Below are 576716 nucleotides of genomic sequence, written 5' to 3'. Positions count from 1 at the left end.
CTAGGAATAACTGTTCTTAAAAACAACTCACATGGGCATAGCATCTTACAGCTTGCAAAATGTCTATACTTCCTTTCAACCACCCTGTCTGGTAGACGGTGAATGTGCTATTCGGCCCACCATAGCTTGAGAAAATAGATGCTACAGTAGTAAAGGAATTGTCCAAGGCCATATAATAGACAGGGAAAGATAAAGAACTTTAATTTGGGTCCCTTGACGTCTAGTCCAGTAGTTGTTGTTCTCCACCACATGGTACTCTTTCTTGCAGCACACCCACTACACCCCCAGTCTGAAAAAGACACTTGCAAGAAATTGCCAGTTACCAGACAAATTGGAAACCCACAGTGTAAATTCTAAAGGAAGAAGAAAAGATATACTTTTTTATTTTTGTGGTTCATCAGGGAACATGATGGAAACTTATGGAGGTAAATGTGTTGATGGTGTTGATGGTTTTATTCTTCTTATAATAACATTTTTATCTGTTTCTAACTAAAAAACTCATGTTCATTATAGAAAGATTGAAAAATAAAAGCCTGTAATGAAGAAAATTAAAAATCACTAATTATATTCTGCCCTTTACTGTGATTTTCTTTGAAAGACCAGCCGAAGTCTTGGCATTTTTATCAAACTCATCCAAAGCCACATTAAATAAATAAACCATATCACCCTCATTGGGCTCTGAAATTGTCTCACTCAACTTAGAACCAGGGTATCTTGAGAATTGTACATGTTATCAAATCAACTTCCAATGAACTCAGTTAATTGCCAGGTATATCAGCAGAGCTCATCTCAAATAATTGTTCTTGGACAGTATTTCTCCTTTACCTGGGACACAAATACTAGCTTCCTAAGTGGTTTCTACACAGCTCTTTGAGAAGCAAGTAGATCATACATCCATTTCTAAGATTGGCATCAGTGGTCAAAGAGGCATGGTATCAGAAAAAGCAAAGAAGGAACGTGCTAGACCTAAAGGGGTGGGATAGGGAGGTTGGGAGGGAGGCTCAAGAGGGAGGGGATATGGGGATATATGTAGACATGTGGCTGATTCACTTTGTTGTACAGCAGAAACTGACACAATACTGTAACGCAATTATACTCCAGTAAAGATTTTTTAAAAAGTGCTAGTCGTTAATCTGTAGAGGAGGCGGTATGCATTTATAGAGCTAAGAGTTGGTCTTGCCTATGTCTCCAACTTCGTGAACTGATACCAGCCTCACACATCCTCCCTTCCTTACTTGACCCTCTTTCCCTATCCTAATCCTCTTTTAATATAAGGTGCTTTGCTAGCCCTGCCTTACAGGTGAGGAAAAGAATTTAGGAGAGTAGTCCAATGGTGTTTCCTCTCTACAAATCACATCTCTCTTCCTAATGATATACACTTCCAGATATGGAGAGCGAGAGGTAGGAAACCTGCAGAACGTACTATTTGCCTTTGTTGGTGGTAGTTCTACCTACGTTCTTGAATTCCCTGCCCTTATTTTAACATCTGGTAAATTCCAAACAAATCTTCAGGCATTTTTTTCCCCTACAAATCCTTCCCAGCCTTCCGGCTCCCAATCCTCTCCTCCTCAGGAAAGTGAACACTTCTTCGATTATGAACCATCACCCACACATCGCACTGTTTTATAATGACGTATCTATGCGTGTTTCCTCTCGCTGGATGGTGACCCCATTCAGAGCAGGGACCATGCCTTACTCATTTTTGTATCCCAGCATAAACACTCTACACATTGAATAATTTGCAAGGATTAAATGATTGTGTAACAAAAGAATCAAAAAAAGGAGGGAAGAAAGTAGGAAAAATAAAGGAGAGAAGGAAGGGAAAAGAAAAGGAAGGAGGAATTTTCCCTTAATAATTCAAAGTCCTTCTAGAGTAAGAGTTCCAATCTTCCAGAACAAGTCATCCTAGATTCGAGCACTGAGGTAGCCTAATACCCACAAACTTAAAGCACATTGTTTCCCGTCACCACTTGTACAACTGAAGAAGAATATAAGAGAATTTGAAACCTGGCACCCTCGTATTTCTTCACTGCTTTCTGTCTTTTACAGACACGCATGGTTTAGTAGAACAAACCTGGGCTGAGAGTGATAATACAAGGATTTTATCCCTGCTCTGTCAAAACACGACCTCGAGTAGATCAGTTGGCCTCCCTTGTCACAGGTTGCCCAGATCAAAAATGAGACACTTGAACACCATGCGTCTAACTCAAGCAAACTAATGTTCTGGGAATAATGATCAGTTATTCAGTTACCAGATTGGACAGGAATTAGGAAGTCTATTTTAGGGTGACTAAAATAAAAATAATGCAGCCATTTAAGAGAGAGTCTTTGGTACTGTTTTAGGACACTAGTGTTGGAATGTGAGTTTTATCATCTACTCAGTGTAAAGAGTGAGGTGCAAGGAGGGTCCCCTGACATGCACTGCAGGGCAAGGAGCAGGAGCTGGACCAGTCTTCTTCACAGCTGTCCTCCCCAGTGCCCAGCTCAGTGCCAGATAAATGGTAGGGGCTCTGAAAAAAGTGTTAAAGAGGTAGATTCTTTGAGCTTTCCAAATATTAGCCCTCAGACCCTTTTAATTAGCAGATAATGTAAGGAATTGAGGTATCTGAATTGCAATCATTACAGAATCTTATTTTCAAATAATCTTCAATATTTACTCATATGGAGACACTACATTTCTCTCTGCCTAATTCATGGCAGACCTAGAGTTTCTAGTTCAGCGTTCTACCACACTTCCCTTCTCAAAGAAGTTCATCACATAATGTGATAATTAGGCCACAACAAGAAATCAATTCAAATTGTTTGCCTTATTCATTTATATGTGCCTGGCTTACGGGAGGGGTTTAATAGAGATTTGAACAGATTTGATTCGAATGAGTAAGAACAGCTGTGATATTGAAATTTTTAAAATTTCAAAGTTTCTTGTAGATTCATTTCTTTTGTTTTGTTGATTGTTTTTTGGTTTTTGTTTTTTTTTTTTTTTCCTTTGCATTGTCTCAGCATCCTGCTGGGTTTTGAAATAATTCTCTGGAGCTCAAACCCTCTGTTGGTGAAAATAAAGTTCAGAAAATAAACTAATATATCATTTCTTGTGCCTGGGGTTAGAGACTGAAACAATAACTAAGAAAAATATGAACTCTCCTTCACTCATCTGATTGTTACCTCCCGAAGCACCGAAACACATCAACAAGAGAAACAAGGGACTGCATTTATCCCTTTGCAGCCACCCTATAAAGAACAAACACCAGGGAGAAAAACATCATCATGGTATAGATTAGGATATTTTGGGGTATGTGTAATAAAAACTAATTCGGGGTAATTTTTAAGACTATGTTTTTTAGAGCCGTTTAGGGTCCACAACAAAATTGAAAGGAAGCGATTCCCCATACATCCCGACCCTACACCTTCACAGCTTCCTCCGTTATTAACAACACTCACAGGAATGGTTACATTTGTTACCAAGGATGGACCTGCATCCACACATCATAATCACACAAAGTCCATTGTTTATTTTAGGGTTCACTCCTGCTGTTATACATTGTATGGGTTTGGTCAAATGTATAATAACAAGTCCATCATTGTAATATCGTATGGGTATTTTACTGCCCTAAAAACTCTCCGTCCTCTGCCTATGAATCCACACCCCACCCTCAGCTCTGGCCACAGCTGATTGTTTTACTGTTTCCATAGTTTTTCCTTTTTCAAAAGGTCATATAGTTCAAGTCATACAACATACAGCTTTCTCAGCTGGTTTCCTTCACTTAGGAATCTGCTTTTAAGTTTCCTCCATGTCTTTTCACGGCTTGACAGATCATTTAGCATTGAATGATATTCCATTGCCTGGATGTTTATTTATCCATTCACCTACTGGAGAACATCTTTGTTGCTTCCAAGTTTTGGCAGTCAGGAATAAGGCATCTGTGTGCAGATTTTTGTGTGGACATCACTATTTAACTCCTCTGGGTAAATACAAAGAAACACAATTGCTGGATGGTCTGATAAGAGTACATTTACTTTTGTCTTCCAAAGTGACTGCATAATGGTAATTTTGTATTCTCACTACAGTGAATGAGCATTCTTATTGTTCCACCAGCATTTGGTGTTGTCAGTCCTCCAAATTTTGGCCATAATAATAAATGTAGTGATATCTCATTGCCATATTAATTTGCATTTCCCTGGGGACACATAATGTGAGCATTTTTTCATCTGCTTTTTTGCCCTCTGTATATCTTCTTTGATGAAGTGTCTATTAAGGTCTTAGGCTCATTGGTAATCAGGTTGTTTATTTATTGTTGAGCTTCAATGATATTTTTGTATATTTAGATAACAGTCCTTTTACAGATGTATCTTCTGCAATTTTTTCTCCCAGTCTGTGTCTTGTCTTCTAATTCTTCTGACATTGTCTTTTGCAGAAGTCTTTAATTTTAATGAAGTCCAGCTTATCAAATATTTCTTGTATGGATCATGTCTTTTGTGTTGTATCTAAAAAGACGCCATTTTACCCAAGGTCATCTAGGTTTTCGCCTATGTTTTTCTGGGAATTTTACCCTTTTGTGTTTCACGTTTGGGACAATGACCCATTTTGATTAGTTTTTATGAGAGTTTAAGGTCTGTCTCTAGACTTTTTTTTTTTTTTTTTTGCATCCCTATGTCCAGTTTCTACACTACCATTTGTTAAAGTGACTTTGTTCCATTGTATGACCTTTGCTCCTTGTCAAAGATCAGTTTATGTGGGCCTATTTTGGGGCTCATTATTCTGTTCCATTGGTCTATCTGTCTGTTCTTTCACCAATACAGCACTGTTTTGATTACTGTAGCTCCACACTAAGCCTTGAGGTAGGGTAATATCAGTCTTCCAACTTTGTTCTTTTCCTTCCTGTTGGCTATTCTGGGTCCTTTGCCTTAGAGTCAGCTTGTCAATATTCATAAAATAACTTTGCTGGGACTTTGATTGAGATTGCATTCAATCTATAGATCAAGTTGGAAAGAACTGACATCTTGACAATATTGAATTTTCCTATCCATGAACAAGAAATGTCTCTCCATTTGTTTAGTCATTCTTTGATTTTATTCATCAGTTTTAGATTTTTCCTCATTTAGAACTTGTACATATTTTGATAGATTTGTACCTAGATATTTCATTTTGGGGGTGCCAATGTAAATGATATCATGTTTTTAATTTCAATTTTTACTTTTTCATCATTGGTATGTAGAAAAGCAACTGACTTTCGCATATTAACCTTGCATCCTGCAACCTTGGAGCTCATTGTTTATTAGTTTCAGGAATTTTTTGGTTGATTCTTTTGGTTTTTGTACATAGATGATCATGTCACCTGAGAACAAAGCTAGTCTTATGCCTTCCTTCCTGATCTGTGTTTCCTTCTCTTGCCTATTGAACAATTTCTTACCCTTATGGCAGAATTCAAAGTATCTTACATTAAAATTTTAAAAGCTTCATTGGCTCACATAACTGGGATAGAGGAATAAACATGGCATCAGGCACAGCTGGGTCAGGGCTCCAATAGTATCATTAGGATTCGGTCTCTTTTCTGCTCTCTCTGTCCGTCCTGATGGATCCAGCAGGGAAGGATCTGGCTTTAGTCACATGACATACCTGAACTGATCACTGTGACCTGGGGGATGGAGACTTGTTCTTAGACAAGCTTGCAGCAATGAGCTGGCCCCGTGGCCAAGGAAACTGGTGGGTCCTGAGAGCACCACCAGGACCATGTGAAATGGGGGATTGAGCAAGGAAGAGAGTAGAGTAAAACAGAGCCCCAGGAAGCCAAAGTCAGGGTGACTCATGCTGTCACTTTCAGAATCACTGTGTCATCCTCATTTCAGACGTTGATCCCTGAATTTAAAATCATCTTGATTCACTGGCCTGCAAGCAACCTTCATGAAGCTGTCCTAACAGGCACCCACCTGAGCTTCAGTGTTTTTTAACTCTTTAAATGCACTTATTTTCTTTTCCATTCCACTGTTCACTTTGATGGGCATACCTTGAATCTTGTCTTTACCTGACAATGTGCAGCTCCTCAAATCTGAAATTAGCTTCCCCTTTTGACCACGACGTCCCATCTGTTCAATTGTCTTGGGTCCTATCTCCTCCTACATCCTGCTCTCTGACTTCACAGACCAGAGCCTTGTTACCACCAGCCCTGCCTTAGTCTCTCCAGTTTCACATTCCTCTGGACTTGTATAGCTTGGATCACTCCACAGGCCTACTGCCCTACTCTTGTTCTATGATCATACTTGTATCAACTTCCTAGGGCTGCTGTAACGAAATACCACAAAACGGGTGGCTTAAAACAACAGACATTTTTTTCTCTCACCGTCTGAAGGCAACAGTTTGAAATCAGTAATACTGAGCCAAAATCTCTCTCCAGAGGCTCTAGGAGAAAATAAAGTGCTTGCTTCTGCCAGTTTCTGGTGGGTGCCAGCATTCCTTGGCTTGTGACTGCATCACTCAATTTTTGAGACCAGCATCTTCAAAGCTCTCTCTGCTTCATCTTCACATCGCCTCCTCCTCTATCTGTGCATCGAATTTCTCTGCCTCTCTTTTAGAGGACACTGGTAATGGCATTTAGGCCCACATGGCTAGTCCAGGATAAATCTCTCTATCTCAACATCCTTAAATTAACCACATCTGCAAAATATAAGGTAGTATTCACAATCTCCAGGGATTAGGGTGTGGATATCTTTGGGGGGAGCATTCTTTTCACCTGTCAAAATGCCCATGTGGCAAAAACCCAACTCAGCCAATAATCTTCTCTCTTCATTCCGCTGCTACTCGCCTCATCGTGACTACTTATTTACAACTTTCACACACAAGTTGACAGTCTCATTACTTTTCCATAATCAAATATCTCTTCCTCTCCCCTTAACTTCAGTTAGATACCTTTACATCCTGCAGAGCTCTCCTGATTCCATTAATAAATGCATCTACAGAAACATCTTTTCTCCCACAGAGAGTTATGAACAGAGGGATTTTGTCTGTCTTCATCCATCACCACCACATCCTCAATTCCTAGATCAAGGTCTAGAGCATAGTTGGCACTTGATTCAGATTTATTTACTGATTTATTCTTTCCAGTATAAAAGAAAAGGATGTTCCATTTCCCCTGTGTTCTTAATCCCACTCCCTCTGACATCTTACTCCCTCTTTACCTATATCTGTAATTTCTCCCCATCCTCTCTCTCCTAGCTTCTTCCCTATATCCTCTAAACCTATTCAAAAGATTTCTGGAATATTTTCAGAAGATTGTATAGGGACCAAACCACTCGAGACTCTTCATCTCCGAACAAAAATAACACAAACAGAGAAAACATGAGGCGAAGCTACCGTAATTAAATCCAGACATTAATCTCTTTCTGGGAAGCACTAAGGTTAACAGCTGATGAACAAGAAAATGAAAATATCTGTGAAATACTGATGAAAACATGCATTGTTTTTCCTTCAGTATGTGGCAGGAACATAAAGCCTGTAGCTTTATGCCTCACTAGAGAGAGTAAAAATTATCACAAACTTATATAACATGAATTTTGAAGAGGATCTCTTGCTGATTGGAATAATGCCTTCACCATCTTTGTAAATAAATGTCTTGAATATCTATGAGCTCTAAAAATGAAAAAATGCAGATATAAATGAAGAGTAAAAGTAGTAGAGTTTAGTGATTTGATGTTTCTTTTCTATGCCTGGAATATTGTTGAGAAGTCAAGATTTTTATGTTAAATAAATAAATATATATGCACTATTTAATAGATTAAAACAGGTAAGCAGAGAAGAATAAGAGTTAGACTGCTTCGGTTTAGGGTAAACGTATCCACAGAGGCATTAACTACGTCTAATAGCTTGTCAGTCTTCCAGCCCTCCAGAAGGATGACAGTGTCTTAAATAACATCATGGAGGCCTCGGGCTTCCCTGGTGGCGCAGTGGTTAAGAATCCACCTGCCAATGCAGGGGACACGGGTTCAAGTCCTGGTCCAGGAAGATTCCACATGCCTCAGAACAACTAAGCCCATGCGCCACAACTACTGAAGCCTGTGCACCTAGAGCCTGTGCTCCACAACAAGAGAAGCCCCCACAATGAGATGCCTGCACACCACAACGAAGAGCCGCCCCCCCTCACTGCAACTAGAGAAAGCCCACGCACAGCAGTGAAGACCCAACGTAGCCAATAAATATTTTAAAATATATATATATACACACACATATATATATATATGTCACGGTGGCCTTATCAGCCCTTTCAATAGTACAGCGATCCAGCGTAGCCAGCTGCGCCAGGCACAAACACGCACTGTAGAAGCTATCATCATCGTTACTGCTCACCACCTGCTAAAGCAAAGAAAGATGCAGATGCAACACCTACGTACACATGATAACCCCGAGCCCCGTGTACACTGCAGTCCACAGCAATGTGAATTCACTCTCTGTGTCTGATTTTTTTTCCATATCGGGAGATGGGAGAAAGAGAGTTCCTGTCTCGGCTAGGCTGAAACTCTTGTTCAGCTGAAATAAATTCACAGGACGTGAAGCATATAACAACTGGTCAGTGGTGAGACTGATCAAGGCAAGGGCAAGGCCACGTCTCTTTCTCCCCTTCTGTTTATTCAGCTCGCAGCAGAGAGCCCGGAACAGGGTAAATGCTAAATAAGTAGGTGTTGAATAAATACTGCATCAGAGTTAGAAATTCAGCCCTGGTATGACAAAAAGAAAAACAGCGATATTGGTTATGTACAAAATGACTGGGACTTTTTGCTGGGCACCTGATGGAAATTGTGTTAATTCTCTCCAGAGCCCTATAAAGCAGGTCTGTTATCCCCGTCTTATGAATGGTAAAGACCTAGATCCTTAACCTAACTAGCAGGCCTTGAACTAACCTTGTCTGAGATGACCACTTCTGGCACACGGGTCATCACTTTAGTCCTTGAACAAATGCCAGGCTGCAGATGTGCCCTTGGCTTCTCCCCCGGCTCTTGTAACTGCTACTCATCCTTCACGTCTCTGTGTGGAGGTCACCTAAGTGGGACTTCCTCGGGTAGGTCTCCCGTACTTCCTTTGTAGCATTTATCACACCCCTAAATGGCTATCCGTGCAGCAATTTGTTCTGTGTGTGCCTTCCCGGAGAAGCTTCCACGCTGCCCATGGGGTGGGCAGTGGGGGGCCGTCATCTGCCTTATTGGTTATTTTGTCCCCAACACTTATTACGCCCTCTGACATACACTGTGTTCTCAACAATACGTGATGAAGAAATGAATGATGGGAGAACTCCGGATCACAGAAGTTAAGTACCTTACTCAAAGTCCCACAACTAGTGAGGGATAGGAGTGGATTTTAGGCCAGGGACATCAAATTCCAAACGCTGTATCTTAGAGCAACTAAGAAAATGGAAGATTGGTTTGGGATTATAAAAACAACCATTTGAGATAAATAAGCAGATAGCATTTAATAAAGATAAATTTAATATCCTTGATAAAGTGAAAAAAAACAACGAAACCTAAAACGTTTCACTATGAATATCCCCACCAGTATAGAAATAATCCCCATCAGAGTTAATGCCAGGTATCACACTAAATAAACACTGCACACGGGTTACCTTTTTTTAAACTTATAATAACCCCAAGGTAGGGATTATCATTATTTCTGTTTTAAGGAGGACTTAAAAATTTTTCAAACACAAACATTAGAATTTCTGTGGTTGTCTTGTTTGTTTACTTGTTTCCTTAGCCCTACAACCTACAGATATTCGGTGACTAAACCTAAGGGCGATCGGGCTGACAAAAAAGAGATGGCAGTTTTAGGCTGACTTACTCCAGCTGTCATATCCAGAAAGGAGACCGTCTCTGGGTCCCTTTCCCTGAAACAGTTGATTTCACTTCTCCCTAATTTGGAAGCCGGAGCTCTCCTGTCCCATCTCATGAAGGGAAAATAGCTCTCTGGAAAGGAGCCCGCTAGGACCCGCACCAGGCTCAGGGAGAGAGCCGCCCGCGGGCAAGGACGAGAGGGGGAGGCTCTGGCCCCTGTGCCGCATTGCTGTGACGCAGCCCGCGGGCCCCGAGCCCCAGGGGGCCCTGCGACGTGTGCTCCGGCTGGCAGCAGGCAGGCGGGGCTCCCTGGGGCCACTCTGCCGCCCTGGGAGCCTGGAAACCGTGGGAGCCGACACACTGTCCTCCCAGGCAGCTTTTGTGACCCTGGATAATCGTCCCTCTCTCCCCCTTTTTTTTTTTTAATTTTTCATTTTATATTGGAGTATCTTTGAATGCCAATGTTGTCTTGGTTTCAGGTGGACAGCAAAGTGATTCAGTTGTACATACACACGTATCTATTATTTTTCACATTCTTTTCCCATAGGTTATTAGGGACTACTGAGCAGAGCTCTAGGACAAGGACGAGGACAGTAGGTCCTTGCTGGTTCTCTGTTTTAAATATAGCAGTGTGTATGTGTCGTCACAAACTCCCAGTGTATCCCTCGGCCCGCCCTTTCCCCCTGGGAACCGTAAGATCCTCCTCTAAGTCTGTGAGTCTATGTTCTGTAAGTAAGTTCATTTGTATCATTTTGTTTTAGATTCCACATATAAGTGATATCATATGATATGTGTCTTTGTCTGACTTCTTTCACTAAGTATGGTCATCTCTAGGTCCATCCATGTTGCAGCAAATGGCATGATCTCACTCTTTTTTATGGCTGAGTAGTATTCCACTGTGTATACCTACCACATCTTGTTCATCCACCCCTCTGTCAATGGACACTTATGTTGCTTCCATGTCTTGGCTATGACTGTCCCCTTTAGAGAAGAGCCTCTGAAGATTCGCCAGAAGGCAGTGGGGAGAAACTTCTCTAGTATTTGCAACAAAGGCAACTTAAAGAGAATAAACATTCTTTTGACTTATAGCCAAACTTCAGAGATTCAGGGCTGCTTCTGAAATTGTAACTTTTGATGAGAGACAACTGTGTGAGAGAGGGACAGAGCATTCCTTTCTCAGAACACATCATACGAAAGTGGAGGTAAAGAAATCTGTGATAAAATGTGTTGAAAGCTGGATCGACCCTGTCCTGCCCCTTCCCCGTGAAAGCCAATGACCAGAGGACGTGAGCTGCTGTCCTACATCTCCTCACCTGTGACATTTGAGTTCATTTATGAAAAGCAGTTTGGTTTTTCATGCTGCTTTGCCCCCATGGGTTTAAAATGATATGTATTTGTGTGAATATTTGAATAATGCCCTTCTCCCCAGCAGACTGTAAACTCCAAATGGATGAAGACGGTGCTTGGTGGTGCAGGAATACTTGTTGAATCAATGATTAATACTTTTTTTGGTAAATATAGGGATGAAAAATATTGGGATAATTAGATGTCTATTAGTTTATTTTCCTTTTCTATAGTTACACTGCCTTTCACAGAGGCAGCTTTGTAAGGTATAAGGCTTTATAATCAAACTCAAATTCAAATCTCTCCTACTGCTTAATATCTGTCTGATCTTGGGGAAGCTTCTTAAATTCCTCTGAGCTCATTTCTTATGTACCATGTGAGAAAATATCTACTCCTCTACTTGTTATGAGGATTTGATGATAACATTTATCTCCTACACCACTGGACTCAGTGTCCAGCAGACCACAGGTGATCATTAAACCTGATTTGTTAATCCTCCAACCTCTACACTCCTTCAAAGTGTTTTTGGATATATCTTAAAATGGGTTTTTCAAACACCTGGACCTCGATAAATCAAGTCAACTGCATACACATACATATCACTGTAATTTCTAGCTTATTCTTCTGGATCCAGTAGAACTTCCACCAAATTTGTCAGCAAACAATAAAAAGAACTCATTTTCATTTTCCCATTATGTAGAGAGATGTAATAAAATGACAAGAGGTTATTGCTTATGTTGAAGTGTCTTTGACTATAAAGAACTGAAAACCAACAAATAAAAAGGGCTTACAGAATGAGAAAAATATATATTCTCATACAAGAAGTCAAGAGACAGCAGACACAGAAGTCATCAAAGAGCCAGAATCCAGCCCACTTGGTAGGTGGGGAAAATTAGGTTGAAAGACTATACGGTTATTGCAAAGCTCCAGAAAATAGATTCTTTTACAATTGTATTTATGTCTGTACGTGAATATCATCATCTTAGTATTTTATTCTTTCTGATTGAAAAATTACATGATTTTTTAAGTAGATTTTTTTGTTGAGTTTTTTTGCATTATCATTAGGCTGATGGCATGCCAATTTGAAAGTGATCAAATCAATTCATAAAATCGGCATATGACCTTGGTGATATAGAGTAGAAACAAATAAGGACAGGGCACACTGCAGCGTATGGAATACTGTTCATGGCATTCATAAAAAGAATATTCAGTCTGCAGTCTCAGCTGGTCCTGTACACAGCTGAGCACACAGCCTTGGCACAATATATTCCTTGCAGATCTGGTTAAACTAGGACTGCAAGGAGCACAGTTGCTAGTTGCGGTGAAAATCGTACAGTATTTGTACAGATCTGAAGAGTTTCTGTTGTTTGATGTACTGTAAATGTAACTACAGAAGAGACTGTTAAACAGAAGCTGCTATGAAAACCAAAGTTAGCCTATATTGAGATGAAGCAGACATGGTAGGCAGATAGCTAAGATGACCCACCCAAGACTCCTGTCTCCTGGTTATTCAGCCAAACATTAATCCAGGTTGTGCTGTGGAGAGATTTTGCAGATGTAATTGAAGTCCCAAATCAGTTGAACTTAAAATACAGAGACCCTTGTGAGTCTGATCTATTCACATGAGCCCTTTAAATGATAAGGGAAGTAGAGAGAATCAGAGGGTAAGAGGCACTCAATACGCCATTGCTGATTTGAAGATGGAGGACCTTATGTGAAAAGAAAGCTGACAGAGGCCACTGGCTAACAGTCTACAAGGTAACAGGGACCTCAGTCCTACAACCAAAAGAAACTGAATTCCGCCAAAGATCTGAATGAGCTTGGAAGAGGATTACAAGGTCCAGGTGAGGAGCAGAGTCAGCTGATGCTTTGCATGTGAGACCCGGAGTGGAGAACACAGCCAAGCCACAGCAGACTCTTTCCCCACAGAACTGTGAGGCAGTAAGCTTGTGTTGTTTTAAATCCCCAAGTTTGCAGTATTGTTGTACAGCAATTGAGAACTGTACACAGGCCTGCTCTCTGGGCACATTTGTCTTTTTTTCCCCAAATGGTTTTGAGTACCTGTAGAATTTAACTGTGTTGCAAGTGACACAATGAGTCGACCAAATAAACCCTCTTTTTGCATAAAGTTGGGAAAATCCTTTTATGAAGACTCTTGTATCAGATAACTCCACATGCATTGCAATAAAGGCTCAGGACTTGGGCCAGATCCCAGGAAGCCTTCTCCTGCAAACTTTGGGCAACGTCATTTTGCAGAATCAACGTAAGTGACTTGAAAAGAGAATGTTAAAAGAAATCAACAGTTGCCGAATTGTTAGACTAGTACTAGGACCTTTATATACGCAATGTCAATGAGTTAGCATTTCTTCACTATAAAATGCTATTATTTTTCACATTTTAGAGACTGAGACTCAGAATCCTGGGACATGTCAATGATGTCTTTGTTAGTACAGCTGAAGCTTGAGCCTATTTTTTGGTGTTTTGGGTTTTTGTGTTTTGTTTCGGCTATAAATCTCAGGTAATATTTCCCTCTCCCATACAGTTACAGAACAGAACTGGAGATGAGGAGAAAATGTGCCCCGTACCTTATATTTTTCCCTCATCCTGGGTGATGACGGGGCCGCGTGGGGCTAGGAACGTGCGTACATGGCCACACTCCAGCAGCTGGGTCGAATCTTCATTATGACTCAGCACTCATCTCCTTTCCAATATTAAGTAGGAAAGTTTCTCTCCCCCTTTTTTCTCCAATCTGAAGTTCATATTTAACCCCTTTGGCCCCAAGGAGTATACTCAGGGAATGCAGAAGATTCTTGATACAAATTTTGGAAGCTGCAAAATATCTAACATGTTGGTTGTATCCAGTTCTTTTACTTTTTTCCTTTTTCATACATTAGCTATTTTAGTTTTCATTTGTTTTATTTCCTTGTGATGTCAGTATTTCTTAGAGGTTATTTTACAGATGAGAAAACAGACTAAGAGAGAATAAATGACTTGCTAAGAGTTTAAACACCTGAGATATTAGAACAGAAATTTAAAGTTAGTTTTAGTTCTTAGTGATCAGCTCGTATACTCTGAACACTGAAGGGCTAATCTTATTACTCTGAAATGAGTTTTTAACAGCCCAATTTTTGAATATAGTAAGGCTTTTAAAATTTGTGTTGAACTAAGTGTTTTCTCTTGACCCTGGTGGTCTCCTCTTAATTTCTGTGATTATATTTATGATAAGCAGTCCTGAGGATTGGGAAGTAGAACCAAGAACTTGACCTCAAAAGTCCTGGGACAGAGATGTATTTAAGAGAAAGTGACGACCTTGAATAACACAGCACAAGGCATCAAAATGTTCCCTCAGCACAATTGGATAGAAGAGAACAGAAGAATTACAGGGGAAAAAATTGTTTTAGAGTGCAAGGAGCTCTAAAAACTTGCACACAAGTTTTAGAGGAAACTGCCAGAGCAAGCTTATTTTCCAATTTCTTAAAAGCTAAGAATTGTTTGTGTATTTATCCATTCCAGACAAGCATTTTTAACACTCTGTTCTAAACACTGCTGGGCTCTGTGAAAATCAGCCCCTGCCTTCAAGGTATTTCCCACATCTAAAGGAGCAGAGAAGTCCACACACAGAATCTAGAGATAAGAGCAGTACAGTTCATGGCACTGCACCATGGAAATTTTGAAAATTTTCCTGCAATTGTAGAATACCAAGTCATCTTTAAATTGTCTTGCTACTAGGAGAATGACTTTTTAGAGCAACCCCAGTTTCCAACGAGGGAAGTGGGGAGCAGAAATTTAATTTAAAAGAACCTATGCTTTTCCAATTGGATTATATATTAAACAGGGTGGAATAATATATGAAGACAGCCATGCTTCCAGTGATATGTCTCTGAGAATGGAAGTCTCCATCCGTCATCTTGATTGTATCAGTGAATTCACTTCATCCATCTTTCGAAAGTCATCCTTGCTGGAGGTGGTAGGGTGTTTTGTTTTCACAATTTAATCAACGAATTAATGGGAAATATTTTTAAAAAATCTCAGAGGATAAAATGTTGTCAGCTATGAAATAATTATACTATGATTCAGTTTGATATGTTCACATCTTGAAAACTAAGAAGATAAAAGCCACTTTCTCAAATGTTAAATATCTGCAAACAATTATAATACATCTGTAGCATAAAACACAGTCAGGCAAAAATACAACTTATTTAAGCACCCTTCCGTAAAAAGAGTTTTTATCTGATCTGGGGGTGCTCCAGGCACCAGAATCTTAACTACAGTAATTAGATGGAGTCCATGTGGTAATTTAAAAGTAGTTTTAAGTTATGACTTTGTAAAGTAGTAAGTAATTAATAAACAGTTGGATTTGCACCCAGAATAAGAACTTAATAGTTTATGATTAAATTCTTAGGCACAAAAAACATATATATATACATATATTACATAAACAATTAAGTTCTCAGATGAATTTCAAATATGTCTTCGGGCATGCCACTCACCCCAGATCTCAGTGTGTTCACCAACCCAGAAGCTCTCTGAACTTGTCCTTTTGGGGTTTTTTGGAGACTTCTTGGCATAAGCATGGTTGATTAAATTATTCTCCATTAGTGATTGAATTCAACCTCCAGCCCCTTTCCCCTTCCTGGGGGACTGAGGGGTGGGAATGAAAGTTCCAACCCTCTAATCACCTGGTTGCCTCCTCTGGCAGCAAAGCCCCCATCCTTGCATGCGGTCCAAAAGTCACCTCATCAACATAACAAGGGATTACTTTACCTCTTTCATAGTTTTAGGAGCTCTGTGCTAGAAATGGGGATTCAGACCAAACATATATTTCTTGTTATAAATCACAATATTACAGTGTCACTTCTGTTTTCCATTCATTGGACAGTTTGTCACACGGTCCCAGCAAACTATTAAGGACCCATGAAGTACAATCTTCCCCCGGGTTTGATAGCAGGGAGAGCTTGTTGATAAATAACCCTAAAGACGCACACCTGAAATCCTGCTCTTGCCTTGTCCAATTCATCGGTTCCCTTTCGGTGTATCTCATGGGTTATTGCTGCCTGTTCTTCTACGTGTGCAAGACACTTTCTGGTCTGTGCTTATGCATTTGTACCCAGCTGGTTTTAAGCATGGTCTCTAACAATCGTACTGTTTAAGAAGGTAACTTCCTCTAAGAAGTACCAACTTACCTGCCACCTATTTTTGCCAGAAGAATGGATGCTCTCCTTATTTGGGGAGTGACATGAGTCTCCCTCTTTTTCTTCCCTGGTCTGTGTGCCCAGTGTCCAGTTTTCGTGTTTCCTTTGTGTTCTGCCCATAATCTGCTGTGCTACTTATCAAAAAGGTGTCAGTCTGCTTCTCTTGTTAGAAAGAATAACTGAAAGATCGGTCTTTGGATGAAACGTGGATGTCATTACATTTCTGTGGGTAGAAACCTAAAGTTTTCAACTGAAGTACCTCACAACCATTGCCATGTATGCCTTCCTTGGCAACAGGAGTAGGTGTGAGAGTTGATGAAAAACATAGATGCTTAAAAGATGCAACATTGTAGGTATCATAAAAGGGTCCCCAAGGAGTTATTTATTTCACAAGGACTTTTAGTTTTAGTTGTTCCCCACCATATTTTTATACCATAATTCCTTTTTTTTTTTTTGATTTCTGAAGAGGTATCTCTAAATGTTTAATAACTGTTCTGAATCTGAGGAGATGGTATTCACCAGAACAGAATGATTTATGGGAAGAGGAGATTTCAGCCAGTGGAGTGGGCAAATGTTAATGTGAAAATACATCTGATTTGCATATCACTGCCACCATTTCTAGAGCATTCCACCAGCGTCCTGACAACTTTCAAGGAAACGCTGAAAGGCTTTCTTAAGAGGTAAAAGTATAGGAACTCACAATGCACCCCAGGAAATAATCTCTTTAGCAATTTCCCATGCACACATGGACCTCCCTCCAAAGCACCATTCCCGAGACTTTGCATGGACCACTGTACTCCTAATGTACTCATCTAAACATTAGTAAGGAAAACTTTTCTTTAGATGAATGAATAAAAGGCTCCTGGGTTTCTACTGATATTTATTTGCAGTATGGTAGCCTTTATTCTTCTCAACTGTCATTTAAAATTGCAGTATTCACCTGCCTTTGAGGGTAAATCCTGATGACATTAGAGAGAGTAGATTCAATTTATAAAGCTAGAGGAGGAGGCATAGCTCATATCTGCTTTACAGGCTCATTGCATTATATCAGATGGTACTCTACGCGATTCAACTGCTTCGATGGATACCATTTAACCCTGGCACAGCCATGTTGAGGCTACAGTGACTCTTTGTGTGATGGAGTTCTGCTTACCAAATTCTAGATTATTCATATTATACTAACAGCTCTTATTTAATGACAAATTTGGTGTGCAAACAAGAGGGCTGAGATAACAACATAATGTGCATTATCTTATTAATTCTCATAACAGCCCTCTGTCGTCAATAGTTATCCCCATGTTACAGAGGAGAACAGTAAGACTTAGATGAAACAATTTGTCTGAAGCTATGCAGCGTTTGAGCAGAGGTTCAGTGCAGTCCTTCTGCTTCACTCCGGAGCCCAAGAGCATAAGCGTCTCACTAGATTATGCTAAACGCTTGCTGGCAGAATGATACCCGCTATCGTATAGACGTGAGGGTGTTTGTGATGTCCACACATCAGCCTAGACATCAGGTGACACAGACACAAGGTAAGGCTCGCCATGTGGTTTGTAGGCAGTTCCCATAACCTCAGCCTCAGGCTCCTTGCTTGAAACGTGAAGCCGTTGGACTGGATAACAGGTATCCCCACTTTTCAGAAGTTCTCTTTACAAAAGACCTATGTGAGTACCTGTTTTCACTAATGAAAAGAAACCTGAGGAGGATGTTTCACTTTTAGGTAAAGAGGCAAAAAGTGAAAATAGCCTTCAGCGTTCATTTTGCAGCTGAGTGATATAGAGGCTGCACACCCCAAACACAAACGGACACCACCAAGCTCCCTCCCCAAGAGCTACACCCTGCGTCTCAGCCTCAAGCCTCCGTAGCTTTGAACTGTGTCTGTGAGCATCTCTGCTTTATCTCAGCTTATTTTGTGCACACATTAGCAAGATGGGTCCTAGGTAATTGCTTCTGTGCTTTCTGGCATTTCAGCTTATGACAGGTTTCATAGGAACACTCTGCTTTTGGAGAGCAGGGGAATCCTGTATCTCTAAAGTTGCTTAAACACTCAAGTTTCCTGACTCTGTGATCCATAGACTAGGCTGTGCCACTGTCTAATTACGGGAACGTGGGTAGTTTCTCTCAATAGCTTTCTCACCTGCAAAATGGAGGGAATGCTAGCAGCTATCCATTCACATGAGAAAATCCACGTAAAGCATGTAACCCAATGTATGAGCGTATCATCATCACCACCATCATCATGTAACTAGTATTATAAAAATCACTCTTTTATTAATATTGATATTTGTAGCAGCAAAATAGTCATGGAACATTCACAACTGATCTCGACACATTCTCATAACACCACCTCAGGAAACTGAGAAGGCTCATCAGACAACACATCTACAAGGCCCCCAAAGGAAGCGTCTCTTCACCACCTGGCAAATGCATGGCAGTTCCATGCTGAGAAAATTTCATTCCACGTTCATTGCATCCTGATCCTATCTTTGAGAAGGGTTTAAGAAGCACGAAAGGAAATTCACTGGTCATAACATATACATTTTTTTTTTCTTAATCAATATCCCCAGTTTGGGTTAAAAAGTCTTCCTTTTGCACGTGGTTCTGTCCAACACAGCCACAATGGGTGGTTCTGGAGGCAAACAATGTTGCATGTCTTCCCAAAAGACGTAGTTCTACAGTTGGATCACAAGAAGGCCACATTTCAGTCCTGATGGAAAAAAAGATGGTAATCTAGAAGGCAAGATAATGTTGCAATTAATGGAGTCAGGGATATTGATTCCACTACTCTTTAAACTCCATAAAAGGAAAAATCGAGTTTAAAAAAGTTCTGTATCCTTGGTGCCTAGAGCAGTGCTCGATGCGCAGAAGGCGCTAAGGAACTCTTTGCTGAGAGAATAAACACACGTGTGCCTCTGTAAAAAACTACGTGACGCCAACAAGTTTCTTACTTTTAATCTCTGCAAGCTTCATTTTCCTCATCTCTAAATAATCCTCACTTTTCAGGGTTCGTGAAAATGTTAAAAGAGCTGATGCATGTGAGAAGGCATTGAATGCACACTCACTTAACAGCTGTTACTGTGGTGATGTGGTCCAGCAGCTTGCCATCAAAGCGTCCTTGTCTGCACAAAAAATTTGCCCATCCCCTTATCCCTTGGAGGGATCCGGACAAATGCCTTGATGTCCTCTGGTAATTTTCAGAATGATGATTAGATTCATGAGGAAAGCAAATTATTGTTGTTTGTCCATGGGATTTGGTGAGTGTGGAATCACCATGTGATTCTGGTCAGCAGCCGCTCTGGATGTGAAACTTTCCCATAAACAAGTGGTGGTAGCACATGTGGATACAGCCTTTCTAGAAATCAGTGTGACTGTGTATATGAAGAGCCTACCGTGGTTTAAACCCTTTGGTCTTGTGAGTCTCCTTCTGGGATTAGTTATAAAGAAAGAAGGACAGGTGCAATCACAGATGCACGCACTAGAATGTTAATTACATGGTTATTCCCATGTAGTTCAAAAATATGCTGAAATCCCCTAAATATCCAACAATACGATAAATGCGATGGACACATCATTATGCGGCCATTAATAATAATGACATGCAAAATCCTCAGGATATTTTGTTACGATGAAAAAAAGAAGATGCAAAACTATATTCTTGTATTATTCTAATTTTATTCGTACAGCATTATTAATATACGCTTAGATAAAAGACTAAAATAGTTTTACAGTAGTATAATTATCGGTAATTTTCTTTATTTTTTCTATAGACAACATAGAGTCATGAAATGATCATTTGCTAATAATCGGATGAGATATCATTAGAAAATGTGACATAGATGCCATACAGCTTAGGGAAGGTTATAGTAACTTCTCAAAGTATAGATAAGTGAGGCTTTCCTCCCTCTCCTTAAAGCGGGGAACTCCACTGCTTCTTGGGGTCTTCCTTTTAGAGTGAAGACACCCTGATTAACAAGTTCATACTCAGATGTTTAGGCCCTACAGAACTTGTTTATTTGAAAATAGCCTTTAAAAATGACTCCAGGGGAAATGGAAAGAATGTATACTCCTAAATGATGTGATGATGGTCCCATTAAAGCATCAATTTCAGAGCAGAGACATTTGGAGCATTTTTAAATAAGGCTCTGAGACAGACACTGCTAACATTTCACCAAGTCTGTGTTCTTATCTTCTTCCTGGGCACATGAGCCCGTGTGGTTTGGGGTGAACATAAGTGATTTCTCACCAAAGAGATGAGTGGAAAGGATATGTACCACCTTAAGACCTGGTCCATAAACACCTTCCACGCTCCCTCTCCCGTGTCTTTTTCTCCCTCAGATGAGATGATCACACAGACGTCACATGACGATGGCCAAGCTCTCATTAGCCTCTGTCCCTTCATAACTCTGATCTGTATACCCACCCAAGACTGTGTATAAGCAAGAAAGATACTACATTCTTTTAAATTTGTTACGTATTTAGGAGCTTGTTTGTTATGGCAGTAACAGTGAACCTAGGGACTTCTCTGGTGGTCCAGTGGTAAAAAATCTGCCTTCTTGTGTAGGGGACAAGGGTTAGATCCCTGGTCAGGGATCTAAGATCCCACACGTCATATGGCAACTAAGCTCGGGCGCTGTAGCTATGAGCTCCCACACCTCACCTAGAGAGTCCACGTGCTGCAAACTACAGAGCCAGCCCACATGCTCTGGAGCCCATGCGCCACAACCTGAGAAGAGAAAACCTTCATACCGTAAGAAGCCCGTGCGCCACAATGAAAGATCCCACATGCCTCAACGACGATCCCGCATGCTGCAACTAGGACCCAACAGAGACAAAATAAATTAATAATTAATTTAAACCAAAAAAAAAAAGTTAACCTAACACAGCCATGTCATTTATGTATACGCTTAGCTCTACGCACAGCCTGGTCAAATTCATTCTTAATGGAGAGGTGGAGATACCTCTTTTGCGTAGAAATGACTCCACAAAACTGGTGAGGGGAGAATTAGAGAATAGACCATTCATACCATTTTGTAAACTGAGTCTTAAAAATCTGATTCACTTTTTCTCAACTGAAGGTAGTAAAATGCATTGCTTTCCCATAAGAACTCTTTAGAATTAATAAAAGATCACCGCTCTCTGGATTCTTATTTTTATCATCTTTTATTTTGTTTCCAACCTTTCTTCTTCTATTTGGATGTAGACCCAAAGGGCACAACTTTTAACTTGTTTATTGCTTCTTCCTTGTTTCCTAGAAAAGTTCTTAGAATAACAAGCATACAGTATGCATGGGCTAAAGACGTAAGTTAATGTAATGAATATAAAAGGGATAAAGCCAAATTCACTTGGTGAGACCTACCACCCTAAAACTTGACCAGGAGTATTTTTTTAATTATTTTTAAAATTTATTTATTTATTTATTTTTATGGCTGTGTCGGGTCTTATTTGTGACACGTGGGATCATCATTGAGGCGTGCACGACCTTTCCTTATGGTATCAGGCTCTTCATTGCTGTGTGCGGGCTTAGTTGCTCTGCAGCATGTAGGATCTTAGTTCCTCAACCAGGGATTGGACCCACGTCCCCTGCACTGGAAGACAGATTCTTTACCACTGAACCACCAGGGAAGTCCCTGACTAGGAGCTTTTAGTTGGCAGAGAATGGATTTTGTTTGACACAGACATGTATTTAAACATAAAGCAAACACGTATGAGACCATCAACTTCTGAATTTCATTTCACATCATAAGATACATCCATCAAATGCATCTGGAGACTAAGAGCAGCTGACACGTTTGCTGACTGCTGGTGGCCCTCATTTTCCCATCTTTGTCTCTGGCTAGAGTCACTTGAACTCCGAGGCAAGCTTCCAGCTCTGACCTTGCACAAACTCACCACCTGACGGCAGACAGCCATCTATGTGCTCTCGCCTTACTCTCCTCAGCAGATGGCTCAGAGATAAATAGCCAACGAGTCACAATTTCCGTGCGTGAGAGGGTCCAACTACAAAGTGTTTTTATTTGCTTTTAACATTGGTTCTGCTGCTGCCAACTAGATAGAGTCGCTTAGTCAAAACGTCTGAGTGATGAGCTATCTTCATGCCATCCTCTTTCCTTTTGGAGTTGTAGCTGTTGATTGTTCATTTATTTCTGTGTTAATCAGGATTCAGCAGAGAAACAAAACCAATCGATGTGTGTATACACAGAAAGCGATTTATTTTAAGCAATTGGTTCACGTGATCGTGAAGACTTAGCCAGTCCAAAATCTGATGGAGGAGGGAGACAGACTGGAGACTCAGGAACTCAGGAAGGGATTGCAGTTCAAGTCCAAAGGCAGCCTGCTGTAGAACCAAGAAGAACTAATGTTGCATATCAGGTCCCAAGGCAATGTGCTGGAGAATTCCCTTTTGCTCTGGAGAGATTAGCCTTTTGTTGTATCTAGGTCTTCAACTGCATGGGTGAAACCCACCCATAGTATGGAGGGTAATATCTTTTACTCACACTCCACCAATTTAAATGTAAATCTCGTTCAAAAACACCCATATTGAAAGATCCAGAATAACCTTTGAAATAGTTATTGAAATGCCAAATAATTGGATATCATGGCCCAGACAGGTTGACACATAAAATTAACCGTCAAAATTTGTTTGCTTACTTTTTTCCCTAATTTGTGTTTGGCTGTCTTTTCTTTGCTCCAATCCTCTTGGGTCCTTGGAGGGTCATTATTTCCACAGGTCTTATTTAATCCAAAACCCTGTGAAAATCTGGAAAGTTCCAAGCTCACATTTCAGCTCTCCAGCTAGCTAGCTGGGTAATAAGGCACTTAACCGCAGAGCCTAGTTCTTCCACAGTGAATGGAGATTCCTAACTCACAGGTTTATTGTAATGATCAAATGGGAAAAATATACATTGACAAGCTCTGTAAACACAAATGCACACTGAAACTACTATTTGAAATTGTGTTTATACATCAAAGGTACTGCCTTTCAAACCAACAAACAGGAAAACAGAAAATTCCTCACATGAAGCGTATTCCAGTTGTGAGTAACTGGAGAAAGATCAAATTAATACATCAAGTTTATTCATGAAGGGACAATGGTTTTAAGAGTTCAGAAAAGCTTTAAAGACCACAAGTAATTTTTGAAGATCCCAGGAACAGTATCAAATTTAAAGTATACAGAATATTCATGTCTAACGTCAGGGAAATTAACACACCCCTGATTCTCCCCCAGTGAATCCTGGAGAGGCCAGGTGGAATGGGGGTCCTGTGAGAACGGAAGCCAGGGAGCTCAGGTGAGATGGGCCTGCTCACAGGAAGCTTCTCAGAAGAAATGGATAGAACTTATCGCTTCCTGACTTTCAGAGTACAATTAACACCCCACACGTGGTCTGAGGTTGGATTCTTTTGTGACTACCAATTTCCACCGCTCCAGGAGTCTCTCCAGTGCACGTTCCTGACCAGATTGCTCTTGCAGCTCCAAAGAGTGAAAGCAATATTGCACTTCCCTCAGTCTCAAGCCTACTTACTTAGTCCTCATTTTAACATCAAGGCTGATCTTTTCTAACATTGTAGATTTCAGTTCCTTTAACAGAAAATGTCCAGTCTCAGAGGGGTACCTTTGCCCTCTGGTCCCACCCAGTCAATAGTCCAACATTAGTGGAGTTCCCAAGGTCAACATCCTTTAGTTTTAAATAACTCCAACCACAGGACAAAGGTGGGAACTCATTGTGTTCAGGCCTGTTTCTTTTCGAGCCCTCTTCTCCAGAAATTCAAAAAATCTTGAGGTCCTGCCTTACTCAAAGTTACTTATTACTAACCATGTTATTGTGCAGTCCTGAACAATCCATTCACAGAAATCAGTAACTATTTCTGCTTGAGGCCTGTTGGGCCACCTTTAGCACACCGCTTTTTCATTGAACTAGAGATTATAGAGGTCCAGTACACCTCTAGGATACCTGGAGATTATACAGTGTATAACTAAAGATTATACAGGACGCAGCACCAAGATCCAGAAAAGGCCACATCAGAAACATCTTGCAACGTCCTTGCTGTATGAAAAACAAAGTAATTTCCTCCTACCTCATTGATGATATGCAAACATGTTCTTAAAAACAGCAGAGTGTCTTTTAATGAGTCAGACCAGCTTTGATGCGGATACTAGGCAAAGATTTTTACATCAGCAACTTTTTTTTTTTCCTTCTGTGAGAACTGGAACAAAGAGAAGTTTATAGTGTGCTTTTATCCTTTTCGTAATGATGGATGGATAACTTTCTTGGTGCAGTTCTGCATGGTAAACAGTTCTATTTCCAAATGTGCAAAAAATCAGTTTTATGAACACTTTGCTCACACTGCTTCTCTACCACTTTCTCTAGGAATGCCCCAGCGGGGTTGTTAATGAAGACACCTTCAAAGAGATTTACTCGCAGTTCTTTCCACAGGGAGGTAAGTACAAACATGGACCAGTGAACATACTCTCAGTTAGAATTATGCCTGCAATCTTGAGTTTGGTTTAATCTTTCATGGCATGACTCTACATTTTTCATCTTTGTGTAAAAGAATTAATACACAGCATGCAGTTCCTATGATTCTCAATGCATCATAAAAGTGAGCTACTTACAAATGATCAAACATCCTCAAGTTCACTCTTTAGCTTAATACAAGCAGTGTTACTTTGTGCCTGACACCATATCTCTCCAAGACACTCCATTTTCTGACTGTGGTGCGTGGGTCCTGGATGTGCCGCAAGGCTTTCCCATGCACTATACGTCTCCGTCTCCCAGCTCGCAAAATTAGGACAAATGCAGTTATCCTCAAATTTCTGGTCTGAAGTCCGGGGCTTAGAGAAGCTAAATGTTTTTGCTCAGGGTCACACACCCACTAAGTGGCAGATCTAGGTTAGAACCCAGATTTTTCTGTAGCCTCATCTAACATTCCTTCCATGTTTCCTGTCTCTTTCAGGAACTCTTTACTATCAGCCCTCCCTCTGCATCTAAGAAAATTAATACTATCCTAGACATTATTTTAATTGGAAAGAAAACTTGGAGAGCATAATGGTAATATACACATACTAGAGATGAGTGAAGAGACATATTTGCCACTGGACCTTACAGTCTCTCCTTCAATCACTCAGCAGGATGCCCAGATCAGACTTGCCCTGCAGCCTGCTCTGTGCCAGCTGTGTATAGGGTTCTGATGATGGAAGAGGAGTACGATGTGGTTCTTGTCCCAAAGAACGTTAGAGTCTAGTGTGGCAGCTGGGCAATGGCAACAGAAGAAAAACAAATGTGAAGACGAGGATTGAAAATTTAGTATTACCAGAACACCACGTAGGCATAATTAGACAAGCTGAATGACAGGCAGGAAATAAAAAAGAGTCCGTCCAGATAAACTGAGCCTGAGCTGAAGTAGCCACCATTCATCAGACATCTAATACCTGTCAGGCCCTGGCATGTGCGACCCATCACCTCCCAGCAATCCCAGCTACGATTCTCCCTTTCTAATAAATGTGGAAACTAAGCTGCAGAGAAATTCATCCATTTCCTTGCCATCAACTTCTTACTTCTTTTCCACTTAAAAGATCCACCATCATCTCATGCCAAGATAACTGTCGTGGTCTCTGAACTAGCCTCTCTGATTCCACTCCCCTTCTCCACTCCCCAGCCACGGTCTATTCTCAACACGAGCCAGAGTAATCCTGGCAAAATGTAAGCCAGGTTGTGTCACTGCTCTGCCCAGAATCTTCCATCCCCTCAGACCATAAGCCAAGGTCACCATTTCCTGTTTTCTCTCTGCCTCATCCTTCACCGACCCTCCCCGTCACTCACATCGTTCCAGCCAGCCTGGCCTCTTGCCCTTCCTCCAGCATGCCAGTCCTGTTGCTGCCTCTGGGCCTTTGTGTTTTGTTTTGTTTTTTTTTTTAATTTTATTCTTATTATTTTTTTGGCTGCACAGCATGTGGGATCTTATTTCCCTCCCCAGGGATCAAACCCATGCACCCTGCAGTGGGATCAGGAAGTCTTACCACTGGACCACCAGGGAAGTCCTACCTCTGGGCTTTTGAACTCCTTATTTTCTCTGCCTGGAATTCTCCCGAATATCCATCTCAATTTCTCACCAGCTCTGCATTTTTTCAAATGCCTCCTTCTCAGTGAGGCTTCCCCTGGCCACCCTGGTTTAAACCACAACCCCAAACATCCCCCATGCCCTTTCCCTGCTTTATGTTTCTCTTAGGTCTCAAGAGCACCTAATAATATATGTTTTATTTATTTGTGTTGTTGCTTACTGTCTCTTTTTCCACTAGAATGTCATCTCCAAGGGAACGGAAGTTTTTGTCTGTTTTTGTTCACTGCCGTATCCACAGGCCGTGGAACAGCGAGTGACAAGTAGTCGCACTAGATACTCACTGCAAAACAGAGTGAATGCATGGATGGATGAATGACATCCACCTCACCACGGGATAATATCTGCAAAAGGCATTTTGAATGTATACGACACTTAAATATTTATTGTTTCATACAAAAATGAGATTCACTTTTGGCTTTAGATACTCCAACAGGTTGGAGACAATGTGGGGCATGGATTATCAAAATAGAATTTTCACTTAAGATGGACTTTTCAAAGAATTAAATTAGAATTCTGAGAAAACACGGGGTGACCCAACATTACATGAATTCGGATGTATCATAGGTGACGACTTCCCCAAGCCCTTCTCATGAATAACCGCCCACAGACAGGTATTGGTCATATGGTCTGATGCCAAGATTGTGATGGATCTATTGCCTGCATTAATAAGAAATTTAGACTATCATCTGTTTAATACAAATTTCTAAATTATTAAAAACCGTGGAATTTTTTTTAAAGAATGATATTTACTCTAAACTAAGTGTCTGCCAACCTATTGATAGGCATTAATATCAAAGCACTTGGCACAAATGGAAATCTTTTAGTTATTTTTTGATTATCTCAAATGAAAGTTATTCCATGCTACAAATGGGATACAACTCCACATTAAAAATTTATCTTTATCTGAAAAGTAACATTTTAACATTAGAGAACATCTACTTGGGCACAATCCCATACAAGGGATTCTTGTTACAAATTCCAAAGGGATTTGCAAAAAACACCGCTTTTGCACTCTTAAAAATTCTTTGATTATTCATGTTAATTGAATGCATAAATCTGAAAGCAGCCAGCATTACTGAAGGAAATGAAATATTTTAGAGAATGATGCCTTGCAATTTAAAAAATTAATATCGTGCATACAAATTGTATCTTGCAGTGCCTCTAGAAAAGGGAAAATGTCCTAAGGAAGAATGTATTCTCCGATGGCAGGCAAATCCATGTTATGGCCATCCTGACACTTCCGTGGAGTCATTTATTTAGGTTGATGGCCTGAAAGCAACAGCTGTCTCTCATTATGAGTTGTAAAATATGATGGGTCCATAAATCACAATGTCTCACCATTTCCTCCAGGAAGATGTTTTGTCTTATTGCCAGAACCTCCTGCAATTTGTAGCCTGTCAGGCTCTTTAGTTTTCTCTACTGCTTAGCAAGATGGTTTACCAAGCACAACTTGTTTGGAGTTCTTGATGTCAGCACAGCTGGACTGAACAGAAGCCTCCTGTTTGTAGGGGATGAAGCATGTCTCCTATAAAACAAGCCGAGAGGAAAGGGCTTGTTTGTGCCATTACCTGTATCATTATTGCAGTGCTTTTCAACTCCACGTACAGGGGAAGTCTTCACTTAGAAGCTCTTAGCTCACAGGTGTTTTTAAAGCTCATGAAAACTGCAATTTCCTGGGCTACTCCTGCTTATGTTGTAGGAAACCTTCACTTACTTTGACTATACAAGGCACCTGATAAACAGCTATTGAAGGAATGAATGAATGAGCTTCAGTCAAAAGAATCTAACTCAATAAATATGTATTGAGCAACCACTGTGTGCAAGGCACTTGAGGCACTTAGATGAGCTCTACGGACAGAAAGCTATAATTTTTTTTTCCAAATAACGCTACCCACTGAATATCCTTCTCACACTCGGACAATATTTCTAGGAATTTTCAGGGTGATTTATCGAGGGCATACTGAACAAAAACTACCACTCATGTATGTCAACCTGCCTTACAGTAGTAACAGTGCCATGAAGTGTACATGTAAATGCATTCAACTAATTCTGTACCTTGTGCTTGAATTCAAGTGGGAGTAGGGGATTTGTGGTGGGAAGAAAGAAGTCGCCCAGATTGATCTCAACCACAGACCCGGAACGTGATAATCAAGTGTATTCGTTCAAATATTCTGAATGTATATGTATCAATGGCATTTTCAACCAAGGGGTTATAACTGTGGTCTGAACATAATCGGGTTAAAGACACTGGACTAAGCCTCTTGACTTAGTCCTAAGTTTACGGATAGACTCTGCCGCCACCAAGATGTGTGACTCAAATAGTTTATTTCTCTGGCCTCAGCTTGTTCCTTCACCAAATGTGGAACAGAAGAATCCTCAAGTTTTCTTTCTAGTCTAACATCCTTTATTTCTTAGACTTAGTGTTGAAATGGCTTGATTTCATTACCGACCCTACAGTTAACTAACTAGGTGACCATAGCTACGTCCCTAGCATCACCTGCACCCATTTTCCACTTTTGTCAAATGTAGATAAGATCCAAGTACCCAAGATCACTTCCTATCCTGACTGCATAAATTTTGTCACCCAACTGTAAAATTTCAATATTTAATTTTCAGCTTCACAAGTAAAATTACAGGAAAGTGAGCAAAGTTATCATATGATAATCAGTAACTATTTTTGTTATATGGAAGGAATTATGGTCAAAGAAGACTGTCAGCTCCTATGGGAAGAGCAGAGACCATTATCATTTCTGACGAGCCCTGAACCATATTGAAATCTAGAATCCGGGATGCCAGTTATTCATCCTCTTAGCAAATATTTACTGGGTATTTAAGAAGAGCACAGTTAGATGAAATCAGACCAAGATGGTTTTGTGGACAGTTTCCTTTTTCCCTACAGCATCCACCTCTGTGCCCAGCCAGACTCTTCCAATGCCTCAGCTGCTCCTTCTCACCCCATCAAAGCTAGTAACATTGTTTCCCTTCTTTAACAACTTTCACTGTCTCCAAATATCTACTGAAGAAATCCAAACTCCATCAGAAACTCAATACCATTCATACTGTAACTGTACCAGTCTTCACTGAGCGTGAAGTTCCATTAAGTTAGACCTTCAGTTACTTACATACATAATCGAGAGTTCCCCAAAACACAGAAATGTTTTCAGGTGAACTGTATTAAGTCTGTAAAACAATTTGATCACATTTATTTCATAATGATAGCTAATAAGTAATGAATATTTAATATTTGCCTAGGACTGTTCTAAGAACTTTGGGTATAGTATCTCATTTAATCTCTGTGATGACTCTGTGAAGTACACATTGTTACCATTTTGTAGCTGAGGAAACTGAGTCACAGAGAGGTTAAACAACATGCCCAAGGTCCCACAGTTAATAGTTGGTAGGGGTGAGATTCAAATTTGGGCAATCGGAACCTGTTCCACTATTAGCAACCTCTCTCTGCTTGGCATATCCAGGCTGCAGAACTGGTTTCACTTCCAGGAAACTTGCCAAGGTACATTTAGAGGAACAAGACGTCCTCTGAACCACATTAGGGCAAACCCTGAGAGTGTGTGTCCCAGGTGTTAAGCTTTAAACTAGAACAACTCCATCTGAGAAGGATGGTAATTATTGTATGCCCACATTATCTTGTGTTTTAAGTTTGTAAAAATTGCCGACATCGTTTGTTCTGAGCCATTATTCATGGTGAGTTCTGCTTGCTAAGGTAAAGTCACTTACTCTTATTGTATAAATAAAGTAACAAGAGACCTGCTTAATGAAGCTCATTTTAAAATATGCAAAATCCCTTATTTTTCCTTCCCTGAAAATAAGTTTGACATATCATCTGTCAACTCATTTCTCCATAGGGCACTGAATAGTTCAAGAAGTCTATATAAAAGTACTGTTGAGAGCAAAACAACTTTGAAAATAAAAAGGCTGACAATTCTTGATAATCCTATATGGAACTTCCCAACAATTGCACTAAGTTGACTGCAGTTAAAACCCTGGTTTCCAAAGAGCACGGACGTGAGGACATGGAGGGAAAGGGGAAGCTGGGACGCAGTGAGAGAGTAGCATAGACATATATACACGACCAACTGTCAAACACATAGCTGGTGGGAAGCTGTTGCATAACACAGGGAGATCAACTTGATGCTGGGTGATGACTTAGAGAACTGGGATAGGGAGGGTGGGAGGGAGGCTCACCAGGGAGAGGATATGGGGACATACGTATAAATACAGCTGGGTCACTTTGTGGTACAACGGAAACTGGCACAACGGTGTAAAGCAATCATGCTCCAATAAAGATCTAAAGAAAAAAAAAAACAAAAAAAGACGCTGTTTCTGTACCCAAAAGGGCTTCTTCCTGTGACCCATCAACACAAGATGGACAACCACGCTACGAAAAACGGTTTTACGTGTTGCTTAGGCCCAATTGTGGTGCCGGTTTGGCTCACTGTAAACCGTGTTATGAATTCATATGTTTAAAAATAAGTGGCTCCTGATATCATGTTTAAAGATAAGAGGTGAAAGAAAATGCCACCCCCATCTTGAGAAACCAAGGGTACAGCTGGCCTCGTGAGGTACGTGGAGGGCGGCAGAGCTAAGCGCTGGGCTGAAGCGTTCAGGAGAAACAGTCCGGGCAGAGACCGTGCATGCGTGAGAGCTTGGAGAGACGTTCACCTGACCTCCGACCTCCCTCACCTGGGGAGAGCCATTCTCTACTTCTGCTTCTATGACTTAGTTTCTTGACAGCCTTCAAAAAGTCATTCATAAAGTAAAAGGCGAACAGAAGTTTTGTTAAATCCCAGTAAAAATAAAGGCTAAAAGTTATAAAATGGAAATAGATGAGATTTCAAACAGAAGATAAAAGGCTAGAGCCAATGAGCTAAAAGGTTACAATTTTTTTAATATAACAAAAGGTTAAGATAAAAGGCAAAAACCCATGAGATGAAACATTTAAAATAATCACGTAAATTTGATCAAGGGTCAAGCGTGGAAGCGCTTAAACATGAAAACTGTGCACTAAGAAAACAATAAGAAAACTACACATACTTTAAAAATATAAAGGCAGAAAGTTCAGAGATTAGGAAGACAAAGGAGAAAATGGGGGAGAGGAAGGAAAGAAAAAGTAGAGGGAAATAGCCTACTTGAAGCAGACTCAGAGGAAGTGTCAGATTTCAGAGAACTTCGGAATCGTCAGGCAGCATCGTGTAGCACGGGGACAAGGGAGCTGTCCACAGCTGCCTGCCATTTCCCAGAGCCCCGAATCCCACTCAGCACCCAAGCGAAGCAGGAGCTCTCCACTGCTTGCCCCTGGGAACCCTTAGGACCACACAGTCTGCTTTCAACACGGCCACAGAAACTTCCCGAGTTACCCCTGTCTCCATGTCATCAGGCAATCTTACTGGCTGTGGACTAGCGTGGCTTTTTGGTCAGAAAGACCTAAGTCATGTTCCACTCTACTCCTATGGACTGTGTGATTTTGAGCAAGTTCCTCAACTTCTCTGAGTCCCGATATTCTCACCTGGATTGTAGAATGATGAACAAACTAATAACACCACCACCAATAATAGCAATCCACCTGTCTCAGTATTCATGTTTTTATTATTATATTTCTTCTAGAGATAGACCCGCCAAGCTCTAAGCAGTTTTCAGAGGTATCTTGTTAATCCTCACACCCACCCTTGGTAACACTGCCCATCCCCGTGTCGGTAACATCACCCAAGGTGCCCACGTGTTCTGAGCACTTCCAGCCAGAGACTTAGAGCACTTCTGTCACCAGTGGTCTATGTAGGTAACTCATGTCTGTGAATCTCAAATCACAATCCTCTCCCAGGAGAAGGTGGGCAGCTGAGAAGAAAGCACACGTCGAAGGAGATAGAGTAAATTTTCCGGATAGAAAGAGGCTTGCACATGCTATACAAGTCTTCTGTAGGATACTGAAATGCTAACTTATTGTTTTATTTCCAACATTTCAGACTCTACCACGTATGCACATTTTCTGTTCAATGCGTTTGATACAGACCACAATGGAGCTGTAAGTTTTGAGGTAAGTCTTATATTTTTTGTTTTTAATATGCTTTGACTTTAGACACACTGAAAGGGATTTATTGCTTTTAGGGTGAACATTTGAGTATGGTGGTAAATTTTTTTTTGCTTTCTGAGGCTTTGATTCCATTATTGTTGTTGTTTTATTATTATTAATATTATTGTTGTTGTTGTTGTTGTTGTTGTTGTAATAAGTACGCTCCACAGGAGTGGGCATCCTTGTGTTGCTCCTAATCCTGGGGGAAAGGTTTCCATTTTTCTCCATCGAGTGTGATGTTAGACGTGGCCTTTTCATGTATGGCCTTTATTATGTTGAGGGACTTTCCTTCTATTCCTAGTTGTTGACAGTATATAACATGAAAGGATATCGAACTTGTCAAATGCTTTTTCTGCATCTATTGAGATGATCATATGGTTCTTATTCTGTCAGTGTGGTGTATCACATTAATTGATTTTCATATGTTGATTCACCTTTCCATCCCAGGGATAAATTCCACTCAGTCACGGTGTATGATCTCTTTAATGTGCTGCTGGGTTTGGTTTACCAGTGTTGTGTTGAGGATGTTTGCATCTATGTTTATCAGTAATATCAGCCTGCACTTTTCTTGTGATGTCTTTGTCTGCCTTTGGCACCAGGGTAACAACACTGGCCTCATTTGGAAGTTTTCTGTCCACATCACTTCTTTGGAAGGGTTTGAAAAAGGATTGATATTAGTTCTCTAAACATTTGGTAGAGTTCACCAGGGAAGCCGTCTGCTGCCGGGCTTTTCTTTGTTGGGAGGTTTTAGATTACTGAATCAATATCCTAGGTATAGGTCTGTGCAGGCTTTCTGTTTCTTCATGATTCAGTCTTGGGGAGTTGTGTGTATCTAGGAATTTATCCACTTTTTTTTAGGTTATCCAATCTGTGGCCATAGAATTTTTTTATAGTAGTCTCTTATGATTCTTTTTATTTCTGTGACATCAGTTACAATATTTCCTCTTTCAGTTCTGATTTATTTGTTTATTTGCATCTTCTCTCTTTCTCAGCCTAGCTAAGGGTTTGTCAATTTTGTCTATCTTTTCAAAACACCAACTCTTGGTTTCACTGATTTTTTTTTTCTATTGTTTTTCTACTCTCTATTTTATTTATTTCTGCTCTAATCTTTGTTACTTTCCTTCTAATTTAAACTTTGTTCTTTTTCTGTCTGAGAGATAAAGTTACATTGCGTATTTGAGATATCTCTTTGTTTTTTTTGTTTTTGTTTGTTTGTTTGTTTGTTTTTGGCTGCATTGGGTCTTCGTTGCTGTGTGAGGTCTTTCTCTAGTTGCAGCGAGTGGGGGCTACTCTTCCTTGCGGTGCACTGGGCGCCTAGCGCCCGTGCTCCCCAACAAGAGAAGCCACCGCAATGAGAAGACTGCTTGATCATTTTTGAGGCGGGGAAAGAAAAAGCCTAGGAACAGTTATGCTCCCTCATTGTACTGTCAAGAAGCTGCTCTTACCTTTCAAAATAAGTGCAAATGACAACACACATTGAATTTGCTTTCTAATACTTTGTATATCTTTACATAAGAAAAGTACATTTTTCCAACTTCATGACAACAATTCCAAAAAGCAAACAATTTAATTAATATTTACTGGCATCTACTGTGGGCCTATTACTACAGTAGGCCTTGGAAATACAAAGTTGATAAAGTAAAAACCCTGCTTTCCTAAATGAGAGAAACAAGAAAGAAATTAAATACAACAAAATGCTACATTCACCACCCTGATAATTTTATAAGGAAATCCCTTTTTGAATTATGTACTTTAAGTGATTTGTATTTAATTTTGTTCATAAAATACTACATATAAGCATCAGTAAGATGACATATGTCCTCAATATTCACATAGCTAAATACATTATTTATAATAGAGTAATAATAAATAAAATGTTTTATTTATATGTACTTATATATTTATTATGTTTATTTGCATATTATGTATTATTTTGTTTTGGTATGAATATTTTATTTATATTACATGGGTAGAATGTGTAAATCATCTATTCGCTTATGTTCTGAATGGCTGTGCTTAGTTTTTAGGGAGTTGAATTATCCATTCTTTTAGTTTGTAGTTAATTAAGCAGAATCAGTTCTCTCTCTTTAGTATATGTATGATATTTTGATTTATAATAAGAAATATATACCCCCCAAAAAGGAAACTATATTTAGTCTTAGTCTCCCATTTCTAACAAAGAGCTCCTTAAACACTGGGTTTTAGGTGAAGAGAACAACAAAGAGGGCTTTGCTGTGTTAATGAGGTGACCTTGAACCTCAGTTTAAGATGGGGGCTGGTTGCCAGGAGAACCTACCTCTTGCTTAGAGCGTGGGAACTTTCAGTCCCTCCTTCCTGTCTTCCTGAGAGGGGAGAGGGGCTGGAGATGGAGTTCAGCCCCCAACGGGCAATGATTTGATTAACCCTGCCTCTGTAATGAAGCCTCCATAAAAGCCCAAAAGGACAGGGTGGAGAACGCTTCCCAGCTGGTGAATACCTGGAGATTTAGGGAGAGCCAGGTGCTCTGAGGGGCATGGAAGCTCAAGCCCTTCCACATGCCTCGTCCTATCATCTCTTCCACTGGGATATTGCTGAGATATAGCCTCCTATTAAAAAAAAATGTTTCTCTGCGTTCTGTGAGCTGCTGTAGCAAAGTAATTGAACCCAACCAAAGGTTTGTTGAACCTTCCATCTGTATTCCATGGGTCAGAAACACAGGCGACAACCTCTACTTGCGAGTAGCATCTGAAGTCAGGGGCTGGGAGGGGGTGAGTGGTGTGGGATCTACCTGCATCTCCAGGTAGGAAGTATCAGAGTTAAGTTCAACTGTAAGACATACGTCTGCTGCTGGAGCTTACTTGACGGCGTGAGGAAATCCCCACGCACACACAGGAATTGAGTGCAGAACGGTCAATATGTATAATGGAAACCAGGTAATTTGGGGGGTATGCATCTTGGGGATCGGGAAGGACGCATCTTACACACGAGCAGAAATGTCAGTGAGTGCCAGGATAAAGGAAAGCAGATGCGTGGAATCAACAAGGAGGGGTACCGGTGGGGCTGTATCAGGGCAGCCGCGGGGACTTGAACAAGGTCTGAAGGACAAGCAGGAGCTGCTGGAGAGAATAAGGGCTCAGGATGGGAAGCACCTGGAGTGAGGCAAGGCCTGGGGATGAAAAGAAAGCCTTTGTGAATCAGCTAGAAGATGGAACACAGAAGAGGAGAGTGACAGGAAAGGCTGGTCAACGAGGCGGAGGGCAGAGCCCAGCACATCTGAGGCAGATGCTAAGGAGGCTGAATTATCTTGCAGGAGGTGAGGAACCCTTGAAGAATTTTCAGTGGGGAGGTTAACATATCAGGGCTGTGTTCCTGGAAACAAGAAGTCCAATTAACAGATCTTTATTCCAAGAGCCCAGACAGGAGCTGATGTCAGCCGGAACTACAGGTACGGCACTGGAGAGAAGGAGGAGACAAGTTCAAGAGATGTGAAAATTAAATTGGTAGACTTACATCTCAACACTTCGTGGAGTCAGGATGACAAAAGAGAGGTGCAGCTTGCTGAGAGGTCAATGAGGCAGTGGCCCTGGGGCAGAGCCACCAGGGCAGCAAAGTGCTTCCTCACCCACACTAGATGCTCATGCAGATTGAGTGCTACTACAATGAAGATTCTGGGCCAGGAAACTCAATGCGTCGTCTCACAACTTAACCAAGAGAGGAGAAGCTGGTCATGGCTGAGTGGAAGGTGTGGACCAAGAAGCTGGTCAAGGCGAGGGCAGTTGGGTTGACCCCGATGTGGCAGCAGAAGTTAGCGGGGAAGGTACCAGTCCCCTGTAATGTTTCTTCCGCTCCGGCAGGCTATGGTCACCTGTGACAACATCATATTAGTGTTTGCTGCACTTAACCAACAAGATTAATTCCAGCACGGCCTTAGTTTAGCCATAACATAAAAGTCAAACGTTCCAGTTCACTTAATAAAATCCTTCATAGCTGGTTTATGAGCAAGGCAAAGACTGCTAGTGATTTCATTGCTTGAAATTACTTACATATCGGAAACGTACCATCAATTACTTACAGCACATTGTGTCCAATTTCGCGTGTAAATTTAGTCTGATGTTAATGATATGGGACCACGCACAAGGCTGCTATTATAATATTTATGTGATATTCATCACAGTAATTGTGATGAGTGCTGATTACAATTTGGGAAATTAGTCGTAATGGCTATATACTCTAAGCATGTTGGTAAAAAATTTCTTCTTCTTTAAAGACAAACTAATGGTTAAATTAATCATTGTTAAATTAAAATCAAATGTAACACCAAGCTATTGCCGTTATTTTTCTAAATTGATTACCTACCTGAAAAGTCTCTAGAAAACAGAAATGATCAGGCGATGAACATTCTGAGATAAAGGGAAATGCAAGTTTCCTGCTTGCTTGGCTTAAATCCGAAGGGTGGAGTGAATAAGACAGGAGAGGCCCTGGATCCAGATAGGACTGGATCTAAAACCCCTCTGCCACCAAGTGGCTGTGGGACCCTGGGCCTTCGTGTTCATCTCTGTGAAACGTCAGCAAGCGAAGCGACGTCACAGGGCCGTGGAAGGATGGCAGCGTGATGTCAGGCAGGGGGTTGGCTGAGTGCCTGGCACCAAATACGTGCTCAGTAGTTAGTGGATGTTAACCACAGCAGGTACTACAAGGGAGCTTTTTCTAATGAAGCCAGTTAAGAACGACATTGGCCATCGTATCACACAGTGATCTTACAACATAGAAAACATTCAAGCACAGGCCGGATAATTGCTCTGTCTGCGATGCTGTGACAGGTTGTTCTGCATCTGATTATAAAACAAGCACTTAAGTGTGTAAAAATAACATTAACAATAGTAATAGCGAAGCATGATAATACCAGCTGACCCTTGTTTAGCACTCACTATGAGTCAGGCATTGGGCTGAATGAATTACACATAGTAAAAATCGTCATTTTAGCAAATGACGAAAGAGATTCACAGAGATGTTAAGCAAACTGCCCAAAGTCACACAGCTAGGAAGTAGGAGAGCCTGGATTCAACCCAAGCAGTCTGGCCCAGAATGCATCTCTTAGCACTGTGCTATCCTGCTGGTGAGAAACATGTAGCTCCCCAGTCCTCATCCAAAATCCTTGGAGCCAGCTGAGTTTGTCATCCAGAGTCTTGCAGATTTTAGAGATGCGATGCTGTGCCTGTACTCTATATTATTTAAGGTCTTCTGCAGGGTCTGCAGTGTGCTGTAGTCAAGGGTATGATATTCGTGCAGTAAAACTATGATAAACAATAAATGTGACAGGGAGGGCTCCTGATCCAAAGTCCATGCCCTCTGCTTTATGATCGCTTGATTAGGCCATGTTCCCAGCCTCTCCTGCAGCTAGGTGGGGTCAGGACTGAGTTTTGACCAACGGGAGATTAGTGGAAGTGACCCCGTCTCCTTCCTCTCTCGTCCCATCTGTGGAGACTGTGAGGGTACATATGTCAGTTCGCCTTGCAGCAAAATAGAAGCAGCCTGGATCGCTGAATTACTGCATGGAATAGAGCCCCATCCTCACTTGTACGTCACTGCATGTGAGTGATAAATAAGCTTATTCTGTGTCAAGCTACTATGATTTGGAAATATTAAAATAGCTTTTATCCAGGACCAGATGGGTTCACGGGCGAATTCTATCAAACATTTCGAGAAGAGTTAACACCTATCCTTCTCAAACTCTTCCAAAATATTGCAGAAGGCAGAACACTCCCAAACTCATTCTATGAGGCCACCATCACCCTGATACCAAAACCAGGCAAAGATGTCACAAAAAAAGAAAACTACAGACCAATATCACTGATGAATATAGATGCAAAAATCCTCAACAAAATACTAGCTAACAGACTCCAACAGCACATTAAAAAAATCATACACCATGATCAAGTGGGGTTTATCCCTGGGATGCAAGAATTCTTCAATATATGCAAATCAATCAACGTGATACATCATATCAACAAATTGAAGGATAAAAACCATATGATCATTTCAATAGATGCAGAAAAAGCTTTTGACAAAGTTCAACATCCATTTATGATAAAAGCTCTCCAGAATATGGGCATAGGAGGAAATTACCTCAACATAATAAAAGCCATATATGAAAAACCAAAAGCCAACATCGTTCTCAATGGGGAAAAACTGGAAGAATTCCCTCTAAGAACAGGAACAAGACAAGGGTGTCCACTCTCACCACTATTATTCAACATAGTTTTGGAAGTTTTAGCCACAGCAATCAGAGAAGAAAAAGAAATCAAAGGAATCCAAATTGGAAAAGAAAAAGTAAAATTGTCACTCTTTGCAGATGACATGATATTATATATAGAAAACCCGAAAGACTCTACCAGAAAACTGCTAGCACTAATTGATGAGTTTAGTAAAGTAGCAGGATACAAAATTAATGCACAGAGATCTCTTGCATTCCTATACACTAACAACAGAAGAGCAGAAAGAGAAATTAAGGAAACTCTCCCATTCACCATTGTAATAAAAAGAATAAAATACCTAGGAATAAACCTGCCTAAGGAGGCAAAAGACCTGTATGCAGAAAACTTTAAGACATTGCTGAAGGAAATCAAAGACGACACAAAGAGATGGAGGGACATACCATGTTCCTGGATTGGAAGAATCAACATCGTGAAAATGACTGTACTACCCAAAGCAATTTACAGATTCAATGCAATCCCGATCAAATTACCAATGGCATTTTTCACAGAACTAGAGCAAGAAATCTTACGATTTGTATGGAAACGCAAAAGACCCCGAATAGCCAAAGCAATCTTGAGAAGGAAAAATGGAGTTGGTGGAATCAGGCTTCCTGACTTCAAACTATACTACAAGGCCATAGTGATCAAGACAGTATGGTACTGGCACAAAAATAGAAAGGAAGACCAATGGAATAGAATAGAGAACTCACAAGTAAGCCCAAACACATATGGGCACCTTATCTTTGACAAAGGAGGCATGAGTATACAGTGGAAAAAAGACAGCCTCTTCAATAAGTGGTGCTGGGAAAATTGGACAGCAACATGTAAAAGAATGAAATGAGAACACTTCCTAACACCATACACAAAAATAAGCTCCAAATGGATTAAAGACCTACATGTAAGACCAGACACTATCAAACTCCTAGAGGAAAACATAGGCAGAACACTCTATGACATCCATCAAAGCAAGATCCTTTTTGACCCACCTCCTAGAATCATGGAAATAAAATCAAGAATAAACAAATGGGACCTCATGAAACTTAAAAGCTTTTGCACAGCAAAAGAAACCATAAACAAGACTAAAAGGCAACCCTCAGAATGGGAAAAAATAATTGCCTATGAAACAACAGACAAAGGATTAACCTCCAAAATATACAAGCAGCTCATGAAGCTTAACACCAAAAAAGCAAATAACCCAATCCACAAATGGGCAGAAGACCTAAATAGACATTTCTCCAAAGAAGACATACAGATGGCCAACAAACACATGAAAAGATGCTCAACATCACTCATCATCAGAGAAATGCAAGTCAAAGCCACAATGAGGTATCACCTCACACCAATCAGAATGGCCATCATCACAAAGTCTGGAAACCACAAATGTTGGAGAGGGTGTGGAGTAAAGGGAACTCTCCTGCACTGTTGGTGGGAATGTAAGTTGGTACAGCCACTATGGAAAACAATTTGGAGGTTCCTTAAAAAACTACAAATAGAACTACCATATGATCCAGTAATCCCACTCTTGGGCATATATCCAAAGAAAACCATAATCCCAAAAGAAACATGTACCATCATGTTTATTGCAGCACTATTTACAATAGCCAGGACATGGAAGCAACCTAAATGCCCATCAACAAATGAATGGATACAGAAGATGTGGCATATATATACAATGGAATATTACTCAGCTATAAAAAGGGATGAGATGGAGCTATATGTAATGAGGTGGATAGAACTACAATCTGTCATACATAGTGAAATAAGTCAGAAAGAGAAGGACAAATATTCTATGCTAACTCACGTATACGGAATCTAAAAATGGTACTGATGAACTCAGTGACAAGAATAAGGATGCAGATACAGAGAATGGACTGGAGAACTGGAGGTATGGGAGGGGGCAGGGGGTGAAGGGGAAGTTGAGACGAAGCGAGAGAGTAGCACAGACATATATATACTACCAACTGTAAAATAGTCAGTGGGAAGTTATTGTATAACAAAGGGAGTCCAACTCGAGGATGGAAGATGCCTTAGAGGACTAGGGCAGGGAGGGTGGCGGGGACTCGAGGGGGGGGAGTCAAGGAAGGGAGGGAATACGGGGATATGTGTATAAAAACAGATGATTGAACCTGGTGTACCCCCCCCAAAAAAAATAAATTAAAATAAAATAAATAAAAAAATTAAAAAATTAAAAAAAATAAAATAGCTTTTAATGTCTTCTGATTAATGTGATCAATAGATAGATAATGGATAATAGATGATAAATATAATAGAAATGATGAATAGGTATATAGATAGATGATAGATAGATGATAGACAGGTAGATATTAGAATACTTTCATCCCATTTCAGTTCAGGTTTTGGCATCAAATGAGTTTTGGCACCAAAATTTACCACCTTCTCTGTCTTCCCAATAAAGGTTTTTCTTTATCAGTTTACAGAAGATTTTTTGGGTGGGGGTGGTGATATGCAGATAAAAAATAAAGCACCTGTATTACTTGCTGTATGTCAGACACGAGGAATTCCAAACTTAGGTTAAGTGACTTGTCCAAAGTCACATAGTTATTAAATGACAGAGCCAGAGTTGAACCCCAGCTCTACCTAAGTCTCTAAAACCAGGGGTCATCAAACTTTTCTGTAAAGAACCAAACTAAATATTTTTAGCTTCGCCGGCCATACAGTCTTCATTCTACCAGTTCGGTTCTGCTGTTGTCGACAAAAGCAACCACAGACAAATCTGAAATAAGTGAGCAGGGCTGTGCTTCCCTAAACTTTGTTAACAGAGGCAGATGGTGGGCCGTATTTGAGCCCTGGACCACAGTCTTCCAACCCCCAGTCTTAACCCTCACAATAGATCGCTTCCTACAGAGGGAGATACGGAGCCACGATTTGCTGGAAGACTTCGGAGACAGGCTTCTGTGATTGGATTACTGAGTTTTATCACCAATGTTTACAATTTCCACTCACTAATTCATCCCCCACTGATTACGGAATGACACAATTGTTGGCTGCAAAAGCAACCCTGATCCTTTACCACCGTTTCAACAGTTGCCTTTTCTAGAATATTACCACCATCAGGGCAGCGCACACCTCTGAGCACATCCCTAATGGCAAGGTTACTTGAATTATTGAGGCTGAACGTGTATTTTTCCTTTGGAACAATTCTGGAAGGGCTATCCCTGCTTACTGCAAGGAAACAGTGATTGACATCAGACGGCCACAGTCCAGAGCTGCAGGAAAACACCATTCACTGACAATTCAATTATTACAGAATAAAATGGGAGCGGTACCCCAGGAGGCATTTGTAAACCCCCCAAAATAATCTCTTTGTCATTCACAGTGATGAGAAAAAATGTTTTTTTCTCCCCAGATATCAGTTACGGTTATAGGAAAACCTTTTTTTCTAGGATGATTAATGTTTGTCAAGTTAAATAGCTATTTTCTTTTGAGATGTCAGGCATCAAGGGAAATTATTTAGGCAATATTACCAATAGGTATAGAATTCCCATTTTATTAGATTTATTGTCATTAAGTTTTATTATTATATCTCTCAACACACCACACACACACACACACGCACACACACACACATTCTGTCCACATACTTCTCTTCTACTTTTCTAGTGCCCATTCCAGGAACTTGCTCTTTGGGGAAGTAAAGGGAAAGGTAGCTGTGTTTTCAACCAATTTCTTCATTTAACAAATACTTTTTGGATTTCCCTGGCGGTGCAGTGGTTAAGATTCTGTGCTTCCACTGCAGGGGGCGCAGATTCAATCCCTGGTCTGGGAACTAAGATACCATATGCTGCAAGGCGTGGCCAAAACAAATATATATACACATACACACACATATATATATATATACACATGCATATGTATATATATATTTTTCTGAGCACTAATACATGCCAAACACCCTTCAAGGTGCTGGCGAATCAACCGCGAACAAAAGACACACATTTTTGTCCTTATGGAGCTGACATGCCCCCCATTTTCATGACTAATTTTTGTAGTATCCAAGACTTCTTGCCATAATGGTTCTTCAACCTGGGCCTCGCCCGTACATTTCTGTTGGTTCCCAAGAACCGTGGCCGTGCTGCGTGTGTCCTAGTTTTTGCTTGTCACCCTGTCATTGTGGCTGGCTCCCTCCTTATCGGCTCGCTATGGGCCACCCAGCTCCTCCAGCCACGGCTGCCCTGGCCCACATTCCTGTGGCCCCCAAGGGCAAGTCCTTTGAATCTCCAATGTCATACGCTGAAATGATTAATGAAAGTTGGGATAGCAGAAGATTATTACAAGAAAGACAAGAGAAAAAGAATCCAATAAATATCTCTATCTGCTTCAACAGTCTAAAGTTCAGGTCCCTTTTTTTTTTTTTAACTCATCTTTTAACTGAAGTTTTTATTTTAGACCAGCTTTACGTTTACAGAAAAATTGTAGAGAGTACAGAGAGTTCCCATACATCTCATACCCAGTTTCCTCTGTTATTAGCATCAGGCATTACTCTGGTACACTTGTTACAATTAATGAACGAACGTTGATACACTATTATTACCTAAATTCCCTGCTTTAGTCGGGTTTTCTTCGTTTTTCCCGAATGTCTTTTCTCTGTTCCAGGATTCTGTGTTGGATCCTCCCTTAACCTTCACTCACCATGCCTCCTTAGGCTCCTTTTGGCTGTGACAGTTTCTCAAACTGTCCTTGTTTTGATAACCTTGACGGTTCTGAGGAGTTTGGGTCAGGTGTCTTGCACAATGTCCTCAGCTGGGATTTGTTTGATGCTTTCTCTCATGATTAGAATAGGGGTATGTACTTTAAGGAGGAAGATCACAGAGGTGAGGTGCCATTCTTTCTCACGTGTCAAGAGTCCGTATTATCAACGTGATTTATGACCACTGACGTAAACCTTGATCACCTGGTTGAAGTTGGGGTGGTAATTTCTTTACCGTAAAGTTTCTCTTTTATTCCTATGCTCCATCTCCTTGAGGATGGGATATCCACATAGCTTATTTGGAATTCTCTTCCAAAGAAGAGAAGGATTTGTCTCTTCTCCATTTATGAATGTATTCCACCAGTGATTTATATCAGTGTGGACTAATGGACATATATTTTATACTTGAGTTATCGTTCAGCATCTTATCTTCTTGCTTAAACTGTTCCAGCTGGGCCACTAGAAGCTCTTCAGTTGGCTTCAGCACGGCCCCATCACGTAGCTGTCTACTTTTTTGTTTTGTTTTGTTTTGTTTCTGTCTTTGCTCATTCCTTACTTGTGGGCACTACAAGATGAGTCAGCCTCATCTTATATTTTTCCTGCCCCAGTCCTAGAATGTGTCAGTCTCCTCTGTTTACACTGCAGTCTCCAAGGAGCTGCCAGAAATCTCTTCTCATCTGAAAGAGCACGCACTTGTGAGTCGGACTGTTCAATCCAAACTCTACCACTTCTAGCTGGGATACCTGGGGCAGGTTCCCCAATCCCTCTGCGCTTGAATTTCCTCATGTAAAATGAAAATAATAAGGATAGATACCTCACAAGCCTGTTGTAAGATTAAGTGACGGAGGGACTTCCCTGGTGGCGCAGTGGTTAAGAATCCACCTGCCAATGCAGGGGACACGGGTTCGACCAGGGTTCTATCCCTGGTCCGGGAAGATCCCACATGCCTCGGAGCAACTAAGTCCGTGAGCCACAACTACTGAGCCCGCGCACCTAGAGCCCGTGCTCCGCAACAAGAGAAGCCACTGCACAAGAGAGGCCACTGCACTGAGAAGCCCGTGCACTGCAATGAAGAGCTGCCCGCCCCCACCTCGCAACTAGGGAAAGCCCACGCACAGCAACAAAGACCCGATGCAGCCATAAACAAATAAAATAAAAAAATAAATAAGATTAAGTGATAGATCTAAAGAGTTTAGAAAATGCTCTGGCACAATTAAGACACTCAGTAATGTTAGTGATTCTGGTTAACGTCTTGTCAGTCTCAGAGCGCTGATGTCAATCTCTCTCTCTCTCGCCCACTCTCTTTTTCTCTGTTTCCTGGGCATCTGACTGCTGGGGTTCTTCTTCAGCTGATCTTCTTATCTTGTTCCTCGTCACACACGAATTCGGATACTGGCTCCCTTTCTCTTCTTAAAAGCGAAGGCCATGTTCTAATCCATTTATGCAGTCATTTATGCAGGTGAGAGTTATGAATTCCTGGCACCTCCCAGTGTTCTACAGATGTCATCAGTAAGATTTCGGTCACTGTAAGTCCCTGTTTCACATTACCCTACAAGCACATCTTGTCGTATCGGAAAAGAGGGGTGTAACTTTAGTTTATATCATACTTTTCTGTGTAACCACAGCCCATTGCGTCAGCTGTCGACGGAATGAGAGCCTGGGCTTTGAGTCGCAGGTCCAGGTTCAGTTTCCAGCTCCGAGTCTGGCTGCGTCCCTCAGCCACGTGTTTCCTCTGAGCCTCCACCTTGAATATAAGGACGACAACACCTATTCGCTGTGGTTGTATGAGGTTGACATAAAATAATGCACAGAAATTGCCTAACACCAAGCCCCATACACTTATCAATAAACTCTCTTTATCACTATGAATAAATTTCAGTGTTCCCAGGAAACTGTAACCCAGGAATTCCACATCTTTCCCCAGGAAATAAGTCAAAATGATGGGAAATAGTTGGAGAAAAATGTTTGCTATAGCATCATGTACAATAAAGAAAAATTTAAATTAATATACATATACACCAATAGGAAAGGATGGTTACATAAATTACAATATATCCATAAGACAAAGCAGTGTTTCAAACTCCGGATTGCAATGATTAGTAGGTGGTAAAATTGATTTAGACGTTCATGGCAAGAGTACTAAAAAATTAAAAGAGAAATGGAAATAGACTAACAACCTTAGTTTCTGGTGTATGATTTTGTGTGTATGTGTGTGTGTGCTTGCTTAAGTGCTAGGCTGTCTTTAAATCATAATTCTTACTGTGGTCTCGTGGTTTTGGTGATGGGGCCAGTGCCAGTGATGATTCTTGCAGGGCAGCGGTTCTCCAAGTGTGATCCCTGGACCAACAGTATCAGATTCCAAGTATCTCCTTGGAACTGTTAGAAAGGTAAATTCTTGGGCCACACCCCAGACCTAATGAATCAGAAACTCTGGGGGGGGGCCAGCAAGCTGTTTTAGCAAGCCCTCCAGGCGATTCTGCAGGAAGCTACATTTTGAGAACCCTTGCTCTAAGCATGTCTTCAAAGATGTTGAGTCTGGCCCCTCTTTTCAACGAAAGGCGCATAACTATTACCTAATTTGAAGTGATCTGAAATGACAGGTAAGGTTTATATTGATAACCGTTCACCTTATCTGGCTTTTCAAAATTGTCCAGCAATCCTCCTCTGGTAAGTCTACCTTCCCATGCTCTGCAGTGACTATTTTACACCCTCCAAAGTGTAGAGTTTGCAAATTGTATACTGCATAACTCCAAGGAGTATCATTACCTCTTAATTTACAGGATATATTACATATTACAGGCTTATATACATTACAACAATTTCCCACCAGATGGCAGGAAAATATTTTGAGGGAGGTGCACCTTCCTGTAATGTGCACAAATCTCCTTATAGTCCAGTAGCAGAGCTGTCTTCTTCTCTCCCCTCAAACCTTCAATTCTTAGCCTTCCCACCATGTCCTTCACTCCCAAGCAGACAACACCCATTAAAGCTCTCAGATGAGGACTCACCCATCTTTCCACCTCTTATCAGCTGCAGGCATCTGCAAGATGTTCTCCTTCTTCCTTCTGTATCAGCTGAGGAAATGTGCCTGCTCCCTTCCCAGTTGAGCGGTTCAGACCATCTCAATCTCTACCTCTTCAGCAGTCATCCCTTTCTTTCTTTCTTCCTTTCTTTTCTTTTTCTTTTTCTTTCTTTCTTTTTCTTTCTTTCTTTCTTTCTTTCTTTTTCTTTTTTTCTTTCTTTCTTTCTCTCTCTCTCTCTTTCTTTCTTCCTTTCTTTTTCTTTCTTTCTTTTTTCTCTTTTTCTTTTTCTTTTTCTTTCTGCCTTTTCTTTTTTTTTCTTTCTCTTTCTTTCCTCCTTCCTTCCTTCCCTTCTCTCTCTCTCTCTCTCTCTCACACATACACACACATCTTTAGTATTCTCCTCTTTGTAGATCTGTCCCCTCAGTATTCAAGGTGCTCATCTTCACAACTCTCGTCTGTGATCCTGTCCTCCTCTTCAGATATGACCCTGTCCCTCTATCTTCCTACGCAGCCACAAGTGGTGAGATTTCTAACAGTCTCCATCACTCTTTGCTCCCTCCACTCCACTGAAATTTCTCCCTTTAGTCACAGGCGACTCCATGTAGCTGACTCAGTGAGCTCTTTTCATTCCCCAGCAGATTTGTATCAAGATGAACAATCCTTTCCTAGTGAAATGCTCTCTTCTCTTGACCTCTCTTACTTCCTGAGAAACTTATTTTCAAGATTCATTGCCAGCTTCTCTTCTTTTCTCTGCCTACTGAGGAAATCTTGTGGCCTTCTCGTGGCCTTCTCTTGAGTCCTCTTTTTCCTTCACTCTACATTTTACACTGAATAAAGGTGGGAAGTAAAATAGGTATGGTTTATCCAGTTGTCCTAACACTGTTCGTTGAAGAAGAAACTGTTCTTTCTCCACTGCATGGTCTTGGCACCCTTGTAGATGTCAATAGCCATAGATGTTTATTTCCAGATTCTCAATTTTATTGCATTGGTCCGTATATCTATTCTTATGCCAGCAGTGCCACACTGTACGGTAGCTTTGTACTGCAGTGAGTTTTGAAATTTGAAAGTTTGCATTCTCCAACTTTGTTTTTCTTTTTCAATATTGTTTTGGCAATTTGGGGCCCCTTATAATTTCATATGAATTTGAAGATCAACTTGTCTGTTTCTGCAAAAAAGTCAATGGTTATGCCTGATAAATTTTTTAATAAAATGGGAATTGTATATTTCTTTAACATGATAAAAGTCAGTAACATGCTTAAAGTAGAAACACTAGAAATAGTCTCATTAAATCCAGTAACAAAATAAGGATATCTACTGTTACTGTCATTATGCAATATTGTTCCAGAGGTATTCTTCAATATAGTTAGAAAAAGAAAGTAATTAAAAATATAAAAATTAGAAAGAAGAGAGAAAATTAACTCCATCTGCAGCTAGCATGATTGCATACATGAAAAACCTCAGGGAATCCGTTGAAAAGCTATCACACACAATAGGAACATGCAGTTTGCAGCACATAGAATGACTATACAGAAGCCAGTAGCTGTCATATTCACTAACAAGTCTAACAGAATGTGAAATAGAAGAAAATACCTCATGTATAACAGCAACAGAAGGATCAAAACACCTAGAAATAAGGATGACTAAGAAACGTGAAAGAACAACTTGGAAAAAACAAAAGGCCTAAAACGTGTTAGTGTTTGGTGTGCTGAATAATGACCCACTGAAAATGTCCACACCCTAATGTCCGGAACGTGTGACTGTGTTACCTTTCATGGTAAACGAGCTTTGCAGAGGTGACTAAGGATCTTGAGATGGGAAGATCATCTTGGATTATCTGGATGGTCCGATGTAATGCCAAGGGTTCCTGTGAAGGAGGCAGGAAGATTAGGGTAGAGGTGAGGAGACACTACAACAGGAGATCATAACGATGTGTGTGAAGATGGAGGAAGGGGCCACAGGTCGAGCAATGCAAGTGACCTCTAGAAGCCGGAAAAGGCAAGAGAAGAAATTCTACCCTAGACCCCCTGGGGAGGGTGCAGCTCTGCCTCCGACTTGACTTCAGCTCAGGGAAACCCATTTCAGGCTTCTGATCCCCAGAACTGTAAGATAATAAACATGCATTATTTTGATCCACCAGATTGTGGTAATTTGTTACAACAGCAATAGCAAAATGATACAGTGACAAAAGTGACTTGGACAACGGAAAGGTAACTTACAGTCTTGAATGGGAAGACCCATCAACATATAGTTGTCAATTCTACCCACGCTGATCAATAAGTTTACCTCTAGCCCAATAAGCACCCCATCAGGGGTCATGTGGAACATTTAAATAAGGAAAAATGGAGAGAAAATAGCTGAAAAAGAAGAATGAAGAGGAAATAGCTATTAAAATCACTAAAACATTTTCATAACTGAAACAATGTAGTAGAGGTGCTCAGATAAACAGATATGCTATGAAATAAATATAAATTCCAGAAATACCAACAAATACATAAAAGAATTAGGATATGATAGCTCTTGCATCTCAAATAAGTGGGTAATAAATAATATTGTAAAACCAGACAGCTACCTAAAATCATTGGGTAAATTCCAAATAGAATAAAGATTTAAATGTAAAAAAGTAAACTTTAAAAGTACTAGAAAAAAAATTGGGATATCTTTTTATAACTTCAGAATGGGGGAGGCCTTTCTAATATGACACAAACCAAAAGATATGACTAATAAATTCTAAAATGTAAAAATTAAAAGATGCCTACTTTACAAAAATCAACATAATAAAAATGGAAAGAAACGACAAGCTGGGAAAATACTTGATATATCTCAGACAAGGGCTAGTTTCACTAATATGTGAATAGTTTTTATAAATTAAGACATTTTGAAAAAATGCTCAAATTTATTCATAATAGAATACAAATTTAAGTAATCCAAGAAAGAAATATTAATTTATAAGATTGAAAAAGATCAAAAGTGTGATACCATATAGTATTGACAAGCTATAATATTCTTATACGTAGATTTTTGAGAGGGGAATTTGGGGGGCAATTTGAAAATAACTATAAAATTTACCAATGTTCAAATCGTTCGATCCAGCAATTCCATTTCTAGGAACTCATCCTACAGATATACTTGTTCAAACTATAAGTTATGTATATGTAAGGTCACTCTTTGTAGCTTTGGTTTTTTTTTTATAAATTTATTTACTTATTCATTTATTTATTTATTGGCTGTGTTGGGTCTTTGTTGCGGTGCACGGGCTTTCTCTAGTTGTGGTGAGTGGGGGCCACTCTGTTGTGGTGTGCAGGTTTTTCACTGCAGTGGCTTCTCTTGTGGAGCACAGGCTCTAGGCGCATGGGCTCAGTAGTTGTGGTGCACGGGCTTAGTTGCTCCGAGGCATGTGGGCTCTTCCCAGACCAGGGATCAAACCCGTGTCCCCTGAATTGGCAGGCGGATTCTTAACCACCACGCCACCAGGGAAGCCCCTGTAGCTTTGTTTCTAATAAGACTGAAAATCTTTAAATAGTCATCAGTGGGAGATTGGTTAAATAAGCTATGGTACCGTTGTACACATGCAACAGTGAAAATGAAATGATAGCCTGTGAGACTACCATTTGTATAAAACGAGGAGAAATATAGATATATAAATACATATACCTTATACTTGTACATGCACAAAAATTCTTCAGAAATAACTACAAGCCACTAATGCCAGTTGTCTATGGGAAAGAAATAAGATGGCTGGGGTCCAGGAATGGGAGGAAGGTTTTTTCATCAAACATCTTATAGGAACTACATGAATATCACCCATTTAAAAAAAAAAAAAAAGCATTTAAAGACATTGAGACAGGAAAACAACTGCAAAATGTTGGAATGTGAAAATGTAGCGAGAGAACACAAACTCACCCCTAGGTCGCTCTGGATCTCCGGTCTGCTCTTTCATTCCTACTGGACAACGGATTGTCAGTGCTACGTGGGCTCAGCATTCATCAGACTGTAACCTTAACCCTGCCTGAGCAGCACTGATACAGTTCACCCAGCTTGTCTGCGATCCAGTCAAACCAGCCCGACCATGCTGTTCCATTTACTTGACAAGCACACAGCCAATGCCCTTGCCAGACGCTGCCATGAGCAGCTTAACTCTTTTCATCCTCATGAAAACTTCAAGAAGTAGATACTATAATCTCCATTCTACAGATCTGAAAATTGAGGCAAAAGGGTGTTATCTGAGGACACAGAGCCATCAGGTAACACAGCTGGAATCTGAATTCAGGCAGCCTGGCTCCAGCTCCCGGCTCCTAAGCACTGCTCACATGCCCATTACAACTTGATTTGTAAATCAAGGCTTGCATTGTTCCGTATCTTAAGGACAGCCCGCATTTCTTGTTCATGGGAAGTGTGTTATGTATGGACTTGTATTTTAAAAGATACAGTGTTGTTAGATTCTTTTCAGTAGAAGAATAGTATGCACGTGTAGTGGAAAGTAATACCACTTACACACGTGTCTTGCTTTTGGGTGTCAGTTCTGACACAATTTCCAGTTAAGTCGCAGTTCCCAATTAGAATGTGAAAATGTTAAACCCGAGGAGCGGTGTGCGTCCACAAAGAACTGTGGAAAAAAAGATAATCAGGTACGCAGAGACCGTTTTGCTTCGTAAATGGTTCAAAACCCGGAGGGCTGTAACCCTTGCTTCCGTCATTTGACAGAGAATTTTATTAGAGTTTGTTTTGCTATTTTTTTTTTAGAAATGCCCTATTAAATTGTATTTCTATTTCTTTTTAGGATTTCATCAAGGGTCTTTCCATTTTGCTTCGGGGGACAGTACAAGAAAAACTCAACTGGGCATTTAATTTGTATGACATAAATAAAGATGGCTACATCACTAAAGAAGTAAGACATGCCTCACCAACACAGATAGCCTTTGGACCATTTTCATTTTTTAGCTTCAAAATGTTAATTACAATTATTATTTTAAAGTCACCTTTTCAGGAAGACTAACATATTTTTCTCTGATGGTGGAGAAATATCCTGATGAAAAATTTGGAATGGTTAGAAATAGCTTAATCTGCAAAGTTAATACAAAACATAGAAGGATTACATCCTGATTTCTAATAGCATTTTAATAAATACGGTACATGGAATAAAGACAGTGGTTGGAATGAGACAGGAAGAAAATATATCCAAACCATGTTAGAATACTTGGTCTGTAACCTTTTTTTCTCCCATATAATAGGGTCCATATAGGAACAGATGCAATTTTAATGCTGTGTGGGTTATGCAGTGACCTGTATTGTGTGGGAAATGACCTGATGCAAAGGTGGGACCCCAAATACACTTCCAGGCAGGCTAAGAAAGAAGGCTCACCGACCAAATTAAGATGCTCATCTCAAATGGTTTATTAAACGAATGTAAAACAGCAAGACGCAAGTGGGGAGGGATGGGGTAAGAAAACAAGTTTGGGATGGAGGGAAGGGAGGGTTGAAGGATGCTGGGTGTGGTTCGGTGTCCGTCTGTCCCATCTTTCTCTCACCAGCTTTCCCCAGGGTTGAAGGCATCTTGGGCCAGTGACGTTGCATTAAGGGGGACCCTTCGGGGCCTGGGAGGGGGCTCTCCTCTCACACTTGGAAACGGATTGTCCGAGGAGACACACGTGCTGACAAAGCAAGAGCCTGCGTTGGGAAGGGGCCCTGGGCGGAGAGCAGGAGGGTGAGGGAGCCCAGGAGGGCTGCTCCGCCACGTGGCTGGCGGTCTCGGGTTTATGGCGACGGGGTGAGTTTCCGGGTGGCCTCTGGCCAGTCACTCTGACTCTGGGTCCTTCCTGGTGGCGCACGCATCCCTCAGCCAGGATGGATTCCGGCGAGGAGGATTCTGGGAGGTGGGTAGGACGTGTGGACTAGCGTGCCTTCTCTCCTTTGACCTTTCCCCTGTTCTTCTGGTTGGCGGTGGCTTGTTAGTTCCGCGTTCCTTACCAGGACCTCCTGTCCTAAAATAACTCACGCAAATTGTTACTGCCCTTGCCCGGCCAAGGCGGGCGGTTTCAGTCAGTGTTTCCCCGAACAGCGTCATAAACTTGATCTACTGGAGACACAGGGACACGCTCACCTGGCCACAGTTGTAACGACAATTAACCTGATCAACGGCCATGGGTTTCATTTGTGTTTGTTGAGCAGAGGACACATGGGGCCAGAAGGGGTCTCACCAATGGGTGGCTGAGTTAAGACTCCATGAGTATTGAGTATTCAGGGATGTTGAGCTTCTCTCCTAGATACTTAGTGCCTCTTGCACGTGTGGTACACAATAAACAGCTAGTACTCAGGTGCCTCCGGGATATTAGGTATCTCTTGGCCCTTTAATCCCTTTCGATCCCTATGTTTAACATAAACATGCTGTTACATTTATACCTGACACATCTCATGAATTCTACATCAAACACATTTCTATACTCAAAACGTCTTAAAGGGTTTCACCTGTGATTTACAAACTACAAACAGCTTTATCATTTAAAATGGAGTTGAATACTCTCAAAAGTAAATGTATATTATGTCCATATTATTGACTTAATCCAGACTCTTATGTGGAAAGTTTGATATGAAGAAAACAAGTGTAAACCATAAATCTGAATGTCTAGGTTAACTAGATATTATTTTCACCAAGATTGAAAATTACAAACCAAAAACTAGATTTTGTTTTAATAAAAAAAGTTAAAATTTCAAAGTGTTTCCAGGGTCATATTCTGGCTAATCTACATGTGTGACTTCAGTTAAAGTCATAATAGGAAAAACACAATGAAAACCCTAATGAGCTTTGAGACCTATCAGTTAGTTTTAGCGTAATTCTCATGATGTGGTTTTATTCTCAATAAGTGCAAATTGATAATCAACATGTAAAATATATAATAACTCAATAAAGCAAAGACAGCCTATGTGAAGTCCATAGAAGTCCAAACATTAAACCAGAATGTTTCTTTCCTGATCATGTTAGATTTATGGGAATTTAATTCATTTGAAACCGAGATCACACTTGATTCTTACATTCTGATTCTGCTGCTTTCAAGGCATAAAGCCATTGGCTTTTCCTCTGGGACAACCAAGACATTTAGTGAGGAATCAAAGAAAAATAAAAAATTTGAAATTGAGTAGGAATTATCTGTCAAAGCTTCCCAGAGTGGTTTCTTTTCGTATTGCACGCAGCCTCATGTGACTGCCTTTTCCTTTTCAGGAAATGCTCGACATAATGAAAGCGATATATGATATGATGGGCAAATGCACATATCCTGTCCTCAAAGAAGATGCTCCCAGACAACACGTGGAGACATTTTTCCAGGTAGGAACGCAACAGAAGTCAGAGAGGCAGTGAAATTAAGAGCAAATTTCCTGATGTTTGCAAAGCATCACGATGATTCAAAAGAATGTAAAGGACAATTTTTACTGAAAGAGACAAAACTATAGAATATTTACCGTCATACTAATTTAGTACTTTTGGTTTTGAATGTATCATAACATTGATAACTCCACTTACTGGACATTCACCATATCCTGGAGAGAACACTAGGCAACTGCTATGTCTCATGTCTTTGGGGGTATTTGTTTTTATCCATTTCTCACAAGCCCCTATGAGGTTATTTATAAATCCTCATCAGCCCCATCTCACGGATGAGAAAATCAAGGCTCTGAAAGCTTCAGCAGGTTGCCTGAAGTCTGTCGCAGCTGGAGGGCAGGATTTTGCTAGAACAGAGTGGCTCTAGATCAGTCAGTCATGATTCTTACCACTAAGCAGCTACTCGTGTGTGCTCTGAAGCAGGTCCTCCCATTAAACAAGCAGCTGGGCTTTCTTTTCATCGGCCTGAGCTTGTTGTCCAGTTCAGCGTGAGGGTATCAAGGGGTGAGTCTGAGTAGTTTTTTGTTCTTTTCTTCCTGAACAGAAAATGGACAAAAATAAAGATGGAGTCGTTACCATAGATGAATTCATCGAAAGTTGCCAAAAAGTAAGTAGCGATAGTAGAGAAACCAACCCGTTTGCTTTCTTAACAGCTGGACTGAGTCCTGCCGGCTAGCTACCACGAACCGGGCACAGTATAAAGCTCACATGCCTAAGATCACCGCTTCCACACAGCTGAGGTGAATAAGCCTGCCACTCTGCCGACAATCACACTTCGCACATGCAGTCAGCATTCGCAGCGAGTCTACCCCGAGGCAGGCTAGTAAGAGGGGAGCCCCGGAGAGAGGAAGGTTGCCTAGGTGTGTTTCTGCTCCTCAAAGCCTTCAGTGTTCATCGCTGAGGACAAAGCACAGTGAGCTTTGACTTGTTCTCTCCCCAGAACTAGCGTGTAACACGTATCCTGTCCTCCTCCACAGATTCAGAATCCCAGTACACTCAAGGGCGTATCACTGGCCAGACTAACATACGATTTCTAAGGGGAACATCATTGCTTCAACGTATGTGGACGAGAGGTGTCTTTGGCTGAACCAGTAATGGTCTTCAGTCACAAAATTAAACAGCAGAAAATTCTCCCTGCGGAAAAGTCCATGTGGCTCTCCACCATCTGGTGGCTGACCGGTATTAGCATACCTAGAATTATTTGACTTGATGTGTGGGTAGAACCACAATTAAGAATTTTTTAAGTACTTGTAATTATGGAGACAAAGAAGTTTGCTGGTACTTTAGTTTTTCTCATTATTTTCGAGTTGATATAATTTCCCTTGCCTGATGCCTGCCTTTTTCTCAACGCATACTTCAACGTGATGGTCTTTGAAGGAGCCTGGTGACACCAACACACTTAATGGTGGTGGTGTTACTCAGTGTCTAGTAGCGGAAGTCCTCATTAGTTCTGCAACCATTTTCCACTGCTATGAACAGTCACAATCTCCAAGTGCCCCTGTGCTGCCCAAAAATCTATCCCCTCACGTTTCCAAGGAACATGCTACACTGCAGACACTGGGCAATGGTTTCTCCCAAACGATCCTTTCTCTGGCATCGAGACCATTCATTTTTAAAGGTTCCTAAGGGCCACACAGATTTAGTCCTAACAGACTCAGAAAGAGAGGTGTAATTACTGCAAACCTGTCTCCTAAATCCCAACCTCCAATCTTCACGAAATTGCCCTAAGCTCACGCACAAACTGCTTCTGCAACGTGGCCTGTGGTCACCCGAAATGCCAGTTGGCGTTGCTCTCCGTCTATACTCTGCGCCTCTCCAGTTTCCACGCTGGCGTTCTATTAATAATTTGAGGAATACCCCCTCAGCACCAAGTCAGAGTGAAATAAAGTGTTTAAAGCCTGGTCAAATCCACAAACCATAAAACGGGCTCTCCGTACTTACCTGTGTGGAAACTGGATAGAGGGTACTTACGTGTGCAGACACGCAGTGTCTGGACATTCGGCACAGGTGGTCGGTGTAGGTGGGCAGTGCTCAGGGGCAAAACAGTACACTTTCTTTGGCAGATACGGTGAACTGAACTCCGCCGTTTCTCCCTCACAGGACGAAAACATCATGCGCTCCATGCAGCTCTTTGAAAACGTGATCTAACGTGTCGAACACGCCCCCAGCCAGGCAGACAGGTGTGAACGACTCTATCACACGAAGTCGGAGCCACCACTTCTAGCACAGGCTGTGCAGCGTTACACTGAGGCATGTCACGCAAACAAGCTTTGTCTGAGCTAAAGCAACCCCCAAGGGATCTGAGTTTTCCATGTACAAGTTCGCCTCCTTTTCATAATGCCACTGAGTTCATGGGATGTCCCACGTCATTTCATACCCTGTGAATGTTCACAAGTAATAGAATCTGGCATATAGTTTTATGGATTCTTTAGCCATGGAATTATTGAGGCTTTCACATTATCAGTGATTTTAAAATATCAGTGTTTTATGCTACTCATTTGTATGTATCCAGCCCCAGGATTTTAAATGGTTTTCTAAAATACTGGCATCTGCCCTTAATTTCCAGTTATTAGTTTTCATGTTTGTATGCTGTAATTTCATTTATACTTTAAGTAAACAAGATTACTGCAACTGGAAACAAACAAACAAACACATAGTCCCAGTTTCTCTGGATTTGCTGCCTCCTGTTAAAAACATTCATTTACCTGGCATTTTTTTATAACATGAAACAAATTAGTTTATCACCAGATGTCAGCATATGCCTAATAAAGTTTATTTAATAAGCATTTCTTAATTTTTCATCATACGTATTACAGCCAAGGCCTACATGACATATGTAATTTTGGATTTGTTCAGTCCTACAAGTTGACTACTGTGTCACTAAGTGGGAATCCAAGGTGTGAAACAAAGCGAGGATGTCCACAGGCTTATTAGCAAAGGGTCAGGACAGCTGTCCTCCAGTACATGGCAACGCTTAGCAACAAGTAATCCTTAGCCACATTCAAGGCCTACTTCATCCTCCTTCCCGACTCCCTCCTGGCACCTCTACATTACATGCCATTCAGGGACAAAGGAACCTTTGCTACCCCAATGCCTACCAGGAGCAAACAGCAAGCAGAATTCACTTTGAAAGCACCAGTGATTCCATTATATCCAGAACTATAATACCAAACCTTAGCAGAAAATGAATATAAGTGCTAAGTAACTCCTTTAAACTGTATTATGATTTAGCGTAGCATAAAACTCCAATAATTCAGATTATTTTTAATGATCTTAAGCTAAAATTGTAAAGTTGCCACAATATTACTAAAGATACACACACCTTCCTTGTTTGGCAGAAATACCACAAAGACCAAGAGGCTAGAGTAGGAGGAAACTTGCAACTGTCTTTGCAACAATAAATCAGGTATCTATTCTGGTGTAGAGATAGGATGTTGAAAGGAGCCCTGCTATCACCAGTGTAGAAATTAAGAGTAGTACAATACATGTACACTGAACTTGGCCATCGCGTATTTGTGTAAACTCAATGTGCACATTTTGTATTTCAAAAAGAAAAAATAAAAGCAAATAAAATGTTTATAACTCTACTGTCTATGTTATAGGTCTTTATCTCAATCAATTTTATAATTACTAGATTAAAAACATTATATTTTTCTTATGGCATTTTCTAAACTGTAGAGATCTCGGTCTTTGGGTGGCACTAAGTGCAAGGAAGAGGAGTCAGAGCAAGGTCAGGCAGCTGGTGAGCTGATGTGACCTGAGGATGTGACAAGAGTAGAGACCTGAGGAGAGAGTGTGCCAGACATGGGACCAGGAAGGACAGGAGCTATGAAGGAGAAGGAGCATTTCTGCCATCAGGACTCTCTGGAAACCACTTATATTTTAAATTACCACCTGTGAGATTAGGTTGGAAATGAGAATTACGAAGGGATCACTTCCGGTATCTGAGGGACGGAGCAAAGAAAGGGTGCGCTCAGAGGCTCCTGGGGCAGAGTACAGCTGCTCCCCGTCTCCACCCCTTCGGAGGTCTCGGCCGGCCCTGGACTTGGTGTGGCTGGTCGGGTCCTAAGGGTCCCCTTCCTGCCCAGATGTTTCTCTCCCTCTGCTCCTTTCTCTGTAGAATGATCCAGAATCAGCCACATCAACATTCAGAACTACACTCATAAATTACGTTTTAAAAGCGTTTCCAACTGAATTAACTGTTAAACATAAACAAGCACAACAAAATCACTGAGTACGTGTAAGAGTGTTACGATTTTAATTTCTGAGTTTCTTCATGTACTGAATACCAGCATTTTCAGACTATGAAATACAAAAATAACATGTACTTAAATACAATTAACACCTGAAGTCTAGGGAGTTTTAATGCGTTGTAATAAACAATGTTACTTATAAAAGAATTTACACATTAAAATTTTTTTTTCTTAAACTAGAATACGCTGGAAAGAAATTTTTTCCAAGCATTCTACATTACAAAATGCATGTTTATAAACAATAATGAATAGTGAATTCACAAATGTTTGTCCACTATTTTAAATTTCCATAGACTTGATAAATATAAAACCCAGGAAATGGCAAAATATCTAAAAATAAGTGCACAGCTACACATTGACTGTATGTTACATATAAAAGGCGCTAGAAAATATATACAAACACATCCACTGCAAACCCAATAACTGCCGTTCACACAAACCATAAAAAATATAAAGAACAAACCCCACAAGACTGTACTATTATAGAACGTTTTTTAATAGTTTTCCATCATTAATCATTCTTTTCTTTAATGAAAAACCTGTGCTATGATTAGTGGAATCGTGTATACTCATCTAAAGCCAGCAATAACGCCGGGTGGCTGTGATTCACAGAAGAGTAAACTGCAGCGGATCCGAAGAGGTTCCGTGGATTCCCGTGGCCACCCCTGCCACCGGGCGCCTTTCCTCAGCAGAATATGGAGCAGTACGTTGGGATTTTAGATTTGATGATGGGAAGGCTTCCCTGTCAACAGAGGAACATTTAGCTTCATCAGTATCACGCAGGGTCCCCCTGAGAGGCACTGCATCTGCAGAAGCACGCCTAAAAAAGAGTCCAAGACTCCAAACACACAAAACGGGAAAGGAGCAGGATGATGGAATGAGAAACAGAGCTTTTTTTCTGAGTTACATAAAATATAGGCTGATTCTCTTTGTGGTTTAAAAATATTTCACTAGAAAAGTAGTTAGGAACCAGACACTTCACCGTTAAATCTAGGGCTAATTCTCTGCACCTCAGTTCCTAGCTCTTTAAAGGGGAATAACAACAAAACCCACCTCTGAGGGATGCAGCGAAGATTAAATGAGTGTAATGTCTAAAATATACTCAACAGAGTACCTGCTGTGTAATAAACTCTTGCTTGCTCGATAAAGATCAGGATGTGTCTATGTATGTATCTTTTCCAGGACAAATGTGTGTATCATTTAAAAAGAAAATTAAATCAAGCCAAGAATGAACCAATTCCAATTTAAGGAGAATAGCAAACGGATTAGTTGTAAGAAAATGACACTGTGGCTGTCTGTAACTGATATTTTAGTTTCCCTAGAAGTTAAGTGTTCTCATCACTGTGATACATGCAAGCCCTAAGAAATGAGAAACTATAATATTGAGAAGAGTCTCTCATAAAGACTCATCTCCAATATTTAAAGAAAGAGAAAGATATAAACATTTAACTTTTTAGAAAGGAGAGAACATCGTTAATTTCATGATGGATTATGAAGTACCTAAAGCCAGCACAGTAATCATTAAGCCAAGGGAAAGTCTTTGATAGGTGAGTGAAACTTTCTGTTGCAATTACATTAGTTATTACTAAATATTATGTAAGACATTGGATGGAGGAAACAAGAAGAGAAAACGCCTGAGGGAATAAACAATACTTACTAGCCCTTATAACTTCAAAATCCTTTTAAGTTCTGTATTAGCAGAATTAAAAACGAATGAGAGTGAGAGGCAGTAAGAGAACGTCCTTGCTATCACTGGGACCTACATCCTCTGCACCCCCTCCAGATCCTAGTGTGCGGTTTCTAACCTGTATCTGCTCACAAACCACCCCTCCTCCCCACACACCCACGAAACCTAACCTGCTGGGCCTGCCCCCTCCTATCTGCCCATGCCCCGAACCAGGCACAGGGTATGTGAAAACCATCTGGGGAGAGTTTCAGATCGAAAAGCCTTCCCATCATCGTTTAGCATCTGTCTGCTTGCATTTCACAGAGAGGAAAGGGCAAATTATTTCGCACTCCGATTTCCAGAACAGCCAGCACATCTGTGAGGAAGAAGAATTTCCCTTCTGCTGGGAAGGGACACTGGCTTGACTGGGGGATGATTGTGTGCATCTCAACAAGGCGCAGAAGGCTCACCCTCCACCCAGACCCACACGCAACAAAGAAATCCACTATCTAGTAGCCCAGGGACTGACCTCCTCCTCATAAGCTTTATTCTAGGCATTCATCATGAAAAGAACATAATCAGTTTAAAAAGTCACTGAAATTGGTCAAATTAAATAATGTAGGCAATGCTTAAACTAAAACATCGGCCATTTTAAAACTGTATTGATCACGTAACTCTTCTTTATAATCAAATACCTAGAGTGAAACTGTTCTACAATGCTAAGATAATCACATGCAACTCTATTACGTCTGATTAAACATAATCACCAAAACATGGTGGAGATGCATAATCAGTGCATTATGGAAATATTTCCAAGTCTAGATTATTTTAACTCTTCTTTCAAGTGATGAAAATTCAATTAAGCCAGTTATTTGACAACACAGACAGTAACGAAACCCCCTGACCCCTGCAACCTCTTGCGAGTGAGACTAGTCAGCTGAGTCGCTCCTCTGCACGCACGTGAGCATGTTTGCGTGAGCACAGGTGTCTTCCAGACAGAACAATGCAGCCACCTGGGAAGCTCAGTTCAGTCTTTGACTGTGGGCAGACTGTAAATTTTTCAGGCAGAGAAGATGGCAAACGAAAGGAAAAATAAAACTTTTTCTTCAATGAGCTACGTTAATTCTTTTGTTTTCCGAACTTCTCCATGGCCAAAGCAAAAACATCCAAAACACAAAATACATCCAAAATAAAAAAAACGGTAGACGGTACTACAGGGAGTGCCACACAGTGAGCACCGTGAAAGGGCACAGGCCCCACGTTTCCACCCCCGGCTCTGCATCCTCCCGCTTAGAGACTGTGTGACCTGCTGCAGAGCACCGGCAGCTACACTCGAGATTCTCTCATAACCTACGAGGGAAAAGCATCTGAAAAAGAATACGCACGTGTACATATACATATGTCTAACTGAACCCCTGTGCTGTACACCTGAAACACGGCACTGAAAATCAACCATACCTCAATCAAAAAAACAAAACAGAACCGTGCGACCTAGGCAAGGCAGAAACTGAGCTCTCAACTGAGAAGAACATCACCTTCACATGGTTACTTAGGCCTGAAGTGAGACAACAGACGTTATGCAGTCAATTTCACAGTACGACTAAAATTTTTACAAGTGAGGACTCCCGGGGAGCGATGCTCACGTACACGTCCGCCACGCTGCTCCAGCTTCTGTAACGCGGCGGTGACGGGCTCTCTGAATCTCTTGTCCCTTAGTCTCTTGGAAAGCTTTTAAAAGAAGATTGAGGGAATGAAACGACGTGAAAAAGTAGCACTATTCACTATAAACACAGGTAAAATTTCACTACTAGGCTAACTAGAAATAATACCACTCTTTACTGTACAGTAAGTACATAAACACCACAATTTTTTTTTAGATCTCAAGGCTTCTTTTAGAAACATCTCATTAAAATTTACATATAATCGATGCCACTGTATTTGTTTCATAAAATAGATTTATAGTATTTGAAATAATACCAACGCTACAGAATCTGCTACAGTATTACCAGCCTATAAGTTTTCCGGAGTCAGTTTTCTAAGGAATCGCATAGGTTCCCACTCTGCAGCGTGCCAGAGCGTCTGCCCGGCTAGGAGGGAAAGCTAGGCGTCTAGGACACGTGTGCTTCCTAGAGCCAAAACAGGAGGAGAGAGCACTCACGTGAGTCACTGAGTCCCAGAGGCGGCAGAGGGCCAGACGACAGCCCGCGAGCCCGCCCATCACCAGCGGCGCCCTGAAGGGGCCTCCCGCACGGCAGGCGCCCTGGCTGAGCCGGCAGACAGCACAGGTGGGCGCGCGGGGCAGGAGCAGAGAAGGCGGCCGCGCCGCTCCGGCCCCGCACGACTCAGGGCTCGGTCCTCCCACCAAGGTCTGCAGCAGCCACCCGAGGCCCCCAGGCTGCCGCTGGAGCAGCACGTGCTCACGGCGCCCCTTCCGGGGGTGAGGGGGGCGCTCCGGCGGGAACGGCTCCTTGATCAAACACACGTGAAGCCCCGCCCCAGAGACGGCCTCTGGTTCTCCTCCTCCCAGATGCAGAAGCACCCCCAGCAGCCGTCCCGCCCTGAGCGCTGCGTGAGGGTCCTTTCCGCAGCTGCTCAGAGGCGAGGGAGGGTCCGAAGAGAGGCCCCGGAAGACAGAGAGCGAGAGGAAGCAGCTCCGAGAGCGCGGACAGGCGGGGCCCCTCAACACCCCGGGGGCCTCTCGCGGACCTGGGCCCGCGGGTCCTGGGGGGCACGCAGCCCTCGGGCGGGACCCAGGCCCGGCCCGCAGCGCCCACGGGGAAAGCGCAGGGGCCGGGCCCGCCCCAGGAACCGCTTTGTCAGGGCCTCAGGGCCGAGGCCCGGGCCCCGCACGTGCACCCCGATCCCCGGCGGACGTGTTCACGCCCCCCTTCAAGCTGGGGGTCGCTGTCTCCGAGTTTCCGCTCAGAAAGGACGCGGCTTCTTTCCCACAGGGAGGAGACCCGTGGCCTACAGGTTCAGTACCTGGAGAAGAGCCGCCCTGTCCTTAAACACACGCGCACTGCAGCGGCTGTGCGGCCCGGAGGGGCAGGCTTTCCGGCTGAAGCGGGTGGGGCTGGGGCAGGGGGAGGCGAGGGAAGGAGGGCGCGCCCGGCGGGACGGGCGACCGGGCCAGGCAGGGCCGCGCGCGGGGCCCGCTCCTCTGCCATCCCCGCGGGCTCGGCGGGCCCGTGCGGCCGCGGGCGCTCCCGCAGGGCCGCCGCCCAGGAGGGCACGAGGCCCTTGCAGGCAGGCCCTGTCCCAGGAAAAGCAGAGCTCTGGCGAGGCGTGTGAGCGGCCGAAGACGAACGCTCCTGTGCCTTAAAAAAAAGAAACGAGAGTCTGTGGACCTGGTCTTCCCTTTGCGCCACGGCGGGCAGGAACGGAGGCTGTGTAGGAACCTCAGCTTCCAGCTGCGGAAGGAGCGACCTGTTTCTTCTCCGTCTGCTTCCTCTTCACCTCATCCCCGTTGTTTCGGCGGATGTCCTTGCCACTTGTTTCTCCCCGCAAACAAACACCAAGCCCGCCAGGGCAGGGGCACACCTGGTTTTGTTCAGCGTCTCATTCCCTGTGCCTCACGTAACACCTGGCACAAAACGGGCGGGCAGAGAGCAGCAGACCTGCTGAGTGTAAGGAGTCATTCCCGTGGTTACTGTGAAACCCCTGCCGGTCCTCAGCCCCAGCCCTACCTGCTGACCTGCGGGTCACACGCGAGTACCTGCCAGCATCCCCCTCCTCCTGCCCTGAGACTCCCCGTGTGCTGAAGTTTGGACACCTGCTCTCACTGTGTCTTTTCCCCACCAGACCCACGGTAAGACTGTATCTCCTACCGCTTCGAACCATGGCGACCCTACGTTCCCCACCACCGCTTCTTTGCGTAGGCTTAGCCGGGTGGTTCTCGGGATGTGTTAGTCTATCTGCAGAATAAGAAGTAAAAAATACACTTCTAGGATCTCTCAGGTGGACGCGTCCAAGAAAAAAGGGAAGCTATGATCAACACAGATGTCTCTGCTCTGAACTACAGAACATGCAGGCAGACAAGTCCCAGCTACAGCTTATCCCAGCCAGGACTTCAACCTTTCTTTCCGTGTGTGCAGTCAAGGACGAACTCTGCCTAAAGAAAGGTCTGGTCCTCCCCTGCTCCTGGATGGAAACCGTGAAGCTCTTGGACGGTCCTTCCAGAGAAGAGTGTCTTTGTCCACCTGGGGCCCTGGGCCACACCAGACAGTCAGTGCTAACAATATGATTTAAGTGCGGGCCTCAGGCCATAAGCTACTAGCTCAGCTTCTAGAGGCTGGAGACCAAGGTCAACCAGGCAGGCAATGATGCCACGTGACAAACTTCTAATGAGAACCGTGGACACCCAGGCTCAGGTGAGCATCTCGCGCTGGCAATACTCCATGCGCCTTGCCACATGTCACGGCTGGAAAAGGCAGGCACGGGCCACACAGCTCCACTGGGAGAGGACCACCAGAGGCTCCACACCTGGTCCCTCCTGGCCCTGCTCCACACACCTCCTCCCTTGGCCGACTTCAGCCTGTATCCCTTCACTGTAACAGACTGCAACACTGAATAACACCTTCTGTGAATTCCATGAGTTCTTTCAGCAAATTGTTCAACCTAAGGGTGGCCTTGGGACCTCCTGAACTCCAGAATACCCCAGTGTAGGTGTGTGACAGGTTAAACGACTTATAACAGGACAACGTCTCATTTAGAGACTCACCAAAAAACTTACAATGTAAAACAAACAAAAAGAAAAAAGAAGAAAAACATGACTTGGGCAACATCCACTCCCATGATAATACGTATAAGCTCTGCCTGTAATTCACAGCTGAGCCGCACGGGCACGAAGTCCTCACACGGTTCACTGATTTCTGCCCGCCGACTTCCGCTCACTTTTATCGCAACTCTAAATCTGCTCGTGTAGGCGCTTTCCATGTCCACTGGTGAAACTGTTTTATGAACAACGAGGTCTGACGTCTATGTTTTTTGGCTAGGATGATGAGGGTTTTTTTAAGGTTTTGAATCATTATAATAATCCATTTGAAGCCACTGCAGCAGGAAGAGATACACATACGCGATCCCTCTCTAACCTTCTCAGTACTCACACTTGTAAGCAGGTGCTTCAGATGGTCGTTTAGAGAAGGACCCACAACGACACTTAACTGTACCAGAGCATTCAATCCTCTTTCAAACACTTCATCATCCCAGTGGACCTGGGGAGGGGTGGGTGGTCAGGGACGCATGGGCAGGGAGGAAAAGGAGGGGAAAGGAAGGATGGGTAAGGAGGAAGGGCAAGCAGGCAGAGAAAGAGATTGAACATTCAGTATTAGAAGATAATCGACCAAACCCAGCATTTAAAACATGACCTTTAGTACAGGACATCTAGAGGGCAAAACCAAATTTGGCTTGACAGAAACACTAATTAAAATATGTTGTAGCCTACAGAAAGACTGATTTAAGGTTCATTATTTTCTCTAATTACTCAAGATGTCCCTTTTTACCTTTAGTACATCCTCTAAAGGTGTCTTCCAGTAAGTTAATAGTCTGGCCCTAAATAACAGTGGCTTAATTCTGCACACACATCAAAATCACAGGTAAAGAACAAAGTTGCATATAATTTGAAAGCAAAAAGACATAAAATATTCTAAATGTACACAGAAAGTCTAAAGAAATAAAGAACATACCAGAGCTGCCTTCAGCACAGGAACCAGTCTAGGAAGCAAAGGCACAGCTTTTTCAGGAGCACCTGTGACCAAAAGTAATTCTCTAAAACCCTCCTTTGACACAAAGGTGTACGGATGTTTGGTCTCCCTCAGACCCTGCCAAAACAAAGACAAAAACATGATTTACTACCCATTTAGTGAAACTTTTACCAATAAATTAACCCTCACTGTGTAAGTAAAACTCCTTTTATTATTATTGTTACCCTTTTTGTGAGATGCAATTTCAGCGATTACATTTCAATTAAACTAAGAAATTTTGGAACATAGGACATAATTGAGAAAGGAGGGCTCTCGAATCAAGAAAAGAAGGAAAAGAAAAGGAATAAGAAAAAATATAAGAAACAGGGAAAAACAAAGGAGAAGCAGGGAAAAAATAAAAGAAATAAAGAAAAAGAAAAGAAAGGAAAAAGAAAAAAGGAGAACGGGAGGGAGAGGAAAAATAAATAAAAAGAAATAAAGAGAAGAAAAAAAACTCACTAGGATACCAAAAATGTGCCGTATATACTCCCAAACGCTGCCTGACATCACAGCAAATTAGTCTAAACTGCATGTTAATAAACTCTACTTCACGAATGCAAAATTATTGGACTCCCTAACTTAAAGGTGATTTTGCAACTTTAATGAGTTTCTAAAATATTATATTTCCTTCATCTTTAAATACTAAGACATTTAGAAGACAAATCTTAAACTATGTTTAAAATGCACTGTAAGATTTTAAATGCCATTTTTAATATCAGAATGTCAAACAAAAATGTGGAAAAAAAAAACCTGTGTAAATCACTTCGTGCTATGCCTTTCACCCCATTAGGAACCACTAGACAGTAGTCTTTTGATTTCAATGATCACCTTGAGTCAGGATAAAATAGGCATCTTTTTAGAAACGATAAAACAAAGAAAGAAAGCAATAGCAACATTTCCTCAGTTTGACTAATTACTTTCCGGAATAACCATAACCAGCTGCAGGGCACGCCTAAAAATACTAATTTCCAAACAATTTGTCCTTGAGACCAAACTATCTGCTTCCAAACGGTGATGAAACACTTCTCCTAGATGCTGTCATGCTTTTGAAAACTATGATGCCAAGCACACTGGCACCGTTTTGGAACACGGGCTCCATGGTCTTAGGAGCACGCCATCCTGTTTATTTTAGAGATGAGGAATCTCAGAGCCAGAGGCAAAACGGATTTCAGCAGTGGCGGTTCTGTCACTGCTTTCCTATTACTAAATGAGGAGGGGGAAAGCTAAAAGTTTGCCCAGTGCAGAAATAAAAGCATTGGTGTCTGGAAAACGGGTATTTAAAAGACTGACCTTATGAGGTCTAAACTAAACTCAGAGCCCCTCTGGGGACTCCCCAAGTAAAAGCACCCCCCCCCTTCCTTGTGATTAGCTAGAGTATGTTTTCAAAGGTATCGCTATAGTTCTGATTCACCTAAAAAATTGTTTGCTACCATATATAAAAAGTTTAAAAAAAGATCTAATGAAACATTAGAACATCTTTAGCTTTTAATACCAAATTTAAAAGACTGATTAAAATCCAGTTTCAAAATAGGCTACCCATAAAAATACACTGCTTACTACACCAAGATACCTTCTGCAAGCTGAGGTACAGATTAAGAAAAGCAAAGACCTAAGATAACTTGGCTGTCTTCAGTAGTAACTGATACGCCCATTTAAAATAGTAAATACACTTGAAGAACCACAGGAGGAACGAGAAATTCTAAGGATTTCCTACAATTAAGAAATCTCAACCAGCACAATTATCTATTTTTTCTGCTCTGCTGCCACCTGGCCTTCCACACTAGTTTTACAGGAAAAGCAAATGCTTCTTTAAATGAAGAAAAAAAGCTTGAGGTTTTCAGTGTCATACTTTTATTTAGATTCCTCATCACTGTGTCACTTATCCTAGAGGCACTGCTTATCCAGACAGACACCACCAAAGCTCTTGCCATCGTTCTTAGCAGCAGCAACATCCTTAACTCTGAAAGAAGATGAGTATCTCAAAGGTTAAGTACAACTGGTTGATTCAGAAGTTTTTCTAAAATCCTCAACAAAATCCATCTCAATGACATTTTACTTAAAATGCACAAGTAGGCAAAAGCCCGTGGAATTCTCCCCAAGAATGTGAGGTAGTTAATATCAGTTCCCTAAGAAACACATCATATTAAAGGTGCCTGTTCTATAAAGAAAGACCAACCAGTCATTGTTATCTGATGCAGTGTAAGTTTAAACCACTGATATTCTCCTGATTTGACTAGTTCAACAGCACTTTTTTTAAATTAAGTATGAATATTTTATCCACATATCTACAAATCCCTGTGCAGATTAATTTCATATTTATAAAGCTGATTAATCAGTTTCTAATAAACATATACCAATCACAATTAGTTCCTAAGGGAGTATGGTGTTTTAATACTGTTGTTTGGCTTTTATTTCAAAAGTAAAGAATGAGATTCATTGATGAGTTACAAAATAACATTTAACACAATTTAAAAACATTTTTTTCCATAAACATTCAGGAAAGATAGAGTATTTACCTCAGCTAAAGTAATAAGAAGAGGATCAAATGGAAGCTTTTCAGGAGGACATTCCCACTGTAACCTGTGTTTTACTGAACCATGGACCAATCTAAAATATAAAAGTCAGTGAATGTGACAAAGATAAGATATATTAAGCAGTGATTATCTAACATACATATATTCTTTCCAGAACATAATCACATTAGAATTATTTTGTAATGTAGAAATACCTTAAATGATATTACAAAGGCATCTTATAAAGCAATAATTATATATTTATAATCCTACAAATTCCTACTCTTAGGAAAACGGGTGGCAAAACTAAACAATTCTACATTTGTTAAGCCTACAGTTTTGGAGTTCTAGCATATTGCTATCTGTGTCTTAATGCAAATGTTAATTTGATATGTTTCAGTGATAATTATAACACAATAGGTAACCTATAGACAAACCTATAGCAAACCTATCACAAAATATGCAAACAAAAGGTGATAATTAGAAACAATCATTTTTTAATAAGTAATATTATTTTTCAGATATAGATCATTTAACCCTAACATGAATAATCTAAACGCAAGCCGGGTTTTATACCTGTTAAAGAGAAGAAAACTGAGGCCAGGAAAGTGCCATGGCCCATGCAGGGTAACTATGAATTAAAGTCCCTGCTCTTGCTGCTTTTTTTCTTCCTTAACAGCCTTTATTGAGGCATAACCAACACACAATAAAATGGACATTATTACACAGCGTAAAATCTGGTGAGCTCTGATGCATGAACACACCCATGGAACCACCATCACACTCACGACAGCGACCGCACCCACACACTGTTACTTCACACTCTTCTTGTAACCTTCTCTACCTGACACCTTCTTTTCATAATAGCAAGAAGCCTCAGCAACACTGTTTTTACATTTTTAGCAATAATAAATTCTCAGAGTGGGGAGGGGGTATTAGATCCTTAAAATAGAATTTCAATTCAGAATGTAAATACAAAATAATAACAACAATAAATTAAGGAATGCTTCCTGAGCTTATTTTTTGCTCCCAGCCCTCCAAATCTGAAAATACCACTAAAAACTACACTTCCTTCACTTTAGAACAGCAAAAAGAATGTTCTGATTATTCTTTCCACAATGAAAACAAAATTTTCTGTCATCTTCAAAAGGCTAAAACTGGATATACTTAGAAGAAATTAATGTTTCTCAGTAGTAAAATCTTAAAATGATATCACTTTATTAGTAATCTACATTGTTTTCTTTAAAATAGTTTTGATGTCTATCCAGACAGGCTGTAAGAATTATATCAAAAGTAAACAAAAACAGCTATATTACTCATTAAGAAACACAATTTCAATAAATAAAATTTTAAATCTTAGATTTTTGAAGTATAATTAAAAAAATTATGAAACAATTTCATTAAATTGTCAAATTCCAGTTCATGAACGAAAAAGGGTTATTTATTTGCAATTTGCCCAAGCCTACGAATGCTTAAATTGTTTTAGAAACTGGTTCATTCAATTTCTTAAATTATTTGCTGGTTTACTGTAGATCTATCGGTAATTCTATTTTGGAATTAAAATGATTTTCTTCAACAATGTTCCAGGATCTATACCAATCCAACAGCCAATGAATGTCACTTTTATTTCAACCTCCCTAGTAAATAAAACTTTCAATACTTTAAACGGAAAACTGTATTGATTTTACTCAATTATTTTGAATAACATGGTCAATTATAACTTGTATTGATTTTACCTGCAAGGAATCCCTCCCTTAGAGTAAACAGCTGCAAATGCAGAAGGGGCTCGTGACTGTTCACCAAACTGAAATAAAAAATGACAAGAAAATAATAAATATTACTATCACCTCCACTTTGTGATACCTAATCAATTTCAATCCTATTGAGGTCAAAGGCAAACGGACACCCTGACTCTCAAGCCACCACGTTTGTATCAAGTACAACATCAGTCTACTCAGAACAATGGCTAAGAAAAATAATCAGTCCTCTCAATACTGAAACCACAACCACAATTACATTTTGATATTTTCTTTTACCCTTAACTTGTTTCAGAAGGATTGAAGGTAGCTGAAACCATATATAAAGTAAATATACTATAGATAAATATTTTAAAATATAAATACTATAAACAAATACAATAAGGATAATACATCTTTCCACTTCCTCCCCACTGTGACCTTTCAAAGTGAGGGCGAAATGGAGAAAAGGTATACAGGGAAAGTATCATGTGTTTTCAACCTCCCGCACATCTCCTCCTTGTCCTTCACTCAAATGTGCATGGTCTTGAATGGTCAGAGAACCTGTCATTTCTCCAATCTGGTTTTATGCTTCTATGAAAAGCAAAGGCTTAGGATGAACAGGAGTGACAGGGCTGAAGACAGAACAAGAGTCTCACAAACACATGCCTGGATATGTCTGCTTAGATATACAACTTCACAACCTTCAGTTTTTCTATATAATTATTTTATGACTAAATTAATTCTATATGCACTCTCAAAGGCAATTTAAAAGATGATCGATCGCAACAATTAAACAATCACAGCATACATAATTTCAATATAAGTGATCAGAGACTTAAGAATTAAGGCACAAAAAGTAAAATATTTTACCACATGGTACTTTGAACATAATCAAATGAAACGCAGATGTCTAAAGTACAAAATATAAACTTACTAACCTATTTTAAAGATACAACTAGCTAAAAAAACTTTTAAAAATCACATGCTGTAATTTTAAAATGTACTTAAAAGCCTAAGTTTAGAGTGAACCCTTTTTCCTCTGGAAAAACACATATGTTTTAAGTAAAAATGCATAAATGACATTTTATTAAAATATAGTATTATAATAAAAGATTAATTTACAAAGCTTAACCCATGTTCTGTGTGACAATTCACAGCAATACTAATGTTTCGTTTATCTAATTGTAATTCCTGCTAAGAAAAATACACATTTTAAAAATTGTGTTTAAGTGAAGTATGTTTTAAAAATTGTGTACAGATCAGTGAATTCTCAAAAAGTGGATACACCTGTGTATCAACACTCAGGCGGAAAACCTGAATGCTGCCAGTGCCCTAGAAGTCTCCACCATGCCTCTTCCCAACCCCTTCACACCGTTTCTCCCAAAGGTAACCACTACCCTGACTTCCAACTGATTTGTTTCGGAGTGGGAGTTTCTACATACCTTAGCCACGGTCTCTTCTAACATACCTTATTCTCAGGTCAAATCATTAAATTATTTCCCAAAGCTTTCCTTAATTTGTAATAAAATTTAAGACTAGGGCCATTACATATTACTACTTCAAGTTTTTCTTTAAAGAAAGGAAGAAAACTGAAGTGTCACCAGAAACTCCCTCAACAAAGTATGAGCGAAGGCAGCAAGAGCACCGGGCTACCAGCGCATTCTTCCCGTGGCCCATTTCCTGACACTGCAAGTTACAGGAAGAAGCAAAGCAACACAGAAGCTTAAACTATTTTCCGTTTTTCTTTTATAAACTCAGACAATCTCCTTCTGCCCTTGGATAGTTCCCTGCATTCCTGCTTAAGTCTGCCGTATTTTACCTGCCATCAGTCTCAGCCACTCTCATCATCCCCTCTAAAGGCTGAAACCATTATCACTTCCCCTACGCGAGGCTGGGCCAGACCACCTGCTGCTGCAGCACGAGTGTGTTCACTTTTGGACAAACTGATCTAGACACTTACAGTTATGCACTTTTATGTACATAAATTTTATGTTTGTTCAATGTGATTAAATTGCTGTGAGAAGGCAAAAGAAAACTAGTGCTGTCGTTAAGAATTCTGGTGGAGCTAATTTATAGATCATAGAGAACTGGTCAGAGATCCTTATGCCACTATGAAAGCATGTAATTCATCCTACGGCAACTGAATACAAGTTTATTCATTGATATCAGGAAGCACAACAAGCACAGTAAGTGAAAAAAGGAAAGCTGATACGCAATTTATTTTCTACTCCACGACACTCATCCATGAATATGACAGGACACACCAAAGCTGGTGAATTTCTACTCCACACCTCCTCACTTCCACACACATCACTGTCTCCATTCTGCATCACGATTACCATGTGCCTTCCATCACCACCAGCTTGAAACTAACAAACAAAAGAATCTCGGGATAGCATTCAGAATGGCTCAACAGTGTACAAATGTCTATTACTTTGGAAGATCTACTGAGTCGGGAATCTCTTTTGTACCTACGGGGTTAATTGTTTTAGGGTTAAGTTTATCACTTGGTCGAGGATGAAGTTTTCTTGCAGAACCTGGAGGGCTGGCTGACGAGGAGGATTTCCTTTGCTGAACTGCAGTCCTAGGTTTTACTTGTGCACTTGATGATGTCCTTTGATCACAGGTATCTGGAAAAAACAGAACATCAACAAAAAAAGAGGTGAAAGCTCGTCCTGCATCCATCTGCCTAACACAATGTGTCATTAACAAAATTTACCTCTTCATTTAAAAGCAACATTCTGTACCTGTCACTCTGTTTCTCCACTGTACGCCTCTATCGCACTCGGATCTCTGCATTGCTTCTCTTTTACTCCTGCAGTTAAATGAAACTCAATTTCAACATTTTTGGGGAGGGAGGATTCATTAACAATATAAAGACCAAACAGAACAGAGTAGGAAATACAGTCTAAAAGACCCACAAAAAAGGTATGGTACGGAACAAAATACCTGAAAGACCAATAAGAAAATATGAAATTATATCAACTTCAATAACATCAAATTAAAAGCCACCTGTAAGAAAGGAAGATGTATAAAACATGCATTTTTCCATTTAGTCAAAATACGCTTTTAGAAACTCAGCTGTAATCCTCTGGCTATACTCCGAAAACACAGACTGTGCTTCTGGACAAAGTGGTTGGCATGTCCCCTGTTGTCTCCACCTTCTGTGGCCTCCGTATTTCCAAAGTTCCAAAAGTTAACACATGCATAACAAGGCCTACTTTTGCAGGGACATAATGATCACTCCTACTAAATGCACCAAAAGTTCCCTAAACTGAACACGACCAAAACTGAGGTTATCACACTGAAGTTATGAACCCCTTGTCAAGTCAAGGGACCACCAGTTTCCTGGTCCCTCAGGCTGAAAAATGCAGGATCACTGTTGCCTCCTTTCCCTCCGTTTCCTACACTCAACACTACACATGTGATCAGTGTGCTGTGACAAGGCAGAAGAAGATTTGGGCTCAGATCTGGGCCTGCATCTCATCTCTACCCATTTAAGCACGTTATTTAATCTCCCTAAGCCTTGCTTTCTCGACCTATAAAAATGGGGGAGACAATACAAACCTACCAAGGCTGTTACCGAGGGTTAAATAAGATAATATATAAAGCTGCTTACCCAGTGAATGGTGGTTCACGTCTCCCTCTTCCACAGTTCCCTCTTTTCTGCTAATGGGAGGGCTCTAATTCACAGCCCTTGATTTCCTGCCTAGTCACATTATTTCAAGGACTCTTGCACCACACACGCCCAGCCTCATACACTCAACTGCCGGCCGGTATTGCTGGGTCTCCAGTCCGCTGTTCCAGGCAGCCCTTCCTGCTCTTCTCTTTCTCAAACGTACACATCCATAGCACTCTGCTTGCTGCCTGCCTCCTTCTGATTTCTACTTGATTACTCCATTCCCCCACTTACACCACACTCCAATTATTCTTCCCTTAAGTGCACCTCCCACGTTAAGTCTTTAATATCATCATTTTTCTACAAGATCTGTAAGATCTTCTCTTAAGGCAACACAGGTGAAGTCTTCAACTTTCAAATGACAGCTTTTCAAATATTTGAGGACATGAATAATAACTCCTTAGTTTTCTCTTCTTCAGGACAAACTTTGGTGCCTTCTTAAACGCATACTAACATGAGGTTATTTTAATTTACTTGACAAATTAGAAATCTTCACCAGGAAGACAAAGCCCCAGGCAACAACGTTTAGACCCAAAATTTTTCAAGTAGGGTGTGACCAAAGTGCCTGGTAAAGATAAACTAAATGTAAGATTATTTCTAGACACAGAATAATTTTAAATTTCAATTTTCTTGATTTACTACATTGATCTAATTTTCTCATCCTACATCCTACCTAGCAGATTGAATTACTCCCCAATATCACACTTCACATTCATCCCCAAGGCATTTTCTAGAAATATGGTAATTATTAGCTCATTAAATCTGTCAGATACTATTCTAAGATAAGCTAAGGCAGGCTTTAATTAAATCAACCCAATGTTGCATTTCAGTGATTATTCAACCAGTATTTACTAGTGTAGCTGGTCTCTGCTTTGAGAAGCTCCTGATGGGGAAGAATATGACCTAAGTTTCTGTTTAAAAAAAAGAAAAAATCTGTGTCAAGGAAACCTGAGTTTCCTCAAGTCTATAACTGTGGATAATCACAGTAACTGGCTACTCTAAAAACTGCTGAAGACTTTAGAAAAGTGCTTGGCATATAGTACGTGCTATGAGGTCAGCCACTGCCATCTTCTTTATAACAGTACAAAGTGTTCTTAGTATTAGTGTACTAATAATAGTGGGGGAGGGTCAATGTAACACGTTTTCTCCTTTTTTAAAAATTTGGTTTCATACTTGTGCTATCGATTTGAAGACCTGATTTAAGTTCTTTTTTTTTTTTTTTGGTTGTAAATTGTCATAGCCATCATAGCTGAAAAAGATGCATCACAAAGATACCTGCCTACAAACAGAAAAACAGCAGTGCCTGCCACATCAAATCATGACGCACATTCTTCAGTACTACCTACCAATTCTGCAAAAGTTTCTGTTGGAACGACACAATTTCTATCTTCCTTTATGTCAAATAGCTGTTTCTGCAAGGTACTAATGGGAAAGCGCTACGTTACATTTTGAGTAAGTTCAAAAAGCCATTGAAACTCTTCATTTGAAAAAACATGTTAGAAAACTGTTTCCAAAGGTTTTAAGTATACAGGACAGTTTTTAATGTGTAATACAATTATGTAATTTTCAGCAACAATATCAAAACATACACACAATGATGCAAACATCTCTCTGTCCACTTCCCAAAACACCGTTAGAGTTTCTTTCCAAGACAATTAGCTTCTCAGTTACTGTTAAAAGTATCATCCTTTACCTTACAGATAAATGAAGTGTACTCAATTTTTAAAAATAATATCCACCTGGGAGCATGCCAGAGACAACAAACCCAGAGCAAGAGTTGTCTGTAAAGGAAAAAAGCTTAATTCATCTTACACTAAACTCTTTTGAGGGCTTTTTCGTAAAAAAACATGTGGAGGGTGGTGTAAAGGGTTAACGGTGGGAGGAAGTAAAAAGAACTATTTTGTGTTATAAATATTATAAAGGACATCCCTCAACCTTTCACAAAACAGTATAAAGATTCTAAATAGACACTAGCATCTGTAAATCCACTGAAGCCCAACACTTACACTCTTGTCACAATAACAGAGGGCAAACAAACCAAGCAGGGCCCCACTGTGGACCCCCTCATTTCTACCTAAGGTTTCCTCAGATGCTGAAGGCCATCTACAAGGAGATATAGGCATCTGGGTCAATGCCAGGAAAGCGTACTTTTCTTTCACTGCTTCGGACAGCTCATATATCCTATTTCTTTTCCCACATGCATTTTCCCCCTGCACTTGGCTTTGAGACCACTGCACTCAACTACCCGCTAAATTCTCAGAGGCAGAGGCCCCCTTTTTTTTCCTACTCCCTAATCTGGTGTTTGGGAAGTTCCAAAAGTGTGACAGGAGCCCCACAAAAGAAGGTGAGCTCCATCTCTAAAGCTCCTTCACATTCCAAAGAGCAGCGACGTGGCCTAATATTCGCCTACCCGCTCCTTTCTACCATAAAGTACTGTAAATTCAAAGAGCCAGTACTGAGGGTCTTAATATCTTCACTCCGATTTCCCAGGCTCTCCGCCTCCAACACCACACATTTCCGAATACCTAAGACCAGCTCAGGGCCGGCATGCTGTCCAAGTTAGAAAACGAGGAGGACACGGAGAGGAGGAAAAAAAAAAAAAAAAAATGGAGAAAAACAGAGGTGATTATTATTTTTCAAAGGAGGTCGGAGGGCGTGGGGGAAAGGCGGCCCCCTTCAAGTCAGGCGGACAGGGCGCCCCTCGGCCAAGGCCCAGCCAGCCGGAGGGCGCGCTCCCGGCGCTCAGCATCCCCGCGCTCCCTGGCAACGCGGGCGGCGGCCCTAGCAACGGGCCCGCGCCGGGAGCACGCCGCTGACCTGCGCGGCCGCCGGCTCCGGGGGCCCGTCCCTTCCGCGCCTCTCTCCCGCCGCGCTCTGCACGCCAGCCGCCGCCGCCGCCCGTAGGGCGTCTGCCCGCGCGTGCTGGGCCCGCAGCCGCCGTCCCGCCGCCGGGGGCCGGGCGAAGGAGCGCTTCCGCGGGGCTCCCGGCGCGGGCGGCGCCGCGCAGTGACGTCAGACGCACGCTGAGGCCTCTGAGCCAATAGCAGGGAGGCGCGGAGGCGCCGGGATGGGGTTGCCCCGGCAACGGGGAGGCGCGTGTTGCCAGGGCGGCCCTGGAGCCGGGAGCCGCGTCTCCGGAAGCGGGGGTGTCTCAGGGACGACGGCGCCCGGCGGCGGAGGCGAGTGCGGGCCCCTCGCGCCTGCGCGCGGCCTCCCCCAGCCCGCGTGTCCGGCCTGTGCGTGCTTCTCGCCCACCTCACCCGATGGGCTCAGGGGTGGGAGCCTCCCCCGCGCTCGCCGCGCGCTCCTCGCCCTGTGAATCGCCGCCCCAGGAGCATCTTCGCTGGGCTGTGCGTTTCTTCAGGACCAGGACTGCGCCTTCTCCCAGTCTGTTTCTCTGGCTTCTAGCGCAGTACAGTGGGGACTCGGGAAACACTCCTTACATACATGCAATGAACGGATGAATTCTGTGTATGTCTCTCTCATGTTCAGTGAAGGCTGCATACACGTCTAGCTCAACTTTTAAAATTCATTATGTTGTTTTTACTTATGGTCTCCACTGGACTGAAATTGTCTCCATCACTTTTCTAACCCCAATATCTAGCCCAATGCATATTTAAGTAATTCTTTAAGAAAAAAAGAAAGGAAAAGAATCCTGTTTCTTAGCTATTTTCACCTCATAATCTCTCTTGTCCAGCTTCTTCAAGACACATTGTATCGCCTTGTCCCCTTCTTCGCTCCTAGCATCTACAGTGGCAGACTTGGCAGCACCGGGCTCATGACTTTTTAGCGCCTCTGCCTGGAGTATAAGAATAATCTAAGTTCAATATTGCAGAGAAGTGAGGAGCGCGTGTTCTGAAGTTAGGCTGTGTAGGCTGGCAACCCAGCTCTTTCACTTCTCAGCTGTGAGGTCTTGTGTGAGTCGTTTAACCCCTCTTAGCCTTAATTTCCTCCTCGTAATAGGGTGTTCGTAAGACTTAAGTAAGCGCACCAGTAAAGTTCCTAAAACCTAGGAAGAACTCAGTAAAAATTAACCAGTACAATTATTGAGGTTAAAGTTTACATAGAGTGCACTGTAAGTTGCAGAAGTCTCAAACTATATCTTGTTGTTAGTATGGGACCATGAAGTATAACATGGATTTTTCCGGTTTTTAAAAATAACCGCAATTACCTGTGTAAGCTCTCCTAATCATAATTAAGTCCGCCTCATAAACTCTCTACTTTGTTTTAGAAAAATCAGGAAACAAGCAACAACAACAACAAAATCATGTCCATTGGCCTTGTGACTTGGTCTGGATATGATGCAGTAAACGGTGGATGCTATCTTGGACACAGTAGTTTGAGAAGGCTGTGAGACATCCAGGTGGAGCTGCCCAGAAGACACATATGCCCATCTAGAGCAGAGGGGCAAGCGCTGAGTGAGCTGTGGATTTTAAAGTCATCAGCATACATGTTACTGACCAGGGTTCTTGGCCTCCTTAATCAATAGAAATTGATAAGAGGCCAGACAAGAAATTCAGGCCAGCCTTTATTGGGGCTTTTCCTGCAGGAGGGAGGGAAAACAAGTAACAGGTTCCCTTGCTTACTCCCTGAAGGGGCAACATTGTTCTTTGTATAGGGTGGGGGTAAGGGTTGAGTGGGCAGTGGGTTAGGTGGTCCGCCCACCCCCTTGGTGGTGCTGTGTGGGGTTTGGGGTTTTATTGTATCTTGTTCATAATTTGCCCCAGCTGGGAATGCATGCAGTTATTTTTAGTCCCTCATAGCTTCTTTGTATTTTGTCGGTCTAGGAGACATTTGTCCAGGGGCAGGCATTGCAGCAAAGGGTCCCGGGTCCCAGGTCTAGCCTGTCTCATATACACAATAAGTGAGGCTATAGGTGTAGATGAAGTGCTCCAGGGAGAGCGTGCAGTGTGCGAGAAACAGAGAGTTGGTAGTGAACTTCTGCCTCCTAATTCTGTTCTGGTTCCAAGGTTTAATTTTTTAAGTTTCTTTTTCTGGAGAGAGGGAGAATGTGGGTGGGGAGGCTGACCTATGTGTTCGGTAATATGACAAATAATCTAAAAAGCCATAACGTGCCATATATATCTCCCGCATGTCCCTACAGATTTACTCTGTACCCTTCTCCACCCTGCTGTATACGCTGCAAAACCAGTCCGTGTGGCCTGTCGTCAGCAAACCCCCACGCCCTCTGGGTTGCATTTGGGACCTGTATGGAGGGGAGGGAGGGCAAGTAAGGATTGGGGATGATCAGTTGGTCCGTAATTTGTACAAAAAGGAACAGAGTTTCTTTCAAGTAATTAAGACAAGCCAATAATACTTCTGATATTTTCTTAAAAATATTTAGTGACTAAATACATGTAGTTAAGAAAAATTCACAAGTGAAATACAAATCAAAAGACACTGTCTCTTTGCACTCAGATCTGGACCTTGGCTCTGAATCATGACTTATTCTTCCAAATCTTCCAAATAATGACTGATCATTGAAACTGGTATTTGAAACGTCAGTGCCAAAATTAGACTCTTGTCAGTTTCTTTTTATGATGACATTCTCTTCCTGAAGTAATAAGCATAAAATATTCCAGCTGAAAATATTATTTTTGCAGAAACATTTTTGATTATATTAGTTTATAACCTATTTGGGGATCTCTTATAGGATTTTTTTTGTTCCGAAGTGCAAGTCAGAATAATATACCATTTAAAGAGTTTTTCATTCCGCTTAGTTCAAATATAGCCTGTTAAATTGAAGGCTAAAGATAGACAGGGAAGGAATGGGTTTCTCATATGTCTATTAGAAAGTAGAAAATTAACCACAGTTAGATCAGTTCATTAAGTCCTGGGTGATTAAGTCTTGTTCTGCTGATCTAGGGTTAATGAGTCTTCTTTCACAAAATCATTTGCAGCAGGGCTAAGAGAAATGGAAAGCCTTGACTTTGGCTTTCTCTACCCTCTGACAGGTGTCCATGGTGATGACGTCAGGTTATAATGGAAAATCTGTTCATACCTGTTCACACTTCATTCCTTATAATAACATCAGTGGTTAAAACCATCTGGTACAGGGACTTCCCTGGTGGTCCAGTGGTAAAGAATCCATCCTGCAATGCAGGAGATGTGGGTTCGATCCCTGGTTCCCTGGTCAGAGAACTAAGATCCCACATGGCGTGGAGCAACTAAGCCCACGCACCACACCTACTGAACCCGTGCCACAACTACTGAACCCACAAGCCACAACTATTGAACCCATGAGCCACAACTACAGAAGAGAAAACCTGCGTGCCACAACTAGAAAGAAGCCCATGTGCCGCAGCGAAGAGCCCATGTGCCGCAATGAACACCTGATTGAGCCAAAAATAATAAAAATTTTAAAAATTAAAAAAAAGACTATCTGATACAGTATTTCGCTGAGGCAATTGTTTTGTTTGTTTGTTTGGGACTTTTGACTTCATTGCCGATCCGTAGCTCGTGGAGGGACCTTTATGTTCTTGCTGCTCATGGCGTGGTTCTCACATCCTCACCATCGTCACCATCCTCCTCCTCATCACCGAGGAGCTTGTTAGAAATAAAGAATCCCAGGCCCCTCCCCACGTCTACTGAATCAGGCTCTGTACTTCACCAAGTTTCCCCAGATAAGGAAACGTACTTTTTACTGCTTAAGAAGCCCAGATTTAGGCACGGGTGAGGGAGAAGCAGAAACTGCCTCTTGATGATAGAAAATGTTTCCTGTAGAAGTATTATAAAACCCACAACATTAGAGTGAAGGACAATGGAATTCTTCCCTGAGGTACAGTGCGTAATAATTTCATAGTGATTTAGTCGAATATTACACTGACAGTAAGAACATCTTATGAACAGGCTGTTGTGGGTGGAATTTTATCCCCTTAAAATTTGTGTATTGAAATACTAAGCCTCAGTACCTCAGAATGTGACTTCATTTGGAAATAGGGTTGTTGAAGATGCAATTATTTAAGATGAGGTCAGACTGGGGCAAGGTGGGCCCCTAATCCAATCTGTCTGGTGTCATTATACAAAAAGGAAATTCGGGCACAGAGAGACACACAGGGAGAACTCCGTGTGAGGATGAAGGCAGAGACCGGGGTGATTCAGCAGAAGCCAAGCAAGACCAAGTCCTTCCAGCAAACCACCAGGAGCCGGGGGACAGGCATGGAACAGGGTCTCCCTCACAGGTCCCAGAAAGACCCACCCTGTCGACACCTCGATTGCACACTTGTAGCCTCCAGAGCCACAAGACAATAACTTTCTGTTGCTTTGAGCCACCAGGTTTGTTCCGGCAGTCCTACCCGACTAATACAGGAGCACAGAAAAAATCCTCAGCACCCTCTAATTCATCCTAGAGTGTGTGTTATGATTGTCTTCTGTTGAAGAGTTACGGTAAACCTAGAAACAAAATAATTCTTTTGGAAAAAACAAGTCAATTTGTTGACAAGTATGCCCGTCTTTGCACAGATGAACTGAAGCTGGCTTCTGTGCAGACTGTGAGTAACCACAACGGCTGAAATATATTTATATTGACAATATTTTGGAATTACAATGTGTATAATTAACCCAGAAGGAGTTGAGACTCTCTTTTTGCTTTGGTAATTGTTTTTGTACTCTGGTATTGACCTAATTAAAAATCCAGAGATGCTAACTTTTTTCTAGTATCTTCCTTACTAACATGAGAGAGCAAATATTTGGTGTTGCCCAAAGCTGTCAAGAAAACCCCCAAGTCGTTTAGGTATAAAAGACATACTAACAGTTATATTCTGACTATGGGACCTGTATTCAGCAAAGGAGATTTTTAAAAGAATTGCCAAAAGATGCAAGATGTGAATAAAATTTATAAGAATGTAAATATAAAAAAATGATTGTAGGCCTGGATCAGAGTGATAACATTTAAAATCAACGCAGCAGCAAATAATAATTAAAAACAATAAACTTTTCAATAGTAAGCCTTTTATGGAAATAGATTTCAGATCATGCAAAAAGTACACAAAAGACAACAGGCTTTTGAGTGAGAATATTATGTGATATAAAAATATTATCCAGACAAAACACACAGAAGGCACAGAATAAACTTTTGCTGTTTCTTCCTAAAAGCAGACTGTATGTTCAAAGTGCACATTTAACTGCCCAATAAATAATTGTTGGATTGACTAACTAATAGTTTCATTGGGTAAGAAAATAAAAACACTACTCACTTAACTGTGGGGCTGTTTCTAGAATCTGGTCATAGTTTGAGGGGCCAGAAAAGGTTCTAACTATTTGGTTAGTTGGTTGAAACATGGGCAAAAAGGTGACCTACAGTAGATGCAGTTGAAATGCCAGAACTGCCTTCTTATACTGTAGCAGAAGGTATCCAAAGGCTTAGGGATATCGGAACATTAGAGTGAATTTACCATGTGAGATCTGCTCACCCAGCCTAGGAGGATGGTGGAAGCCACTAGGCCAAGTGGAAGGCAGTTTTCACCATAACTTAGAAAAATAAATTCGTGAGGAGAGCCCAGCATCCCTGAAGAGCTCTGTGGTCACTCTTTGTCGGTCAGAAATTACAGTGGAAACTGCTGCCACCAAAGTTGGGTCCCTAAATATAGTGGAGATACACAGATCCCAGGGTGGCGAGACTATGTGGTCACATTTAATCACCAAAGACAGGGTGGGTGTGGTCGCCACATGGACATTAGCGTCAAAGCAGTGATGAGAATGGCCTGACTCACAGAGACCTGTGGCACTGGCACTGATGGTGGTGTCCCTAGCAGAATCTACATGGGCAGTTCAATTCTTACCAGCTCTGTGTGAGTGCAAGTCAGGTCAAGTGAACATAGGTCAAGTGAACACAAGCTTAACTTGAATCATCCGTACCAAGAAAGTAACAGCCCCTCAACCAATTCCCAAACTTGAGGAAGTTTACAGACCCAGAACCCCTTGAATGGATGAGTCCTCTTGCAAAAATCTAAACTGTTAATCTTTCTCCAAGTCTTCTCCCAAAGAGACCTATGGCCTTTTACCAGGGTCACTGGGCATTGGGGAAAAGAAATAATCATACTTCTCAAAGACCTCTGGACGCTGGCTCTGAACTGAATTGATTCCAGGAGAGCCAAATGCCACCGTGTTCCACCAAGCCAGAGGACAGGCTTATAGAGGTCAGGTGATCCATGGAGTTTTAGCTCAGGTCTTCCCGTCGTGGCCCCAGTGAATCTCCCAAAACATTATGGGTTATTCCTCCAATCCCGGAATGCATAATTAGAACAGACATACTCAAACACTGCCAGAATTTCCACACTCATCCTCTGACCTGTGGCAGGCCAAGTGGAAGCCACTAGAGCAGCCTCTACCTGGGAAAATAGTGAAGCACAATTAGGACCACATTACTGGAGGAATGACAGAAATTATCTCCACCATCAAGGACTTAAACTGTGTAGCGGCAACGGTTCTCACCGCATCCTCATTCAGTTCACCTATGTGGCCTATGTGGAAAACAGGTGCATCTTGGAGAAAGTGCATTATCACATATGGAGTTTTTTCCATAAGATGTTACAGCAAAAAACCAAACGAACTTCTTGGCCAACCCAGTACTTAACCAGGTGGTGATTCCTACTGTAGCTGCTGGATCAGAAATGGTTTCATTGCTTGAGGAAATAAACACCTCCCCAGGTCTGCAGCTATTGATCTGGCAAATGCTCTTTTCGCCACACCTGTCTGTGGGCCCACCAGACGTGGTTTGCTTTTAGCTGGCCAGGTCAGCAATGCACCCTCTGTGCTGTGCATCGGAGATATATCAACTCTCCAGCCCTCTGTCATCATTTAGTCTACCAGGACCTCAATCGCGTTCCGCTTCCACAAGGTATCTCACGGGTCTATGACATTGATATGATTATTACACTGATTGGACCTAATGAACAAAAAGTAGCCACTACTTTAGACTTATTGGTAAGGCATTTGCTTGTCAGAGTGTGGGAAATTAACCTAAATAAAATGCAGGGCCCTCCACCTCTATGAAATTTCTAGGGATTCAGTAGCATGGGTCAGGTCAAGATATTCCTGCTACGGTGAAGGATAAGTTCCATAACCCAAAATAGGCACAATGCCTACTGGGCCTCTTTGCATTTTGGAGGCAAGATATTTGTCACTTGCATGTGCTACTCTGGCCAGTTGCTGAGGGGATGGAAAAGCTCCCAGTTTTGAGTGGGGCCCAGGACCGGACAAGGCTCTGCACTGGGTCCAGGCTGCCTGGCAGGCCACTCTGCCACTTGGGCCACGTGACCCAGCAAATGCAATGTGCTTGACGTGTCAGTGCCAAATAAAGATGCTGCCTAGAACCTCTGACCTAAAGCCGTCATTTTATTGAGGTGAATAATAAGCAGGTTCTAAAACGTTTCCAAATTCTCCATTATACTTTGTTCTTCCCTCTGCACACTTCACCTGATGCAAAGGGTCATCTTATCTCTCAACTTGGCTGGGCCACAAGATCTGTGTATATGGTCCACCCGTATTCTGGATGTTTCTGTTAGGGTGATTTTGGATGAGAGTAACATTTATATTAGTGGACTTTGGGTAAAGCAGATTGCTCTCTACGATGTGGGTGGGCCTCAGGCAATCAGTTGAAGGACCTAGTAGAACCAAAACGACCTCCCCTAAGCAAGAGGAAATTCTGCCGCTGGCAGTCTTTGGACTTGAACTGCAACACGGCTCTCTCCTGGTCTCCAGCCTGCCAGTCCACCCAGCAGACTTTAATCTTGCTAGTCTCCAAAACTGCATTAGCCACGTTCGTAAAATAAATATTTCTATATATTAACACATCCTGTAGGTTCTGTTTCTTTGGACAATAATACAGTAGATTTCTCCATGCTGTGGAGTAATTTCTAGTTGCCCAACAGAGCAGCCTTGAAAAGCAGTACCAAAGATCTACAAAATAGTTACTCCTTGATCCAAATCTCTAGCTCTCAACTCCACAGTCTCAAAAATACTTGTGTGCTGAGGGCACTGGTTGAATTGGGTCCCTAGATCCCGCACTGGTTTAGAGAAAGAGATCAGGGCTAGAATAAATTGAGTAGGTTCAAAGAACAGAGGGAAGATGAATGACCGAGTTAGCTTCATGGGTGACATCTATATATTTTCTAATGAATGTCAAAGGCAGGTAGGATGACACTTTCTTGAACAGCCGTCTTCACTGAGCAGTTTACTAGATAATGGATAATTCTTGCTTTTACTGTTTGCTCCACATAGATAATCTTACCTGACTTGTTACGGCTGAGCTATGAATAATGGAGTTAAACACTTAAATGTAATGTGTGTATTACACATTACAACTTTCTTTCAAGTGTTTTTAAAGAATCAAAATCTTTTCAAGTATTAGATAAAATACCACAAGCATTGATTCACTTCTCTAGTGTGCTGGAGGGGAAGGAAGATCCAAAAGCTTTGATTCCATTGCATGTGTTAGACACTAGATGGCGCGGACTAACCATCTCTCGCTCATTTCTTTGCCTTCACAGCCTTCGGCCGCAGTTGATGTTTTCTCTTGTCAGCTGGCAAACCGAAGAGAGGAAACATATAAAGGCTATTTACTGACAATGTTGAACAAGACAGAGGTTTATTAATGGAGAACCGAACACATATTGTAATTCAATTGCTAGCAAAATTGTTTTCTTTATTGTCATACAGCTGTATGGTTAAAAGCAGGAAATAGGATCCCCATCGAAACGTGGACCAAAAATACCGTCTGGCTCAATGCGATCAGCACTGACTGGGGGGCTTATCTTGACCAAATAACACGTGCAGGGAAATGACTCTCCCATAATACGTCTGCTGAGCTGCTTTGAAAAACTGTTTTTGACCACATATACTAGACCATTTGCATTTTCATCATTCCTGCACCCAAGAACACTAGCAGGGCTTGCAAATGTCAAGAAAGAGTCTTTCTCTGAAGAATTTAACCTGAAAGGAAAGCAAAAGGGTCCCTGTAAGAACTTTTCTTGGGGGTCCAGTGTTTAAATTGTACCACTGCTTGTCCCTTTGGATCCTATAGACAGAGCCTGTGTAAATCATTCAGTGTGGTCTATAAGGTTCTTTCGGTGATGGCCTGATTACAAAGCAGAGCTAAGACTGGGAATCAGGTGAGGCAGGAATGATACTCCTCACTGGTTCTCAGAACCTTTTCAGAGGCAAAATTCTGAATTTAAAATACACCAAGATCTTTGATAAGATAAAGAGCATGGATTTGGGGAACATCAACAACGAAGCAATCCAAAGAGCACAGAAGGCGTTCCTCCCTAAAAGCCTAGACTGGAGAATATTAAAACTCACAAATGTTGAGCAAGATATGATTGGGCCTTAAAAACATGTTGAAACAGCAGGGGAAGAAAGGATTAACGGTCCATAGGGTGCCTCTCCAAAGGGAAAGGGGCAGGACACGAGGTTGAATTTAACAGCGTCTGAAGTATTTCTCAGCATTTTTGGAGACAGGCTGAGGAAGATCACCTTTAACAACCGAAGTTAGCGTGACGGCCCCGGTCAGGGCAGCCCCCGACCCTTCAGCCTTCTCCCTGCTTCCTTTCCGCGCTGGGGTCAATATACTATCAACGCTGTTGCCCCCAAATCGAACCCGTGCCCCTCCCTCAAATAGAAACCAGCTACTCTTATCTCATTTTCAGGAGGAAGCTGCAAAGAGAAAAAAACAAGAACAGGTTAGAACCAACTGGGCCCAAGAGGGCAGGAGGTTCGACCTCCAGTGGACCCTGAGCCTCCTGATACACTCATTGTCATACATTAGCATATTCAAGGACCCACCAGCGCCAGGAGAGTGGACAGTTGCCATGACAACACCCCAAGGAGCCCCTGCTAGGACTGGAAAGAAGGGCTGCTGCTGCTCCAGGTCCAAACCACGCCCCCGTTCTCAGATAACTCCTAAATACTCTTCCCCTTCTTACCAAGCCCCTCCCTTTCCTCCTCCCCTCCTATATATCAGCTCTCTGCTCCCATATTGGGTTGAGAAGCTGATTTTCAAACTAGGTTCCAGCCCTTCCATGCTTTGGCCATTGAATGAAGCTCACGCTCTTCTAGTCTCAGTATGGGTTTCCTTCTTGGCTGCGTAAATTGGAAAAAGAACCTCCCCGGCCGAGACAGGGACTCTCAGGCCGGACTAGGACCCTGGAGCAGGTACAGAAGACCAAGTTGGTAACACATACTCAGGTTATCAAAATATGTTGGGGGACTATAAGCCCCCAGGGCACAGCCCCATCCTAGTCTTGTGTACGAATAAGCACGTGCGAGGCGTCCTTCCCCAGAGTGACGAGCTCGTGCCCCTCTGGGAGAGCACAGGGAAGGAAGGACGTGGATACAGGCTGGGTGCTGCTCTCCAGATGCCACGCCCCTCTCCAGGGAGCAGTTAGGGAGGCGCTTTATAGAACTTTTAGGAATGGTCCCTGGGAGTCTGGAAGAGTTCATTTCTCTCTCTAGACAATTACTACCGAAGGGTTACTTCCGGGAGGAAATCATAAAAGAGACGGAGCTGGAGCCTGACGTGCCGGGGCGGGGGCAGACATGCATTGTTAGTATCTTTAAAAACAGAAAAGAATAGGATTCAAGGGACCTCAATAAATCAAAGACCTTTTAAAAATAGTGATAAGCGCCAGATGGCACACATAGAAATCAATACGCTGAGTCCTTTAGGGACTGCTTTGATTCTTTCAGGCCCATGTAGCATCTGACACAGAGATTTGCACTTAGTGGGTGCCTAGTTAATATGTGTACACACACGCACGCGCGCACACAGACGCACAGACACACACACACACACACACACACACACACACGGCCAGGAATCAGAACACAAGCTGAAAATTTTGCTAACGTTACAATCTTATCTGCTGTGGACAAGGAATACAACAGCTATAGTTGCTTAATTTCCAGGACATCTGTGTTCAATTTTAAACATAATTTAAAACTCAAGTTTGAGATTAAAGGAAGCAATTCAGAAAAATAACAATAGCATTGTGTTAAAGGCATCATTCTATTCATGCATTCACTTAGTAAACATTTTGTGTTGAGACAGGCAACAGGCCTCTGCCTTGGAGAAGTGTACGTGGTGCAGTGGCCGGTTCCTCTGAAGCACATCCGTGCACACGGCATTCTCGGCAGCAGCGTGGAGCAGGCGCCAAGGACCTCCTGTGTAAAATAACAGCCTTCCCACGCGGCTTCTGTGGCTCTGACTCAGCTCCAAACCGCCCTTCCACACCCTACTGTATGATGCTGGAGCTGGGTGTCCGCAGACTTCATTTTCCCCTGCACCCCCGGCTCCCTGTTACACCCTGCCCTGTCGGGGGCGCAAGAAGGCAGGCGAGGTAAGGAAGAGACGCACCCCTTTTGGTACCAGCTCAGCAGCTGGTTTCGGTGAACAGATTTCTTCCATATTTTCAGAAGCAGCATTGCCATATTTCTCAGAGATACTGTCCCCAGTGAGCCAGGCGCCCCCTCTTCCCCCCAAACTTAATCCCAGCCCCTGAGGCATGGACAGCAGCCAGCAGGGCCACCTCCTCAGTGGCCTGGATCTCCCCTCCACTGGCATCTTTTCTGAGTTTCCAGGTTCTGGTCGCTCCGCCCTGTTCCCTGTGCTCCCCCAGCCCTGGGGGTAACAGCAACTTCCTTAAGTCCTGTCTCTATGTCTCTGTGTAACCTCAGCGTCCTCTCTTCATTTTTATAAGCTTTGTTGTTTTCCTCTACCTTGTCAACCCATTCTCTATGTGACATTTGCGCTGTGCAAATTGCCAGCGTGCTTTTGGTTTTCCTAACCAGACGCTAACATCCTCTCTCGATCATTTAACACCCGACACGCTGGTGTTCTTCTTATTCATTGTCCCCTATTATATTCCATTTGAATATAAGCTCCTCCAGAGCAGAGAATGTATGTTTGCTCTCCTACTGAGTCCCTGGCTCTTCTGCTTAGTAAGCCCTCAATGATCAAGTGAATGAATAAAGAATTCTGAATCCGTGAACGCATACCTGAATGAATGAGAGAGCAATGGCTACTACCAGTCCACAGCACTCATCCTCCTACTCTCCACCACCCTATTCCATCCCCATCCCTGTCGCTCAGCTACCTTTCCTAGACTAAATTCAGCTCCGACTGCCGTCTCCCCGTGCAACGTGGTACGGAATAAAACTATCAGTATTGGATAACTTAGGTCAGTGCTTCCCAACTGACCTCCCCAAGGGACATGTGGCAATGTCTGCAGACTTTTTAGGTTGTCATGACTGGGAGGCGAAGGGCCTTTTGGCATCCGATGGGTAGAGGCCAGGGATGGGATGCTGCCACACATTGAACAAGAGAGCCCGGCCCCCCAACAGAGAATTATCTGGTCCAAAATCTCGTGAGTACTGCTGCTTAGAAACCCTCGTTTAGCATGAACCTGTTTAGAAGCAAGGGATTCTTCAGATAACCTTCTCAGGCACCTTTTGGAATTGTGACTTTCCTCTTTACCTCAGTGAAAAAACATACAACCCACCTTGATCATGGTCAAAGCCCCAGATGTTTGTTTGTTTGTTTTTAATGACATCTGGAAATCTGTAAACTGAATATCCAGGTGACTGGCTCCTTGGCTGGACTCTTTTCAGAGTTATCGAGACAGAGCCTCCGATTAAAAGGAGGCAGTGATGTGACAGCTGGAGCGGGGGGCAGCGGCAGGTTGTCTATGGTGCATAAGAAAGGTTTAAAAGAACAGAGTGTCTTCTCTGTATTAATTCAAATCCCATAATAATAACAGCCAGCTGTTTTTCCCCAAGTAATCCAGAGAGGAGCCATTAGCTAGAGACACAGAGCTTAAAAATGACATAAATCACCTGGGTATTTGCATTTTGAAGGTCATTTTGGATAAACCAGGTGGTTTCCTCCTGGACCTCAATTATCAAAATCTATTTTCTTAAAAAAAAAATTGGCCCACTTGGGTAATTGCTATTCTGATGAACTCCAACCCTAAGCGTCTTCCTCTACTCCCACACTTCCTTGAGCAAGTTCACTCTATCATCTCAGCTACCAAAATATCCAAGAGGTATATTTTTCTTCTCCGTGTATGGCAGTAATCCCATCTAATACATCAAATGGAATACAAAGTACTATGCGACTATCATAAATTTTTCCAGCACAATTCCCAGAGTCATTACTTAGTGTCATCCTCTCTCCAAACTAGACTTACTAACTTTTTGGTAAACATATTTGAGCCTTCATCCTTATTTATCATCCTTTAAATTATAACTCCGCTAATCAGATAATTAAAGATGGTCATTAAAAGGACATTTAGTTGGGTTCACATACATGCCGCTACAATTGCAGTTGTTTAAAACCATTAAAGATAGCATATACCAGGAAGTACCTGTGAAGTCTGCCAGGTAAAAGAGATGTCCAGTTAAATATCAGATAAACAACTTTTTTTTATTCAATATAAGTATATCCCGTGCAACATTCGTATTAAAAATTTTGCGGTTTATATGAAATGCAAGTTTAACTAGGTGTCCTGTATTTTACCTTGCTAATCTGACAATTGTAGCGCTTGTCTGCCAAGGGCTGACATCCTTGTAAGCGCCTGTTACACAGAATTCATTCTGAGTGATACTAGTAAGAATACTTTCTTTTTATGTGATTCATGGACTTGTCTTCTAATGAAGGGTTATTCATAAATCCATAGGAATGTTTACATCTCTGAAAATAATACAGTCACGAATTCTAGTTTCAAATTATGGACCCATAATGTCCTGAAAACATGCTCTGTGATGCCAAGCCTTTGCAAAGAACATAGTTGCTGTTTCCTTTATGCTTGACTGCAACTAAACCTCAGTCCTCCTCTCCCTCCTTCCTCACAGCCCCATGGGGAAACCAGTGATTCCCCTCTGGGCTGGTGATGAGCGGACACGGCGTGGGAAGAAAACAACTCCTTAGCCACGCCACTCACGGCCATCGAACGAGACTCAGGCTCAGCTGATCTGATTACCTGAGTTTTCTCCTGATGAATTCTGGATGACACAGAGAAATCAGTCATGAGGACAGCCAAAATAATCATCAAGTCCGTTCATTCAGTTACATAAACTTGACCTTAACCTCCTCCTCCTAACCTACGCTCATTTCAAAGAGATTTCAACAGATATGAAGAAAAAATAAAGTTATGGAGGTAATGTTTTTCTCGGAATCACCATCTGACAAACTAATAATTTTAACTGATTTCATTAAACACAATTTACTAGCTTCAGGAATCCTTCTGTTTTTCCTCTTACTTTCCTTTACGCTAAGCGAGAAGACGCACTGTAAAATCTTAATCATATAAAACGCCTGCTCTGAATTGAATACCATATGCCAGGTAATGCAGCCCCACTTCACAAACCAAAATAAACAGAATTCCTTCCGACAATATACTGGTGATTTGTATTAGTGAAAAAAATATACTACTAACAAAATAAAGTTAAATGGTTTGCTTTCCTAAATCCCAGGGCACGATGATAACATAAGTTTCTTCTCTCCTAGGTGAAAATTCTGCCTGCTCTTCCTAACTTAGATGTAAATATCTTCTTACTTTAAAACATCAAAGGATAAATTCCTAACTACCACGTATTCATTAACTGTTACATAACGACTGAAAGCCTTCTGTGTAAAAGATATTGTCACCGAACATGTGGTTGTCAACACTAAAATGAGGGGAAAGAAAAGGAGGAAGGCAAATTTTACAGTAAAAACCAAATGCCTCAATCACCACAGTAAGGAAGTTTAAAAGGAAAGCCAAAGGCAAGGTTTAAATAATTATATCTAAGGGGTCAAAGAAGTTTCCTGGAAGTATTGTATGATGTACCTTTTGAAGGACAAATACCAGCTTGTCACCTGAACCAAGAGAAGAAGGATATACCCATGAAAAAAAAAAAAAAAACAGAAAACAAGACAAAAGGAAAAGGAGCATCTGCATCATGGAGGCAGTGATGCGTTGGGAAAGCCTAGTATTGTAGGAGGTTGGAACACCAAGGTGAAGCAAAGAGTAGGAATGCGGCTACAGAAATGAGAAAGGAGGTGACACTTCCCTTTGAAATAATGATGCATCATCTAAGAGAATCTGGGGGCAGTGGCTGAGCTGTCGAAGGGAGCAGACTGGCTCGTTGGAGCCCAAGGAACGATCCCCAGTTGTTGTGAAAAGGAAAGAACGAGAAGCATCTACAGAGAGGAACTAAGAAGCCAGAGCATTCCAGGGGGACCAGAGACTTTGAAAGATAGGACATTTGCTTTGTGACAGTTGGACATCATTCATTCATTCATCCACCCAGCGTTTATCAAGTAGCTGCTGTGTGCCTGCACTGGGCTGGGTGTTCAAAGGGGGAGACAATGAAAATGTGTCTCCTGTGACTAGTTTCCTAAGGACGCTTTAACAAATTACCACAAACGTTGACTTAAAGCAACGCAAATTTAATAACTCACAGCTCTGGAGGTTGGAAACCCATATGTGCCCCATTGGACTAGAATCAAGGTGTTGGCAGGCTGCATCTCCCTCTGAAGGCTTGAGGGAAAAATACATTTTCTTGCTTTTTCCAGCTTCCAAAGACCAACTGCTTTCCTTGGCTTGTGGCTGTCATGTTCATCTTCAAAGCCAGCAACGGCCAGTCAGATTTCTCTCCTGTTACATCACTGTAAACAGAGAATCCTTCCTCCTTCTTCCATTTTCAAGGACCCCTGTAATTCCGCTGGGCCCACCTGGATAATCCAGGATCCTCCTCCCAGTTTAGTGTCAGCTGATGAGCAAACTTAATTTTATCTGCAACCTTAACTCCTCCTTGCGACAAATCATAACATATTCACGGGTCCCAGGAATCAGAACGTCAACACCTTGGCGGGGGGAGACATTATTCTGCCTACCACACTCACCTTGGAAGTTTATGGTCTAGCACCAAAAGATTGTGGTGAGGTGTACCACCAACAGAAGCCACAAGACAGACTTGGGGAAAGGAAAACCTCTTTTCCATCACCTGGCCTATGACCAAGGCAGAATGCAAAGCCCAAGCTACTCAAGGTCAAATGAGGTCAAAGCCAAGCATTGACACCTTGCAGATTTACTGGAATCGAGAAGCAGACCTTTTGCTTTATTTAGATATCCCCTGTTAGAGATGGAATAGCCTGGTAAAACTAGAGCAGAACACTCATCATTAAATAGAATAGGAATAAAAGAGCAAGCTAGTTTGATGATCTTTTCCAGGTGGGATAAACAGTGAACTCTCAGTGGACAACATTTTCCTGTTGCTAGGCCTAGACTAGCTGTGGTGGCCGAGTTGTTTATCTTTGAAAAAACATACCTATATCTTTTTTCTTGACAACTACAATATAATCTGCCTGGGAGTTGTTCATCATTTAAGAAAGGGTGAAAAAAGTCCTCTCCCAGAAAGTGTTCGAATCCATGAGCTGAAATGATGATAACATCATGAGAGGCATCATAATTTATCTGGAGCATGTAAATCACCAGGGCCCCTCCGAGCATGCTCGCTAAAATGATGAATAGCTCTGTGAGCTGCAAGATCAGCCCTGAGGAATTCACCAGCCAGCCTTTGACGGGAGAGCTACCTCCCAGTCTCTCCCTGTTGGGAAGAGGCAATGACTTAACAGATTTGAAAACCCAGTTTTTTAACCACTTGTTAAAAGGTTCAGTTTAAGATTTTATCCACAAAGGTACAATCTGGAAAGGGCTAAACAATTATCTGAGGACACTGATCAAAATGTAACCTGGTAAGGGTATTCCTGGCCGGCCAAACTTTTTTTTATCCAGCTGATATTGTTCTGCTACATCTCAGCTGGCTGTCTCTTTGCCAGAAGATCCTGGATTTTCCAAGACAGGGGGTCTCTAATGTGTTTTCTACTGTTGTTGCTGCCTCTGACACAAAGGAGAAGTGAAAATGTTGGAAAGAGGGAAATATCATTTTGTATGTTCTATTTTAGAAACCTAACATTTATAGTGAAACATCAATAGATACTAATATATTGAGGTTTTTACTTTGTTATCCTGTACTCATGTAGATGATATAATTCTTTTTAATTTTGGCAACGTTTATGGGCTGAATGTGTGTGTCCATCTAAATTCCTATGTTGAAGCTCTAACCCTACATGATGATATTTGCCGTAGAGCCCTTGGGCGATAACTAGGATTTGATGAGGTCATGAGGCTGGGGCCCTCATGATGTGATTAGTACCTGTATAAAAATAGTAAAAAAGAGAAATATCTATCTCTTTCTCTTAACATGAAAGTACAGAGGAATGGCCATGTGAACACACAGCAAGACGGTGGCCGTCTACAAGCCAGAAAGTGAGCCCTCACCATGAGCCAGGTCTTCTGACACCTTGATCTTGGCCTTTCTAGGCTCCAGAACAGTGAGAAATAAATGTCTGTTGTTTAAGCTACTCAGTCTATGGCATTTTTGTTATAGTAGCTTGAACTGACCAAGACAGTAATTTAAGAGCAGGAAATATCTTACTAATTTTCATACTGCATGTATCATCTGTCACAGTTCTTTGAATAATGAGCTCACTGAGTGTTATTAAAAATAATGAATGATAGTGGTGATCATAAGATACATGGTCTGGGTGCTTACCCTGTGTGAGGTACCAGGCTAAACACATGACATATTTTATCTCATTTAATTCTTACAGAAGCCATATGTGGTAGGTATTATTACCTATCCATATTATATAGCTAAGGAATTAAAGTTTGAACCAACAAGCCCAAAAGACAATAGGCTCTTTCATTTTTGAACATGGGTCCTTCCTTTCTGTTTCTGTTCTTAACTCCAGGAATCTCACCTGGAGCTTACTGACAGCACCATGGTACCTGCCAAGGTAATCGTGGTGGAAGGTGACCTCATTCAGGTGTGTCTGTCTGTCTTCACTGATTCATTCAACTATTCTGAATAAAACCTTTTTCTTGGTCTTGACAACATAAAGTCAAATAAGACAAATTCAGGGTCTCAAGGTATTTATGATGTAGGATGCAGAGTTAAATTAGTAATTACAGAGAAGGGTGCTAAATGTTGAGAAGGAGGAATGCCTTCAAGTACGAAAAAAGGGATTGATCTAAATTATTTTGGAGATGTGGGGTTATGGAAGGCTTCTCAAAGGATGCAAAATCTTTATCCAGAATCTTCTGTACTATAATCAGAGTTTCCCTATATAAGAACCAATATTCTTTCAGCAGCACTTATACTCAAGTACCTTAAAAAAACAACTATTTGATAAGTTCATTTCATATGTCTTAAACAGAGTAAGTTGGAGGGATGTGTCTCTAGCACCTGCCTCTCTGGGTTGTTCCTTTGGAAAATCAGACAAACTCTAGGAATATCTATTAATTTACCAGGACTGCCCTAACAAAGTATCACAGACAAGGTGACTTAAACAATAACAATGTATTTTCTCACAATTCCACAGGAGAGTGAGAGTCCAAGATCAAGGTGTCAGCAAGGTTGGTTTCTTCTAAAGCCTCTCTCCTTAGCTTGAAGATGGCCATCTTCTCCTGGCGTTTTCACATGGTCTTCCCTCTATGACAGTCTGTGTCCAAATTATCCCTTTATATAAGGACACCAGCCGCATTCATTTAGGTCCCACCCAAATGAATTCATGCTAGCTTAATGACCCCTTTAAAGGCCCCATCCTGAGTACAGTCACATTCTGAGGCTAGAACTTCCATATCAATCTTGTGTGGTGAACACATTTCATCCCATCACAGGGTGACTGAGGAGGTGTGGGCTTCAGAGCCAGATCAACATGGGTTCGAATATCTGCTCAAACTGTGTGATCTCAGGGAGTCACCTCTACACTCTGGCTTCTACAACATCCATTCAGAAGGAGGATGAGTGAGACTTTGCAAAGGGTGGGTTGCACTTCGAGCTAGTGCCTGGCAAAGAGCAGCTCCTTGATAAATGGTAGCTATTCCAGGAGAACAGTTCAAGATGGCGGAGTAGGAGGACGTGTGCACATTCCCTCTTGCAAGAGCATCGGAATTACAACTAACTGCTGAACAATCATCGACAGAAAGACACTGGAACTCACCAAAAAAGACACCCCACAACCAGAGACAAAGGAGAAGCTGCAATGAGATGGTAGGAGGGGCGCAATTGTGTTACAATTAAGTCCCATAAATGCTGGGTGGGTGACTCACAAACTGGAGAACAGTTATACTGCAGAAGTCCACCCACTGAAGTGAGGGTTCTGAGCCACATGTCAGGCTTCCCAACCTGGGAGTCCAGCAACGCGAGGAGGCATCCCCAGAGAATGAGACTTTGAAAGCCAGCAGGATTTAATTGCAGGACCTCCACAGGACTGGGGGAAACAGAGCCTCCACTCTTGGAGGTCACACAAAAAAGTGTGCTCACCAGGACCCAGCGGATGGAGCAGTGACCCCATAGAAGACTGAACCAGACCTACCTGCTGGTGTTGGAGGTTGCCTGCAGTGGTGGGGGGCAGCTGTGGCTCAGTGAGGAGACAGGGACACTGGCAGCAGGGGTTCTGGGAAGTGCTCATTGGGGTGAGCCCTCCCAGAGTCCACCATTAGCCCCACCAAAAAGCCTGTAACCTCCAGTGCTGGGTAGCCTCAGGCCAAACAACCAACAAGGTGGGAACACAGCCCCACCCATTGACAAACAAGCAGATTAAAGTTTTACTGAGCTCTGCCCACCAAATCAGATTAAAGTCTTACTGAGCCCTGCCCACCCAGCCCAACACACTATTAGTCCCTCCCATCAGGAAGCACCCATGAGCCTCCTAGACAGCTTCCTCCACAAGAGGGCAGACAGCAATATCAAGCAGTATCAGCAGTATTTCATCTTGTGGAACTGAAAACCACAGCCACAGAAAGAGAAAATGAAAAGGCAGAAGACTTTGTACCAGGTGAAGGGACAAGATAAAACCCAAGAAAAACAACCAAATGAAGAGGACATAGGCACCCTTCCAGAAAAACAATTCAGAATAACGATGGTGAAGATGATCCAGGACTTTGAAAAAAGACTGGATGCAAAGATCAAAAAGTTGCAAGAAAAGTTTACCAAAGACCTAGAAGAATTAAAGAACAAACAAACAGAGATATGCAACACAATAACTGAAATGAAAAATACACTAGAAGGAACCAATAGCAGATTAACTGAGGCAGAAGGGCGAATAAGTGACCTGGAAGACAGAATGGTGTTAATCACTGATGCAGAAAAAAATAAAGAAAAAAGAATGAAAAGAACTGAAGACAGCCTAAGAGACCTCTGGGACAATGTTAAACACACCAACATTCGCATTATAGGGGTCCCAGAAGGAGATGAGAGAGAAAATATTGGAAGAGATTACAGTTGAAAACTTCCCTAGCATGGGAAAGGAAATAGCCACCCAAGTCCAGGAAGTGCAGAGAGTACCAGGCAGGATAAACCCAAAGAGAGACACGCCAACATATATAGTAAGAAAATTGACAAAAATCAAAGACAGAGAAAAGTTGTTAAAAGCATCAAGGGAAAAATGACAAATAACATACAAGGGAACTCCCTTAAGGTTAACAGCTGATTTCTCAGCAGAAACTCTGCAAGCCAGAAGGGTGTGGCATGATATATTTAAAGTGATGAAAGGGAAGAACCTACAATCAAGAATCCTCTACCCAGCAAGGATCTCATTCAGATTCGATGGAGAAATCAAAAGTTTTACAGACAAGGAACAGCGAAGAGAATTCAGCACCACCAAACCAGCCCTACAACAAATGCTAAAGGAACTTCTCTAAGTGGGAAACATAAGAGAAGAAAAGGACCTACAGAAACAAAAACAAAACAATTAAGAACATGGTAATAGGAACATACATATCGATAATTACCTTGAATGCAAGTGGACTAAATGCACCAACCAGAAGACATAGACTGGCTGAATGGATACAAAAACAAGATCCATATATATGCTGTCTCTAAGAGACCCACTTCAGACCTAGGCACACATACAGACGGAAAGTGAGGGGATGGAAAAAGATATTCCATGCAAATGAAAATCAAAAGAAAGCTGGAGTAGCAATAGTCACATCAGATAAAATAGACTTTAAAATAAAAAATGTTACAAGAGACAAGAAAGGACACTACATAAAGATCAAGGGATCCATCCAAGAAGAGGAGATAATTATAAATATATATGCACCCAATATAGGAGCACCTCAATACATAAGGCAAATGATAACAACTATGAAAGAGGAAATCAACAGTAACACAGTAATAGTGGGGGACTTTAACACCCCACTTATACCCATGGACAGATCATCCACACAGAAAATTAATAAGGAAACACAAGCTTTAAATACACAATAAACCAGCTTGATTTAATAGATATTTATAGGACATTACATCCAAAAACAGCAGATTACATGTTCTTCTCAAGTGCACATGGAACATTCTCCAGGATAGATCATATTTTGGGTCACAAATAAAGCCTTGATAAATTTAAGAAAACTGAAATCATATCAAGCATCTTTTCCAACCACAACACTATGAGATTAGAAAACAATTACAGGAAAAAAAAAACTGTAAAAAACACAAACACATGGAGGCTAAACAATACACTACTAAGTAACCAAGAGATCCCTGAAGAAATCAAAGAGGAAATCCAAAAAACCCTAGAGACAAATGACAATGAAAACACAATGATCCAAAACCTATGGGATGCAGCAAAGGCAGTTCTAAGAGGGAAGTTTATAGCGATACAATCCTACCTCAAGAAACAAGAAACATCCCAAATAAACAATCTAACCTTACACCTAAAGAAACTAGAGAAAGAAGAGCAAACAAAACTCAAAGTTAGTAGATGGAGAGAAATCATAAAGATCAGAGCAGAAATAAATGAAAGAGAGACAAAGAAAACAATAGCAAAAATCAATAAAACTAAAAGCTGATTCTTTGAGAAGATAAATAAAATTGATAAACCTCTAGCAAGACTCATCAAGAAAAAGAGGGAGAGGACTGAAATCAATAAAATTAGAAATGAAACAGAAGAAGTAACAGCGGACACCGCAGAAATAAAAAGCACCGTAAGAGACTACTACAAGCAACTATATGCCAATAAAATGGACAACCTGGATGAAATGGACAGATTTTTAGAAAGGTATAATCTTCCAAGATTGAATCAAGAAGAAATAGAAAATATGAACAGACCAATCACAAGTCATGAAATTGAAACTGTGATTTAAAATCTCCCAACAAACAAAAGTCCAGGACCAGATGGATTCACAAACATTTATCAAACATTTAGAGAAGAGCTAACACCCATCCTTCTCAAACTCTTCCAAAAAATTGCAGAGGGAGGAACACTCCCAAACTCATTTTATGAAGCCACCATCACCCTGATACCAAAACCAGACAAAGATACTACAAAAAAAGAAAACTACAGACCAATATCACTGATGAATTTAGATGCAAAAACCCTCAACAAAATACTAGCCAACAGAATCCAACAGCACATTAAAAGGATCATCCATCATGATCAAGTGGGGTTTATCCCTGGAATGCACGGATTCTTCAATATATGCAAATCAATCAATGGGATACACCATATTAACAAACTGAAGGATAAAAACCACATGATCATCTCAATAGATGCAGAAAAATCTTCTGACAAATTTCAACACCCATTTATGATAAAAACTCCCCAGAAGGTGGGCATAGAGGGAACTTACCTCAACATAATAAAGCCCATATACGACAAACACACAGCAAACATCATTCTCAATGGTGAAAAACTGGAAGCATTCCCTCTAAGAGCAGGAACAAGACAAGGATGTCCACTCTCACCAGTACTATTCAACATAGTTTTGGAAGTCCTTGCCACAGCCATCAGAGAAGAAAAAGAAATCAAAGGAATCCAAATTGGAAAAGAAGTCAAACTGTCACTGTTTGCAGATGACATGATACTATATATAGAAAATCCTAAAGATGCCACCAGAAAACTACTTGAGCTAATCAATGAATTTGGTACAGTTGCAGGATACAAAATTAACACACAGAAATCTCTTGCATTTCTATACACCAACAATGAAGGATCAGAACGAGAAATTAAGGAAACAATCCCATTCACCAGTGCAACAAAAAGAATAAAATACCTAGGAATAAACCTAACCAAGGAGGCAAAAGACCTGTGCTCAGAAAACTATAAGACACTCATGAAAGAAATCAAAGATGACACAAACAGATGAAGGGACATACCACGTTCTTGGATTGGAAGAATCAACATTGTGAAAATGACTATACTACCCATAGCAATCTACAGATTCAATGAAATCCCGATCAAATTACCAATGGCATTTTTCACAGAACTAGAACAAGAAATTTTACGATTTGTATGGAAATGCAAAAGACCCCAAGTAGCCAAAGCAATTTTGAGAAGGAAAGACGGAGTTGGTGGAATCAGGCTTCCTGACTTCAGGCTATACTACAAGTCTACAGTGACCAAGACAGTATGGTACTGGCACAAAAACAGAAATATAGATCAATGGAACAGGATGGAAAGCCCAGAGATAAACTACGGTCAACTAATCTATGACAAAGGAGGCAAGGATATACAATGGAGAAAAGACAGCCTCTTCAATAAGTGGTGCTGGGAAAACTGGACAGCTACATGGAAAAGAATGATATTAGAACACTCTTTAACACCATACACAAAAATAAACTCAAAATGGATTAAAGACCTAAATGGAAAGCCAGACACTATAAAACTCCTAGAGGAAAACATAGGAAGAACACTCTTCAACATAAATAACAGCAAGATCTTTTTTGATCCACCCCCTAGAGTAATGGAAATAAAAACAAAAATAAATAAGTGGGACCTAATGAAACTTCAAACCTCCTGCACAGCAAAGGAAACTATAAGCAAGACAAAAAGACAGCCCTCAGAATGGGAGAAAAGATTTGCAAATGAATTAACAGACAAAGGACTAATCTCCAAAATATATAAACAGTTCATCCAGCTCAATATCAAAAAAGCAAACAACCCAATCAAAAAATAGGCAGAAGACCTAAATAGGCATTTCTCCAAAGAAGACATATGGATGGCCAAGAGGCACATGAAAAGATGCTCAACATCACTTATCATTAGAGAAAGGCAAATCAAAAGTACAATGTGGTATCACCTCACACCAGTCAGAATGGGCATCATCAGAAAATCTACGAACAGTAAATGCTGGAGAGAGTGTGGAGAAAAGGGAACGCTCTTGCACTGCTGGTGGGAATGTAAATTGATACAGCCACTATGGAGAACTGTATGGAGGTTCCTTGAAAAACTAAAAATAGAACTACCATATGACCCAGCAATCCCACTGCTGGGCATATACCCAGAGAACACCATCATTCGAAAAGACACATGCACCCCAATGTTCACTGCAGCACTGTTTACAATAACCAGGACATGGCAGCAACCTAAATGCCCATCAACAGATGAATGAATAAAAAAGATGTGGTACATACATACAATGGAATATTACTCAGCTGTAAAAAGGAATGAAACTGGGACATTTGTAGAGACATGGATGGACTTAGAGACTGTCATACAGAGTGAAGTGAGTCAGAAAGAGAAAAACAAATATTGTATATTAACACATATAGGCAGAATATAGAAAAATGGTACAAATCAACCAGTTTGCAAGGCGGAAATAGAGACCCAGATGTAGAGAACAAACATATGGACACCAAGTGGGGAAAGTGGGAAGGGTTGGGGGGGAATGAATTGGGATATTGGGATACCAAATTTTACACTCCAAATATATGCAGTTTATTGTATGTTGACTGTATCTCAATAAAAGTTCTTAAAAAAAATGTAGCTATTCCATTGTTGAGGCTTCTCTGAACGGTAGATCCCCTCCTGTGACTTCCTCCCCCTCTGCTACGTTTCCGGTAACAGGAGGACCTTGAGAAAAATATCTGCCCAACAGATTCCCTCCCCTCTTACCAGGACAGTTGGGACAATGGGAATTTTCTGGTTTCTCTTCTGTCTTAGGTCCAGGGACTGACCCTGGACTTTGTGGTCCTCTCCTTGACTCTTACTGGAAAAAAGAAAAAAAAGAGAGAGAAGATTGTGGTCTCTGCCTTCCAGTAACATAATGGAGGCTGCTTCCTTGGGGTTTGGCAGAAAGAGGTGCTGGTGGCAACATGACAGGGTCATGCCCTCTCGCCTATGGTGCTGTTCCAGTGGAAGCCCCCCTTAAACACAGACGGGGGCTGTGAGAAGCCCACAATACGACCTGTCACCAGGCAGCCCTGGGAAACACAAATCACGTTTGGGAATAAAACAAACAAACATCAGCCTTTGAATACGTTCACGCCCAAGGTCATTTGTGTCACCCCCATGGCCTGCGGGACCCCAGAGAAATATAAAACCAGCCAGCGGCCCTTTGATCTTGCACCTTCTATGGAACGTTTTAATCAATTAACCATGAAGTCCCTCCGCTTCACTTATGCAGGCCTATATATAAAATGACTTTGGTCTGGCTGACACTTTACTGCATCCGAGATCAAAGATTGCAGCAAATACCAAATTCAGCCAGGGTAACTCTGAGGCTTTTCCCCAGCACACTCCTCCCCCAGCTCTTAGAAGCACTTTTCTCTCAAGGACAGAAAGGAGAGATCTGGGCTGCTGATGGACCCAAAAAAAGCTTCACGCGGCTTTAAGGAGTCCACCCGGATGAGAGGCGAGGCGGTGGCTACGGGAGGATGCCGGGATAGACGTCTAGAACAGAGTCCGTTTTAAAAGTTAAAAATGTGGGCGAGAGAAAAAAAGAAAGAAATATGTTTTCGGAAGGAATTTTGAGAGTGGGATCCTGTTGAGGAAATCAGGACATAGCTGTGAGATTAATTAGATCTATGGGAGCCAGCACCGAATCTCCTAGACTCAGGCTTTCCGTCTAACCTAATCACCTGCTAGTAATGATATATGAGGCCGTCATTCTCAGGAATAAAATGCCTTCCCAGGCATGTGTGCACTGGTGAGTGGATGCGGGGAGAGAACGGTGGTTCCCACCACTGTGCCATGAAGGAGGAGTTGGAAATGATCATTTGTGGGGAGCCTACTGTGTCTCGGGCCAGTGCTAGGAACTTTACGCATTACCTCGATTTTCATCATTGCTAACCCTGGGGAAGGCAGAATGTATTTTCAGCATTCTCAGAGGATGATCCCAAACCTCAGAGCCGTTCAAAAGCTTGCTGATGGTCAGACAGAGACTCCAAAACCCCAGCTCTTTAACAGCACCCGCTTGTCATCGCTCACTTGTGTAATTTTTCACCCTTGGGCTTCATTGTGTGAAAGATTTGCTCTGCTCTACACCCCCAAATAATTTATTTTCCTGATTTCAAACACAGACATCTATAACTGCTGATCATAGCTCTTGGTCAGCATGAGCTAACCAGTGTCAGGACACTGAGCTCATAAATTCCCAATCAAAAGGGAAGAAAGTGCAGACTCATCGCTGGAAAATAAATTATACTGTCCCGAAAGATTGAAATAATCATAACTCTTTATTAAGCACCTTGTATATGCCAGCCGTGGTCCTGGGCATCTTATTTATCTTATCATTAATTTTTCCCAGGTCCTGTGACACCGACATTTTTATCTCCATTCTGCAGATTCAGAACCAAAGGCTCAAAAAGGGGAAAAAAACCGTCCTCAGTCTTTCTCAGCTGGTAACTTGGATTTGAACCTCAAATCCCTCTCACATCGTTTCTGGATCTTTATTAATTATCTCGTTAAGATATTGGTGTTTGAGAATCCAGGCTGGGAAGACTTTGCTGTAAGAAATACTGTTAGAGCGTTAAAGAAAAAGGCATACTTTTAAAAAGGTCTTCCAAAATTTGCCAGATAAAGAGAACTTGCTGAATATTGTGGTCTTGACCTGGATGTGAACGCCCAGTGGATTTCCGACTTGAGAGGCTCCAAAGAAGCCAGCAGCCACACACTTAATGGGTTGTTATGTTTAATTCTTATTTCATATTGAAAGTATTTCCTACTGCTGGCCCCAATAGAAAGACAATGGGTTACTTAGAAGCTTTTAAAAATAACTGGCTCTGAATACTGTCAACCTAAGCAGAAGAAAAATTACAAAAGAGAGGTGTTAAATAGGCTTTCAATCCAGTTCCAAGAAGAGTCAAGAAGCTCAAGTCCACGCAGAGTCCAAATGGGCAGAGTTGTGCCACCATCGTCATGTGAAGCAACGTGGAAAGTTTGAGGTGAGGTTTGGAAAGGAAGAGAGTGTGTCTGCGTGGCTTGGGGACTGTGGTCCAGAGAGATGGAGAGAGGAAGAACAGCCCCTGCACCATGTCATCCTTGACAGCACATGTGGTTGGGACTAGGATTAGAAGTACTGACTGGACTGGAAGAAGATGTCTATGTGGTCAGTGGGACCACTTAGTTGACCAGGAATTCTAAAAAAATAGGAGGGTGGTTTAGGGTTATGATTCAGGAGGAAACCAGTGAGCAGAGGTGGTTCCGATATAGCAACCAAAGCATTGGATGAGAATGCTCTCACATGTTCTGATTGGGTTTGGAAACTCCCTTCTGAGTAGCTATCTCCAAAAAAAATGATCCATTTTCAGCATAAACACCCCACCAGGGAAATGAGAGAGAATCACTGATAATAATAGCTAATATTTATTGAATGTATAATAAGTGCTTACTTTAAGCACTCCATATAATGTAAGTCATTTTACCCTTAAAACAACCCTCTAAGGTGGGTGCTAGTCACTGGTGAGGAAACTGAGGCACGAGGGGGTCGATTTGGCTTACCCAAGGTCACACAGTGGATGTATGCGGGAGCTGGGGTTTTGAAAACCAGACACTGGACGTCAGGGGTCACCCACCACCCACCATATGACAATGGCTCCCACTGCAAATTACAGCAGCGATATATCCAGACTGCTTCTGTTCAATCGCGTTCCCTCAAACAGGTGGGGGAATCTCACGCCAGGGTTATATGATATTCCCTAATCGTAATGTTGAATTTTTCCCGGGTGTGGACTCTCTTTTCTAAAACATAAACTTCAGAGATCTCAGCCTAGTCCCAATACCATGATTATGTGATCGCCTTAAGGGACTCCTGTTAGCTAAACTTGACCAAACGCTTGACCTCTCTGGGGAGAAGCCACCGGGGGATGAACACACGGGAGGGCCAGCAGCTGCGACAAAGCCGCTGAGCCCTGAAGGAGAACCCTTAAGAGAGGCGAGGAAACTTCTGCCAGCACCTTCAGTGCATCGAGCACTCAGCTTGGGGCACTACCCACGTTAACAGAGGTGCCATCTACTCCCTCCATCCACCCCCTGAGGAAAAACCGAACGGGGATGGCATCATGGTTCCCTACAGCTCCGTGGTATTTGACCTCGGTGGTATGCGAACATGAACACTGTAATTTACTCAATTATTGGCATCCTTTCCACTTATCATAGGGCCTCTCAAATGCAAGGGAAACTCAGAAAATGGAAACCTTACAGGCTCTGGTCAGAGTACATAACCTTGGTAGCCAGCCCTGCAGTTCTCATCAAAAGATGAACTGTGACAAAAAATAAATTCAGTATGCATGAATGATCAACTAAAACAGAGGTTTTGAGCATATTTGACCAATGTAGGTATATTCATTTATTAATAGACCATATGCATGTAGTACTAGGAAAATACATACTTTGGGATACAAATAAAATAGGATGGCAAATAAAATAGAGCAGGATGGGTAAAATAAAGGCAGCTGAAAGTGGCAACATCTCCTTCCTTTGCCCCTTGGAGTGTCTTCGCGCACATCCTGGGTGTTTGTACGCACTTTGGGCAAGCAAAGGCGTTAAAGCTGCGTTCATTCACTCCTGTGGATATGTGAATCTTGTTCCTGGGTCAAGTGAAATAATTAGAATACTGCCTCCTTGCATTTTATTTTGTTGATCCTGATAGAATTTGGTGTTTTGGCTTTTCCCCCCCAGATTTGGTTTTGGTAGTATGCCCCTGAGAGAAATTATGACAATAACAGATGGTTCTAGAACATGTGTTACTCATTTGAGGTCTTTGGTTGAGAATGTGATCCACTTCCTAAACCATTGTCCTTTTCCAAAACTTTCTCTCAGGCTTGAGGGTCAGGAAATCCTGGGTTTCTCCAGGCAGCTGGTTCATGTTCTGCACACGGGCTGTGATCATGTTTCCCACTGTTCTGGCCACTAGCTTTCTCAGAACTTAATGCGCCAGTCTCTAGTTACCATTTCTCAAAGCTTTAAGATACTCACGTATCAAATCTTTGACTTTCTCTTGTTAGCCAAACCTCACTGACCGTACGCTCCTTTATTTGTCTTATTAGGACAATCACATCAGAAGAGCTACTCTTCATGGAGCTTGTACTGTTTACCAGGCATAACTGGGGTGGGGGGCTTCATGTGCATTATGTATGTGTAATAATTGCACAGTAAAGCAAATACTATTCTCCACAGCTTGCAGATAAGGGAAAACAGATTTATTTGCTCCAAAGCTGGTATTGTCATCCCATTTCTGTCGTAGGTGTAATGTGGTAACTTACCTCAAGTCCGTTTTTGAAACTGAGGTCTATAAACCAACAAATCAATGAAGATAAGCTGAACAACTCCCAAGTTCTAAACATACGTGTATAAACTGTCGTGTGGGATCTAGATAAACAGAGAAAAATCTCATCTCCAATCCCTCTTCTAACACTCCTAGATCAACTGCAAGGAGAGTTGCCTGATGTTGGAGACTCATTTCCTCTTCTTTGGAGGAAACAGCGAGCCTTCCTTTCCCAGCCCCCCTGAAGTCAGATACGGCCACGATCTGCACTCTGGCCAGCGGGATGGCATCAGAAGTGACGGGCAGCGCTCCCAGAGCAGGCACGTCAAACTCTCCCTGACAGTGCTCACTTTCCTCCTCCCAGGGAGACACAGCTTATCACCACAGCCTCGTGGACCGTGACCGAGCCGCAAGGTGGAAGGGGTCTGAGTCCTTGACTGTCCCTTGGAGGAAAACTCCATGCCCATAAAGAATACCCCTTTCCTTTTAGTGGAGTGATACGTTAACTTCTCTCTTTGAAAGCCTCTGAGATTTGGGGTTATTTGCTACAGGGTCTTTTCTATAAATTGGAGTCAGTAATATTTATTCCTCAAGGTCATCGTGGAGACTAAACGAGACAATGCGTGTAAACGTGGTGTCCGGGATGCAGCAGATGTCCATCGGTTACTGTAATGATTGGGATGCTTACTATGTAACTTGAGTGTTACCAAGTTATGGAGCCTTCTGAATACCCTCCCTCTTTCAGGAACTCTAGCCTCCTCTCAAGACTGCTAAGTGTCCCTAGGAGAAATACAGTTTCCTGATAACTGTCTGTCCCAGATATCTCCCTGGTTACTTCTGGCCACACCCTTACTTCACTCCCTGGTGCTTTAACCTCCTTAGTTTGCCTCACTCCACATTTATTTGGAAGTCAGTGCTAGCACAGAGCTGATGCATACTGCTGGAGACTTGAGAGTAGAGTAAGCAAAGGCATCCCAACACAGGAAGGCAACTTCAAGTTGGCTGCTGGACTTCATCTCTCTGAAAGTTTCTCAGCCAGCTTCCATCTCACAGGTTTCTTTTGGGCCATTTCTATCTCTAGAACCCGGTGAGCAGCCCACTCAAATCAGAGTCCGCTCTCCCTCCATTTCCTTTCCAGACCTCCACAGAACAGTCTAGAAACATCTTAATAATGATCACAAATCTTTCAGAACAGAGAAGTCCACAACAACCAGAAAACCTCCTGCCCCGGTCTGCCCTCCCAGCTTTTCGCTCAATAATTAACCTGGTTGTTTGCAGTGTTTGCATTACGGCTTTATCACCAATGTGCAGAACTATCATTAAGTGACAGACTAGACCCCTGATGTACATGAGCATGACAGCAGGATTTGCCAAAGTGAACTCTTCTGGGAAAAAAGGAAAGAAAAACTTGGCTTCTACTCTCAGAGTCATTAGCAAATTCCGTGTACCTTCAGAACCTTCCTTCTGTCCAGCCTTCCTTGCCTTCCTCTAGCTCTTCAGTTCTTGACTCAGAGCTTTGACACAAACTATCAGCTTAAACGGTTGTTCATCAGGTTTTAACAGAACTCTCTGTCATTCAACCCAAAGGCTGCTTCCTCCCCCAAGAAACCACAAACAGCTTCTTCAATCTGTCCAGGTTCTGGAAATCCTCTATAGTTACCAGCCTGTTATTCACAGAACTTACCATGACCTAGAGCAGTGCTCTCCTGTAGCCTTTTCTATAATGGCGGGGATGTTCTTTATCTACACTGTCCAGTGTGGTAGCCACAAGTCACATGGGGCTGTGAAGCACTTGAAACATGCTGTTTTTAATATGTTACAGAGTCCCTCATTAACTAATATATTAAGTAAAATGTTTGTCACATTCATTTTATATTTATATGAAAGATTTGCATTTACCTTTTTGAAAATTGTACTGTAGCTATAATGAATGGTCTACAATAAAGTCAACAAAAATGCTCCTCCTTGGAAATTCATGTCACCCTTAAATCTGGACTGCTGTAATAAATGCTTACAGCATTCTGAAGTCAGTGCAGACAGCAACAGAGACTTGAAGTGAGTGCGAAGTATCACGTTATCTAACTGAGCCAGCGCTTGAATAGACATGGAGTGATAATTATCCTTCCTTTTTCTTTTTTCCTTTTTTAAGTAAAAGACTTCTATATGTATATGAAGCCTCAATAAAGGGATATAGAAAGAAATAAAAGTGAGGCTTCCTTCATTAAAGTTTCAAGGCTGGGGTGGTGTGTGGAGGCCTGCCGCTTCATCTCCTTTCTCATTCCACCTGCACTGGAAAGAAGAAAGTGGTTGATGCTGCTGGGAGATGACATATTATCCTTGCATTTCCATTCTGTGTGTTTGGTTTCTGTGGAAGCCTTCTAGGCGAGGACTGGAAGGCGGGTGGCAAGGGCGTGTCTGAGGCTCTGTGTCTCTGATCTGGGAAAGTACAAGCATCTTAAATATAATCAGAAAATAAAAGCTGCAACTTAAGAAAAGTTCCTTGGGTGCCAGGAACTGTTCTAAGGTGTTTTAGTCAAAAATCTCACAATGACCCAGGTGGTAGCTTATCTTTTTCTTCAGTCTACAAATTAGAAAACTGGAGTGCAGAGAGCTTGATAGGTGCCCGAGGTCACAGTTTCAGCATGGGAAGGCCTGGGATAGGAACTCTGGCTGGGTAGCCTTTGACTGCTTCACGGTCCCATTTCTTACCAAGGAAACGATCCTCTGATTAAATTTCTATTGTTTATTAAACATGTTGGTTCTTACAATGGACAAATATTTTAACACTCACCCCCCACGCCAGACATTGAGCATATCACAGAGAACAGATACCCTTGGCTCTCAGAACTGGTCTGAGCAGGAGAAAGACAAACTTTCGGCCCTAATTAACTAATGCAGTATTACAAGTACGACAATCAGACTACCTGAGAATTATGAAAAATAGCTAATCTTTATTTCCATAGTGATTAGTAGTTTACAAAGTGCTTTCACATGCTAGATCCCTTTTAATATTCACATGGAAAACACAGCAACGAGGTAGGGAGGGCATGCATTATTATCCTTATATAATGAGATAGAGAATAATTTATTCAACAGAATTCATCTTTTGAAGGACACTGGATTTGGGGAAGGAAATCAGTTGATTTAGAAGATGGACCAGAGAAGGGGCCTGGTTGTGGGGGAAACAGTTTTGCTTCAGACAAAGAAACATTTGCTTTCTTTTCTGGCGATGGAGCAAGCGAGGGAGAGGGAGGCGGGGAGAAAGAAGAGAAAAAGGGTGGGAAATGCTGGGGGGAGGGTGTGAGGAGAGCACTAAAGGCTAGCTCTGTAATGGAACCTCCTTCAAGCCCTGGTATCCACAGCGAAGTGTCCCTCAAACAGAGTTTCCAACTACAGACTCCAATTCATACAAAAGTAACCCTTATTTTCAATTATAAAACTATAGTCAGGGAACAAAATATGGAGAATGCGTGCTGGTGTAAATAGGCCCATTGGCCAAATGATCACGTTTTACATTTTACTGTTTTTTCTTCTTACCCTTATCTTCACACGTTATAGTTCAAAATTAGGATAATACTGCTTATGCCATTCTGTTGCCTGCTTTTTAAAAATAATTTTTAAAAATGTATGTATGTATTTTTGGCTGTGTTGAGTCTTCATTGCTGCACACGGGCTTTCTCTAGTTGTGGCGAGTGGGGGCTACTCTTTGTTGCGGTGTGCAGGCTTCTCATTGCAGTGGCTTCTCTTGTTGCGGAGCATGGGTTCTAGGCACACGGGTTTCAGTAGTTGTGGCACGAGGGCTCCCTAGTTGTGGCTCTTGGGCTCTAGAGTGCAGGCTCAGTAGTTGTTGCACACGGGCTTAGTTGCTCCATGGCTTTTGGGATCTTTCCAGACCAGAGATTGAACCTGTGTCCCCTGCATTGGCAGGTGGATTCTTAACCACTGTGCCACCAAGGAAGTCCCTGTTGCCTGATTTTTTCATTTAAAATGTTGTGAGCATTTCCCTAAATGTCTCAATATCATCTGAATATGTGTTTCCCTCCATAGTAAAGCATCCCTTTGTATACCTTGGCCTTTCACAAAACATCCTCACTTGGTTTTCTCACTGAGCTTCAGGACAACCTCTTTGACTTGGGAGGGGCAGCTATTCTTCCCTAGCCTAACTGATGAAGAAATCTAGGCTGTTGGTGCGAGTTTAACTCAGTACTCCATGGTATTTCTGCCTGACCAAGCCAGCTTCGGAGCCATAAGCTGACACTAGTCACCCCATTCAAGTCCACACCATAGGTAACAGCCTAGAGAGTCACAAGCAAATCAAAGTTCCTGATATGAGTTCCCCAGCAGCCCTTGTGAGCAACAGTCTTCCACTTGTGCATCCCTTAGATGAGACCTCCCTTGGAGTTTACCAAAATCTGCTCTTTTTGGTTTGAATCAATGAATCTGGCCTTATCCCTGGAACCCGAGTGTGCTTTACTCATGGACCCTAATAAAGGTATGTGCTCCAGGTCCTGCCTCTCTCTGCCTGCACCCTGCTTTGACCTCCCTTTGTGGCCCCTTGTAGCATGCTATATACTTCCTCCTGGACCTGGGAGTAATAAACTTCTCTCTTTCAATTTCTCTGTGATCTGTTGTTGAATGTAGATAACATTCACCACCCTGTGCCCCACTTAACAAATGTTAATTTAACAAAGTCACAACATCTGTTCAGGTTGAACACTTGCCTAAGGGTAACAGAAGATCAATGATAGAGAACAAGGAAGCTGGGGTATCTCCTCAAGTTGTTTGAAAACCTGTGCGTGAGAGTGTCCATCCAGGATACATATCTAAATAGTTGATACAGAATCCACAGCTCACTATGGTGGCACAGAGTACAGAGATATTTCCAGCTCTACTTTCCAAGGTTGTAAAAGAAAAATTTTGCCTGGACACTTGTTAAAAATGGCAAGGACGACTTTATTCAAGACTATTGCAATAGGGGAGAGAGCTAGAATGCAACTCCAAATATAACAGGAGCAATTGGGAACTTATAGCCAATGCACAGGGTGAGGGCTTGAATGAAAAATTACTAAGAAGCATTTGTAAGTATTAATTGGGGGAGGGTGGTAAGAGGGACCTGATTAGAGATCAGGAATTTGGGAAGAGGAGCTTGACTGACTATTAAGGGTGTTTTTTTTTTTTTTTTTCCCTCCCAGGGGGTGGGGGTGGGGGGTGGGGTTGATTTGCCTTGGAATTTATCTTTTTTAATATATTAATATTTTATTTTTTAAAATAATTTTTATTGGGATGTAGTTGATATACAATGTTGTGTTAGTTTCTGCTGTACAGCAAAGTGAATCAGTTATACATATACATGTATCCACTCTTTTTTAGATTCTTTCCCACATAGGCCATCACAGAGTATCGAGTAGAGTTCCATGTGCTATATAGTAGGTCCTCATTAGTTATCTATTTTATATACAGTAGTGTGAATATGTCAAACCCAATCTCCCAATTTATCCCTCTCCTGGCCCTTTCCCACCTGGTGACCATAAGTTTGTTTTCTACATTTGTGACTCTATTTCTGTTTTGTGAACAGGTTCGTTTGTACCATTTTTTTAGAATCCATGTGTAAGTGATGACTTCACTCAGTATGACAATCTCTAGGTCCATCCATGTTGCTGCAAATGGCATTATTTCATTCTTTTTTATGGCTGAGTAATTCCCATTGTATATATGTGTCACATCTTCTTTATCTATTCCTCTGTCAATGGACATTTAGGTTGCTTCCATGTCCTGGCTATTGTAGATAATGCTGCAATGAACATTGGGGTGCATGTACCTTTTCAAATTATGTTTTTTACCCCCAGATATATGCCTAGGAGTGGGATTGCTGGATCATATGGTAGTTCTATTTTTAGTTTTTTAAAAAAGCCTCCATATTGTTCTCCATAGTGGCTGTACCAATTTACATTCCCACCAACACTGTAGGAGGGTTCTGTTTGCTCCAGCATTTATTGTTTGCAGACTATTTGATGATGGCCATTCTGACCAAGGGTGGGGAGTGCAATTCTTGATAAACTGGTTGAGCAAGGTTCTTTGCTAAAACTAAGATCAGCTGGAAAAGGACTGGACCTAGCTAAGAAGAAGACTCAGAGGAGCCCGACTGAAGTTTAATCAAAGAAGGAGTCTTTGTTACGCCATTGCCATGAGGTCCTAATGGCTTCTGGACTCTCCTTGCTTTTCTCCATCTGAGACTGTGGCTTTTCTCTTTTTTCACATCCCTTTCTCTTGGAAACTGAGAAGTCTGCAACCTGGAGTGATCACTTTCTTGATAGCTGTTCCATTTGTCCTGGGCTGGTGGAAGGCCAGAGAAAAGAGGATTAGCGGAAGAAGGGTGGGGCTGGGGAGGGTTGATGGTGCTCAGGAAGAGGGCACGAGCCACTGGAAATTTGCTCATATGATATACATTTTTTTCTGAGAAAATACTTCCTGAGTTCTAAGTATCAGGGAATTTACTGCACAGAGTTGAGCACTGCCTTGCTGCTCCCAGGATATATCTCCTTAGTGGAAATGCAGAGTCTGTGCAGTGATTCTGTGATCCTTTTTCCATGCAAAGTCCTGTCATGTTAGCATGCATATTTATACAAAGTCATAGCCCAGGAGAGAAAACTGCTAAGGTCCTGTAGCTTTAGACACTGTGTGGGTAATGGTAAAAATCAGTACCCTGGTCTCATTTGGGGACCATTACTGAGACTTTAAAATTCAAGATATATCACTCTCCCAGCAGCCTGAGTGTAGACACAAAGTCTTTGGGTGATTAATGATAGGATCCCTTAAGAGTGAGCCGTGGAGGAGCCAGACAAAATAGAATTAAAATGTTGCATGTTACCGAACCTTCCCTCGGGTGGCTTGGAAACTCCCCGAACGGTTGTCATTTGTTGTGCCCTCTTAAAAGTCAGTTGCATTTTCAAGTATCTGATGGCTTAGTGAGGATCTTGATCGAGGTGAGGTTTCTTTTATTTCTTTTTCCCAAATGATGATTGTGTTTTAGATGATGCCCCATTATTTCCACGGGCTTTTGTTTCTCCACAGGTAAATATGGGTACAAATACTGATACCATAAAAACACTGTAAGAATGAGTAAAATTATACGAGCCTCCTAGTGAAGGGCCTCGCACACAGTAGACCCTCCGTGATGGCAGACATTGTTATCATTATTATATGTGAGGGACATTTGGTCTACCCAGAATCTAGTTCCTATAACTGAATCCAGTTCCGGTAGTTCCTACATCTCTAATTTTCTTTGGGGTTCCATTCCCCTCCGACTCTGAGGTTAAGTGGTTCAGACCATGCCCAGAAAATCACACCTTAGGAAACAGAAATGACTATAACAATTCATTATTCACAAGAACTTTACCAGGTGCCAAGCACTCATGGATTGCCTCATTTACTATCCGCACTGTGAAGGAAAGCACAATGAAGACAAGGAAAGGTGTTATTACCTAGGACCCCAGAGTCCTGTGGCTCAAAAGATACAGAAGCTTATTTTTCTCTCTCCTGTGATAGTCCTGATGAATGGGTCCAGGCTGGCTGGGTCACCTTTTCTCTGTGTGGCCATTCAGAGACCCAGTTCCTTCCATCTGGATCCCTCAGTCATTCTCAGTGTGCTCTTTTCAACTGCTTGGTCAAAACTGGATCTCTGCCATGTTTGTATTTCAACTGCCTAGATGGGAATAAAGAGCATGGAGAAGGTACGCCCAATACCTTAATTCCCAGGTCTGAAAGAGGCTCACATCCTCCCACTACATTCCTGTGGTCAGAACGTAGTCACACGACACAGTTAAAACCAAGGGAAGCTCGGAAATACAGTCTAGCTATGAACAAGTCTCTTCTATGGGTGAATAAAAGAGTTGACTTCGACAGGTACTAGGAGTTATAAGCAGTATAGGAAATACAGGTATTATAGGTAAATGGTTGTTCACTCAATTTTAGGGGGTGGGACAGGCTAAGAGAGATTACATCACCATAGGGCATTCTGTCTGCACATCCACAGACAGAATTCTAATAGACAGTTCCTGTACCACTGTCTTGGAATCTCAGAGAGAGTTCCAGCTATGGGAGTAGAGCTGGAGAGCTCAGAGAGTCTAAGGTCTCAGAGCAAGCAACAGTCACTGAGGGCCAAGAGTTAGTGGTTACCCGATACTCTCCATCTCTCCATGGCACTGTTCTGAGACATGGTCCACAGAGTCAGAGGGACCCCAGTGCGAAACTCAATTGTCCACAGCAGTAACCTGTGATGAACACATCCTTTAGTTTCTTTCCAGCAATCTTTCTGTCACTCCTCTCTTTCCTCCTATGTTTCATGGGATTATCTCCTAAATAAACTGCTTGCATCTAAGCCTCTTCTCATCTTCTGTGTTTGGGCACTGAAACTAATAAATTCACACAGTTAATAAATGGGGGAACCAGAATTTGACTTTGGCTGGCTCTATCCATACCTGCCCTCTTAACCATGTCTCAAAACTTTCCCAGAGTCCTGAGCCCGAGACCTACGTCTCACTCATCGTTTTATTTACTGACAGTGGGTACAGTGCCTGATACACAGGGGCAGGGAAAGGATGGTTCAGCCTGGAATGTGAGCTTTCTGTGTGATAGGCATAGTGCCAGTTACTTTACCCACCTTATCTCATTTAATCTTGCCTCGTACCCACAGGCTGTCAATTCACCTAATCACCTTTGGATCCCTAGAACTCAGCCTAGTGCTTGGCACAAAGTACATGCTCAGCAAATGAGTATTCAATGACTATACTGAATGGATTAATGATGTCTAATGAAATAGGTGCTATTATTACCTCAAGCTTTTCAGAGAAGGAAACTTATATTTTAAAAAATTAATAGCATTTCAAGACGACAGCTAGAAAGAGCATGTGGAGGAACAAATTATGAAGCTTTTTAAGTATCAGCTGTAACTCTGACTCTATGTGAAGGGCTTCGCTTGCACTAACTTAATCATCATGCTGATACCATGCTGGAGGATGTGAGCGTGTTTTCCAGATGAGGAATTGGGGGTCACAGCACCTAAATAACAAACACAAGATCACTCAGCTAAGAGGAGACAAGGCTTCAATTTGAAGCCCGATCCGTTCATGTCCACCTTCTCTGCCTTTTCCACTATAATAGACAATCATAACTAATAACTGCAAACGTTTAATCACTTACAACAATTACAAACATACAATTATTTCACTGTGCTAAGTGCCCTTTTCATGCCTAACTCATTCAGTGCTTGTAACAATCCTAGGAGGCAGGAACTATAATTACCCCAGTTTTACATTGAGCTGACACACTACCTCTAGTTTACTAACACTGCACTGAATGATCTCACCCCGGCAGGACTCATCGCCACTGTCTTCCGACTTCCTTTGTTGTCAGTGAGAGGTATGTGCTCAACAAAACTGTGAATAATTAAGTACCTTGTAGGTAATCTGTTTTCCTCAGGCTTGCTGCTTTTAGGATCCTCTTATTGTCTTTGGCATTCTGCAGTTTGTTTGTAATTATAAAGTTAACTTCTATTTATTTATCTTGCCTCAGCTTTGCTGCATTTCCTGAATCAAAGGAATCATGTTTTTAATCCATTCTGGAAAAACCCTTAACCATTATCTCTTTTAATATTTGCTCTCTTCAATTCATTCTACTTCTTTATTTTTCCTGAAAACTTGAATACACTTGTTACACTTTCTCATACTATCATCAATTTATCATTACCTCTCCCCTTACCCATATTTCCATCTCTTTGTCTCTTGATATTGCATTATAGGAATTTCCTTCAAATCTATTTTCTGGTTCATCAATTCTCTTTTCAGTTGTATCTATGTTGTTTAACTCATATTGGTGCTTAATTTCAACAGCTATATTTTTTATACATCTTTGGTTCTTTTTAAAACCTACTTTGTCTTATTCCTGGCACATATTTTGATTTCTGATTATTTCTTTAAATATTTTAGATATGCTTTTCCTATATTTTATATGTGATAACTCAAATATAAGACTGCTAAGTGGATTTAATTCTCCCTATTTTTGTTCCTGTTAACCTCATCTGTGGTGGCCTACTTCCTCTAGTGTTTTATATTCTCTTCCTCTGGTGTTTTATATTCCATCCTTTTGGATTTTCAGCTAATGTTTAAATTTCTGGTAATCATCTTACAAAGAGTAATCGCGTGTGTTTCTGACAGGTTCCCTGAGAACTAGGAGCTGTGTTATACAACAAGTGATAACTAAAACACCATCCCTTCTTGTGACTCTCTGGTTGACCAGAGTGATGAGCACACAGCACCTGCGTCGTTTCTTGCTCTACTTGTGTCCCATGAAAACTATTGTAGGCTGCACCAGGCCAGAGGGAACTTGACTGGCACCTAGATCGTAGACTTTTTAGCCTCCAGGAATAAATTTCTATTCCTTAAGCCATCCAGTCTTTGGTATTTTGTTACAGCAACCTGAGCTGACTAGGACATCAGATAATTCCTTTCTTGCTCCTGGAAGAGTGAAACATCCTGAGTTATAGGAGGCCTTTGGGTAGCCAAGGTCAAGCCATTTGAGGAGGTGGTAATAGTTTGTTTGTTTTTTGTTTTTTTTATGTTTGAGAGGCTGAATGAGGAGACTGCATGAGCTTGAAAACAGATGATGAAAGGGAACGTATTGGGGTTCTGAGTCTGTAAGACAGCGACCTGGACCCCTTGTTGACAGGTAAGTGTGAAACTGCGGCCAAGGTATAGGACAGATGAGAAGGAACTTCCTGCCAGTTTCCAGGGCACTAACCATGTGGGGGCTCAGGCAGTAAGGACTGGCTCACTCAAGCAGGCTGCCACTCTGCCATCAAATCTCATCAATAGGGATGCCCCTCCGTTACCTCCCTGATTTCCCTGAAGTGGCAGTTTGCACTTCTGTGCCTCAAGGCCTCATCTCGCTGCTGCACTGCATCTTCAGGTCACTCCCTGACTCGGAGACAGGTGCCTTCCAGGTTGCGCTCCCCAGGAAGCTGGCAGTGCACCGGAAGGCTTCCGAGCGAGTGTTTGTAGAATCACCACCCATGGAAAGGAAGGGAAGGAAGCAGGTGTGGGCAGAGGGAGACGTGGCATCGTGATGCAGTCTTAAAGAAGGTTTTGGCTAATCCCATGCGGAGTTCTGAAGCTGGGGTGGCCCTTCACAAATGTCCCACGTTGCAGAGAGGGGATCAGGCATTTACATGCCCTCATCCTCTAGCCACTACATGTAGAAATGCACGCCCTCTGGAAAGAGTGTGGGACCCTGGAAAAGAGCTTTCTCTTAAGCTCGGCAAGTCCAAAGTGGTCTGATCGCTAAAGGCTGTCCAATGGCAGCGGGCCCAGCAGCTGGCAGGGTGAGGCGTTTGGTCCTGAAGCGCTTCTGGCAGATATGCCACGGTGGGGACGTGAGCTGCACTAGGGCATGCCGGTGTATCCCGACGACAAGGGCTGGATACACAGTTTCATCAAACTGGAATGTGAAAGGAGGAAGATCCAAGCTGAGGTGAGGAAAAGGGCCCTGAGAAAGTAACCCCTCGATATTCTCAGGCCAAGGATGTCTTTCCAGAGGTGGTGCTTTTCTCACGGTGAGCTCACTGGTCAGTTTCGTATTGTACCATGACAGTCACAACTGAAATGGCTTCCTCACGTATGGAGATTCTGTCTTTAAAAAGAATAGGATTCAGGTAAAGAAGATGTGAGTACACAAAGGTGCAACTATTATTCTCCTAGATCCGGATCTCAGGCAATTCCTTGAGTAACGTCGTGTTGCCCTTTTTCCGACGTGAAGGAGGAGTAGGTTTCTGGAAGCCTGTTTGTCCCTCTGAGCCAATGAGTTCGCATGGTCTCTGAGGTGGGCACTCCACAATCTCTGCAAATGGAGGTCCTTCAGAAGGGGCTAAAAGCTCAGATGACCAGATATCATGGGGCTTTCCTTAATTTATTCTGACTTTTGAATTAGTAAGTTTATCGGTGAAATTTTGTTCTAGGAAAGCACATGGCGTGTGTGTGTGCGCACACGTGTCCCCACGTATCGGGGCCAAGAGGAGCAGACCTAGGTCTGGCCCGCGAACTGCCGAGGCCTCTTCCCTCTCTGCACCCTTGGCCTTTGAGTGTGCGGCGTTGCGATTGCGGCTGTGATGAGAATCCCTACACTCCCCCGTTCACTCTCAGACTCCCCTTCCTGCTGGTGAAGGCCTATGTTCCTGTTCTAAAATATGAAAACCATGTAGAAGAAAGAGGAAAAAAGGAAAATCAGATGACATGAGACCGAAAAGGGATTTCCACTTCACTCGCTGCGCTGTGAGACCGCCAGGCTTTTTTTGCCAAATGATAAGAGATTTACTTCCTAATCAAACGGAGTGTCGTGCATGTCACTCAGAAATGCGTTCCTGCTCACCTCACAGCTCCAGAAAGAAGCTGACAGACATCCGAAGGGAAGAATTGTCGCTAACGCAGGAATAATAGGGATGGAAAAATCAACGTAGAGATGTAATTGAAAGTAAGAACTGGTGGTCGAGCCAACTGAATGTTGATACTGTGAGAGCAGAAACCAAGCAGGAGCAGGTAACTGTAAGGTCAGGCAGTTCCCACACGTGCATGTTTCTCCTTCCTGGCACAATGCGGGGCTTTGAAACTGTGGACAGGCATGTTATCAGACGTGCCTGCTCAAAGAGAAGTGTCTCTCTAGTTCTTTTTCATGTCTCTCTTTTTTTCCTTACAGAGAATGCCTTGAGAGCTGGAGAGAGTCCAGGCTGCGACTCTGCGGCTGATATAACCGGGACAAGGGCATGTTCCATCTTGTCGTTGTGGCTGTCTTAGCAACAGAATTCAGTTGCTCCCGGTGGTCCCCTCAATCCAGGCACACCTGACCAGAAGGATGACCCGAAATCCTTCAGCAGCCGCATAAAACTCATTCCATCTCTCTGGGCTCAGTTTCTAAAAGACAATTCCCGTAAGAAAGGACTATTTATTTTTCTTTGCCAAATGAGAGGTATGCAGAAGATTTTAATGTGTTTTTATGGGGCGAGTGAGTGCTATTCATGGACACTCTAAAAAAAAAAAAAAAAACTCCCCTTGAGAAATACTCATTTCTCTGGTATTACCTTATGAGGACACACACAGACTTTGCCCATCAATTCCAGTAAAATCAATATCGCATTACGGTTGGAGTCAGGAGACCTGGACTGTGTGACCTTGGGCAAGTCACTTAATCTCTCTGCCACAATCTATCTGAACAAACTGAAAATAGCTCTGGCCATTTCAAGGCGAGCGAGTAAGATTAATGACAGCCAGGGTTTTAGATGTTTGTCTCCGTGGCTGTTTCTCCCACTCTCTCATTTTGTGCCTGTGCTTTTTTTATGTTTGATTTTTCTCTGGAATCCAAATTCAGCCACCCACATATTGACACAAAGACCAAGGTAGTTTCAAATGCAAGACGGCAGTGCCTCCACTGGGCTGAACTTTATGTCTCTGGACACAGCGCTTGCAACGTCCTCTATTTCCCTTCTGTGGGAGGAAGAGGCAACGGAGAGGCCCATTTGGAGAGAGCTGTGGCGTGCACGTACAGTCCGCTCTCCACTCTGTTTCAGCAACGTTGTGGCTTCTTGCTCTCAGGAATCCTGTTCCTTCCACCCCACTAAAACCCTCTAGTGTTCAACTCGCTCACGTAAGAGGCGCGCTGGGGTAGTCTTGCTCCCCCAGCTTAGACCTCAGCGTTTCCTCCAGTATCTACTTCAAGTGTTTGCCCCACACCTTCACAAGCTGTGACTGCAGGGGATAAACCAACCCTTATTGACCCACTGAATGCGTGCCCCGTGACCTTACCAACTCTTCCAGTTGGCATCCTGACTCACCTCTTCTTTCGCTATCGGACATATTCAGAGGGAAGTCTATTCCTCATAACTCCCGTTCCTCCCCGTGGCTACCCAGCTACTACTCCATCATTCGATTAAAACTGCTCCTTCCTCATGTCCATTCTGGGACCACCTCATACCGTGAGTATCATCTAAAGTTGGGTCTTATTCTTCTGGTCAAGTTCATTGCGCTGAGTATCTAAATTAGCCCATCCATTTTCTTGGCCTCAATAACCACTTCTATGTGGATGAATTCTATACCTATAGTTTTAGACATCCCAGCCCATAATTTGTTTTAAAATACCCTGTTCTACAACTTGTCAATCTAAGAGCATATATTAACGGTTTAGGGAGGTCACTTTATGAGGACTCTGGGACACCACAGTGAAGAGTTTGGATATTATCCGACAAAAGAGCTGACTAAAGATATTTAATTAAAGATATTAAAGATATGACATAGAAAAATGTATTGTTTTCATTCAGTGGAGTGGAAGATGGGTTGAGAGGGGGAGTTTGGAGCTTCCCAGGTCAGCAACTCTGAGCCCCCAGCGATTTTCAGCCCTATGCCATTACCACGCTGCCGCTAAACCCAGATTTCCATTTCTGTGCTTTAGAAAAAGCAGACACAGACAAGCTCAAAAGACATCATGCTTGATTTCCCCTTCTTCCTTGCCAGACACCCAGTTCGTCATGAGTTATTAATTCTCCCACTCTAACCATTCACTCTGCACAGCCTCTTCTAATTCATTTGCTATCCAACCCCCCCTTTTTTATTCCTGGTTCTTACCTGTTTTATACTTAAGAAATAGAGACCTGATCATTGATTTTACCTTCTGCTACCCATCTGAAATCCCCATACTTCAGCTCTCAACAAATCACTCTTATTCAGACACTCTTAATAAACTTCTATGGCCAACAAGAACTCTGACCTTCTTAGCGCTCACCTCCAAATGTGGCCTGTACATTCCCACCACCATTCGTTTGCTCAAACCACATTATTTGCTTAATAGTGAGCCCAGATAATGCAATTGTTCTCTGAATTTCTGAATTGATAAAGTACTTCTCTCTCCCATTATTCTAAGCACGCACTGCTACCGTGGCTCTCCTAGGCTCCATCCACATCTACAATGGTTTATTTATAGAGACGACGTCTCTCAAGATTCAATGTGACGCCACTGGCCTTCCGTAGTATTTCTTGCACTGTTTTGATTTCTTTACTGAGCACTGGAGAATCCAAGCAGGTGGAGAACGATTTTACCTCACTGGTTGGAGAAACAGCCCTTGACATCCTCACAAAAGGGTACCCTTAATGCACTTCTGCTGTTTCTCCAGGTGACTCCTTTCCTGAGTCTCTGGCCTTGGTGTCCAAAGCTAAGAATGCTCATGAGTTTCAAAGCACGGACTGGCCAGCAGTTGTTTCTTTTAATCCAGCTTAATCAGCGTCTGAGTTCATGAAAATTCCTTTGAGATTCCAGAAATATTAATTTCCAGTGCTATTGTAAGTGTGCATATTTTCTGCATCTTCAGAGGTATTTCGTTTGGAACAGCATTAAACATAACTAACTAGTTGCTTTTTTACAATGAGAACCCATTTTTGTTGGCACTTTAAAAAGCTCACTGTAAACAGACGCTCAAAAGAAAAAAAATAGATGAAGTGAGTTAATAAAGCCAGAAAATGGTCATTGTTGTATTACACACATGAAATAAATATATGCCTCACTCTGACCACATTAACTTCTTTTGTTCCCTTGACTACATAAGCGTCTTCTCCCTCCTCCGGCCTACAAACGGGCTGCGTCCTCTGTACAGACCGCCCCCCCGCCCCACACCAGCCTTAACCTTCACATGTTTACATCTGTTTCCATCGCAGAGCCTACTTTATCCTTCACCACTGGCTCCAGTGTTACTTGCTCACAGAGGCATTTCCTAACTCCCAATATGTATTTGATTGGCTCCCCTGCTATACGTTTTCCTAGTACCTCATAACTTCTTTCAGGGAGGTTATCACAATCTAAAATTATGTATGCGTTTAGTCATTTGCATATTTTAACCTCAACTCCAAATGCGTGGAGTGTGTGCCCTAAAATGACAGAAGCAGTATCTGTTTCATTTGAAACGATGTATCAGAAGTTTAGCATAGCTTCTGGTACATAATCGGAGATGGGAAATAAAAATTTGTGTCACCTTTGAGTACTCAAGAGAGGATTAAGGATGAAAACAGCTATGTGTTTTATATAGGTTTACATCCTTTATATAAAGCTTCACATACTTTTATAGCCTATAGACTTTTACAAACACGGCTTTTGAAATCATGGTCATTATATGAGGCAGATGACACCATAACACTCAGGACCTTTAAGTCCTGAATCGATTTCCACAGTGTTTCCATCATTTCTCCAGAACGAACTGCTGCTGACAAAGCAAGCCATCCAAAAAGAAAACGCTCAGAGCCATTCTAAACCCGGGGTTACTCTATTATTGCTTAGAAATAATTTCAGGAGATCTGTGGTGAACACAGATTCTGAAGATGGAGATCGTTATTATTCAATGAACATCTTACATTGAACACGTCAGATCTGCCTGGCACTTCCTTGACGGCACCGCCTCGCTCACGTGAGACTTCAAAGCAAACACATTGGGGAAGTTGAATTACTTTTCTCTTTTCAGATTAAAAATACACATTACTCTGTGGAGCAGCCTTGATTCTGAAATACGCAAAATGCTTTTGTTTTAATATATTGCACCTGTTGGAAATACTCCAAAGTAGTTTCCTATTAAAGAAATCCTATGGTCAAGGCTTTGTAAGTACGCAGCCGTTCATAACATGAATGATTGTCCTTAATTTGTCTCGTTTACTAGTAATTATTTGACTGTTCAAATTTCTCAAAGAAGGGGTCTTACAGAAAGTAGTCCCACCATGAGGCAAATAATCCTCTAAGAAACTTGTTAAATCAGCCCGAATTCCAGGCAAACATAATTCTATTCTGTGTCTTTATAAGCAGGAAGGAGAAAGAATAGCAGTCTGTAAACTACGAATACGTCACTTTTTTTCCCTGAAAAAACAAAAACAAAGTCTCTAATGCAGATTACTTAAATCGCCATGATCAGCACAGCGAATAACTGTGGGGAAATGAGGCTCCCAGGCACAAGAAAGCCCCTTGGCAGAGGGTGGTAATTACTGAGCTTCTGCCTGTATCTCTTGAGCACAGACCATGTGGTCTGCAGGGCCCGAACTGGAACTCAGCTCCGAGCTGTTTATGCCTGTGGAAAACGAGGGGCGCAAACCCCCCAGGTCTGTAGGGGGAGACGGACCGGCTATTTCATATAAAGCCCATGGCGTAGCGCCTGCCTTATGATACGCTCTAGAAACAGTGACTATTTAGATAACGCAAACCCTTGAAGAAAAGCAACCAACGAGCATGATTTACAATGACTTGATAGTATTTATATAATTAAAGTGCAGACATTGTAAACAAGAGTGAAGAGATGAGTGGACATGTGTGTCTGGGAGACGCGTGTGCGTACGCGTGTGTGTCAACGCACGCTCATGCACACATGATTCTCTTACAGGGAAATGAAGAACTCTTGGCCGGCGGTGAGGACTCACATCCCACCCAGTGCTGTTTCCCTGCTCTGGATGGTGTATCTAGGCATTGCCTGAGAGCACCTTTGGAGAAAGGTTCTGTTTGTCTTTTGTTATTTTCCATCTGGTTCTAATTAAGGGGAAAAGAACAACCAAAACAAAAATACCATTCTGGTTTAGTTAGATTTCATCTTATAATACTCTGGGGGAAGAAATTAATTGAACGTGCACTTTTTTCCTTAGCCGAGAATGTGTTCTTTTCTCCATCTCTTTCATGCGGCCGTCCCAAAGTCCCCAGATGTGACAGTATGCTAACCTCAAACCAATTCCTGGCAACAAACAGGGGCACGTTTCCTTCCGTTCTTCTGGCATTGCCTTGATTAAGAAACTCTTAAGAAGCGGACTCTACATGCCGTGCAGGTTCTAAGAAAACCGACAAGTTGTTCATGAAGTAAATATCTGTTTAATTTGCAAACATCAGTAGTGTAACTGATGTTAGTCTGGAGAAAGACAAAGCACACTGAATGATACATGTACGTCTAGTTTTCTTTGTAAAAAAGTTTTTGGAAAGAAACATCTGCCTCTTTACAGGGTATCCTGGGATCTGAGTGAGGGAAGAGCACAGTCCACTATAAATCCTTATCAATTCTACACGGTAATTTAGCAGCAAACATGTTAACATGGGAACATTAAGGTAATAAAGGAGCTTTATTGTTTGGGGAAAAAAAAAATCACAGTTCTTGACATTACAGCCTTTTCTCTCCCCTCCCCACCCCCGGTAAAAGGGCAAAAAACGTCAAGGAAACATTAATTTGTAAAAGATGATCTACTTTTCTAGTGTTGATTGCTACACACCATTTCTGCTCTGCGAGGACAGGCTGCAGAGGGGCGCTTCCTTCTGTACAATGACCGTCTCACGCGTAGACTTTACACACCCTCTGCAGGTGTCCTGAGTGAGGCCAGTAGGTCAGTGACACCAGCGGTCAGATGTCAAGGTAAACAAACAGATCAACACATATTTACCCCAAGGCAACACCCTATGTTAGTACTATTGCCAAAAAAAACCCACAAGAGAATCCTGATTTTTAAGCTTGAAAAATGTACAAAAATATCAGGACAATTATAAATTAATATATATTAAAGCATTGAGAAACAGCAAAAGGATGGCCTAAAATGTTAAGTACAACGTATTTTGATACAATAAATATTTCTCATTGAAACCGAATACTGTATAGGGCTGTTTAGAACTCATAGAAACAAAAATTCATATTATTACTAATTTATTTATCAATAATCTATTGGTTCTTTATCATCTCCTTTGTCATTTATATTACAAAAATTAATACTGAAAAACGATAAACACTTTTGTGTGCTTCTCCTGCTAACATGCTGAGGTTTACAAAGAAGATACATTTTCTTTCAGCACTCTCTCGTCTCCTCTCGAGAACGGAACCCAGGTCTTCAGGATACTTGATATTTTGCACAGGATACTTCTCATCCATTCATTCTGGCCGTGAGCGCTGGAGCGCCAGCCCTCCGCCTCGCGCCCTCACCCGCACACGTGTGCTCGGTCTGTGCTCGCGAACCGCGCAGATGGGACCCAGCGCGCGGGGACCTCGCCCCGGGCCACCGGCCGTCGGCAGAGAGCACCCGGTCTCTCCCCTGGGCGTGTGCTTGTGCTGGGCTCCGGCAGGTCACCGGGATGAACCCAAGTTCCCACGGGTCCGTCAGTGCTCGGATGCCTGCGGGCGTACCACTCTCGACCCTTCTCCAGCGCGGGGGAAGCCCTCATTCACTCATTTTTTTTTTTTTTCTAAATGCAGAAAATCAGTGTTCGCTCTCATAATAAAAATAAGCCCGTTCTGTATTGTACAATATATTTCAAATATTTCCCCTGCGAGGCATCCGCGAGTCCAAGAGCGGCGGGCCGCGCCCGCGGCGTCCCGGGGCGGGCGCGCATCTCAGGAGGCGCAGCGCATCTCAGGAGGCGCAGCGCACGCAGCCGCACTTGAGCACCTTCTCCACCTCGCCCACGAAGGCCGAGCCGTCGGTGCACTGGAACGAGTACCGCCGCCGCTTGCTCCTCACGGCGCCGCAGCACTGGCCGCCCGCGCAGCGCCCCCGGCATTCCAGCCGGGACACCTTCTCGGTCGTCTGGCAGGCGGCGTAGCCCTGCTGCTTCTGGTAATAGTCTCTCACCCGCTCCCCGCGGCAGGAGATTTCTAGAAAAGGGCGAGAAGCACACGCCTTTGAAGGGCAGTCGCCGTAAGCCGGGCTACGCGGCGGCGCATCTGCCGCTCAGTCCAGGAGACGCGGCTCCGGCTTCCTGTGGGTACGGCCTGTTTCCAGGGTTACGCTCCTGTCCCCTATCACGGGCTTCCGTGCTTTGAAACGCACTTCTTCCTGGCCTTTATGTTGCGCCATGGGAATGCTACATACGTGACTGTACGTACTACGCTTTTGGACTGACAAGAAAAGGGGATTCCTGGGTTTTCTGTTATAGCAAAAATATACATCTTCTGTTTTTACGCTACTAACAGCTGGTTTTGTTTACCACAGGGCGCCATTTCAGAGGCTGTGCAATTTAATGTATTAGACCTGGAGTTTAATATCATTCAATCTGTTACTTAATACAAGTAACATTCCACTAACCTCATACATTACCCGAGTATGAACTAGTTCAACAAGAGACATCTGCGGAAAGCCTCCACGGGCACGTTCCTCTCATCTCATCCTGCTGATACACACGACACAATCCCTGCCAGCTGGAGGCAAAGCACAGTCTCATCACGCAGACACAGGAGAAGGAAAGAGGCGGGCTGAGACGTCGGCCTGCTTCCAGCCCTCTCGCCTGCATAATTTACTGCGATAAGTCAGCGGATGCTAAGGTCAAAGGTGATTTTGTCCTAAAACTAGGGTGGAATTATTAGCATCCTCTGCTCTGGGCCAGAAGGTGAATCGGTAATCTATATGGATGAGAACATCAGGTAAAGGTAAGTAAACGTGCTTCCGCATAAGGGCAAAGGGGTGTTTCACAGCAAATCAAGGGTGAGCAGACACGCGAGGGCCACGTGGTATCCTGCGGTGGCGGTTTAGGACCTTTCACACCTGTGCCCTCCTAAGGCTGGGAAGTAAATCAGCAGCAGCAACTACAAGCAGCGCAGACATGGCACTCCTCACATGGCGCCCCTCTCTGTGTTCTCCCCTCTCTCTCTCTCTCTTCAAAGATGGGGCCCCTCCTGGCTTGCTAAGACAGAGGGAGGCGCCCGGCCGGGCCGGCTTACCTCGATCACAGCTGTCGCCCGTGTATCCGCTGCTGCACTCGCAGTAGGGCTGCCCCAGTCCTGAGAGCCTGCACGTCCCGTGCTTACACGTGACCGCTTGGCAGGGGTTAAACAGATCCTCCTCTTCATCGCACAGGACGCCCCCGTGGCCCTCCAGGCACTCGCAGCTGTAGGAGAAGGCGTTGACGGGCAGGCAGGTGCCGTGGACGCATCTGTAGTGGAGGAGGAACGCGGGGGGGGGGGGGGGGGGGGGCATGGGTCAGGCAGAGAGGGTACGAACGGAGGGAGGATGATGGATGGAATATAAGGGAGACAGTGCTAATGGACTGACTCCCCCCGCCCCCCTCCCCCAGCCCCTTCCTTCTTTCCTCTCTGGGGTTGGAGTGTGCAGGTTAACTACCAAGCAGCCCAAACTCACTTATTTCCAAGACAGGGGTCGTTGGTCCTCTGGTCACACAGGGGCCCCGTCCATCCTTCCTCGCACTCGCAGGTGAAGCCGGACTGGCTGCTGGGCTGGCACGTGCCGTGGGCACACACCTTCTTGTGGCACGGCTCACAGCCGGGCAGGATGCCGGTCTGCATGGGAAGCTTCCGGAAGTCCTGCAGCTCGCTGTTGATGTAAAGGTTCCGGATGCACCCGTGGAAGCTGGTGCCGTTCTGCCCGGGGGCCTGGCGCAGGGCTGCGGCCACGTTGTTCCTCCCGGGCATGCCTGCGGAGGGACATCGGGGCAGAGGTCAGGCTCCCTGGGGCTCCCCACCCAGGGCCACCTGGGCCCTCTTAGCTCTTCCATTGGTGCAGGGGTCCACGGGACTCTTCCCTCGGAGAACCAGGCAGCACAAGCATCCCGTCCCGTGGTTCCCAAACTGGCTGCACATCACAACACACCGGATCTCTGAAGAAACACTGATGCTCGGGACCTCAGCCCAGACCGATTTAATCAGCTTATCCTGGGGGAGTGGGGGAGGGAGAAGGGACGTTCGTTTCTTTTTGTTTTTTGGAAGATGCTCCAGGCAATTCTAATGCACACCTAGAATAAAGAACCTTGGTCACTGGCAGTCAATCTCTAGTTTTTAACATGTTTTTTTTTAAACCCTTATGTGGAGGCATAAGTCTATAAAACCTAAAATCAGGGCCCCTTTACTAAAAGCAAGGCTAGCAATGGGAGAGGGATTCATGTTCCCGTCTACCTCCACACCCACCTCCTGACCCGGACACACCCCCCGGAAGCCAGGAGCTGCACGGATGCCCGACCGGTCCTGCCCCTTAAAGACGAAGGGCCCGGGCCCGGAGAGCTTGGGCGACACGCTCAGCGTCAACCAGTGAGACTGGGTTAGAATTAAGCCGATGAGACAAACTCCCCCAATCTCAGGTCACGGTTTGGTCCTGCCAAGGTCTAAGCTGGCAGTGAGTCCAGCTCACCACTGGCAATGTCCCAGGCTCAGCTGTGGATGTCCGTGTCTGGGAAACTTACCCCTGCTTCCTATCAGGACAGCACCTCATTCACATCCTTCCCCCCGGCCCCCCGCTAATTAAGAGTTGAAACCTTCATATTCCAAGACGTTCGGACTATAAAAGAAATTCCTCCAAAACCAGGATTTGCAATCTGTGTGTGTGTGTATTCAGTCCACCAATGACAGTCATCTGGTAACCCTCCCTTGGCAAAACTAAGGAATCTTTCCAGGGCCTAAGCCAGACCCTGAAATCGTTCCTGGATGGGATCCTACACGAGGCACCCCTTCCGGTCACTGTGGGGGAGGGGAGGGAGCCAAGGCCTTCAGAGCAGCTGACCATCCGTTCCCCCGGCCCCTCCGCTCTCACACCGACCCTGCGTCTGGACTCTGAGCTACTGGTTGGAGGGTCAAGGCTGGGAAAGACCACGGCTCTCCCTCTCTAGAGGGTCTGTTGGTTACAAAGACCAAGAACCACAGTACTTGCTCTCTGGCCTGCCTCGGGGCAGCATTTCCTTTCCCATTCAGAGGAGCTCCATTGGAGGTCTAGCAGGCACCAAAGTCAGAGAGCTGCTTATCCAAAACTGCTAGGCTAGAGGTCAACGTCTGCATTTTTGGCCTGTGTGCACCTGGGCCAGGCATGTCCCCTCTCTGGGGCTCAGTTTTCTTACCTGTAACATGAGCAGACGGACCAGAGTGGGTGTTTCCAAGCCTGTCATACCTAAGAGCCACCAGAGGGGCGCTGCCGAGCAGGTGGCGTCCCAGGCCCCGTCCCCTCACCTGAGATTGTAACCCGGGAGGAAGGGGTGGGCACAGAAGTCTCCGTGCCGACATGCAAGCTCAGGTGATTCTGCGGCAGGCGGTCCTGGTCACCCTTTCGCAGGTACTGAATTAGGGTCTTGGATTTGAAGGTCATGAGTTCAAGTTTTCCGTCTGTGTCTGTCTGGCCCTGGTGACTGGGTTGCTTTGTAAAGCGGGGTCAAAAGGATGTGCTGTTGCATCTCCAGGAGAGGACTAGTGAATGGGAAGTCTTTGTTTGGGGGTACGTTCTTCTCATGTAGTCATATGCATTCATCAAAAACACGTGGACTTCACTGTCCACACATTGATGGTCCTTTCTTCAGAGGTTAAAAAAGAACTTCTTCCAAAACTATTTTCAGTTAGCCACACAACAAACCTATGTGCACATCAGACTAAATATAAACCCAGTAAGTTCCACAGCAGGGAGAAGCAATGAGTAAATGTGTTCCTTCTATTTCCAAAGGAACAATGATAAAGGTCGAGCTTGGATTGTAGTAATATGTAAATGAGTGTTGCTACATCACACATATAGTTACTTTCAGTAGGCTACCACAAAGTCAAGAACTATCCTCACTCAACCTTTTCGGGTGCTTGGGAGGCTTCTGACCAGGGAACTAAGTCTTAACTGATAAACAGAAATAGATTCATGGTTTTTTTCCTTCAGCCTTTCCTCTATACCATGCACCATAGCTGGAATTCAACCTATCAAACAACAGGTAACTTAGTAGATAGTTTTTAGCCTTAACAAGCTCTACATGTTTCAAAACGACAATAAATGGACCAAGTGTCAACACTGATGTCTTCTGTCCAATGGGGGCATTAGGAGAAGATCTGTGATGCACAGAGGGGTCTCTGTGCAGGTCTTTACTTTTAAAAGAAAATCCCATTAAGTAATATAGGTTCTGGTTGGACTATTATACAGAAAAACATAGAGATCACACTGTTTTATATTAAGTAAAGCCTATATCATGGGTAGTTGGAAACCCAAGGGTAGGGAAAGCTGCCTCCCTGTTTTGCTAGAAAATACTCCTGCAAGGACCTAAGGCATGAAATGCATCACTTCTGGGCTGTTTCCCTTGGGGAGTGTTCCTGTTGGCAGACTTTGAGAAAAAGGAGAGCTTGTTTACCTTGCTCTCCTATGCTAATTCAGGTTCTCCTGCCTTTACCATAAAGAATTCAGGGCTGTGGTCTTAGGACTGCATTTTATTTTTCAAATCCAAATTACCCTTGAGACTGTCCTCTGGGTGGGAAGGAAGTGAGCCCAGTGTGTTCTCTGGCAGTGAGGCTGGCTGGAAGTGGGAAAAGACGCCGTCTGGAATCTTCCAGGCCCCCTACCCTTAGAAGGATTAGCACTCCTCAGTACTAATTTAAAACGTTTTTTTCCCCTTCTTTGGAAAAATGTTCTGGCCCAAGCACTCCCATTCTGTACTTTTTATTTTCACCACATTCTAAAGGGGTCTTAAACATTTTACTGAAATGATTTCTAATGAAGACATACTAAAATCAATTGAAGGACAAGTCCAGAAATAAATGAAAAGCCACAGAACTCAGACTGCTTCCTTTTCTGCTCCACATGAAGAAGTGAGCGGCAACGCAGGTGGCTTTGGGGTCAGACAGACCTGAACTCAAACGAGGTCTCTATCACTTCATAGCTTTGTGAACTTGGACACAGTCTATGAAGTCCCTGAGACTGTCTCTCAGGGATTATAAAACAAAAAAATCACACCTCCTTCCCCAAGTCTCTGTGGGTCAAGACTGTAAAAGAAGTGTTGCGTTGAGCACACAGCATGTGCTTAATACACAGAATTTCTTTCCTCTGCAGCCACAGGTAACATCTGCGACTTGCTTCCCCACCCCAAAGCAACCACCGTCCGCGGCCACGCAGGTGAGAATGGACGGCTTCTGCCTGCTCATGAATCCCACAGTGTGATTCCCAGGAAGCAAGCACATCAGTCAACTTGCTGCATGATCTTAATGTGAGATACTTTTATGACAAGGCCCTGCGGTTTCATGAAGATGTGACGGCCTCCCCCACTCCCCTGGGCACAGAAGCGATCCTTCTTCTTCAGTTTTGTACTCTTCACGCATCTGTTAACTCAGTTCTCAGCTTACGGGGGAGGGCTCACTAAATATTGACGGACTTGAGCCAAAGACTTTTAACTGCTTAAAAAAAAAATCAAAACTCTACCAAAGTGTTCAGATGTTCTACTGCTGACGTGATTAACAGCAGAAGTGCTCTGGAATTTCAGGACATTTCCCAACATGCTTTTAGGGAAGGCTTTGAGGGGATAAGAAACTTCGGCAGCATCCCAAGGTTGTCACTGTGAAAATGATGTGAACTGCGTGAAAATACCTGTCACGGTGAAGAAACTGGTTACACGGACCTGTTCAGAAACTTTAGCTTATTTATCTGTAAAAGGAGTTAATTTTATCAGTCAGTTCACCTCAATTCAAGGTCATTTAACTCAGCGCAACTCAATTCAGCATCATATGTTTTCTCAGTCCTCTGCCTGAAATTTGAAATTCTGTCTCCAGTATGTATTTTCTCCTCCAGATAGAGGCAGAAGTGCAGGCTCTCTCCTGCACGGTCTGCTCTGGGCTCCTTCAGGGCTGTGCTCTCACTCCACCCCTCCTCTACTCACTCACCCGCCTTCTTGTCGCTGAAACGTCGAGTCTTCACTCTGTCAGCCCAGGCCCTAACCAACCTTTCCACCATTCCCTCGTTCATTCACCTTAAGGTCTTAGCTTCACAGAAGTACTTCCTGCTGTCCCAATACAATTTGTATGTTTAATGTGCTCACTCACTCATTTGATTTCATTACTAATTATCCCATCCTGTACACGCGTTTGCAAGTAGCAGAGGCATGCCGGCACCGCGACACCCGACGGAAGCAGGCAGTGTTCACTTCCTGAAGGGACCTGGGGTGGGTCCTGCACCCTTCAGTTTGCGTCACACTCGACTCCCCGTCGTCTTGTCTGATCTGACCTCTAACCAGCTTTCTTCTTCCCATACACCAGATCAAATAATAAGATTCGATTATATGATGTGCAAATCACCCAGCATGTGACACACAACAGAAACAGTCATGTCCTTCACCCCAACCACAGGTTTAGTCAGACCCAGAGCCAGGGTTACAGCATGGTCTCTTATCACCTGTTAAGGGCTTTTAGGGCTCTTTCTTTTCTATCCTTACTGTCCATCTTTTTTTTTTTTTTTTTAACTCTTTATTGAATTTGTTACAATATTGCTTTTGTTCTATGTTTTGGTTTCTTGGCGGCAAGGCATGTGGGATCCTCGCTTCCCCACCAGGGATGGAACCCGCACCCCTGCATTGGAAGGCGAAGTCCCAACCACTGGACCGCCAGGGAAGTCCCAGGCCATCTTTCAGTGACTGATCAGTGACCATGGCACCAGGCATCAACCACTTCAGGATGAGTCTGTGACGAGAATCACAGGGTTTAGGGAATCCACGGAATTTAGAGAAGAGCTTACCTCCAACATAGAGTGGGGAGTCAAAATTCAGAGTGGACTGCTTTGACAAGTTGGTGATGATTTTGGGGCTCCCTCCATCCACAGAGAGGGAGAGACTTTGATCCAGGGCGAGTAGTTCCACAATGTGAAAATTTCCATCATTGATCGTCTCCACGCTATTAAAAACAAAAAACAAAAAAAAACCACTTAGCTGATCCTCCAATTTTATATTTATTAAAGAAAAGGAGTTACAATGCAAATTCCAATAAGCTCTTTTTGGGAAAAGATACTCCTAACATTAATAAAGATAAAGACCAATAGCTGATTTTAAAATAAAAGATATTTTCAAGGAGATACAATTGTTTTTTACTTCTTAGGTAATACAAAATACAAGATAAGTTTGTTCCCCCATTGGGAGAAGTGGAAATGAACAAATTTTATCATTATCCAATCACATTCTCCCAGTATATAGAAACTTCAAAGCATAATTTATGCATTTGATTTTAAATGCCACTAAAGTTTCATTTGTTCAGATACTGTTACTCCAAATTGCATCTAAAAGACAAGGCACCTACACCCGTGTCACATATACCTTCCAGACACTGATGCTGGGGATCGTTTGTCTCTGCACTCTTAAGCACTTCACAGTAACACTTCTCAGCATCAAACATACACATAAATACAGGAAGAACCAACGTGACAGGACCACTGCACTTTATGACATTTGTTAATTGATAATGTTCCTTCACTTCCTCTGCATTTTTCAGAAAGATGTCCATCAAATGATATTACCGTGCAGACGATTACGCTCCGTGGAGAAGTGGGAATAACAGATTAAATAGAATGCTTAACTAACACAGTGATACCGAGGGAGTCTAGTGATGAGAATGGTCCTTCATTTTCTCTTCTACTACTTTAAAGGGCCAGGTCCAACAATCATTACATCTGCCTTCTAAAAATTTGAGAGGGCTTACGAAAACTCATAAAATGGACGAAAAAAAAGCGATTAAGAAACTTAGGTAAATAGAAAACGACAACTGAAAATGAAGCTGGGTGCAATTAGCAGGCAGGCGCTGTACGTTTTAAAGGGTGGCTGCCAACTTAACACAAGTGTTATGTCAGGGAAAGATGCAAACAGGACTAATGAAACAGGACCAACAAAGAACACAGGACCAAGAGCAAACATTAAAGAACTAGTATACTGAGAAATTGACTCAAAAGATTGGAAAAAGGGCTCAAAACAGGAAATATGGGAGCATATAATGAAGATTGTGAATATCTAATACTCCCTACGCAAGATGATTGCTTAAATTTCCAGGCATTGATATTTAAATTTGCAAACAGGTCCTGGAAAGTAACAGAAAAAATGTATTGACATTTCTGCACGGTTCTCACCACGGGAATCTAATCATATTCCATTGTTTGCTGACACGGAATAAAACGTTTTTGTGCTTTGACAACAATATAAACCATTCTGCAGAGCTGTGAAAACACGTGACGTTCTCTGGTGTTAAGTAGTTAAAAGTGTCCACGTGTGCAGGGATTTTTGATAACCTGTTTCAGATATCATCTTTAAAAAAAATGTTAGATGTGCCAATCAATATTTTTGCCTTTTACACATTTAATTATCCCAACACTTGGTATGACTAAAATCAACAGAGGAAACAATATACAAGGAAAATACTTTCTGAATAAAGTTGCATACCAACTGCTAGTGGTCTTAAATATGACTGTCTTCTAAAGGGACATGCTGAGCTGTAACACCAACTACTGGTTAAACACACAGATTCTGGAGTCAGACAAACCTGGATTTGCATGCTGGCCTTGCATTTATTAACTGTTTGACCTTAGATAAGTTACTTAATGGCTAATAAACTTCAATCTTCTCTTCAGTAAATGCTAATAAATATTCCCCGCTCCGATGGTTAATCTGAGGTCTATCCCTATGAAATGATTTTTTAAAATGCAGAGCAAAACATCTAGCCCATAGAAAGTGCAAGGTTCAACGCTAGATATTAGCATCACCATCTGTGACACCAGCGTCACCACCATCACCATATAAATAACCCAAGGCTATTTCAGAATCTTCTTCAGGAAGAAATTAGACAGGCTTTATTTATTTATTTTATTGAGATACAACTGACATACAATAATATGCATATATTTAAAGTGTACAATTTGATATTTTTTTCTTATTAGTAATGCATATATAGCAATCCCAATCTCCCAGTTCATCCCACCCCAACACCCCTCTGCCCCGTCCATATGTTTGTTCTCTACATCTGTGTCTCTATTTCTGCCTTGCAAACCGGTTGATTTGTACCATTTTTCTATAGTCCACATATATGTTAATATATGATATTTTTCTCTGACTCACTTCACTCTGTATGACAGTCTCTAGGTCCATCCATGTCTCTACAAATGTCCCAATTTCATTGCTTTTTATGGCTGAGTAATATTCCATTCTATATATGTACCACATCTTCTTTGTCCATTCATACATTGATGGACATGTAGGTTGCTTCCATGCTCTGACTATTGTAAATAGTGCTGCAGTGAACATTGGGGTGCATGTGTCTTTTTGAATTAGGCTTTATTTTTAATATTAATTGTAAGATAATGCTAAAGACTGCCAGAACTATAATAACTTCCTTGGGAACATATTCAAATGATTAGAAGTTTTAAGTAAAACATTAATATAAAGATACACACAGAGAAGGTGGTGGTCAATTGCTTTTTCCTTTGTCATCATATACAACTCTTTAAGTGGTTTTATATGAATGCTCGGTGAACAACGGCCTTATTTAATGTATAAATATTTAAAATGGGGCCCCCTTTCCCCCCTTTACAATCACAAAGTAAAGGACTCATTTGTACTAGGGTACGGGTTCGTGGTCACACGTCAGTCTCAGACCGTCCATCTAGGCATGTCGTTGATGATGGTGTTTGGTGCAGTGTAACTGAAAGGTTTAACACCTTTGAAGTACGCACACTGTAAAGCAGTGTTTCAGCTGGGAAGCTGGAGGAAGGTAGTTTCATTATTCACTCATTTTACTTATTACTCCTTTATTCCTTTCTTTTCTTTTCTCTTTCTTCCTTTTTCCCTGAGTACATGTCTTTAACTCCCAGTAACTGCAAGTTCCTTTAAGTCAGGGGCCATGTATTCTCTATTATTTCTTCCTTAAAGTACCCAGCAGAGTGTCTGGTAAATAGTGAATGCTCAATAAATACATATTGAGTAAATTAAAGAAGAGGGAATTGCATTAAGAATCACACACAGGGTTTATTTAGTAATACTAACTGGATTACAGTTACAGATAGTCAAGATCCTTCAGGCATACTGAGGACAGGGCATCCAAAAGGTGCATTTTATTAAAAAATTGAGAGTTTTCAGTTGTGATATTCTGAAAGACAGTGTTGGGAGGTACGTCTTGCTCAGCTTGCTCTAACTCCTGTTAGATGTGGTGACACTGAGTTACTCCGACTTCAGGTAATTCTTCTCTGCTTTCTTTTCCTCACTAGGGAAATGCAAGTAATAAGATCAAAGAATTGCACAGCACCTACTATGGGCCAAAATTTTACATGCAAGAGCTCATTTAAGGCTCACACTCTAAATCTGGGCACTTAGGGTACCCGAGAGGGAACGGCCAGTGGTAAACAGATTTGAAGCCAGGTTGTCTGGTTCTAGAGCACGAGACTAACTATTAGTCATCACTTTTAAAACAAAAAACCTGGAGAGTACCTAGCACTATATAAATGGCATGCCTGTAATAGATGGTTTCTCTCCCAAATAGCCCAGAAATAAAGTTGTATGGAAACTAATTTTACGCGATAGTTGCACAATGTGGTACATTTACTAAAAATCGTTCAATTGGAAAAAATATGTAATAATCTTAGAATGAGAGTTTGAAGGTTATGAGAATGCATATGAGATACATAGATGTGAAACTTGTTTTGGCTTCTATTTTCCCAATTACAAGTGAAATTCAGACTGACTACATTTTTCTCCTCTCAAAAGCTTTCAATGTCTAATCTGATGATTCCAGAACTTGGTAAGAATTACCACTGAGCTGAATTCCATTTATATTTCCCAGAATTAAGTGAGGCCTTGCCCAGCCTTTTAACAGAGAAGTATTGTGAAATTAGTGTTTTGAGATTCTTTGGTTTTAAGGTGATATTGTGTGTATGGGGCCCGAAGAGAATAGGGCAGAGCTAAGAGTACGTTAAATTGGTGTTTCACGCTGTCTCCTAAAGCCAGAGATCTGGGGGATGTCCAGGAGTCCTCTGTCTATACACCCTTTCAAAATGAAAGCAGGGATTGACACACCAGTTTTTGCAGAAGAGAACTGAGCCATTATCGATTTTACAGTCCATCACAGTCATCTCCTACCTAACCCCCCGCAACGTGTAACATCCTTTTGGGTCCTGACGAGTATTGACAAACCCTTTCACTACTCCCGAGGGAACCATGTATTCCATGACTCACAAAAGTCGCAAGTGAACCACTTAATGGTGAGCCTTTCCACTGGGAACATAGATTGCATTTATTACATTATTATGTAATTCAATTTTACTATACTCGTCTCTTACCCGAGATTTTGTTTTCTTGAATTTCTAAGTGGATGTGTGAAAACAAAGCCGTTACTCAATTGTCTCCTGGTTTGCTACAGAAAAAGAGTTTACAAACTTGAGGTTTAAAAGAAGAGTGGCCCTAAGTTGTCTTTGACTGTCTTCATGTCTGCAGGACACATTAACAAACGTATTGTTATATTTCTATTTCAATCGTAAATCTTAAGGTATTTCAGCGGAGTAAAGATAAACAGTTCACTTCGCTTATGTGAACTCCAAGAGTTTACAGCCAAAGTTCTTGCTTTTCACCAAGTATTTGGCGTATTCTGTGCAATGGAATAAGAATAAAAAACCAGGTAAATTCAACTGGCCACCTCATTTTGATATCTCTCGGCTAAAGATGCTTCATCTGTGAAGTGCGGATGCTAATAAAAAATTTCCCTGCTCACTTCTTTAAGTGGAAAGGAATGGGACGCCAAATGGGATTAAAGGTATTTATGTATTTGCCTAAGAGTTTTCAGAAGAACGTTTTATAAAATAAAACTTATTGAGTAAAGTATTTTGAAGCAAATTACAGATCTTCCTCAACTTATGATGGGCTTAAGTCCTTATAAACCCACTGTAAATTGAAAATATGGTAAGTCAAAAATGCACTTAATACACTTAATCTACTGAACATCATAGCTTAGCCTAGTCTGCCTTAAGCCTGGGACCTGAGGCTGCCGCGGCCAGCACTATGAGAGAGGACCCTACCGCATACAGCTGGTCTGGGAGAATATCAGAGTTTAACATTCTAAGTATGGTTTCTACTGAACGCATATTGTTTTTTTTATTCCATCCTCAAAACTTTATTTTAAAAAATTTAAATCTAGTTTTATTGAGATATAATTGATATAACGCACTGTATAAGTTTAAGATGTAGAGAATAATGATTTTTTAAGATTTGAATACAATTTTTAAAAGTTACGTTCCATTTTCAGTTATTACAAAGTAATGGCTGTATTCCTCGTGTCGTGCAATACATCACCGAGCCTATCTTACACCCAATAGCTGGTGCTGAGGTGTTCAACATAATGTGTAACGCATATCGTTTTTGCAGCATCATAAAGAAAAGTCGTCAGTGGAACCATCGTAACCTGGGGATCTTATGCACGTAATTGAAGTAAAAACGCACTAAAATAGAAAGAGACTTCTACACTTGAACATACTGTAGGAATAACATGTAAGGCAACAGTATTCGCGCTTGGGTACTGATTCTTCAGTACCTGGGTATCTAAGCACGAAGAGCATCCACAAACCCCGGCAGTACCAATGATTATACTCTGTGCCTAGGACTCAACTAGGCACTCCACGTTAGTTGCCTCCAAGTCGCCCCACGAAATGGAAGCACGGTGTGGTGAGGTAAATTGCTCAAAGCTGCGAAGCTGATAAAAAGCGGTACCTTCCCGTGTAGCATGTCAAGAACGGCTGAGTGTTTCTTTTGGAAATGAGGAGACCATACAGATTCTGTCTACTGTCTGTCTTTCCAACGAGACTAATTCTTTATTTTTTTTTTTTGTTCCTAATATAAGCCTGTAAGTTGCCTAATGCAGAGACTGTGCAGCCAACCAAGCCTAACCGTCTGCAGGGGCGGGCCCCCTGAGGTCGTCCGGGTTTCCTGATGAAGTCACGGCGCAGCCCTACACCTTTGTAACGTGTGCATCTGACCTGTTAATTTTTAAACAGCAGTTGACCGTGTTTCCAAAGAAGCTATCTGGTTTGGAAAATGACATTCATTTGAACCTAAAGAAAGACGCATACAATTGCCATTAACAATGTTTTTTTTGAAGCTTCTGCCCATCTAGATGAAAAGAAAGTCATTTTGAAGGGGGCCATCAATGATCAGCTTACGTGAGAAAATAACGTCACTCCATCCCTGTCTGAGGGACTACTGCTGACACTGGCTTCAAGTCTGGGCTCTCATCCATTCATTCATAGCACTTCTACCAAGTCCCTCTTTAAGCTATTCTCCAAGCACTGGAACACTTCTGCACGTGTGCCCTATGCTACACCCATTCACTTGTTGGGCAGCTTATGTTGTCTTTGTTGCTGCTGATTCGACCTCTTAGCGGGGTGCGGGCAAATGTGTAACAAGTGGCTCTCTGTAAAAAGAAGGAGTCTGGATTTGCAGCATCTGCCGATTACTATGGCAGAAAGTACTCCCAATAAGACCACATCAAGCAGGAGGTCTTGGCACACGGATATGAGAGGCGATGCCCATCAACAGCTCCCAGAGCAGAGCTCAAATATATTCTGTTTCCAGAAGCGGTTCTCCAATTGTGGTCCCTGGATCAGAGCATCACCTGAAAACTTACAGAAATGAAAACACGGGGCTTATCTGAAAAGATGGGGCTCCACATTAGAGGTGGAGCCCAGTGCCCTGTATTTTAACACACTTTCCAGGGGACCCTGGTGCAGGTTCTGCACCACTGCCTGCACGCATGGCCCTGCCAGCAGTCTGCATGTCTGCAGGAAACCACGACCCTCTCTCGCTGTAAGAAGTGAAATGAGACTATGTGCATGCCACGTTAGTTCTACAGGAAAATAAACAATTACAACATTTTGTATTTTCTTAAACACAATTGTATCTTTGTTAACTACTCCATCTAAACATAATTCCATGAAATAATGGTTTTCATATCAATTCATTTGAGACAATAACTGACATCTAAGATCAAACATTTTAAACCAAAAAATAAACCCCAATAGAAACAATAATGGATGACAATTTCCCCTAGCTTAAGAGATTTTATTTTACTAAGATAAACAAAATCCATTTCCACCAATGTTGAAAATTAACCAGGTGATTGAAAAGATGCCCTTGATGTACAAAATTATTCCCATATGTGAAGCTCCAATAGCACATTAAATAGTGCGTATTTTGGAAAACAACGTTTTACCAAGGTAAATCTTATATAGGACAGAATCATGCAATTAACTGAACTCAAACAAATTCTCTGAGGTAAGCATGTGTAAAATTCCTTTTAAAACATTAGCTTCATTTTTTAAAAAAATATTTTATTCTTTAAATTTTTATTTACTTATTTTTTGGGGCCGTGCTGTGTGGCTTACGGGATCTTTGGTCCCTGACCAGGGACTGAACCCGGGCCCTCAACAGTGAACGTGCTGAGTCCTAACCACCAGACCGCCAGGCCGGGGAATTCCCTAGTGTGATGTATTTTTGCGTGGAAACACATCAAGATTTGAAAATTTAATTCAACCAAACAAAATATTTCCTAAGCAACTTCTGGGTAATACTGATGGATTTTGTTGTAATGATGGAGAAGCAGTGTAACACTTTTCATCCGAGTACATGTTCTAATAAGGCCTGAGCAAGGACAGAGGCATTTGGACAAATGCCAGAAAGTCAGTAAGAGCAGAATTAAGCCTTGGGCAAATTTCAAGTTGAAGGTGAAAGAAAGAAAAAGGTTAAGAGTAAGATGACCAAGAAATGGTGACGCCTCTCGAGGAAATTAGGAACGTACCAGGGCGGAGCAAAGGAAGTGGACTTCGTTCTGGATGTCAGGAATTTACGACCCCAGCCGTCATCACTGCTTACTGTCTGGTACGCGCCCTGCTCTAAATACTCCACACGCGTCGCCTCACAACATGCTTGCCACAATCCTGCAAAGATCCTATGACTTACTGTTTCCATTTACCGGGTGAGGACCGGAGAGCTTGTGCAGTCTGCCCAAGACACACGGTGAGCAGGTGGCAGAGCTGGGACTTGAATCGAGGCACGCTGTCTTCAGAGCGCCTGCTTTTCTATTACTTCGATTTTAGTTTTGAGTGGTAATGACATTCACATGGTTCAAAAATCAGAATGACATAAAACGGTACTTACACACACGCTGTGCCTCAGCCCCACTCTTTCCTCTCTATCCCTAGTTTTTTCCTTATGCAAGCACATGGAAATAAAACCACATCTTTATTTCCCCACCTCTGACACGGTTCTGCCTTACTTTTTTTTTTTTTTGAACTGGGCAACAGACCTTGGAAAACTTACAACATCATATATAGAGAACTTTCTTGTCCCCTCTTTCCCTCTCTCACTCCTTTTTTCTTTTTAACAGTACATTCCATTGTGTGGCTGCCCCAGAGTTATTTAGTTAGCAACTTGGGTTGTTTCCTAACTTTTGTTTTTACAACCAACACCACAGCGAATTACCCTGGGCGTCCGTCCTTTCTGTGTATTCAGGGATCTCTTTAGGATAAACTCCCAGTAGTGGGAAAGGTATTTCAAAATTATCCTCCCCAGAAATTGCAAACAATATGTACTTCTAGTGTTAATGTATGAGGATAAAGGATTCACTTTTAACTCTTGCTACTCTCCGGAAAGAGACACCAAAAAGATTTTCCTTATTGTTAGAAGGGAGATGAGGATGAAGATAAAAGTGAGTGAGGAGGGAGGGCAGAGCTGAGTGTCGGATGAAACCCTCGCAGTAACTTCACGAGGCAGGTGCTACAGCATTATTTACAGATATGGATTTGGAAGCACGTCAACATTAAATACCGTGCTAACGTTTACATATAGTAATTGCCAAGCCTAGGTTTGAACATGTATCTTAGCCACTATGATTACTACTTGTGAAAAATTAGATTCTCCTGGTGTGTTGAAATAATTTAATGTTGCCAGTAGTCTCTACTTCACAAAAGCATTTTAAAATTTCAGTTGGAATACTACTATATTCATATATTATATATATATATAGTATCCATATATTGTATCTATATCGATCAATCAATGAATCAAACTCTCCTCTATCTGAATTCTCGGTGGTTGTTGCTTCTTTTCTTTTACTTACGAATAATGCACTAATGTTTGTTGATTGTTGTGCCATAAACTAAAAAGCAAGAAGTAAATAAAAGTTGTGGTTTCTCTGGACCTCATAACAGACGTCTCCATGAGATGATCTGCAAGCAGAAACGTCTGCTTCCAGTTCATAACAAAAAGTGGGCGATGTGATACTGCTCTTTTCTACAGATGTCACAGGGTGTACTCTACCGTTAGGCAAAAACGGGAATGAACATAAACTTAAAATAAGTGCTTTAGAATAAATCCTCATTTGGATATAATCATTTGGGTTTTTACAACTTATCCAGAAATATTTTAAGTGTATTTTATGTGAACACGAGCTTTAATAAGCCACCTCCAAGAACTTTTACTATGGTTTCTGAGAGTTCTATGCTGTTCCATTGCATAAAACAACACAAAACAAACAAACCAAAAATGAACCATAAAATCAATATTCTAAAATCTTTTTACGAGTTGAAACAAATTGAGGCTATAAAATTTAAGGCCTAGCAACACTTAAAACACTGGCACTAATTCATCACCATTTAGAGATGAAGTAACTATTGTATTGTACTTGGAAACCAATAATTATGTGTTTGTTTCCATGCTCTAAATATTCCCAAGCAGGTTAGCTTACCACCAACAGGACTTACTGAATTCCATTCATGGCTACACGGGCATCTCATTTCCAGAACCGTTATGAAAGATTAAATAACGTGAAGCACACTGAAAATACGTAAGTATAATATCAATAACATAGAGGCCAGTATCTGCCTCTGACATCTCCATCAACGCCCACAAACTTGTTACCAAGCATGTTTAGGGTACAAATGTGCTTTGTTCGCCATATATGGTATTTAAAAAAAAAATGTGAATCCAATATTTAAGGAGGGAAAAATTTACATTTAAAAAAGCCAAATTTCTGCCTTTTCTTGAAACATCACAAGTTCTGGCAAGACCTGGGCCCACGTTCTCACACGGCAGCATTCAGGGAGACCTGAGCAGATGTCGTCTAGGCCTATTTTGACAAAGCTTCACGTTTAGTTCACTCCGGTCACCACCACTCCTATTATACTGCCAGCACCAAGGCTGTTTGTGACGGGGGAATGCTTCTCTAAAAGGGTCAAATCTTTTCAAGAAGAAAAGGATGAGAGCATATTCTTTTCTTGCAATTAGCCTGCTCAGTTCATTTACATTAACTGCCTGGAAAAGCTGACTGCCTGTGACTTTGGGACCCTGCTCTAAATGGCAGCAGTTATTTCTACACGTGAAGCAGTGAACCAGGTAACCTGTCTGCAGGCTGATTGGTGCTGAGACCTAACAGAGGGGCTCTGAAGGTTAGTCTTATGTAAAAAGCACTCTTTCAGCAAAATCCCACCCCATGAATCCCACCCCGTTCACATCTTCAATATATTATCAATATCATAATAGTATTAGAAACTTCCAACAGAATACGACTGCAGGTGTCTGTCGGCTTCTTCATGTGTAAGCTTCCTAAGGGCAGGAGCTTTGTCGCTAAAAGCTTAGAACAGTGCCTGGCACACAGTAGGTGCTCAATAAATACGTGTTGCCTGAACAGTAGCTTTAAATTACTGCTGTGCTGAGTATCCTGCAGCTGCTTCTCTAGAGCTGCTCGCCACCTGTCTTCAGTCTGCTCTGAGCCCTGGGAGGCTCGTGTGTGAGCGACATTACCAAGATCAGTGGGTTCCTTGTTTTCAGGCATCTGATTTGGCCAGAGGGAAGCACAGGCAGATTTTTGGGAGGTCAGGTATTTAAAACCCTGGTTCCTTCCCTGAGCTCCCGTCAGGAGTCCTCTCCACAATTCCTTTTCTGAGCACTGATTTCTATAACTGCTGCCTCTCCTCTCTCCTTCAAGCCCACGGACACTAACTAGCAGTATCCTTAGTTACTAGCTCCAGAGTACTACACTGTCGCAACCAATCTTTGTACGGTCCTTTATAAATCTCTCCTCAGTTACCCAACGTGAGGATGCCGTCTGTTCCTGCCAGGCCTCTAACACACTTATCGCAACGTCTGCCATGGCCAAATTATTCCCTCCCCTCCCCGCGACACAATAATAGAGGAGAAGCACTTCCGCAATGAGCAATCGTTTTCACCTTTACCAGCAACTGAGAGATCTTCACCTGTAAATGGCAGAGGCCGGGTGGGAGCCGGTGTCGTAGCTGGCACGGACACGCCCCCGGTAGAGCTCCACGGCGATGTGGTCGCTGTCACCCTTATACAAGAGGATTCCACTGTCTGCATCTGTGGCTACCTAGTGGGAAGTAACCTTGGCATGAGTAGGACAAATAGTCATCCAAATGTATTTCATTAAGAAGAAACAAGACGTCTTAGTGAAGAGTTTTTTTTACTGTGGTTTATTTCTTCTTTACAGCTCTGAGAAAGTACTAGTGCACACTGAAATGATTACTTGAAAGACGACCTGTTCCTGAATTACTTTGTCGCAAATAAATTCATAAAGAACTTCAAAAAGTTTTTTACATTCATAAACGTATATATTTATTCTCTTCCTGTACACATTGGCAATGACAAAGCTGAAAGATTCACATTCTACAAAATATGCAAAAACAAGGACATTTACGTAATATGTACTTCAGAAAATTAAAACTGAAAAATATCTTCCATGTCACTGGCGTTCACAGTGTTTAAAGCACATCAAGCTCCCCCCTTAGATATCAAACTACATTATCTCAGCAGAGAATGATAGTCTCCTCAGGAGTAAATGCTCACTTTTCTGTTCTGGTAGAAAGAACAACAAACACTGAAGTTAACGTCACTGACTGTGCTCAGACTTCCTGTGCTGGGATTTTCATTTACCTGCTCTTCTTGCCCCTGTTATGGGCTTTATTTGTGGCATATGTGACATGTGATTGCATCGACGGAGATGGATTTTCATATTACATGTTAAATTATGGTGTGACCAGGGGAAAATCTCTGTTTTCATCCTTCTTTCTGACTTTTCTGGGCTTTTGAAGGGCTAGCTCAGTGAGAGTTAGGACTTAAGCCCGAACACCACTGGGTACTTCTCATAACAACCTGGGTGGCAAATGCTGGAAGTCAGGGGGACAGGCTTTTTAAAGAAGGTTGGTCTGCCTTCCAGGGTCCTATTTGTCACGACTTCTCAAGAAGCCCCTGTGCCTCACTGGAGCACGAGGGTAGACGAAATAAGGCACAGGGTTTATAGGACACCGGTTACATTTATTTGAATTCAAAACAAAACCAACATGCAGCCCCAATTTGCCCCATGTACCCTAAATGTATTCCCCTAGTCTAGGTCAACCTTGTCTACGGGGGTTTGAATGACTCGCTCAAAGGTACCAGTGACTTGGTGGAAAGACTTATGATGAAAATTTGTTTGTTAATTTCCTGTCGAAGTTAAAAGACACTTGGCTGCCACGTCTGCCAAGGTGTGTTGCGTCTCATCTGTGCTGTTCTCAGCCACAGATTTCCCAAGGGAAGCTCCCCCAGGGCCCACCGCCGCCACCATGCAGCACCTGAGCTGCAGGGCCACAGAAATAAATGAATACGACGCCACTACCTGAGCAAAAAACAGAGAGACATTTTGTTGCTTTGTCTCTCTGTGTGTGTTTCATACGGTCAAGGAGTGAATAAACATACCTAGTGCCCATTTAGTTTTGAAAGACTCCAATGTTAGAAGAATAATAGACGCTTTTCACACAAGCAGCATGTTCTGTCATTGTGCTATGCAGTATGCAACTGTCTATTTGAGAAACAGTATCACTCACAAACCACCACGCATGTTTATGCTTGGAAGTGGAACTGGTTTAAGATGAGATCAGCTCTCGGTAGTGAGGGAATCTTACCTGAAGAGTGATGTTTGTTTGAGGCCGAACCTTGGCGGAAGGGATCTGAAGATAAGACTCTTTGTTTACAAAATTCACACTGACCAGTTTTTCACACTTCTCTCCCTGGTAGCCAGGCAAACACTGGCATATTGGCTCATTTATCCGGATGATGCACTGAGCTCCATTCTGACAATCAAAATTATCACAGGGGCTGGTCCGAGGGAGAACCATAGGTGGGGAAAACTCACAAAACAAGCCGCTGAAGAATAAGTAGAGAAAAAATCAGACGTTGCTTAGCTGCCGATACCAGGGGAGTCCTGTAACACCTCACTCTAAATACAAATGTGTCCTTGCACTTTTACCTGTAGCCTTCGGGGCAGACGCACGTGTAGCCGTTCACTGCATCCGTGCAGCGGGCTCCATTTTTACACTTGTTATCTTGGCAGTCATCAAAGTCAAGGTCGCAGTGTTCGCCTACATACCCCGGTGTGCAGTCACACCTGTTTGGACAGGCAGGTACATAGTTTCAAACCCAACTGAGCCAAAAGAAGCACATGAGTTGCATTTCATCTAGACAACAACTGGCTCCGTCTTTGGAAAAACATATTTAGAACAGGCTCATAACGTCTAAGAACTAACGGATGCCTAGAAAACAGTGCTGGTCTGCAAAGTATTCCATGGTTTCTCCCTGAGGTCTCTCGGAGGAACAGCACGGTTCCCTCTGATGACAGAGAGCATGCAGAATCCAAATACGAGCAGACTACTCGCACCAGGTGCGCCCCTCCCGTCTTGCCCCCACCCTCCCTCCTCCTCCACTTTATTTGCTCAAGGTGGCCTCTATTTTCAGTGAATTCATTCGAGCTGCTGACAGGATACAGGTGCTGTACTGTAAAATTTATTAAGAATATTAAGCATATGTTAAGAACAATTAACATTTTTAATTTTCCAGTAGAGACTGGAGGCATTAGAGTAAAATATAATTTTATGGAAAGCAAATACGTGTTAGCATGGGATACCCCAATTCACCATGAACGCAGGTTATCCTTACGGCAGAACGGGGGGCTGACCTAACCGGGTGGAGCAGGGGAACTGATACAAGACTCCTGGGGCCCATCCCTGGACAGCTTTCCAGCCTGTTCACGCTGGTGGTGTGGGGCAGAAGGGGGTCTTAGCTGCACTGATGGTGAAGGAGCAGGGATAATAATTCCACTGATGTTCTCTGAGCTCTTTGTCTCAGGCCCTGCTCTCATCACTTTGCACATACATCCACTGAGTTCTCTCCAGGGCCCTCTGACATCGGTGAGACCACGACTGCCCTCTACAGGCGAGGAAACGAGGCACACACTGGTGAAGTGCCTTGCCCAAGGACGTCCAATTTGTGTCCCAGCCAAGAACTGAACCCAAGCAATCCGACAAGAAAGCCTGAATTGCTAACCACTGCCCTGTACCGTTAGAGGACTAATTATTCAGGGCTCCCTTTAAACCTCCTTCACCAGTGCTGACCATTGGCATCTCCAGCGATGACACCAAGGATGCAGGGCTTTAAGGGGGCCCAGGGAAAAGCAACATGACACACGCAGTGGGTATTAAACTACGCTTTGAGGAGCTGCGGGGGACCATGGAGCCCCTACAGACATGGCCATAGATGGGGAGGGCGCTTCTGGCAGCTTCCCTCTGCCCTGCCCTCCCCAACAACACTCCCCTGTTGTGATTCATTAGTTTTGCACATTGGGCTTCCCTAAGTGTTTCTGTCTGGGGTTTCAGAAAGGGTTCACTGACTTTAAAAAAACAAATAAACCAGGAAGTTATGTTTGAGCCTTATAGAATGTGGACTTTGCAATTAGGCAGCAGAACTGCGTTCGAATTCTGGTTTTATCCTTAAGTGTATGTAATCTTGACTACAATGGTTAATCTCTTTAAGTGTCCCTTTCCTACCTGTGATATGTATACATTAATTTCTATCTCACAGGTTTGTTAAAAGATTAAATAAAATCACTATCTGTAAAATAATTAGTATAGTGTTTAATACATAATGCGTGATCAATACATGGTAGGTTTAACAAAAACAATTTATATAAGTTTTTATAATTCTAAAAAAGTATTTATGGTTTAGACTGTACTAATTATTCACTTTTCTATTTCAAAGCCATTAGGATTTAAGTGAATGAGGATAATTAAAAACACCCTAGTGAATGTGGCTATTACTGAATGCCAAGGGTTTTGCCTGAAAATGCAAAATCAGCATTTAAGAGTTCCTGGAGAACTAACGAATTAAAATAAATGGGAGTATATACCCTCTCGGGGTAACACAGACTTTTAGCTCTGTATGAATAAGAAATAAAATGAGCTCACTGCATAATGCGTGCTCTAGAGCCAGTGGTTTTAATGCTAAATTGTAACAAAGCAAAGTAAACAAGCCTGAAGTTAAATGGACTCTAAGTGGCCAGAGCCATTCTCAACTAGATGGACGGGGCCTGAGAAAGGGCTTCCATCAATGTTAATGTGAGCAGAACTGCTCAAGTACAGAGCATTAAAAGAAAGAAGAAATGCTTTGAAACACTCTGAATTATTTATCCAAGAAAAGAAATCAAAGTCAAAGATAAGAGAACCACATATTCACCACCGTGGCTAAGAGCCATTTGATATTCTCTTCTCTACAGATGCTATTTCCCGAGCCCATCAGAACTTGGAGTCACCTTAGGATCAACATTTTTGTCTTTCTTTGGCTCCTCAGACCAAGTTTCAAAACAGGAGGAAAATATTTAATGAAGAAATCCTTAAAGTTTGTATTATCATGAAAACACATCACATTCCCTGAACTCTATTATCTGACAAGGAGGAAGAAACAAAGCACATAAAACATACTGTTTAGAAGGCCCAAAGCTGACTAAGTGAGATGCATGCCTGAAAATACTGCATAGGGCATATCATGGTCTAAAAATATCTCAAGGCAATTTAGGAGATTTATGAGGTATATAATAAAGCAAGAAAAGTAAAACCAGCTGTCTCAGCTTCGTAGTAAGAAAATGTAGTTGAAGTAACAGCACAACTTGTCCAAACAATATTTGTCAGTAGAAATATTTATCAGCTTCATAGAGTCTTGGTTTTTAAGTCCATTTATTTTTTGCAACTCCCTTTCCCGCAGGGTGCGATTATTTATAAGATGGGAGTAATAGAAAACACTATGACTTAACCTGTTTTCTGCTAAGTTACTTACACACTCACACATTACTGCTGAAAACAGCGGGTTCCCAAATCAGCTAATCCACACTCCAGTACAATGCACTATAAAAAGTGTGCAGGCTACCTGATAGTAATAGAAGACACTGAATTAAGCGGCAGCCTTTGAAGATGAACTCATTTTTTAATGGTTTCTGGTAAGTCTTACTAGCACTTTATCCTGTAATTATGATGCACAAAGCCTTGTGAAACCTGTCCAGCAGATACGCATTTCTGGAAAACCATCTGTTTTATTGACCAGTTTCTCTAGGAAATGATAACACCTGTTATCCAAATAGTGGACCTTCAATTTGCCAAATTCACTATGGGCACATCGAATACTTCAAATAATTACTTAAAATAATTTACATACAGTATTCGGATGAACAAAATGCAACGCGGAATTTTGTATAACATAAAGATTTCAATAAGACTTCTGTTTTTTCCACATATGGTTGTAAACTAAAATATAATGAAAAATGGAATCAAACATATTGCTTTCTTTCCCAAAAAGCATCAAATGGAATCAGCAGCTGCTGCAAGTGTATCTGTATATTCTAAAATAATGAATTTTAAATCAAATTGAACCAAAAACGTCTCTAAATGAAACTTGGGAACAAATATTTTATTCAGATTGCGCTTTGAAAGGCAGTGAGGGGTCAGGTGATACTGACTCCACCTCCCATTCACCTGAGGATGTCTGATATGTTGACAAGTATTAATATGTTAGAATCCTACAAGAAAAGCATTTGAAAAAGAATAGATACACCTATATGTACCGCTGAATCACTCTGTGGTACACCTGAACCTAACACAACATTGTTAATCAACTATTCTCCAAAATAAAATAAAATTTTAAAAAATGTTAAGAGCCCCAGCTCTAATCCCATCTACTCTTCTGAAACTGTTCCTGACTTGAGTGATTTTTAATTCTCTGAATCCTGTGGCAACAAAGCCTGAGTCATTTCACTGAGAAGATAAAAGAATGGGAGAATGAGTAGCTATAAAGAGCCACAAAAACTTCAGATGCTAACGCTACTATGTACCCTGACCCATGGCAGGTGCTCAATAAATATCAGGGAAAGAAACAAGTGATGCTATTTGCTAGTTGTCTCTTGTAGGCACAACCCAACTTGAACCCTACAGGGTCATTTCTGAGAATCCAGCTTACGTTCTGTAACAAACCAACTCTAATGGTCATAAAGTGCAAAGCTTCTCAGAGGTATCCTATACTGGAAAAATCACCCAACTGGGAAGTATAAAACGCAGCTCCAGCTCTGCCCGTGAAAAACCTGAGACCTTTCGACAGCCCCCGACCTCTCTGGCTCATGGTTTCCTCATGCTGAAAATGAAGAATCTGGACCAGATGATTCCTAAACTGTTGCCTAAGAAGAGAAGTTGCTGTTGACAGACCCTTAAAGTATTTCAGAACTGTGGCAAAGGAATAATTTCATTTGATACCAAACGTTTCAGGATGACTGCTACCTGGCATGACTGTGGGCTCTGCCATCGCGCACGGCTCACAGGTGAGTGAAGGGGACACTGCTGACAGGCATAAACGGATGCTGTACCCAGCAACCTGGGACATGCGGTCACTCTGTCTTCCTGCCCTTGGGTCGAGTATTATTGCAGGCCGAAACATCCTCACTTACATTAAATTAAACTCCCTATTTTACCACAGACTTCCATTCAAACAATAAAGCACCTAGCAGATAATATCAATTTATTTGGCCTCCAAATAAATTTTAATTAAAAGTAGCCAAAGGCTATTTTATTTCACACATGACTTCCCATGAAGAGTCACAAAACAAAAGGAAACACTTTCTTTTCTTTGGTGTACTAAAAAAAAGCCCATGCTGTAGACAAACATTTATAAAAATTCCACTGACACGGGAGAGCATGTCCTATAAATCCTGAGCAAAGGCATGAACCCTCTTCTTTAAGAGGGTTCCTTAACGAAAGGCCCTCGTCCCCCGACCGTGAGCCCCAAGGCAGCCTCGGACTTACTTGAATCCCTTTGGCGTCAGGATGCACTTGGAGTCGTGCTGGCAGGGGTTCAGGTCCTGGGCACAGAAGTCCAGCTTCTCCTCACACAACTCACCTGTTAACATGGCAAACGGTGTTAGGTCACAGAGAAAGGTTCACAGGTTTCTTGCCAGCGGGCTGTGTCACGGGTCTGAGAGGTAAGCACAGCTTGTGATCGGAAAAAATAAAAAAATCACAAGACGTGGAAACAGACGATCCGAGATGCTGGGTCTGCATTTGGGACAACACAACTGCTGTGACTTGTGACTGACAGGAGCCCTTTTAAAATGCACTGTGGGAAACAGTACACTACAGGAGAAGGAAATCTCAATGTTTTTCATTTTTAGTCTCTTATTACTACTGTTTTTAAATTTTGGATTTTTTATTGAAATGTGACATATATCCAAAAGCTACATGACGAGCTAATAAACAGTCACAAACTGAACCCACTCGTGTAACCAGCACCCACAGTCAAGAGCATGCCGTGCACCGTCATGCCAGAGGCCTGATGCCACGGCTGAGGGACCACTGCTCCCACGGGGCCACAGATCAGCTGTGCCTGTTTCTGAGCTTAACATAAACAGAATCATGGGGGATGTATTACGTCTGCCTTCTTCTGTTGTTTTAGGTTTGAAAAGATAATCCTCAAATCTTCCCAGCCTCCCTGGTTTTGCAAGTCTAGAAGAAAAAGACTTTGTTTCCCTTTTGTGACATTGCAACAGCTCAGCAGTATCCTGCTCAGCTACATCCGTCATGGTAGAAAGGAAACAGCAAAAGGAGAATCAGTCTAGATGAAGAATGTGCACTTCCTTCTATCAACTCGCTTATAAAGAGTAACTGTCATCCATAAAGGAGAGCTTAACCACGCAGATTCTAGACACACTGTGTTGAACCGCGTGTCCGATTATCTCTTAGAAAATGTCTTCATTTACAAACAACAGGGTTATGTTTTATTTTCAGATACATTAGGTCAAATATGATTTTCAGTGAGAACACTTTCCCAATCATTGTGTGATATTTGAAGGTGACTGGAAAGATGTAAAATTAAAAAGTTCTCTCCTTTTCTACCGCACCTTTAAATTGCTTTTTACTTATTTTATATGCAATAAATGAATGAAGTGATACATCTAAGGGCAGCTATTGTTCATTTCCAGGAAACTATTAGAACTTTGTTCCAAGTGTGTGGATTTACAGCAACATAGGTTAAAAAAATCAGGAGTTTGCAGCAAATCCCTTTGTTGTAAGACTGTGCTTTTAAGGTAATACTTTGCTAACTATTTAGGAATAGTTGCTTAACAACTAAATGTGGCATATCATTTACATTTCAAGGATCTTTTTCAGTGATTTAAATATGTAAACGTACTAAGCTAGGTATCACATCAATGTGGTGTATAGTAAGTTAGGTCTTTTTCTGTCTCTTAAAGAGAACTAATTGCACTGAAAGTCTCATATATTTCTTGTATAAGAAGGCTTCCTGTGTCCCTAAATCTGTGATACAAAAAGTTTTTTATCAACATGTACACGAGGAGCTATTTTTAAACAGGGTTTACTTAAAGCTTCTTACATTCAATTATTCTTACTTTAAGTAATACACCTTGATGGAATGTATTCATTATAATCTGTCAGCCTACCGTGATGAAATCACTTTCAGTTTTGTAATCAAATCTATCTGGTTGGATAAAGGCTGTTTATAGTGGTCTATATTCAAGGCAATTTAAACATCAGTCTATGTATTTTTCACTTGATATCTAAATAAGAAATCACTTTAAAAATGATGGGGGGGAGGGAAGCTTTACTTCTTATTCATTTTGATCTAATCCAATGCAATCCAGTCCTGTCCAATCCAATTAAAGCAATCTTAACCACAGTTCATAAGGATTTACTACACGATGAGAGCGGCGTGCTTAGAACCTTTGTCTTCAAATCTCTCTAGAGTACGGTACGGTGACGTACTAAAATCATAGTTACTGAAAGAAAAATTTATGCTTTTTAAGATAAGAACTCTGTCTTGTTGACCTATATTCAACTCGTTTCGTTCCTGCCTTTAGACATTTTCTCTGGTTACTTTTTTCCTTCATAATTAGTCATTTATCATCAAAAATCAGCAGCTTATGCTCTTTGCTTTACACGTCACTTTCACACTTTCCTGACCGAATACTAAAAATAAATGTTTTCATTAAACTGTTCCTTTACTTTATTCTAATTATATTGGGTTCCGCGTGTGTGGCGGAGGCACATTTTAAAGTTCAACTAGGGTCCCACAGGGGTAAGAGACAGGGCGCAAACTACAATGGGAAACGCAGCAGGTCCTACACAGATGCGGGGGGGGCACCTGCTCCTAAACCAGCAAGGAAACATCGGGCGTCTGAAAGCTGGATGCGTTTTCTGCGAAGAATGGAAATAAAAGGCGCCTACAGAAATGCACTCACATGCTTTTAATTACTACGGACCAACGTCTGGCAAGCCTCACAGTATTGAGAGGACAGTATGTGCTTTTTCTTTTGGTTTTTATTTCTGGTATATGTGTAGTCAGAACTGGCACTGAGTTAGCAGAAAACTTAGGGGAAAACATGGGAAGACAGGGCCACTGAAGGTGCTTTCTTGATGGTCTAGGGCCTGCCTAAGACAGCATCACTGATGGCTCCCTCCCCTCCTGCCATGATAAGGTGTGAGACGGGACAGGATGGGAGGAAAGGCGGGAATGTTCTTTATTCCGTTACACGGGGTTGTACTCTACTGACGTATAAGCAGGTCTTCACATTTTTAACGTGGCGTCAGGAAAGGGAAGTCAGCCCACGGGGGTGGTTAAGGACAGTGTGGTTGAACACAGGTGAAACGCCAACGCCCACGGGCCCTTCAAGAGACTCACGTCTAGACAAACACTGGCTTCACAATTTGGCTCTAACCCACTCCACAGACTCCCAGCAAATCCTACGTATTTGCTTTCAGCCTGGACCCTTAAAAGCCCCCAGTCACGAAGCAATAGCTTGGAGCACAATGTCTGCCTGGCATTTGTGATTTCACTTTTGATCAGAGGAGCAAATTAATTTCCCTTGTGCTTCTAGTTTTCAGCTTTTTTGTTGATGAGAAATTAAAGGTGTGTGTGTGTGTGTGTGTGTGTGAGGGTCAGTCAGGGAGCATCCCGTTACCTCTTCAGGGTAACAGAAGTCTGTGAATGATCAACCATAACTTGTGAAAAAAAACACGTCCTGAAACAGAGGTACCTTTTTTTTTTTTTTTTGGTAAGAACGTGAGGTCTGGTTTTCAGATCACCTCTTCCTGATTGTGTCTGTCACGTAACTATGGCAGAGAGTGGGACGGAAATGGCCAAGCTGCACAGTTACACCAGGAAGAGCTGTGAGGGCGTAAGGCAGAAGTGATGCCCTCTTCCCTAAAAGGGCATGATTCCTCAGTGTCTAGGAGAAGATGTATTTCACTGCTTACTCAATGTCTGTAAATGCGGTCTTTCTGAAGAATCTGATGTAGTGGTAGTGTGACCATACATCCTGGCTTGCTCAGGACAGTCCTGGTTTATACCTGCCGTCCCAGGGTAACTTTCAGTAGTGTCCCCACGCACTCAGATGCCCTGATTTGGATGACAAATGCTACGGTCACCTTGTGGATGGATCAACAGAGTCAATGCTCTGTTTCGAGTGAAGAGAGAACCAGCGTGAAGAGATCCTCGGGAGAAACGACTCTTAATTGGGTGAAATGACATTTGGGTTGCTGACTTACTGCTTGGAATGGCCTTCTGCAACTTATTCAATATAAAACAGTGGTCTGGTTGCAGAAAAGTGAACTATTTTATTGTTCTGGTCCCCAATTCTTCATGAGTAAAATGAGGTTCTGGAATTGAAGTTGTGCAAGGTCAACTGTGGCTATAAAAATCTTTTTTTTTTTTTTAAAAGGCAAAATGCTTCTGAAGAGATGGATAATGCAGATAGCAAGCTGGCAGAGACAGCACCACGTGTTCAGTGGACAGAACGCGAGTACTGCATTCAGTGGTGAAGAGTGTCAGCACGTGCCCCAAGCCACCGAGGTCCCGCTACTGTGAACATGACTGTGACGCGCCGGAAGTCTCAGTGCACGTGAGCGTTCTTATGGGTAACGGGACTGGAGTTGGCCTTGCCTCCTGCTTCATTTTAGATCCGTGAACCTAATTCGAATGTTCTTTCTTTATTACACACAAGGGGCCCTTCCTTTCATCTTCATTTATACTTCTGGCATCTAAAGTTGTTTGCACACCTCACTACCACACTTACTGAAATAGCTGTAGAACCATTCCACAAACGTCCTCCCTGATACCTACGGCGAGGTCTGCCTATGCATGTTCTCAAACGACTCTGGTAGCAAACCATCAGGTTTTTAACGTCCCCATATATGTTTTTTTAAATTTGTTTTTTATTTATTTTAACTTTTATCTTTACTGGAGTATAACTGCGTTACTGTATTGTGTTCGTTTCTGCTGTACAACAGAGTGAATCAGCTGTATGTACGCATATATCCCCACGTCCCCTCCCTCTGCAGCCTCCCTCCCACCCTCCCCCTCCCACCCCTCTAGGTCTTCACAAAGCATCAAGCTGGTCTCCCTGTGCTCTGCAGCCACATATTTTGAGTGCAAACTGTGTAAGAGGACTGTGCTAATGTCAGGAGTATAATGGTGAATAACAACAAATGACACCCCTGCTCTAATGGAGCTTCTACGTGAGAGGAGGCGGGGGAAGGTGCGGACCCGATCATTTCACAATGACCGTAACACGGCCCGAGTGAAGAATGCTAAGAAATGCCCTGCTGCTCTCGAAGGGGGACTGACGGTGAGGGGATTTTTCCTGAAGACGCAGGACGTGGAGGGCAGGTGAAGGGGGGTAAAGAGCGCTGGCAGAGGCTCTGTGCAGGAGGTGACAGGGCGAGTATGAGCTCTTAGAGACTGGGAGGGAGCCGGGAGAGCATGGGGACGGGGAAGGCCGCCGAGGTTGGCAGGGGCCAGGTGCTAGCATGTCTTTACTTAATGGGCAGTGGGTGCCCCCGGAGGGTTACAGCAGAGGACGGACAGACGGCTTCTGCACTTTGAAAAGTACATTCTGGCTCTAGCAGAGGTCGGAGCTCACAGAGACAGATACAAATGGATATGAGACATGACTTTGCCTGTACTCAGGCAGTGGTAGAGGAGATACGGATGGCCTGCAGAGATGTTTAGAAGCAAAATAAACTGGAATTTGTCATGGACTGGGTTAGGGTAGGGGAGAGAGGGTGCTGTCTGGGATGTCTAGGTTTCTGGTATGAATATTTAGAAATACCTTTCAGTGACGCAGAGAACACGGAAAAGACCAGGTTTTCTGGGGCAAAAATCAAGAGTTCAAAACACAGTGATGTGGTGTCACGGGTGGAAGTGTGTGCCCCGCCCCCAATATGCTGTAGTCTCCACGACCTCAGAACGTGACCTTATTTGGAGATACGGTTTTTACAGAAGTAATCAAGTTAAAATGAGGTCCTTAGGGTGGGCCCTAATCCGGTATGGCTGATGTTCTTATAGGACGGGGAAATCCGGCATAGAGGGCGGCCCCTATGAAGAGACAGAGAGGGAAGATGACCACTGACGGAGAGAAGTCTGCACCAGGCCCTCCTCTCACAGCCCTCAAAGGAACCAACAGTGCTGACACCCTGATTTTGGCCTTCTGACATCCAGAACTGCTGGGACAATACATTCCTCCTATCTAAGCCATCCTGGTTGCGGTGCTGTGTTAGAGCAGCACTAGCAAACCAATATTGGTGGTAAGTTCTAAATTACTGGAGGTTTACAGGGGGGAATAAAACTTTTAATTTATGCTGCTATTTCTTTTCTTCTCTTTTCTCTCTTTCTTTTTCTCTTTGCTTCTTTCCCTCTTTCCCCTCCTTCCTTTCTTCCTTCTTTCTTTCCCTTCCTTCCTCCCTCCCTCCCTTCCTTCCATCTCCTTCCTTTTTTTATTTCAGCCCACGTGGATGTCCTCACCCATGCCTGACAGTTTCTTTAAGCTCCTCCAGCAGAGCCTGTAACAGGGGACGCACAAGGAGAGGAAGTGGCCCCTAACCACGACCTTTGCCCTCCACAGGGGTCAAGGCTGAAGAGAGCACATCAGCGCGGTGCAGCCCACACGTGCTGCCAGGGCGGGGCGCTCCCCTGCAAGGCGCTCTGCACCTCCGCTGACGTGGTCCTCTCTCCCCGAGGCGCTGGTGTTAACAGCTGAGGTTTGCAGGACAGGCTGCCCAAACAGCAATGCAGATTCTCCTCCTCTCAGGGTACGGAAGGTGGTGAAGGCAAGAGAATCACAACCTACTCTGTCTCGTGCCGGGGAGAAAAGTGAGTCCAATGCCTGTTTCATCTACTTTACGATAAATATGGAGATTGACTTAAACGATAGCTGCAATTAGAAATCACCACCACCATCTCTACTATCACTGATTAGAAAATAATAATCTTGAAAGTGTTTGATTTACATTATATCAAAGACATTAAAGCCCATAATAAGCGGATGACACCTGAGTTGAGTCTTGTCATTAAACATGATTTCCATTTTCTACACAGACACTCAGATCTCTTAAACATGCTTTTTCTTAAAATATACTGATTTAACGTATGGCATTGTTGAAAATTCCTAACTGTAGCAATTCCTTGACAAATCAGTGAATAATGAAGATATTCTATAATCCATGAGATAATATTAAATGTTTCCTGAAACTAATAAGAATAGTGTAAGGGGAAATTAACCACACACAGTAGGATTAATTTACATGTACTTTGGAGTGAGATTTTTAATTCGACCAAAACTCAAAACGGCTTTAGTTTAATGATTTTCATAAAAAAATGTTGAGGGGTGGGGATATTTTGAGCTGGACCCAGCAAATGATGAAAGGGTGTGCCTGACAAAGTCCTTACTCTGGAGAAGCTAAAATCTGGAAAAACTAGAGACATAAGATAGATGCTTAATTTTCCAGTGTCCCTGAAGTTTCATTTAGTGACCAGAATATAGACAGCATCAGTGGCCTACAAACTGGATGAATGATATATTGTTACTTTACATATTATTGAAAACTATACTATGCAGATGCACAGTTCATCATTTCCCCTACAGAGACTTCTCTTGGCAAGGTGAACTGTGCTATTCAGAGAGAAGACATGTTTTGAAGAGTTACTGGATGGACAACTAATTGCTTTCTGTCTACCAAAAAATTTGGGCAACAGCACGTCTTGCTGAGGCCTGTTCAGTCCTCGAAGCCTGCTTGGCAGAGAAGAAGTTAGTCATTTTGTCCCTAGATCAGGATTTCAGGAATTTTTCAACATAAACTACTCTGTCCAAAATATTCATTTTTTTCCCACTAATAGAGCAGTAAGAAAGGGTGAGTTTGAATTCATAAGTATCTCATTTATATTTTTCCAAAAGTTAGCCCTGTAAATTCAGGTTGGCTATATTTACAAACACACACAACTTCAGGTATAGGGACGTGGCATTGTTGGAACGCTTAACTCACCAGTTTTTGCTAATGTGATCAGATGAGGTTCTTTTTTCTCTGAAATAGAAATAATCTGAGTCCATTCTGGGGACCATGGATGTATGAAGGGGGTGGGGAGGATTCCAGGGCTGACACTGCAGCCTGTTCTTGTTCTTATTCATAAACTGTACCAAATTAGTTTCTTTTTTAATATGAAAGGATCATTAATATTGATAATAATGGAAAGGGAACTTATGACAGCAATCTGAATACCTGAACCAGCATTCTAGTGTTAAATTTAATCTGTTATGACATTTTCAAATATACTTATAACAAGGGAGGAAGTCTGGTTGAATTCCTGACGGCATCCCGGGACACAGAGTTTTGGAGGGTCAAACGCATCATTCTTCAAATATTTGCATTTTGAGCTCTTGCTTCGCTCCAGGAAAACCTGGAAAAATGGTACTAATTTTACTCTATTTGAATTGTCACAGCAAGGGAAGGTATCCAAAAAAAGCAACCTATTGGAACTAAATTGAGATTTAATTTCTTAGAAGTACACTACCTGAGGGCAAGGGATAGACACCTTTGTTTACAGTTTTGTATCTCTTCACTGCCATTGCATTTGCTAGCAAAGGATCTGGCACAAAGTAGATATTCAACGGCTGTTGAAAAATGTGAAAGGTACACGTATTTGATTGCTTTTCAAAGGGAAATACTTTATACATGTTAATGAAGGAGACACAGATGGAGTAAGGGATAACTTAAGGAAGAAGTGAGAATGAGGAATACTGGTAGCAGATTTATGTTTTGAGATCCCAGCCTCACGTACGTCCTTGCAGACTGGACTCGATGGGTAGCCTGTTGACTCAGATATCCTGACAATCTTGTCTGCCAAATGATGGCTATCCCAATCGGAAACAGAGAGGATGAACTCGCAAATCCAGAGGAAGTGTAGGGTAAATGGCATGTCTGAGAAAGATTCAGATAAATGGACCCGAATGTTTCTCATTACCTAATTTGAAAAATTCCATACAATTCCAAAAAAAAATTGTATATTTCCCATTTGTTCTTTAATCACATGAAGAATAGCATTCTCTCTCCTCTCACAGACCTTGCCATGTAGCAGGGAGATGGATGAACTGTATTAGAGGGTGGACACAGCTGATGGGATTATGGGAGTCATTCCAGGACAGGTTAATGGAATTGTACCTGAAAGAAAAATATTCCTGTTTTCACCTCTTTTCCTGAACCAGGCCAGCCCTATTTGTTCCCTGCTCTGTTCAACGTTATAATCCCAGGGACCAGAGCACATCAACACGAGCAGATGCCCAGTCTCCAATCTGAATATTAGTATCCTTATCAGCAGAGGCAGTAAGAATTGAATTTATTTCATCAGTAAATAAAGCATTACTGATGAACAGAGTATTTCTGCTTCTTATTTTTATAAAAGAGCTAACTCTTCCTAAAAGTTCCTTTTAATAATAATATGATGCTTTCTTATTTGTGTTTATTATCCTGGAATTTGTTCTATCAACTAGCAACAGTTAACTGACCTTTGTAACATGATCAATAGACTATCCAGATAAATAGCCACTTATCTAAGCTTAATTAAATCCAGTTGTTAGTACGGAAATATAGGGAACTGACCTTGAGGAGCCATGAATTTTTGAAGATATATTAGCCACTGATAACTGTCCTCTTGGTGCAAAGGATGTGTAAAATGGGACACACGCGTAAGTGGACACTGCCAAAGTGTAACCTTGTGAGATAAAGTTTATCATAGTTCAAAACAGGAAGGCTCAAGGAAAAATGCTGGAAATGTGGATATTAAGATGTTTCAAAAAAGAAGATCATTTTATAGTCTCACTTTTGTTCTAAATGATATGAAATGGGTTGCACCATAATGCTTGCTCGCCAGAAAGCTTGATTACTCTTTGTGTTCAGAAACAATTCTCTTTATGTAAAAACTAGTCAAGCAGCTATACTTTGCTGTCAACATTCTCGGAACACAAGAAATGACGGCTTTGTACTGGTGAAATAACTGACCTAACCTGAACTTGCAGCGAAGAAGCAAAGCCAAACAGTTTGCCTGGTAGATACAGGCAATGTTTTATGTACTTTCATATCACTTTCAATTCTGAGCACAGTATCTTGAATAAGGTATTTTCTCAATAAATATCTTTGGAATTTTTAAAATGGAAAACTTACCTCTCCAAATAAATAAACAAAAAAGGAGGTGTTTTTCAGTACTTCCTCATTGGGAACATTACGGCTAAAAAATGTAGCCAATTCCAACAGCCACAGAAACTACAGAAATATTTAACTTTGTTTCAAAATAAATAAATGCAAATTAGACTGAATAAGGCTTGGTTAAGCTAAACTGCTGTTCTGGGCTCAATGGGCCCTACCTATTAACTAAAGAGCAAACAGGATCTTTAAAATGTTTTCTGAGATTCGAATGCATTTAAGAAGGCTTTGAGAGGCTGGAAAATGAATGCAAACCACAAAATAGAATTAGGCTGCCAAAGGCCTCTCTCTAGTTAAAAAAAGACTGCAAGTATGATTGCAACTATATTGACTTTGATAAAAAGACCTTACACATCTTGAGGCACAACTAATGAGAGAAGCAGTTACTGCTATTAAGAGATCATGAAAATCCAAAATATACAAAAAACCTAAAAAAAATACAGCCAAATTCAAGAGTTCTTCAGTATTCAATATTTTCTTACACTTCAAAGTAGAACAAGAGGGTAAAGAGAACCAAAGACTTATTCCTAAATAAAGCCTTTCCATTGAAAGTGAGCACGGCAAATAAATGACAGAATAATAATTTTTAAAAAGACAGTAGTGAAACCTACAGGGGGAGAAATTTCCTTCACGCGTACAACTTACTTTAGGTAGAATTTTCTCTATCGAAATTCCATAAGAATTCTTCCGTCGTTGGGAATGACATCAAACCACCTAGATCATGTCGCTGTAGTGGTGATGGTTAGAAGTAAATGATGCAAAACTTAAACTTGTCCTCTGTGGCAGCCTTTGCTATTTCTAGAGTACAGACGTTAACATTTTCAAGTGCGTTCTTATACACTCTTCCAGGTTATTCTCAAACATCTACATGATGTGGGCTAGATGTCATTAAAGACTGTGACAGGCCCCAGAGTTGATACATTTTAGTGTCAGGATGAGAAATTTGAGCTCTCCTCATTAGTTTCACACATTCATCAGTATGCCACCTGCCCTATGTGATGGAAGGCAGCCTAGTCATCAGGGGAGTTAATTAATTAATTGCACAGGCACTGATTAGGCACGTTCTTTTTCTCACGTGTAGGTAAAGCAGATTTCTTGTCGGCACCTGAATTTTGTGGCTATGGCTTTACTCTTTTCAAATGTACCTAAGGGTCAATCCCTTATAGCCAGCTGAAGAGACAGCAGAAGAAAAGCCTGTCTGGCACAAAGGCTTAATCTGAGCCCCTGTGGACGTGAAAAGATGCCAGGGCTGGAAGACGGCAGCAAACAAGAAGGCGCTGGTTCCGGGGCAAGGCCTCCAGTTAAGAGTGCGGGCCCGGGGCCAGTCAGACATGGGTTTGCATCTGCACCCCTACGTAGAAGGTGTGTATCCCTGGGTAAGGACTTGTCACTGTTTTATACAAGTTATTGCTCCAATCCTTGTTGGTCACAGAGTTCTTCTAAATGAACAATATGTCAGCTGATCACAGAGTTTCTTTTTATGTAAGAAAATTACCCTGGGTGCTGTAAAGAAGTTGAAATTTCATTTCTAGTTATATTTTGGATTCAAAATGACAGAAAATGATTTGACTGCTTTTTAAAGCAAATTCAGTCAGCAGCAGATTCTTGGAAATAAGAGACATCTTTTATAAACATAAGCATGAGATTTAGTCAACACATGAAACCATGTGGTGATTTAAAACACTATGATACCACCAAGCTTGCTCGTGAGATTATATATAACTATTTAAGGATGCTTTCCTGCGACAGAGTAATTGCTATTACGTTTTCCGAGATAGAATCAGACCTTAGACATCTCTGCCCCAGACCACCAATTGTTTTAGTACTTGCAAAAAAAGAAAAGATGACATTTGACCAAGGATGGTATTGGATGCATTAATCCATAGAGAATGTATAGGCTGTATTTTTTACATTCTCAAATAGGAAACAACTTTTTTCATGTTTCTTAACTCAACTTTGCACACAGTTAGTGACCAAACACAGTAAATCACCCGAACAATGCAACAGAAAAAAAAAAAAAAATGAAGTCCTTAGCAAGGGGAGACAGAGCTGCTTATACACCACAGTCCACGGCAGCCCTGTAAGTATACTGTTAATGCCTTACGTACAACCGGAACTGTCAAAACAGAGCATCCTCTTAGAATGCTGTGCCTGTACTTGGCGCCTGAAGGCTTTTGGTAAGCTTGATGAGTAAGAGTACAATGTGATTCTAAATCTTTAAGACAAATGTTTAACAAAGATTTCATGATGATTCCCCAGCCATGCTGAAGACCCTGAGCACTACAGGACTTCCTCTCCTGGGCCCTGATGTATTTGGAAAGCTATGCAGACCATAAAATGTCAGTGATTAGATATGGCTCTTTTTATGCTTTATAAAAATACTTCCTAGTAATCATGACATTCTATGAGTCTGACAATGTCATTTTATAAATCAACCTCTTGGGCTTTGCAATTTTTATTTTATAAAATGTTTTGATAAATGTATACATCTTTCAATATTTTTCATGTTTCACATTACTAAATATATTGATTTAAAGTTATGGGAAAATTCTCACTATTTAAAATTTTTTCTAGCTACAGACTATGTACTGTACTAAATGACTTAATGTTTTTCATGATTAAAAATAATACATGTTTGGAATATCTTTAAAAAAGGAAATGCGTACAGACAAGCAGAAACTAGACAGCATGAGTCTTTCTTTTTGGCCACTCCTTCTGACCACTCAGAGAGTTTCTTTCACAGCCTTCCAGAAACTGGCGAAGTGCATTTCAGATACCTTTTTATAGTGTTTGGCACAGCTAACCACATACCAAGGATCTGAATGACAGATGTGAGATATTGATCTCAGACTTCATTTCTGTCAATATTCCTTTTACCACGTACACACCATGAAATCTATGTAGCTTTAAAAGAGACAGGGAGACGAAAAGAAAATCATCATAGACGTAAAAGGCAACTAACCTTTTTCCACCTCATTCAGATTAGCAGCTGGCAGCAACAAAGACAGAAGAGACAGAAGACGTTTTACATCGCAGTACACAGCAGAGCACAGGAAGCCCAAGCACAGCGTTAAGGACAGGGAAGCCCAGGGGGAGAGGGCAGACGGAAGCGAGGCTTAGATTCCTTACCTACAGCCGGGCCAAAAGCACAAACAAGGAGACAGTGAGGCAAGAGGCAGACGCCATCACAGGGAGCGAGAAATCTGTGGCTAGGCCAGGTGATGTAACAACAGGCAGTTTTACTTGGTAAGATGTGCACATAATGGTTTGTGTGTGGGCACTGGAGACTTGGAAAACAGAGAGATAATGGTACAAAATGGAAAAACTAAAATGTTCTGAATTTTTTCCCCCAAAAGACATCCTAAGCCTTTACATGCCCAACTTGTATGGGAACGTTCATTTACTGAATGTATGCCATCCCATGAAGCAATACCCCATGGTTAAAAATGTGATCAATTTTGTATTCTCTTTGCATGTGGTCCTGTGAGAAGAGAGTTAATTAAGAAACACAGTCGTGACACAGCAGATCCAGGGTTCTGACTCTTAGGAAACATGCAAAACCACATTTTTCAATGCAATACCTGAATTCATACCAGCGCTTAAGAAAAGGTGTCAAGTTTTTCAACGTCGCAGGGGTGCCATGTTTACCATGTTCATTTTTATAAGTTTTGAGCTAGTATAATTTGAGGAACTTTGAAAATTTACTTTCAAGAAATGCCTTGTTTTTAGAGAGGATATAATAATGATTCTAAAAGAATGACCAACCGTCACCAAAAACACAATCTCTCAAGCTAATGTTAAAACCCTGGAGTGGATTTTTAAATTACTTTTTAGCAATTTCAGAGTCTTACTTATTAATCCTTAGTGTAGTGATTTTAATTTAGAATCATAGTGAATTAAACTTGTCAAAAATTAATCTTGTCTGAAGAATACCAGCAACAACAGTCACATGTTATACATAGGACAGATAGGGGAATAAATGAGGTAGAAAAGAACAGTTTGGATGACTTGGGTGAGGAGGGGACAGTAAGGGTTACATAACAGAAAAACAGTGCCGACCCTTAAGATTTATGTTGCCAATCCTGCAGCAGGAAAGGACAGAGTTTTGTCCTCTGCTAAATCAATAACTATTTACTGTGAAGTTCTGGTTACATGGGCTTAAATAAATTTAATACGTCTCCCAATGGTGGTTCATTTTATTTTGAAAATGTGTAGCCGTGTTTTATAGCCTGTCCATCACATCATGACCTCTCTGTCAGGCTGCTTTCAGATTTCTGGATTCTCGCTATTAACAAACCATATCCATTCTGATTCTTAATATGGGTGCCAACTGTAAAAGCTGTCACCATGGTAACTGACGGACGTTTCCTATGAAGTCTTAATTGTTCCTACTAAAGAGTTAATTTTCTTATTGGATGCCTCAGAGATACAGGGTAAAAAAAAAATCTCCAAACAGAAAAGCAACTTGTAACTTGAATGATTTTTAAACAATGACAACATTATTATATTCCCAGAGCACAGTAGGGTTTCTGTTCCAAGCTCTCATGCTCATTAATCAGATTCCAAACTAAATCTAAAACAATACAGCCACAACATAAGAAAATGCCTCCCTAACTGCAGACTTGGATGAAGCAGAATGTAAAGCTCTGGAGTCCAATTTATGCCTTCCTATAATTAAAGGCCACTTATGTGCCACTGATTTCAAAACCTGCAGATGGTTGTTTGATATTTTGCAAATGAGCTCATTTCACAGATGGACAAAAATGCTACAGCTAATAGATGAGTTACAAATATGTCTGGTTTAGGTATCTGCTCTTATGCCAATTTGCAAAACGCTTCACTTCCCACAGAACCCAACTCAAAGTTATAGGGATAATATCTTCACGTTTTGTATGCTATGGACTTTCTATTGAGTGCAATATTTTTGTTTACCCTCAGCCCAAATTAATGCAGGCTGATATTTGCAATAGATATGACTGAAAAAACCAGAAGAGTCTCCCTTCTGGTTGAGCACCAAGAGGCTCTTGACAAATAGTCATGGCAGGTTTCCACATGATAGCTTTAATAGATGTCACGTTTTGGCTCAGAAGTGGTTGTGCTAAGCTTTGGAGTTTTTTGGATATGTTTCAAAGAAAGATCTGACGTGGAAATGAAGCTTTGTAATAGTTTTCAGAGGAAGTTGCACTGAACTGAATCACTTTAGGATGGAGAAAACATGTGTTCAAGAAGATCAGGTGTAGGAAAGGAGCTTGGAAAACAAAGGGAGAGAAAGGAAAACAAAGACTCAAAGAAATGGATAAGGAATAAGGTAGAGAAAATCTAAAGCCAAAGGTGGACCTATCCAAACCAACTCAGAAGAGACTGCCACTTTATGCGAATTCTCCTGAAAAAGGTATGTACGAACCTGAATACAGCTGTGCTGGAAGGCCTAGGTTTCATCCTTAAGGGGATACTCAAAAATCCCTGGTTTCTGTGCTTGGGAACACACATTGGCTAACCAAATTGTTCTGGAAGTACTTGGATCCAGTTTGTCCTGGTCAGAGTAGGTTAGTTTAAAGGGTCTCTGACATTCAGTGAATTAAGTTCTTTCTATAATGATCAGAACAATGATGGGATAAGAGAACTATTCTATCTCTAAGAAGGCACTAGCTACAGATTTCAGTGCAAGCATCAGGCTGCTTGTGCAAGTCTAAGTTAGCCCACCCAGAGAAACTCAGATTCTTGGGGTAGCTCCAAGGGCTCCAGAATCTGTGCACTCAGGCTGATGGCAAGTATCCGAGGTGTGACGCAAGTAATACTGGTGTGACTGTCAAAGCTACATGACACCTAAACTCTTCCTAGCCACGGCAGAATGGGTGCACATTAGACATACTTGCTATCCTTAATTAATACAAAATAACAAGCAATCCAAGTTCTGGCCACTAGGAGTCAAGTGCTGTGTTTATATAATAGAACAACTGGTGGTACCACAAGTTTCCAGGGCATCAGGTGCTTCACTGGTGTGGAAAAACAATCATACCATGGAAAAGGCAGCTGCAGAATCTCTCAAACAGACCCGGGATATCAAAATAAAAACTCATTATTCTCCTTAGCATTTTCCCATCAAGAAAAGTACTTCTTAAAATGCAAAGGTTGAGTATTCCATAAAAGCTTCAATTCCAATCCTTTTCTAACAAATCCCTGGGAAAATTAATCATAGTTATGCTTCTATTTTCCGTGTTCAGAGATGTTAATCTCAGTCACCCAAGTAGCTATTTTACCTTCTGATATTCTTAACTATGTATATGGATATAAATACAATTAATGAAGAATACCCCAGCCAAATGAAAATGGTAACTTTGAACAGGGTGACAGAATCTACTTCTCTATTTTTTCTTACACATAAAATATGTAACATTCTCCTTTTCTCTACCAATTTTAAAACCAAATGGTTTATTAAGAAACAAGAATGTAACTATGAAGTTTCTTATTCATAGCCACAAAAGTTAATCAAAATAGATACTCTGACATTATAAGTAAGTCATAAACTTGATGTTGACTTTATAGCAAATTGGTTTATCCAGGGCAGAAGTTCAGCAGTCTGGATAGTCTTTAAAGTTTTATCACCTTTATTCCTGACATTCTGTATCAAGATAGAAAAAAAGGGATGGGAGGAGAATGGTCTGATAAGATTATCCAAAGTGATCAATCTTCCTGATTGTGATTTATTTTAAAGGACGAGAGCTGCCAGAGGCAAACACTAATGAATAAAAAAGTATGGACAGGAAGGATCTCAAAGGCTTAGTTACCTTTTGATTATGCAAAGAAATGCTCCCTTTTCACATACATATTGGTGGGTTGGTCTGAACAGAAGTGCTTTGCATGCACACCTCATTCACTTGTGGGACTAAAAGCTTCAGTATGATAACTTCTTTTGTGCTGGAAAGCATTACTTCACAATGGGTGCCTGTGCTCTGAGCTCCCCAAGACTTTCATTTGGCTGGCTGAAACCATCTTTAACTCTGTCTGTTATTACATTACACCTAATTTCCAAAACACCTATCAGTTACTCAATAATACATTGGTTTACTAAACACATGCAGCACGGCGCCAACGGTGCTTTCAAACCGATACACAGATTGATGGCATTGCATTTCCTGGTCTTCCTACCTGTGTACTCAGGTGGGCAAAGGCAAGTGTAGTTATTAATCCCATCGACGCACGTGGAGTTATTTTCACAGTCATTATCTTCACAGTCATCAACATTGATTTCACAATTTTCTCCTTCAAATCCATCAGCGCAAATACACCTGAGTGCCAGGGGAAGAAAAGACAAAAGTCATCTTCCTGCATTTTCAAACCATATCATCTAAATATTGAAAAAAACTAAATATACTCATCAATTACAGAGCTTTTAACCACAAGACACTGATTCTTTAAATGCTTTTAAATGACATGTTGTAAGCATCAATTTAAGGTGACTATCCCCCAGATCAGAAACAATTTGAGAAAGAAAAGTTATGCTGGCTGCAAGATGGCAAATGGCCCCATGGTCCTATAAGGCAGTAAATCCAACACATCGGCAGGTCTAAAACATGAGCAAGGTTTACTCTACAGCCCAAGAGATCTTAATCTAGAGTTGTGCTCTAATAAAACAATTCATGCTTCTTGGCTCATAAGTGATGAGGAACGATTCTGGTTTTTTTTACATTACTACCCTATGTGTAATGTTCTTGATGTCTCAAAGCAGAAAAGAAATCTGAAAATAAAGCTGTCTCCTTTGCGACTACAAAATGTCAATATTCTCTTTAAATCTCAACAAATACAATTTCTCACTGGCATAAAACACTGTACCTTTCATCTTGCTAGGTATCAGAATAATCTTTGAGTAAAGTCTTGACGAAAAAGAGACAACTTCATCACAGAATGCAGAAATGAATATATGTATTATTAAAAAGTGGTATTTCTAACAAGCTTTAGTGGATGGGCATTCTTATGTGAAATTATCAGTGCCATTATAAGAACTCTGTTTCATGATTCATGAAGTAGATCTGAAGGAACTGTACTGTATGATTAAATAATTCCAGATTAAAAATGTTCACAGCATGCTTGTCTACTCATATCGTGGCTTGAAAATGAGTCATTAATTTTCTGTTTCAGTGGGACCTACATCTTATCATCACACACAATCTGTTAAAGCGACACACGAAACAGCAGATGAATGTGTGCCTTGCAGCAGGGGACCACTTGGCTAGTAATTAGCGTAATAGAGCCACGACTCTGTCCTGACCTAATCTGACTTGATTAATCAAAATGTACACATGTGAGCGTTTTTAAACTGCTTGGTTTTGTAGCATCCTGAGCTGAGAATACTGTAATGTCTCAATTTGTTTTTATATTGAAATATCTCTGCAAGGAACTAATACATATTTTCCTTATGAACAGAATTTCTGGTATTCCTTTTAAAGTAAAGCCGTTGGATTTAAAAAGGGAAAAATGCATGTTTGTTTATTCTTGCTCCAATACTTCAGACACAGAAGATCACAGACTAATGACCTACCAGAAGCCATCTTTTTCTCCTTCTTTTAAGTGGCAAGTTCCTCCATGTTTACACGGGTCACGGATGCATGCGTGAATTGGGACATCGCAGTCCTGCCCCTGGAGAAGGAACGGTCAAGCTGAGTGTGAACAGAGCAGTTCTCAGCACAGACAGAAAGCACAGCGGAATACTAAAGAGCCACCGAGGAAAGCTACGTCTTCACATCCTGGTTCCCACAACAGCTGCTGCTCACCTTGAAGCCATAGGGACAGGTGCAGCGGTAGAAGTCCACTGGGTCACTGTTACAGGTGCCGTCATTTTTACACGGATTTGATAAGCAGGGATCACATTTAGCGAGAATACTGACATCCACAGGACCTAAAAATTGATTGAAAAATATGAGAAGTGGATACTTTCTGTTTTCAGTTCACTTAAACTTATTTCAATCCTTAAGGTAACAGGACGTTTTGTATAAAATTATTACTAGTCATGTATCTGTATGTGTTTCTCTTCCACGACAAAACCAGAAGCCAGCATTACCATTTCTACCTGTAGGAGCTCAACAGGAGGCCACCTCACTGGGAGTTAAGAGTGAAACTCTCTGATGTCAGAGTAGGTCTCTGAGATGTGAGCTTAGTGGTTAGGATCTGACATGAGTGATGCCAACAACACAGGGTGAATCTGCTCATTAGCTGACTAGCTTATGTGGATGCGTTCCTTGGCCAGGACCTGCAACTTAGCCACTCAGCCGGCTGGCAGGGAAAGGTACACCATGGATCCCAGAGAGGACTGTGTGTGCGTGTCTGTGCTGGGGGATGTCTGGGCAAGTTTTACGAAAAAGCAGAAATTCATCAGTGCAATTAAAAATGCAGTAGTATGCACCTGCCCTGATCGTACGAGCTCAGTGCTGTTCACACAGGAGATACAGAACAGTGCCACTTCCACGCATACGAAATAAACCAAAAATGACATCTTCACTATATCCTCCCTCATGTCCTTTAGCTCACCCTGTTAGCACATGACCACAGGCACGTGATGGGTGAGATTTCTGGGTCTTCCTCCCCGAGAATAAAATACCACTGAAGTGGTCTCTACCTGCAATCTCACCTTTTGGGATATGCATTAAAAAATCCCTTAGTCCATGAAAGGTCTGGATTAAATGCAGATTCAATTGAAGATACTTTCCTTTGGCCACACATATTTGTTCCATAAGTGGCTAAAAATGTAGATACTGTACTGTCCTCAATAAAATTATGTTCTATTGATGCTACTTTCCGCACTGGACTGCCTTTTGGCACCTGTCTGATGAGCGCACTCAGAGTGACATTTTTATATTTGAAATACAAATATTTTATAACATAAATATTAATTATATGTTTGCTTTCACTGTCAATCTCTCTGTAGTTCTTTATCCTCGCTGGAACAGTGATAATTTTAAGTGCACGTCTCACCACACATAATTTCTAGCAAGGTTATCTGAGTCAGCTGTAGAGCATCCCTCCTCTGCGCCCCCTCTCCCACCACCACTCCAACCGTGAAGGTACCGCTGTTCAAAAAGCTGTGTATGACTTCTGCTAATATACACTTCCTTTAATCAAATTTTTCTATAGAGTTTTTACGCGGGTAAACTTTGGTCTACTCACAGAAACTCACGTATGAAAGAAAATGTGAACGAACATGGTGGCCATTAAAATTCTTCATATCTAAGTATCCCCTCACCCTAGGAAATACATATTCACATGATGGTTTTGGAGTACAATCCAAAAAGGACAGTGTTCTCTACCGTTCAGTTTCCCTATGAACAAAAACCCTGAGATATGTTTACACAGAGATTCCTGTTTCTTTTCCAACTATCTGGAAATAACTGAAGGTCCTGGGGATGCAAGGAGTGGTGTTTTGCTCCTAGGGACACCTCAGTCACCAGGGGAGGCCTTGTCACTGTCCCCTCTGCTTTTCTTTGGTACCAGAGTAAGGAACGCAGTTGCTGTATCAAATTACAGTTGGGAAATTGCTGGGACTAATACTGAAGTGAGCCTCACAGAAATTTAATTTCTCCCCTCCTCCAATGTATTTATCAAATGAATTTAGCTATTCAGCACGTCAGAGAAGTGAACGGCAGCTGTTAGAGCCGTGCGTCACATCCACGTCATACCCCACAATAAACAGCTCTGTGTTTGCTAAAATGATCACAGCTGGAATCAGCCCTAGGAAAGGAAACATCTGGATGGCGATGGATTCCTGCACTAGGCTAGAAGAGAGAAGGCTCTTGGAACAGAGGCGCAGGGTGAAGCAGCAGAACAGCTCGTCAGCCAATGCGAGGACTGCAAACCTTTATCTGGCCACTTCCCAAGCCCTCGAGGAAACCTGTCTTTAGTCTATTTCTGTGCCTTCAGCCTCGAAAGGCTGCGGTTTGCATGGAGGGGTTCAGGGTTGGCAGTGTCTAAGTTTCTTCTGCCGAGTGTGACATTTTTCAAAAATCTGATTATTTAGATGAGAAGCTGGAGATTGTTTTAGGAAAAAAACTGGGTATGTTTTGAAGAATTATTTTAATAGAAGAGAGTGCAGATCATGAAACTGCCAGGCTGAAGCAGTCTCTGTCCAGTTTTTAGCACAGTCAAGATTTATTTAATAAATATCCACTGAACCATATCTGATTAATAAGCACTATCTAACTTCTCCACGTTTTTCCAAAACCAAGTTTGACTTTTTATATAGCACGTCTGCTCAACTCTTCTCAGTATCTGCAATTTCTCATGGGTATACGGAGGGAGATGGTGGCTCTGCCGCACATACCTGGTTTAGCACAAGGATCAAAATAACAAGTTCTCCCAGGTGCCCAGGCTTCTCCTGAGGATTTCCTAAACCCACAAACTGTTCTGGTGGCATCGGGATGAGGAATACGTAAGACCCTGAATTCTAATTTCTTCAGCTTGGTAAAGCTGACTACTATGGCTATCATCATATTTGCTTCTCCTTTTTTCAAACCCCTCTTTTGAAATCAGTTCTTCAAAGATAATTGATTTCTATCACTTGAGTCTGAGTGAAAGGTAATTCAAAAGATGTTTGTGAATTACAGAAATTCCAAATGGCAGCATCCTCTGATATGTCCAAATGTCTTAAAATATGATTCCTTTTCCTATTTTATTTAGATTATAATTCCACCTAACTAAATATTCTTCTTATAATGTGATTTTTACATCCACCTGCTTTATCTAAATCCATTTACTTTTATATTCTAACCCTTTTGAACTAAATCCTTTGTATCTGGTTCTCTTCTCTCTTCTATCTTCCCACCCGTATTTTGCTTCTCTTCTATCTTCTATCCAGTCTTTGCCTTCAATTTGTGATTCATTTACCATCCAGGACACTTTCCCTGAGATCCTTTCCTGCAAAGTTCTTATTCAAGGGTAACCACATCTTTAACCTGTTTCTATAACAAGGAGATGATATCAGAGCCAAAGGGATAAGCTGAACTCAAAATAAAATGGTAGAAGAGTTAGCATAGTTCTCTAGCAGCAAACCAGTGCTTATAGAATCTTGCACAGTTGCTGGTCTTAGGTGAAAAGAAGACGTCCAGGAACAAGAAAGAGACAAATCTCTTATCGTAACGCATAGTAATCTCAGGCAGAGAATCAGAAGTCAGTCAGGCCAAGTTAGTGATCTAGATGTATTACTTAACTGTTTGGAATTAGGAGAGCAATGGAAGTCATCTCAATGGGTCGCTTTAAGCTTTAAATGAGATGTTAAGAATTCTGAGCACAGAATACAGTGAGAACAAGCACAGAAGCCACAGCATGTTCTGACACTCTTCAAAGCCTAGACCTCCAAAGAGGGCAGGGGCTGGGAGGGATACGAGTGGTTTACTTAAAAGGTGAAAGGAAAGGACGTCTTCCTCTGCACGTCTGTTCAAATTTTAGCACAAAGGCAAATGAGAGCTTGCTGTTTACTCACTCACTTCAAGTTCACTGAGTACCTTTTGTCTCTGCCAGGAGCTTTTGAAATTTGGGAAAACTGTACGGGCTATTATTATCAAAAACATGGGAGAGTGGAAATGGGCACGGAGAGATAATTTCCCATCGGGTAACAACACCTACGGTTAATGATTCTATGTTTTTAAGGACTGCAGCTGTGGTTTGGAAATCTGGCAGGAACAACCACGAGAAACGACAGTGCAAAATCAGGAAGGAGAGCTTCCTTTTGTTCTTGCACTGCTGCTTGGCAAGGAACGACAACTTACTTGCTGATACAACTTCACCGATCTTCAAACGTCCCTTCTTCCCAAAGTTAACCGGTTCCAAGAAGTGTTAAATTACTGCCAACACACTGGCCCTCAGGTGTGTGCCCAGAGGAGAAAAGAAATCTAGCTTCACGGATACAAATGTTTACTCATGTCACTGACATGAAGGAGGCCGGCCTAGGATACCTGGATTGATCTGAGATTAGGTCTTGACTTTAGACAGTCCTCTAGCATCCGCTATACGGATGGAGGGTGTTTAGCTTATCGGTTCAAAGGAAAAATGAGCAGAAAGTTTGGCTGACAATTTGTCAGTGACTTTAATCTTTAATGGAAGAACGGCTGCACCTCAAATCCATTAAGGCTTGTAGGCAGACTTGCTTACTTGACTCAAATCACTAGCTATTACACTAATATTGCCACCTACCGAGAATTGTACCTCACTTTGATTTATTACTAAAAACTCCAAACGCAAATTTCTAACTATATCCCAGAGTCTGCCTTCGTTCTGGTGTCCCTTGGAGACATGAATCAAAGAGCAGAACCCTCTAGTGCTGCCCTTGTATAAAGTCAGACGTAGATCTAAGACAACGTAGGGAAAACGTAGGGGGATATTTAATATCGGTCATAACTAACTAGTAGCTCGGTAATAAAGACCTCTATGGATCAACTACAGAACACAGTTGCAAGAGAATGTGGAAAATGGGGAGGCACGTTTTGGAATATGTGTTTTAAGTTTCTGCAGGCCGGCAAGGCGGGGGGATTCACTAGGTGAGCGGAAACATGAATCTGAAGTTCATAAGAAAAGTCATGGCTAGATACCTGAAGCCGTGGGACTGCACTCGGTTCTACTAACAGGGCTAAGGAGAGAACCCCGTGAACGTCGATATGCAAGAGTAGGTAAGAAAGAGACGCCAGCCAAGGAATGAAGCGGCCACGGGGATGTGCAGGAAGGAGCAGCGGCCACCGCTGCTGAGATGAAAAGGCAAAGCAAGAAGCTACACAGAGGCTACTGGGGCAGCAAGCGGGCACTCACTGGTGTCCCTACAGTCTCAGGCGAGGGGAGAGATGGTCCCTAGATGACGGGGGTTAACATCCTGCAAATCTGCATTACATAAATGGTTACGCAGAAACACGAAGATGGGTCTTGCACCTCTGGGACACCTAGGCTGGGCCATCTGCGACACACACATGTGATCTTAGGCCAGTAAACAAACTTCCTGAGGCACGCTTAAAAGAAAAAGAGCCGTAATTATTCTAGGGAATTACTGTATCAAAGACAATATGGATGTACGATATTTAAGAACGGAATACAAATCACTGGCTACCATCACCTCCTATGAATAATTAATTACTAAATGGCTATTAAAATTTTCCCAGTGTTTTAAGTTTTTTAAAAAGCATAATGAAAAACAGCCCTTGTTTGTTTTTTAAATATGGTGCTTTTGGCAAACACCTATGGGCAAACCTGAATATTTTCTTTAGCCAGAGAGCAAATCGTAATCCCCTAAAGCGAAGGTTATTTCAAATTTACAACTATGTGCTAGTGATATTAAATCTGAAAATGTAGAAAGGATTTGACCAGTTTTGCTATTTCAAAACTGATCTCACGAGTAAATTTTTCATTATGTTATCCTGTTTAATCACCCTCATACTTTAATTAAATGACTAAGGACAGTATTAACTAATAATTTTGAGACCAAACCCAAAAGACCTTGAGCTTGTCAAGAACACCCCCCAAAACAAAATGCTGATCTCACTGGGGAAAAAAAAAAAACTGACAATATTACAATGTCATTATTGAGAGATGTGGAATTTTCCCCAGAAATTCCAGAATCTAGAGGATTCTTCACCTACAAAATTAGCAGAAGAGATCAAGCACGTGATGATGGTATGCTGATCATGCTGGGATCTGAAAAGGTCCCAGGTTTCCCGATGCCTCAGCTGATCTGCACAGGTAAGTAACGCGGTACGGTGAGCACCACACTCCCACCTCTTCACTCGGGTTCCTGGCTGCCAGACACCTGCCCACTGGGGCTTTTCCCCCTGATGTGCGTTCCGTTCGCAGCTCCACGTGACTCCCTGATGGACCTGGTGGCACTGGTGACAATTCCACGACTGTTTGGTTTGGATACAGATTATTAATATCGTATATACACTGCTATCACCAAACTTCCATATCATTTTGTAATTATCCATTTAAGTGCATCTATCGGTAGAATATAAGCTCCATGAAGGCAGGGGCTCTTCTGTCCTATTTATTATTGTATTCTTAACACCCTGGAGCTGTGCCTAGTGCTCAGCAGGAACTCACATAACATTTGTTGAATGAAAGAAGCGATATACCACTTGCTTCCTTTCGACTGTTCAGTCCTTAGCACATTTAAGTGTTTAATAAGCGTCTGTCAAATGAAAAGTGAACACTTTAGTTGCCTGTACAGCCAAAGCTTCCTGAACCAAGAGCAATAAAGGGAATATTAGAAACTAACAATATTCTACATTCCACAGTGACATTTTCAATGAAACCCGGGGAGGGCAAGATCCTTCGTTTTCTTGCAGATTGCTTGAGCGTTCTAACTCCACCTGCTATTTAAAAGATGAAGATAGGACATTTGGCTTATAACAAGTTATAACCATCTGCTACCCATTCAAGAATGCCCTAGTCTGGCTATTAAGTAAATATGCTCTGATAATCTATTTCATTCAGTTCATTTATTTCTGTTGTGCACTGGAACTATGAGATTATACCACAAAGAAAATACTCTGAAAAATGTAAGATAAAAATTATATTGAAAGAATTAATTATTCAAAATAATAGTATTGTCTTTCCTAGCAAAGAAAATAAATGTTTAAATTATATTTAAATAGAGCTATGTAAACATGTTTTCAAATAAAGAATATTCATCTTCCTGATGTAATATGACATTACATATTTACAAACTTTAATATTAGGAGTATGTACTTACATGATTTTCATGAATAAATAAAACACATTAAACTGGCACAAAAAATTAAAATATAAAAACTCAAATTATAAAATATTTAAAGCATAATTTTATTGCTTTCAAGCTCATAAAACATGTAAACTCAAAAACCACAGTACTCAGTAGATTTCCCAGAGTTAATTATTTCAATTAATGGATTAGAATACTTTGCCTCAACCAATCCATTTATTATGAGTAAATATCTCTAGCAAAGCATGTGAGGGTGGTTCACAATATTTTGACAAATACGAGAAACGCTGGCAAAGAACATTATGAGTTTCAGTGTTTGCTACCGCTCTAAAATTGTTAAGTTATAGAAGAACGGAGTAAATGTTAAAGTTTGCTAAGTGCAATTACACTGATTTGTTGAGTTTTGAATGTCTATACTTCTTGCCAACTGGCCTACACTTACGCTGTCTGCTATGCAGTGTAGGGTGCACCTTGAAACATGTGATTGGTTAACTCGATAAGTCAGCGAACATTCAACTCAACTGCCACAGTTTCAGCATTTTCCGTATCACAGCTGGGCTCCTGCGGTCCCACCCACCTGCAGCTCAGTCCTCACACTTTCCTGCTTGTGCAAACAACTGGCCTGGACTCTCCGGTAAGAAACCTTTTACAGCCACTCTCCGAAAGGCTCTCTTCATCTGAGCCACATAGCAACAGCGTTATCCAATACGGCAGCCCCTAGCTACACATGGCTATTGAAGTTTCAATTTTAATACAATTAAAAATTCGGTTTAATTGTAAAAATACAATTAAAAAATGTAGCTGCCTTAGCTACATTTCAACAATCACATGAGGCTAGTGGCTACCGTACTGGATGGCACAGGTACAGAACATTTCCATCACTGCAGAAAGGTCTATCAGGCTACACTGATCCGGACCAAAGCATATTTCCATTCACGCTATATGAAGAACAAAAGATACTATTAATAAAAAAGGGTCAAATCAATTAGATAAATCTTGAGTTAAACAGACACGTACGTATGTATTTACGCTGGACTTCTGAGAACATTTAATAAATTAATGTGAACTCTGATGTTCTAAGAATTGAATGTAAGCATGTAGCTTTTCTCAACTTACATAACCATAAAGTATTTTTTTCAAGAAATATCTCTGTGGAACTCTAAGTTTAAGAATTGAAGATAAACACCAGCACTTTTCACAGTGGAGTGTGAGCATCCCTGGGCAGAGAGAGCATAACAAAGCCATCCTGCAGTTGCTCAGCTGGCCCATATACTCTTCCTAGAATCAGTCTGCCCAATAATACGTCTACAAGTAAGTTTCTGTGCCAGTTTCTCCTCCCCTATCTCCCCTCTGACAATCATCTCCACCTTACCAAAAAGTGATACGCTTCTCGGCCCACTGGAAACTGACCATGGGGCACTGCCCCAAAGAAACATCTGAGGTTACAAAAGAATGCTCTAAAACACAGGTTGTTTGCAAAGCCTCTTGCAATCAATGCACATAATCCAGAGAAGCATTTCCAGTAAAATTTTAATTTCAATTTTGAATATAAACATTAACATATTGATAAATAATTACGCTGTCCCAATCAATGTTGCATAAGCATTCCTGGAAACAATTAATTCTAAGAAAAATTTAAAAACTCATAGATCTTTAGAGGTAGGACATTTTAAAAATTCAAATTATATACACATTTTTGGGAGCGGAGAATGATACAGTTCTCTGAGGTACTGGAAACAGAAACTCAAGGAGAAAAATCAAAGTGTGAGGAAAAAGAACAATGTAAAACAGTGAGGACCTTGCTTTTGTTTCTTTTAAACTTGGCTCTGATATTCAGATTCTGCCAAATACGTTTAAAAGAATAACGGAAGAGCGTTGTTTTAAGATGTCCATGTTTATAATGCGCTGCAAATTACATCTCCTGCAACCATTTATAACTATGAAAAAACATCAGACGCCCACTTAGAAATGTCTGGGGGAGGGAACACAGTTTTCGAAAATTCCTTCTCTCACCAACAAAGCGTGGCATGCCATCCCACATCATATTTTTTTGGTGTCTTGAAATGTTATAATAATAAAAATGGCAGCTAACCTATATGCTGAGGACTTCCTGTGTGTAAGGTAGTATGTTTTATATATATTAAATAAACGAATCCTTTTCCCCAACTTTATTAAAAAATATTTGACAAATATAACCGCATGTATTTAAAATGTAAAACTCGATGATTTGATATACATATACACTGTGGAATGATTAACAAAAGCAAGATAATGAATACACCCATCACCTCACATAGTTAACTTCTGTGTGGGGCGGGGGGAAATGCTGAAGATTTACTCTCAGAAACTTTCCAGTATCCGATACCATATTATTAACGATGGCCACCATGTGTGCATTAGAGCCTCAGAACTTACTGTCCTCTGACCTACATCTCTCCACTTTCCCTCTCCCCCAGTCCCTGGAAACTACCATTCTAGTCTCCGTTTCTGTGGAAACGACATTTTCTTTTTTCTTTTTCTTTTTTTAAGATTCCACATATAACATCTCATCTAATCTTAACAAAACCCTTTCGGGTATGCACTCTGATCCTCTCTGCCTGCGAACGAGGAAGCTGAGCCACAGGCTGGTTAAGCTACTGAAGCGACGTAGCTATTGAAAAGTGAAGCTGGGATGTCGCCCAGGAGAAACCAGGCTGGGCTTCGCTCTGTGATCCGCTGCACAGTATAACCTACTTAGATATGTTTTCCCACCTACATGATCAAGTGTTGAAAGCTTATCTTTTCAGCCAGGTCTGCAAATTTCTCTATGCTCCACAATACCCAAGGTTTAGTTTTACACATAAAACAAGTTTAATAAGGCTCTGCATCTTATACATCTAAAATTTTTAAGAATTTCTCTCCTCCATCTAATAATTAAAAGTGGCTCTCTTGAAACATCAAAAATTAAGGATGATAGTAACCTTCTACCCTATTTTTCGTGAGAAACTTAAATCCATATATTTGACTAGAAAAAGTGGAAAGATATACAAAACAAGTTTAATAGTGATTATCTTTGGGCATTGTCATTAACTGTTGCTTTTAGTTCTTTAGTTTCTTATTGTTTACATTTTCCTATTCTTTAGATTTACTATGTTGGGCACAGATTACTTTTGTAATAAGAGAAGAAAATATTCGTTACTAAGACACTGTATAGAATTCACAGGTACATAAAACAAAGGGAAAAGGAAAGGACCCAAAGCAAGGAAGAAACAGAACCATGAACACAGGAAGAGGGCAGCACAGGAGGGGAGCTGGAAGGTCTGGCCTGGACGCTGGGGAGGGCTCACTTCTCCTTACCTGGAATCAGGAAGCCACAGGGCCCTGGCAGCCCTAGGAGCAGGGTACACGTTCAGACAAAGCAAAAGCAAAATATTGCACTAGTCAGAGGCTATGAGAGGACCTTCCAGAAACTGTGTACTCTTCATTTCTCCATACATTAAAAGAAAAAACCTAGCCATTTCCAATGGATTATTTCTGCAATTTATTTGAAAATAAATTTTTTACTTGGGCTCCTCGTGTAACGGCTCTGTCTTCTCCAAGTATGGGAGGAAACTAATTATTTATTAGAGTTTTTCAGCTATACCTATGAAATCTAGCGGCCCATGGTTTTCTTTTTTCTTTGTAAATTAATACGGCGACGTTTTATTTACAGAAGTAGGATGGTTAAAAGCCATACCTTGACATGTAAATTTTTTGGAGGGAGTGGTGAGTAACAGTTTATCTGCCATTTCTCCAGGACCTGCACAGCGAGCTATTCCCGGCTCCTTGTACTCTGACTTCACCCAGTCGGATAACCACTGCATGTTACAGTCACAGTAAAGAGGGTTGGCTCCAATTGCTCTGGAAAACAGCACAGCAAAAGCACACACACACAGACACACGTGTGGAAGCACTGTTATCTTCCCGGGGACCAGAATGCATGCTGATGCTCGGCGGAACGTCCCTCCAGACTTACTGATAAAAACTGCGCAGAGAGTGGAGGCACCGGGGAGGCCCCATTCTCCCGAATTACGTGCAGCTGTGATTCCGCGCACTGCCCCCCGGGCTAACACGCACCTGGCTTTACAAGGTCTCCTTGTATTTGCACACAGGTTTATACTGGGTGCAAGCACACCCCGGATGCACACCAACACTTCCTTCACTCACCAACGAGTTACTTAGAACCCAATCATTATGCCAGCTTCTGGGGGCCCAAATATGAATAACACATTATTTTGAACCCAAAAAACTCCTTCTGCAAGGGAGATGCACATAAACTCATACAGACAAGTAGTTTTCATTTTAAGTGGGGACGTAGGAGAATTTACAAGGTAACTGTGAAGAGGGCAGCTTTTCTGGGAGACTGGTGATTGAAGAAGTCTGAACGTTTAGACATGTAGATTCAAGTATGTGGAAAAGGCTGGAATGGGTGTTTCAGGGTGAAGAACCAGTAAAAGGCAAGAAGAGAAGGAAGGGCATAAACCAGTAAAGACGCGTAAAGCTAGTTCCCCAGACCTGATCTGGAACTCCATCGGATGTCTGTCCCTATAAAGTTTTTCATTTTAGAACTTTGGTTCCTACTCACATAAGCAGTTGTGGTGACAGAAAAAGTGATCAAGATAATACTTAGCATTTATTGTATCATTATGACATACAGGAACTGTGCTAAGCCATTTATATGAATTACCTCATTTTACGCTAAGTAGAAACTCTTTGAGATCAATACTATTAATAACCCATTTTACAGATTTAAAAAACTGAGGCCAGAGGTATTAACCAATGGGCTCACAAATTCGCCAAGCTTGGGCACAACTAGTGTGTACATAAAGTAGCACTGAAAAATGGATTCATTCTGATTTATAATTAACTTCAGATTAGTAGTGGTTCTGGATATATAACCCAACCAAAACTATTCTTTTATGAAGAGATTTTCAAATATACTCACAAAACCATAATACTTTCTATTGCAGCTGTTTTAATGCCCAACTCTAGCCAAGAATTGGAGTAAATGTTATGTTCACATGTATGTCCGATTCAAACCTTTCTTCTACATTAAAAATGAGGCAAATGATGTTTTTGAGTCATCTGATCTCATCTCTCCTGACATTTGCTAAGTCCTTACTACGCCAGGAGACACAGTAAAAAAAAGCGGATGGAGCAGAGCTCTCGATGATCTAGGGAGTGAAAGACAACGGCATAAAATGAAACACGTGACAAAACAGGACGCGAGACGAAGAAGACTCTAACTGCTCTCGCCCTGGGGGGGGAGCGTCACACACAGGACGCCCACGTAGCTCAAGCAGCACGCTTCCCGTCCCTGCAGCCTCTTCTGGCGCATCGCCGTCACCCCAGCTGGACAGCCCCCTCCCTCTGCAGGCGGCATTCGCTGCTGCAGCCCTGCACCCCTGAGCCGCGGGTCTCATGCACAGGGGACCTCAGCAAGCGACTCCCACGGAGGCTGAAGAGGAGTGGCCCTGCCGTCAGCTCTGAGGCGGGAGCTGGGGCTCCCACACACGAGAGAATGGAGGTCTTGGCTCCAGGGACCCCGGAGTTGATTGGAAGATATACTGACAGTAAGCAGCAGGCAGAGGGACAAAGGCCTCCAGGGATAACACAGTCCCCGCGGGGGAAACTCCGATGGAGCGTGGCTACTGGCTCCCAGCCTCTGCCCACCCCCTCTCCGTTTTCTAAACGTATCTTCTCGGGGTTTGGTAGGCTTTGAAGAGGCGGGCAAATCCAAGAAACACGATGGCAAGTAGCCTCTTCCGGAGAACGAAGGGCCAGCCGACACTGATGTTTATGCTGAAGCAGACAGCCGTCACCAGCGGATGCCAAAGTCAGCCTGACCAACAGGGCTTTCGCTTCTAGGGCTGCTCTCTGAACTCCCTCCCAACATACCCAGCTCTTAGCAGTACAGCTAAAAATAATGGAACAATGGAATTTAACCCAATTGTGTGCTTGGGCCTAATTATGAAATCATTTTATTGTACTTCCAAGAAACAGGGAGGTACAAAGAGCCTGCTATGCGACAGAATGCAAAGGAAAACAATTTCACCCAGTATGAGGATTTGGCTGTTTCGCCTCTGCCACACCACAAAGTCCTACACCTTGTCTAATTTATTTCTGCATGGTGCCAGAGTCGATGATGAGTAATACTTGCTAAAAAAATGAGTCCAGTTTGAGCAAATCAGGCTAGGCTTCCTGGAGGAGGTGAAATTTGGGATGTGACTTGGAAAAGCAGGGTTTGGGCAGACTGAGTTGAAGGGGAGCTGATATTTAGAATCAGAAAACATTAAAGGAAAGGCATAGGCTAGGAAGTTGGGGAGCCGTGTTTGTAAGAAGAGACACTTTTGAGAGCAAAGATAACTAATGGGGAGTTAGGGCCAGAAGGATAAATTAAGGCTATTTTGCAGAAGGCACCATATCTAGATTGAAAATCTTTATATTTTCTTTAGAGATGGAACCAATCACATTTTATGATGTGACAATAAAAATGGTGGCAGTGGGCCGTTTGTTCCAAACTCACTTGCCAGGAGGAGTTGGACCTTAAACCCACTTTCATAAATTAGATACTCACAGGTGTGACAGTGCAGAAAGATCACTGAAAGCACCTTCGGGCACAGCCGAAATGTCATTTCCATGTAAAGAACTAAAAGCAAGAAAAAGCAAAATTAAATTTCCTATTATTTCAGGGAGTTCAGAAAAATCCCCATGCATATATGAGACTTTAGTTTATAACAAGCTTTTAAAGTCAGTATAGAAAGATGATATATTCAATAAATAGTCTCTATGCAACTGGGTATCTATCTGGGGAAGCAGAAAGTTCCCACTTCACATCATATGCATAAAACAAATTCCAGACTGAAGAGTTAAATGTAAAAATAAAACTGAAAATGTATTAAAATAAAATATAGATGAGCTCCTTTTTATAAACGTGGGATATGGAAGGCTTTTTAAAGCACTGTATTATAAAACTCAGAAATCATAAGCAAAAGAGCAATAAATTTTTGACAAAATATATCCATAATATAAAAGAATACAAAACAAGGTCCTACTGCATAGCACAGCGAACCATATTCACTATCTTGTAATAAACTGTGATGGAAAAGAGTCTGGAAAAGAATATATACGTGTGTGTGTGTGTGTGTGTGTGTGTGTGTGTGTGTGTATAACCAAGTCACTCTGCTGCAACCAGAAACTAACACAACATTGTAAATCAACTGTATTTCAATTAAAAAACAAAGGTTACATACAAAAAACAGAATGGGAAATATCTGCAAATACCTGCAACATTTTATAAAAAGACCTGCAAACTTATAGTGAAGTGCATAAAGGCAGGTACTTTAATAAGGAAAAGGCAAAGTAACCATCGAAAATGGGAATTGATATCATCAGGCTCATAGAATAAGAAACACAAATGCTCAATAAACAAAGTATACTCAAATGCTCTAGTAACCAGAATTGCAAATTAAATGAGGAATGGAAGATAATGTTTCATCTGTCATATGACAAACATGAAAGGATTAATAATATTCAGTAGTTGTAAGAGTGCTTTGAAACAGGTATTCTATTAAAATAGCATTGGTGGAAAATAAATTTGTAAACTGTCCGGGGGAAAACAAGGCGACTACTTCTGGTATTCTCCAAATATGCGTGACAGTGAGATGGGTGCGTAGGGAGCACATGCCAGCACTGCACAGGATAATGAAAATCTGGAATCAGACCAAATGGTAGTAAAGATGAGGGTGCTTAAATAAGTTATGGTCCCTTCAGTCTGTGGGACACTCTGCACCAGTCACACGGTTGAGGAACAGTACACACGACAGAATGGAAAGTCTAAAGTCTAAAGCATATTGTGAAATAAAAATCGTCAATGACAGGATGAGGAAAACCCTATTTATGGTTTTTAAGTTATATAGCTGTAGGCATACATATATCAACATATAAAAACAAACATAGAAAAGGACCAGAAGAGAACAACAAACTGTTTAACTGTCCGTTCTCGGGAGAGGATTGGGATTGAGGACCGCATTTTGTTTCATGTACTTTGAGATAAACTTTGTATAGTAAAAATATGTTGTATTATATAACTTTTAAAGAAATTAAAATCTATATTTCTTTCAAAATTAATTAGATCTATGTAAAACTACATCTTAATATCATAAATTATCAAATAAATGACCACAGTAACAGCATGCTACAAAAGAGAAATGTTGTCCAAGTAAAAGCTGTTGAGAAATGACACCGTAAGAGATAATTTTCCGATTTCCAAATCTGTAGTAAACCCTAACGCATAATAACCAAAAACACCCCAAAATAAACAAAGCCGTTCAATCATTGAAAAGATAATCCAAAACCCAGGCCCTGAGAAAAGACGTATTTTGTTACACATGAGATCTGCTTACAGTAACCGAAGCGATTTCAATCCATCGAAGGTTCGAGGAGGAATGCATCTCAAACGGTTGTAACTAAGAATTCTGAAAGCACACATAAGCCAATTTGTTTTACTCACATATCCCCATGAGGTGAAACGTCATTTTTAAAAATAAAGCCTTTAAGAGAAATGGTTACTTTAGCATCTTACAAACTGAGCGTACGGACGCATCACACCTCCTCAGTCTCTGTGGCGTCTCGCTAAGGCAGCATCTTTATTTCTGGCACTCAGCCGAGAATGCTCCCTGCCCCCGCGGCTCCTGCCTCAACCCGGTCCTTCCCGAGGTGACTCGGGACCCTCTCTGGAAGTCGGTCCTAAGGATCGCTCCCAAACCCGCCACACATGCAAACCATCCTTTCTTTCTTTTGCAGAACCCAACACGTTTTACACCCTCTGGATGCGTCTGCTGCCCGAGGGTTCACGCGTCTGCTTCTGCGGCCAGTGTTCACACGGCCGGAGGGCAGCGGCTGCGCCCCGGCAGCAGCGTCCAGCGAGGTGAGGAACGACGGGAGCGCCACACGTCACACTCACAAGGTGAGGAGCTGCGTCATGCTGCTGAAGCTCTGGTTGGAGAGGGTGCTCATGCGGTTGTTGCTCAAGTCTCTGAAAGAAACAGAAAGACGCGGAGTCTGCTGTTACCGCAGAAGGGGACATGGTCGTGATTCTTAGGAGAAGCTTCTTGCTTACAGTGAGGGCAGCCCCGTTAGGACTCCGCTTTCCTCTGAACATCACAGAACGCGGAGTCATCCCTGGGCTAGACGGGACCGTGACTCAGGACGGCTCACGCCCGAGCCTGCAGGAATGAGAAGGGACCGCGTGCCTTGCCGTGGCCAGGGAAGGGTGGGCACCCGTGCTGGTTTCGCTTCAGAAAGGAAGCTCTCCAAGGAGCTCACTTGCCGACGCCCCTCTGCTCCCACCTCTGCGAGGCTCCTGTCCCCAGGAGCCCCTGCCCGCTGCCTGGTTCCAGGGCAAAGCCACAGTTGATGGGTGAGAAATACATCTCTGCTCTTGAAAGGTCCATCCGTTACACATACTTTATGTTCACTGTCATATACAGATACTCACATTGGATGACGGAAAGAGTCCCTCATTTACTTACATTACCATGCCATCATTAAAAACAACACCCTAATTAAAAACTTTGCCTGCGGCAAAGTCGCTGACCCCTAGATGGTCCTTATTAAACGTCTGTTAAATAAGGAAATGAGAGACAAGTGGATTTTTTACCAACGCTGAATGGGTATTTACACGTGTACTTCGTACTACAGGTTGTAATTTATATTCAGTGACCTTGATCTTATTTTTATTATATATAATATATACATGATGTATATACCATAATGACATGTAATACACATTATAAATATAATATATAACATATAGTAACATTATACATGACATATATGTTCTGCATTTTGCTTTAGAAAAAATCAGTGACTATACATACATGCACTAACATATATATGACATGTGATGCACATATTAGTGAATATTCATTCATTTTCATCTAAAGCAAAATGCCAAGTATTTGACTAAAGGAGGATTCATGAATAAATGGAAGATTATGGGTCATAATGTATGCTCATTTATGTCTGTGTGTGTATTTATGGTCACCATATTCTTCTGAGGCAAAATGTATGCATAAACACAAGGTTCAGAAAAGCTGCGGAAGATTATCCACAGTCCCTTATAAAAATACCAAAGTCTCAGTAAAATGGACTAACGAAATTGTGAAAATGGTAGGAATGTTACAGGAGCTTTATAATCCATCTTCTTAGCTGCTGAGGTCCTATGGCTACATTTAAGAAATAAATACATTGATGGATACCAGCAGAAGTTACTCGCCTAGAGTTGTAGAATGAATCAGGGGTAAAACCATTTCTGGATCTAAAAATTCTCATTTTTCCTTTCCAAACTGGTTTTAAATAATCACATGCTGTCTCACAAATGGCCCAGTTCTGCTGAAGTGACCCTTTGGAAACTGCAGCAATTTAATGGTTTATTTAACAGAACAAATGTATGTAATCAGTTCTTGCAGTTATTAAATACATAACTAGAGGCAGGGCAAGATATCTTAGAGGATATTCTTTTTTTCCTAATTTAATCATTTGTCATTTAAGCAGTTCTATACACCTCCTACACATTGTTTGATTTTCACAAACTTTTAAGGAAAATTGAAAAGGATCAACAGTATTTTAACTAACCTCCACGTGCTTAGGGTAAGGTTTATGGGAAACAACATTTTCTGCTACCTAGATTTCTAGAACTCACAAATTAGGAAGACACCCCCCTTTTCTAGGAATACTAGAAATCTAACTCATATTTACTCTTCTAAACGCAGATAGATTTAAAGATAAAGTATTTCCCTTTATAGCCACTATTGTTGCTGACTTTTTTGTTTTGTGCCAAGTTTTATCCATCACCAACAAGGCTACTCTAAGTGTGACATTATATACAGTAAGATTATATCTTACTATATATTATATGGGCTGTTACATAGTAAGAAATGGAAACATTCCATGGGATGTTTGTTTGTTTAAATATAATCGTGTATTTAGAACTTAAAGATTGTAAAAAATGGTTCACACACACTAATGGAAGAGAATTGCTACTTTAGGAAGACATCAAGCCTAACTGATAAAACCAATTCAATGTTTTGACGTTTATACTCAGAATGTCAGTATCTTTATGAAGTTTACTTAAATACTATATAAGTAAATATGGATTTTATAAAATAAATTTTAATACTGGAAGCGCACACCTTAATTCATAATGTATTATATAAGAAAATCAAGCCTAATAAACTAGAATTATAATGTATTCTCAGAAAAGATATTACTAGCTACTCTTTTTCATTTCAAGTCAAACATAAAAACTATTTCCCATTTTTCTTTCCTTGGATTGTCATAAAATAGCTCATATTCATCTTCAATTGAGGTATCGGGCTTATCGCATTTCTATAATTCTCTGCTACTTAGACTTAATTGTATTTGTACTTTGAATAGAGGAGGGCCTTTTTCTAAGGCACACGACTGCCTGACTGATAGTCAATGAAGATGTAGGTAGTGATCCAGAACCGCAAGGAGAGAGCAGGGAAGCGTCTAACTGAAGATGATTTGTACCACCTGAAAGCTTCACTAAACCTTCTGCCCCCTGCTATCCCCCTTTGCATGAAATAAAATAAGAAGTCAAAGGCAGAAAAATACATTACTCACATCAACGTTAAATGTTTATAGTTAGAGAGTTCCTTAGGAACCAGGGTAAACTGGTTTCCATCCAGATACCTGAAAACGAAGAAACAATATTACTTTTGAAAAAAGTAACAGTAGTGAATCATAAAATAGTTGAACAATACTTCACTCTTACTCGAAGAAAGGAAACATTTGGCAATTTTGGCTTTAAGATGTCATGTTCCCAGCTAGGACTGTTATTTAAGAGAAGCAAAAAAATCAGTTGTCCAGTCCAGCAGAATTCTTTGGTGGATTACTTAGGCTGAATTATAAACCCAAGGAGAGATGGATGAGTCTAGTTCTTTGCGGTTTCTCTCAGAAGGCAAGGCATGTGTCCAAGCACGCGTGTGTCAGCAAGGAGGGGCAGGCAGTCAACCGTATTTTACGTCAGCCTTCAGTTTGCTTGTGTTTATGTGGAGGCGCACCACGAAATGCATTCACCACTGGCAGAAACTTGCTGCTGCTGGAAAGACCAATCTTCACTGCCTTCCTGCGCATCAAGACACTTAGCACATAACAACGGATGCTTCCAAGGATGTATTTGGGAATTTGAATGTAATAGATCTCAGTTAAAAAATGTCTTAAAAATAGTTTTTACCCTCATATATCTGCTTGGTGATATTAACTTTAGAAGGTTGCATAGAAAATTGCAACATTTATCACGTGCACAAATTCAGCACATTTACGTAAAAGTAATAATCAAATAACCACATACAAATAAAATTTCCCTTTCTGATCAGGATCAGCAGAATGTTCAGAAAATAAATAGGCTTTGGGCTAACAGTCAAGATACAGAAATAAATGAATAGTTAAAGGTATATCCATGATGTCGCAAAAAGAAAAATAATTTCATCTCCTCCCAAGGCTGTTCCTTCCCAGAATGCAGATGGTGATGGGCAAAAATGTCTCTCAGCAACTTGGGCCATCTGGCTATAGGCGTGCCCACAAATACTTCTGCCACACTGGGCACGTGGCCCGCTGCTCCAGGGCTGTGGCCTATCTCTAGACCCAAGGTTGAGGTTGGTATTTTTGCTGGATAGAGAAGTAGCTGACAAATTGCCAGGGTAGCAATTCCAAATAGTTCAAAATGAAAAAAAGTTATATAAAAGGCACACGTTATCAAAAGACGTAAGGAATATTTGATTAAGAGTCAGGCTTTTGTAATGACTCCTATGCCTATTCATATTTTCTGACTTCATGTTTCAACACCTCTGCCGTTTCTTTTCTCTGGCTAAGCATTTCTTGGTACCACTAGAGGGAAGCATAATCCCATGTATGTCAGCACTTTTCCTTTACTCCAGCAAGGGTCCTAACACAAAGCTGAAAAGATTCAGAATGTGCATGTGGATACAGACACGTAAAACAATCTAAGAGGGAAACTATATGGAACGGATTAAAAATAATGGATACCATTTGTTCAAAATACATACTTGTTTTTGCCAAATTCTTTAATTATTTACTCTAACATGCACACGGAAATTTCCTAATACATGCATATATGTTAGTGGAGAGAGGGACCCTGCTGACTTCGTATAGTTCTAAGAATAAGCTCTTGGGGAGGTAAAGCTAGAAGTCACAGTGAGTTAATGTCTTCCTCATCTCTAAAACATATTTTCTTTAAAAAAAGAATTACTTTTTAAATAATCTGTAGAGGAATGGATTGAAGATTCAATTACATGACAGAAGAAACACATAGACGGCACTGACAAAAGAATCTAGCAGCTTCTCAGATGTGGTTTAATCAGAAATTAAAAGACGCTGAAAATCATTTGATGGGAATCAGGTGAAAGGACAAAGGCATGAGTCAGTTAAAGTGGGAGAAGAAGGGATTCAGCATCAAAGATGATCTAAATGTTATGCTGGGTATTACGAATTATGTCCTTGGCTGGGGTGTTCTTAAAATCAATATTTTGCATATGGAATACTTTGCAAGCATCTATTTTCCCAACACTGGATGGACAGTAATCTTCTGAAGTAAGTGCGTATCAAAATAAGAATTAAGAATTTAAGCACACAAAGCAGTGCTTACAGTTCACAACTGTGATTGGTAACAAAAGAGAGAAACTGAGCACTTTACAATAGTTCAGATCCAAGAGGGACGATCACACACTTTTTCTCTAAGTGTCAATTCAGGACCAAATTAGAATCTGTAGAACTGCACATGATTTGAAAATAAGTCCCTTGATAACTGAAGTGACATCTGGAACTTCACTGCCTATATCTGAGGTTGCTCAAAGGTTATCAAAGCTGCTCATTTGCAATGCCTGTACATTTCTGCATGAATTACAGCTACACAGTCTGCACGAATTACATTTTTGATACATGGTTTCACACAGTCCAAATATAAACAGAGGCAAAATGACTCAATCGGATATTAAGCATCTGTCCACGATCCTCTGTATACAGATAAAGGAATGGAACCGAGCCTGCGTGCACCAGCGTTCAAGCAGCTGCTCTGACTTACTCTGTTCCACACATAAAGCACGAGGCAACTGAGGAAGCGTGCGTGGTGCTTAGTGTCTCGATGTGCACACACTTGTCATGTAAATTGTGGTTAAATATCAGTTTTGAAAATTTTAGGGATAAATGGCCACACACCCTTTACGACCTAAAGGACTCTGATTCAAGTCCAAAGGGCAGTATCTCTTTTCAAGGGTAAAGATCATGTTAGCTTCTTCCACACCGCACGTATTTATGTACCCTCTGTGGTGAGACATTCTCCACGGGAACACGTGGGAAAGAATAATTGAGCATATGAAACATCCCAGTCACTGTAGATAAACTAAATATATAGCATTTCTCGGGGTGCATTTGATGAACATTAGCCTTGCAAGATGCTCCATGAGGAAAGGGCCACGGAGGCAGCTAAGTATGGGAGCTACCTTAGAGTTTACATCCTCTCTTGGAGCTCACCATGCACCTTGGCATCATAAAGAAATTCTGAGAACTTTCTTAGCACTGAGAAATTCTACAGTGAAAAACAAAGAAAAACACACCATCGGCCTTTCCCAAAGGGACCTGAACTAGCTTTTATATTATCTGTTTAGGGTTTTACATGATTCTAATTAATGGCCTCCAGAATGAATGTAATTTGCAAACAAGACTTAAAAGATTTTTGTTTCCCTTGGTGTGTGAAATATTAATCATTCAGGAGAGGGAAAGACAAGCTCTACTTACAATTCAGTGACGTCTCTTGGAATACCTCTGGGCAAGACCTTCAAGGCTTTGTTGCTACATCGGACCACTGTGTCCAAGCAGGTACACTCCGTAGGACAGCGAGAGAGTGGGGAGCAACTACTGTCATCATTTCCTAAAGTGCCAAAAGAAACACAGAAGAACCAGATTTATGGCTTTGAAGATGCTAGCAGGGATTGTCTGCCTTTAGCTTAACAAACATGAGCGTCTTCAGCCATATGATGACCTGCATACAGGACATGAAACAGGTATTTACAAATTGACACCATACGTCCTGTGTAGGACTGTTTTCAGACTGCCTGTGGCAGAATCCCAGAAAACAATTCACAGTTTGTATTGTTAATCCAATTATAATATTATGTTCTTTGTCCAGTTACTTATACAAATTGTACTTTTAATTAGAATATATAAATGTAAACTGAATTATAAAGAAATTGGAAAGAGACAGACATGAAGAGACATAAAGGGACAGATTATTTTTACATTAGCAAAAAGTATATGGGCCCCCTCATTTGAAAATATAGGGATCAAAGGAGCTCTTCATTTATTGGCAAAATAACAGCACTTTACAGGCCTACTATGAGAATCAAATGCGATGATACAGAGAGAGTATTAACAACTGAAAAGTATTATTTTTGTGAGGTTTACTATAGTTTCTATTTTGTAAGTCAATTGCTTTTACCATTTAAAAATGGTGGTTACTAAAAGAGAAGCTCAGAATCATAAAGAAAAGCAAAAATAAAGCTACTTAAATAGTATCAACCGCAAGTTGGAAATCAGAAAGTCCTCTAAAACATTCAGAAACACAAATGAAGTAGAGTTAGATGTGAAAGTGCAATCTGAGCAAGTTGCTAAAACAAAACAAAAGAGCAAAAAATGCACAATAACTACCCATTGCCTGAACTATGATATGCTGTCTAAATTAGGCCCCACACAATCAGAACAGTCACCAGGGTGTCTGGTGATCAAAGGCCTGGCCAGGCTTTCTTACCATCATCACAAGTGAAGTCTTGAATGGCCACATCCTGGATGGGGATTTCTTTGAGGAAGTAGGGTTTCTGACATCGAGGATTCCCTGTTACAATTCTCTTCTTCCTGAGCCACTCTCCCAACCAAGCCAGGTAGCAGTTACAGTTAAAAGGATTGGCCAGGAGGTTTCTAAGCGCCACATGCAAACAATGCAGAGTTGAGTTTAGAGGTTCGTTTTCTGACTTCTCAAAACCCCATGCTACCATTTCCCCGTCCTGTATCAGCTGGAATTATTTCCTCTTAGTCTTTGTACTCGCCTCACCCCAATTCATGCTCGATCACACACAACATATGGGATGCATTCTTTGGCTAAAATATTTATGTTTTGAACTTAAAAAATGAAAACAATATTTTCATGTAAGCATTCTTTAAATTATTTCGCCTGAAAAATAAAGTGCAGGCGGCAATTCAGGGTTTAGCAGTGAATCCTGACAGATATCTCGTTTGGAGATCATTTAAACTTGTCAGAGATATGACTTGCTGTCAAACTTCCCTACACTGATAACGCAGTAATTTAATATAAAGATGAAGGCTGACTACCTTATATTATTGAGTTTAACCTGACAACAGCTATTTCATTAATTTGTCATTTCAAGATTTCCATCTCTCATTTGCTCCAGAGAATAGGTTTCCCATCTAAACTGACAGCTGAGTTGATTAAATGCCAGTTATAAAAATGAATTTACTTCCACAAACCTCACTGCATTTGGCATCTCACCACTTCAGCACAAACCTATGGACAATCCCATTATTTACAAACATGCCATCTTTAATATGCACAAATTCATCACTCGATGGAAAATGGCACACTTTATGTGGAAAGAGGATTAAGTACTTTACCGATGGGTGGATGTCCCCTCAAACTATTTCTTCAGGGGCCTGAGCTGTGCTGAACATGATTTTGTTCCTTCTAACTACCTTTTCAGTGAAATTAGGATTTTTAGTCCGCCACCATTACCAGGAAGCCATATCAGTTATAAGATTTACCATTTCAAACACTGTTTTTTAGATACTGACATACGAGGTGCCTAAAATACTTGGAAAGTTTGTTTGTTTGTTGACACTTTCTGAGTTCTGTCTGTAGACCTACAAATATTCTTTATTCTCCAACTGTCTACATAAAATGTGCTCTTGGATATGCTCAGCCTATTTCTTTAATATCTTCTTAAAATCATAGTAAATGCCCTCTGGTGAGCTTTTAGTGTTGGTCTGGTCATCCTAATATATCTCCTGTCATTGTGAATGATCCTTTTGAGTACAGTCTGTTGGCAATAACCCTATCAACTCTGTTTTTATGATACGTTTATGGTGAAGACTCCGATGTGAGAACACTGGGAAAAAATCTACAACATTTCTTTATTTGCAACTCCATCCAATTCTAAGATTACCATCTATAAATTAAGCCACATCACAGTTATTAAAATTAACTGACCGCAAAATACCATACTTTTTGTTAAATTTTAATATAGGATAGTAGGCAATATTTTTAGAAAAATTAAAATAAGTTTAACATGAGCAAATTTGTCCTTTAAAAAAAGTCTGTCTTTGATCTCATTTTTATGAAATGCTTAGTGATGCATTAAAATGTTATCAATAAAAGTAATAAATATAATACACTGGCTCAATTAATACACAATTGAAGACAATTTTTCATACTTACAGAGTCGATAAAGAATGCAGAGTGTCAAAAGCCCCTGGTGCAATCGTAGTGATTTGATTATCGTATAAAGAAAGCAAACGCACAGAGCTGAGTCCTATGAAACTGTCGTTCCCTACACAGCTTATGCGATTACTTCTCAACATCCTGAGGGAAAAAAACACAATATCGTGATGGAGATAAAATATCAGGCAACCAATTCTGCCTCTCTGAAGACTGAAAGAACTCCTCTTTGCAAATTTGTAGCATTCATTTCTGCTTTCTGAATGTCCTCCTGTCACTGGGAATTGCTGAAGATATGTACAAGTCATCCCTTGATACCTCCCGCCTACACCAAAATCTGTGGCCCTCCATATTCATGGGTTCCCCATTAACCCTGGATGCCTGAATCTGCAGATGCAGAACCGCGGTTACGGAGAAGCGCCTACAGTAAGAGTCTCGTGCAAGAATAAAATGCCCAGAGCTGTCAGTGATAACCTTCAGCTACACTCATGAGCCTCAGCACCGGCTTACGACCCCGTCTAGTGAGGGCAGAATGTTTTCCTTTAGTGATACGATTATGTTTGCACAATTACATAACGTCCTCATCCACCTACAGCTCTCGGAGCCCTTGAAGCCCCATGATTTGTGTACTCTCAGTCGCACGACATTTGCTGCTGAACAGAAAGGAGGCAGAAAAAGAATCAATTGCCACAGAAAACGAAGCACCGAGGGCATCTCGGGCACTTACAGCCGACTCGATGTCAGCACGGGCTGGAGGGGCCAGACGTGGCTGAGCTTCCACAAAGCCTGCACGGATTATTTTCATTGTTTTGAATTTAAAACTTAAAAGGAGGCAACAGAGACCCTAGTTGTTCACATGAAGTTTCTCTTGAAAAGCATTCTGACCATTTTTTCTTCAGTCACTGCATTACCAGGATTAACACTTTTCTCATTTCCTCATTACTGCTAAAAGTTTGGCTGGTTCCAATTTTTTTCCCCAAACTGTTAATTTGTGGGGCTTAGAAAAGGAATGAAAAGCTTCCTAAAATCCCAGGTAAAGATGAATAGTTGCCATAAGCTTTATTTAGAATTGCTGAAAAGTTAATATTTTCCCTGATTTTTCTAGACATGGGTTGACCACCTTGCTAGAAGATTGCAAAAACAACAAAGTGTTCCTTTAAAGTTCCAGATTGTCCTATAATAAATAAGGAACATCAGCTGTTGCACTCTGCTAAGTTGCAGATAACAAGAAAGGATAAGGCCCTCCTTATCAAGGCCTCGTTTTACATTGGGTAACAAATGCACAACAGAAAAGTATTCCTACCAGTACTATCCTTTGGCATAAATAACAAAGAACATTTGGTCTTAATCTGGTTGGAGTCACAGACTCCTGGGAAACGTTGAAAAATGCTTTGCTTTCTGTCACTGTAAAACCCAGAGGCGCACACAGGAGCCACGTTCTGCCTGCAACGCTGGGGGTTCAAAGGCCCACTGAAGTACGCACGTGGACCACTAAGAGGTTCACTAGTTCTACAGGGCTGAGATGCCTACAGGCAGTGAGCACGGTCTTGTCAAAATCTTCACAGCTCCGAACTGAACGACACGACGCAAAGCAACAGCTAGGTCCCAATAATCCACTCAGGGCCTTCCAATACCCCTAGCATGGCTCTACGTGACCTGTTTTGCTGCTTGAGGTACAGTGGGATTAAGCAGAGAGCCAGTGGGTGTCTGCCTCGGGTACCAAAACACAAGAGGCACAAAAACGTCCCTAGAAATATGCGAAGAAGAAAGCTGTATTTAGATAACTTGTCTCACAGAGAGGCCTGCGGCTGGACCTAGTCAGAATAAAACGCTTCGATGCACTCTTTGGAGTGCTGTTATGGACGGAGCCGTGTCCCCCTAAAAATCATATTCTGAAGCTCTGACCCCCAATATGACTGTGTTTGCAGGGCCTTTAGGGAGGAAGTTAAGGTGAAATGAGGTCTTAACGGTGGGGCCCTAATCTGATAGGACCGGTGTCCTGAGAGGAAGGGGCACCAGAGCTCTCTTTTCACACACACAGAGAAAAGGCCGTATAAAGGACTCAGCAAGAAGGTTGCCATCTACAAGCCGAGAAGAGTCCTCACCAGAAACCAATCCTCTCAGCACCTTGACCTCGGACTTCTGGCTTCCAGAACAACGACAAAACACATTTCTGTGGTTTAAGCCGCTCAGTCTGTGGTACCTTGGTACTGCAGCCCAAGGCTGACTAACATAGGTAAAGTTGCAGGCTCACCCCTCATCCTTGCCCCCCCCACCCTGACACACACTGCCCCCTTAAGAAGGTTCTAGTAACAACAGTCACTTGGCTACTATCTAAGAAAGGAGGCTTCTGCCTGCTGCAGGATTTATGGGGTTTTTTGTTTTTTAATTACTAATTTATGGCTGCGTTGGGTCTCCGTTGCTGTGAGTGGGCTTTCTCTAGCTGCAGTGAGTGGAGGCTACTCTTCGTTGGGGTGTGTGGGCTTCTCATTGTGGTGGGTTCTCTTACTGGGGAGCACAGGCTCCAGGCATGTGAGCTTCAGCAGTTGTGGTGTGTGGGCTCAGTACGTACGGCACACGGGCTTCGTTGCAATGGGGGATCTTCCCAGACCAGGGACTGAACCCATGTCCCCTGCACTGACAGGTGGATTCTTAACCATTGCACCCCCCGGGAATTCCCTACAGGATTTCTGTGTTGCTGAGTTACCTGAGACATTCTGGGGCAGGGGAATGAGGGCAGGATAGATGTAACCGCCTGTGCTATATCCTCTCTGTCCTCTTTCTGCACTCGCCGTATCTCCCCCATAAGAAGAATGAAGGAATATTTGCGGCACATTTTACATCTTGCAGGGACTGCGAGTTAGCCTGCTGCTGGGGTCAGCAGGTTGGCTGTGTTGACGGGTCGGCTCCAGGCTACCCTGTGGAGCTCAGAGAACGTGCTTCTACTTTGACGTGCAGGGGCTGTTTTGAGTAGGATGTGAATTGGGGATGCTATTGGCTGGGGAAATGCCCTCTCCCTCTACATCTGATAAAGGTCAGGCAATGAACGTCCTTGGCTCTCAGTTCCCCTGGGTGTGGCTCTTGGTGGCTCAATGGGGCAGGGTGAGGGTTTAGGGGAGATAGTGGAGCTTGGCCTCTCTCCGCTGTAATTCCCAAGGACTGTTTCTTGGTTACAAATAATTTCCTTCGTGTCTTCCAAAGGCTTCAGAGTTTCGTTGGTGTCTCTTCCAACGTTCAGGTTACCACTTTTGTCAACCATAATTTTACGCTTTAGAGTTTATAAAAGCTACACATACACACAGAAGAAAACTGAAGTAACTCAAAGTGTTGTTCTTCCTTGCCAAGTCAAGCCCCATCTTCCTTGGCCAACAACCTTTTGCAAACACAAAGGATTTCTTTTTCACAACCTCCCTACCCCTGAGTAAGGAGACATACTCGTAGCATGTTTTCTTTGAAACAGACAGTAAAAGATATACCACCAGCCAGTTTCTCTCTTTTTCACGAAGGCCTTGCAGAGCCGACAAAGGCAGTCTCCAGCTAGGCTTATTTTGCTGCAGGTGTTGGAATGCACTCTGAAGCTAGCGACCTTGGGCCAAAAGGGAGTGTTAGGTGGGGGCGTTTGAGGAAAAGGAAAGAGAAGGATCCTTCTGAGGAAGAACAGGAGAGCCAGGTCTGCACAAGCACTGCAGCAAAGATGAGCTTTTTTGTTGAGGATTCAACAGCCAGGAGAGATTCTTTTGATCATTTGTAAGCAACATACTGAAGTCAGAGGTATTGAAGTCAGGGGCTGTTTGCCTCTAGGAAATACGTGTGTGTGCGCGTGTGTGTCTGTGCGTGTGTGTGTCTGTGCGTGTGTGTGTGTGCGCGTGTGTGAGAGCGCGATACAGACAGAGAGAGAGAGACAGATACAGAGTGACAGAGACAGAGACAGAGTAGAGATGGGGGGATGAGGAAGAGCAGGAGCGATTCCCCCTCCCGGGAACATAGTAACCTGTGAATTACAATCCTGTGGTAGAAGAATCACAATGCAAATAAGAATACTTACAAAGTTTTAAGGCTTTCCAATCCCTTGAACATTTTATGCTGAACATTTTCCAAACGATTACTTGTGAGAAGTATTTCGTTTACACCAGCTGCGCCTTCAAACGCTCCCTCTTCAATGTCTGTGATCTTATTGTTGCTAAAGTTTCTAAATAAAAATGGTTGAAACAAATATTTGAAGCAATTTCTTTCTAACAATGAGGGCACTGAGACAACATGTCTGGTCATTTTCTTCTACTGAACAAACATCTTCCACAAAAACTCTAAGCTCTTCACTGCCTGGCATTCCCAAGGCTCTGAAAAGGCACCCCTTCTGGATTCCATCAAGCCTAAGTGATACTAATACAGAGGAGAAATATCTATGCTGAAAAGTACCAGCTGTTCAGTGATCTGCCAGGGCCCCCAGGAATGTAAAAATCTTGAGGTCAGGTATTGAGTTATGTAAATTTTTATGTTTGTCACCACACTTAATAAGAAACTTTTCAAAGAAATGCCCCTGATTAAAACTGTTGAGTGAATTAACAACTCAAAGAAGGCAACTGGGTAGAGAAAAGAAGGAAGGACTAAAATATGTTTGCATTTCGATAGCATCAGAAATGTATATGAATAGGAGATTGTTCCCAGTTAAACTTCTCATGTAACAATGTGTCAAGACAACCACCTTAACTGTCAGTATTTGGATGATACAAAATACGAATGCTTGCCCAGAGGGCAGGAAACAACCAGCTGAGGTAACATCTTCCTGTAGGTTCTCTCTTTCTGTTTCTCAAGGCTCATCCAAGGCCAGGGATGCCCAGAGAACAAGGATCATGTTTAGGTATCATTCTATGCCTTTCAGAGCACTGCACATAGCAGCTGCTGAATAAATGTGTACTGAGTGTAAAAGCATCTTATCGCTAGCTAAAAAGAAAAAGCAGTTAGCGTCAGTGAAAAAGGACAGTTAAGGACTTAGAAACTCTTTGGGAGGCAGTATAACACAGGGGTCACGTGCACAGGAAATCCTTTCAGTCCGCTCTGCCACTTCCAGCCTATGTGACTGGGGACCAGTGACACACACGGAAGCACAGATATCACAGAAGTCTGCTTCTTTCTTCCTCTTGATGTTTCCCGCTACATGGAGGGTGCTCCACGGGCCCTCACTCTTGGCCTCCGTCCTGTCCCTCTTTCCATCCTCCTCGTGGTGGGGGTGGAGAGGGTGTGGGTGACTGTCTGAGTGTGGCTGAAACTGCTGAGCTTATAAACTTATTTTAAAATATGAGCTGCGGACACGCAGCAACACAGATGAGCTATCAAGCCAGTTTCCCAATCATTACTTCTGACTATCTTCTCATGAAAGTTTAATGAAGCAAAAAGTCAAACAGTTGACATGAATGTGCTGAAAGAGAAATAACAGCATGGTCTGGGGAACAGTGAAGGAAGTTACAAAACATTACATTACGGAACGCATCTCTCATGCGCCTAGATTGCTGGATTCCTGCTGTGGCCACGTAAGAAACCAGCTGTCTGAGTTAAAGTAAGATGCTAGGCTTCCGCTACAGAAAAGGTGGCTGCCATCGCTAGGATACACTGGGAAGAGCCAATTACTCAGCTGCCCCTCAGAGTTTACCCGACAGGCACGTCACAGGTGCTCCCTGCGTGGACGTGTCTCTGATCTTTTATGTTCTCCACTTTCCTAAGAAATCTACATAAAACTGCAAAGGGATAAGAAAACACAACACTACAGATACTTTAAAAGATGGCTAATACACGGCTTACATTTTACGTAACTGAGGAAGTTTCTTGAAGATGCCTGTAGCTTCCAACACTGTAAATTCATTATTGTTGAGGCGCCTAGGGAAAACAGAAACAGAGAAGTTTCATTCCCAACAGTCAGGAATAGATTAAATTTTATTTCTCGTACAGAATTATAACATTATTTAATGAATATCCTAAAGCAAAATATAGGACACATATCACAGAAAATTTGTGGGAAGTACAGGTTTTTTCCAATTTATCCCATATTTTAACGACCAAAATAAAACATACTAAGAAGCACATAGGAGGGCTTCCCTGGTGGCGCAGTGGTTAAGAATCGGCCTGGGGCTGATTCTTAACCACTGCGGGTTCGATCCCTGGGCCTGGAGGATCCTACCTGCTGCGGAGCAACTAAGCCCGTGCACCACGACTACTGAGCCATTGCTCTAGAGCCCTCGAGCCACAACTACTGAGCCCACGTGCCGCAACGACTGAAGCCCGTGTGCCTAGAGACATTAAAAACCAACTCTCACTCAGTAATGTGTAGAACGAAGCTTCCCAAACTTTTTTTTCCCACTATTACCCTTGCCTCCAAAAGCATTTTTAGACCATTTTTTTCTAGTCACTTCTCCATAAAGATTTTTATCAACAGCTTTACTGATATAAAATCCACACACCCTACAATGTACCCTTTTAAAGTGTACAACTCAGTGGTTTTTAAAATATTCACCAACTTGTGCAACCATCGTTGCTTCCTAATATATTCAGAATATATTTACCACCCAAAAGAGCAACGCCACGCCCGTCAGCAGTCGCTTTCAATTTGCTGCCCATCCCCCACTGCCGCAATCCTTGGCAACCACTAATTTACCTTCTCTCTCTGTGGATTTTCCTATTCTGACTATTTCTTATAAATGGAATCATACAAAGTGTGGCCTTCTGTGTCTGGCTTTTTTCACCTGGCATAACGTGTATCAGGTTCTTCCATGTTTAGCAGAGATCAGTACTTCATTCTGTCTTATGGCCAAATGACACTCCATTCTGTGGACACACCACCTGTGTTTATCCATGCGTCAGCTGATGGGTATTTGAGCTGTTTCTGCTTCTTGATCATTATAAATAATGCTTCTAGGAGCACTGGTGTACAAGGTTTTGTATGGATGTATGTTTTCAATTCTCTTGGCTATGTTCGTAGATGTGAAATTACTGTGTCACATGGTAAATCTATGTTTAACTCCTAGAGGAAGAGCCAAACTGTTTCTCAGAAGGGCTGCACCATTCTACATTCTCACTGGCAATATACGAGGGGCCCAATTTCTCTCACCTGTTACTGTCTTTTTTTCAAGCCATTCCACTGGACGTGCAGTGCTGACTCACTGTGGTTTTGATTTGCGTTCTCTTTATGCCTAATGATGCTAGGTATTTTTTCATGTGTTTATTGGCCATTTGTGTATCTTCTTTGGAGAAACGCCCATACAAATAATTGGACCACTTTTTAATAGGGTGAGGTACATTTTGATGGCTGGACCGTAAGAGCTCTTTACGTATTCTGGATATGAATCCCTGATCAGATATGATGTTTTGCAAGTATTTTCTTCCCAGGACTGATTTTCAAAAGTATAATTTAAAAAAAAAAATCTTAATTTCTTAAAACACACACAACCTTTGCTGAAAGTTAAATGAGATATGAAATTCTAAAATCCTGAGTGCCAAGTAAGCTTATTTAAAGTGTTATCATGCTCGAAGATAAAATTTGAATTATTGTTTGTAGTATTATCGGAAATAAACACTACTTCCTACATGAGAGTAAACAGAGAGTTCAGGGCTTTTACTGCACGGTCTCCAAACACTTCCAAAGTCCTGGACCTATGAAATACCTTCATGAACTAACAGAAATTTTAAAAAGCATCATTATAATCACTAAGTGGTAAGTTTCTTCATCTTTTTGAAAGCATTACATTATTTTTAATTATTCAAATTGCTTAAAATTCATTAAGTAACAGGTATGAGTATAGGCCCTGTGGGAGAGAAACTATGAAACACAATTTCTGTCAAGAGGCTATAATCTAGTTGAAGTCAGAATTATACATGCACAAAAAGACAACCAACTTTGCGAAGCAGTTAATGAAAAATACCAGATGGTGCTAGACATAAACATTGCTAAGATGTTCTGAAAATGATGAGGTTTCACTAGGTTTTTCTTGGATTTTTAGAAACGCTAACATTAAATGTCATACTTTTATAAATAAAGTTAAGGCCAACATACATGGGCATAGGATCTATAAAGGATTCAAACATATTGTAGAACCTCATATGTATTAGGCCCAATGTTAGTGTTATAAATATAGATCTGATCACACTCTGTCTTTTTAGCTTTTCCTGCTATGATATCCATCGTTCAGAAAAAAATTATCCTTGGTGTTTCATACTTGATAAACACTGAATCATTCCATTTGTGAGTCCGTGAAGTAGTATAGCTGACAAAAAAGAACTCTGATGGAATTCATGAATAGCACAGACTCAAAATGGTAACTCCAAACTATTTTATTCGGTTGCTGAAAAGACTACTTAAAAATCTATTAAGTGCTTAGAAATGGGTCCGGACATAAGTAATACCCAAGAAATAAATACCAAATGAACGTAGTATTCTTATTAGCGTTACTAAGTGCTGATTGAAGTTTTGATAGGTGAGTTAATTTCTATACTTGCATCCTGGGCCAGAAAGATGCAGTAAGAGAGCCTCTAACAGATATGCTTGTAGAAAGCAGAGTTACGCCAGTGTGCGCCCGTTCAAATTAATGTAATTATTGAGAACGAAAGCACAAGGCAACGATTCTAATGCTTTGAGGCTCTCGTTCTCTCCCTCCCAAACTGGATTTTGTTGGGAGATGCACTCACAGCTCTGCAGTGTACTGGGGAATGTGGTCTGGGATTTTGGTGAGCTTTTGATTGGAGCAATCGACGGTGGTCCCTTCACAGCGGCACTTTTCAGGGCAAGCCAGGTCGGCAAAGCAGTCGCCACTTAATTTTGATCGATAATCTTCTGTACCTAATGAGGATTCAAGCCAAAAAGGAAAATACTGAGTCTGAAGGTTAGAACATTTGTTACTTTGTAGGAGGAAAAAAGTAAGAGAACGATAGATTATGCAGCAGGGAGACAACTTGGGGAGTTTTGGTCAATGGGTGTCAGGAGAGGGTTCAAACAAGGGTTTGGAATTTGCTGGAAAAGAGAGTAACCAGATTCACAGGACAGGAAAACAGTAACAGAGTTGAGCTTTTCACAGCCGTACTTTCTGCTGGTCCAGTTATGAGCCATTCTAGCCTATCTGACAGCTAGTCACACGATGCCTACTCATCGTGAAAAAGCTTATTTTTTTCCTCTGAGTCAAGAATTTAAAATGTATCCAGTAATAAACATATGCCTAGATATCATTTTCAATTAGGGCTTTCAAGGCAAATAGATGGACTCAGGTTTTTAAATTTTGTGCGGTCTTTTATTATTCTCTCCCTCTCACATAATCTTCGGAGATGCTTAAAAAGCCCTCTTTTGTTCATTTTGATTTTCTAAAAAGAGACAAGTGAGTCCTGATGTAAGCCTCAGCAGCTTGTCATGCTGTAGAAAGCTGCGTGACGTTCCATGGTGCTTGACAGAACCATGTTTTACTCATACCTGGCCACCACATGGTTAGATCAAGCACAACAGAAAATCTCGCTACATAACCACCACACCATCCACTAGGCCAGGGGTAAGACCAAGAGGAAAGATGAAGGGAAGCAGGAGAAAAGCTACAGACGTTCTGGAAACATAATCCTGTTTACAAGACATGCATTCCTCCCGCAGAATGTTTATGACCATAGTAAGAGTGTTACTACCGAAGGCTTCCTGGAAACACAAAGAAGGGGCTACACTGAAAGGTGCCTCCAACGTTCCTCAGAACTGCAGAAGAGAAACAACAGCTTTCGGGAGCAACATCCAGGAAGAAGTTGAAGGTGTGCTACAAGGACAACAGAGAGGCTCAAAAGATCTGTGCTTTCTTCTTGGGGAAAAAAAAAAGGCGCAGAAGAGTGAGACTAAAAGAAGATACATCAGGATTGAAAAGGGAGGATATTATGTTTCAGATCAGACACTTTTTTACTTACAGCCAAAGTGGTGAATTCCTGCAAAAGAAAAGATCACCAAGAAGGAAAGAAAGACAGAGTACACCCAATCAAGATTCACATACATGTCTATAAAACTCATTAAGGTCTCTTCCTTCCTCCCTTGCAGTGGCAATTATCAGGGAATGGCCTGGTGTGACAGGAATCGTCATGCTTTATAAACTTTCATAATCATTTTTTGAAGCACAGTGGTCTTACAGGAAAAGCAATGGCATACAAGATGCATCGCACAAATTAAGTTCTTGTCAATTCCTCTAAAAGATGAAGTCTCCACAAGATAGATTTTCTTCTGAGCGCTCACTGTACTATCTAGATGCCATCCAGAGGTGGCAGGCAACTAGACATGTAAAATGAAGCGAAAAACGAATCGTGAGATCTTCAAGGACTATTACTGGAACATCTGGATTAAACCTTAGGTTGCGGTTTACATGCTTCTTAATGACCTTTCCAACTTATTAATAATGTCACTTAATTGAAATGGAATCAGGATCTCGGAAGAAGTTTGCAAAACTGAATATAAAAGCTTCATCGCATTTGTCAGTTAATGCTGTGGCATTTATTGAGGATCTGCTGTACTGTGGTTTACGCTTTCATTTTAAAAGTGAAATAAGGAAATACAGGGAACAAAGTCTAAACGACAGATACACGAGGTATTTTACGCTGAAAATAACCTGCATTCAACGCAAGGGCAATGCTTATTTTAGGGTGGCTCTTTAGATACGCTCAGATTTTAATTAAAATCTGGAAAAAAAAAAAAAAAGGAGCAGAGGCCCAAAGAATTCTTCTGAATCCTGACTTCTAGAATTATTCTTTTAATTCACGCGACTTGAATGATCAGAAAATGACAATTAAGCCACGACAGCTGATATAAAAGGTTTTTTCCCCAAAACCTATTTTGGCTGCTGTTACTAAGAGGGCAAAACTGTATCAAAATTTACAAAAACAACTTGACTTCCGTTCTTTATTTGGGGAAATTGAAATATTAGTTTTTAAATTATTGATAAAGCATATTTAAATGTAACACATTGGATAATTTAATAATTATATTAACTTCTCTAATTTGGGGACTTAAGTAATATCAAATTTTTATCCTATAGGGGTTCTGTTTTTCAATATGGCTTTTTCTGGGTAACAGCTATCAGATGACTTTCTACTTAATAATTGGGTAAAATAATGAATTTTAAAGATTGCCAATGAAGGACAATCAACTATTCTTTTCAACATGTTACTTCTTATGCAGTCAGTGTCACATATATAATATTACTGATCATTCAAGTCAAAATGTGTAATATAACAAAACCTGTTAAATGCATACAATTGTTCACATTATAATGCTACAATGGCAAGCAACACTCATCTCCTTAGAACAGAGACCAAATGCAGAGTTCTTCTTCAGAAAATAAATGTGTTTTTTTCATGCTAACACCTTAGAAATATTGTTTTTATTTACAACTATTAAAATACGTTATAGTCTAGAATATACCCAGGATACTATACATGTAGTCCATGAATTACTAACATGTATTTTTATATAATGGTTTAAAATAAACAAGTCAAGAGGCATTTTACACAATTGGCAGGCAAGGAAAACATAAGTAAAGAAACATATTTCAAAGAGCTAGTTCTAGAATCATCAGCCTTGAGAGTGTTAAGATTGTAGTGGTAAAACATTTCAATTATTTTTCTAAGAAACATTTCTTTCATCTGCCTGAGTCATCCATGGCGCTTGGTGCCCATGAACTTCTGATGCTTTCCGGATGAAGGTCAATGTTTGTTGTTTCTGTGCAGTTATTACACTGTGAGTCCAGGGATGCAAGAATTTTAAATCACCAACGAAGTACCACTGCACATAGATCAGCAGGAAGTTGCCTCTTTGGTATAAAAAGAGAAGCAAGTAGGAGATACTTTTTTAGTGTAAAAAAAATCTAAAAAAAAGTAAATCTCATGATGGAAAACACAATTCTGTGTGTGTGAAACTGATTTCATGTAGAACTAGTTCTTTGACAACAGAAAGGTCTCTGTCTTTAAAACCAGCTCAAGAAGCTATATTTTAAAAACAGGTTGAAAGGTCAGATATACAACATAAGGAGAGAAAATGATTTAAGTAGAAAGCCACAGGTTCAAACATTTTAGCTACTGTAAGAAATTTTAGATAATGTGCCGAAGTGCGCGAGAGAGAAAGAGCTGGGAGTTTCATAGTATGTATGTTTAACACCAGCAGCTGCATGCAAAGGCCAGGTTTTCAAGAAACAGCTACAAGTGATCTACGCAGGAGGACATCTAGCTACAGAGTACCCACTGGGCTTTCCACAGCATGCACGTCAAAGTTTTAGACGCTACGTTTCATAAGGTGAGGAAAGGGTGTCTGCAGTTAGTCCTACTACCGAGCAAAACCTACCTGGAATGAAATACTGTTCTTTAGCTAAATAAAAAAAGAGAAAAAAAATAGAAGATGCACCTGAATGTCAGCAAGCAGAGATATGCGTTATATTAGATTAAGAACGGACTCAAGTTACTAGATAATTAAGTGAAACATGTATATTCACAGCGGTGGCTGAAGTATAATTATGTACAGTGAGTAGGAAATGCATCTGGGGCCATGGACAATAAAAGGCTTTGTTTTGATATCAGCTTTTCAGTATGAATTAACTGCTGAATGTGAAATAACGCCTGGAATAGTTAGGTAGCATACTACCCAAAACATATAGAAGGCATTTTATTACGAGAAAACAGAAAAGATCATACCAGAGCAAATAGTAAATTTCAATGAAGTAAGTTTTCTCTCCGATATTAATAAAATGCATCTATATATAAGTAAATGTAATATTTCTGAAGTGTTAAAAAATGGCATCTTGGGGAAAAAAATGTTTCCTCACAGTCCGATTCAAAATGCCAGACTATAAAACATGAAAACGGCATCCAGAGTGAGAAGCAAGGAATTCGGACCTTTTCTCCCCCTTACTCCTGAGCCTGAGCAAATCAAGTAACCGAATCTCCGTTCACTTTCTTAGAGAAACTGAAACACGATTAATCACTGTCTGTTGCTCAACGAAAAACAATACAACGAACATGAGACTTAGCAGCCTTTTAAAGGCACTGAGTCAGCCAAAGGGCCCCTGTTCAATTCAAACCCTGGGATTACAGTATGAAGTATCCGGGCATCTTTTTTTCTGTATTTCTTCTGCTGCAGAGTGTGTTAAAAAGGTTACATGTAGGAGTGCTACATGAATTGTGTCTCCTTATATTTTTCTTCATGGGCAGAAGACAAAGAAATATGATTCTGTAATGTTTGGTAATTCAGCTCAAGGCCAGCTGTCTCTACATCTCACTACTGTTTCTGGTAACACAGGGGAAATGTCACACAAGGCAAGAAATTACCTGAACAACGGAATTTCTTGCTTTTGATCTGTCCGATTCTTTTGTTTGCCAGACGCCGGGGGCTGGTGCAGCGGGCACCGCTGGTCTCGATTGGGTTGGTATGAAGATAATCCGCCAGCCACTTGAGATGGCAGTCACAAATAAAGGGGTTCTGGGCCAAATGCCTTTCAGAAACACATAGAGAACACTTTTACACATGACGTGCAACGAACTCACCCCTCAAATTCAGAGTGAATACAACGGTCATGCAATGTGCTCCAATCCTGTGTACATACATGGTCTGAATGGCCCGGAGAGGAGAAAAGGTGCCCTTGGCAACGGTCTGAAGCTTGTTGTCGTACAAGGAGAGAAGGTTCAGGTTGTGCAGATCCTGAAAAGCATCTACCCGAAGGCAGTGTATCTTGTTGGCATTCAATAATCTGTTTGATCAAATAGTCGTAGAATTAAAGTGTAGCATCCCATTAACCCATCTTCAAGACTCTGTCGTTTTTGGGAAAACCCAATCAAGAAAACCATCTCTTTTAACCTCAACGCTAAGTAATCATCGAGGTATCACAGGATGAGCATTTGGGGTCATGGTACATAAAGCAAGGGTCACGTCTAATGACTGGATTGCCTAAATCTAGTGGTCTTACACATTTATTCGACAAGAATTATTAAATATATTCTCTGGAAGAAGTAGAAGTACAGCAACAGACGAAGGTGGGTGAGAGCCAGTTTCTGCTGTCAAGAGTGCCATAAAGTTCCCATAAAACATTAGTCCCTGGGGCTGCTCTGTGAGAAAGACGTTCAATCCATTCTCAAAACAGTAGCTGGAGTGAGACTTGTAAACATAGATCAGATCACGTCACTCCTCTCTCAAAACCGAGCAACGATTCCCAATTTGCATGAATAAAACCTAAGACCTACCAACAGCCCGTAATGCCCAATGGGACCTTTGGCTCCCTTTGCTGAACTCTACAACCTCCACGTTTTCTCTTCCTGGCTGTCCAGCTCTAGCCACACAGGTCTCCTTGCCAGACTCTCTCCTCTGCTTGGAAGGCTCTTCACCCAGATGTCTGCCTGGTTAACTATGTCGCTTCCTTGAGTCCGCTGAAATCTCAGCTTCTCCATTCAGCCTCCCCCGGCCACTCTCTCCAATGCTGTCAGCCTGTCTCTGCCCCTCCCCAATCCCTAGCGTCTCAAATCCTTTACTTCAACCTGCTCTTTCTACTTCCTTAAACGCACATCTCTTTCTCTTGAGTGTGACCTGCTTGTTGAGCACGCTCTTGCTGACTGCCATCTGCACGAACCCTCTCCCAAGGTTATAAGGTCCAGACCGCAGGGATGTCAGTCTATGTTGTTCCCTGATGTTTCCCACACGCCTGGCATGTGCTAGGTGCTCAATAAATATGTGTTGTTGAACGACTACTTTACACCCCTCCTGGGGAGCGGCAGTATCACACGGAAGACCCTCGTTCTGTATCATACATATTATACCATTACACACATAATACAAACATTAGACATTTCACTTGGTTTACCACAATATCCCACAAACTTTTTTTTTTCTCATATAGATGATCAGTATTCTGTATCAATATTCTGTGGAACTGTGGTTTACAGATCACACTTGGGCAAACGTCTTTCTCAGGTGATGCGTCACTGTCTGCACTTTTATTCACGCTTGCCTCACCTCTGGGAGTACACGTGCCCTGCTCTCCACCTGCCGCAACCTGCTGGCCTATCAAGGCCTCACAGAAGGCCCGCCTTCTCCAGAACCAGACTTTTCCAGAAGACCACTGCCACCCAACTAACGTACCCCTTCTTCTAGGTTCCAAAGGAAGTTAGTCCGTGCTACCTAGCCTTGTCAACTATTTCACACAGGCCTGCGTGTTCGCCCAAAGACAGTTTAGCCCTCTGGGGCAAAGAATTTTTTTGATACTTCTTCTGCTCCGTCAGCATTTAGTGCAGAGCTTAGATACTCAGGACTTTAACAAGTATTTAGGAGCTCAAAAAATATGTGCTATGTGGTCTGGGTGTGATGCCTTCTTATCTAACACACTGAAAACTGTTTTCCCACATGCCCAGCAGAATCTCTGTAATTCAGGGTGTTTCAGTTTTACTGGCTTTTTTAAGACCTCAACTCCCTGCACGTGCACAGCCAGGATTCCTCGTGGCGGTTCTCTCCGCTGCACTTGCTACCCTCCTTCAGGAGCTGCAGTTTTGGCTCCCGCTGTGGTCTGTCTACTGTTTGCTTAAGCGCTTACAGGCATGGGTTGAGGTACGGACTGATTCATCCCATACCTCCCACGCGGGGCCACAACACACGGCACCCTGGCCACGTCCCCTCACTAGTCAGCGAATCGAGAAAGGAGTTAGAGAGCAGAACGCTGAGGACAAGGGAACGATGGGGAGCCTGGAAGACAGCTAAAGAAAGTGCTGTTCTGAGCATCTGGTATTTACTTTACATGCAGGTGGTCCAGAAATTAGGGGGGAGATACTGAACACTGCTTTCTGTTGTTCCTTCCATGTAGCTACTTCTCCCCAATATACCATCTGCTCAAGCAGATCTAAGATGCTCAACTCAACCAAATTCTCAGCTAACCTTACAGAGTCAACGGTGCCACGTTTGCCCTGGCAGGCTCAGTCTAGAGGGAAAGCTTAGGGCAGAGGGAGAAGGCTGGCATTCTCAGCAAGCTTTATCTACGTACAGATTCCCAGCATCTATCAACCCATTTGTTACATCAGTTACCAGCAGGTGTGTGTGGAAAGAAGAAGCTGCCACTGCTGGTGTTGGCATCAGGCAGGACAGTGGTGGCAAGAGACTGTAAGTGAATGGTGAGGAAAATAATGCTAAGAAAATGTGAAAGAGTGACGCAAAAGTAAATAACAGGTAAACACTTGGCTGCAGCAGCCAGCCATACCTCTAATGTGTACACAGTCATCCTATTCAAGATCAGAAACAGTACTTGCTAACTTCACTGCAAACGAAGGGTTAAAAAATAATTCGATGCCCATGTAAAGTCCCCAGGTCACAGAGGTCAGTATTCATCATGACTGACTGGTCTGCTGTAAAATCAATTCACTGAGTTATGCAGCATTAAGAAGAGAGAGAGAATGGGACAGAATGGACAGCGCTGTACACAGTGAGGTGAAAACTGTTCTGTGAAGAGTTTGCCTCATGTGTGCGTCTGTATGTGTGTGAACTGGGTTATGATATAAAACATGTTTCTGCATAACAATGAAAAGTTTAAGATGCGGATAACAGGATGTAAGTATAAACACATTCATCAAGTAAGGAAAGAGATCAACCTTTGGGACGTTTGTGGGACGAGGGATACATTTTTACCAGGTAAACGGTTCAAACCCCACACCGACAAATGCACACGCCGCAAAAAGAAAACAGCATTCTCAACTCGAGAATTTTAAAGTAGCTTCTGAGCGAGCTGAGAGGAGAAGTTACGTCGTACTCTTCCTCTTATCCACAGCAGCTAGGTCAGTGTGTGCCCTGAATGAGGCACCCTGTAAGTGTTTGGTGATTTGAATAGATTCTGATGATCTAATTCTGACAATCTTACTATTAGCATATTTTTTTCAATCTCATTTTCATATAAGCATTCATTTAGACATCTGGAGTCAAGTCTTATTCTTATAAATATGTATCATAAATACTTCTTTTGAGACAAATGAGTCGTAGCTATTCTCTACGCAAAATGGTCTTTGAAGATAAAATCCAGGAAATCGACAGATAATTTTCTCACTAAAGATCAGCTGGAGTGTTACCACTTGTGCTACTACTGAACACCATCTTTGTGTTGGGGGATGTTATTCTAGTATTGCCACTGTTGCAGATTCTTTGGCAAAGGTGGATAAACATATCACCATGTCTTTCTCCTTTCCAACTATGGTTAAATCAAATCAGAGACGTTTCATAAAGGGCAAGGACCGTCCAGACTTTAAATGACAGAACAGTCAGGATGCCCACATTAATGACAATGTGGAAAGAAAGGTTTGGGGACAATTTCAAAGTGTCGTGTCATCAAATAAATAACCATCATCAATGTTAGCTCCACTAGACTAATCTTTTCCATTTCATTAAACGATGTCATTTTGGGTCGAATTTTTCTGAAGCCTCCGTGCAAATATGAGATGGTACACTGGCTAAAATATATATTTGGGTTCAACAGATCAGAAACAATCAAATACTTACAGTAGCTGTAAAGAAAACAGTCCTTCAAATAAACTTTTTGGGAGTTCTGTGATTTTATTTCCGTAGAGGACACTGGAAAAACATGATTTAAACAAAAAAAGATATCAGACACCAACCAGCAAAACAAATTCATCTAAACATATGTATTCAGGCATACAGGAGGTTAGAAAGCTCCATACATTATTAAAGCCATAGCTGAGCAAACAAACTTCAACTTGCAATTTTTTTTCCCTGATTATAGATTAGATGTATGCTTATGGTAGAAAATTTGGAAAACATAGAAAAATTAACAAAAATGAACACAATTTATAATTTTACTGCCCTTCCATAGAAATGGCCACTGTTGTCATGTTTCCTGCGCGTGTGCGCGCGCACACACACACACACACACACACACACACACACACACAGTTCATACTGATGGGAGCACACAGTGCACAGCAAAGGAGAACACTAGATGTGGAACCCACTGTTCTTTAAGGGATGAGGCTTAGGATTATCACAATGGTCAACAGTGAAAGAATCCACATAAGTGTAAAGTTTTCATTTTAAACATATAATGTATACGCATAAGAAATGTAAGATTTGCGAAGACAGTGATCATTAATATTGCTACAGGATAATTTTTTAAACGTACGTTTCCCAAAGAAATATGAATAGGAAAGCATCCTCATGTCCCTACCTCTGATTAGCCACTAAGTGTAGCCACAAAGTGCAGGGACCATGACAACTACTTCCTCACACCTGCTGCCTAGGTTTTGGCACACGGTGATGTCCTAACATTGGATTGATGAGTGAATATTGTTTGAAGAGTAAAATGAAGTAATAAATTAGGAGAGGAATAAATTAAGGAATAAATTAATGTATTCACAGAACGGGTGAAACAAGGGGATTTCAACAGCAAACAAATGAAAATGACTGACTCATCACATTGGCTACTGACAACAGGTCCAAAACGATGCCCATCTGTTCTCAGCCCCCAAAAGCAGCGGACCACAATTATGCATAGGAAAAGACAGAAATTATATTTTTAGAGGAACAATTTGACAACACATATCAAGAGTCATAATGCAGAGAATGGACTGGAGAACTCGAGGTATGGGAGGGGGCGGGGGGTGAAGGGGAAACTGAGACGAAGCGAGAGAGCAGCACAGACATATATATACTACCAACTGTAAAATAGTCAGTGGGAAGTTGTTGTGTAACAAAGGGAGTCCAACTCGAGGATGGAAGATGCCTTAGAGGACTGGGAGGGGAGGGTGGGGGGGACTCGAGGTGGGGGAGTCAAGGAAGGGAGGGAATACGGGGATATGTGTATAAAAACAGATGATTGAACCTGGTGTACCCCCCAAAAATAATTAAAAAAAAAAAAGAGTCATAAAGATATTTATATAAATTTTAACTTAGTAGTTTCTCTCAGGAATTTAAGAAAAATCTTGGAGACAAACACAATATTTTATGTGCCAAACGTTAATCATGGCATAATTTGTAACAGTGAAACATTAAATACAAATAAAATGATAAAATGTATCCAAGTTCCAAAGAAGGGGACTGGCTAAATACATATTTCACATTGATAAAAATCATGTTTTGAAGAATATTTAGTGACATGAAAGTGTTCATGGTATAACACTAAGTTTAAAAAAGCATAGTACAAAAGAATATATTATAGTATAATTTTAACTTTGTTTAGAAGAATATATACACATATAACTAGAAAAAAAGTGGAAAATCTCTAGATGGCAAGTGACTTACCATCCAGACGTCATTTGAATTTGCATCTATATGTATTTTCTTTACTTTTTCAATATTCTCTAAGATGGGCATAAATTACTTTAAAAAGTCAGAAATATTCTTTTGGAAAAGAAATAAACGATGTCATCAAATGTGGAGGAAAAAGCTGGAATGAGAATCAAAATAATATGTTTGGCAGCTGTACATGATTCTGTTTGGAAAAGAGGAAAATAATGCGAGAGAGATGAATCAGAGTGAGGAAAAAGCTGTTTCTTTCCAAGATGTCAGTGAGAGATGGGATATACTGCGAAATATGAAGACAGTTCTTGAGAGTAAGTAAAGCTGAGTGCTATCCTGTACAAAGAGACATTTCACTTGTAGAGATTCCAGTGCTGTGGTTATACAGGACAACATAAAAAATCCATTCGTGTAGAATATAGATTTTTTTTAAAGTGTAAGTCCATTAGAGAAGAAACAATTTTAAAAATAGAAGAAGAAAAGAGGAAGTTCTATATTGTCAGGCTCAAGGAGGTAAGGACATTAAGAAAGAGTAAAGCAACAAGAATACGTATCGTATGGTCAAGAATAAGAGAACAGAGGGCTTAGGGAACAAATGGTCAGATCAGCGTGGCACCAGTTCAGGATATTCAATTGAATGTCATTCAAGCAATGCACCCAGCAGCACATATCATACACTCATTACGTGCCAGGGACTTTGCCAGGCTCTGAGCCTGGTGCCCAATTAAACTGAATCCAACTGTTACTTGCTCAGTGTTCACCATTTGCCCGTGTGCCAGCCACAGATACAACCGAGATGAATAAAAGGTATGGCTTCAAAGCGATATCCAAGAGGACTATTTTGAATACGGAAGGAGTTTCATATTTTGAACCCATCGAGATCTAAAAAGGAAACAAGATGCATAACAACTGTGGGGGACCCACATTTTAGAATCAAGGGGTGAATAATTTAGTAGGTTGTTCACTTGGTTCTTTTGTTTCAGAGGCTGGTTCAAATAGCACAAAAGGAGGACTAGCTAGGTGGTGTGCCTATTGCGAAAATATTTTTTTTTCCAACAAATCATTCTGTTTTCTTTAAGATCATGTTAAAAAAAATAGATGTTTACTATTAACGAGACAATTTGGGTACATGGGAGAAAAAGACAGAAATCACAAAAGGAAATCTATAAGTGTAGGTATAATTGGGTATATGGACTATCATAAAAATATTATAATAAAGAAATACTAGATATGATGGGGATGAGATTTCTCTACAAAAAGCCACAATACTAGGGCTGAATAGTTTTCTTACACACAGTGAGATCAAAATGGTAGGAAGGAAAAAGGAGTTTGAAAATATCAAAAGTCCAAAGACTTGGACAGAACAATTGGATGGCAGCCAAGAAAATAAGGCCAAAATCTATAAAAATGAAGGAAAGGCGTATCATCACCAACGGCAAGAACGCCAGCGAGAACCTTGCTACACTCGTAAGAGGGGAAGAAAATTTAAGAAAATCAAGATAAAAATGAATTCAGGTGAAAAGAAAATAAATACACGACGAATATGGATAATTTCCTGCTGCCCAGAATGTCAAATTGGGTAGCTTTCTACAGTTTTCTTACACACGGCTTATATTCAGCATTCTATATACAGTACAATTTTGCTCAGAGAAAATTTTTTACAGTCGTTTGAAACAACAGGGAAATCTTAAGCTTTTGTACAATGAGGAAGGCTAAGAACACTAAACCCAGGTTCACGCTGCTGAGCTTCAATACTCGGACAGTAAGATGCAGCAACCGCTGCTGGCCAGTCTTTGACTTCTCTGCCCTTGGGGAAAGCTGGCAGGAGACAGAACTCCCACTAAAGAGAAACAATGTCCAGAATAGAAACCTACATGATGGCTATCGTGGAAAAGGTGCTGTGGGCAGACTTACATCCAAATAAATGTCAAAGAGCTGTACTTACTTATAAACGAAAAACCATGTGCATTTGAGAATTAAAACACTAAGCAAATTTAAAGAGAGTACAGTAAAGAGGAAGCAGAGGTCGCTACATTTTCACTGAAAACCAGTGGGAAATGCAAGGTTACCATCAGTGGAAGAAAAGCCTGCAGGAAATGCAAACACAGCAATCGGCCTTTCACTACAGACCCCTGTGGGATCTGTGAGCTGGTTAGTGAGGAGAGGAAACTCGAATTAGTGAGCTACAACAGTCTGTACGAGAGTGAGTCAAAGGTTATCCGCACGCGGGTTACCTTAAAACCTCTGCACATTCTACAGCCGGAGTGCGGATACTTTTTGACTCACCCTCATAAGAGGTTAAAGAAAAAGTGAGGAGGGAGGAAAACCATATACTGAGGATCTTGGGCATAAAAATTCCCTGGGATAATTAAAATCCAGAATCATACACATTGATAGGTATCGGGAGAAGAATTTGCCACGGTCATGTGTAATATCGCCTGAAAGTTTCCTCTGCTTCTTAGCAAAGCCAGGAGAGGAATAATCTTGTCCCCATCTTAGAGATGAGACAACTGAAGCCTGGGGATCAGTGACTAGCTCTGTGTGCCACTGAGTTAGAGCTAGTGTTCAAATGCAAGCCGTTCAGCGTCCTGAGGGATATATGCTTAGCCACATGCCACACGCCGCAGCACTCCTCATTGTGTTAATATCAAGGAAACCCGCCAACCAGTAAATGAAAAATAAAACATGTTCAGAGATGATGCTAACTGTATCTGTATGCTGAATAAGAAAAGCAATGATTATTACATATTATAGAAATTTCGCTGATGGCACAAGTGAGAGTAAAAAAAGGTCTGAGGAAAAAATGATTTCACAGACACGTATTTTGAATATTTTGTTAATAATGTGTAATATGTTATATAACAAAATGTTAATATCTGATAGTGAAATACAATTTATAATAGTGATATATAATAACGTAACAAAATAAATGTTAATAAAAATAGGTAAATGCTAATGAATTTATTAGGCGAGACCTTAAAAACCACTCAACAGATCAAGTCCAGTTTTCTCTAAGATACACTATTATGGTAATTGAATAACAAAACTATTAAGTACAATGCAGGAGAGGTATTTGGCATCATACCATCTTTAAATATCTCACTTCTTTAGCAACTACAGTGATTACATTAAGCAGGCTATGGAATCCAGTACAGCCCCAGAAAGACACAGAAGAGACGCTTGTACAAGTAACCACTTCACCTAAAGAAAGAAATGCTGCCTACTTGCATCCCTCTTGCAGTTAATCTGCATGCTCCTAAGTCACCTCACTCCTTCCTGGAAGACTTCAACTCCTGGCTCACCAGTCAGTCTCCACACAGCTCTCTTCCAGCAACCTGTCTTTCTCCATCGTTATTCCTCTACCCTCGTGGATGTGCCCTAGACCTTGCCGTTAGCAGCAGCTGCAACCTTCTCATGATTTTAATTGCAAGCTTCTGCTCCCCTCGGGTCATACTGACTTTTCCTAGCTCTGTCTTGAAACACGCCGCACACGTGTGCCTCAGAACCTCAGGATTCAGCTCTCCCCTCTTCTCGAAAGCTCTTTCTCCATGTTTCCGCACAGCTCACTCCCGCAAGCCCCATCTTCAGACCTTTACCCATCATCACTTTCTAGGGGGGCCTTTGTGAACTGTGCTATTTAAAATTTCAGCCCCCCCCCTCCTCTGGCATTCCTTATCCCCTTTCCTCTCTTCGTTCTCCCGCACACCACCGGTGTCATCACATACACTATATTTCCTGTCCGCTGTTCAGTTCATCACGGGTGACATCCGCGAGGGAGGGATTTGGGGGTTTTGTTCTCTCACACGGGGACGAGCACCCTAGAGGGCCCAATAAGTTTCTGTCGAACTTACGACTGTGTTTAAACGAAGAAAAGGGTGACTGTCACTCCGGGTAGTTACATAGTTCATCGAGGGGGTACATAACGTAGTCTTCGGAAGGCCAATGCAGAACACGAACACAGAGAGGAAAATGATACCAGCTGTAAGATACGGGCTTTCTCTGTGATACCACAGCTACTTGATCTTCTCCTAGCTTTTCTGTTTTATAACACTGTAAGGCATTATGTGGGGATTCCACTCCTCGGAAAAAGTTCCTACTTCTCCATGTACTGCTCTGAGTTGAACTAGAAATTCTTCAGTGATTTAACGCTGCAGTTCCATAAGGAAAGATCATGTTTTTCTACAGATTTCCAAAAGAACTGTGTGCATGAGAGCTCTGGTCGTGAAGGTTAATATTCCAGTTCAGCAAGCACGTTCTTTTACGTGTGTTGTCATTTCTTTTCCAGCTTGCCGTTAGTTTATTACATGTATAGATGAGTACATAAGTTATAATCATTAATTATAATAAATTTATATTTAATAAATATAATGTCATTTACTGTGATAAATGATAAACTAACGAAATAATTAAATAGTCTTTTATTTATTTTTTTACTTCTTTTTATCACTTAATCCTCACAACCACAAGTGTCAACATCATTAGGGCGACAGAACGTAACAGCAAACTTGGCAAGCGAGCGGATGTCAGCAAGAATTCTCCATCCATTTCTCCCTTTTCTGACACTTTATGGTTTCCCTTGAGGCACAGATACTTGAAGGACCAGGAATCGGTACACTGATTTGACTTCTGCTCTACCCTTCTGTACGGCTGGGAGGTTGTCTACGTTCACTTCGGACAGTATTCCCGTCCAGGATGGCAGGTGCCTTATGGACAGTTTGACTGGCTGATTTAATCGAGTTCCACATCTGCACTCTGTGACTGTCAGAATCTGGCAGCCCACTCTGAGAACAATGTATGTGTACTTTACATTTTCTGCCAATAGTTGTTTCCCTGGTCTTGGACTTCATCTATTAAAATAAAAATCCCAAACAAAAAACCCAACAAAAATGAACCTAGGCAGATCCTGCAGGTGAAATGATAGCTTCCCATTTTCTTCTTCAAAGAAAACTGCAGTTTTCTGAGCAGACCAGCACAGCACCCTGAACATCCGCGTGCCCAGAAGAGCTGGTCCATGTCCTCTCCTTGGTATGAGTGTAAACTGTTACACAAACCCCTGGTGTTTTTCTGAGTATCACACGTGCATATCCTGAATTTCTCACTGGCTACCACTGACTTCTGAAGTTTCTAAGAGCCCTGCAGTAATTTACATCAATAAGAACTCTTCTCTAAGCATCACCTCTTAAAAAAATACCAGATTTCACTTCCAAACTTTAACATTAAAATTTGAAATAAAAGTTACTCTACTTGGTGGCCTTCTGAAGATTTTGGGCAAGTTTGAAGGAATAACAGCCTTTATAAATTCACTTCAGAACCACTTTAATTTACACAGCTATCTCCCTGGAAGTCCTTTTGACATTAAAAAGCTGCCATACTTTCTTATCTTTGTTCTTTGAGAGATTAAAGCTGGTTCCTTCTGGGAAGTCTTAAGGTGATGACGTGGGGATTGGGGGGGCCTTCTCACTGGTCATCTTGCGGTGCTCTCCGCAAGACTTTGCCTAGCATCATTCTACAGGGGACCGTTACTGTCCCCAGAGACAATGGCTATGAGCTTAAGGATTATAAACACAGCACTGACCAGAGCACTCCAAAATAAACATGTTCCCCTCACCTCAGAAAGAAAACCTCGGCAGAAAAAGGAGTTCGTCCTCTTGCCCTCTAAAGAGCAAACGGTCAACTCTTGAAATATACGCCTAAAATACCGCCTAAAAATACGCCTAAAAACTGGCCGATTGTAGTGACAGGCAGCAGCTCTCCATAAAAGTGATGAAATCACAAATGATGCATAATAATTATTATTAATAATTCAAAATAAAGAAACTTAAAGGAGTATATTTGTTAAATCTGAATTTAAAATATAGAGCCGTTCTTCCTTGTGCCTTCTGCTTTCTCAGTGATGTGGTCAATACTTACAGTGAATTCAGAGAGCGCAGTCCCTGGAAGGCATCTGGTGCCAGCTCAGAGATCTGATTATTGCTCAGGTCGCTAAGATTAAAAATAGGGTTAGGTTAAATTCAACAGAGTGTCAGTGAGATTTACTGCAGGAGAAAGCTATTTATTGCCTTTGCATGTCAGTTTTGCACCTAAAGCATCCTATGTTTTTTAAAAAATCACACTTTGAAATCAATTCTTGGCTATATTCCTAAATTATTATTAAAGACGGCCTTATTTTTGAAAATAGAACATTTAAGAATTTGACTGCATAATATATTGACCACGTACATTCACACTAGTGTGAATTAATGTTAAATTACAGACAGCTTAAAAATTAATTTTTTAACATTACAATATTATAGAACTAGCAACCAGATAGTCACATCACTTAATATTTAATCTGTCAAACACATACTTAAATATTCATACTTAAATGGATGTCTTTGCATGGTCATGACCTGTATAATTTTTAAAAATTACACTGATTTCAGAATATTATTCACTCACATTCTTCTAAGCTTTTTATATGGCGAGAAAGCTCCTGGAGGGATGACCTTGATTGAGTTCTGTTCCAAACGTCTGTAATGAAAAAAAAAATTAAGTTTTAAATAGAAATGTGAGCTCTCAGATATGTTTAATTCAAGCCATGTCAAAAAGCAAAGGTGATATGCTTCATGAGTGATATTTTCTCTTTTTCTCAAAAAAGACTACTAAAATTAATTGTGCTCTGCCCTAAATGTGGTACAAGATTGGGAGTAAAAACAAAGCAACTGTAAAAACAATAAAAATATTCTGAATTTTAGGCACTACAGGTTCATTAATATTTAAGTCTGGAGTTTGTATAGAAGAGAGAACACCTGTAAGAAGCTACGCTGGGAATACATTTTAGTAACTTCAGTACCAGTAAGAGAAATATGTTGTAACACTGAAAAGATATGGAACGTTTTAGAGGTAACTGTAACTCTTCCACAAAAGACATTATGGTTGAATATTAAATTTTATAAACCATTTCCTCTACAGAAAGCATATTATAGTTTGAAAAAATTGTTATATGTAGAAAATTAATTTTGAAGTTTCTTCTGAGGCAAAAATCTTAAATTCTAAACCCATAAGTGCCACAGATATTTTCAGTGAGACTGTCTGGACTCTGTCAACCCATTATGTGAATATTTCATGTGAAAACCACAGCAGCGAAGTGCATTTAAACACAACTGAAGTGTTTTTATGGTGCACTAAAATCTGAAAGTTGAAAATAACCGTCTAACATTACCTACTCCATGGTTCTGCTATCAAAGACGCGATTTTACCTATCTAGTTATGAAAGACACAAAACAGTGTATTTCATAAGGTGTTTTGGTAAATATTTTAGTCCAACAAAAAATGTTGCCTCTTAGCCTCACTTCTACCCGTATAAATATCCCAGTACAGCTTTCCATCCCCTTCTCCTTGCTTCTGCTCTGTAACCCAGAGAGCTGACTCCTGTGAACCGTATATTCCAGGATCACTTGCCAGCTGGCTTTTGCGAGCTTGACCAGGGAGAGGCACTGGTGGGAGACTGAAGGTGGGCAGAGGGAAGACGACGGGTATTCTCCCCTCTTCTGCCTCAGGATATGTCCTCAGCAGTGGTCTCATCTCCTCCTTCATTTCAGCTCCTGCGAAGGGCCAGCTCCTAACTTTGTATAACATCAACTTCTTAGCTCTTTGTAGCCCTGGGGGTGGAAGCAGCTTTCTAATCTCTGTGTCACTTTCTACAGCTGTTTAACTCATTTGTCATATTCAATCCCTCTGCTGAAATACCTGGCATGAGCTCCATTTTCTTGACTGAATTAAAAAAAAAATATACACACACACACACATATGTATATACATTTATATTGGCATATTTATATAAATATAATATATAGACTATATATAGGCTATATATGCGTCATATACAGTGATTTTTATTGAATGTTGGTAATACTTTGACATTATATGTAATACAAACATTTAACGGACATCAGGTCAAAATAAATAAAATATGTTAGGAGGTTAAGTCAAATTGCTTAAATTACGGTCTTTTCTGATTCAAAGGCAATATTACAACACCATGTGTTCTTCAGCAGGCTCAGCAGTCACCCTCGGACCTCCCTGTCTCTTCAGGCAATGGGTTTCCTCAGTCTTCACTGCCCCTGAACTCACCGCAGCATACGATATTGCAAACAATCCCTCCGCCCGCGGATGTGACACTACACGTTCCTGATTCTCGCTCTGCTTTTCTCTTCCTGATTTATAGCTTCATTTTCTAGCTCTCTCAATGGAGTTACTCCCCAAGTTTCCGTCTCTTCCTCTCTCACACGAAAAGTAAAATCTTCTCTCTACCTGCAGCGTTAGTCATGACCCTCCCCCTCCAAAAAGCAGAAGTCATTCTGTTCACATTAAAGAAAAACTTAAGCTTGAGCTATTTATGAAATATGTTAAGGAAGAAAATTAAAATCACTCATATTACACTACTCAGATCAGTGAATTTTACTGTCGTTTTTCTGCATGCAGATTTATTTCATATAATTAAAATCTTACTCTATAGAGAATTTTGAGTTGAATCCTTTACACTAAATATCATATCATCCATGTTTTCCTATGTCATACAATTTTTGGAAGACATTATTTTTAATGTTCTCATGACAATTCAATTATCGAAATGGGCCCTATTTCCTTAATCATTCCTCACTGTTAACCACTGAAGTTAATAATTTCACATCATTATTAATAATATTATTTATTTACATTAAGGTGACTAGAGCACAGCCTCCTTCTGCAGCTTTCCTTTACTTTCTTAGGTATGGTTAACTGCATCTTTGTCTCTGCTCAAGGACATTTCCTCTGAACTCCTCTGCTTTTATCTGACCATATTCTATTCATTTTTCACACACCCATCCTCCACCAGGTTGTTGGCTCCTAAGGGGCAGATTTACCCAGAAGACGAGATAAATCGTATGAAGCAAGGACGGATTTGGCATCTGGATTCTTTATCTAGGTCTTAAGAAAGGGTTACTTTTTTCAAAAGCTCTAAGTATAGCAAAGGATAATGTAATCATTTCACTGTTACATTACTGATTAGAACAGTATGAACTGATGGTTTAGAGACACTTTTTTTTCTTTTGCTGCGATCCATTCTTGTAGTTGGATTTTAAGAAATTTAAAATGTAATCAATGAAAATATAGTAAAAACAAGCTATAGATGGAATATTGTTGATTAAAGGGCTTTCTTCAAATCCAGCCCAATGAAACATTTCATTTTGTTAAAGGTTTTCTCAAAATAATATAATGTAATGGTGAGAAAGAATAAAAATCCTTAATGTCGAGTAGATTTAACGGTCACGCAAAACTAGATCATACAGTTACTTTTTGTAAGTATAGTTTCAGTTTCTTGAAAATAAGGACTCAGCAATTATTCATTCATTCATTCAATCTGCAAATATTTAATGACTGCTCTGTGCAACAGCATATTATATTATATAATTGGAGTTCAATGGTGATCAAAAGCAGATATGTTTATACCCTCATGGACATTTTACTGATAAAGTGTCCAGTTTTACAGTTACATTTCCAACTAATTTGTTCAATACACGTTTTTTTAAAAATGCAATATTCCATACTGAGACTTCTGAAATGTCAATAATACTAACTTACAAATGTGGCCAAACTAATTCTGTCACTTAATATAACTAAAACACTTCTTTAGCAACTTAAACATTCATTTATTATTTTAAAGTCTCAGAACCTAGGATGCTTATAATGATCACTGCTGATTGTTCTAATGGCATTCAAATATATGTTACTGTAATTTAGTTTGTGTTGAATCTGCGGTTAATGTCATTGATAACTGTTCTTGCTAAAGCAAACAAAACAAAAAGATATAATAAGTGGAGCATGTTTTTAGAAAATGCATGCTCAAAAAGTTATAAAGCAAAGAGAACTGATGATGAAAATATGCTTAGTTTTATATATGGCGATGCTGCGTGTATTCTTCCTTACCGCAAAGTACCGCGGCTTAATCTTCACATGGCAAACTGTATCATTTACAACAGGCGCGACAGAAAGCTGAACAATGACATGTACCAGGGATTTGCTTGCTTTTCTTTATTTATCTATTTACTTCCAACCTTGTTCCAAAAACAGTGTTTGAAACAAAGCTTATGTAGTTATTTACTTTGGCTCAGCAGCTAATTGGTCTTCATGGCACTGTCTGGCAGTCCACTAAGGCACAACATAATTGCCTCCTTCATTCGCAGAGACAGATTCCCATGCAGGGAAACATTCTACCACTGATGGATGTCAAACGATAAGCTTTAAAATGCTTAAAAATGTCCATTTTCTTGTCTTCGGTGGATAAACAACAAACTAATCTGTACTTTCTGCAAACTTTTAGGTCTCTAGGATAAATAATTTTTGTTTCATCACAATAACTTCATAACATATTTGACAAACTACAAACAACACATCTCAAATGTTGCCCCTCCTCCTAAAACAAAGGGGAAACTATTAAAACCAGATTATAAAACATAAGGAGGAAAAACATTAGAGTTTTCAGGTGAAAGTTAAAAAAAAAAAGCAGGCGAAATTTACATTTTCTAGTTTTGCTATCCTCTAATTTTCTACTTTAATAACAGATAATCTGCTGAATTTTATAGAGCACAAATTTGAATCCATTGTTCCATGAAGATTCTAACTAGAAACATTCCAGGGTTACAAACGCAGATAGTGTAATGGCTGGGATATACTTGCATGCTGTAGATAAAATCCACCATAATTAAGAGCCTTCCAAATGCTAGCCCTTCATAGAAAAAAAATTCAATATTTTAAATTTCAAAGTAAAAATAGATTTAGAAAACTGAATATGAAAAGGGAAAAATTTTATAAACTCCATATGATAAAGGAAGACTTCTGCATATAAAAGGAGCCAGAACCTTTTTCTTCACGGAATGTATGTGAAGAATTCCAAAACATTTCATCACTGTGTGTATGCATATCGCAAAGCAATTTGCTGTTACACTTCGTCAAACCAGAAGGAAATTTTAGTTAGAAGTTCAGTTTTAGTTAGGAGACAGTTTTCTAACTGCTCCAATCAAAAAATTCACAAGTATGTTTAGACAATAAAGACCTTTCCTTCCCACTCCCATACATCTTTTTTCTTGTTCTCTATTTACTGCCTTTTCTTTTTTTAAATATGGCTTCGCACTTTTAGAGTTCCTAAAGAATGAACAACTACCAATATATGTCACTTTTCTAGTGCCTATTTCAAAGATGGTAGAAAAGTATCAGTATATCTCTCTGCTGTAATACTGTGGACACTTAGAACCTGGAAATTATGTGCAGCTATAGCTGGGCTCTGTGGCACATAAATGCTTTACCATGCTTACCAGTGAGCAGACCTTACATCAGGAAAGGACACAGCATACAGTATAACTGGACAATTAAAAACTCCAACTAGTTCTGAAGACATTTACACTATATTAAACAACATTCGTTTATTTTAAATGACACTTTCAGCTCACTGGCTTTCAATACTCAGGCATTAGTTTCAATATTTTTCAAATTAAATTATTTTGATAAACTATAAAAAATAACATCTACAGGCCAAAGCTGAAACAGCTCTCCCAAGAGGTATTTATGTTTTGTATATGTACAGACGTAACGATAAAAACGTGCAGTTTAAGGATTAAAAGTATAAACTTCATATAGACTTGGATTAAACTCAGAATCTGCCACTGATTAGTTCTGTGGACCTTGTAAAAGTTACTGTTTGTTTCTCTGTCTCTCAGTTGCTCTTTCTGAAAAATGAGAAAATAAAACCTACTATAAATGTTTGTGTAAAAATTATAAGATGTAAAATATACATGCTGTGTTTTTTTCCTGCTCAGAAAACAGTGGAAAAAATTAAAATGAGGCTATATACGTGTATATATGTAACATATATTGCATTATATAATGTCTTTAGCATAGATTAGTCACACACATACACACAGATTATAGAAAGGAATAAATCTGACACATGACTTGATCTCTAATGTGAAATAAATATTTATGGTTCCAAAGCAGATTTTAAAACACATTAGCAACACGGTTCTGTAGATAATTCATAACTATATGTTAAACACGTGACACTCACGCATCATTCACATGGAGGCTGAAAAAGAAGCACAAGTGGCTGCTGTTTCCATGACCAACGTGATTAAAAGAGGGCACGTACTCTCATTTGAAAACTGTCTGAGAAACTCAAAGCAAGTTTTTACACCACTGGTCAAGTATGAGTTTGGACTGACTGTTTCTGTAACATACAGCCCAGATGCTGATTATGCATGGTCATAAAACTGACCGTTCTTTGCATTTTCCCCATCTGCTGTCAACATAAATGGCAAAAACAGCTGCCAAAGAAGAGAACCGACGTAACGGGGTGGAGCCTGGGGCTGCAGAATGACTGTAGCTCCTGAGCCGTGGACTGCTGAGTGCAGCCAAACACTCCCATTCTAGGTGACAGCGGTCCTGCGTCTACAAAGGAGGAAGCAGCGATACTACTTTGACATCAGGGATCCCCTTGCCTGTTACATAATAATTCTGATGTAAGTACTTTATATTTTGGAATGTCACACGTCTACCTTTAGCAGTAAATGCATGCCACTGAAATCCTTCATATGTCTCTACAGAAAACGACCCGCGATTATTTTCGACTAGAATGTTATTGCTGTTCTGTAATTGCGATTTCCAGAACTTTTTAAGTTTAATCAATATCTTTAACAGCTGAGTGACTATTGGCCTCTAGAGGGACATCCTTTGCATATAGCTAGCGTTTTTACCTTAAGACTGTGTCCACCCTAACTGATTATCAGTGATCCCTATCTTGGGATGACTTGTTCCTGAAAACTGTCCATATCCTTAATCTTATTTTATTTCTTGTGATGTCATTCTGCTTACATTTCCCTCAGTGCAAATTCAATTGATTTTTTCATAATAAAAATAATTCTTTTTCCATTTGCTCTTTAAGCATTTTAAGCAAGACAAAAATGTGTGTGTGTGAGTTCCTACTGACCTCATATTTCAGACAATGACCTTCTGAATGAGTGTTAAAATTTTTATGTATGTATTTATATGGACACGTACTCAAATGCAAACAAAAGTGCATTCAATACACAGAATCACATAATTTAGAATTTAGAGGGAAAGATGGGCTAAGACACACGGCTCGCCAGTTTCAGGGGGGCAGAGTACAGATTCATCATGTCACGAACACTCAGTTTACAGATATAATTTGTCTTTCACAATCCAGCTAGAGACAAACAGAAGTTTTGCTGCTTTGATTAATAACCAAAACCTTTTAGATGCTTAATATGCGTTAGGCACTAAGTCCCCCCTTTGGTAATAATTTTAGTTTTTAAAACACTATGCAAATTACCTTTACACATTATTTGTTTAACAGTATTACTCAATGAATGGATAGCAACTAGTCTTCTCCCTGATGCCTGCACTGAGATACTGTCCAAGTCATCTGTCATCTTTCCCCTCAAGTTCAGATAACACTGTGATCACTAGTAGAACTTGAACTATACCAATTTTCAACTTTTTCCGGCTGATTATACAACCATAAATCAATAACTTAATTCTTTAAAAAAAAGACAATTTCGTTGACCTGAGAATGAATACTACTTTGTGCCCCAGCGGTCTTCATTTCTAAGTTAAAGTCTACACAGGTCTTATTAACATCTGACGGGTCTCCATTTCTTTCCTGTGGAAGTTTTCAGTGACTCAACCACAACAGCACTTGGGTCATTTCCTGGAATACCTTCTCACTGCTATCTGCTGCTAAGCCTGTCTTTATCACGCTGTATATAGACGGTCTGTATCACAAGTCGATTCTCTACTCCACGTTAGAGTGATTTTTCTAACAAATCAGATCATATTACAACATTGCTCAAAATTTCCCCATATATCCCACTGTTATCAGCATAGTAACTCTTCAAGATTAGGCTCCCACGTTATGTTCTAACAACCAAAACTGTTTTAATTTCTCAAAGACACAAGACTCTCACTTTTCTGGGACTCTGCACACGCTCTTTCCATTGTCTAGAAAGCCCACAACTTCTCTGCCTGCAAAACACGTCCTCATACCTGAGGATTCTTTTAGTCCCCCAGGGAGAGCAAGATATTCCTTTCTCTGTGTTCCCCATGCATATGTATTTTACTACATATCATACAGCTTTTAAAATTTCTGTGTGTGTAAAGCTTCAATTCTCTGCATGGTAAACATTCTGAAAGCTGCAACTGTGACCTCTCGTCCGTAATGCCTGACGCAGAGTAGGCACTCAAAACTATTCGCTGACTATGCAGTACGTGAAAAAAATGTTACTTTCCCACATGCTGTTCTCTGTTGCAATAATGTTCATCAGACTCCTCGGAATTTTTAAGAGAAACCAGTTGGAGCATCTGCCTTGCCTTACCACTCTAGTCATTTTAATATTTCTTTTTCACCAATTTATTTATAATTTTACCATACCTGTTTTCACATCTTAACTAACATTACAAAAGTTGGATTCATTCTTCTATACTTTTCTCTTATGAAAGCTATTGTGGTTTTCTCCTGAAATGATCAAAAAACAACTCAAGAACAAAAAAAGCGTATAAAAGGTGTGTAATTATATATATAGATATGTTTTTGTGAAATTAGGTACAAATAAGAAAAGAAATCAATACATGGAAAAGGCAACCAAGAGAATGGACGAAAATATTTGCAAATCATATATCTGATAGGGAGTTAATATCCTTAATCTGTAGAGAATTCATATAACTCAACAGCAAAAAAGCAAACAACCGAAATAATAAATGAGGAAAGGAACTAAATAAACATTTTTCCAAAAAAAACCCCTACAAATGGTGCACGGGTACATGAAGACATCGTGCATGACATCACTAACCGTGGGAGAAATGCAAATGAAGAACACAGTGAGATGCCACCTCACGCCAATCAGGACGGTTATCATCAGAAAGACAGAACAAATGCTGGCAAATATGCGAAGAAAAGAGCCTCTCTACGCACTGTGGCTGGGAATGCAAATTGGTACAACCATTATGGAAAACACTGAAAATAGAACTAGCATATGCTCCAGCAAACCTACTCCTGGGTATACACCTGAAGGAATTGAAATCACTGTCTTGAAGAGATATCTGAATCTCCACATTCACTGCAGCTGTATTCACAACAGTCAAGATATGGAAACAACCTCAATGTCCTACAACAGATGAATGGATAAGGAAATTGTGGTATCTACGCAACAGGATAATATACAGCCATAAAAGGAAAGAAATCCTGCCATTTGCAACAACATGAATAAACCTGGAGGGCATATGTAAGTGAAATAAGCCAAACAGATAAATACACTGTATGCTATCATTTATATGTAGGATTAAAAAAAAATAGCCAATTTCATAAAAACAGAATACAATAGTGGTTGGCAGAGGCTGGTGGCTGGGGAGATGGAGGTCAAAATGTACAAATTTTCAGTTATAAGAAGAATAAGTTCTGAGCATCTAACGTACAGCACGGCGACTACAGTTAATATTATATTTCAAATATTATATACTTGAAAATTGGTAAGAGTAGAAACTTAAGCATTCTCACCACATACACAAAAAAGAGTTAACTGTTTGAGGTGATGAATGTTACTTCTCTTGATCTTGGTAATCATTTCACAATGAATAAGTATATCAAATCATCATGCTGTACCCTTTAAATATATAGAATTGTGTTTGTTAATTATTCCTCAGTAAAGTTGGAAAAAATGAAGTAAACTGAGGGAAATAGGTGCAAATAATTTTCTTATCACGAACCCACACTCAATAAAAATGAATTCTCTTTACATAGATGACTTCTATTTCATTCAATAGCAGTTCAAGATTGTTCAAGATATGCATATAAAATTGAGAATTTTACCAAAATAAACATGAAAACACTCCAGTGATTATTAGTGAACTCAATAATGGTCTATGGAACTAAGGTATAGTTCAGTCCATAAATGTATTTTACCTAATTTATCTTACACTATTTTGCTGTGGAACTATCAAAATTGCTGTAGGGATTACACTAAGCATGGCTACTGATGGCAAAGAAGTAAGCGAGATGTTTGTTCTGAGGAAACACAGGGGTGATGTTTATTTCGTATACTGAACAATGAATTGGCTTTCTGCATTCTGCAGGAAGCTAAATTATTGTCTTTTTCTAAGCTCCTAATTTATGATGAAGTCATGATATGCAAACTTCAGATAGATATTTTATCACTATTGTCTACATAGTAAAGTCAAGGTAACTTACATGTGCTCTAAAAATTATTCAAGCTGTATATTTATTTTTAAAATTTATTTTCAAAATTTGGGCATAATTGAAAGAAAACGAACCAATTACACAGCATGACAGCTGTGCTATTAGCTGAGACATTCCTGAGTGCATGTTAAATAGTCAAAAATTCATACTTGATTTCATGAGTACCTGTAACTTTCCCAATAAGCTAGTACAGGATAGGCTATTTAAAAACATGTGGATCAAATCTAATTTACATATCCCTACCAGTAGAAACTTTGAAACACGCAGATTCAAATTTTGGCTTGTATTATTTAATAGAAATAAGAATTCAAAATTTTGGAAGGGGCAAATGCAGAAATGGCATGCAAAAGGGTTAAACACAGGAAGAGTGCCTAAACAGAAATGGAGGACAAAGATATATTTTAAAAATTATATTCAGTATCATAAATGCAGTTTGTAATCAGAGCACTGAAGAATTATTCTCACATTCATTTCTTTATAATTATGCATGCAAATGATCCAGAGGAAACAAAAGGGGGAAAAAAGAACTCCTAAACTTCATATTCAACCTCCAACACTGTGAATCTCTCTGAAAGAGCCTTCTTTACTACCAGCAGAGTAAAAGTAGTCCAGTGAGTCTACACAACAAAGTGAGTTCCCTTTCCATTTTACCTATTTGAATAGCACATCCAAAACAGGTACTATAACTTTTGAAAATTTGCAATACATCTTACAAAACACTGAGACGACCCTCATAAGGCCTGGCCTGAGCACTCCACTGCCTTACTTTTCCCTTCCCGAAATCTGACAACTTCCTTATCTTCTCTCAGACAAATAAAAGGAAGAACGGAATGGCTCCCCGCTTCGGAGCCTGAAAAATCCAACCAAGATTAAAAGCAATAAGACCTAAGAGTGAACAAGACACACGAAATTGTTACAACCTATGTTTTTACTAACTGTTCTCTGTGATTTATGGAATTTCTGTATCATGGTTTGGACAGGGGATATGCCACAGAAAATCTATAACTGGATTGAAGAGAACTAAATGTCTACCTTAGAGCAATCCATCACATCGCATTCAAAGTATTATACCTCAAGACAAGGTTTAGGAAATTAATTCTGAGGATTTGATACATAGAGAATCAATTTGCTATGAATGACTCATGGGTCAGACCTTGTATAGACTCGCCTGAGGCATTCCATCTGCATGAAAACCAGGTGCCCAGCCAGCAGAGCTCAACGCAGCAAAGCGCTGGAACGAGTCCAGGGCAGCAACAACGTCTTTCTTCTGAACCTAACTGTACCTGATACCACACATCCTACGTCCCCCCATCCATCTTCATTAGTCTGCACCCTGCGTCACAGTTTCTTTTACTACGAAGAGCGGAGGCCTGGAGGCTCTCCTGATCGCACGTCCCAGATCATCCCTCCGGCCCCCAATACCGTTCTCCTCTCCACCCACACTGTGCGAAGTTTTGGGACAGAAATGGTGAGGAAAAAGACACGGTCCTGCTGCATTAAGCTTGCATTTTAATAGGGTAGTTTGACATTAACTAGAATATCAAATTAAGCTGTGATAACTTCTAAGCAGACAAAATCTAGGGAGATATGAGATTACTTAACAGAGACTAGGAAAGAAGACAACAGTTCTAGACATAAAGTAACACCAACGGTTCTTAGTTTTGCAAACACTCCTATAACTTTATGCCTTGTCTTCCGCTATTCTCTTTCTATGGTCCCTTCGTATGTAGGTTTCTTAAACTGTCCAGTTTTCCTCTTATCTGCGTCTGTTGATTTTTTTCAATCATCCTTTTATAATATCCCAACAAGCTAAGCCACATCTGTCTTTCTTTTGCAGCAGGATGGAGGATGGAACATGGGCTTCGGAGTCAAATACATCTAAGATTGAGGCCAGTTTAGTTACTTTACAATTAAAGAACTTTTTTTTTTTCTTTACAAGATTTCTTAACTCTTTTGAGCCTGGTCTTTTTTAAAATAGCAAAATGATGTCAACCTTCAAGGGATTTGAGGTAAACGTCTATAGGCTTCGTTACAGAGAAAATACGACCTTAGAGAAAGATGTCTAAGACGTCTGTAAAAAAGAGTGAATTAAGTATTATATCTAAAGTAGGAAGATATCTATTAGACACTGACTTGGTCAACCTAGAGCAGAAAAAATGTTGCTCTCAGATGCATGCAGAGAGTAGAATCCAAGCCAGGACAGGGAACCGGGAATTTAACAAAGGAAACTCAGTATTATAAACCCATTTTAGCTCATTTCATTAAGCACTCTATTCATTACATTTTTTTTCATTTAAATTTCTCTTACTGATTTTATGCTTAAAAAGTATCATTTTTTTTTCCTACAGGAAGAGAATGGACTGCTCCTTCAGATTTTGTTCTTTTAAATCATGTTTAATATAACTCTACCCTTTCAGAGATAAATCTGCTCTAAATGCTTAATTTTTACATTATCCATTCATTCAATAAGTATGTATCTCATATTTATCAAGGGCCTCCTATGTGCCAGGTACTAGATTTGTTGCTGGGTGTTCAGTGCTGATTAGAACAGAAGCAGTTCCTGTCTTCATAGAGCTGCTACTTTAGTAGGGAAGACAGATATTAAACAAATAAACGCACACACATATATAAAATTTTTATATATATATATATACATATACACACATATATATACATCTATGCATATATATGTTACCAAATGTAATAATTAGGTGCAGTCAAAATCAGATTCCTAGTCTACAAATGGGAGGACAGATCCTGGACCATGGTAAAATAATCAGGATAATGAGGCCTCTTGGAGAATTACAACCAACCTTTATTTAACACATGCCTCTGCATTAGTTTTCCTGTTTTATTTAAATTGCACAAATACCCCCATCAAAGGTCAATGAGAAGATCAGATGCTACAATATGTGTATAGCGGGACTTCCTAGGTGGTGCAGTGATTAAGAATCCACCTGCCAATGCAGGGGATCTGGGTTCTATCCCCGCTCCAGGAAAATTCCACATGCTGTGGAGCAACTAAGGCCGTGTGCCACAACTACTGAGCCTGCGCTCTAGAGCCCGCGAGCCACGATCACTGAGCCTGTGTGCCTCAACTACTGGAGCCCGCACGCCTAGAGCCTGTGCTCCACAAGAGAAGCCACCATAATGAGAAGCCCACGCACCACAATGAAGAGCAGCCCCCGCTCTCCACAACTAGAGAAAGCCCGTGTGCAGCATCAAAGACCCAACACAGCCAAAAAAATAAAATAAACAAATAAATTAGTTTAAAAAATGTGTATAGCATCCAACACTGCAGGCATTAGATAAATGCTAGTCTCTTTCTAGTCCATCTTCTCAAATTACTTCAGCTCTGACTTTAAAGGACTATTTCCCTTCTATATTTTAACAAATAATGATCTGAGCAAATAGCACAAGTGTGAAGTTTCAGATGCAAGCTCACACCAGAAACAGGAAAGTGCGAGGCAAGTGCTTCTACCCGATTTACAGGCAGTTGATCACTCCTACGTATCACACATACACACTTTCTCTTTGTCACAATATGAGATAGTTGCAGGAGTACAGACACACTAAACAGCAGGAAATCAACTCAACATTATTGAATTAAATGTCTGATAATTTGCAATAAAGAAATTTTACTGAAAATTTATGGAAAAAATCCAATTTTGAAACATTATGTGAAAAATACGAATGGAGTTTATAATGTTCAGTTTATCATGTATTAAAATAAGGAGTGTGTAAGAACTTTTAAAGATGTTGCTTAGCTTTATGTCTACATTTTATGAATCTTACTGATTCTTTAATAAAAAATAAAAGAGTAATAAAAGAAGTGAGTCACTAAGCTAGTAAGTGGTGCCGCTATAATGAAAGGTAATGGGTGTATTTGGTTGGAGTTGAAGATCAATATGTTTTATTTCCAGATGCTCTACCGATAACGCTGCTAATGTAATAATCAGAGAAGTAAAATTCACGTAGAGCTTCACACATGTCTTCATCTCTAATTATAAATTTATTATAGCTTTACCTGATAAACCACCTCCTCAACACAGACAAACTCAATGGGACATACTATTTAGTGTAACTTTTATGCTACTAAATACCACCATCACACAAAATCTATAGAGTGTACAAAATGTAAGAAAAGCTCTATGAGAAAAAATAAAATAGACGTCATGGATAAACCGTCTGAAATGTTTCATATGCCTTTCAGTCTGTTATGCCTACAAGTCACTCCTCTTTCGTCAACCAGCAACAGAAATTCTGTCTCCTTTCCTATCATCAGGATTTGATCAGCCACCTCATGGGCCCTAACGATCCTGCTCCCACGCTCATGTCTCTCTGACTTTCTAATAACTGCTGGTTTCTGCGTCTTGAAATAAATCCAAGTTTCTGCTTCATCGCTGCAATTGTCCTCTTAAAAAAAAATCACTTCTCAGCTAAACTCTTCAAACTACTCCATATCTGCTCTCTCCAATAGTCATCACCTCTGACCTCTCTTAACACTCTGAAGGGTGGCTTACTTACCTCTCACTCTATCTTGAATCCTTCAAAAACAGTACGCTGGTCAAATCCTAAGACCTGTTCTCAGATCTCCTCTTGGTCCATCGGGCGGAGTATCTGACCCTGCAGATCATTTTTCCTAGAAGCCTCTTCTTCCCTTTCCTGTTGTGGGCGTCTGCTGTTCTTCTTTAGTGCCCTCGGGTTTCTCTTCTCTTTTTCTCCTCTCCATTGGCCATTGATGGCTTTAACCATCTACGCTGTTTTTTTATAATATTAATTACTCCAAAATCTTTGCCTCAAATCCTGTCTTGCTCCAAATTATTATCATCTGTATTATTTTAGTATTTCTAAATATCCTATTGGAACTTAAGGATCTCACGAATTGTGCTCTCCATCCCCTCCCTGCTCAGTTTGGGCCCTGCTCCTCAGCTTCATATACGATGCTACAACCCCCCCTCCCCAGCCCTTGTGCTCGACATTTCGGCATCGTCTTTGATTCATTTTTCTCCATTATTCTCTCATCTCATCCAATGCCAAGTCCTGTTAGTTCTGCTTCTGCATTCGCTATCATGTCTGCTTTCACATCACCACTCCTCCTCTTACTCACTAGCTCATGCTCTTGTGACGTCTCCCCTCCATCAACACAATAGTCTCCTAAGAGGCCTCAAGCCTGGTTTTCTCTCCTTCTGCCAAAGCACTGGTGCACAGCTGTCAGACTAACTCTTCTTAGAGATTCAAACTCCTGTGTTCAAATGCATTCCAAAGAAAGATTTAGATCCTTATACTATTGAAGTCCTCCACGAATTAGCTCCAACGTACCTTTCCAACTTTGTTTTCTTGAACTCTCTCAGGTACCAAATACCAGTCAAACTGAATTCCTGTTTGGTACTCTCTCGGATTTCCATTCTTATTGCTTATGTTCATAATGTCCATTACTTCTGAAAGCTCTTTTCTCATCTTTGTAATTTCATTCACTAATTATCCTTCAAGGCCTACCTCATGTGTTACCTCCTACAAGAAGGCTTCAATGATTGAGGTATCACTCACTGAATGATTACTATCGTCTAGGCATATGAAGACCTACCTGTGTTAATTCCTTCACTACAAACCGACAACAATGGTTAGTTCCGGTGAGGAGATAATCTCATAGAGGATAAGTAACTTGCATACAGTGTCACAGTTACTAAAATGATAGGTAGACGTTGGGTTTTCTAACTAAAGCTTTCTGACTCCAGTTAACCGCTGTAACCTGTTCTCCACGTTACGCCCTTTGTAATAAAGACCTTGAACTTACATTAGATCTTTAATCCATTTTGAGTTTATTTTTGTGTATCGTGTTAGGGAGTGTTCTAATCTCATTCTTTTACATGTAGCTGTCCAGTTTTCCCAGCACCACTTATTGAAGAGACTGTCTTTTTTCCATTGCATATTCTTGCCTCCTCTGTCATAAACTAGGTGACTATAGATGCATGGGTTTATCTCTGCGCTTTCTATCCTGTTCCATTGATTTATATTTTCTTTTTTGTGCCAGTACCATACGGTCTTGATTACTGTAGCTTTGTAGTATAGTCTGAAGTCAGGGAGCCTGATTCCTCCAGCTCTGTTTTTCCTTCTCAAGACTGCTTTGGCTATTCAGTGTCTTTTGTGTTTCCATACAAATCATAAAATTTTTGGTTCTAATTCTGTTAAAAATGGCATTAGCAATTTGATAGGCAAAGCAGAAACAGAGTCACAGACACAGAGAACAAACTTATGGTTATCAAGGGGGGAAGGGAGGGGAGGGACAAATTGGGACACTGGGGTTGACATACATACACTACTATGTATAAAACAGATAACTAATGAGAACCTACTGTTTAGCACAGGGAACCCTACTCAATGATCTATGGTGACCTAAATAGGAAGGAAATCTAAAAAAGAGTGGATATATGCATATGCATAACTGATTCACTTTGCTGTACACCTGAAACTAATACAGCATTGTAAAGCAACTATACTCCAATAAAAATTAATAAAAATAAACACCTTAAACTTTATTTTTTCCTCTCTTACAACATGTATTACTTTGTACCTCATTTCATAGCTTTTAATTTGCATGTCACTTGATGGAGATCCCTGGAGAGTTCATGCTGACTTTATGTAGTAAGTGTTCACTGAATAAATGCTTGTGCCTGGATAGACGGGTATACTATTCCTCTATGTGCACACTTACTATGTCTTTCTGCTACCTACTCCATCATATATTACATCTTCTAAGATGAGGGGCCTTCGGTAATCTGTGGCTTTAAAATGAGAGGGACATGTTTTTGAAGCATTATATTTCATGATGCCTCAACAGGCAGCTCTTACTCTAATTAGGCTCAACTGTACAATCCCTAAAACAGAATGCGCCGCCACCTCTGCCCTTTGTCTGTCTGTTTCTCTTTTGCGGACTGTCTCTTGCCCCTTCAAGTCACATATTATTCTTCTTTCAAGGTTCAGCTACAAAACACAAATGTCTTTTATGGCCAAGGTAGTGCTCCATCGATTAAAAGTCTGATAAGAATAATGTTATTATGTGCACACACACATTCTATGTCTGTGTCAAGCACTGCAACGCGCTGAGTACACTTTTAAGCACATATTAAATACTTTAAAATAATGTTAGTGGGTCTTGTGAATTAAGATTATTCGCATATAAGATAAATTAGGGCAGTTAACAGTCGAAAAAATAATGAACATTTTTTGAAAATAACAAGTTTTTTGGTGCCTACTGTGAAGGCCTATCACGAGAAATTGATCCTATTTTATTATTTCAACCAAATATGTCCCCAAATATTTATTTAATTCAAATTTAGAATTAACTTCTAAAACAATGTATAATGGGCTGGGTGGTTAAGAGGTGCTTTCTTAGTTAACAGATATTAAGGTAAAGATTTTTCCTAACGCTACTTCCCAAGATGGTAAAAGCAGTCCATTTTACATCTTACATGACCTTGTTTTATCCACATGACTTATATTTGGCAAGGACACAGAAATGAACCCAGGAGCTGCATACAAAAATAGGTATGGAATATTTTGTCAAGAGAATTTAACTTTTGATGGAGGTAGCCATTGGCTCCAATAAGCTAAAATGCTCACTAGTTTAAAAATCTTACACATTTTGACTTGATAACATTATCTTTTTTATACTTTGTGGTGTCCTATACAACAGTTCAAACAAAACAGTGAAACTGCATTTTAAAACATGGTGTCTTGAGGAGGCAGACATCATCTAGTTATGCTGTTTCTGGGATTTATTACCCCAGCTTGGTTTTTCTTTTATTTTTCCCCACTCCAAGCGAAGGAGAGCTCCAGAACCAATCAGGTAGATGAAGTACTCATACTCTTATTTTTCCTAAAGAGCCTAATAACACCTTCTGAAGAAAAAGGAAAGCACTATTTTCCTTAAAATGCATTCCTTTTAATACTACCTGTGTTTAAAAAAAAAAAAAAAAAGAAAAAAAAGTCCTAGGCACTTCAACAAGACACGTAACTAAACAGAGTGAGGGTCCGTACAATTCTGAAAGGAGCATCTGTCTAAGCGACTGGATCCAACTGGCCTTTGATAAACTCAGAGTCTCCTAAAGAAAGTCATGGCGTGGGTTACCGGGGAGGTGGAGGGGTGCAAGGGAATTCAGGGCACATACATTTCTGTGATGGTCTCTGGTAGATTCGTGGGGATCTCGGTGAGACCTTTCCCACGGCAGTCTACGATGTTGTTGCTACAGGTACAAGCAGCTGGACAGTGCAAGACACTGCAAGAAGGTGCCGTAAATGACTGGTGACCTGAAGAAGAAACAAACGTGAGTTGTAATTTTTCCTCCTGAGCTTCATCATTGTGAAACATGCAAACTTAGCTCAAATAACAAAGCACATTATTGAACAGAAATGCACTTCTCTAAATACCTGATCATAAAATGATACTATATTTCTAAAATATATTTTAGGAAGCATGCATTTATGTTTTGGGGTCAATACAGATAAAGTAAATGAGATTTGTAAAACTAATGATAAAAAATGATAATTTTTAAAATTTGAAAGATTTGTGAGAACGGTTAAATTCTGATTTGAAATTAGAATTCTATTCAAAACTATTATGAGTTCCAAAAAAAGCAGCAATTTCAGACTAATCTATATTTCATCTCTAATAAGCTTAGATAGAGCTTGGTCTTTATTGAATTTGTAGTTTAACTTACTTTAACTCAAAGAAGGAAAGGAAAACAGCAAAACTTCCTTCTTGGTCAACGTAACTGTCTAAGTAATCACGTGCCAATAAGTATGGGGAAAATAGAAGATGCTAAGTTTGATTTCTGGGCAGGTTCGAAATTACCGCTTTTTTTTGAATTTGTAGTAATTTGCATCATGTCATTGTGTTAGTTGTAATCTAGATGATTCCTTTTTTGACTTCGTATGGCTTAAAATTTTAGGCTAAGTAGTCACCCATAGGTATACATTTTTACTACTCAGTATTGAAATTTTACTGTTCAAATGGTGAACAATAGACTGTCGGGCATTTTGCACCCTACAGGCATCTGCAAACGCTGGGTCTGTCCCTGCAGCAGGGCCAGCCCGCTCTGCCCTGCAGAGAAAGGGCCCCAGTGGTGGTGACACGTGGGGAAGAGGCTGCAGGCTAATTACCACTGGGCCCCTCTCAACAAGCTCTCACACTTTACAAAAACAGTCTCAGGCTAAACCAGAAACGTGCACTTGCCTTCTTCCTCATCTAGAAGACAGGAAGGAAAAAGTGAAGAGAGAAAAAAAGTGGTTAGTAACAAAATGTTAGTCATCTCCTTATTTACTTCTTTATCAAGCAATCAGACTTTTTGAGCACATTCCATGACATTACAAGAAAATTTTGTTTGGGTTACAAAAAGCTTGAGAAAATACATTAAAAGGTCTGAAGGATCGCAATAAAATAGAATCCTGAACAAGCACATCTTCTCACTCTTCCTTTAGGAAACTGCTATTTATGACGCATTATACACATTTTAAATTTTTGTTTTACTATTATTTTGAACAGACGCTTCAGAAACAGAAATAATTTCTATGGATTGGGAATCAGATTGTCTAGGCTGAGATCCTTGAACCTTGATCCTCTATAACCCTGGAGAAGGTTACTACCATTTCTTTTTCTCAACATTTTAATCTCTAATATAAAGATAAGGTTACATTTCTCTACAGATGTTACGAAGGAGGTAAAAATGAGGTAAACGCATGTGAAACACTTAGACTGAGGCTTAAGCACAGAGAAAGAACTAACTGAATGTCACTTATTGACACTTTACATAATCAGTGTCTTATTTTTGTTTTCAGATTTTTGTTACTAAAACTAGTCATTTATCTCTTTCAGGTAGAACTGAACCACATGAAAAGTATTTTGTCACGTTGCAACCACAGTTCTGTTATTTGTTCCATTTCCCAGCTGGGATCCAAGATGAGTTCGTCCTTTTTCCAACTGTTAACATCGAAGTAGATATAAATTCTTCCTTAAAGGGAAAATCATGAGTAGCAAACAGCAAAGAGCAAATGAGCAGCAAATTCCTATAATTTAGGAACTTCCTATCTTTCCCTTGGACTGAAAACTGAAAAACTCTGCGTCCTAGCTTAGGTGCAAGTAACCAGCGATTGCCAACCATGCACGAATGTCTTAGCGCCTGTGACTCGCATCGCTGACATAGAGGATTTCCACAGAGTGAGGAGTGCGCAGCTGCACGTCAGTGAGGAGGAGGGAAACCTCTGAAACAGGCACCCTGCGCAGCCCCGGACATCACAGCGCACGGGAATGAGAAAGGGCACGGTGCCTTCTCCCTTACCACTGCAGACAAACTCCCGCTTCTGCACCTCCGCGACATTATGGCCCCTCAGGTGCGCGGGCCCCATGCACTGCGTGTAGAGGCCCACCCGAGGCCTCTGGCGCAGCCAGTCCGAGAGCCAGGCCAGGTGGCAGTCACAGTACAGGTTGTTCGAGTGCAGCCGACTAAATGAGAGCCAGGAAGTTTAAAGCGAGAAAACAGAAAAGAGTCATTTCAAAACTTGGAAAATTCATTGGTAATAACATAGAACGTCACCTCAACACATAAGTGGGTAAAAGCTTAATAAATGCCAATCTAATTATTTTCCTAGAAATTAAACGTTTATAACCACAGACTTACGTCCCTCTTCATCTCTCTCTACCTCTGAGCTAAGCAAATACACGGAAGCGTGAACATGACCATGAAAATCTTTTGCCTACGTCTATTCAAAGGGACAAAGAGACACAAAGAAGTCCAAGGCAAACAACTCTGCCGCCCCACCATACCGGCAGCCCACGGGAGCGGGGCGGGGGAACGGGGCGCTCAGGGCTCGGGCAGGGTAGGAGGCACGGTCATCAAAGTCGTGGCTCCCAGTGTGAAGTACCCGTTAGCCTTGTCATTCTTAGTCTCTGTAGAAACGGCTGGCAAAACCTTTTTTAGCAGGTCACTTTCATTTTTTGTGGAATCTGACAGAATAAGAATTCAATATAGACCACTTCTTTTCACATCCCTATTCTGATTTCTTTCTTTTTGTTTAATCGCAGTAAAAGGGATTAGCTGCTTTTGGCTCTTGGGGACATAGCCTCAAAGAGCAGGAACTGAAATTACAAGACATAAATGGCTGGGAGTGAAGGAATTAAGCCAGCCCCTCTACGCTGGCAGGGCTCCACACCAGACCGTGGATCCCTTCCCAGTGGCAAACGGCACTTCTCCGTGAATAAAATATCAGACAAATGTATCCACTAAATTAGGTAAATGACTTCAAACTGGCTTTTATGTTGTCTCAAACTAAAGAAAAGGACATCCAAAGCTATAAATCAGAGCGTCATTCCCAGCATCATCGATGCCACAGTAATACCATTTTAGCCCTTTTTAGCTGATGTGCTCGATTCTAACCCAATAACAGTAATGGATATTAAAACATGGAACTCAGTCCAGAAAGATAATTGGACCATAAAAATGGAATTTTTAAATAGCGATGATAATATAGAATAACGAAACAACCAAAGCTGGGGAATTTAAAGTTAGATGACTGTTTTACATTCTCCTCGAGTCTGCAGATATGGGACAGACTGCCCTGCATGGAAACCAGACAGCACGCTATGGGACAGAAAGGCACATTTTGGGAAAGCTGGGTGACCTCTGCCGAAGTTTGCTTGGAGGTCAGAGTGGCATCTTTGGGAAGCCACAAAGCACATTCCACATCACTGCTCTCTAAATATGTCCATCTAAACCAAGCACATGATGATGATTCAGTTAGATGTGCACACATTTTAAGCGAGAAAATATAAAAATTTAAAACCCTGATTAGTAAGACAAACTAGTGGATCTCTACACGAAAATAAGACCCGTTACACTCAAAAAAAATGAAGATGGCAGATCTTTTTACAGTCTTAGCGGCTTTAGCTTTTCAACGATTGAAAGCGTGACGAACTTGTTTTTAAAAAATTAGCTGAAGCTAATGAGAAACCAATTTCATCAAATATAGTTTGAGTGAACTGGGCTGTTCCTTTGGTCAGATTATTAGTCTCAATCTGACAGTCCCAAGGAAACAAAACTTAGTTACGCCTGCTTACTTTTAGAGTGACTTTATTTTGCTAAATTATATTCCAAGGAAATTATAATAATATCCCATAAAGAGCTCAATTTTAATGCAGAAAAAATGACTTTAGTACTGGTATTATCTAATTCATTAAAAAGTGGCAATTCAACTGATTTTTGGTTAAAGAGAGAAAATAAATGTAATGTTTTCAGTTATAAACTATTGTAAAATGAAAGATATTTTGAAAACCCTATCAAAATATATTTACTTAAAAACATATTTTTTCAAAAAGTCCAACGCTCGGTTATGTTTCCCACCATTTCTCACATCTTGTATATAACATATGTTTTTGGTCAAGGTGATTCTGAAGCCCTGTGCAAGTGAGATTTATCTCTGAAAATGCTTCACGTAAATACCCCACCCTGGGCTTCATGGATTAACTTTCCTCTAAGAGAAAAAACATAGCTGCATCAAACACTTTTACTAGAGAATAGTTTTTATCCATCTAAAATATTTTAATGTCCATCTATAACCCCCGAAAAGATATTTTAAAAGGTAAATGCTGACACAACCTTAATTACAGAAACACTAAAGGGTGATGCTGTAATTTTACACTACAAAGAATGTTGCAGAGCCAGTTTAGCTTTATCAGGATGGCTTGCCATACAGTAATAAAATCATAAAGATTTACCATTTATCATTTCTGACAGCCAATCAAGGAGTCTTCCATTTCTTCATGGAATGTGCCCTCCACAACAGCTCCAAGTAAATGTTTCTCTGCCCTCCCCCAAACTTCCCGTACACATACCATTTAAAAGGAAGCTTCCAAGTTTTCAGAATAATAGTTCATTTACTCAAAAACCATATCTAGAACTTTTGAAAAAGTGCTGTTTTTTACCCCATGATGAACTAGTAGTCATATTCTTCACGTATTAAATCCAGTACTTAAGGGGAATCATTAATTGATTAACTTGACCTTATGTATATCGTGGCTACTTACAAAGTCCTAAGTTTAGGCATATGGTTGAAACTTGCCACAGAAAGTCTAGTAATGTTGTTATTGTTGAGAGTGCTGCAGAATAAGAAAAAAAGTTAGAAATTTTAGATATGAAAATTTATTGATCACTCCATATGCTAACACAGAAAAAACTTCTTGTGATTATGTTTATGCAGAACAAGTACCTGGTAAAGATGGCATCAAGAATGAACTATGTCATACACAAGACAGCAAATAAATCTCATACTTTAACGTATTACTATGAATTCCTCAAGTATGTAACACTAACTGATGACTGGAGGACAGCACCTTTGACCACGTAGCTGTATGTACGACGTATGTGCGTGTCTGTCTATGACCCTGGCGGGGAAATGAAGAGGAGACAGCTACGGTTGGAAACACTGAACAGTCACGTTTCCTTTAAGAGTAGTATGTACAATTAATGTCCATGAGGAAATGAACCCATTTGAATTCTCCAACTGCAATCTCACGGCAACGGCACAGGATCAGTACTTGCAGCTCCTAGAACAGAGTCCTGCTCACTGTTCTTTACTGTGGACATCAGCCACTGCTGAAACCAGAGTAGGAAGATTAACATCTATGCTTGGTACTTGCACTGAGTAGGAAAGCAGTGACATGCTGTAGCGGTATAGTCAAAGCTGAGTATATTCTAGCAGTTTTCAGTTGCAGCCGCATGTCCTGCTCTCGGTTCAGTGCTGTGTGGTAGTGATCGTGGTTTCTTGACACTAGAGTCAAGAAGATGGGTGGTCAAGCCAGATACGGGGAAAATAAGCATCATTCTTACTTGGTTGAAGCTCTTCTTACCTTCCCTCTAACACAAGCATTATCAGTTGTATTATCACTACGATTTCTACTACGACCACTGCTCACTCATTCACCAAATATTTCCTGAATGGCTCTCATTTTTATGGCAACGTGGAATTTCTAAAAATAAGTCAGGCCTAAGTCCTGTCCTAAAGTAGCATACAGTCCAAATGGGGAGACGAATGAACCAAATTACAAAAACTTAGAGTCAATAAGATTTAGAAGAGAGAGAGTTTTTTGTTTCCATTTGGAGAAGTCTGACTGTGACAAGACAGTGAGAAAGACAGTTATCCCAGGAACGGGTGGACAGAGTGTGGAGATGGCAAATGGTCCAGAAGAGACAGGAGGGTGAAGACTAAACAGGGCAAGTGCTGAAGAAGGCAGGGAAGATGGATCTTGGTAGGGGTGGATGATGTTTGATATTCGAGAAGGGTTTTTGAACTAGAGGCTGCACCCTCGCTTGCCTACAGAGATCAAGCAGGAAACACACATGAGAAACGAAATGGGGAAGAGAGACGGAGAAGAGCGGACGGACAGCTGGGGACGAGGAGGGCCCGCGTAACAGTGAGGATATTCTCCGCTGCAGCAGCTCACACTCAGCTCTGATGCACTGCGGCTCTGCTGCAACGGAAAGCTTTCCGACAATCTGATTTTCTCAGGAGAAACTACACATGGAATTTTTTTGATCAATCCTGCTAATCTTTAAATACTGGCAACTAACTCAAATATTTCAAAGAGTCCACGGGCCGTGTCTGTTTGGGCTAGGCAATATACTTTGAGGCCACTTTAGGCCAGCTGGTGGCTACGCTTATCGTGGTGGGATACGGGGTGTGCGGTGGTTGAGGGTTTAACGTAAACGTCTCAGGAAAGCAGGGCACAGCAGCCACGGATCTAGAACATGCACTGACTCTCTTTACTATCCAGTTTTGCAATGTACTGAATGACATAAGAACGAATCTGAGTGATCTGAACTTAGTCATATATAAAAAAACCCCACTGAATGAGGAGCCTATAAAGCACTGAATTGGTTGGCTCATGTTATCTAAAAGCCTCTAGTATTTTCCTGCACTCAAGTGAAATGAGATTTTTTTTTCAAACACCATTAAAACATATCCCGATGTTTGAACTAAAAGGTTTCACTTCTCAAAGGGATTTGCTTTAAATGACCCCTTTTCCTACCCTCAAAATTTATGCTGACTTTATATGGCTTAAATCTTCAGAGTACACAGCATACTGAAATGTGAGTTTGGGGATAACTTTTTCTTTTTTAAGCAATTTACACTCAGCAGACATGCATTAATTTTGAACTACAGTTTCTTATAATTCCACACAAAAGAGTTATCATTGCATGCCGAAGCCAGTGGCTATCAATTTGAAGACTTTTCTCAAAATGTTAATTCGTTTAATGCAACTAAAGAAATAAATTATTTCAGTACTTTCATTCAGTATTGATGCTGGCAAAGAAATACTGATATTAATATCTGGTAAGTCAACAATATGTAGAACCAATGAAGTTGTTATTTTGAAATTAACAATAAATATGTGCTGGTTAGGGACGATGACAGGTATGTGGTACGGCGATGATCAATTCCTGTTATGAAACAACGTGAATTTATACACTGCACCTTTTTATTTGTGAACACTTCTTCCTGTACGGAAGTCTATTTCTATGTTCAACCTCAAGACTTTCTCTTTGTAATGAGAATACATTCTTGTACAAAGGACATTCTGGTGTGTAAATAAGACATGTTAGTCTTCTTGGTAATCATACAGGCCCTCTTGGACTTAGATCTTGAATATTCTCTCTTGCTCCCTAGTGCTAAGCATAGCATTTGGCCGAGTGTCTGATGTTGAATGCATATGAACCACTATGTTTCAATTCAATTACATCATGTCCATTCTATAGAAAAGAAAAATAAACCATGTGAAACTGGCAACTCAAGGGATATATTTCATTTCTGAATCTAGTGTCCAGAGCGAAAGAAAATATTGATCTACATTTAGTTTCCAATGTTATTTTTCAGACAGTATCTTCTTATTAAGAAGATAAAGTTAATTCTAAATCCTATCAATGAGAATTCCACAAAAAGCCAGTTGGTTATGAACACAGAAGTAATAAACCGTCTCCTTGCTTTCACCCCCCATGGCTTTTCCTTCTTAAACTTATTCCTTCTCTCCCTTAATACATATTTTAATCCCACAAATTGTCATCAGTGGCTCAGTGTGATTCCTCCCATCTTCTCCTGTTTGGTCTCAGTATATTCAAATGTTCACAAATGATTCACAGAATAAAAATCTTTAAAGATGTAAAACATTAGGAATCCAAAATTTAAGGTGATGTGCAAATTAATGCTCTTTCATTATTTCCACATAATAGAAAGATATACTTTAAACAGTCATGGATGATAAAAATAAGCAAAACAGGTAAATTTCTATCTGGAACGCTATACAAAAAATGGTAACTCTATGTTTAAAAAGCCCCAGACCAAATGTTTACAATGGGTGAACTTTTGATTTACTTGACAAGACATGAGGGCTTAACAAATTCAGTCTTTCTAGTGCTCTATCCAATTTAGCCTTAAATTCTTTATTAATTAATTTCTCTAAAGGTTGCATAAATTATGAGTGTTTAAAAAACTAACATATATTAAAAGAATGTCTGCTTGACTTTATAATATTTTAATATAAAATATTAAAATTACTTTGAAAAAGTTCACATTTTCTTGTATTGTACTAATTTTAATTATTTTCTTTAGCAAACAAACTCTGACCATTAAATACTCTTAGAGACCTATATATGAAGGTCCTCAAAGAGTTCCCAACATTTTGGATTTTGATTTTAATTCCATGAACCATGAATGTTTATCACTCTTTGGTGTGTTTCATGACAGTGGGTCTTGCAAAAGTCACCTTTTAGATACGGTGCTAATCTGATACAATACATGAGGTGACTGTTTTCTTGAACTTCCTGTTTCTAGAAACAGTGATACTAGCTTAGAACAAAAAAAGCAAATGAACAGTTATTGTATTTGTGGGTAGTGTTTTCAGCACCCAACACAGTGCTTGGCATGTGGCAGGTACTTTCTCTCTCTTTCTCTCTCTCTATGAAGCACTCAATGTATCCTCAATATATTACACATGCATCAGTTAACCTATATCTAATAAGTATTTACGTTCTTTTACTTAATAACAATACTTCACGGGATTTAATTCATTCAAAACATTCAGCCAATTTTTTATAAAATGTTTGGTATCATTCACGTTCCTAGTTAGGAGCGTTTGATCTGCTCTGCTCAACTAAAGGACACCTGTGGTAGCCTCTTCACATACACAGTGTAGTGACATGGGCTGTGGTCTTGATGTCAGACCGCTGTCATAAAATCATAGTCGTATCCCAATTATTCTGACTCTGAAACAGCATTAGTGAGCTTCCTATCTTAAAAATGGCTCTGGAACACAATTTTAAAAGTGGCCTTACGACTACAATGTGTATGAGAAGCATTTTGATTATTTTCTTTTTCTTTAGAATAAGTTAGATTGTCATCAACAGAAGCAAAGGTGATCTCTCATGTGGTTAGAGAACAGTATACACTCTCCGATGAATTTATCTCGATCAACTCATTCTTACATAATTCTATAAAAATAATTAGTAACTTAGCAGCATATGACACAGCTAGAAATTCAATTCATTTACTCACAATTAAAACCAAAGTAATACAGAAAATATTGCAATATTTTGCAAAATAAACCATTCTAGTTGAAACAATCAACTTTTTTTTTCAGAACTACATTCTGCTCTTCAAACAATTTATAAAGCAATGGGATCTTTTTTTTCAGGAGGATTTCATGATTTCTGGCTAACTTTTAACACGCACTAAAAATTCAAAACTTCTTCACATTTAACTCAGTTTCAGATTTCTGAACAAATTGAGTCAGGGGAGAGTTACAGCATAGAAATATATTTTATTGGGAGGAGAAATTCATAAAGATACCTAAAAAGTTAGAAATGTGAATCTTTGGGGAAAAATTTCAGAAATGTATATGTGGCTTAAGAGGCTTTAGTAACTCTAGTTTTCATTAAAATTATTTTTCATTATAATTAACTATGTCATTAATATTATGTTACAGTGTTAAAGGTCTGTAGCGATTACTCAGGTGCCTCTAACCAATTTTGTCAGCCATGTCTACCCAGCAAGGAAAGACAGAAAATGCCAATTATAATTCAAATCTGAGTGTAGTGCTTTACAAAGTCAGTAGTGAAGACTTTAAAATGGACTTAATGGGCAGCTTATTAAATTTAGAAAGTACATTTCAAAATAACCTTACAGAGATGGTAAGTTATTTAGTTAAAATGACATTTCAAAATGAGAAAATGTCTTTCCATTGTACAGCAACTAAAAGATACCAACATAACAGCTGTTACAGTTTACTTTTTGTTGTAATTTCTCCTATACAACTGATGTTATCTTAATATATAGCAATTCTGGAAATTCCCACAGATACTGTGTACGAGACTATTTTATCATAAGGAGAAACACTTAGAAGACAATAGGTGTGAAGGTTTGAGTGTTCTTCCTAAATGAGACAATGTTACCTAGGCACACAGATATGATATGCAAGGTTTTGCACACACACATTTCGACTCTTCTCTGTATGCGCTGTGTGTTACTTAAGGACTCTCTTTAGGAAACCATTTTGACATAAGGCTTTAAGCTAACAGATAAGCATCCACATTAGCACTGCCCAGACACGCAGTTCCCGTTCTAATAAGAGTAAGAGAAATAGCATTACTTACAGCACCTCCAGGTCCCGGAGAGCCCTAAACGCCCCATCTTCAATACAGCTGATCTGGTTGTAATCCAGCTGCCTGTTACACAGATTAGAAGAATACACATAAAAGGCTGGACACTAGCAGGGTTAGGCGAAAGGAAGTCTGCTGAAGGGTCTCTGGAGCCCTGGCTGCACTAACTGAAATGCTCTCACAAATACACTCATCTGCTTGAGAATGTCACAAGCCATTCTGGCCTCGGTGCCGCCACTGAAATCTCTTTTTGTTCTGAACTGTCTGTGCAAATAGCAGCACTTGGAAAGCTCCAGTAAATAATAACTGCACCTTATATTAAATGCCATAGGAATGCAATTTCATTACATCAAGAAAAGCTATCCATTAAGAGCTTTCAGCGTCATCTTGCTGAAACAATTTCATTAAGGTAAAGGACTGTAAATCACTTAATGTCACATGCACCCCCTCAGTGACCTAACAGAATCCATTTATCAGAGAAGCCCAGCTGCATGTTAATTTCACTATCCTTGGCAAGAAAGAGCAAGACTACTTTTAGGTTTCCTCCTTTTAAAAGCAGTTTTCCTTCAATAAATCCAAATCAGGAAAGAGAAATGACATCCCATCTATCTCCTTGCTGTTCCCAACTAGGCACACACTTTAGAAAGCGACCAGTTGTTTTATATGAGGCTTCACTATCTCCATACGTTATCATTAAATGTGAATTCTCGGCGCTGTAAATATTAGACTTTTCAGTTACGGAACTTCCCAAATCATACCACTCTCCAGAAAATAAGTTTTTAAAAATTAAGAAATTTTTTAAAATTTGCTTTCCTCAAATTTCAGCCCCCCAAACTAAGAAACACATACAGCAGTAAGATTGTTAAAACACTACGTATCTCCACAAACATTTAAAAGCTATATCAGTTCATTCTAAATAATACAAAATTCAAATAAATGAATCTTCTCCAGCAGTTTAAGTACTCATTTGCTAAAATTCAAAGATTGAAAAAAAAAAGGCCGCTCCAAACTTGTTTACTTTTTCCTGCCCCTTGTCTGGGGAGTTAAAATTTCCTTATTCATATTTAGGCATTCACTTGGTTGAAATGGAGAACTAAGTACTAATCTCATTGCACGCTCCTTTTTGTTCAACAAATAAGCAGTTTTCACTTAAATCTACTAGCTTGATGCTTAGAGGTACTATTATTCCTGTAAAGAAAAAGTATTTTAATGCTTCCCTTGAGACAGAAAAATAATGTTTAATGAAATAGCCAGATGAGCTGTCAGCTCTGCATGCACTGGGGAGGGAGCTACCCATCAGGGCAGGACGGGGATCCCAGCACAAACGAAGCCTGTCCTTGTTTCAAGCGCAGGATTCACCAGAAGGGCTAATTCACATCTGAGGTCTGTTCTTAAGGGAATGGCTGAAATAGCTGTTTCTCTCACAAGGAGACTGAATAAAGGTGCAATGGTTTAATCCAGTGACTTTCACAGGGGCCTCTTCAAATTCCTTACTTTAGGAATTATGTACATAGAGAATGTCTCATGAAATAGACATCTCATTTCTAAGAAGGTCTCTGGGGGACATCGTCATACAGGAGGCCACCTTGATGCCAGGCAAACGGTGCGCTCTAAGGCGTGCACTACGAAAAAGGGGAGCCCCGGAGAAGATACAATGTTATCGCTCGTATAAACCAAGGCTTTCCCCAAAGAACAGCTACCACTCATGCCACTGTAACAGCTGAAAGCATTTCTGCTTATTAGGAAGTATGCAGACGTGTAATTTTATTTTCTAAGAAGACTTTTAAAGACTCCTGATGTAATATGGTTGCTGCAGTTCCAAGAAAACACTCACATTCTTGAACACTTTTGATTTTTACAGATTAAATTCATTTAACAATTAAGTTAATAGCCTTTTTTATTTTAAAGCACTAAATATATATCTACACTACTATTCTCCAACCTCTCGAACAATTTATCAAAGCCATTTAAATTAGCACAATGGCATGAAGTGTTACCCTTGACACACTACAAAAGAGAAATTGTTTCCAGACAAATTGGCAAAATCTTTTAATGCTATCAAATTTGCCTAATGCAGTCTCCAGGTTAATCTGTAAAAGGGTGAGCTGTATGTTTGCCCATATCTTATTATCCTTAGCTGTCAATGTATAAATCAGTGCTGACACAGCTTCTTTTAAATCATGCGTACTATACACAAAGGGGAAGCCCTAGCCTGCCAGAAAGCACTCAGCAGATCTTGTTCTACAAGCACTGAAAGGCAGATTACTTTCTGTATACCACCAGAAGTTGAGACGCTGCTGGAAACTTTTCTAAGTTCACCCCTCTTTAACACTGCTCATGGTTATATGCTTCTTCTGATTCTTGACAGAAATCTAAGCCGTTATTGACACTAAACCATTAAGAATATTCGGCTCTCACAGGACCAAAGTCTCCCCTAAAAGTTTCCTGAATTGCCGTCGCATCTCAGTTGAAATATCTTCTGAGAAGGACGGTATTTTGTGAGAACGTTACTCATTTGAAAGGACAATGAAAATCGAAGTAAATAATTTCTTCATCAGGGGGTAGCCTTTGCAGTATTCAGAGGTATGTTTATGGAAAGCGCTGTGCCCGCGTGACTGCTCATGGGCAAAACCTCCCTGCACACCCCTCTACTTGTCTGCATATGGTTCAAGATAAACAGTGGCAGAACTATGCAGAAGGGTAATTCATTTCAGAGTTTCTGGACTCTTTTTCTGCACCCTGTTTCTCTCATGCTGCTCACCTCCTTCTCCACCACCTTTCAAACCCCGGGCACGTCTGCCCTCTGTAAACAGGAAAGGATCTGGTCAGCCACGAGTTTAGTGACGTGCTCAGATGGGATTACAAATGGTACCACTAAACTGTTCTGAATCAAGGAATTAGTAGAAGGGAAATTTTTCCACTTCTCCAAAAAGTAACGTTACAGCTATTTACCCAGACATAAGGTAAGTTTGTTGATCTCTGGATGATAAGGGCACCGGGTGCATTAGAGACAGCTCGAGGATCCTTTCCTGACACAGGGACTACTTCCCAGAGGGAAGCAAGCCAGCACCTTTTTTATTTTTTCGGGAGAAAGAACAGTATAGATATTACACCAGGGGTTTCTTTCAGACTTCAGCCTACATATTCTTGCCCAGACTGCTGTGTCTTCGCCTCCTTATTTCCCACCCCTGACCCTTTCTTTTCAGTGCTAACTACTCCTATTCTGATGCTCTAGAATAACTCTAGCCTGCCTACTTAATTTTTTCCTAGCACTGGTAAATTCAGTCTTAGACAATGCAGTGTGTTTTTATTAAGTGAGATCACTCCGCGCCTCCCTCACATAAAATTTCTAAAGCTGATGTAATTTTCTTTAAGACTAAAAATCATTTAGCCTAGTTTCAGATTTTAATTAATTCTTGGTATAAGAGACAACATATAACATTGCTAAATATAAATTTTTACAAAGAGGTATGTTAAGTGACAAAAAGGCTGAACATTTGCCTATTGGTGTCCTGAAACATAACTGGAGACATTGCATTCTGTTACTTTTAAGGTTTTTTCAGGATTGCCTGTTTTCTTTTTTAAAAATCTAGATACCATACTATTTGAATTACACATACCAAACATATCTTCCTGCATTAACTGTAGTTGGTTTTGTCCTTACCCATAGAAAATTCATATTTCAGTGCAGTGTCCAAGTAACAGGATCTTATTACTAATTGATTTTCTTTTTTGTAATGATTAGAACACCATAAAATATACTTAACTCTGAAACAATAGTGAACGTAAAAAATCTTTAATAATTTCTAAGCCAGGCAGAGCCTTTCGATGTCTCAACAAAATTATTATGAGTACTCTCCAGTTCTGCAGGGCTTTTCAGGTACGAGAAAGAGGAGTTTCGTTCATATTCGCTTCACCACTGGAAGATGACAAACTCCAAGAGTTTAGCTGACTTAAAACATATCAAAGTGGTTAGAGTCAACGCGAGGAAATAACATTTTGCTATTTTAACAGAAATCTGACAAAATATAAATAAAGTGGGAGAAAAAGAAAAAAGTGCTGGTAAGGATATGGGCCGGATCTGTCCTGGTTCTTCCCTGTGTGTATAAGATCCAGGGGACTGTCAGTACCTAAACATACGATCGTTCAAGAAGCAGTTCAAGATTTAAGCTATCGTATATAGAGGGTACAAGAAGAATGGAAATTCATCCTTCTAAATGAACACCCTAGAGAGGAGTATCAGCAACTATATTATTTACCTCGGCATAAAAGCACCTCTGCGCGAGCCTGGACATTACTGAGGAAAACAGCCAAGGAAAGGACTATTCTGGGGAACCAAAATAATGTACGCTATTTGAGAATTTAACCCTTCTGCAATGTTTCAAGGAACATTTTTTTCTTTCTCATAGGAATAAAGAATCTCAGTTTTTATCAGGATAATCTGTGGTATAAAGTTATGTCCATTTGGTAGTTTATGAGGAGGAGGCTAAAGGTAGCTCCAAGAGAGCCGGTAAGAGACCCTGGAGGAAAGAAGCGCCGCTGACCTTCCTGTTCTGGTGCGTCTAAGCAAACTAATCAAGGCAGGTGGAGACTGAAGCTGAAAGATAATAATGATTGCTGGCGTTTACTGAGCGCATACCCAATGGCAGGGTCTGCAGGTACACCCATCTCATTATTTCTCAGAATTACTTGAAAAGGTAGGCATTGTCATTATTCCGATGTTATAGACAAGAAAATGAGGTTCACGGAAGTTCAACAAGTTATCCAAAACAGGCAGTAAATATTTGGTGAAACCTTGATTCAAATTTTTTTGAGTTGCTGAAGCCCTCACTAGATACACAGGTGGCTAGGAAAAGAGACTCAGGAGCTACTTGCTCTGCGAATGGAGGTTTCAGCTGAATTTCTAATGGCCAAGTTTCAAGGAAGAAGCCAGCAGACGAAGAAAGTTAGAGAATTTCAGACAAGCAGGAGACTATCCGAGGTGAAAATAAACCTGTGAGGGAAAGAAAAAAATCCCCTGATCCCTGAAAAAGGGATGGAATCCAGTAAGACAGAAACAAACGTGGGTATTCCCTATGGAGGAGGCTGGTTCAGAGAACATTTGTGAGCAGAGGTTCTACACTGTTCACAGTAAATGTCTGCAAGAGAGGCCATTCTGATCTGCGCGAAGAACCCGTGCACAGATTTGGTGGGAGAGGGGGCCGGGAGCCTGCATGGACGTCAGAACGTTGGGACTAGTCCACACGTCTCAAGAGATCAGACGGCATGGCGTTTGATAAAAGTCACTGCTCTCTCAGGGAAGAGGTGACATTCCTGGAGACCCTGCAGAACAACTGTAGACAATATTCTGCTAAATCCCCCAGGCTCTGCCATAATGCCCGTGGCAGAGTGTTTTTGCTTTAATAAGCGGAAAGATTTTTGAACCAGGTAGTGATGAGATGAAAAACAATGCTTTATGAAAGCAAATCTGGCTGCAGTGTCAAAATTATGTGATGAGGATATAACCTGGAGATCAGAACTCAATTAGCAGGTTATTGTAATGCTCAGAGGTAGAAAAGGGTGGCTGTCCAGGGTTGGGGAAGCAAGAAATTTAAAGATCTGTTCGGGCTCAAGGACAACAAATGGCCACAGTAAGATCACAACAATGACTATTTTACACTGATACGTGTGTGAATCAGATCCCCAAATATTCAATCAAACTTTCTTGTGTTTTTTGTTTGTTTTGTCTTGTTTTGGAAAATGCTGATGAAGATCTGTTATGTAGATTCATTTTTACAGGAGAGAAGGCTATCAGTAAGCAAGGGCACTAAGGCCCCTGGAGAAGGAGCGGAACGTGCAGCTGGAGAGGTCACCGGTAGCAAACGCAACCACGGTTACTGAGGAGCATCACAGCTCAGTGTGCTTTTTTACAGTTCACACCAGGCAAGCCACAGGACCACGGACAGTTCCCGTGGTACTGATGGTGGCATCAGCTGAGTGCCTGAGAGTTCGTACACCTAAGAAGCCAGGCACCTGCAGGTTGCTGGCGGTCCCCTAGGTCCGCAGTCAGCATTCTGGATGTTAAGAGGGGCCCTGGTCCTTATACCATAAAACTCAACTTCATTTGCTTGTTATCTAAATGAAGAGCCATCTCTACAGGTTTGTTCAGAAGGTTCTACCTCCCACTGAAGATCTGTATGTGGTATTTAATCTAACACTAAAGATAGCAAGCCCCTCCTCCTCAAAGTCTCCTCAGCCTCAGGCTTACTGAAAAAACTTTAGGAAGGAACGAGCGACACTAAAAGTTACAATTTCAATTTGATATAAATGGATTTTATTTTTATGACAACTATATAAAAAGTATGTAATTAAGTATTACAAGAAATGTAGTAAACCAAACTTGAAAAGTAGCTGATTACAGTAGACATTCGGTAAGTATGACCTAATTTATAGGACAAAGCTAAAGGAAGTCTTGCATTTGAATGGTAAAATATATATACTACACTCTTCTGCTTGTTACATGTTGATTCCATGTTATGTGAGCAACCCTTGTTCCCTTATCATCATGAAGTATGCAGATGATCGAGGAAAAGGAACCAGTAGATTGGTATTTAAAAACAGAGAAGTGAGAAAAACTAGTGAAATACATGTCTTTCTATGTACCTAGTATAGAACTGTGAATTTTCCTCCTATGGGTTTTTTTTTTTTTTTTTTTTAAATTAATTTATTTATTTTTTGGAGGGGTACACCAGGTTCAATCATCCGTTTTTATACACATCTCCCCATCTTCCCTCCCTTCCTTGACTCCCCCCCCCAAGCCCCCCCCCCCGCCCCAGTCCTCAAAGGCATCTTCCATCCTCGAGTTGGACTCCCTTTGTTATACAACAACTTCCCACTGACTATTTTACAGTTGGTAGTATATATATGTCTGTGTTACTCTCTCGCTTCGTCTCAGTTTCCCCTTCACCCCCCGCCCCCTCCCATACCTCGAGTTCTCCAGTCCATTCTCTGTATCTGCATCCTTGTTCTGGTCACTGAGTCCAACAGTACCATTTTTAGATTCCGTATATGTGAGTTAGCATACAATATTTGTCCTTCTCTTTCTGACTTACTTCACTCTGTATGACAGACTGTAGTTCTATCCACCTGATTACATATAGCTCCATCTCATCCCTTTTTATAGCTGAGTAATATTCCATTGTATATATATGCCACATCTTCTGTATCCATTCATTTGTTGATGGGCATTTAGGTTGCTTCCATGTCCTGGCTATTGTAAAGAGTGCTGCAATAAACATTATGGTACAAGTTTCTTTTGGGATTATGGTTTTCTTTGGGTATATGCCCAGTAGTGGGATTACTGGATCATATGGTAGTTCTATTTGTAGTTTTTTAAGGAACCTCCAAATTGTTTTCCATAGTGGCTGTACCAATTTACAGTCCCACCAACAGTGCAGGAGAGTTCCTTTTTCTCCACACCCTCTCCAACATTTGTTGTTTCCAGACTTTGTGATGATGGTCATTCTGACTGGTGTGAGGTGATACCTCATTGTGGCTTTGACTTGCATTTCTCTGATGATTAGTGATGTTGAGCATCTTTTCATGTGTTTGTTGGCCATCTGTATGTCTTCTTTGGAGAAATGTCTATTTAGGTCTTCTGCCCATTTGTGGATTGGGTTATTTGCTTTTTTGGTATTAAGCTTCATGAGCTGCTTGTATATTTTGGAGGTTAATCCTTTGTCCGTTGTTTCATAGGCAATTATTTTTTCCCACTCTGAGGGTTGCCTTTTAGTCTTGTTTATGGTTTCTTTTGCTGTGCAAAAGCTTTTAAGTTTCATGAGGTCCCATTTGTTTATTCTTGATTTTATTTCCATGATTCTAGGAGGTGGGTCAAAAAGGATGGCACTTTGATGGATGTCATATAGTGTTCTGCCTATGTTTTCCTCTAGGAGTTTGATAGTGTCTGGCCTTACATGTAGGTCTTTAATCCATTTGGAGTTTACTTTTGTGTATGGTGTTAGGAAGTGTTCAAATTTCATTCTTTTGCATGTTGCTGCCCAGTTCTCCCAGCACCACTTATGGAAGAGGCTGTCTTTTTTCCATTGTATATTCTTGCCTCCTTTCTCAAAGATAAGGTGTCCATATGTGTTTGGGCTTACTTCTGAGTTCTCTATTCTATTCCATTGGTCTTCCTTTCTATTTTTGTGCCAGTACCATACTGTCTTGATCACTATGGCCTTGTAGTATAGTTTGAAGTCAGGAAGCCTGATTCCACCAACTCCATTTTTCCTTCTCAAGATTGCTTTGGCTATTCGGGGTCTTTTGCGTTTCCATACAAATCGTAAGATTTCTTGCTCTAGTTCTGTGAAAAATGCCATTGGTAATTTGATCGGGATTGCATTGAATCTGTAAATTGCTTTGGGTAGTACAGACATTTTCACGATGTTGATTCTTCCAATCCAGGAACATGGTATGTCCCTCCATCTGTTTGTGTCGTCTTTGATTTCTTTCATCAATGTCTTAAAGTTTTCTGCATACAGATCTTTTGCCTCCTTAGGCAGGTTTATTCTTAGGTATTTTATTCTTTTGGTTGCAATGGTGAATGGGAGAGTTTCCTTAATTTCTCTTTCTGCTCTTCCGTTGTTAGTGTATAGGAATGCAAGAGATTTCTGTGCATTAATTTTGTATCCTGCTACTTGACTAAACTCATCAATGAGTGCTAGCAGTTTTCTGGTAGAGTCTTTAGGGTTTTCTATATATAATATCATGTCATCTGCAAAGAGTGACAATTTTACTTCTTCTTTTCCAATTTGGATTCCTTTAATTTCTTTTTCTTCTCTGATTGCTGTGGCTAAAACTTCCAAAACTATGTTGAATAATAGTGGTGAGAGTGGACACCCTTGTCTTGTTCCTGTTTTTAGGGGGAATTCTTCCAGTTTTTCTCCATTGAGAACAATGTTGGCTTTTGGTTTTGCATATATGGCTTTTATTATGTTGAGGTAATTTCCTTCTATGCCCATTTTCTGGAGAGCTTTTATCATAAATGGGTGTTGAACTTTGTCAAAAGCTTTTTCTGCATCTATTGAAATGATCATGTGGTTTTTATCCTTCAATTTGTTGATATGATGTATCACACTGATTGATTTGCGTATATTGAAGAATCCTTGCATCCCAGGGATAAACCCCACTTGATCATGGTGTATGATTTTTTTAATGCGCTGTTGCAGTCTGTTAGCTAGTATTTTGTTGAGGATTTTTGCATCTATATTCATCAGTGATATTGGTCTATAGTTTTCTTTTTTTGTGACATCTTTGCCTGGTTTTGGTATCAGGGTGATGGTAGCCTCGTAGAATGAGTTTGGGAGTGCTCCGCCTTCTGCAATATTTTGGAAGAGTTTGAGAAGGATAGGTGTTAACTCTTCTCGAAATGTTTGATAGAATTCGCCTGTGAACCCATCTGGTCCTGGGCTTTTGTGTGTTGGGAGATTTTTAATCACTGCCTCAATTTCCGTACTTGTGATTGGTCTGTTCATGGTTTCTATTTCTTCCTGGTTCAGTCTTGGAAGATTGTATTTTTCTAAGAATGTATCCATTTCTTCCAGGTTATCCAACTGATTGGCATATAGTTGCTTGTAGTAGTCTCTCATGATGTTTTGTATTTCTGAGGTGTCTGTTGTTACTTCTCCTTTTTCATTTCTAATTCTGTTGATTTGCATCTTCTCCCTTTTTTTCTTGATGAGTCTGGCTAATGGTTTATCAATTTTGTTAATCTTCTCAAAGAACCAGCTTTTAGTTTTATTTATTTTTCTTATGGTTTCTTTCCTTTCTTTTTCATCCTCCTATGGGTTTTAATCAATCGATCAATAAAATAAATTGGAGATGACAGAGTTCCAGAAAAAAAATTAAATTTCTAAATAATACAAATAGCTTTGTAACAACATAACCCTCTCTTTCCTATTTGTCTAATCTTGTCACCAATAATCAGTGTATCCCAAATCGGGTTGTCTCCTAAAAAGTCATGGCCACACAGTCTTGATTCCCAAATGATACCATGACTTACTCAAAGAGAATCAAGCTAAATCATCTCACAACTTAAATCATCTTATAACCCTTGTCTATAAATTAATGTGTTATAAAAGAATAAATAAAATATTTTCCATAACCTATTTTTTACCAACAGGTAGTTTTATTGGAAAAGGAGGGTAAGATTCATAACAGTGAAAATTTAATGGAATTGGTATAATACAAGCAAAGAGATAAATAATGTATTTATTTATGAACAGTAAATAGTAAAGTTTGGAACAGAGTACATTTTGAGGCTATACTGCAGCATGAAAGAAGAATAAAAAGCCAGGTATGATGTACTTTAAATAGTTTACCTGAAATGATGTTTGTTGGAATTTAATCACTTTAAGTATCAAGGTTCAACTGATTAAAGAAACTAGCTGTCAGGTATGTTAGCGTTTGCTTTGGCAATGTGAATAACTATTGGCAATCCATTTGATTTTTAAGTTCATATATTTGCACTTCTTTGCTTAAATTCTAAGATAACATGACTAGGAATGATTTCTCATAAAAAAGAGACTCTTGGAAAAGTTTTGTATTAATAAAACACATACTTGGAGAATAAGCTTGCAAGACTCAGCAAAAAAAGCAAGATTTATTATACTCTGAGTATTCTTCTAAATTATTCAATTAAACGGAAATGTCTCGTACACACTTGTACACAAACAGTGGCACACTGTACCACGTCCCTGTTCAGAAATCGATCAGGAGGCAGCGAGGTTTCAGCAGTCAGTGTCAAAACATACTAAACACATATTCAGAGTCTATCAAGGAAAAGCACGTAAACATCGATTATTATTTTAGCAAGGCATCGTTTGGGAACGATATCCTACCAGTACTTGAATTCACACTTGATTGGAGAGTTCAGAACCACAGATGTAAATCTTATGTGAAAGTGCCGCCAGTGGCTATCATAAACACTATGACTGAGCTGATATTTTAATATGATCTTGTTATTCTCAACTCTCACTGTCTAAAATGCCAGAAATAAGAAACTGGTTTAAGTAGCAGCTGGAGAAAACTGGGTAACAAAATAAAACACAAAGCCTTTTAATCCAGTTTGGAAATTAATAGAGGTAAGCAAAAAAGTTATGGGAAGTCCTCCCTGGAGATCTTTAACAGCAAGATAAATGCCCATCTGTCTGGAAGAGTTTTACTGTGGCTTGCCTGCAGGAAGAAGAATAAGATCTGCGAATTTGCAAAATTTCCACAGCATCAATTTCCTATTGTCAGGATGCTGCCTTGCGCACAGTGAGCCAATCCACAAGATTAGAGCAAGTGCTTCCAGTGAAGATCTGATACCTGGAATTTGCTCTGAATAAGGCCTGAATATGTGGTAAATCCAATAAACCCGGCACCGTGCCTACAGACGGATCTTTTAGACTGCGCTATACAAAATATCGGCTTGATGCAACTAAAGCACATATGCCTTCTGTGCAGCCTTCTTTTTTCTCTTTTACTCTCTGAATGACTGGAAGCACTAACCATCATGTCACCACGCGAGTACACGCACACACTGGCACAGGAAACAGGACGAAGGACTACGCCCCTCCTTCCCACGCTGAATATTAATAACATTAATAATGTCAACATTTATACACTTTCATTGAGTCATTACTTGATGACATACGGTTACCATTTTATTAATAATATGAATTAAAATTTACTCTCAGTTCTAATGTATTTTACCAAATATTTTTCTTCATTTTTAATGATAAAACACAAAGTTCCATGAAATTGAACTGCTTTTTTGAATAACTGTAATTTGACCTATGTTTTAAATATAGCAAAATGCCTTTTAACTGTAAAATTCCAGAAAATTGTAACTATGATCCAATTTAATTAAATAAACCCGTACACGCACTGTGGCACTTCAGTGTTATTCTCGGGGTCTTTCACACTGTTACATGGAAGGCAGTGGGGGTAGCAGGAGTACACTGTTCTTGTGACCACCATCATTCAGCATCCACATAGTTTCTCAAGCCCTCTTTCCTCCATAAGAACAGAAACCCCCGGAGTTAAAATCATTCGGATACCACTCTGTTTGGCTTCCTCCATGTTCAGACTGCTGGGCTTCTCACCACTGCTGCTACTCTCAATTAGGACCGGTTCACCTTGAAAAAACGGTCATATTCCTTACATCACACACACACACTCCACCGCACTTTAATTTCAATCCTCCAGTCCAATCAAACCCAGAAATCAGGCCTTGCACAGGTCTTAATAAATTCTTACTTTCTCAACCTGCTTATACCGGCCAATACTCAACAATATAAAGTATGAACCAACCTCCTTGAAGATTCCTTTATATTTTTTTTCTGTAACTGTTTCCTAAAGTATTCCCTGAAAAATTCAAGCAATATCAGTACTTTTATCTCTTTCTTTCCTCAGTACCTGTTGGACTTAATTTGTTTATAAATCAGGATTTTGTGTATATTCATTGAGTACTTTCTGATAGATTTCTTTTTTTCCATTTTGCAGCTCCATGTCTAATTACCCCATGATATACATGGGTCTATCTGATCTATTACCAATATTGCCAATTAGTTCATGTTCTCCTTTCCTCTCTCCTTAGTATATATTTTTCAGTGCTAATGTCTAGCAGTTGATTAGTGAACACTTGCTGAATGAACACTATACTATATTTTGTAGCAGATTACTGTTCTAAGGTTTTTCACATGTTTTTTCCTCTAATAACCACAACAAGTGTAAGAAATTATTATACTGATTTCATAAAAGTAAAAATTAAGGCTCAGTGAAGTTTACTGATTTGTCATGTCTACAAAACCAAAAAATTGCAAGATTCTGAGACAGTCCTAAGCTCACCGCACAGTGTACCTAACAACTGCCTTTAAATGGTGGAGGGTGGCTGGGGGAACGATGCTGGGGGGAAAAACATTTCAAAACTGCTGCGAAATCAACACTGCGTTCCTCCAAGTACACCGGCTAGCATCTCCCTTATCTTTTAATCTCTGAACGTCTACAATCACATTTGTAAAGAATAAATGACAAGGAATTAAGGAAGAATCCCACCGCGACCGGTATCTCACTCCCCAATGCATCCTTAAATACGGCAGAAGGATTGCTCACAGACTTGGATTCCCTGAATATCTTTACTAAGATTAAAAGCCACCTGTTTTAAGGCTTTAGAGGAAATACTATCATAAGACTGCAAGTGGCATTCCCAAAGGGTGGTCAGCTTTGGCCATTCCTGTCCTTTTACAGAGACATCCAGGAGACTTGAGTAGGTGCTATATAGCGACCTTTATGTTGTTCTGACCAGACATAACATACAGAGGCAGCTTTGAATACCCTACATGTCTGTCTATCTGAAAACGTCCCTAAGTCTTCATTAGAGATTTAAAAGCAAATAAAATCTCTTTCACATGTAAATGCTCATAAAAACCTAGGGCCAGGATTTTGATGGCTCTACACATTTATACTTAAAGTCCATATTTTTCTGCCTTTACCTATATACTTAGAAAGTACTAACTAAAAAACAATTTACATTGAGGAGACGATGTGGAGGCCATAACTTGTAGCTTTATAAACAGTCATCTTCTTTGACCAAGGAAAACATCTGTCTCACATTCGCTACTGGAAAAATATTGTTGGATTCCACCACGGAGAATTCTGAACATCGGCTAATTCTTGAAGTGCCTGCCCTGTTTACTGCCAGCTGAGAAATACTGAGTTCCTGATAGTTACTCCCAGCACACAGGGACCTCTCCCCCCACATTCCAAACTCAAGTAAAAGCTAAGGGAAACGTTTTACACTTCAGATTCACGGTCAGTCAGAAACCATCACGTTAAAAGGCTAATAAGGTATTTTAAAATTTATTAAGATATATATCGATAATACTAGGATTGCCACTGTGATCTTAAATCTGGTATGTAAAGAGCTATCTACACTTACAAAAAACACAGCTACAAAAGACACCAGATTAAAGATTTATCAAGGGAAAATACAGAAACATAGTTTTTTCTTTTCTTTTTTTTTTCTTTTTAAAAAAGGCTATACGTAATATTCTTTCATAAAGATATAAGGGGGAAAGATGTAAGAACAGTATTCATACGAAGGGAAAGACAATGTTCTTATTCTCACACTGTTGGCATTTAATGAAAATAGTGATCCAAAAGCTATTTTAAAAAGCTGTAGCTCTAGGCCACAGGTATCTCTAACGAGAAAATATTACCTACTCTTTCCAGAAAAAATTGTCTATATTCTGCATTTCCAATAAACACTGATAAGAAGTGAAAAAGGAGCTACTGAAATAAGCTCACGGTAAGGGGCAGAAAATACATTGTAAATACCTTTTAATCAAATCATTTCTCTAGATTTCACAAGCTTAATCACAAAGTTTGAAGAATGAATTTGAACAGCCTCAGTTTCAAGACATCTTCTAAACGAGAATTTCTTCAGATAGCTTGTGAAAACAATTTAAAACTTGGTGTTACAAGCTCTCCTAAGAAAGGATAAAGATGTATAGGCTTTCACCATTTTTTCTCTGACACTTTGTTTAACATAAATTAAACCTGGAAAATGAATAACTGAAAAAAAAAACAGTATCAATTAGAAAAAATACTTACAGATTTTTAATATCAACTGCCCCACGGAAAGCTTTCCTTGGAATTGCCTGAATTTGGTTTTCACTGAGGTCACTAAAAATAACAAAAAAGAAAAAAGGTTAAGTTATAAAAGTTATTTAGGAATGATTTTAATCAACGCGTTTGAAAAGTGAGAGGACACTTCCAAAAAAAAGAAAGCTAAAAAAATACTGAAGGTTCATAATTAAATCCACACCATTAGATGCAATTTCTAATACAAATATTTTATATTTCTAATATAAGTTAAAAAGCTGGACTAAACAGTTTCTTGAAGCAATTTTTCAGATCTTTAATTTCACAATAAATTGTTACATATGGTTCTCTTAGATGTAAGAGTTGATTCAGTTCTGTGCAATAAAATATTTCTTTAAAACAAACGGTAAATTGTTCATAACTCAACTTCAAGGGGTTATCAAGTTTTAGCCCTTGCTATTTCTCCAATATCATGGACATAACTTAAGAAGTATATAGGAAAACAGTTCCTTTTAACATCCTAGAGGAGACTGGGCAAAAAAGGATAAAACCCGAGCAGTACGATTAAGTTTTCGCAGCACTTTAAGGCATCTTGCAAACGGAACCTGGCAGCACTGGCCCGGCAATCAAACCCCTAGCTCTGGCGTGAAATATTAACAGCAGGCTGCTCTAGCACCTCCTTTAAATAATTCTATTGTAACCATAAACACAGACGGTCTATATCTGCATTTTAATTTAATTGAGAAACACACTTTAATCAAGGGAGAAAAAGCATCCTCTGAGTTGAAATGAGAGTTTGTAAAAATCACTCATCTCATGAAATGGATCCCTGTTTTCCCTTCAGACGCAATTCCACAAGCTCACCTAGGATTATTAGCCTTAACAAGTAAGACGTAAATACACATGCAGGAAGTGTCACTGAGAAGAGGACGTTTTAAGTAACACTACCACATAGCAGAAAGCTGAAATATCAAATAAATAAAGTATTAAAGTAACAATGAAGGTGCTAAAATTATCTTTAAAATTCAAGATAGCTGACACTCATGAAGAAAGATGAAGCTACTGACCAGGGCTTCATGCCTCACAAAACAGAGCCATTTTCCAACTATGTGCAGGCGCACTGGACGAATTCTCCAGCATCCTCTCCCCCAGTGCTTCTTATGACCAGAGCTGGCTGCTCACACACTTGTGGCCACACAATAGCGGTAACAGGCAGATACAGAGATTCAGTGTGTGGCTCTGACCTCATTAGCATCAAGTTTTAAACAACTGAGATTTGCATTTACATCTCAATATCCACAATATTCAAATGAAAAAAAAAAAATGTTTGCTAAGCAATTTGCAGAGAAATAAATGTTAGTCTATTTAAAGAGTAAAGCTCTTCAGCAAAAAAGACAAGAAAAACACATACATATTTTATTCCAAACAGTAAATCTGTAATATGTGCTTATGTAGGCGTTAAGGCAGCCATTCATGTCCTAAGTGAGCTGTTTTCAATAGCTTCAGTATATCCTTAAGAGTAATAAAACTTTATTTCCTTAAAAATTGCTTATTTCTCCAGCTTGCCGTTCATTCAGACTGACTTCCTTCCTTTGTTTAATTACAGCAAGTTAAGAGTGTTTAATAGCACATGTTTAAAAGCCTAATGTCAGAAACAGTGCTCAAAGGAGGCTCCTGAGCTAGGAGAAGGTAGAGAGAGATGCTGGAGAAAGAAGACTTAGAAAGTAGTAAGAAATGAGGAGGGAAGAAACTGAATTCAAGCAAATTTAAATAGAGAGCACGCCCTGAAAACCGACAGTGTTGCTATTGCTGCGCCCCTGTCAAGTCAATATTTTCTCCTTACTTATTCTTTTTCCACTTCTCCTGGAACAAAGACCGCTTTAGAAACTGTGTAGGTGAATGAAAATGGTAGAGATGCTGACTTCAGACCCTGCCTGCGTCTTCCCCTCCCGCCGGCTGCGGCCATTTCATTCACCACTTGCAGTCCCTGCTCCTCTAAGCCTCTGGGCCCAGGCTTTCCAGGGTCATCACGGTCTCAGAGAGGGCGAGGGCGTGGCGGGAGGAAAGTCAGGAGGGTGACTTCAGGCGGCTCACAGAGAGATGGCCGAAGAGACTGAGCACAGGGTCAGAGCACCGGTCCTTCTGAATTTGCTTTCAGTCCTTTTTGACTGCCTCAGGCAGACTTCTAGGACAGTGAAGGGTTTTATTCTGCTAACGCGTACCATCTTGTCCTTCACCTAAGGGTGAGGGACAGCCGGGCTCAGAGCCTCCCTCAGGTCAATGGCCGACGTGTACCCCTGAGTAGACTGTTCTCTGGGGCCCCTGCTCCTGTGCCCGGCTCACTCTGGCAGCCACACATGGTCATGGCTCTCAGGTCCCTTCAGTTATGTGGGCAACGGTCACCCAAGGCAGGAGCAAGATCAATAAGTTTTCTGTACCTACTGTATGCAATGCTTAAATTTCTAGAAATAGGGACTTCGCTGGTGGCACAGTGGTTAAGAATCCGCCTGCCAATGCAGGGGACACAGGTTCCATCCCTGGTCCGGGAAGACCCCTCAGGCTGTGGAGCAACTAAGCCCGTGTGCCACAACTACTGAGCCCATGTGCCGCAACTACTGAAGCCCACGTGCCTAGAGCCTGTGCTCCACAGCAAGAGAAGCCCCTGCAATGAGAAGCCCACACACCTCAATGAAGAGTAGACCCCGCTCTCTGCAACTAGAGAAAGCCCGCGCACAGCAACGAAGACCCAATGCAGCCAAAAATAAAATAAGTAAATAAAAAATCTTTAAAAAATTTTTTTAGAAATAATATAATATCAAATTTATATTTTAACCCACGTGGCCATCTTGTAAAGTACGTATTATTATTATCATGGTTATTATTACCTTTAGTGATTTCTAAAGAAACCAAGCTTCAGAGATATCAGGTATAGGTGGTAAACAATGACAGAGAGTGTTAACGCAGACACAGAGGCAATCCAGACAAATATTGAGTCAAGCTGTGGGGGTTTCTAAATATGACACTGGGGGCTTCTTACTCCATCTCAATAAGTCCTTCCTGTGGCCTAAAACTTGGGAGATTTTTTCTTAACTTGTCCTAGCCTCTGACTTACGTCTTTTGCCTTTTTGTGTGACATAACTAGCATAAGCAAGAGTATGGAGGTGGAAAAATAGAACTTTTATGGGAGTAGCTTTCGGTCTGGTTTGCTAAGAAGGTGTAACATGCAGTGGAGTAATAAGAGATGAGGCTGGAGGGAAAAGTCAGTGGTGTGAGGAGTGGACATTTTCGTACTGACTAGAGCGCGAGTTCTTATCCCAGCAGACGATGGCAGGGAGGGAAGAGTGATGGATGGGAGCAGGACAGATGCTCCTCTTCACATTAACCTGGCAACAGAACTTAGGAGAATACCAAATCTGCATAACCAGATACAAGATTTTTATGATAGATGGGCAAAAGTAATGAGAATATCAAGCAACATAATAACCATCATGCCTTGCTTGTTTACCCTGAGCTGGTTAATAGATGAGGCATCTCCCACCCTTTAGAGAGAAAAGGGGCAAAAGATTAAGGGCGGTGTCAGGGAGGCACGAAGAACCAAAACTTAGAAGTGAACTGTATGTGGGTACGGATCAGGCAAAGGAGAGAGAGAAGACAGAAGTCATTCTGAACTTAGATTAGAAGACCATTAACAAAATTGGGAAATCAAAATTTACAGTGTCTATTATGAGTTCGGTTGTGGAAAATTGTCAGTCTCGTTAGAGAGATGTGACACATCTCACAGTGTGATGACAGCAAAGAGAGTTCAGGATACGTAAAGCATGAGTGGAATCTTAGGAAAGTGATCCAGGAGGTCAGAGAAGTAACAGTTAGTGGAGGCTTGGTTGATTCAGGCCACTTTCAAAATAGAAAGGGCATTTTTTTGAAATTTAACGAAAAGGATTGAGCTCAACATTTCTCATCTTCCCGTGCTGGTACGGGTGGGTGGCAGAAATCCAAGGAGAGAGGAAGCATGCTGGAGGAACAAGAGCACAGACTGCAGACTAAGACTATCTGAGGCTGAACTCTTTAGCTCTTCCATTTGCTAACCATGTGACCTTGGGAAAATCGCTTACGTCTTCTGTACCTCAGTTTCTTCATCTGTAAGATGAAACAATAACAGTGCCTATAGCATAGGACTGTTAGGTGGATTCAATGAAATAATACTCTTCATGTGCTCAAACAGTGCCTGGCATGCAGTAACTACTATCGAGGCATTGGTTACATGCATTTTACAATTATTCTGCTCGGAGACTTTGCTGTGTGCCCCTAAGCGTATCTGCTCTGTTTTCTGAAGACCACTGTAGGCAATGTGATACATGACCGATGGGAGCGCATTGTTCTGTGAACTACGTGATATGAGAAAAATGAGTCAGAACTACTGAGTTAGCAGGAGAGAGCTGCCAAGGGAAGAGTCTGTAATTATATCACCAGGCAAGAGAGTGTAAGAATGTGCTTCAGAGTAGGAAAATGTCTTGATTGGAGTTGATTTTCAGGAAGATTAATCTGGAAATTGAAATTCGAAGCAGGCAGGGACAACGGGCAGAGAGTGGCATTGGGCAGTATTGTGGAGAAATGGTGGGTCTCCAGTGAACTAGGCAATTCTTTTTGGAGAGCATTAAATAATAAAGTTGAGAGTTTGGGTTAGGTCCAAATATAAGGTCTTTGATGCAAGCTGAGGTGCCTGTCATCTTGGGGAGAGTTTGGAACCACTCCACTTTTCTCAGGAAGGGAACAAAAAAAGTGTTTGGGGAAAAGAAGTGTGGTAACTGGAGAGCTGGGATGGAGGACAAGGAGGCTAAATCAGCTTTGTAAATTTTGGGGCACAAATAAATGGAAAGACATTACATGCTCATGGACTGGAAGAACTAATACTGTTAAAATATTCAAAGTGATCCACAGATTCAATGCAATCTTTATCAAAACTCCAATGGCATTTTTCACAGAAACAGACAAAATTTATTTGGTCCCACCAAAGAACCTGAATAGCCAAAGCAACCTTAAGAAAGAAGAACAAAGCTGGAGGCATCACATTTCTTGATTTCGAGCCACATTACACAGTTTAGTGATAAAAACAACATGGTACTGGCAGAAAGAAAGAGATCAATGGAATAGGATTGAGAGCCCAGAAATAAGTCCACACATATATGGAAAATTAATTTATGACAAAGGAGCAAAGAACATACAACGGAGAAGGGACAGTCTCTTCAGTAAATGGTTTTGGAAAAACTGGACTGCCACATGCAAAAGAATGAAACTGGATAACCATATGACATTATACATAGACACATTCAAAATGAATTCAAGACTTTGACATAAGACCTGAACCATAAAACTCCTAGAAGAAAACACAGGCAGTAATAAGCACCTTGACACTGTCTTACATTTGACACCAAAAAGCAAAATTAAACAAGTGGGAGTACATCAAACTAAAAGCTCCTGCATAGCAAAGAAACAATCAGAAAATGAAAAGGCAACCTGCAGAGCCTATAAAATATTTGCAAAACATTTATCTGATAAGGGATTAATATCTATAACATACAAGGAACTCATGCAACTACACATCAAAAATCAAACAACAAACCCAATTAAATGGGCAGAGGATCTGAACAGACACTTTCTAAAGAATGCATATAGACGTATGAAAAGATTCCCAACATCTCTAATCATTAGGAAAATGCAAATCAAAATCACAGTGAGCTGTCACTGCACACCTGTCAGAAGGGCTGTCATCAAAAAGACAACACACAACAAGTGCCGGCAAGGACGTGGAGAAAAGGGAATACTTTTGCACTGTTGGTGGGAATGTAAATTGGTGCAGCAACTATGGAGATCAGTGTAACAGGTCCTCGTAAAATTACAGAATCACTGCAGGATCCAGCAATCCTACTCCTGAGTATCTATCCAGAGCAAACAAAATCACTCTCCTGAAAGAATACCTGCACCCCTATGTTCACTGCAGCATTATTTACAATAGCTAAGACACAGAAACAGCCTAAGAAAATGTCATATATACGTGTACACACACACACACACACACACACACACACACACACACACACACAGAGAGGAACATTATTCAGTCGTGATAAAGAAGGAAACACGGGTAGACCCTGAGAGCACATGCTAAGTGCAGTAAGTCAAACACAGAAAGACAAATACTGCATGATCTCACTTACATGTGGAGTCAAATAAAAGTGGAACTCATAGAAAGAGGACGGACTGGTGGCTGCCAGGAATGGAAGGTGGGGGATGGGCGAAACGGGTGAAGGTGCTGAGGAAGCGCAGACTCCCAGCTGTGAGACTAACATGCTGTGGGGCTGTGATGTACAGCTAGGGGCCTGTACTTAACAATGACGGACGGTGTACCTGACGATGCTAAGAAGGTAAATCCTAACAGCTCTTATCACAAAAAACTTCTCAGGTAATGAATGTTAACACAACTTACTGCAGTGATCATTTTGTAATATAAAGTTATATGTCAATAAACCTGAGAAAATACAAAAAAAAAGTGACTGTAAGTGCTCAGGCATAATTTGGAATTTTCCATATGAATTAAAATATTGAACATCTTAAATCTGAAGCCTGGTTTATTCATTTTCTGACACGACAAGGAAGTGAGAAGAGCTGGAAAAGACTGTCCCATTCTAAAGCTAATCTTGATAAGAACGATATGAAGGAGGGTGAAAATACGTGGTTTCAAATAGGGAAGGCTCTACGTTCTCGGTATTTGCACAACTGGAAAGATGCAGGCCCTGAGACGTGACCCTAGTGGGCATCACCCCGGGGGTTTCCCACTTTAGACCCTCCTCCTTCTGCCCCTCCAGCCCATTCATAAAACCACTTCAGCAGCGTCTTCAACCCAGCCCCTCCTCCCGTGCTCCATCGCCACGGTCCCTGTTCGGACACCGCCGCCACGTCACACACGGCTGATTTATGATCCTTTCCACTTCATCCTCCACACTGGCCCCACAGTTACAGTTCCAAAACTGACAATACGTCAAAAAACGGCCTCCTGAATTCTTCCCCATATCATTAAGAGGACACCATTCTTACAGTTGTTCTGACCAAAACCTCCGGAGACCTCACTGACATCTCATATCCTTTCACACCCAACATCCAAGCCAGCAGCAAATTCCCCTGACGCTTCAAGATATATTCAGAATCTGACCTACCTACACCTCTGCAGCCCGACAAAGCCCCCAACCCCTCTTCTGTGGATTCTCTTAGAAACGGCCCAACTATATCTCTGAGCCTCCCTTCGCCTTCCTATAATCATATCTTGCCACATCTCTGATCAAAATTCTTCACTGATGTCCCATCTTACAAGGAGGGAAAAGCTCAAAGCATCACAAGGTCTGCAAGTCCCCCAGATCAACGGATCGACACCTTGGACCCCATCTCTTTCTCCTCTCCACCTTGCCCACTCTTCTCCAGTCACACTGGCTTTCTCGGCATTTCTTGGAACCTTCGGTCTGTGTCTCACGTGCGGGCCTCCCTTGATACTTCCTGCGCTTTTCCATCTCAGATCTTCATTCATGAATTCTATTCTCGTAATTAACCTTGTATAAAATCATTTTTCCAAATCTTCAGTTTATCCACATTTTATTTTGTCTTAGGCACCTAGTTCCTATCACCATGAAATGCAGGGTTAAATATTGTTCAAGACACAGAGCAAACAGTACCTCCTTCAACACAAATCTTCTCCAATCCCCCAGCTGAGGCTTGTGCTAAGATCTCTGTAACCTCTTAGCTATGTGATGCTGTGAAGGTCACTTACCCTCTCTCTCCATTTGCTCATCTGAAAAATGAGCTAGGATAAATGGCTCTTAGGGTCAAACAACACTGTTATTAATGCAAATTAATATTCAAATAACTAAATATCAATACAATTATTACACAATTACAAATTAACTATAAAACATTATTATTTATTATTGGGGAGTCACTTGTTCCCATCTTCTGTGCTCTTAAGGCGATGTGCACACACATTTATTGTAACATTCCAAAAGTTTTAGTTGAAATCTTTTCTTAGATAACTGTCTCTCCTGCTAGACAATACGATAAATGAAGGCAGAGATTTTAGTCCATCTTGTTTCTACAGAATTCCCGGCATACGACAGGCCTTTAAGAAGCAAAGGTTTATGAAGGTAGGGAAAGAAAAATAAACTGAAGAAAAACCTTACAAAAGACAGGAACGTGCTTCATGAGTGTGAGCGAGGAAGAGAGCAAAACTTAGTGTTACAGACACAGCGAGGCAGTGCAGGAGAGGAAGCGTCGCTGCTTCACAACACCTTGGAGATTTAAAGGAGAGCTCAATAAAGAGATCAGAGGGAGGAATGCAGAACACTGAGTCTTTGTGCCGGAGCGAGAACTGAGCTACGCCCGGTCCATACAAATCCTCTGTCACACGATATGCACTGATGGATTTCATATTCGCAGGTCCGCGTCCCCAAGAACCAAGACTCCGCGTACTCAAGATTTCAGTATCTGAAGGGGGGCACATCAGCTGTGCTCTTTTCTCTCTCACTTCTATTCTCTCATTCATGCATTCAGAAGCATGTAGGAACAGTGTAAAGTCTGAGGTAATCATTGCTTTGTGATAACTCTGTTTCTTCTATAGTATGTTTTTAAGCAACAACTTGACCACCGATTCTTGATGGATAGGGCTGTCTCTTCGACACTTATACTTCCTCTTCCACGTCTTACATATAATCCTATGTAGGAGAGTTTTTTTACATCATTCTTTGTCAGATGTGTGAATGGTCTCTTTCTAGGGATTACCGGTGCCTCCTCCACGGAAAGTTGTTTTGTTGCCAGGGACCTGCAGCAACTTCCCTCACTCGGCAACTGAAACTTTACTGAACATCTAGTAATAATACACACCTATTTTTCTTCTAATCTCTAATATGCGTTAACAGTGCTTTCTCACACTTAATAAAAAGTTTCCATTGAAGGTTTTTACACAATTTACTGATGACAGTTGTAAGACCCCACAGATACTTAAATGTAAAATTGTGTTCCATTTAGAGTTTATGAAATAAGATAATACTCAAAACTCACTTGTATTGGGCAATTAACTGCCAGGCGATACACTCTGATTTATTTAATTGTTCCGTAATCATATCAGCATGCACTCTTTCATTCCCATCTGGAGGCAAGGAACAGGCGTTTACGTAATTTAGCTGCAGTCATACAGCTAGCAAGTGTGGAGCAGGGATCTGAACTTGGCTCTGTCCTCCAAACCTCAGATGCTGACCTCTGCTGCCCTGCCTCACACAGCAGGTGGCTTCCATGGGGCTCCGGCTCTCTGGTATTGTCGTTCAATGACCTGGGAGCTGTGGTTTCAAAGCGTGGGTCTAGGATGACCCCCTAAGAGTACTCTGGGGAGGCTGTTTAAAAAACAGACCTCTGAGTCCCATCAGAGGTGCAGGCAGCACCTCTCGGGGAGGTCCAGGACTCCTGTGCTGCTGACGAGTCTGCTACGGGACTGTTATTCCGCTGTCTCTGCGCCCCACATTATTAGTAGCCCGTAGGTACATCGCCAATAAGGGGCGGCTTCTGTTTGGTTTATAAGCATGGCGTTCCTTCACGTGCATCCAGCTGGAAGCTGGGAATGCCAACAGGAAATAAAAAGACGGGACGCGCCATGAAGGTGAAAAAGAATATATGTAGTCCTCCGACCAAAGAAGAAGGTTGGATAAGAGGCCAACTTTTGTCACGGTGGTGAAATATACATAACATAATACTTACCACTTTAGGTTTATAGTTCATTGGCGTTAAAGTACATTCACACATGTTGTGTAACGGTCCCCATCCATCTCCAGGATGTTTTGAGAGGCCACTTTAAAGACTTTTTTGCATAATGTAAAATCTTACAAGGAGGATACTAATCTTGAAATAATAAATGATTCACAATGCAAATAATGCTTATCCTTTCTCTTCCTTCTGTTCAAAAGAGTATCATAACATTATCTCACATCAACACTGATCTTTCAAAGTAATATTTAAGTAACAATTTGCGTTACTTATAAGCACTTTAATTAAGTTCTTTCAAGGAGGACATATCTAATTGGGTAAAGCCATCAGGTAATGAGAGAGTCTAAAAACAGTGCGTGACAACAAATTTTAAAAATAACCTCCTTGTGTACATTTTATGAGAAGGGCCACTGAGCTAATAACCCCTGTTTTATGATAACCCACGTGAGGTTTTTTTTGGCACATCCAAACACAGAGAAAAGCACAACAGTCGGAAAACACCCCTGGATGCCTGCAGTTGTATCCTGGAGGGTCCCGTACTGAGACAGGACAGGAATCAGGTTTTGGATAGCAATACGTGGTTCCGCTCCATAAAACTATGTGACCATGTGACCTTGGTCCAAGTTACTGATATATTTTAATTCTAGAAAAAATATCAGGCACTGCCATGTCAGGGTTACTGCAAAGATGGAAGGATCTGATGCATTCTATGCGAACATGGGAAGTGTCTTGCCCAGTCTTAGCACAAAGGCACTCACACACGTTAATTTCCTGCACTTCTATTAGTTCAGTTCAGTTCACTTCAAGAGTTATGTATCGAGGGAACTGTATGCTGAATACACTGCTAGTTCTTAGAAATAAAATATATAAGTAACATGCGTCTGCTCTCCAGAAGCTCAGATTCTGAAACAGAAAGCAAGCAGGTAAGGTGATCATTATATCACTGAACTGATAAAAACATCAGTTTCCTGAAGGAGGAAATAATTTTGTCGTTGATTGGTAATACTTCATTTTGTCATTTTTATCATTAATTGGAATTGTTGGGAATGGTAAATGATAGTAAAACAAACAAAACAACAAAATTAAAAAAAAACTTTTCTAAGGAGTTTCTTTTCTAATTTTTTATTGCAATATAATTGACACGCAATATTATATTAGTTTCAGATATATGACATAGTGATTCAATATATGTGTACACTGTGAAATGATGGAGTTTCTCTTTTTTTTAAATTTTATTTTTTTTACTGTAATGTAATACCTGAATGTATAAAACAATCTTATTGTATTTGTTCTTTTAGCTGAAACTGAAGACATCCCACATGTGTGTGTGTGTGTGTATGTATATATATGTATATATATATATTTTTTCCAATACAGGAATTTTCCCTTTACTTTTTTTTAATTTCTTTTTTAAGCTCTTAATTGGAATATAATTGCTTTAAGCATTTGTACAAGCTTTTGAGGTACACCAAAGTCAATCAGCTGTATTTATACATATATCCCCATATCCCCTCCCTCCCGCGACTCCCTCCCGCCCTCCCTGTCCTGGCCCTCTAAGGCACCACCCATCATCGAGTTGATCTCCCTTTGTTATACAGCAACTTCCCACTAGCTCTCTATTTTACAGTTCGTAGTATACATATGTCTATGCTACTCTCTCACTTCGTCCCAGCTTCCCTTTCACCCCCCGCCCCCCAACCCCGTGTCCTCCAATCCATTCTCTGCATCTGCATCCTTATTCTTGTCCTGTCCCTGGCTTCATCAGTACCATTTTTTTCTTTTTTAGATTCCATACATATGCTTCAGCATACAGTATTTGTTTTCCTCTTTTTGGCTTACGTCACTCTGTATGACAGACTCTAGGTCTATCCACCTCATTACATATAGCTCTATTTCATTCCTTTTTATGGCTGAGTAATATTCCATTGTATATATGTGCCACATCTTCTTTATCCACTCATCTGTTGATGGGCATTTAGGTTGCTTCCATGTCCTGGCTATTGTAAACAGTGCTGCAATGAACATTATGGTTCATGTTTCTTTTTGGATTATGGTTTTCTCTGGGTATATGCCCAGGAGTGGGATTACTGGATCATATGGTAGTTCTATGTTTAGTTTTTTAAGGAACCTCCAAACTGTTTTCCATAGTGGCTGGACCAACTTACATTCCCACCAACAGTGCAGGAGAGTTCCCTTTTCTCCACACCCTTTCCAACATTTGTTGTTTCTAGATTTTGTGATGATGGCCATTCTGACCGGTGTGAGGTGATACCTCATTGTGGCTTTGACTTGCATTTCTCTAATGGTTAGTGATGTTGAGCATCTTTTCATGTGTTTGTTGGCCATCTGCATGTCTGCTTGGGAGACATGTCTATTTAGGCTTTCTGCCCATTTGTGGATTGGGTTATTGGCTTTTTTGGTATTAAGCTGCATGAGCTGCTTGTATATTTTGGAGATTAATCCTTTGTCTGTTGCTTCGTTGGCAAGTATTTTCTCCCATTCTGAGGGCTGTCTTCTAGTCTTGTTTATGGTTTCTTTCTCTGTGCAAAAGCTTTTAAGTTTCATGAGGTCCCATGTGTTTATTCTTGATTTTATTTCCATTACTTTAGCAGGTGGGTCAAAAAGGATCTTGCTTTGATGGATGTCATAGAGTGTTCTGCCTGTGTTTTCCTCTAGGAGTTTTATAGTGTCTGGCCTTACATCTAGCTCTTTAATCCATTTTGAGTTTATTTTTGTGTATGGTGTTAGGAAGTGTTCTAATTTCATTCTTTTACATGTAGCTGTCCACTTTTCCCAGCCCCACTTATTGAAGAGACTGTCTTTTTTCCATTGTATATTCGTGCCTCCTTTGTCAAAGATAAGGTGCCCATATGTGTTTGGGTTTACCTCTGGGTTCTCTATTCTGTTCCATTGATCTTCCTTTCTATTTTTGTGTGAGTACCATACTCTCTTGATCACTGTGGCCGTGTAGTATAGTTTGAAGTCAGGACGCCTAATTCCATCAACTCCATCTTTCCTTCTCAAGATTGCTTTGGCTCTTCGCGGTCTTTTGCATTTCCATTAAAATCATAAGATTTCTTGTTCTAGTTCTGTGAAAAATGCTGTTAGTCATTTGATAGGGATTGCGCTGAATCTGTAAACTGTTTTGGGTAGTACAGTCACTTTCACAATGTTGATTCTTCCAATAAAAGAACATGGTATGTCCCTCCATCTGTTTGTATCATCTTTGATTTCTTTCATCAGTGTCTAATAGTTTTCTGCATACAGGTCTTTTGCTTCCTTGGTTAGGTTTATTCCTAGGTATTTTATTCTTTTTGTTGCAATGGTGAATGGGATTGTTTCCTTAATTTCTCTTTCTGATCTTTCATTGTTAGTGTATAGAAATGCAAGAGATTTCTGTCTGTTAATTTTGTATCCTGCAACTTTACCAAATTCATTGATTAGCTGAAGTAGTTTTCTGGTGGCATCTTTAGGATTTTCTATGTATAGCATCGTCATCTGTGAACAGTGACAGTTTTACTTCTATTCCAATTTGGATTCCTTTTATTTCTTTTTCTTCTCTGATTGCTGTCGAAAGGACTTCCATAACTATGCTGAATAATAATGGTGAGAGTGGACATCCCTGTCTTGTTCCTGTTCTTAGAGGGAATGCTTTCAGTTTTTCACCATTTAGAACGATGTTGGCTTTTGGTTTCTCATATATGGCTTTTACTATGTTGAGGTAATTTCCTTCTATGCCCATTTTCTGGGGAGTTTTTATCATAAATGGATGTTGAATTCTGTCAAAAGCTTTTTCTGTGTCTATTGAGATGATCATATGGTTTTTATCCTTCAATTTCTTGATATGATGTATTATATTGATTGATTTGTGTATACTGAAGAATCCCTGCATCCCAGGGATAAACCCCACTTGATCATGGTGTATGATCTTTTGAATGTGCTATTGGATTCTGTTAGCTAGTATTTTGTTGAGGATTTTTGCATTTATATTCATCAGTGATTTTGGCCTGTAATTTTCTTTTTTTGTGACATCTTTGCCTGGTTTTGGTATCAGGGTGATGGTGGCCTCGAAGAATGAGTTTGGGGGTGTTCCTCCTTCTGCTATATTTTGGAAGAATTTGAGAAGGATAGGTGTTAGCTCTTCTCTAAATGTTTGATAGAATTCTCCTGTGAAGCCATCTGGCCCTGGGCTTTTGTTTGTTGGGAGATTTTTAATCACAGCCTCAATTTCCATACTTGTGATTGGTCTGTTCATAGTTTCTATCTCTTCCTGGTTCAGTCTTGGAAGATTGTATTTTTCTAAGAATGTATCCATTTCTTCCAGGTTATCTAATTTATTGGCATATAGTTGCCTGTAGTAGTCTCTCATGATCTTTTGTATTTCTGTGGTGTCCGTTGTTACTTCTTTTTCATTTCTAATTCTGTTGATTTGCGTCTTCTCCCTTTTTTTCCTGATGAGTCTGGCAAATGGTTTATCAATTTTGTTTATCTTCTCAAAGAACCAGCTTTTAGTTTTATTGATCTTTGCTATTGCTTCCTTCATTTCTTTTTCATTTATTTCTGCTCTGATCTTTATGATTTCTTTCCTTCTGCTCACTTTGGGATTTTCTTGTTCTTCTTTCTCTAATTGTTTTAGGTGTAAGGTTAGGTTGTTTGAGATTTTTCTTGTTTCTTGAGGTAGGACTGTATTGCTATGAACTTCCCTCTTAGAACTGCTTTTGCTGCATCCCATAGGTTTTGGGTTGTTGTGTTTTCATTGTCATTTGTTTCTAGGTATTTTTTGATTTTCTCTTTGATTTCTTTAGTGATTTCGTGGTTGTTTAATAGCATATTGTTTAGCCTCCATGATGGAGTTTCTTAAGTTTACATACGGACCCACAGAATATACAGTCAACCTTTGAACAACACGGGTTTGAATGGTACGCGTCCACTTATACACAGATATTTTCAGTACATATACAGTCAACCCTCCATGTCCACGGATGTGAAACCCACAGATATGGAGGGCTGACTATAATGCACACACAATGTAATATACACGCATGTATTCCTGTCAGGCCTTTGTACACCCCTTTCCTGCTGCCTGGAATATTCACACGTAGCCCTTCATGTGGTTAATCCTCCCACTCTTCCTTTGGAGCAGAGTTTAAATATTTTTTCTGAAAATTGTTTCAGAAATGTACTAATACTGGAGTAGGCTCTTTTCCTCATGCTCCTGTAACATGTCATACTTAACTGACATACTAGATTATAATTGCTAGTTTACTTGTCGACACATCTTATGAGAGACAAAAATTTCCCAAGAACAGATACTGAGTAATTCATCACTGCATCCCCAATGCCTAATACAGTGCCCGGCTGGGGTCACTAAAGCATAAATAAAAATGTCCAAAACTGACTAGCGAATTAGTAATATACTTACTGACATTTAGGTTTCAAGTAGATTACTTATTTAATAGGTACTCGACATCTTAGGATACACTACATGAAAATGTCATCATCTACTCTTGTAAGTTAAGATCATGATAACATATTCTTTTCTTCTCAAAGATATGGTAAAAAATATTCCTTTTGTGATCCAAATATCTTTACTGAGATTAGTAAGATAAAGATGACAGCACAGTTAGAATGATGGTGTTCGTATAAATAACACATATTTCAAATGGAAAACTATCATTGAAAACCTTTATTCAGCCTAAGCAATAGTCTCAGTTTCAGCTGATGGGCATAAAAACTCTTTAATTTTCTCAATATTAGCCTGAGGGATATGTGTGCCTTTCATAATTTAGTCAATAAAACATGGATGTCAACCAAGAAATAATAGTTTCCTGAATATAACTCCATGTATTTGTTTCAGGAGCTGCACTATTCATGTATTGAGATGTATCAAAGATGTGATGTTATTTTTTCATCAAAAAATTGCAATACAGCCAGGAAGACCAGGCATGCATATATGAATAAAGAGCAAACACATACGCACAGTACCATGCATGAGAAAATTAAATGATGAGAGATAACAGGAATTTGTGACATATAAATTAGGAAATGCTTTTGTACGGGAAGGGCATTTGGCTCTTAGGAAAAGTAATGGGGATAGTTTGTTAAGAAGAAATGGGAAGTTGCTTGTAAAGTGATCATATGGGAAGACCAGACACATACAAGTATATTAAGGGTGACATTTCTGGGGAGTGAACGGTAAGAAGACGGAGTTTTGCTGCATCTAACAATTAATTAGAAGGAAAGAGAGTTTGTGTTGGGGTTCCAGTGCATTAAAATGACTACAGAGTTTTCGGTTAATCTTATCAGCAGTAAGAAACAAGGTGATCAAGTAATGACAGAAGGCGAAGCAAAGGTTTCAAGAATGACTAGGAAACGACATCTAACTACTTCAGAACAGAAAGTCTTGTTTTATCCTCCTCGGTTGTTCCTAGAGGCACACTTGTCAATGAAGAGTCTGCCAATATTTATACTCAACTCTGACTTTATCGAAACTCCTAGTCTATCAGGAGAGTCAACCACCAGGCTTTCCGCCCAGAATTTACAGATTTCAACTAAAAAAATGATTCTTGATAATTCTGAAAACACTTGCAATGGAAGACAAGCTTCAGTTGAGAAAAACTATAAATCAATGATTCATAAAACTGGCAAACATCAAATCTCAACAAATTATGACCCCCATCAAGAGAAAACGTCTGCACATAGACTTACAGAGCGTCACTGAGATAAAATGTACATACCTACAAGTCTACGAGCTTAGGCTATACAATTAAATGGTTTTTAGATTATTCAGAGTTGTATAACAATCATCAGCATGTACATTTAGAACGTTTCATCAGCCCCAAAGGAAACTCTGGGCTTATGAGCAGTCACCCCTCCCCATGTTGTAGCATGTATCCGCACTTCATTTTTTATTGTCAAATCCTATTCCATTGTATGGATATAGCACATTTGTTTATCTACTCTTCAGTGGATACATGCAATAGGCTTTGTGAGGCAATTTAAAAATCAATGACTACTGGTGCCGGGGACCAGTATATTTAATACGCTGTTTAAGTCCTTTGTGCTAGTTTTGTACCTGGTTTAATATTTTTTAAAATATAACAGAAGCCCAATTACTGGGCCATGACCATCAAGGAGTGCTCACTACTTCAGATCATCTTGAACCCTTTTACATACCATCCTCTCTCAGAAGGCTTGCTTGTTCTCGTTCGGCTCTGTACACTGAGCCAGAGTCCTCCTCCCCTAGTCTCACCTCCATATACCCGGAACAGCTCTACAATAAGTGACATACTCTTCTGATCATGCTCACAGAACTGGCAGAGGCTATAAAAACAGCTCTCAATTTGTTCTGTTTTGAACTTGGGATAAAACTGGCTTCAAAAATGGGAATAGGTGTATTTTCCTAACCCTGCTTTTTATCCACATGTGCATATCCATACTGATGTTGCTCTGAACAGGTATGAAATGATATACATTTACATGTTTTTTCTAAATGTATGTACACGTGTGACAGACAAAGGGAAAGACAGAAACATAAGAAAGAGAAAGAAATACTAGAGGAAAAAAAAGAAAGATACAGAGAGAGAAAAACTCACTGTCTGAAAACATGGGTTATATAGAGAGATATATAATAGTTATGTGGATATCTTAATTATTAATATATCTCATTACCTGTGACTGAGGTAAAAAAATGTAAAATATAATGATCTAAGAAAGTTTTTCTTTCCAGAATTAAACAGCTCTTAATGATTTTCAATTTAAAACAACACTATATTATAACCCCTGATGATAATTTTAGAAACTTCACTTGAAGCATTCTCTGGAATATTCTCCAGAAAATTTATATTAAATAGAAGGTAGAATGAAAATAATTGGCAAATGCATTTCTCCTAAGCACTCTTTATACAGCCTTGTTTATTCCTTTTATTCCTAAAAACTAAAGGCAACTTTCAGGCATGTGTTCTTTTTCATCAGCATACCTCTTTTTACTTGTTCTAAAGATGTTTAAAAGGTAGAATGTAATCTATTGGTGCTGAAATACTGCATCAGCTTTTAACAAAAGAGCCAACACTGCAATGCTGCTGTTTTATTGCTCAGGACGTATGGTTTCCAGTCGAGTATCCCATTAACCTCAGAGTGCAATGATATCATTTTAATTATATAAATTGAAACAGCAATGTATAATACTTATATCATGTAAAAATGGATTCACTTTATGTGAAAGTGTTTAAACTATCTTTCACTATGAAGCCATAAATTTGCTCTGGATGGCAAACCTGCCTGTAAATTTAATTACTGGTAATTTTATTTTCCTCCACAGTTTAACCTCTCTTAGAGTCTGACCAGGAATATCATAAATCTGTACCTCCATGGATTACTCTGGAAACTACTGAGTAATGATAAATTAGTATCTGCTCAGATTTTAACTTAGAAAAGCAAATAAATATATATGTGGGTAGGAAATAAATATGCCAACCTGTAAAAGCACCACAGTCTAAATTCCTAATTTGTTAAAACGTATGGTTTATTCAATGAAACTTGTAAATTATTATATATAATCAAATAAGACATTGCACAGAAGATAACTATTTTATGCGTCTGAAGGTCCAAACAGCTATGAGGAGATAAGAAAAAAAAAGTTTCATGTAAGAGATGTTTGCGTCAGTTCAAGAGAAAGACGACTTTATATGTAGTAAAGTCTCGTACTACATATTCACAGAATTATCTGGCATCATTAGAGTATTTCAGGAGTCACATCCCCAGAAACTCCTGCAAGTCTGGGGAGAGCACGGGGGTGCAGGAGACGTGTTCCACACCACCGTTTCTCTCCTTCCTCAGGATTCTCCATGGGGTAGCTATTCTAGGGGGAGCAGCACGGAAGCACGGTTGTGATGGGCCAGCGTTGGTGCATCTCAACCTTAATGAAAGGTGACACACACCAGGCACCAGGTGAGAACAGAGAGAAGACCACGGCACGTGTCCAAGAGCCACGTCCCTCAAGCCAGAGGCTGTGGACCCACATCGGGGCTGTGCCACTCACGGGGGCTTTGTCGCATGGGCAAGCCGCTCCACCTCGCTAAGCCTGCACCCTGAGCTGTGACCCGGGGGTAATAAAGCCACCTACTTCATAAGGCTGCTGCCTGCGAGCGCTGGGGTGCAGCCTGCCCAACGCTCAGCGGGTGCTCGGCGCAGAGAAGCACGGGCTCAGGCCGCACGTGCCGCTGCTGCACGCGTCTGTCTGTGCCCTCCACGCCAGGGGGAACGCGCAGCGCTTGGTCTCCGCCTTATTCACCTAAGAGTTTCATCCTGCGTGTGCCCTTTATCAGCTCTGTGACCTTGCACCGGTTTCGTTTTTTTTTTTAACTTCTCCAAGCTTTCATTTCATCTTTAAGACTACTATTTAGAATACATTTCACAGGGCTGTTGGGAAAATTAAATGAAATATTTAACACAGGACCTCACAAGTATTAACAATATTCAATAAATGTCACATATTATCATTTTAACGTGGAAATATATACCAACAGATAGTATTCTGGAAGATGTCCTATTATTAAGGTAGAATTTTAGCTTACCAATTTTATCTATAAAAGTACAATATAGCAGAAGACAGAAAAGCCTTTTTCACAGTTAAACATAGTATCTGTGAATTATATTGCTGTCATTATCAATAAATACTTAAAACAATCCCAGTAAGCTCTGAGCTAGTTTAAGATGCATTTCAAATTCAGGGAATTTCAATTCATCATATACAGTTGCTGAATTACAAAGAAGGACAAGAGGTTCGTAACCTATATGTGGGTATGTCATAATGTTCTGAATGTAAAAAACCTATTCTATAATTTTTCAAAGGCAATCTTAAACTAATGTTTCCACTCAGTGCACAATCCACTCTTGATTATGTAGGCAGCAGACATGTTCAGGAGATCCAAAGCCATATTTTCATGACATCATGATTTCTGAACTATGTCTAAAAAAGAACTAGCTACAGATATAAAATCTGAAAAACAACTTCTGATTCTGAATTCAGTGGGCTATCCTGGGTGTGACCTCACAGATGGAGGACGTGGGGGTGAGTATCTCCATCACCCTGGTCCTGGTCACCTGGTTTGCCAGGAGAAAGGCTTCCATCCGGCAGCATCAGGGCAGGTGCTTCTCACTCACTTTCCCAAGCATACCTTGTTGATGGGGCAGAAAGGAAATGCCATAGTGCAGGGAATTAAACAAGATTTGGAAAAATCAAAGAAATGACTCAGAGTTTTGTTGAAGTAAGAAAGAGGGAGAAAAGAAAAAGGCAAAGAGAAAGAAGGTGTGACCGGGGGAGTGGGGGTGGGTGGGAATAAGATAGGATGAGATCAGGAGGAAAAAATGATGACTGGTATGAGGCAAAACAAACAACAGAACAGCAACTGGTGCAAAAGAAGAATCAGGGCTGAATAATTTTTAAACTGCACAGTTTATTCCTTTTCTATACTTTGCAGGAATATATTTCTACTCAGCCATCGTTTTATTTTTTTAAACATATCACGCATTGAATATTCACAAACCTAAGAAGCAGGTATTGTTATCATGCACACAGACGAGGAAACGGAGCCTTATAAATTAAAGGAACTTACCCTCAGCACTTCACAGGTATTGGGGATTTAGAAGTGAACCCTGCCCTCAGGAAGCTGAACCTAAAATGATCCAGGCTGGATTTGCCCTGGGTTTGGAAATATGTGAGGAGAAAGTACAAAGGCATCCATACACATCTATCCACTGTATAACGTTGTTTCTTTTTCTCATGATGCAACATTTTGCAATTAAAACATCTCAACAAATTCTACTTTACCCATGTCAGATTATACCTTTACAAGGAGATAAAATTTACTTTAAAATTTCTAATGCAACTCAAATATTTTGTTTTGTCTTTGCCAGCTGTCAGTGGGTATCGTAACCCACCGTACTTTACTGAATCTCTATTAATAACGTATGTCATGGCATTTCACAGACTTAAGTTGATGGAGAACTTACTCCAGCACTACCGACGGTTCCATTTGCTTAAAACTATTCAGACGCCAGAATCAACCCAGACACAATTGTGCTGTGTAAGTCAATCTATCGGCCACAGAATCAATTCTGCCCAAAAACTGTTCCAAAAAGGCACTTAAGTCAATTTGCTACAAAAGTACTGCATAAAATGATATATGCACAAACTCTACTTAGTTATTATGCATAGAAAATTAGCTGCAGCAGATTCAGGGCTCACATTTAAGTGCATTTCTTAGTTTCAGTGTATCTTTGTGAGGAATAGTCATTAATAAAATAATTCCAATACACACGTATCACCTGTGTGTGTTATCAGCAGGAAATTAACCTACCAAGTACAAATAGTTTTCTGTTTACAAGATCTTAGAAATTTTATACATCTTAACAAAATTCAATATATCCTTTTTTGATGGCAGTATATCTTTTAGCTGTTTAGGGAACAAAGGGACCATTTGCAAAGGAAGCATTGTCTTCATTACCTGAGATTTTTTTAAAAAAATGGATCAATTCCAAAGAAATCATAATCTTACCATTGAGGGGGAAACGTGAGGTTTTGTTTTATCCCCCACAGAGAAAGTCATACCAGAAAGTGGGACTGAATGACAACTCCTGACAGTGGACTGAACTTCAGGAATATAACGGAGATGCACTGCTTCCAGTACTAGTGCGTGAGATGCAAAGCTGGGACTGGGGCCTATGTCACACCAGTGACCTATGTCCAGGCTAAGGCTGCTAGGTGACTTGAAAAAAAAAACTTTTGTGGAGGTTTAAAATATATGTGTATTTGTAAACATACCCACAAACTTGTATTATTTTAATTTTCTTTTTTTTTGAAAGTGTAGTTGATTTACACTGTATTAGTTTCAGGTGTATAGCATAATGATTCAGTATCATTACATTACATTATATACTCCATTAAAAGGAATTACAAGATAATAGCTATAATTCCCTGTGTTGTACAATATATCCTTGTTGCTATTTTATTTTAAACATAGTAGTTTGCATCTCTTAATCCCATATCCCTAATTTCTTCCTCTCCCCTTTGGTAACCACTAGTTTGTTTTCTCTATCTGTGAGTCTGTTTCTGTTTTGCATACACTTTTTTTTGTATTATTTTTAAGATTCCACATATAAGTGATATCATACAGTATCTGCTTTCTCTGTCTGACATTTCACTGAGCATAATACTTTCCAGGTCCATCCAGGCTGCTGTAAACGGCAGAATTTCATTCTTTTTTTATGGCTGAGTAATATCCTAACATTTTAATATTCTTCTGTATTGGCTGAATTTGAATATTTGCCTTTTTTCAGAACAGACTATTCTGAGAAAAACACTGGGGTCGCTCTTTTTCTTTTCCTCACCCCACATATGGACTCATGTGCTGTGACTGCCTCGGTCATGATCTGTGAAATACACAGCATAACTCTCACGGTGTTACAGGAAGGAGTACAATTCCAGACCAAGAGTTAGACTTAGAATGTGGCTTTTCCGAACATACTTGATGAGCAAGTATCCCAGTGTAATTCTTCATGACATTTGACTCAGCAGGGAAGGCTGTAAAATTGCAAGAGAGTAAAAAACAAATTCCTATTTGTATTATGTGCATAGTTAATAAAACCAGCAAACCTAGCTGGATCAAGGTTTCCCTTCGTCGGTAATATAGGTGTATGTTTTACTGTAAAGCAGATCTTTGAAAACAGGATATGGTCTCCACTATCTGGAGTGATGTACATGTTCTCTGACAGGAGGTGAGGGGATGAGATGAAGCGAGACTTCCAGATTCCTTCTATTGTAAGTTATCTGTGCTTTTCAATTAGAGTGATGTACCATAAGAAACTGAGGTAGGATAAAACAGAATAGAACTGTAAATATCCAAAATGTGGCTTAAGATACAAAATTCCAATATAAAATTAACTTGCGATGCTCTGTTTTTAATATCCCTCTGAATGAAATGTAGCCCAACACTATAGAGTATCCACAAGGCTCAGTCCGTTTGATGGGATCTGACATTCATTCTTGTAGCATCACTTAGAGAAGGAAAGTGACTGCTTTCATTTCGCGTGTGTATGAAGTGGCAAGATTCTCTAACGGTCTGCTAGAGTTAGAAGAAGCAGCCTCAACATGTGATGAAGATTCAGCTGCCCAGCTCTTTTTTGATCAAGTTCAGAATTTATCAAAGGTACTTTCCCTCAACCCAGGAAACTAAAGTTGATGCCTCTGAAAAAAAAGGTTACAGGTACTGATTATACTCTTGACAGGTTACATACACATTTCAAATCATATGTTCAGGAATTCAGATAAAAACAGAGCCGTCAATACTGAAATAAACCACAGCAGTGGGTTCCAGATTGTATTTTAATTTTTTAGCATTAGTTATTAGTTAAATAGCTTCAATAACTTTACTTCTAAATTTAAATGTTCTGCAGACCTAGAGTCTGTCATGCAGAGTGAAGTAAGCCAGAAAGAGAAAAACAAATACTGTACGCTGAAGCATATATACGGAATCTGAAAAAAAAAAATGGTACCAATGAAGCCAGTGACAAGGCAAGAATAAGGATGCAGATGCAGAGAATGGACTGGAGGACACGGGGTTGGGGGGCAGGGGGTGAAGGGGAAGCTGGGACGACGTGAGAGAGTAGCATAGACATATATACACTACCAACTGTAAAATAAGACAGCCAGTGGGAAGTTGCTGCACAACAAAGGGAGATCAACTCGATGATGGGTGATGCCTTAGAAGGCCAGGACAGGGAGGGTGGGAGGGAGGGGATATGGGGATATATGTATAAATACAGCTGATTGACTTTGGTGTACCTCAAAAGCTGGTACAAGAGTGTAAAGCAATTATATTCCAATAAAGAGCTTAAAAAATTTAAATGGTCTGTCACACCTCTTTTGTTTTTCCTTATATTTCTAGTTTTTAATTAACAGTTATTTTAATTCCTTATAGTCTAGCTAATACTTGTATTATTGATGTCCTATTTTCTTCTTTTTAAGCACATCAAAATAAAAAAATAGGTTTTCTCTCTGTAAACTAGAAAACAGTGCAATAGAATGAAACATACATTGGCTCTACTTTTCAAATAATCTGAAGGAATGAAAATATTTAATAATTCCCCATGGACAAATTTCCCAATAAGTAAAAAATAGTACAAACAAGTCAAAAACTAAACTCAGTTTCCAAATGCTCCTCCCTAGATCTCTTTCAGTCCCCGAGCATAGAGACTATGACTATTTTCACAGTCACTAAGAGCAACAATTAGAAGCAATTAAAGAAATTTTCAAGAAAAGCAATGAATCTTCACAATTCAATACATAAATCAAAACTGAAAGCCTTTCCAGGGATGACTAGAATATTCTTTTCCTGTTCCCCCCAAAGAAAAAGTAATACTTAAAAGTCATATTCTGGGTTGCTTTAACGCCTACGGCCGTTGGTTGGATCATATGAAAACGTAGCCTGTTAAATACACACTCGGGATATTTAGTATCACTAAACTAGTGCATTATTACCACGTCAATATCGCCGAATAGTTCTGAAAGGTTAGGAAACACGTATGTTTCTTAAGTCTCTCCAAAAGACAACAGATGGTAAGTTAGGCAGATAGACACAGATTTACTCGTTACTTTCTGGGCTCCAAATGTGACTGCCTGGGTGGAGGCTTGGCAAAATCCCAGACTAGAAAGTTTCTATTTCCTTTGGACAAGTCACGCCTCTTTCTTCACAATCATTCTGAACTCTCCACTGAGAAAGATCTGTGGATTCCTCTAATACCCAGTCCCTCTTTTTATCTAGTGAGTCAAGGAGCCAAAAAAGGCAATGATTCTCACTTTTTTGCTATTGTGAAGGAACTGCTTCTGAATTCATTTCTTGCTTTACTTACTGCGTGTGCACGAGAGAGACAGAGAGAGAGAAAGTGAGAGAGAGGGTTTTTTTTTTTTTTTTTTTTTTTTTTTTTGGTTTTACTCTTTTCTGAAGAATCATTTCTTTGCAATTAGCCATGCCTTGGCAAACAAAGATGCTGGACCTCCCGTGTGCCCCCTCCTGCAGAAAGGCACAGACCTGCTGGCTTTTGTCCGCAGTCTGCAACCCACTTCCTTCCATGAAGCACGGGATGTGGTGCCCTCCTGTGAGAACGTCTTACCGGATTAGCTCCATCTTTTCCCCCCAAATCAAGAAAGGATGTTGGGATTCCAATGAGAGCCCTGTTATAATAAGGATAACCCTGAACAGACTGTAAAATCTGAACCTTCTGAAATAAAGCTATTTTAGCTGCTCTAACTGATGTCACGCGTGACACACCTCGCAAGCCGCCGCCCCAGCACCCGGCGAGAACCTCTGTCTCTTCCCCCGGGCAGCCGTCCTGGCCCGGCCCCTTCTCCCGCGCTCCCCAGATGCACACACCTCTCACTGGAGGCGCTGGCGCCTCACAGAATGCGCCACCTTCCCATCTGACAAGGCAAACCGCTGGGCTTAAAAGCCGTTGCCAAGAAACCTAGGGATTTTTATTAATAGTCGTAGGAAGTCAGAATCCTATGGACAATGTGTGACGAACAGGAAAAGAGAATCAATATTGTGTGTCCACAGAATGGCCTTCTGAAGAATATTGTTCCCTTCTGCAAAGCCACCTCCTTTAAACAAGCATTCATCAGGGCCGCCTGTTTCTGAACTCCCAGTTTCCATATATCATGGACTTCTAGGTTCTGCCTCTAACTTTTCTCCTGCCTTTGTTCTGGGAAAAATATTAAAAATGAATCAGACCAAAAACTAAAAATGTGTAAGATATTTTCATCTTTCTCACTTGACACAATAAAGAGGAGCTGGGTGTACAGTGGATGTTCTGAACATCACTTATTTGATGGAGTTACCTATTAATCTCTGTACATACAGTTTTAATAATATGAATAGCTGGTCTTAAATTCAGGATTGTAATATTTTGCACCTAGAATGTAGTTAACTATTTGAATAGATAAACATGCCAAGGAGCCTTTTTGAGGCAGCAATTCACTTATATAATGCATATTTTCTTTTATATGTTTTTAATTTGCAATTTATAATTGTAAAGTCCTTGCTTTTAAAAGCGGCCTGATTCATTTCTGACAGTAAGAAAAGAGATATTTGAACAGTTCATTTTGCATACTGACTTTTGGCTTTTCTTGGCTCCAGACAGGCTGGACATCCTGGGTCCAATGTCAAGCACTTTTTCCAGACTTCTCCCACTATCGCTGCTTCCCTCTTCCCTCTTCATTACCCACCCCTGAAAAGTAGCACGTCCTCACACTCACGCCCTATTTCTAGGCAGAAGTGGTGCTCAGGGCTGACGGGAACCAGGTAACAACCTATTGGGTTGATCCCTCCTTTACTGCAAAGCAGCGACCATCAGGGCAGAAACACAAGAACCCAAGCTCACACTGGGCTCTGCGGCTAACAACACCGGCTTCTCCCTTCAACCGCTCGCCTCCAGAGACACACTGCCTTCCGCGGGCAAACCACTGAGAACATTCCCCTCTGACAACTGGCTTCGAAGAAGGGTCAAAGGAGTTAACCCGCGGTTAAGGAGGCAAGGGTGGGCTTGAGCACTTCAAGCACACAGACAGTTGTCGAACACAGAGAACGGAGCAGCTGGTTTCCATCTCTGATGAATGAACGAGAGCAGCGCCACGGTGCGAAGGATGACTGAGGCCAGAAGGACGAAGTCTCCATCGCATGCAGGAAGCACCCGCTCTCGGCAGGAGCTCTGCATACTCTGTTTCATTTACCCACCTGACATCTTCAGGGAACTCTGAAGGAAACCAAGGTTCGAGAGTTGTGTCTCTCCTTCAAGGCTGCAAAACGGGTAAGTGGTAGAACTTGCCTTTGAAGCTAATTTTATAGAAGCGAAAAGTCCTTTCCACTATAGCAGTGATTCTTATATTTTATGAGGGAAAAGGGAACTTAGAACCCTTGGAAACGCTCACAAAATCAGTGGACCTGACCCTGGAAAAATATGGACACACCCACAAGGTCACACACATGCTTGTAGCCGGTGTGTGAAGTACAGCCCCTAATAAATGCTCTGTGGTAAAGTGTGCTGCTGCTAACAGAATAAAAGCAAAAACTGGGCCCCGTTACAGGATGAAAACAATAACTCGCAGAAGAAATGGCAATCTCGAAAAGAGAAGAGATGGCCTTAAGCCCCTTTCAGTCTTGTGATTCTATGTAAATCCTTTTCAGTACGTGCAATGATGTTCAAAAAAATCCCTACAGTTCTTACTTGTGGAAAATTCATTTAATTTTAAGACATTCTGTAAAATGTCTTTTTTTTAAGGATCCAAATTAATAACAGAAATAAACAGTAAATTCTTGAAAATACGATGTTCAGGTAAGAAACATCGCCTTTTAAAGTAACATATTAATATAAAGCAAGATTCTGGAAAGAGTAGTCTTCAAGCACATTGAATTATTGAAGCAGAAACCAATTCATCATTTTCATAGCAGATAATTTAATAACAGGGTTGGGTGCAGAGCTCCGCATTAATGGCCAGGAGAGGGGCAGGGAGGATGGAGGGAACTGACAGGCCTGCTAGGTGGGAGCTCACAGGTATCGCCAACACTCTACCAAATCACCCCTCCACAGCTCCCTCTGACGCACTGGGTACAGAGAGGACACTTCTTCTGTGCTCAAGTAACAAGGCTGACACTGTTGCAAAGGAAAAGAAATTACGGGTTAGGATATCTGGATAGAATGCAATTAAATCTTAAAGGACATTACGGAGACACAGGCCAGGGGAAGCAAGTGCAGAGATGAGCGGCTCTACAGTATCAGAGAAGGCTTCATGGAAGAGGTGGACTTGACAACGGCAAGGTGTTGAATGTGGCAGAAGGCAGAGGCATAGAACTGAGACCCGGGCAGGCCAAGAGACTTTAAAGAAATTTTCTCTTAAAAATGAAATTTAAAGACCAAGTTCTACGTTATTAAAACACAGTGATAAAAGTGACCACGGCGACAGGGAGCGTTTATCACGCTCATGCGGTGCCGGGCTGCCTACTGTCGCATCCCTGCTGAGGTTACAAAAGGAAAGACACAGCGATGTGGTAAAAATGATGAGGGTTCCGAGTCACAGCTCATGTCAGGATTCTAACAGACGTGTGTGCGATCCAGAGCCCAGAGACAAAGAACGCCCCCTGCAAGAAAAGCTACCACAACTGCAGCAAGGCCTCCATGACTGTTACATTTATATATCAACCGAGTTGAATTTTTCCTGAAGGCAACATTTAGGGACAACAGGAGACTAAAAATAAAAGGAGATAACACATTATTGCATATTTAGGATTTTCCCTTCCAATGCCCCCCCCCCCACCCCGTCGTCCCATCTGAGCCCCTCTCGCCCTTTTCCATTTGCCACAATGGCAACTGGTGGGGGTGGAACACTTGCTCCTCCTCTCCAAGCGTCCCTGAAGAGAAACGGAGCCTCTTGAGACTCGGAAAAGACGTCTGTCTTCTCATTCTCTCGAGAACACAGACGCCCTCTAGAGAACGTTCTTCTGCTTCATGTACTTGTACCCGCAGCGGCTCCTGCCCAGTCCTCCTCATCTCTGAGGATAACAACTCGTGTCTCACATCAGCGCAGATCTCTTCCAGCATGTGTGAAACTAGAACAGTATTCCCTCTGTCCTTGAGAGTCAAACGGTGTTGCCACTGAGGCAACAGAGGCTTCAGCCCGGCATCTGCCGCTTCTGGCGTCTTTGTCTCCTGGTTCTCTTCTTGCCACACTGAGCACCTCATCTCGATCTCACATTTTGTCCCTCTTCTCCAGGGAAGTAATGACCTAAAAACGCTCTGCAGGGGTTACGGAGTCACCTGCGTTCAAGGCTTCATTCGCAAGGATTTCAGGATGACGTCCAGAATGTAACACGTCCGCCACCAAGGCTGCCTACTGCATAGCAAGTGTTCAACAAATACTTGGTAATCATGGTTATAAAGCCATTCATGGTCTAGTTCCAAAACACCTTTTTAGTTTCTTTTGTAGGTTTTCTCCTATTCTATTTCAATAGCTGCTATTTTAGCCACGGTTCAATCAATGTGTGAGGAATGGATGAGTGACTGATTCATGCAAGCGCCTTGGGCTAAAAGTTATCTGCTTGGGCCAAAATGCATTTAAACTTTATGAGAAAATGTATCATTTCCATGCCTTGTCCCCTAAAGCACTGGTCTCTTGAATCTTTTGTCTTCCAGCTTCTGTCCTTGAGACGTATTTTAGGTCTTTTCCGAGAAGGCAGCTATGTCTCATGTGGAAAGAAATTAAATCCCATCTGTTTGTGTCTGCACGCAGCAAAATGTAAGTCAACGTTTCAGTAGCCCTTTTTTTTTTTTTATAAATTTATTTATTTATTTTATTTATTTATTGGCTGCGTTGGGTCTTCGTTGCTTCACACGGGCTTTCTCTCGTTGCTGCGAGCGGGGGCTCCTCTTCATGGTGGTGCGCAGGCTCCTCATTGTCGTGGTTTGTCTTGTTGTGGAGCACGGGCTCTAGGTGCATGGGCTTCCATAGTTGTGGCACTTGGGCTCCGTCGTTGCGGCTCATGGGCTCTAGAGCACAGGCTCAATCGTTGTGGCGCACGGGCTTCGTTGCTCCATGGCATGTGCAATCTTCCCAGGGCAGGGCTCAAACCTGTGTCCCCTGCATGGGCAGGCAGATTCTTTACCACTGCGCCACCTAGGACGTCCCTGTAGCCCTTTTAAAAAGAGCAAAGCGCCTCCTCTGTGCCCCACTCGATACGTCGCCTTTTAATAGAAGACGCTGGAACGAGCACGGCTGTGTGCGCGCGCGCAGGAGCGCGCCCCGTGCACGGGCAAGACGGCCCCGCGCGCCCCGGCGCACGGCTGCCAGGAGCTCGGCATCTCCCAGGCGCGGCACGACCTGCGAGACACACGCGTCCGCTCCATTCGAAGACTCCTGCTCAGGTGACGTGTTCTGGTCCCTTCTAAACTGCTGGAGCAAGGGGAAGCAGCCTTCTTCTCTTTCCACGCAGTATGAGCAGGGTTTTCACGTTCATTTCCTCGCCTCAGCCCTCTCTCGCCGCAGAAACCGTCTGCGTCTGTCCCCCGTCTACGCGTTCCCGAGAAGCATACGAGGCGGACGCGACGCGTGCGCCGCCGTTTCAGCTGAAGGGAAAATTCCATGGTGTGCGCTGGCAACACAGCAAAGCCTCCTGACGTTTCTTCCTCGCCCTCGAGGCACGTCTCACAGGGAACGCGCAGGCCCTGCTTCCGGCCCGGGCCCTTTCCCACGCAGCCTCCAGCGCTCGGAGCAGCTTCCTAGCACACACGCGGAGTCACCTGCTCCGGCCCTGCCGAGCTTCCAGACGTCCGCAAGGTGTGATCTCGCTACTTCCCCAGGTTCACAGCGAAGCCTCACCCACGTTCCACACCCTTCACGGAAACGGTCCCCGTTCCTAACACACACCGCCCCCCCCCCCCAACTCGGCTAGACGCTCCCTACACACCCCGTGTCTACCTGGCCCTGACCCCGCACACGCCTCCCTTCTCCACGGAGGGGAACCCTGAGTTCACTAGGACGCCCATCTAATGGTACAGATCAACCGGTGTGCGAGGCAGAAACAGAGACACAGATGCACAGGACAAACACATGGACACCAAGGGGGGAAAGCGGGGGGCGGCTGGGCTGGGGTGGGGGCCTGGGATGGCCACATGTACATTACTAATAAGACAAAACATCACACTGTGCACTTTAAATAGATGCAGTTTATTGTATGTCAACTATATCTCGACAAAAGTCCTTAAAAAATAAACGTAAACACAGAATTCCACTCCCCCCAAAAAAGACCCCCATCTAGACCCAGTTTGCCTTTCCCCAAACATTCTCCTCCCCACTCACAACCACCACGTTTGTATTTTTCTGTGTTCTCACACAGTGACTTACGCACGCCTCGATGGAACCATTTGCGTGGTTGTAAGATTATTATTTTCTTATTTCCTTAAAATGACCTTAAAAATACGCGTTGAGGCTAAATTGTGACTGGGGTATAATAATGACCTAGAAAATGTTTTTCTGGGTAAAGCACTTTATGGTTCTCAGAGGGTGGAAATACACCGGTTAACAGGCAAGGCTGTGGGATGAGGCCCAGAGGGCAGGATGTCTGCAGACGCCCCACAACGGCTTATCACAGTCGGCGCTCCTGGGCCAGGAGGACACACTCCAAAGAAGCGTTTCCTGCACCCTGGAAGTCACACTCTTCTAAACAACCCTCAAGGGCTACAACATCTTTCACTCAGGGAGACATAACACTGACTGTGGGTATGTGTGTGCATACTGCGTATCTGTGTGAGTGCCTGTTTGTGTGTGTGAGAGAGAGAGAGAGAGAGGAAGGGGCACGAAAGGGAAGGCCTGAGAAAGGATGAATGAATGCGGATGTCTGGATGAGGTAGCACGGTCCTCAGTTACCAGTACCGCTATTATTTTGCAGCAAATGCATATAGGAAGCAAACAAAACCACCTAGACATGCTGTGGACTGTATTACAACTGCACTTGAGCCAAATTTAAATGAAAGATTGAAACATTTTTGCAAGAAGTATTAAGACCTGATGTAAAGAAACGGTCACCTGTGCATGGGGCACATAGCGTATCAGTGAAAAGGCAGCAGCGAATGATGTTCAATCTAGGCTGTAAAGGGAGAGGGTCTACACTGGACCAGAACGCAGCCACCCGCTCTGCCACACGGACCGCTGCAGGTTTTCACCAGTTCCTCATGGAGAGGGGGTTCAAAGTCCATATTAAAATCACACTGTCTAAACATCTGTTGTTTAGGAAGAGATTTTTTTCATATGGAAGCTTCGCCACTTCCAATTAATCCTATTGTGTTCCTAGGTAAAAAGTCCTGTTTACCCAAAGTTAGATATCTTAGTGGCAGAGTACAATTTTAATTGCAGGAGAAAATCTGTATTCAGAAGTGCAGAGAAACTAAAATGCTCTGTAAGGGCCTGGCTTTGTCTGGTCATTCTAACCCCTTCACTGATGAATTTGCTAAAAATTATGTTTCCCCACTTCCCCAAACATTAGAGTATAATTAAATGCACTTTAGTTGGACTTTGAAGAAACAAAAGATATCTAAATATCGGCGTACATTATTTTACAAATAAATCCAACCCATTTCAAACAATAAGGGCTGCAAAATACTTCTAGAAGTTAAGTCACAAAGATTCTACATCAATCTGAGAAAATGGTAACTTCAGTTTCAGTGGTAATATTAGTTAAAGGATGTCATTAAACAGATGAGATCATTTCAGCGAATTTTGTGCAGTCCCTGGTTTATTCTTTGTGTTGTTTTCTACTGCCCCGTGTTTCAGCGTTTTCTGAGGCTGTACACACCAGCTGCTGTTCACAATATACTATGCTCTTTACAAACCTACAGCAGTCAACATCTGTAGAAAGGTCTCAGAAATTGGTTTAAAGTCTGCAACATAAGCATATCCAATCCTAATAGTACACAAGACTATACATCTTCTTTGGGAGACTGACACATGCTTCGCACTCTGTCTGGTGCTAAAGCATCCTTGCCAAGCCCAGATGTAGTTTCAGCTCCAGGGAGATGCAACCTAATGATGGGTCGGTATAACCCAATCATGCTAACATTTGTATCTGGAAACCCCACCATGTAGTACTGACAATGTTGTTTTTTTTTATTTCCCCTACCATGTTTCTTCAAGTATATCAAGATGTTCTCCCAGGATGACAAGCACATGATTGAATTTAATGGTATGTTAAGATAGGGCAGACTGCTTTCCAAAGCGAAATTTCATAGTTGGAACTTTTATCAATTAATTGCATTTCTGGCAACCCTGCTGAAAATTAAATTAAATGATGGAACTATTTCATTAGAAGGCTTTGGCAAAATAAACCTAATAGATGGAACGCTCTACATAATTAAAAATGGCAGGGGAGTTGCTTTCTGGGTGCTTTTAAGTCACAGGTCTTCACGTCATCTTTCTTTCCTGCTTTGTAGTGAGTTCCTCAAGGGCAAAGGCTGAACTCTACCTAGAGTTTCCTAGCAGAGTCACAGCACAAAGTTGGCACTTAATAAATACTACGGAATTTGCAGATATTAGGACATTGTGAGCTTTGCGATCCAAGTCTGAACCAAAGCCCCACTACAAATGAAATGAATGGCCGTTATGGGTTGAATTGGGTTCCGCTCAAATTCATATTTGAAGTCCTAACCCCTGGTACCTCAAAATCTGACCTTATTTGGAAATAGGGTTTTTGCAGAGGTGACATTAAAATAAGGTCACTAGGATGGACTCTAATCCAATATGCCTGGCGTCCTTATAAAAAGGGTAATCCAGGACACCAAGACAGATACACACACAGGAAGAACGCCACATGGAGAGGGCAGAGACGGCATGATTCTTTTGTAAGCTAGGGAACATCAGGGATGGCCAGCACCAGAAACTAGGGGGAGAGGCATGGACCTGATGCCCCCTCACGGCACTCAGAAGGAACCAGCCCTGCCGACACCTACGACTTCAGGCCTCCAGAACTGGAAGACAATACCTTTCTGTGGTTTAAGTCACCCAGTTTGTCATCCTTCGTGTTAGCAGTCCTAGCAAACCGATCCACTGGCCTCGAAGAAGGCACTCTAGCCTCTGCGAGCCTCATCCATAAGATGGACATGACACCTTGGCACCGAGCCCGACACACGGCAAGTACACAGTAAACAGCAAACTTGAACATGATGTGGGAGACAATAACCCATCCAGCAAACGTGTAGTGACACCTTGCAGGTGCAGAGCCCTGAGGTACTTTCTGGCTAACAGTTGTTAATAAGACGTAACCCTCACAGAGCTAACATCCTAGTGAAAGAAGACCAACAGCGGGTAAGTAAACAACACAGTATGCCAGATGATAAGAAACTCCAGAGGAAAAAAAGAGCAGGGGAGAAAATGAAGTAAAGGTTTGAAGAAATTAAATTTTACATAGTCTTGCCTGCATTACTAAAAAGATTTATGAAGGATAAGAAGGAGGTAACATGCTGTGTGGTTACCTGGGGGAGGGACACACCAGGCAGAGAAAGCAGCAAATGCAAAGGCCCTGAGGTGGAAATATTCCTGACCTACTGTGGCACCAACAAGGGGGCAAGTGTTGCTGAGCAGAGCAGAGCGAGCAGGGTGGGAGTGGCAGGAGATGACGTCTCGGAGAGAGCGTGGGAGCCAAGATAAGGCTGGGAGGAGCAGACCCAGGATGAAGCCACTAGGCTTCTCGGAGGCCACTGCAGCACTGACCACTGCAGAGGAGATGACACGGGTCTAACTTATGTTTTAACAGGATCACTCAGGCTGCTGTCTGGAGAATCATAGGAAAGGTGTTAAAGTGGAAACTGAAAACCAGTTAACAGGTTATTCTGATAACTGAGTGGGTGTTGTAGGCGGCTTGGACTAAGTAGTGGAGATAATGGGAAGTGGTAAGATACCGGATATCTTTTGAATGCAGGGCTAACAGGATTTGCTTTAGGACTGAATATGGAGTATGTACTCAAAAGTGAAGTCAAGGATGACCCTGGTTGTTTGACTTGAGCAGGTAGAAGATGCCATTAATGAGAAGAGAAAATAAGCAGGAGAAGCTGGTTTGGGAAGCAGGACCAGGAACTTGGTTTTGCAAATGTAAGATGGAGATTCTCCTGATCAGACATCCAAATGGAGATGGAGGGTAGGCAATGGGATACAGGTCTGGATTTTGAAGATCAGAGACTGGCTAGAGATATAAATTTGGGAGTCCTTAGAGACTTAAATTCAAGAAACTGCATGAGATCACCAAGTAAATTTGACAAAAAAAAGGTTAACGTTTATTAAGTGCTTACTGCATTCCGGACGATTTTCTACATGTTTTACATATGTTATCTCATTAATCCTTGTAGCTAACCCTAAGGTGGTTCAATAGCTTGCATCTTACATTCTAATTTTTTGACTCTGCCCACTTTTACAAAGACAGCTGTTTTTCATCATTTTGAGTGTTGCTGATCACAGCAACGGAGTCCACCATCATCATTTTACATCTAAACCAGGGGTCAGCAAACTACTTCTGTAAAGGGCCAGACAGTAAATATTTCAGGCTGTGCAAGCCATGTGGTCTCTGTTACAGTTCTACGACTGCAGTGAGAAAGCAGCCACAGACCATACATAACACAACGGGCGTGGCTGTGGTCCAGTGAAATTTTATTTATAAAACCAGGCAAAGGGCAGGATTTGTCTTGTAGGCTATAGTTTGCAGATCTCTGATCTACATAAATGATTTGTATTAATTTGACATTTCATGTTGATAAAATCAGAAAACAAATATTCAGAAAAAGCGTGCAAATTTCCCAGTGAGCAAGGCACTGTCAATATTAAATTACAGGCTTTCAGATTTCATATTACATTGCTCTTAAGATTCACAGTATCCCAGAATCCAGGACATTCAATTAAAAAAATGTGATCTGGCGGGCCTCACCTGAGAGGACTCCAGATTTTCCATAAGAAGGATTCTAGGGATGGAAATATGATGGAAGGAAGAAGGACAGGTACATGTACTGAAGTATCGATTGCCTTAGCAATCACACAGTTGTTACTTAGATTGTTTAAGAGGCGGTATGACTTTGGGAAAGCTAATGGACATTTTGTACAGGGAGATCATTTTGTTTATTTGAGTACTTAATCCTTTACTCTGGAAAATGGTTGTTTCCCAGCAGGAAGTCTCACAATTTCAGAAGGACTTTTATGATTTGAATGCTTAATATGATATGATGTATATGGCAGGATATATAAATTATAGTACATACTATCAGATAATAAAGTTAACAATTCCAAGAATAATTAATACTATGAGGATATGTTCATTTTGCTATGGTAAGTGAATATGTGAGAGACAAAATTCCATATGCGATAAGTTCTCAATTTTTATAATTTAGGTAACTTCAAAATATTAATGCATATATGTGGAATCTAGAAAAATGGTACAGATGAACCTACGTGCAGGGCAGGCATAGAGAGGCAGACGTAGAGAACGGACGAGTGGACACGGTGGGGGAAGGGGAGGGTGGGATGAATTGGGAGGTTAGGATTGACCTATATACACTACCATGTGTAAAACACACAGCTAGTGGGAACCTGCTGTACAGCACATGGAGCTCAGCTCAGTGGTCTGTGAGGACCTAGAGGGGTGGGACGGGGTGGGGGGTGGGGAGGGCAGGGGTGGGGAGGGAGGTCCGAGAGGGAGGGGATACATGTACACAGACAGCTGCTTCACTTCCCCGTACAGCAGAAGCTAACGCAACACTGTAAAGCAACTATACTCCAAAAAAGAAAAAAAAAAAGCTCCTTGCATCTGTAATCTCTCCATTTCTACCATCATTACTGTTGGTCAGGCCTTACCACTTTTCACCTAAACTATAATATTAGCGTCCTAAACAGGTGTTCGAGCACCAATTTATTCCTTTAAATCTCTACCCCACGGACCCCCAACCAAAACGTTGAATAGACGTGCCGTCACTTTCTATTTTTTTAACGTGGACCTCACAGAATCACTTCTTTCTCCAAATCTGTTAAGTGGTTCTCTAATGCAAACAGAGCAACATCCTGGTGATAAAGTTTCTGCTTTAATTATTCCATCCTACCTTTTCTCTTGTATCCCTCCAGACTCCACACATCCATCATCCAATCCAACCATTTGTTGAACACGCTTTCCCCTCCTCACCCTTCAACATTTCCCAAGGTTCCTACCCATTCACCACTAACTGTAAGTCTCTTTTCTCATTTTAGTTGTGAAGTCCAATGATCTGAAATCCCATCTCCTACAAGAACCATTTCTTCCCCATTTTTCCACTCCACTTCCTCCCGTCTCTGTCTGTATCCCAGGCTGCTCTGTGCTTTTCTTTTCAGAGTCAGTATCTGCCTCTTCCAGATGGCTGTCCTCTGGAACTCAGGAACCCTGTTATTTTTCATACTGGTACCCCTCCACGTTCAAAACACTACAAGAGAGTCTGTAACTCTTTTAACTCAATTTAAATTTTAGATAGGTATTTGATGTCCCTACTAAATGATGTTTAACAGAACTTTCGTCTAAAACTATCTATTAATATAATGACTTTTGGTTAGAATCAGTTATTCAAGGAACTTTACTCTCCAAACATACGTATAACTCACAGTAAAAGTGTACCAACTGCTTAAAATCCATCATAGTGTACAAAGCATCTCTGAATAAATTAAAAAGACGCAGATAAATTATAGATAAATTACAATGAAGGCACTCCTTCTACCAGGAAAGCTGGAGTTAAAAACCCACTAATTGGGTGGCTGGGTATCCTTGTTAAGAGAGAAACTTGCCCAACCACACAAAAGGGCCCTGCACGACTACTCTCTTTTTCTAGGAGATTAATTTCCCACTGCATCCTAAAATTAAAACAAGAACTGAGGATACAATGGCAAAAAACAGTTTCATATACTGAGGGGCGGGAGGAATAACATGGCCGTTTTATTGTGACATGAAAAGAATATGCAATGTACTTTGTCTAAATGGGAGAAAGGAACAGAAACAAACCAGTCTCTGGGAATATAAAAACACACATTTGGGCTTCTTTAAGTTAACTACTGTGTCATATTTTAACAAGCTGTCATTAGGAGGATTTAATTGTTTTCTTTGTCCAGTAAGTTCTTTTGTCAGTTCGCCTTCTTTCCCCTCTGGGTAGATAATGAAAGTTCCACTTCCACAGAGCCACTGGACAGTTCATTCAACAGAAATGCCTCCTGTTTCCTCTTCTGGTCTGAAGTCAAGGCTATGCCAAAGCCAGGCCAAAAGGCTTTGTAACAACTACCAATGGTTTTGATCTGGCTGGTGGCTGCTGTAAGATTCAGAAGCTAATTTAATAAAGTATATGGTGTCCACATACATAGACACTCTGAAGACTTTTTTTCCTACTCTTATTTTTGAAGTATTCTTTAATTTACAGACAGTAATAGTATAGTTGATAACACAGGTTTTTAAGAGGTTGAGAAGGAAATGAGAGAATAAATGTGGTTAAAAAGATAAAAATTTACTTTTTGCAATTAAAAAAAATTCAACTGGTTCCCCTCTTAAGCATATTTTATCACAGTGAAGACTGTCCTTATTAAAGCACAAATTCATAAATAAGCACTTTAATTCAGCATAGAACACACTCCACATTTCTGTTTGCAACATTTTTCTTTGCAATTAAAGTAATTAATCTATTCAAGAACATCAGGGATTTTTAAAAAGAGTTCTCCTAACTGTATAATTTTTTCCAGCTTTTAAAATGCCTGATAGGAGCTCTTCAGATTTTCCAAAACATTCCCTTTACACCGTGTTCTGAGACACCCTTTGAAGGCAGCATTTATGCACTCAGAGCAGACTACGCTGGGTCCAGGGACAACAGCCATTAACTCTAACACTGAGTTAAGTCACTTTTCTTCACACCTCCGGTGGCCCACGTTGAGGAAAAAAATAAAAAAGGCAAACAGTCTGTGGCAGTGAATGGAGGCTCTGACGTCCTTTCACAATATTCCAGTTGATCAGGGTCCTCGTTGAGAGGTCTTACATCATTTCCCACACGTTTTCTGACCTATTTTGTCTGCCTTTTCTCAGAAGGATTTTGCTTGCTCCACTGTGGACTAAGCAGTAAACTAATTATCTTGTTCAAATCCCTTCGTAACGCCCCTAATCCTATTAGTTATAAGAATGTCTGAATACTGATTGCAAACCTTTTCTTCCCCTCTCTTTTTAAAGAGAGAGAAAGGTCCAGGGGTTTGGTCCTGGAGAGGGGTAGTCTAGCCAGTTCATTGGACCAAGGCAAAGACCATTCCGGCCATCCAAAATCCCAGGCCACCGAACCGTACAGAAAAAAATCCTCTCCTGCGCTCATTCATTCATTCCTGTTCTCTGTCTGTCTTTTACACACACACACACACACACACACACACACACACACTGGATTCAGTCATCATCTGTATCTCTTTGACTGCCTTATAAAAGTCAAGTTCGGAACACTCCTACTCACACAGTAGAGTATGGTGAACCCTGGCCCCAGCTAGGAGCTCAACGTCACTTTCCTTCTTTTATCTGGAACGCTTTAATGAAGAGGGTGACGCTATGACAGGAAGTCACAGCAGCCACACGAAGCAGAGGAAGTGAACAGATGTTACGACAGACCTCTCCCAGCCCTGTGAGTCTTCACTTCTTCTCTTCAAAGCACTCTCCCAAGTCTTGTTAAAGGACGCGCTCTGCCTCTGTAGAAGACGCCAAGCCCCCTGCCGCCTGCTGTCTGTTACTGAGGGAACTTGAATCACTTTCCCCTTTTTGTTGCCACTGGGGACGGAGCCACGCTGCGGTGAAAGGCCTGCAGTGAGAGGCGACGCTAAGGAGCGTGGAATCTACCTGACTCCCACACGTGACGCGTCCTGCCCTCCCCGTTCTGCTCCTGCCAGGCAGGCTGCTCCGGGTGGGTGCTCGGTCTTAGAGAAAACAAATGTTTGCTTTAAACATAGAGGCACGAGGCTACCTCCAAGGATCCGCTCTTTCCAGGCGGCCTCTTCTCCACCTACAAAGAATATCCACGTCCTTGGCATAGAAAGTCGACTTTTTTACGTTAACAAAACAGCGTCCCTCCTCTTGCATTAGCTTTTCTTGATAGCACAGGAAAGGACTGTTTAAGAAATGACCTTGAAGACGTTACGGTATGTTTTAGAGGAGAGTCCCCTCTTCAACATCTTTTTGGGGGTCTGAGAAAAATATAACAAACAAGAGAAAAGTGCAGATTCCTCGGGTAAGAATACAAGACTGCCAGCCTGACAAACTTCAAGTACTAAGTGCTGACATTTGATTTACCATCACCTGTAGTGGCTAACAGACTCTATTAAGACACAGAAGGCTGGGTTTCTCCTGGACAGACTCTTGGCATATGAGAAACAGCGTGTCAGTGTGTGTGCCCGTGGTGGGTGCGTGTGGACGTCAGTGTACAGAGAAGGGGTGCAGGCTGTGATGAAAGGGAAAGGCACACACTCCTGGCCACGGCCTGCTGCTCTGGGGAAATTCGAGGCCTAATGAAAGTGCTCAGTACCTGTAAGGAGCAGCGGGAAAACAATGAGAATACAGGCCTGGGGGTGGTGGGAAGAGTGGTGAGCGATTTTCTGGTAACAGTATATTCTGTTATCTGATGCAGAAAGGATTCTGGGCAGTTTACAGACATGTGTTTGATGCAAGAGGATGCAGAAACAGATACGTAACTTGTGATGAAGGGTAAGTTGAGAGTTGTTCTTTCATGAGAACCCTTGTCCCAAGAAACAAGCAGACTCAGCTCTGTGTTCCTGGTAAGAGAAAAGACACCGTATGTTTGAGATTAAAAGCGTTCCAGCTATGCAGGAAAAGCACATTTATTTCCCTGATGTTGTAGCAGGAAACACGTCCACCCGAGAGATCACACGATGAGATGGCGCATAATGTTCTTAAAACATTTCTAGGTAAATAGAAGAGTAGGCGTGGCAGCAGCGTCTACGACATCCCTCAAGGAAGTCAAGGGCATAACAGCAGGCACGTGTGCTGGGACGAACCACAACGGCGCAGGCGCGCGTGACTGCAGCAGTTCAGCGGGGGAGACGCTACCTAAGCCTCTAAAACTGAGTATGCATCAGTAAACAGAATGTGAAAGACACAAGAAAAAAGCAAGCGCTCTGAGAAGCTGTAAACTAACCTGAAGACAGTAATTCTTACATCGTGCTTCCCCAGTTGCTTGGTCTGGGTCTGTTTCACTACGATACAATCAACATTCCACACAATTTTAAAAATTCATAAACCTCCCGTTGATTTGATTTCCATTTTTCTTAAAATAATCTACATGCAAATGTAACTTGTTATCACCATGTTCAGTGATGGCCACTGTCTGCAGAATAAAATCCACACATGGCCTCAAGGACCCGGACCTGGCCCCTCTTCACTGTTCTGCTTCATTCTTACCACTTTCTTCGTCTCCCACTAACTGTCTTTCCATTTCTCTGATGCACTGAAAAACACTCACGCTGCTGAGATCCTGCACTTTCTGGCCTCTCTGTCGCACATGCTACCCCGTTGCTGACTCACTCTCTGCACTGACATCTGAGCTCAAAGATCCTATTCTCAGAGAAGCTTTCCCTGACTCCTTCATCTAAAAGAGCTCTCCTCTCTCCCAAGCATTCACCAAGCCATTCTCTTTTCTTTTCTTCATATTTCTTACTGTCATCTGAAATTATCTCATTTATTTTTAAAATTTATTCACTGATTTAATCATTACTTCTAGTTCTTTGCTATGGAATATCTGTCATGAAAACAGGAACCTTTTCATCTTATTTATGCCAACAATTTTGGCATATAAGTGGTCCCTCCATAAATACTGGCTGAATATGTGAATAAACCAAATTTTCCACTGGAAAAGACTGTCAAAATATAGGATAGCAAGTGAAGTTACTGTCCATTTTTTCAAGCTTTAGAAAAATTATGGTTACATATGGGACTTCATGGAGAAACATGGAAAAAGAATTTCCGCCTTGAATATGAAACAGAGGAATCAATAAACTTCCACTAAGGATACGTCTTATAGACATTCTTAAGTTACCATCTTTTCTTTACTAAAAGTATCTCTCTCCCCAGGCCCAGCAAATGTCCACAAATTCATGAGTTCAGTGGCAGCCTGCTCCCCATGCAGTACCTTCAAAAGAGAGTAAATGTCAGAAGTCCATCTATGCCATCAAGCAACCTGACAGCTCAGAACAAAAACATAGCCAATGGGCTTGTTTCTAAGGCACGAGCTCTGTGAACAGGAAGGAAAAGCGAGGCGCATCTGAGGATCAGCAAGTCCGGGGCCACAGCCCCCACCCAGTCCCAAGCTGACAGGACTGCGGTGATGAGGGCTAACAGGGAGTCCTCGGGGGCAGCGGAGCAGACGCTCACTTCCTGCTAACACCGCACAAGGGCCCTCCTGCACACAGTCCAATGAAAGCACTTGGAGCCCTCCTGCAACCAACACAGGACTAAGAGCACAGGAGGCGCGAGGCCAGGACTCCAAAGGGAGGTCTAGCTGTCAGTGGGCAAGATCGCCCCCGAGTTGTCAAACGCTGTACTTTCTGTTACGGCCACGTAGGGGCACTCGAAGCCTGAGAAGCGGCCACCGGAGCCCGGATTTCAAGACCCGTGATCTTCAACGTGAGAACAGCAGACAATACGACAGAGGCACAGTCCCGCGTCCCTTCCTGCTGAATAGTCGTGCTTCTCATCTGCACAGGACTGTCTCTCCTTGGGTAACGACAAAAATAAAGCTTCAGGAAAGGTTTCAAGGAAAAGAAAAGCAAGGGAGCGATGGCCCTGAATCAGGAGAGCGTTTTCTCTCGGTGGGCAAGAGGCAGGCGTGCGCGGAAGAGCCAGGAGGGGCCGCGTGTGCTGCTGCGTCTCTGCTCTGAGCGGCAGGCTCTTAGGCATGTGCGTTAAAGGTCTCCGTGTGTTTGTCTGATCCTGTGTGTGTGTGCGTGTGTGTGCATGTGTGCGTGCGTTTCACAAGACACTACTTCTGACAGCAGTCACATTTCACAACAGAACTTCACAAATACGTATGAAAAGTGAATCTGAATGCAAGAGTCTTTAAGCACAGAGATAAGAAACGTGGCATGAGGAGTCACACACGGGCTTCCACCTCCCTTCCGCACTCCCTGTGAGGCTTTGCACACTTTGTTTCATGTCTCTAGCCTTGGTTTTCTTCTTGGGTAGAAGTGGATATAAAAACACTGACTTTGCAAGGCTGTGGTGTGGACTGGATGAGCATGAAGGCCGTGAGCAGAGTGCGGATCACGGAATGGCCTCGACAGAGGTTTTCTTCCTTCCTCCCTCCCTCCTCGCCCCTCCCCGCCCTGCCTTCTTTCACACCTTCAAGTTAGTAACTGAGGTCAGAAGCCTTAGAAATGAATGCAAACGTGGTTAAAAATGGTAGAGAACACATGCTTAAGGGAAGAGATTTTGGATAACATTCTACATGTGGCTGGAAGGGGCAGGGAAGAGCTGGAGAGAAAAAGCAATGATAATCTGGGATCATGTCTCATCGTCACTGGTAAATTTTTAGAGACGACTGTTACTATCTGACACTGCTGTAAGGCTTCACTTAAAGAGAAGGATGCAAACGCATGCTCTCCCCACACAGCTTCGCTTTCCCTTGTTCAAGACACCAGCGGTACTGAAGCACGCTGGCAGCCCTGCAAGAAGTCTAGCCTGCCGCTGCTATTAACTGACTCGGCACCAAGCCCACACTCATGAGGACCTTACGTAGACAAGATTTTTAAATGCAGCCATGTGCTTTCAACCTTTAGAATCCACAGCGGTAAAATGCTCCCCAAACCCCTTTTGCTTCTCTAAATGCACAGACCCATTCTGTAAGAAGACAACTTTCCCTAAGACCTTTGGCTTTGGTGAAATGCTATCTGACAGGTTCTGGCGTAAGTAACTGTGCATGCACGGACACAAGACACTTACTGTATTATGACAGAAGTACGGACCTGAAGCCTTTTTCTAATGCAGCCTCCTCTGTGCAGGAAGTGTGGTTTCGTTGAAACCGTCACGTTATTAGAACTAAAAGCTACTTGTTCAGGCTGGACTGCTACTATTCACAGGCTGTACAGACCTGGGCACCTCTCTCACTTTCCCTTTACGCCTGTTTCTTTGCCTTTCAGTTGAGGATGGTAACATCGTCTTGCTTACCTCACAGATTTCCCAAGGATCAAGTGAGATGGACATAATTCTTAAACCCTGGACAGCTTTATGACAATGGCTGCCTAGAGTCTAATTAAAACTTAGACTAGAGGGTGGAAAGTAAACCCCTCTAAATGGTTCTGTTCCCAACTCTAAACTGCACTACTTTGGGGACCCTGGGCAAATCACCTGCCTCTCAGTCACTACTGTCTCCTTCGCGAATAACAACAAAATCTTCCCCGATCGTTGTTCTGAGGTTTAAATGAAGTAATGTAAGCCTGGCCCCTGCTACCTGCTACACACTATTTACCATCATATATATAAATATATAAATTATTATCATTATTACATACCAGGTAATATTTCTATTCTGTCTGCATCAGTGGCTTTTCAGGCAAGTCTCATGTCCTGCTTTCTAAGCTCAGTTCTTCTTTCTTAAGTTGCAGTTTGAAGTTCTCTCTCTTTTACTTTTCCTCTTCAATAAATTTGCAAAAACTAAAGCTACAATATTCATCGGTTCCTTTCAAGTTTAGTTATCACCAGCATACAAATAACCCTACCTGTCAAACTCTGGAATCTTTCCCATTAATAAAATATTGTAGTGAATTTTCTCCAGGTCATCTCTGATCAGATTATCCACTGCCAAATCAAGTGAAATACGATTATTTAGAAACTATTTTTCTTCTACCACCTTCCCTCATGCTAAACTCCTTATTCTCTAAAGAATTTGATTCCCTGTCTCCATGGTTCATTCTTTTCCTAGCTTCAACTCTCTGTGCATATATAGCATTCTACAATTTTCCCCCTTCTATTCAGCTTCCTACACAGTGAACCTCTTAGTCAATTCTGCGCTCATCTGTCAACAGTCCTGGTGATGTCCCCTTTCTTTCCTGCCAGCTTCACATTCCAGGCTCAGAGCTGCTTCATCCAATGCTGGGCTTGGCTGAGTGGCAGTCAGCTGGCATGAGTTAAGTACCACACTAGGCATTGAGAATGCAGTGATGAAGCAGGCAGCATTCTTGCCCTCAAGAAGCTCCCAGTCTGGAAAGGAGCCCTGACCAAGGACACTCATTCACATATTAGTGTGAGAGGGAAAAATCGCAGGTTTCTAGAGAAGCAACAAAGGTGACATCAAAGCCCAACTGAGGGGTCAAGGATGTTAGAGAAGACACCTGAAAAAGACTTGGTCATGAAAAAGACTGAGGTCTGAGGGACCGGCAGGCAAAGGAAGTTGAGTATGAAAAAGTGTGAAAGCCACCTGGGGAATGCAAATAGCTTAATTCAGTTGAAAATCAACCCAAACTTGAGTTTTCTCCATACACAACTTTAAGCTTTCAGCTAAAGAGCTACTTTCCAACATGAAGTATGCATATAAAATATATATCTTTTCTGATTTTTTAAAGACTGTAAGCATTTCCTAGGAACTTAAAATTTAACTTACTAAAGGAATTTCTATTGGTTGAAAGTGGCTTTTATTTTTCTGTCAAACTGATTTATGTATAGGAAGATTTAGGAAACATACCTTTAGAAAACAAGAAATTTTTGATAAGTTTTGATTGTAGCTAATTTTTAAATAGGAACTTAATCTCTACAATAGATATACACTACACACACACACACACACACACACACACACACACACACACACTTATGGACTTTTTTTTTCCCCTGAGACTATTTCATTTATACAAATAAAAGCCATCAGAAGCTTGGGCTATATATATATATATATATATATATATATAACTTGTTGAAAGTTCAGAAAAAAATGAGCCACAGGTTTAAAAAAAATGACATTAAAGAAACCTCAAAGCAATAAAAAAAAAACCTTCAAAAATATAATAAATTGAACAAAGCACAAAACTTTGTGACAAAACAAAAAATCCTTTTTTATAAAAAGAAAAGCCATCTATTAAAAACATAAAGTTTTCCCAAGCCATGAAATCTGAAGGTCAAAAACAATCTAGAAATAACCGGAGCTAAAACAAAATGTCATGGAACACTTCCAACGGACTTCAAACAGTTTTAAATGCACAGAACATTCAGGGAACATAAACAGACACAATTTCTTGGGAAATGGACAAAGGTTTTCCTAAGTCAAATCACGCCTTATTGATCAACTGAAGTACTCAGCAAGAACAAAGCAGTATGCAAATGAGGGAAATACACAGACCTCATGTATCTGGACTTCCAACTCTGATGTTAGTAAAGTCTCACTCACTTATTTTAACATTGGAGTTACTGTGGAACTGGGGCAAATGAGGGCTGATGGACATGAAACTAACGCGTGAGGGGTGTCTGCAGAAGCGAAGCAAAGAGTGATGCCCACCTGGTAAGTCTCTCAAAGCAGCAGGGCGTCCCCCAGCATCCTAACCAATGTTTCTATGACTATGCATAAAAATATACAGTGCTCAGAAAGGGGATGTGCACATCGACTGTGAATGTTTCCTAGTGACAAATACTGCACTAAAAACGTTGTCAACTAGAAAACTGAGTTCTACAGAATCATGCTGGATTACTGCACGTTTGTTGTTAATCCTAAGTATTTTAATAAATTTAACCAATAAAATGAAATGAAATTTGAAATAGGAAACTGTTATAAAATAGTAAACATTGTTATTTAAATTATTTGAATATCTTAAGTATTGAAATTCACTGCATGAAACTGCAATAATTAAATGTACAAATCTTCAAACGGAACAAAGCATGTCATCATTGATAATTTTAAAATATTAATTTATAACATAATATACATGTGGGTAGTAGCTAACTTTTCAAGCTTTATTTGTGAATAAATGGTCACGACAATATTTGAAAAAATCCATATATGTGACATTTTATTACATAAGATGCTATAAGGTGGTTAGTATTTTTAAAGCTATGACAAATTCCATGGGCCTTTTGAATCTTTTTAACTTCATGCCTTACTTTCTCAAATTATTCTTCCACATTTTTCTCTACTAGAATTTTATTCAGAAATTCCATAGATATTGTAACGGGTAAGTAATGTAATTCAAAAGCAAGAACTGTCAGAGAGCAATGAGACTTTGTCACTTTTGTGAAGTTAAGGTGCTCTGAAATTGATAAGCAGGTAAAAATGTTTTATGGCTAGTTTGTACTTTCTTGATTCAATTTAACATTCCTGGAAAGTGTCAGCAGTCGATGGAAAAAGTGCCAATAAAAACATTAGTCCCACACATCTCACTTTCACGTGAACTATGGGTAACTCAGCAATAAGCAAATTGTTTCATTTTATACATTTAATTGACACACTCTAGGAAGCAATGCAGAACATCACCTTTGCCTGATAAAGCTATCTAAAAAGGTAACAAAGATAGAGACAGATCCCTTAACCATACAAAGGGTATAATAAAAGGATCACATGAGCCAAGACTACATTCCTTTAAGAAGAAGACATGTAATGGAAAGCTATACTTAAAACTCAAGTATTTGAATGAACTCACAATCATTATTTGTTAGTGGTGTAATCAAATACATTATTAGGCTTAGAACTTTCCCTACTTATGAAAATAATTTTAACACACAGCATGATGACTAAACATTCATTTTGCATTATGTTTATACACTATATTTTCCCTATTTCATCCCTTTATTTAGCAAACATATGTTTACTGTATGTACATTAAATCCCAACCACAGTACCAGAGGCTTAAGAGACAGGTCCTCTGTGAAACTGTAAGCAGTGAGATTCAAATACAGACCCCTGGGCCAGTGAGAATTCTACCATTAACCATCTATAATCAGAAAAATGCTCTCTTTTCCCACCTTGAAATACAATTTAAATTCAAAATCTGTATACACATGTTAGACACTGTATTTATCAAGTTCTGATTTAGTCATACTGAAATAATACATTGCAGAACATCCACTCCACAGGTCCCTCACTCTGGCAAGCAGTCAAGAGTATGGCAAAACCTGCATAGAACGAACACTCGTGCAATGTGCACTAAGGGTATTTGCTTATAATCTTTCCACTGCCTCATGTCTTTTTTTCTTGGTTTTAAAATATCCCTCCTCCATTCCAACTAAGTTGGTTTTTGGGGAAATTTAACATAACAAAGATCCCACAGATCCCCATGTGTCCTATTATGTCTACATGTGAACGTACTTTGGGTGTACGTAAAAAAATTTGGTGGTACCTATAAGGGAAAAGAATCTGAAGAAGAGTGGATATATGCATATCCATAACAGATCCACTTTGCTGTACAGCAGAAACTAACGCAACATTGTAAATCAACTAGACTCTAATAAAAGTTAATTTTAAAACTTAAACAAAAATAAAAGATTTGGTTGTTATGCAAATTGTGAGTCGCTCCTATGAGGGGCCCTGGGGTGGGAGAGACACGAAAGGAACACGGGGGAAGCTACACGGCCGAGCAGTGGCAGAGAATGGATAATAGTATCTCAAAAAGCGTGAAGAAACTGAAGGGAAAGGAAACAAAAGCAAGGCGAATAGGTTATACACATATTACCTAAAGCTCTCCAAATAATTTTAGACAGAATTGCTGGACTTAGTAGTTCCAAATGATAAAAAAGAAAGATACTGAATATTCTGTATATCCACTTCACTCCAACCTCCCAGTCCTCACTGTCTACCTTTCTCTTGCTTCATAGACATTGGCTTCCTTTCTGTTTCCCCAAACCCTGTCTTGTTGCCGTCTCAGATCCTTCAGAGGTGAAATCACCTCTGTGGCAGTCTAGCCACCTCATTCAGGTCACTGTCTCCCCCACAGGAAGGCCTGCCCTGACCAGCCCATCTGAAAGAGTGCCCCCTTCTAGTCCCTGTCTTTCATTATAACTGAAGCCATCATATATATATAAAGAGAGAGAAAGAGAGCACGCGCGAGCTGGTTACACTAGAATGTACGCCTCCTGGGAGCAGAGACCCCACCTGATCATCCACACTGATAACCCCAGTGCTGAGACGGGACAGTGCCTAGTGCACAATAAGAATGAGGGAATAAAGAACTAAACACAGAAAGATATTGATTTTATGGAGAAGGAATTACAAAAATGTGGGAATCTCCGAAATTCCCTTAGCAACAACAACAATACATAAACGTCAGTAATTAGGACTCATTGTTTCTAACTGAAGATGCAAAAATCTCATCCATATACATGTTGTTCTTTGTGTCATTTACTAAACAGAGCTTTCATCTGCTCTCTGTCAACACCAATCTTCCTTACCAAATTTCTTCCGCATAGTCTGAGGAACCTTTAATTATGCCTTCTATAACTGAAGACTTTTTAAACATGAAAATCTTGAAAATGATGGTCGTATATACATAAGTGTTGTATATCAAAATTAAAATAGCCTGATGAAACATAAACAACAATTACACTTAAAATGGTATCATATTATTAGATCAAACTATTTGAAACGGACAAGTTTTCTGGTAGGTCGAAATGATCACATATTGGCAATGTCCTATAGTTAAAACTAATATTCTCACGAATGGAGCAGAGTAAAAATGTATCACTGTTAAGACTTTCCTCCACTAGTTTTCACTTTAACTTGTATTCTTTTTCCTAAAATAGGCAGAGACAAATGAAATGCTATGCCCCTGCTAAGTATCCAAACCATGTCAATTCACACCTGGATCAATTTATGATCTCATATTGATCCCGACTAAAAGTTGGAGAAACCAGAAAACATTCTGAAGTTTCTTACAGCTGATTATCTGTAATTCACAACGGGAAAAAAGCATCCAATTTGTGGGATCTTTGTGTGATATAGATTTATCAATATATAAATTTAGGCCATCCCAGGAAAATGACAATTCAAAATGTGCTGGGGGTATGAAGTAGGATAAAGAAGATAAAAAAACGAGCCAAGAAATGACCTTTGAAATGTGACCATCTCCTCCTGACAAAGCGTAGGAGCGGCAGAAACACACTGCGATGTTATTCCATCCATGTTTCCATCAGCACCGCTCCAAGCCAACTCCGGCAGATCTCTGGTAAGTGTAGGCTGAGTAATCTGACAAAAATGAACACGAAACCAAAGCAACGATGTGCCACATCATCGTGCATGGGCGTGCATAAGTGCTGTCGATGGAGACCACGGAGGAGGACGGCAAAGGAAGCGTCCCATCAGCAACTACAAAACGCTTACCGCCTCTTGACATCGAGCTGGGTTTGACAGGCTGTGTAATACTGAATCATAAGACTCTTAGCGGCGTCTCACAGGACCCCCCCCCCACCTTGTTGAAATAAATCTATTTATGATACTTTTCTTAGCCTTCTGGGGAAAAGGGAATATTGAGGCTTCCAATACAATAAACTTCTGCAAAATATGAAAGAAATGGCTCACGATGCATTTTAAATGTATTTTAAAGAAAATGCGACCCATGCTTTAAAAAAGTTCATCATTAAATTTAGCTTTCATCCTAACTCCTTAATACACGTTTCTCCTCTTAATGTCAACAGGAAATCAACACGAAGGAGGAGACATATGGCGAAGAGAAGGACAGAGGAACTCATCATGAGTCAGCTTTCTTCACTGAAGGAGAAAAATAAGATGTTTATAGTTTTAAATGTTACTACAAAATGTTCCACCAGCAAGACTGCAAACTCTAAGCAGCAGGTGACCATCAGACTTAAGTTGCTTTCAAAATATAGTCTGGGTTTGAAAGTTGTGCCTGACTTCTTGGAAAAAGGCAAAATGAATATTTCTGTATAATGGCATTCATCAGATTCTTTATCAAATTTAGGGAACTGAAAGCTACCTCCATTTTACTGTCTGAACTAAGCTCTGGTGATACTCAACATTTAATTCCCTCTATTCTAGTTCCAAGAATGAGTTCCAGAAGAGCAAGACGAGTGTCCTAGTCTGCTTGGACTGCCGTAATAAAATACCATAGAATGAGTGGCTCAAAAAACAGAAAAACTTCCTCTCTCACTTCTAGAGCTGAGACGTCCAAGATCAAGGTGCCCACAGGGCTGGTTTCCGGTGAGAGCTCTGTTTCTGACTTGCAGACGACCACCTCTTCACTGTCTTCACATCCCAGCGAGAGAAGGAGAGCTGGCTTTCTGGTGTCTCTTCGAACCCCCTCATAAGGGCCTCACCCTTACAGCCTTATCTAAACCTAATTACCCTCAAGGCCCCATCTCCAAATCTGTCACCTTGCCTGTTAGGGCTTCAACAGATGACTTTAGGGGGAGGGGCACAACTCCGTCCACAGCGCACGGAGACAGACGGAACGAAACGAATGAAGATCACACGTTTTAGGAAAGAGAGAGGTGAGAAAAGGACAGTACAAAATAAAGATATGGCAAGGTTTGTGGAAAACACACCTGAAGTTCACTCCTGGTTGGCTGAGAAAAGTGACTATTAAATCTAAGTGTTGACCTTGCTGCTGAGGGATTGGTTTCGAGCCAAATCACGGCTTTTGTCAAATTGCCTGATAGGAGCGGACCATCAGAGCCGAAGCTAAGACCTCTTAACTAACACGTTCGTTCTCATCAACCATCAAAATGCATAGCTTTCCCTAGCAGGCGTGACCCTCCTGGGAAAACACAGTTTCTCTGGTACCTGAAGAGTTACATAAACGACACCAAATGTCTTGGGAGAGGGAATACTGGTAACAGATCAGATCTGATCCTAGTTTCTATACAAGCAACACAGCAAACAGTATCTGTATGATAATACTCATCATCGTAATTACTGTGACTGAACATTTTCAAATGGTTTAAACCTGTCTTTCACTTGTAAGTCTGTGCAAGTTTCTGGACAAGGAGGAACATTTTTCTGGGTTTAATGTGTGACTCAGATGTCATCCAGCAATATAAGGACTTTGTCTCAGGAATGAGGGTAAGGTTTCACGTTTTTCCCTAATTACAGAGTTGTTATAGGTGCAAGAAGGAAACAAGCATGCAAGTATTCTAGATACTATACGTATCTAAAGGGTCTCTATGATTCATATTTTCAGTTGCTAATACAAAACCTTGGAATGACATACTTTAAGAGCTGGAAGAATACATAATGAGGTAGAGATAAAAACGGCTTCACAGAAGTTGCCAAAGTCAGTTTTTCACAACGTAAATGCAACAGCAACGGGCTGCTCCGTACTTTTCAGCATTTCCTCTCGAACGTAGACACAAGTTGCCACTCCTTCTGCAGAAGCTGTCAGCGCTCTGCCACCTCACCCTGGATTCCGTCACCATTCTGGTTTATACCAGCCCTCAGCATGCCCGGACTCTCCGTAACTGACAGCCTCATTTCCAGCAGGCTACTCTCAAGAAAGCCAGAACGTGTTTGTGTTTTGCCTGTGCACACAGTGAACAGGAAGGACCTGGGAACGCGTTCCCCTGACCCCTAACGGTGGCCTTTAACCGACGGCTGAGTCGGAGCTGCAGCTGCCTAGTTCCTGATCAGAACAAGTCTTGGTTTGAACTATGATGTCCCCAGCACTTGCTCATCTCTGGGACTGAACTAATGTGATCGTCTGCTTAAACTCTGCTTGATGGGGGGGACTCGAGGCGGGGGGAGTCAAGGAAGGGAGGGAATACGGGGATATGTGTATAAAAACAGTTGATTGAACTTGGCGTACCCCCCCAAAAATAATAAATAAAATTAAAAAAACAACAACAAAAACTCTGCTTGACATTTCATCCTTTCTGTTCCCAGTTCCTCCTCCCATCTGAGAAACACTTCCTGCAAATTATTTCACATAAATCTTTGTGTTAGAGGCTGCTTCTGAGGAACCCAATCTAAAACATCTCCTCGACCTTCGTATCTCAACAGGTAGCCTCTAAGCTGGTCCTGGCATCTGGCCATTTTTCTTAATAACAAGTAGTGATTCTTGGAAACAGTGACTCAACACCAAATGGCCACCTGTTCAGCAGCTTTCTGCTTTAACTAACTTTACCCTCAACCTCAAACAACGCTGAGTTATTTCCTATTGGTCTTTGTCTAGAGAGTAGCCATCCTGCTCCTCCCTAGGGCTAAATAAAACCTTTGTGCTAATACTATTCTAGCCTGGAATCCCATTCACCTTGGTGTCTACTGGGCAAGCATATTTTAAAAATCTGGTTTGCACATACAGGAAATTTATACTAGCATTATAAAATATATATAATGTATGATAACCAATACTTTGAAATGTCTGAATACATTTATGAATAACAAAGATTTTTACTGTGTTCCAGCAAGGTTTTTTAAGAGAAGCAGTAAAATAAACCACTCTTAGAAGATTAAAAAAAAGAAAATAATAATAATGGTTAACCTTCTTATAATATTAACCACGTGTTGTACTAAGCAAATTACTTTTTGCTCACCACAGCCCTCAGGGGTATGTCCTATTACACTGCCTGTTTTCCAGACCAAGAAATTGAGGAACAGTGACTTTCAGTAACTTGCCGGAGGTCACACGGTTAGCAAGTGTGCCGCTGGGTTCCATACACGGGAGTCTGGCATTAGAATCTATACTGTAAATCACTCTGCTACACAGACTCTGCAAAGAAGCAAAGGAAAAAACAACTCTTGCAAAAAGCTCAACTCAGGATGAAGAGGGAAAAAGGATCTTAGATTTATGATTTTCAATGTTTGTTCAAGATATAATTACTATTTGCACTGCCCTTAAAACTTTACTTAAGTGTTACCCAAATAGACAGATGTTTTAATATGGTTAGGCTCTAAGAACTCAGATTTGCAAGTAGTCCAGAGCATAGCAATAATGTGACAAAGGCATTCACTTTATAAATAATACCAACGAGAACACCAAGAACAAGAATGAAGCTATCTCTGGAGTAATTACCATGATTAAAATAGATAACCAACAAAAACCTACAGTATAGCATAGGGAAGTCTGCTCAATATTCTGTGATAACCTAAACGAGAAAAGAGCTTGAAAAAGAATAGATTCATATATATATATATTTATATATATATATATATATATATAGCTGAACCACTTTGCTGTATACCTGCAACTAACACATTGTTAATGAACTATACTCCAAATAAAATAAACTTTAAAACATGACAAACAAACAAAATTACCATGATTCAGGTGCTATGTTACAGCAGTAACTAGATTATTCTATGTAAATTTCAAAAATATTCTGTGAAGTAAAACTTTTATTTACCCCATTCTACAGATGAGAAAACTGAGGCCCTGTAAGTTTAAGATTTCTTTGAATTCAAATAAATAAAGTAAAATATGTAATCAGATATATCATCCAAAGAGGAGTTGGGCAGTAACACTGGTAAATAAATGGCCTTCATATCTTCATAGGGTCATATTTTGTCAATGCTAAGTATTTACTTATTTTATGATTTATGACTGTTTGGTAAGTCTCATGGAGTAGCCACTAGATGGAAATCATGCAGTGTGGTTAGAGGTCAGAATCAGAACTCAGATTCTGCACGTGCTGGTGAGATCTGCTAAGTGCCAAAGGACAGTAAGTCAAGAAGTTTCACAGTAATTGTCTTCATCACAGTTTTCTTGGCCATCATTTTGAAACTGCCCAAAGATGTCCTACTGACATTCATAAATACATACATTAAAAATGACATCTCCAGATACAAAGCATTTTTTTCCTTTCCTTAAAAGCTACTGAAAAATTTCTTTCTTCTAGAAATTCGGATTCATCAGAACGGTGAGAAGAGCCAACATTTTTATTAAAGTAGTTATCTAATAAAGGATTCCAGCTAAGCAAAAACAAAACAAAAAAACCAACCAAACGAAAAATCCCCTGAAAATGCATAGTTAACTTACACAATTTAGTGACTTTTCCAAATCTTATTTAAAGCTGTCTCACCTTCAAGCCAAGAAAACCCTTAAACTTGAAATGTTGGGAATTATTTTGGCTGATTAAAAGTGAGATACTCTCATTAGGTTACACCTTTCAACAGCGGTTCACGAACGTAACTTTAAAATGACCTGGCTTTCTGTCTTGCTGCCTGTCTTGATGTGTTTGCTCACTGATGCCTATTCACCACATCATCCTAAAGGCAAGGGGACACAAGTTACTTTCAAAAGCTCCCGTAACTTTCCCAAACACATGCAAGCCTACATACTCACGAAACTCGGCTCAATTACGCCTTCGGGGCTATCTATGTAAGGAACGTATCACGTCAAATCATTACGTAACACCGCTTTATCCTGCCTTCGAGCACGGGAAGGCCTCTCGTGCCAGCACCCGAGCGCTCACGGCACGCAACTTTGGAGTCAGAGGAGCCTCCCCTGCATGGCAGGTCTTCTACTCACTCTTCTGTATTTTACTTCCCCTTCCTCCTTCCCTCTCTCCCTCCTTCTCTTCCTTTCTCCCTCCTTCCTTCATCTCTTTGGTAACTTTCTTCTCTACATGTTAGTTTCCACTTCCATAATCTGTAACCCTTAGTTCATGGAGTTCTACAAGGATGAAATCAGGCAATGTTTGTAAAACACCTGACACCCAGTATGTGTTCGATAAATGACAGATAATATTTTTAGACAAAGCTGAAGGACCACGAGGGTAAACGTAGTGCCCGATGTAGTAACTGGCATACAAAGTGCTCCATCAGTATTTGTTGAATGAGTTAATGAATGAAAGACTAGTCCTTTGGGGAGAGGAATACATGGGAGCTTTCAGAAGCATAGTGTGGTTCCCAAAGGCCCCTCAGACCTACACATGTGCCTTCACCCTACGGGGCCAAGCGAGAATCCAGGTGAGTCACCTGCCCACAGCTATTGCAGCACATGAACAGAGAGACCCTCACCAGAGCCTGTTGCTGAGCTGGCATGAATGGCAGGAGGAGAAGTGGGGTTTTGTCTTGGGTGATTCTTTTGGGAGATGGTGCAATGAATGGTGAGCCTGGCAGAGACAGACTGGCAGGATATCAGAGGCAGGGCTTGCTGTTTACTGTCGGAAGGATCTGTTTGAAGGGCCCGGGCTGGCTCCACTTTCTTCAAAGGATGCAGACAGACCCTTCACAGACCCCCGGGAGCCACGTTTACGTGTTATATTGAGTTACTTTAAAGCTGTGGAGCTTTCCAGGACTAAAGTTTTTAAGAAACAGAGACAAAGCCCAGAGGAGATCCCTGAACGCTTGTACTTATCCTAATGTGGAGAAAGCTGTGTGAGGTCATAAAACATAATCAAGCTCCTGTTTTTAATACTTAATTTCAATACAGGTAGTAAAGTAACACAGCTGCCTGTACACACTGGTGATATACACGTGTGTGTGTATACACACATGTATATACAAATATATACACTTATATTTATACACACAGACACACACACACACACAAACACATCTTGCTCAATCCTTATCCTTACAGTAACACTGCCAGGTAGGGCCACCTTTCTCATTTCGATGACAGGAAAACTGAGTCTCCGAGAGGTTGTGCCAACTGCTTTAGGTTACACAGGCAGCAAGGAGAGGAGCTGGGGCTGGTGACAGTGACGTCCAGATCTGGACTCACTATCCCACACCCTCCCACTGAGGAACAACCGGGGCCACATGCTCCCTGCAGCCCAGGGGAATTTTCAGCTTCTCGGAGTGACTCCCCACAATTCGTCCAGATAGTCATAACTACCAGTGGTAGTAAGTGAATAACATAAGCAAATAACTACACACAGTGGGTTAATAACAGGGCCGGTACTGAAACCCGCTGATGTTTATTCAGCATGGCTCCTTTGGCTTCAACCGCGATGCCCTATTGTCTCAAAGTCACAGAGACGTTATCAGATCCCAGGTTAAAATGTCCTTATGGATTACCCAGACAACCTAACCATCATTAAAATAGCATTTCTAGAGAAAAACGTGTTCCCAGTGTTACACAGACACCTTGCACATACATCTTGAAGACACACATGTGGGAACTGCTTTTCAGTTACTAGCAAGTTTGACTGGATATGACTGTGGGAATTGAGAGCACAGAAAACCAAAGGAATGTCTCGTAGCTCAGCGATTCACAGGCTGGTGAGTCTAGAAGCCTCCTCTGGTCTAGGTAACGCACACAGGAGGGCGAGCAGCCCAGCTGTCTAGGTGCAGAGTGCTACCTGTAGTGACCCGGCACCCCTGCCCCACGCGTGGCCGCAGCACGCGCGGAAAACGGGCAAGCAGGTGAGGCGTTCACAGAAATCCCCGTGCAAGTGCTCAGCATGTGTAAGAGGAGAGAGTTTAAATATGCGTATGTGTCTGTGTTTGTATTCACATTCTTGATAAAAACAATTTCAATAATTTAAATTTAAAATTACAAAGAGGGTTAGGCTCAAAAAGGTACATACACACGGTGGGAGGGCTTGTGACATTTATTGGTTTTCAACAGTTGACTTATTTTCTAGATGTTGTAGGAGTATTTGTTTTCTAAGGCAACCCTGCGAGTGTTACTATATCTCACGACTTACAGATGCTTCGAAATTGAAAGTGTCTCATGACACGTCCTTATCAGGATGGAGCAACACTGAGTCACAACGCTGCCATCTACTGGGAAGCTACAGAACTGTGAAAACAGACAGAGTACGCTTGGACACATTTAATGGAAACAGAATAATATACTCTGATATTCTTTCCATGAAGAAACGCCATTAAGTAGTAATTTTTTTTTATTTTTTGGGGGGGATTAACGGGAATAGTTAGTGTCCTGGGAAGCAAAGTGTTCCCATCACAGTTCTCTCACACTTGTCTCTCCCTTTTAATCTGATGTCATTCCCATGTATTGTGTGTGTGAGCCAGAAATAAGAGAAAGTCACTTTCTAAATTAATATTTTTGTTAATATTTAATAATTTAAGTTAATAATTACACACAAATTTCAGTATGTGACACGTTAGAGGAGTTGTTCTTAAGGCACATGCAGTTACTTCTCCCAGGAATTTCACAGGTGTTTAAAAAAGTCTTTGATGTCTTAGTTTGTGCGACATGTACTACCAGGTTTGAGTCAGTGAAATCACCCTCAGGCGTTCACCACTGTTTGTCAAAGGATCACCTGACATCTTATATCAAAAGGAAACTAAATATTCAATATGTCCCATGGTAGAGCTAACTGTTACCCTCAACCTATAACGAGACTTTTGGAATAAGAATGATAGCAATATGCCGCACTATCAATTTTCAGCAAAATATAACAGAAAAATATTTTGTTGCATGGATATATCCATAAGGTGTCAGATAACAAGCTTTAACTAACCATGCGTGTTTTACGTACATTGTAAATTTACTACAGTACATTTTGATCCATTGTCTCCATTTTCATCATCACCCTGAACTTTTCTGGATCACTTTAGCTATCATGTGTGACTTCAGAGAATTACATCTAACAACAGCCCAAGAGATAAAATATGCTGCCAAGTCAGATAAAAGATCTCTAAATTGTTATTTATTTGGTTTTGTATGTGTAGAATCTTCCATTCATACACAATTCAATAGGTATTTACTGTCAAACCCTCATATGTTCAGAATATTGAGTTAAGACAGAAAATGTCTCTGTCCCTCCCAGTAAAAATTCTAGTGTAGAAGAGATCCAAAAACACTTAAGGTTGTTTCATACGTGAAAAGTGCTGGGAATTTAACAACGTGAAGCATAAGAGTTACCAGGTCTAGGGCTGGAGGTTGAAGGAAGGCGTATGCTTCTTAGGACAAGTGGATTTGAGGCCACTAGTAGAGGTAATTTTCGTCAGGCCAAAGGGATAAGAAGGCAGCTCTGCAAAAATCTGGAGAAGAGTCAAGACAGAAGGAAAAGCACACATAAAGTCCTGAAGTGGGAGTGAGCTGGGCAGGAAAGAAGACAACTCTCATGCTATTAATAGAGGATGAGAGAGATAGGAAATAAGTTAGAAGAGGAAGCAGGAGCCCTGTCTTCAAAGCATGAGGACAAAGATATAACCAGATCAGCAAATGAGAACACAGTGAGCAACTATGAAGGGAATTAAGATGCATCCAGCAATATGATAGGCTCTCATATATGCCATCTTTTTAAAATCTCCACATTCACCATATGTGGTGGATATTACATCCTGATTCCAAAGCCAAGGCAATGAAGGACAAGATGAAGTAAGTTGCTCAACGTCTCACTGATTAGTAAAAAGGAAAGCCCAGATTTGAACCCAAGGCTCCATTCTGTTTCCACTTGCTCATGTAGCCATATTCAAACCATCACACTTGAGTGAAGAAAAGATTCTATAAAAGCTTAATGATTGGCTGGAGGAATTTTCTGTGGCTGCAGGAACACAGAAGGCAAGTCAGACACATTTAAGATCAGACTTAACTTGTTTAACTGAACAAGGAAATTTTTCCGAACAAGTCTTAAGTGAACTGAAGGAAGAGCTGAAATCATATTTTTCTGATTGTTATCAGAACAGTTTGCTCATTCTAAAATTTCTTAATTGCTTTAAAGCTTTTGTTCAACTTAATTAATGGTATTTATAGTCTTCTCAAACCCATGCCAGAATAAGCATTATTAAAACAAATATTTTAATACTAATTTTAACTTTAAAAGTTAAGTGGCAGAGAGGTGATATGATTTTTTCTTCATTTGTAGATTATTTTCAAAAAAACATTTTCCTCAGTATCTCAGAATCATCATGTAAGAGATGGTATTATACAGTGACTCGTGCACCCTCCATTCATATGTGAAAGCTCTAACCCTCAATGTGAATTCATTTGGTGATAAGGCCTTTAAGGAGGTAATTAAAGTTAAATGAAGTCATAAGGCTGGGGCCCTAATCCTACAGGGCTGGCTTCTTATAAGAAGTGTCTTCCAGGAGAGACCTCTCTCTCTCCTTCCCCCGCCCCCACGGGTGCACACAGGAAAGGCTCTATGAGGACACACTGAGAAGGCGGCCGTCTGCAAGTCAAGCAGAGAGACCTTACCAGAAAGCAACCCTGCTGGCATCCTTATCCTGGACCTCCAGCCAGTAAGTCTGTGTTTTTAAAGTCCTCAGTTGGTGGTATTCTGCTCTGACAGCCCCGGCAGACCAATGCAGGGGAATGGCAACAATATGTTGAAGACTTATGTTTTTAATACAGAAACGGCATGTTTCTTTCCTTTTCTAATGATTTAGAAATAGAAAGTGAGAACTCAGGGAACACGTGCCTGAACAGCAGGTGCAGGATAGAATAAAAAGGGGACTGATTTTAACACTATGTCTTCATTAACTGAGTGTCTACTACGTTTCTGTAACGGAAGATAAGAACTGAATACATAAGATCTCTGCTGACAAAGTGTACCCGACCCTTCTTGAACATGACTTCATCTATCTCTGATATATACAAATATGACAAAAAGTCATGTGGAGTACAATGATTAATCTCTTTGAGCTTCAGTGCTCGTCTGTAAAACGGAAATAAAGACCCATCCTACACATGAACTACAGAGTTTCAAACCTTCCATACGTCATGGGAAGAGTGCATTGACCCTGCTCTCCCCCGAGAGAGTGACAGCTATGACTGTAATAAAGGAACTTGGGACTTTCAGATAAATAGGCTTCTTTATAAATCGCTTTAGAAGTTAACCTATTCTTAAAGCTTCTGTAATTATGCTTATGTAAATGATTAAATGCGGTAATATTTGAAAAGACTAAAACTTAGTAAGTGACCAAAAAATGATACCTGCTATTATTGTAATAGCTGAAACACTCCTAGAATCAAGTACTTCTTCCAGCCAGCTGCACTTCCTAGCAGTTTAAATATTTACAAAAAGGCTCTTCATGAGCTCAAATGAGATATCTTGTTCTCTCACCGCATACCTGTAGACATTCCTTCCCTGAAAGTATCTAAACTTTATCTTTATTATCATAATCACACAAAATATGATAATACTTAAATGGAATGTTATGCCAGTCTAGGTCATCAAGAAGAGATTCTTTAGATGCCACAAATATGTCAGTTGTTCAAAGACAAAAACATCTGGTCAAAATTAATCAGTCTCTGCGACCTATGGAATATCATTAACGTAACAAAATCTGCACTGAGAGATTACAATAGGTAGAGGAGAGAAGAAAAGGGGGCAGAAAGAATATTTAAAGAAACAATGGCTGATAAACTTCCAAAATTTTACGAAAACATCATACACATACTAGAAGCTCCAACAAACTCCAAGTAAGATAAAATCAAAGAGCTCCAAAATACACGAAAAAAAAAACAAACCCCAAAAACAGACAACATTGAAGGGAGAAACAGACAATTCATAAATAACAGCTGAAGACTTCAATACCTAGTTTTCAATTTTGGAAGGAGAACTTAAACAGAAGACCAGTAAAGAAACAGAGAGTCAACAGCACTGTAAGCTGACTAAACACATCAGACACGCATGGACTACTCCGCTCAGCTGCACAGCAGAGCGCACGTTCACTTCACACGCACCTGCGGCATTCTCCAGGAGAGACTGTATGTCACACCTTAACACACGTCTCAATACATTTAAAAGGACTGAAATCATATACAGGTACGTTCTCTTACCAAAGGAGAATGAGATGATAAATCAACAACAAAAGAAAATCTGGAAAATTCACAAATATGTGTTAATTAAACAACATACTCCTAAATACCCAATGGCTCAAATGAAAAATACTAAGGGAAATTATGAAATATTTTAAGATGAATGGAAATGAAGTAACACCGTAAACAAAACTTCTTTGATGCAACTGAAGCAGCACTTAGAAGGATATAAACAAGTGAAAAAAAATCCCATGTTCATGGATTGGAAAACTTAAAATTGTGAAGATACTCTCCAAACGGACCTACAGTTTCAGAACAATTGCTGTCAAAATACTAGCTGGTTTTTTTGTGTTTTTGCAGCAATCGATAAGCTGCTACTAAAACTCATACATAAATTCAAGGGGCCCAGAATTATTAAAAAAAAAAAATATTGAAAATAAAGAACAAAATTCGAGGAGCCACACTTCCCAATTTTGAAACTTACTACCAAACTGCAGTAATCACTGTGTGTTATCAACACAGGCACAGACATACAGATGAGAGGGACATAAATTACAGTGCAGAAATAAGCCCTTCTGCTCATTGTTAAGTGGTTTTCAACAGGCTCTCAAGACAGTTAAAAAATATAGTCTTTTCAACCACTGTTGCCAGGACAACTGAATATCCACATGCAAGAGAATGAAACTGTATCTGTATCTCACACCATACCCCCCCCCAAAAAAAATCAGCTCAAATGAAGTCAGGCCTCAATGCAAGACCTAAAACTAACGAAATCCTAGCATAAAAGACAGAAGTAAATCTTTGTGACCTTGAATTAGGCAGTGTGTTTTAGATATGACACCAAAAGCACAACTGACAAAAGCTAAACAAACTGGATTATGGCAGTTTTAAAAAAATGTTATGCTTCAAAAGACACCTTCAAAAAAGTGAAAAGACAACTTCCGGAATGGAAGAACACATCTGCTAATCAAATATCTAATGAGTTTGTAGCAAGAGTATATAAAGAACTCTTACAACTCAATAATTAAAAGACAACCGAATTTAAAAGTTAAACAACATGACCCAACTACGACATGACCCAGCAATTTCACTCAAGTATATACCCAAGAGAATTGAAAACATATCTCCAAACAAAATTTGTACATAAATCTTCATAGCAAGTTATTAAAAAATAGCTAAAAATTGGAAACAATTCAAATGCCCATTAACTAAAGGATAAATAAACAACATGTGGTAAATCCATATAACGGAATATTATTCAGACACAAAAAGGAACAAGTACTAATACAGGCTACAACATGTCTAAACACGGAAAACACCATGCTCAGTGAAAGAGGCCAGACACAAAAGGCCACACTTTGTGGGATTCCATTCATACACAACGTCCAGAACAGGCAAATTCGTGTGCAGGACGTGCATCAGCAGGTGCTCCGGCCAAACACAACTAAGAAGAGGGTGCAAGAAGGGGAGAGTGCTAATGGGTCCCAGGTTTCTTCTGGGGGTGATGAGACTGTTCTGGAATTAGATGGTGGTGATGACTGCACAACCCCTAGAATAAACTAAAGAAAACACGGAACTGTATGCATTAAAAGCATGAATTTTATAGTATGTGAATTCTGTCTCAAAAAAGCATTTATTTTTTAAAAAATCATTCGTAATAAAGCAACCTACCAGATCTCAAGTCTCTGAAATAAAAAGACGCTTGCAAGCCAAAACATATTTGTTTATGTACTCAGTTTACAGCATAAATGTAAAAGATTTTATCATAGCATAGGAAACAGGCTGGATTTTCTTTCATGTTAAATCAATAGTTCCGATACAAGTTGAGGCCAATAACAATAATATGCAGGGAAATACTGTTCAATTTTTGTCTCTCTATAAAATGATTTATATTAAATTACATCTAATGGGCTAAGAGCATACAGTAATCATATATTAATAGTGTTTTATTCAGCCATAGAAGAAACCTAATGCATAACAGAAAAAGTGAGTAAATTCGTTTTGCATAAATTTTTTTAAAACATACAATGTGCATGTATTAATTTTTGTTAACCAAGGAATCTAAGCTGAAAAATGACCACCTTTGAAGAGTTACATATAAATGAATATATATGTACATATAAATATATATGTGTGTGTATACAAATGTTTTACTGTGAGAAAAATAACTGAATCTGAGTCAGGATAACTCTGAAAACACTACCTTCCCAAGCTCACATCCACAATGATATAAAATGAGAGGTCGTCAGGGCTGCTTCTCACGACTCTCGTGCTGCGGTAGCGCAGCTCTGCCTTCTCGTGCCCTCCTCTTTGGCTCTGCCCTGGCTTCCCCACTTTCTTGCACAAATTTACAAGTCCACATATGAAAGAGTTTTCTAATTCTTTGTCTCAACATGATATACAGAAACCAAACAGCTTAAAACACGGTGGCCGAAACAAACCTACGTTGACATTTTCCCATCTGTGTCCTTTCAGAGGGGCACCTACGACGCACCAGATGCTTTGAAGTCGGACGTAGCGTAAAGGCCATGGTTTTGAAGTAAGATTCATAGGGGTTCATCTTCAAGATCTACCACAAACTGACACGTAAACAGCCTAAATTAATTTATTCTACCTTGCTGCACTTCAGTTTCTTAGACTGTAAAATGGGTCCAAGCACTCTTGCTTCCTGCTAAGACACTGAGAGGATGTGATGCACGAGGATTCTAGAGAATCCGTATGGAAGGTTGGAGATGAACAGGACCCAGGAGGCAGCCTGCCTGGCTTTGAATTCCCGCTCCACCCATTAGAAGCTGCGAAGCTTTCGCCCAGTTACGGAACCTCTCCAACGCGGTGTCCCCATCGACGTGCTGAAGGAGACAAGCTGACCCATCTTACAAGTGGGTGCGCATCTCACAACGTGCAGCAGGAGTGCTGGCCGCTAATACTGCTAGTTAACGCAGAGCGCAGGGAAGCTGAGTCCACTGACTGCACGCGCCACGTCTGGGCGCACGGAATGAGTAAGGCGGTTCTCCAGGACACCAGTCACAAGCTGAAGCCTCAGCCGGCTTCTGCTGATCCATGGGCTCCTAGACACGACACACAAACACGTATGAACACACGTGCACTGAAAGGTGCGAACGGAAGAGGGTCAACACATTTTATCTGATTTTTCCAATGGGACACAGACCAAATTGAAGAAGCCCCAGGAGCTCAAAGTGTAAAGGTGGATAATATTCTTTCTTTGTCCATTACGTATTGTGTAGCACACACACACAAAAAAAGTTATATAAGAAAATGGTCACCTAGAACAATGCCATGAGCGACAGGGATACCAGCGCTTTTTCTTCCCGTTGCTTCTGTGGTTCTATGAGTCATCATGTCCCTTAGGCTTCTTCGATGGAAGCTCCCTTACTTTTGACTCAATGAGTATAAATTAAGTTCCAGAGTCAGAAGCTGGGTTTCCATACCACACGAAGCAGGGTTTCCATACCACACGAAGCAGGAATGGCCTTGCCCATAAAGGAATGTATAACCTGGTATGACTAGAAAGATGGTAAAAGTCAAATGCCATATCATGAACAAAAGGGAGGCTGGCTGAGCACAGAGGAGGGTCAGCAAACTGAAACTCTATCTTGTAGGGGAAAAGGGCACCAGGGTCAGCTCTGGGGCGAAGCAATGCTGAGGCTATGACCTGAGCATACGCATCAGAAAAGGGCGCTCAGATCCCACACATTCTCCCCTGGAATAAAAAATGGGGTGTGCAAAAATCCTGACGTTCAAACAGAGGGAGTAACACACACTTGAGGCCTAGAGACGCTTCTGTCCTGAGCCTGGACCCGGGGATTACCTTCTCCTGGTGGATTTACTCTGTTGTTGTGTATTTCTTTTCATTACATTATACTGTGATAACTTGTTTCTGTCCAACTATTTCTCCTATAATCTGTCTGTGGCCCATTGAGCTAGGTGGCACGTCACGTGGGTACTGCATCCCAGGCGAATCACTGCGACTGAAAGGCTGTCTAACACACCTCTGTGGAACAAACGAGCTCTGAAAACTTACCAGCATCACAGACTGTTGTGATGCAGGTGGAGATAAGGGACAAGTGCCGATCACCACTGTTCTCAGATTTCCTCTGCGTTTCTTTATCTGCAGCCCCATCTCAGCCTCTGCCTGAAAAGACTTGTCCATCACAAGCACTGCCAATCAAAGTGCTTTGTTTTGCTTTTGCTTCTGGTCACAGAACAGGCCTTTCATACTGCAGTACACACAGTCTTTGGTGTTTGGCTCTTCTCCACCACGCTAACTTTTCATTGGATATGTAGGAGCTTGAACTTTGCACAGAAATTTTTAGTTTTCCCCAGCTACGTCCGCATGCGGAACTCAGACAAAAGCTTGAGAACAAGATGCATCTCATATTCTCCTGAAATCATGGCCACTGAACTTTGCTCAAACAAGGTGGACAAATGGAGATTTCACATGACATCACTTGGCCTTCTGAAGATACTTTCGTGCCCCTGCCAGCTGAGGGTCCTGATGTTTTGCTGGCTTGTTTGGGACTAAGCTGTTGAGATTTTGAAGTCAAGTTCTCCACTACTGCCTGCCAAGTAGGAATGCTGAATTAGAATAGCTGAGGAGATGGGAGGGCCAGTGAAAGGGTAGCCATTATTTGGTTAAAACCGAAAAGAAATAACGAGAGACAGATGTTTCTAGAAAGTTTTTAGTCCAGTTTTGTTCTTCCCAACTTGAAAAACATATTTTGACCCAGAGTACACTACTGGTGATTCTGTTACCATACGTACGCAGGCATGTCCATTGATTTTCTTCCATACCAGTCCCTTCATTTGTTTTCCCTAAAGACAAAACTCTCACCTAAAATAACTATTAAAGGGGAACAGCAGGAACTGGGGAGTTAAATTTCAGTATGTGGAAGACAGTCTAACAGTCTGTGCTTAAAAAACCTTTCTCATCACAAAACAAGCTACTAGCATTCATGTAATATGTTGCAGCCTTTTGAAAATCCCGGGGCAGCAATGCTGCATGCTTAGAGACAGTGGCATCTTGGGGACATGAGCGGTGCACATGTGAACCCACGTGATATCACACAACAGTCTGACTTAAAATGTAATACGATCTGGCTGATTTGAGAGAAGAGGAGATATTTCTGGTGTAATCATCAAAGTAGCCTTTTGTAATAAGCTGCTTACAGATTCAGTGTTGAACTTTTTAGCGACATAACATATATACATAACTAAAAGTGCACAAGCCCTAAGAACACAGCTTGATGAAGTTTAAAATAAACACACCCATGAAAGAACAGTAAGAAAACAAAACACTACCAGTAACTCCTTCCCCCATGAATCTTCTCATTTACTTCCCTAAAGGAAAGCAAAATTTGGACTCTAACTATAGCAGATTAGTTTTGTCTATTTTTAGACTTTATGTAAATAAGATTTATGGAAAAGGAATCGTGTAGTCTGTACCTTACTCACCTGGCATTTTCTGCTCAACAATATGTTTGTAAGAGTCTATGTTGCTGTACGTAGCCATGCTTTGTTTACTTTCATCACATGCTGTATTCATATCCAAAGTTTGAATATTCTCCGATTTATTTTTTATGTCCCATGGTTGATGAAAATTAGGGCTGTTTCCACTGGAGGTTTTAATAATACTGCTGTTATGAATATTCTGGAACACATCTTTTAAAATACAAATTTACGCATTTCTGTTGAACATCTACCTAGAAGTGGAACTGTTGGACCATAAGGAATGAGTAAGTTTAGTTTTAGCGGATATTACAGAAAACAGTTTTCTAGACTGGTTGTGCCAGTTAATGCCCCAAATGGCAAATTTTGAGAGTTTTAGTAGGTCTACAGTCCTTGCCAGCACTCGGTGTTACCAGTTTTTTGGTTTTTGTTTCTAATGGCTATATTGAGGCATAAATAACGGTGTCTTACTGTGGCTTTAATTAGCATTCTCCTAACGAATAATGATGTCAAATACTTTTTAATGTGTTTACTTGCCATTTGCACATTCTCATTTTGAAGGGCCTGTCCCAGACTTTTGTCCCCCCCTTTTTTTTTAATTTTATTTTATATTGGAGTATAGTTGATTAACAATGTGGTGTTAGTTTCAGGTGTACAGCAAAGCGATTCGGTTATACCTATACACACATCTATTCTTTCTCAAGTTCTTTTCCCACTTGGGATGTCACAGAATACTGAGCAGAGTTCCCTGTGCTCTACAGCAGGTCCCTGTGGGTTAGCTGTTGCAAATGCAGCAGTGTGTACATGTCAGTCCCAACCGCTCCATCAATCCCTCCCTCCACCCTCGCCACCTGGTAACCATAAACTCCTTCTCTGAGTCTGTTTCTGGTTTGTAAATAAGGTCACTTGTACCACTTCTGCTTAGATTCCTCACATGAGCGATATCATATGATATTTGTCTGACTCTCTTTTGTTTTCTTGGGTTATCTGCTCTTTCTTATTGATTTACAGAAGTTTTAAAAAAATATATAATTTGTATAAGAATCCTTTTGTGGTTGTACATATTATGAATACTTCTCTCACTCTTATTTATGAAATGGTGTCTCTGATAAAGGTAAGTTTTTAAAATTTTAATAGAGCTCAAATTCTCATGTGCTTTGTGCTTCATGTGTCTCATTTTTTAAAAAGTGTGTCTCACCAAAGATTTTGAAAATATTCTATGACATTTTCAAGAAATATTGTTGGGCATTTCATATTTCAGTCTTGAATCTACCTGAAATTCATGTTTGTGTATATCTGACATAAGGGTAAGATATAGTTGCTTTTCTTTGTAAATCCAGTTAGCCTAGGACTATTTATTGAAAAGACTATCATTTCCTTATGGCAAGTGAAGAAAGACTACACTATCACACAAGGGCTGATTCAATCCAGAAGTGACACACATCACATGCTACTATCCAGATCTAGTCACATGGCCCAATGAGCTGTAAGAGCACCAAGAACAGCAATTGAAATATCTGTGAATATTATTGTTATTGTAATATTTGCCAAGGTAATAATCATGTTTCTACCATACAAAAATATGCTTTCTGAATTATTTTACTATTCCTGCATTGGAGAGAGTAAACAATAACATATTCTTTTCATAAGAAAGAGCACAAATGGAGACTGATTTTTGACTGCTTTTTTAAGAATTAGCTAAAGGCAGAAATAACTTGCCAAATTGTTGTTTTCCAAATGGGAATCACATGAAAAGTTTGATTTTGGCCACCACGTACTACTTAGTACATCAATATCATCTTCCATTTGTGTTGAATTTCATACAAGTAGTCTCACTGTTTTCCTGTTGATAATCATAGATTAATAAAAAAAAAAAAAAAAGAGTGAAGAAAGGCCAAATGGGACAAGTACAAAGAAAATAATACGTCAGGCACGCGGCTTTGCATCCCCACTCACAGGAACAATCACGGGGGAAAACCCTCCGACACGGCCATAAATTACTGTGACTGCAAAATAACAGTGCACAGATCGTGCGGCTCTATCTCACGCATATTTCTTAGTACAATACAAAACAACCAACTCCCATAACGAAAATTATACTTTCGCCTGTTTCCTAGACTTCAGAACTTTCTGAGAGTTCTAAAAGAATAACTGACAATTTCCTTACTTCAGCAGTTCCACACATATCTGTTTCATAGGGAAGCAGAACATTCTTAGTAGTGGAAAGAAATTTCCTTATTTTCTTAAGGAACTCCTAGGACATGGACTTAGAGTATTGCTTTATTACTAAGTACTTGATTTTATGTGTATATGTGTATGTGTGTATATATGCAAATACTACCTACTATACATATCTTATGTATATAAAATAATAGTATATATAGATATATATAATTCAACTTATGTGTAACCACCATCTACACAAGTAGATTGATCACACCTTCCTTGGGTGTAGGGACCATGCCTCAGTTATTTTTGTTCTGTTTTGTTTTTGAATTTTATTGTATCTGGCACAGAACATAAAGAACTCAGTCCATGAAGTATCTCCTCCAACCCTCCCAATACCCGTTTAATTCAGACATCAGGGAAGCTGACACAAGCAAGCTCTTCTTTATAAGGGTTATAAGGCGTATTTTTGAAAAATCTTTGCAAGTTTTTCACAATATTTTATTAAGATAAATTCCTTAAATTCTATTTCTAGTCATCCAGACTCACAGAATGCTGCAAAGTACCATTCACATTTTTTAGAGACGAAAGTAATAATTTGGGGATAAGGATCTACTAACCAAATATAGATTTTAAGTTCTTCAAAACTTTCCCCACAATTGGCTATAATTTTATAACTATAGAGAAATGTGCTGTTTAGTGTAAAAGCATAGCACAGAGATGGATTTATAATGATTCTAAGTTTTCTGGGCAACACTCCTCTTGCCCATTTACTCACTCAAGAATGCATTTATGAATTCTTTATTGAACACCTGACTTGCACCAGGTTTGTGCTAGATTATCATGAAATATATCTAATAACTGCTAACACCCACGCAGCAATTCTTATGTGCTAGGCACTCTGCCAAGAGCTCCTCGAAGAGCTTCCCTGGATTAATTCTCATCATTCCTGTTAAGCTAACCTATGCAATTCAGAGAATTAAGTTGTTCTCCCAGGGTCATGAAGCAAGTGCAGAACAGAACAGAAGTCACGGCTGTCTTGTTCTAGAGCCAGAGTCTCTAATCACTACACTATTCTGCCTCTACTCTCAGGATATGTAGCTTATTAAACTGATGTTCTAGAAGCCATCTGAGGTTTTAATTTAGAGGATATTTAAATCATATCTTAGGAAATTTCCTTATTACATTTAAGAGTTTGAGATGATACAATAGAAACCCGCACTCAATTCTAAAAGAAAAAGATGTAAAATATATTATCCGACCTCGTTCAACATGATGTTTAGGTCTCACAAACTTTGTTTTTGCCTAAGAGTGAATACATCCATAAAAAACAATGAAACTGGAAAATTGGTAAGGTTTTAAAACTTAAGGATACAGTGCTGAAGTCCACATTTGGCCATTGTTATGGACAAACAATCTTTATTGGAAAAAAATTAAAATCTAAAGTTTGTGTGGTCCAAAGAATAATTCTAAGCTTCACAACTGTGGGGCTGTTTTCTTAAACACCACCACTGACCTTTCTTCAGCTTCTGCGCTGGAGGACTAACAACTACTAAAATGGCACACAGTGCTAACATCGCAGGTTAAAATCTCACATAGGCTTTGCACCTGCAGAAGGCCTTGACTCTGAGAAGGCTCCGTGAATCAAATGCTGTGCTAACAGCACCTATCTGTATCAAAACCACAGCACTCTCCTACCTAATAAAGGCCTTCTTTCTCTGCTAATTAAGACAGTACCAAAGAAATAAATAGATAAATAAAGTGACTTATTCAGTCATAAGTACTGAATGTTCCCAGTAGGTAGTCTTCTCACAATTCAGTTTCCTCAATGGGACTAGAAGAGGAAATGAAACAACAAATTGTGCTCCTGATGAACTAAGCAGAAGCCGCGATCCTACAGGGAGTCCTGCTAGGTCAATCAGCTCTCGTGCGCACAGAACAGCAGTCCAGAAACCAATGCCCCAACAACAAAGGTTCAAAGAAGTAAAGGTCGATGGCCTCTTGGAACACTGTCTCCAGTGGAGACTCCTGGAAACTGCTGTGTGGTTTGCCAATGGCATTTTAATACGTGATACAAAGCAAAGATTCACGTTAGGTCAAAACAGGAGCATTACTGCATCACTGTGTATCACCATTAATATACTTAACCATTTATATACAGTTTCCATTAAGTGGCACTTACTTGTATTTCCTGAATCAACTTAAGCAAAGTGGTACAGAATAGCAATATTTTAAATTACTATGGTTTCCCCAGTTTTCCAGTTGCATGTTGTTTGACTGCCAAAGATAAAATAGAGCTACTTTCAATTTAACTAGTTCAACTATTCAAAAGATGTATATGTGTATAAAACAGCATATTTTAGATTTAAATGGAATTTAGTGTGAACATTAAATATATTATTATGATTAAAATAACATAGATACATCTCAAGAAATTTGAGAATTTTATATGAAGGAGTATTTGTGTAGTAGCAATATCATCTTACATTTACAGGCTATTTAGACCTTATAGAATAGTTCTACTTCTATTACCTTTTTCAGTATCCCAATATTTTGTTGTTTTAAAACTAAAAAAGTATCTCTAAGTCAAATTCTTCACCAGGTTTTAAATTTATGTTCTCTTATAATTTTTCCACACTTAAATCTTTATTTAAAAGTTTAAAAAACATACCAACATCTTTTCATGTAGGCGTTGAACTTTTTTTTTATCAAGACTGTGAAAATGCATCAGTGCTACTGTCCTCATTTTACCGAAAAGAACTGAGGGACTGTGACGAGAAATGGTATTCACTGAGGACTGGCAACGCCTGAGTAAACCCTCAACCTCTCAGTTCCAGAATCTAACTTGCATCCTGGAGGTAGATGAACCCGGTAATGGATCGGCCAGCACGCGCTGAGTGGATGCTCAAGATGAAACGTGCACGCAGCAAGTCCGGAAGCGTGGGGTGAAAAGCCATCAGCTGGGCAACAAATCTGCTAAAACTGACATCCCACATTATTTACTGTAAACGGGTAGTTTTTTCCTTTTATTCCTTTAATTAGATATGAAGTACCTATTCAGTGAATACAGATAACTAAAAATGTACTATGTAACCACAGTCAAAGCCAATTAATAAATATGAAATATTTCAATACTAGTTCTAAATGAGAAACACAACTAGTATTGTTTTCATATCGTTGTTCTCATCCCAACTAACATAGATAAGCTAGTTATATTGTGATATGTTACGTATACAACAAATAATTCAAGTTTTACACAGATAACTCTAGTTTTTATTTCTGACTTAAGCCATTACTCAGTTTCTAAGGTGCAGTGGAAACACCTTGATCATAGTGTTGGGGGCAGGTTTAAATCTGGGGCGTCTTATGAGTCTCTGATTAAAATTTTAGGTTCTACGTCTTCCCAGCCACGTGAGTCTAAGCATTTCATTCATTTACGGTGCCTACCCTTCAAGGCCCATCTTCCTGGTTCTCCCTTTTATCCTCAGTTACCTCCAGGAGGTTTGTTGTTTCTCTGTTCTTCAGCACTCAGGGACCCAGCTTCCCACTTTTCCCTCTTTCTCTCCAGTGTACAAAAAGAGATACATATTCTAAGATCACCAATCAAATGAGAAAAGAGTAAAACAAAATTTTAAAATAAAAAATTTTTAATTAAAAATAAATTTAAGCACCTTTTAAAATAACATTAAGAGCCCACTGATAAAATAATACTTCATTTTTAAAAACCAGTATTTATTAAATGTGATGCTTTAAGGCACTGGGTAAATGTTTTATGTGCATTAACTTGTTCAGTCTTCAATACCAGCCTGTGAGATGGGCATTATTAGTGTTCCGCATTTAGACGAAACATCGGGAGCTTAAGTTAGAGATCAAATGCAGACAACAAACTCCATTCATAACCTCTCCATTATATCAGACAGGAGAACACAGTTTAGACTTGAGGCTAAAAGGGATCTTTTACCTTCCGCTCTAAATCTAGTTCTTGGAACTGCTCCTCCAGTATGTCTGCAAAGATACCACAGGGCTGGCTGAAGGGAACCCACACCCCCAGCCGCAAGGATGGAGGGTGCAGGTCTGCGGGATGGAGCGGGTTAGAGTCAGCACGCAGAGAGAAGGCCTTGCGAGCTGCAGTGCATTCCCTTCCAGCTCTGCCTCTCACCCAGGAACATGATGTGTGAGAGCATTCACCCAACAGGAGGGCAAGCCAATGGAGGAGAAAGCCAGAAAACAGGTAGTCACCAAGGAATCAGCCAGATTGGCTTTGGCTTTTCAGGTACAAAATTCTAGCTTGCCAGCAAAACTTATTTCAACAAATGTCTAGCTCTGACCGACACGATCAACTGGAGTTCTTCCCAAGAACTGGATGGAGGAGAATGTTCTTTCAGCAGTGTCTTTGTGGTGACAGAGGCATGATGAGACAGGAGAATCCTTCATCCTTTACCAACCACTCTGTCTACTTTCTTCCTTCTTGTCAGGCCTTTCTGACTTCAACTCCACCCTTATTCAGAAGATGACGATGGAGGGAGATGATGAGGACACAGAGGAAGCCTGGCCGGCCTGGATTCAGTGGCTCATCTTTGCAGCTGTATCCTCACCAATAAGCTGAACTCACGTGCACATGCCCTAAAAGCCCCAGCGCTGAATGAACCCAGCTGCCCATCTTCTCTGCACATGCATCTCAGCTGCTGAGTGCTCATGGAACAATCTCAGAGCTGGCTAACGTCCATACAAAATGTACGGTCACCACCTTGGAGCGGACTTTACCAGTGCATGGCAATCCACGTGTGTGTCTAGTCAGCTCTCATTCTCCTGTTCTGAAAATCTCCACTCTTCTCCAACTCCTGGTCTTCACCCTCCTGGCCTTCCTCACACTCCACAGAAGCTACTGCCTTCTACTTATCAAGGAAATGGACAGGTGTTAAACAGAAACTCTGAATCTATGAACCAACCTGCTTCTGCATGGCCCCTTTTCCTTTCCTTCTGTGTACTGTATCCCTCTTACCTTCCCAGGACCCTGGAGATGTCTATTACAAACTGTCTTCCCTACCTTTAGGCACTCTCTCCATACTGACTCCTTCCCTAAGTGGGCAAATCTTACTTCCCATCCTACAACAAAAACAAACACTTTCTCAATTCCCTTTCCTCTTCTGAATGATCACATTTGCTTAGTTTTTTCCGAAGTCAAATATTCAACGAGTCCTTTCAATTCCTGCTTCTTCCAATATTTCTTCTGCTCTCACTGCTCTACCTAATGTGTTCTCACTACAGTTAATTTGGCCTCAATATTCACTTTGCTAATCTAATGAAACACTCTTAGCTCTCATTTTATTTAATCTAACAGTATTCCACCCTATGGGCCCACCCCCTCTTTCAAAACTCTCTTTCCTAAATATCTAAGGTACCACGTTCCCATTTCTCTCCTTTGAGCTTCCTCTATGAAGTAGTTCCTCCTTCTTTAACTGATCATTAAATGCTGGCTTTCCTGCAGGCTCTAGGTGCTCCTCTTTGTTATTCCATATTCTTTTCTCCATTATAACATGACTTACTGCTATACCTTCAATTGCCACCTCTATGTCTGTGACTTGTACATTTATATTGCAATTGAGAGCTTTCTTCTGCACTCCAGAACCAAAGACTCATCTCAACATTTCATTTACTCCACGGTAGTCCAGACCTAATTCGAAAAGAAAAAATTACTACTTTAGTGCTAAACTTACAAACTTCCCCATATCCAAACCTGTACCTCATCCTACATTCCACACCTCATATGCTCAAACCAGAAACATGGGAACCATAGTATCCTCATCTGTTTTTCTATCCAGTAATCACCCAGTTTTACAAATCACCTCTTCTAAAGATTCTAAAATTATCTACTTTTCTTCATTCTGACAGCCATCCTTCTAGGCCAAGATGCAATCATCTCTCTCCTGCATTACTAAATCGCCTTCTATCTGCTCTCCCCACATCCACATCTCCCAACCAATTAATCTTCCCCATAGTACTCAGAGTAATCATCAAAATAAGATTTATAGTATTTATAGGTATGCTTATTAAATCAAAATTCATACAGTTCAAAGGTATAGAACTTGAAGTGAACCCCTTCATTAAAAATATAACCCTAGTAATTTCACTTTTATGCTAGTAAGGAAACAAAAACACAGACAAAAAGACTTAGGGTCCACCAAGTCACTATCCTTAACAGAAACTCTGAGTTCTAGGAGTTCTGGCTTTTCTTTCAGTCCCCAGCATCACATCACACCTGTATTTCTGTATGGTCAGTACATGTCATGTAAACTCCCATATACCATGCTTTCTACCTGGTACTTTTCCTCCTCAGGTAGCTAAAGATTTCATTCTTTAATCTCAGGTTATTATAGCACTTCAGTTAGGGTGGCTTTTGCCACCCAGTACCAGGAGAGATGTCCTCTTTTATAGTCTGATATTAGTATAACTTTTTCTTTGTAGTGACAGTACTTATTTGTTTGATGTAACTCTTGCCCTCCAGTGTACAAGCTGCCTCAAGGCAGTAACTGCACCGGTCTTAAGCATTAAAATCATAGTATAATATTTGATACGTATTAGAGACTCAAGGAACACTGACTGACTGAGTCCCTAGAAGGAAGAGTAGGGAAAAGATTAGATTCAAATAATGGTAACTGTCAACACACTATGTGAGACACATTTTGTATAGGTTTTAAACAGGATCCAAACCTACTCTTTATCATCAATTTAACTATTTCATTTGGTAGAACAGTTCTATGACCTAACCTAAGTTTGAGCTACCTATGATGAGAATAGCACTACGTAAGGATAAAATGTCGTCCCCACTGATAGTCACATAATGGCACGCGCCACGGAAAAGAGCTGTGCGTAGATGCAAATGAGTTACGATGCGAGCAACACAGGACACAACATATTCAATTACTGTTCTGATCATTGTACATATGTTAATCTAATTAAAACTCACAACTTCCTGTGATGCACATACCACTATTAACCCCTTTTATAGATGCGAAGATTGAGGCTCAGAGAGTTTAGTAATTTGCCTAGGGTCACTCAGCTCATAAATGGAAAAGCCAGGATTTAAATCCAGACTGTGCTATCTGGCTTCAGACTTAAGACTATGATGTGGGCACCATCATCATAACGTTAACACAATACTATCCCGTAATTTTAAGAGAATATTTTTCTTAAACCAAACAGCACAGTATTGAAAACTTATATTCTGTACTTTTATAATTCAGCCACGGTATAAAAAGAATAAAGTTTAACTTCCCCATTAATGAAACACTGGATATAGAAAACACATTTCTTTTAATTTTTTACCACGTTTAATATTTTTCATATCAGTCAGCTTAACATTAAGCTGCTCGTCATTTTTACAAGATTGTACGTGTGCCACAAAGTATATCTGTATTATCCAAAATTTAATCTTTTATTCACTATTATATATTTTGATTCAATGATAATCTGATGTGTTTACTGTGGGTAAAATTTTCAATTAACTTAAAATATAACTAAATCAATGTATAACAACATTAGGATTCTGCATGAGCCAAAGGTTGGATATTACTGATTGAGCTAAACATAAACAGAATGGCAATATATCCCAGATTTTGTACAGAATATAATGAAGTATACTTGGTTTAGAGATTTCTGGAAATTATAACTGATAGTTGACAAAGCAATCCACAGACTAGCAGAATGGAATATACGTATAAACAGCAAAACTGAAACCTAGAATCAATATACAAATGAATAGCATGTTATTTGTATTAGGAACTGGGAGAAAAAGAAACAGTGCATGCTTGGGTAAAAGAAAAAATCAGAGAATATTGTATGGCAGCTAGATAATAAAGTCCCCTGTGGAAGTCTAGATGATAGAAGACGGCCCAACTTAAAGAACACAAAGCATCTCCTAAAATTCTGGCCATAATCCTACTTCTACTTCCTTGATTCTCTGTGGTATTTTCAAATACTGAATTCTCTGTTCTCCTTTGCAAACTCCAAATTCTGGAACCATTTATACCGTCTGCCTCTACTTCTTTATGTCCTGTAACTTTGAACCTACTTCTGAAACTGAGCTGTGAAAGCTCAGCTGGATCTACTGAAGCCAACACAGCCAAACCAAACACAAAGACTTTTTAACTCAAGTGACTTCTCTGCAAGAAAACATAACAAACGCAACAAAAATCTGGTTATTCTTGAAACGTTCACCTCCTCAGTTGTTCCTTCAGTCTTTTCTAGTCTTCCGCTTAGCTCCTCTTTCTTCTCCCTCTTCACCACATTCCTTCAGGGGTCTTAGCTACTTTCATGCTGTCTCTTTTCACAAGAGCTTTTCCCCCAGAGCTCCATCATCCCAACCCAGTGTCTCACAGACATGTCTCCATGGGTATTTCACAGGTGCCTCAAACACAGTATGTCAAAAATTGAAATCATCCTCTATCGTCTCAACTCCGCTCTTTCCTCCCCATAAATCTATGTGAATAAATGATTGCACCACCCATTCAGTTAGACAAGTCAGAAATCTGGGCGCCATATTTGAGTCCTCTCCCTCCCTAGTCTCCATGTAAACTAAAGTCCTTGATCACAACTGGAATAATGTGTCCAATTCTGACAACTACATACGATAGAAAAATTAAACTTAAATCTTTGTGTGGGAGGAGAATGGCTATATGGGAACTCTCTGAATTTTCTACTCAATATCTTAAAACCTAAAACTACTCTGAAAAAAAAATAAAATCTATTAGTTTATAACACACTTGGGGGTATATAGAGCAGAGTGCCAATGGCAAGAGATTTAAAACATTTTATATTAAAAATTTAAAATGATGGGCACACTTGAAATATTCATCTTCACAAAGAAAATTACGAAAAATCATGATAGCTACCTTACAAAATTATAGAGGAACAAGGAAGATGTGTTCATTCAACTCCATGAAAACAAAGGAATATTCACCAGGAGAAATTATAGAGAAGCAGCTTTCAGATTATTATAAAAGAACAAACTAGTAAACAAAAAACTGAGAAGCAGTGAGCTACTAAATAATTTGTTCAACACAGTGCTTTTGGGTTTAGGAAGTGCTTTTTATTATTCTGTTACCCTATTTCATTACCATCCCAACTCTGTTTCTAGGTAGGAGGACAAATATTATTACCCTCATTTCATCAGTAGAAAATGAAGACAAAGAGCCTTAGGTTATTGACTTGATTTGGCCACAGTTAGTGAGGTATATCCTTACATACAGCACTTAAATAATTATTACTACACAGGGGAGTCTTTCCTAATAGATTCTCTATTCCTGGGGTCACCCACCAGCATACAAAAAGTGTTCAGAAAATATAATTTGAAAAAAAGAAATTAATCGATCACTTAATGAATAAATCAATCCAAAGTTTAATTCTAGGCCTTTTAAATCTTAAGAAAGAGTGAGGTATAATCATATGTACTAATAATATGGAAAACAAACAACAGAAATATATATAAAGGGTTTAGAAGAGAGAGATAACAAGGGGTAGTGTGGCAAGATATATGATGGTAAAACCACCCTTAGAGGATGTGCAGAATACAGAGAAAAGAAAAAAGGAAAAGATATTTTGGAAACAGTCTGACAAGTAGCACCTTTAGAGTGCCTAAACCAGTCTTTTCCTGGCACTGTCTTTCCCCTGGATATGAGAAATGTAAAAAGAATAAAGAAGACACAAACAGACGGGAAGATAACTCATGTTTGTGTATCAGATTTAATACTATTAAAATGTTCATACCCAAAGCAATAGGTTCAATGCAATCCTTATCAAAATCCTAGCAGCACTTTTTACAGAAATAAAAAAATAATTCAACCATTCATTTGGAACCACAAAAGACCATGAATAGCCAAATAATCTTTAGAAAGAAGAACAAAGCAGGAGATGTGACAACTCCTGATTTCAAAATATATCACAAAGCTACAGTAATCAAAATAGTGTTGCACTGGCAAAAAAGACAGACATACAGACCAATAGAAGAGAAATCCCAGAAATAAAACTATATGTGTATGGTCAATTGTGCTAAAAATACAAAATCAAGAAAGGATAGTCTCTTCAACAAATTGTATTGGGAAAACTAGATACCCACATGCAAAAGAATAAAATTGAACTTCTATCTTACACCATATATAAAATCAATTCAAAATGGATTTTTGAACATAAGACCTGAAACCATAAAACTCCTAGAAGAAAGCATAGGAGAAAGGCTTCATGACTTTGGTCTTGGCAATGATTTCATGAATGTGACACCAAAACCACAGGCAACAAGAACAGCCACCATGACAACTAAAGGGGGACTACATCAAACTAAAAAGTTTCTACCCAGCAAAGGAAACAATCCAGAGAATGAGAAGGCAACTTATAGAACGGGAGAAAACATTTGCAAACCATATATCTGACAAGAGGTTAATCTCCAAAATATATAAAGAACTCCTGCAAATCAACAGCAAAACCACTAAAAACCCGATTAAAATAACTAATAATTCAGTGGGCTAAAGAATTGTATATTTCTCAAAAAAAGACATACAAGAGGCCAACAGGTATATGAAAAAATGATCATCACCACTAATCAGCAGGTATATACAAATCAAAACCACAATGACAAATCACCTTACACCTGTTAGATGGCTATTATCAAAAAACAAAGATAAGTTTTGTGGAGGATGTGCAGAAATCAGAACCCTTGTACATTGTTGCTGAGAATGCAAAATGGTACAGTTGCTATGGAAAACAATAGGGACATTCCTCAAAATATTAAAAAAAGAACTAACTACCTTATGATCCAGTGAGCTCACTCTAGGTATTTATTCAAAAGAACTGATATCAGGATCTCAAAGGGGTATAAGCCCTCCCAAGTTCATGTCAGCATTATTCATAATAGCCAAGATGTAGAAACAACCGGAATGTCAATTGACAGGTGAATGGATAAAGAAAATGCGATACACACACACACACGCATATATATATACACATATATAATTTAGCCTTTAAAAAGAAGCAACTCCTGACATTTGCAGCAACATGGATGAACCTTGAAGACATTACGCTAAGTGAAATACATCAGTCACAGAAAGATAAATACTACATGATTCCACTTATATGAGATATTGAAAATTGTCAAATTCATAGAATCAAAGAGTGGAATGGTGTTTGCCAGGGACTGGGAGGAGGAGGACATGGGGAATTACTAAGCAACAGGCATAAAGTTTCAGTTCTGCAAGATGAGTGAGTTCTAGAGATCTACTGTACGACACTGCATCTGTTATTAATAATATAGTATTGGATAATTAAAAATTCGTTAAGAGAGTAGATCTTATGTTCTTACCACAATAAAATCTTAAAACAAGAAAGAGATAAAAAGATTAGGTTTCAGAAGAAAAATTCCTTCTCTTTTCTGGACTTCTTTTGTATTTACCTCTCTGGTAATAACACCAGGCCCAGGATTACTATGAAGATCACGTGATGCGCATTTGAAAAGAACCAAGCGTAAAACACTTTGCCCACTTGTATAACTAGGTGAGGGTCCACACACAGTACGGCAACAGAGTGATCCATGTCTTAAGGACAGGGCAAAATATTTGAGCATTAATGTCTTCTTAATTTTTAGTCATCCATTAACCTATTTTTAATTACATTAGTTAATAGCTTTGAAGTGCTGGGAACAGTATCTTGCACATATTGAGACCTGCATGGTATTTGCTAAATATATACATAAAATAAACATTTATTAAATACCTACTGTATTCATGGTCAGGGAATCTAAAGATAGATAAAGTCATGATCCACTTTTGTTTTTATTATTATATTTTCTAGGCCAGAGTATTTAAAAGGTGTGCATATGGATATAAGAATAATAGAATGCAGCTTGGGAGTACTTTTAAATATTTACTACACACAGTTCATTGTTATGATTCATCTTTCAAAAATATTATTTTACTTATATTAGTTAATTATATCACGATGTTTAACATTAAAACAATCAAAACAATTCCTGTCTAGAATGTTTTTAAAATTCCAGCATCATAAAATAAATTGCTTTAAAAAGTGTGGGGTTTTGTTGTGGTTAGCTTTCTCCTACAAAGTGCTTACAATTGAATTTTAATGAAGGTATAAGATTAGGGTTTAACTTTCATATTTTCAACAGTTAAAAGTTCAGTCTGTATAAGAGCCGTTAACTGGTTAAAATTTTAAAAAGGTAATGCTCTATGCCAAGAGCTAGCATGCAGCTATCTACAAAGGGAACATATTCATTTTTATTTGCAATCTGACCAATGAGGCTATGGTTATTTAAACTGGCCAAGCAACAGAATAAAATAAAGGCTCACCCTCACACTGTTGCTGTAACACTCTGCCAAATAGGCAAATTTGGATCACATCACTTATCCACTGAAAAAATCCCCCAAAGGCCCCTAGTCCCTGCAAAATAAAATCTAAAATTTTTGGTCCAAGCCCTTGGTCAGGTCCCTGCTTACATATCTTTACCTTCAGAAACACTGCCAAAAAGAGCCCATCTGCAGTATTATGTTGCATTTCCCCATGTTCTGCCCACCTTCCAAATCCGTGTGTGTGTACGTGTGTGTGTGTGTGTGTGTGTGTGTGTCTCCTTATGCTGGGATAGGCCAACAAATTTCTAAATTTCTATTTGTACCTTAAGTCTCAGCTCAGGAATTACATTCTAATTATGTTATCTAGCAAAATACCTACTCATAAATGTTTAATGTTTACAGAATATAGAGAAATTGTAATTATGTAATGTAAATGACAGCAAGGTTATAAATATAAGGTAAATAGATTTCCATATTGTTTATCTTAGAGTAAAAAATGTTTGGGACAGTTGGACAGGTGGTTATGCAAATAAAAAACAAGTTTTTTACCAGACAGTCTCTGAGCCACTATGGTTTTACTGTTCAAATATCCAGCCACTACCAACAGTAACAAAGCCTTAAGATCATTATTTCAAGACCGGCTGTGAACTATTAAGATATATAAAGAAAAAGAAATTGCTCTGTTCAAGATTATTGCCATCAGCTACTACAGTTTAGATCTCAGTGCTTTATTTACAGAACGCGCTATTGACCAATGATAGAATTGCATAATAAGTATACAAATGCCTTTTCAAGAATAGATCTTGAAGGCTGTTTTTATAAAAAATGCCTTCTGGCTGAATTATCGAAATGCAGTGTGCTGACGGGAGGGAAAGGAACACCCACGGGCTTCTCATGGATTCCATTTCTAGAAGCATGAAAAAGATGGAAACTAAAATACTTTAGTAGGATTTGGACCTCTCTCTCCATGTGGTCCTACAATTTGAAGAATAGCAGGATATGCAGACAGTAGTTTTCTGTTTATAGGGGAACACAGTTCTTTAACAAGTTCCCATTTAATAGACAAGATTAGTAGGTTGCTGGGAGAGGTGTCACGCTACACAACATCCCCCTGGGGATGAAAGTACCCCCATGTTACTGTGAAATAGCAACCCAACAAAACTCTAAACAGGGATCGTACACAATGTCAAATGTCTTCAGGGAAATTTTTAGATAAAGTTGTGTTATTTTTAAGAGAAGAACGATAGACACATTTTAAAAAATAAAATGAGATGGTTTCTTAAAATGGGGTTTATCCTGTAAAAATAGTCAACGTTTTATTTTCCTCAGTCGTTAAGTATTTTCAAATTTATTTTTCATGGTTTTTTTTTTCACTGAAAATCCTTTATACCTGCCTGACTTTAAACCATCGCAAGTAGTCAAATGATGGAAGGTCTCACACTTTCTATGCAGTTGCCAAGAATTATTTTATTGTGCAGTTGAGGCTGATGCTAATGCAACCAAGAAAAAGTCATCAAAATCATAATAAGATAATACCACCAGGACCAGCCATCCTTTATTAAGCCGCGCTGTGCAAAGGCAATCTGTATCCAGATGCAAGCACAACAGGATGTGATTGATTCCGCCCTGCTGGCTGCCTCAAGAAACAGTGCTGCCCTCGGTCCTGGTCCCTGTGATCACCAGGACATCCCGTGTTGATGCGCAGGGCTTGCAAGGCAACAAACACAGCCAATACTGGTCCAGCCTGACAAGCCATGAATTGTCAGCAATGTGCATAAGTTTTCAAAGCATAAAAAATGACGACGGCTTCACGTTCCTAACAAAGCTCTTGCAGAAAGAAAAGGACGCACGATGAAAGCGCGCAAGCCTGAACGGTAGTGTCTGGAAACCTCGTAACTCATATGGCTCGGTTGTTCACTTTATATTCTTGGGGACACAGGCACATGTGCCAGTTACCTGGAGTAGAGTCGGGGGCCCCCAAAGAAGCCAAGATGGCTTCTCTCAATCAACCAAGAAGGCACAGAAGTAATTAAAAGTCAAATAGTCAAGGTTTTAAAGATTTTTCAATATTGAAGAGCAAAAAACAACCTATGGGAAAACACTTGTTAACTGCAGGTAACACAGTAAGTCCCCTACATATGAGCCTTCGGGTTGCAAACTTTCAAAGTTGCAAACGTGCATCTGGTGCCAGCAAGGACCCAGCACCTGTGCCGTCCACGTCAGGCGTGAGTGACACGGCAGCTCGCCCTCCGTCTCCTGTTGCTGAGGATCCTTCAGCTCTACCCTCTGCCACCTCCTCTCCCTCCTCCAGCCAGTAACTCTTCCTGCCTGGTCACGCGATGCCAGCCCCTGTCTGCCAGCTGGTGTACTGTATTCCTATACTTTCCAAGGTACTGTACTGTACGGTTTAAAATGTTTTCTTTGTTTTTTCTGTTTGTTCTTATGTACTATTTGTGTGAAAAGTATTATAAACCTATCACAGTACAGTACTATATAGCCAATTGTGTTAGCTGGGTACCTAGGCTAACTCTGCTGGACTTATGAACAAAATTGGACTTATGCACATGCTCTCAGAACAGAACGTGTTCATATGCAGGGGACGCACAGAAATGTCAACACTGGGCTTGCCCGGAGGTGACAACACCCACACACCTGGCTAACGTTTCCCACTGGCCCCAGATCTCTTTCCCAAGGGTCAGGACACTGAGGGACCAAAAGGCAAGAAATCTAATCAGGCTTCTATTTCCCCAGTAGACTCTCAAAATGGAAGAAATCAGAAGAAATTCAAATAGTATGAGCAAGGAGGCACTTATATGTGTTTCTAAATTATTAGATATGAACAACTCTCCTGCTGACAACTGGCATACTGTCAGTTTCACATGAAGAACACAGGTTTACAACCACCACTGGACGGAATGGTGATAGCTGATACCCCCTATGGATCCTGCCTTCCCATTTGAAGTCAGTACCCTGTTTCTTCCTGTAGGGGTCAGCATACTAGGACTGTCGATGATAACCTGTTTTGAACGTATTTTTATTATTTTTATATGTAGAATGAAGTTGTCTTCAAAAAAAATAATGGAAAGAAAAGGAGTACAAAGATGCCAAGAAACTTTTACTGAGTCTACCTTTTAAAATAATCACATTCGGAAACCTCTCCTGACAACATGAGTCAGTTCAGGAATTGTAAGAACCCACAATTCAAAAAGATAACCAAGTCACCAATCATTGATTCAAATATTCTATCACCAGTATGACGCAGCTGATAAATCAGATACCGTGTTGAAACATATTTTTAACCATGTACTTTAAAGTATTGAGATTTTCAACAATATAGTTTCAACAAATGAATTCCTTTATAAAAATTCCAGCTTCAGTCTAATGCATCAGCCATAAAAGCACTTTATCTGCCGAACAATGCAGTCTGCTTCTCTAAAGAATGTACCTTCTATGCCAAATAAGATTTTTTCCACAGTTAAATAAACACTTGGTACAATGAAATTACGAGCGGTTCTCTTGGTGGTCTCTGATCATGTGGATTTCCCTGCCTGTTGCGTCTCCATCGGACACACTTTACCTATTGTTCAAGAGTCATCTCACGCATCAGGGATACTGTGATGCTCCTGAGATGGGCTACGTGCATTCTGCCTGATGCACTTTAGAAAACTACCAGATTGTCACCAACAAGAGGAGCCTGGAGAATCACATGCATGCTTTTATAACGAGTTCTGTGGTTTAATTTTTATAGAAAAAAACCTGCACCAACAACTCAAACTAATAGTTTTTTACAAAAAGGCTTTTTGGCCTTTAGAACCAAACATATTTGTGATAAAAGCAACTTGTCTGGATACTCCCTGAGGCACAGTGTATTTTCCATCCTTAAATGGATTATTTATGGGTACTATAAAATCACAATTCTGGAAACAAAATTATGGAAGATTATGTATTCTGGGAACGTGGGGTTTTGTTTCAATTCACTTGAAAATTAGCTTGAAAGGAATCAGGTATTGTTGTAAGAATTTCACAGCATATACTTAAGTAATGAGTTTCAGTAATTTTCAATGAAATAACAAAAACAAAAGCACAGTTTTAAGGTATTTTAGAAACAGTGTAATTAACTTTGTATATTCTAAAAACATAAAAGATCTTTTTCAAAATGGTCAACAATTATGAGTTTGAAAATAATAAGCTGATATTTTCAAAGCTGTTTTAATTGTGCTTCGTTTTAATAAATTTTAATTTTAAAAGGTCAGTTAAAGAGGCACAACTTCTAGATGGAGAACAGGACAAAAACCTAAAGCTGTTCATTCTTCAGTGCAGAAGCAGGCCTGCAGCGCCATCGTAACTCTGCGATGTGTTTTTCAAAAGACTTTTCAACTCAGCCTGCTAGGTGGTTTTAGGAACTCAGTCCACGCCCTGGAACCCCTCTGTTAGGAGATATCAAAGCCTATATAACTTGCACCCTAACACTACCTCTGTATCATTTTTCCTATATTCCACAGCAAACCATTAGCTTGGAAAATTCTGCGATAGTATTTGCCCCAATCATGTTAGTATTTTATACTTAAAGTTGCTTACTGATGAACATAAGATCAACAGGGCCAATTATCCAACACATCTCAGCTTTCCTCTTCAAATATTACTTACCTAGAAAATTGTGCTTTTCAGTAAGACAGCTGACTCTATATTTAATTAGAACAGTGAGGCTAAATTTTGAAATAATGAATTCTAATCAAACAAGATTTGTCTGGTCTATAAAAGTGATCTAAGTTTCTGGCAGGGAGATATATTGGGGTTTCAGGCTCACATTTTTTCCTACTGTGGAACATGATCAAAGAAGTTTGGAGACACCCCTGAGGAGTTTTGATTTCTAACTTCTGACAGAGCAAATCCCCATTTATTTGATTATGCAAAGCTAGCTAGTGTTCGTATATGCAAAGAATAGAACTCTGGGTAATTGAAGCAGGGAGGAAATCTACTGGAAGGCTGCAGAACCAAGCTCATAAGCAGGGAAGAAGATATAGAGTTTTGCCAAACGAAGTCAAACAGCCATGAGTCTGCGGATAGCTGGGCAGCAAGGAGTGGACAAGGCCACAGGCACCAGCGGCGCTGTGGCTGCCGGTCTCTGCCAACGCCCCGCTGGAACACCCTCGAACCTGTACCTCCTGGATTCAAAACACCAGACAGGAGTACCAACTAGGTGGCAAATGAGGCTTGTGCTCACTGCTCTGGCTGCTAGAGCTTCGACAAAGTGAGTGTCTGGACCTTCCCACTTGGGCTTGGCAAAGCGCAGTAATTAGGATGAGCCATACCGTGCTATAACAACAAAACATTCCCGAAAGTTCAGTGGCTAAAGGAGAGACCGCTTCACTCCTCACACCCTTCACAGTCCCTGCTGCTCATCAGCCGAGGACGGCTACGTGCCACACCCACTCAAGGGAACACTGTCACTTGATCTCATCGCCATGTCTGAGGAGAGGACTCGCAGAAGCATGACTCTCAAGTGGAGGCCAGGGACTCCTGGGGATCTGCAAGTGCAAAATGATTTCCATCATCATATTACGATGGTATCTGCCTGTGTTCTGTTTCCTTTTGATGGTATGGCAACTCACCTTTAATAATAATGGTTCCAATAACATTGATAACAATACACCATAATAATAATTAAAACATATTAATGATGGTAATAATCCCTCTTATGGCAATTTACAGTTTAAATTATACTCACAGAAATGATCTCATTTGACTACTTTCTTGAAAGATAAGTATTAACAGCTACACACTACATACACACACACAAACTGTAATGGAGACCAAGAATAGATATTTTAAAGTTCAATCTATAATGAACTAACCACACCTTTTAAAACTTTCATTTTGGTCATATCTCCACAATATTTTTTATTAATTTTTATTAGAGTATAGTTGCTTTACAGTGTTGTGTTACCTTCTGCTGTACAGCAAAGTGAATCAGCTATACGTATACATATATCCTGTCTTTTTTGGATTTCCTTCCCATTTAGGTCACCACAGGGCACTGAGTAGAGTTCCCTGTGCTAAACAGTAGGTTCTCATTAGTTATCTATGTTATACGTATTAGTGTATACATGTCAATCCAAGTCTCCCCATTCATCCCCCCACCCCCGTGTCCACAAACTTGTTTTCTATGTCTGTGTTTCTATTTCTGCTTTGCAAATAAGTTCATCTGTATCATTTTTCTAGATTCCACATATAAGTGATATTACATGATATCTCTCTTTCTGACTCACTTCACTCTGTATGACAGCCTCTAGGTCCATCCACGTCTTTGCAAATTGCACAATTTCATTCCTTTCTGTGGCTGACATTCCACTGTATATATGAACCACATCTTCTTTATGTAGATGGACATGTAGGTGGCTGCCATGACCTGACTATTTTAATCAGTGCTGCAGTGAACACTGGGGTGCATGTATCTTTTTCAATTATCTTTCTCTCAGGGTATATGAGCAGGAGTGGGATTGCTGGGTCATGTCATAGTTATATTTTTAGTTTTTTAAGGAACCTTCATACTGTTCTCCATAGTGGCCGTACCAATTTACATTCCCACCAACAGTACAAGAGCGTTCCCTTTTCTCCACACCCTCTCCAGCATTTATTGTTTGTAGATTTTCTGATGCTGTCCATTCTGACCTGTGCAAAGTGATACCTCATTGTACTTTTGTTTTGCATTTCTCTAATACTTAGTGATGTTGAGCATCTTTTCATGTGTTCGTTGGTCATCTGTATGTCTTCTTTGGAGAAACGTCTATTTACGTCTTCCGCTCATTTTTTGAATGGGTCATTTGTTTTTCTGATATTGAGCTGCATGAACTGTTTGTATATTTTGGAGATTAATCCCTTGTCAGTTGCTTCGTTGGCAACTATGTTCTCCCATTCTGAGGGCTGTCTTTTCATCTTGTTTATGGTTTCCTTTGCTATGCAAAAGCTTTTCAGTTTAATTAGATCCAATCCGTTTATTTTCGTTTTTATTTTCATTACTCTAAGAGGTGGGTCAAAAAAGATCTTGCTGTGACTTATGTCAAAGAGTGTTCTTCCTGTGTTTCCCTCTAAGAGTTTTAGTGTCAGGCCTTACATTTGGGTCTTTAATCCATTTTGAGTTTATTTTTGTGTATGGTGTTAGGGAGTGTTCTAATTTCATTTTTACATGTAGCTGTCCAGTTTTCCCAGCACCACTTACTGAATAGACTGTCTTTTCTCCATTGTTTATTCTTCACTCCTCCGTCGTAGATTAGGTGACCACAGGCATGTCTCCACAACATTTTTTATGCTTCTCCTCTGTCTGGGAATTCACTTCTCTCTTTTCAGCCTGTTTTTTCTGTCAATGACTTAAATGTATTTTAACTTGCCTTTTATTGGGTAATTTATTTTCTTAGTTATGAGTTTTGTGAATTCTTTCTTCATATATTCTGGATACAAGTTCATTATCAGATACAAGATTTACAAATATGTTCTCCTAGTTTGTGGCTAGTCTTTTCATTCTCTAACAGTGCCATTCAAAGACCAGAAATTTTACGTTTTAATAAAGTTCAATGTTTCAATTTGGTCTTTTAGGACTGTATTTTTGGTATCACATCTAAGAAATCTTTGCATTCAGTCTTTGGGCAGAAAGCGTGATGCTCTTCATGGATACTTCATAGGTTCCATGTATCAGCTTGAGGAAATTCCCTTTGTTTCTTAGTTTCATGAAGATTTTTATCAGGAGCGGATGTTAGACTTTGTCAAGTGCTTTTTCTGTGAGTACAGAGATGAACATATGGTCTTTTCCTAGTTTGTTACTATGATGAATTACATTCATTGATTTTTTTTTTTTTTTTTTTTTTTTTTTGGTGGTGGGGGTGAGCAGTGGTGACTTAAACAACACAAACTTTAAAGTCCAGTGAACTGCAAGTCTCTCATGGTCAAAAATCAAGGCGCCGGCAGAGCTGAATTCCATTCTGTTGGCACAAGGGGAGAACGCACGTCCAGGCTTGCTCAGGTTGCTGGCGGAATGCACTCACATGTGGTTCCTGGCCTGAGGCTGCACCTCCTCGCTGTGTCAGAGGGCCTGGGCTCCTGGGGGCCTCTCTCTGGACCTTGCAGATGGTGCCCTACACCTCAGAACCAGCAATGGCACGTGGATTCCTTCTTGTACTGCCACATTTCTCCTGCCTCCTCTTCATCTGCTGTGCCTAGCATTTTCCTTTTGCACTCTTCTTTTCTTAAGTACGGTGGAATTTTCCAGAGGCTACCTGATACTGCAATATTTCAGCAGGTTGAATACAGAAGCTGATAAAGCATCTGGCTGTCTTCTTTTGAGACAAAAAAATAAGATTTGCAAAAATGGAAAACAATGCTACCCTTTTCAGTTTTTTAGTGTGTCTATATATATACTAAGTATATTATATATACTATCTGTACACATAATATATACTATGACAGTATGTAATGGGTTTGTTTTGCTATTTTAAATGATTTAATACACATTTTAAAAATTTCCGTTTTGAGTTCTAATACAGTAAATATAGGTATAATATATAGGTATAAAGATAATATATAGATAATGTACAGCTATAGACAGTGAACACAAACCAATCTTTTCACAAGCCTCAAAAAATTCGAAGACTGTAAAGGGGTCTTGAAACAAACAAAAAAATTGAAGTTTAAGAATGGCTCCAGCGAGCCTCACACCAGCAATGAGATGATCTGACTTAGAAGACGCCCTCACTGCTGCTCACACCTGTCTGGCCAGCAGTAGTAATGGGCCCATCCTACCGGAAGGCAGCCAGGAAATTCTATCCTGTAGGGCAGAGAGCTGGAAGTAATGAGAAAACACTGTGACTACCAAAAAAAAGCCACAGCCCGCCTCCAAGATTCGCTTCCTTCCCCCAAAGGAAACGTATACAGGAGGCTGGGAAACGAAAACTATAACAAAAGCCCATCACAGACCCTGTAGGTTCATCTAAACGGGCTTCAATGTTCAGAACAGGCAACCCTTCAGTACCTTCGATTAGAAGAAAGGACTTAAAACCGTGTATATACAAGAGATGTCAGGATGCATCACTCACACAGTCCGATCCTTGTTGTTGATGAGTCCCGGATTACCCTCTTAAAACATTTATATTTTTACACTTGCAGATTATGCCTGGTCGCAATCTATCCCACTGTCTGTTAAGGAGAGAGATGACTGTATGATACATATACATAGTTTTCGCTAAATCAGCGTCTGAAAACTCAAGGACAGATTTTGATACTATGTTTAAAAATGGAAAAATGAGGTCTGCACAATGTACTTCTAGTTTCTTCTATTGCAGGCTCATCCTTATCCATATTTCAGTAAGTCTAACTCAATTTGCAAAACTTCAAATGCTGCTTAATGAAGAAATACTTCCTGAGTTATTTATGTTTGGGATGTTTTGTAAAGATACGTGTCTCTTAACACAAACACAACCCTTTATCAAACAAACAGGTTTAGCATAAATGATATTTATCTCTCAGATGAAGTCATAAACCTTGTATTACTGAGGTTAATGAAGAGTACAGCCTGTGAAAAATTAATTCCTACTGTTGTCAGTTTTCTTGCCTTCCTTTAATTGGCTAGTTTCAATCAGCTCTTTGTGGGAAATTCAGAAAATTCACCTTAAGAGAATTATATTCAAAAAGGGCCAACAAGCTTTGACTAAATCTCAAATTATTCTCCTACGAGTCAAACATGTGAGCTTTTATACACATACATACATCATACATATTATGGCATTTATTTGGAGGAAGATCGAAGTACTCTTTGGTTAGTTCTTTTTAATAATTCCTAGGCTTTGGCCATGTTATAAAGACCTGAAATTAAGTGAAGAGTAGTTTCGAGATAAATTAGATCCTACAAAATTTGAGAAGATATGTTATCCAACTGTGACCAAAAACTTACAAAAGGACACACAAAAAGATATACAGTAATAAGCAGAACTTGCAGAAGGAAGATAAAGAAACTACACGGTTTTATTTCTACTAAGATGAAAACTGTGGTCATTTTGTTCCTTTATTCTACACAAAGAACACTTATTTCACAAGCATGATGGAATGACAAGAATCATAGAAATTATAGTCAGAGATTCTGAATTTTAATTGGTAGTTCCTAAGTGCCTGGTAGGTGCTGTTCTGTCTGCAAACATTTTCCCACTTAATGTTTCTTAAGACCCTGAAAGGTAAGTGCAATCCTTGACTTGACTTCACAGATGAAGAAATAGAGGCTAAGCAAGTTAAAGTTTAGGTCTGAGCGCAAAGCCTGCGTGATTAACTGCGCACTGCATTCACTGCCTTCCTTTAATGAGTGCCAGGCCCTGTGACCTTGGCCGAGATCCGTAACTTCTATGAACCTCACTGATTCTTTCATCTCTGCATCAATCCTTCTATTAATTTCTTCATAATATCCTTCAACCAATATTTTCGGAGTGCCTACTAAGAGCTACACACTGAACAAGGAACTGAAGAGGCTCACCTGTAAAAAGAAAAGTTTAAAATGACTGTCATAGGAATCAGATGAAATGATATACCAAAGAGCTTTTATGTTTTAAAATGCCAGTCAGGCCACAACTACATCTGATACAAATTGCCATGGATGCACTGCCATAACTGTGCTGGTGCCACAGGACGTCATCAGACCCACCCAGACCAGGGCCTACTGCTGTCCTCAGAACAACTCCTTACTCTGGGCAACAAGTGATCTGATACAAAAATCTTCTCAGTGGGGATCCACCGTCTTGGGAAATGACTGTCAAATCAAATCCTATCTCAGAGAGTTGGAATGTGGGATGTCCCAAATGAGATCCTCAGAAAGTAAGAACCACAGAAGCAGACAAACAAGCAGGATGGCTGTAAAGACTTGGTAAGTTATTTTGCATTCTGAACAGCAGTCTAATTTTTTTAATTAATTAATGTTATTTTTATTTATTGGTTGCATTGGGTCTTCGTTGCTGTGCACTGGCTTTCTGTAGTTGTGGAGAGCAGGGACTGTTCTTCATTGCAGTGTGTGGGTTTCTTATTGTGGTGGCTTCTCTTGTTGCAGAGCACAGGCTCTAGGTACAAGGGCTTCCGTAGCTGCGGTGTGTGGGCTCAATAGTCGTGGCTCGTGGGCTCTAGAGCGCAGGCTCAGTAGTTGTGGTGCACGGGCTTAGCTGCTCCGCAGCATGTGGGATCTTCCCGGACCAGAGCTCGAACCCGTGTCCCCTGCACTGGCAGGCAGATTCTTAACCACTGTGCCACCAGGGAAGCCCTGAACAGCATTCTAATTTTTGATGATGCCTGTTTATACCCATGGACGTATTTTCTCGCTCTCATGGCCAGAACACGTCTCAGACCTTAAGATCTTTCAGGTAATACAGTAAAAAATTCTAAATTGCTTTCAAAACTGTAAAGCATATACATATGAGATTTGTCACCACCATTATAATTACTAACAAATGCCACAGCTTGGCCCAAGTTCATTACATAATGGAAGATTTAAACTTTTGGCTAGAATTTACTGATTTCCTTGTGTGGCTCTATTCCAGCATTATCTTTCAATGGTTGCTTTCCAAAATACCATTAAGCTCTTTTTTGGGGTTTGCTTTCATCCATTTACCAGCCCACAACTCTGAACCAATTACAGAAAAATATCCTTGGTGACACTCTGTCAGTATAACTGTTAAGAGCTATCTGAAGATAGAGTCATATCTTATTTTTAGTCAGCTTTACAGAAGCGTAATTTACGAGACATCAAATGGATTTTATGTATACAAGTCAAAGAGTTTTAACAAAGGTGTGCAGGAATCGCGAAACCCACCACGATGCAGACTTACTCCATCACCCCAGAAAGCTCCCTCGTGACCCCCTGCCACCAATCCTTCCCTGCGCCGTGGCCACTGGCAACCACTGATCGACTGCTATTTACTGTAACGCTGCCTCTCCTAGAGTATCGTATAAATAATATCTCAAGGTGGAGTATCTTAGGTCTAGCTTCTTTCACTTGGCGTAAGGCTTTTGAGAGTTGTTATACCCATACCTCAGGCCTTCTTATTGCTGAGTGCTAGTATTCTATTGTCTACATATATTGCTACATTTGTTAAACCACCATAATAGCTGATAAACAATGAGTTATTTTCTGCTGTTTGATGGTTATTTAAAAAGCTACACTGAATATTTGCATATAAATCTGTGTGTGGACAAACATTTCATTTCTCTTGGAAAAATATCTGAGAGTAGTAAGCAATTTGCATACTGCAACCATAAAAAATGCACCTATTAGTCTGAGTGGGTTTTTTGATGATCCCTCAAGATTTTCCACAAAAATCCATGTTAGAGAGTTCTGCTTCTTCCTTATAATTTTTCTTTAGACTTACTGGATTGGCCAGAATATTCTATACAATGTCAAACAGGAGTGGTTGGAGCAGACATATTTGCTTTATTCCTGAACTTAGAAGAAAAGCATTTTACCATATTTGAGGATGTTAACTATAAGGTTTTTCAATGATGCCCTATATCAGTTTGCAGAAATTCCCTTCTATTTCTAATTTGCCGAGAGCTTTTATCATGAATGAGTGCTAAATGTTGTGTCTTCTTTTTTTAAAAAATCTGTTAATATGTCAAATTGCAATGATTGATTTTTCAAAATTTAAAGCAACCTTGCATTCCTGGGATAAAACCCACTTGGTCATAATTACCCTTTTCATCATTTATTGCTATATTAATTAAATTCTTTGAAAAGGAATTTTGCATATATGTTCATGAGGGATACTGGACTGCCGTTTTCTTCTTTTTAATGGAATTGTCTGATTTTATTATCATATAATGTTTTGGGAAATAGTCTCTCTTTTCCTATTTTCTGGAAAGATCTATGTAGACTTGACATTATTTCTTCAATAAAGGTTGGTTGAATTTGCCAGTGAAGACATCTGGCTTTGGAGTTTTTTGTTTGTTTTTTGTCTGGTGGAGAGTTTTTCTTTTCTTTTCTTTTTTTTTTAAATAGACTTTAGCTTTTAGAACAGTTTTAGGTTCACAGCAAAACTGAACAGAAAGTACAGAGATTCCTCATACTCCCCTTGCCTCACACACGCAAGCACAGCCTTTAGTGTTACTTCATTCTATAAAACTTGAAAAAACATTGAAAATCACACACTGATTTCATTTGTCTGACACACTGTTTTCCTTTGCACTCAGTCTAAGATTCACCTCGAGGGCCTAAGTGGCCATGGATTGGTTTCTGCTCCCAATTCATTTATTCTTTGATGTGGAATGCGGATACCTTGGCTGTTGTCACAGATGCTGGAGATCTGGTCTACCTGCTTGGCCTTGACACCCTCGGTAGTGAGGCACTCACCACCTCACAAGCTGCGGTTACATTCAGTGTTCCCACTGTCAGGTCGTTCTTCTGCAGGAGGACGGATAAGTGGTTTACCGTCAGACTGTTACGTGCAATCAGCACCAAAGCCCAGCTGATCCAATTCCAAGTGGCACGAGAGTTCTTTACTTGCTTTTATGGGTCCCTTGTTACTACTCTGCTTGACGGGAGAACAGGGCTCACGACTGGTTTACACGACTACTGACACGTCTTGCTTAATACATACAGAAGTAAATATTTCCATCCTTTTAGGCAAGTACATACACTTGCACATTGTTAGAGATTTTCTTCACTCCATTTAAAATTTCTGAATAGATACATTCACTTTTGGTGGACTTCTTCATATTTTACATGAGAAACTATAAAGTATTCATATTCTTACTGTAAATTAAATTTTGATCACTTTTTTTTCCAATTGGGAATGATTCAGACATTTGAAGAAGGAATTTCCTCAAGCAAAGACCTCGCATGTTATTCAAGGTTTATGAATATGTTCTTTTGTTCCTTCCTTTTTTTCTTTATTCAGTCATTTAATGTGTATTTTTTGAGCACATTGAGACACAGTATTGAATACTCCCTCCCCTCATGCAGCGCGCGGTCAAGTGAACAACACAAATATGTAAACATAGACGATCTCTTAAACTGGCTAAAAGGGAAGAAAATTATTTGGAGAGTTTCTCACTCATGTTTTTAACTATGATAAACATAGGCGGTAGAAAACCCTGATGCACAGGCAAGAGATTTTCAAATTAAAATCAAACTAAAATTTTGAAAACTGAATGATACACCAAAATTCCAAATTTTGAAGTCACAGTTCCTACAACAAACTTATCTCGCATTAAAAAAATTGTATAATAGTAGTTCTCAAAGAGCATTCTCGGGACCTCTGGGGGCCACTGAGATAAATACTTCTCAGTGGGTCTCTTGAGGTCAAAACTATTTTCATAAAAATACTAAGACTTCTTGGCTTTTTCACGCTCAATCTTTCGCGAGCATACAGTGGCGTTTCCGAGAGGCTACCTGGTGTACAACAGTTTGAAGACAGAAGTAGATAGAAGAACCCAGGTGTCTTCTAATGAGCCAGGTACTAAAGAGATTTACAAAAATATAAAAACAGTGATGTTCTTCTCACTATTTTTTGTTTTGAAAAATATGTTCTTTTATAGATGTTATTTATGTTAATATGTAATGGGTTTATCTTAACGTTTTCTATTTTAATTTATATTTTACATATATGGGTATAAATATACATATTTCACATAATCATAAGCTCTTTATGGTCCTCAATAAGTTCTAAGAGTTTATAGGGACCCTAAGATCTTAAAGTTGGAAACAGCGATACAGAATACAAAAAAAAACCAACATATCTGACCTTTTAATCCTTGCCAATGTCATATGTCTTCCTCAGAAATCTACAAAGTATAAAATGAAACTCTAAAATTAGAACCTTTTCGGGGTTAATATGCAGACATTATTGTAACTGTAATGACCAGGTCATTAAAAATATGAAAAATAAACTAAATCATCATATTAAAATTTTTTTAAGTATAAATATTTTTTCAGGTCTCTACATACCAGGAAAAAGAAAATGGTTAAAAAATTTTAGGCGAAGCTGTACATGTTCATTGTCACAGAATCTGCATATTTTAGTTGTTCATCAGTCTTTTGGACATTCTCTACCATCACACGCAAAGCGAGACAGCAGAACGTGAAGAACAAACTCTTCTAAAGAACGAATGATGCCACTCTTGCTTCAACAATTAGGCAGTGCCTGGAAGTACGCTCTATCATTAACCCACCTAAAATCTGAATGGGAAAAACATGATGCGCAACATAAAATGCTAGCTCCCTAGCTAAAATTTTTAGAAATCACACTAATTATAACTAATTGCTTAATATACACTTATACACACACTCATTAGCCCTGTAACAACAGTTTCTCCATGTTTCATCACTCCATTCTCCCTAACTAGAACGTCAATGATGCTGTAAGAAAAAAAAGAGCAACAGAAAAAAAAAGGCTAAATCTCACATCTGACAACACCATATTGATGTCTGAAATGTTAACAGATTTCAACTCAGTGGCTTATTGACACTTAGGATTTTTAGAGCTGGCTGAAAAGTGATCAGTGTATTGAGTAAACATAAACTCTGAGTTTACACTGTCACAGCTACGAAACCATAAATAACATCTTCCGAGGTATTAATATGGAAAAATTCAGTAATAATTGAGGCTATGTTTCCTATTTACTGCCTGCAGAAGGAACAGGAGATTACGTGATGAAGATGCAGAGGACAAGGGGGAGAGGGAGAAAGGGGAGGAAAGGGCAGCGAGGAGGAGAGAGTGAAGAATGAGAGTGGAAGGCAGGGCAGGAAGGGAGCCAGAGGGATGAGGGAGCAGGCCTCAGGGAGCAGAACACTCCCTCTATCAGCTGGAGCGGCAGCAGGAAATGACTGAGTCTTAGGTGATAAAGAGAACTGGACGGTTTACGAAGAGGCTATTTGGCAACCCAGACCAAAAGTCCAAATGCAAAGAGCAGTTAGGGTAAAACTGAAAGCAACAGATTAAAGCACAATTTCATCCATTTCTTCTATAAGCAATCTTTCTCTTCACACAAATTATAAGCAAGTTTGGAAAGTAAATGCTGCTGAAGGCAACTGAGTGCCACGTGCCACTGACGTCCTCTTACCTCAAGGGGCTGAGACGCCAGAGGGGAAGAGAGCCAGGGCCACGAAGGTGGTGATAACAGCCTCCTTAGTCACTTTCCTGTACTTTTCCTCTCCAAGTGAAATGGTTGAAATTGCTCATCTCTAAGTTCTATCATAGCTCAGAAATACATAACTATAATTTTCAGTAAGAGGCAACCAAAAGTAGAACTTTAGCTTCAATTTAAGAAGTGAAAAGCTTAACAAGCACATAATGAAAAAATGGACGTCGGCATTTTTCTCATAAGTATCAAAAATATGCCAGAACAGAGCTTTGCAGCGCTGGGCAATGACTGTTACCTTCCAAAGCGGTGGCTGCTTCCATTCTAATCTCCTCCTTCTTCCCACCTATCTTGCCCAAACATTTACCTTTTATACAACAAACCATGAGCACTTCGTTTAAACTGGGCTGTCATGAGCTCAACTGTGCCCCACTCAGATTCTCTGGTGACGTCTAACCCTTAGCACTTCAGAATGCGACCTTATCTGGCAATACGGTCGTCATGGATGTAATTACTCAAGATGAGGTCATTAGGGTGGGTCCTGATCCAACATGACGCGTGTTCTTGTGAAAAGGGGACCTGTGGACAAAGACATGCACAGAGGGAGGACAACACACGAAGAGATGCAAGGAGGAGACTGGCCGTCGGCAAGCCAAGGAGAGAGACAAGACCAGACCCCTCTCTCCCCGTCCCCAGAAAGAACCAACTCTGCAGGCACCTTGGCTTCAGACTTCTGGTCTCCAGAACTGTGAGGTAATCAGCTTCTGTTGTTGAATCCACCCAGTTTGTGGTGCTCCGATCCTCAGCCCTGACAAAGCAGCAGAGGTGCTCTCAAAGCACCTGCCCACTCCCCTAGGCACCCCTGCCTGTACCACCACCTACAACCCCCACTGCTCCTTCGCAAGGTAGGTGTTGTGCTAAAACCTGCTTTTACACACACAGGGAAGCTGAGACCCACAGAGGTGACGCTAAGTACTCACATCCCACAGGTGGCAGAGCCAAGGTTCAAATTGAGGCAGCTCACCTTGGAGTGCGTGAGTTTGACCGCCACATCCGCGGCTTCGCATAGAGGAGGACAACTCCCCTGCCAGGCTGTGTTAATACTTCTTTCTTCTGTTCGCTGCTCTCTGCTCCCCTGCCAAAAACCCTCCTGCCCCAGATGGTTCCAGCTGACCACTACTCATCTCATAACCGTTCCTGGAATGTAAGTACTCCAGAGGAGCACTTACTATATGGTATTATAAACTGCTCTTCAGGACTTCCCTGGTGGCGCAGCAGTTAAGAATCCGCCTGCCAGTGCAGGGGACCTGGGTTCCATCCCTGGTCCGGGAAGATCCCACATGCCGTGGAGCAACTAAGCCCGTGCGCCACAACTACTGAGCCCATGCGCCTAGAGCCCGTGAGCCACAACAAGAGAGGCCGCCGCAACGAGAAACCTGTGCACCGCAATGAAGAGTAGCCCCCATTCACAACTAGAGAAGGCCCGCAAGCTGCAACAAAGACCCAACACAGCCAAAAATAAATTTAAAAAATTAAAATAAAAAATAAACTGCTATCCAATTGCTTGTTTCTCCCAATCGATTTTGAGCCCCTGGAGGAACTGAATGGGGTCACCCTTGGTCATTTTTATATCTGTGGCTCTTAGAAGCAAACCTAGCGCATCAGAAGAATGCAATACATATTTGTCAAATGTGTAAATTACTGTTCAAGGAAGCGCTAAAGAATTCTGTCGGAACTAACTTTATTATACTCACACACATACATCCATGTGCATTACACACACACACGTCAGCTATTTTCAAGGGCAGCCAAGATTTTAGAATGAATGACACCAAGGCTACTGGTTATCATTAAATTTCTATTTGAAAAGAGAAGCACTTAAAAACCTCCCTTCAAAGAAATGGAACAGACTATTTAAGAAACACTGCATACATGAGTGAGTTAGGCATTCCACACACTGAGGTTCACGTTACATATACTGGTAAACTGAAAGCCAGGAGAGCTGATCCAACAGACGTCAACAACAGAATTAATTCAGTGGCAAAGGGCCTCCCAGGGGGCACAGCGGTTAAGAACCCGCCTGCCAATGCAGGGGACACGGGTTCGATCCCTGGGCTGGTAAGTGCCCACATGTCGGAGCAACTAAGCCTATGCACCGCAACTACTGAGCCCGTGCTCTAGAGCCCACGAGCCACAACTACTGCACGCATGTGCCACAACTACTGAAGCCCACAGCCCTAGAGCCCGTGCTCCAAAACAAAAGAAGCCACCACAATGGGAAGCCCTCGCACCACAACGAAGAGTAGCCCCCGCTCGCCACAACCAGAGAAGGCCCACGCAGCAACAAAGACCCAACGCAGCAAATAAATAAATAAAATTAATGAAAAAAAATTTTTTAAAATTCAGTGACAAAAAGTGGCTTTCTTCAGTGTGATAACAGAGGTAGAATGAGTTGCTGTATTTCTCCCAGCGAGGAACATTTGGTTCTATCTTTCAGAAGCTGCCAAACTGATTCTGATTACAAATTCCCTGCAGCTCTAACACGCCATGGGGAGAGAGGTCAAAGACAGATGTGTTAGTTGAAAGAAGTGACTTGAGATTAGAAATGCTGCTTAACACATAAATGTAATGACATCCAGCATCCAACACCTATTATCTACAAGAAACTGAGGAGGCAAGGGGAAAATAATATCTGTACATGTGAACACACTCCCACAATACAGCCATCTCTGGTGGTTTCTTTAAAGGCAACGTGTCCTCTCTTTTAGGCTTATAACATATTTATCCCATTACAGACACATTTACAACAAAATGGTGTTTCATAATAAAAGATATAATCTAAGCAATCTCTTCAGACTCTAGATATAAACATCACTCAACATCAACATGCTCGCCTGTCAGTTTTGGTATCATAATGCTCGAAGTAGCGAATGGCCTTAAATGTCTCCTTGTCTATGCTTTGTTTTATCTTATCCAGTATTTGCAGATGTGTAAAATTGAGACAGTAAATATACCAACAAGGATCATAAAATGGAAAGTAAGTATTTTTTTTCCAGTGTGAAAGCCAAAATCTAACAGGATCCATGCTATAGGACAGAGTAAAATATAAAAATTAGCAAAGACGATTTATATTTCCAGGTAGAACAATGTTAACTTCGGAAGTTAGAGAATTCATATAGAAATAGAAATATATTTGTATATTTTATAGGTAAGAAAAATAATTTCTTTAGAAGTCTAAAGAATGGTTATGTTAAACTGTATTTCACCCTTTCCTCGTTGGGTTCCTTTTCCACTATAATTTTTATAAAATTTAATGAGGCCTAAACAGAATGTCCAGTAATCATTATAAAAATCACAAACTCTGAAAGCAGATAAACCCGAGTTTGAGGCCAAGTTTGGCCTTTTATACATCATTTGACATCAAGCACATTCCTCTCAAAATATATTTCCCCACATGTAGAAGGTGAATAAAAATCAGCCCACCCCCAGAACTGGTTTGAAGACTAAACGAAACTAAGCTTCCAAAGTATCTCGCATAGTGGGTGGTACACATACACAGTTCACCCAAAGTGTTAGATATTAAAAGACTCTAAATGTGGCTTAAGAATAAGACAGACAGAACCCTGCAGCCCACTCAAAGGAACAGACGGATGAGAACAGTGATGGAGAACTGGAATCTCTCTTTTTGCTAAAAGTGTATGATACAGGATAGTTATTAATGAAACTATGGAAGTGGTGAGGTATGTTTTATCAGGTTCTTCCTCATAACTGAAATAAGTAAGTATGTAATCACCAGGCAATGTAAGAAAAAACGGGCAAGTTAAGATACTCTTACAATATTTTTGTGACTGAGTCCATATATACGGAAAATGGCCCCCAAGCAACATTCGTTGCCTGTTCGGCAGATGAAAAATAATTTTGTTACATTTCTCCTTTTGGTCACCTACAAGGCTGGGCATCAATGACAGTCTCACAGGAATTCTCAACCTCAGGTGAGTACTAGGACAATCAGCAGTGGTGCACCTCTGAGAAGGCACAAACCTGCCGTGGGAGATGGTCCAGGGCACTTGAAGGGCTGGGGGCATCTCACAGAACCACTCCGGCAGCTCCTGAAGAAGAGATGCGAGAGGGCAACAGAGCTTCTCTTATGACACCTCCGTGTGGATTAAAGAAAAGTGTCCCTTTCTCAATACCATCACAGAAATGTGTATTCTGCTGAAAAAAAAATGCTTTGCTCTTTTTTCAATAACAAACATACAAATGTGTGTGCCTGGAAAGCCGTGCGGGGGTGTGTACAGCAGGTGACCTCCCAGTCCGCACGTGCAAGTGTGTGCACGCCTGCTTGAGTGGGCGCGATGTGCGCGTGGCATCGGGAGAGTGCGTGTGTGTGTGTGTGTGTGTGTGTGTGTGTGTGTGTGTGTGTGTGTGTGAAAGGGAGGTCTCTGACCTCTGAATGGTGCCCCGTGCACTCCAGAGCCTTCAGAACTGTACGCGGCAGCTCCAAGGGGGGAGCCAACGGGAGGCGGAAGAACAAGCAAGAAACCACGTCATCCCCCAAAGCACGGAAGGTGGTCTTTGCCAGTGGCAGGGATCTGTTGAGAGGAAAGCAATATTATTTGAGGTATTTGTGAAAGTGCTGCCCAGTGACCTGGTCACTAAGAGGATGTTTAAGGAGCTGGTGAGGTTGGGATAATAAATACGGTTTATCAGGCATGGGTTTTCTCCAAATCTCCAAAATTTACCCATGGGAGTCGGGACTTCTTCCACGTTATAGGAAAACGTAGAAAAGTCGGTTGTCCAAGATTACAACACTGATGAACGATGACATTGATATCTGAATCTAGATCCGTCCAGCTCCAGAACAGATGCCTGCGGTGACTGTCCCGGAACTGTTCACCAAGGCTGAGGAGTGAGGAAATGGAGGGTAGCCTGAGGGGAAAGAGAAGGAATGGCCTTCCACTGCTGCCAAGTTTGAAATGCCCACGGCAGGTCGAAATGAAATTGTCTGGGCAAGCTGAAGAGTTCAATCTCGCAGCCACTGTCACACTTAGAGGCGAGAGTTAAAATGCCTGACTCAGCACGTCATGTTGCTGGGCCCCGGTATGCACTCGACCACCTGGATACACTTGTGGCACGAATGCACACAAGAGTGGGATTCAGGAAAACTGCACCCTCGTAAGATGCTGACTCTTCCTGTGTGTGTCACCTTGCGAACTAGAGTCACTCAGTGCCTCAGGAAGGGTGAGAATTCTCAGACCAGAAGTGCAGGGAGAAAAGGGAATCTGTTTTAATTTTCAAAACAGAACTTTAAAATCCACTCCAGCCTATCTTTGTGGAAAGAGAAAGGAGTTTTCTACATTTTGAAAGCTCTCTGTCACATACCAAGAATGAAACCTGGTCAACGCAGATCACCTAGTTTTAGTTGCAGATATGACGTAAGGCCGTGGTTCTCAAACTTTGGCAAACATCACAGTCACCAGGAGGGCTTGCTGAAACACAGCTTGCCGGCTTCCTCCCCTAGAGGTTCTGATTCAGTGGTCAGGGTTGGGGCCAGAGAATTTCCATTCCTAGAAATTTCTCCTGTGATGTGGTACTGCTCGTGCAGAGTACTCTGAGACTCCTCCATATAGGAAAGTCCTCCCCATCCCGGCCCCCGCCAGTACAAAGTGGAAAACCTTTCTTGGAAAGAAGAAGAACAAAGATTTGGAAGGGACATAACTAGGTTGAAAATGATATATGAAGCTGTAAGAAAATACCAAAGTTCTGCAGCCAAGAGGATGGAATCATAAAATACGGTCACTTCCAATACCATCAGTTACGATGAGCAGTAGGGACAGGCTGAGATTGGACTGGTGCTTTGCTTCCTTTTTACATCCAGCGTGATGCAAAAGCAGTGAAGCAGGAGAGGGCGAGAAACAGGGAGGTCTCTACACAGGTGCATCTGACCTGCATCCCTGACAGTCATTTGTGTGTGCCTGGACAAGATGAAACACATCAAGAACGACAGGCAAAGTAGGCAACCCAAAGATTCTAGAGATCAGGGCTTGGCAAGCACTTTCTTCAAATTGAGGTAACACTGGTTTATAACATTATATGTTTCCTGTGTACAGCATTCTATTTTTTAATTTTAAACTTCTGTTTATTAAAATACCATTAAGAGAGTAAAAAGGTAATTCGCTGTGTTGGGGAAGACATTTTCAACATATAATCAACAAAGGCTCTTATCCAGAATATAGAAGGAACTCCTACGAATTAACTGGGGGGGGGGGGGGGGGAATAAGAAAAGAAAACACAATATATAAATGGGGAAAATACTTCCACTGGCATTTCACAAAATTATCAATAAATGTATGAAGTGCTCAACACACGCGTAGAAGCAAATCGAAAGCACAATGAGATACCACGGCACACCCCCCTACCAATGGCTAATATCAGAATGTCCTATAATACCAGCTACTGGTGCTGTAGAGCAGCAGGAATGAACACACTGCTATTAGGGATGTACACGGATGCAACCACTTTTCTGTTTCATGTTAAAAATATTTTTTTTGGACTTCCCTGGTGGCACAGCGATTAAGAATCCGCCTGCCAGAAGGAAACACACAATATAATAATAAATAGTTTCAAAATCCTCAAGTATTTGTTAAACATTTATGGAGGTTTGATTTGTACAAAAAATATTTTAAAAACCATCAACATGAAAGACATCAAATTCATGATGGTGATTATTTCTGGAGCAGGGGCAGGGGAATAGGGTTAGGGAGGCGGATACTGGAGCCTCAACTCTCACTGTAATTTTTTTTAAGCACTTTTATTGAGATACAGTTAACATACAATAAACTGCATATATGTAGTGTGGTGTCCCAATCTCCCAATTCACTCCCCCCGCCACCCTCCCCGCGTCCCCCACTTGGTGTGCATATGCAACGTCTGTACACCCTGCAGTGTGCTCACCACCACAGGTGTAGTTTCCACCTGCCACCACACAGTGGACCTCCTTTACTGACACCCTCCCGCGCCAACCCGCTTGCCCCTCTGGTAACCACGAACGAGCCCCTTTCCTCTTTGGTAACCACTCAACTGTTCTCTGTATCTACGTGTTTGTTCTTGTTTTGTGTTGTTTTATTTTATCTCATTCCACACATGAGTAAAATCACACAGCATGTCTTTCTCATCTGAGTCACTTCACTAACATAACACCCACAAGATCCATCCATGTTGTCACAAGTGGCAGGATTTCATCTTTTCTATGGCTGCGTAGTATTCCACTGTGTGTATATGTATACGTGCCTATACCACATCTTCTTTATCCATGCGCCTGTAGATGGACATTTAGGTTATTTCTATATCTCGGCTATTGTAAATAATGCTGGAATGAACACAGACATACGGGTGTGTGTATCTTTTTGAATTAATGTTTTCATGTTTTTCAAATAAATACCCAGAAGTGGAATATCTGGATCATACGGTAATTCTGCTCTTAATTTTCTGAGGAACTACCATACTGTTTTCCATAACAGCTGCACCGACGTACATTCCCACAAGCAGTGTATGAAGGTTCTTTTTCCCACATCCTCTCCAACACTTTTTCTTACCTTTCTGATAAGTCATTATAAAGGGTATGAGGTGGTACCTCACCGTGGTTTCAATGTGCATTTCCCTGACAAGCAGTGATGCTGAACGTCTTTCCACGTGCCACGCTGGCCATCTGTATGCCTTTTTTGGAAAAATGTCTATTCAGGTCCCACGCCAATTATTCAATTGAGTTGTCTGTTTTGTTGTTGAGCTGTAGGAGTTCTCTGCACGTTTTGGATATTAACTCCTTATTGGATAGATGATTTGCAAATATCTCTTAGTGATTTGGTAGGCTGTCTTTTCATTTTGTTTTTCTGAGAAAGGCTTTATTTTTTCTTAGTACCTGAAGGATAACTTTACTGGGTAGAGCTTTCTTGGCTGATAGTTTTTGTCTTTCAATATTTTGAGTATGTCATTCCACTCTCTGTAGGCCTGTAGAGTTTCTGTTGAAAAATATGCTGATAGCTTAATGGGGGCTCCTTGGTATGTTCCTGTCTTTCTTTCCTGCTTGCCTTTAAAATTCTTTCTCTGTCATTGACTTCTGACAATTCTACTATTCTGTGTCTTGGAGAAGGTCTTTTTGCACTGAGGTAAGTAGGCGCCCTCTTAGCTTCATGGACTCGTATAATCCACTTCCTTCCCCAGGTGTGCGAAGTTCTCAGCTATTATTTTTTTAAAGAAACTCTCCGCTCCCTTCTCCCTCTCTCCTCCCGCTGGGATACTCATTATCCTCATGTCGCCTTTCCGAAGGGAGCTGAATAATTCTCATAAAATTCCTTCACTGAAAAAAAACTCAGTCTCTCGCCCCCTTCTTCCTGAATCATTTCAATATTTCTATCTTCCAGCTAATTCCCTCTTCCATGCAACTCTATTCACAATGCTTTCTAATGCATTCTTCATCTCATTTACTGAATTCTTCAGCTCCAAATTTTTGTTTAGTTCCTTGTTAGGGTTTCAGTCTTTTTGGTATAATCTTTCTTCTGTTCATCAGTTTTATTCCTGTGCTCACTGAATTTCCTTTCTGAGTTTTCTTGTAGCTTGTTGAGTTTTTCCACCACAGCTATTTTGAATTCTCTATCAGTTAGAATGCAATATTCCGTGACTTTAATTAAGTATAGTTCCTGGAGAACTGTCACTATTACTTTGTGATACCGTGTTACTGTGGTTTCTCAGGACGTTTGATGAGTTGGTCCTCTGCCGGCATATCTGAAGTAGCAAACACCTTTTTTATTTAGGTAAAGCTTTTTTCACTTTGATTCCAACAATTCAGTGGGTTGGTAACTTGAGGCCTTTCTTTGGTTTTTCAGTAGGTGGTGCTACAGCACAAGTTTTTGGTTTCTCCTGTGTCTGAGCAGCCTCTGGTATGTTTGAGAACCAGTCCTCTCCACCCTCTACTACCTGCCGTGCCTGCCTTGTCACTGCTCATGCCTCTAGGGTCGCCCGTGTCCTGCTGCTGCCTACTGCCCGTGTTGCCACTGTCACTGGCCCTGCTGCTGGACCCACTGGAATGGCAGATGCCTCCACCACAACAGGGCGTGAGCAGGATGGGGGGAGTCAGGATGGCAGGAGCTTTGGGACTGCTGGGTGTGTGGGTGCCGCTGCCCCAGGCAGGGAGACCAGAATTATGGATGTTGCTGCAGCTGGAGGAACGGGGGCCACAGGACCCGCCACCACTGGTGCCTAGTTCCTTCAGGCCTCTGAGACTGCTGAGGCTGGAAAGCCAGCATCGTGTGCGCTGCCTGCCCTGATACTAATGGATTCTCTGGGGCTGCAGGCTCCACCAGGGCTGGGGGGCCAGAATCACAGGCACGATCTCAGCTGCTCCCTCAGCTCTGCCTTCTCTTTGTTTTCCAGTCCATCCACCTGCAGATGTACAGATGTGTGGATCTTGCCAGCATCCTGGTGTGCTAAGCAGAGGAGCCTCGGCTGAGATACGGATGTTTTACTAGTTGTAGACTGAGAGGGAGAGACAAAGAGAGCATCTCCTACCAGCATGATGCTGACCTTCCTCTAGGCACTCTTTCTGAAAAGGGCCAGTTAGTAAATGTTTTAGGTTTTGTGGGCCATGCAGTCTTTGCAGAAACTACTAACCTATGTGGTTTTAGAACTAAAACAGACACAGACGATGCATAAATGGGTCCTACCATGGTCGGATCTGTCCACAGGTAGTTGGGTGTTTTTTTTGCATGCCACACTTTGCCAACCCTTGCTACAAATGAGGAGGATCTCGAAACCCAGTAGCAACGGAACCTCCTTTCACAGCCTGTACAAGCATTAACAGCTCCCAATGGCTGGACCTGGGTGGACACAAACACAAGATATCTGGGGACAATATAAAGCATTGTATCTAGACAATACCAGACAATACGTCTGACCCAGAGGAAATCCGTGAGGACAAAGACAGCACACAGACCAGAAGCATCGTGTTTCCTTATTACGGGACATGGAGACTAAGCTCTCCTCTCAGTGCCATTCTGGGAAGAATACAGAAGGAGTGTGGACTCACTGAGAGCAGACACCTTCCTGACATGGAACAGGAACTTCAGACTGACCGAGGATTTAGTCAACTGCAACTGAACTCATCTGAAAGAGGTCAATATAAACCAAGGGTGGCTGGAATAACCTTGTTTAGCAAAGTCACTTTCTCTCTCCAGCAGGACGTATTTATTGACAAATAAAACAGAATACGGTTTTTGTATATCTGAGTATGATGTGTAAATATCCACCCCATTACAGGATGAAAAAAAATCATTTCTGTCATCCTATAGGTTCACAGGGACCTCCAGAAACTGGAGGTCCATACAACACTTTCCTGGAGCACATGATGTCGGAAGTAAAAGTTCCCTTAATTCCTCTTATTTACTGCTCTGAAAGCACCTGGCAAATTTTATCAGGAGCATTTTTATCTCCTATCACTAGATCAAATGCCTCAATTATAAGAATTACTCAAAAGGAGTTTTCCAGATCCCAGAAAAGACTCTGGACACAGAGTAGGTATTTAAGTTTTATGTTGAATTTATTTGAATTGATTTTTACTTGACTAGAATTAAAGTTATTGCTGTGAAACACCCTCCTTAACTCACTCTAGTGACATATTTTGAGCACAACAATATAGAAAGATTGTTGTGGCTTACCACAAACACACATAATTTTCAATTACCTTAAAAAAGCCAAAAATTGCGTTCAGAAATTTCTCTTTCCAGCAGGCTACTGAGAGCTTTAACCTGAGTCAGTCTGTTAGATGACTAGTTTCAGAAATTCTCTTGCACTTCTCCCTCCACCCCTCCCTATGCCCCCTCTATCTTTTCTATCTCATCACGCCGTTTCAAAAATCAGGAAAACTACTCTACAGAGCTGGATTATATAAGTGATTTCAGCTTAGCTAAAAGTCCCATTAAAAGTTCCTCAGCTCCAAGAATCAGGTTTAGAGAACTACATAAAGCATGGACACAAAACCTATCAAGTAAGACTTCTTCCTGTATATAACTATCAAACTTTCAAGAATGGAAAAAAAGAGAAAAAGTGAGAAAAAGAGTAGTGCTATCCGTCTTCCTTTGCAAACCAATCAATCTTCAAAAGAAAACCAAGAGGAATGCTGCTCCAGGGCAGGCCCACTGAAATAAGCTCCAAGCCTTATTACCCCTGTAAGAATGGGCTGAAAGGATCCAGTCTCAGGAAGCTTTGCCTGACAGATTCAGCCTGCTTTCTGGAGAGGTAATGGCTGGGTGCAGCAGGGACAAAGAGGCAACCATGCTTCAAGTTCATCCTCTCCTCATTCCAAACACTGATGGCAAAAGAAAGGGGGCAAAAGCAATGAACTCTTCAGAAGTCTTTAATGAACTGAGTTATTCGAGGCAAATGGAAAAAAATCAGGAGAAATAAATGCTACTAATTTTTCACCCCAGAACAACTCTGAATCAATCAACAGGTTAACAGAGAAATGAAATGTGTAAATATAAATTTATGTTATTTGTAGTTATATGCTTATGTTTAGGATGTTTTCTGAGAGACCTAAAAATGTATCAAATGCCTCTTTAGTTTAAAATAAAGAGGGCTAAATACCTGAATTCATTTCCTTAAGTTTCTTATTTCCATAAACTAGAGTTGAATACACCACTATACTGTTTCATAAGAAGCTTTAAAGACGTAAACGGTTCCCTGAATATATTTTACTTGCTAACTATGTCATCACCTGTTATTTTTTCTATCAGATTAACATTTTCATAAAGTATAGAGAAAAACTTCTCAATTACCTTCACTAAAAGAATAAAACACCTTCCACTTTGTGCCTTAGCATAGAGTAGGCAGTCAATAAATATCTGCTGAATGAGCAATTGGTAAGATAACATATTTTTGGAAATGGTTTTGGGTTGACATTTCTTGTTTTTAAAAAAATATGAATGACATCTACTGGGAATTCATATGAACTCAAAATGTAAAATGGCATTGCATGATCTAAACATAGCTTGCGAAACACTGAAACGCTACCTGGTTTTCTCCTCTTGCTTACAGGTCAGCTCAGTTCTTCTCTTATCCTATTTTTCCATTCACTTCTTCAAATACTTACTGAGCTCCTACTTGCTTTGTCAGAGGCACATACATGGAGTGAAAAATGATGGGAAAAGCAACAGCTGTTATTTCTCCTGCACAGCACTTCCCCCCAACACCTCACGCGGTTGTGGTGGGACCATCAATTACAGTCCTTTCGACCCCTGGGCCACCACAATGGCTGCATGATCTAGACTTAGCCAGTCTTAAAATTCTATTCTGCTCTGCAGTGGCTGGTTAAAAGGCCAGCCAAGGCTAGTCACAGTTCTTCCTGAAACATTTGATAAGTGCATTTGGGAGCAGGAGGGGCTCCCTGACTCTGTCATAATGAAAAACCAGGTAAGTTAAGAGCCACGAATAGCTATCTTTTACACATTGTGTTGAGAACCTATTTCAGAATGGAGCAAAACAGAGGAAAGTAGAATAAAGAATGAAAGAGAGGAGGAGAGAGAAGGAGAATAGAGGAGTACAGAGGGGGAGGCAGGGAGGATGGATGGATTTGAGAGTGAGAATAGACACGGGGATAACAATATGCACATCATTTCAGCCTTTGGATCCAGACACGCCGAAGCCAGCAAATCCCTGGACTTCCGTGTTACATGAACGAATGAATTATGGAATAAACTAGTTTAAATAATTTTTTGACACTTGCAACTGAGTCATATAGTCTTCAACCTCAAGATTAAGACACAGCTGCACAAAGCTAGTTACAAGTATTTTGCCTTGTATTATGAAGGTTAAAATCTGATATTCCATAGAAAAATATAAAGAACAGCTGATAGGCCCTCAGTCAGAAATGGGACAAAAGATGTGGATGAAAGCAAAGGAGAGATGACAGAAAGAGCATTCCAAGTGGAGGGATAAATGTGAGTGAAAGGCAGTGTGGTAGAGTGTTCATTCAATGACCCACTCCTCACTTTCATCTCCTCCTCCCTAGCCATCTTCCAGGTAGGGGCAGCAATGACAGAGTGCTGGCCGATGAAATGTGAGTCAAAGACTGCTGGGTAAGGTTTCTACTTTACTGAAAACAAAACAAAACAAAATACCACAAACTGGCATAGCCATTTATTATTGCTCCTTTCCACTTAACTATTTTCCTTGCCTGAAATGTGGATGAAAAGTTGGAGGCACAGCAGCCACCCTGTGAATATGAGGTGATAATCAGGAGGACAGAAGTCGGCATACTGAAGATGGTACAGCAGAGAGGCAGAGAGAGCCTGGGTTCCTTAAGCCACTGCTGAGGATTAACACTAGCCCTGAACTGCCTACCTCTACACTTTTCTTATAAAAATACCAATAGTTGAAGACTCAGCAACTGTATGCTGTTACATGAATCATTCTTAACTGATACAGGGATGTCAGAAATTACAGGACTTATATGAGAAAAAACTAGAGCTGATATCCAGCAAACACTTATAAGATGAACAAATGTATATTCTGAATAGTTGGTATCTATGTTGAACCTGTTGTTAAATAATTTGAGAATCAACACTGAGAACAGCAAAAAATTTAGTCAACTGAGGGGTATGAAGCAGTGAGAATTCAAGTTGGAAACTTCGCTAGGACCAGGATTTCATTTGCAATAGACTGTGGAGAATGAGAAATATACCTCTAAGGAAGACGACTTTATTTAGTAGAGAACATGTAAAGTTACACATGTATGCAAGTGAGACCTGCTGTGTCGATGGGTTAAATTAAGTGCAATACTGAGAACAGCTCTCAGAAATTCTCTAAAGTCAGCATGTAAACCAGGAGGAGCGTCACAGTATACTGCAATTAACAGTTTGATTTCATAACCTCCTAGTACCTCAATTCACTGCCTGAAAGGTTATTCTAAAACTTTAGAGTATTTGGGTTATCAAATTCATAGCCTGGAATCAGTTATTAAATCATTGAAAACGCCTGGCTTCTCATAGAAGCTATTTGCTTGCACTGGCTAATTTACATATAAGTGAGAGAAAATGAAGTTCAAGCTCTTCTCAAAATAACCTTCAGAATAGGAAAATGCCTTATATGAAGCAACTTTAAATATAATTACACAAAATGGCAGTTATGATATTCAGCATAAAATTTCTGCAATCAAAGAAAAATGGAAACTAGAAATCAAATTTTAATAAGATGGATACTGTCTGAATTTTAGGTCACATGACTTGGTTTGATTTATGAATTTTTTAGATTTTCTTATGCTTAATTATCTGCTAACATCATAAACTGGGCAGTTCAGCTTGCTTCTCCTCTTTGCGGTGGCGAGCTAGTGGGTGAATAGTCCAGTTATTCTGAAATGCAGACCCTTTATGTTTCAACTGTTTGAATTATTATTGAAAATGAACACCCATACTTGCCTAAAAGCAGGCAGGCAAGATACGCGAAGCTGGCTTCCCTGATGCATTATTTCATTTGCGAACACTCCACGGGGCACTAATGCTCCACCCTGGAATTTCTATAAGTTTTAAGTCTGCTTTTCAGCGTAAATCATTTGTGTGCAAGCTGACCAGCATAACATAACACTCTCATGGATGAGAGAAAGACTAACTTTCCCCTCCTTGTTCCATTTGAGTTGAAAAATCAAAGGAAGACGGCCCTTCTGCCCTGATTTTTTTTATGACACATATACAAATCTGATCTGATTCCTTTCCCCTATTGCTAACTTAAAATAGAAATGGGGAAACACTAATTCAAAACACTTTTGCAAATTTTCAAGTAAAGACAGTTTTTCCTCTGCCTTCTCCAATTCACAGCAATCTTTCCAAAAACAGAAACATTTCCAGCTCATTAAAAACATTACTCTATAATAATCTGTTCTCCTATAATTTGTTGTTGTAGGAAAATACCCACTGCCTAGATTTTATCTATCAGGATTTATGTTTAAATATTCCATTTCTGGATCCTTACGGAAGTGAGCTGATTTCCTTACTCATAAAGCTTTTAAGTCGGTTCAGAAAGTTTGTGTGTCTGTTCATAGATTTCTTTCTTTCTTTTCTTTTTTTTTTTTGAGGGGTGCAGTCTTTCTGGAAGACCTTTCATTTTATTGACTGCAGCTTTATAGTATTGTTATCATTAATTTACCTCAGATTTCCAGAAGAATTCTAATTAGGAATACATTGCTGTGCTGTAAGAATTTACCCGAACTGAAAGCCCAGTGGAAAACAGGTGGTCCTACTTTTATATATCACCATGGGACAGAAGTGAAACCCAAGAACAGAAAAAAAATTAAGCAAAAGTAAATGCAAATTCTCTCCAAGTTATTCTTCTTGTCTGCAGAAATAATTATGGTAAGGAAGACAACCTACTATCGTTTAAATTATGACTGCAGATTAATGGAATACATCTTTGTTTTGTTTTCAAAACAGCTAAAATGTATCTTTATTTTTTGATGTATATGTTAAAGGTCATACACATGCTTCAAATCAAGAAAATGACATAAATCCCAAGTATTTGTATTCTCTTATTTTGATGTCATTATTCACTCTATACATAGTTTTTCTTCAGAGTCACTGTAATTTACCCACTTAACATATTTTTAATTAGACATCTGAAGCAGAATCCAGTTCTAGTAACTATTTTTATTTTACTGATTTTATTATCAGGGTTTAATCGACCATAAGTGCTGCTATTTTTTCAGTATTTGTAGGTGTGCTTAACTTACAGACCAAGTCCGAAAGCAATCTGTAAACATTAAAACCTCTCTTTTTTTGAATATTTTCATTCATCTTGGAAATGAATTTTTAAAGGAAACATTTTAATATTTAAGTTCTATAACAGAAATGTGTGGTTAGAATAAATTAATTTATAAAAATTAAGCAGAAAAGCCAAATCTTCAGGATTAAGTTTCAGGAAAAATATATGTTTGTGCATATGTATTCGAGATATAGTTTTAGATATAAAAGTACCTGTTTTTAACAGAATGTACACATTGCTGGGGACTGAAAAATATACAATGGTTTACAAAACAAATACAAAGATTTAAAACATAGCATTCTCAGGATACAAAAGTTAATTTAACCAAAGTGTCTGTAATTCACATCAAAATTAGGACAATCTGCAAATCTGCTGAGAAAATTAAACCACAAAAAAACAAGCTGTTCCTCTTTTTATCCCCAAATCCTCAGAATCCAGTAAAGGCATCCAATCACAGCTTGCCATTTCTCAAGCATCCAATACGCTTATTTCGTCCCCTTGAGATTCTAAAGGGTGCTTGCTACTCTCTGCCTTCACCCAGCCTCCAATCCTGAACTCCAGACCCCACCACCAGTTTTAAGTCAGGTGAATAAAACCAACTTCCACAGAGAAATGAGTACGGCCTTTATAACCTCTCCGAGCGTAGTTCCAGGCTCTCGCCTAGCTCTGGGAAGCGGCCCTCCAGTGTGGGAGAAGCCGCAGGGAGGGACAGAGTGGGAAGCACGTGCGAATTAGGGACAGCATTTTTTCCCAGCATCCCTTGGGAAAGCATTTTTAATCAGGAGAAACCCGCCTTTTATTCAATATTTCTTTCTTAATGTAGTATAGCAAAACTGGAAAGGAAAAGAGACAAAAAAGGAAACAAAAAAATCACAGGTGGTGTATTTTGAGTCAAGATTGAAAATCACTTTAAAGTTTCTGAATACACTTATCAGATAAGAAAAAAGATTTAATCTGACATTAAATACTTAACGTTACGTACTCAAAAATGTTTTTCTGTTGTAGAATCTTTAAAAGTACATACAATCTACTTTAAAATTAAGTATTGCATTTTTATGTGCTGTACATTCAATCAGGAAGACCAAAATTTTTAATGCACCGATACTTAGTAGGTAACATATTTGCTTATAAATTTGGATTTAATAATATTGCTGACACAAATAAAGTGATTTGCACAAGCTCTAGAAAGATCCTGATATTTAAAATTTTAAATGCCCTGTTCTCCAACTGGAGTTTTATTGTTTTTAATAGTAAGTACACTGTAGATATTTAAGGGTAAAAATACAGTTAATTGATTTTTTTTCCTTTCCAGAAACAATGCGCTTTTCCATTCTGAACAATGGCCTTACTACCAAACATCAATTCAGACTGAACAGAGTGAGCTCAGATCATGTCAATCAAAACATCAAGGCCTGATGTTTGTGAAACCTTCACCCCTTCTTGGCTTGAAGTTCATAAAAAATTAAATGGGGAAACAATCATTTCCTATACAGGAAACTGCACCTGCACTCCCATAGCCAAGGTCTATGCAACGCCTCAAAGCTGTACGTAACTGGCATCTCTCCCTCATAAGAGAGAACATCTTTGATTTTAATAAAAAGGATAACAATATTTAAATAAGTTTTCCAAAATATTTCATATGTGAAATTAAACAAAACTGTGTTTTAAATTCACTCTCTGTCATTTTTGAAAATTAGAAAAAAATCTTTTAGATCCTTGTTTTGTACGAATGCAACTGCTAGGAACACAGTGCTTTACGCATATTGAGAGTCCAGTGCATACTGATTGGTCGGTCAGTCGGCCGGTCGGTTAGTTGGTTGGATGTCTGTATAGATAAGTGGAGGGATAGATGGATGGATGGATGGATGGATAAAAAGAAGGAGGGTGGGAGGGGAAAATGGACAGAGAGAGGAAGGAAGGAAAGATGAAAGGAAGGAAGGAAAGGAAGGGAGGACTCGAATAATGAAACCTAATATACAAAACAGATACATCTGGAGTAAATATGAATGAAAAGGATGTGATGTTCTTCATTAAATTCCTGGGGATCCTTGGGGCACAGTCTGAAAACCACTCACCTAAGGAGACTTTATATTAATGAATCTACTGTAGGTTAAAATAGATAGTAATCTGTAAAAATTAAGAATAGCCTCCTAAAGTAAATAAAACATCAAATACTGACCATGTTGGCTATCATTTGTTAATCAGCTCTGCTTAGCAATTATTGAGATCTCTGGTTGATACAAAAGGAGAATACAGATTCATTTCTACATAATAAGTAATAGCTACATAATGTTGGACAAGTTTCTTAAACTCTCTATTCCTCAATTTATTCATAAAATGGGGATAATAGCTCACAGGGTAAAAATTAGAGTTCATACATGCAGTGCGTTATCAACAGTGACTAACACCTAGTAAGCACTGAATAAATGGTACCTATAAAAAAAAAAAAAAGACATTATCCCTTACAACTGATTGCTTCTAAGGGCACAGTATGCACCATGCACAGTTTTAGTAAATTGTATGAACAAATCTAACATCTATTCTACAAATTCTGGCTTTTACTTATCACATATACCTTTATCTAATGTACACAATTTTTACAACAACTTTGTGACTTCTCTTACTACTTTGAGACACTGTGATTCTTGTAAAGTAGGTGACAAAGAAGTGTAAGTTATTGTCCTTAAGGATTCACTGTATAAAGAAAACCCATTTGCTAAGAACATTAAAATTTACAAAGTATTTTCACACTGAGAATTTCACACTGAGTAGAAAAAGCCTATTTCACAAAATAGGAATAAAATCATTACTCCTATGTGATAAAAGAGGGCCCTGGGGTACTGAGAGTTTAAACAAGCTACCGAAGGTCACAGAACATTCAAAATTCTGAAATTTACTTTCATTAAAGGGACATTAATAATAAAAAAAGATGTTATGCCATTCAAATATTCCTTTTTTGTTTCCTTCCTTCTTTCTTTCTCTCCCTTCTTTCCTCTTTCCTTTTTTTAAAAAATAACTTGTCAAAAGGAAGGCTTATATCCATAATTTGGAGTCCTGAGGCTTTCCTCATATGAAAGCCCTCCTGCGTTCGCCTGGGATGAAATAAGGTGATAAAAGCATTTCAAAGTTCCACGGGGGAAGACAGAGTCCAAACGTGAAATCTTTCTCTCCCACTTTCAGACGCGTCTAGGATTCTCACTAACGTGATGTGTCCTCTCTTCAGCTCAACGGAGGCGGAATACAACTAAGACAATTAACAGCTCTTTAATGGATATTTGTTAGGTTCTTTCAGTAGAAGACCTCAATGCGGAGAGAAAGAGAGGAGTTGGTACAATACAATTTTCCTCTCAGCGGAGCCGGACTTCAGTGAAGATAGGGGAAGAGCAGAGTACTGGCTGAGGACCAAAGCTAGAGGAGAAAACGGAGACTCTTTCATTCCTTTTCACACCTAAATATTACGCCTTCCCTCTGCTACGCCGCTCACCGAATACTCTTTTCCCTCACAGATCACCTCGTCTTCACATCCTCTCTAAAGTGCAGTCCCACTCTTGGGAAGAGCCATCCCACTTCACTTACTCATCCTATCAGGCCATTTCCATCCTACCATGCGAAATCTACTTCATGCTTGAAGTCTTTGTAGGTCTGTTACACACGAGGATCGCTAACTGCCAGGCATGTCACAGCTGACTTTTCCTTACTGGCTCCACCAATGCATCCACTCATTAAAAAACAAAATAAAATAAAAGCTGAATGCCTTGTGTAGTAAATACAGGGTTCCCAAGATTTTTTTTCTTTGAGAGAAACGTGTGTATCTTATTAGTCCTAGAAAGTCCTCGCTCATTTCATTATAAAAGCCAATGAATTTGGAGTTTGTAAACACAGAATTACCATATGATCCAACAATTTCCCTCCAAGGTACATATCTGAGAGAATTAAAAGCAAGACATGGAGATGTTTTTTAAATACATAAATGACATTGATGCAAGGTTTCTGAGTCTCTCTTCTTTGGTCTTATTCATACTCTTGGTTCAAGCCCTGCGCACTGCTTGCCTAGATTCTAAGATCCTCATACTGAAGGTCATGTCCTTACCGACGTTACGCTCATCTCTTCCCCTTTTCCATATCCTCTTGAGTACCACAAATGCAGTCTTCCCAACATATGAATCTGCACATTTCTGCCTATAATTAATAAATGATATGTAGATCTCCTCTTTATCCAATAAGGTGGCATGTGAATTCCTTAGCATGTCATGCAAGGGACTTTGTGAAACTGGCTCCAGGGACTTAACCTGACCCTTGTCCTGACTCACCACAACACATTCTCGGGGGGCCATGTGGAGCTTCTCAACACCCCACCTTCACCTCTGCACCAGCCTGAGACGCCCCTCCCTTCCTGCCTCCTTGGTGAACACGTCCTTCCAGACCCTAAATGTCACTCCTCAGTGACACCTCCCATTTGCCCATAGCACATTATACTCTGCCTTCACAGTCGCCACAGCGGATCGTAATGACTTTATATAGTTGTGATGTTCATGGGTAGGAGTTCCATGAGGGCAGAGACCATGTCTTAACTTATTTTTACTTCTCTTACTGTGGGATTGGCACAGAATGGTCCTCAAAGGTCCAGAGTATTTTTCCTGGTTTCTTTGGAAATATCAGAATACCTCATCTATTTCTGCTAAGAACTCAAAATGCATGGCCGAATTTTACAGAAACTTTAACAGTGCTCTGTGTATTTTTCACACAGTGAATATATGATTCTTTATCACACTACTGATGTGAACAGTCCAAAGCCCTGGCAGTTATGCTTCTCTATCCCGAAGGTGATTACTTTATATGCCACCAGAGGTATCATCCGTTCCCACACTAGTGGTATCGTGGAAAAGTCGATCCCCCGGAATAAGAAACGGCTGGGAGAAGTCTGATTTTAATTTACCTCAAAAAGCTTGACTTTCTCAATTTGTAAAATGGGAACAAAACTACCCAAGTCACAGGGCCTTTCGTAGGATGGAGGAAGGTAAAACAGACTGTGCTGGAGATAGACTGTCTCACACAGAGTAAACACTTGAATTCCTTCCCTCATCTTTTCCTTGATAATTATTTCAAGATCACCATGATAAGCTTATTGTTATACTCCACTTGCCCTACCAATTTAAATTCCCATGAAAATCAGACTCCCACCCTGATGACAACGAGAACACCAGACCTCTAAGTTACTGCAATCATCTGTGGCCCACAGTTAATTGTTCTGCATTAATGACAGTGGATACATGCTTAGACAGGTAGCAATATGCCACTGCTTTACTCTCCTGCTTTGCTCCCAGTACTCTGTGTAAATCAAACCAATCTTATCACTTTATGATATCTGAGGCATAACGTATCTTAATTAAAAAATTTCATCTGCAATTGACAAGCAGACCCAACAATTTATCCTGAGGGACACTTTGGCTTATGAGATGTAGAAGCAAAGAGGATGGGAAGGAATGTATTTGATTATCTTGACCCATGATTTAAACTCTTAACCTCAGAAACAACATAATGAATGACGTCAAATCAGTAAAACAACCACAGGTCATACAGACATTTAAAACTAAAAATTAACATCATGAGTGACCTTAAAATGAATTTCTGCAGCAACTACAGTTCAGACATCAGTAGAAGCAATTATTTAAATTAAAAAGTTAGGGGAAAGAATTCAAAGAAATTTGAATACATGATATGATAGAGAAGTTTCAATATTTAGTAACCAACTTAACCTATGTAATCAACCAATAGAGAGTTGTCAAAGAGTGTGTTGTTGGCAATATTCATATCATACAATTAGAATTAATGACAATCTGAGTTTGAAAGTAAACCAACAAAAGAGCAAACTGTTAGGAGAGCAAAGTCTAACAAATTTTAAATGTAGCTGAGACATATCTGATGACAGTATGCCTTTTAAACACTGCAGAGCAGATGTTTACTTTCTTGTCCTATACCACAAACCAATAATAATTCTTCCTATTTAACACAAAATAAAAGGACCGAAAACCACCTAGTGCTACTTTAAAAAAAGAATCTTAAATGGTAATGGTATATGGGTATTCTGCAGTGGCATATATTCAACTCATGCATGATGATATAATACACTCATTTTATACTTCAAAATTAGGAATTTGGGCTAACAATGGAAAAATTATATCAAAGATATTTTCAGTTCTTAATCTGCTGTTAAAGTGACTGAGTTATGCTTTAAAGAGAAAATGACTTAATAGCAAAATCAAGTAAGACCAATTGAATCAGTATTATTAAACATCACACCAATTTTATATTCCAAAAAAACCTCTCAAGGTTAACTCAAACCAAGGAAGAAAGCAAATAATGACCACAATCTGCTACTTAATAATGTTACTTATTTTTAAATGTAATAGAAACACACAAATTCCAAATCAAACTTTTTCAACTTAAAAGGGTCATGGAAATATGATGCAACCTTGATGGGAAAAGAACCAAATTTACAGACTGAGAAACTCTAGTAGATGTTAATTTTAAATATTTCCAAATAATATTACACATTACAAAATATGAGTTTAACAAAATTTTATATCAAGTTCACTTAGAAGAAAATTTTCAATGCGTTTTAAGTTGTAACAATTTTAGAATTTTTGGAAAGCTTTTTGTTTTGTTTTAAACATGCATGCCCCCCAGACTGTGAAGCTGTTTTCCTATTTTCTACTTTTACAAGATGATTATTTTACCAAGGAGATTTTGAAAAGAAACACCAGTGGCTGGATTTCCTGAATCTTTAAGCCCGGACTGGGAGGTATGGAAAGTGGCTGGAGAGCTTTGCAGTGAAGAAGGAACGTTTCCAGGCAACCTTGCACAATCCAGCAGCCACAAGCAACTGAAACAATGGCTAACACTGGCAGAGACCCATTTAAGGGGAGTCGACAGAAATACACCGAGAGAGTGTGTGTGTGTGTGTGTGTGCGTGGTGTGTGTGTGTGCGCGCACACGCGGGAGCTTATCCTTCCTTTTAAAAAAAAATCACACAGCTTAAATATGAGCTAGGGTAAATAGTAAAAAGAGAAATAGTGGAGAAACCAATCTAGACAAAACCAGTATATTCTCCCTGTTTCTGTAATGGTGTCCAATGCCAAGGGCACTACTCTGGGAATGTCAACCTATTTGTGTGAATAAAGGATTCACCTTTTTCTCAGTGGTTAATTGACAGCCTGTTAGGCTACATTTCACCAGTACATCAGTAGGTGATCTGACCTTGTACCACTGGTAGCCTCAACTTTAGTCTGAAATGAAAACAAATCAAAATTGATGATGCTTAAATGATATCATATTGTGGGATATCTGGCTGGGATGGAGAAGTAGAATAGACATATACAGCCTTTCTCTAATCTTTTGGAGAATCATCTATCTGGGGAATCCAAGTGTGTAAAAGTTTTAAATATATCTTCTTATGCTAGCTTTTGTTCTAACACAGATTAACTCGTTTGTTGCATTTAATGATCTCAAGTTACTGAATGCCATTCCAGATAAAATGTCCGTTAAAACAAAGAATGAATATTGAAAAGACCCATATAACTTTGTAATCATTTAGCTGGATTCCTATTTAACAATATTATTTACAGCATGACCTAATCTGTGTGTTTTAAACATAAACAGATTTATTATAATGCTAGTTCCTAAAAAGCCTCACTTCCATCAGTCAAATATGTATATTGGGTTTATAAATTAAATGATAATGTGTGATCAAAAATAATAATAGTAATAAAATAATCTTTTTCATGACATATTTAAGGAAGACTTTGGGTTTTATAACAATCAGAGATGTACAAAAGATAATAGCTGAAAGATAACCATTCACTCTCTAGCCTATTTACAGGTGGCAGTCAGTCTGAAAAGACTGCCTGGGATATGAGAAACTATGTAAAGTTGAGACCATTAAATATCATGGATTATGCTATCTTCTTAGAGTTGATTTGTATTAGCAGACAATATTTATGTTTTAATTCAAAGGCTTAATTTCATATGAGCTTCATACAAAGACCACCTGAATTTTTTAGGAACAGCAGCAGTTAAAACACAACATGTCTCAAGAAAATGACTTTTAAAAAAAAGTCACCTGTCATGAACACACACCTTGCGACCAAAAACTATAGCAGTATATTCTTTTTGGGGAGACTTCTACAAAAGGAAATGTGAGTAGTAATTAAACACGTCACTTTTTTTTTCATTAAATGAAATAAAACTAGCTTTCTGTCAAGCTCTAACAAATTCAGAAAACCCTCAAAGGCACAAATTACCCCATACAATGGCTTTGTAGTAAAAGAACTCTATAGAAGCAGGATCAATTTACAGGCCATGGCCAAAGCTTTATCTGTTTACTGGTAGAGGAGGTGTTAGGCGGTGATGATTTAATATTCATTCGGCCGGAAGAAATGCGTTACACATTGAAGCTATGTGCAATGCTGATAATTACACACCTGTTGCCATGGTGATTTTGGAAGCTGCCATGGATATAATTAAAATTCCAGACCAATAAAATCACCTTACCAAAACCTGATAACTTCAATCAACTCAAAAATTAGGAAAAAATCTTTCCGATTATTTTAAACAATTGACAAAACGAGGAAAGTAAAAAAGAGAACATACGATGCTATTCTTTCTTGTTCTTGCTATTCTCTCTCTCTCTCTCACGCTACAGGCAACTTTTTTCAAAAGTTTTTTCCTTTGAAATTCTGACAGTAATTGTATTAATTCTGTTATCATATTTCAGCAGATGGTGACAATATATAATTAGATTTGGTAGGCTTTGCTCACTGAGATCAATTTCTATAGTTTCCTCTACCATTTAACCATTTAGATTGTTTGCAAACCCTACTTAATAAAGAGTAAAGACATTTATAGCATGCTGTGCTCATTCACGCAAAAATATCCCCCGTTTTTTTTAAGCTATACAAGGTACCTCTACGGGCCTTTCCAACCACATGCCAGTAAGAAAACGTTTATATATTTTTGTTTAAAACAGTCACCAAAACTTGGGAATAATTTTAGTGCATGGTGATTGCATAGTTGGATGAGAATTTTGTGCCCTTGGTCATCCAATCAGTTCGGGACCCAGATTAGGACTGTCAAATTGTGTCAGGACTTTGAGTGCTCACTGGAGTGCCTTTAATCCTCCAAGGTTTTCTCAAATGTCACAGCCATCTGGAGGAAAAGGAGCTTCCCTGCTGGGCTCCACTGACCACAAATTACTTTCTAAAGAAAAAGACAACAATAGAAAGCAGTTAATAAATATTTGATTTTTTTTTTCCAGAAAGGGAAGGTAAAACACTACCTTTCCATCTTAATTTAGCACTAAATGCTTTTATACAATATACAAAAATCAGAAAGTCAGCTTGCCTGGTATTTAACTTGAAGACAAATGCAAAAAATCATTACAAAATTAAAGAAACATTTGTGAGGATATTTGAGTAACTGCTAATGTAGTGCTCACTTTTCTCTGCAGTTTCTTCTGGTTTTAGAATAACTAACCTTTTAATCCTATGCAAGCAACAGGATTATTTTTAAGTTACGAAAAGTACACGTTATTCTGTGGTCCCATCTACTTCCGAAGCTGAATGTGCAGAATTACCAACATTTTAGTAATTCGAGTTTAGAATAAAGTTCCGTGCAATGTTTCTTCAGAATCCCCACTGCAAGCTCTAAAAAGAGATCTGGTTCTAGTTTCCTCGTTTGAGGATAGGACTGTAATCCCCTCCTCTATGGAAAGTCACTTCCTCGTCTGGCACAAAAAAGGCTGGGAAGCCAGCCGCACTCTCTTTTAAGGGACACTGTTTGCGGCTGCACTCAGGATCCCTAACGTTCTGACGGCCTTACCTGTGCTGCTCTCCAAATGCAAAAAAAGTCAATAAGAAAGGGTCGTGGAATATTTTGTATACAGTGCAGTAAGTGCTGTACGCGCCCTGCTCTCAGGAAAAATGCTTTTTGTTGCTGTTAAATCGTAAGCATTATTTCCGCTGGCTCCTGCCTTTGTGGTTATGCAATTTGTAAAAAAAAAAAAAAAAAATACAGTATGTCCAGATACAGTTAAAAGCTTTATTATATCACAAGCTTTAATTTTATTGTCATTATACTTGTTTTTTTAAGATGCTTTTTGAAAGTATGGTCTTTAAGTTCAAAATAAAATAACTGAGTTACTCATTAATTCCACACTTTCATCATGCTTTAAAATAAAGGGTTCTTTTCTTTTAAAAACTTTAATTTTTACGAAGGCCTAAAGTTTTACCTTTGCCAGCGGTTAATTCTCTGTCAGAAGCATATAAATTTACACCTGTTACAAATGCCCCTCAAATCTCAGTTAAGAGAAACCTATTTTTCCTACTATAACACCTCTAGTCAAAAATAGGCTCTAATTTAAAACAAAGGCAAGACGTGAGAGAACTTATCTGATGCTTTTCCCTGTTCCACTTCTACTTTCAAATGACATGTCCTGATTATACAAAAGCAGGTTTCATAAAGGTATGTACGACATAATATTTCTTCTGTATTGCTGTAAATTTATTTACCTAATCAAATATTTCTTAAAAGGCAAAACTCGGATACTCTGCTATGAAATTAACATGCTTTGAGACTTAGTAAATTTGAAGATCCAAATTAAGTTCTCCTTTTCAACAGCCAAAATATTAAGTAGGGTTTACCCAATCTGACATATTTATAAGGCCAAAATCTCTCTAGCCTTGGTGATTAATATTGAATAAGCATCAACAAAGTGTTCTACTTTATAGCAGGTATTGATATGAATCGGGGTGAAAAAATATCTTAACCCCTAATAATAAACACCAGAGATATACAAAATGCCAGTTCAAACATGGGCAAAAATATAAGAAAAAATAAAAGGTGAGAAGTGGCTCCTACTCTGCACAATCAGCAGGAGTGACAGGATCCGCCAACCACGGGCAGAGCTATGCAGTGAGCTACGGTGATGCTTCTGAGTTCAGCGAGTGGCACGTTCAGTACTGCTATCACACAGGCATTCAATCCACCACTGGAATGCTAAGACAAAAATGACTGTACCAAAGAAAAATCACATACATAGAGACATACGGCACCAACACTTTGCCAGCCTAGAGCAAGAGTCTATTCAACAAGCAACAGATGCACTGTCACTCGCGTTCTATAAAAGACACTGGAATATCTGCATGATAAAAAAACACAAATGAAACCCAGGAATGTGACTGTCACATGCCAATCACAGATAAATAAATGCTGAGACAAGAACTAAGAAAAGGTATTAAGGGCCCCCATGGGGAAGAAAATCATCACAACACAAACGGCACTGTCATTTAGGGAACTCTGCGGATATTCAGGATCACGAACAAATTCAGCTGCCAGGCGGAATCACTGTTCCAACACCTCATTCAAGCACTGTTCTTTACGTGATGTGATAAGGACTTGCAGACGCTCATTACCAACACATTTTCCAAAATATCCTAGAGTCAAAAATGCACGTCACAGCAAAGCAATGTTTATGCCATTTAAGAAACAAACTACATCAAACCTCAAAAAATACACGTGTACAAGGGTGTTGTGTTTCAAAGTCCACGGCTATAAACAACTACAATGCTGTGCTAATACTTTTCAAATATTTCATCTGCAGTATTAAAACATATTAAAAGGAGAACCTATACAACATTGTACATCAACTATGTTTCAATTGAAAAATGTAAAAGTAAAGAAAAAATAAAAAAGAGGAGAATCTAACAGAAAAAAAATTAAGCAGCCTAACATTATGTTGTTTTTATAAATAAAAGTTGACATTATTTGGATATTCAAAGAGAAAAACTTAACACAGTATTTCTGTAGAAACTGAATACCTATTAGTAGCTTTTGCTTTTTAATTAAAAAGGTAAATATTCGCAGAACAGTGGTGTACCTAATATTTTCAATACATTTTATTTTCTGGACTATGGGAAGAGACTGAAACAGAAGTTATTCTGCACAATCAGTGGGAGTGACAGTTTCATGCGATGGTGAGTAATGTTAAAAGATGAGCTGCAGTGATGTAATGATGATAGAATGATGATCCATTATATCTCACATGTGAACTAGAGACATACAAAGATTACTGACTCTAGCAAAATGAAACTTGCACGGGCTTTGTGAAAACTACCTTTCCAGATTACATTTAAGTTGCTTAAAAAAACAGCTCAGCTCAGTGCTCTGTGATGACCTAGATGGGTGGGATGGGGAAGGGGAGTGGGAGGGAGGTTCAAGAGGGAGGGGATATATGTGTACATGTAGCAGATCCACTTCCTTGTACAGCAGAAACTAATACAACATTGTACAGCAGTTACGGAAGTTTGGAAGATACTGACTCTACACCATTAAAACAACAAACAAGCTGAGAGAAAAGCACAATCAATGAGAAAATACTCTATCAACTACTCTAAGGAAAAAAAAATCAGTTCGAGATCAAAAGCATGCTCTGCTCAGTCCTTATTAATTAAGCCATGTTATACATGGTTAAGTTTAAAGGAACAAAGTCTAAAACTTCAGAGGGTTTACAACCTGAATAAAAAATACCTGATGCCCACCTCCTAGTTATTTAAGCCAATATGTGAACAGTCCAGAGCTTAGAAGACAAAAGCATCACTACTGGTGCAGTTTATTTTCAATACAAACGTAAGATAAAATGCATATACTGAGATGAGCTACTCCATGGAAGACATCAATTAGATCTAAGGCTCGTAAGATCAAAGAATAACACAGTGTACCATGAAGCTGTGTGGTAGCTGAGTAGACATGCATCATTTTACTCTTGAGGAGAAGGGAGAGACGTGCAGCACCACCTCAGAGCTCTTTGGGTCAAAATGCAGAAGGAATCTGATCTCTATGCTGAGATTGTCCACTTGTCCAGACTTCTTACCTAAACTCAACCCAAACAGCCAACATTTGATTCTCCATCTCAACACAGATGTCTTATAGGAAATTCAAATAAAAAAATTTCTAAGACTAAGGTTGCCCAACTGTGTACCAAGGCAACTTGGGGAATTCACAGGGGCTGTCATGATATTTTATTTCTAGAGTAACACAGTGATACTTAACATCTTTAGAGATCACACCAACAACTAGCTTAAGGTAGTTCACAGTTCCAACATGTATGTGTTCATACTACATTCCTTCTGATGACATCATATATTTGTAAAGGTGGGATTTGGGGGTTGCTATTAGAAAAAAAGGGAATTATTACACAGAAATCAACGTAGAACAGGAAATGAGGGTGTCAGTATCCAATCTTAACCTGAGGTCAAGAAACTGTGTGGAGCCCAACAGGTGCACACATCCCCTTAGAAAGGGACTGTGGTTACTTAAGAACGAAACAAAAATGTCATTTTTCTTTTAGTTACATGACATATGTTATCAAGCAGCTCCTTAATGGTTAGGACATAAATCTTATTAAGTTGTTTAGACTTTACTTAATAAACAGGACTCTAGTAAGTTGTCAGAAAATAAATTATTAAGTTCTTCGGACCTAACTACCAAATAAATTAACTGTTACGTATTTCTTTTGGACTCAAGCTCCTCCAGGAAAAGAATTCCTAAAGAATCAAGAACATGTGGAAACCTCTGATACGCATCCACTCACCACACACAGGAGAGCGCTAATCACCTTTTCAGTTCAGCATCCCGATTTTTCCTCGGGAATGACACGCTCTCCCCATTACCAGTCGAGCCCTCCAGATGGCGCTGACCGCACGACCAGCTCCCAGCACGGACACCCTCGGGCCGGGCAGACGGCAGCATCACCGTCCTGCTGCCCAGTGATCTGCGCGGAGGCAGACGTGTGACTTCCCTGGGGCCAATGCAGGGCCATGAGACTTCCCCAGGGACTGTCGGAAACGAGGTCCTTTATTTCTACCAAACCTGAACCGAGGCGGATGAGCTCCCAGAGCGGCAGAGGAACACGCTGTCCAGCCAGAAAGGGAAGCCTACGTCGGGAGGTCGAAGCTGGAGAGGAAGGCAGCCCGAGGCCTGGGGAGAGAGCCGGAGCGCCTAGGCTGCAGGCACCTGCGACCACGTGCGGAGCGCTGCACACACGTCCCTTCCTCTCGCAGCGCCCAGCCCCGCGATGTCACGCGGGACCCGGCTGCTCACAGTGCCGTGGGTGAACCGGACGCACCGGCAGCGGCCGGAAGCCCGTCAGGAGTGGGGACTCTCAGGCCTCATCCGGACCGAACGCGGGAGAACCCGCCTCTTCACAGGTGGTCGCGACGCACACTGGAAAAAACTTACAGGCGTAAATGAACAAGCAGCAGTCACCACTGGCACGATCTTTGTGCAGCACCTCACTTCTCTTGATTGGCTTAAGCAGCGTCACTCTTTTCTTTCAGAGACGTTTGCCCCCTCTCATTCAGTGTTCACAGTACAAGAGCAATCGTTGCTTTTCCCCTCAAACACAGATCTGGTCGTGAACTGCCACTGCTTGGAATCCTTCCATGCTCCCCAGTGGCTTAAAGCAGGGCTCCCCACCCCCCGGGCCAGGCGCTGGTACCAGCCGACGGCCCGCTGGGAAGCAGGCCGCACAGCAGGAGCTGAGCAGCAGGCCAGCGAGCAGAGCAAAGCGCCGTCTGCACCGACCCCCGCGCCCCGTGTCCTGCTCGCATTACCATGTGAGCGCCGCCTCCCGTCAGCATGACGACGCTGTGCAGTTATTTCATTATATGCTACAGTGTCATAATAAGAGACATCAAGTGCACAGCAAGTGTGATGGGCTCGAATCAGCCCAAAACCACCCCCGCCGCCCCCGCCCCAGTCCACGGAAAACTGTCTTTCCCGAAACCAGTCCCTGGGGCCGAAAAGGCTGGGGACCGCTTAAAGAATAAAGTCAAGAGAGTATAAAAAGACCCCACCCCAAATACCCAGCCACCTGCAGATTCATTTCTCCTCAGTCATCCTTTGCATTTGCTGCATCTGCCTTATGACAAACTCGCATCATGCACTCTGCTTCATCCCTATGTGCCATGGGTCCTCTCCGCCCCAAGCTTTGCTCGCTCAGTTCTCTCGCATTCTATGCAGCTGCCTTCCCTGTCCTAAAAGAACCAAAGTCCAGCAACATAGTAAGCAGCATGGCCTTTGAGGGAATCCTGATGTTCCTTCTGCAGACAGTCTACAGAAGTCACAACCTTTAAGAACCCTTGGGTACCTCTGCTACTCAAATCTGAACGAGCTGATGGGCATCTCACATGTTGACTCACTTTTTGGTGAAATGTTTATACCTGTACCCTAGTGCCCAATACAAAATGCCACATTACAAAGTAAGGCAAAGAATGCAGTCTTCTTAAGTGTGCACTAAAATATCTGGCAAAGTGAACTGCACAGCTGGAATAGGATATGGTATCCTGAAGAGCACCTGAAATTTGAGACTGGGCGGATGTCGGCCTGAAACCAGCCTCTTCTGCCTAATAAACAAGCAGTGCTGAGGTACAGTTGCCTAGTATCCAGGAAAATGTGAATAACATCTTGCTGACACGTAAGCGCCAAGCCCTTCCGTTTCCATTACCATCCCCTGCCCGGCTACTAACCCAACTACTTTTCTCATTTTCTCTAAAGGAGAATTAGTATACATTTATTTAGGTATAATTTATATAGAGCTTTTCATATCTCAGTAAGTCTGAATTATAACAGTGACTCATAACCAAAGGTGATTTTGTCTTCCGAGAGGATATCTGGCAGTGTCTGGAGACATTTCTGATTGTCATAAGCGGGAGATGCTTCTGGCATCTATTTGGTAGAGGCCAGAGATGCTAAACCTCCTACAATGATCAGAATAGTCACTCACAGCAAAGAATTATCTGGTCCAAAATGTCACCAGTGCTGAGGTTGAGAAACCTCAGTTATAGGAGCAAATGCAGAATTTGCAGACTTTTTGCTACTAAGTGTGTCTTTTTCCAGGAAGCTGGTTCCATCAAGCTAGGAGAAACAGGACCTAGAACAGCCACTCAGGGAGAAGAATTTATTCCTGATGAGGAAAGGGCTGAAGGTCCTTAAAGCACCCATATGGAGTAGCAAGACCTCTACAGGGAAAAGGTCCAAGTATGCAAAAGGATGCTGGCCTAGGACACTCAAGATCTCAGCGTTGGCAAAAATTCCTGTGACCTAATTAATGTACAGAGCCAAAGCGTCACAGGTTTTCAAGGACCCATAGAGATTTTGGAAGAAAATATCTTGGCACTGACCAAGATGAACTGAAGAGAGAGAGGTCCCGCCATTATTTTCTGGGTATTACCTAACACCCTCAGTTCTTACAGGGCTGAGATTTAAGTCCCCACCTGCCTTGTGGACTGTGGATTTAAATCAAATTTGATTTGATTTAAAAGACAGTGTTATTTCTTACAAAAATTAGTGAAATACTATCCACATCCCTTAAGCATTCCACAAGCAATAACTAATGGTGGGTACTGCCAATATAAATCCTCCCCAAAAGAATCTGCATGTATTCATAGAGCATCTATTATATTCTTGGCAAGGTAGGCATTACAGGAAATAAAATTAACCATGGTCCCTTGCCTTCCAAAAATGCATTATAGCAGAGGAGAAAAATAGCTCTCATGTTTAAACAAAAGACAAGACAAAAAAAGATACATGAAAGACACTGTCCTAAGACAGAAAAGGATCTTAGGAGGCTAGGGCTTATCAGCTGTGCCTCCTAACCCACAGGTGAGGCAGGATGAGTGAGATTAAAGCTCCTTCTATTTGGTTAGACGGAGGTCAAGGGCGACCATTCAGAAAACGGCTTGCTAGAGTGAATGGAATTTAAATCCCCAGGGTGTCAAGGAGGGAGACAAGGGAAGGGTACAAACCTTGTTTGGGGAGTTTGGCAGGAAAAGGAAAAGAAAGAGGAAATGTTGACTATAGATCCACTCTCCCTGAAACAGATGATTATTCTGTTCATTTAAACCCTCATATATGCCAAGGTTTGCTAGTAATTTTGCAACGTAGGCAGTGGGAAGGAGAATATCGTCAAAATATTGAAGACAATGAAAAGGTGGGTAATATTTAAGAAAATGTCTCTAAGAACTCTTCCCAGAGTATCCCAAAGAGAGTGAATTCTCTGCCCCTCCAGCCCCACAGCAGGTTACTTAGTTTCTCTGTGTGGCACCTATATCACTGTCACCTGGATCAGAGGGACCGTCCCCATGTGTCTGTCTACTCTGCCTGCTGGACTATAAGCTATGACGGCAAAAGACCATATATTTCTGTCTTTGTGGTTTTGACTCTATTTTTAAAAAGATACTTTGCATAGACTACGTTCTAAACAAACAAAAGATTACTGAATGAATGGCCATGAAAAATTGCAGAAAAAGCTTTGTGGTTCTGAAGGTCACAATCATTATCAGAAATAGAGGGTGGATTGGTTTCCTAACGTAAACACTTAGCCTCCTAGTCATTCATCAGCCTCTCCACATCCAGACAGGCACGGGGCTGACGCTGCCCGTGTGTCCAGCCCCTGGAACAGCCACTACCACTCAACAAAGCTTCAAAAGGAACAAATGGATAAATTAAATCAACGGTTTCATTTTAAGCCGTATATTTAAATTTAGGTTCTGGTCCTAGGTTTATTAGGCTCGGGCTAAGTGTTCTAGCCTTGGTGAAACTCTGTTATGAAATGTAGCTCAGATTTAGATATAGCCTAGGTTCAGCTCCACACCCACTCCTCCGGGACAGAGACCCTCTGAAGGGAAAATGATCTGGTACATCCCTGCTGACACGTGTGATGGGTCTTGATTATTCTTGATATCAACACAAATAAATAGCACTGTAACATCATTTTGTTGATTATGAAATATTGTAAAATTTACCTTAACTTCCATTATTTTTAATACAGTCCACTAATTAGAAAAAGGTGCTTATGCAATCTACATTATTAACCTTGGATTTTGGCACACAGTGTCAAGCAGATGTTCATATAATTTAAAAGCATGGTGGGATGAAAACTTAAGGGAAAACACGGATTTCCTAGAAATGTGATTAATCATTAGTAATCACAAATTGTACACATTTTTAAAAATCATGTTCCAATCTGTCCATTTACATGAAGAAATCTAACAACTGAATTCAACCCGCTGAACACAAAATATGTTCTATGGCCTTTCTAACCTTATATCATTATTAATAAATTTATCTTTGATTATGACGCCCAGAAACAAGGTCTATGAAGTAAACCATCTGGACAAAAATGCAATTTTACACAAAAATTTTCAACAACCTATTTGTCAAATATTAGGTAAAACAGAATCTATAATCAGTACATTCAAAAATAATTAAAAATCTGGAATAAAGGCACACAGAGAATCTCCCTTACACCAAAAGGAGCTACGACTATTTCAAATCCTTAGTGTGCACAGGCACTATAATTACTGAACAGTAATTAATCTCTTAGAAACGCATCTGTCAATAAACAGTTAATTACTGACTGGAGTGGATTTTTTGTTGATGTTGTTATTTTTCCAGCTCACACATTTTAAAAGGGCAGGGTGTTTACAGTAAAGGGAAGGCCTGAGTGCGTCCCCTTGCCCTAATTACTTCTGTCAAATGAGTGTGCTCAGTGGTGTTCCACTAGATTAACTTGCAGATGGATTTATCCACTCCCTCCCGCACCACTGCTCCAGGTTTGTGTTGAATGAGGAATGACGAATGCCTTGAGGAAATTTTCTTTCCCTCTATTTGAAAACAAGTTGATTAAAATGCACATGAAAATGTGTTTATGAAACACCAAAAGTTACAGTAAACAAAACGAGAGGTGCAGCTATGCAAGCAGCTCTAGCAGCGAGTTTACGGACAGCTTGAGGGAAGGGAAATGGTTGAGGTTCAAACACAGACTCGGTATAACATCTCATCCAATTTTTTCGTCCCCAACAGAGGACACATCCTCTATGGGTGTCCAAGGGGAAAGCAACTCCTTCACTTTCCCTGTGCTAAACTCTATGCCTCTGAGAAGGACAATGCCCTCCTTGCTCTTTATTTCAATACACTTTGTGAACACATCTTCAAGGTGCAAGAGCTTCACCACCTGGGGGCCTATGGGTCACCCCTCCATAAGGCCTCTGCACTGGCTGTCTTCTCTCTCCATCTCACCTCCCTCTCCACCTTGAGGTGTCTGTCCTTATCTCACCTTCTGAGTAGGGCTATCCAGCTACTCTATCTGAAACTGAAAACCACCATTCCAATCTGTATTCTTTCTTTTTTCCCATAGAACTTATGTTATAATATATTACACAACTTATTAATTATGCATTGCCTATTTTCTATCTTCTGTGGCCAGAAAGTAAGTTCTATGAGCCTGGGCATTTTTGTTGTTGTTGTTATCCTGTTCATTATTATACCCTGAGCACCCAGAAGAGAAGCCGCACTGGAAAATTTTCAGTAAATATTTAATGAACAAGCTACAGACACTCCCCTGGCTTAAGAGAGATAACAACAGATGAATAAATAACACACAACCGAACGTGTCAGGGGATTTTGGGTTCCATGGTTGTTCTTTCCTCCCATCCTCTTAGGATTGGAAGAATATGAAAGAAAGAAAGTAGCAAGAAAGGGACAAACTTGGATTAAGAGAGAGAGAAGATAAAGGAAAAAGGTTTTTACAGAAAGCAAGATTGGTGGGCAAGGTATTTACAGAAAGCAAGATTGGTGGGCAAGGTATTCAGAAAACAGGTATAAGTATAATGATCTCAGATTCACTAGACAATGTGTCAGCAACCATGGGACCCTAGAAAGGTATATGATTGGATCCTGGAAAGATATCGGGGCCTTAGAAAGGCACGTAATGATAATACACATTGTGGTGAGAACCAGAATGGCATTTCTGAATCTCAATTAGAAATTTTTACACTGACTACGAAGTTTTCCAATGACTTAGGACCCTTCAGGATAAACACCCTAGACCCTGGCAGCACATACAAACCATTTTAGGATAGTGCCTTGGTCCATCATTAGACTATAGACTCAGATCATACCACTGGCCTTCAAAACAATCTACGCTCCAGCCACACCCAACCCCTTATGGTACCTGAAAAGGATAAGGATATCTCATGCCTCTTTCACTATGTACTTGCTGTGGCTCCATCTCAGAATGCCCTTTGCCCCAGAGTCCATATGAAAACTGCATGCATACAAATTCATGTGCTAAGACTCCTTTTAAACATTTTCTCTGAAGATTCGTTCAAACAGCTCAAGGATAATTACGAATATCCCCCTTTTCCTCCTGAAATCCTTGTTTGTGTCCCTGTCTTGATATTAAATTCTGAACCACTAGAAAGCAGGGAGTGTGTTCAATTATTATTTACACCCCCAGTACTAAGATTCTTTGCAGCATACAATGGCTTTTAAACAAATATTTCTTGAGTGAGTAAGCAAGTAGACTTCTGAGAAACTGTAAAATCTTAAACTGCCTTTTCAGAAAACACACTTTCCCCCACCAAAAAAAAAAAAAAGAAAGAAAAAGAAAGAAAAAAAAAGAAATCAGGTGCAGTTGCATTATCATGTTAAAGAGTGGGTTATTTTTTCAATATTATAAACATTTTCACTCCATATGGAATATATAATGTATGTCACTTTGTCAAGATATTCAATTAACCACAATAATCTATTTATTGATCAAGGGAACAAGAGGTTATTCGTTATTTGTTTTCATAGAAAGGAATTATATAAATAACACAGGGCCCCTCCCTGATGTCTTCTAATAATACATTCATTTCTTTTACTGGAAAATGTTCAGACAGTGGGCTCATGAGCCCAATTTTCCTGAACATATGTAGCCATTATCCCAAAATAAGCTTCACTGTATGTGTCAGGAAATAATGTGAATTTGCCTTGATGCAGGGCTCCTTGCCCATTTCTATTATTTACCACGAGACTCCACAGGAGTGAGATATGTAAATCATGGTAACAGATACCCTCCATACTTCTGACTAAATGTGATGCTGGGAATATCCTGCCCCAAAGCTGACATCAAAGGATCATGTTCTGAATCTTTTAGGGACAGACTGCAGCACCAGCTCAGTTCACTCTGATAACATGGAAGTAACTGTTGCCATCAGAAAAGGAGTCACTGCAACCAACAGTGTACTGACGGAGTAAAACGGACTGCAGGCTGGATAGCACCTGCCCCTCTTGACAACAGATATTTAAAAATACTTCCACCCTCTGTAATTTTAACACAAAGGAATAAAAATCGTTAGGAGCAACCCTGTCAAGCTGTGACAATGTGAATGAGAAAAATTTAAAAATTTGTAAGAGACAAAAAAATGAATCATTTAAATATAACACAAATCCTTACTTGTAAGTGATATCCTTGAAAAAATTACCTAATACTTTATCCAAAATGAGCATCCCTTTTCAAATGAGTGGCATTTGGAAGGTTTTCTTGCATTTCCCTTGGATTAACACCTAGTTTATTAAGCAGCTTTCAAGAAATTACTCTGAATTTAGATTTTTTGATCCATTGAAAAACCTGGTATATATAGTAGCATCATTCTTTTCTTTTAAATATAAATGACTGGTACCTTTACAGTTTTCAGTTCTTTTTAAGCCAGGAGAAGCAAAGAGGAAATGATCAACGTTTGATCAGTTGAGAAAAAAATATGGTAGCCATTTGCTGCCTGAGGAGATCAGCCTCTTTACTTCTTACCCACTCATGTACAGACTAGTCTAAAAATACTTGCACAGTCGTCCAGTTCTATCTTGTTTATGTGAGGTATCATTATCATCCTTTAACATTAAGCTCTAGAGAAACAACTGAAATTAATGTCAAGTTGCCTAAGTTTCACTCCTGACTCTACAACCAACTACGCAGTTGATCTAGTGGCTATTGCTTGAAAGCTTTGCTGGTTAATCTGCCCTTTGTTTAAAAGTGATAACAATACCTACACATCCAACTGTAGCCGCTTATTGAAAGAATTCTAATAAAACACTTCAGAAACTCTTCTGAGAGAAACAGGTAAGCAATTAGACCCCTGAAAAAATTGTGCAAAATTCTTAACTACTTTACCAGGAGCCAATCACAAACAAATATTTATAAAGCACTAAATTTTTTAAGCAGAAAATAACATGGAAGTCCTATATGGTAGCAACACCTCTGAGTTAAAGATGCTGCGGATGCCAATCAAATAACTTCAGTAATACGTGGGGAGGGGCAGTAAGTAGTGAAAGGTTACTGAGGTGCAGGCAGCCCTTTTCCAGCTCTGTGAACACTACTCCTCAGCTGTGCTTAAAACTGCTATAGGTAAGCCCACATCTTCACATTTTAAAGGAGAAACAAATTTTAGCTCATTGGCAGAGGGAAGTAGGGGCTAGAGAGACAACAAAAAGCTGCATTATGCTGGGGACTGTGCTTGAACAAAGTGCAGACTTGGACGTGTCTAAATGTCACCATGGGATGAGAAGTTACACACGATCACCCTATGCACCTGCAATGTACCTGGGTGGATTTCTGACATAATCTCCAGCTTAGATATATCACAAAGGACGTGCGGCTAGCTCACCTCGGTCTTCTCTTTCTCCACCTGTCAGGTATTAGGGCCATAGTGTCTATGTAGCAGAACAATACCGGCCCTACCTTGAAGGATGCGCAGAAAAAATAAGCAAATCCTACATTAAGGAAGGCCTTTGCATTTTCCATTCACCCTCACTCACGTGGTCTTCCCCTGATATTCTCTTCTCAAATACTACTTCTTGAGAAGGTGACTGCCTGCCTAGAAAAGCACTGATCTATCTAAAATAGCATCTCCAGTGAATCCTGTCTTCTTTTCTGTTTTCTTTTTCTTCACAGCACATACCACACCCTGACATTATTTTGTATGTGTTTAATTTTCACTGTCTGACTCTCTACATAACAGCAAGAAACTTTCTGCTTCGACATTCTGTATCTAATGTGCCCAGAGCTTCAGTCTGTATAACACATACTAGGGGATGAATCAATATTGGGATACATTAATGAATGCCAAAATCTAATCGTAGGCAACAGAGTTTCTCAAGACTATAAACACAATCTAGCATATCCGTTACAGCATGACTGTCTACAATGGGTCGGTAACTGCAGGGGTGTGAAGCTGACAAGTAGGATTTGACACTTCAAAGTGAAATAAGTCAACTGGGAAAAGCAGCTGATAGCTCACTGGACGACGTGAGGCGGAAGGAGGTACAGCACATCCGGGAGAACACCATATCCACAGGCAGTGCACGGCAGCCTTATCGACTTCCGTTTTTTAATCGCACGGTTGTGCAGACGTAACTTAACTATTCGGAGCCTGGGATTCCTAATCTATGAAACGGGGGGAAATGATATAATCTCCTTTCCAGACTGGACAAACAACTGCATTGAAGATTACAGATCTAAATTATACAGTACAGGACTTCTCTGGTGGTCCAGTGGGTAAGACTTGACACTCCCAGTGCAGGTGGCCCAGGTTAGATCCCTGGTCGGGGAACTAGATCCTGAATGCATGCCACAACTAAGAAGTCCACATGCCACAACTAAGGAGTCTGCATGCTGCAAGGAAGAGCCCCCACGCCACACCTAAGACCTGGCGCAGCCTAAACAAACAAACAAATAAACAAATAAATAAACAAAACAGTAGATAGCATCATGGCTGATATGTTGTGAGCCCTCCATAAATGGTAGTTATTTACCTCCGTCTTCACGTCCGAATCAATTTTGCCTTGAGACTAGAAGTTTTTAAGCAGTTTTGAGATCCCTCTCTGGTATACTTAGCCACAAATAATCTGTATTATTTTCCTGACCTGAAATTTGCTGAGCCAATGCTGACTCTTAGACTCCTGAATTTTGTTTTAACTAGCAGTCTTCCTTCCTTGTGCTCCAACTTGAGAACATTGTGGCAGGGCGGGGCACAGCAAATGCACCAATATTTCAACTCATATTTATTTCTTTACACGCTCTTTTTTAAAAGAAAAGCTCGATAACCACTATAACACCCTTTTATACATGGCATCAAAAAGGCATTCCATTATATAAGTATTCTCCCATTTCACACACTCATTAAACAACAAACCACGTCATTTCGTCCCTATATGGATTCAGCTTCCGTTATTAAAAGGAAAGAGTACGGGCTCTGACCATGCACCCTGGCGGTACTTTTGCCCTCTTCCCTCAGGCCCATTCTCCTGATGGGTGCACCATGGGCCTCACTCCGGAGAAGAATCACTCAAGCTCCCAAAGCATTTCTTGTCCAGTTTGGTCCATCCAATGGCCTCCCACTGACTCCCAAGACTGCAAGACCTTGGCTGCATCTTTGCCTTTGTTGCATTCTAACACTACTGCCTCCTCTTCTGTAGCACCAACTCTCCCTGGGTTTTGGTAACACTGTTCTCTCTCAGTCCTCTGGGCCTAGTTCTCTAGTCCTTTGGCTTTTGGCTGTTGCGAGTCCCCAAGTGTGTCACCATTCCCTGTTGTTTCTTATCCCTCCCAATTAGACATTTAAATCTTCCATCTAATGACTGCTGGGACCTTGATTAGTATAATGTCATTCTACAGATTATACAGAACATGTATTTCAAACATAATTAAGGTAGGATCACTTATTCATACATTCAACCTGGTACATAACAGATATACAACAAATGCTTTGATTATTTCATAGTCCCTCATTTTGATTTCTTTGACTCCCAGACTCCTGAAAATGTTCTAAAAGCATTCGAACACATCTACTTACTAAAAACAGAACACACTGTATATGTAATTTAATTAGGTATGAGTGGGTACTCGTCCCCAGATGCAATGGTATTTTTCCAGTGTTCACCCTCCCTAACTCTGTTTTCTGGAACACACTGCTCCTGGATCCTCTCGTTTTCCCTTCTTGCTATGGATTTTCCTGTTTTTTTGTTCTCCAAATGTAGGTAGTCCCTGAAAACAAGCCTTAAACTTGTTCTCATCAGTCATTCAACTGGAACGTTCATGCAAATTAATGGCTTGACAGTAATCTTTCCTCTATATGAATAATACCTACTGTGTGTGTACCTTCAGCCTTGGCCTCTCTCTGCATTTTCAGCACAACTCTTTTTTGGTTTGTTTGTTTCAGAACCACTCTTGGATATCCAGAAATGAATGCTTAAGCATTTTTAATGGGTTCAGATTAAAAACTAAACTTAATATTTCCCATCCTAAATATGATTCTCTTACTTCCATTCATGGAACCTGAATCTCCCTGGGTACTGAGAACCAGAACCTCACGGTCATCACCTGTGACTGAACTCTCTCTCCCTTTCCCCACACACAATTAGCAGCCACTCCATGGGCTTTTTTCCATTTCACTATCTGGTTCCACTCCTTCCTCTCTATTTTCACTGCCACTGGCCTAAACTTGGACTCTCACCTAAAGTATTATAATAACCTAAAATGGTTTCCCCAGATTTTCCCTCTTTGATCCATTTCACACATTACTACCAGGTATACCTTCCTGAATAACTAGCTAAACATGTTATTTTCCCAGTCTAGAACACTCAGTGGTTCCCATCTGCCATATAATAACGTATAAATCATTTAACCTGATATTCAAGGAATTTCATTAAATTATCTGAACAAAATGGTCCATTCTTAATACCAGTGATTTCTTATGATTCTAAGTTAATATACACTAGTCAAGTCAAAATAGTCAACATAAACCAGGACTTCATATACATTTGCTCTTCTCCGAACTCTGCACCTGTGCTCCATGTTTAACTTCTGCCTGAAGCCCTACCCACCCCACTCCCTACCTCCACACACCTAAATTCTACCCATCTTAAAGGGCCATCTCAAAAGCCACCTTCTTTGTAAATTCTTCCTTTTATCCACACTCCTTTTTAGGTCCTATGAGCCTGTATTTAAACCTCTCTGGATAAACTTTTAGCTGTCTACATAGAAATACAGAAAACTGCTAGATTCTACGTGCCCTTTCCAAGGGCTGACCACCATTTTAATGGGTTTCACGTGCACCTTTCAAAACATATACAAGGACTTCCTAGGTGGCACAGTGGTTACAAATCCATCTGCCAATGCAGGGACACACGTTCGATCCCTGGTCCAGGAAGATCCCACATGCCGCGGAGCAACGAAGCCCATGCGCCACAACGACTGAGCCTGCGCTCTAGAACCCATGAGCCACAACGACTGAGCCCGTGTGTAACAACTACTGAAGCCCACGCACCTAGAGCCTGTGCTCTGCAGCAAGAGAAGCCACGGCAATGGGGAGCCCGCGCACCACAATGAAGTGTAGCCCCTGCTCGCCACAACTAGAGGAAGCCCGTGTGCAGCGATGAAGACCCAATGCAGCCAATAAATAAATTAATTAATAAAAAACATATACAAAATAAAATCAAAATTGTAATTTGTAATCATCTACTAAAATGGCTAAATTCCCTACATTTGCATATATAGCTGACCCTTGAACAAAACATGGGTTTGGGGCCCTGAAGCTTCACACAGTTGAAAATCCAAGTCTACCTCACAGCTGGCCCACTGTGCCCCTGGTTCCGCCACACAGCAGACGCAACCAGCCAACCACAGCTCACCCAGTACTGCAGTATCTGCTACTGGAAAAGTGTACCTGTAAATGAACCCACGTACTTTTTTTTCTTTTTCATGTATGAGCTGTTTTAGAACATCTATATCTCTTGCAGACTCTTTGGTGACTGTAAACTACCAATCCAGACTTTCCCATTTCTGACAACAGCCAGAGAGAAAGGAATCCCAGCATCCTATGAGGTTAGTCTCCTGTGTGCTCCTTCTCACCGGTCCTATGAATTCTACTAGGCTCAGGCACAGGGCAGTCTCCTAGGCTCTTTGATATTGGCTCTTTTTTTTCTTCCTTGTTTGCCAAAGAGGTTAATCGGACCAGAATGGAGGCTGCATTGTCTGGATATTGAGGAAACAAGAGAACATAAACCACTTTTGATATGTCATGGCTAATTCCTTCTTCTCACCCTTCTATCTCAAAAGCTACTTTGGAAGGGCAACAATAAAGTATAAAATAAAACTAAATTTTAAATTGTTTAGGAGAAATATTTGACCTTAATTTGTTGCTCCTCTTCTAACTGGCACAAGTTCTGAGTTAAGAGAAAGTACATAATCCTTTCCGAGACACTTGGTCCACCAAGTGTCATCTTCCTTGAATTCACTGAAAATCCTTGAAGGAAAGGTCCATGTTGAATTCATCTTTGTACTCCTGTTCACTCTTCTTCTTTGTATGAGTTGAATCCAGTGAATGAGACTGCCTGGGTTTGAGTTGTGAAAAATGTGGCAAGTCAATTAAATCTCTAGGAGCCTCAGTTTACTCATGTGTAAAGTCAGGATAATAAAACCTCACAGAGTGGTTGGGAGGATTAAATGAGCTAATATATGTGATGTACTGGCATAAAATCTAGCACACTCAAGCAACACTTTTTTAAACAAAGTAGTTAGAAGTGTCTTTCAGGAAACAAATAAATAAAATTCACCATCTTCTGATGGCACCATTAGTTACACAAATTGAATGTTAAGGTAGCAATTTTCATCTGAGACACATGCTATGGTTTTTCTTCTGTAAACTCCTGATCTTTCTTGCAAAATTATTTTAAAATAATCACTTTTGCACAGTTTTTTTCCCTGATTCTCTTTGTCCCCAACTGAGCTTCACTTCAGCGACTGTGTATGTCCGTTGCACTGTCGTAAGTAAGTTTTTGAGGGAAGGGCAGTGCTTTACTCACATTTTATCTCTCATACTTAGAACATGTCGATCCTGGTACGCTTTTGATAAACATGGTATTAAAATGGTATTAAAATGGCTGACCGCTTTTGCGTGTGATTACGTACATAAACATGTAAATAGATACCAGATGTGACCGTGTCATCAGTGGTTATCCAGGGCTGCAGTATGATGGGAGGCATAGGTACAACCTCCCACACTGGCAACATCCTGCATCTGGCATCAAGGAGGCCACCTCACACTAGCTGAACACCAAGCTGCTTTCTCCTTGAAATTTGAAAATATCCAGTAGATGCTCTGATTCGGAGAATTCAGGCCATCTATTTTTTGTATACAAATTTCCTAATCATTGCCAATTCTACTGTATTTTATATAAAAGCCAATCATTTTTTGCTTCTTGAAGTATCAAACAATTGAAAAAAATTAAAAACAACACATTTCTCACACAATCTTTTTAAGGTATCGATATTTTGACAGCACTATAAAATAAAATAAATGGAATAAAATTAGGGGCAGGTAAAATCAGAAAGAGGACTGGTAGTTTTTGGTTTTTTTTTCAAGTTTTAGAGCATTTATTTTTTTTCTTTTTTACCATTTAAAAAGAATTTTATTGAGATATAATTGACGAGGACTGGTAGTTTCTTTCTTAAGATTAACTTCCAATAACCATTATAAAATTTTGCACACAATACATCTTTAATTGAACTCATCAACTCTGGGTATAGGAGAGTTTCCCAGCATATGTTTGTATGTGTACACACACACACACAGACACAAAATGATATCACCTCTATTCTATCTCTGGAATGTCTGTAAATTAAAAAAAAAAAGCATCAGTAGAAATGACAACCTATAAACAAACTTTCGAATTTAGGTAAAGTCTGGATGACGTTAAACAAAAAGCTTTTTATAGACGGTTTTATATAAAGATAATATGGCATGCACACTCAGTGGGGGTAATGGCACCCACGAGGGGGCAATAACCGGGTTCGGGGGGCTGCAGAAGGCTTGGCTATTACAAAGCTCTGTGCCTCTCCAAAGCTTAATGCAATGCAACACAGCACTTTACCTGAGCATGTAATTTCTCTAGCAAGGTAGAATTATATTGAATATAATTTTTCTCCCTGGGCAGAGGTGATTATTAGAGGTGATAATGAAAAACTACAGCTATGTGGAAAATGTACATACTATGCACATTTCTGAGTTCTCTCTTTCTTTCACTGAGCCAATCACAACTTAAAAAATCTGAGTAATATTTCAAAAACTATAATTAAGTAGGTCAACGGGCACCAATCTTTGGAGCAGGTACCCATTTTTTATTATGTGTCAAGCAACATTCCAAAGTAAATTCGACTGATAAAATATTTTAACTAGTTCCTCATCAATTTCTTTTCTGAATCCATTCTTCATCTTTCCTCCTAAATGCTCACTACTTATCACTATCGAATGATCTCATATTATTTTTCAAAACACATTAACAAAGACTCTCTGCGGCTCAAAGTTTGACACAAATATTTAAAAATCAATTTCTTGGCAACTTCAATTGGCCAAAGCATCTTTTCTCTTTTTCCTATGTAGCAACTGAGGACTACAGAGAAACATCTGTCAGTGAACACATTTTGAGAACAGGCTACACTCAGAACAAAGTAAGTTTCTCAGTTGCTGGAATGTGACCCCCAAAGCAAACTGTAGCATGTTCCAAAGTCAATCTGCTCTCAGTGGAGGGACGGGGAAAGAGAGGGAGGTGAAAATATATAATCATACAATGACTTAAGAACAACTGCTTTAGAAATATTAATATTCTGTTAACAGTAGGAAACCGTATTTCATCTTCAGGTTTACCCCACCCCCAAAAAACTTAACTGTTTAAAAACAGAGTGTGCTGACAACCAGAAAGTTAGCACACATCCAAGTTTTCAGCTTACAAAATAAAACATAAAAGGTATCTTAGTCAATTATCAATACATCGAATGATTCATTTTTCCCAGAAGATTTTAAGAGCACACTATAGTGCTTCCTAGGTGGCGCAGTGGTTAAGAATCCGCCTGCCAATGCAGGGGACAGGGGTTCGATCCCTGCTCCAGGAAGATCCCACATGCCGCGGAGCAACTAAGCCCGTGCGCCACAACTATTGAGCCTGCGCTTTAGAGCCCGTGAGCCACAACTACTGAGCCTATGTGCTGCAACTACTGAAGCCCAAACGCCTAGAGCCCGTGCTCTGCAACAAGAGAAGCCACGGCAATGAGGAGCCCGTGCACCCCAACGAAGAGTAGCCCCCATTCACCATAACTAAAAGAAAGCCCGCACACAGCAAAAAAGACCCAACACAGCCAATAAAATAAATAAATAAATTTTAAAAAAAGAGCACACTACAAAGTTTAACAGCTTGCATTTTAAATTAATATGAATAAGGACATCTCCTTAACTACTTCTTTGTTTCAAATAAAATGATAATTTCTAAAAATCATTAAATCATTCTGTTATTGGGAACTGACAAATACTCTTAAATAAATTGACATTTTCAAAAAATCAGAGACCAGTACATCTTAAGAAATATTTCTGGGGGAAAATACTATTTCCTTTCTTTTAAAAATAGGAAAGAAAATTTATGTTACAATCTTGCTTTATACTAAATTTCCCCTTTACTGCCCCTAAGCATGCCTCATGAATAACCTAGGGCCACTTTTAGAATAGTAGAGTTAGAACGTCAAGAAACCCACTATTCAATAAAAGCAAGAAAAGTAATGGCCAAATGATCAAAATCAACTTTTTGAGAATTCTGAAAATTAACCAAAGGCTTGAAACAATCTGAGAAGACTTTAATAAAACAGCTAAATTTTAATAAAAGTTGCAAGATCTGTAGTGGTTTAACCAGTCTATAACTACCCCCTTTCTGCAGCTCACTAGCAGGCTTGGAAACCAGCAGCCTCACACTTGTGACAGTTGTGAAAAAAAAGCAGACCCCAACAGTCAGGAACAAGGCAAAGACGTCTGCTCTCACCACTTCTCTTGAACACTGCACTGGAGGTGTTTGCCAGGGCAATCAGGCAAGAAAAAAGATAAAAGAAACACAGATTAAAGAGGAAAGAAGTAAAGCTACTTCTATTAACAGATGAACTTATCTTGTACATAGAAAATCCTACAGAACACGCACATACACACACACAATTAGAACTAATAAATTAATTCAGCAAGGTTGCAGGATATTAATCAACAACTGAAAATCAATTCTATTTCTATACACTAGCAATAAATAATCTGAAACAAAATTAACAAAACAATTCAACTTTACAAAAAACAAAATGCTTAGGAATAAACTTAACAGGGGAAGTGGAAAAGTTTGTGCACTAAAAATAATAAAACATCCACTGCAAAAAACTAAACAAACGTGAATAAATGGAAAGACACCTCATGTCCATGGGGGAGAATACTTAATATTAATAAGACGGCAATAGTCCCCAAATTAAACACAATCCTGATCAAAATCCAGGCTTCCTTTTTTGGAGAAATTGACAAAGTGATCCTAAAATTCATGTAGATACAAAGGGACCAAGAATACCCAAAATGATGTTGAAAAGGAAGAACTAAGCTGGAGAACTTACACTTTCTGGTTTTAAGCTGACTACAAAGCTACAGAAATCAAGACAATGTGGTATTGGCATAAGGATAGACACATACATCAACTGCACAGAAATAATCCCCTATGTTTAAGGGCAACTGATTTCAACAAGGTTGCTAAGACAATTAAGTTGTGAAATATAACTTTTTCAAAAAATAGTGTTGGGGTAACATTATTCACAAGCAGATAAGTAAAGCTGCAACCCTCTCTCCCACATGAAGCAAAATTTAATTATAAATGAAGCAGATTTATAGGTAAGAGCTAAAACTAGACATTTTAGCAGATACATGGAAGTAATTCTTTTGACCTTGGATTAGGTAATGGTTTCTTAGACAAGACAATAAAAATAAAAGCAACACCAAAATAACTCATAAATTGGACTTCATTTAAATTAAAAACATTTGTTCTACAAAGTATACCATCAGTAAAATGAAGGGACAACACACAGAATGGGAGAAACGATCTGTAAATTATACATCTGATAAGGGACTTGTATCCATAATACACACAAAAATGCTCACAATTCAATAATAAAAAGGCAAATAACCCAACCGAAAAATGTGAAAAAAGATCAGCACAGACATTTCTCCAAAGAAGATATGCAAACAGCCAATAATTACATGAAAGATGCCCTGTATCATTAGTCACTGGGGAAATGCAAGTCAAAACCACAGCGCCACACCCCCTCACACTGAGCAGGGTGGCTGAAATCAGACAGAGACCGTGATAACAAGTGCTGGCAAGGATATGGATAAACTGGAAGCCCCATACACTGCCGGCTGGATTGTAAACGGTGCAGCTACTCTGGCAAACAGTTTGACAGTTCCTCACAATGTTAAACATAAGAGTTAACCTATGACCCAGCAAGTGTACTTCTAAGTACATACACAAAAGAACTGAAAACACAAAATGTGTACATGAATGTGTATTGCAGCATTATTTATAAAACACAAAAAGTGGAAACAACCCAAATGCCCGTTAACTGATGAATGATTAAACAAACGTGGTACAGCCAAACAATGGAATATTATCTCATAGTAAAAAGTAATAACTTCCTTACACATGCTACACCATGGAAGAACTTTGAAAAACTATGCTAAGTGAAAGAAGCCAATCCCAAAAGGTCACATGTTACGTGATTCCATCTGACATGAAATGTCCAGAGTCGACGAACACGTGCAGGCAGACGGTGACGGCCAGGAGCATGGGGGTACGGAGGATGGGAGGTGACTGCTAACAGATACCGGGCTTCTTTCTGGGGTATGATGATAAAGTTCTAAAATATCACTGGTGATGATTCCACAACTCTACAAATATATTAAAACAACTGAATTACATGCTTTAAAAATTATATTGTATGGTATGTGAATTATACCTCAACCAAATGGTTAAAAAAAAAAATCTAGTGCCAAAGATTGATATAAGAAAAAATTAAAAAGCAAATTTATAAAAAAAATCTTTAGTATAGAGACAGGCATCACAGTATTTAAGGAATGTTAGCTATAATTAGCTGTAATTACTATTTGAAAACAAACATATTTATCAAAATTGATTTTTAAATTATAATAACTTAATATAGAACATTTAAGTTTTCCATATGAATGCAAATTCTTACCCACTGCTTGACTAATTTACTCTTGCAAACTCATTATATTGCTTTTGTAAGTAAATATCATTTGATAGCAACAGCTGAAAAATTATATTTCATTAATTTCATATCTAGAAAGTGCTATCTTCTGACACTTTTTTTTTTTTTTGTCTCCAGGTAGGACTGTTTTTTCCTGTGTTATCATAATTTCCTTTCTCTATAAAGTTGTCTCTTATGTGAATGTACAAAAAGCATATGGAATTTTACTGAAAATTATATATTAAAAAAACATGCCTGGTGTCACAAAAGACACTGAACAACAACTAAACAACCATGGACTCTAACAGCACTTTTTGCAAAAACACAGAACCAATTTGCAACACAGTGTCATATGTCTATCCCTCAGTAAAAAGCTGGATTTTCTTACATAGAGGAGTTTCTCTACAGTAAATTTGTTTCCTTGTTTGTTTTTGCTGACTTTCTAATAGGCTAATAACTTCAACGACAGCTCCAACTGGAGGCCAAATTTTAATGTAAGCATGGGAACCAGTCTTGGCTGTGCTACTTTATAAATGTACCTATATTTACAACTTCTGTTTCCGTGTCAAAAACTGCACTACGTAATCTGAAAGAGTGTTTTAACTCCATAAGGTCATGATTTGACATCTTAACTTCTGAATGATTATCATTTAGAACAAGTTAATCCTCAATACTATACATGTTCTGCCCACATCATCATTTTTCTGGAAAAAGAAAGAAAATACCCTTCCCAATTCAAAAATGTCCCAGAGTGTGACAAATCAGTCGGTGAGTATACGCTAACAGACACAAATGACGATCTCAGGGGCTTGGTGTGATTATCAGGTGCATAAAACTTCACGCATTCTGAGTGCTTTACAGCTATTAATTATTTTTTCCCTTCAAACATGCTGTGAAATCATCAAGTTACCATTCTCCCTACCTTCTAGGACAAAACCCAAATGAAAAGAAGCCACTTCTCAAAAACCAAACTGATGCAGTGTTATAAACAAGGAATACTTAGCAATAGTACTAATCTAACACCAACCACATCTTTATCACCAAGCAGCTTATTTTTATTCATGCTTTGCACAATTACATTTAAGATTTTGGTAGCATTTGGAGATCTCAAACCAACATCAAGTGCTATGAGGAGAGGAGTTTGGCAGACCCACCTGACTTGAGCTGTGCTGTTTCCTGAAATACTGATTTATTCTAAACTAGCTGAAAAGAAAAATCTATACGCCGCAACAGTCGATGAGGTGAAAAGAACCACAAAATAAACTGACCATTCAGCTAGATTTGCAGAGCCAATACTGCTAAAGTTGTGGTCACAGAGGTGTAAAATGAGAAAGTTTATAGAGCAATGCTAATGGTATAAGGTTTAAGTGGAAACAAAACAGAAACCTAAGTAGGAAAAGGAAAAAAAAGATGCCAAGGAGAAAGTTAAAATTGACAAAATTAGAGTAGCCAGAGAACCTGACAAAACTTTAAGAAGGTGGATAAGCCAAGAAAATACTGTCCATCTGAAAGGCAGCCCATGTCATTCCTCAGGATGGATGGGATGCAATGAGAAATGTCAACTAGTAGAATCAGTTGCTGCCTGAAGCACATTATTCATGGGCAAATAATTAGCGTCTGTCTGATTATTTTCATTGCAAATGAAAACAAGAAGCATTGTTCTGTCCACATAATAAGTCAGCTCAGACTGTTACAGGAACCACAGAGACATTTTTCTCTGAAGGATTTAAAATTCAACTTTCAGAGGCAGGAGCAAAATCCATCTCTCAGTCCTAATATATGCTTACTTGGTATATTTAAATGGAATCTTCTCCCACGGTTTTACTGGTATGCTAGAAGTGACTTCTGATACCACCCGTCAATCCTTAACACAAATGCTACTTTCACTGTGAAGCTTTACAGACAGTATAAGCTGCTTTTTCTCCTATGCAATAAACACACATTAAATTATAATGCAACTTAAGTTTGTTATATGCAATTTGAAAGCATTATAATTATTTTATGATTTGACATCATAGATTTTAACTATATGTATTTCACTAAATAGTTTATTAAAATTCTCGATAATTAAATTATAATGCTTGTTTACTGTCAGTCCCTTTGACGGACTGCACATTTCTTGAATAAAATAGTCCACGTTTCTTTCGTCCTTGAATTCCCTTCTCTAACATAGTGCTTATTACAATGCCTGAGGCACAATAAACAGCCAATAACATTTTCTGAATTAATGAGCAAGTGAGTGAAATCTCCAGCCTGAACACTGAGCTATCTTCTCTCTACTGGATGTGTCCAGCTGCAGATATCTGGGACTGGGCACGCTGATTCCCCATTTTCTGCCCTGTTTTCCAGCTCCCATAATTTTGGTCAGTGACACCATCATGAATCAAACAATCAACACCTCTCTGTGTCTCCGTCTACCTTTGGTCTGTCTCATCTTCTCCCCTCCCCCACTGCCCACAAACACTCTTCTCCCTGGAACACTCTTATTTTCAGTTCAAGGCCACACTCAAAGTCCCTTACTTATTAAAGCATCATCACCACTCTACTACAGTTCACTTGAACGTTGTCTTTTCTGTTGAACTGTGACTCCCTTCATGCTAGAGTATGTTGCTCTGTCTTTGAATCCATAGTTTCTAGTGGAGTGCCTAGTATATAACCAAAATATAACAACCATTTTTTGGTATTTTTTCCTTAAAATTTTACACATCCAAACTCAGTTTTTCAAATATGATGTGTAAACCTCTTAGCCCATCCTATTATATTGTGGTAAAACTGTCAATTAGAACTAGATAAAGATAAAAAGCAGGTAAAGCTGAAAACAGAAGATGCAATTTACTAATTAATGTTTTTGAACCTTATAGCAGATTTTAGGAGTCTGGTATTTTTCCATGTTTTAACTTCAAAATTATTTGTTTAATATTTAAAATATTGAAAACAGAGTCCTCCTCTTTACCTAAAGGGTTTTATCCTACTTGTAGAGAAAGAAAAACCATTTAAGAGCTGATGGTACTGAGTTCAAACTCAAGTGTTAACAAGATATATTCATTTGCCATTTATGAAATTACTTCATTTGTCTGGACAGTTTCTCAACTACAAAAGAAATTATTGGGCTTATAGTGTCAAACATTTATGAGTTGAATTCCATATTTTCATGAAAATCATTCCAAGAATTGATGCAGACATTCCAACTTGACCATCCCCCATTCCTTCTCCCTTGGAATTCCTGCAGTAGTTTCAAGGAAGCTTTAGGTTCCCTGGAACACACTTTGATTACACTGCACTCACTGCAATGTTGGTCACTCTCTCCCATTCTACAACTTGATGTACAATATACTCTAAAAGCCAAATGCATTATGCTCCTTGCCATCATTGAGAGTATTTCTATTATTTATTTATGTATTTATTTAATGGCTGTGTTGGGTCTTTGTTGCTGCACACGGGCTTTCTCTAGTTGTGGTGAGTGGGGGCTACTCTTGTGGCGTGTGGGCTTCTCATTGCAGTGGCTTCTCCTGTTGAGAAGCATGGGCTCTAGGTGCACAGGCTTCAGCAGTTGTGACACATGGGCTCAACAGTTGTGGCTCTCGGGCTCTAGAGCACAGGCTCAGTAGTTATGGCTCACAGGCTTAGCTGCTCCGCGACATGTGGGATCTTCCTGGACCAGGGATCGAACCCATGTCCCCTGCACTGGCAGGCAGATTCTTAACCACCGCTCCACCAGGGAAGCCCGAGATTGTTTTTAAAAGTAACATGTAGGGACTTCCTAGGTGGTGCAGTGATTAAGAATCCGCCTGCCAGTGCAGGGGACACAGGTTCACTCCCTGCGCCAGGAAGATCCCACATGCCGCAGAGCAACGGAGCCCCTGTGCCACAGTTATTGCGCCTGTGCTCTAGAGCCCACGCGCCACAACTACTGAGGCCTGTGAGCCTAGAGTCTGTGCTCTGCAACAAGAGAAGCCACGGCAATGAGGAGCCCGCGCACCACAATAAAGAGTAGCTCCTACTCACAGCAACTAGAGAAAGCCCGTGTGCAGCAACGAAGACCCAATGCAGCCAATAAATAAAGAAATTAATTAATTAATTTTTAAAAAGTAACATGTGACCATAAGATCAAAACTTAAGTTCCAAATTTGTAAACATCTTTCAGGCTAGTATCATTCATTTAAAAATTTCAACATACATGAAACAAGCAACACAGATTCTCCTCTGACAGAAATCAGATTGCCACAATTCAAATAAGATAAACGATGCTTACTACAGGGGTGGGCTGTGGTGACAAGTGCTGTATGATTTCATATAATTTTAAAGTTTGGGTACATATAATAACCATAAATTATATTTGGAACATTTATTATTTAAATTTGAACTATAAAATATTTTTAAATTATATCACTTAAGCATAAGGAGTTTTGCCTATTCTCCAGTGAAATGAAATAAACTGCTTTTAATTCTAAAGCACTTCAGCAACAGTCTTTGACTATAAACAATTAACTCACTAATTAGAAGTAATGCTTGTCAATTCACTAAAAGACAGAAGAAAAACAAGTATTAAATGTTCCTCCCAGTCTTAAAGGTTGTAAATAATAGCGATAAAGCTGCATTTATTCATTTTTGAAATAAGCTTTTTTCAGAAGTGCTGTCTATTTATTTACGAGATTTTGCTCACTCTAGCTATTGATATCACGTGACCAACTCAACTACACTGCGTTCTCAGGTTTCACTTTATAACCAAGCTAAATCAGTTTCCTGGAAAATAAATAAGCAGTTAAGGAAAAAGGTATCATTCCCAATTAGCTAGATTTCTGCTGGTCCATGTTTAATGTCATAATACAATCAAATAACCTGGCAATTGTTGCTGTTAGGAACTAGCTTCATTAGAAAAGTCAGGAAAAAGCTGTAGCTCTGCATGTCCTCAGCATATACTTGATAATTAAAGCCATATGCCTCCATCAATCTGGAAAGAATATGAATAATAGGAGGAGAAACAGAAACTAACTTAGAAACCTGTTTGAAACGGCTGAGTGTACAACTACGTCAAAAACTGGGTTGCACTTCTCTAAGTTTAAATTTAAATTTTCTGGAAACAATTATCATCTTAACTCCTGATAAAATGTTTGTTAAGACAAACATCATCAATATTCTATGTTTTAACCCGAGCGGCTAAGAGCCAAACATCACTTAAGGAACATTCCTTCACCCCATAGAACGTTGAACTATGTAGTTCAGGGATAATATAAAAAGGGAAAGAAGACACAGTCAGAGAAACAATCAGCAAATTTTTCTAAGTGGAGAGCCAGAACTCATTCTTGTACTGTGAAAAAAGGCTTCAGGCTGCTTTCAACATGTCATACAAATAAGGGCAAATTAACAGAGTAAAAACTGAGTAGATAATTCCAAGGAGACATGGAAAAAGAGTCACTTAGAGTTCATTAAGTAAGTCTTACCGAAAGAGGTTATACCTAAGCCAGATTTTGAAAGACAAGTGGAATGGTTGAAAAGAAAAAATTTTTTAAAAATGGAAAAAGAAAGAAAGAAAGAAAAGAAGAGAAAAGCAGAGAAAAAGAAAGTATGCAAATGTAAAGACACCCAGAAAGAACAAAAGCTTACCAATGTAAATAAGCAAGGTGGGTAGCTGTGCTTTCTGGGGGTAGAGAATTCCATATTGGGATTGGTACAATTAAGAAAATTTAGGGCCTATGAGAGGATTCAAGAGAGTCAAATGCCCTTCAAAACATCAGTTTATAAAATTAGCCAAACTGAGTCACTGTGCATTTTTGGGTAGAGAGAGATGTTTTGATGGGAAAAAAAACAGCAAAACAAGAAACACTAGCATCTTAAAAAAGCTATGTGATGACCAAAATGATCCTAAAATATACTTAGACATACATCCAACACCTGTACTTGCAGACTGAATCATCCTTAGCATGGAATTATCCTTACAACTGTAAATGTCAGAATATGCAGCTTATTTTTTTATGCTATTTATAAGCCAGCTACTTTCAAAACAGATTTTTGAAGGGCAGAGAGTAAAATCATAAAAGAACATTAAAATAGTAAATGAGGGTGAGCGAGAATATACTTATCTAAGAAAAGCTACTGCCATTAAACACAAAACTGAGCACTAAATCTCTGGTAGCAAAAGCAAAAGCTAAGTAAGATGAATTCTCTCATTCCTTTATTTCATCATGAAGCAAATATTTATTGATAACATAACGTATAAAGTTATGTTCAAATATAAAAAAAAGACTAGTTCATCAGGAACTAATTTTTTTTCTAGTTTTGAATTCAAAAAGGATTTTTTTTGTTTTGGTATTTAAATGAGAGATACCAATTAGCATAAGGAAGGAATCCTGTTCCCTTTTGTCAAAATACAAAAACTGCAAATGTTTTACTTAGGGCTATTTCTTAAAACAAACATTGATGAAACCGAGGGCAAAATACTTGTAAATATTATGTAAAGGCAATGCTTTAAAATAAACACTGCAGATATACTCCATTTTAGTAATCTGATACAGGAATTAGGAAGAACGAATGGCGTCCTTTCTAGCAAAATTACAACAGTAAATGTTCTACGTAGGGATAATAACAAACCCTGATCAAGCTGAGGACAAAATATTTGGTTACACCTATAAAAAGGCAAGGAATGTAAGTAAGCTCCGTTTTGGCAGTCCGATGTATTAATTTGGAAGAATGGTGTTGCAGATACCGTACAGAATATTTGCTGAGCCAAAACTGACATTTTCTTTTCTTTTTTCTTCTTTTCCTTCCTCTACCCCTACCTTCTCCAACACACAGGGGTGGGTCTGGATTTTACGACCCTGTGCCATTGGCCACAGTTAACTGGATCAGAGTTGGAAAGCAGACTAAAGGTGTCCTGCAAGTTGCTTTTTTACCACATTGTCCTGAAACACTCTTACTGAGCTTAAGCTCTTCCTCTGAACAGAAGGGAGACAAACCAGAGAGCAGCTAAAAGCCATCTTCTACCACTGCTTCTCTTTGGATCTGGTAAAAGATAAGATGGAGAAGGAGAGGCAGAAAGGGAGGAAAGGGGCAGAGGAGTGAGGGAAGGAGAAGAGAAAAGAGCTTAGGAAGAGGAGAAAGAGAGAGGGAAGAGGAGAAGAAAAGGAGGAGAGAGAGCGGAGGAAGAATAACTAGAGAGAGAGAGACAGAGAGATGGGCTGTCTGGTTTCCTTCCAATGGGTTTTCTTATTTTTTTTTTTTTTAGAACTTTTATTGAGATATAATTGACATATAATAAACTGCATATATTTAAAGTGTACAATTTGATATGTTTTTTCTTATTAGTAACGCATACATGGCAATCCCAATCTCCCAATTCCCCACCCTGCTTTCCTCACTTGGTGTCCATATGTCCGATGGGTTTTCAATTCTTGATTCTATTTTCAGAGCTTATTGAGGACGTGCAGGGCTGGTTTCTGTTTCTGTTTTCCCTTTTTACGTCTTTCACTACTTTAAAGGAGCTTTTAAAAAGAATATCCTGGCTACCACTGCCTCTGCCTCAGCACCAGTGCAAGAAGATCAGGGCATGCCTGGTCGGGGTGAGCCGCGTCTCACCAACGCGATGTACTGGCTCATCCAAACTGCTGCGATGAGCGGGAACGTGAAGAGAGCAAGAGCAGCACTGTCTTGCCTCGATGGGGACCCGGTCTTCTACTCCAGGGGCCTCAAGCGCCACACGGGTTGGCCTCAGGTTGGTTTGCCTGTGCCGTGATGACTGGCCAACGTTAGCTGTCTTCAGCAACCTCTATCTCACTGCCCTCGTGCTTCTGACCTGCTTCACGTTTTCCCTCACGATTGCCCACATCTTATTATCTCGTCCCCTCTCCTGCAACATTTAGTTATCAGTAACCAAAAGTCCTCCAAAGTGTCTAAGGGTCAGGGTATGAACTCACAAATTAAAAATACTGCTTAAGGTATAAAGAAGATGATTCAGTACACACAAGCTGAACACAGGCGATACACAACACAGTGTGTAAGACGCGTGGGAAGAACTGCCGCGGAAACCTCAACAGCACTCTGTCTGATGGCTCTTCCCGTGACACGGTACCTGAGTCAGCGGCCGACAGTCTCTGTCTACCTGCTCGTCCCACGGTAACTCTGACTCTGCCCAACCAGGTATTTCTTCCATAACTAGCAGGGTTCTACAGTTAACTGAATTGGAATACTGCTTTCCCACAGGATATTAAAGGCACGTTCCATTTTGGCTGAACTCTGGTATCTACGTATATACTCGGCTATTTCCCTCTTCGGCTTCTGTTGCAGAAAAATTCTGAATAAAAACTAAGATTAGACTTATATCTATTGTGTATTTGTCATAACGTACAAAAAATGTTTTTAATCGTGTTCATTCAGTGTATACCGCTAAAGTTCTTACTTTATGTTAATTTTAAACATGAAGGTGTCTACACACAGGCATGTCTTTTGAAAACTGCTCTAATTCTTTAAATGTTAATGTCTTCATTCCGAGACAGATTCCATTCTCTTCTCCATCTCTGTTACTTTCTTCAACTACATTTGACTGAAAAGGTTAGGTTCCTCTTGTCTGGAAAACAAGATATCAGAATCTTGATATGAGGAAATACTCTGGAAATCCAAGGTCACAATATGTTTTTCAGCTGAAATCTTCTACAGAGAAAATTAAATGGTTAGTATCTCTGCCTGTGTGAGAGATTCCTGCCCTAAGCTCCACAGTCTTTCACACGGAGAACACTAACTCTCAAACACAATGGTACTTAGTCCTTCTATCTGCAAAACGGAGATGATAAAAGTACTTGCATCATAGAATTTTTATAAGGATCTAGTGACATGTTTCTATGAAAATACTCTGCAAACTCTGAAGCATCTTTAAGATGGTACTTATTTACCTAATCCGCTGATGCAGAAGACTGGTCTAACAAACAGTGTCCCTAAGAGCAGTGGTTTGAGGCTGACGTCCAACTGACGAGGGGTGATAAAGCGCTCGGCGTGTTCATTACCATCGATGTGTGTGGTCCTGAACGTTCACAATCAAGGACCATAAGGAAGTCCCGTGCTGGACGCTACGGGGAATTCAAACGGGTCTTGGACACTGACTTTCTTTTCCTAGAGCTTATTTTGGGGCATAAGTCATGAAATATAATGATTAAAGAGAATAAGGCATGATCGCTCTTAAGGAAACAGCATCGCTACTGAAATCAACACCTTAAGATTCCATTTCAGAGGAGTTTCGTGGAAGTGAGACACAGCCTAGACTGTGAGCAAATGGTCGGATTAAACAAACGGGGAAAACGATGCACAGTATGGGAGGCACAGAGGGCCCCGCGCTCACAGCAGGTAAGCTGCTAAGGAGAGGAGCGAGGAGCGAGGAGCCAGCAGGGAACATCAAACTGGAATCGGACTGGCCTGTAGAGAGGAAGATGCTCCTGGGTACCTCACGCTCTGTGAATCTTCCTCAGGATGCCAACCTAGCACGTGGACGACAAATGGACAACGGTTACACTGTATTTCTCAGGGATTCTCTCAGAAAAGTATCTCACCTTTGCAGCCTAACTGGGCCCTAGAGTCAGGGGAACATCTCTACGTGTGGTCTCCTGGCCACTGGATCAGAAGCTAGTCGTTGCGAGCGAGCACCCTGCACAGGTGGGGAAGGCATCCGGACGGTGTGGCTTCTCCTTTTCTACAGACTAGAAATGGTGTGGCCAGGGAGGCATTCCCTGCTCCTAGAAGAGGCAAGAGGCACAGAAAAAGCAAGGGATGTGGCAGATCTGAAGGACAGAGATGCAGGAAAAAGAATTTTGGCAACTGACTGGTTAACAAGTGTCTCAGTGACTTGCAGCCTGGGCATCTAAGGAGAATTGGGGGATCATAAACAGAAAGAGGAAAAATACGAGGAGAGGTTAGTTTAGAGGAAAGGTGATAAGCTGGGCTTTTAGCTGGTTGATTGGAGTCGCCTCGAAAACAGATGGGTGTGTCTAGCAAGCAGTCAGAGATAGAAGGTCTGTAACATGAGATATAGGTTGAAGTGGAAGATACAGATCTACACACCATGTACAGAATGTAATGTGTGACATAAGGCTTACATGTTAGTGAAGGAGGCTGGGGAGTGATAGGAAGCTCAAACAGAAGGAGAAAATGCTTTCATTAGCTTTCAAAAACAGGCATGAGGAAAAGGGAACAGGGAGGGGGAAGAAAGGTAAGTCCTTAAAGAGACCATCAGATTTGGTGATAAGAACACACGACAAGTGAGTTTTCAGAACACAGTCTCAGCGAGGAGGCAGGGAGAAGATGAATGTGTGTTGAGGGAACGGAAGTAGATCAAGGGAATCTTGAGGGCAAAAGAGAGCGAACAAGAGAAAAGGGGAAAAAAGATGGAGACCGTGCAAAGACTGGAGGAGCAACTGGCAGAATATGGAGGCTAAGACAGCGTCATTGATCTCAAACGCCATAGAAACTCCCTGTGTTCTGAAACAGGAGGGGAGGAGAAAGGTCGAGAGGAAAACAGAAGAAATATTTCAGGAAGCTAGGTCAGATGCTCACCAACGTAAAAAGTGAGACCGTGGCTGAGAGTAAGAAGTCAAGGCTTAAGCAGAAAAAGCATTAGGGTTCAGCTGGGCAACTTAGGGCAGGAAAGAACTAGCACAGGAAGAACAGGTAGATAAGACAGAGCCAGAATGAGAGTAAAGAACTGGTGAGTGGGCAGGAGGACTCCGGCAGGGCGCGTGCTGCGGTCCGAAGCGGGCCTAGGCTTTACTCTCACACTGCTAGCAGATCAGGAAACGTGCTCCGAAAATTGCCTCGCAAGATCACTATTGTGTATTTTAAATTAAAACAAGGAGTATATATGCAAGTGACTTTTTGATATGTGTACTTGACAATGACCCTATATGGTAAACACATTATCCATGACAATGGCAACAGTCGTAGTAATAACAGAGTAAGAGGCTCAACCTACACAGCTAACATTAACTTTCACACAATTCTAAGAGCCGGGTACCCTTATTATCCACAGGTTACATCTAAAGAGCCCGGAGCTTAGAAAAGTTAACTTGATTTGGATTATACCGACAGCAACTGGCAGGCCAGAGATGCAAACTCAGGGCTGGATGACTCCACTGTGATATCAAGGACCCGCATTCCTGCTCATGGAGAGCACAGGGGCATCTCACAATTGAGAGCTGACGTGCACTGTGCGGACGCTGGAAGGAGCTGGAGCGAGGGATGCAGCAGCTGGTGTGAAGCAGCCACAACACACAGGGCAGACGCACCAGCAGGCCAGCTTTCACATCCTCCTCCATGTTGATCTGCACACTTCCCCCAGCGCCTGCCTGGCTCACAGCAGAGTTTAAGAGAAGCTGTGTGTGTCCACACGACAGCTCAATAAGCCGACAGCTGTAAATGGTGAGCACCTCCCTTGAGACCAGACACCCAGTGTGAAGGGGCCCTTTGACCACGGGCGGGGTGGCGACACCCCACGGACGCGCGCAGCCCTGGACGATCGGCTGGGCCCTCGCGCCTGCGCCGTGCTGAGAGACCAGACACGTCTCTGTCAGAGGAGGACGTTTCAAACCAGGGCTCTTGGAAGGGATTCCCAGCAAGGTTTTTCTGCTTTTTGTTGTTGTTTGTTTGCTTTTGTTTTTGTTTAGTGCCAGGCCCAAAGCCAGTACAGCACTGACTCCCCTAAAATCAGAAAAGAGTCATGAGAAAATGATGGCTTACATGCAAATCCATCTGCAAACCTATTTTATTCATTTCTTCAACAATTTTTAGTGAGTGGCTAATACTTGCAAAGCCCTGGGCTAGACCATCTGATCCTGGTCCTCACGGAATTTCAGACTGCAATGAGCTAAAAATCACATGCAAAAATTAATTAACTAATTTAAAAAACAAATTAAAAAAACACACAAATAACTGTAACTTCAAACCTAGTTAAGTAAATCAGTGGCCTTATTACTCTTCAACGGCAATTTTTTTCCAAAGGAAAAAATCAAAAGGCTACACCCCTCCTTTTCTAAATGTAATACCTCTCTCCTGCTTCCCATTTCAAGTTAGGTCTAATAATAATAGTTAAAGGAAAAGACCTGAAAAACATCAGCAATTTTATAGTCTAAGAATGACATCTCATTTTACCACCGGTCTTTGAGAGCCTTCATAGCTTTAAGTAACATTCACAAGTACAATAATATTTCTGTACTGGTACAATGGACTGTGTAACAAATTTGAAAACACAGGAACTACTTAAGAGAAATATTTAGATTGTGTCTAATTTAAATAGATAGTCCATTGGGCAAGGACTGTGTCTAATTCTATATTAGGTACAGCACGTTGCAAAATGTTGGCACTCAATAAACGTAAAATAATAACAACAGCCTTTTCCCCTTTAAAGTATATAATTACATCTACCCCCTACTGTGCACCAAGCTGGGTGACAGATCTTTTGTTTATTAAATCCACAGCCCTGAAGGCATACAGTATTACAGCTTCAGTACGAATTGCAGTAAAGTCCTCTCTCCTTTAGGTAAAGCTTTAAACATCTACAACCCCCTGAAGTAGGTCTTAATTTAGCTGTCCACCAGCTATATTACTTAACCAAGTGCAGGAAACCTTTTCAAAGTCCCCAAAGTGGAATCCAAACACTAAGTGGAAATGTGTTCTCAAAGTTAGTTTGGAAATATGTCATGGGATAAAATTACTCTTCGCTAATTTACCGCTTCCCTCCCCTAAAGAAACATGTCAGGCTGCTGAGCCAAGCTCCGAGCTTTATGCAGGAAACATTCAATAGGTTCCCATGCTTGTGTTCAAAGTGCGCTATTATCCAAGTAGCCTGAACTGAGGAGGAAAAAAAAAATGACTCATGTACAGCTTTATTCGAGACATTTGCACTACAATGAACTAAGCAAAGCAACAGGTCAAGTTAAAAAATATTGCAAAAAGCAACAGCGGCCGAAACCCCTTCAAGGGGAATTTTGGACTGGAAAGCCCTTTTGCTTCGTTTCATCATTATTTTCTTCTCGTTTCCCGTGTTTGTATTTGAATGCTTGCACTTGAACATTGGTTTCACAATCACCTATTCTACATTTGGTATTGATGAAGTTCAACATATGCTCAGCAATTCACTGCTACTAAAATAAGAAATGCAAATTCAGCCAAGTGCGCTCCAAGTCTAATGTTAAGCTGGGCCCGGGTTCCTTTGTAGTTTTTGTAGAGTATTATCATTAGCAGAGAAGGGTTAATGGCAAAGGCGAATGATTGTTTAAAAATTCACATTACCAAAGTGGATTACATTGCATCTACTGAGGGGATGGACAATATAAGCCTACACTAAGCCATGACTGCAGAAACAAAGCTTTCATTTTAAGCCTTTGGAAACAAGCATAACATGGACAAAAGAAAAAATTCTTCAGATGTAAGAACAAGGCAAGCACTACATGCTTTTCATCCTCACTCAGTTTTAGAGCCATGATGAATGTGCAAAAAATGGACCATCTCCCCAAAGGATGCATCATTAAATTATAACATATCAGCATTTCAGAAAATGCTTCTTTTCTACAGTTAGAAATCCAACAGAAATCCTTTATGTAAATGTCTTTTCCTTTTGCTGAGAATCAGTCACAACATGAAGTATATTTTTTAGGACTGCCTCACCATTTGTTCTTTTATCTTTTGAGAAGAAGAAAAAGAATGATTCTGAAAAATACACTGCTGCAGCCAGTGTCAGAGTTTCCTCTTTGCAGTAGGAATTCATTCCAAACAATACTGGTCAGTGGTAACTGAATGCTAAAGCACCAGTTACTAACAGGAGCAGGGCCTGGCTGGAGGCTACATATACTCGATAAGTATTAATTACCATCACAAATTCAGAAGTGCATCACTGATATCCCATCTTACAGATGTAGAAACTGAGGCTCAGAGTGGAATAATTCTACCCAAAAATATTCACAAGAATTAAAAACGCATAGCATACCGATGGATACCAATAGGTAAAAAATATGCATGGCAGTAGTTCTAGTAGAGATACAATAATATATAATATATATATAAACATATAAAAATAATATATCTTATTACATTAAATATTTTATATTATGTAGAAATATATACATGTATATTTTGATTATTAAAGATATATATTTGATTACATATTAAATAATGTAGTAAAGATAAATATATGAAAACATGAATATAATAAAAGCCAATGCTTTCACAACTAGAATCCTAGGAATAAATATCTGCTAGAATACGTTCTTCTGCTTAGAATTCTGGGCTTAAAGAATGTACGTTTTATTAGATGGAAGGTTTTTTAGTTGCTGAGTATAGCTGAGGCTCGTTAAACTAGAGTCTTTAGTCCAACAAGACAATGCCCATAGTAGCCATTTTTATATAGCACATCTAAACTGTCCTCTATATCCTATTTTTTATACATAGGAAATATCATGCATAAATGTGTAAAAAACATCTTTCCTTATCCCTCAGTAAAATCACAGCCTTGCTTCATCTCCTTGTCCTAAGTATACATTTAAGGGTTAGCAACAGAGAGGTTTTGATTTTGGGGTAAAAGTTGACAATAAGTATGTAATAAAACCATAATCTATGCTGAAAAGAAAAAAATTAAGTGACATGGAATGGATGACATGTTTATAACCTGCAGAACTGTAAACTCCTTGTAGGCAAAAGACCCATGAATAAATCTGTGTTTCCCCCGGAAGGCTTAGCAAGCAATAAACCCTGGAATAACTGAGGGAACAAATGCATAGAGTTCATTACACCTTGCCCAGCTCACATTTTTGGAGACTGGGAGGAAGCTGGAGGGAGATGAATTTATTATGGGCTCTGGTACTATCCATGCTGGGTTCATTCCCTCTATCGAAAAAACAGAAGTCCACTCTAAGTAGGAAAGTCATTTCAAGACAAAAGTAACTTGTATGGAACATCTCTCAAAGTATTTTTATGTGCAATGTATCATAAATAATAAGTAAGTATTATATATGCATATAGAGAGACAAAAAAAGGGAGATGCACATACATCCAGGTAGGTGTTAAAAAGTCCTCAGTACATTTTAATCAATGAATGACTGCAATATTTACTGAACACCTATTATAACGCAAAGCATCACCATAGATTCTGTAACTGACCTCCACACGGGCAGGGGATATACCAACTAAAACCTAAACAGACCGTTTTTAATAGCTTGAAATTCTCATTTTTCTATTTGGTGTTTTTTTTATTACAACATTATCCATGATAATCGTAACCACTCAAACAAATCAGAGATAAGAAGGTCAAGTGCTGTGACTTTCCATCTCCCATCGACAACCCCGAGGTAAGTTTCATATACGTCCTTCCCTATCTTTCTCTATGTCCACAAAACGTCCTTGAATTTGAAATAACCATGTGTATAGAAGTATTAAAACAAAAATATGATCATAAGTTCATCACAAGCCCCTTGCTTTTCTCACTTAATAATATATCACAGACACCCACCGAGGTCAGTGTTGACAGCTCCAATTGATCGTCTGGAACATCTCCGTCATGCTGCATACTTTGGCTTCGCCATACGTCACTGCACGACTCCATTATCAATGAAAATTCATGATTTTTTCCAGAATTTTGTTCTCACACTGATGAACAGCTTTGAAGATATATTTCAAATATTAGTATATTTGTGTTGAAGGGTCCCTTTATTGAGAGACTTGATTTTTTTGTATTCTTTGTTATTATACATAGGAAGGTAGGACAGTGTTGAAAACAGTTTTACATATTTGTATACGTACTTCTCCAAGACAGATTACTGAACGTCAAACAGCTGAATCCGGGGTATGATCACATTTCGTTTTAATTTTTTACTTTATTAGGTAATACGGATCTCTTTCCTCCCCAAATTACAATTCATATCCCTACACAGAAATGTGCTTGTCTTCCCCATACCTTCAACGAACACTGGATAATATCAATATTCCTCCCTTTTGCCACTTTTGTGAACAAAATACCAGATCTTTTATTTGCATTTCCCATGTTACTGGGGAGTCTGAGCATGTGTACTAACCTCTAAAACTGTAAAACACTTGTGTTCCAAGTGGGAAGGAAGGCTGTTTGTACCCCGTCGTTATGCAGTGTTTCTAATCATTGGCACATCTTAACATTCATTTAACCCTCAGAGGCACATATCGTTCTTCTGCGTTAAGGATGAAAGACTGAGAAAGTTGTCCCAGATAACACAACCAAAAAACAGAGAGCTGGAATATAAATCCAGGTTCTTCTGGCACTGGAGACGGATACTTTCCACTATGTCATCCTGCCCATCAGCATGTATATCTGACCTGGGGTTGGCAGAAATATGCTTATCATCTAATTTTCAACTTTAACTGCCCCAGGACTGAGAAACAACCTAAGATCTACAAACCAAGAACAACATTCTACTTGCTGTCATAATACGTAAAATATGTATTTTTGTGACCCTAAAAATAGCTGTAAAAACATGGGCCCTAAGACACTTAAGCGGTGATGTGGATAAATTTAAAAAGAAAAAACAGGAGGCAGAAAGCAATAAGAAGGCTACTTTCTACAAAAAGCCAAATATTGTGCCAAGAAACTACAGGAGAATGTGATTAACTAAAGCAATGCGGTTTACAAACAATATCTTACAACTAGGTCTAGAGGCCCCTATACCAATCACAGAACTGAAGACTCCCTTAATCGTGTCAAATTCTAACACAATCACATAGAGATTGTCAAAGACATATATTTAACAATAAAAGCATAAAAGCACTTCAGTCTACAAAATAAATCTATAATACCCTGAAGTAAGAAAGATGTGAACTTTATTAACCAAGGGTGTGTGTGTGTTTGCACACAAGCATGAGTATGTAAATTAAATCTCACTTCTCTGAAGGAACAATTGTAGATACATATATCTATATACACATGTATCTCCAAGCTGTTAAATGACAATTTAGGTAACTTCTACTGGATAGCATATGATTATCATTGACTGGACTATTTTCTGTAACTCCAGAATGTTCTTTTTCATGCAGTGGAATCATTACATTTTTTTCTCCTTTTATTTTTTAAATATTATTTCTCATAATGATTGCTAGGGATTATCAGTGATAACTTATTATCACAAGTTCACCTAGCAGATATGATTTAAAAAAGTCCTCAGGCAAAAATGCTTTTTTTTTTTTTTTTTCACGTTCATACTCAGCATAGTCTGTTTTCACTGTAAGTTAGATCAAAATAGAAATCCCTCAGCTAAGAATCTGATAAAGGCCAGCAAACACACAAATAATGAACTATTAGCTAAAGTACCCATGATTATCATGTTTGGGGGCCAACAGATACAATTAACACCAGAATGTGATATTGCCATGTAATCACTTGGCTAACAGAATTGAATGAAAACCCTCCTACCCAAAAGCCACACAGTTTGCTGGGGCAATCCCAAACCTTTGCTACTATGCTTTGTTTAGGGTTGGAGTTCTCTCCTTTTCTGTCAATCTTCTACGTGAAAGAACATTCTTAGAAGACAAGAAAGTTTAGATTAAACGTTAACATTGACCCAATACATTTTAAATAGCTAAATAATACCATCCCCTCTATTGATATTAAACATCAAAAATTATAATCAATTTTTTACAGAGCCCCATAAAAATTATTAGAATGATAGTTAATTGTTAAAACAAAAAAAAAATCTGTTATAAATCTGTCATTTGAAGAGAGATGAAACTATCAATTATAAGTTCTACTCTAAATAATATTTTGGAATTTTTTTTCTTCAATATGTATTTTAATTTTATCTAAAACAACAGCATATAATTTCTAAAAGTCTATGAATATAATCACTCATAAAAATGTTTGGAGAAAATTAATTTAAAATGAAAATCTGAAACAATTTGTACTTCTCTGAGATCTATACATTTCTGTTTTCAAAAGGTATAACATATATCCACAAAATTTTTAAAACTTTTCAGTGTAAAGTTATGAAGTCTAACTGAGACAAGGAGAAGGCAACTGACCTTTTGTTTGATGAGGTCCTCATAATATGATTTAATCATGAAAAGAAATGCTCATCTGATATTATAAAATAAACAATTCCTTATAAATTCATTCTAATGTTTTACCACGACAGTCATTTAATTTTCATGAAATAGTATCAATCTAAAAACCACCGAAATGACTTAGAACCGTAACATTCTTTCCCAGGAGATGTGTCTAGGAGTTTTAAGAATGTTTTTTATACAAGTTCTTTGTTTCTTTCTTTGTATTCTTAAAAGATCTTCAGAACAACAAAGACATTTATTTTACAGACTTCGAGAATTTAAATGGAGCCAAAGATGCCATTTCTAAAATCCAATCATGATAGGAAACAGCAAACTTTGGTCCTCCGGGCCTTTGTTTTCTTTTTGCTGCTGAAGTCCCACTGCCTCAGAGGAGAAGAAAATGCTCCAGTCCGGCCTCTGGTCCAGCCGCCCTAGAAGGCCCCCCTCGTCTGCCATCCCTCTCCAACCTTCTGACCCTGCTGCCCACACAGCAAACTGTGTGTGGTGGGGGCAGAAGGGACAGGGATGGCAAGAAACAAACGCCCCCAAGACATTCCGATGGAGATGAAATAATAAAATTCTTAGTACCCCACTAAAGAATCAATTTACCATCACACCATCCTATCTGTACGACAGTTTTCAATTATAATTATTAAACTCTTCTTGGTTCACATGAAAATGCCTAAGTAAGTGAGGAACCTAAATTTTCCATACTGTAACTCAAAACCAGATATTTAACACAGTTAGTGGAAACCCAATATCTGATCCTATAAGAAAGAGTTTCATTTTCTTTAAAATAACACTCTGAGAAACTGTTCTGAAAATACAAACTTCTCATGTTGCACACCTACACTGTCATGGTCATAAAATGAGACTAAATTCTTTAGCTAATCTTATTCGTGAAATATTTCATGTGCTTTTAGAAAATACACTGCAGCTAAACACCATTATTCCATTATGCCTGAAAATAACCAGTGGCTTACAGCAGTAAACAATTCAAATTGCATTCCTTGTATTGGAAAGCTAAAATGCTTACAGAAATAGAACTGATATTAAAAGCTCTAAGAAACTCAATGTGTTTTCATCTGAATACTAATTCATCAAATAACTTATTGGATACACATTTATAGTGGCTTAATAAAGTGTATTTCAAACAAAATTACATTAATTTTGCAAGCAATCAAGTCTCAATATTCTGTATAATTTACTAAATAGTCCACAAAGATTAGTCCATTTCAATTATAATTGTAAAACATAATAAAGAAAAAACATTCCAAGCAAACTAGTACTATTTACTGACAGTAACAGTATATAAGTTTGAGAAAAATTCAGTAAAAATGTTTTAATTTTATAAATCGGTTTCCATACTAACTTGTATTTAAAATACAATCAGAATGCCCATCTACAATGCACCGAGTCCCATCTCATTTTTATTTTATAACACTGCCATCCTAATACAATATAAAGATATTCAAAATTATTTCATCACATTTTTTAAAAGTTAACGTTCTATTTACCTGTCACATTTTTTAAAAGTTAATGTTCTATTTACCTGAAAACATAAATATTTGAGAGAGAATCGTGTTACAACAACATGGTATTGAAATGGGATGTAGAGTTTAAACTTAAAAAATGTTTTCTAATTTCCCAAGTTTTCCTATATGTTTATTTTTTAATTAAAATTATTTCAGTATAAAATATTGAGTTCAGTTCACAGGGATTTATGGACTACCTCTTCTGTGAGAGGTTCCTGAGAATACAGATAATTATAAACACATTCCCTTCTTTTGAGGATTTATAAATGAAAGCTAACTTGAAATTAAGTTAGAGAATGGGTCCAAGTAGCATTAAAGAGCTTTCAGTATAATTACACGGGGCGACTTAGGTTTGGGAGAGAGTACCCTGCAGTAATTGGGGCAAATTCATTGATGGGAAGGAAGCCGGTCTCTAGCCAGCAAGCCCATTTTAGACTAATGTAATAATTGAGGGCAATGGTAAACAGGATAGGAAAGGAAGAGAAAGATTTAAGAAATACTTAGGAGTCAAAATCATCAGGGATTACAGTTTACTGGATGTGAGGACACAGGAACATCTGAGCCTGACACCAGGTTTGTGTGCTAGGTGACTCAGGGAACGACGGTGCTAGGGACTGCGGAAGAAAACAGAGGGAAGGGAACACATTCTTGACCTGGGTGGAGGGGAAGGAGGTGAAGCACAGAGAAAGACATTTCTGTGCTGGTTAAGTTTGGGTGACTCGTTTTTCATCCAAGTTTATGTGGGCAACAAATATTTTCTTCTATGAAACTGAAGTTCTGCGATGAAAATCTAGATTTTAGGGATGTTAGCTGGTGGTGCAGTTTAAAAACTGGAAATTGGTGAGCTTGTCCAGAAAACATGAATAGAATAAGAACAAAAAAAGAACGAGAAAGATAACTGAGGAAATAATGGTGTGTGAAGAAAGGATGGTACTAAGTTCTGTCCAATGTAGCAAATGAAGCCTAAGATCGGATCACTGGATTTGGGAAGAGGAGATTCAGAAGATCACCAAAAATTTTAGTAAAAGGAGCTTTAGGGGTGTGGCAAAGGGTCCAGGTTATCACAGTGGATTGAAGAATTATTGACAAATTAGGTAGCAAATAGATAATAAAACCAAGATACAAACATAGCTGTTTAGAGGAAAACTTTAGGATTTTAGTAAGTAGAGAAACACTGAACAAGAGGAGATTTTCATTTGTTGCCTCCTTTTTTTGTTAAGGACATCAGAGGAAGAGAGCTAACAAAAAGCAATAAGCTAAAAATATAGGAGAAATGGAAACAACTGGTGAAAAACAAATCAGAGGGGATCAAGAAAACAATTAAAAGATTAGTTATAAACAAAAAAGAGGGTTCACTGCATTCTTCAAAGACTTAGAGTAGGGACGTGAGTGTGTCAAGGAGTTTCTAGCCCAGGGGGTCCGACTTGACGTCCTTCATGCTTTGATCGGTATTCTTACTAAAAACCTTTTCATTGTGATTCCTGAAATACTTAGAGTAACTACTGTAAATAGAATATTTACTCTTTTAACTTAAAAATACCTAGAACAGGACTTCCGGCAAACGTAATTTCAGTTACAGGTACAGCACTATTGTTAACTGTTCATACGTGAAAACCAAGGAAACTGGTTTTATAACCAGAAGAACCATATCATTTATAATTCTGAATTAATAATGATGTTAGGAGCCTAAAAGTCACAGAAATGGCGCAAAATCAGACTTATTCTCAAAACTCCCCAAAGTAAGACTCAATGAAGAATGAGAAAATTATTTTGATTTCATGCCAGTAAGTGCACGAAAATGGAAAGCATGCCCTCACAGCATCAGGATTTCTCTATATTATATACAGATAAATATACATGTTTGTATTTATGTACTTACGTATGCAAGTCTGTATGTATTAAAAGTAGAATCTTGAATCTACTTCATACAATATATAAAAACAGTCTTAGAAACAGTGGTTTATCAGCTATACTCATATGCAGAGACGTGAAGCCTATAGACAGGCTCGTGTCCACAAAATACCACCACCATCTGCTAGGTACTGTGTCCATTCTCTGATCTGCACCACTAGTCTTTGAGGGAGTTAATATCCCCATTCTGCAGAGGCAATGACTAAAGCTCACAGAAGTCAGGTCAGTATCACACAGCTAAAGTGTCGGAGCTGGGATTCCACGCTTCTTCTATTTGACTTCAAAGCCCATGCCTGCGTCACCATGTTGCTTCTTCTCATATATTTCCTATCTGACCTTACAGATTCAGTATAAACCACTGCTTCCATATCGAATCCATAAATCTCTAACTACTGTATCCTATCTCGTCTATAAACCTCTGCGTTCCTGTGATTTAACACATCAGGTTACCTACTGGGGCCTTGGAGGCTCCAGAGACCCTACCATCAGATGACAGCATCCTCCACTCCCTTCTGGGCTCTTACACAAACTTCAGAGTCCACTCCCGCCACATTTGACATATTTGGACTTTGCCTCCTGTTTCTTGACCTTACACGCCTGCCTCTGTCCGGGGAGCCTATCTTCTCCACCTGGTGCACTGCTAATCCTCCAAGGCCCCATCACCTCTCAAATCTGATCTACAGATTTCCACAAGATGCAGCTCTCTCCCAACAGCTAATGGTCCCCTCCCCATTGGCCCACAGAACACGTTTCAAACACTTACCACTCAGAATCATAATAATTACTTTAATCTCTCCCCTGCTGGAACGTGAGCCTTTCAAAGACAGGGATAGTACTTTATTCAATGCAGAATCAATAGTCCATAAAGTAGTATGTGGCAGATAGTAGATACTAAATAACTATTTGCTGTGTAGTAAAAACACCGCAGGCTTTGAAGGTTGTGGGGGAAGATGGGGGGATCTCAAATCCCGGTTCTGTCTTATAACGTCTGTGTGAGCTTGGGCAAGTCACAGCCTGTGAGCGCGTGTTCTCATCTACACGGACATATTGCCCATCTAAAGAGTGAGAACCGACACTGACAAAATTAGAGTCCCTGGCACACATTTAAATACTTAATAAATGTTAGTTTCCTGTCTTTTCACCCCTACCTTCCTCAATGCTTGAATGCAGTATAGGTAAGAGTCAACAAGGATAAGTGCATTTATTGAGTCCATAAATATTGCTCAAATGTGTCAAGAATAAGAAACTATTGTAGGTGCTGTGTGCATGTCAGAGATGAATTTTTACACTCAAATAGTCGAGGATCTCATTGAGGAAAATACAAATTTTATGCAAATGATTTTTTTTAATAAGGTAGAAAACCACGTATCATAAACTAAGCACATGGATGTGGCTAGGGAAAATGCAATGGAGGGTGCAGCTACTTCAGCTGGGGAAAGACCAGAAGTGGTCACCAATAATCTGGAATCTAAAATAAGTTTTGAAGACTGATTATAAGCTGTGGTCATAAATACACAAGAAACCTAGATTAAAAGTTCAGTATGAGCAAAGGCACAGAGGCAGGAGAGCAAGTGATTTCTCTAGGAATAAAGACTGGTTTGGTTTGACTTGCTAGAGTACAGGAAGCATGAGAAAGTATAGTGGGATAAAGACCTCAGACTCCAGGGAAGAGAACCCTGCCTGTCTACTGAAAAATTACACACCATTCATCATTTGGTTTATAATTCTCATGCTGCCTAGTCTGCATCCCTTTACTCTACTTATTAGGACTTTCAAAGTTATAGTGAACAGGAAAAGGGAATTAAAACACAAATCGCTATTACATATTGTGCATGGAAGCAAATTCTATTGACTGATTTAGTTGAGAAAGGAGCAAAGGTTATTTTTTTCTAAAGGAATGGTTTCATTTACTATTAATGTTGGACTGTATCTGACTATTCATCCCTGGCTTGCAGGATAGTGAGCACAGGAAATATGAATAATGATGAAAAAGAGTCTGGTATATAAAATTTTTAAAAATAAAAAAATAACTAACACTTTCTGAGAGATGCCAATGTCCTTCTCTGCTGGCCAGTCCTCCTTTTCCTCTGTTCCATACTCAAAAGTTCTACTGCCCCCTGCTGCTTTAAGTTTCGGAAGGAAAAAAAAAAATCCTGTCATCATCTTCCACTGATTTAATGGATTCCACCATTTTTCTTTTCTTCCAGGATGGCCAAGGTTTCAGGACTTATTTCCTGGCCAAATGAAATTTTGATAGCAATGAAGGTGTAAGGATTATGCAAAACTCTGTAGGAGGAAATCACAGCTTTGAACATCTACACACTCAAGCAATCCTATTAGACCTCACAGCTTATTTAGGATTTCTAAACCATACATTTTCACCAGGAAGTAGTAACCCATCCCTAACCACATCATCTGCCTCCTTCAGATGGAACCCCAAACTTTCTAACCCAAGAATACAAGCTGTGTGTATAATTAGAGGTTTCCCATGCATGGTATTCTGTACATGTTAGATTAAATGTAATACAACAGAGAAGCCTGGCTTATCCCATGTTACTGGAATTCCTTCATTAACTTTAGTTTTTTTAATATATGGCAAAGACTTTAAATTTATTTCCCATGTGTTTTGATCTAAGCTGTTCCAGAACAAATACTGTGCCTTCCCTGTTGATGTCTGTGTGTGTGAGTGTATGTGGGTGTGTGTGTGTTTACACCTCTTATTACCATTCAGTATGTTAGATCACAGGGCTCTACGATAACCAAAAGCAACAATCAAAAAGAAAGCTACTTGGAAAGTTCTCCATCTAACAGTGATCAAATGTCACAGCAACATCCTAAGTATGGCTTTCTTTCAATACTGCACTCAGCAAACAGTTTTGATTAGCTTTTATGAGCTAAAATGCAGTAAAAATATTTATTCCCCTTTTCAGGAATTCAGTCTAGTGTGCTCACTAGGGGCCACTCCTCTTGCATTTCTGATCTTAGCTAAACGAAGGTATCACCATCCACTAATTCAGCCCCAATATATGAAAGCTATTCTTGATTCCTATTTGAGTTATACACTGCTATGTAACAAAGCACCCTCACATTTAGTCATTTAAAATGATAATCTCAAAATTAAGATTTAAGATGATCTCAAAATTCTGTGGTTTGATCCCACAGTTTCTATCCTTCACATAGTAAATAAAGGCAGGGTGCTGAGAACTGTAAAACGGCCTGACAGTTGGGACTGGCTGGGAGCAAAGACGGGACTACCGGCTGGGGTCTCGGTTTCACTGCACGCGGATCTCTCTACGCCACTTCCTGGTCTTCCTCACGGCACGGCAGCTGTCCCAAGAAGGTGCACGCTACCTGCAAGCATTCCAAGAGGACAATTCCCAACATGCCAACATTTTTCAAACCTCTGCTTGCATCTCACTAACGTCTCATTAGCCAATGCCCGTCATGAGGCCAAACCCAGATTCTACCAAAGGGGCTACAGAAAGCCATGAGTACTGGGATGTGTGTTTCAGTGGAACCCATATAATAGTCTGCCACAATTCCTCTTCTTCCTTCACAAGCAAGTTCTCCTTTGAAATGTTGCCCAAATATATGTATATTATCCATTTTCATTGCCTTAGTTCAATCTTTGGTTCTCTTTCGCTTTATTTTCTGGTTTTCTTTCCTTCTTTCTTTTTTCTTTTTTTTTTTTTTTTTTTTTTTGGTAAATATCTAGCTGGGCTTTTTAATTAAGGGTGGGGGAATAATAGTGACATTCAGTCAATGAATAAACATGTACTGATAGGTAGTGAGGAATACACTGTGGTTAGAACTGTGTGTGACATGTGACTGAACGAGATACTTCCTCTGCCCTCACAGCTAAAACTCTGCAGCGGAAAATAAATAAAAATACGCCCCTAGCCCCTCAAAACCCACCCTCTTAACAGCCATCATTTTTCTAACGTACAGATTTCAGTATCTCACAACTCTATTTAAACGTTTTCATTGTTTGCCCCAAACAACTAGATGAGATCCAAACTCTGTAGTACCTCATTTAAGGTAACTCAAACCAGCCTTTCCAGATTCATCTTCTACTTCTTCCTCTCAACTTACCTCTCCTTGTCTTTCACAGGTCTGTGTCTTTATTCCTACCATTCCATCTAGCTGGAACGCTCTTTCAGCTCCAGAAACATGTAATTTTCTTTTCAGAGCCACACTCGACTACTTTTCTGTAAGACCTCCACAAAGACAGGAGGAATGAATCACACACACATGCCCCCATAGACGGCAGGCATCGCTCTGACTCAGTACCGACACTGCTCCACTGCTGTTCACACGCTTCCCTCTCACTGGACGGTGGGCTCCCTGGGGGCACCGCGTTCATGGTTCCACAACGCGGCATCTTCTAGACCTGATGCCGTCTGGTACACAGGAGGAAACAGAGGAGGAGGCATCGCATATAATTCACTTCATTTCTATGAAATGTTCTGCCTTTCATGCACTACTTTTGAAATAAAAATATCATCACAGTTGTAAGTAAATCTTGAATTTACGACATCGGAGCTTCTCCAAGATAAAATGTGCTCTAATAAGAAATAAGGGCTAATAAAGAAATTTCTCTTCTGTGAAAAATAAGTAAGTGAAATGTAAATATAAAGAGCCATTACACTTTGGTTCAATTCTTGCTTCAATGCCTTGGAATAAGCAAAATGTCTGCCTTCCAAAGGTGCTGATAAGATGCTAATCCTCTAAATCAGGCCCTGAATGTCTTTGAATGAAATTCTGCATTCTTATGAATATGATCCAAAGAATGAAACTGTATTAAAAATAAGTCTTACACAATACAAAATTAAAGTATTCCATACAACACTACTTCCATTTAAAATTCATTATGAGAATATATCCATTGAATTTTTTGAAAGTATATTTGAATTAATGATAAAATATGCCTCACATTAAACTTTAATTGTAATGTAGTTATAAGACTTCAATAAGTGAACGGATTTTTAACACAGTCATATAGATCATGACAGAATGTAAATTTATATCATGCAAACTCCATATCACATGTAGTCAGATACAAACAATTATGTAATTCAATAAGCCACTGAATTCATGGTTACAGACTTTATTGGATGATAATGTTTGCTTTAAAAACACAAGGCCTTCTAGGGTCAGGTCCCATTTAGCATTCTGCCTTATCCCCCATCACTTACCCTTCTCTCTTGCTCTCTCACCACAACTGGATTACACATCATTTCCTTTAGTGGACGTTATACCCCCAACTTAACCTCCCTCCACAAATGGGCCCCTTCTGGAAGGGAACACGGTATCCTGGACATCACACAGCAATTCTGATTTCAATACCCTGAAGGTTGGCCACTGCTTTGTATAGGTGTGTCCTTCCATCCCTCCAGCAGGGACTGTGTTCTATTTCACTTGAACATTCCACGTTGCCTAGCATGTAGTGGGCACTGGATAAATCCCTGATGACTGATACAACAAATGACTGCGCAAAATGAAATCTGAATCATGCTTTTAATTCTAAGAGTCACTTACTTGTCTTGAACACTCAATAAAAAGACTGACATTTGTACTGGATATTTTAATTTGAGCTAAGTCCTCATTCATCTACTTCAGAACAAAATATTACAAACTGAAAAGATATGAATTCTAGGATATAAGAAGATAGATTACAACACGAGTAAAAGCACAGTTCTGGAATGTGTCATATGCTTCTGCACCCTTTAGCAAAACGATGAAAAGAAAAAAACGACTCCACATTTCTCTAGTTCTAATTTTGCCCCTTATTAGACATGAAATCTTTTTGTAAAATGAGGTCAGATATCTCCTTTTCTTACCTCACAGAGTACAAATATAAATATGCATACAAAAAACCTCTCCTTCAGCTGAACTGTAAAGCCTTCGTATTACTGAGCTCAAAAGTTGATATCCAGTGTATTTTTTTGCCTTAGAAATCATTGAGCCTGATGAACATTTAGCCCAGTCGCTGTCATGCATACTGAGGGAGAATCTTCCTTCGAGAAATAAAATATTCATCACTTCTAATTATAAATGGTACTGTTGTCAAGACAACTTTTCTCATGAGGGATAGGATTATTCTAAAATAGCCTTCTTTAACAATTTTTTAAATCTCAGCACTTATTTACAAATGAAAATACATCATCCTCACTAATATCTCATTAGTCAAGATACGCTCATCAATTTAAAAGAAATGTTATTTGGGAAATGTTTCAATAGCATCCTCTTCCTTAGCTCTACTAGGGAATTAGAATTCATGACGTGGGAACTTAACTATGTAGCACTTCAATTAAAAGCAGGGAGCCTGGCACTAATGTTACATACGTAGCAGGCACAACAGAGTTAGCATGCTCCATTAATGTCTGGCTACTGGGGCAAAATGGCATCCTGAGGCACGAAGAACAAAAGGGTAACTGGATATAACAGGGATCTCATTTTAGCAAACATGAATCTACTTGGCTATTCCTATAAGCATGATTCACTGCAACACTGCAAAATAAGAGACATTCTCAGACGGAAAATTTCTTAAGATGATAAAGATATGTCCCAACAGTCAATATTCTAAGTTATAAAGGTGTAGTGTTAATCAGTATTCATAAGTTCATAATTACAAATTATTTATAATTTTTAAAGTTCTTCCATACCTCCTCTGATTCTCTCAACAACCTTGTGAACAAACAGGGCAGTGAGCATGTAATTTTATATATGAGAAAGCAAATATATACACTGCTCAAGGTCCTAGAGCCAGTAAGAATTCACCCCCTCATCCATTCAGTCATTTATCCATATTTTTACAAAGGATCTACTCTGTGGCAAACACTGTACTGTATGTTGAGGGAATACGCAGGCTGATGTGCTTAATCTTTTAATTAGAAAATCATATATAGCAGGTCCAATTTTTGTTTAAGCTGCAAATTCACTAAGTGCTATGGTATTTTAGGTTCCTGCTAGCATACTGATATTCCAGTGATGCTCTCGGCATCACAGAAACTAAGTTCAAAGAAATAATAAGAGTTTCATAGAGGAAATATATATGTAAATTTTCTCTTTTGCTAAAATCAGTAAGCTGTAGATTTATCTCTTTGAAATTTAAAATAAGCAATTAATCATTAATTAGGTATTTAGTACATAATATACATCTATCACTATTTTAGTTGCTGAATATACAGGAAAATAAACACCAAATTTTGCCATAATTGAGAACATAAAGGATGTGTATTTGTGTGTATGTGTGTGTGTATGCCTGCAGGCACAAAATACATTCATCCTATAACCTAGGAGATATATGTGTGTGTATATATATATATATATTTGTAGCTAGCTAATGCATGAAGATTTCAAAATAAAATTATTGCACAGAAAATTATGAAATAATATGTATTCTAAACTGTGAAAACAATGTCCTTGCACAATATAAATCCATGTCTTTTGTCAAGATAAATGTAAATATCAGACTGAAAAAAGTTTTCTAACTTTGAGAATGTCTGATGACAAAATGTAGCCTACAGCAACATAAATAAGTAAAACCATTCCACTTTCTTCCTTGAGAATAGAATACAGAACCAAACAATTATGGAAATTCAATACCACCCTAAATGATTCATTGTGGTAGACCTTGAACTTAGTCAAAAACCTTTATTTAAAGGAAGCAAGGTATGTGGTTTTAAAAAAAAGCCATATAATAGTCATAGGATTTTAACTATTTTATAAATTTGATTAGTTTAAAAAGCAGAAAATATATTTCCCATCTTTATTAACCTAATCAAAAATATACTATATCTAAGTGAATTCTGTGAGCATTAAAATGTTCGATATTTTCCATATTGATTTTTATTGTGAAAAATTATAAGATTACCTTTATCTTGAATAAAAATATCATACACTTGAAAACAACAACCTCTATTTCAGACTTTTCTAGGTATGACCATAATAGATTAATAAATTTAGTATTACAGACTAAAAGACAATTAGTATAAAGCACTGCATCATTTTTAATGATTATCTGTTATGGGGTCCTGTTAAGTGGCCAAGGCGAGGCGAAGAAAGTAATTTTTTGGCTTTGACAAATGGGTAACAGCAATAATCCAAGAAACCTCAATAGAATATGGAATTGGCTCCCCCTGTTGGACCTGAAAAGTCCACATTTTTGAGGATCATGTAACAGATATTAAAAAAAAAAAAAAAGGCAAAGTGAACAATATAAAGAAAACTGAAGACCTACAAGCACACTGGAAATCTATTCTTTTATAGATTTTATTATGTTTTATGTTTTATTTTTCTAGACAAAAAAATAATGAAAATCAGCATATTCAATAGTTACTGAAGAAAACTGGAATTAATTTTCAATTTAATGAAATAGATAAAATGGTCAAATGAAGTGTATAATCTCATAAATGCTACTGTCTTCTTTTGTCATCTAAAAACATGTCATCCTTTGACATAAACAGAAGAAAATAAAACATTCCTCACTAAAAATATTATCTGAAATAATGTTTTGGTAATGAAATTTGTTTTTACCCTTGTTGATATATAAATGCATTAGAAAGAACATTTTTTTAAGTGTATATGTTCTTATTCCTCATAGCAATGCAGAGGTTTACATCTCTTAAGAAACACCTTAACATCTCTGGAGAATGGCTGTAATGCTTCAGCCACTGGGTGGGTTGTCTTTAACCTGCTTCCCCAGCAGTTCCGTCTGAGAACAAACGGATTGGCAGGAATGGGAATTAAGGCAGAGCAAAGAAAACAAAAAACAGTAAAATCCCTACTCACTGATGAATGCAGGACACTGGGGAAAACACAATCCACAAAGCCACTGAAATAAATGTAAAATTACAACTATGACTAACAGCAATTTTATATAATTGAAAAATAATGCAATAAATTACAATCCCCTATGTGTACACTAAGAATGTATTATCGACCGCCCCACCACACTGCCTCACCTCAACTAAGGCTCTGAGGGCTGCTGTAAAAAAAACTACAAAGTTTTACAGAAATGAGGCATTTGGAGGGGGACAAAATGGAAAGCAATTAAAAATCACAACCAAGCCCTAAAGGCTTTAAATATCTAGCAACACATCAAGATGTTTCTGTCAAACCCTAATGGTCTTTTTTCACATCTCTTATTTGTATAACTTTGTCTTGTTATTTTTCTTAAAACCTGGTCATTTAGAAAGGTGAGGTTGATGAGCCTTCTCAAAAATCCAGAACAATAAAAGGGTGAAAATGCCATCACCTACAGTGACGCTGTTGAGGGTGACCGCTGTCCTTTCCAAGGTCAGGTGAGAAAGCAACCTGTGGTCCCTGCCTTGACTGGAAGTTCACAGGAAGGCTCTGGGCATGAATAAGCAGAGCAAAAGGGACAAGTTTCAAAAACAGTTCCTTCGGGAAATTCCTTTGGGACCATTTTCCTTCCAGAAAATTGAGAGAAAATACCCATCACTACCTTCTTTCCTGCACATATGCCTTTAGGACCCAGGACCCAAGCAAACACTGGTACCGTATCTTACATACATATGGATTAAATAGGCTGCATGTACTGGCCTGGGAACTGAACCAATATTTACAACATTGTTTCTACGGGAAAACATGTTCCAAGTTCCAAATAAGTTCCAAATTGTTTGGAATATACTGATATAGAACTTTTTTGTTACAAGATATATTAGGAAGACAGAATACAGATTACAGTTGACTTGGAGTCAATTCACGTTGACCTCCATTTTCTTCATTTTTTCTTTTTCTTTCTTTCTTTCTTTTTTTTTTTTTTTTAACCTCCCACTCTTCCTTTACAGCCTGGCAAAGGAATGAAAATGCCAAGATTCACACAGGTATATAAATTTTGTTTGCAAAAACCCTATGCAATTTTTAAAATTAGCAACAAGAATACACACTAAATCTCTAGCAACTTTAATCTAATTCTACCCTATTCACCCTACCCTATTTCAGTTAGTCCTATTGACATTTATTAGACTGACAATTTTGCCTGGGGAATCTCAAAAATGCGATTTTCCAGATTTTGCTGGTTAGCAAACACAGATCATACTGTACTTGTTTTATCTGGAATGAATTGTCATCTGCTGGCAAACAGCTCATTTAAAACTTCCAAGTTCTTAGCATTCAAGTTTAAGAGGAAAAAAAATTAAGGATATTTTGTCTCCAAACTCTGAGGCAATCATTTGAACATTTTAGAAATATAAAATGGTTAGAAACAGAAGAATTTCTTCCAAGCTTTAAAAATCAGGAAAACATCAAGTTTACCTCAGATCAATCCTTTACTTTTGTATGTATTACAAAAAAAGTGAACAATTTTAAAAGAATCATAACTTATAGCACTCATCTATTTTAACTACTTCAAAATATTTTATTAAAGCAGGCTGTAAAAAAGATTTTTTAGAAAGAAATGAGAACTAAGAAGTACAGTAAGAAATGCATATGAACTAAAAAAACTACGTGTAAAGAAGCAGCAAAAGCAAGCCTTAATCCAAGAGAGAAAAAAATGACACTGAAAATCAAGCTATATTAACAGCAGACCACTTCCAAGGACAATTATAAGAGCTTCTGACTGCACTTAACACACTGCTGTGTGCACACGTGGAGCTGTCGCCGTGCTGTAAGCAAAGAGGGATAGGGCAATTTCAAGCTGAAGGTGCTGTACCTTTCACTCACGTTGAGATGGTTTTGATCCATTTGGTTAAACCTACAGTTTACTCTCCTTTTCAGAGATTAAATTCAGTTAAATATACTAAAGGAAAGTTTCCATTTGTTCATCTCACAGCTATGCCACCATTCTGAGGAAGGATAGTACGTACAGCAGCCACAAAGAAAGCAGCTTATTTAGGCAGTTAATACACAATATTGTTTACATCCATGAAGCCAAGCATTTAATAAAAACTTCATGGTGGTAACTTCCTGAGGCTTACTTCGTATCTATAGTCTAGCATCACAGAATGGAATATAAGGGCACTGTGGGGTTGTTTACATGTCAATCACTTGTCAGTTTCACCAGTTCTCTACAAATACCCCTTGTAGTTGGAAATTTCTTTACCAATCGCTGTAATTAGAATTTTTAAACACAGCAATAGACACTTTTTTTTCTAAAACTACTAAATTAAATCACTAGCAGGCACAAAAGGAAAGGTAATGCCATGGTAACTTCTGCGTAACTGAAAAAATTACATATTTTAACTTGTTTCCAGCTCAGGTCACTTTTTTATTTTTGGTTTTATTCTCTTTGCTAAAAGCAAATTCCCACTCTCCACAACGTTTTTTAACATTTGACATTATTATAAGTAGGTAGAGTAACAAAATAAGCAATAAGTTAACATATCTCTGTATTCAAAACGAGAGAATATGAACTGTTTTACCAGTCTGCTCTCATAAGCATAACAGGATAATTAATGAACAGTTGTTTGGTTTCCTAGTATTTCTAGCATGTCTACAGTGTGTAAAAGGTCAGTGGACAACAATCAGTAGAAAACGTGTTTGAACATACTTCTGTTTCCTAGACATTTTCTTGGATGAAACAGATTTCAAGCATGACACAGACCATCACATAAATAAAGTGAAAACGTAGTTTACACTAGAGCGTTCTGTATCAAAGAACATGATAATCTGAACAATGTAACTCTGCCAACTCTTTATTTAATAACATCTGCCCTTCCTAGTCTCCATTCTTTTTTTTCAAAAGTGGTCTGTTAAGAAAAAAAATCAAGCCTTATAAATTTAAGTAAATTTACTTATAATTATGCGTTCTCAACTGAGCATAAATTTTTAGAAGAAAAAGATCACAGTGTTCAGAAAAGTGTTTGAAGATATCTCCTTAAAATCCTGAAAATAATCCTGAAAAAAAGATTTTATTTTGTTCTATTTCATTTTATTGGGTTAAATAGCTTCTTAGGCAGCTCAAACACCTTTCAAGAGGGGTGGGGGGAGGACTGGATTTAATTGGCAATAAATTAATTGAGTTGGACTATCTGGCTATTAAGATACTGATACATCTTTTGCCCAAGTATAAACCTGTGTGAGAATTTCCCCCAAAGTGATGTACAAATCAGGAGTCAAGCACACAAACTGACCCTGGTCGAAACTGAAGTTAAATTAATATCCTTCTATTGAAATGGAAATTGGAAATTATTTACCAAAGGGATTTCCAAATTAAGATTACTGCATACACAGTGTTTCAGAGAGGGCCCTCAGGGACCTTTCCAGAGTAGGGGACTCCTTATCACCCTTGATTCAGAGAAATTATGGTTAAAGTTATATACTGTCATTTTGTATCAGATTCACTTTTAAATGGAATTCAGTGACAGAAAAATTAGAAACATTTAAGACACATTCTTGTGCAATCTTCCAACAGTGGGCTAGTACCAGATATCTGGCCCCAAGCCCTTTGCAAAGAGTTTGAGGCAAACAGTTCCACTGCCAAATTACTCTGGTCCTTTTGAGCTATCTAGAGTTTAAGACTTCTTTGAGAGGATAATACCTCAGATGTTTTAGAATGTCTGATTAAGTAGCACCCAGATTAACTATCTCTTTCTTCTAAACCTCTCAAGTTTCTTCAACTGATTCTCATATGATACTCCACTCAGGCCTTTTAACATCCTTAGTGCTCTTCTCTGAGTGTCCCTTACTTTGCCAGTGTCAGTATTAGGATGTCACTTCTCAACAGGCCTATTTTATGCACCAAGAAGATATGAACTCCAACCATGGCTTTACCTTTTATCGGCGACGCTAGACAGTTCTCAGCTTTTTCATCTGTAAACTAAGGTAAGGTGTATAAACTAGCAACACTTCTAGAAAGAATGTTAACATGTATAAATTAAAAATACATCTACAGCTTCTTGCAAAAGAAAAAACAACACGTGAATTTCCTTTCCCTTTTCCTTAGAACCAAAACTATCAGCCAGAATTAAAAACAAAGCAAAATACTGTCTAAGTAAGAATGGAAGATTTAGGAGAAAATTGATACTTAAATGTTTACTCATACACTGGGATGTAAACCCCAGTGTATGAACAATGAGACACGGTGGGAGCTAAGGCCTTTGTACATTTATCGGGCTTTACACAACACAGCACCCTCACTTAACATGTGGGTATTTTCTAAGGACAATAATAATAATAATAATAAACATTATGAACATTCTGTCAATTTCAGGGAAATGTCTTTAAATAAGAACAAATGCAAACCGTGTGAAACGGTAATAAAAAGAAGGAAAAAGGATCTGGGTTCTTGGAGCATGTGTGGACCAGGCAGCACAGAGTCTTAGGAGGCCCTGTATCTGGGGAGCCTGGACCCCTGAGCCACAGCGAAGGCTGGGCACCCTTGGGCAGGTCACGTCTCATCTCTGGCACCTACTTCTTCCCTTCCGTTTCTAAGGCCCTTTCCAGTGCGGGAACACACATCCTTTTATCCTAACACGAAAACTGAAGGTGACGTTAACACATGTAAGCCTCTCCTTCAAACAGCAGAGTAAGGGGACCTGGGCATATGTCAGGAAAAAAGGTAAGATGTGATTCCAAACCCGAAACAAAAGCAGTGCTCTTCTTTGCATGATTCTATTCCACAGTACTATAGTTTAAGAACGTCACTTGATCATCATTAGTACCTCAATTAATCAAAATCCTTTGGGAATTGACTTTCTTTGTTGTTTAGATAAGTTTTCTTAAAATTTTAAAATCCGGTTCTCTACCTAAAACCGTCATGCTATACAACACCTATGCAATCTCACTGTAAATACCGACATTCTCTTTTCCTAAGAGTATCACCCTGAATTTAGGACTCTGGACCATGACATTATTTCCATGACTGATCTCTAGGCTTCAAGTCTTTCTTTGCTTCAATTTACAGTCATAATCCTCCAGAGAATTATCTTGATCAGAGGACCCCTGCCTGCCCAATAAAATCTGAATGAAGTCCTTAGCCTAGCGTTTCAGAGCCTTTAAAATGGTCTCAGTTTACATTTCCTGACTATTTCTCCTTAATCCAATACCACAAACATAGGGCATTTTTCTTAGTCGATAAACATACCTTCTAACCATTTCAAATAATGTTATTCTCTCTGAATGGATGCTTCCTTTTTTCTCTCTCTTAGGGTTTTGGGAGTTACAGAAATCCACTTACCACAGAGAATTTTTGTGTTGCCTTCCCAGATACTGCAGTGAGAAGTGATTTTCACTCCTCTAGAGCCCTGTAGCCTCTGCATGACTCAACAATAGCTGGGGAGATAGGATTAAGATGGCGGAGTAGGAGGACGTGCGCTCACTCCCTCTTGCAAGAGCACCAGAATTACAACTAACTGCTGAACAATCATCGACAGAAAGACACTGGAACTCAACAAAAAAGACCCCCCACAACCAGAGACAAAGGAGAAGCCGCAATGAGATGGCAGGAGGGGTGCAATCGCGTTAAAATCAAATCCCATAAATGCTGGGTGGGTGACTCACAAACTGGAGAACAGTTATACTGCAGAAGTCCACCCGCTAAAGTGAGGGTTCTGAGCCCCACATCAGGCTTCCCAACCTGGGAGTCCAGCAACGGGAGGAGGAATCCCCAGAGAATCAGAGTCTGAAAGCCAGCGGGATTTGATTGCAGGACCTCCACAGGACTGGGGGAAACAGAGACTCCACTTTTGGAGGGCACACAGAAAAATGTGCTCACCAGGATGCAGGGGGAAGGAGCAGTGACCCCATAGGAGACGGAACCAGAACTACCTGCTGGTGTTAGAGGGTTGCCTGCAGAGGTGGGGGGCAGCTGTGGCTCACCGAGGAGACAGGGGCACTGGGGGCAGGGGTTCTGGTAAGTGCTCATTGGCGTAAGCCCTCCCAGAGTCTGCCATTAGCCCCACCAAAGAGCCTGTGGGCTCCAGTGCTGGGTCGCCTCAAGCCAAACATCAAACACAGTGGGAACACAGCCCCACCCATAGGCAGACAAGCAGATTAAAGTTTTACTGAGCTTTGCCCACCAAATCGGATTAAAGCTTTACTGAGCTCCACACACCCAGCCCTAACCACCATCAGTCCCTCCCATCAGGAAGCACACAGGAGGCTCCTAGATAGCTTCCTCCACAAGAGGACAGACAACAGTATCAAGCAGTATCAGCAGTATTTCGTCTTGTGGAACTGAAAACCACAGCCACAGAAAGATAGAGAAAATGAAAAAGCAGAGGACTTTGTACCAGATGAAGGGACAGGATAAAGCCCCAGAAAAACAACTAAATGAAGAGGAGATAGGCACCCTTTCAGAAAAATAATTCAGAATAATGATAGTGAAGATGATCCAGGACTTTGAAAAAAGACTGGATGCAAAGATCGAAAAGTTTACCAAAGACCTAGAAGAATTAAAGAACAAACAAACAGAGATATGCAACACAATAACGGAAATGAAAAATACACTAGAAGGAACCAATAGCAGATTAACGGAGGCAGAAGGGCGAATAAGTGACCTGGAAGACAGAATGGTGATCATCACTGATGCAGAAAAGAATAAAGAAAAAAGAATGAGAAGAACTGAAGACAGCCTAAGAGGCCTCTGGGACAATGTTAAACGCACCAACATTCGCATTATAGGGGTCCCAGAAGGAGACGAGAGAGAAAGGACCTGAGAAAATATTGGAAGAGATTATAGTTGAAAACCTCCCTAACATGGGAAAGGAAATAGCTACCCAAGTCCAGGAAGTGCAGAGAGTCCCAGGCTGGATAAATCCAAGGAGAAACACGCCAAGACATATATTAGTCAAGCTGACAAAAATTAAAGACAGAGAAATGTTATTAAAAGCAACAAGGGAAAAACAACAAATAACACATACGGGAACTCCCATCAGGTTAACAGCTGATTTCTCAGCAGAAACTCTGCAAGCCAGAAGGGAGTGGCATGATATATTTCAAGTGATGAAAGGGAAGAACCTACAACCAAGAATCCTCTACCCAGCAAGGATTTCATTCAGATTCGATGGAGAAATCAAAAGCTTTACAGACAAGCAACAGCTAAGAGAATTCAGCACCACCAAACCAGCCCCACAACAAATGCTAAAGGAACTTCTCTAAGCGGGAAACATAAGAGAAGAAAAGGACCTACAAAAACAAAACCAAAACAATTAAGAAAATGGTAATAGGAACATAGATAGACAATTACCTTGAATGTACATGGACTAAATGCACCAACCAGAAGACACAGACTGGCTGAATGGATACAAAATCAAGACCCATATATATGCTGTCTACAAGAGACCCACCTAGGGACACATACAGACGGAAAGTGAGGGGATGGAAAAAGATATTCCATGCAAATGAAAATCAAAAGAAAGCTGGAGTAGCAATAGTCACATCAGATAAAATAGACTTTAAAATAAAAAATGTTACAAGAGACAAGAAAGGACATTACATAAAGATCAAGGGATCCATCCAAGAAGAGGAGATAACAATTATAAATATATATTCACCCAATATAGGAGCACCTCAATACACAAGGCAAATACTAACAACTGTGAAAGAGGAGATGCAAGGCAGAAATAGAGACACAGGTGGAGAGAACAAACACATGGACACCAAGTGGGGAAAGCAGGGAGGGTTGGGGGGGAAGGAATTGGGAGATTGGGATACCAAATTGTACACTCTAAATATATGCTGTTTACTGTCTGTTAACTGTATCTCAATAAAAGTTCTTAAAAAAAAAAAAAACAATACTTGGGGCACTGATGGAAGCTCCATCACTGTATCACTACTCAGCCCTTTAATACGGCTGCTTAGAGTAGACAAAAAAAAAAAGGCTAGGAGGTTGTCATTTCCTCAGAAATCATCTAACCAAATAGCCATATTTTAACTAGTTTAATACAGAGAAGGAACAAACTTTTGTCTTAAAACAACCATCACATCAGACCTCACAGACAAGCAACTGTGATTTCAGTACTGCTAATAAACATGGAAAAGGATTCTGCAGTTAACACGTTCAAAACTCAAAAACACTATAAAGTGTCTATTTCGTACGATGCCAGCCACTTTCACATATGCTTATTTATTTCTTCTAACAAATGTGTGAATTAATTATTACTTTCATCTTACAGAAAAAGAAACAGAAGCTCAGAGTAGTTAATTACTTTGTCCAAATCACACACTTGGAAAGTGCCTGGGCCATGATTCCAGTTACGATATTCTGAATCCAAGCATATTTGTCTATTTTGTGATCAGAAACCTACAATTCATTCATTAGTATCCCAACGCAGAGGCAGAGAAGAAAGGAAATAGCTGCTTTATACCTAAAGATCGAGAGTAAGCCAATAACAGGGAAAAGAAGACTCATCATAAACTATTCACCTGCAAGGGGAATTGGCTCAGCAATCTTGAAATGAGGGTGTATGCAATGCTTTCGCAAAAGGAAGGCATTGGGATGGATCTGAACAAACCCTGCAGACAAATCTTAGCCACAGTTCGTCCATTCTCTTCTTCAGCATAAACACGGGAACGAGGCATAGACATACAATTCACACATGCACATATACATGCGTGTCCAGGATGTCGTTACCCTAAGCACACCTTTCTTAACGCATCTGAAAATGACATCAAGAAGCTGTAAATCAACAGGAAAACTCCCATGATGTTAGAATTATACGTTACATCAAAGTTCTCCATTATTGTTCTTCATCGTGTGTCATCATCAGAACAGTTCTTTTGAGCATATGTCCCCACCATTTATAATTTATTCACGTAATTATAAATTAATATTATGGTACCCCTATACCATGAGCATTTAGACTATAGACAAAAGTAGAGAGTTTTCAAAGTTGAGAGAAAAATATAAATAGAAATTTAAATAGGGAATTCTAACATGTTCCTCCTATACATAGAGCCATCCTACCACACAGCATCTCTGTGAAAAATCCTTACCGGCAGCCTCTCAGGGGCAGAAATAGCCGAATGAGCAAAGGGCAGGCTGGACCTCACCTCCCATTCTCCTCCCCAGCCGGGCACTCGTATGCAGCCTCCAACATGCACTGCGCTTTTTAAGATCACTAAAAAGTAGATTATTAAGCAATCCCTGAAGGATGCATATGCCACATGGAAGACGCTGAATTAAATTACAATTGTTCACTGAATGCGTTCTTCCAAGAACGATTTCGATTTCTGGGGAAGATCATTCAAGACATGCATTCAGTCATTGGGAAAAATGTCTCTGGTGTGTACCATGCCAGGTACTGTGCCCAGCGAAGGGCAAATAAATATCTTAGAATAGATTCAGTCTAATCCTCAGCTCAACAGAGAGACAGATGAGAAGAACAGATATAACTACATCCGGGACTTCCTAGGTGGCGCAGCGGTTAAGAATCCGCCTGCCATTGCAGGGGACATGGGTTCGATCCCTGCTCCAGGAAGATCCTACATGCCGCGGAGCAACTAAGCCCGTGCACCACAACTACTGAGCCTGCGCTTTAGAGCCCGTGAGCCACAACTATTGAAGTGAGTCAGAAAGAAAGAGAAAAACAAATATCCGTATAGTAACACATATATGCGGAATATAGAAAAATGGTACAAATCAACTGGTTTGCAAGCCAGAAACAGAGGCAGAGATGTAGAGAACAAACCTATGGACCCCAAGGGGGGAAAGCGGGGAGGTTTGAGGGGAATGAACTGGGAGACTGGGATTGCCACATATGCATTACTAATAAGAAAAAAAATACCAAATTGTACACTCTAAATATATGCAGTTTATTGCATGTTAAAAAAAATTAAATAAATAAATAATAAAAATAAAAAATAAAAAAATAACTACATTAATGTGGGAAGGGGTGTGGAGGTCACCCAGATGAAGGACACATCATCTAGCCTTGAGAGAAGTGAAGACCAGTGAAGGGAACGTCTAAGCTGAGCCCTAAAATAAGAGAAGAAAATAAGGATACAAATCTGAGGCAGGGAAGGAGTGGCTGGTCCTGAAGACTTTACGATTTTCCAGTATTTAGGTTATTGTGAGAAAAGATATATAGAAAAAAATGAAGGACTGATACAAAACACTAACCTTTCTTCTGCAAATTGTAAGTATAATTTATGAGAAACATCAGAAAATAGGCTGACAAAGACAACATTTGGCGACATTCACGCAGCACATATTTATTTTTTTATTTTTATTTTTTTTAATATTTATTTATTTATTTGGCGCGCCAGGTCTGAGCTGCGGCACGCGGACTCTTCGTTGCGGCACACATGTAGGATCCGAGGTCCCCAGCGACTGAAACCGGGCCCCCTGCATCAGAAGCTTGGAGTCTTAGCCACTGGACCCCCAGGGAAGTCCCAACACATATGTATTGAGCACCTAGGATATGCCAGATACTGGTCAGGCTCTAGGGATACCATAAAGAGTAAAAACTCATGCTCTGTTTTCAGGAAGCTCTAGTCAAGAAAGAGCATTCACAAAATAACCATAGAAATACACCTGCATTTAAAAACTACATCCTTATAGCATGGGGATGTGTAAAGAGACCGTGATTTAACCTGGAGCATCATGGAAGGCTCTTCCAGAGGAAGTGATGTGTGAGCTGGAAAATGAAGGCTCTGGAGTAAACTAGGGATGCTATGGGCCAGTGACCAGGTACAGGAAGGCAGCAGGGGGCTGAGCAGACAGAGTCAGGGGCCTAGGAATCCGTATACACAGAGGCCCCGTGGATGTGACAAGCAAGGGTCACCTTGGGCAGTGCACAAGCTCACTCAGCTGAGCACAGAGAGGAAGGATGAGGGTGACGAAGTCGGGATGAAGGGAAGAGGGAGGACTGGGGAGACAGCTCTCAGGCCCACCGAGAATGCTGACTCCTATTTTCAGTGCAGAGTCAGGAACTAAGAGAGTCCTTTACTCTCTGTAGGGCACACTTACTCTCCCTCATGCTCTCCTTTCCTTCAACAAGCACTAAGCATCTACCAGTCTGCCACTGTGATGTTCTACTTCGTGTGCTGAGGACACAACCGTGGAGAGAACAGACGGAGTCTCTGTCCTCATGAACACATTTTCGAGGAGAAGGCAGATAAAGAGATCTGTGAAATGGCATAAATGACATGTACGGTGCAGGGCCGCTGTGAGGATCATAGGTGATTGCATGATTATACAGTTTATAAAAGGTAAACTTTTGTTAAAAAAAGAACTTTGAGTTTTTTTCTTGGGTGTATAAATTTAGACAGTCAGGCACCCGTGTAGATTCATAATGTAAATATTTGGAATGGAAAACTGGAATATAGATGAGACAAAGATAACATAAAGAAATTCTGATCAAGAAAATACAAGTGCAACTACTCAAAGCAAGTCTGGGTTATGTGCCGAGCCTTACACAGATTTCATTTTTAATCATCTCGAAACCCTCAAAGGTAAGTTTTATTATCCCTATATGTGAAAATGAAACACAAAGAAATCAACAAATCTAAGAGGTTCAGTTTTATGCACCTAAACTAAAAGTTGCTATAACAGCAACTTTCGTAAATTCCTACAGTAAAATCAAATGAACAATTAAAAACTTTAAGTCTTAACTCTAGCTGACACTGTTGGGTACTTCCTCACATCAAACAGCATCCCTTCCTCTTTCCTGACAGAGTCCTAATCTGATTCATGTACCCATCCGTCCAGAAGTCCAGAGAGATATCTTAACCAGTTTAAATCAAATCACTATATGCCATTTCTTTGGCAACTCTTGGCCTAAAGCTATACACTTTACTGAAGCTGTTTCAATGGACTGGAAGAAGGGATTTATAGAGTCCACTGGGCAGGAAGAAATACGGCCTCCCTTCTCTCTTTGCTTCCTTTTCTTCTTTTTCTCTCTCCCTTCTTTTTTCCTCTTTCTCCCACTGCATATGAACCAGTGGGATTCCCACATGAAGGACTAAACAGTGGCCATTGTGAGGACCAAGAGCAAAGCCTGAGGATAAGCAGCCCTTGAGGATGGAAAAGTGAAGAGAGAGAAAAACGAAAAGCTGCCTCTGAGCTTCCTGCTCTGCATGAACATGATTTTCCTTATGATTGAAGCCAGATTCAGACAGTTGTCATCTATTTGCAACCAAAACATATAACTAATCCACTAACCACAAGCACCTATGTTCTGTATTTAAATGGTTTATGTCTTACTGAGAAATTAAACAAGACTTTAAAATGGAAGAGCGTTTCTAAAAGCATCCACAATAAGCCAGCTGACATGAAATATTATGCTGGGCAGAGAACATCTCAGAAAATAAAGTGAAATATTCTCATTTTCAAGCACATGTGTAGAGCACATGAATTCAGAGAAGCATCAGTGTTTCTAATAACTAGTGATATTCACTGAGGACTTAAGTGGAAGCACTTTACTGACACCACAAACTCAATCTTCACAGCAACCCAACAGCACCCCTAACAGGTAAGGAGGGTGTCTCCCACTCAGCACACTGCTAAAACCAGAGCTGAAAACCCATCCCACGAAATCTTGGCTCTCTCCACCACAGCAAGCTGACTCACATGCCATTTTTTAAAATTCTAAAAGACATTAACACAATAGCGTTCCCATAATAAACACGATGAAATCCAGCAACGGCGAGGCTTGCTCGTCTGGACACTGATTTAGCAATCTGCGTCAACGTGCTCTGGTGCTGCCAGCTATGAACTGTTTAAAACTCAGATGCAATATTACTGATTTTTTAAAATGTTTTTTTCAGACAGAAGTTTTCTGTTTCAATGACAAATGCAACTTGGAGGAAAAGAATGTAAAGTCCTTATTAAATGTACGTAATAAGCATTTATCAAGCCCGTACATGCTCGGTGATATGGTAGCTGCTTTGGGAGGCAGATAAATGAAAAAGACTTAGAACCTGCCATGACCAGAAGCTTGGATTCTAGAAGGAGAGAGAGAAGAAAACACTCACTGTGATAAAGGCAACTGTTATGTAAAACTAACAGGGGCCTAAGAAAAACTATGAGGCAGGACTGCAAAGGGAGCAGGCTCAGATTAAGTTCTCCAAAAAAAGCCTCAGAGAAGAATTTATTTGAATTCATTACGGAAGTCTTCATGCAAGCTCAACAAGCTTCATATAAGCTTCATGTGAGGCAACAGAGCAGTCCCAACGCTGGGCCAGACCTAAGGTGACTGAGGTCAGTAAAATACGACCTCTGCTGTAACAGCCTCTCGAGATACAAGGCAACCCGTTCTCAAACAAGGGGATGAGCGGTACTCGGTCGGGCAGTAAAGGAACAGGAAGAGCGATAATCTGTGTGAGGCTGCTGTGACCTCAACGGAGAGCACTGTTTGCATGAGACATTGAGTTAATGGGGTCCCATTTTCCTGGGTGAAATCAAGGAGGCCTTCAAGGTGGAGGAGGCATGATCTGGCTCTTAGAGAGTGAATAGAAGCTCACCTGATAAAACAGGCATAGGTAATCCCAGAAGCAAAAGTCCACGGGCTCAAGAAAAGCTGACCTAACGTGTGTACACCTTCAAGTATGTGGCATAATAAGAAAACATCAGGAATACGAATGATAAAGTGGGACCACGGAGGAAACCTGAAAGCCAAGGAAGGAGTTTAGACTACAGACCCTGGTGTCAGTAAAGGTTTAGAGAAAAATAACTGTTCTGTTATTTACAGTGCGCTTATTACAGTGGGCTAGTAATTCCGTTAACCACTGTAGGCTACAGTTATTTCATCTACACAGTTGAGGCAGTGGTATGTATTTACCTGAGTTCCTTTGACTGTCATGGGGAAAGGTTTTGCTAAATCTAAACTGCTATGCTTACAGACTAAATGATTTTTGACTGGGGAAAGGACCTAATCCAAGCTGTACTCTAAGAAGATACCTCTGGATAAAGAAATCCTGGAGCAGGGGAACCTAGTGAGGAAGTAAAGTAAAGAACGGGAGAGAGGATGGACGGGTGTGGCTGGGAGGAGGTAGCATCAACGTAACTTGAGAGTAGGGATAAAGGAAGAGGAAGTGAGTCAAGTTGACACTAAGCTTCAGGTCTGGGTAAGGGATGGGATGAGTGGAAGAGAGAGGGGAACAAGCTCTCTAGAAGCACCAATGCACCGTTAACCACGCATCAAACACCGTGAAGATGTTCCACAGGTTATCAGGATCATGCCTTTTGTAGCATTCTTATCTAATTAGAAGAAACTCTTGACCCCAGTCCAGTTAAAACACATGGTAATGAGAACTGCACTGTAGTCAAATGTCAACCTGCCACTTGGGCAGATTACATCATCTCTTTGAGTCTCAGTTTTCCCGTCTCTAACTGGTCCCTCTTCGTGTTGCTTAAGAGTCAAAGAGTAGCCACTCATACGAATAAACCTCTGAGAAGAGCTCCTGGGTCACGTGCTGAATCCATGAGCGCGAGGCAGCTGACCTCACCCTTTCCACCCTCATCATCACCGCTTCCTCCAATCAGGAGATATTTCTCAGGACCTCCCTGGTGGCACGGTGTCTCGTTAAGAATCCGCCTGCCAATGCAGGGGACATGGGTTCGAGCCCTGGTCCTGGAAGATCACACATGCCGCGAAGCAACTAAGCCCGCGGGCCACAACTACTGAGCCCGTGTGCCACAACTACTAAAGCCCACACACCTAGAGCCCGTGCTCCATCACAAGAGAAGCCACCGCAATAAGAAGCCCATGCACCACAAAGAAGAGGAGACCCTGTTCGCCGCAGCTAGAGAAAGCCCATGCGTAGTAACAAAGACCCAACACAGCCAAAAAGTAAAAAAATTAATTTAAAAAAAAAAGAAAGAAAAAACTTATCTTCATGGAATGAAGGCTGCATTGGAGTAAAGCACAAAAGTTTCTACAGATTTGTTCTACAGCCTGCCTCCGGCCATACACACAATATCAGTATGTTTATCCCATGGAAAAAAAAAAAAAGAAAAGAAGAAAAGGTGCTTTGGTTTGGGGCAAGAAGAATAACAGTGTCATATGGTCTCCTGAGTTGTTTGCACACGCTACAGCTAAATCAAGATTACAGGCAGCGCCCACTCCCGGGTGCAAACCTCAGTCTGTCTGCTACATGGTCTATCAGGCCCGGATTGACAGAGGGAGGCTAACCTTTGCTGCTGCTGCTGGATTCACCACCACCCCAGCCACAGGCTTCATCACTGACTCACACTCACTATCTCACCCTCCTGGATACACTTCCCTTCCCAGCGTCCCAGCTGAGCTGTCATGATTCACTGTCTCTGTAGGGCCGGATCTGCTAAGATAAGATAATGGCCTTTTATGTGCAGGCGCTGTGAATTCCTCTCCACCCCTTGTACAGGGAAGACAATTTAAGTGGAAAGGAATAAATTGCTGGATTTAATACAGTGACCAAACACAAAAGCCTAATAAAAATGTCAGAAGAACATGCTCTAGAATGGCAAAGAATTGTGGAAGCACACTGAACGCGTAAGCTGTGCCTTGGCAACCCAAGTAAGGATGCAAAATGATGAGATGAAACTAGCTGCCTCAATTGCTTCCTATTATTTTAGCAATTTCAATTTTGTAGTTAATTCTGTAGCACTATTGCTTTCTTTGCAAATTAAAATCACACACACACACAAACGTGTAAAATATTAGGAAGAATTTATAAATGCTATCAAAGACGCTCTAGAATAGCTTTTTCTAGACACCCAATATCACAGTGAGGAAACTGGTACAATAAAGCCACGTACGTATAAGAGCATATCTTACATTGACATAAGATACGCTGATGGAACAAGTTTACTAATCGCTACTTTCTTTAAACTTAAACACTATCAAGGGACCACAAATGCAAAGATATTAAAAAGTTAAAGCTTCAAATGCTTTTTGTAGCTCATCTGGCATGAAAGCTGACTGTGGATCTTTTGTACTGCCTGCACTTTTACTTCAGCTTACAAATATCTGCATGTCTGCTATGTGTGAAAACTGCTCTCTGATGACAGAGATGCAAGTGCCCAAGCCCTTGAGGGGTGTACAACCTATGGAGGGGATTTTGTTAACAAACTAACAAGCATAATATAAAAACTAAACTATGTCTATCATATAAAATAGACTCAGTCAAATATCTTCAACGCCTTAGGCTAGAGGTGTATGGATCATACATGTTAAAAAGTCAGTGGAAACACCGGCATACTGGCAGGTGTCTACTGTTCAGTATTGCATAGCCACACAAAGGAAGGACTCCTCTCTCTGGGCAGGTGGTGGCACCTCTGAATGGGCGCAGTCTCTGCAGACAGGAAGTAAAGCAGTGCCTGGTCAGCAGCAGAGCTAGGTGGGACGTCAACATGCCAGAGCAGGACTGGGAAGGCAGAGAACGCATGAAACAGACAGGAAAAAGGCAGCAAAGAACAAGCAGCTTGCGATGTGCCTCTGAACAGTGAGGCTTCCCATTCGAGTACGGAGGGCGGGCGGGGGAAAGGGCAGACTCAGCCAGAAAGCAAAAAGCAGTCACAAGTAATTTCAACAGAGGACGGCAAATGTTGGATTATTTTCCCTCAACTCATTCAAGAGGTGCTTTTGTGAAAAACATTTAACACCACTTGAACTCTGGCAGGTGGGTTACATCTTTTAATCCTCTCAATGACTGGGTGACGTGGATGCTCTCATTATCTCCACCTTAAGGGAGAGGATATGGAGGTGGAGAGGTTAAGTAACGTGCTCCAGGTCACACAGTGAGGAAGCCTGCAAGCTAGCTTCATATCCTGGCAGTCTGTTGCAAAACCTGTATTCATTCATTCAACCAATATTTCTTGTGCACCTACTACGATGCTCTTCTTCATGAAACTTGCATTTTAATTGGGAGGAAAGGACAACCAGATAAATCAGTAAAACACACAGTATGCCAGATGGCAATGGAGCATAAAAGAAAAACAGGGAAGTGGGAAGAGAGGGTTAGGGTACTTGGTTCCCTTACACAGAAGGAACCCAAACTACAACACCATGGATTATTTTCATGCTTTTAATAAAATCTGAAGAATTTGTTTGTAAATGCTGAATAACGTGAAGTGATTATTTCTATGAAGCCCATTCCATCAGGCTTTGAAATAGCTTTGTTCTAGCCATAACCTGGTGTTTTCTTTGATACCTTTTCCCTCGATGTTTAACATAAATAAGAAGTGGCAGTCAACCTGCAAGAACCAACAGAAAGGACCAGAAATTTCCAGTAACGACCAGTATGAGTACGCTGATGAGAGCCAGCTATCCGTTAAGTGTATACGTAAAAACTATCTTAGGAGATTTCCATACTAGTAATGTTTTTTCTTGTCTCTTACCTATTCTAAGATATTGTGTCCTTTAGTCCTTGGAGACATGTGTTTTGGTCAAAAATACTGAATACATGAAAGTCCATGTTGATTTCAAACTCCATTAACCAACTACAAATTGTATGTAAAATACTTTTAGCTTCAACACTCTCTGTGGAGTGAGAAAGACTCCTGCAATTTCACACCCAGCTGAGAGGATGCAGACTTCCCTGTGCTGCTAAAGAATGCTGTGCACAGCAGGCTTTGGGTGTTACAATGACAAAATCAGGGAAAGGAGAAAGAGTTAAGTGATAAAACGCTCTCGGTCATTAAAACAGAGTTGAGTGGCTCTGTGTGTGTGATGGAGAAATTTAGATCCTTCTGTAAGAATTTCAATACCTCAGCACTGGTATCTGCTTATATGTGTGTGTGTGTGTGTCTATAACAAATGGTTTCATACACCACACACACACACACAGACACACACTATAAGCAAACAGCAGTGCTGAGATACCGACATTCTTGCGCGAGGATCTAAGCTGCTCTATCCATCGAGTTAACAGAAGAATGCCAAATTTACTTTCAAAGGTGGGCTGAAAAGAACAGATTTATTAGACCCATGCACTAGAAAGAGCTGTTTACCTGACCATGTTGGTACAAGAAAAATAATATTAAATTTCGACAGCCTGTGTCTAAAATTGTTTTCATTTTAAAAAAATTTCAGTGAGAATTCAAGACAATAGTTATTTTTGGAACAGCTAAAGGCTGTTCTTGCTATTTGGATTAACTGGTGTTAGTAGGGGAAGTAAAGAAAGGTAGGCCTTTACAGTCACATTAATTTCGAGAAACAAATTTTTTAAGTTAAACAGATTTCTTCACTGCAAGGTGCCTTGGAGGTTAACATACAAGCGTCCACTGTAGCCATCACAGGCGATACGACTTCCATTACTTCCCGGCACATCTGACCACAGAACACTTTGCTCCTGGATCACTGGGTAGCACACTTTAGGAACCACTGCTTTGAAGAATAAGCAGCACAGAAACAAATACAAGGCACTAAAATAATATATGCTTGAGAACTGGAGAGAAGAACTATACTTAAAAAAATCCAAATCTGAATCACCTTATAAAAATATAACAAAAGTAAGCACACCTTGCAATAGATATCACCCTGATGATGTGGATATAACATTTATTTGGAAACAGCTAAACCTCTAGCAAAACATATGTACTTATACTTTAATAGTGTTATTCAACTTGATCACTTAATTTAGAAAATAAAGCAATATCTGGACTGTATTATTGTTGACATATCATTCTTCTCTCTTTAAATTAGCATATGGTGTTCGAATGGTAAAGAGTTGAAGAATCACATTTGTCCATTTTAATAACATTCCTTTATACGTATGGATCTTTTCTGCCCCGCTATCATATTTAGTTCAAGTTTCTCATCTCATTTTGATCTAGTAACCCATCTTAGGCAACAGAGTGATATCTGATAACTCACAAAAGAACAGAAAATAATGTTGATAACAGTGGTACTGTCCATTGTGTAATTCTTCACTGTAAGATTGACAAGAACAAAAGAAAAATTCTTTCCAGACCCCCTCAGGTGAAAACTCTTGCCCTGAATTATTCTGAGTAATACATTTTGTGACTTTTAACATAACTGTTGTAGCTACAAGTGTTATTCTTGTTCGTTCAACTTAGCTTTTTCAAACAGGCTATTTGCTGCAGTAATTTCCCGCATCAACTAAATTCCCTAGGATTACATGGTGGGTGGGGAAAGGAAAAAAGGTATTTCCTATTATCAAATGTAACTATGTTGCTTTCTCATTCCCTCAGGTTCCTCTGTAATAAAAGAAGAATCCAGGGTGGCCACTTGGAGTACCTGATTAACAACTCTTCTGGAAACTATTCATGAGGTGCAGAATTCATTCCCCTTAAAGAGAAGGAAAGAAAACTGCACCGACTCCGTGAGGGAGCCTTTTAGAAGCAGACTCCAGATTTTAGCTGCCTTCAGGGTATTTGGGTTCTGTACGTTCTATTCTCCTGAAAAGGTCAGGAAAATTAATTGTCCAGGGTGCACAGTGCATGTAGTAGGGTGAAGGTCCCTGCTCACAAAACTGGTAAAATCAAAAGATGATAACACAAGTATGAACATAAAAACCTGCATCGACCATGACTCTTCCTTGATTTGCCTTGTTTGATTTTTAACTCATTTCTTCATGTTACCATTAGTGATGTCTGAGAGGCAGGTGATTATTGAAATTACTTCAATTATACACCACTTACCTCATTTTGAGGGATTATCAAGTATCAGGATAACCACTTAACACTGAGTAACCATCAAATCTCCCAAATCTCCTTCAATTGTCTTTTTTAACCTAAGTCTTCAAACAATTTACATTTACTTGCAAAGCCATGAAAATGTAAGCAGGCTATATTTATCTAATACAGAAACTGCTTTTATTTTTTAAATTGCTACCAGGAGAGAGAACAATCTCAAAATCATTCATCCACAGTCTCGTCATCTAATTCCTGTTTATTACCATGAATAATTCCACCATTATAATTCCTGTAAGTCCTACGAAGAGTTCCCTATACATTTTTGAAAAAGAGCTCGGGCAAATCTTTGATATATTTTTATTTCCTCTTCTTCCCTCAATTATGTTTGTGCATTCCCTAGAGACCAGGAGGCCTTCTGCTGAATTCTTGTCCTTCTCTTATCTCAACTATCAAATACTTTTATAAGCCAAGAAACTCGTCCTCAAATCAAGTACCTTTGCTTAATTAGCATCTACAGCTAGTGACCAGCAGAGTCAGGAATACAACTAGCATGTCTTTTGACTTCTGATCCACACAACATATATTTACATCATTCCGAATTCAAACTACCGTTAGTGTCTTTTTCAGGCGGCATTCCATCAAGCATTCAGTTGGAAAGTATTTATTAATCAACCTGCACTAGGCTAGATGCTGTGTGTAAAACAAAGACAAATGTAAAACAAAGACAAATGCCAAGACAAATGTAAGTCTTGGCAAAGTTATGAATATTATGAATAGAAAATAATACCTAACAGCACATTATACGAGACATAATACTTGTGGTACACTAAATAATAAAAACAAAAAATACTTAGCACTTACTATTGTCAAGCATCATCCTCTGCTTTGTTCATTTAGTAATAATTTATTCTACACAACACCTCCATGAGGTAAGCTCTAACTACCATCCTAATTTTACAGGAAGGCGAACCGGGGCACAGGGCAGGAAACTGAGTGACATTCCCAAGTTTTCCCATTAAGTGATTCAAACTCGGGCAGTCTGAGTCAACAGTCTGTACCCAGAACCACCACACTATAATTAATGGTCATTTGGAGGTAACTAAAGCAGTTGAGGAAGATCTGATAGAGGAGATGAGGCTTACATGAAGATGGTAAACTATGCTACTGCAAATTGGAAGCAAGGCAGGAGTCTAGAAATGTGCTGGGAATTCGCAATCAGTAACAGGAAAATGTGCTTGCCTGCAACACAGCAAGGAGGAGCCACGAGGAAGTTAAAGTCTAATGCAGAACTAGGTTGCTGTGCGTACTGAAAGTCAGGCAAAAGAGCTTTATGGAAAAGGGACGTTAATTTCACCTACCTAATCCCTGCACAGTGGACTAGAGTATTTCTAGATATTCTATCTCCCAGTCTCTTATACGCAATGGTTTCCATAGAATAACTACCGAACATATTTGTTACAGTATAATTGTTTGTATTTAGAGTAGTTCTTCCTATTTTTAAGCGGTAAACCTGGAGACTTTATCTAAAATAAATCCTGAAATCTTTCTCTTTGGTTTCTAATTAGAGATTCCAAATAATTAATGCGAAAAATTTTATCACTGACTTTTTCTCAGTGTAAGAGCATATTACTCAGCCATGAAAAGGAATGAACCTGGGTCATTTGTCAGAGACATGGGTGGACCTAAACAGTGTTACACAGAGTGAAGTGAGTCAGAAAGGGAAAAACAAATGTCATATATTAACACATATATGTGGAATCTAGAAAAATGGTATAGATGATCTTATTTGCAAAGCAGAAATAGAGACACAGACGTAGAGAACAAATGTGTCCATACCAAGGGAGGAAGGTGGGGGGGAGGAACTGGGAGACTGGGATTGACATGAATACACTATCGCTACTACGCATAAAATAGACAACAAATGAGAACACACTGTACAGCACAGGGAACTCTACTTCATGCACTGTGGTGACCTACACAGGAAGGAAGTCCAAAAAAGAGGGGATATGTGTATATGCATAGCTGATTCACTTTGCTGTACAGTAGAAACTAACACAACACTGTAAAGCAACTATACTCCAATAAAAATTAATTTTAAAAAAGAGCATTTCATTGCTTTCTTAGTGTAACAGTAACATATCTGTTAAATGAAATTTCCTTTAATTTCCCTATTTACTCTTCAAACATCTTTGAAGATTCACAAAACATGTATGTTTCCCTAACCCTCAGTATCCCCATCTCCAACCACACACATGCGTGCACACGCACAGCTGCACACGCACAGCTGCACACAGCACCTAGTTGGCTCGGAATTTCCGTTGGTATAATGAACTACATGTTGTTTAGAATATACTATTTACCCAGTATGTTAAGTAACCAGATATTGTCACTCCTCTCTCCTTCTTACCTTTTAACTTCTGCGTACTTTGTGTCTTGTAACTACCTCAATCAAAAGGTGGGTACTTATGTAAAGGAGATAACTTTTAAAGCAGTATTCCTATTTGGGGGGTTTTGTTACTAGACTCTGGATGGAGAAACAGCTTTGGGAAGGGAAAAATCTCAATGCGGGTTAAAAAAAAAGAGACAGACGTTTTAGAGAAATGCTGAAACTTGATAGAAGTAAGGAGAGCATATAACATTGTACAAAGTGCCTATGTAATGCTCAGCAGACTTCTGTGAACGAGAATATAATTCTCGGTTCAAAGCAAGGCTTTCTATTAAGAGATTTTAATAACATTCAATCCTTCTTGCACTCTTTTACCACGAATAATACAGAAAGCAGATTTTATCCTGAGGCACTTGAATTTAAACTTAAAAAAACAGGAACAAACATTTTTAGTTTCAATATGAATAAAAATAGTGTACTTAAAAACTACACTATAATGGTATAATCATTTCTGGAAAAGTTAAGAAAGATTTTATTTTAACAAGAAGTAACTTTGTAGATATTTCTTAATATTTGATACATTTGAATACAAAGTTGAATATCTAGACAAAATGAGAAGAGTAACAGATATAAATTTTAATATTTAGAAGAAGACGGTGTCACTGGTTGTGTGGCTGCTCTTGACAGTATATGTTATATTTTCCAAATGTTATCAATTTGTCTCAAGACCACTCTTTCTTAGGTAATTGTTTTTATAAAAGATCCAGAATAAGTGAAGGCATTTGATAGCATCAAACTTACAGCAATCAATGAAGTCAATGTGAATTTTCATATTAATGGCATCACTCTTCCTACTGTCTATATATAAACCTTTTGCATCATATGAAAGTAGTGACCTCTAATTGAATAATGACTATGATAACATTACAACACTACTTTTTTTCCCCACAGAATCATTCGACAATGATTATCTATTTTGACCCTCATTCTTAAAACAATGTAACTACAGTGGTAGTTTAAAAGATGTAAAATTCATATACTTAATATTATAAATGTATCACACTTAAGATAAATTAATTGGCAATGTCAAAAGTTTTACAGCAGAAAGTTTAGAATGTAAGTTAAATAATATTTAAATGTCAGATGTTTACACAGAAATAAAGTGTTTAAGACATATTTTTAAGATACAAATCTAGAAACCTTTTAAAGAAGCACACCCAATTTAAAATGTAATTTAAATTAATATTTTAGGGAAAAAAGGGTCAAGGTTAAACTGTTTGTCTTCCTTAAAAAGTATATAATGTCTTTTGTGTCTCTGCTAACCAAAAGAAATCTCAATGAAACTCGGATATTAAAACCTCCCAGGAAACCAACAATAAAAGCTGCTAAGAATTTCACAGCTTTCTTTTTTCCTTAGGTGTTAATTAAATGATCATTTAACACTGCCATGTAAACACAACATTTTCATCTCCCGACAGCACAGCCTATTATAAAGCCGGGGTAATAAAAGTCTTGGTGTTAATGCTCTGAACTCAGTTCCCACCACACTCTAAGACGCCTTGTCGTGTCTAAGGTTAAGCTTCTAGACACAAAACAACGCTTGCGCCTACTCCACTTCCCGTGCACGTTTCCCATCGCCCAGGGACCTAGGTAACACTTTGAGCAAAATAAAGAATAAATTTAATTTCTCCAGCATTTTGTGAGGATTAGGAACAATTGTTGGCTTGCCATGACTTTTTATCCTCGGATTCTTTTCCTCCAGAGCATTCCTCTGGTCCCAAAAGAGAATTCTGATGGTTTAAGACACAGAACAAACAGAACTTTAAATTAGGCTTTTTTCAATCAATTGGAACTGTTGGAGGGGAAGCAATCCACCTTTCTCTGTGCTGTTCTCAGCTATTCACATGCTTCAAGCTTTCATCTTGCACTCGTAGAAGAAACCTATCATGACGGGGCAAAGCTATCTTTTCTCATTCTGTTTCCAGACTTGTTTGTTTCTCTTTTCTTTAAGGTTTTTCCTTTTTTTTTTTAAACACTTAAATCAAGTTGCCATATTTAGCTGGTCACACTCGTTTGGGGGACATTTCAAGAGGCGCAGATGTTCTCTTAACAAAACTTCACACAGCCACATCACACCCTAGACCACAGAACCGCCAGACTGGACGTTTTACTCTTCAGTGCTTCTTTCTTCAGAGTTCAGGCTTCCGTAAGCTCTTGCCCTAAGCTTCTTATATCACAGTTAATCGAATGTTTTAATGCTAAGCCTCTATAAATAATTCCTTGATAGCAATTAACCTGGTAATGAAGAGGACATATACTACATTCATTTGGCTGCAAAGCTTACATATAAAAAGTGTTGGAGCTACGATACAAATAAGACAAAAGTAACTTCTGACTCAAACCTATTTCATTATCAATCATTGTTTAAATCCAAATTGCTAAAGAGTCTGCAATTTGAACTGCATTTTGACAAAGTGTTTAGTCTAAAAGTGCACTGAAAATCACACGTGCAGCTTATGTAAAGGTGACAGAACGTTCCACAGACGGAATCATATTTGTATATTACAAGTTCAATGGAATAATTCTCTTATATTGTTTTTAAAACTGAAATTTCAGTTAGTAATAAAAATGTTCTTTAGCAATGCATATAAATCTCCTGAATAACTTTCAAAATAGTTTACTGATACCTTAAGGAGTTTACTCAGCATTTTCTAACTAATTCGTATTTCTCCTTCATTTTGTTATTCAGGACAACACATGAGAACCACAATTTAATATGCGGACTAACAAACAGTTCCTGAATCACAGCCTCATTTTCTATCCTTGATTCATTTCACAGAAGAATTTTTAAATTACATGAATCATCAACTGGGAGCGGGTAAGAGATCTCATTAAGAACATTCTGGCCTTAATGCACCTCGTGTTGCCAAGTAAGGAGAAATGGAATGGTCCAAATGCACATTTTATGCTAATTTGCAATGTTAAAAAATTAATGTGGTTATGCTTATGTACGTGTTATTACACTGAGAATAAATGCAAGAGAGACGTGAAAGAGAACCAGGAGATTTTCTGATTGTGGGCAACTTGCAAGGACATCTGTGTGACTATTATTTCATCCTGTTTTGCAAGGAGAGGATGCTAATCCCACAAGCCTCATGTCTATCATACTTGAAAGTCCACAACCTTCTTCTGAATACAGAATTTATCTTGTGACTTGAAATATTCCCAAGAGGTAAATATCATCCCTGTTTTACAGATAAGGAACCTTATCTCCAGAGATGGCCATTGATATACAAAGATAGCAAAGACACTAATACCTGAGTAGGCACTTAAACACTACTATTTTATGCCACCTCTTATAAAATAAATTAATTGATTTCAGTGTCTTAAAACATAACGTAAATACATTAAAATTAGTTAATTAGAACTAACACACTATGGACACTTACTCCTAGAATTATTATTTATATAAACTTCAGTCACCAAATTATAATAGTGAGATCGTAGTGGCAATTTTATGATTCACAGCCAAATTTTAAAATACTCCCTGATGATGTGTATTCAATAACATCTTTTGACATGAAATCCATATACTTAAATTCATCTTTCAAAAAAACACAGTCACTCGCCATGAACACTGTAGGCTTTAATTTACATATTGCAGGTCACACGTTGGCCATGGCTAAGGTCTGCAAATGCCACACCTTCCATGGGGCCACGCACCACGCCAGCTTTTCTCCTCAGCATCTGTCACAGTATTCACCAAATCCACGTTGGCAAATCATGAGTATTTACTGGTGGAAACAGAATCATTTACATTTGGGAAAGCATCTATTTAAACAAGTACACTTGAGTGGGAAAGACCTTCCTGCACTTGACTTTCCTATGTCAGGAACTATGCTGTGGATTCCACACTGAAAAAGTCTACTTGGTAGGTTGGCCACAGCAGAAACCTACCAATGTCTGATGTTCTCCAGCAACAGGCCTCCTAGTAGTGACCCCTTTAAAGTAAAAACTACCCACAGGAGGCCTGGCAAAAATCTCAGTCTTAATCTTCATTGTTTTTATAACTTATAAATCATACAATTGCATGTTGATTTATAAACAAAAGCAAAAGTCCTGTTCAGTGGTTTGCCTGGTTTTTTTTCCATGGCAAGTGGTAATGGCTCTGAAGTGTGTCCAGATATCAGTCTATGAAGTGTTTTGCCTGCCTACTTAAAAACAGACCTTTGGTTATGTAACAAAAATCTCTTTAAATTAAATACTCTTCACATATCTGTTTTTTAAGTGGCAAGAACAGAGTCCCTTGGGGCCAATAATAAAAAGTAATTAATAAGTTAATAAATAATAAGGGACTTGGAGTTTTAATCACTGACAGTTAACACTTTCATAAGTGTTATCTCATATGGATTCTCTGTTTTCAAAGATAAAGGGTCACTCGGTTCCCCTCAGCAAGGTATCAGTATTAACAATACAAATAGGGTATCCTTGCATCAAATGATGACACAGACACACCCCCTCTGAAGAACTTTTATTTTCTGCACCTGACGCTCTCCAGGAGCCTTGGCAACAGAGATCAGCAGCAGCCAGCGTGGCAGCTCCCTCGATGAGTAATGATGTGGATCTGGCGGGACCACGGTAGCCGTGGCAACTGTAACCCGCAATTCCTGCACTACCACTGCTGGATTTACTATGGCAGGGGCCAAACAGGCCAAGAGTAAAATGAAGCCGGAAACTACACACCCGACACCTCCAGGAGCGCACACTTTAATCAGAGCTGGCAGAAATTAATTCAAGAGGAGTTCTGACACAGGCACACCGCTGTCTTCTGCTTTTATCCTTGAATCCAAGAATCCTGAGACTTCATTGGTGTCAGAGAACTAGGGGGGGTTGGTCTTACATAAGTATAGTATTAAGTTAAGGTACATTTTGTTTAGGTGGAAAATAGATCATTTTGATTTTTCAATGTCCACCAATACCCTTCAATGCTGAGAAAACCTAAAAGGACGAACATTTAATTAGCCAAGGTGTTCTTTAAGTTTAATTTGTTTCCTCATTATTCACAATGCCTTCCCAGTGTTACTATTTGCTCATTCAAGTTACAAACCCTGAACCCGACGGAGATTTAATTCAATACATCAAACACGTACTGAGAGCCTTCTAAAGGTCAAGCCTCATACTAAAGCCTGGGGATATTAAAAAAAAATGTTTTTGTAATGCATGTACACCAGCATTTATATACGTAATTACAGAAAAAGAAAACTAATCTACTAATAATTGGCAAGTATAGTAGTAGTTATATCTGAGTGGTAAGATCATGAATAATTTCTACCCCCATTTTTCTCTTTTTCTGAATTGTCTAAACTATTTTTTTTTTTTTGGCCGTGAGGCATGCGGGATCTTAGTTCCTAGACCAGGGATCGAACCCAAGTCCCCCGCAGTGGAAGCACAGAGTCTCAACCACTGGCCAGCCAAGGAAGTCTCCTAACTGTTTTTACTATAAGCATGTGCTACTCTTGTAACCATTAAAAAACAAAATCAAAAGCTAAGGCTCCTTCTATGAGAAAGGAAAATAAGGACAGCATCATTGCATGTTATGTTCCGCAAATTAATTTTTACCTTAATAGTAATTAAGTTTTCCTTTTAAATATTCTCAATAATTATTATCAAAAAGAATTTGGAGAACTTGAGATCCTACCCGACAGCAAATGAATTGTGACCTGACCAATTTAATTAAGTACTCAAAATCTCTTTGTCTCAGGTAAGGAGTCACGAGGCCATAAAAAGAGTCCTTGGCTTTAAAAATACTAGTTATAATGTTAGATAATTTAGCGGCTCCAAAGGTCACTAGGGAAAGACCACTTTTTAACCAGAAATAAAGAGTTTTTAATTAAAGAAGTAAAGAAACTGAATCACTGGGACCTACATATTTATTTTTGTTTGCTGGTTTCGTTTTGTTTCAGTAGAAACAAGTAAAAAATGAGTTTCTGCAACACAGTTTGGCTACTTAAGCTCATGTTAGACGTCTGGGTAAATAAAATAATACTCAAAGAAATAAACTGAAAACCACAAAACAAATATTTATAACCAAATGCTTAACCGCAGTACTACCAATGAAATTCCTCTCTAATGAGCCCAGATGAGTAACTGCAAACTCAAGCTGGTAAAGTCACCTTTAAGGTTACATTCTTTCAGGAAGATTTGTATACGCTCCTCATAAATTTCAATCCTAATCAACGATTTCAAAAATCACTGAAATTTCTGTCACTGAACCAGATTTTAACTCTTCTGAAAATCATGTTCTCCACTCTTAAACTCATAATAAAAATGCAACCTCGGTTTTGGAGGAGCAAAAGGGGAGGATGGAGTATCTTCATGAGTTAAGAAAACTATGCGCTGTCTCTTTTAACCTCCAACCTATGGCCCGTTACTTTTCTTTTTTCTTTACTTACACTTTCCATCTGTCAACAAGTGCTTGTAATTTTATTTCACTGTCCTGTAGTTTATGCAGAGTTGGTATTATTTTACAGAGTTCTGTTAATGGACTGGATAAATGGTAATGCTATTTAAACTAGTCTCCTGCTCCAACAAACACAGCTGCAACTGTACTACGATTTCTGAGCAAACATCTTGACCTGAACATGGAGTGCTCTCTCAACCCGTCCAAAGAGAAATTGGAGCAGACAGCAAAGGAAAAGCATATTTGGCCGCTAGCAGCAATCAACCGTGTCGAATCACAATTCATATACAGTGTACCCTCTTTTTCTTTTATACCGCATTTAGAGTTTTTTTTTAAAAAGCATGTGTGCTTCTTCACCTGGCATCTCATTTTCAGCCAAGAGTCAAATGGCGATTATTCATTACAGAAGCACAAAGAAAATCCATATCATGTTCAGAAGATCAGACTAGATTTAATCTAAGCAAACAATAATAAAAATCGAACATCAGTGTATGAACTATATAGTAAAAGAAGTGAAGTTTTTCATTGATTATGTATCGGGAAACAATAGTGTTAAGTAAGAGTAACAGATAAAATAAGTTCGGAAAAGAACTAGAGATACACATTAGCATTATGCATTAATTTATAAAGAGAAAATAAACCTAAATTTGTTTCTTTCATGAATTCTAGATGTGTATGGCTCTACTAAATTATACAGTAGGGCAACCCTAGATCACTTGATATGCAAATACAACCACCAGGCAAATTTTTCCCTCTCGCAACATATTGTCCTGCTGTTTGTCCAAAATCCTGTATCTTTTGTCCTGTCACTCATCCTTCTTGTGAAAGAAAAGTTCATTTTTAAATGAGCATTTTAAAGGACATTTTTGTATGCAGATTTGTGCATATTTTCCCATCTGTTAGAACATTTGTTTCGGGTTAGCTGCTAGGCACCTGTATCGTATGAAGAATACTTGAACTTGCATCCTTCCTCTTGGAAATTGAACTAGCCAGGCAGCCAGCTTCACAAGCTCTTTGGTCCTTTATTTAGTAAACACTCTTAATGGTGGTTGTTTAATTCAATTAATGATCACCATCATAAGAAACTGGTCACATGAAGCTTAGAACTTTCCTCTCAAGAGAAAGATCATTGCTCACAATCCACTGAGTCTAATTCAGGTGAAACAAGTGCCTCAACTCAAAAGAAGATTCCTATTCCCTGATGCGGAAAAAAATTACACCTCTATGTTTTCATGTGTCACCAGCGTCTATGTCAGGTGTCAAGTCACAATCAATATTGAACATTAAGCTATCAAGCTCTAACTTCAGGAAATCAAAGCCTTCAAGTCCCTCCTGCAACTAGTCCTACACCAGAAACAAAATTTTACCTTCCGTTACTCCCCAGGGGAACTCCTCTGAGCCAGACAGGCACATCATGACTCTGAACACAGTTTCTAGCTGCCCACGGTCCCACTTGTTACCTTTCTTTTAATTAACTAGAAAATGCTGCCTTATAGTTTAATAGCTTCTGTTTCTTTAATTCACACAAGGATTCCAAGTCATCTTCTTTCACACAGCACCTTCATACAGGTATAAAATCCTAACAAAACATAAGGGAAAATCCCTCGGCCCATTATAGGATATTGTCAAAGGGAGCAAAATATTAAACAGAATATAATTTGCTGATATAAATTATATTTTGCACTAGATTATACCACCTGAATCCCCCTAAAAAAATTAATTCCAGTGCTCCCAGACTAAAAATCAAACATTCTGGTTTCTCAGAGACAGTGTTAAAGTTACTTCCTGCATCTCCCCCTTTGCAGCTTAATAATTTTAATTAGCTATAACAGTCTTTCCATTTAAATTATATTTTCACAGCTACACAGAAAACAGACAATTTTCTAGACAATGTGGATTGTTTTTATATGCACACTGTTAGCAAAGCAGTAATTTAATAGGTAGGACTCATTGTATACTAGCTTTGAAATCAATTCTTCAAAATCCCCTCAATCAATAAAAAGTTAAAACCATCTCAGTAGCCCTTCTTGGAAACGAAGCACAAATAATTAAATATAAGTATCAATTTATATTCATACAGATAATCTTCATAACAGCCTCCATCAAGTTTCCTTTGTAAAGACAGTCCTTAAAGAATTCTTGTTAAAAAGGTGGTCTCAAGGTTTCTTTGATTCTTTTAAATTTACTTAAATTGGGCCAATTAACCAGCAGAGAACACAACACAGAGGAGAAATACTGCTAGGTGACTCTGGCGATCCTCTGAGGAGCAGAATCAGGAAAGGCAGACTCTAGAGAGGAGACCGGGTGGGTAGCCGGCCCCACCTTCGCCTGCTGGGAAAATTCTCTCTACAGCAGGCAAAGGTGACAGGAGGACCTGAGAGACCCTAACAGAGACACAACGTCGGGGAGGGCTGTGGGGAGAGAGCCTGCCTACTTCTGGAATTGATAACAACAATATTGCACGAGTAGGCTACGAAGTCTTGGCTACAAATTCAAGTTCGAGAAAAAAGCCCTCTCCTCACTTTCCCCACAAGCATGACCACATGGGACTCTCCCCACTATTCAGGTGGGAGCCAAGCTGCGCAATTTATTCCATACATCCCAACAATTTTTTCACACCATCCACGATCATCAGTAATCACTGCTATTTATTTCCCCAACACTTTGTAGCTTATCTCCCATCTGCACAAAATCATTCATAAGGCTGAAAATTTAATTTTAAAGGCTTTCACAACCGTATTTTCACTCTGCACATTAGGTCAGTGAACCAGAATTCCAGGGAAGTAAAACCAATTCTGCATAAAACTCACATTACACTCCTTCCAAAAAAGTACTTCCATTAACAGTCAATGACGTATTTGATATGAAACCCTTACAGTCATTCATATTGCAGAGTTCTGAATCCAGGCTTTTAAAGGAACACTTAAGAGGAAATTTACAGTGTGCTTTAAATATCTTATAATATTTCCAGACTAATAAACACTATACGAATACAGAAACAATATCAAAAAAGCTGACATTAAAAACCCCAACTTTACAAGAAAACACTGCCAAGTTCCTCTGAAGAGGAAGTGCAGTGGCAGTCTTTCCCTTCAGAACTTAATCAAAAGCTTCCACAAAGAAGTTAGGTAAATCTCCCCATCAGGACCAAAAAAGAACAATGCAATTGCAATAACACAGATACAAACTAGCAACCGCTAACCAAATAAGAGAACTGAAACCACTGGAAAACCAATCATAAATTTCCAAATAAAAGAAAAAAGAAAAGAAAGAAAAAAAAGACAAACTTTTAATCCATTAATCTACTGGTGAATAGATTCCAGGAAAGCACAAGGAAACAGATCCAAAATACATTTAATAAAACACAAGGTACTACCCAAAGCAACAATAACTATTTCTGTCTACTTACAGCCTGTAGAGCTTCGAAGTCCCAAGAAACAGCAACTCAGGAAACAGCTGAAGGTGATTTCTGTTTAAACGCCTTTTGAGAAAAACAAAAACAAAGTGTATGTTACACAGAAAGTACCCAGCAACGAGACTGTGATTGGGTAGCCTCACGCCTCATCCTGTATTTCAGGGAAGAATGAAATGACATTCAGGAGAATTCAAGCATTGCAAACCAAAAGTTGGTTACACCTTTTGTTACATGACTCTTCAAAGCAATTTTCCATTGTGCTTACTCAGATGATGATTACCGGGGCCTAAACTCTAAACTCACATCCCCTGCAACATCAGTCAACCAGCACAGATGCAATGAAACAGCATTTCTGGTCTCAGACTCCTATGTCCAGGTTAGGCAAGTTCAATATACAGCAGAAACACTGTATTAAATGGTGCCCTAAAACAATTCATGTGTGTCCCAAATGACCTGAATTTTCAGCCAAGGTACTGAGGGAAGATGTAAATTTCTTTTTTTTTTTTTAGCTTTTCATTTAGTTTCAGAAAAATGTATAAGTGTCAGCATGATTTGTCCCTCTAGGCAAAATCAGAAGAAAACCTCCATCCACAGTTCTTGACTCAACTGATTAAGGCTGAGTTATAACTAAAAGTGGGGGCAAAAATGTTTAAGTAATGTTTTTTTAGGTTTAACTGATATTGGGATGTTTCAAATATTTTAGAAAAGAATCTGATTGCAACTCTAACTCAATTTAAGCCCTGGTAGTACGTAACGAAGCTCTTTTGGACTATGCACACTAACTATAAAGAGTGGCAAAATCTAGCCCTGATGTGCTAATATCCCAATCTCATTCGTTTTAAGTGTACACTTTAACATTTCAGTAGAAATAAATATCTACTCTTGGCAAGCTGATGTAAAATGCACACATAAATGATTTATAAGCTGCTACAGCTCTAGAGGAGAGTAAGGATGTCCAGAAACTAATGTCACACTGAAGAAACCTGTGGTGTTTCCTATCGTAAAGATAACTGTTAAGGGGACAGGAAAACAGGGCATATCAATCTTGCCCTCTTTTAAATATGATGACATATTTAAACAGTCATCAGATGGGGGCAGAATTACACTTATTTAGTCTCTAGAGGGCAGGAAATGGCACTTGTCATTGTAACTCTTCACAAAGTAGACCATAAGGAAGACTTTTCTAAGTATAAAGGATATTAAGAAATAGGATGATCAGCTTAGGAAGTTCTCAACTCCTGAGCCCACATACATTCAAGCAGAGGCGACGCATCTCTGCCCCCGTTTCCGGCAATGGAATTAATAAGAAATTCTGCAGTAAGTGAAACGTTGGACCAGGTGAACCGCAGAACTCCCAACTCTAAAGTGCCAGGAGGCAATGATAGCTATGCTACCATCTTTTGTTACATAGCGCGTATTATTAAGAAGTTGGTCATCTATAGAAATACCCTCAGCACTTAATAAAATGTATGTTCATAAAAATGTATGCCAAGACAATCAGAGGGAAAACAGTAAAACTAGTAGTGAAGGGGTGGACTTAACTTTTCACTGACACTAGTTTTGATGAATAAAGCACACAACAAGGTTAAACATGAAGTGAAATCAAAAGCTTTTATTTTTTTCTTTGCTGGCATGATTCTGAGGAAGAAGTACTTCCAGAGTCTACTATTAAACATTTTCAATAAAATATAACTTAATTATGACCTTGTTATATTTGTGTCTGTAAAAACAGATTACAAGTATTCACAACACAGCTAATGAGAATTTGTCTAGGGAAGACGCCCCATTGTCCAAAGAGGCAATCTAAATTTCTGAAATGACAAGGGATGTGCTTTCATAATGGGATCCAAACCACTGGACTAACTTGCCCATGATTCTGCAGCCAAAACAAGCACCGTCGTTCAGGGCCTCAGCCCCTGCAGAGGCAACTCTCCGTATGGAGGTTTCCCTTTTCTCCAAATGGTACTTTCTTACACCCTCTGTGTGATTCCCCTGATTCTCCTAAAGCGGGTTCCTCCCTTGCCTGTGTCTCCATATGCCCACAGTATTTGGTAAACGAGTCCCTCACACTATATTATACTTACTCACACACTGATCTGATTCCCACAACACTGTAAGGTCTTCAAGTGTAAAGACCATATCTATGTATTTCCTTTCTTCCTCCCTGGCACTTATTAGGTCCTTAGGAAATGCTGAATGAGAACAAACTGCTCTTCGCGTTTTGATATAGTTCAGCAAAACCCCAGCATGTGCATTTTATGTTCAGCCAACTTTCTCCAGGCTTGGTCCCTAAGGTACCCGCCTTAGGTTTTATGCCATTCTCCACATAACCTAAGTCCCGCCACCAAACCTGGCTTCACGTGCTCTATACAGCAACTGCCTCCTTTCCTTCCTTCAACCTCCCCCAGCTGCGCCATTTTCAACATCATCTAGAAATTGGAAGGAATTCAACAGATTGAAACAAATTTAGATTTTCAAGTGACTGAGAGCTGCTACTAGATTTCTTAATGGGTCTACACTGGTATCATTTCAGATATTGCAAGAAAGTAGATAATTCGGATAGGGTGCAAGCAGTGTCTTTTCTCAACTTTTTTTCATATTCTTAGCGGTTCTTAATCCATCCCCAAAGTAACAGCTAACATATAGTAAGCCTACTAGGTGACAGTCACTGTTCTGAGAAATTTACATGAATCATCACATTCATCCTACCCATGAGTGGATGCCACTGTCACTGCTGTTTTGGATGGAGACACATAGCTCGTAGAAAGTAGAGCTAGAACCTGAATTCAGGTGGGCTGACTCCAGAACATACCGTCTGAATCACTCCTTTCAAAGAGACACAGGCTAAACATTCCTCAACAGTAATTCAAAATAATGTAATCCTTAACTTTCCTTTCACCAACTTTTTTTGGGAAAAATGAAGTTTTACATAGCCCACTTCTTAAATATCTAAGTATGAATCACCTGAAAATAAAGCACCAGTTTTATTAAAAAAAGAAAGAAAAAAACCAGGTGTACAGGCAATTCACTATTTTAAAGATCTATTTAAAATACCTAAAGTTGAGAGCAAAATGAAAATACGTATAAAATATTTTTTCTCAAAATCCAAGTACTGTATCACTATTTCATGAAAATTATTATGAATGATCTAAATGTGTCTAAAGCAACCATGTGTATAAGGCAAGGTAGTATCATACCAAAAAAGGTAGATAATAGGTGACGTGGTAACATGCAGAGAGAAACAGTATGATTGCACCTTTTTTCTTTAAGAGTATCAATACACTTTTGGTTCCTGTTCTATTTCCTCTTCCATCAGTACTAAGAATAAATAAAAATACAAACATTAAAATAAAAAGGGAAACTCTTCCAAAATATTCAATAAATGAAAGAAATTTAAGCAGAATTTCTTATACAATGACCAAAAATTAAATCTTTACAGAGGATTTTTTAAAATCCAGAATTAAAGAATATCAAGGTGCATAACAACTGCTAAACAGAGCTGGAGAAAAAGTAGCCTGGCTTCTTCTAATACCACAGAATACTTCTCAGCAGCCTGAAGACGAGGGTGTCATAGTTATAACTCTAATGTATTGTGTTAAAGAAGCTACAACCTGAGAGTCCAAGAAGGAATAAACAGCCTGTGGTGAATTAAGGGCATTTCAGAGGAGGATTTATGTGAACCAATGTAAATTAGCTGTCTTAAGCAGACCAGGTGGGTCAATTACCAATTGTTCCCAGCAAGGATACTCAATTGTGTTGAAGGACAGATAAGAGAGTCAGTGATATTCAGCTCCTGTGTCATCACCAGCTAGATGGAATCTGCCCACAAGATCTCAGGACTGATTGAAAATTCGCTGGATAGAAATCCATGATTTCAGAAAAGTATGTAATATGTGTCCCTGGGACACATTTTTTTTTTAGGGTAAAGATGAGGGAGACAGTAACTTTCCTTTTGTGCGATGGGCTATTTTTGAGTGTGAGCTTCAGTGGGGTGAAATGACCTTTCTGAATCACGCTCAAGACCACTGGCCTCTGAAATGCAGATTCTTAATGACCTCAACTTGAAGGATAGCATAAGCATTACTGACAAGCATGGTTTCAATTATTATCTGGCAGCTGCTCCTGTGACCTGCCCATTGCTGGAGGTTGGTGGTCTTTTACTGTTTCAACTTTCACCTCAATTCAATTAATATCTGCAACCTTCAACCCAATCCAAAATGTAAAACAAAAACGATTTTACCAAAGCTAGTAAAAAATGCACGTCTCATATTTACCTGTCACTGTCAATGTAAGGTATTTACAACGCACCCGATCTGTAACAAGTATTTGATAAATGCTGCCTTAAAAAGTCTATCTTTTACAATCTCCTATTTCTCATACATAAATGCCTTCTCCTCAGGTAAATTTCCAATTGTCTTTTATGCTAACATTTTTAAAGCAAAGACTTTTAACATTTAGCTAGTATTAAAGTTTACATTTTCAGCAGTGATATCAATATTTTCACCCTTTATATTTCGCGGTAGGGAGATCAAAACTTATTAACAAAAATCTTGCTTCCTCTTCACTCCCCTTACTTTTTGATATTCTCCATATATTCAGAGAGATTTTGATAAATACCCCGAAAAAGATTTGGAGAACGTTTTGTACTTTCTTCACATCTCTTCTATTGATTATATGCTATAAGAAGAAAATCAGAAGGAAAACGATAGTAAATATGGATATTTAAAAGCCAAATTTGTTATAGACACATTTTATTAGCTCAATACGATAAAATAATTCCAAAACTCAGCTTCTAAAAAACAGGAAAAGAGACGCTCAAATGTATAATAATGATAGTTCTTTAAGTGCCAACTCTGCCTCCAGCATTTTGTGAAACTATGTGCATTATCTTACTAAAATCGTGTACCACTACTATGAGAGATGATAATTGTCTCTGTTTTAACGGCAATAAAACTGCAGTTTTAAAAGATGAAGCAATTTTATCAAGATCTCACAATGAAATTGAAACCAAGGTTTTTTTGATGTCACAATCTGATGTTTTAAAAGCAGGGAGAAGAGTTTGTATCTGATTAGAAAGCATGGTCAACAGTACAACCAATGAGTGTTAGCCAATGTTCACAGGACAGCAGGCAATAGCATGTAAGATTACCAGGTGCCTACACCGCGGGGAGTCTAGGTTATCTACACTGGGGGAGCAGCAGCAGAGGGATGAAGCCCACCAGCATCCAACGCAGACGAGCACTGCTGAGAGGACAATCAAACACTTTTTTGTTAATATTATCTGAAAGCAAGATGCCAACTGCATTAAAACCAAATCAGTGCTATCGTTACCAAACTTTCATTCTGAAAGTGTTTTCACCAATATTCCTTCTGGTCCAGTAGATATAAATTGCTCTGAAAACAGATAAGAGCAATAGATATAAAGTCCATGCAGAAAAGTCTCTCCTTCCATGTAAAGTTGTGAAATTCAGTCTAGAAGGCATAATTCAAGCAGAAAGGTATCCAACAGGAATGAAAGACAGCGTTCAATGTAAAATATTTGACATTCGTTGCTTCCACAAATGCATTGTAACAGTGCAAACAAAACTACTCATTTCAGGGGAGGTATAAAGGACACAACATCCAGCAAACACTGTTACAAAGGATGAGCCCAAAACAGATGTGGGAAAAATAAACAGCCTTGCTGCTTCAGAATTTATAAAACAGTCCACAAAGAGCAAACAGGCCTTCTCACCACTGTTCAACTTCAAGTCCCATTAAAAAAAAAAAAAAGTGCATGAAAAACCCTCTCAGATAGTTTCACGGTTCTGCAAAATTTCTAACAGTGCATTTGCATGAAAGCCTTCTAAGACCACAGTCAGTAAATGTAATTTAAAATAGTTCAATATTGCCTATAAACAGGTGAGAATAATTTAACATTTGGCTATCACAGATAAAGTGATACACTCTTGAACATCTAGGTGCATGATTTATCTTATACAATGTACACACTGAGCCTCTTTACTGTGTTTGAGATGTTCTTTAAAGAGCCTTTCTGAAGAAAATAACTGCAGTGATTTTAAACTTGGACATAAAGGTGCCAGAGAACAATTCTTTCGAGATGAGCTTGCATTCCTTTCCAAGGAGATTAGCACTGTTAGTTTGCCCTTAGTTCAAGAAAAAGAATGTGTTCTGTGTTGCCTATAAACCTGCAGGATGAGTCAGAAGAGGGATTCTCCACATCCTTGATGAACAGGGGATAAGGTGAGCTTTCCCTCAGACCTGTTCCACAACATACTCTCCACCTGAACTCATGTGTAGCGACCTACAACAAAAATGCTCCAGTGCCGAGTGCAGTAGCGCCCCAGCCTCACACTGGCTGTCACGTGCCTACGCATGGTGTGCGCACCCTGGGAGAAATAACGCAGCACCACCTTCAAGAAATTCATGTGCCTCTGAGATATCCTTTAAGGAGAGGGTAGAGTGTAGTCAAATTTAGGCTCTATCGTAAAGACACCTCTAAATTAAAATGAGTACTTTATTTTCATTTACTGGATAGAAACTTTAAAATAGCTAAATGAACAAGTTTTGCATGGCTTCATTACAATAATATTGTCAGGATTCTTTTCTCAAGCAAAAATGAGTATCAAATGACAAAGTTAGTAAAAAAAAAAAAAAAAAAAGGTAATCTCAAATCCAAACATATCTAAAATTGGAATGTTTAAAGCAATATTTTCTTAAAAGAATACCTTTACACCTTATTGGTAGGGAAAAGCCTTTGCCTAATATCCAGGGTTTTCAGTGGTGTGCTATTGGTTCTCATCCACGCAACCTAGGCATATACGCATTTTATTTTGCATTGTGAGTGTTTCGTTGCATTTAGGACAAAATGCCCTAACGTTTTTTTGGAGAACCTTAAAAAATTTCAAAAACTCTCTCCTACTCTCACATTTGGGTTATCAAAGAAACTTCCAAAAGTAGATGATTTTCAGCCTGGGTCCCTTTAAAAGGCCATAAAATAGAACTTTAATGACTGCAGCATAATCCCATAAGACATAAGTGAACAACGGAACTTTACACCAGCATAGAAAAGTCAGGGGTCACAATGTGATTTTTTTTTTAGCCTTCTAACATACTACACACTAGCCAAGAAATACCCTGAACTAATAATTTTGCATGGAGACTTTATTGCAGGTATACACACATATCTTCCGTGAAAGATAAAGAAGTATAATTCTTAAATGTTCCAATTCTTTACTGTGGCTTATTTGTAGTTTTTTTTTCTTAATTAATTTCCATTGAATACCTCGTCACTTAACTATATTAGATTTCATGTGAACGTATGATTAAACAATATGAGACCTGTTAATACAATCTACATGAGGCACATTCTCACCCCAGATAAGCAGGTACTACTAACAACACAGGAATCCACCAGTACACATGTTAGGTCAGGGCCTATAGGAGGAAACTGTCAAAACAGGAAGTACCCTGTGCTCATAGTGTGTGGGCGTGATTAAAACATTCCTTTTACAATGATGCAAAATCACGTTCTGATCATATTAGCTGATGTTGTTTTCTATACAATACAAAGATGGCAGTGAGAGGAAAAGGAGGCTGTGAGACAGGAAAGGTAGGGAAGGAGGGAGGGAGGGACGGAGAGGAGCAGGATCTTAATGCCCCTCTACCTGACATTCTGACTGATAACCTTATATTTCATCAATTCTTTGAAGTGAAAAATGTGTTTATTTTGTAGCTATGTTTTGATTTACCAATAATGATTTTCTCATCTTATACTAAAATTAAATTCAACCTAATAACATGACCCTGTTTCTTAGAGATTAAAAGTTGGATTTCTAAAAGGCACAGCTCTTATCTTCTGTTCTCAGATATCTTCTTTCTCTAGGTCAAGTTAAAACTCTAACAACATAAAAGAAGAAAAAACATATAATTTTGAAATATTCACAAAATATCATTTGGAATTGTTTTGATTTTATCTTTTTAAAATGGAAAAAAACTGAGAACCATAAACTGCACACAAAGTTAATGTTTTTATTTTTTGTTCTTCACATAATGAAAATTAAGTTACCATGTTATATATATTATGTATTATATATGTAGTATAAATGGCATGTACAACATAAACCTGCATTTATACACCTTTTCATAATTTGCAGTTTGAATTTAAAATTCACATTTAAATTGCTAAGAAACATATAAGCTCACACAAGCTATAACCATTTAAAAGTTAATTCACTGATTACTTCCTGCTTATTACATTGTCTCTTGCAACTTTTCTGGAAAAGGCAATTTGTGTGATGTTAATGACATCAACTACTACAATAAAAATATATACCATAATAATATTATTATAAGGCCATAGTAATTTGATTATAGAACTCTCTGGGTAGTTTTTTAAATTTTTATTTCTTAATTAATATACTGAACAAAATTTTAAAAAGTTTGCTCCACAAATCCTGAAGGCGTTCTTTAGCAAAACTGCTTGCCATTTAATGTACTTTAAAAAATAAATATTTGAAAAGTGTATCCACAATGTTCCTAAGAAATGGTTTTGAATTCCAGAGTCCCAAGGAGATGAATTGGCTGTCAGATAACAATGTGCTTCCATCAGATGGACTTGGCAGTTGTAAACAAAAGGAATTTTCTCAGCTTTTCCTCACAAATATGAAAATATTTGCTCTTGGCCAACAGCTGGGGTGATTTAAAGAAGTCCTGCATATATATTAGTTTTCATTCAAAATTACAAATCCTCCTCCCACTCTGAAACATCTGACTGCATCTCAGTAGAAGAGAAAATTGTTCTGAGATGAAGAGACATTCCCGGGGAAGTAAAAGTCAAAAAACAGTACCTACTTACAACTGTAATCAAATTGCAGATCATAAGATATCTGGTTAACAATTTTTAGGAAAAGTTAATTTATTCAAGATGAAAGTTCAAAGATACTCCAAAGTGGCTTGAAAAACAATGAAAATGTTTTGTTTCAGTGTTTCTGAAAATATTTAAAACTACCATACAAACAAAATAGAGATTTCATGAAAAGCCACTGAGAATCCTTCAATAATGTCAAAGTTGCTTAAGAAAAAATATACATATACATACATATATCTCTCTCACATAGAAACATGTATACATGTGACTACTAAACACAATATATGAATAAATAAGTTATTCATGAAAAAACTGTTAATGTTTAAATGATAATTTTAAATCATTCATCTTGCCAAACATTTAAATTATATGAATGCTTAGTTTTTAATGGATAAATTAAAAATACCTTTGCCAAGTACTCACTACAAATTAGCTATTCATAAAAAAGATCAAAGAATAATATGTCAGAGCATTTTTATATAACTTTTATATATTGAGATGTTATAAACTTATGAACTTTGTTATAAACTTAACCAAATGTTTACTTCATTTTTATTCCCTCCGCAAAACAAGCTCTAAGTAGTGGTTCTAAATTTATTTTTAATTCCACAATTATATCCCTATATTATAATATTATTCATGAACAAAATTTTATAGCAAAATAAATTAGATATCTCTGTTTAATTTTACTTTAGGCTACTAAAATGTAGCCTAAATTTACAAATACATTAGAAGTTGACAGGCCATTTTTGTACTTAGAATTACACAGAATTAACTTTTGCCCTTGGGCCTAGTGAATCTGAGTACGTGCTATGCCCAAAATGGACTTCATATTTCACTATTTGAAATAAAATTTTAATTTTTATCTAAAGTGTCTTTAGAGAAGGCCTGAAAACTTATTGCAATAATTGTTGCTACTTTTAATAGAACTGTTATTTGCCCTTAGAAATGCAAAGCTACTGAACTTGAATTATCAAGATATATGGAGATATGTAATTCATATTTCAAATTACAAACTGTATTTTACCTTAATTATTTCAGACAGAGGTTTCTGTCTTTTGTATATATACACTGTAGACATAAAATAATAACGGTCCTCAAGTAATATGTATTGATCCATAAGATTTTTGTGTCCGAAAAATAAAAATGTATTTTAAATCCTGAAGTCCACATTTGATCTTCTTGGAAAAACACAATCAATGTTAAATGACATGCTTTGATAACATAATTCTTACTTCCATCTCTACTAATCTTTAACTTCTTTTTCCAGCAAAAATATATTTAGAAAGCTACTATAAAGTAATGAAATAAAACTGTGAATAGAAGTTATTAACAATATTCACCACAAGTGTTAAATATCAGAAACCAAATCTTTAACACTAAGAACTTTAAATACGTCTTCAAATGGCACTAATGGCACATATAGCAACAGCATGGGAACTAAAATAACTATCAGCAAAACTTTTCTCTTCCATAATATACCATAAATGCAAATAAAATCACCACCTTTCTTCCTACATAAGCAAATAAAACTAGATGAACAATAAGGAAAAATGTACATCTCCTAAGTACCAAAGCAATGGTTACCAAGGAAGTAAATGTCTTAAGAAAGTAAGTCTGTATTTTTAAACTTTATCACAAGTTAGTACTATTTATACAAAATTCTATGATTTTAAATTATAAATTAGTTTGAAAATCACTTATTCAATTTCTTGTTTCTGTAAACTTACAAAGACTAAGGCATGAAATTGAAGACAGGGCCCTTGAACTGCAAGTATTTTTAAAAATTTAGTTATGTCGTCATAAGTTTGGAATTGAAAATACTTACAGTCTCTCCAGTTCTTTTAGATCCTGGAATGCTCCTCTTTCAATGGTGCTAATCTTATTCTCCATAAGCTGACTGAAATGCAAAGTATAACAGGAGTCTTAATGTTACCAGAGCCATCTGAAAAAGTTTCAATTCAGAAAACTTGTCCCTTTATGAAGTTAAATACTGCTCTGGTTTGAGATTCAATATCAAATCTAACAATGACACATCTGAGAAAAATCAGGGAGCGAAAATAGCATCCTCATCACAAAACTTTCATAGAAAATACTAATTCAGTTTCTCACAAAATTTAGTCAGAATCCTGAATCTTAAACTATGGTATATCCCGAAGAGTAACCCACAACACTACAACTTTGATGGCTGTTTTTCAAGTGAGTTCTTAACTGAAAGAATCAACATACGATAATTCATTATACACATACTTCAATCTACTCATGGATATATTTCAGAAACTGGAAGAATTCACAAAGGCCAAAATGTGTTTTTTAAAAATGAACAGTGAACACACAATGATCAAAAGTGTATGTTCACTGCAATATAAACATTTAAAAATCTGTAGGTAAAAACAATTTTACATTACATGGACTCTCAAATGATGGTTCATTCACAACTAACTTAACACATTAATTAAAGAAGCAATCATATTGCAACAATTTTATAAGTGCAGCAAAGATATAAAATACAAGAAACAATTCAAAATATGACCAACATATTTTTATAGAGAAACATTTCCCATCAAAAACTCTGCGAAAACATGGACTGTCTGATTTTAATGTTAGAAAATATACGTGCATGTTGTTTGCTACAAAAGTCTGAACGTTTTTATATTAGCAATAATAAAATGCAGACCCACTTAAATTCTTTCCAGTTAATCTCAAATCCTAAAAGTATATCAAGTGACTCACAGTACTCATCCATACTGTGAAAGCAATTATTCAACATTTTTATTTGCATAAGACACTTAGGGTATGGTATAGCAAACATTTGAGGTCACTTCCATAATACTGTTTCTATGGCTTGATTCCAACCTTAAAATAAAGGTCTACATTTTTATTAAAAATTGTAGCACACTGATAAACAAAAAGAAAAACGAGAAACAAAACGAAAGGAAACCAAGGCCTTTTAAAATTGTACATTTCTGTCATTGAGATAGTTTTTTAAACTGAGATCAATTCAAAATACACAACTTTAAAAAACAAAAGGGAATTCTCCAAAATACAGAAGAACATACTTACAGAACTCTTAGGTGTCGAAGACCAGCAAAATCTGTCTTAGTAATCCGTGTGATGTTATTTCCATTCAAATCCCTAAAAGAAAACAAGAAAATGAAAGTTCCATTTAATTTCTATCACTATCTAGTTAAACAAAAATATAAACTAAATAAAAACTTCTGAGATAAAAGATCAGTTCCAGTTACTAAAGTAGTTTGCAAAGTAAAAGAGAAAGAGAAGGAAGTCATCTTTGAAAGAAAATTTTGCAAATGATTCTTAAGTGTACAGAGTCCATGCTTACTGGCATATAACAAGGAAATGAAGTGACTGTTATCAAGAGAAGTTCTCTTTTGTGTGTATAGGAGTGCTTTCAATTTTTGTTTTTTAAGGAGGTGTATATTAATTTCACAGGTATTCTACTATTTACTACTATTGTCAGGCACACTCCCAAAAAGTTACCTTCAGAAAGTTAAAGGAACAATTTTCTAATACTATTCAAGAAGAAATTTTAAAAATTCAGAACCCTGTCCTTAGGTGGCACCGTGGCAAAGAATAAAGTTAGAGTACCACCAAAAGAACTGCACTGAGTTCAAAGACTCGCATTTAAAGGCATTTACGTTCCAACAATTCTATATATGAAAACTAAACTCCTCATTTGCAGCACAGGGACCTCCGCTATAGCTGTAAAGTGAAAACTACTAGCAAAGGGCAACAATGGAAATAATACACAGGCCCTGCCCTGACATTTTTGTTCAGATTTCAGCACCCCATTTCCTTCAAAGTCACAACCCCCTTTTCTGGCCTCTTAGGTCAAGATCTAAACTTGCCGTGGTTCCAATCATTTCAAATAAAACCAGGCTTTGCTGCGGTTTGAATGGTCTCCTTCACGGAAGTAAACCCTACCTTGACTTTGAAACGCCATGTGTATTCAATGGGTTTATATTGTCAATGATATAATTTTAAAAGCCAGCACTGAGTAAGCCATTTTCTGAAAATTCTTTATATTCCTCCCAGAGGTAATTTTTTTTTAAGTACCTAAAACTCAGTTGCTATTTCTCCCCCCGAATGCATTCCCTTTTTGTTGAATAAGACACGTTCGTGGTTAAACTTTAAACTGTTCTGAATAGCACGAACTGACAAGTGCTGAAACTGAGTCTGCACTGCTTTCTCCCCACCCCATCTTCCCTGCTGAGCAAAGTACCATGGAACTGCTTCCACACCGTGCTGGCTACCTGACCGGACATGCGTCCCAGCCCACCCCGCCGCCTCCCATCCCAGACAGACGTGGGAGATAAGGTTTGCACAACACACCCTGGGTAGGGCCTCAACGTGCCCGGGGCCGCGAGCCCGGGAAGGCGGGCAGAGGCGGAGCAGTGGGCAGCCCAGGGAGGCTCGGGACGCGGGAGCCCTTTGCAAGGGAAGCAGTGGCGCGACTCTGGCCTTTACGCTGAGGGCGAGGGAAACGGGCAGGCTCGGAAGGGCGGCCCACGCGCTGCGGGCCGCGCCGGGGGAGACCTGCCAGCCCAACGGGTCCCGTCCGCGGGCCGCCGCCCTCGCCGCCCGGGCCGCGGAGGCCCGGGGGCGCAGCCCGGCCGCGCTGGCGTCTCCGGGCCCACGCGCAACGGCCAGGGCGGCGCGGCCCGCGGCCTGCACGCTCCACGTCCCCGCCCGCGGGCAGCGCGCCCCCCGCAGCGCCTGGGCCGCCCACGCCCGCTGCGCGAGGACTTCAGCAGAGACGCGCAGAGACGGGGAGGCGGGCATGTCTTCGCGCAGCCGAGCGCGAAGAGAGGAAGGAAGTGGAGATGCTGCCACGCGCAGGGACGCAGAAACTGCCAGAAAGGTGGAAAGGAGGCAAGAGGGCTCGGCAGGAAGGGCCGCAGGGGGCAGCGGAGGGCCGCGGGGTCCCCGAATGGGGAAGACCCGACCTGGCTGGGTCCGGTCGGGGAACCAACCTAACTTCGGCCAGTCGGTGGGACGCCGTCCGCCTGCGGAGCCTCCCCCTTAGGGCCCGCCGCCGCCTCCCCCGCGGGGAAGGGGCCAGCGGGGTCTGAAGAGTGGCGGGGGGTGCGCGCGGCCGCGGGAGCTGCCGCCGTCCGGGGGCATCCTTCCTGCCGCGGCCTGGAGACGCGCCCCTGCGCGGGCTCAGCCGCCCCACGACCCCGTCTCCGCTCCCTCCGTCCCCAGGAGGGCGACACAAAGCCGGGGAGCGGAGGTCTCCCTCTCTTGAGTGCCCCTCCTCCGCCAACGCCTCTCTTCGCCACCCCGCGGTGACAAGAGCCGGGACTCGGCCCTGAACCGACCCGCGAGAGTTCCCAACCGCAGGGTGACTCCGTTTACAGAGTCCGAGGACCGGAGTCGCGTCTCCCTTGCCCCGGGCATCCGCGACGACTCGTTCCCCATCTCCCCGCCTTCCCAGGCTCAGAGAACTCGCCCGCAAAGGGCTGCGAGTGGCGGGACCAGAGCGGGAGGAAGGGACCAAGCGCAGCCTCCAGCGGGCCCGCCCCTCCTTGGGCAGTGGCCCCTCCCTGGGCAGCGCCCTCCCAGAGAGATCAAGCCCAGGATGCGCCTTCGGGAAAGCTAGTGAGCACTGCCCCAGGCACAAGTCCCTGTGCCGCCGGGTGCCTCCTGCCTCGATGCAGCGGCCGCGCGCCCCCGACGGTGGGGAGGAAGGGGGAGAAAGAGCCCATACTCACAGTCTCTCCGTGTTGCGGGGGATATTCCTGGGCACACTGCGCAGCGCCAGCCCGTGACAGTCCACTGTGCTCCCGGAGCAGGAGCACTGCGCTGGGCAGGCCTGCGGCGCCACCCTGTTCACGATGGCCAGCACTAACCCCAGCGACAGGGACAGCGTCTGCCAGCCCACGCCGCGCATCTTCCCCCGCCGCCTCCTAGCTTGCTGGCGCCGGGGGTTTCTCTGGAGCTAGCTGCTCTGCTCGAACCGCGCTGTGCCTGAGGCCCGGTCCCTGGCGCGAGTCTAGCAACCCAGTGTCCGGATAACGTGCACAAAATAATACAGAAGTAACCGCAATATTCAAGGCAGTGGAGCTGACACAGGTACACGCCTCTCCGCTCCCCTCACCCTCCTCCTGCAGGACAGGCGCTCCTTAGGCAACTTTAGGTCCTTAAAATCAATGGTCCAGGCCAAGGCTACAGGGAGACCCCAAAGCAGCGGGGAGGAGATCACCCGTCGTCTGTCTCACAAATGTCAACTTGGAGGTAAAAGACCTGGAGCTCCCAACCGCGGTGAAGACCGTGAAGATGCAGGGGCCAGCAGCGCGTGGAACAGGGGTGATCCGACGCCACCGATCCCCTCTGCAAATCCAATTCCAGTGGGTACGGCAGGAGACAGAAGAAGGAGGCTCAACAGGAATGGTGGTCTCGATCGAAGTGAGCTCTCGGAAACTAGAAGGCGCAGGAGCCCCGCGGGCCGGGAGCGGAGCGCGCTGGACGACTGGGCATGGCGCGCGGGGGCGCACGGGGCTGGCACGCAGCCTGGGGGGCGCGGGACCGCGCTGCGGTTCTCCCGGCGAGGCTCACTCACGCGGCCTTCCCCACCGGCCTGCGGCTCCTCCGCAGCCCGGGCCGGTGCTCGTGGTCTCCCGACAGCCGAGGACGGCTTGCAGACACACATGCACTTCGCCGAAGGATGTCTGGGCAATTCCGCCTCCCGCCCGCCGTCTCTGGAGACGCTCCGCACCAGGGCCTTCCCCGGGGTCACGCGGAAAAGACAAAAGGGCAGTCAAGCCGCCGCAGCAGGCAGGAATATCCACCCGTCACGACCCCGGCAGAGGAAATCCAAGAGGCCAAGCTGGGGACGAGAGCTCCTGCGAAGGCTGCGTAGGGACTGGCTGGCGGGCCGGCCGGGAGGAGCGGCGAGCGAGGCCAAGCTGGAGGTGCGCGCCCCCCGGGTCCTGCCGGGGAGCTCCGGACGGCGGCGAGGCGGCGGCCGGGGCGGCGGGATGCGCGGCTCCGCAGAGAGCCCCGGAGGCAGCTGGACCGCAGCCCCGCGTGCGTGCGTGTGCCGCCCCCCTCGTCTCCCGGATACGCCGCGCGGCTCCGCCGCAGACACCTGACGGCAAAGGTGGGAGACGCCGCCGCCGGCTCCCGGGCGGGGGCGGCCCCCCCGGCCTCCGCCCGGCCTGCCCCCGACAGCCGGCACGCGGGCCCTCCTCCTCAAGGCGCAGCAACTTTTCCCGGGCTGTGCATCCGGTCCCCGGGGCGGGAGGGGGGGGTCCTCCCGCCGGCTCCGCGCCGCACCTGCCTCGGCGGCCGCAGTCGCGAGCGGCCCGGCTCCGGGCAGCCCCGTCCGCGCTCCGCGGGGCCCTGAGCGCGCCTTCCTCGGGGGAGCGCAGCGGGGGAGAGCGCGGGCGGCGGCCCCGCCGGCTCCCGGGCGCCCGGCAAGCGGCTGAACAATAGGACGGGCGCAGCGGCCCCCGCCTCGCCCGGCTGCGGGGAGGGGGTGCGTGCCGCCCCTGGAGCTGCGGGCTCGGGCCGCCCGGACGCTCCCCGGCCTCCTCAGCGCTCCCGCCGGGCCCGGAAGGCTCGGCAGCTGCTGCCCGCGCACGCGAGCCGCGGCGCTCCCATCCCTCGCCGCCGCCGCCGCCTGTTTTTAAACCAGCGTCTGCGGCCGCCCCGCCGCCGTCCGCGCGCTGCCCGAAGAAACAACCCCGAGTCAGAAGTTAAGCGGCGCGGGCCTTATATACCCGGCGGAGGCCCCGCCCCACCCCCGGCCCCGCCCCGCGCGGCCCGGCTCCGCCCACCGCCCGCGCGCCTGATGCCCGCACCTCGCGGCCGAGAGGTGAGGCCCCGCCCACCGGCCGAGTGAGGTGAGGCCCCGCCCACCGGCCGCGCGCCGAGCGCCCGCACCTCGCGGCCGTGAGGTGCGGCCCCGGGGCCGCCGCGGAGGAGGGATGCAGGGAGGAGGAGGAGCTCGGCAGAGGAGGGGGGGCCCCGGGCCGCCGCCGCCGCCGAGCCCAGGGCCCCAGAGGCGACCCGGCCTCGGGGACGGCCGTGGGCGGCGCGGGGAGCACGCGAGGGCGGCCTCGCACGCGGCCGGGGAGCGGCGCTGGCGGCGCCTGTGCGGGCGCGTGGGCCGGGGGAGACTGAGGGGCCGCGCGGCGCCTGAAGCGCAGCGAGAGACGGGGAGGCGGGGGGAGCGCGGTTTAAATCAGAAGGAAACCTGTACCGGAGCCGAGGTGCCTGAGCGGACAGGCGCGCGCGCGCGCGCGGGGGTTTGGGCGCTTCAGAGCGGAGGGTGTCTGCGAGGCGGGCCGCCGCCGCCCGGGCGCTGTGGGTGCGGGCGCGCGCGCGCGTGTGTGTGAGTGTGCGCGCGCGCGCGCGTGCTCCCTCAGGGCGGGAGGGGGAGGGGAAAGCCCCAGGCCGCGCGCTGCCCCTCCCTTCAGGGGGCGTCCGCATCCCCCCGGCCCCCAGGGGGAGCGCGCCCTCGCCGCCTCGCGCCGTCCTAGGGCGGCGTGTGTGCGGCCGCCGCCCCCGAGGGAGCCCGCCCTGCCGCTGGCGGTCCGAACGCCCCAGCCCGCTCCCTGCGGCGCGGCCAGCCCTCGGGCGCTTCCCCGTCCCCGCGAGGGCGAGCGGGCCTGGCCCCTGACCGCATGCCCGGCGCGCGGGAGGCGCCGCGGCGGCGGAGCGAGCCCTCCCACGCAGGCGCGGCCTCGCTCCGACGGGTCTGCGGGCCCCCGGCAACTTTTTTCCCGCTCCCTTGCCCTGGGCCGTCCTGGCAAGATGGCCGCCTCCACCTGCCCGCGACACCCTTGAGCCGAGTTGAGGGCCCCCGAGAGGCGGCCGAACGGGCGCTCTCGGGCGTCAGCGGACGCCACGGGGCTCGCGGTCCCAGCTTCCGTGAGGCGCCTCAGGAGCGTCCAGCGATGTGTCCTGGGGTTCAGCCTAAAGGCCTGTTATGTCACTTCCTTAAGGAAGACGTGGAAGCCAGTCACGGAGGAGGAGGAGGTGAAGAACGCGTGCCTACCGCGGGTGAGGGGTGCTTCCATCCCCACACACACCCCTCCCCCGGGGCATTTCCTTCGTCTGCACCAGCGGATTCTGGGCTCGGGATACCTTCACGGCCACGCGCAGGAGCCCCACCACTTGGATACCCTGTCAGCCTCAAGGTATGCGTGTTGATGTCCCGCTGCGTCCACCGCGTGGGATCGCGGTTCTGTGTCCTCACTGCGAAAGCGCATCTCGTGTCCCACATGTTCACAGGGCGTGCTCTGTATATCGCCGCACCGTGCGAGCCACAGACCTGCGTTCAAGTTTGGTTCTTTTCTGGCTCACTTCCCATTTTGTGGAAAACCAAGAAAAGAGCCGAAAAGAACACTCACAGCAGCATGCCTACAGAAACGTATTTTTGAATTGGATGCAAATTTGAATGAGAAGATGTGTCCGGTGGATTTCGTTAAGAAAAAAAAGGAAGACTACAACGAATTCCTGAGAGACACGGCATATTCATTTCTTTGTGTCATCCACTTTTCAGTTAATTAATACAGGGAAATTTATAAATGACCGGATTTCTCGTTCAAAAAGTATTATTAGAGTATTCCTTCGGTGTTATTTCAGAATGGTTTGGGAGGCGTCGCGTCCTCCAGTACCATTAACGTCTCCGTCTTCGTTCTTCCCAGACTATGTTGCTCCCAAATGAGTTCTGAATTTCACGTTGACTCTGTCACACCCATCCTGAGGGAAATCTTCTGTGCTGCCTTTTGTCACCACATGGGGTCCCCGTAAATCCTGATCTGGATTAAACAGAAGAATTCACCGGAGTCAACATTTAAGTCCCCTCTCACCTTGAGGGGGAAACGAATCCAGTTGCTAGAATGATTTAGAAAACAATTTAGACATTTAAACACTCATACAGTAAAAAACGAAACAAAAACAAAAATGAGAAAGCACTTTTCTATGGAGGAAATTTTTGTGAAATTGGGATACATGGGGGAAAGGAATAAGAAAGGAGAACTGATGAAAAATAGGTAAATGTGAAAAAAACAGCAGTGGCATGGATTGAATTCATGAAACTTACAGAATAATTCTGTGGATTTAACTGCTTTCATGTTACTGTTTCCCTTTGTTGCAAAATGTGTTCATGTTAACTACATACTTTTCCTCATAATATTTTTGTATTGGAAATGTAAATATGGAACCATAACATCATGGAGGTGAAGACTGAAATAAAATTTGTTTCATGCCTCCTAGGTTCCCAGCTATTTGGTAGAGTTAAAACCACAGCGTAATTCTAGATGGTTGCTGTTTCATTTGTGTTCAGGTGAGGACTTTGGTCTTCAGCCAGGTCTGTTTACTTGGCACGGTTGAAATCAGAACCCGAGTTCTCTGACCTCATACCTCAACTGGTTCTCCTGCTCCCACCCTGTATAGTCTCTGGAGTTCCCAGGATCAAGGAATCTGTACTTCATCAAGAACGGTCACCCTCACACAGGAGATGTTCCCCTCTCTCTGCACACACTGTTTACGACACCTAAAGGGAGCGGGGGAACCTGGATCGGCAGTACCCGTGCCCGATTACCAGAGCCGGACCAGCTTCTGTGGCTAGCTTAAACTTTGGGATGATTCTCTAAGGCAGTGGTTTATCAGAGTGTGGTCCCTGGACCAGCAGCATCAGAAACCCCAGGGTTATAGTTAGAAATACACATTTTAGGCCCCACCTCAGTGCAGCATCAGAAACTCCGGGGCTGGAGGCCGTACACCTGAAGTCTGATAAGCCCCCAAGTGGTTTTGATACTCGCTGAAGCTGGAGAATCCCCGCTCTCTAGAGCTTCTCCGTGGTTCCATCGGAGCCGCCTAAGTTTGGAGATTCAGGCGGCAATGAAGGATGGGCTGCCGAGCTGACTTGGCTTCTCGCTCCCCGCGTTGGACACGTGTGCGTCGCTGACAACCTCTAGGGGGCGCCAGAATGTTTCCTTGGGCAGCCCCCGCAGAGGCAGCGGTGACTGAGGCTCATTTTCCAAAGAAATGGCCCTGAGAGATGGGAAGGGCTTCCATCGCAGCAAGCCGTCCAAATTTTTATGTCTCAGGCAGGTACCAACTTCATCACACAAGGTTTTTCCAGTGTAATATGACATGTACGAGAATAAAAATGCCTAGTTTCCATGATTATCGTGAAGATTAAGATCGTATCTCTCAAACGAGCATAGAGGTATTGTGCTGTTATTTATTTATTAAAAAAAGGCAGTGTAATTATTTTCATCATTACTCCTGCTAAGCGGTGAACATTTCTAAAATATTTGTATTGTGAGAATGGATTGGATATTTCTATTAACTATTACAATGACCAAGTAGCTCCTTGTGCTGAGCCCTGGGAAACCCTGGGAAAGGTGTTTTAAGAGTAGAGGAAAGATGAACAAAAGGCGAAAGACGAATACGATTAGTTTCATGACAATTATGTCCCATAGTGCTCTTTTGAAGAGGTAGCGTTGGTTTTCCACTGACATAATAGAACAGCCTGTTGGTGGTTTAGCGAAATTAAGGTGAAAGGCCTGAAATTTGGATATGCTGCTGAGTGGGGACGCTTGGGAAGGTTTGGGTATGTCACTGAGATTTCCTGGCCTTGGCTTTTCTCAAGTATATGACGTAGGGATTAGACCAGTTGAATTACAGATCCTTCCCAGTTCTCAGTAATAATGTAACCATACATGTATTAAATAATATCTGGTTCCAAACCCTGGGCTCCTCATCTTGTATATCTCAGCTCCTTTAATTCTCAGGACAGGCCTCTGAGTTAGAGGCTATTTGTATCTCCCATAGATCATGAAGAAAACTGGGGCTTGCGGGTATTCATTCAATGGTCATGTTCATGCAGCTAGTAACTGGCAAAGTAGGAATCAGTATTCTAGTCTGACACCAAATCCCATTTTATGAACATCAAATAAACTGTTTCTCAGATTCTGTGATTTGAATGCTTTGTGCAGTGATTCTCTCTTTCAATTAAGACAAAAGTGTATTCAGGGAGGTGAAGGTGGAGTAAAGGGATATTTGAACATTAAGTATGGAAGATACTTAGGCAAGAACAACCACAAAATAAAAGGTAAAAGAAGTAGTTAATACTCAACGATGCAGGTTAAAAAACACATTAACATTTAAAAGCCCAAGAGAAAATAAACAGCAAAAATGTTAATGGTTTTGTGAGGTTAAAATAAATTTACAAGAAATTAACCTTTGAGGAAAAGGAAATTCAGTTGTAAAAATAGTTTTAAATTGCCTCATCTTTTAACTTACTAAATCTAAAAATGCCTCCTGGATATTCACAGAAGAAAACAATCTTTCTGTGTTATTTGGGGAAGAGGGGGCAGGAACCCATCACAACATCTGCAGGCTCCTTCTTCTAATTTCAGAAAGGCTGACTGTTCTGTGGGGTCACAACATCAGGCGAAAATTACAAAGAAATTTGCTGTTGTCTAACATAAACTCAAAATAAATATTTTCAAACACCAAGGCTAAATAGTATATATTTTAGAATAAAAATCAAATCTGATTAACAGAGGCAATCCATAACCACTATTGGAAAAATATAGTTCAAAGTGTATACCTGCCTGATGGTCAAAAAGTCATTTTTCTCATACAAAATAGTCACATTAATGTCTCAGACCAAGAGTTTGCAAACTTTTTCTTTTAAGAACCAGATAGCATTTTAGGCTTTGAAAGTCAACAGGCAAAATCAGGGATATTGTGAAGACACTTAACATAATAAAGAAAGAAAACAAATTTCTACAACTGTTTTGCTGATGTAATTAAAATGTAATATTGATTACAGTTTTTTGTAATACAGATCTACTAATGAGAATTATGGAATTCTTTGGGGGGGCAGATAACATTCATTTAATTGGGGTCCAAAGTAAGTGTTTTCTATCATGAAATCAATTGCTAAGTTTCATGTATAAAAATCATTTTTAGCTCACTGGTGATATAAAGAAGTGTGGCTGGTCCAGTTTGACCTTAGCCCAAAGAAGTGGTTGTTCCATTGACGAGGTCATAGTTTCCTAAAGGGTTATGTTAAAATTCAAAGGGCTGTTGTAAAGATAAGAGCACTGATCTCCAAAGTGGCTGCTCTGTGACAAGCAGTAAATGTCTTTATATTATCTATTGCTCTATTTCTTGAGCTCTGAAATGCAACCCTGCAAAAGCATTTGAAGAAAATGTAAATTCATTTCATTTTACTATAAAATAAATTAGTGTAAGATATGCTGCATATCCATTTCTTGCACGTGCTTATCTGTTGAACCACATGGTCCTCGTGTAAAATGGAGATAACAGTAAGTAACATTTATTAAGTATTTACCGTGTGTAGGCGTTATTCCAAGTGTTTTACTTTATCTCCTCATTTAATCCTTCCGGGAAACTGTATTCTCTTATAGACAAGGAAGCTAAGGGACAGAATGGTCGAGTAAGTTGCTCACGTTACCTTGGGGAGGAGGAAAACGAAGCCAAGAAAGGTTAAATAAGCTGTCCAGAGTCACTCAGCTAGAAAAGGGTAGAGCTAGGATTTTAACCCCAGCAGCCAAGGTCCAAAGCACTAGGCCTCTCACTGATTCATCAAACGCAGGAAATTCATGTAAATGAAATGCAGACTATGTATCTGAAAGCACTATATACACTGTAACATAATGTATTATTGTTCTTATTTGCATTTTTAATTGAAGATGGTAAATGCAAAAACAGCATATAAACATTTAGTAGGGAATCACTGGGGTGAATATAATCTGACTTGAGCCAACCTTTTTTATCTCCTTTTCATATTAATAGGATTATTTCATTTCTCTTTCATGATTTGGGATACACTCTCCTTAGTTACATAAGACAGAAGGAATATTTTTCCCACCAAAACGACAGGGAAATTCTACAACAGATGAGGCATGAATGATAAACAAGTCTGTGTAAATTTAGGAAAAGCCATTATACAAAGAAGAATCTCTAAATACAGACAAAGAAGTTTAACAATTCAATAAATACAATGTTGCATCTGAAAACCCAGAAATATTACTTTAGTACTTTCTGACTAATCGTATCTTGTTGTGGAAGAAATACCAACTCATAAAGCTATGTGTTGTTCATTGTGATTATGAGATAACACAACAGAAAAATATCTCCATGTGTGGTTTCCCAGGCAACATAATGAAAAATTATGAAAAATAAAATGTGAATTACAATGCTCTTCAAAAAACTATATAAAAATAAAATAACCTATAAAAACCTGTTCGTGCATTCCAAATTGCCTTATTTTGTGATTAAAATAGGAGCTATAGCTGTAAATCTATTCAAGATCACAGTCATATCTCTGTGTGTGTGTGCGTGCATGCGTACACAAAAATATATATGTGTGTTTCACTCATATATTCTTCTTCCTTGGTTTCTTTGTCAGGATCTTATTAATTTTCAATTTTCTTCCTTAACCTATCATACGTGGAAAATAAGAGATTATATATTACCCTACTTCAAAGAAGGTGTGAAGATTAAATAAGTTAATACACAAAAGTACTTGGAGACTTCCAGCTCTGGAACAGGATGCTATAGGCTCATGTATCCCCACTCCTTCCTCTAAGTACAACTAAATGCCCTGGAAATAATTCAACAGATGACGATAAAAGGATTTAAAAAGCTGGAAAGGAAAAGGTAGACTGGCAAGGGAGCTCAGGGCCTGAGGACTGACAGCACTGTGAGTTTCTGGGTTTTCCTTCTGTCTCACACAAGTGCTGAGAAAGGGCACATCCGAGACCTGGCTTTCCCAAGGGCTAGCCCCAACACCTGCTGCATAGCTAGGGCACCAGCTGGCTGAAATCTACCTGAAGCAGCAGTTTCAAAGCCCCCAAAGGCCAATCCAGCACTGTTGCACAATCAAAGTCACACTAGCAGATGAGCTGTTCCACACTCGGGGCCGCGCCCCTGGACCCCAGCTTTTCCTGCCCTCCACTCAGTGGCGTAAGAAACCCAGGCCCAGCATCTTCTGGCTCTCTTCCACCCCCTGGCAGAAGGTGAGCCAAGATATTACTTCAGCACCAGCAGGAACTGAGCAGGAGACCCAGCAGCACCAGGGTAGCAAAACAGGCCACAACTGCATTGCAAAGCCTGTGAAAACTCAGCTGTCATTAGAACTAAAACCCACAGAAGTAGGCCAGAAACTGTATGCTAAATCTAAGGAGGGTGACTACAAGCTAAAATAGAAGATTTAAATAGCATCAAGAGTTTCCTAACATAGCAAACAAAATGTCCAGGATACAATAGGAAAATCACTCATCAGACCAAAACCCAGGAAAACCACAATTTGAATGAGAAGGGCAATCAGCTGATGCCAATCAGATGGTGGAGGAGGACATCACGCCATCCCAGATGAAAGAATATGAAGAGAGTGTGTCTTGCCAGCTGACCCACCCTGACCGAATAGCTAAAGGAAGTTCTCTAAGACAAAAGGAAATGATGAAAGAGGGAAACTTGGGACATCGGGAAGGAAGAAAAAACAAAGGAGAGAGTAAAAATATGGGTAAAGACAATACATTTTCCTTCTCTTGTGCTTTTAAATCCCGTTTGACAGTAGAAGCAAAATCACAACACAGCGTTATGTGATTCTCAATGTGTAGAGGAGATATTGAAGACAATTCTATTATAAGTGAGAGAATTATTTCCACATTAGAAGACTATTTGATTTAGATCAGGAAAATATATATATATTTGGCCCTTCTAACTCCTTGATACTGATCTAGCTACCAGAGAAATAAAGATAGAAAAGACATAAATCTTTCTGTTGGGGAGCTTGTTGGCTAGTGGGTAGATGATATAAAAATAAGATTAACAATCACTATGATGCATGTGATGAGAAAGCAGTGTAACAAAAACTGGAAGGATAATGCTGTCCTCTGATACCAGGAAAAACCCAAGGAAGACAGGACAATAACTAGACTTTGAAGCACTGAACGGAGCTTTCTTGGTGCACAATTTGAATGACTACAGATGCAAACAACAAAAAAACCATGATCCAAATGCTTTAGTCCATGAGAAAAGATACTATCTCACATCACAATAAACCCAGAGGCAGAATGGCCCCAGAACTGGTACATTGGGTATGTGTTAACAAAAGGCTGAAAAACTCTTACAGAAAACTCCTCATCATAATGTTTATTTCTCATTCATGCATCGTGTCCATACTGGGTCTGTTGTGCTCCATTTCATGTCACCTTCACTGTTTTTCCACATCACCTTCATTCCAAGAGCCAGACTCACTGGGCATCCCGTCCTTAACACATTTGTGATCATCATAGTAGAGGAAAGACGAGAGGAAGTTTCATCCTTTGGCTTTTACATGTCATACACGTGACATACGTGACCTCATATTTCGTTGGCCACATAAAGTCATGTGACTATATATATATACACACACTCAAAATAAATGTACACATGATGTACCTATGTATATATAAAGGTATTTTTAAAAATATATCTACATGAGTAAAATTTTATATATATATATATTTTCTAAGATATTTACTATAAGGAATCGGCTTATACAATTACGGAAGCTGGCACACCCCCAGATCTGCAGTCTGCAAGCCGAGTACCCAGGAGAGCTGATGATATAAATTCCATTCTGAAGGCCAGACGATTCAAGATCCAGGAAGAACAAATGTTTCAGTTCAGGTCTGAAGGCAGGAAAAAACAAAGAAACAAACAAACAAACAATGTTCCAACTCAAAGCAGTCAGAGAGGAGGAATTCCCACTTGTGCAGGGGAGGGTAAGACTTTTTGTTCTATTCAGGCCTTTAGCTGATTAGATGAAGCCCATTCACATTAGGGAGCAGACTCTACTTTACCCAGTCTATCCACTGAAATGCTAAACTCACTCAAAAACACCCTCACAGAAACACCCAGAATAATGTTTGATCAGATATCTGGGCCCCTCATGTCCCAGTTAAATTGACACGTAAAATGATCACACTCTCCAAAGTATTTAAACTGGATGGATTCAGGGTGTGCTTGGGCATCAGAATTTTTTAAAGCTCCCGCGTGATCTAATGTGCAGCCAGCAAGGTTAAGAACCACTACACAAGAAGGTGATGCTCCTTAGAGGAGGCTGGGGAGTGTGAGATTAACCCCCTCCACTCACGTAAGGACTCTGGAAAAGTACTCACAGTGTTCAAAAGCCTTAAAAAAACACACAGCTCCACTTTAATCACATATGAGATGGATTCATAAATTGAAACCTGCTTAACTGGCAATTAGGAGCTGTAGGACAATGCTGTCTTTCTGTACTTTCAGAATTAAGTTCCAGCTGTTTTGAGAAAGCAACCAGAAGACTGAGGGAAACTGCCAAGTATCCTGGGGAGAAGCTGGGAGTAAAGAGTCACATTTACTTCTGTTATTCTAAAGTCCTTGTACCCCCAGCAGTAACTGTAAATACTGTAAGTCGAAGAAAAGATCTCAAACTCAGAACTTCACCTGTTTTTCAGAGGGAAAATCCTCATACTTTTCTGGGTCTGAACTTCATCCCAGGACCAACAAATTTCAAAAATAAATTTGAGACAATATTCATAATAATATTCAAAATTCATAATGTTTCCTCACCAGTGTAACCATTAAATGTCTAACTATTTAATTTGGAGAATGCTTCATTTTTATTAAAGAAGCTCGTGTGTTTAATGTCACTATAGCCATCGGGAAAGTCTAGATTATAATGTAGTAAACAACTCCCATCTCTGTATGACTCATAACAACACAAGTTATTTCTCATTCATGCACCTGACTGTTGGGTGTTGACTGTGAGCTTCGTTTCATGGTTTAGCCTTCCTGGACTCAGGCTGATGGAACAGCTACTATCTCAAACATTACTGGTCATCACATCCCACTGGCCTGGTCTGGTTACATGATCTACTCAGCAACAAACAGGACAGGATGTATAATCCTCTGTGTGCCTGGGAGACTGAAAGCTGGGCGTGTATGGTGAGCAGCATTTCAGACTATCACTTTCTGCCCTTCACGTCACCAAGTGTTCAACTCACTCTACTTCTCACAGGCAAAATATACTCAGTCCTTCCCCAAAGAAGTCAACCCCAAAGTCCCATTTTGCCATGATATCAAGTTGAAAGCCTAGGCTCCTTGGGAGTGATGCAGGAGACTCCACATCAAATCTGAGTATGATTTCTCTTGCTCTGGACACTCATGAATAAAAAGACAAATTACTTTTCCACGCTCTCCAAATATACAATAGTAGAACAGGGACAGAGTAACTGTATTAAACACTTCCCTTTGCAAAGAAGATGAATAGAAGATCCATGGCAGGCACTAAGGTGATGGACAACTATTCTGAAATCTTACCGGGCAGAGATGGTGAGGACCTTCTACTTTGAAAAGTGAGAATGGGACGGAAATGCTCCTGGATTACATCCTGATTTCGCTTCCCACCAGAGAAGCCTCAAGTCCGTTGCTTTTCTCCGTGATCTTTGGCTCTGCCCTATTTGCACCATCTGCAGTGGGCATTAGTCAGGATATGTTTTCCTACGGCCTCTGCTGCATGCCTACCTAAGGAAGGGAACCACGGGTCATTTTAAGTCTCTTACAGTCTCAGACATTATAATTTGGGTTTATATTTTCTATGTACAATTTTGTTAATAATGTTCTAGGTTTTTAATCTATCTGGTTCAGGGAGCAAGATATGGTGATAGATGCCTGCACTTCTCTTCCAGATAGGTGTTTTAGATCGGTGGTAACTTTTTTGAAAAATTTTGCTCTGCTGAGGCAGTAGTAACTGGAATTGCCAACAGATTTTGTAAAGCAATGTTTAAATTCAGAAACAAACTATGGGTTTTAACATGTGTTCAGATAATATAAGGGAGTCCATAAAGTATCAAATCATAGAAAATATTTGGAATATTTTGACTTTATATATTGAATTGTTATCATATCTGTTAGCTTTTCACCATCTTTTTAAAGTGATATTTAAATCCATCTGTATTATATATTTTGTTCTTTCAGATTTTTAAAAGTTGCATGTTATAAGGCAAACCAAAAAAAGCAGTATTTTTTCAATTTTATCAAATTTCTATTCTATCAGGACTATAATTTAATTGCTGTTGTTTAAGGGTACAAACTTTCAATGAGTAGAAAATACATCATAAATATCTAATGCACAGTAAAATGAATATAGACAACAATACTGTAATTATACAGTGGGTAAATACTGCTACAACAGCAATCATATTACCATATGTAAATGTATCAAAGTAACACATTGTATACATTAAATTTATACAGCTTATGTGTCAAATTTATTCAATAAAAATGTGGCTATATTTTAATTTTAAAGTGACAAGAAATAAAAGTCAACTGTTGAAAGATTTTAAAAGGTCTAATTGTGAAGGGGCATAGGATCTGAATAAATATTTCTCCTAAGAAGCTCTACTAATTGCCAATAAGCACATGAAAAGATGCTCAACATCATTAGTCACTACAGCAATGCAAATCTAGACTACAATGTCATACCATTTGGCACACACTAAGATGGCTGTAATCAAAAAGACAGATAATAACAAGTGTTAACGAGGATGTGGAGAAATTAGAACCCTCATACATTGTGGGGATGTAGAAATGGTGCCACTGATTTAAAAACTAGTTTGGCAGTTCCCCAGAGAGTTAAAATAGAGTTATTATTATATGACTCAGTAATCCACTCCTAGCTATATATTCAAGACAACGGAAAACATATACCCACTCAAAAATATGTACACAAATGTTCATAGTAACATTATTTATAACAACCAAAACATGGAAAAGACCCAAATGTCCATCAACTGATAAATGAAGAAATAAAATGTGGTACATCCATACAAGTGACTATTATTGGGACATAAAAAGGAATGTAGTTCTCATATATGCTACAATATGGATGTAACTTGAAAACATTATGTTTAATGAAAGAAGACAGACATAAAAGGCCATATTTCTATTTATATGAGTTATCGCGAAAAGATAAATACACAGAGGCAGAAAGTAGCTTAGTGGTTTTTGGGAGTGGAGAAAGGTTGTCGTTGGGCAGGGGAGAAGGGAGAAATGACTAGTGGCTGGTGACTAGTACTAGTGACTGGTAAGGGGTTTCTTTTCAGAATGAGGAAATGTCCTGGAAGTAGATAGTGGTCATGGTTGCATAACTCTGAATACACTAAAAACTACTGAATTGTTCATTTTATAAAGGTGAATTTTATTGTATGTGAATTATATCTTAATACAGCTGTTATTTAAAACTACGACAAAATTAGATTGTGGTGATGGTTGCATAACTCTGTGAATGTGCTAAAAACCATTGAACGGACCGCTTTAAATGGGTGAATTTTATGGTACGTGAAATTATCTCAACAAGTCTACCAAAAAAAAAAAAAAAAAAGGCCAGGAGACAGTTTCTGTAGAAATTGTTTGTAATATTCTTTCTCCTTTATAGGCCTGAAAAATGTTTGTTTCCTTAGTCTAAACGCTTATATTTTGTTGCAGTGTTATTTTTGGCATACATTTCATATGTAGTTTCTATTGATTTAAAAACACATATAAACAGTTTTTTTATATAAACAGTTTTTAATACGTATTTGTTTAGCTTTTAAAAAAGTGTAACAGCCAAATGTATACTCTTTTTGGTAAGCTGCTGTTAACCTTTTTACTAACAAGCAACAGCTCATAATAAGTAACAATAGCACATATACACTATTAATTTAAATCTTCACCTGAGATCACGTTTCACTCTTTGAGTCTATTAGTTTATCTCTAGTCTTCTAAAACATCTCGTCTTGCCTAATCAAATCCAACTGCTGTAAGAGTATTTAGCTAGCATTATCGTCACATTTCCAAGTGTGTTTATAAGATCAGTATTTTAAATTTGTTTTATCAAGTTATTTTTTCCATCTTTGGGCAGATAAAAAAACTATATGTAATCTCTAAATTTTTCTAAGGGACGTCATTGCTATTAGTCAGTCATAACCATGTCTCCTAGCAACAAAACCTAACTATGTATTGTACAGGTTCCTGGGGTTTGGGCCCAGGTTCTAATTTGTATACATTTTAAATTATTAATTATGTTAACACTATTATCATGGCCATAGAAAATCTTTTAAATAAATGGTGAACATTGACTAAGAAACAAGTCAGAATGCATACTTGATACATGAGGTGTAAAACCAATGAATTCAACTCTATCATTTTCTTCTGGGAATTCAACAATAATTATAGTGAATACCAGTTGTTCAACATAACTTTTGTCCTTGCTACAATCAAATTGAATTGAATAGTATTTACTTTTTATTTATTTATAATTTCTTATTTTATTACTCATTAAACTAGTAATCTAATATGTATTTCTTCATCCCAGATGGTAAAACTCAATATTTTTAATTTTAACTCTATTTTACATGATCAGTTATGCTTGCAACAAATTTGGAAATAATTTCTGATAAACTGAGCTTTTTGCTTTCCTTTCTGTAAATATTGTTCTTTTTGTGCCATAAAAAGCATTCTTACGCACAGCTAATATTAAACATGTGATATTATTATTTTCTATACTGGCAGGAATATGTTGGCCTTTACTTATCTTTGTTGAATGTTATTTATTTATATTTACTCAGACTTTTGAATACTAGTAATTGCATTTTCTCATTATTTTTATTTTTTCTTTTGGAAAGTTGTATTTTATGTTTCTTTAATCACAAACTTGTGTATCCAGTCATGGATACCCTCATTAGTCAAGACTGGACTTGACGATTGGTTGGGAAACATATAAATGTAGTAGCAATTCTTTGCCATTGATTTAGAATACAAATGCCAATGGCTACAATTTTTCTCCATTTAGAATAATTTTTATATAAAATTAAATACTAAATTTTCTGCCATGTATATCCAGTAAAATTCTATAATCATTAATTTGAGTCAGATTGTGTTTTACTAAAAACACTCTCATGCTGTCGGAAGGATGTGACAGTCATTTTCTAAGATCATAATCTGAAAAACACAGTGATTTTTGTCTTTTTCTTTCAATTTGCCTAATTGACAAATGTATTTTTCTTCATCCTTTAATGCGGAGACCATTAAAGAGTGTATTTGTTTCTTCTGAGCTGTGAATTTGGTGTGGATAATTCTCTTTTTCATTCTCATTGTTTTGGGCTGATATTTACTTTTTCAGTTATTAAAGAAAATGAGGTTGCTGGGATTTCATTTGACCTGTTGTACATTTTTATTGTGTTAACTGGTAAATTTTCATTAGATAAAGAAAATATAGAGCCTTATTCATAAATTTCATGCAGAGCATATTCAAGAAAAGTACGCTCACTTCCATTGCTTCTAGATTTTTAAAATTTTAAGCAGTTTCTTTGAAGATTTTCCATTTCTTTTTTGTTCCTGATCTGCACTTTTGTGTTATCTATTCCTATGCAATCTCAATTTGTACTTTCTAAAGGACTAAAAATCAAACATCACTTATTATTCAAAATGCACAAAATGTTACATTTCATTCAAAAGCCTAACTAGAAGAAAATGAAAAACATTGAAAATTACAATTGTTTTCAAGAAGTTGTTTTTCTAAAGCATTATGTATTAAATTAAAAAGAAACATACACTATTTTGCTACAAATATGATACATTTTAATAAAAATTTTAAGTCAAAATTATTTACAGCAAAATTAAAAGTAACTCTAGCATCAGTGCCCATCCAGCAGCCAGCATAAAAATATCAGTATCACGCTTCACATGTTAGGTATGTATGTTTATAATCGTACCAAAACATGCATACATAATACATTTCTCTCTATATATATATATATAATCTGTATTTTTAAATTAATACGAATTTTTTAACATTGGGAAGTGTTATGTTATGAGTAACTCAGCCATATATACTTATGCATGGTTTATTCAATGTTCTCTTTACGCCCTTCTACCAATATCTAGAATTGTATGTTCTTGTATTTTTTGTAGAATCTTTTCTAATATGTTTGTTGCATACATCTCTGAATGACAGGAAAGATTTCAGTAAATTCCAAACTGATGGTGTTATTTGCTATGTATAGTGACAATAGTTTATTGCTTCTTTGCATCTATTCTTCCTTTTACCCTTCGTGAAAAATACTCAGATATTCCTTTGGATGTTTTCTTCCCCTATGCAGTATACAGGAGGAGAGAAAAGTCAAGCATCATCCCCAGCAATAAGTACAGTCTTTACCTCATATAAATCATCATTTTCTCCTTCCATAGTACAACCATTCAGAATTAATTTCAGACTCATGCCTAGAATGGTAGGATAGACATATCCTCTCTCCCACTAGCAATAAACAGCTAAGATTTAATTGCCTACATAACCCCTAACAAAGCTGACTGTCAGTCCTATAGACTCTAGGGACACCCTCCTTAAAATAAAGCTGACACTCCATCTTGGATTGCAGATAGAAAAGACAAAATAAAAATGAGTCAGTGTTTGCATCACTACTTCCTGATAGCCAACCAAAGAAGCAGATGCATGGACCAACCAAAGCCCAACAGATGTGCTGTTCCTGGAATTTTAAACTTGGCTGGAGTGACACAAAGAGTAAAAACGGTTGGTGCTCATCCACCTGGGGACCAGGACCTACAGAGACTGTCTTTTGGCCCCTCCTGCATAGAAGCCTGGAACCATTCTCTTTCCTTTATAAGCCTGATTCTTCAGCTCTTCCTTTGCTTCTTTGAGCTATGCTGTATCTTTGCAATGAATTGATTTTTGGCTTCAGTTAGTCAGAGTCTTTGATAGTTTAGATTATTATATAGCAAATATTCTCTTTCTTTTTCCTCTCACTTGGGCACAATATATTTCCGCATTCTATTGATATTGAGCTTGGCTATGTGGCTTGCTTTGGCCAATGGAACTAAGCCTTTTCAAGGCCACTATAGGTCCACCAAGTGTTCAGCTCATCTACAGGTGTGTGAGCTTGGGTGAATAATGTCTGTTTTAGTTTGTTACTTGCAAATATCTGACATTACTTTCTTTTGCAAAACCAACATTGCAGAGGGATGAAAGAAAGAATAAAGTTAAAAGTCTCACTGGCAGATTCAGCTCCAGCTCCCGCTGTGAGACAGGCCTATATCCAAATCATACTTTCTGTGTGACCAAGACAGCTAGCTAAAATGCAGTAAATCAGTTATCAGTACTTCTTCTTGAGCAATAGCTTCATATAACACAGTTCTCAAGAAGTGTTGTTACTGTAACATGAAAAAGTAATAGGAGTGTAAGCGTAATGCCACTCTTAGAGAGATCTTCACTAAAAGCACATTTAGACCTGTCTCCTTAAAGAGAACATGATACCCTAGTTTATCTTTAAAATAGTCAACTTGGGAAAAGCAGCTAGAAGAAACTTCAAAAATGTTTTTCAAACATGTTTATAGAAGCATTTGGAGCAGGTAATCAGTTGCTGTTTTTATCACTACATGCTTAGTGGACTGATGGTTAAGCTATTTGCAGTGTTTAGCTATTTCTCAACCTCTAAACTATTAAAATTTCAAACCAAAGCACTCGTCTTCATTTAAGGAACAACGTTTGGTGATTTATTAAAGATATCTATAGATTTGCATAGATTAGAGCACTGCTAGGACTATGCCAGAGGGAATTCATCCCTATACCTGATATTTATGCCAGCTCTGTTGCCAAGGATATGCCCTATAACTTTAGGCAGAGTGTAGCATTTTATGATCTTCTACTGGAATAATTTACTTAACAATATTCCACTTGCACTTCTTATTTATGAACTGTAAGGGAAATGTAGTAACTCTGTATCATTACATTTAAGGAGGGACTAAAAGGCAATTCAATTAATAATTATTTGTGTTTGGCTTTAGGGTTCATGTAGTTGGACGAACGTGTTCAGGAATGGGTATGAACGTGGGCTTTCAACGCTGCTGTTTCGGCCCATATGTATTGACGGCAGCGGTGTGAGTGCTAATGTGGTTCTGAGTAACCAGAGGTGATTCAATAAATGTTTATTAGCTTGCGATGCCATATTTCTCTACTTACGTGTTTACCACCGTTGAAGAATCAAAGTAGAAAATTAGAACTGATATTCCCTCCCAGAATTTCCCATGCAAAGCAGATCATTTCTGAACTCAGAGGTGGATTCAGAGTGGACTTCAAATGGTTCTCTGTGTCCAGTAGGTCCAAAGAGATGCTCACTGCTCGCTATTTGCACATATGCCCGTCATGACTGTCCTCAGTTTTTCAATGATTGCAGTACCCTAAGTAGGATTGTATTAGTTCCCTGCTGCTGTTGTAGCAAGTCACCATAAACTTGGTCGCTTAAAACAACACAATTTATTATCTTACAATTCGGGAGGTCAGAAGTCCTACAACCAAATTGTAGATAGGGCTGCATTCTTTCAGGAGACTCTAGGAGAATGTTTCCTTGACTCTTCCGGCTTCTAGAGGCCACTTGAATTCATTGGCTTGCGATTTCTTCTTGTCTTCCAAGTAAGCAGTTGCAGCCTCAAATCTCTCGCTGACTTCTTTTCCGTTCTCCTGCCTCCCTTTTCCACTACAAGGCTTTTGTGGTTAACACTGGACAGCCTCAGATAATCCAAGATAAATAGCTCCATATCAAGACCCTCAATGTAATCACATTTGCAAAGTCCCTTTTGACATGTGAGGTAAGGTCATATGTTCTGATGATTAGGATGTAAACATCTTTGGGGAGGACATTACTCTATCGTAAAGACCAAGACTCCAAGGTTTATAAAACCCCATTATATTCCAACTGTTAACTGAGAAAAAAAAATTTTTTTGGAGAGTAAATACTTGTCTTCACAGAAACTTTGCTGCTAGCAACACATAAATAGCTTATTTTTTACTTGATAAGAAAAATAATTGAAATTGTATACATAATTCCTATATTATTAATAATATGCTCTAAATTTCAAAATTACCCACTGTTTTAGTTACAGCTTGTCTTGATAATATGTTGCAAGGTTTTTTTGAGTAGTATTCAGTGTGAAGTAGCCTATCACCAAGAAGTCAGTTGCAAGGAATTTATGGGAGATTAATAATATATCTATGTTAGTGATAAAAATATGAATGATTTATATTTAAACTTCGGTGCACACAATTCTAAAGGTTTAGTTATTGGAAAGGTATAATCCCCAAACATACATATGTGTTGTTATGTACTACAGAATGGGTTCGACATTTGCAACAAAACTGATACTGACAAAGCCAAATCAATATAAACTTTTGCAAGAATAGCTGAGGAAAACCACCACCAAATCCAGTACCACTCTGATGCACTGATAGAGAAGCATCTTTTCTGAGTGTTTTAGAAATATTCCATGAGTGTAAACATGCAATATAAGCTCAGGTACTTCATCAAGTATTTCCTGAAGCCAGATTTCTTAGTAAAAGACAAAATTAGAGTATTTCAGAAAACTCTTTGAAATGAGCGAATTGTAATACAAGACTCCAAAATACACTGACATTTAATAACTCACTCAGTAGATTACTGGTAAGTAGCCTTTAGTTATATGTAAATCAGGACAGTTCTGAAATCTGTTCCATTCATGCTTTGAAAGCCCAGAATTTTTTGCCTTTTCCAGAACAGGCTCATGAGGATTCTTGTGCCTTCCAATGTTGTTATTTTAAGAATCCTTACTTTATCATCCTTCTCTCCCGGAATTCCCTTCCTATTCCCATCAAAAGTCCTACATTTGGCTAATTCCTTCTCATCCTTAAGAAAGCAGCCTTGGGCATCGTTAGGTTGTTAGGTGTGTATTTCCACAGCATCTCAGAGCACTCCATTCAGTTTCCTCTCCTAGTGATGGCAACATTGTGAGTTTATTGGCAGCACAGAACCTGTGCTATTCATCTTTGTAATCCAGTATCTCTCAGGATACACCAGAACAAGGTCAACATGTGTAATAAACATTTAGAGAAGGAAAGGTGTTGAGAAAGGATTATGATAGCATTAACAGCCCGCATCTGTAGATGTACTCAATGCCAAGCATTCTTTCCAGTATCCTTCACATATATCTTACAATCAAAACACAAAAACAGTTTATCTTTACAATATAATGGGGGGGGGGGTTCTACTTAAAAGATGAGCAAATGGAGGCACAGAGAGATTAAGTAATTCATTCAAGACCATTTAGAAGTGAAACAAAAAAGAAGGCAATAAATAAATAAATGAGTAAATAAAGGAGGCAGGGAAAGGGGACGGGAAAGGGAGGTTTCAGCAATATGTTGATCCTGCTGGAACCTCCACTGGTTCTATGAGCTCTTCACTGTTTTTTCACCTTCCTCACGCCATCATCTGTCTTGTTACCTACACTGAGTTCAGGATCATTATTTCAATCACTCACTCGCAATTTTCTCATTGTGTCCTACTTGCTAAGCAAGGTCCCACATTGATCAAATATAGTACTTTGCTTATTACACATCTATATCTGTAGCTGGAAAAAAAAGAGCGAACATGGCTGAAGGTGGCTAAGAAACAAACAAACGAACAAACCTATGTTTGCTGGAGCATCACTTCGAATTCATGATCACTAACTTCTTCTAGATGATTCTTTCACAGCTTCTATTCTCTTCTTCAACCCCCAACAATTCCTCCCCATTTCTCAAAGTTGATGATCTGGTTCCAATCACACCGAAAGAGTAACAACACTCAGAGAGAACTGCCACACACCCTCAAAACACACCCACCCAACTTCCCACTCTGCCCATACACTCTGCCTTCCCTGTGTTCACTATGAAAGAACTACTCGCAAGTAAGGTCAAGCCCTCCACTTATACTCCAGATACCGCCTCCTCTCGCCTGCTCAAGAATAAAGCGCCAGCAATCCCTCTCTTTTCCCAGCATTATCCACTATTTCCCTTTTTACCTGGATTATTGCCACCAGCGTACGAACATGTGGTAATTTCTCTCATCTAAGCAAACAAAAACCAACTTAAAAAAAAGCGTATTTAACCTCACATTGCCTTTCAGCTGTGTCCCATTAAAGCAAAGCTCCTTGAAAGGTTAGTCCATGCTTCCTGTCTTAAGTTCCTCTCACCCATTTTCTCTTGAGTGCACTTTAGTTAGGCTTTTTTGCCCACAACCCTCCCAAAAGAGCTCCATCAAGGTCACCCATGACCACTAATTGCCAAATCCAGTGGTGAATTCTTTGTCCTCATTTCAGCAGTGTTGTATTGGTCAGAGCTGATCATGCCTTCCTGGCAGAAACATTGCTTCCAGAGAACACCGCTCTCCTACTTTTCCCTTTGTTCTCTTGGCCGCTCAGTCTTGGGATGCTTTGCTCTATTTCCTTATACCCCTGACCTCTAAACCAGTGGTCTTCAAACTTTCTTTTCGTGCGTCTCCTTGGCCATTCCTTTCTCTAGTTGATGTCTAAATATTTTCATCTTAAGTTTACATGGTTGCAAAAGTTATGTGCCAACAAATTTTAGATAGGGCCATTCTGCAAAATACTATGACATCACACTTTCAAATGTATCCAGTGAAATAATACTACTACGGCAATTTGATATACACCTTTATCTATTTTAAAACACATGAAGATGGCTTTCTTCAGCAGTAGGAAATTACAAACCATTTTCTTCTCTTCTATATTATTGCCATTGCAGTCCCATCACGGAATTCTGTCCTAGTGTAATTTTAAGCCATTTTATTGTGAATTACACCTTTAGAAAAATTCACAAAACAAAGATGTACAGCTCAATAATTTATCACAATGCAGGCTGATGTAACCACCATCCAGGAGACAAAACAGAGCCTTTACACAGCATAGACGCTCCTCCCACCCCCCAATCATGACCGTTTCCTCTCTGTCCGATGGAATCACTTAGATTTCTTAACGCTTTGTATGGAGCTTTCTTTCTCACCAGCTCATGGATCTGTGAGTGAATACTACGTGTTATCACGCTGCTCCACATCTGTTCCCCCTTTCATTGTTGTGTGTGTGCTTCCTGAGGAACACCACTCACATAGATGGGAACAAGAGAGCTTTCCTTATAAAAATGTCACTTAGTTCTTCAGCTACCTTTCAAACTCTATGCTCCCAAATTCAATGATTCATCATCACAAATGACTTTTAATAATAGTTTAGATAACAACTGTATTAGACCCCCTCCAATTGTGTGGCCGTAGAAAAACTGGAAACCACCTGCTGTGTATAAAACTTTGTTATCAGTCATTGGAGTCCAATGAGACACTAATACTTTCAAATTTCACCTCGTTTAGAGTCCAGAGGTATTAACACCTGGGGCAATGCAACAGAGGAAGATTCATGATGTGCTAAAAGTATATCATATGTAAAGTGCATAAAGGTAAAATATATAGATGTAGATTTTTTTGGCCATGACTCATGGCTTGAGGGATCTTAGTTCCCTGACCAGGGATTGAACCTGGGCCACGGCAGTGAAAGTGCCAAGTCCTAACCACTGGATCTCCAGGGAACTCCCAGGGTAAAATATTTTGAAAGGAGAGATGGCAAATAAAAACAAACAGGTTTGCAACTGAAGCATCTCAGGTCAGTCAATTCTAGTCATGATTGCTTATATCAACGCTGAGGACAAGAAGAATTTCCCTAAAGTATCCCAGCCTGAATATTCCTTTGAAAACCTTATGTGTATTCCCAGGATACACAAAATCCAGTTAGAAACCCCCAATTTACACACTACAGTTTTCAGGATTTTTCCTTGGACCATTTCTCTTTCTTATATATTCACTTTTTTAGTCTCATGGTATGACTTTAAATATCACAGACACAGACACAGCCACAGACACACACACACACATCTCCCAGATCTGTATCTACAGCCCAGACATCTCCCATAACTCCACATGGATACACACAACTTGATATTTGATACCTCCATTTGGATGTCTACTACACATCTCTAAATGGGTACTTCCAAACCCGAAATTCTAACACCAATCGGCACCCCAAACCCTATCCTCCTCTAATCTTGCTTCTCTTATTAAGTCAAAAATCCATCATTCAGGTTACTCATGCTAAATATTTCTTGCTGTTCCTTGAACACACCAGGCATGTTGCTGCTTCTGATTCTTTATATTTGTTTCGTGGGTATAGAAACTTCTTCCCCCAGAAGCCTCCATGCCCTGTTTCTTCACTTCTTTCCAATCTTTGCTCAAATATCACCCTATTTATGATGCTTTCTCTAATTATTCTGAATACCATATGCCTTCTCTCACCGACCCACTGCACACACTCTCTTTCTGGCTTTGTTTTTCTCTAGAGTGCTTACCATCTGACAGCCCAAAAAATGTCCTTCATTGTTTATTCTCTATCTCTTCCCACTAGAATGTAACCTTCATGATTGCTGGACTTCTGAGGGGTTTTTCTGTCTTCATTTTATCCTATATTCCTAGCGCGCCTAGAAGAGTGCCTTGGATATGGTAACCACTCAGTAAGTATTTACTGAATTGAAGAATGAATAAATTAATCATGGGGTAGAAGTCAACAAAATAACTCAAGCTCTCTGCAGCAAGCTGATGAGATGACGCGAAGGTCAAACCAAGCATGATGCTGATGGAAAGAATGCGAGTACTGAAACAGAAAGAGAACTTATATCACAAGAACTACCTGTCCAAAAGAGAGACTGATGTATAGCAGCATAGAAAGAAGTGGACATCAAATCCACTTGAGTTACTGCTGAGTGAGAAAATGTAAATATGCATGGAACAGTGGCAGCAGGATTTGCACAGCTGACTACTTCCAAGGGAACCACATGTGTCCACAATACTGGAGGTGTAAATTCTCACACAGTGACTTGTAAAATTCTCATCATTTTTAATAACATCCCATATTTGAGCAGTCAAATCAGAAAATGTTCACTGGTAGCAATGTTGAAAAATAAATGTCTCTATTTCAAATTTCATGACCAGTTCTGGTTTACTGAATGTGACCACCAATGCGAAGTATTGTAGGAAAGAACAGAGTGCTGCAGGTGAAATATCAGCCCTTCCATCGGAAAAAGAACTGCCATCATACATTTATTCTGAATGTGGAAATCAGACTGTGTGAACTTTTAGAGTAAAAGCCCTTTCGGAGAAATTACCTTATTGCATTGCGAACTTTCGCTTCATTCCCCGTGTCAACTAAGTTGGCGTTTGAATATTTGATCCATTAGAGAACTTGGTATATTTTGGAAACAAATATTTTCTTCTACTTGTATAGTTTCTTGGTGCAGAGTTTGAAGCTCTGGAATTTTTCTTTGTGTGTGTTTGGATCATTGTGACAACCTCCTTTTATCCGGTTGCAGTGGTGCATTACAGGGCTTTGACTTAACAGAGGCTGAATTCTCCTCCCATCAGGATGCAGCCATAAAATCCAACGTGTAGATGGTGACTCACTCCCATTAGTGGGGCAGGACTTCATAATTTTACAAAGATTTTCCTAGGAGATCACTCCTGCTTTATTGTGTATATATCCAATTGCTATGAAGTTGGCATAGAACATCCCTCCCCCACGCTGCCTGGTACTATATCTCTGAATTCTGGACGTGCTCCACGCTGTTAAACATGCAAGTGATCTGCAGCACGTTCCTCATGCCACTACCTGTCTCAAAGATCAACGAGTAGATTCACCTCCTTGAAAAGGATTATCACAGTGTTCTGCATGCAATGGGTCCTCGAAACACATCGGCTCACTTTCTATACATACGGGGGCTAGAAATTTATTAACATTTTCAGAAAACAGAATTTCCTAATTTCTGTTTAAGGTCAGAATTTCCGATTCTGTGCAGACAGACAGAGTAGATAATTTTAGTGCCAGGATCTATTTGTAGACGAAGTCAATCCTATATATTAGGAGGAATGACTTTTTGCAGCACCAAAAAAAGTCATTGAAAACATTATTGTATAATGTCTTTCAAAGTTTCCTGCTGAAAATTTACTCTTGCAAAATATGTTCTCATCTCTATTTAAAGGCAGGCATTCTGAGGATTTAACTTAGGAAATCTACAGTTTTCTTCATATAAAGATTCTCTTTGGAAAATAATGTTATAAATAAAGTGATGTATAAATAATACTTGCTTAAAATTGTGTTTACTAAGCCAAAATGGCTTTGGTAAATTATGTTTAATTTTAGCTTAGGGAAAACGTACATAACAGCCATGAGATTGGTTTGGCTTTTTTGTTGAGATTTGCTTATCTTGATTATGAAAAAATTTAACAAATTCCATCTATCATTAAACAAATAAATCTCTGTCACTACTGACAATCCAAAGAAGAGAAATAGTTCATTTACTAATCACCCCCAACTGGGGTCTTGTTACTTTATAAGGGTTCCCTGGAAATCACTGTTTTTTGTATCTACATGGTCCTAATTTTAATCAGCACAACCTATTTCAATGAATTGGATGAAAACTCATCTAGCAGAAATTGACTAAATAACTTCCCCAAGATTCCATAGCTGGTGAGTGGCAGAGCCAAGATTCGAATTAGGCAGCCTAGCAGCAGAGATGTGCTTTCATTATTAACATTTAAAGGATAATGACTACAGATTTTCTAAAAAGTGACAAAAGGCAAAAAACATGAATCTTTAGATTTGGAAAGTACACTATATCCAAGATGGATGAAAAAAAAAATCACAGTGAAACTACTAAACACCAAAGACAGAAATACAGAAATTTGACAGTAGAGTGTGAAGAAATAATATATTTAAAATATTAAGGAATAATAATCATTTACCTAGAACTATACAACCTACAAAAAATGTTTCAAGAGCAAGGGCAAAAGAAGACATTTTCAGATAAATAAAACTGAATTACTAAAGAAATGGAGACATTTCAGGAAGAAGAAAAATGATTCCAAAAGAAGGGCATGATTTTCTTAAGTTGGTGAGGAAAGGAAATTGTAAGCATGTTATAACAACATTTACATAGAAGGGATTAGAAAAACCAAGATGGGGAGTTTATGTGCGTGCACATGTGTGTGTGTGTTTGTGTGTGTGCGTGACTGATTAGTTTGAACACTAATGCTTTTGAACTGTTTTAAAGGAGAGTAAGTACATTGATTTATTTAGTCTTTGTTAAGTGAAATATGAACGTTAAAAAATGTAACCATTTAAGAATGAGAAGAGTTTGGAGTATATAACTTCCAAACTACTAGCAGAAAAAGAAAAAAAATTCATAAATGCAAGAGAAGAAAAGAAAGGAGAAGAACAAAAAGGAGCACTGGCAAACAAGGAACAAAACAGAAACTAAGATGATGAAAAAAATCCATTTGTATCAGTAATCACAAAAAATGTAACAAATACCAAGCTTGTCAGAGGTGCAAAAATTTTATCAAAATTTCAACAGATTACCATTTAGTTTTATTGACCTTCTTCAACATTTCTCATGCAGCAAAATACTGTTTACGATGGGTGCATCTTTAACCATAGGTATAAGAATTGCTGCAAGAGAAAGGGTACAAAAAGATACATTAGACAAATATTAATCCGATAAAGCTTGTGTGGCTAGATAATCATTAAAGAATCAAATCACCAGAAAAATATAATAATTCTAAATTTACATCCACTGAGCATCATAGGTTCAAAATTCATTAGGGCAAAAGTTTCCACAATTACAAGAAGAAACAGATGGTACATCAGCAAAATTGGATATTTTAGTATACTATTATTAGTATTGGATAGATCAAGTAGATGAAACAAGCAATAGATAAGCTGGGATGTATGGAGGATACAATAAATAAGTTTGATCCAATACAGAACAATGGAAAATATTTATTCTTTTCAAGCTTACATGAACATTTATGAATTTAATCAGTGTCATATAGCCATAGGCCATAGAGCAAGTCTTAACAAACTTCACAGAACTGGTATCATTTAGACCACATTCTCTGTTCATGATAGATAGATAGATGATAGATAGATAGATAATATATATGTAAACTATATATATAAACTAAAACAGCATAAATTTCATATACATTTGAAAGTTAAAAACTCACTCATGAAACAAAGGTACAAATAGGTATTTCACAGAAAGCAAGAATTTCAATAAACGTAAGAAAGACTCAGCATCATTAAAACAATGAAATGCAAATGAAATCGTCAATGAGATGCCTTTTTAGTCCCAACAGATTGGCATATTTTTAAAAGTCTGACTATACCAAGTGTTCAGGGGAAAGTAAACCTTTCCACACACCCTAAGTTGGGAATATATAATGCTACAAGCATTTTGGAAACAAACTGGCATTATGTGGTCACACTGAGGATATGCAAACTTTTCAGCCCTGTGACTGAACCCCTGAATATATACCCTTCTGAATTTCTCACACATACGCACCAGGAGAAACTCACCACATTGTTTGTAATACCAGAAAAGCTGGGTACAACCCATGTGTCCATGAACAAGAAATGGGTAAATTATAGCATCAATATGAATGCATCTCACATAATTTTGAGCAAATAAAGCAGTAATAAAAACTACCTGCAGTCTTTTTTGTTTGTTTTCCTATTGTAGCGGTTCACTTCTTACTGATGTGCAAATTTCCTGTGGCGGTATTTGGAGGCAGGAATTCATCTGGTTCCTTCTGGCTACTTTGCACCAGGGGGTTGTTAATGAGAGGGTTTAAAACCTAGCTGTGTGGACACCTACCCAGCTCTGGGGGTTTTTCAGCCTCTCCAGGCTCTAGCCAGGGAGTGCAGCAAGGTCTCCTTTTCTTTGAGTTCACGACCTTACGTGAAGCTCTTCTCTGACTGCAGGGTGGGGGACCCCCTCCTCCCAGAACCTGCCAGTGGCAGAATTCTCATCAGACTGTGACCATTACAGAAGCTCTCTCCCTACCCAGACCCCTGCCAAGCCCCCTGCCCAGCCCAAGAGAATCTTTCTTATTTTAAGGAGAAGGGAGGCATCTCTCTTCTGAGAGTCCTCTCTGGTTTCCTAAAGACATCAGCTTTTGGACAACAAGCAAAGAAGAAGCCCTCTTTTCTCTGTTTCAACATGCTCTATCACAATGTTTTCTTTTCCCAGGTGTTGTTAAAATGAGCCTGTAAAAACAGTGTCTGGAGGCCAGAAGTCAGTTCCAAAGTGGGGACTTGCCTCTCTGTGTGTGTTTGTATGTGTGTGTGGGTCAGGCACGTGTGTTCCTTTTCTTCCTATGAAGTTGTTGTCATCTTTGTACTAGGGTCCAACTCTGGGCATCCAATTTTCAGTTTTCTGTATTTCTGCTATAGGAAAGCAGGAAACTAGACCTCTCCTCCTTTCTGTAGTTTTTGCCTTTTGGGTTTGAGTAAGCCTCTTTGAAACACATTTAAAAGTCTATCTTGTGTTGAGGATGAAAAATCAGGCTGGAAAAGAGAATTCCTCCAGCCTGTGGATCTCCTTCTCGCCATGGTCATGAGTTTCTTCCTTGGACTCCTGGTCTGTAGTGGCATCTTCTGAAATGGCTGCTTTGGGGCCCAGTCCAGACACCTGCTAGGACTGAAGGTACTCGTGCCCCGGCTGCTGGATGCCTTGCTTGTTATAGGCTCACTGCAGAGGCCTCCCCTAGGAATTGCCCTAACCCAAAGTAGCTCCTTCCCCCATAGGCAGGCTCCTCTTCAAGGACAGCCACTAACCAACATCTGGTCTGTGATTTCTGAAGGATCAGCCCCGTATCAAAGCTCTGCGTGGCATAGGCTGAAACTTTTGTTGCAGCTGCCTTGCATTTCAATTGCTTCTTCTACCCAGTCCTACTGGTCACATTTCCATACAGGATACTCCCTAATGCAGGCAAATCTCCATATCAGAATCTGTTTCCTGGAGTACCCTACCTAAGACACCATCTCTCTAATGGACCACCACATCTTCAAAATTAACCGTTCCAGATTTTTAGTTATGATTGTAATAATCTTCAAGACCTAATGAGATATTCCTGTGTTTGAGTTTACTTAGCATTACCTTATTTCGTTTTCACGACTCAATGAGGTAGGCACTATTATTCTTCCTATTTTACAGATGAGTAGATGGAGACTTACAGAGAATGAATAGCTTGTCCATTTTCACATACTACATCCAGGCTAGTCCTCTATTAAGAAGTGAGTAAAGAGACAAGACATGCAGCCCCCAGGCATTTTTTCCTCAAATTCCTCAAAAGGGGCTTAAGATGCTGCATCTGATTATGTTTCATCCAAAGAAAAGAACCCCAAGTAGAGGTCCTCATTACCATGCAGGAAACTCTTACTGTAAACCTTGTCTCTGAAATAAGGATGACTATGATGTCAAGCCAGAATTTTTTAATACTTCCTGCCATTCTGCATCATTTTCTTGGACAGAGTAGTATAAGTCTGTCTTTCAATCTGTCTCCATCTGTAATATACTAGTCAAAATTCCTTGACATTTGTGTCTGATGCTGTTCCTTCATTTCACTGCTGATTAAAATGTCCTACACCTTTACAGTCTTTGGTCCTTTTGTTTGGTTTCTCGAGAGGGCAACATAGGGTTTGAAGCTGGCATTTGAGCTTCCATATTTTGTAAGTTACCTGGCTTTTATTGTGTAATGTTATTTTGCAAGCATTTTCTCCTGTCATTAGCCACTACTTAAAAATGAAATCACTAGGCTAATTAATCTCCCTCTATGGATGGACCAAGGGCTGCGACTTTATTTTTACTCTTTTAATAATAATATGTTGTGCATACTTAGATATATAATTGGCATCTCTTTAATTTTTAATTAGGGTAGGTTCCTAGAAATGAGATTAGTGCACCAAAAGTTATGAATCTTTTGACATCCTTTATAAATAGTGTTAAATTTCTTTTCATAGTTTGTTTTTCCTTTTTGCCAATTTAAATTTATTTCTACAATCAATATATGCAAACAGATTTGCTAGAAAAAATATGTTAAGTTGATACATTCAAATGTTATGTTTTAGAATTTCTATTCAGTGTTTGATTTTTCATATTGTCATTTTAGGACTTTTATAAGAATTAGTACATAAAAGGTACATTAAGAATATGTAGCTTTTATGTGTCATTCTTGGATCCAGTGTCTTCCCCCTGCTTTGCAGTTTTCCTTCGGTGTGGGTTTTGATGAGAGTCTCTGTATCTGTTTTGTTTCATTGATCCAGATTCAGTTCTTGTGCAGGACTATACCTTTTGGATCATTGTAACTTTAGAGGACATTTTCATATCTGGGAGATAAATTGCTGCTCAACTTCATCATATTATTCATAATAATTCTCCACAGTTTAAACTTCCAGATACACTTCAAATTGCTATTATTATTTTTCAAATTACAAAACAAAAAGTTGGGATTTAGATGCTAACATGAGTATGTGCACCATGCTGCTAATAAAATAAAAAGGAAATCGGCACAGTCCTTGTGTTTTCATAAGAAAAAGTTAATTAACTCAACGTGAGGGTATTAATTAATGCAGGAAGGAATTTTTTAAAAAGGTTCACTAAAAGTAATGAGTATAAAGTATTTTAAATCTGTGAAGAGACAATGTTATTAGGGCAGGTGGCTTATATTCATAGAGGATAAGTGATTAGACTGGTAAGGTAAGAATTGATTATGGACTCCTTTGAAAGACAGAAAGGAAGTTTAGTTTGATTTAAAGATTTTGAAAAACCGTGACAGATTTTGAACAAGTGACTGATTTGTTGAAATTAACATTTAATAATGATAAGAACTAACATTGATTGTGTCCTTGTTATATGCCAGGAACTCTTCCAACTACTTTACAATCCATTCAACCCATGCAAAACCTCCATGCCCTTGCTGTTACTCTCATCCCACTCTACATATGGTGAGATGCCACAAAAGTGGAATCAAGTAACTTTTTCAAAGTTGCACAGCTGAAGAGTGGCAATATGGCCTCTGAGTTCGCACTTTTCACTGCTTATTTATAGTTGCCAGCGTACAGACTCATTTTCTTCTTTTTTATCATTTCCCCCAACACCAAACAAGAAAAACAAAAACCAAACGAATCTGCTGTAAGATTTTTTTTTCAAGATCATTTTCTCCTCCAAGAATTTCCATAGAATAAAGCCTAAGGTATTAAAGTTCATTTGAGAAATCGTCAAAGTCATAGCTGTGCTTACAGGAAAAACAAAAAACTCCAAAAACCCCAACCCATATTGTCTGATTATGCATGATGCAGAGATAGGGATTTCTGAAACTGTACCCAGTGCTCAAGTAAAATCATTTCATGTGTCTCTAAGTGGTTATTCTTGTTTCTTAGAAAATGTGTGTACTTATAAATAAAGCTCTAAGAACATACTTTAGAATCTTTCAAAGTGGGCTGAAAAGTTTAGCTTTGTCAAGACTGTTCCTTAGAAAGGCTCAATTTTTAATATTCTATATAATTTATATTATTATTTTTAACCATGCTGACAGTTTGTCTTAGCGAAATCCCCCAGAAGACAAATAATGCTTTGAAAATGTGTTGACTAAAAGAAATTTCCAGGAAAATAATTGTTACCGTCAAAAGCATAAAACTGCTAATAACTGGGTAGGGAGGTAAGCTTCACATCACAGCAATTGACTTCTAAATCTGTATTCTGCATTATTGGCACCCACCAAGTTTTGTTTCAAGTAGAAATCAGTAATAAAATGAAATTGCTGAAATTTCAATGATCAATAAATAGCTAGCTGTCATAAAATAGCACAAAGGAGGTCTACTCCAGAGAGCCATACTATACTATGCACCAGTCCAATAATAAGGTATAAAAAATGGTATGTTTCAGAGCGACTTGCAAATTAGGGTAGGTATTTCTATTCACGGAAGCGGATGCTGTGAGAAGGCTTTGCGGAACTCACCTGGAGAATAAAATGGACAAACTATTTGAAATTGAGGGGTCCCACAGCACTTACAAAAGGCTCTCAGCATTACTCTCCCAGTTCCATAGGTCATGCTCTTAGAACTGCTGTCAATATCTCTTTCAGTTCTGACCTTGACACATCAGCCATCATCACCTGTCTCGTTTTCTCCCTGCCTTGAAGATGCTCCTTTCAAATCTGTTCCCATTACCAATCTCACCCATGAGCAAAACACCTGATTGCCACTGCAATTCTATGGATAGCCGTTTTTCCTCCTCTTTCTTCTTTCAGGTACCCCAAAAACAACTGCTTACGTCAACTCATTTGCCCATTCAGGTATCTGTCCATCCATCCATTTGACAAGCATATAAAGGCAGCTATAACATCCACAACACAGGCTTGGAAGTCAGATTGCTTAGGTTTGTCTCCTGGTTCTATCACTTTTTATTCCTATAAGCTTGAAGAATGTATTTAACCTCGTTCCTCAGTGTTCTCATCAATAGAATGTAAAAATAATTAAACCACCTTCACGAAGCTATTTTGATAATCAAAGGGGATAATTTATAGCGATGGTGTTAGTGCTTCAAAGGAGAGGTAAATGGTGCCACGAGAGCTTAAAGCAGGGATCTGACCTAGTAAGGTAAGTCAGGGCAGGATGCCATGGGATGTGCTATTTAAGAACAAAGCCAAAGAATGAGTTCATATGAACTTGGTCAAAAAGGAGAGAACATTAAAAACACAGGTCATGTGTTTGAGAGGAATCAGGATGAGTACACATGGAGATGGAAGGTCAGTGAGTCTGGTGCACAGAGAGCAAGTTGAGGCTGGAAAGATAGATGGAGGACAGCTGATAAAGGGCTTCACAGGGCAATTTATGGAAGTTGTGAGCAGCTGGCATCATTATCAGTTTTAATGTGATGCGATATGGGGTTGCACAGAGACCTACCCGACTGACTGACAGTAGACACATTAGGCTATTTTAATAAAATAATTCAGAAGAAAGACAACGGGAGCTTGCATTCGGATGGTGGTGATAGAAATGAAGAGAAGTGGACGGATTTAAGAGATGTCTAAGAAGTAAAATTGCCGGAACTTGGAATGAATTGTATTGGGAGAGGGAGGGTAAGGAAGAGGGCACAATTAAGGATGACTCAGGTCCCAGACTTGTGAAACTTATGACTCAAAGGATAGAAGGTCAAGTGTTTGATTTAAGACATTTTGCATTTCAGGCATCCAAAAGGACAAACTCTTAAGGAATCTTTTAATTCATTAACTATTTTTGATGGTTTCACAATCAAATTTAGACTTTGAAGTTTAGTATTCAAGGATTTTTACCAATTCTAAATGTTTCTACTCTTTCCCTCTCTAGGGCGTCTCCCACAAGCTAAGTACATCACTATCTTTGAACATCTAATCTACCCCCTCTCCTTTTCTCCCTACATATTCTTATTTTCTGTCTTTTTGAAATTTGTTAAAAGTAACCTTCAAGTAGCCTTTCATAAGTAGTCCATCCGATTATGAGAAGAGTCTGTTTCCACGTCCATCTTTATGTCCAGCACTGCAGTGTTTATTTGCATGTTAATTTGCACTTACTAATCCATGGCTTTATAAAAATCATTCTTTCCTTATTTTATGTGTATAGTTTCTTCCTATCTATATTGCATATTGCTTCAGACCAGGAATCAAATGTTCTATTTCTTTTCCATTTGTCCTTTTTTCCTAGAACAATCTTCAGAATTACTGGAACAAACAAAAAATAAATGTTCCCTGATCAAATTTTCCAAGATGGGTGGGAGGGGGTAGGAAAATGACTGACTAATGCGTGATTTGTTCATTGTTTCAAAGCCATAGAAATCTTTCATCACTGTTCCATTTCCAATTTTTTCCCCTCTCAGTGGATGGAATTCTTTCAAAAATGCCAAAAAAATAACAAGCTAATGTGGGGTAGTGGAACAAGCATGAGTACTGGGCCCAGATAGCAGGTTAGCTGTGTGACCTTGGACATTTCACTCAACCTTTCTGAGTCTGAATCACCTGATTTAAAAAATGGGAATATTAATATCTAACCTACATACTCATTCACAGTCTCATTTGTCCCTTCTGATCCTAGTTTCATTATATTTCCATTTATAAAGTGACAACCTGCATAAACACATTCACAATCTAAGTATGTTGTTCCAGTTGAACTTGATACTGTCTCCTTACATTAGTTTTTGCATAAAGCAAAATTCTAAACAAAATTTATATCGAAGATGCTGGGAAATAACATTAGAACCCAATAATTCTTTCAAAAACGTCTATAAAGGTCAAATAGACACTCTCCATGCCAAGATATTCTAGAAGTGGAAAGTGACAAATATATTAGAACACCCACAGAGAAACCTGTTTTCACGTTGGAGAAAATATTTTTTTTTCTCATGAAAAGATTGCTGCATTGAGTGGTAGAAAACTGCCAAAATTTAGAGGAAGTTAAGCAATGTCAGTACGCAATTAAAAATAAATTACTCATAGCTGGGATCAAGGGGATTTCCAAACTGCACTTGAGAAGATCACAGAAATTAACATTAAACTGTCTTTGAAAAGCAAAAAATTACTTAAATCATCTTAAGAAAGAACCAAAAACTTCAATGAAGATATGGGATGATGGTCACTCTTTTTTAATCTGTTTTTTCAACCTATAGCAAATTAACCAATCTATAAATCAGAAAATTCCATATTTGGTTTAGAGAATCATTAACACTGAAAAAAATATATATTTTAAAGTAAATATATTAGGAAGGTGTTAAGGTTTTCCTGACTAGGCAGTAAAATGATCTAGATAAAATTTCTTTAACCCTACAAGTAGCAATTTTCCTTCATATTAATACAGTATGAACATTGTTTTCCAAATGTATTTTAGAGCCCAAAAGAAAGTTTAAAGTGTGAGAACTGGATTTTAACTTGAAAAAACAGCAGAAACCTCACTTGGGCAAATTTTGTTGAAATCCAAGAGATTATAAAAGAGTTCCTCTTGTGGACTCTCCTCTAATATCCAGTGAAGCAGTTTTGGTCTTTATCTGGAGACAGCAGTTGAGGGCACGTTGGCAGGCACCCTCACCCCATCGTTATCAGGAATGCTGGCCACGCCTGCCCTTCCTGGCTGCCGAGGCCTCCCAGCCGCATCCTCGGGGCGTGTTCTGGGAAGGTGAGTCCTGGCATCTCTAGTGCTGCCCCAGACCCGCAGGGCGGTGCTCCCCCGTGGGTCTGACTGCCAGATTCAGCTCAATCTCCCTCTCTTTTTAAAAAATTAATTACTTTAAGGAATCGAAGTATAGCGTGTTTACTATGTTGTAAATGTGTTAGTTGCTGTGTGTGGAATCTAAAAAAGAATACAAATGAGTCTGTATACAAAACAGACACAGACTGACAGACATAGAAACAAACGTATGGTTCCCAAAGGGGGAAGGGGGGGATGGGAATAAATGAGGAGTTTGAGATTAACAGATACAAACTGCTCTACATAAAATAAAGACGCAACAAGGACGTACTGTGTAACACAGGGAACACTATTCAACATCTTGTAATGGCCTGTAACGGAAAATAATCTGGAAAAAATGTATATATAACTGAATCAGCTCATTCTGTCAGTTTTCCTCTGAACCTCTCCACCGTGTAGAGCTGCCTGAGCTCCTCCCAGGAAGGAGCTGTCTATCGGATGCTGGTGGGGACACGCTGGGGTCGCGGTCGAGAATGAAGGCCTGACGTATGATGTCACACTTATGTGGAATATTAAAAAAAATAATAAACAGACACGCAAAATAAGAGAACAGACCAGACAAAAACAAACACACAGCTACAGAGTGTTTGCCACTGGGGGCGGGGCAGGGAGGAGGGTGAAATGGGTAAAGGGGCTCAAGTGTGATGACGGATGGAGCTGAACGTTCGGGGGAGAGCACGCTGCAGCACACGCAGGCGTAGACACACAATGTGCACATGACACACACAATGTTATACACCAGTGCTATCTCAATAAAAATAAGTTATAATAAAATACCGCAAGGTGGTCCTGATGTCTTGTCCTCTTACTGTGTCTCTGAAAACAGAGGATGAATGCCTTTAGTTATTATGTTAGGTAGGGAGAGTCGTGTCATAATTATGAGGAGTATTTGAAGAAGGAAAGAAGAGAGAAGAGCTGATGGCTGGAGAAATAAGTCAAACAGGAGGGCTGCCTCCTCCTCCTTCTCTCCCATCCTGAATGGGAATCCGTGAGTGTCCTTTTCATGCTGATGGATAATCCAACAGAGAGAGAGAGAACTTAAACATACAAGAAGTAAGGGGATAACCAAAGAGACTAAAACCTGGAGGAGACAACAGAAAAGTTGATGGGAACCTGAACCTTTGAGAGATTAATTTTTGAAAGATGGAGGGACATTTTCTTCACTGAGATCAGAGGAAGAAGGAAAAGTGGGAGTGGAGAACGTCTAGGAGGGTTTAGATGATCCTTGGAAGGACTTCCCTTCTGATTGCTTCTGCTCTCACATAAGGTATGAGAGGAAGTTTTCAGCTGGGAGTTGGGTGGTGGGAAGGGGTGCTGAGAGGAGGAGGTGGGAGATTCTAAGGGAAAGAAAAAGATATGAAATACTGTGAGTTATGGGGGAAAACGAGTACTAGAGGAATGTAACGGGCTGCAGGGCAGATTTGAAGACTTCATTTAACATTGGTGAATTTCTTAGCGTTAGATTCACATACCTAGAAAATTTAAAGTTGGCTGTTCTCTAATTTCACTGGTAATTATATCTATTTAAACATAAATCACAAGCTTTTTACTGAAACTTGGAATCCATATTTTAGCAGACCAAGTCAAGGGGGAAAGAGAAAGAAAGGAGTATATATATTAACATCATTTTTATACCAATTTCAGGGCTCATCCAGGGAAAGAGTTCCTGGATATTTGTAAGATGTCTGAACATTTCTGAGTTAAAATATTAAACTTTTCAATGTCTAAAAAACACAAAGAATTGGGAATATGAATTTCAAATGAACTTATCTCTCTGGCCTGGAAGAAGTTGGCATCACGTACAAAACTTTTTCCATGGCTACAGATGTAGGTCAAGAAGAGGAAATCTTGACCCCAGAATCAAGAAATTCACTAGCAACTACTGTGGGTATCTTGCAGTAATCCAAGACAGTTGTGCCTACAAGGCAAACACAATGAGGACAGCTAAGGCTACATCCACTCATACCTCCCCACACCTTCTCTCTTTCAGCCCTACCCTAGTTCAGGATCACATTATTACGTAGGTCTTCTGAGTTCAGAGCTAAATGTTTACAGCCCAGCCTACTGGAAGTGATTCAATGTGTTTCCAATGTACTCAAAATAAAGATGAACATCCATGCCACTGCCGTGAGGTCCAGACCCAGCCACCCACTCTTCACTCTACCGCGGTACCCTTTCCTCAGAGCCTTGCACAAGCTGTGCTCTCTGGTGGTCTGGGGGTTTTGCCCAGTTGTATTAGCCAGAGTTCTCCCCAGGGGACAGAACAAATAGGAGGTGTGTGTATACATACATAAAGCCTATAAACTGCAGGGCATGCCACCAGCACACTCCAGATGATCTAGGCAAGAGTTGATATTACAGCCTCCAGTCCAAGGGTCTTTTGGAGGCTGAAATCCTTCCCCAAGGAGACCTTAGTCTTTCCTCTCAAGCCTTCAAATATTAAATGAGGCCCATTCATAATATGAAAGATAATCTCTCTTACTCAAAATCTACTGATTTAAATGTCAGTGTCATCTAAAAAATACCTTCCCAGCAACATCTAGGCTGGTGTTTGACCCAAAGACAAGTATCATGACCTAGCCAAGTTAACACAAAGCTCTTTCTCTCTTCTTCCTCTTGACTGAAGTGTCACTTCTCTGACAATCTTGATAATCTCCTCCAAAGACTAGGTCACATCCTTCCTTTATATGCTCCCAAGGAGCCCTGCATTTCTTCATCAAAGTCATGGCAATTCAGAATCGTGCGTTCGGCTCTTCTCATGAGGACGGAAGCCATGTGTAATTGTTCACCACTGTGATCACTGGTCCCAGGCACTGTCTTGCACAAGGTGGATGGTCCATCAGAACCAATGAATTAATGAGCATTCTTAATTATAATTAACGCATATATAATTAATGAATACAAGAAATCTCCATAAGTCTACTGCGTGCCATTTATAATGTATTTATAACCATCACGCCCCTATTTCAAATGTTTCATCTGTTATAATTGTAAACAATAGACAATAACATCTGCTGGGTGCCTCCGACATGACGAACGTGTTTCTCAGAAGGCACTCACTATCACCTTGCCTTATCAGACACCTCTTTTGTACCATTTCAGACCCTCTCAGCCTCACTGGGTCCGAGGCTCTTGGCCACAACCTCCGCTCCATTCCTGACACCCGCAGAACCAGTTTCTCTGGAGCACGCCGAGCTGCTCTTTTCTTATGCCTCCCTGTCCTGTCGCAGCTCCCTCCTCCAGCCGCAGGGCTTTTCTCTCTATGGCTGCTGAGATAGAACCATGGAAGGATCCTGCACTTGCCCAAACTGGGAATATGGGGGAGAGAAAGTGCTGAGGAGCAAACCTCTGACCAGTGGGAGAGAGAGAAAAAGGCTTTCACCTCCCCAGTCACCCCCACCAAGCACAGACTGTCTGGAGATGTAATAGTTCACAAGGCCTGCCGGGGGATGGTCCCACGGTGCTGAGCAGTCAGTCAACATGGCACCACATAGCATCCCATCGTCTCTCTCTCCTTCCTGGCTTCACGCCCCTTTTCCCTCACTTTGGCGCTCGTGGCACTGAACTCCTCAATATAGTCTTAGCTCAGAAGCTTTTGCCTTAGGCTCTGCTTTCTAGAACACCTGGGCTTAAGCATGTATTTAATGCTCGCAGTGGGAGGATAAGGTCCAGTCTGTGTCTTAAATGTTCATCTTGGCTGCGCTATATGAACAGATAGAAGGGGGAGAGGAGAGGAGGTGGGGGACCTCCTTAGGAATTTATGGCAATGGTCCCAATGAAAGATGATGGTGATTTAGAAAAGAATGCCAGCTGCAGAAATGGAAATTAGGGAAACAATTTGCAATCTAGCTTCCTCTCCCCTCCTAGTCCTTTTCCTGTGCACTGTTATTGTTTACACACTTGCCAGTTCAACTATGCACGCTCTGTCTATAGGAATTGCTGGCGTGTTTCAGAAATGTAGTATGTTCCTGCTGTATCAATGAGGGAGAAAGAAAATTCTAGAAGTTTAGAAAACCATATGTATATGTATACAAATATATATATACATACCAGGATGATGTTTTGAGATGAAAAGTTCTGCTAGTCTTTGCTGTGCCGGGACAATAACAAGAATTCATCAGGGCTGTCACGCAGAACATGGATGCGTGTTTGTGCTAAGAATATGTGTGTACCTTACTACCAACTTGAAAAGTACAGCAGTCCCACAATTCTTTCTACTTATGAAAGTATACCTCTAGCAGAATCTGTGCTTGGCAAGAGTTTATTAGCCATTGGTTTTCATCACTGAATACATTATAAGAGATTTCTATCAAATTATTTTATTATCCATTAGAAGAAGAAAACATGGACGTAATCAGGAGAGAGAGATCTTTTAAACCTTCCTGGTTAAACTCAGCAGTTTGGAAAGCAGTAGAGATTAGCTTTTAAAAGTTCTGGAGTCAGGCAGAACCTGACTTTTAAATCTCTTCCTCCATTTACTTTCTACTTAACCATGTAAACCTCAATTTCTGTCTCATGAAAACTAGCACAAACTTTGGGCTGTGACAGAACATCTACTCCTGGATTAAGGCAAAATAACCACAGCAAGGGGGTTGATGGATTCATTTATTCCTTCATTCAACAAACAGTTGCTGTGTTTGCTGTGCGATAGGCATGGCTTTTGATGCTGGCTGTGGCAGTGAGAAAGCAGGTCCACGGAAGCTCATAGTCCTGTGGCAGAGACCGAGAAGCTACACATGAAAACCTGCTGTGTTATATAATGGCAGACGTGAGGAAACTTAGGCAGATGGAAGCAGGGTGCGGTGTGGAGGTGACAAAAAGTGCTTCTTTGGAAGAGATCAGGTGGTATCTGAGCAGTGAGCGAAGGAGGGAGTAATGAGAGCAGCTAAGGGGTGGGGATGGGAGGCATTCCAGGCAGACGGAACAGCAATGCACCGGCCTGAGTGAGAATTCTTTTGGCTTCTTTAAAGCAGATCCGGAGCTGCTGAGAGGTGAGTGAGGGAGAAGGACCTGAGAGGTCCAGGAGTAGGAATGACTTTAGGAGACACTTGGTTCAGGGTTTAAGTTCAAGTTTGGTGTTGCTCAAAGTTGTTTTCTCTTCCTCTATTTCTTGGCTCTTCTTCCTTTTTTCTGATTCTATTCTCATGCAAGCTTCCTCCTCATGGTGTCCAGATACTTCCACAACTCCGGGCATTCTGGATTCATTGGAAAGAGAGTTATCCTCTTCCTGGTCACTCCTGCAAACCCCCTAGATCCTCAGTAACTTGACCAACATATACCCATACTCCTCCCTACATAATCACAGGACCAGCAATTGGTTCTGTGACCCGGACTTTGGCCATGCAACTTGTTCTGTCAGGGACTAGGGAGTGAAGTGAGAACTGGGCAGGGGTGCCCAAGAAGATTAGGGCAGTGATGCTCAAAGGAAAAAATCCAGAGCTGTTAATGGACGTAAGGTGATGAATGCTGAATGGGAAAAAAGAAATCTACTACACAGGGGGGACCAAAATAGCTTCCATCACCATCACCATCAACATCATCTCCATCATTAGCACTATACTATTACCAACAATGGGATAAAGGCATTGTAATTAAGAGTGTATACCACCTCCTTTTGTGTTTATTTTTACTTTAGGTTAACAACTTAGTAAACTTTATGTAGTTCTTTTTAAAATATGAGTCTAGTTCTTCACGATGAATCCTTAGAAAAAAAAGTTTTAAAATCTTTTTAAAGTTCCTGTTTAAAGAATCCTATCCTTTATTGGTCACTGGAACCAAATGAATCCACCCAATGAGTGCAGATAGGATTCTGGTGGCCACCTCTGGCAGATTTCAGCAGCTCTTACTGACTACAGGGTGGGCAACCAGGCTGACCTTACCTCTGTAAGCACACGTGACTTAATATAGTGGCCTGTGACAGAAGATTAAGAGCATGGAATTAATATTTTGTGTGTGTGAAAAGAAGGGAAAAACATTATGATATGGTTAACAAAGTTAATGAGAGAAAGTAGTGTTAATCTGTCAAATAGGTATTACCTACATTTAATGAAAGATCAAAATTTGCCTCACAGTTCTATTTTTTTGTTTATTTATTTTTAAATTTTTATTGGAGTGTGGTTGCTTTACAATGTTGTGTTAGTTTCTACTGCACAGCAAAGTGAATCAGCTATGCATATACGTATATCCCCTCTTTTTTGGACTTCCTTCTCGTTTGGGTACCACCGCAGAGCACTGAGCAGAGTTCCCTGCGCTATGCAGTAGCTTCTCTTTAGTTACCTATGTCACACTTAGTATCAATAGTATCTATATGTCAATCCCCATCTCCCAATGCCTCCCCTTCCCCCTTCTGCCTTGCTGTCCTTACCTTTGTTCTCTATGTCTGTGTCTCTATTTCTGCTTTGCAAATAAAGCCTCCCAGTTCTTAAAGTTTGGCCGGCCATTGACATTTTCAGGGCCTGATTTAGTTGACTCTTTAGATACACAATGGGAACAATACCAACTGTACACTTCCGTTCTGTGAAACCTGAAATATTAGACCTGTGTCATGTTTATCAATTTCATCCTCCTTAAATTACGCTAAGCCAGGTTTTTTGATAAACTTAACATATTTTCAACTTTGTAATACTCCTGTGTGTATTGGTTTACCAACACTGAAAAACAAAACAAGTTTCTCCCAAAATAATCAAAATATTTTACCCCACATAACACATACTGTAAGCAGTGGAAACATTTTAAACCATATTCGTAGTTTGGAAAATCGGCCTTTATATAGTGGTTTGGCTCAAAAATCAGATTTTCAGATTCCAGTTTCAAAATAGATATTTGTGCTCATGCATTTACTTCTTCTCCCTCCTCTCAAAGGATTGAAATTACACAGGGAGTCTAAAGATAAAAATATATCTACATGGCATTGGAAACAGGATTTCTATCAAAGATCAAGAATCTCTGAGAAATTTTTGGAAAAATATCAAGCAGATGGAGGCAAAGGAGCTGTCCTGCCTATTAGGTAGACAGGTAGCTTTTCTGCCTGGAAGACTGGCAAAATAAAAACCTAAGTTTGGAGTAATAAGGACTGGAGGTGAGAGTCAGCTAGCTGGATAATCTGGACGTGAGTGCTATATGTTAATGTTATTTGTACTCAAGCGACCAGCCATAGCGGATTTCCTCAAACCTCTCTTTATACACCACAAACATGGGGAAACAGCATCCACCTCTTCCAATAGTAAGGGTTTTTCCTTAGGGCTTAGCTCTATAGTAACTTTTGCCTTTCCATTTGAAAATGAAACTCAGAATTAATTCTTGGCCACCTTACAGGCTAGAATGGGCCAGAAATCAGTCACCTGCTTTAGTGGTTGGACAGGACCTGCTGGACAAGATGAAACACAGCCTTCCCTATGCCTGTGGCCATCTGGATCTCCAGGCCAGCAGAATCAAACCACAGAAGATATAAACATTCTTTTCCTCTTTCATGGGGGATGAAAACTTAAACACAATCTCTGAAAAATAAACCACAAATCACATTACCAGGCAAACATAGACCTCTTGTTTAAGAATATGCAGACAGAGAAAAATTACCAGGTGGGTGAAAAGACTCAGTAGTCCAAAAGAAGAGAGTGCTGAAGAATCAGTACAGATACACTCCTGTGAAATGAACTTATGTCATGAAACAGAGAAGAAAAAAAACAAAAGTTGGTCTACCTTTTGTTCACAAAAAAAATTTGAGAAACAAGATTAGGAGCTGTTATCCCTAAGGAAAAATATCATTACTAAATTTTTAAAAGCAAACCTCAGACAAATGAGGAAATGCATCATAAGTCAATTAGTGAATCAATTAGTGACTTCAAAAATCAGGTAAAGAAATTCTCAAGAAGTAAATAAAAATATGAGAGGAATGATGTTATCGAGGGTGGAGCTCTAAGAAAGCCAATATATTTATGATACAAATGCAAATAAAAGCACAACAAATGAAAGAGAAGCAAAAATCAAAGTAATAGAAACTTTCAAAGAGGAAGAAAGACTCTAATCTTAAAATTAAAAGGATTATTGAATTCAAAATAAATTAATGAAGAAAAAGTATAGATGTACACATATGTTTGAATTTTTCTTTATAATTCCAAAGATAAATATCGAGTTCAAAAAGTATGCATGTTAAAAAAAAAAAGTATGCATGTTGAGAAGGGAAAAAGGAGATACTTACACAGGAGAAAAATCTGGATAATTACTTTTTGAAGACAGGTATAATTAAGCAATATTGACAGAGGTTTAGGCAGAAACTTTGTGACCTCTAAATATTATTTATTCATAAAAAGTAATGCTTGGTTACGTAGCCAAAACTTGTATGTACTTTCACATTTCCATTCTCATCTTCAATTTCAGTCAGCCACATTTCTTAATTTTCCTTGCAATTATGGGTGTTGATGTGACAATTTTCTTCCTATTGGTTCAATAAGATATGACTGGAAGGGTGTAAACTTCCAGGAATTCTCCTTAAAAGGAAGGAGGAACTTTACGTTCTCATTTCTCTGTTCCTCCATTCTTCTGCTTGGAAAGTGCATGTGATGTCTGGCGCTTGAGCAACCATCTTGGACCATAAAAATGCTGTGCGCTCCATTGATGGTGAAGTATGAAGCCTGAATCACCAACGAAATTCATGGAACTACCAGATCAGGTCTGGACTTCCTATGCCCAGGCTTCTTTTACATGAAAGAGAAATAAATGTTATTTATTAACACTGACAATAGCAATTTTTCATTTAGGTTTTTCTCTTAGATGTAGTTAAACTTGATCCTAAACAATGTGAAAAACAAAAAAGAAAAAAATTATCATATGCTTGTAAGTATCCATAACATAAAGAATCTGGATATCTTTCCTAAAAAAATGTATTTAGAAAATTATCCTGTTTGTCTGATAAATGAATAACAGTAATGATCTGAAATATGGGCAAACTGGTTGTAAGAGAAGTGTACATAGGCAGAATTAAACTTGATAACTGATTGTCAAACAATTGTTAAAGTGGTTATAATACAGTTGTTTTAAATGCATAATGTAACAAGCAAGTTAATACTCATAATCAGATTGTAAAAATCTAGATTATTTTCCATAATGTGAGAATTGTCAGTTGTGGAGGAGAGGAAATACAGCATACAAACTCCTCATCCAAAGAGGAAGGATAAATAATTTATTCTAAAATGAATTGTTACATTGGAAGAAAAATAGAGGCTCACATTTTAAAATACATAGGCGTCCACTACTAGAGTGAAAATAAGTAAAGTTTTATACCATTGGAGACAAGATGAAGCAATAGGACCAATGAAGGTGTAGCAAAAAGATAGTATAAGAAAAGACGAAACAGTCAGGCAGTATAAATAGCCAGAAGTGTATTATAAAGGTAATAGAATTCATTAATCAGAATTATCTGAAATGCAAGTGAGACTAATTTGACTTCAAGTTCAGAAACACAGTTAAGAGTTATTTAAGCAAAAGTGTAGAACTTATTGCTTCATTCTTCTGAAAAGTCTAGGAGTCAAAAAATCCCTGGTGCCCATTCTCAAATGAGGAATCTCTTACTCTTCAACCTTTCTGTTCTCTCTGGAATTCATAAACTTCCCTAACAAAAGCTAGAGTCTGGACTAGGTCAAAAAATAACATTCAAATATTTACTATGTATATAACAAACACACTAAAATAATGAAACACATATTTAAAAAGGATTGGGCAAGTGTATAGTGGGTTACTGTGTGTTCACTATGGCCAAATGCTCTTCAATATATTCTTTTCACAATTCTTATAACATAACACATTATCAATAATTGCCTTAAGTGCAAAAGCACTTGCTCTGGTACATTTCAAAGAGATCAGGTTTACAATTGTCTTGTAGTTGCTTTAGTACTTGTGGACCCATAACATATGTTTTGTAGAGACATCAGTATGATTCTGCGTTGTTCACCCCCGTTCTGTATTGTTTACCTGCCACCACATGATCCGAATTACAGACTTTTACTTGCAATATAGTTCAACAGCACTCAGCTATGTCACGACTCATAGGGGATTAGAACTGACACCACCAGGTGTTTCTCTGTTCTAGTGCACTGACTGTGCTCTGTAGGCCTTGGAATTGCTAAATGAAGATTTCACAGGGAAACCACAAATTAGGCTAAACACCAAAAATGTGGAGTGATTTTAAGTGCTTAGAGACCTATTTCCTCTTCCACTTCTTCCTCTTCCTCCTCTTCTACCTCCTCCTCCTCCTTCTTCCTCTTTTATGAAAAGCCAGGGAAATTTCTCAAAGTTTGGCTTCTGTTGGACTTTGATATATCAGACAAGATCACATGGTAAAAAGCATAGGATTTTCTTTCTGGCTTCTGACAGCTAAACTTACTATCAACAGCAAGCAGAGGAGAATAAGAAACAACAACTTTTCATTTATGGTCCTAAGAAAAGTTTTAAGATCATTCTTCAACTCAGACCACTGTTTTGAGGGCAACAAAAGAATTCATGGTAAAAGGCAAATTATTTAATAAGTGGGAATCATTGAATGGACGCTAACTCCCAGTTAATTATTTACAGTCTGTCTTCACATTAAGAATTACAATGATTACAATTAAGACTGAGAATTTCAATACTTTTTGGAAACCCGTAACATTTTTGCCCAATGCAGTGAGGCCAAGCAAACCTGGAGGTCGGGGTTTGAAGCAGAGAAAGGTTTACTGAAGGACCAAACAAGGAGAACAGGTGGCTCGTGTTCAAAAACTGTGAACTCCCAGATAGTTTCTGGGAAGATGTATTTATAGGCAAAATTTGGGGTGAGGACTGCAGGGTGTGTGGCTTTTTTCTGACTGGCTGGTGGTGAGGTGAAGGGCAGTCCTCCAGGAATCTTGTGTTCAGCCCAAAGTTACCATCCCCCACCTGGATGGGGACCTTCCTTTCTACAGAAGAGCTCAAAGTTATTGTTCTGCGTATTCCTTCAGGATGAACCAGGACCCTGCCCCAAGTCTGCGCTACTGTTTCCTGACTGCTCCCCCCTTGTTTCTGCATCCCCTCCCTTCCATGATTAGCAACTGTTTGAACCTGCCCTTTGGAACTCAAGGATGTTCGAGGAGGCAGAATAAAGCCTGTTTCCTACAAACAAGAAATGGGGGACATGTAAAGGAAAGGATCTGTCCCAGGGAGGACTCCACTGGGCCTTCCTCCTTTTTATTAGGACGTGATCCTAAGGAAAATGAGGAGCAATTGGGAAGGTTAACCTTGGAGATGGTGTACCAACACTGGAATTCAATTTTAGAATGATCACTCCACGTACAGTTTGTAGAATGTAAAGAAAGTTTGTCTACAGATACCTGAGTTAAGACACTGTTGTCACATTCCATGTGAGAAATAATGGAAGCCTGAACAGGGGGAGTTTATTAGGATTGAAAAAAATGAATCAATATGCAATTCATTATGGAGGAATCATAGGACTCAATATGAAATTATATATGGGGCTAGGTCGGAGGAGCTGTCACAATAATGTCTAGATTTCTGGCTTTTACAACCTGAATGAAGGTTTCCTTGCTGTGCTAAGGAATATGAAAGTAGGAAGATGTTTGATGTTTTCATGTTTATATTAGATTATTTCTGGTAAGTATTTGTAGTCTTCAATAATTATAAGTGGGTGAGGACTGTATGGGTCCTTCAATAATTCTGGTTCCTAGATTAAAAAGAAAGCATTCTCAAACAAATGTTGCCATGCATATCAGCATTTATCAGGAATCAGGAGGCTATAAACACAGACATCCAACCTGTTCTGTAAGTGTAAACAACTCTGTATCTTTGTCCTTTTAGGGACAGCAGCTTTCATAAAATGTTTGCTGGAGGCAAATGTGCTAATATTCTAGGGGCATGATTTAGCTAATCGAAGGGAGGTGTCCAAGAATCCTCTGATGAGTTTTTAGAGTTAAGACAAGAGCATTATTTCTATAGGTACAGATCATTGGTCTCTTTAGCTTCCTAATATTTGTCCTCGCTTGTTTACATATCTTGAATACCACTAATTTTACAAAACAAAACCTCCTTCTTAATGTCCATTATGCTAATTAACAAAACCTCTGATCTTGTTTGGAAAAAAAGGATAAAGTACTTCAAGTAACCTTATCTTTTAATTAAATGCCAAGATCCACCCTGGCAGTGTTTTCTAGATGAGGACAATTGACTGCCCCTAGGGTGAGAATGAAAACTAATATACACACATATTGTGCTGACAGTGTTGAAGTGATTTAAGCAGATTTTAGACAAAGCAACAGAAGAAAATGATGCGTTCAGTTTGGGGCACGTTTAATCGGAAGTGGCACGCGGAAATAGCTCAGCAAACGTTCAATTACACAGGTTTGGTCTTTGGAAAAAAGATATGGCTGCACATTCCCTTTGGAAATCACTAGAGGGTGGTGTGTTTTTCTATTTTTGTGCATAAAAATGCATATACGTGTATATATTTATATGTAGAGAGAGAGAGAATATTATTTAGCCATAAAAAAGAAAGAAATCGTGCCATTCGCAAAAACACGGATGAAGCTTGAGGGCATTATGGTAAGTGAAATAAGTCAGACGAAGAAAGATTGCACGAGCTCACTTACACGTGGAACCTAAGAACATCAAACTCAGACACAGAGAGTAGAAGGGGGTTGAGGGTGGGCTGCAGGGGGGCGTGTTGGTTAAAGGGTACACACTTCCAGTTACAAGACGAATAAGCTCGGAAGTCTAATGTACAGCATGGTGACTACAGGTAATACTGTATTGTCTACGTGAAAGTTGCTATGGGAGAAGGGCTTTAATGTTTTCACCATAACAACAGTAACAAAGCTATGTGAAGGATGTGTTCACTAACTTTTTGTGGTGAACATTTCACAATGTATACATGTATCAAGTCAGCACATTGTACACCTTAAACTCACACAATGGTATATGTCAATTGCATCTCAATAACGCTGGAAGATAAAAAAGAATGGATTGGAACTATGCATAGAATTAGAGGAGTCTGAAGAGCCATGGTCACAATCTATGCCCTACACCATGGAACGTACCTGCAGGAAGCCCACTGTGCAGACGATATTTTTGACACAGAAGCTCCACTTCCTAAAGGAGTGATCACTTGAAGATGAGCCTCCGGGTGCTATCGTAGAGTAGAAGTGGGCGAGTAATTAAATTCTTTCTATTTTTTAAAACTTCTGGCAAAAAATTGATCTCTGGTTTAAAGTAATGGGATTCGGCAGTGTATGCTGAGGTCTCACTAGAGGTCAAAAATTGAGGTGCAAACTTTCCACTTGAAATTGTAAAATTAAAAAAAGATTATATACATATATGCAATATACACAAACACGCATATATACATATACATTTTCACTCCCTGTGTGTGTAAATTTATTATATACTTTTTATTGGGAATGGGAGACCCCAGCCTGTTTTAAGTTCTGAAAAACATCTTGAAAGCCTTTACAAATGTTACAAAATTTCCAAAACTGTTTGGCCAATCACACTTTCTTAATTTTATAACTTAAGTGGATGTCAAGGGAAATTTAATTCTTATGTTTCTGAGTCTTTTATATTTGGCCCATCCAAGTGTTTCATAAGAACCATTTGATGTCTAAAGGATCTCAGAGGCTTTTGTTTCAAGCGTGTTTAAGATTATTCATTCAGAGTCAAAAAGCATTTTATCAGGATCAAATGGAAATGAAATTCAGAGGCCTTAAATTATTTTGAAAATTTAAAGACTGATAAACATTATCAATATATATTTAGCACTTGAAGTTTTACTCTGGTCAAAATATGAATGTACCAAAGAGATCTTAGATCAATTTACTATGCATATATATTTTTTTTAAACATAGATTTTTTTCTTTATGAGAAAGCCACAGAAATTAGGATAAACAATCATTTGAATGAACACCAAGTTAGACCTCACGTGGTATGCGCTGAATGATCCTGGTGATATGGTAAGTGAAGATGTTTTTCCTAGCATCCAAGATCACCTGATCTTGTCTTTAACCAGTAGCTACTCCCTGAGAGGTGACTAGGGAGAACATATGTAGGAGAACTGTAGCTAACAGAGGATCAGTCTATTTGAGTATTGCACTTTGGTTCCCAAATCCAACTTTAGACTCTATGCTGAATGCTATAAATAACACGTGGGCCCTGGGGCAGCCTTGTTGGGTTTGAATTTTGACTAAATGTGAGCTCAGGGTTATGTTATCTCTTGAAGACCTCAAGTTCTTTAGCTGTAACAGAGAGATGATCACAGTTCCCACTTACTATGATGTCTGCAATATATCTTCAGGTATTCTAACATAGATCCAGTTAATGGTATATTCAGAAATGATCCACACTAGGAAACCATATTGAAATGTATGTGCATTCTGTTATAGATATTGTAATCAACATATGTTTTGTTAATTATACTTTGTAATTTTATTTTGTTAATGGTGAATTTCAGAAATAAGTTGTGTGTAAAATTGGTGGCTTGATAAATGAATGAGTGAATGAATGAATGAATAAATAAATAAATAAATAAATAAATAAAAGGAACTCTGCCTTTAAAATATGTGGTCGTCTGCCTTAAATAATCTATTCTTTCATGTTGGAGTTTGGAGCACCTAAAGCGACAGATTTGGGGTTGATCAAACCTGCCGCATATGTTGTGTGAATTGTTCTGTTCCTGCTTAATAATAAATAATTCTTTAATTCAAAACTTTAATACGTGGCAGGTTCTGATCTGAGATTTGCTTTCTTTATAACCTCCTGGTAGAGAGGCTGTGACAAAGCAGCAACCTCATACATCTCAAATTGCTACTTTGGACAATGTCTACCACCAAGAATGAAAAGCTAGTTTTGCGTTACCAAATTGTCTTATTCAAGTCATATTGCAGCCTTGTATGGCTGATACGAGAGAGAAGGAAGTGAGCCATGAGAGCGCTCAGGACAGTTACGGGCCTGAAGTCAGAGCACTGGAAGTAGTTGCCCCTAATAGGCTCAAACAGTGTGTAGCCAAAACGAGCCATGTGCCCTCCGTGTCCTCTAACACATGCCCGCCTGCCAGTTTTCACCACCAGCTGCAGAGACAGCCTCTTCTTTGTCAGAAAGGACACAAGCGTGTGCATCCACGCACAGGCAAAGACGGCCCCAGCCTCCCACCTCAGGCCCACCTACACGGGGCACAGGCGGAGCCCATGGGCTTGTCTGTGGAAGACATGTGAAGGCGGAGACTTTTTAGAAGAGAAAGGTAGGAGCCAGGGCAAGGTTTTATTTCTTTAGCTCTGAGAGACGAGTAGGTCCTACACATCCCTCACCGCATGCCTCGTGGATTCACGAGCCTCTGGAGCTTAGGCCCCTCGGAGGCTGTGAAACGTAACTAATCTACCTTGTCCTCGTGAATGTGCGGATTGGGAGGAGAGGAAGAGAAGTTTTTGACTTCCTTTTCCAAAACCAAAAAAAGGGCACTAAAATGATTAACATGTATGTTCCATACTCCAAATAGTGGCTTGACTGATGTGAGGCATTAACTTTTATATATATATAAACATATACATATTCCATAAGATGTTACGGAAGACCCCGAATGAACTTTTTGGCCAAACCTGTATATATACGTGCGTATATTATATACATAATAAATACACATATACCTACACCCACATACACTGATACATATGTGTGTGTATATACATCTATATAAAATATATAGATAGGTGTGGAAACGTGATTGTTCAATTTTTGGTGCTTTTAATTATTTTATTTCTTTGTGCAAATATCTGCATTTTCCCAGGAGATGTGTATAATCAAAGTGGTGACAGTAAGTCCACAAATAAAATTAGTTTCTTTGTATGGTTTTTCCTTTCTTGCTTGTGTTTTTGTTTTCTTTTGTGCTTTTTTAAATGCTCATTCTCCTGAGAAGACCAAATTAAAGTCAGAGCAAGGTGGTATGCATGCGTTTGTCAAAACGGCATCTCTTTTAATATAATTAGTGGCCCTTAATGTGACTGGAGGTTGATTGTGAACTCAGAGTTGGTGGCAGAATATCTCAGGAAATGTAGCTACACTGCACCGAATACAGACATCCTTCCTCGTTCAAGTCTGGTGCAGTACAGGAGCTGTCTAGGGCAGTTAGGAGACGCTTGATAGGCTCAGCTTTTACTCATTGTTAAAGTTCAACCCTTAGTCATTTTACCTAAATCAAAAAGCTATTTTTATGGTCTGATCACGCATGCTTTTCATAAGCAGCAGAGGTACTGCATATCTGTTCCAAGTCAAATTTTGGAAGCACTTATTCTTCTTGAAAATTATTTCTTTTTTCCTGTGGCATTTCATGGAAAACAGTTGTTCTGGCCAACAAGTTATGGGTATGTTTTTTAAGACTGCAAAGATTCTTAATATGAGTAAGCTAATTGAATCATGGGAATAAGTGCAATTAAGGAAATTTTGGTTTATAATACAATCATGTAGTTGGAAAGAATCTTAAGAAGTCATCTACTTCAACTCCTCTGTTTAGGCTAAAGAATACCACCAACTCTCCCCCCACCCCCAACACGCACACACACGCACACACAAAGTGGTATCTGTCTTATTTTCAAAACAATTTAGGAAATGCAATGCAAGCCCACATGGTGAATTCTGCCCTCTAGTAGTTCTTATGATTGGGAAGTTATTTGAATATCTTTTGTTGCCAATTATAAAACACCATAAGAATGTCATTTTATTATTATTATTTTTTTATTATCATTTGTTATCTGATTCTGGGGCCTCCATATATCTTCTCCTCTTTACCTATCATTTTCCAGTTTTCATTCCTCTCCTGTGTAAGCTAGGAATTATTATTATTTATTGGCCTTCTTACGAGCAAGAAAGATGAACCTGTTAGTGTCACAATTCGATGGCTTTGTAATGTCGCAATATGTCTAGGCTGCATCACCTCTCCCAGAATACCCTTTTCTGGTATATTTCATTGGGGGGCGGGTGGTACAGAGAAGATTCTATCCAGAGCTGGAGAGAGGAAGGGCGGCAGCTGCTATTTTGCAGGACACATACATTGTGGCTGATTAGCTGACTGCCCTCCTTGGTGTGAAGCAGCAATTGGACCTGCACCTGCTCTCCTTTCCCCCTGGGTCTTCTTTCAGTTGTCTTACTTCTTGGCCAGGTGTGTGTCTGTGTGTGTGTTCAGCAACTTGGGAAATGGACGTGTCTTCTGCAAGATACCCATTACAAGGTCAGTGGCAACAAAATTGCACACAAGCTTGGTGCACTGTTGTGGAGTTCCAGCTTGCTTTCACGGAATTCCAACAGGCTGGGAAGCTTCTCTTCCAGACTGTCCGTCTGCTCTGAGAACTTTGGGCTCTAGCATTAGATGTGGAGGCAGCCTTGTGGAGGCTTCTCAGCAAGCCCCTACAACTGGGACTGTAACAGATTCCTTAGTGTATATATATGTATCAATCAATGGTTCTGCTTCTTTGGTTGAACCCTGACTGTTACATGCAGGAAACGAAACTAGGGACCAAGAATCAAGATTCTAAATTGACTAGCCCTCATTTCTGTCCTTCCTCAGTCTTGCTTCAAGCGTCTCTTTCTCTTTGTATAGTATTCTCGTGCATCTCCAGAAAAAAACGGTGGAAAATGTGTCCCTGAGAGTTGGTAGAATCTCTTAAATTGTCCAATCACCTGATGAGACACTAATTCTTTTATTGAGTATCTATCTTATGCGGTGACAAATTCTAAGTCCTCAGAATTATACACTCTGGCTTGAAATGCTCTGCAGTATCTGAGGAGGCAGGCTGAGAGGAAGGAAAGGCACTCTGGTGCCCACCCCTAGTCCAGACAACTTTGTCAAATGCAGCCGCGGCAGGCTAAACAAAAGGCCTGCTGGGTTGCCAAGGGTACTTTCACATGGAGAGGAGAAATTAGGGATGGAGCGGAGCACTCTTGGACAGCCTGATGGTTATCAGAACATGCTGATACCGTTATCGTAGTGAAGGTTGTTTCTGGCTGGTGCCTGTTCTGATTAGCTGGTGTCTATGCCACGTAGCTTGTCAAACATTTCCAACATCACCCCTGCACAGAGATTTAACCCAAAATGCTCATTCATTCATGGTAAACGTATGTAGACTTTGTAATAGGTTGTTAGCACAATACTGATATGAGGGAAAACAAAGATGAATAAGGAGGCAAGACTGTGGTCTAAGAGTGCCAGGAGAGACAGACACTTCCAGCTTTGAGTGTAGGAAACATTGGTCTTAGAGTCAAATATATTCAATTTATTTTTTGCCCGATAATTTACTATGTTTTAGGTCAGGTAACTTTACGGCACGGTAAGTCAGTAAGAAAACAGAGTACCTGCATTCTAACTTGCTCACTTAATAATCTGAATGATCTTGAACCAGTTACTTAATATTTTCAGTGTAAAATTAAAAATAGATAGGACTGTTAAGAAGATCAAAAACAAAAGTATGTGAAAGAACCTAGCAAAACAGTGGCAAGTGGCAATTATTTTTAATTTCATTGAATTTTAAAAAATCAACTGTTGAATTTTTTTCAAATTTCTTTTCAGCAGCTAGAAGTACAACTGTAATTTTTAAGTTTGGCCGTTAACTTGATCAATTATATAAATAGGTTGTTCAATATTTAACCATTCTTATGTTTGTAGAATTAACCCAGTTTGATTTTTTATTTCCCCCAGATTTAATTCACCACAAATACATTTAAAAGTTTTTAAAATCTGTATGTAGTGGATATGATCTTAATGCACACACTCAATTGTGACAGAAATAGCGCAGTGTTTATTACTTTTAACTCAGTTTACTTCCAACCTCAAAGACACATGCCCTAGGTTGGCCGGGAGTCCAGTGTCAGTTATTCCCGCGTCCCTTTCCTGTTACTAAGGTGTGCAAAGCTCCGGGGCTCTTACGAGGCACCCAGGCGCTGGAGGAGAGCTCCTGTCATCGGTCATCCCTGTTCCTCACTTGCTCCCAAGCCACCTGTTCACCAGTCCCGGGCCCTGCGCTGCCATCTTGCTCAGAGGCTTCGCTGCTTTCTAGGACATGCCAGCGTGCAGAGCGCAGGTCCCTGATGCTTTAGGGAATGATAAATCTTTCGTTCTTACCAGCTTAAGGGAATTTCTTATTGGCTTTCCTCTAAGGAAAAACTGATCTCCACCATGAAAATGCTTACGCTGACTTCTTCAATGGAGTTTTTGCAAAAGAGGAGGGAGAATTGTTCACAAATCCTTGAAGCAGCAAGCTGCAAATCGTAAGAGCTTGGGGGGAAGCGCAGTGATAGAGAGCAGTGGTGTCATTGATAATGTGAACTGTGACATTGTGCATTTCTTCCATGCTTTGCAACAGTTGAAACAGGACGAAAATGCCATTCCTTCTCAGAATTTGGAAGAACTTCTTGCTAAAACCATCTGAGCTTTATGCCTTTTCAGAGAAGAGCTCTGAGTTTCAGTTTATTACATGGTTATTGCTATATTCAGATTTTCTGCTTTTTCTTAAATTAACTTTGGTCATCTCAATTTTCCTAGAATTATCATTTATTTCATTAGGGATCATCATGTACACCAGAGAATTACGCATAGTATCATAATTTTAAAAATCTTACCTGTTTCTGCAGTTGTATTTTTTTCTATTTCTGAATAATAATGTTTCAGTTTTTACTTGATCAGATTACTTAGAAGGATTGTGTGCTTTGCTGTTGTTTTTCAAACGTTCAGCTCTTGGGTTTTTAATTCGTTCTAATTTAATGTTTCTAGTTTCAAATGTATTAACTTCTGCCTCTTCTTTCATTCTCTTTCTCTAGGTTTGTTTTCTTTTTCTAACTTCGTGGGATGAAGGCTTAGTTCATATATTCCCAGCAGTCTCGTTGGATAAGAAGTGCACTCAGTGTTGTGCACAGGCCTCAGATTCCAGCAGTGGTCATATCTCAGATGTAATGTAGCTTGTTATCACTCTAATTGTTTCGTAATCTTATAATAACAGCTCTGTTTTCATGGACCCAAAGATATTTTTGGTATTATTTTAGGAGAATATTTAAAATTCACTATTATTTTCTATGTTTGTTTTATATGTACGTGTTACCACACTTCCCCCTCGTTTTACTGAATTGTGATCTGCAAAGATATTCTTTGAAATTTTCGTTTTGAAGAGTTTATGCTAATTATCTTACATTTTCAATATGGAAGGCCTACTTTAATCCCCACTTTCTCCTCCCCAAAGCACACTCAACTGTGAGGTTGAGATCGAACCAGTTGCAGACCCTTGTCTACGCGATGCCCTGAGTCTGCTCCACCCGCGGCTCCGCCCTGCTTCAGGAGCTTCATTGCGGATCACCCATTATTCTCTGCGAGGGTGCTGATGTCTCATCATTCTGTGAAACTTTCTCTGCCTTTTACTCTTAAACTCTTGGCTTCAGTTCTCTTTTCACCTCCTTCACTATTATTCCTCAGACATTTTCCTAGCGACTGTTTCTCTGTTCATCCTTTTAGTGTAGTTTTCACCAGAATTTTTATCTTTGGGTCTCTGTCTCTTATCTCTATCTCTGTCTCTCTCTCTCTTTTTTTTTTTTTTTGCAAATCTCATTATGTTGGGCAAGCTTTTTAATTTCTGTAATATTAGCTATTTATTTTACATTTTCTCATCAGTACCTAAGTCCACCTTTTTTCTAACAACTGCCCACTGAGCATTATGTGGTCTCCATGAAATCAATATCATATCAAATATAAGCTAACAGTAAAAAATAATTTCTGACAATGAATTTGAAATATTCAACCATAAGTACATGAAAAGTTTCTTGATTAGCACAACATAACCTATAACAAAGGAATGGAATATGTCTTTCACACAATAAGTATAATAAAAATTCCAAGAAAAGATGGCCTTCGAATTCATTTAGGTGTATTACCGTTCTCTATATTATATCTCTGTAGTTTTCGCATTTTAGGTAAATTTCTGTTTTCTCTGAATTTCTTTCTATTAAATCTTATTCTTATCATCATTAGGCCTAATTTATTCAGTTGTAGAGAATTCTGGTATTGTTTGAAGATATCCTCTAGATTATGGATAAAATATATAAATGCAACCAAGATTTCAACATCAGCCTCTGTGAAATCCTAACTATCTTTCCATCTCCAAGTCAATGGTGAGGAAAGTTTTGTGACCATTATTTGCCAACCAGTTACATATCAGCCTATGAGTATATACTATCCAAATGAGATTTTTCTCATTATCTAGTATGTATTTTATGACATACTAATTAGACAGTGTTGTATGACAAAATATCTTATTAAAATAAAAGTAACAAATACTTTTTCTTTTTTCTAAATCTTCCATGCTTATCAATCTTCAACATAATTAAATGTCAAACAGAAGTGTTCTTCAGTAAGTTACACTGGCATTTATCTAGTTTCCAAATTCCTTTAGATATTTTCAAATTTACTTTAAAAAGCAGTATAACCTGAATTTTTTTCTTTTTCTTTTGAATCTGGATTTCCCTTTTCATGTAAATATAAGTGAAAATGCATTTTAACAAAGTAGCAGATTATCTTGTTAGTGATATGATTAATTGATAGATTATTTATAGGACAAGTATGATTTATTTTTAAAATAAATCACTTTTGACTCCCAGTTTCTCTTCTCAAATTCTCTTTCTGGCCAAATTCACAGTCACATTTTAATATTTGATAACTTGAAAGCAGCTGCAAAAAAAAAAAAAAAAAAATTCAGTTGGCTCTGGTGAAAACTTTGATGATAGTTTGTTACAATACACATATGACCATTGCAACAATGGAATCTGATATAATGGCACAATCTCTATATTAACATCACACATCTGCTTATTAAAAGCATCATTTTATTATGTGCTCCTTTGCTTGCTTGCCAAATGACCAAACTTGTATTTATCACTTCAATCTTAAATCAAGTTGAGCTATCCAAACTAGAAAGTTTCTGCCCCCATTCTTTGCCTTTACTTTGGAAATCCTTTTTAAGTGCTCATTTATATTATATAGCTGTGGATCGCATAGAAGTGATAGCGGCAGCCAGTCTTGGTCCAGAGTCTGGACCAGAGAGAAAAATGATTAATGATGAAAAATAATGGTCCAGAGATAAAAGTGATTTTTGAGCAAAGACTTCAATAAGAGAACATTCAGAGTTTACAAAGACCGGTTAGTGACTTATTTTTGCTTGCGTTTTGTTTTTATTACTTACTTCCCACAGATCGCTGCTGTCTGAGGCTGGGGAAAGGTGCTTATGGCTCCAGTCCTGATGTGATGACTAGGTCGGCAGGTTTCATAACTGATGCCCAGGAAAAGAGTAAGATCGACAGCCAGGAAAACATTCAGTCAAAGGGGATAGAACAGTTGTTTTCCGTTTTTATCCCTCTCACAATAAATATACTTAAGGGGACAGTTTTCACAAAGGATTTTTAGGGTAATGAAAATACTCTGCAGGCATCGTTAATGATGGGTAGAGGTTCATCTTCACTTGTCCAAACCCATCAACTGTACAACACCAAGCATGAACCATAATGTAAACTGTGGACTTTGGGTAATTATGATGTGTCAGCGTAGGTTCATCAGTTGTCACAAATGTAGCACGCTGGTAGGGATGCTAGGGTAGGGTGATGACGATGGGAGAGGCTATACATGTGTGGCGGTAGGCGGTCCATGAGGAATCTCTATATCTTCTGCTCAGTTTTACTGTGGATCTTAAACTGCTCTAAAATATAGTCTTAAAAATAAATAAATAATAAAGTTAAAAAATCCTTGCTGTGGCATGGTAATACCTGGATGATGTTTGTGGCACTCATGACGGTACTCAGTGGACTGTTTAGACCTACGTCATCTAACAGGCTACTCCATTGCTGTACCAAAGGACTATCCCTCCCAGAATTCAGATTCTTGTAGAGTCAGTCATCTCCCGCGTCACCTCTGGGCGGATGGGGCATTAGCAAGTGCGATGCAATAGAGTCTTGATACATACTTACACATTATCGCTTTCCTGATTGGAACACTCTCTCTGAGAATCCAGCGACCACGCTTAAAGATGTCCAAGCTATTCTACTGAAGAAAGAGGCCACAAGGAGAGGTCCTTCAAGATACAACAGCACATGGACAGACAGCCCACGTGGAAGAGGCTGGAGGGCCCTGGCTGAGCTCTCGCAATCATGAGTGACCACATGAAGCGGAGGAGCACTCCATCAACCCACGAAATTTTGAGAAATGGTAAATACTTGTTTTAAGCCACTAAGATTTGAGATGATATGCTACTCAGCAATAATTAACTGATACATTGTCCGTTCAGTTTCAGCTCCTTTTATGAGAACCTCCTAAAATGTCACTCCAGGTACTATGATTCTTCAACTTTCCTTCTCCTACACTTTGATCTTTGATTTTCCAAATTTCTCTCCCCTGCACGTTGGTCTTTAGCACTCCTCAGTCATTCTTTTCCTGCCTTTCCTAGTCCTGCTCTGTTCCTTGATTCTTCCTCTTCATCTGTTGAGAGCTGAAGTGGAGGATGCCCACAGGATCCTTATAGAGGATCGTATTAGCTCATCTGGAGGATTGTTTTTTAATCAACATTCAAAGAAGTTTTGTTAATTGTGCTCTCTCACTCCATCTATTCACATGACATCATTTGCTTAGTGAGACATTGGCCCTGAATGGAATGAGTATATTCTCCTTAAATATATTATAACAGGAATAAAAACTGAAAACAACAGTTCTATTCCCTTTGATTGAATATTTTCCTGCCTGTTGATCTTATTTTCTTTCAGGACATCATGTGCTGAATCTGCCCACCTACCTATCTCATTAGAAGTGGAGTAATTAACACCTACCAACCTACCTCCCCCCCTGCCCCCACAGCCTCAGCCAGAAACTACTATGAGAATGAAATAATAAAAACAAAATACAAGTAAAAATAAGCCATGCATTGATATTTGCAGAATGTGAATGTTCTCTTATTGAAATATTTGCTCAAACCACTGGCAACCACTGACTTTTTTCACTAATTCTATATTTTGCCTTTTCCAAATGTGATATAGTTGGAATTATACAATATGTAGTTTTTCCAGATGGTCTTCTTTCACTTAGTAATATGCATTTAGGGTGACTCAATGTCATTTTGTGCCTTGATAGCTCATTTCTTTTGAGTGGTGAATGGCATCTCATCTCCTGAGTGTTTCAGTTTGTTTACCCATTCATCTACTAAAAGTCATTTGGTTGTTTTCAGGTGTTGGCAATTATGAATGAAATTGCTATCAACATCTGTGTACAGACATAGGTGTGGACACACGTTTTCACCTGTTTTGGGTGAATACTGAGGAGTGTGATTGCGGGACCGTAGCATAAGAGGGTGTTTAGTTTTCTAAGAAGCTGCCAAACTGTCTTCCAAAGTAGCTGAACCATTTTGCATTCCCATCAGGAATGTGTGAGTGTTCCTCTTGTCCCACATTCTTGTTAGCACTTGATGTTGTCAGCGTTCTGGATTTTGGCCACTTCAATAGGGTTGTAGTAGTGTCACATCGCTGTTTTAATTTGCATTTTCCTGATGACATATAATGTGGAGCATCTCCTTGTGTGGTTACTTGCCATCTGTATATCTTCTTTGGTGAAGTGTCTGTTGCAGTCTTTAGCTCATTTTAAAATCTGATTGTTTTCTTATCGCTGAGTTTTATTGAGTTCTTTGTATATTTTGGATACCAGTCCTTTATCAGATGTGTCTTTGCAAATACATTCTCTTAGTCTGTGGTTTATCTTATTCTTTTAGCATTGTCTCTTGTAGAGCAAAAGTTTTGAATTTTAGTTAAGTCTCACTTATCAATTATTTCTTTTATAGATTGTGCTTTTGGTGTTGTATATCAAAGGTCATTGCCCAGATGACCCAATGTCATCTCTGTTTCTCCTAAGTTATTCCTAAAATTTTCATAGTTTTGCATTTTACATTTGAATCTGTGATTCATTTTGAGTTAATTTTTGTGAAGGCTGTAAGTTCTGTGATTTGATTTCATTTATCAGAATTTTGTAGTTTTCCTTATATGTATTTTGTACATATTTTGTTAGATTCACACTTAAGTATTTCATTTTGGAGGGGGTTAATGTAAATAGTATTGTGTTTTTCCCTTCAAATTCCATTTGTTCATTGCTGGAATATAGGAAAGCAATTGACTTTTGTATATTATTCTTCTACAGTGCAAACTTGATAAATTGCCTGTTGGTTCCAGGAGTTTTTGGTCTATTCCTTCCAGATTTTCTGCATAGATGATCATGTCATTTACAAACAAAAAGTTTTCTTTCTTCCTTCCAATCTGTATACTTTTTATTTTTGTTTTTTTCTTGTCCTACTGCATTAGCTCAACTTTCTAGTACAATGTTGAAAAGGAGTGGTAAGAGGTGACATCCTTGTTTTAACCTGATTTAAGTGGGAAAGCTTCAAGATTGTCACCATTCAGTATGATGTTAACTGTGGGATCCTAATCAAGTTGAATAAATTTCCCTGTGTTCCTAGTTTACTAAGAGATTTTTATTATAAATCAGTGTTGGATTTTGTCAAATGTTTTTTCTGCATCTATCAATTACGTTCATGTGATTTTTCTCTTTTAGCCTGGTTCTCAAGTGTTGAATCACACTTGCATACCTGGGATAAATCACACTTGTTTGTTGTACATCATTCTTTTTATATATTGTCGGATTAAATTTGCTAATATCTTGTTGAGGATTTTTTACATCTATCTTTATAAGAGATATTGATATGGATCTTTCTTTTCTTGTAGATCTTTGTATGGTTTTCATATTAGAGTAATCTTGGCATCATAAAATGACTTAGGAAGTATTCCCTCTTCGTTCATACCCTGTAAGAGATTTTGGAAAAATGGTATAAGATCTTTCTTACATGTTGGCAGAATTCACAAATAAGCCTATCTGGGCCTGCTGCTTTCTGGTTTAGAAGGTTATTAACTATGGATTTGATTTCTTTAATAGATGTAGGCCTATTCAGATTGTCTATTTCTTCTTGTGTGAGTTTTGGCAAGTAGTCTGTTATGAGGAAATAGTCTATCTAGGATATCAACTTTGTGAGCATAAACTTGTTCTCAGTGTTTTTTTTATTATCCTTATACTGTCCATTGGGTATCTAATAATGTCCCCATTTCAATTCTGGTTTTAAAAATTCATAGCCTCTCTCTTGTTTTCTTATTTAGCCTGCTTGGAGGCTTATCAATTTCACTGATCTTTTCAAAGAACTAGTTTTTTTTGGTTTTGTTTTCTTCTCATTGATTTTCCAGGGTATTTTTTATTTGAAAGTGTTACTGTCATCCTTTAATAGAGTAGGATTCGTTTGTGCTCTATTCACTCCACTCACCTCCCCATATAGAAGAGGTGACAAGAAAGTAAGTGAGACAGTCTTGTACATCACATGTGATTTTTTTTCACTGGTCTACAAAGAATGCTTTCTTGGTCTACAATATGTTTACTTGAAATAAAACAAACAAATGTTCTTCAATTTTGCACAATACTAGTAAAATTTCTGCCTCAACATAAATCTTGTTGGAGCATAGGTTCATTGACCTAACAAATACCACTGTAAATCTGGCTCAGTTGATTTGTTTTTGCAGCAGGTACTCCTATGGACAGACTGTTTATTTCCCTCCAAAGTTCAGAAGTTGAAGCCTAATCCCTCATTTGATGATATTTGGATGTGGGACCATTGGGAGGTGATTAGGTCATGCAGGTGGAGCTCTGATGAATGGGATTAGTGCCTTTCTAAAAGAGACCCCTCTCTCTTGTTGCCCTTAGGTCATGTGAGGACATGGTGAGAAGATGGTTGTCAATGAAGCAGGAAGCAGGCTGTCATGAGACAGCAAATCTGCTGGGGCCTTGACGTTGGACTTACAGCCCCCAGAACTGTAAGAAATAAATGTTTGTTGTTTAAGCACCCACTCTACAGTATTTTTGTTATAGCAGCCTGAATGGACTAAAGAGGTGCCAAGAAAAAAAAAATTATCTTACTGGTATATTTCTAACTAGCCTAAGGAAAAAAATTCTAATTTCTCTGATTCTGTTTGTTAGTACATGATTTCTTTTGCTTTCTTTCTTCTTCTTTTCGAATTAGATCCTTTAACATTGTAAAGTTTCCATCTCATAATTAAATATGTATCCAGCACTTAAAGTTTTCAGTATACCTGGCAGATACTGCTAGGTATTCCTTTGAACAAGACTGTGAAGTAAGTTACTACTGAGCTGAGAACATCATCTTTTAGATGAAGGAGATGAAGCTTGAGAGATTACCCAAGATCATTTAATGTATTAATGACAGAGAAGGGATGCGAATTCTGTCTTCGGTGTCTCTGCTTTCACAAAATCAAATGGATCTGAGCTGACTGTTGCCTTAAATGAAGAAAGACGTTTCGAGGAAGGAGCACATGGCTCTAGCCTGAGGAATGGCACTTTAGCAATTTAGTGGATGTAATTTTGAGTGCATTTTTTCTTCTATTCTGACATGGTTTTCTTGATCACACCTCATAATTTCTCCTGTTGACGATTTTACCAAGAAGAGAGTTTATGTTAGATATAGGAGATGTAAATGGCCTAATATGGTAAGTAGGCTGCCTCTTGCAAGTAAAAACTGAGTGAAATAAGAAAGCATTTGCAACGGTGGTATATTCAGTGCACTTCTCATGTCAGCTTTTGTTAGAGACAGACCCCCATTCCCCAAACAAACCTCATGGTTATCCCGCTAGAGTATTGTATGGAGTCCATATCAGATCATTATTGCTAATATAGAATATATTTGGCTATACATATAGAACCCATTAAAAGAATATCACTTTGCTACATTAATTTCTTCTTGTTTGAGGCAGACATGTAAAGCATAATATCAAAGAAAACAGGACACTACTAGCATCTGTACTTCTATTTTTGCTCAGGATTCTGTTTATTTTCATTGAGTCTTTTTAGTAATGTGTTTTAAATTAATTAGCTTCAACGGAAACTGAATAATTCAAAGAGGCACTTTAGGAAAATTACATTTTTTTTCCAATAGGCTACATCATACGTTTGTTATGAGGACTATTAGTGAGGCAGCTGTTTGGGTTGATTTATTGTTCTTACATAAAAAATTCATATAATTTTTAGTAGAAATGAGGCTATTTATAGTAATTACCTTTTTCAAAGAGATCATTGCAGAGATGCAAGGGAATCCACATTAGTTACTCTGAAATGTAAAAGATGACAGGTACTACAAGCTCAAGAGGAAGTAAGAATCAAAGCTGTACTGTTCAATCCAGCTTCTCAGAACTGTTATAAATGTGTTGAATCCAAGAACATTTTTTATGTTCTTTTTTTTTAACTATGATTTTTGACTCAAAGCATTTTTTTTGGAAAAATGTTACTTTTCTTAATCAGGCTTTTGTTTTCAATTTTTCTCATGAACAAAATCAGTTGAAAAGGATTTCTCAGTGTGCTGGTTTTTATCTGCTTGCTCTCCCTCTCACCCCAGCCCACTCTCCACTTCCAACCATACCCTCACCAGAGTTCCCTTCTGTGTTGGCCTCTGCGTTCCTCTTTGATCTGGAATTATAACTTCTATAGACGGCCTCACTAGATTTTATGAGCCCTTTTGGTCCATGAGTACAGACCTCTGTCCTGTAGCCTGTCCACATAGTCAAGACTTCTGTAGATCTTTCAAACCAACTGCTTTTGGAATGTGGGTGATTTGGCAAGACCAATGAGTGCCATGAAAGTTTTGTTGTTAAACACCTTACTTGGTTGGGGGGGTGGGAATGTGTGAAATGCTTGACTGTGGATACAGCATTATTTAAGCCCACAGCTGTGGTGCTGGCAGAGGTGTAACAGACATGGGTGGCAAACGCATATCCAGAGAGTGTATTAAGTTCTATTGGGAAAAGGCCCTGCTTTGCCTACCAGATGTCTATCTGGTCCCCCCAGAGGATGGTGCCGTATGAGGATTCAGAATTAGATGCATCTCTTGGCTGACTGAACAAACAGAACCTATGCCTGCACTCCAATATTGCTATCATGGTCATGTTGTACTTGGCCTTTTGAAGATTGTGGCGATAACTGGGGAACGAATCAAAATATCTAATTAAAATCATATCTATGGGACAGGACATCATGTCTACCTGATTTCTGAGCTTACAGTGAATACTTTGTTTTGCTCCTGATTAGTCTGGCTAAAGGTTTATCAATTTTATTGAACTTTTCAAAGATCCATCTTTTTGATTTCACAGATATTCTGTGTTATTTTCTCGTCTCTTTCATTGATTTCCACTATGATAGTAATTATTCCTTTTCATTTACTTACCTTGGGTTTAATTTGCCCTTCCATTTTCTAAAAAATAATTTTTATTTGAGAATAGTTGATTTACAGTGTTGTGTTAGTTTCAGGTGTACAGCAAAGTGAATCAGTTATATATATATATGTGTGTATATATATATCTCCATTTTATTTTAAATTCTTTTCCCGTATAGATCATTACGGAGTACTGAGTAGAGTTCCCTGTGCTATATATAGAAGGTCCTCATTAATTATCTATTTTATTTATAGTAGCATACATATCTCGATTCTGATCTCCCTTTTTTTATTCAGGTAAAATATATAATCATTTTGGTGTAAATTATATAGTTTTAACTTCTCACTGTCAACCTTCAGATCGTATTATGCTTCTTCACCTGTAATATAAGAATCTCACAACAGAGTATTTCCACTTTTCTCTTCCTGGTCTTTGTACTATCACATACGCTTTAGTTCTCCTTATTTTATAAATCCCCAAATACATAGTTTTACTTTTTTAATTTGACATTTGATCATCTTTTAAAATGTTTAAATTCTTAAAAAATATTTTTCATATTCCTATATCGTTACCGTTTCTCATGCCCTTCATGCCTTCATGTTTATAGTTTTACCTGTTATAATTTTTTGGTAGTACATTTCTTATAGTGCAGGTCTTGGTTATGAATTCTTTCAGTTTTTATATTTTTGAAAACTTTTTATTTTCTCTTTGCTTCTGAAAGATATTTTAACTAGATGTGGCACTCTAGGTTGGTAGTTTATTTTCTTCCAGTATTTAAACATGCTCTGGCTTTTCAAATGAAAAAATTCACCTTATCTTCCTTCCTAGCTACAGTAATCTTATTCTACTGGCTACTTCTAAGCCTCTTCTCTCTTCGCTGGTTTACTCAAATTGATTGTGATCTTTTATGGTTTATTTTTCTTCATGTTTCTTGTTCTTGATGTTTATTGAGCTTCATGTAACTATAGGTTCATAGTTTTTATCAATTATAAAGAATTTCAGCCCTTATTTTTTTAGATATTGTTGTCATCCTCTTTTCCTCTTCTTCAGAGCACCTGCTTAATCACATACTGTCCTCTTAAAGCTGTGCCACAGTACAATGATGTTATGTTCATTTTTTTTTGTCTTTTTCCCCCTGTATTTCATTTTAATAGGTTTTATTGCTACTCAAATTTACTAATTCTTTTTTTCTCTTTTTGCAATTTCTAATCTGCTGTTAAGCCATTAATTATTTGTTAATCTCAGACATTACAGTTTTCACCCTTAGAATATTAACTGCAGCCCTATTTCTACATTTTGTGTCCACTTAAAAATGTTTAATTTTTCCTCTAGCTTCTTGAACATGTAGAATATATTTACATTAAAGTTTTAAAGTAACTGCCTTTTACTCCTACCATCTGTACCATTTTCAATTGTTTCAATTGATTATTTTTTTCTCATCCTGTTTCTTTAAATGCCTAGTGATTTCTAAATTTAATGCCAGGCATTATGGGTTTCACCTTGTTTGGTGATGGATATTTTTGTAGTCCCATAAACTTCATTTCTGTAAATATTACTGAACTTTGTTCTAGAATGCAGTGACGTTATTCATGAACAATATGATGCTTTTTGGTCTTTTTTAAAAGCTTTTTTAGAAGTAGCATTTAATCTGGGACTACTAAGGTCAAAACATTTTTGGTACTCCGATGCCCCTTGAATTGTGGGGTCTTCTAATCTGACTGGTGGGAACAGGACCTATTCCAAGTCTTCTGTGATCCTTACTTGGTAACTATCCTATATAATTCTTTCAAGTGATTCCTTCTCAAGTCTTACATAGTTTTCTCACGTGGACATGCTGGCCAGCACTCAGCTGAAGTCTTTAGAGGGACACTCCGAACATCTCTTCACTCTTGGCTCTCATTCTTGGTACTTTGCCATGTAAACCTAGCTTCCTTCTCTTTCTCAAATTCCCAGAGCTATCTTGTTCAGCTTCGGGAGATCTCTGGGCTCTGTCTAGGTCCCTTATCTCTTGGACACGGCTAGGAAACCGTGCTATCATTTGTTTCTCTTCTTTTAGGGATGACTATCTTTCATGGCCAATGCCCAACATTTTGAAAATTGTTGTTTCATACATTTTCATCCAGTTTTGCAGCTGTTTTAGATGTGAGGGTAAATCCAGTCCCTGTTAATCTTTAACGTCTAATTTTAACTGAATGAGCTAATAATCATTTAATAACGAGAAGTTCATTTCTCATAGACCTGTGATCAGATATTCAATATTAAAAAGAGCCCAACTGTCAGTGTAAAATTGATTTTCAAATGGATATGAACTTTTGGCTGAAGAGTATAAATTGTATTATAGCAAAACTGTAGAATTGTGTACACTTATATTCCTTTTTTGGAATTTTCCAGAAGCTTCATGTAACTTCCTCGTATCAAGCAACTGCTTCTGCTGGCATAGGACCCAAATGGTGGCAGTTTGCAATACAGCATAGACCTACTGTAGAGCCTGTTTTAATTCAGGCTCCAGTCTAACGTCTTAGGACATCTTCTGAGTTAGCCAGTGAATTAGTCAGATAATGGTGCCTAAATGTACCGTATTTTGCTTCCACAATAGGCTCAACCGGTTTTGTGCCTCTTAAAAGTAGGTGGTGCAAGTTTCAGTAATTAATCTTTCACTTTAGAAGAAATATCCTGTCCTATCCTAGACCACTAAAACTTTATAGATCTATCAGTATGGCAGACTCAGCCTCTTGAACTTTTACAGGGTTTCTCTCTCAGCCCTTGGTACCCATATGTCTTAATAAGGCATCTAGTACATGCCACTTCCTACTTAGAGACCCTATTATCATAAGGTCACCAATTTTATGGGGCACAAGATGATTAAGCTCTCCTCAGTGTGTGTGATGGATGACAGCATGAAACTTGACCAGGCAGTGAAGATGAATTTCTATCCTTGCCTTGTGAGGGCAAATCACGTATGAGTATTTTTCGTGATAGGAATTGGGAAAAAAACTGACCTGAGTCAGTGTTTCTGTGACAGGAAAGTACAAAAGAATCATCTTCAAGTCTTGTTAAAACATGGATTTGAGGGCCCCCGCTTCTAGAGTTTCTGATTTAATCTATCGGGAATGGGACCCAAGAATCTGCACTTTGAATAAGTTTGTAGGTGGTGCTGCTGCTGCTCCAGGAACTATACTTTACACCATCCAAGTGGCAGCGGTTAACAGGGATGGTCTCCAGCAAGGATGTTGTATCTGCAAACAGAGCTGCCATAGGCATTAATGTCTGATTTTGTTTGTAATGATCCGTAGTCAATCTCCGAAACTGGCTTCTCATCAGGCAAAAGTGTGAGTTAATTGGGTGTGTATTAAGAATTCCTTGTACCCCTCACTGCACACATCTACACACAGACGGTGATACTGTTCTGCCTTACCCCTAACGATGGGGCATTGCTTTTGATTTACTGTCTTGGCCATGGATGCAGATTGAGACACTTTTGCTTGCTTTATCCTTATAGAGTCCCCTTAGACTCACTCTGAGATGCTTCAAGTCAAGATTTCATCTATCGCCTGACCTTAATAAATACCAACTCTCAGGGTACCAAGACGCATTTATTTTTTCAGAACTTTATTAGAGTATAATTGCTTTACACTGTTGTGCCAGTTTCTGCTGTACAGCAAAGAGAATCAGCTGTATGTATACATATATCCCCATATGCCCTCCCTCTTGAGCCTCCCTCCCACCCTCCCTATCCCACTCCTCTAGGTCATCACCAATCACCAAGGTGCATTTGCAGTCTGTAATGATTAGTAGCCGTTCAGAGCCTTTACTTGATAATCCCCTGAAGTTCTGCGTCTTTCCCTTTCACCAGCGCATCAGCTGGCAGGTGGCTGGAAGTCACAAAGAGAAGCTTCGGGGAATACACACTATTCATCAAGGGCTGTGTTGCAGATCGTTTCTCAAAGGGAACCAACTTTCCTTTCAATGGAGATGCTTGAGGCACGTGTAGTGACTGAGATCCTGGAACTGCATCTGAGGCTATGAATTCCGCTTATGATGATTTGAATTAGATTTTCAACACCAGACCTAGGGCTTTTCTGCTTTTATATATTAAGCCACACCTCAGTAGGCTGTTCATCTATTTCATAATGAGGGACCTAGTGGTTAGACAGCCACTGACACAGGTTAATGCAGATCAGAACACTATGAGGAACTCAACACATGCCTCATTAATGTGATTTTAAACACCTTGTTTCTGATGGTTAAGCGCCTTGATCTGGCCTCTACTACACTAGCATGCCCCTTTCCCAGTGAAATATTGAGCCATTTCTATTGCAGCATCTTGTACCATTGTGCATTGGCCTATAGGAGGCATTCATCACGGAGGTGTTCTAAGATGCTTTGGTACGGGGAATATCCTCCAGGCTCTCTCAGGGTGATTGGTAGAGGGGATCTGAGGTGGTTGCACATGGTAAATCTGCTCTCATAGTCCAATATCCCTCAGCCTTCAGATTCTTCGTCGTCAGTGGTTTTCAGCTCAGGCTGCACGTTAGAATCATCTGGAGCGCTTGAGAAAGCCCAGTGCCCTGAACGCATCCCAGAATGTTACAATCAAATTCTATGTGGGTGGGACCAAGACATTAATTTCTTTTAATGCTTCTTTGGTGATTCCAGTGTACAACCAAGGTTTAGGGCCACTGCACTATGTCAGAGAACTTCTAGCATTGCTTCCTCATTAACTGCAAGCCAATGTTAAGCCCAGACTTCAATTACTTAGCCTTGTGGATGTGAACACCACTTCCTGGGTACTGAAATCCAATTTGTTGCCTTTCAAATCTCAGTGGAGCACTCCTGGCATTTGGAGATTCAAAATTCTCATCCTTGTCCTTGTTTTCCCAAACGTCCTAGGGTCTTATTCTTTTTGCATGAGTACTCTTACCTTAGCATAAGATACCTGGCTGATTTTTTTCATTTGGTGAGCTTTAACCACGGTGCAATTACGTTCCGTTCTTGGGCTTGCTTCTCATTCATACCTTCCCTATGGCTACTGGAGATGAGGGATGCTTTTAGGTTTCCATAGAAGCTTTCTTATTTTTCATTCATGTTCTGAAGCAGACCTTGATTTTTTTCTTTTCTCTCGCTACAGCCTTTGTAATAACCACTGTTGCCATAGAGACTAAGTGCCACAGTCACTTGATCTCCCAGCGCCTCCATCATGTCTGCACTTCATCGTGTGCCACCACCAGTGATTATCTGACTAATCACGATGTCACAGCATGCCAGAGATTATCAGGGTCCCATTTCCCGAAGCAAAGACGCTATCTGTGAGCTTCTCAATTATTCTACCTACCCATTCCAGGACCCTATTTTAAGGGTGTTTCCTGGGGCCACTTCTTGTGCCAATTACTGAATTCCTCAAGATCCTGACAGGAAACAGATGCTACATTCAAATTGTCTGATTAAGGAGAATTTAATAAGACGTGTGTATAGGAATAAGAGAAACCAAAATCAAAAAGAGTTGGTAAAGCACCCTGGGGCTAGCAAAGGCTGGGAGCTTTTACTATCCTCAGGCATGAACTGTGCTCTGCTTTCATCATCTGGTCTTCTGGTATCTCCCACTGGTCAAACCCAACTCTCTGCCCAGAGGTCGAGGGAGAGAGTAGATGCATCTCATAGAAACCAAACAAACAAACAGAAAGGGGGAAATGTGGGGTAGATCTAGAAACACAAATGGGAAAATCCAGCAGAATGTTCCAATTGGATATGTCCTGTAGCTCCAACATGTATATAAAGCTTTTACTTGACATTTTCAGTTGGATGGTAACGCATCTCAGACCCAGCGTATTGAAACACACATGTATTGTCACCTGCTTAAATCCAGTCCGCTTGCTGTTGGAAAGCAAGAGATGCTAAAAGTCTGACAGCAAGAAAGCTAAACGTAATCCTTAACACCAACCCTCTCTTTCCCCTCTCAATCCATTTCCAATTCTTGTTGGATTTTTAACTTCTCAAATATTTCATGTTATCTCTACTACTTTTTATCACTATTAGATCTTTGTTACTAGTGTAATACTTCCAAACTATCGTTCCTTCTTTATGTCATGGGTAGAAATCCATTTATCACAATTTAAAAAATTGTTTGGACTTTTTATTTTGACGTGTGAGATAGACCCAGCAAATGTCTAAATCCTAACTGTACAGTTCAATAAATGATAACAAAGTAAGCACTAATGCAACCACCGCTTGGTGAAGAATTGGGATGTTGTTAATGCATCGGTTCCCCTTGAGTCTCTTCCAACCACTCCCTCCTTTCTCTCCTAAGGCAGATCTGTTATCTTGACCATTAACACTATATAATAATTTAGTCTTGTCATTCAGACTTTTTTTAACAGCTTTGTTGAGATAGAATTCACTTGTTTTACAATATTTTCATCACCCTAGAAAGAAACTATACCCATCAGCAGTCACTCCCCATTTCCCCTAGGTCCCCACCCCAGAGTCCTAGGCAGGACATTTTCTGTCTCTATAGACTTACTTATTCTGGATATTTCATAGAATAGAGTCATAGCACTTGCTCTTTCCTGACTGACTGGCTTCTTCTGTTTAGCATAATGTTTTCAGCCTCCATCCTAGCGTGTGTCAGTACTTCATTCCTTCTTATTGCCTAATAATATCACACTGTATGGACTTACCACAGTTTACTTATTCATTTAGCACTTGGTGGACATTTGGATTATTTCTACTTTTTGTCGAGTATGAATAATACCTCCATGAACTTTTGTGTACAAGTTTTATTTTTTTGTGGCACAATTATTATTTAAATTATATCATAGTAAAAGAATGATTTAACAGAGAGTGGTAGGAAAAATAATGACCCTACAAAGAAATTTATGCTTTAATTGCAGACTCTGTGAATAGTTTCCCTTACATGGCATAAGGGACATGATAGATGTGACTAAAGTTGTGGACTTTGAGGCAGGGAGATTATGCAAATTTTCAGGATGGTGGGTGGGTCTAATCTAATCTAATCTAATCTAATCACCTATCTCAATTTTCACTATTTGTTTTTTCAATCTACCCTATACCCTACCTACTTCTTATTCTGTGAGTCCGAAGGAGGCTGTTCTTTGTGGGATGCACCGACAGTCTTCCTTCATCCCTGGATGAGTGTCCTGCTTATGTCTGAGGCATCATAATGTACACATGGCCTCAGAGGGTGAGCGGAGAGTTAAAGTTGGATTATTTATTCCTTTGGCTCCTTCTGTTTCTGGCTATGGGTTTGCACTGGTGACATTCTTCTATTGCTTTCTCCGAGAGCACATTTTGAAAAGACTATTCTTTCCCCTTTGAACTATTCCAGCCCCACTGTGGAAAATCAACTGACCCTAAACCTGAGAGTTTATTTCCAGGCTTTCAATTGAGTTTCATTTATCCGTGTGTTTACCTTTATTCTAGCACCACAATATCTTGATTACTGTAGACTTGTAGTAATATTTGAAATCAGAAAGCATAAATCCTCCAACTTTGTTCTTCTTTTCCAAGATTGTTTTGGTTATTCTGGGCCCCTTGAATTTCCATATACATTTCAGGATCAGCTTGTCATTTTCTACAAAGTAGCCAGATGGGATTTTGACAAGAATTGCTTTGAATCTGTAGATCACTTTTTGGAGCATAGCTATCTCAACAATGTTGTCTTCTGATCTCTGATTATGGGCTGTCTTTTCATTTATTTTGTTCTTTAATTTCTTTCAATAATTTTTTTTTATTCTCAAGATACAAGACATATTTTTGTTAAGTTTATTCCTATTTTATTATTATTGTTTTTTTAAGAACTTTTATTGAGATACAGTTGACATACAATAAACTACATATATTTAGAGTACAATTTGGTATTTTTTTTCTTAGTAATTAGTAATGTAATGTAAATATTAGTAATTAAATGTAATGTAGTAATGTAATGTAATGTAAATTAGTAATGTAAATATTACAATCCCAATCTCCCATTTCATTCCCTCCCAACCCTCTCCACTTTCCCCACTTGGTGTCCATATGCTTGTTCTTTATATCTGTGTCTCTCTTTCTGTTTTGCAAACTGGTTGATATGTACCATTTTTCTATATTCTGCATATGTGTTAATATATGATATTTGTTTTTCTCTTTCTCACTCACTTCACTCTGTATGACAGTCTCTAGGTCCAACCATATCTTTACAAATGTCCGAATTTTGTTCCTTTTTATAGCTGAGTAATATTCCATTGTATATATGTACCACCCCTTTTTTATCCATTCATCTGTTGATGGACATTTAGGTTGCTTCCATATCCTGGCTATTGTAAATAGTGCTGCAATGAACATTGGGGTGCATGTGTTTTTTTTGGATTATGGTTTTCTCTGGGTATATGCCCAGTAGTGGGATTGCTGGGTCATATGGTAGTTCTAGTTTTAGTTTTTAAGGACCCTCCATACTGTTCTCCATAGTGGCTGTATCAATTTACATTTCCACCAACAGTGCAAGAGCATTCCCTTTTCTCCACAGCCTCTCCATCATATACTGTTTGTAGATTTTGTGATGATGCCCATTCTAACCAGTGTGGGGTGATACCTCATTGTAGTTTATTATTATTGATCCTATTGCAAATGAAATTGTTTTCTTAATTTCACTTTGACATTGTTCATTGCTAATGTATAGAAACAATTAATTTTTGTATGTTGATCTTGTATTCTGTAATCTGGCTGTACTTATATAGTTTTAGTTCTAAGAGCTTTCTTTCTTGTTTTTTTCATCTCAGCTTCCCCTTCACCCCCCACCCCTCCAAACCTCGAGTTCTCCAGTTCATTCTCTGCATCTGCATCCTTGTTCTTGTCTTGTCACTGAGTTCATCAGTACCATTTTTAGATTCCGTATATATGAGTTAGCATACAATATTTGTCTTTCTCTTTCTGGCTTACTTCACTCTGTATGACAGACTCCAGGTCTATCCACCTCATTACATATAGCTCCATCTCATTCCTTTTTATAGCTGAGTAATATTCCATTGTATATATATACCACATCTTCTTTATCCATTCATCTGTTGATGGGCATTTAGGTTGCTTCCATGTCCTGGCTATTGTAAATAGTGCTGCAATAAACATTATGGTACATGCTTCTTTTGGGACTATGGTTTTCTCTGGGTATATGCCCAGGAGTGGGATGACTGGATCATATGGTAGTTCTATTTTTAGTTTTTTAAGGAACCTCCAAATTGTTTTCCATAGTGGCTGGACCAACTTACATTCCCACTAACAGTGCAGGAGAGTTCCCTTTTCTCCACACCCTCTCCAACATTTGTTGTTTCTAGATTTTGTGATGATGGCCATTCTGACCGGTGTGAGGTGATACCTCATTGTGGCTTTGACTTGCATTTCTCTGATAATTAGTGATGTTGAACATCTTTTCATATGTTTGTTGGCCATCTGTATGTCTTCTTTGGAGAAATGTCTATTTAGGTCTTCGCCCATTTGTGGATTGGGTTATTTGCTTTCTTGGTATGAAGCAACATGAGCATCGTGTATATTTTGGAGGTTAATCCTTTGTCTGTTGTTTTGTTGGCAAGTATTTTCTCCCATTCTGAGGGTTGTCTTCTTGTCTTGTTTATGGTTTCTTTCGCTGTGCAAAAGCTTTTAAGTTTCATGAGGTCCCATTCGTTTATTCTTGATTTTATTTCCATGATTCTAGGAGGTGGGTCCAAAAGGATCTTGCTTTGATGTATGTCATAGAGTATTCTGCCTATGTTTTCCTCTAGGAGTTTTATACTGTCTGGCCTTACAATTAGGTCTTTAATCCATTTGGAGTTTATTTTTGTGTATGGTGTTAGGAAGTGTTCTAATTTCATTCATTTACATGTTGCTGTCCACTTTCCCAGTACCACTTATTGAAGAGGCTGTCTTTTTTCCATTATATATTCTTGCCTCCTTTGTCAAAGATAAGGTGTCCATGTGTGTTTGGGCTTACTTCTGAGTTCTCTATTCTGTTCCGTTGATCTTCCTTTCTATTTTTGTGCCAGTACCATACTGTCTTGATCACTATGGCCTTGTAGTATAGTTTGAAGTCAGGAAGCTTAATTCCACCAACTCCATCTTTCATTCTCAAGATTGGGCTATCCAGGGTCTTTTGTGTTTCCATACAAATCGTAAGATTTCTTGTTCTAGGTCTGTGAAAAATGCCATTGGTAATTTGACAGGGATTGCATTGAATCTGTAAATTGCTTTGGGTAGTACAGTCATTTTTCACTATGTTGATTCTTCCAATCCAGGAACATGGTATGTCTCTCCATCTGTTTGTATCATCTTTCCTTTCTTTCATCAGTGTCTTAAAGTTTTCTGCATGCAGATCTTTTGCCTCCTTAGGCAGATTTATTCCTAGGTATTTTATTTTTTTTGTTGCAATGGTAAATGGGAGAGTTTCCTTAATTTCTCTTTCTGTTCTTCCATTGTTAGTGTATAGGAATGCAAGAGATTTCTGTGCATTTTGTATCCTGCTACTTTAGTAAATTCATCAGTTAGTGCTAGCAGTTTTCTGGTAGAGTCTTTAGGGTTTTCTATATATAATATCATGTCATCTGCAAAGAGTGACAATTTTACTTCTTTTCCAATTTGGATTCCTTTTATTTCTTTTTCTTCTCTGATTGCTGTGACTAAAACCTCCAAAACTCTGTTGAATTATAATGGTGAGAGTGGACACCCATTTCTTGTTCCTGTTCTAAGAGGGAATTCTTCCAGTTTTTCACCATTTAGAACGATGTTGGCTTTTGGTTTCTCATATATGACTTTTATTGTGTTGAGGTAATTTCCTTCCATGCCCATTTTCTGGAGAGCTTTTATCATAAATGGATGCTGAATTTTGTCAAAAGCTTTTTCTGCATCTATTGAGATTATCATACGGTTTTTATCCTTCAAGTTGTTGATATGATGTATCACGTTGATTAATTTGAGTATATTGAAGAATCCTTGCATCCCAGGGATAAACCCCACTTGATCATGGTGTATGATTTTTTTAACGTGCTGTTGGATTCTGTTAGTTAGTATTTTGTTGAGGATTTTTGCATCTATATTCATCAGTGATATTGGTCTGTAATTTTCTTTTTTTGTGACATCTTTGCTTGGTTTTGGTATCAAGGTGATGGTGGCCTCGTAGAATGACTTTGGGAGTGTTCCTCCTTCTGCTATATTTTGGGAAGAGTTTGAGAAGGATAGGTGTTAGCTCTTCTCTAAATATTTGATAGAATTTGCCCGTGAATCCATCTGGCCCTGGGCTTTTGTTTGTTGGGAGGTTTTTAATCACTGCCTCAATTTCCATGCTTGTGATTCATCTGTTCATAGTTTCTATTTCTTCCTGGTTCAGTCTTGGAAGATTGTATTTTTCTAAGAATGTATCCATTTCTTCCAGGTTATCCAATTTATTGGCATATAGTTGCTTGTAGTAGTCTCTCATGATCTTTTGTATTTCTGAGGTGTCCGTTGTTACTTCTCCTTTTTCATTTCTAATTCTGTTGATTTGCATCTTCTCCCTTTTTTTTCCTGATGAGTCTGGCTAATGGTTTATCAATTTTGTTAATCTTCTCAAAGAACCAGCTTTTAGTTTTATTAATTTTTGCTATGGCTTCCTTCCTTTCTTTTTCATTTATTTCTGCTCTGATCTTTATGATTTCTTTCCTTCTGCTCACTTTGGGGTTTCTTTGTTCTTCTTTTTCTAATTGTTTTAGGTGTAAGGTTAGGTTGTTTATTTGATATTTTTCTTGTTTTTTAAAGTAGGACTGTATTTCTATAAACTTCCCTTTTAGAACTGCTTTTGGTGTGTCCCATAGATTTTGGGTTGTTGTGTTTTCATTGTTGTTTGTTTCTAGATAATTTTTGATTTCATCTTTGATTTGTTTAATGATTTCTTGGTTGTTTAATAGTGAATTGTTTAGCCTCCATGTGTTTGTCTTTTTTGCAGCTTTTCCTGTAATTGATATCTAGTCTCATGGCATTGTCGTCTGAGAAGATGCTTGATATGATTTCAATTTTCTTGAATTTACTGAGGCTTGATTTGTGACCCAAGATGTGATCTGTCCTGGAAAATGTTCTGTGTGCACTTGAGAAGAAAGCGTATTATGTCATTTTTGGATGGAATGTCCTATAAATATCAATGAAGTCGAGATGGTCTAATGTGTCATTTAAAGCTTGTGTGTCTTTATTTTCTGTTTGGATGATCTGTCCATTGATGTAAGTGGGGTGTTCAAGTCTCCCACTATTATTGTGTTACTGTCGATGTCCCCTTTTATAGCTGTTAGCATTTGCCTTGTGTATTGAGGTGCTCCTATGTTGGGGGCATAGATATTTACCATTGTGATATGTTCTTCTTGGATGGATCCATTGATCATTAGGTAGTGTCCTTCCTTGTCTCTTTTAATAGTCTTTACTTTAAAGTCTAATTTGTCTGATATGAGTATTGCTACTCCAGCCTTCTTCTGACTTCCATTTGCATGGAATATCTTTTTCCATCCCTTGACTTTCAGTCTATATGTACCCCTTGGTCTGAAGTGGGTTTCTTGTAGGCAGCATATAGAAGGGTCTTGTTTTTGTATCCATTCAGCCAGTCTGTGTCTTTTGGTTGGAGTATTTAATCCATTTACATTTAAGGTGATTATTGACATGTGTGTTCCAATTACCATTTTCTTAATTGTTTTGGTTTTGTATTTGTAGGTCTTTTCCTTTTCTTGTGTGTCCTACTTAGAGAAGTTCCTTTAGCAATTGTTGTAAGGCTAGTTTGGTGGTGCTGAATTCTCTTAACTTTTGCTTGTCTGGAAAGCTTTTGATTTCTCCCTCAAATCTGAATGAGATTCTTGCTGGGTAGAGTATTCTTGACTGTAGGTTTTTCTCTTTCAGGACTTTCAGTACATCCTGCCATTCCCTTCTGGCCTGCAGAGTTTCTGTAGAAAGGTCAGCCGTTATCCTTATGCGTTTTCCCTTATATGTTATTTGTTGCTTTTCTCTTTCTGCTGTTAATATTTTTTCTTCGTGTTTAATTGTCAGTAGTTTGATTAATATGTGCCTTGGTGTATTTCTCCTTGGGTTTATTCTGTATGGGACTCTCTGTGCTTCTTGGACTTGGTGAATTATTTCCTTTCCCATGTTGGGGACGTTTTCCACTATAACCTCTTCAAATATTTTCTCAGACCCTTTCTTGTTTTCTTCTTCTTCTGGGATGCCTATGATTCAAATGTTGGTATGCTTAATGTTATCACAGAGGTCTCTGAAACTGTCTTCCATTCTTTTTATTCTTTTATCTTTTTCCTGCTCTGTGGCAGTTATTTCCTCCATTCTATCTTCCAACTCACTTATTCGTTCTACTGCCTCAGTCATTTTGCTGGTTATACCACCTAGAGTAATTTTAATTTCAGTTATTTTGTTATCCATTGCTGTTTGTTTGTTCTTTAGTTCTTCTGAGTTCCTATGAACTGTTTCTTGTACTTTATTTTGTTATCAAGATTTTGTATCATTTTTACTATCTTTACTCTGAATTCTTTTTCAGGCATTTTTCCTATTTCCTCTTCATTTACTTGGTCTTGTGGGTTTTTTTTCATGCTCCTTTGCCTGGATGGTGTTTCTTTGTTTCCTCATGGTAGTCCAATCTTCTGGGGTTGCTTGTCCCAGCGATAGAGGGGTTTATAGAAGACTGTCCAAGCCCCAGACTAATGGCCAAATGTTGGGTCAAACAAATACTAATTATGGTTATGGAGACTGAGAAGTTCCATGATTTGCAGTCTGCAAGCTGGAAAATCAGGAAAGCTGGTGGTGTGGTTCAGTCTAAATCCAATGTCCTGAGAACTGAGGTGCTGATGGTGTAAGTCACAATCTGAGTCCAAAAGTCCAAGAACCGGGAGTGCTATTATGCTAGGGCAAGAGAAATTGGACCTCTCAGCTCAGAGAAAAACCTAAGAGCTTTTTTTAATGGATTCCTAGAGATTTTCTATATACAATTACTTGTCATCTGCAGGCAGAGATGGTTTTACTTCTTCCTTTCCTATATGGGTGAGTTTAATTTTTAATTTTACTTTTTATTTTGTTTAATTGTCTTGGCAAGAATCTCCAATAGATTGTTGAGTGGAAGTAGCAAATGTGGTCTTCATTATTTTGCTTCTGATCTTAAGGAAAAAGCATTCAGTTCTTTCATATTAATTATGCTGTGGGGTTTTTTGTATCTCAACTTTTTATTAGGTCAAGGAGCTTCCTCTTACTGCTGGTCTATTTTTATAAAAAAAAGTCTTATCAAGTATGTTTTTCTGCACTTATGGAGACAATCATATGGTTTTTATTCTTTATTTTATGAATGAGGTGTATTAATTTGATTTTTTTTTTGCACGTTTGCATTCCTGGGATGCACCCTACTTGCTCATGGCACATAATCTTCCTTATATGTTGCCAGATTTGAAACTGTGCACCTCAGATTGGGCCTTGAACCCACATGTTGGGACTCAAATCCAGCTAAAACTCAGATTGGGACTCAAACCCATGCGACCAGGACTCCAACCCAGCCAAAACGCAGGATCTTCCAACTGAGATCACACACCTGATCTCAGGACTTCATGAAGCTCAGGATCTTGATGTCTCATCACAGAAAGAATTCAGTGAGAGACAGAGTGAGAGGTAAGAAGCTTATGTAGAGACTTATTTAGAGAGAAACACACTCCACAGACAGAGTGTGGGCCATCTCAGAAGGTGAGAAAGGCACCAGGGTCTGGGGGCTGTCAGTTTGTGTAAGGGTGGGTGATGTCATAGGCTAATGAGTGGGTGGGGTATTCCAGCTACTTTAGGAAGGGGCGGGGATTTCCAGGACTGCGCCACCGCCCCCTTTCTGATCCTCACCATCTGCCTGGGGACTGTCATGGTGCCTGGAGGTCAACTTGTCCGACTTGTCTGTCACCTTGGACCCATTTGGTTCTAATTGTTTATGTCATGTCCTCGGGCTATGTCATTCTTTCAAAGGTGGTGCCCTGCCCTGCTTTCCATCCTGTTTCAGATTTAACTTCTTAGTTTTTTTTTTTTTTTTGGAGGATTTTATGTCTCTGTTCATAAGGGAATTGGTTTCTAGTTTTCTTTTCTTAAGAGATCATTGTCTCCTTTTGGTATCAGGGTATACTGCTAGCATACAATAAATTGGGAAGTATTCCCTCTTCTTCTATTTTTTGGGATGAGTTTCTGATGGATTTGTGTTGATTCTACTTTAAGTAGTTTGTAGAATTCACCAGTGAAGCTATCGTATCCTGGGATTTTTTTCTGTTGAAAGTTTTGAAATTACTAATTCCATGCTTGCTCTAGGCCTATTCAGATCATTTCTTCTTGAGTGAGTTTTGCTAGTGTTTTTCTAGGAATTTTACATTTTGTCTCAGTTATCTAATTTGTTGACACACCCTTTTACTAACATATTAATTTCTTTATATACAATGTAGGTTTCTTGCAGATAATATATAGTATATAATAGGGTCTTCCTTTTATATTTGTTCTGAAATATTTTGCCTTTTAATTGGGGGATTTAGACTATTTACATTTCATTGTAATTTGGGGCATGAATTTATCACCTTTCCATTTGTTTTCCTTTTGTTGTATTTGATTTTTAAGCTATTTCTTTTCTCTCTTCTTTTTTATTAATAACATATTTTGTATAATTCTATTTTATCTTATTTTTGGCTTTATTAGATATAAATTTTTGTTTCTTTAGTGTTTGTGCTATGGTATTTGGTATGCATCTTTAGCTTATAGTTTATAAAGTTCATTATAATTTCTTTTTTTTTGCCCACACTGTATGGTAAGCAGAGATTCCTTGAACAGGGATTGAACTCATGCCCCCTGCAGTGGAAATACAGAGTCTTAACCACTGGACTACCAGGGAAGTCCTCATTATAATTTCTAGTTTACCGCCAACTGATATTATACTATTTCACATGGAGCATAAGAATCTTACACCAGTATACTTCCAGTTGTCTTCTCCTGGCTTTTGTGTTATTGCCATTTTTACTTCTGCATGTGGTATAAACACCACAATGCATTAATATTCACTTTGCTGTAAACAGTCAAATATCTTTAAAATCTCTTTAAAGCATATTAAAAAAATACTTCTTTTACGTACCATCACATAATTACCATTTCTGAGTCTCTCTGCTCTTCTGTATAAATCAATTTATCAATCTGATACAATTTTTGTTTTCTGCTTGAAGGACTTTCTTTCACATTTCATTTCATGCAAGTCTACTGGTTATGAATTCTTTCAGTTTTTGTATGTCTGAGAAAATGTTTATTTGCTTTTGTTGTTGAGAGATATTTTTGCTAGACATAGACTTAGAAGTTAAGAAAAACTTTTTTTCAGTATTTTAAATGATTTGCTCCATCATCCAGCTTGCACTTTTTTTTTTCTAGTGAGAAGTCTTGTCTCTCATATCTCTGTTTTTCCCTAAGAAATGTGTCTTTTCCCACAGGCTGAGTTTATCTCTTTGTCACTCCTTTTAGGAGTGACAAATTAAGAAGCTTCAATTAAGCTACTTAATTGTGATGTAACTTAATGTAGTTTATGTTCATCATGCACAGATGCCATTGAACTTCATAGATCTGAAAGTTAATATTTTTCATTAAATTTGGAGAATTTAAATTTTTTTTGCCTTTCCTTCTTTATTCCATGTGAAGGTCTTTAATTAAATGTATATTAGGCTTCTTCAAGTTGTCCTACAGCTTACTGACACTTTGTTCCTTTTTTTCAATATTTTTCTTTCTGCATTTCATTTTGGACAGTTTCTATGACTTTGGCCTTAAGTTCACTCACCATTTCTTCTACAAAGTCTAATCTGCTGTTAATCTCATACAGTATATTTAAAAAAAAATCTTAAAAACATATTTTTCTAGATAATTCAGGTTTCCACTTTATGTTCTCAATTTTCTTCTGGTTTCCTGAATACACAGAATACAGTTATAATAACAGCTTTAACGCCCTTATTTATCAATTCGATCATTTGTATCACCTGGTGGTCAGTTTTGAGTGACTAATCTTTCTCTTCACCTAAGATCCTATTAGGTCTTGCTGTTAAGCTCTGTTCTAGAGGAGTGGAGCAACATGTATCTTAGGGCTAGTTTTGTCCCATTACTGAGGCAACACTGCTATTCTCTGTACTGAACGCAACATACCATGAATTATGAGGTTTCCCAGTGTGGCTGGAGGGAAAGGGAACTAGCCTCTGCCCTGCGTAGACTTCAGGTATTCTCTCTGGTTCTTTAGGGCTCTTCTTTTCCTGACCTCATATGCATTTGGTAATCATTATTTCACCAAAGACTGAAAGATGACCCTCTGCAGATTTATAGGACCCTCTGCATGTGCAAATATATTTCTCCCCCATACGATGTCCTGAGAACTAGCTATCTTGGCATTCCTGATCACCCAGCTGTTTCTTCAACTCAGGGGGAAGACCAGGCTCCAGTGTTTTCCCCCTCACTGTGCTGTAGCCTGAATGAGTTCTTCAAGGAGTAACCTGGGGTGATAGTAAGGCTTAATTCAGTTTTTACTCTTTCTCAAGTGTCACTACCCAATATTCCATGCATTTAAAACTAATGTTACAGGGATTTCCCTGGTGGCACAGCCAAAAAAAAACAATAAAAAAATAAATAAATAAAACAAAAAACAAAAAAATAAGATAAAATAAAATAAATAAAATAAAATAAAACTGATGTTACTACATACAGTTTGCCTCCAGTTTTTCTATTGTTTTAGGTAGGGTGGTAAATCTGGTTTCTGTTACTCCATCTTTACTGAATGTGGAAGTCCAATACCATATTGTTTTAATTAGTTTTAATTTTTACATCAATGTCATCTTTTCTAAATTTCATGCAATTTTAAGTCATGAAATCTGGTAGTACAAGTCTCTTGACTATTTTCTGTTTTCCATATTGTTTTCAGCTATTTTGAATTCCTTGCATATCCATGTAATTGTTAAAATTATCTCACCAGTTTCTTCCACAAAAAGCCTCGAGAGAAAATCCATGAATTTATAGATCAATTTGCACGTTAACAACATTAAATTTTCCAAACCATGAAGTTGGTATATCTGTTCACTTGGTCTTTATCTCAGCACTGTTTTGTAGTTTCCACTGCAGAGATTTTAGTTCTCTTTCATTAAATTTTTGTCAAGGCATGCTATGGTTTTGATGCTATTGTAAATAGAATTTTATATTTCATTTTTCATTTGTCTGTTGTTAGTATGTAAAATGACTGATTTTTATGTCATTGTTGTATACTGCAAACTTGATAAATTCATTTATAAGTTCTAATAGTTTTTTAAAAGTTCTTTGCATTTTCTATACAGTAAGTCCCTTACATACTAACGAGTTCCATTCTGAGAGCACATTTGTGAGTCCAATTTGTTTGTAAGTCCAACAAAGTTAGCCTAGGTACCCAAGGAACACAATTCTCTATATACTACTATATTGTAATAGGTTTATAATATTTTTCACACAAATAATACATAAAAAACAAACACAAAAAATAAAGGAAACGTTTTAAATATTACAGTACAGTGCCTTGAAAAGCATAGTAGTACAGTATGACAGCTGGCACACAGGGGCTGGCATCCAGTGACCAGGCAGGAAGAGTTACTGACAGGAGGAGGGAGAGGAGGTGGGAGCTGGTAGAGCTGAAGGATCCTCAGCAATAAGAGATGGAGGGCGAGCCTGGCATTGATGGCTCAGGTGCTGGTTCCTTGCTGGATTCAATCCTATCTACCCTCTTGAAAAAAACGATCCCGGGATATCTGGGTAGTAGCTCCTTTTTTCTCATCACAGATGACACGATAGCACTGGATTGCATTCAGGACGGCTGTTAAAAACCTTTGTGTACCCTTCTACATTCGTGTCTTGTGCCTAAAAACTAAGAATGCCTCCTCAAATAAAGAAAATCCCCTTGCCGTTTCTCGTGTCGTGAATCTCCTTGGTTCTGCAGTTACTTCTTCCTCATGTGTCTCCTCGTCCTTTCTCTGGGCCTCCAGTTCCATCAGGTCTGCGTTAGTAAGCGCCTTGTGTTGCACAGCAAGGAGTTCGATGCAGTCGTCCTCTTGCAGATCTAGCTTGAAATGAAGATGCTGCACTACTGTACTCTAGCCAGTGCTGTACAGTAAAGTACACAAAAGCACAACCACGTGTAGAGGATGCATGCACGTGACAGCGTATGCCAGACAGGTGAATCAACTTACGTGATTGAACATGTGAACGCACGTTTGCGTCTTTGAAAGTTCGCAACTGAAGGTTCATATGTAGGCGGGACTTACTATATACCCATTCACGTCCTCTGTGAATTCGAACAGTTTTACTTCTTTATTTCTATTTTGTTTGTTTGTCTATTTAGTTAATTTCTCTATTGCACTAAGATCTCCAGTATTGTGTAGTTTAGAGATCATGAATATGTATACTTTGTATATTCCTGATTTTTGAAAGAAAATATTCAGTATTTTACCATTAATTATGACATTACATTAGCTATAGGCATTTCATAGATGCCCTTTATAAGTAAATTCTCTTCTATTCTAGTTTCTTGAGATTTTTTTTATTAATCCTGACATTAAATTTTGTTGAATGACTTTTCCGTGTATATTGAGATCATCAAATAGTTTTTAAAATTAATAAAATTTACTTTATGAACTAACATTTAATTCATCTTGGCAAATTACTTGAATGTTAGCTCAGATTTGGATGTAACATTTTATAAATACTTCAAATCTTCTGAATACTTGATTTTTTTGAATTTTTGTCTACTAATATCATCAACTATTGAGAAATAATTATCAAGCTCTCCTCATATGAAAGTAAGTTTGTATATTTATCTCTTTAGCTATGTCAGTTTTTGCTTCATGAATTTTGAAGCTCTATAATTAGGCAAAATACTTATTTACAAACGTGATATTGTTTTGGGGATTCATGTTTTTATTATTATAAACTACACTTCTTTATCTCTAGTGATATTACCTATACTTTAATATTAATATAACCATATGAATTTTCTTATGGTGAGGATGTCCATGGTGTATCTGTTTCCATTGTTTTACTTCCAGCCTATCAAAGTTTTATATTTAAAGTGCATCTTTTATAATCATAATGTAATTGTTCGTTTGTTCTTTTTCACATTGTCATATAAAAATTCCATCTCTGCCTTTTAATTAATGTATTTTGTCTATTTTAATAGATGTAAATTTTGGTATGATTAAGTTTAATATGACAGTCTTGTAATTTCTTTTCTTTTTTTCTTTTTTTACACTTTTATCTATTCATTTATTGGCCGTGCCAAATGTCCTATGGGATCTTAGTTCCCTGCCCAGGAATAGAACCCACGCCCCCTGCATTAGAAGTGCTACTGGGCCTTAACCGCCAGGGAAGTCCCCATTGTTACTTATTTCCTATTTGACCTATTTGTTCTTTGTACCATCTTCCTTCCTTCCTTCCTTCCTTCCTCTCTCCTTCCCTCTCTCTTTCCCTTTCTTTCTTTCTTCTTCTTTCTTTTTCTTTCTTTCTTTCTTTCTTTCTTTCTTTCTTTCTTTCTTTCTTTCTTTCTCTTTCTTTCCTTCTCTCTCTCTCTCTCTCTTTCTTTCTTTTCCTGTCTTCGTTGGATTGTTTTAAAAACAAGAAAAATTTAGATAAACTCTCCATTTTAGAACAATTTTACATTTACAGAAAAATTATCAAGATAGTACAGAGTTCTCATGTACCGCAACTTATTCTCCCTTATTATTAACATCTTGTTTATTAATATCGTACATTTGTGAGAATTAATAAACGAATATTGATACATCATTGTTAACTAAAGCCCATACTTTTATCAGTTACTTAATTTTTACCTATTGCATGTTCTCTGGTCCAGGATTCCATCCGGGAAACTGAATTGTATTTAATAGTCATGTCTCCTTAGGTTCCTCTTGGTGATGACATTTCCTTAGACTTCCTTGTTTTTGATGACCTTGACAGTTTGTAGGACTATCTGTCATTTTAACAGAATGCTCCTTAATTGGAGCTTTTCCGTGACTTCACCGGGGCTGTGGATTTGGGGAGGAACACCAGAGAGATAAAGTGCCTTTTTCATCGCATTCTATCAACATGGCCTTGCTGTTGATGTTAATCTTGATCACCTGGCTGAGGAGTGTTTGTCAGGTTCCCCCATGTAAAGTTAGTGTTTCGTTTACACCTTCCCATCCTGGGTCCTTTGGAAGGAGGTGGCTGTATGCAGGACTCACGTAGGGAGTGGGCAGCTGTGCTTCACCTCCCCGAGGGGCAGTATCTACATAAATTATTTGGAATTCTAAATAAAAGTTTTGTCCAGTCTCGCCCATTTACTAATTTATTCAATCACTTGTTTATATCAGTATAAATTCATGGACATTTACTTTATACTTTAGGTAATAATCCAACACTACTTTGTAACATTGCTTACATTCTTTCAGCTTTGGCCATTGGGAGCTCTTTTGGTGGGCTCCTCTGTGTTTCTGGTATATCCTCTAATCGTATGCGTGTGTTTGTGTGTGTGTTTGGAGGGGGAAGAGCACTTCCTTACTTCCTGACACTTCAAGATGCTCCAGGATCCTTTGGCAGAGTTCCTGACCTAGTGTTAGAAGCAGCCATTTCTCCAAGGAATCCCGGTTCCTTTTTTCAAAGAATGAGAATAGAATGGTACGAGAAATGAGCACGTCTAGTGCCCAAGACCTGGTCACAAGGTGTGCTCATTGCTACTGGGGTATTGATGCTTCTAGGCCTTCTGAAATGAAAAGGCAATGGAATATGCGCGTGTATGCTAACCCACGTGTACACCTATAAATTTTCATATATGGGACAATCTACATCTGCAGTAAGCCAAAAGTGAATTTCTAATCCTGTCTCTAATTGATTACAGATGGAGCATTCTCCCTCTTTTCCTGGCTTCCCTGTGTGCTCTCACTTCAGCAGTGAAAAGAGTGGTTCCCACCATGGGCCATCGTTGGCTTAGTTGTTCAATTCCAAGGGGTGTGAATTAAGAGTTCGGATACTGCTGTGCGTGTATATTGGAACTGAACAGCTGGAGTACGATGCTGAATGTACAGGTCCTTTTGCCTGTAGTCTTACAGATTTCACTCATTACCAAAGATATTTAGGTCAGCACTTGTCTTCTTCAGTGACACTCTGCATTCTATCCTGGGAGCTCCCCCATCTTTTAGACGATGTTTTCTTAAGTTTTCGTACACTTTTTGTGCTGCAAAATTTTGTGGGTTTTCACAAATTCGTTTTGTCATGTATCCAACATTGTAGCCGCTTTTGCATTCTTCCAGCGTTCCATTTTATTTCCTTTATTAGTTTTTAGCCATATTATTTTTATATATGTATAACTTTTATATATTTGTATAAAATATGTATTTATTTTATTTTTGATAATAGCTCTAGCATTCATAAATACATTATTGACCTAACACCACTTATTTTGAATTAACATAATGGCAATTCGTAGATAATGTGAGAAACTTAATACAGTGTAATTCCTTTTACCCCTCATTCTTTTACTACACTATTTATTTTATTTCTATATGTTATTAACCATAAAATGGTTTACTTTTTACATGGTACTATAAAAGTCAGTTTTCTCTTTAAGATTTTACTAAAATAAAAAAGTATTTTACTTACATTTCCCAACACATTACATTTACAGCAAATGACCATCATCAGTTATTTTTATTCTTTAGATATCAGTGTCTGTTATCATCTACTTCAGCCTGAAAAACCTCTCTTTACCATTAATTGCAGTGGCGGTATACTGGAAATAAATTATCTTTTATTTTTATGTAAATATTTCCTCATCATGTATTTGTATTGAAGTATATTTTCATTAGGTATAGAATTCTAAGTTGATATTTCTTTTTTCCCCCCAGTACTTTAAAAGATAGCTTCATTGACATCTGGTTCCCCCTCCCTTATACTCATTGGGTCTTCCTTATCTAGTTGCTGCTTTTACAATTTTCTCTCTATAGTTGTTTTCAAAAGTTTGACTATGCTGTGCCTAGGTGTCAATTTCTTTGTTCTTCTTTTTCTTGGTGTTTCCCATGCTTTTGGGGTCTGTAAACTGAGATTTTTAATGAAACTTTAAAAGTGTTTTGCTATTGTTTCTTTAAATACTTTTCTGCCTAATTGTTTATATCCTCTCCTACTGGGACTCAAATTACACGTGTGTTTCCTAATTTAGTATTTTCCCGTAGAACACTGACCCCTTGGTTAGTTTTCCCCTCAATCTTATATTCCTCTTGTACTTTTGTTTGGGTGATTACTATTGACATTATGTTCACCAATGGCTGGTTCTGCTCTTCTTCTGTCTGACGTTAAATGCTCTAATAACTTTTTATTTCTTATTCTGTACTTTTCAGTGTAGAAATGTCAGTCTGATTCTTCATTATCTGATATCCTCCTAGAAACGTTCATAAATTCAGCCATTTGTTCCATCTCACGCTATACGTGTTTTAAGAGTTGTCTTAAAGTCCTTGATAAGAAATCACGCCATCGGAACTATCGGTGATTCTGTTTCTGTTGATTAATCTAATTCCTGATAATAGGCCACTTTTCCTACTTCTTATCTCTTCATATGGTGACATGACGTGGTATGTCTGAAAGAATGATGGATTTAAAATTGTTATATCTTTATCTCAGACTTTCAAGGTGTGCAATTCCTTTCTTTCATTGCACACCTATGGTGAGAGACTGCTCTCTGATTCCAACAAGACCTGAACTGAATTTTTTAAAAATAATTTTTTGGGAGCAATTTGAGGTTCACAGCAAAATTGAGAGGAAGATACAGAGATTTCCCATATATCCCTTGCCTCCACACATACATACACTCCGTTATTATTAACCTCTCCCGCCAGAGTGGTACATTTGTTACAGCTGATGAAACGACACTGACCCGTGGTAATCACCCAAAGTCCACAGTTTACATCCCTGAGGTCCATAGTTTACATTAGTGTTCACTCTCTGTGTTGTACAGTCTCTGGGGTTGGACCAAACGTGTGATGATCTGTAGCCATCATTATAGCACCCTGCAGGATATTTCCACTGCCTCGCCAGCCCTCTGTGCCTCGCTCCACCCCCATTAGATTGTGTTCACCACTGTTTTCAAATGGGACTGTGGAGGCTGTACTTCGCCCTTCAGCCTAACCCCCAACTTTCAGGGCAGCAGCCTCAGAAGGGTTATCCTTTGACCTTTTCAGGGTTTGTGCTGGGAGTGGGGTGGGTTCTGGCCTTGTTGAGCTTGGTTTACTGCCGTGTTACACTTCTGCAAGCCCTGGGGTCTGAGGATGAAGGGACTACGCAAACACTGGTTTTCACCCATTGCCAGTCCTGCCCCTTTTCCCACCCTTCCCTCGTCAACATTTCTAGGGGAGGGGATTGTCAAGATAAAACACTTATTTTTGCATTTGCGACTTTTCCAGATAACAACCTATCTTGCCACCGTGCTGTCATTTAATAGTCACCTGATTTCGCCTTGTAAACCTTTCCATCGAAGGCATGCCTCTCTGCTGCACGTTTGCCCTCACACCAGGCACCTGTCTCTGGGTACTGAAGCATTTGAAATCCTTTGTGCAGCGATGAAGATGTCATTCTTCTTTGATATTGTTTTATTATGGACTTTGAATCAACTGCTCTTCAATAGCATCATAGGAAAGTATATTTTATATTTTATTTGTTTTTTTCTTATTGACACAAGTACTATGATCCTCCTTGTCCGAATAGATCTTAATCAAAAGTGAAACTCTCTGCAGTTGCTTTTTTCTTGGATTTCTCTAATAACCTACTAATGTGTTTTATCTCATCCACTCTTCCCCTTCCTTCCACATCATGACACAATTACAACAATGCAACCAAAGCTATCTTTTAAAAAATAGCACAGACTTGTTTATGTTTCCCTCGTGAGTAAAATGCTTAATTTTGATATTAGAATCATAAGACATTCTCTCTCTGAAATCCTTCAGGCGAATGTTATGTTACAATGAGACTTTCTTGAGTTATCAGTTTATCTGCTCAAGTAACTGAAGTGTGTAGACAGATTTAAAGCTGACAAATGAACTTGATTCCCGTGCAATTGTTTGAATGTTGGTGAATTATTCAGTTTGGTCTGCTATAAGAAAGTAACACAGCCTGGGTGACTTAAACAACAAATTTATTTTCTCACAGTCCAGGAAGCTAGAAGTTCATGGTCAAAGTGCTGGCAAATTTGGCTTCTAGTGAGGGCTCGCTTCCTGGCCTGTGGCTGGCCCCCTTCTTGCTGCGTCCTCACATGACTTTTCTTCCCTGTGAGCCCTGAGCAAGAGTGATTTCCGGTGTCCCTTCCTCTTCTTATAAGGGTGCCCTCCCACCCTTCCGACCTCATTTAACCATAAGGACTGCCATAAAGCCCCTATATCCAAATACTGTCACATTGAGTTTGGGGGCTTCAACATATGAATTTGGGGAGGACCTAATTCAGGCCGTAACAGCTGATTCCAACGTCATGTCCAGAATGCAAGTATATATTTGATTTTTAATCTGTCTACTTGTGCATTACTTATGCCTGGTTAGCCAGGGACCTGAAAGCTTGGCAATACTCAGTTTCCTGAATTCGTCATGACTCTAT

At 40.0% G+C, this 576716-nt stretch overlaps 4 protein-coding genes across 19 annotated transcripts in view; 2 read left to right on the top strand and 2 right to left on the bottom strand.

The window, feature by feature from the left end:
- KCNIP4 (potassium voltage-gated channel interacting protein 4) overlaps positions 1-56054 on the top strand; it is a 512843-nt gene extending 456789 nt beyond the window's left edge. For all 3 annotated transcript variants that reach the window (XM_057726084.1, XM_057726083.1, XM_057726085.1), the window contains 6 exons: positions 24710-24779; positions 32438-32508; positions 51286-51393; positions 53722-53826; positions 54425-54487; positions 55981-56054. In XM_057726084.1, coding sequence (XP_057582067.1) covers positions 24710-24779; positions 32438-32508; positions 51286-51393; positions 53722-53826; positions 54425-54487; positions 55981-56028 — 465 coding nt within the window. In that variant the 3' untranslated portion in view covers positions 56029-56054. The remainder of the gene's footprint in view (positions 1-24709; positions 24780-32437; positions 32509-51285; positions 51394-53721; positions 53827-54424; positions 54488-55980) is intronic.
- Positions 51890-76450, bottom strand: PACRGL (parkin coregulated like). Of its 4 annotated transcripts, none has more exons than XR_009052528.1 (10): positions 76289-76447; positions 72540-72607; positions 72268-72422; positions 69790-69857; positions 68057-68147; positions 65484-65618; positions 64905-65012; positions 61447-61527; positions 54270-58875; positions 51890-52869 (listed from the first exon to the last, which is right to left on the bottom strand). XR_009052528.1 is itself a non-coding variant. In XM_057726080.1 (10 exons), the coding sequence occupies exons 3-10, from the start codon at positions 72589-72591 to the stop codon at positions 58819-58821; spliced, it is 747 nt and encodes a 248-aa protein (XP_057582063.1). In that variant the 5' UTR covers positions 72592-72607; positions 74818-74893; positions 76289-76447; the 3' UTR covers positions 51890-58818. The 4 variants fall into 4 exon arrangements, 3 of the variants coding, with proteins under 3 accessions (XP_057582063.1, XP_057582064.1, XP_057582062.1); XM_057726080.1 differs by adding an exon at positions 74818-74893 and having other exon boundaries at positions 51890-58875; XM_057726081.1 differs by having other exon boundaries at positions 51890-58875; positions 61443-61527; positions 76289-76450.
- A 47475-nt stretch (positions 76451-123925) lies between these two features.
- SLIT2 (slit guidance ligand 2) lies at positions 123926-488030 on the bottom strand. 11 transcript variants are annotated; one of them, XM_057726063.1, is made up of 37 exons: positions 487926-488030; positions 482765-482836; positions 481530-481601; positions 470827-470898; positions 262800-262871; positions 248160-248231; positions 242543-242614; positions 239802-239965; positions 237636-237774; positions 219621-219692; positions 219093-219164; positions 211431-211502; positions 207514-207657; positions 207239-207402; positions 206259-206282; positions 202601-202751; positions 199724-199798; positions 197973-198116; positions 193928-194071; positions 192230-192396; positions 191221-191353; positions 188029-188097; positions 185345-185416; positions 184785-184856; positions 182957-183028; positions 180077-180240; positions 169427-169551; positions 169195-169292; positions 167805-167944; positions 150921-151014; positions 146057-146194; positions 145713-145953; positions 144012-144142; positions 132486-132640; positions 127161-127452; positions 126743-126954; positions 123926-125680 (listed from the first exon to the last, which is right to left on the bottom strand). In XM_057726063.1, exons 3-37 carry the CDS (start codon positions 481592-481594, stop codon positions 125439-125441), a joined length of 4335 nt encoding a protein of 1444 aa, XP_057582046.1. In that variant the 5' UTR covers positions 481595-481601; positions 482765-482836; positions 487926-488030; the 3' UTR covers positions 123926-125438. The 11 variants fall into 11 exon arrangements, with proteins under 11 accessions (XP_057582046.1, XP_057582043.1, XP_057582045.1 ...); XM_057726060.1 differs by lacking the exon at positions 487926-488030 and adding an exon at positions 485434-485624; XM_057726062.1 differs by lacking the exon at positions 487926-488030 and adding an exon at positions 485434-485624 and having other exon boundaries at positions 126743-126909.
- On the top strand, positions 488017-491860 carry LOC130848115 (uncharacterized). Its single transcript, XM_057726072.1, has 2 exons — positions 488017-488865; positions 488960-491860. Exons 1-2 carry the CDS (start codon positions 488350-488352, stop codon positions 489236-489238), a joined length of 795 nt encoding a protein of 264 aa, XP_057582055.1. The 5' UTR covers positions 488017-488349; the 3' UTR covers positions 489239-491860.
- The last annotated feature ends 84856 nt before the right edge of the window (positions 491861-576716 follow it).

The sequence above is a fragment of the Hippopotamus amphibius genome, chromosome 3 (assembly GCF_030028045.1).
Source record: "Hippopotamus amphibius kiboko isolate mHipAmp2 chromosome 3, mHipAmp2.hap2, whole genome shotgun sequence".
Classification (NCBI taxonomy): domain Eukaryota; kingdom Metazoa; phylum Chordata; class Mammalia; order Artiodactyla; family Hippopotamidae; genus Hippopotamus; species Hippopotamus amphibius.
Note: the sequence above shows the minus strand (reverse complement) of the source record. Positions and strands in the feature narration are given on the sequence as shown.

What these genes read in the sequence shown, in the direction of transcription:
- PACRGL (XM_057726080.1), bottom strand. Translation starts at nt 72,591, where the DNA reads ATGCAGAGATCCGAGTGCGATAGAGGCGTACAGTGGAGAAACAGAGTG. An exon ending in ACCCTAAAACAATTAACCCC is followed by an intron (nt 69,858 to 72,267) that starts GTAGGTACAAAA and finishes TTTTTATTTCAG; the next exon opens with TTTGGTGAACAGTCACGAGC. An exon ending in CTGTGCTGAAGGCAGCTCTG is followed by an intron (nt 65,013 to 65,483) that starts GTATGTTCTTTA and finishes ACCCCTCCCCAG; the next exon opens with GTCCACTGGGATGATGAAGT.
- SLIT2 (XM_057726060.1), bottom strand. Translation starts at nt 485,612, where the DNA reads ATGCGCGGCGTGGGCTGGCAGACGCTGTCCCTGTCGCTGGGGTTAGTG. An exon ending in TATAAACATTTAACGTTGAT is followed by an intron (nt 185,417 to 188,028) that starts GTGAGTAATGTA and finishes TGTTTCTTTCAG; the next exon opens with AGACTTGAGCAACAACCGCA. An exon ending in GGGCGACAGCTGTGATCGAG is followed by an intron (nt 125,681 to 126,742) that starts GTAAGCCGGCCC and finishes GCCCTTTTCTAG; the next exon opens with AAATCTCCTGCCGCGGGGAG.
- LOC130848115 (XM_057726072.1), top strand. Translation starts at nt 488,350, where the DNA reads ATGCCCGGCGCGCGGGAGGCGCCGCGGCGGCGGAGCGAGCCCTCCCAC. An exon ending in GATACCCTGTCAGCCTCAAG is followed by an intron (nt 488,866 to 488,959) that starts GTATGCGTGTTG and finishes ACATGTTCACAG; the next exon opens with GGCGTGCTCTGTATATCGCC.